Source organism: Sturnira hondurensis, unplaced genomic scaffold, assembly GCF_014824575.4.
Source record: "Sturnira hondurensis isolate 20B ecotype Veracruz unplaced genomic scaffold, ASM1482457v3 Scaffold0019216, whole genome shotgun sequence".
Taxonomy (NCBI): Eukaryota; Metazoa; Chordata; class Mammalia; order Chiroptera; family Phyllostomidae; genus Sturnira; species Sturnira hondurensis.
The window spans coordinates 2,460,240-3,003,135 of NW_028091847.1; the positions used below are offsets into that span (position 1 = coordinate 2,460,240).

Consider the following 542,896-nt stretch of genomic DNA (forward strand, 5'->3'; position numbering starts at 1 on the left):
GGTGATCTTAAGTTTTGATCTTTATGGTAAGAACAACAGGAAGTCATCAAATGTTTTAAGTAAGGACTGGATGTATTCAATTTCCCTTCAAAAAAAATCACTTATGCCCTGACTAATGCAGCGTTGGTTAGGCGTCCTCTCGCAAAGTAAGAGGTTGCTGTTGGCTTCCCCATCAGAGCATGAGCCTGGGTTGCAGGTTTGGTCCCTGTACAAGAAGCAACCAACCAATCGATATTTCTCTCTCACATCCATGTTTCTCTCCCTCTGCCCCTCTAAAAATAAATAAATAAAATTGTTTAAAAATATATCAGTTACCCTGGCAAATGGGTGAGAAATGATTGGAAGGGTGTGTGACCACCGAAGCAGCCAGACAGTTGGAAAGCAATTTAAGTTGTCCAAGTGAAAAATGAGGGTGGCTTACACTGGACACTGGAGATGGAGGGAAGTGGGTAGATTCAACAATAGGGGAGAAAATACAGAGAGACTTGGTAATGAACTGGGAGGGGACCAGAAGAGAAGGGAGAGGGAGGGAAAGAGGCTGGCTCCTGCTAAGTCAAATGGCACGTGAGAAAAAATCACCCTAACCATCCAGCTTGGCAAGTAGCTGGAGGTTGGGTCTCAGACCCCTCCTTGGCCAGACCTCCTCAGGCATCATTCACTAGCACAATAACTAGAAGTGGAGGATGGAGGGGGTGGGGTAGGGGTGAGAGAAGGGTGGGGAGCTGGGGGGAGGTAGGTGTTAAATGTACAATATTAATGAAAGGAAAAACAACTAGTATTAAAGTTAGTCAAGGAGGTTTCAGGAGTACTGACACTGACCAGGAGAAGAAGCCAGTAGTTTTTTGGGGGGGTGGGGGGAGCTCACGCTGGCAACTGCTGGCAAACAGCTTCTTGTACCAGAGAAACAAGGAAAGCCTAAGATGGGTGGTGAACCCAAAGCTTAGCACGAGTGGGAAGGGAAAGCCTACTTAGATGGAAAATCGTTGCTGAACTGGCCAGAGATTCCCAGACCCCAGGTATTCTGCCTTCCTCCCTGGGAAGACCAACCATCCTTGCTAAGATTAACAGGAGCTGGAGTCCTGGAGCCCTTAAGGTAATGAGGTTCCCCTACCAGGATACAGACACTAATTAGACTTGTGAAACAAGTACCTCACCTATTCACAGCCCCAAACTGTTAAAGTAGTTGGTGCCTAAGAATTACACTCAGGTAGTTAAAAATAAGTGATTGCCCCCAGCAAGATCCAAAACAAGAAACCAAACATTCAGTAAGCCTATTTGGATTTTGGTAAAACCATATTCCATTCTGGTAGATATTTTGGACCCCACCCGAACCCCAAATAAGCCATGTATTGTGCTTCTCCTCCTCCATGTGGGTTGTATAGTCATCATGGAATACAGACATTGGAAATGGAGAAGATGATGAAAGACATTTTCATTCAGGAGAAAAAAATGATATTTGCTCTGAAAGGAAACTTTCTGTGGCTGGAACTGGTTGATTTCTCTGTTTGTTCTATTGATGTAAGAACTGGCCAGGTAGCTTGGTTGGAGCATCATCTCCATATACCAGGGTTGCAGGTTCAATCCCGAGTCAGGGCACATACAAGAATCAACCAGTGAATATGTAAATGAATGGAACAACAAATTGATGTCTTTCTCTCTTTCACTCTCCCTTCCTCTCTCTCTCTTGCTCTCTCAAAAATCAATAATTTTTTTAAAAAATTAAAATTAAAAAAGAAATATCCAAATCTGTAGAGATTTTTTAAATTTATTTTTTTAGAAAGAGAGGAAGGGAGGAAGAAGAGAGGAAGAGAAATGGGGGGGGTTCTGCCTGCAAAGCCCCCCTGCCCCACCATCCACCATGGATGAGAATAAGTCCATCAAGACAAGATCTGTTTGGGGAGGAAAAGGTGATCAGGTGAACTCTCAAAGGAGAAGGGCCAGGAGCCTTTTATTGGGTCCAATTTGCACAGGAACACAGGTAAAGCTCATCAGTCATTGTCAGGCAGTAAGGATCAAACAATCGGTAACATTCAAAGAACTATGAGAGCTTATTCTGACCCAGGGTCAGTTAGCTAAAGGGCAGTAAAATTTTGGGAAACAAACTCATTTCTTGCTTGGATCCTTATCAGAAAATTGAGGACATTTTTAGCAAAGCAGGTTTCACAAGGTTTTATGCATTCTTTCTTAGGCCTGATCACCCCAGGGAACCTCCTGTTCCTGCCCAGGGCTGTACCACCCTCTGGTATTGCTTCAGGCTTAAGTCAGACAGGGGAAGCCAGGCAGCTAAGAGATTAGGAGACTTCTTGCAGACAGAATGAGGACTCAGGCTATGTCAAAGCCAAGGGATGAGGGTCCATCAACCCCCTTTTTCTATAGCCCTCAAGTCCTTCCCTGAGGGCTCCTTTGCAACCATGCCTGTCTTAGGTCATCCCTCCCTCGAGGGATCTTACCTATCATTGGCTAACCAGTCATCCACCCAGGGGCAAGCAGGGTGAAGTGAAAGGAGGCAGAGGTGGAGCCCCTGCCAGAAAGATAAGCTTTGTCTCCTTAGTGGCTTATGGTCCCAAGGTCTCTTCACTCAGCCTTAGCCATGGGGGATTACAGATTCTGAAAACAGGCAGGGCAGTTCCCAACAGAGAAACATCAAGGTGAGAGAGAAACATGGATCAGTTGCCTCTCAAACACCCCCAACTGGGGACCTGGCCCACAATCTGGGCGTGTGCCCCTACTGGGAATTGAACTGGCAACCCTTTGGTTGACAGGCTGGTGCTCAACCCACTGAGCCACACTAGCCAGGACTGTAGAGAATTTTTAACGAGCTTATTGGAGCCGAACTGATGATGAAAGCTGAGGAGCAAGATCTCAAATGCTCCACAGAATAAATGCCAGTTTTACAGTTTCTTCTATGCATTGAAATTAAAAAGGGGGTGTACAAAGGTGGAACAAAGCAAAGTGGGGTTTGGATTATAGGATAGTGAACAATGTTATGTGCTCTCCTGAAGGTTAATACCCACTTTGAGGGGTATTACTTCTGACATTTCAAAGGGATGTTAAATGTGCAATGGCTTAATACCTTTCTGTAAAGAAGTTATATGCTTGGGGCATGACTACCCACTATGACCTGCCCAGTTAGAAATTCATGATCAGATCACCCTGTGAAATTACTTTCCACAGAACCCCCCTTTTTTCCCTGCCACAGTTTCATATAAAAATGAAGCCTCAGGATGTGAAGAAATTGGACCTTTCGTGTATTGCTGAGGGTATAACCACTTCAGCAAACAGCTTAGCAGTTCCACAAAGTTACTATAACCGAATGCAGGTTTGGCTCCCTGCCAAAGGAAAGTGAAACTTGTAAGACAGGTGCCGGAGAGAAGGAAAGTGGTTTGTTCAGATGCCAGTAATCAGGGTAGATGGGGGGTCTTGTGGCAAAGCGCATCTTACCATCTCAGTGCAGGCAGAGATTTTTTTTTCTTTTCCTTTTTTTAAATTTAATTATATATAGAGAGAGATTTTTATAAGGAGGGAGAGGAAAAGCAGAATGAAGACTTCAAGGGGCGGGGGTTGGAAAGTTCTCTACATCCAGACTAGCACAGTCCATTTCGATAAGGACCTCAAAACTGGTCAAACAGTGGTCCGCTGCGCATCACCCTGGCTTTCATCATCCTGGTTTTATGTTTGGAGGTCAGCAAATGTAGAGCTGGAATGTCTGAAGGTTGGAGTTGGTGTCTTTTGAAGTTAGTTCCTAGAATTCTTATACAAAACATGCTGTTTATCTACAAGCTAAATATTAGTCAGAGTCAACACTTACAGAAACAATGTCAAAAGAATGGTGGGGCGAGATTACAATTCTCCACGGTTACAGTTTGTCACTGTCAGATTACCATGTGACCTGGCAGTTAAGTCCTAGGTGAATACCTGAAATGAAAGCATATGCCCCACAAATTTTTTTTTATTTTTTAAATATATTTTATTGATTATACCATTACAGTTGTTCTATTCCCCCCCTTCATTCCCCTCCACCCGCACACTCCCTCCCCCACCATTCTCCCCCCCTTAGTTTATAACCACGTGTCTCAGGTTCTTTAGATTCTATATTTCCCCCACTATTCTCACGCTCCCCCCTATCTATTTTCTACCTACCATCTATGCTATTTTCTATGCCTTCTCCCCCCTTCTCCTCCTCCCACCCCCCTGTTTCTAACTCTCCATGTGTTCTTCATTTCTATGGTTCCACTCCTGATCTAGCTGTCCTCTTGGTTTGCTTTTGTTTTAGGTGTGGTTGTTAATACCTGTGTGTTTGCTGTCCTTTCACTGTTAATATTATTCATCATCTTTTCCTTATATAAGTCCCTTTAGCATTTCATATAATAAGGGCTTGGTGATGATGAACTCCTTGAACTTGACCTTATCTGAGAAGCACTTTATCTGTCCTTCCATTCTAAATGAAAGTTTTGCTGGATAGAGCAATCTTGGCTGTAGGTCTTTGGATTTCATGACTTGGAATACTTCTTTCCAGCCCCTTCTTGCCTGTAAGGTCTCTTTTGAGAAATCCGCTGACAGTCTGATGGGTACTCCTTTGTAGGTGACTGTCCCCTTATCCCTTGCTGCTTCTAGGATTCTCTCCTTCATTTTAGTCTTGGCTAATGTAATTATGATGTGCCTTGGTGTGTTCCTTCTTGGGTCCAACTTCTTTGGCACTCTCTGAGCTTCCTGGATTTCCTGGAAGTCTATTTCCTTTGCCAGACTGGGGAAGTTCTCCTTTATTATTTGTTCAAATAAGTTTTCCACTCGTGGCTGTTTCTTTCCCCCTTCTGGTACCCCTATAATCCGGATGTTGGAACGTTTAAAGATGTCCTGGAGGTTCCTAAGCCTCTCCTCATTTTTTTGAATTCTCATTTCTTCATTCCTTTCTGGTGGGATGTTTTGTTCTTCCTTCTGGTCCATTCCATTGATTTGAGTCCCAGTTTCCTTTCCATCACTATTGGTTTCCTGGACATCTCCCTTCATTTCAATTAGTTTAGCCTTCATATGTTCCTCTAATTTGTGACTGTACTCTACCAATTCTGTGAGCATCCTGATAAATAGTGTCTTAAATTGGGCTTCTGAGAGGCTGGCAATTTCCCGGTCGCTTAGGGTTATTGGGTCTGGGACTTTGAGTTCCTCTTGCGCCATCTTTTGGGCTGTTCGTTCCTGTTAAGTAGCAGGATCGGAGCCCTAGGTTTTCACCAGAGCAGGGCAACAAAGTCGCTGGGTTGTGACGTTGTATGTGGGGGCGGGGTCAAAGAGGGACAATGGCTTCCCTCCGCTGCCTGCTGCCGCGACCCCCACCGGCACCGCAGCCACCACTGTCACCGGGCCCATGCGTTTCGTTCCACTGCACTCGAGTGTGCCACTGCTGTCAGCCCTCCACCACTGGGTTCGCCCCCTGGGGCCTGCGTGGTCCGTCTCACTGTGCGCGAATGTGCGACCTTGGTCAGTCTGCCCCGCACCCCGACTGGCTTTGGGCTGCCTGCGCGCCTAGCACCTAGGTCGGGGGATCTGTCCTGCCTGACGCAGCTCTGTTGCTGGTTCTGCCTCTCTTACCGTCCCCGTTGAACGGTTCATAGCTGTTGGACTTCCGTATAATTCCATGTTCTGGTCTTTGGGTGTGTTCTAGTTCTTCAAAACTTTTGTTGTAGTCAAACTTGGTTGTGGGAGAAGGCACAGTGCTTCCACCTATGCCTCCATCTTGGCGGAAGTCCTGCCCCACAAAATTTGTACAGGAATGTTCATAGCAAAAAGGTACATCAGAAAAGTTGTTTAAAAAAAGAGGCCTCTGACCCTGCCTGGTATGGCTCAGTGGATTGAGTCCTGGCTTGCAAACTAAAGGGTTGTAGGTTCAATTCCCAGTCAGGGCAAATGCTTGGGTTGGGGGTCAGGCTTCCAGTGGCAGATGCTCAAGAGGCATCCACACACTGATGTTTCTTTCTGTTTCTCTTTCCTTCCCTTCTAAAAATTAAGAAAAACATTTTAAAAGAGGCTCTGGGAATAGGCTAAAAATGTCTAAAAACGACTTGTAAAGTTAAGGTAAAATAAAAATAAGATTCCAGCTATAATTTGAGTTGTTTCTGGTAGAATGTAGACAATGTAAAAAGGAGAACATACAAAAATATTTCAATTAAACTTCTGGGTCAAATTTTTAAAAACTGAAGACTTTTTAAAAAATTTGGTTACATTTCCTTATATATGTAATCAGCTTTTAGGTATCCAGTTAGTACAATTTTGAGATATTTTCATTTGTTTTAAAATTGGACTCCCACAGTGCAGTTCTCTGTTTTAAAAGATAAATGACGTTAGTACTGAGCTTATTTATATTAGTTGACAGAATTTTTTATACCCTTCAATTTCTTTGATGGTGTTTACTTGTATTTTCCTCTGCTAGCTTCTATCATGATCTTTTCTTGGCTTCCTAGTTACTGGCCCATCTGTTCTAGAACTGGCCCCAAATGCCCTTAGTCAAGAGGTACAGTCCTGACTGTAAATAGCCTTCATTCCCAAATAAAGTAAAGAGACCTCTTGGGGCCTAAGCTGAGCCAAAATCAATAATGTTGCATGTATCTGGTTCCCCAAATCCATTATTGCCCCTGATGTTGGAAATGGTATTCCGCCTTTACAACTGGACACCCAATGGCAGACTGTGGGGTGTCGCCCCTGTAATCAGTTCTTTGCTTCCTCCAGTGGAAGTGTACGGGGAAGGGGGTTTATCTGGGATGGACAGTGTTCTGTAAATTGACCTTGAGAGTAAGACATAGCACCTGTGTAATAACTTTATCCTCCAAACATCTCCGAACTCATACTTTGTATGACCATGATGTTTCTCCTTCTATTCTCGCAGAATGCCTTATTCCCATGTTCAGAGTAAACCCATTCAGGTTTAGTGTTCCCCAGCTGAGCGGCAATAATGTCAGCACGGTCATAAATATGCCTGGAGAAGAATTGTTCACATCATAAAAGGAACAAAAGGAGGAAAACCTGTCAGGGAATTTTCCTTGCTGCTTTATTTTCTTTTAAGCTTAAAAAAATTGTTTTGAGCCCTGGCTGGTGTGGCTCAGTGGATTGAGTGCTGGCCTGCAAACTGAAAGGTCACCAGTTCAATACCCAGTCAGGGCACATGCATGGGTTGCAGGCCAGGTCCCCAGCTGGGGGTGTACGAGAGGCAACTGATTGATGTTTCTCTCCCTCTCTTCCTCCCTCCCTTCCCCTCTCTCTAAAAATAAGTAAATAAAAAATTTTTAAATATTGTTTTGAGAGAGATTTATCGTTCCACTTATTTATGTATTCCTTGGTCGCTTCTCATATGTGCCCTGACAGGAGATCAATTCCACAACCCAGGCAACTCAGTACCACACTCTAACCAACTGAGCTACCTGGCCAGAGCCCTGCTGCTTTATTTTCTATTCATTGTAGATAAGACCAAGTGAAGAATCTGAGTAGTCAGAGTTTCTGTGTGGAAGGAGTCTGGGTCTTCATGGCTCCAAATGCAGGCAGTCTGTTTTACAGTAAAAAACAGAGACAAATGATAACTCGGGGTATGAAAGCTGGAAAAGCTTTTTTTTTGACCCTTACTTGTATACTGCTTATACAATGTTGACATTTATATTTGTATAAAGGGTTTATTTATGCAAAACATAAGGATAGGAAGCTGTGTCTCTCTCCTCCTGCTTCCACCACTCCATCTCTCTTCCTCTTCTAACTCTCCTTTCAGATGTGGCACACACAGCAGCTTGGCAGACTTCACATCTATTCCCAGCTCTTCCTCCCCTACCTTCCTTTATAGAAGCTGGAAAATTAAACGCATAATTTCCTACCTTTCTTTTGCAGCCAGGAGTGACTTGCTCAGTTCTAGTCGGAAGATAAAACCACAAGATTGATTGTTACTGGAAAGAGGACCTGGCCCTGAGCGGAGCCACCCTGGGCCCTGCAGGGAGTGTGTGGGTTCTTGATTTCATGCAGGAAAGGTTTCACAATAGGAGTTCAGGTGATTTGAGAGTATGTCCCCTAAAGCTGGGGACAGTAAAACCAGGAAGGGCCTAGAATAGAAGAAGCAACGGGAGAGAGACTCAGCAGGGCTGCTTTGGCTCTCTAGAAATGTTACAGGGAAGGAGTGAGCCAACGCAGGGCTGNTTTCTTTTGCAGCCAGGAGTGACTTGCTCAGTTCTAGTCGGAAGATAAAACCACAAGATTGATTGTTACTGGAAAGAGGACCTGGCCCTGAGCGGAGCCACCCTGGGCCCTGCAGGGAGTGTGTGGGTTCTTGATTTCGTGCAGGAAAGGTTTCACAATAGGAGTTCAGGTGATTTGAGAGTATGTCCCCTAAAGCTGGGGACAGTAAAACCAGGAAGGGCCTAGAATAGAAGAAGCAATGGGAGAGAGACTCAGCAGGGCTGCTTTGGCTCTCTAGAAATGTTACAGGGAAGGAGTGAGCCAACGCAGGGCTGCTGCCAGCCCACTGGAAAGCAAGAGAAAAGGGGACCTTGGAGACGGATTCAAGGGGTTAGTCTGGGATGAGCTGCTGCTGCCCAGCACTCAGCTGGCTGAAGTCTCCCGGGGATTCTTAGAGTTTAGGAGATACACGCCTGCTGGGGAAGCCGAGGGGAAGGGAAAGGTGTGGGCATGCTCCTTGGTGGGAGAGCTCTTGCAGGTTCCTTGGTTTTGAGGGGTTTTAAAGGCCTGGAGTTTAGGGGAGGTTTTAGGGGAGATCTCAGTAGAGTATTCATTGGTTTTATCAGGTGTGCGCTCTCAAGGTCATGGCCTCTACTGATTGGTCAGTGCCAGGGCAGGAGGTCATTAGTCATTGCAGCTTGTCCTAGGGTCCCCTCCTTGGTTTTCTGGGCCTGGAGCTGAAATACAACTGAGGCCTAGGTGTTATCTCCAGGGGATTAAAAGGTCAGGGGGAGTCTACCTGTTTTCAGTTTTGCAATACCACTTGCCAAGGAATTTTCCTAGCTTCTTTCTATCCTGCCACACAACGAATAAAAAGACAGACTCTCAAACAAACTGGAGGGTTGTAGCCAGGACTACCTTTGCCCCTCTGTTCTCTTCTTCCCACCTTGAATTTGGATGTGATGCCTGAAGACACAGCCGCCTTCCTTCAACCATGAGAATACCAGCCGACACGGTGAAAACAGTGGGGCAGAAAGAAAGCAGGAGCCTGGCTCTGTAATGACAGCCTTGCACTTTTGCATCAGGCCTGGACTGCCAACTCTCTATGTAAGAAAAATATCCTGCCCGTTTATTGTTTAAACAATTTGTGTTCAGGCTTTCTGTTATTTGCAGATAACAAAGAGGGTCTACATAATAATATCCATAGGGAAACAGACCTATGGATGATCGTAGTAGTCTGTATGAAGATCTGTGGTAGGGAGACTGGGTATAGTAGGGCAAGCAGATTTGAAGGGAAATGGCCTTAGGTTTGAATACCAGCTCTGTCACTACTGGCCTCTACTTGCTCTTTTATAAATTGTAGACACTAATGCTGATCCATGGGACTGTTAAAGGAATTAAAGAAAATACTGTCATCAAAGCATCTATCACAGGGTGTAGCACAAGGCCCTGCACAGTGGTGCTTCTCACACTTCAATGTGTGAGAGAAACATTGACTGGTTGTTTTTTGCACGCTCCCAACTGGGGACCTGGCTCACAACCCAGGCATGTGCCCTGACCAGGAATTGAACCAGTGACCTTTCAATTGTTGGGCCAATGCTCAATCCACTGTGCAGCACCAGCTAGGGCAGGATGAGTTTCTTGAAGAAAATGTTTACACAAAGTTTTAAAGATATCAGCTTTGTTGAGATATAATTTATTTATCATCTAAATAATCCACTTATATACATTCTGATAAGAATGGATCACTGCCAGATGTGAGGATAAGGGTACGGGTAGGGGCTAGGGAAAACAGTAGCACAGTAAGGCAGGAATAAAAGATTGGGTTGCCATTCACTAGGACTTCTATTTAGCATAACAAGAGAGGCAATAGCTGTGAACCAAACCAGGGATCACTAAAGGACTTTGGAGGCTTCATGACTTCCCTGTTCCTTCTCCCCACCCCCCAAATACCCTTCTGGTTCCCATAGTGATTATCAGTCAAATAAATATTCATTACCTACTCTGTGCCAGGCATTTTGCCAGGTCTTAGGGATAGAGTTAGGACCAAAAGACTTGGTCCTTGCCTTCAACGAGTGAAAAATACATCCACTTGGGGAATCAAGAAAGGCTTCACAGAGAAGGTAACATTGGCGCTCTGGACTCGCAGGGAAGGATTGCACCTGAACCTAAATTTAGACAGAAACCCAAAACCTGATAATGAGGCCAAGGAAAGTCACTATCTCTTATGCAAGATGTCAGGAAATCATTAAAAATATGATTTCACAAATATTGATGAGACTTTTCAGTTCTAGGCAAATTCAGAAATAGGCCATTTATCATTGGCGCTCTCCCTTCTTGCCATTTTGTTTCTTTTCTTTTTCTAGTGAACTCAAGCTTTCCAAAAGTATCCACTAGGCACCTTACCCCAGCTGATCTTTTCCTTTGAACTGGATTCTGGGCTGCAGACTCTTGGACCTGACTTTGGAGAGGACAATAATCTGGGGGAGAGAGGTAGAGTCAAGCAAACGGAACAGTGTGCTGACTGAGCTACATAACGTGGGTAATGGAAGCACACAAGAGCTCATCTCCTTCAGACTGGGGTGGACAGAGGGTGCTCACAAAAGCTGCCCTGAGGAAATAAATCCTAGCTCTCTCAGAGAATGTGGGCAGTAGCTAGAGGTCAGGCATTCCAGCAGAAGAAAGCCACAGAGACAACCATGAAGCATTCCTCCTCCTCCCCTTCCCCACCCGAGACTTGGGGAATTCCATGTTGTATTTATTTTGTCAAGAAAAAAAGTTACCCTGGCTGGTGTAGCTTAGTGGATTGAGTGCGGGCCTGCGAACCAGATGATCGCGGTTCGATTCCCAGTCAGGGCACATACCTGGGTTGCAGGCTGGTTCCTTGCAGGCCAACTCCCAGCAGGGGACACACGAAAGGCAACCATACATTGATGTTTCTCTCCCTCTCTCCTTCCCCTCTAAAGATAAATAAATAAATAATATCTTTAAAAAAAAGAAAAAAAGCTTTCCTCTCCCTAAAAAATTCACCTCACCTCTTTCTCCCTGGCCCTTGGCAGCCAGCCAGATATATAAACTATAGAGTCAACCAAATGATCGTTTCCTCCAGGGATTCTCTGATCGGGGAGTAAGAAAGGTAAAGCTAAACTCACTAGCAGTTACGGTGGATGGGCACAGATGTGCTATCAAGATGTTATTTGCTTAAAGACCATTGTTGTGCATATTAAGTATGTTGACTTGTGCATATCAAGTATGTTGACTGATTTATTTAGGAGTCATCAAATACAGTCATAACTGGAGCCATGGAAGTGGATCAAGTTACGCAGGATAATTATCTGCAGGGAAAGAAGAAAGCCTGATGACTGAGGATTTAGGAATGAGGAAGGCCCCATAAAAGAGAAGTAAAAGAAAAGTGTAACTATTGCCAAGATATAAAAAATGTAATCAAGACCACCAAATTTGCAGAGAGTTTATAAGGTAATTTTTTTTGCTTTTTATTCATTGATTTTGGAGAGAGCGCGAGAGAAACATTGATTTCTTGTTCTACTTGTTTATGCATTCATTGGTTGATTTTTATATGTGCCCTGACTAGGGATCCAACCCACGACCTTCATGTATTGGAACATTGCTCTAACCAAATGAGCTAACTGGCCAGGGCTAAATAAGGTAACAATTTTGAATTTAGCAACAGAGATGTAATTAGTGCTCTTGACACGGGTGATTTCTGTAGCAATATGAGTATGTGAGCCAGAGTGCAGTATGTTAAGGAGAGAGGCAGAGGGGAGACTTTTAAAGAGAGGGTGGAGTTAGAAGGGAACCTAGGGCTGCAGAAAGTATTTTTAAGGTGGGTGAGACTATGGGAAAACATTCATAAAGGGGTTGAGAATCCAGAGAGGGAGATAGAGGGGAAGTCCGTAAGATCCCAGATAAGGGAGATGCAGAGTTTAGATGGAGAAGGAACACCTAAATCATGGAGAGAGGTTAGGAAGTAAGCATGGGGGCGGGCAAGATGTTGAGAGAGACATTCTACCTTATATCCTTTAAGTCTTTGAAGGAGAAGACAGGACTACTGGTAACTGCGGAGAACAAAAGAGAAGGCTGTGGGCTACTCCAGGGGGTGGTGAGTACTCCTCTCTCTCTCTTTTTTTTTTTGGAATTCTTTTTTCTTCTTGCTGTTCTGATTGTTTTTCTTCCTTGTGTTCCAAATTGTTGTCTTGATTCTTGGCTTCATTCACTCCACTGTTGGTTCCCTGTAGATTTTTCTTTATTTCACTTAATGTAACCTGCATTTCTGCCTGGGTTTTTTATGTTGTTGAATTACTGAATGAGTTCCTTGAGCATTCTGATAACCAGTGTTTTGAACTCTGCATCTGATAGGTTGCTTATCTCCATTTTGTTTGTTCTTTTTCTGGAGTTTTGATCTGTTCTTTCATTTGGGCCATATTTCTTTGTCTCCTCAATTTGGCAGCCTCTCTGTGTTTGTTTCTGTGTATTAGGTAAAGCTGCTTTGACTCCCTGTCTTAAGAGCGTGTACCATTATAGAAAAGTACACCTGTAAGTTGTATGGGGTGGAGCCTTAGGTAATTGCCAGGGCAGGGCAACCTCCTATAATCGCCAGGAGCCTCTAAAGAATCCTGCACTTTTTTCCGCCACCCCAAACCCCAGTGATTCTTACAACCAGAAGCTATAGGGACTTACCGTCCTGGCAATGGAACCCTGGGCTGGGTGGTCTGGTCTGGGGCTGGGATCCCTCACTCCTGAGGTGTCCCTCCCAGCTTTTATCCCCCTCATGTGGATGTGGGACCACCTGTTCTGCATCACTGTGCTGCTCTGCGCCTCCTACCCATCTGGATGGATGTGGCTTCTCTCAGTCCTAGGTTGTTGGACTTCATACAGCTTGATTACCTGGCAACTCTCTGACACTTGTTTTGTGGTTTAGTTGTAGTTGTTCGAGGAGGTGAGGTGCCTTCATCTTGACCAGCATTCATGGTGTGTATTAATCAATTGACATGAAGAAGTCAGTGCCATTGAGACAAGTCTGTTACAGACCTTCTAGAAACAAGCGGCACAACACACAGGGCAAGAACCAGTTAGTCGGGAGCCAGAAGGGAATGAAGGGAAAGCACAGGCCAGAGGCTTCTATTGGGGTTTCCATGGGACAGTCAAGGCAGGGCTGGGTAAACAGCTCAGTATTGACTAACTCGAACAATTTTGGTGGGTGTCGGGACACTGAGGCTGTTCTTAGTTGTCTGGTAGCAGGCCCAGGATGACTCAGGGCAGGGGAGTGTGGCTTGGTGTGGGAGTTAAAGGAGGTGGTTGGGAGGTATGGACAAGGGACTGGTTGGTTTATGTGTGAAAGGTGGGCTCACTGACAAGTTATTTACTGTCTCTAGAAATTACGGTAACTAGTCTTTTTTTTTTTTTAAAGATTTTATTTATTTATTTATTTATAGAGGGGAAGGAGAGAGGGAGAGAAACATCAATGTATGGTTGCCTTTTTGTGCATCCCCTGCTGGTAGTTAGCCTGCAAGGATCCGGTTTGCAACCCAGGCATGTGCCCTGACTGGGAATCGAACCGCGATCGTCTGGTTCGCAGGCCTGCGCTTAATCCACTGAGCTACGCCAGCCATGGCTGGTAACTAGTCTTGAGAGGGGCAATTTCTCTCCAGCCACCATGGTCCCCTAAAGGTATCAAACATTATAAATAAAAAGACCTCAACAAAATTAGGAGGAAACCAACCTTTTGATGATCTCTGTTAAGTTAAAAAACAGAAGAGAAGCAGAAGGCAAGTATAGCCCATTTCCTCATTCATATAAAAGGTTAATTTTAAAAGTATAGGTGACTTTTTTAAAGACAAAATCTAAAGTATAAGAGGCTTCTATTCTTTACCCACTATTCATGGTTTTCCAACATAAGCTATCCTTCTAGTTACTTTATGAACATACCAGTAAATATAAACATATATTATTTTTAAAAGAATTTACTGGTAGAGAGGGGGAGGGAGAAAGGGAGAGAAAGAAACATCAGTGTGTGAGAGAAACATCGGTTGCCTCTTGCCCACCCCCAACTGGGGCCCAGACTACAACCCAGGCCTTGCCAGACCAGAAACCGAACCAGCCAACTTCCGGTCCTCAGGCCGGTACCCAGTCCGATGAGCCACGCCAGCTGGGCTCACACTTTTCAATATGTATTTTCTCCCACTCTGTTTCCTCACAACCACTTGGATGTATTTAAAATAAAACAGAACAACAAACTTTTGGTAAACAAAATTTAATATAACCATAAATCAAGAAATAATGGTTAAAAGACATATTATTAGATACAACTTTAAAAAATGCTATGCACAAAGTATATTTAAACAAAACATGTAGGTATTAATGTGCTACAACTGAATTGAGAACAAAAAATACAAAGCCTTTTCCCCCCTTCCCACTGTGGAGACTCTAGACGCTCTAACTGAAGGCAAATGACATTTGGCTACCACGGGTCTATGTTAAGCTCTAAACTTTATGATATGCTTTAGAGTCTAAAGCATATTATACTTCAACTGTGTAGCTGTGTTGTCTCAGCTCCAGAAACTTCCAACAAAAATTTAAATAAAGAAACCACGGAAGCAGTGATGGGAAAAGGAAGAGTAGGAACTTTTCCAAGAAAGTTAATTGAAAAACTCTACAGAGAAAAAATAGTACATAATGGAACAAAAATAGATTTACTTTTTTGACATTAAATGTAGATAATGCAAGTGATGTTTACCTTATTAATCAATGTAAGATGGATGTTTTTCTGAATATCTTAAAAAGCACCAACCCTCCCTCAAAACACCCCAACAAAAAATCTAATAATAAAACTCCAAAGCCCAACAACCTTTCTTAACATTCTCATTCGGCCAAGCAACCACCCAGTTGATGCTAATTTAAAAATTTAAGGACTGAAATGAAAAAAAGAGTTAAGATGTTTATTTACTCAAAAGGAAACAAATTATGAAACTTTCCTAAGGTAAGCTTTATTTAGATTGAAAAAAGTTGAAATAGCACTAGAGAATGTAAGGCACAAATTCAGATGCCGTTCTTTTTAAAACAATTAAAATTCTTTTCTTTGGGACAATATATAAAATAAGTTATGACTACTGCTATTTTAAAAAAAATTATGATGATCTTTAGCACTTAAGTAAATTTAATAGTCAATCACACAAATGTAAAACATTTAAATGTTTGAAGTATGTTAAAAACGTCTCTGGAATTATCAATTCACACTTCTGACTCAAGTGGTGTCTGGTGTCTAGCATTAGGTATGACGATACGTGTAGCTAGCTAGTCAAACCTATGCCTTAAAGGTCAACCAAATTTCTTCATTCTGGTTACATGTTATAGTGAATATATTTAACTAAAAAGAATAATGGAGTGAGGTGATGTAAACCTGCCTTTCAATATAACACACAACAGGTTCTAATAAGGCCAACATTATGTTGAGGTTAACTGGTGTCTTGAGTTTACTAAAATAAAGGCAGTCCATAGGAAGCCCTTATTAGACGTTGTCTTAACACTTGGCACCACATAAATAGCAATCTTTCCTCTTTGAAAATACAGTCTGGAGCAGATGTCCTTTCCACATTTAAATCTCAAGATGCAACAGGCACACACAAACAATTCACCCCCTCCTTTCTCATGTATGGGTTCTCACAGCAATTAAAAAAAATCTATTGCCATATCCAGACAACAGGAAGAAAACAAAACACACCTGGTTTGCGCATTGACAAAAGTAGTATAATTGAACCTTTGTCTTTCCTGAGTTTCAGAAAGGGTATTTGACAGTAGAGATACATAAACAATTCATATTCACTAAGAGAAAATGTATCAGTCCACAAAACATTTTCATCTTCCTAAATATAAAAGAATGAATGTTCAACCACTGCCATGTGTGAAGTCTCTTTACCAACTGAATTTACTCTGAAATCATGAGCTGAAGGTTGCTAAGTTATGACACTTTAAACTCCCCCCCAAGTAAGCAAAATGATAACTTAATACCCTCCCTGAGTATTTACATCATTTTTCTTAACGCCTGCTTTAAATGGAGTAAATACCTACATTTCAGTCACCCGGGGAAAAAGGTTACTCCCAACCCACTGGGCTGCCATTTCAGACCCCCGCAGTGAAGTCAGGGTAGGACCAGAGCAGAAGAGGGAGGTCCTTGGTGGCGAAGGTTAGGCCACTCAATAGTTCACTCACATACCAGAACACGTGAAAAAGGACGACGTTCATGAAAGAAGAAACTACTTTTCTGTTGATCCACAAAACACACCCTTTTAGTCCCTTTCCCCACTGAGTAGTTTTAACAAATCATCACCGCCAATCTGTTTTCTGACCTCGTTGTAAAACCATATGTATGATACAGATTCTGACTGCATACAAGTCATCATACTAATACTCATCATGCACTTTCAAATGTGAAAAAGTATTCTAGAAATGCCCAAATAAAAAAATCTTCTGAAATTGAACTTAATAAGGTGAATTAATTTTTAACTCATGTGCTTTTTTTCTGATCATTACAAATGGATACAATTCTTGGTGTCTGTATATAGGTGTGTACATGAGCATACTACCTATGTACATATATACACAGGTACCTACATACACACTAACCCAAAGGCTTCTGTGAGCATGCCTTATCAAAAGAAAAATCTGTCAACTGTGATGACAGTATGAATATAATCTGACACCAAGTTGGCTGATGTAACCCTTTTGATACTAATTGTATACTAAAATTCATTTTATTTTATCAATGACAATATCATTATTTACCAAAAATGAATAAAGATAAATAATGAAAGGAAATTAAAATATCATTTGTGTAACTTTAAAAATAGTTCTTTAATTTCCTAATATTGAAGCTAAGTTCTTGGTGGCTAACTTAGTTTTTAAATTATGTAGAGGAAAAAATGGAACAATATTGGTATGAGGTCTATGTTTAAACAAATTCGGTTCTACTGAATTTCATTTCAAATTACTACAGTGAACACATGGATATTAAAAATAAATGAATAACAAAATACAACGGTTAATATACTTTTACAATAGACAAAACTACTAGAATACAAGCTACCTTGAGAAAATATTTTTTATGTGAAATGTATTTATGAACGGGCACGATCTTACAAATAAACATAAAGTAACAAACATCATTTGTATAACCCTCAGCATTCACACTTTTCTCATACATTGTCTCATTTACTGAAAAGAACTTCTAAACTAAACAGGTCCTACGCAAAAGGAATAATGCAAAAGTAGATGTTTTCTCAAAAATTAATACAAGCATCCTAGTTATACATCTAATGGTCTTTCAACTAAAGCAACAGAAAACTGTTTTCAGAATTGCTCTGTTACTATAAAAAGGTATATATCATTAAAAATTATGATTTGAAAAGTAAAAATTTCCTAAAAATTTGTAAATTTTTTTAGTTTTCCTCAGAATTCAGATTCCAATGAAGTATTCCAGCTAAGGATTCAAGCTGATGCCGTACAGTTTATTTGAAATCTTTTATCATTCTAGGATTAAAAAGGTCATCCATGTTAAGTTTCTGATTACTACCTTGATTTCAACGGATCTGTCATGACACTATAATCACATATTTGCATCACCTCTCCTATGACAAGGAGTATATTAATTATAATGTGAGATGTCAATAGTGCCTAGGAAGTTGAAATACATGGCAGGCTACCCAGAACAGCCCTAAACTGTTGTAAATTGTATCAGTCCACCCAGATATAACAGTCACTTACGCTGCAGGTCCTGCTACTGCATTTGCTGGAAGAAAAAAAAAACCTTTAAATTCATGTCTGAGAACTAGTAAGCTCTATAAACTGGAGTTGAAAAATCTAGACAAAGGCAATTTGTTGTACAGAAGCTTGAGAATGTTGATCCATGGTACTAAATGGGAGATTTCTCTTACAAGATGGAAACTACTGCTGTTAGTTTATTCAGACAGTTACTTTTAAAAGAAAAATGGACCCAGTGAGCTAGTTGGTCCCTGGTTCATCCTTCAAAGGACTCCCAGGATTTTTAGCTGTTCACAAAAAACCAGGACAACCAGGGAAGAGGTCCTCACCCAAAGCACCATATGAATGAGGTCACACCCTCCTGGGCTAGGGAGAAAATCTGTCCCTGTTTTTTCACAAGATAATATTGCAAAATGGATTTCAACCCCTTTGCCCAGGTTCATGAAAAGGAACTTCCTTAGAGGATTCAGAGATGATATGCAGATACTTCGAGAGCCACAGTGAGTCATTTTCCCTGCAACGGATCTTAAATAATTTTTTCCTTAGGAATTAACCTGTTATTTTATCGGCATCTGCTTTTCTACCTCCTTGCCAACCTCTTTTCAAAAATGTTTAATGTAATGCAGCAATTGTAAGAGTGAAGTAATAATTCAGTATTTACTCAAATTGATGTCATCACATTTTTATCAATTACAGAAAAAAAACCCTTTCAATAAAGTTAACCAGTTTGGATATATTTTTAGTGACAAAGATTTTTAAAACTGATTTTTCCTTCTTAGAACACATTCTAAATACTATGTGATTCAACATAAATGAAGCCTTAAGTCGTGAACTTTTCTATAGGAACATATGACAAGATAAGGAATATACAGTCTTGCAGATAAACACACACAAATGAAGAGACCATTCACAAAGGTATACAGACAGACATTCTTTCCTATTCCATGTAGGTTTCTCATAAATATTTACAAAAGTACATTACATTTAAAGCCCAAGCAATACCACTATTACCCTCGATAACAACCAAAACCTTTTTTGTTTTCCAATAACAGGAAAGGATGGATTACAGTTTGAAAGGTTGATATTTGGGGGAGAAAGGCACCACAAGTATATTTTTACTTTTTGTGCATATGACACAAAGGAGACATGCCAAGTTCCTACTCTGGAGCTTTTAAATCATCTCATCTTGGACTGGTGTGGCTTTTTGGGTGACGTATCCCGGCTTCAGAGCTTAAAGCCTTTCTCATTGTATCTGTGGATAGTCACGCAGCCGTGATAGGACACTGGCCTGGGCATCGCGGCCACCCCTGTGATGATGCTCGTCGCAGGATCATAGCAGAGAATGGTGTCTGTGGCTTCTCCATTTTCCCGTCTTCCACCCAGGATATATATTTTACCATTGCACACAGACATACCACAGTTTTCCTGTTTTACCAAAAACACACAAAAAATTAACTGTTGAAGGTAAGAGATTTGGTAGCAAGCTGAAAAGTAAATAAGATGTGCTTTAACACAGTCAATAAAAGGAGACATGAAATAAGCTCCCTTTTGCCTGACTCCTGCTCAGGTGTGAGTGATGACTTTGCATGGGCGAAGTGAGTGCTAAGATAGAATATACATGAGTCACTGGGGCCAAGTTGTGTGGGAGTGAAGGGGGGGTGGCATACTGAAAGGGTTTTAACTTAATGATAACAGAGAAAAACATCTTTGAAAAGCTTGGCTTTCTTCTCCAAATACAGGAAGGTCCTTTATTAGAAAGTGGCTGTAATATGACCAAGGATTTGGAACATTATTCATTATGTGGAATTACCCACAAGTTAAATGAATGAAAGAAAGAATTATAATTAAACTAAGAAAGCACTGTTATTAGAGGACTTGGCTGGGGCATAGAAATTCCCCAAATAACATTTTATAGTTAACTTTCCACATAATGAGATTCTTAGCTAAATTGTACTCTTCTCTGTCAGTAATATAATTATTATGTAAAACAAACATTCTTGCAAGGATGAGAGTGATTCTTTCAAGAAAGACATCACAGTAAAATCATCCCACTATTGCACGGAGCTGGCTATGCTCCAGGCCGAGCAGTCTTCCATTTACGTTTTGCTTTAGATAGTTGTCTGAGGTAGTTGTCACATATTAGTGTCCTGTGTCCACGTAACCAATCGTGAGACAGATTCTACCAAGGAGAGCAATAGTCACTTTTTACTTGACCAGACCTGTTGTGAATACGTAAATTTCACTCTTGCAGAAAAATATGAAATCTTGGTGGGCTTACATAACAGAGGATAGTATCTTCAGGTCTAAAGGAATTAGTGTGTACTTAAAAATGCCCAGATTATAGTTCATGTATACCCAGAATGACCTGGCTGATTATCATTAGTGAATGATGCATTTTTATCCAGAATACTTAACCCATGAATTGTACTAATATATGCCAAACTATAACTTTAAAGATGCTTTTTTATCTAAATTACAAATGAGGTCTTTCTACAAAGTCTAAAAATTCTCAGTGCAATAAAAAACAACATCCCTAGTTTTCAAGTACAAACTACCCCACACTATTAAACAGTCACTTTGATGATTTTACACTGTACACTTATAGGATCTTATTATTAGCATCATTTCAGATAATAATGCTTAGAATTAAATGAAGCAAGCAACCTTGAAAACAGTTATTCTTTCACATAAAAATTACTTATACCAGCTCTGGCTGGTGTAGCTCAGTGGATTGAGCACGGGCCTGCGAACCACATGATCGAGGTTCAATTCCCAGTCAGGGCACATGCCTGGGTTGTGAGCTAGTTCCCAGGAGAGGATGCATGAGAGGCAACCATGCATTGGTGTTTCTCTCCCTCTCTCCTTCCCTTCCCCTCTAAAGATAGATAAATAAGTAAAATCTTTTAAAAATTTACTTATACCAGATACAGAGTTTATTTTACTCTGTAAGAATTACACAAGTAATTGCATCTAGTATGGAAAAGAACTTATCAATACATGTAGTTTTAAGACTAAAATGAAACACAATCCTAATATTGTTGGAAAAAAATCACAACCCTCTCCTTAATTATTACTTTTATATGCTTAAACTTAAATGCAAACAATAAAAAAAAGTCAGATTTCTTTTCATTTATTATTCTAAACTTTAACACTTTAAATACCTGGTCTACCAAAGAAAGATACTCAAAAAAGTCATCACTGACTTGGTGAGAGACAGAGAAAAAGGCTTCGCCCATTCAGGCTGCCAAAAAACAAAAAGCTCATTTTTTCAGCTCTTCTGTTATTCAGGACTTTAAGCATTTAAGAAAATGTAGCCTTGGGCTCAAATAACTGTAATAAATTAGCTGATCTATCCTTTTCCACTGATGAGCATTAAAGGGTAGGCAAACACTGAGAAGGGTCCAAATCTGCCTATTAATAATGGATACAGAGGTGCACTTAGAAATGCCAGCAGTAAGAATGGACCAGGGAGAAAAGATAATCCCAGAAACCTCAGTACTGTTTGTTTCAACAGACTTGATATAGAATACTAGACTTGAACTCAAATGATTTATCTTTGTTATAATAGAGTTAATGTATTTCTGATCTGTTTTCCCCCTGAAATTATGGAAGTCAATGTTATTCATTGTTTAATTAGGAGAAAATGTGTCACGTGTATCCTGTTGTTATTTTTCCTCAGTCATTTAGTTAAGAGCATAATCACTGTGTGCTCTGCATTGTGCTAGATGCTGGCAGTTATCTTCCTAAGGTCTGTTATTGTTTCAGGCAGTAGGGCCAAGTCCTAAAGGCACAGTAATTCTTAGTGAAGATGTTCTATATTTTAATTGTTTCACTGTAGCCCTGGCTGGTGTGGCTCAGGGGATTAGGCACCGGCCTGTGAACTGAAAGGTCGCTGGTTTGCGGGCTAGGTTCTCAGCTCAGGGTGTGCCAGAGGCAGCCAATCCATGTTTCTCTCATACACTGATGTCTCTCTCTCTCTTTCTCCCTTCCTTCCCCCTCTCTAAAAAAGAAATAAAATCTCTTAAAAATTAAAATATTCACAATAAGGCAATAAAAATAGCTCTGATTAAATTTAGAAACAAGTGTAAACACTTGTTACATGGGTGAATTATGTAACCATAATTCAAGTTCTTATGTTGTGGAACATAACTTTACCTCTATGGGGTTGGACTGTCCTTTCCAAGAGAAGCCACTGAACTACAGAAATGTGATTTTACTTAAATGTGATATAAAGGGGGGCAGAAGATTATATTCTCTCTGTACCATGAAGCTGAAGATCTTATTATGTCTCTTCACCAGTTGTTCTGAATACGTTACTGATTGGAGACTATACATCAAGGTCAACGACTTCAGAAAAACTGTGTTATACTCGAACCCTACTGATTGTCCTTACAGTCTACAGCTCTCACGTATCTCGCAGTAAGACTGTCTTACAATTAGATTTCTTTGGTGCTTCAGTCTCTCATTTGTTTACTTATTCAATAAATATTTACCAAGCACCAATGAATGCCATATACATAAGAGATGAGTTAGAAAAACAATATTCTTAAAAAGACTAATTTCAGTATAAAAATAAACATTTATACCTGCAAGGGAATTATGACTACCATATGAGAGACGTAAATGCAATGAAAAAAAGAGAGAGAGAGAGAGAGGAATAAAAAAAAGAGATCAATTCTGAATAAAATAACCTCACTTTGCTTTATCTATGTAGTGGTCCAAAAGATAAAGGAGAGTTACAAGCAGAGAAGGCAGAAAAGGCATAAGGGGCAAGGGGACAGGGTCTGAACCACGGCAGGAACACAGAAGGCCTCCAGAGTGAATGTAGGTAGCAGGTACTAATGTAACCAACCGGGGCAGAGCTGAGAGTGGGGCTGGAAAGACAAGTAGAGGCCGGCCATCAGAAGGCCTAGAACTGGCAGAATTTTGAATTTTATTCAGGTTTCTGATCAGAGGAGAGATAATTACATTTGTCAGAAAATAACTGGTGGCAAAATGGGTTAGAGAGGCAAGACATTAGAGAAAGGAATGCTGGATTACTTTTGTTTTAGTTTAGGTAAGAACTGTTAAGAATTTGAACAAAAGCAACAACAGGAATGGAAAGGAAAAGGAGAAACTCTGAGAACATATAACTGATGGTCCAGATTGATTCATCATAAAAGTGAGGAAAATCTAAGAAATTAAGTTTCTAACTGTGAAATGATAGGAACTATGTAATTGTCTCTGCCCCCAGTTTCAGACCCAGAGCTTAACTCCTTGGAATTTCCTGGGTGATAGTAGAGTCTTTTGTTCTAATGAGGTGACTCTTGGTGGGCTCCTAGATGGGGGCTGGCCACCAGAAAGACAAAGTCATGATTAGTATCTTGGAATTTTCAGCCTCACCAGCTTTGAGTTAATAACTGATTGTGTCAATGTGGTCCTCAATGAATGGGATTTGCAGAGCTTTTGGGCTGTTGAACACATCTGTGTGCTGGGAGCAGGGTGCACCTCAACGGAATAAGGACAGAAATTCCTGCACCCTTACTCCATATACCTCTCCATCTAGCTGTCCATCTCTGTCCTTTACAGTTTATAATATCCCTTATACATAATGAACCAGGGAACATAAGTGTTGCCCCAGTTCTCTGAGCTGTTCAAGCAAATTATCAAACCCAGAGAGGGAGTTTGGGGAAACTTAATTTATAGCTGGTAGGTCAGAAATACCCAGGACAACCTAGAACTTGTGATTGGCATGGACCGGTCTCTAGTGGTACTGAGACCCTTCACTTGTGGAATCTAACACCAACTCCAGGTAAATAGGATTGGGTTGAAAAAGTAAGAAAATATGAATGAGACTGGGAGGTTATTAGAAATGACTTCTGGGGTTACGAGATCTCTGGAATGGTATAGGGAGAGTCATATTTCCAGCATCAGAACCATCACACATTTTGGTGGGAGAAGAAAGAAGAGCAGAGCCATGACTCAAAGGCATTTTTCAGAAGGCCATTTTTTAGAAGAAGGGGGTGGAGAGGGAGCAGGAAGATACAGGCTAGAGCGTGTGGATGAAGACCTGAGCATAGCCCAGCCGTTTTCTTGTATAACAAATAAACAACAAACTAGCCTCTACCTACAGAAAGAAAAAACCCATTTGGGAGCATTTCATATCTTTTGAAATATGCAAGAGAGAGAGTTAGGACTAGAGCAGGATTCTGAGAAAGGTCAAGGAGAAAAAAAATCAATAGCTCAAGTGCCATAGTCACTTCATCAAGGGCTGATAAAAAGTTTTTTCAATAGAACAATTCCTTGGAAGGAATTTGAAACATGTATATAATGTGATTTATGTGGAGTTTTAAAAAAGATATGAAATAGTTTAAGCATACTTGAAGTATTTTAGTAGTGGATTACAGTGCATTCATAATGGTCATGTCCTTGGTCCCTCCTAGATACATTTTTTTTTGATTGGTTTATGCTATTACCTGCCGGCTGAATGTATTCTGTACATGCATCCAGTAATCTTCAACTGGATCATAACAGTATATTGCCTTGGTCAGTCCACCAGCAACATATATCAGGTTGTTTAAGGATACAGCTGTTATACACCTCTTAGCAATTGGAATGGCCGCACGAAGTAGCCAAGAGTTGGTTTCTGGATCGTAAGATTGAACCTAATAACATATATAGAAATATTTAATAAAAATTTCTAAACAAAAATGTAAATTTGCTTAATAAAAAGCCTACCAATATATAGAAACATGATTAAAAGTCAAATCCCATTAATTGACAGAATTAAAGGAGGTTAGTTTAATAATGAATTGTCTGAATTTTGAAATCCTCAAAGAAAGGCAAATTTATTATTATCAAGCAGAATAAAGTAACGAACACAAACTGCTTCCAGGAAAAATGGCTACCAAGTTTGCTTTACTTATTTCCATTAAAATTAACAGTCTTTGCAGGGGTGTCCAACCTTTTGGCATCTCTGGGACACACTGGAAGGAGTTGTCCTGGGCTACATATTAAATACATTGTGACACATAATCACAAAAAAAACCCTCATAATGTTTTAAGTAAATGTATGATTTTGTGTTGTGTTGTATTCACAGCCATCCTGGGCTGCATGTGGCACCCCCCATTGGCCGCAGGTTGGACACCCCTGGTTTAGAGTTTTAAAAAATTGTGTTACATAGCATAACTATGCTTTAATCTGAATATGACTTCTTTACACTTTTAGAGTCATTTCTTCAAAAGAACACAAGTAAACCTTAGTATACTTTGAATCACCACAAATTCTGAATTAATAAACTTTCAATATGTAAGTTTTAACCACACTGTGTGAAGTTAATTTAGAAAAAAAATAATTAATCGACAAAATTCAGTTACCTAATGCTAAACCAAGCGGACATTAGATACTTGTTTCCAGAGTAAACACGGTATTTCCGAGACGTTGGGGTGGCCTAAGCGCTCTTGTCTAGGAGTTCCTGGAATGCGGCGGCTCTGAGCCACTCCCTGTCCACCTTACAGAAGTTCCTTTCCTTGTGTTTGTTCTAAAAAAATACTTTAGAGTATGTAGAAAATGACCTAGTTGGAAGTGGTGTAATTAGTTACTGTGTCTTATACCCTTTGCTAATTCACTTCCTACTGTGTTTTGTGTGAATAACTTTTCAATTCTGTTGACTACAGCAGTAAAAGGTTTGAAACAGTTTATTTAGTACAAGATATCAGGGGAGGGCAGTAACGGGGCGGGGGGGGGGTGTTCAGGGAGGAGAAGGGGAAGGGTCGTCAAGGAACCTGAGTTCACAGGGACAAAGCCCAAGGGGGTAGCACTGAGGGTGGGAGGCTGGGGTGGGTCAGGTGGGGGAGTGGTGGCAAGAAAATGGAGACAACTGTACTTGAACAATAAAAAAAAAAGGCAACGAGCCTGCGAACCACACGATCGCGGTTCGATTCCCAGTTAGGGCACCTGCCTGGGTTGCAGGCCAGTTCCCGGCAGGGGACTCACAAGAGGCAACCATACATTGATACTTCTCTCCTTCCCTTCTCCTCTAAAGATTAATAAATAAACTCTTTAAAAAAAAGGCAATGAAAAAGCAAACAAATAAAGAAATGTTATTATGTCAAAAAGAAAAGAGAACTCAACACTGAGATGAGTTTCATTTAAAAAACATAGGATCGTGCTTTTTAGGGCAAATTGTTAGATGCATATCCTCGGGTTAAAAGGAAGTATGAAGTACCAATTTTAAAAGGCCCCTCACACTAAGGGACCTCGCACCTCATTGATAAGCCTTCTGTATTTCTCTTCTTGTCTATGTCATTGGCAACTTCTTACCTTATCAGAACAGGTATTATCATCAGGTCCTCCACCAATCACAAACAATTTGCCCACACAGCTAGTCACAGCGGGGGAACTCACTGCTTCTTTAAGGGGAGCAACTTCAGTCCATCGATTGGAAAAGGAATCGTAACATTCGACGCTGCTAAGTCTGTTCTGTCCATCATAGCCTCCAACAACATACACCTACATATAAAATATGCAGAAAACAATCTTAATCATCAGAAGCCTAAATTTTGACTAGTTGGCTAAAGAATTAAGTGATCTCTCCCCTTAAAAAGCTCTTGATAACTGTAACTGCAATATATTTAGCTCAGCTCCTGAAACTTATAAAAGATTACCACCCTCTTACCACCACCAAAAGGAGTATTTGTAGACTTTTTTTTCATAATAGCCCCCCCTTATGACATTTTAATACCACAGATACTTGTATATTTGTTTATGTACTGTACTGTATACCTGTGCTTCATATATGAAACTATGTATCTTTTTACTCCCTCAAGACAAATCTTCACTCCTTAGGGATGATACTGCTTGAGCTGATAATTACATAATTTAGCTTGAATGCTCACGTTCACGAATGAGGAAAATATTACAATAAATAAAGCTATAAAACTTAAATATTAGATATGGATTACTAGACTGAGATCTTTGGAGGTAATGCCTATCTTATTCTTCATTTTAGTCTCCACAAGTGCCTAGAGAAGTACCTGGCACATAATGAACTCCATACTATATATTTCTTTTTTTCATACTATATATTTCAAAGGGCTTTTACATACATTTTCTTTTCACAAATATGAGGAAAGTAGGGCAAACTAATATCTTTATAAGATAAATGATCTAGTCAACAAGCCATTTATCAAATGATTTATATGCAGAATAGTCCATTAAATGTCACAAAACATACAAGACCCTTAATTAAAGGAGCTGTCCAGTGTAACGATCATAGTTCTCATCTTTATTTAAAAAAATAACTCTTTAATCATGTGCACAGAAGGGGAGTGAGGGCAGCACTAGGCTGAGAGGGGAAGGGAGCCATGTGTTCTCTGTCCCAAGGTTGGCTCGGCCAGTTCTGAGATCACGCACACAAATGGGTTGGGCTGGGAAGTGCAATATGGGAAAGGGTGGAGACCCACAGCTCTTCCAAGGGGTCATCACTGACCCTTCCCTTCACATCTAACTAACTATTACGGCCTACTAAGTCTTCTTGCACAGTATTGCTGCCATCTGTCCCTTCCTTCTGTTTCCCATTGCCACTATCCTCTGTCAGGGTCCATGTCATTTCTTCTCTTGCAATTAATCTCCTGGTCTCCAAACCACAGATTAATTTTACTAAAACCCCTCATCAACTCCTTTTAATACATCAACAATAAATGCCTAAGAATAAAGGCCAAATGTTATTTTTCAAAGTCTGTCCATAATTTATCTTTTAATTTTCTTCCAAATTTCCACAGCAGCCAATGCCATTTCTATCTTGCTTTTCTCATATTATGTTAAAATGATCTGTTGGTGGGTTTGTTTTCCTAACACCATGCAGCTCAGAGAGGTTAAGTGATTTAGTCCAGGTTGTGCAGTTAGAAGGGATTTGGAAGCTGTAGTACAATGGAGCAATCAGGACATAGACTTTGAAGTACCATAGGACAACAGCGATGTAAATACCTTGGGCAATTATCTATCCTATGTGAGACTAAGTCTTAATTTCTCCTACATGCATTAATTAAAAATATATGGCCCTGGCTTGTGTGGCTCAGTGGACTGAGTGCTGGGCCTGCAAAGGGTTACTGGTTCGATTCCCAGTCAGGGCACATGCCTGGGTTGCAGGCCAGGTCCCCAGTAGAGGGTGCACAAGAGGCAACCACACACTGATGTTTCTCTCCCTCTTTCTTCCTCCCTTCCTCTGTCTAAAAATAAATAAAATAAAATCTTTTTAAAAAGTGCAGTAAGTGTCAAGATAAAAGGCCTCTATCTTAATAAAATATGAGGTTTTGCCCCTGCTTTATCACTTCCTGTATAACCTTGGGCAGTGACCTGATCTCTCTGGATTCAGTTTCATTATGAATTGAAAAAGTTACAGTAAGTATTCTCTAAGGTTCCTTTCTACGCTTAGATTCTATATTCCAAACCATCCTAGGGTTCTTTTACAGACAGCATTTTTATAAGTTTAAATAATTTTATAGGTTGAATTCAGCCTATATTGTAATTTTTAGGATAATGGTTTCCATGGATCGAGTACTTGCTATGTAAGGTAGGAAAGACTCCTTTTATGTCTTGCCTCAGTGATTCCAAGTTTTGGGTACCTTCCAGTCAGGTACACTAGTATTTGTCAAATAAATCTGTGCTCACCAATCCATATATAGTACTTGAGACATAATAATTTTCATTATCTTTGTATGTCCAGATTAAATAATTAAAATATTTTTAGTCAGACCTCATTTCTTTCTAATTCCTTTAGTCATCCCTTTTTAATAATATTTTGTCATTCTTGAGGCATAGCTCCCAAAACTATACATAATACAGTGGGTACTGCCAAATCAGTGGTTCTAGAAAGTGTTCTATTAATATTTTATTTCCATTATATCTATCTCAGGGTCCTCGTTATTTCACTGACCTTGTTGACGGCAGCAGCGCACTAGATCAACGTCCTGAGGAATTAAAAAAATCCTTAGAAGTTAACAGTAGCTTCCAGCTGCTCTTTGAGAAGCTCTAGTATTCTGCAGCGGGGACATGTCAGGAGGCCTGTGTGGGGGTGGGAGAGGGGAGGATGCCGGGAGGCAAGTGGGAAGGGTTGCAGCACCACGACCTCTCAGACTGGGGCAGCTCTGCTTTCTCCCTGGCAGCTCTAAAGCATCTACACAGGAGGAATGAAGAGGCAGCAATCTTCCTAGAAAGGGGCGCTCCGGGACAAGCCAAAATGTGTGTGCAAGCAAGTATGCTGCTTCTACGGGGGCTGCTCATTAACCTGAGGCGGCTTTCGGGGAGCCCACGGAGATGGACGCAGGGGAAAGCTAAGAGCCCAAGTTGGCTCTTGCTATAATAACTGCTGTTTTTTTGATGTGTTTTATGGAATGGATTTTTATATTAAATTTAACTTTAAAAAAAGAAAGGTGTAGTCACTTCTCAAAAGTTTGGAAACCACTAGTCCACAGTGATTCTCAAGTTCCTAGAACAGCAAATGGTTTAGAACCAAGTTACATATTTTTTATAATATTTATTAGCTGCAGTCAATAGCAAGTTTTCTTTAAAATATATTGGTGAGTTTATCTTAATACTTATTTTAAATTTGTTTTGTCCCTACTCATAGGAATAAAAAAACATAAAATAACATCGCTCTAGATAAATATATCTCTGCCTGACTGCCAAAGTCAGTAAAAGGAAAAAGTCTGCTTGGATTAGACATTGGCCTGTTTTTGTACTTGATGTAACGCCTTTATTTTCCAATGCTTCTTGGGCAGTTAGACTCCAATGGTGCATGAAGAGAGAAATGTGCTGTACTGCCACAAATTCCAAATCGGGAGAACAAAATAGCCATTCAAAAGTACAGTGTCAAATTGTTTATCTCTTCCGTTTATCTACTGAGGTTAGAAATGGAAGGAAGTACAATTTGAATCCAAAATACCCAGAGGGTGAGTGAAATGAAGGACTCAGCTGTGGTATTTATTTTGGAAATATACCAGCAATAGTAACAAAAAGTGGTTTCTCTTACTTTACCAAGGAGCACAGCCATTTTGTGACGCCATCTGCCTTTATTGAGAGAAGCAACTCTGATCCAAATATTTAACTGTGAATTATAAATCCAGACATCGCGGCCATTGATTCTTCCACCTTTAAATGCAGAACAACGCACATACCATAATATATGCAAATATCACCGAGGGAGCTATACCAATGCATAGATAATCAAAACATGGGATTATTTACCCAGTCCAAAAATTTGAGAATTCAGCATGATAAAATGAAACAAAGATCCTCTTAAAGCTTAAGGGAAAGAGTTCTACAGAACACATTTAAACTTTGCCAATTGTTTTCTTGAGAAATAATGATTACAGGCCTCAAAAAGTAAAATGCAGACTATGAATTTTACAAATGTATATAGATTGTTAATTTAGGAGTCAGTCACCAGGAGCACCTAAACAACAGAATTATTTTGAAAATATTTTTTTATTCACCCATTTTTTAAAAAGCATACCATTGTACAAAATAAAGTATGTGTTGTTATATTATTCAATGTGTAGTAATAAAGTAATCTGCAAAGCTGGTACGGTTACTTAACCAATTAAGAGACTTTAGATCATAGATACTGAAGTTATAGCAAAAAGTCATTCTTGGTTTTATTTGTTGTATAAACTGATTTCCCTAAAGTGGGCACATCCAATTTTACTCTTTTCTTTTGAGACGCTGTTATCATTTAAAATGGACAAGCTATGTTCAAGTTAAAAGCAGCTACTACAATAATTCTTTATTTACCTGAAACAAGAATGTCATTCCTTAGAGCGCAGACCGCATACTCCGATTTGGTAAATTCTGGAAGCTTAGCCAAAGACTTCCATTCTCCTGTCACAGGGTCATAGCACTCGGTGTACGGGAGATTAAACCCTCCAACCCGCTCACAGCCTCCAACAACCACTATCACCTCTGAAAAGCCAGTTGACCTAAAACAATTATTATAAGAATGAATAAATAATAAATTAAGATATTCAAGATTGTGTAAGACCCTAAAAACAATACTGTTATCATAAAGAAAGTGGGGCAGTATTATAAACCATTTATTCTCTAATGCATGTGTCAAGTGATACAGTCTACCAATTACTACTTTGAGAACACTTACAAGGGATTTAGTGCTATCATTTTTTTCCGCAGTAAATTCCTGAGTATTTTATACCTTTGAGTTTTGCTTTAAAAATCGTTAAGCAGTCCAGAGATCCTACCTAACCCAAATGGAACTCTGGTAGTAATTTTTTGTAAATTAAAAAAAAATTTACTTTAGAGAGAGAGGAATGGAGGGAAGGGAGAGGGAGAGGAAGAGAAAGAAAAAGGTTTTGCTGTCAAACAGTGTACACACCAGCAGCAGTGTCATACAGTTTGTCTATTTGTGTCCCTTGACTGCAGCGTTTTCTTTCTTTTTTAAAAAAATATTTTATTTATTTATCTTTAGAGGGGAAGGGAAGGAGAGAAGGAGAGAAGTATCAATGTATGGTTGCTTCTTGTGAGTCCCCTGCTGGGAACTGGCCTGCAACCCAGGCATGTGCCCTGACTGGGAATTGAACTGTGATCGTGTGGTTTGCAGGCCCACGCTCAACCCACTGAGCTACACCAGCCAGGTGCAGTGTTTTCTCTAGGGTTTGGTTTCATCTCATACTGTTTCATACAGTGACGGGCTGCAGAGGCTTACCACCTGGGAGCAATGGGCTATGCCAGACAGCCTAGGTGCGCAGTGGGCTATGCCCCCTAGGTTTGAGCAGATGTCTGCACAACTATGCAATCAGAAGCTAAAGAAGCATTTCTCAGAATATATCCTCTCAGAATAATACAGTTAAGCAATGCATAACTGTATATGTATAGAAATTATTTTTTAAATAAAATTTTAAAGTCAAGTAAATTCAGGTAATCCAACTCAAAATGTTGGGTAGTCACTAAAAATGTTAACAAAGTTTATAACAAAGAATGTTAAAAATAAAGCAAGACAGAGTCTCACAAAGAACAATGCTAACTTAAGTGTGGAGGGGAAAACACCATGTCAGAACACTGGTATGAAGTTTTAGTCAGCGTGAGTCTCACAAGCGCACTAGGAAAAACCAAACTCAGCAATATTGGCACGTCCCTTTAATAGAGCTGTTAACGTTCTACCCAACTAACTAAATCATTCACTTATTCCATGCCAAGCATACTTTTTTAATTATAATACCAGAAATATAATATTGTAGAAAAGAATTTTCTTCACAGATACAATAAAAATTACTTTCAGGAACCCAGCAAGTTATATAACTCTAACCTAATATATAGTAAAACATTATTAGAAGGCCTCAAATATCAATAATATCTACTATTTTCCAAATAATTCCAAATGAAAAAGAAGATAGTGCCACTTAGTAGTGTACTACTGACTCATCCTTCTTTTCCTAAAAGTATCATTTCCTACAATCATACTTAAAATATCTCTAAGAAAAATCCCTGTGATATTCCCTAAAGTCTTATTTATTGACTGAGCAAAACAAAATTGATAAATACTGTCACTGGGGTTCAATCACTTCTAATTGTTTTAATGAAAAATCAATGTAATTATGATACATCATAGAATTTTTGTTTTATACTTATAACAGTTTACTTGTTTTACTACTTTCCTTTTGCTTGAATTTGCTTGTCTTTTTCAAGACTTCCTAGTCCAATAAACATATATTGTTTATTGTACCTTGAAATGAGAAAACACCACAAAAAGCTAATGGCTAAAACATCTAGTGCTACTAAACATGGAATTGTTTCAGTGTCTACTGGAATTTGTATTTACCTGAAAAGATCAGCAAACTGGTAGTAGTTTTACCTGTACTGAAGGTCCTACTCACAGCCCAGAGGCTTCTAACTTAATTGGAGACGAGTCTGGTCTTCTCATTAGAGACTGTTAACCCAATCAAAGTTATGTTTATTCCTGGATCTTGGAAAAATACTTAGGCTGCACTGACTGCCATAAAGAAAATAAGTTACTCCAGCTAATAATGGTGACTAGAGCAAAAAGACAGTCAAAATGCTAGCAGAGGATTAATAAAATTCTGGATATTCATAAATCTCTATTTAGCATGAATGTTACTTTATTTTACTGATCCTTTCAAGTGAAATTGATTTTCTGCTGTGACAAAATAACAAATATTTGTTGCTTTAATGCTAATTCTCACTCTTTATTCTTAGGAAAGTATGAAAACCAAACTATCCTTTTCTTATAATGGTAAATATTTTTAAAAAATCATCATCTTTCCCTACAAATTTAAAAAGGTCAAATTAAAAGTTCACATTCTTTGATTTATGTAAAAAGTAAAATAATTATAAATCTACAGGATGTTCTAAAACAAAACAACAAAATTTGTTTTTGAACCTGTATCCAGGTTCAGTTAGGAATCTCAAAAGGTGAAATAAAGGACTTACTGGCCAAAATAACAAACCCACATATAATTAATGCCAAACACACCAGAAACAGGTGAATTGCCAAACTAACTTTCGTCAACAAAAAGTGGTCAGAAGGTGATCCTGGCTAATGGGAAGAGTAACTGAATACATTAAAAAAACACAATAGGAAAGGTAGTCTGTTTCCATATAGTGGGAAGTTGGAAGGGTAAAGGGAGAGATGTTAGTGATATAGTCTATCAAACATTCCAAGACTCAAAAATACCTGAAAACTAAGCCATCAAAACAAAAATAATGGACTAAAATAGAGATGAGAGACTTTAAGCCCTAAAGAGACTGAAGGGCTCTTAAATCTGTAGGACATGACAGCTACTAAATACAATGTATTAATTTATACTTCCCCTCTTTATATCAAAAGAGGGGATTGGTCAGCCCTAGAAGTAATAAGTAAGGTAAATGAATGAATGAAAGTAAGAATCAGAGGCAAACATTTCCTGTGCCCACTCAACTTAACTGTCCAAGGCAGCAATTTCCAACCTTCTTCATCTCATGGCACATATTAATTACTAAAATTCTGCAGCAAACCAAAAATTTATTTTTTCCTGTCTGACCAAAAAAAGGTGTAATTTTGATTCATTCACATAGGATAGCTATTGTTGTGTTGGCTGCTGTCATTTTCTGACAATCTAAGGGAGAAGACATCAGCACCCCTGACTAAATGGGTATTGCGTGTTTCAAAGATTCTTACGGCACACTGCTTGAAAATTGCTGGCCTAAGGAAGAGGATCTTAATCTTAGCTAAATCGAACATTATTGGTTCTTTGGTAAGACTATTTTCATGGTGGATGAGACTTCCTCCAGCTATCCTAGGCCCCGATCTAACTCCCTTTGTATTCCGTGCTTGCCAAACAGCCTTGGTAAACCTTGGCTTCCCATGTGGTGACTTGCCTATAGTGAGAGAATATGCTGAACAGGTTGATTTAACATATCTAGTCTGTTTGACAGTTCCATTTTTTATTGCAAATAAATACAGGGTGGGTAAAAAGTAGATTTACAGTTGTTCACATGGAAAATAATACAATAATTAATAAATAATAATACAAGAATAAACTCTTTTGCATACTCACAACTGTAAACCTACTTTTGTCCCACCCAGTATATAGGCTAGAAGATAAATGACTTGTATCTCGAAGTAAATTTTAAATATGTCCTTAGTAGTCTGGTCTATTCTTAATGTATTAATGTATCAAAAAAATGTTTGGGCCTAGAGGAATCACTACATCATGGTCAATTCATCAATATAAATGACTCCTTACAGGTTATGCTGGCCATAAACCGTAGGGCTTTCTAACCTTGGTGAGGACACATGCCTTCCATGTGAAATTAGAAAAGAAATGGCTGTACTGATCAAAAGAATCAAAATGTTTACTTTTAAAAATCAGCATTTATCTAAGTAAGAACTTACTAGGAACTAATCGCAGATGGGCTTAAATAGTCACAAAAATGTTCATCTCGCTTAATGGTAAAAAAATCAGGAAGAGCTCCAATGTGGGGGAATGGTTATGGTATGTTGTAGATTTCATGTTACAGAAATATGTTGACCACATACTGAATACTAAAAGCAGACTATGAAATGGATTATAACTCTGTAAAATAATAGTAGTAATAAGAAATTCAGAGAGAATAAAGGGAAGAACACAGCCAAATGTTGCAGTGTTACCTTTTGGAAATAGGAACATCGGTGATGTTTTTTGCTTATCTCATTTTCTAAAGTTGTTCCAATTAAATTACTCTCCTCCTCTTTTCCCCAAGTTAAGAAACAACAAAGGAAAAAAAATCACACTTCACTATTAATAGCCACTAGGTCTTCCACTCAACCTAATATGTGAGTAGACTTTCAGTCATCACATTTTTGCTACCTGATCCTGCTTCCATGGCAAAGGCTACCTGTCCAGAGAATGTTGTCTGGCTTAAACAGAGATTCTTTCTCCACAAGAGAGGGAGAGATTGTCTCTCTGAGTGACTGTACTTGTATATAGAAACCTAAAACCTGTGAGTGGCCACGTTCAGTCAGAGTAATGTGGACACAGCAAGAGGACAGAAAGGTCACAGATTGGCTTCTGATGGTTTTTCAGTAGCCTGTTCCAGGCTTCTCTGAGGCCCTGTTGAGTTTTGCCCTTAGGTTCTACAAGACAATGTGCCAGGCCAATGTGTAACCTTTTATGCTTCAACTGGTAAACTAGATCAAATTCCTCCTAATCAGAAATTTGATACATCAGACTCAATGGATTGTGGAACAGATGCTCAATCATCGACAGTTAATGCAAATTAAAATTATGAGAGACGGCTTTCACTTTCCAGAGTAATAAAGATTTACAAAAACCAATAATATAGTATGTTGGCAAAGGAATGGAGAAATAAGACCCTTCCACATTTTTGGTTAAAGTATAGCTTGGAAGACAATTTTATACAGTATCCACAAAAATTAGGAATGCACATATTCTGCCCTGGCTGGTATAGCTCAGTGGATTGAGCACAGGCCTGTGAAGCAAAGGGTCGCTGGTTCGATTCCCAGTCAGGGCACATGCCTGGGTGGCAGGCCAGGTCCCCAGTAGGGGACACATGAGAGGCAACCACATATTGATGTTTCTCTCCCATTCTTTCTCCTTCTCTTCCCCTCTTTAAAAATAAATAAATAAAATATTTTAAAAAATGCACCTATTCTATGACTAAGCAATTCCACTTTTAGTAATTCAAGTTAAAAATTACCAGTGTATACAAACAAATGCACAAGAATATTTACTGAACATTCTTTTCAATGGCAAAAATCTAGAAACAAACCTAAATGTCCATCATTAAGAGATGAATCAAATAAATTATGACATTCATAAATGAGGTAGTATGAAGTTTTAAAAAATGAATTTGAAAATATCCGTAACAAAAAAGTAAAAGTAAAATAGTCTTTTATGTAGTGATGTAGAACAATCTCCAACATACTTTCAAGTGATAAAAACAAGGTGCGAAACTGTGGCGCACTGCCCACATAAACAGAAGTGGGGAGGTATGTGCTCACATGCACAAACACACACACGCCATTTCTATGTGCAACATACATATTTTAAAATCCTCACCTGAGGATTTTTCTATTGATTTTTTGGGGGGGGGAGGAGAGAGAAACATCCATCTGTTGCCTCCCATATCCAGGGATTCATTCTGCAAACTTTTTCTGTACCAGATGACGCTCCAACCAACTGAGCCACTCAGCAAGGGCTATATGCAAAGAATATTTCTGAAAAGAGTTCAATACCTGGTAACAGGTATTGTTTGGGGAAAACTAATATACCTAAGGTCTGGCAAAGGGAGAATTACAATATATACTTTTATGTAAAAATATTTGAATTCAAAATAACAATGAATTAACATGTATAAAAATATGAAACCATGAATCCCATAATATAGTAGGGACTAGAACAAAAAATTTTATCCTTGGCTTTGCCACTAAGTAACTTTGTGACAAGAGCAAGTTGGTTCACTTAATTTTGCCTCAGTTTTATTACCTATCAAATAAGGAATGAAAGTATTTATTAATCCTAAAACATTCTTTTTTAGTATTTAATATTATTTTGTATTAATATCAGGTGTACAACATAGTGGTTAGATAACCATATACTTTACAAAATGTTTCCCCCTAGTATTTCCTAGTACCCATCTGGCACCATGCAGTTATTATAATATTATTTACTGTATTACCTATGCTGTACTTTACATCCCCGTGGCTATTTTATAACTGCCAATCTGTACTTAATCCCTTTACCTTTTTTACCCAGTCCCCCAGCTTCCTCCCTTCTGGCAACCATGAGTTTGTTCTCTGTATCTATGTCTGTTTCAATTAAAACACTACTTCTTAAAAAAAAAACACCAAAAAACCACAACCCCAAAATCTTTACCCTAGTTTTCTCAACTGGTTTCTAATAGGAACTTGAACCTTGTTCTCACTAGGACAGTCATACTCCTACACTCATTATATGGTAACTGACTATTACGCAAGAGGTAGTAGTAGCTTATTAAATCTTAGCTATCTATTTCTCAATGGAATATGACAAAGAGCACTGATTTTTTTCTTTACAGAATGAACAATTTATGCTTATAATTTTTTGCAATAATTTTTATTATGCATTTTTGTGTTAAATGCTAGGTTATGTATTCTTTCGTAAACTGTCTCCAATCCTCACAACAACCTTACGGGGGTAGGTAGCAGTATGCTCATTTTACGGATGAGAAGACTGATGGATACACAGTGCAGTTCAAGTGCCTCGCCCAGAGTCATGGGGCTGACAGCTGTGTAGACAGTCAGACTCTAATCCAGGCCTGTCAGTTTCTGAAGCCAGTACTCTGAACACATCGTGATGCTTACACTTGGTGTTTATTCAAAATAATATTACGTGTTGGTGCAGAGATTTAAAGTTGCATAATATATATTAATAAATACAACCAATTGCTCCTAAGCTTTGTTCCTTCTGTGATTGGTCTCTGCTGTTTTCTCTCCATGCAGTGCAACTGGCAGTGCAGATCATCAAAACTTTCATGCTCTTGGGTGCACTTTTGGGCTTTCTATCATTTAGGAGACACATGGGTATATGAGGAGGGACCCCCCCAAACTCCTGTAATTTATTTCTAAAATATTGTGCATTTTTTCTTACAGGTTTATAAACTTTAGTCACCTTCAAAGTACTCTCCATTGAGTGCAATATACCTATTGAGATATTTTTTCCCCACTGTTCAAAACAGTTTTTGAACCCTTTGATTTTGATGCCTTTTAGTGCTTTTTCCATTTTTTTTTTGTTTGTTTGTTTGACCTCTCCCACACTTGCAAAAGGTTTCCCCTTGATGTCTTTTTCCGTCCAGAGAAAAACTGGTGAACATTCAGTGTGGCACGGGCAGGTGTGCTTGTAAATAACCCATCACAAAATGGGCAAACACTGAAAATCTTAAAAAAACTTTCACTAAAGCCAAACACAGCCTCTCACAACACCAGCTGGTGCACAGATACAGATGGGCTCCTAGAACATTCACCCAGCAGGGGAAGCCAGTATTACAAGGGGCCCGCCCTCTAGAAGAGAATTCCTATTTGGGGGCTGCTGGCCTTGGGTACAGGCAGACTAGCCAGCATGGGCTGAGCTCTAGAGGACACCTGATACGAGATAAATACAAAGAACTACTGGCTGACGTGGAGTGTCATCTAACTGTGTGTGCAGTGGCGTAAACTGTTATCACCCTAATCTGGAGGTAATTGCATGGAGAAAGGTAAGACAATCACATATCTTGTATCTTCTAATATGATACATTACCTAATGGTGAACTCCGGTCAAAAATATTTAACTGGCTTCCATTAAGCTGAAGCTTGTAGAGCCAACTTCTAGTTTCCAGAAATAAACTGTATTTTGCCATGTATAACATGCACTTTTTTGTCAATTTTTTGAGGGAAAAATAGGATGTGCATTATATATGGGTAGTAATAATTCTGTATTTAGTGTTTTAAATTCTTTATGCTTATGCGTTAAAAGCATAACTGTAGAAAGCAATAATGATAGCCATATGCAAAATAATACCCTATAATACAATAGTCGGTTTTGTTTCTAAATGTAAATAAATAAAAAATTGAATTAAAAAATTGAAATGAAAGATGTTTTCCTGAAAGTTTGGGCCAAAAATGTGGGTGTGCATTATAAATGGTAAAATATGGTAACTAAATAGAGCAGCAACACCACAAGGAAGCAATGAAACTAATATGAAGGTGGAATGTTATTCTAGACGACTTGCCTGTCACAAGATAGAATCACCAAAAAGAAATTGTTCTGAAATGAAAGTGACTTCATGGCAATAACCAGATGCAACAGTGGTCCTAGACTGGATCCAGGTTCATGAGAGAACAGTTGCGGGAAGTATTAATATGAATTGGGTATTAGATAATATTAAAGAATTACTAACTTCAAGTATGATGTTATTTTGCTTATGTTATTTTTAACAATGCATCAAGTAAAAAATACAAATATATAATTTTTTTAAAAAAGAAACACTGTCTACATGAATGGATGATTGAACAAAGAAAAAGTCTGGGCTAGAGAGAAGAGGTTTGATAGTCAATAGCATGCACGGTAGCGTAAGAACAGATGAGATCGCCTGTGTAAAGTGAGACAGAGAGACATGGACCAGAGGGACCAGCACCATTTCCAAGACTAGATATAGAACCATCAAACTGAAAAAGAGCGGTTAGAGAAGTAAGATGACCACGAGGAAAATGGTATCCACAGGATAGGAGGAGTTCCAAGAGGGATGAAAGCAATCAATAATGTCAAATCCTGCAGAGAGATCAAGCTGGATGAAGACTGCAAAGAAGTGTCTAACAATGAGACAAGCAGTGACGGCCTGACTGAGAGGAGTTTCTGTAGGGTGACGGGAGCAGAAGTCAGAGGAGTGAACTGCAGTTGAAGAAGCGGAGACACCACTCCCTTTCCGGAGTTTCTTAGAAAGATGAGAACCTGTACAAATAATACACATCGTTCAGATAATGAAATTCCTAGTGATTGGTACTAACACACAGTAACAAAAAAGTGGAAGACAGAATTATAATAATAATAATTAGGGGAGAGAAGTTGATTGCAGAGTTATAAAATAATATACTCCTCTTACATTCCTCACATAATGCCTACATAAAATAAATATCTGATATTACATTTATAATTATCTGTAAATTAAATATAACTATAATTTCATTTTTTCCTATATGGCGCCTAAAGAAAGGTGATATGGCAATCTTATGTATAGATGTGTCACCGTATAAAATGGATAAGTTCCCTTAAAAATTGGAAGTAAACTTTTATAAATTGAATAATCAAGTGAATCAAAAGTATTTATTATCTAACCTAATTAACCCTTAGGCTGCAATTTGATTTCATTCAGGTCACATTTTTATAAGTGACCTGATAAAAATGACATTTAAATAATATTAATAATAAATGACAGTATTTTGATTTTGCAACACATATTCCTTGGTCCCTATTCTAATCCAATGAGATATGCAGGACAGGTATTATTAGCCCTATTTGGCCCCCAAACTTTCTTCTGCTACAAAAGGACTCTGTTCGGAAAAATGTGTGATTTTCCTTGGAGGGATACTGTGCATCCAGAGAAGTTGTGGAACAGCCCCAAAGCTGTTCAGCTTTCTTAATATGTTTAAGAACCTTGGTCCATCCACATGCTTAAGCTCAGCCTGTTTCTTAACAGCCCTTTAAAAAGAACAGTACCTTTTAAAAAATCGTACATTTATAGAATAAAATTGTTTTTTGTCCTTTGTTAAGTGACTAAGTAAAATATTTACATTTTCCATAAAATAACTTTTTAAAACTATAGTCAGTTTTTTCCAGTTTTATTGAGATACAATTGATGTAAGTCAGCTGACTTTAAAGAAAAAGATTTACTCTAACCATAATATAAGAAATATTACATTAATTTTTTGGTAATAATAGTTACCCTATATTGTATCTAATTTATAAAAAGTTCAGACTGTCAAGTACTGGGAGTTTTTTAAAAATGGGTCAGACCTATACTATACTACATAAATAATAGCTAATGGTTTTTAAGTACTTTCTATGCTGAAGACCTTAAAAATTACTACATTTAACAGTTTTAATGACAAAATCTGTAAAGCAAGTATCATTTATCACCATTTTCATTTTACATACAAGGGAACAGATTAAATTTTGCTATATCCAGACATGTAGTCACAGATTTTAGACATGCTATCTTACAATACGCTGAATTTTAATCACATTCCAAAACAATAATAACAATCAAAATCAAAGTTAAAAATATGGTTTGACAAACAAAATTCAAACAGACTCATAGCTGCCAGAGGGGAGGGGAACTGGAGGACTGAATGGAAGAGGTGAAGGGATTAAGAACTACAGAATAGTCACGAGACACAAAGTACAGCACAGGGAATATAGTCAGTAATACTGTAATAACTGTGTGGCGTCAGGTGGGCACTGGAAACATGGGGGTGGGAAGAACATTTTGTAAAGTATATAATTATCCAACTACTATGCTGTATACCTGAAAAGTACAAAATAATACTGAATGTAAACTGTAATTTAAAAGTAAAATAAAAATAAATAAATAAAATATCAGAACAAAAAATGTTTGAGAGCTACACTATGGTAAATTCATAGGAAAGGTGGAGATGGTATAAGAAAATAAAAATAAATACTAGTTTCACGACAATGTGAACATACATATGTATTTCCTTTTTTAAGTCTTCACCTGAGGATATGTTTCTTGCTTTTAGAGAGAAAGGAAGGAGGGGAGGTAGGGGGAGGTGGAGGGAGGGAGGAAGGGAGGTGGGGAGGGGGGAAGGGAGGTGGGGAGGGAGGAGAGAGGGAGAGAAGGGGAGAGAGAGATCAATCTGTTGCCTCCCATATGCACCTGCTCCCCTGCCCCCGCCCCCAGTCAGGGATCAAAACTGCAACCTTTTGGTGTACTGGATGATGCTCCAAGCAGCTGAGCTACCTGGCCAGGGCACAATGTAAATGTATTTAACAATAATTGAATTGTACACTTAAATATGAAGGTGAATTTTATGTGTTTTATTACCATAATTAAAAAACCCAACCTTAGCTTTGTTAGAAAAGTTATTTTAAAGTCTTTACCGTTGAATTTCTCACAATAGCCATTCCTTGCTTATTCACAGTAAAGTACATGTGGGAGCAGTTCCAGGACCCCCATGGATAGCAAAATCCATGGACACTAAAGTCCCTTATATAAAATGTTGTATTTGCATATAATCTACATTTGCATACAGTCCACAACAGTGTATACCTACACATCACTTCATTCTTGTGGATTTGCTATAGTGCTCGGAATGTGGCAAATTTAAGTTTTGCTCTTTGGAGCTTTCTGGAATTTTCTCACCCCCAAATATTTTCAATCTCAGGTTGAGTTTCTTACCCATGGATACGGAGGGCTGACTGTATAATATTATTCCTTCTATTATTAAGGCCTGGAGATTATTTTTTTATAGTTTATGAGTTAAAAATCTATAGGTGTTTTACAGAAATAACCAACTATAAGAAGCCACAAAATAATAGTACATACTTTAATTGTATTCCTACCCGTAACATAAAATTTCCAAATTCTATATGATACAACTTTATAATCTGAAAAAAATTTTTAAATTGAGACTGACATTAAATATAGTAACTGTGGAATGAGAAAAGATCTGAAGCTTGGGTTTCACATCTGATGTACATTACTTCACACCTCTTTATTTCATGCTGCCTGTTAGAGTCTACTAAAGTTTTTTAGCTCCTTCATATCCAAAGACTCTCTGAAAAGAAAAGTGGAATGTTTCGGGACCCTATGGAGGTTATGGGAAATTAGTAAAAATATGTTGAGACGTGCACAGTTGCAAATACCTTTTGCAACAACCTCTGATAGCTCAGAACAATAAAAAGGATACTATTGTTGAATCTAGTCTTTACTGGGAGAGACATTCTAATGACTTGCATAATCTAAAATAAATCTTAAATTATATAAATCATCGTGTAGACAATACATATAAATGACTACACTGAAATTACCTTCAGGTGTTTAAAAATACTTAAAAAACAAAAACTTTTGTTAATTATATTGTAGGTAATTTTTAAAGTCTTCTCACCTTCGGGGTCTAGTCCTTGGGGACATCATTTCATTCCCAAGTATGTGGTACCGTCTTGCTTCATGCAACAACTGATAACACTCCGGAGAATTCTGGATCAATTGGTCCACCTCAACTGTTTGAACAAAGTAGTTGGGATGCAACAGAGGGAGTCTCACATGTGTCAGGAGCTCAGGTAATAGTGGTCTCCTCAGATCAACTGCATGGTAGACCCAACGCATGACGGCTTCAAAAACCATCTCCTCTTTACTAATAACAAGTTCGTCACTACAAATATAGTCAATAAGTTCATCTTTGTCAAGCTCAAGAAATTCTTCATGTTGGGACACATCCTCAAAAGTTTGCAATGCAAAATTCTTGCATTTTGTGAAAAGTGTTTTGAGTGAATGGGTATCAGCAAAGCGCTGGATTCCTAAGCAATTACAAGGATCAAGTTGCTCCTCCAAGAACTTGGCACATGCATCACGGAGAACACTGATCTGAAAGAGGCTTGATGTTTCAAAGAGATATTGCACATTTTCTGTAGTGATCTTCACCTTCCCAGTATAAACATACTGCAAAAAACACTCCATAGCTTCAGCTAAAATACCATTGATTTCAACCAGCATTTCTCGGCTTTCCCTGTGGTCGTTACAAAACATAGCTCTGAAGTAGCTACTACAGGCTGAGAGAACAGCTCTATGGCAAGGAAATTCTTTTCCTTCCACACAAATGATAACATCTGTGAATAAGCGGCTGTCTCGGAATTCATTAAATATTTGGAGTATATTTTCAGCATGGGATGATCCTGAAGAGAAGTCAAAAAACTCATGGCCTGTCAGAGATTTTGGGTCCATTTCAAAAACTTTACGCTTCGTTGCTGGGGAATCACGCACCCCGAGATCCTCTCTGTTTAGTCTTCGCCCCAATATTAGGACCATTGTTACATCAGTTGACTATACAATTGCTGAGAAATGACTGTTAGGGATCTTACTGATGTGGCTAAAAGTAAAAAAAAAAAGGGAAAACATTGAGATGAGTAAAAAATTTAGAATTCAAATGACATATTTGATTTTGATATTAACACTACAATAAAACTGCATAATACATTTCAAGTAGGGTAGAGAGCAACATTTCATTTTAATAAAATTGATAAATAAAAATTACTTTTGCACAGTCAAAACCTTGTAACTAATTTGCAATAGTACTCTGTAAGCGCCCCTGCTGAAAGGATACCACATGCTCTGTGAATTACTAATAACCTTCTGTCTCCCCTTTCACACAGCTGTGTTCTGTTCCGAAGGTAGAGATAAGTCAGAACACTGTAAGACAGAGGATCTGACTGCATTCAGAACACTAATATAAGTGTATATTATCTTAATATAGTGATGCTAGAGAGGAATTCAGTTACCGTTTATCTATCAATGGGCTTTAAAAATATGTATATTGTTTGACCAGCAAGTCCCTCTCTAGAAATTCCAGGGAAATAATCAGGATATGTAGAAAGATTTATCTATAGAGATGTTCAATGCTGTTTTAACAAAAAAGACTTAAAACCACCTAAATGCCTTATAAGGGGGAATTAAACAAAAGTACATCGTAAGGACAGAACAAGGTCTATGCAGCCATTAAAAATTATTTACAGTATTCAACGACATAGGGAAGTATTAAGCAGATAGTAAGTGATGAGCAGGTCATAAAATGTACGCTAAGGAAATAGAAAATTTATGTGTCAGTGCATCTAGGGATAGGAAAAAGGAGGCACATATGCCAAAATATTAAGGTCTTTGTTTATTTTGTTTTTCTCTATTTTCTCCTAAATTTTCACTCTGATTAGGTAGTAATTTGTTTTTAAGTCTCCTTCCTAAGTGACTATGAATAGGTAACTGATGAATTGAGGCACTGAGCTATAGCTGTCAACTCTCTTCAATTTTGATTTTTGAGAGGTTCTTCTACTCACTTTCCCACAGCTCCCTAAGTTGATATGTGATCCAAAATGTGTTTCTAATCGCTTGAGAGCACTCACAGTCACTCTCACCTATTCCCGTGCCCTCAGACTCCCATCACAATCATTTCTAGAGGACCCAGCCTCTTCCCGAAATATTTCAGCAGTCAGAGACCCAGGCCTAACTATGGTGGCACGAAGAAGGCCTAACACGGAAAACAGTATGGTAGCTCCTCAAAACATTTAAAATAGAACTATTACATGACAGGCAATTCCACTTTGGGGTATTTATCTGAAGAAATACAAAAGACTAATTTGAAAAGATGTGTGCAACCCTATGTTCACTGCACATTACTTATAATAGTACCTCCCTTTTGGATAAAAGGGACAAGTTTACTTACATCCATGAAAAGATACTCTGTTCTGTATTCAGTCATCTTACTGCATCTGGTATTTGTCACCTGGTGTCCTAACTGTACCTCATAGAACTGGGGGTAGCATATTGAGTGAGTTAAGTATTAATGTGTGAGGCTGATTAAAACTTGAGTTCTCGAGGACTTCCGGCCAAGATGGAGGCTTAGGTAGACACACTGTACCTCCTCGCACAACCAAAATTAAGGACAACAAAAAATTTAGAAACATAAAAACAACTAGAACTGACAGAGAAATGAACTGTATGGACGTTTGACAACCATTCATCCAGACCTGTAAGAGGGGCGGAGTTGGCAGCCAGCGGAGAAGGGTCTCGACAGGAAACAGTGGTGACTGCTGGACCCAGGGTGAGGGGTGGCAATGGGCGGACCCAGTGAGGTGTGCAAGGTGGCTTGCTGACCGCAGTCCCACATTTGCAGGCAGATAAACCAGGCGAAACTGGGGAGCAAGACAGACTGCACAACCCAGGGCCCCAGCGATGGGAAATAAAGCTTAAAAACACCAATTGAAAACACTTGTGGGGGTTGAGGTGCTGGGAGAGACTCCCGGCCTCACAGGAGAGTTCATTGGAGAGACCCACAGGTTCCTAGAAAGCACACAAGCCCACCCGGGAACCAGCACCAGAAGGGCCGAATTTGCTTGGGGGAAGCGGCAGAAGGGACTGAAATCTGAGAGAGCAGAGCAAGCACCACTGTTCCCTCTCTGACCCCACCCCCACATACCTCGTCACAACCCAGCAACTGGGTAGCACTGCCCTGGTGAACACCTAAGGCTCCACCCCTCACTATATAACAGGCACAACAAGACAAACAAACAACAAAAAAAGAGGCTCAAACAGAACAGATCAAAGCCCCAGAGCCAATACATCTAAGTGACCAAGAGGTAGCCAACCTATCAGATGCACAGTTCAAAACACTGGTAATCAGGATGCTCACAGAATTGGTTGATTTTGGTCGCAAATTAGATGAAAAAATAAAGGCTACACTAAGTGCAATGAAGGAAAATGCACAGGGAACCAATAGTGATGGGAAGAAAACTGGGACTCAAATCAATGGAGTGGACCAGAAGGAAGAAAAAAAGACCAAACAGAAAAGAATGAAGAAACAAGAATTCAAAAAAAATGAGGAGAGGCTTATGAACCTTCAGGATATTTCTAAATGTTCCAACATCCAAATTATAGAAATACCAGAAGGGGAAGAGGAACAGCAACAAGTGGAAAAGTTATTTGAACAAATAATAAAGGAGAACTTCCGCAATCTGGCAAAGAAAATAGACTTCCAGGAAATCCAGGGAGCTCAGAGAGTGCCAAAGAAGTTGGACTCAAGGAGGAACACACCAAGGCACATCATAATTACATTACTCAAGATTAAAATGAAGGAGAGAATTCTGGAAGCAGCAAGAGATAAGGGGATAGGAACCTACAAAGGAGTTCCCATCAGACTGTCAGCTGATTTCTCAAGAAACCTTATAGGCAAGAAGGGGCTGGAAAGAAGTATTCCAAGTCATGAAATCCAAAGACCTACATCCAAGACTGCTCTATCCAGCAAAGCTTTCATTTAGAACAGAAGGGCAGATAAGTGCTTCTCAGATAAGGTCAAGTTCAAGGAGTTCATCATCACCAAGTCTTTATTATATGAAATGGTAAAGGGACTTATCTAAGAAAAAGAAGATAAAAAATAAGAACAGTGAAAGGACAGCAAACTCTCAGTTATTAACAACCACACCTAAAACAAAAACAAAAGCAAACAACTAGAACAGGAACAGAACCACAGAAATGAAGATTAGCAACAGGGGAGTGGGAGGAGGAGAGAGGGGAAAAGGTACAGAAAATAAGGAGCATAGACGGGAGGTAGAAAATAGACAGGGGGACAGTAAGAATAGTATAGGAAATATAGAAGCCAAAGAACTTACAACACATGGACATGAACTAAAGGGGGGGAATGTGGGTGGGAGGGGGTGTGCAGGGTGGAGGTGAATGAAAGGGGGGAAAATGGGACAAATGTAATAGCATACTCAATAAAATATATTAAAAAACAAAAAACACTTGAGTTCTCTTTCTCAGGGGGAACATGTCCATGCCTTTCCTTTCCCTGACAGGTGTACATCTCCTAGGCTCTAGGGGACTCCACTGAGACTTGTAATCAGGGGAGCAATGGGCAGCAGCAGCAGCTCGTCCCAGGCCAAACCTCTGAACCTGTTCCTAAGGTTCCCTTCCCTCTGACTCTCCAGTGAGCTGACAGCAGTCTGCCTTGGCTCATTTCTTTCCTATAACATTTTTAGAATGCCAAGGCAGCCCCACCTAGGCTCTCTCTTGTTGCTTTTTCTGTCCTGAGCTCTGTCTTGTTTCACTGTCCCCAGCTTTAATAAATGTACTCTTTGAAGAAAAAAAAAAAGCAGGAGAAAAAAAAAAAGAAAAACCCCTTATTTTCATAGCTGGTTCCTTAATTATTGACCGACAAGAGGTCTTCCACTTCTTTCACCCAATGTAAAACTGAGAATCCTGGATTAGAACAATTATAAAATCACCTGCTATTATAAAGTATTCAACAGCAACAGGATACTTGTTTACTGCTTTATTTGTAAGACAGACTATCTCTGGGATCTGGGCTGTTTCCTTCCAAGCAGCTTTGGCTTGGCTTTTAGGACATCCTCACTTTGTCTGGACTGTCTGAGAACTCTCCCATTAACCAGTCTCCACAAAGTATGAAATATTTAATATTGGGTTGGCCAAAAATTCATTTGTTTTTTCTCATAAGATGGCTCTAGTAGCACTTATTTGTCTTTAACTTCATTCAAAACAATTCTGTTAAGATTGTACTGTGACAGCTGTCATATCAGTGTGCATTAAAAAATTAAAACTGGTGAATTTTCATGTAGCCATTTTAATATTGAAGATGGAAAAAAATAAGCAACATTTTCAGCACATTTATGCTTTATTATTTCAAGAAAGAAAAAATGAACTGGAATGCAAAGAAAGACCTGTGCAGTATATGGAGAAGGTGCTGTGACTGATCAAACATGGCAAAAGTGGTTTGTGAAGATTCCTGCTGGGTGATGCTCCACAGTCGGGTAGACAAGTGATCAAATTGAGACATTAACTGAGAACAATCAATGCTGCACCACACGGGAGAGAGCCAACATATGCAAAAAACTCCAATCAATAAAGTTATTGGTGCAAATGAAAAATGTGACTTTTATTTCACAAAAAGAACTATACAAACTTCTGGCCACCCCTATATAAACTCTACCTATTGATGACAGAGTAGGTAAATGATTTGCACAGGAGGGTCTTAAAATTATGAGATACATTTTAAAGTTTATTTTTTGGGCCTCCCGATGTAATCGATTCACCTTTGTTTTCCCATTTTCTAAAATCAAGTATTTTAATTACTAATGGAAAAAGTAAACAACTAAGTAGGCATCTCTGGACAAAACAAGAGGAAAATGTTTCTTCCAAGGAAATATAATCACTGAAAATTTGCTCTAGATAAGTTAGTGGATGCAAGGGTGATCAGACTGTCATGTCAATGACTGACTGCCAAAGCCACAAGATTTGTCTCGAAAAGCTAGTGACTCTCTTTTCCTTCCTCTCTTCTTCAGGAGCTTTATTCCTAGAGCTACACTATCATTTGAAAGAACTTTTCTTAACAGAATTCGTAAGTGTTGTAGACCTAGTTTCTGATTGTTAGGTGGATTTAAAGTTACATGTTTTTGGTTTATGGCCCAGAAAAATGAATGGAGACAATTTATTTTAGTGTCTCGCAGACTGGAGAAAAATGTTGAAGGGGAACTGAGACTCCCAGGAAGGAGTAGAAAGGAGTGGGTAAGTACTTTATTCAGTAATGGAAATGATGATGACACTGCCTTCCATTATGATCTTGAGGGCAGAATTGTTCCCAATGACTCTGACTGACCCACAGGACCCCTGGTTAGAGACAGTAAAATGGTTTAAATTCTCAAATAATAATGTTTAGATAGTTCATAAATATAAATATACCTTTTTTGCATTTGCTTGATCAAAGCCTCAGTCAAAATATTTGTGTTGTTTTAGTTTCCACACCTACAATAAATGAAGAACAGCAACATATAAATCAGAATCAATTTACTTCACGCATAGTTGGCATTATTTACTGTACTAATATGTTGAAATATGTTTTTAGTAGATTTCAGTTTCTACCTGGAAGTTTACTTTTGCATAGAAAAGCATTACTGAATAACAATTCTTAGAGCAAATAATTTTATGATATTTTTACATACAAATTAGCTTCACTATTTATCAACTTCATTTGACAATTATATCCTGCAGTAAGGTTTCTTGAGTGAAGCATGAGTAAATGTATCAACAGCATGCTAAATGGTAGCATTAAGATGAGAAAAACATATATACCCTGTGCTAATTCTGTACTGGATATTTGAAGAATGTCTGTAATTGATATAATATCTGAGTTTAAAGCCATTATATAATTCTGAGTTGGTCTACCAATATTACCAAAAGCAAACAGTTTAGTCATTATGTATCATACAACCATGGAATCAACTTAAAAAAATCTCAAATATTCTGGGTAATTCAGGAAAAAATTTTCATTTTTAATCCATAATTATCTAGATTATCCACATAGAACCTCCACGCTTATCAAATAATTCTTTTTAATCTTTTAATATGCAAATGCATTTTCTGCTTTGTTGAAACTTATAAAGATGTAATACCTACAGAAACCAACTAATTCAGCATAACTGGTTTTTTTTTTGATAGGAGGGGAGGAGAGGAAAGCTTAAGAGAAAAGTCTAGCACCTTAAACTGTGCACAGAATAGCAATAGTACTTAAACACAAATGGTTCTCATTTCTGGCCCACACATCTATAAATAAAACTCATAAATTCTGAAGTCCAAATTATGGACTACTAATTTTTTTCTACAGATATTTACAAACACACATCTCTAAATGCTGATTACATGATCATTGTGAGGTGAATATTATCTTGCATGTTTCTTTACTTGTAGAGAGAGCTCAGTCTACCTTTTGTGTTCCTTCAACATTTCAACTTGGTCAAACTAGGGGACTGTTAATGCTAGCTTAGTGCCTCTTCCCAATGGACAATAAGTTTCTGAGCCAACACAGGAATTCAGGTCAATTCAAGAAATATTTACAGAGAGTCTACTTTCTGCCACTGGGGTCACAAATACTGGATTCAGATCCAACTTTAGCCTGTGGGATTGGCTAAAGTAAGAACCAAACATGAACTCTAAGACTGATATGAAAACTGACTCAAATGCTCAGTATTTTTCTAGCAGAAAACACAATCTGTGCAAATTGGAACAGATTCTCTCACAACTGACCTGGTCTAGAATTATATTTAAGGCAGTGATTTTCAAGTGGTGTGCCACAAGATTTTTTAAAATATGCAGTACCCAACTATCTAGTCAGGGGCACTGACCTCTTTCCCATTAGGCTGTCAAATTTAAAACATGACAACAGCCAACACAACAATAGCCATCTGATGTGAACAAATCAACATACTTTTTTGGGTCAGATAAGCAAAATATATTTTTTTTGGTGTGCTACAAAATTTTAGTAATTAGTTTATGTGTGCCTTAAGGAGTAGAAGGGCAAGGCAAATCACCTGGGCATTTTCTGCGGGGTTTTAGCTAATACTTACCAACCTTACAGGTAGTAAGGGAAGAGTTAGAGGAGGCCTGCAAAGTCCAAAGACTTTGGTCCAAAGTCCACTATCAGAATTAATCTAGAGTGTAGCTGTACTGCAACCAAGCTTCTTTTTCCTTTAGAGTGCAGAAATCTGTACAAAGAAAGAAGTTACAATAAGCTTTGAAGATAGTACAGATTAATGAAGGGGCTTATAAAGACTATTAAATACCATGAAGCAAGGGAAACCAACAACATTTTGACTGATGTGGTCTCTACAACATGCAGAAGTGAACTGCCACATGCGACGCTCTACACAACTTCATTTTCTCAAATTTAACTTTGAGTAACAACAGCAGAAACAACAAACCTGTTTTTATCATTAAAGATACACAGTAACTCAAAAGAAGGGAAAAAAACCCAACTGCAACATAATATGAAATCCGTATTTTAAAATAACTATAAAATTATATTTAATATGGTACTATGTAAAATCAGCAATTTTTATAAATTTCAGATATTTTATTCTATTTTCTCGAAGGTAATTTATTTATTCCATTATATTTAATGATTGCTTTTTAAAAATTATAAATTTATACTTCTCAATGTAAACCTTCACTCTTGGAGCAGTGATTCCTAAACCAAGTTTTACAAATGTAATATTTTTTTTAAGATTTTATTTATTTATCTTAGAGGGAAAGGGAAGGAGAGAGAGAGAGAGAGAAATATCAATGTATGGTTGCCTCTCGTGCATCCCCTGCCAGGAACCAGGAACTGGCCTGCAACCCAGGCATGTGCCCTGACTGGGAATCGAACCCCAATCGTGTGGTTCGCAGGCCCGCACTCAATCCACTGAGCTACACCAGCCAGGGCTACAAATGTAATATTTAAATTCCAATCTGCAAGCTGCTATTTTCAACATTTCTAACTTCTTTCATTATTTTTATTGTTTTGTCTTTATTTAACTTTTTAAAATTGTTGTTCAAGTACAGTTTTCTGCCTTTCCCCCTCACCCTCTAATTTAACAGAACCGCCACCAACATACTTACCCAATTAAGATACCACAAACCAACTAAAACCTGAAATTCTTTGTGTAGAACTGTAGCAACTAGTGAATACCCTTTGTTTACTAGAAACTCAAATGGTCAATACATTATGACTTTGATTAATGAGAGGAAGAGAAATAAGAGGTATCTGATGATGAAAAATCTAAGAGTGCTTCAACAATGTCAGACTGAACCACATAGTCTATAAGTAAAAAAAAAAAACTATCTTTTCCCAAATCACAGAACCAAAAACACTGAATTTCTCCACTCATTGTGTCTCTCCCTGGCCTTAAAACTTTTGACTACTAATGTTATCTAATGGAAGAAAAATAAATCATTAATCACCAGACATTATACCTGGTATTAAGTTGTCCTATTGAGCCTATGCATGCTTCTCACTAGACTTGACATGTAAACTTGACCTCATTGGTTTTACCCCACTAACATGCTTCTTTTAGGTATTTAATGCATTTTCAAAATTTCAAATCAAAAGACCTATAGATAAATATTAGTTACGCTTTCTGTTGGCAAAATTGTTTTTGGTTCTCTTACCAGAATTAGTTAAATTTGCAAGGATACAATGGGTGCTCTGCCACCTGAACAAGTTCGAGATCCAGTATTTTAGATGACTTCTCTATGTGTAAATGTGTAAGTCAAATGGTTTTTATTTACCCTAGTGGTGGCACAAATATGGACACAAATACATTTTACAAACCTCTGAATAAAGCCTAGTTTAAACACCAATTTAGTAGACTTTTAAGATGTGCCAAAATCTGAAACACTATATAGCCCTTATGTGAATTTAGGCAGAGTGACAAACTCTTCAACTAAAAAAAGTTAGTTTAGCTGTTGTTTTTAATAGAATAAGTCTTTAAAAGTATATAAAATAACTGCAGTTGTTTATTTAATAAATGGTATTTATTTTTCAAAGGGCTGACCTTTTGATTTTAACGAAAGGTCAGAAAACAAGGAAGTTAAAACAAAGTTTTTTGAAAAAGCATCAAGGTTCTAGCAACTTGGACAACATCCAAGCAAGTTTAAATTAAAGCTGACAGTCCTTTTTAATTTTTATCCTCACCTGAGGACATGCTTATTGAATTTAGACAGAGGGAAAGGGAGAAAAAGAGAGGGAGAGAAACACCAACGTGAGAGAGCAAGGCTGACAGGTTGCCTCTCTCTTCCTCTCACACCCGCCCCTATCTCGGACCAACCAGAACCACAACCCAGACACGTGCCCAGTAAGTCCTCCAAGCCGCAACCTTGCAGTTTGCCAGACGGGATGCCCAACCAACTGAGCCACACCAGCCAGGGCTCTAACTCATTTTTTAAATTTCTATTTATTTATATTAAATTTATCGGGGTGACACTGGTTAACAGGTTTCCAGTGTGTAATTCTATGATACATGATCTGCACGTTGCATCGTGTGCCCACTGCCCAAAGGCAAATCACCTTCGGACACCATATACATGGCCCCCTTTACCCTTCATCCCCCTCCACTCTGCTTCCCTCTGGTAACCACCATAATGTGTCTATCAGTTTCAGTTTTATACCCCATATGAGTAAATCATACAGTTCTTGAACTAACTCAGAACGCTATTTCTTCTTCCTGTATAGAGACTAAGTCACAGGCTTTGTCTGGACAAGCTGCCTTTCAATGGTTTTATTTAAGGGTTTGCATTTTGTACATATTTAGATAGGTTAAAACCCCCGAATCACATGTGAGGAGGAAGCTTGGGATCACAGAACCTGCTCTTTCCGGGGTAGCCACCTCCACTTCAATTTTAAAAGCCCATTAAAATGCGTAACTATTGAAAACTGTTTATATTCAGTCCCTGCTTGAACCAGGCCGCCCAGTCGCTAAGTCAACCTCCTACATAGATGCACTGTTTTCGGTCAATTCTTACAGATTTACAGGAAAAGAAAACCTGATAATACCGAAGCACTCTATTTCCACGATCTCCTCAGGAGGTCAGGAAAACCGCATCTTCAACACACTAAGCAATGACTGCTTTCGTATATTTTATTATAGTCACATTAACTTACAATTTTAAAAATAAGACATTTGCAATTCGCTATCATAGGGATTAGCACATACAAGAGTGAGCTATAATCCTCCAAAGAAAACAATTCATCCTAACCGAGGAACTGAAGAATCTTTTAACTTTTAGGAGTATATCCTTAAAGAATATTTGATTTTTTCCTACACCTTGGTCGACAGCAGGCAGATTTTAAATCTATTTCCCGTACCTAATAAAAATCAACCTCAGCTATCTGTAGCTGCAAACACTTCAGACGTGAATTTTAAAATGCTGCTCAAGGGTTCAAAAGATTAATCATTAAAACCCACTAAACTAGCTATGCACAGACACCGCTTGACTGATGCGCCCGCCCTACAACGTGGCGTTGTGGTCCTTCTTTAGCTATTTAAACCTTGTTTATAGAACCGTCAAGAACCAATTCGCAAGAGGACTTTCTTCCCACCATTCTGGCAGGCAAGGAGACGCCACTCAAACGGGGTTCATTTTGCGGTCCTCGAGGGAGCGCCGCGGCTGCAGTTGCCTGCGGGCACAGAACTGGCCCAAACTGCTGGCAGAAGCCGCCAGGTTCACTCTGGGGGCGACGGGGGCGCGCGCCGCGGCCGCGGGCTCCTCTCCGGCCGTAGCTGCAGGAGAGTCCCGGGCGCGCGCCCTCGCGCGTCCTCCAGATCACCTTCAAGGGGGCGGGGAAGAACTGCCTGGACGGACCACAGAGCGACCAGACGGCAGCCAATAAACACGCGGAACTCGCCCCGCGGTTCCCGCCCCGCGAACTACCCCAGGCGCCCAATCCCGATCGCGATAACAGTCTGCGCACCGAGTGTGCAAGTCTTGTGGGCGGGGGAATGAGGAACTAAATTAAGAAAACGAGTCCTGGAGTGGTAGGAAGATGGGGAGGGTAGGCGGAGACTCCGCCGGAGGAACGCCCGCCACCCCGCCCGCCACGATTCCCCCGGGACGGTCCTCCAGGGCCGGGTTCTCCGCGCGAGCCCCGCCGCGATCCGTGGTAAACAAAGGCTCGCGGGGAGTGGGGGCGGCGGGTAACGGTCAGGTGACAGTGCCGAGCACATTTCGCAACTGCTTTAATTGGGCTTCTCCCGCCCGTAGCCTGGGGACCCACCGGGACCCCGTCAGCCGCCCCCGACAGACAGCGGTCGCCCCACCAAACGAGAAGGCTTGATCTGAGGCCTTCACATTCTCAGTGTTTTTTCCGGTTAAAAAAGAGCAGCGTCCCGTTCGGAGCCCATCGGCAACACGCGGGACTGGTCTCCCCGGCCCCGTCCGCCAGGTGCTCCCGCCCACCGGGCACCGGGGTGACCCGCACCTGCTACCCCCAGCCTTGGCGGCCTTGCCCCTCCCAAACCGCCCCCCGCGGGGCGCGTCACCAGCGCCGCGGTTCCCGGGCGGCAGTGCCAGGAGGCAGGGGTGCCCTCTCTTCAGGACTGTCGTTAATGAGCTGAAGACCCCTAAGAAAGCCCCGTAGATCCCTCGCCCCCGACAGGGACCCTGCAGCCCCAACCACAGTCTCTCCTCAGAACGCCCAGGTCTGGCTCCGCGAGGCCGGCCGCCGCTGGCTTCCCTCTTGCAGACAGACAACCCCGTGGTTGTGACCTCGGTCGCCCCTCCGCCCCTGTTCTGGCCGGTGCCTCGCCTTTCGGCCGGTCCCGGAGCTGTCATTCCCGGGTACCTCTCGGCGAAGGCTGGAAGTGGCCAGCAGCGGCTGTCCCGCGGTCCGTTAGCGGCCGGCGGCGCAGGTCTCCTTTCAGCCCGGAGACACCTCGAGCCACCAGTCTCTGCCGCAGCTCACAACAAAGGAAACATGTGACCGTCGGGGCCAAAACACGGAGCGTCACCGACCCTTGGCCAATCTGAGTGGACTCCCCGCTCTCGGGGCACCCTGGGAGATGTAGTTTTTACCCTGGGGGGGGGATACCGCGGAGGCCACTAGGGTTTTCTGCTGTAGAGCGAGGTGCAAGAGGGGCAAGACCCAGTCCGGGGACTGCTGATTCAGAAATACTTTGTTTTAGTTAGAGACAGATTAAGGAGTTGCATCCGTTTTAGGAGCCTAGTGGGAAACCCGAGTGATTTGTTTATTGGCACGTCCAAGGCAAAAAGCACATTTCCATGAAGTCACAGAACCTTGGAGTTTGGGATGAGGTTTAGAGATCTTTTAAATTTGACTCCTCAGTTCCCAATTGTGAAATCTGAGGGCCTGAGAGGTGAAAGGAACTAAAACCTCCATTGCTAGATAGCTCAGGGAAACTGTCTTTCTATGTAAATATGTTAAATTCTGGATTACCTTCTTATTATAGACGCACATGCCAAGTCAAAATTGTCGCAAATCCCTACTTTCCAAATCAGATAGATTCACCAAAGAACATTCTTTTGTCTTTTTGTTTCCGCAGATTTTTTTCAAGGATTAGTATACCTCCTGACTTTCTTTTTCTTTAAAAAAATTGTATTTATTTATTTTTAGAGACAGGGGATGGGAAGGAGAAAGAATGGGAGAGAAACATCAATGTGTGGTTGCCTCTCATGTGTCCCCTACTGAGGACCTGGCCTGCAACCCAGGCGTGTGCCCTGACTGGGAGTCAAACCGGCAATCCTATGCTTCAGGGGCCGGCGCTCAATCCACTGAGCTACACCAGCCATGGCTACCTCTTGACTTTCAAACACTTAACTAGTTTTTGGTTTCTAATATCACATTTCTAACGTCTCTCTTCTATTCTTGATGAATGCATGCCTTTAGTAAATAAGATTGCATTGCAATGACCAGAGATGTTCATAACATAGAAGGCCAGTATCCAGTCCTTACATGCTCTTAGGCTTCTTTTCCATTTCTTATTAAAAACAAAAATTTCTGCCATTTATTGAGTTCCCACTAAGCTCCAGACTCAGTGCTAGGCACTTTGTATATATCCTTTAACTCTCATAGTAATTCAGCAAAGTAGGTGGTATTATCCCATTTTACAGGCGAAGAAACAGGGAGGATAGACAGCCCCAGGTCACTCCGTTATTAAACGGTGAAGCTGAAGTTCACACAAACATTAAAAAATTACATTTACATTAAATGTAGGCACACAATTATCTTTCTAAATAGTTTATTTATGAAGTTAAATATTACAGGGTCTGTAGTGCAAGGGCAGTGCCGTCTTCCACCCTTCCTCTTCCTGGTTCTCAGAAAGCAACCACTTTCTGTTATGTTAACTATTGTACTTAGTGTCTATTTCCATATAGCAAATGGCTATTTTCTTTTCTTTTATAAATTTATTTATTTTCTGTGAGAGAGAGAGAGAAAAACATCATCAATGTTCGATCAGTTGCCTCTTGCCTTTCCCCAACTGGGGACCTGGCCAGCAACCTAGGCATGTGCCCTGGCTGGTAATCAAACCAGCAACCTCTTGGTTTGAAGGCTGGTGCTCAATCCATTGAACCAAACCAGCCAGGGCATGGCTATTTTCTATTATGGTAGTTGTCATCCCTGCTGCCCCCATCTTTCCAATATTATAATTTCTGTTAAATAATTATTTAATGTTTATGTTATTAAGACTATTATTCACCTGACATAAAATTACATTACAAGGCCATGGTAATCAAAACAGCCTGGTACTGGCATAAGAACAGACACATAGATCAGTGGAACAGAATAGAGAGCCCAGAAATAAACTGAAGTCTCTTGTCAATCAATATTTGACAAAGGGGGAAGAAGCATAAAATTGAGTAAAAATAGACTCTTCAACAAATGGTATTGGGACATCTGAACAGCTACATGCAAAAAAAAAAAAAGGAAACTGGACCACCAACTTACACCATAAATAAAAATAAATTCAAGATGGATAAAAGACTTAAATATAAGTCATGATACCATAAAAGTCTTAGAGAAGAACATAGGCAGGAAATCTCAGATATTCCATGCAGCAGTATTTTTATCGATATGTCCCATATAGCAAGGGACATAATGGAAAGAATAAACAAATGGGGCTTCATCAAAATAAAAAGCTTCTGCACAGCTAAAGAAAACATTAGTAAAATGAAAAGGGAACCAATTGTATGGAAAAATATATTTGCCAATGATATCTCAGACAAGGGTTTGATATCCAAAATATATAAAGAACTCACATGACTCCACATCAGGAAGACAAACAATTCAATTTAAAAAATGGGCAAAGGACCTGAACAGACACTTTTCCAAGGAGGGCCCAGAGACATATGAAAGGATGCTCAGCATCACTAGCCATCAGAAAGATGCAAATTAAAACCACAATGAGATACCACCTCACACCAGTGAGAAAGACCATCATAAACAAATCAACAAGTGCTGGTAAGGTTGTGGAGTAAAGGGAACCCTAGTGCACTGTTGGTGGGGATGCAGACTGGTGCAGCCATATGGAAAACAGCATGGAATTTCCTCAAAAAAACCAAAGATGGAATTGTCTTTTGATCCAGTAATTCCATGTCTGGGATTATACCATAAGAATTCCAAAAACACTAATTAAAAAGAACCTATGCATCCCAATGTTCATAGCAGCACAATTTACAATAGTCAAGTGCTGGAAGCAACCTAAGTGCCCTTCAGTATATGAGTGGATCAAAAAACTATGGTACATTTACACAATGAAATAATACACAGCAGAAAGAAAGAAGGAACTCCTACTCTACAGGACAGCATGGATGGAGCTGGAGAGCATTATGCTAAGTGAAATAAGCCAGGAGGTGAAAGAGAAATATCATATGATCTCACCTATAGTGGGACCTGATCAACAAAACAAACAAGCAAGCAAAATATAACCAAAGATATTGAAATAAAGAACAAACTGACAGTAACCAGAGGGAAGGGGAGGGAAATAATGGGGGAAAGAAGGGAAAGGGTCATCAATGAGTTTGTAAAGGACCTATGGACAAAGCTAAAGTGGGGAAGGATTGAGGGTGGGAGGTGGGGGTGGGTGGGGTGGGGGAAATTGGTGGTGGGGGAATGGAGACAACTGTATTCAAACATTACTAAAACACACACACACACACACACACACACACACACACACACACACACAGTAAATCCCCCCAAAAGACTTTATAATTCAATGCTTTCTTGTATGGACTTTTTTTTCCAGGAATAGGCAGGCAACTATGCACTGGTGGATCCTCACTGCTTTAATAAATCTCAACTGCCTGGCAGTGCATACAGTTCTTTCCTGATGCACTTTAGGGTCTATGTCTGCAGCCTAAACACCATTGTCAATAAACCAGCCACAGCTGCCCAAAGGACTCTCTCCAGGCCATTCCCATTCATATCCATTTCCCCATGCCTCCTATGCCCCCTCCTTCCCTTCACCCCATTCACTAGACTAGCTCCTGTTCTTTCTTCCAGGAGTCAGCTTGTGGGTCCTCTCTCTGGGGAGACCCTCTTTTCCTCCCCATTTTCCTCTGGGCTAGGTATCTCCCCTCCATCTTCCAGCAAATTGTCCTCACGTCCTTCCCAGTAGTCATCACACTACTTGTGCCTGTTTGTTTACGTACTTTTCCCAACTGAGTACCCTCTGAGATCCCTGAGGTCAGGGATCATGTCTTATGCATTTTGTTTGTATTGACTGATTTTTTCCGAGAGAGAGGAGGGGAAAGAGAGAGAGAGACACGCTGATACGTTGTTCACCTATTTATGCATTCACTGGCTGATTCTTGAATGTACCCCGACTGGGGATATCAAATCCAAAATCTTGGTGCCTCAGGGCAACGCTCCAATCAACTGAACTGCCCAGCTGGTGCCTTCATTTTGTATCAATAGTGTACCTAGTAGATATTCAGTGAGTATCGTTTAACTCATGGGATGGTCTCCACTTCTTTATGTTAGGGGGACCTGAGAGGAAAACAAAATGGTGCCACCAGATCCCCTGGGATTCACTGGACTTGGCTGTATGACGATGTCCTCAGACTCTCTTAGAAAAGATGGGTACAGGGTCATCAATCATAGCTGAGAGAGGAAGGAAGGGAGAAGACCACCAGACCGGCAGCCCTGGAGGCCGGCAGAGGGCTGCTGGTGGATGTGAGAGCTCCTAGGGCAGCCAGGGTCTGAGCGGTTTCAGCGTTGGTGAAGGACCCTGGAAGTTATGCGTGCCCTATGAGTCAGTGAGCGTGGCCGGGTAGCAGCAGTCTTTTCCGCAGCTGGGGCTAGAATATAAGCAGACCTCTTGAGTCCAGGGGGAGTCTTCTGAAACCGAGTGAGATTGAAGCTGTAGTGGGATTTGTTTTACGCAGTGTTTACGATCCAGGTTGGCCTGGTCATGTGAAGGAGGCAGATACTGGGAGGAGGAGGCCGGGCCTCCCCTTTCAGGGATATGGTATTATACTGTTCCGTGTTCTGTCTTCTTGCAGTAGCACATGGCCGTCCTCCGTTTGCTGTTCAGAGCACCCATGACTCTCTAAGGTTTAAGGTTGCCAAATATCCCTTGTTCCTCCAGCCTTTCTTGTTATGTTCTCTCCAGGCTGCTCTTCTTCCCCGTGCAGACAATCATCACTTTGTGAACATACCAAACGTTTTGACACCTCCCTGCCCCTGCTCTTGGCCTCTTGCACTTGAAGTTGTTTCCCATTCCCAATTGTAGTAGAAATGTTGGTCTTCTTTTAAGGCTTATCTGTGGTGCCACTTCTTCTGCGGGGCCTTCTCTGATTTCTCTACTCTCTTCCCCACCTACCATGAGCACACCACCCGAGTTTGTTAGAATGCGACTCTCGGGATCGGGTTTATATGCAGCCCCTCAGTGCAGCTGAGTCCTTTGACCAGCTGTGGGCTCCACACTTGGGAGCTTCTCCCCTGCAACACATCCCAGTTGCAAAGCACTGATGAATGGAGATTTTACTGAAGGTTTTACAAAGGACTACATGGCATCTCACACCACAAAACTGTAGCAACTCCGTTTAAGCATTTGTTCCCTTACCTCCACTACTTCCTCAGCTACTCCTCTTTTCTCTTTAGACTCCTCTCTCCGGGCCTCTCTCAAGCCACAAGCTTGGGTTTCCTCCCCTCCTATGATCTCTGCCATCTTTGTCCCAGACAACACCCCCCCCCCCCCCGACCCCCCCCCGCAACCTATCTCTTTTTCAGTAATTGGCATTTTTACACTCACCACCTTTCAAACAAGAAAATTCCAGTCTTCAGAAAATAGAGAATATTATAAATAGCAAATTATCTACCACCCCAGAGCCCCTATTCCTCCACAGACATATTTAACATCTCAGCAAGTCTGTTACACAATACCTCTCAGAGTGTTGAGTGAAGGGGAAAGTAAACACATTATTTGCTCATGGCACCCGAGTCTCTCCAGTCGTGAGGCCCACCCCTTCCCTCCCTTCTTCTCTGAGGTAAGAGTTACTCAGCTCTGAAGCCCTTTTGGATGCAGAGGTCTGACTCTCTCTGGCTTTGTAGTTAACAGGAAAGGTTTGAGTTGCCCCTCTGGGGTGCCTTTCCCACCCCACACAGACAGCCGTGGGCTCCACTAGGCCCGTTAAAACGTGGGGTCAAACACAGTAGCATTGCCTGATGTGGCTCAGCTGGTTGGGCGTTGTCTTGCAAAGCGAAAGGTCACCTGTTTGATTCCTGGTCTGGGCACATGCCTGGGTTGTGGGTTCAAAGAGGCAACCAATTGATGTTTCTCTCTTGCATCAGTATTTCTCTTCCTCTATTTCTCCATCCCATCCCCTCTCTCTAAAGATAAATAAATAAATAAGTAAATAAAATCTTTAAAAAACATAGTAGCATTAGGCTTCCCCAAGGAAGGCTATAGCTAGAAAATGTTTCATTTTGAGATCTTGGAAAAGAGGTACGCCTTCTGCCACCTGGAGGGTGAGCCCCCCCAACTCTTCCTGAGCTTTTCCCTCAAGTGTGCAGTCTGCCACAAGGTGTTTTCCTCACAACTGAAACAAAAGTGAGCTTTCTGTCTGGGGTGGGGTGTGGCAGCAGCCCTTGCTTTGTTGTTGAAACTGTCCTTCAGAGACTGAAGCCAGTGAGAGGGCAGGAGTTGGCCCCTTAGTGGCCTCCCGATCCTGGTCCTATTTGTCCCACTAGATGCAGATAAGGGTGACTGGTCATCACTGTGAATGCTGGGCTCTGATGTCAGGGAGCTGAGGCACACTTGCGTTCTCCCTGTACTGTGATGTCAATCCCTGCCCTTCTCTTTATTCTCCTGCCACAAGGATGCCTGATTTTACCTTCCTTTCTACTTACTACTTCCCCAGCAGTGCGAATTCAAGTGGCCCCTCTTGTCTCCAAAGAAACCTGATATTTTATCATAAATGACTCCTGCCCTGACTGCTCTGGGTCAGCTTGATTCTCCAAGGCACACCACATATCACCTGTTCGCATGACTTGTTGCAAAACCCTCTCAGTATGAACACATACCTTCTCCTACTCATGGCATCTGGTCACAAGCTTAGGCCAGTTTTCAAAATGACCATATTCCTACCCTTAGCGCTGCTCAAGCATCCTTGATGTCATCCTTGAGTCTGCCCCATGGATGGCGTGAGTCCATATAAAACTCCTGTTTCTGGTCCTAGCAGACTTTAACTTCATCTCCAGTTTCTTGCTGCCCTGTGACATTTAAGAGGCATGTAATAATTCCAACCTGATATTATGCTTTACCTGGAACTACTTTCTTTCCAAATGCTGGCAGTTTCTGAGAATGTGTCTTTTCCATCCATGGTTCCCTTTTGCTTGATGGGCAGGCCTCCCAGGAATCCTTCAGCAGGTATGAAAGGGCTGGACCAGTCCAAGAATATTCGCTGCAGACCTCTCCTGTTCCTGGTCATTTGGTTTCTCAAGAAATTGTGTCTGTAGAGGCTGACACACCAATCCCCAGACCAAGAATTCTCACTTCATAAGTTCACGTGATGCCGTTGTTACTGGTCCAAAGTCCACCTGCCTGATGCTTCAGAGGGCCAAAACTCAAAGCAGCAGAGTTTGGAGTAAGGAAAGGTTTATTGATTGAGAAGCTGCCAACCAAGAAAATGAGAGACCTAGTAGTGCTTCAAATCCATGTTAAGAAAGTACAGAGTTCAGGCTTCTTTTATGTCAAGGGAAGGGGGAAGTGGAAGGGGCAGGAGATGATGGATGACTGTAGGTATCTGGGCACCAGAGGGGTGTGAGGAAGATCGTTCTTAGTCTGTTGACCCTAGTTGTCGTGAGTCTGGCCATAATGTTCCCGCAAATCTTTGATAAACAATACGTACTTCCCTTATCTTCTCGAGATACTTTCTGGTAAGGGGTTGTTTTTGTAAAACTCAAGCCATAGGCAGAATTTCTCTAATGATTAGGATGTTTATATGCAAGAAGCTATTTACCTGAAGGCCATGAGAGCAAAGCAGGCTTGAGCAAGATCGAGTCAGAGAAGCTGAGCATTTTAGTCTGTCACACTGTGCTCATCAGGTGCTCTGTATATGAAGCACCCATTCTGAACAGTGCAACTTTCCAAAAGTTCTAGTGCAGATTTCAGAGCAGTTCTCACACACTGATAGTCCGGGGACACCCTAATTGTGCAGTGTCATTTCTCAGTCCCTTACATCAGCTCAGCACTCTGATTGTCATGTCCTTGGATTCCCTATAAAGACTTTAAATCTAAATGTTTCCCCTGAGGCTTTGGAGATGAAGACTCTAGGTTCAAAATTTAGCTTTTTTTTTGAAGCTATATATCCTTGTGTAAATTACTTAATATTTCTCAATTTTCTCATCTGATAAAAACAACTACCTCATAAAATTATGAAAATGAAATAAGAAAGCATATATATATATATATATATCATGTCAGAGATATAGTAAGTGCTTAATACAAACCAAAATTATTACTATTTTATTGTTCCCTCCCCCACCAATTCTGGCTATGTTCTCTATGATTTAAGAATGAGAGGGATATAGCTTGTTTCCTCCCTGGCTACTTGAAGATCAGCCACCATCATACATGACTATCTAGACCAGAAAGTTCATGGTCAACAGACTACTTGAGTGAAAACAAATGATCATTGAAGTCCTTCATCTTGAGTTGGCAATAATACCTAACACAGAAGTTCGGGAAAAACTAGCCAAAATACATTAGACTACATCATATGTCTTCTCTGAATTTGGGATTCAGAACCCATTTTGTGGTGTCAAAGCAACTGGCTTTGGCATGATTTATGATTCCTTAGATTATGCAAAGAAAAATGAACTTAAACATACACTTGTAATACACGGACTGTATGAGAAGAAGACCTTGAGAAAACAGAGAAATGAATGCATGAACAGAATGAAAAGAGTCCAGGAAACTCCAGAGGCCAATGTTGGTGCTGGCAAAAAGTGAGCTGGAGATTGGACACAGAGGGACTACAAATTCTTCAGTGACCTTCTGTGGTGATTGAGCAGATTTTTCATGAGAGGATTAATAAACTAAGAACTTTAAAAAATAAATAAGACAAGTGAGGGAGAAAAGAAGAGTAAAAAAAAAGCATATAACCTCTATTATCTAGATTTGAAAAACAAGCCTGAAGGAATAAGTGATTTAGAAACCTAGAAAACAAAGCTTGCCTTTCCTGAACACTCACCAGGGTGCTGACCTCTGACTTTTGTCTTTCCCAGTGGGCATCTATAAGATAAAAAAGAGCCAGAGCTAGAATGAGAATGAAATAAGGTACCACAACAATGGCCACATAACTGACCTTAAACCATGGTTCCCTGACCAAGATGTTATTGGGGAAATTAAGCTCTTCAATGAGACTGTGAAGAAAGCAGTCCAAAGAACCATTCGTAAAAGACTGTGATGTGGCAAGTTTTATTTTGGTAGAAATCTGCCCCTGGGTTTTCAATTTCCCCATCTACCTCTATCCTGCTATGGAAAAAGTCCAACTGTGTCTTCAGTAAGGCCAAGACAAAGGCCAGTGCCCAGAGTTTCTGTTTCATATTAAACCTTAGTCCTTTCAGAACCCATGCAGTCTGCTGTGGGCCCATGTGGCTGCTAGACCCGCAGGGCCGCACGCTCTTACTAAGAGAACATGCGAACAAATGGAGCACCTGTGGGAGAGAGACAAACTTCTTTCTTCCCCTGGGGTTATAACCAGGAACTTCTTCAAAATAACCAATTAACTGCCCAAGCTTGTGTAGGCTTTTGATAGGTCTGCCCCCTAGTTAGACTAACAGGCCTCTATAGTCAAGCACCTCCCCCTGTGTCTCCCAGGAGGGCAGACAGTACTCCTGGGGAGATTTCCTGTGCTCCTAGGATTAAGTCACCTCTGTGGCAGTCCCCTGGAATGTGTGGATTAATCTGCAAATGCTATAGCTTACTGGCTGAGCAAGAGGATTTATGCTCCCTGTGTATTAAACTCAATGCCTAATTACCTTTGCTCAGGGTAAAAGAAGCAACAGAAGACTAAACTGGGCTGCTTTGGCTTTCTAGAAATGCTGTGGGAAAAAAGTGAGTCATTGCAGGGTTGCTGTCAGCTCTCTGGAAAGTCAGAGAAAAGAGGGCCTTGGAAACAGGTTAGGGGGTTAGCCCCGGAAGAGCTGCTGCTGCCCAGCGCTCTCCTGGTTGCAAGTGTTTTGGGAGCCCTTAGAGTTTGGGAGATGTGGATCACCTGTTGAGGAAGATGAGAAGGAAGGCAAAGGCACAGGCATTCTTTGGGGACGGAGAGTGCATGCTGGCTGAGTCCTTTGTTTTCAGGGGTTTAAAGGCTGGGAATTTAGGGGCAGTCTTAGGGGCAGGTCTCAGTAGGATATTTATCACCTTTCCAGGTGTGCCCTTTCAGGGTTGTGGTCTCTACTGACTGGCCAGCACCAGGCCAAGAGGTCATTAGTCATTATAGCTCATCCTGGTGTCTGCTGTAATGCAGACCAGAGACCTGCCTGTTTTTGCTGCTTTTCTGGTCCTGGAGCTGAAATGTAACTGAAGTCTAGATGTTATCTCTAGGGAGAAAAGGTCAGGGGTCTACTCTGTGTGACCAGCAATATGTCAGGGGAGGAAAGGCCACCCTGAGGGCAAGACCTGGCATCAGTGTTGCCCTTTGTTAGGCACCCAGGCTTTCTGCCCTGCTGACCTTCTGTATCTGGCTATAAATTGCTCATCCAGTTTGTTCAGCTGTCTTAGTTTCCCTATTTCACTTGACAAGGAATTTTCCTAGATTCTTACTATCCTGCCTCAGACCTATGCTTTTTTTCGCCAGTAAGCTTTTGACATTAAAAAAATCTGTACAACTATACATTTTTAAATTTTAAAAAAGTGTGTGCCTTTAAAAAAATCCTTGCCTAACTAATGTGATTTTAAAAAGTACCCATGCTCACTATTATGCAATCTCCTTTGCTCCTAGCCCCAGATTTCTCTGTGACTGGCCTATAAATCAGCAAGGCCCCAGGTCACCAGCACACAGGGTCAGATACTCTCGACCCTGCTTGTGACAGTATTGCAAACACATGCCTAACATATTTTGGAAAGCCTGCTTGGTTCTATTACTGGTACATGAAAGTTTTGCTCCGGCAGCAAATATCTAAATTTAGATGCTTTTCAGGATGAACTCTGAATGATCTTTGTCCCAAAGACTAGTAGGAAATTGGAGGGCACCTTTCCTTTTATATATTAATTCAAATGCCAGAGTTGATATTTTGTAATGCACAACTTTTAAAGTTTGCCATATTAATAGAAAATAGAACAGACAAACATAGGGAGTACCTAAGACTTCTCCTTTCCAGCTCTTATAAAAATTTCAGTGTGCGTACTTCTGTTTTTCACTTGAGAGAGAAAAGCATTACCATATTATAATAATACATCATAGTAATATGTTGCACACCCAGATTAAATAAAAACAAATCCAGGGTAAAACTTCTTATCCTGGTAACTCCATGGAGTGTTTAGAATTAATACAATTTAGGAACTTAGTTCTTATATCATGTCATAATGCTTAAATGTTGTTATTTTAATTGAAGAAAGGACAACTTTTCTAATGAGAAAAATTTAAGGAATGCTGAATTTAATTTAATGAAGGAGCAGCTCCACCAATGGTATCTTTTTTTTGTACATTCTAGGTACTTTTTTTAATAGTAGAAAACCAAAGTTTTTAACACATGAGCATGGGGAATTCACATAAGCATGAAGACGGTGTGACAACAGTGGCTATATAAGACATTTTTGGACAAAGGGGAAAGAGAGGGCAGCATATTAGATTTTAGAAGTGAGAATGGGAGGTTTACATGTAGTTGAGGAAGAGGGGAACATACATGGCTGGGCAAATTCTTGATAGGCGGCTCAGAAACAATGGGACACAGCAGGTATTTAGGTGAGCAGGTGCCTGCCGGAAGCCCTCTGGTTTACCATACTTAACTCAAATTAGACTAAGGTGAACCTCCTAAGATCTCCTTCCTGAAGCAGGTTTCTCTGATTCTCTTGGGGCAGGAAATGGAAATGAGAAAGGGTCAAAGCATCCCTCTGAGTTCTGTTTGTTTGTTTATTATTTATTTTTAGAGGGAGGGAAAAGGAAGGAGAAAGAGAGGGAGAGAAAAATGAGAGAGAAACAATGATTGGTTGCCTCTCATTTGTGCCCCAACTGGGCACTGAATACTGCAACCCACACATGTGCCCTGGCTAGGTAGCGAACTGGTGACCTTTATATAGCTTTGTGGGATGACACCCAACCAACCGAACCATACCAGTCAGGGCTGAGTCCTGTTTCTTAACAAACATCTTAAAATCAATATCCCAAAAGAGACAGCTTCAGAGCGGCAACCTTTTTTTCCTTTAGTCCCTCTTTTAAACTCTAATTAATAAATTTCACATTCTAGAAGCTAAGTTGGTAGATTGTTCCTTATTTCTTTGACCCAAACATTTAGTCCTGAGAATAAGTCGGGTTACTTAAATTGTTGAGCCTTATTTCAGGAGACAATGAAACAGATGGGCTGCCCAAGTGAGGCCTATATTGTGTAAGCAAGTAATCAGACATTTAATAAGAGGTCTGTCTATAAAAACAAAAAGAAAAGTTAATGACCAGAGCAAATTATACAGTTGCTGAGTCTGTAAGGCTGTAAGGCTGTACTTTAGATTAAGTACTAAAGCTGCTTTTGTTGGAAGGCTGGCAGAACCCACTGTCTGATAGGTTCTTCTGGCCTGCTATCATCGGGGTTCAGGTAAATCCTATGTGGCTTACATAGCATCAGTCGCTGAGACTGTGTTACTGTTGTGGCAATTTCTCAAGTTTGCATCATGCCCTTTACTTGCAGCTTGAAAATGCAAGGCTTAGGAAAGAAAACAGTTTTGCTTTCAATAACTTCAAGGCAAAAGAATGGGGGAAAAAGGAAACATTCGTTTATAAAACTGTAAAGACAGTTAACAACTAGATCTAACATCCACAACCACGTGTTATAGTTCTTTCTGAAACACATCTTTTTTCCTCTATGAATCACCTTCATTTTCATCAAAGATAGCCAAACTAAGACTGATTCATTTAATTCATAAGTCTAGTTTCAATGGATTTAGCCTGATTATTTGCATAAACACAATGAGAATATCACTTGATTGTATATAGGCTCTCTTAAGTCTGCTTTGCTAAAATTTCATAAGGAATCTCCAGGTTGAATTTTAACTAGCCTCTCAAGGCTAAGAAGTCAAGCCGCATAGTTGCCATCAGCCTTTGCCTGCAATATCTATAGATATGAGTGAATTTCTCAGGTTTAAGGTCTCCCAAATGTCTTGAGGTTCTTTCTTTGCCACCTCCCAGGAAAGCAACCTCTGTTCCTTACCAGGAAAGATTGCTGTGAACCTGATGCAATGTACCAGGCTGCTTTTCGAAGGGACTTTTATTGGCTTTCAAAGTCAATCTTAACTCCTTAATGCTTTCTGGTAACATCCAGATCTATATACGTGTCTTTCAAACATGATATTCCAGTCAAAGCAATCAAGGTTTTTTAAATTGACTTTAAAAATTTTACTGGGGTATATTGCATGTTTACAGTGTACAATTTTATGGTATGCATATGAAGGGGGACCTAAAAATAAACAGAATTATCTTCTGGAGGGCAGGCCCCTTGTAATACAGGCTTCTCTCTCCAGGTGAGTGTTCTAAGAACCCATCTGTATCAATGTACCAGCTGGTGTTATTGTGAGAGGCTGTGTTCTTGGTTTCAGTGAATTTTTTGGAAGACTCAACACATTTGCCCATTTCATGATGGGCAATTTACTAGTGCACCTGCCCACACTGTGCTGAGTGTTCAGCACTTTTTGATCAAAAAAACCTCGGCATGACCCTTATGCATCACACTCCTTACTCATCTGATCTCACCCTGAGTAACTTTTTTTGTTCGTTTGTTTCCCCAAGTGAAAAAAGTCATCACAGTGAAAAGTTTGCTTATGGGAAAGAGGTAAAACAAACAAACAAACAAAAAACAGCACAAAGACTGAAAGGCATCAAAATTGACAAGTTTAAACACTGTGCTGAGCAGTGGGAAAAAATGTCTTGATAGGTATATTGCATCAAATGGAGAATACGTTGAAGGGGAAGTTTAAACATGTAAGAATAAATACAGAATTTTAAATAAATTCTTCTTTTGGGGGATACCTCCTCATATATATTGTGAAGTGATTACCACAATCAAGGTAATTAGTATAGCTATCACCTCAGTTACTGTTTTCTTCTTTTCTTTTTTATGTGGTGAAAACACTTAAGCTCTACCTTCTTAGTAGATCTCAAGTATTCAATAAGGTATTGCTAAGTATAGTTACACTGTTGTACATAAGTTTTCCAGAACTTATTCACATTGTGAAACTAGGTACACCTCAACCAACATCTCATTTCCCCCACCACACGGGCAACAGTCATTCTGTTATCTATTTACTTCTATAGTTTCAACTTTTTTGAGATTCCCCTTACAAGTGAGATCATGCAGTATTTGTCTTTCTATGTTTGGTTTATTTCACTTAGCATAACGTCCACTAGATTCATTCATGTTGTTGCAAATAGCAGGACTTCCTTCTTTTTAAGGCTGAGTAATATTCCATTGTATACATCCATCCATCAGCATACCTTCATGGAGAGCTGATAAAATATATTTGGATTCAGATGAACTGGTTCAGATCCTGGCTCTGCTACCACTAACAGGATGATGGTGGATAATTTATTTAACTGCTTTGATGGTTGTTTTTTACTTTGATGATACAGTCTCATAATACTTAATTTTTAAAAATTTATTTACTTTTAGAGAGAGGAGAAGGGAGGGAGGAAACAAGAAACATCAGTATGTGAGAGATACATCAGTTGGTTACCTCTCTCATGCGCCCAACTGGGGATCTGGCCCGAAACCCAAGCATGTGCCCTGCTTGGGAATCAAACTGGCAACCTTTCGCTTTGAAGGCTGGTGCTCAGTCCACTGAGCCACACTATCCAGGGCTAAAGATTTTTATTTATTTATTTCTAGAGAGGATGGGTCGGAGAAAGAGAGGGAGAGAAACATCAATGCATGGTTGCCTGTTGTGTGCTCCCCACTAGAGACCCGGCCTGCATCCAGGCATGTGCCCTAGACAGGGAATCCAACAGGTGACTCTGGTTCATGGGCTGGCCCTCAATCTACTGAGCCACACTAGCCAGGGCTAATAATGCCTTATTGTTATGAAAATTAAATGATGGCTTATAGACCTCAATAAATGGTAAGTATTATTTAGTCAACTTATAATGGTAAGTATTATTCTGTCAAGATATAATAAGTACTATTGCGATAGGACCTAACCTTGAGTTGATATGTTCTAGCAAAAGACTATTCTTCCTGTTTAACAAGGAGCAACATGGGGTAATGGAAAAAACACAGGGAAGAGAGAGGGATCCTGGGGAGCCCTGCCATAGTTACTCAATCACCCTGGACAAATCACTTAATTCCTTGGGTCCCAGTTTCCTCATCTCTCAAAGGAGCACCGTGCCTTATGCTGCACACACGAGGGAGCTGGCTAAACTATTTCTAAAGGGCTTTCTAGTTTTGAAAGTACAAAAAGTCAGCATATTTTTTGATTGAAAGGACTTCGGTGGGAAAGTTCTTTTAGTACAAGAAGCACCCAAATCAGGACTTACCTGGGGGCACATATCATTCTTTAGGAAGAAATTTGGTGAAGACACTACAGATGACCAGGAATCAGATTCTAGCTTTGGGAGCGAAGGCCTGCTTGACAAGCTGAGGAGATTTGGGAGGACCCAGCTGCTTACTTTGGGATCAGACTGAACTCCGTTCTTCCCCCGACCCTTTCGCACAGCTCTCGCACTACCGGAGCAACACCCTCCACAAAGTCTTCGCCCTGCTCATGGCCCTTCTGGTGGGACCCCCCAAATTCAGCTCCAGCGCTCACTATTTTTAGCTCCCCACTCAGGAACTTTTTGGAGTAAACAATCACATGCCCTGGGGAGTTTATGACATGCCTAGTTTGCACTCCCCTCCTACCTTCTTATTCACAACCCCTTGCTTTAAAAGGAAGAAGCAAACCGTTTTTAAAGTTTGCTTATCCCAAATTTAAAAATGTTACACATCGATTGTAGAAATGTTTAGAAAGGATAAGAATATTGGATATTATTTATCACCTCCCAACTCAAAGACAGCTACTGTTAGCATCGTATTTCCGATCTTATTTCTTATATCTATATATATATTATATCTGTAGCTGTTTATATATATTTTGTATATTTGAGTTAATAGTATACATACAAAATAAGCTCTTGATACATCAACATTTACTACATGGGTTTCTATTTCCTTTTCTGTGATGTCTGACCATCCACTTCTTGGCCCTTCCAATGGTACTGACCTGCAGCTTGGAATTGGCTTCCCTCATCATGCAATTGCTAAATGTTGGGATGAGTTAGGGTTTTATATGCTAAAAAAGACGTTTTGCTCCAAACGGAAGGTGATTTAGGCTCATCAACTCTGAAGACATAAATCCCAGGGCAAATTTATTTCTGATATTTTTCAAATTTCTTAGCGTACAATTACTTCTAAAGTTCCCTTACATTTTTGTTTTAAATTCCTTCCTTTCATTTTTTATTGAAGATAAATTAGCAATAAGATTAAAATAAGTAACTCATTAAAATGTTATTCATATAGATCCATTAGCTATCAATATGATATTTAAATATTTCATATATATGGTACTTTCTCCTTATCTGTGGTTTCAGTTACCCATATTCAATTATGGCCTAAAATATTAAATGGAAAAATCTGGAAAAAAACAGTTCGATAAACATTTCATGAGTTTCAAATTGCGCCCTGTTCTGAGCAGTGTGACAAAAATCTCTCACTGTCTTGCTCCATCTGCCTGGAGTGTGAATCATCGCTTGGTCCAGTATCCATGCTGGCACACTCCCCGCCCATTAGTCACTTAACTGTCTGAGTGCCACAGTGCTTGCGTTCAAGTGGCCACTATTTTATTTAATCTTGGCCCCAAAGCACAAGAGTGGTGACACTGGAGGTTCAGACACTCCAAAGAGACGCCCAGAAGTACTGCCTTTAAGTGAAAAGGTGAAAGTTCTAGATTTAATAAGGCATTTTATCATCTTACATCATCATGAGAATTTGGGAGAGTATAATACAATAAGCCCATGAGAGAGAACATTGATGTAATTTTTCATACTGTATATGTTATAATTATTCTGTTTTATTTCTAGCTATTATTATTAATATTTACTATGCCTAATTTATAGATCAAGCTTTATCATAGGTTATGCATTATTGGACAAACATGGTATATACAGGGTTTGGTACTCTCTGTGGTTCAGGCGTCCACTGGGGGTTCTTGGAACGTGTCCCCTGAAGATAAGGGGAGGGATTACTACTGCCCAGGCAGGGGATCAAGGCTGTCTGATGTTTCAGGTCAGGGGCTTCATTACAAGCCACTCCCATTTCATTAGCAGGTTCAGGGGTAGAATTGGTCCCAAGACTAGGGTACAGAGGCCTGAATTATTGGTCCAGGTGCCTCAGTTGCCCAGGAATGAAATTTTCCCTGGAGTGTAAGGTTAAGTTGAATCTGCAATCCGGAGAAGACAAGTTTAAAGAACTTCAGGGCGGAGGGCTGTACAGTGCTGCTGGAGACACTTCCCTCTGTCTCATAAGCACCCCAGCTTTACTGAAGAACCACTGGGGAGCTGAAGCCCCTCAGGTCCAGTTGACAGGTCTGACTCTGCTCAGAATCCGAGATTATAAAGATCGGACTGGATAGCCCGGTTGGTTAGAGCGTCCTCCTCATGTGCCAGGGTTGTGGGTTCAGTCCCTAGGCAGGGCACATGCAAGAATCAACCAATGCATTCATAAATAGGTGGAACAACAAATTGGTGTTTCTCTCTCTCCCTTCCTTTCTTTCTCTGAAATCAATAAATAAAAATTTAAAAAGAGTCTATAAAAAAGAATCAGAGTATCTGAGTCAAAATGTAAAGGTAACTGCAAAGCTAGGTTGGTGGGTGGGTGGGGGGGCGGGGAAGAAACAGTGACCAGTGCAGACAAAGAGATAGAAAGAGCAAAGATAGAGAGCACTCGAATGGTCTGATCTTGTCTGAGCCTGTTTCCGTGCTGTTAAATGTACCCAGGAGCCACTTGAACGCCTGCTGATATCACCACCAGAAATAAAACCTGACTCCTCCTCTGGACTGCTACCTTCACTACCAAACTGTTGATGCTCTGTGTGTGCTAAAGACAGGACTGAGGGCTATTGCAAGGGTGCTGGCTGAGTGGGTGGCCAGCAAGGGCAGGGAGGGGTGAGTCAGGGACATGGAGGAAGCTACAGGCTGGTCACCAAGGGGCTCAGACAGAACCCCGTGAGCTGTGGGCATAAAGAGGTAGCAGACCAGTGAATGATCAGAGGGAAGCCGGGTTCTCTGGTTTGCAAAGATCGGAACCACGGGTGTGAATAAGGCAGAATGGAAGCTGAGGGCTGAGAAAGCATCAGGAAATTTCCAAATTTCCCTGTCAGGTCACAGCTCGGAGGTTTTGGATCAGGTTTTTATAATGATATTACATTAATTTTAATGCATCAGGAATGGCTGAGGTTTTAAAAATTTATCTTAAGTTAGATTAAATTTTGTAGACAGCTGCACCCAGAGGATGGCCTCTCTAGGCCTTCAAGGAACTAGACATCTAAGGGAAGCACTGTGTGCACCTGCACCCTCACGTCCCCAGAGGCCCAGGACAGATGGCAGTTGTCTTTGTGCAGATGGGATTTATTTGAGCCTCAGGGCTTGCTTTTGGAATTTTCCTTCAGGATCCTGCCTCCCACGTCTTGGGATAGGAACAGGGGTGGAATTATAGAAAATATTTTTAATAAAACAGTGTAGAGAAGTGGAGTCAACCATCACAATTCCATTCTCCAGAGGCAATCATTCTGCATCTTCATCTGTGGACTAGTCCTGCTTATAGGATTGGGGTATTAGGTAGGGGAGAAGCTATTTTTAACATTTTGGTATATTCTCTTCTAGTCTTCTTATTTAAGCATTTTAAACATGATTGGAATCACATGATATGTATAATTTTTATCCCACCTTTTTTCCTTAGTAATATATCATGACTGTTTTTATGGTTACCAAATGGTGTGTGTATGTACGTGCTCCTTTAAACTTTGCCTGAAAAGCAGACGGTGGGCTGGATTTGGTCTGGGAGCTGGCAGCTGGCTGACCCCAGATGCAGAACAGAGGGTAGCCGCTGATAACAATGAGAACAATGGTGCTCTCCTCCTTAGGGATTCAGAAGTGAATGGGTCACATCTGTACCTACGGGAAACTCACTATCTACGCTGTTCACGGTGCTGGATGATAAGTAGTCGGGGGTGAGATTTAAATAAAATTTCTTTCTATTTAATTCTGCTTAAACCCCGTTTAATCTGTGGTTTCCTGGATCTATATTTAACCCCTAACCCAGCAGGTTACATTCCCTAAGAGAGGAAAGCTAGAACTTTAACTCATAACAGATTTTCTGGGAAGCTCAGTGGAGACGGCCCATTTTTGTTCTCGGTGGCCCTGCCTCCAGCATCGCTTTGGGAAGACATTTAGTCCAGGTTCTGCCTCTGGAGGCCGTTGGGTGCAGGCAGGAGCCGAGGTCTTGACAAAAATGTTTTTTAAAATTTCACTTTGGGTGATTGCTGTATCTTTTATCATACGATTGACCATAATTTATTTATTGTTTTTCAAAATATTTAATATTTAAGTTGCTTCTACAGGTTTGCTGTTAAAACACAATAAAAAACACCTTGCTACACAAATCTTTCTCTTAAATTTAGCTATTTCATGAGGATTAGTTGGGGGAGAGACTATCTCATCATTTTGGTATAATCCCTTCTAGTCTTTTAATTAAGCATTTTAAACATGATTGGAATCATACTACATACATAGTGGTTTTTTTTTTTTGAAAAATTGAACAAACATTTTCTACCTTGGAACTGGAACTGGAACGGTTCCAAGGCAGAAAAAGTGGAGCAGGCAGGGCCTTGTGCCCCTCCCCACCCCTGATGGGGGCAGTGGTGCATGGCACATATACAATCACAGTAAACTGGCAGAAGAAACACACAGCAGATTTCTGGCTGGAGGCGGAGAGGCAAGGCCAAGTGCACAGGGGAGCTGGGAGGGACTCGGGCCCCTCTACTCCTCCCACCAGGGTTTCCCCTGTGGTCCAGACGAAGACTTAGCTCTTCCAGAGGCACAGCTGGGAGTGTCACGTGTTCCTGCTCCCTGGCATCTGTGTTCTCTGCTCTGGGGCAAAGGAGGGGAGAAGGGAGGTGAGTCAATTCTGCACCAGTCTTGCTCCAGGCCACCAAGGAAATAGATGAATAGATTATTCCATTTTCTTTAACTTCTTTTTCCTTGGTACCATTGCTTTGTGAAGATAAGGCAGTATGAGTAGTAGGTTCAGGAAGAAGACATAGCCAAGAAATTAGACAAATTTACACACCTCATTTGTCCCATGTGAAGAGGCAGAAGGCAATCACCCATGAAGAGCCACAGGATGGTCTGTTGCACCAAAGAGTAGGAGGTTGCAGGGTGATAACGGGAGCCGGGTTGCTCAGCGTGGGGCTGTCTCGAATTAGGCTGGCAGCCTGTCTTTCCATGATTGCAATGAGGAAATCCATCTGGAAGCAGACCAGGTATCCAGAGTGTAGGCCATGCTGGAGGGCCAAGAATAGCAATGAGAGACCCCGAGATAGTTCTTTATTGCCAGGGAACTTGTCATTTGAAGAAGTAACCGGCCACCCAGGCATTGGTGTTGATGTTGAAAGAGGCAATGGTGCCGGTGAAGCGTGGGTTGTTTCAAAGAGCCACGCCTTCATGTTAGTAAAGGCATCCACTTTGCTTTTCCATTTCATCAAGGTGGTTGAAGCCCAGCCCCAGCAAGATGCGAACTCTTTCTGTGACCAGCCAATAGGTGACATATTTGTACAGCACAAACTTGCTTCAGATCAGCATGTACATGCAGGGGAACCAGGAAAGGTGGTTTTCATAGTCTTCCCGTGGAGACAGTTTTCTGTGATGTCGGGGCTGAGCAGACATATCCTACCAGGTAGACAAGGCCCAGACTGAGGTGCCTGAGAGCAGGTATGGTGCTGTTTGGTATCTCCCTGGTGCGTCAGTCAGCTGTCTCTGCACCGGCTGTAACTTGTGGTTCATTGAGAACTGGGGACCTACCAAGAAGGCCCCATACAAGTAGGAGAAACCAGTAACCTCCAGCAGGGAAGGGAAATCCCATATGGCATATTCCTGATACTCAGAAGACAAGGAATTCTGATTTTCCCTTCAAAATCTACCGCCAAACCAATCTGTTTCAAGGTCAGCACACAAGGAGGCATTGTGCACTTGATATCCTTGTTGCTGGGGGCTGGGTGATAATATCTGGCAAGAAGGTAGGCCTCTGGGAAACAAAAAGGAGGGGGCACGGCAGTGACTGTGTGGCCCATCAGGCGCAGGATGAGAAACTGAAGGATGATACAGAGCAGGGAGTGGTAGTGCTGGTTTCCAAAGTTAAGATAAGCAATTGCAAGGTCCCTAAAGGTGTAGACCAGACGGGTGAAGTATCTGTCCCTGTAGAGAAGGTAATGCCGATAAAACAAAGCTCGGGAGACGGAGACGATGAGCCAGGGCACCTGTTCTGACGTGCCCAGGGACGTGGCCAACTTGTTAAGAGATCTGTGAAACCCCGCGGCAGCATCCTTGCCCGCTCTGCGGGTTTTCACGTCCCCTTCGGCAGCGGATGCCATCTCAGCTCCAGTTTCCCCCCAGGGACCCCGCCTTAGTTCCGTGACCCCCGACTGTGGGCACGAGGCTGTACTTCACCCCAATTCTATCCGGAGCCTGCCGACAGCTACATGCATAACTTAAAAAAAAAGAATTTATTTATTTATTTATTTTTAGAAAGAGGGGAAAGGAAGGGAAGGAGAGAGTTAGAGAAACATCAGTGTGTGTTTGTTTGCCTGTCATGCGGGCCCCACTGGGGACTCAGCCTGCAACATAGGCATGTGCCCTGGCTGGGAATCGAACCAGCAACCCTTAGGTTCCCAGCTTGCACTCAATCCACTCAGCTACATCAGCCAGGGCTACATACATAACTTTTATCCCACCTTTTTTCTTAACAATATATTGTGATTAGTCTCATGATTACATTTTGTTTATGGGAGTGGATTAATATCTAAAAGCGCAAGGCTCTTATTACATATCAATCTAATTGTTTTCCAGATAATTAAATATTTCTGATAAGGCTCCAGTGTGGAATATAGACTTTGATTAGACTTTAGCAAGGTTTTTTCTAACTGAGAAACCCCGGGCTTGTGTTCCTCACCCCCACTTCTGTCCTGAATGGAAGAGCTTGCTCACCTTGTTATTGCCTGTTGGTCATCCCTTTATGGAGCAGAGTCTGAGAGGAGGGAATATGCGGAGAAACTGGGATTTACTTTCTCCAACCTATCCTGCCCGTCCAAGAGTCCAGCCCTTGTTCTGATCTTCTCTCAATATCTTAATCTTGAAATATTTTTTCCTGGAAGCAGTGGACTGGTGTAGAAAATCTTTGGGTTTTGAACTTTGGGAGAACTGGGTTCAAATTCTAGTTTTGTTGCTTACCAGCTGAGTGAGGTTGGTCACCTTTCAACCTCATGTTTCATACCTGTGCAGTGGGCATGATAATAGGGATGTAGTGAAAATTAGATAAAAGAAACTATGTGATGCATAGAGCTTAGTGTGTACTATACTGCATAGTCATTCTCTACTCTATTTTTCTGATGTGCCGGGACTGACCCAGGAGTGGCGTTGCCATCTCAGAGGAGCACTGAAATCATCACTCTCGTAATTGATGAGTGTGACTTTGGGGTGAAGGAAGCCACATTCTTTCCAGCTCTTTGTACATCTTACTCCTCATTCCAGAGCAGTGGTTCCCAAGCTTTACCATGCATTAGAATCACCCAGAGGATTGTTAAAACAAATATTGCTGGGTCCCACATCTAGAATTTCTGATTCTGTAGGTATGAGGATGGAGCCGTGAACTTGAATTTCTAACAAGTTCTCAGTTGATGCTGATGCTGCTCGTCTGGAAACACATTTTGAAAACTGTTGTCCAAGAACATTGTTGTCCAAGAACTGCTCTTCTTGTCCGTCTGTCTAATTCCTACTCACCCTTCAAATCTTAGCTTTGATTTTATTATCTCTAGAAAGTCTGTCTTAAACCTGAAATCCAAATTAGGCATCCATCATCTGTGATTTCAAAGCCCCTTGGACTTTTTGATCAAGGACTTATCACGGTGTTCCTCGATTGTCCTACTACTTGTCTGTATCCCCCAGTAGGCTGTAATTACTTTGGAAAAGGGACTATGTCTGTACTGTGTATGGCTGTATCTCCAGCACTAAGCTCAGTGCCTCAGATATAGTAGCTGCTCAATAAATGCCTGTTGAATTAATGAGTGAGCCAGACCTTGGGTAGCTGGAGCCAGAGCCTAGGGACTCATGAGTGTGGGGCAGGTGAAGGGAGTAGATTCTTATGACCAGTGGCCAGGCAAAGTCCAGGAATTCAGGGTCAGGGACATAACAGAATATTACAGAAGCTATAGGTATAGGAGCTTGGTCCATCCTCTGGGTTAGAGGAGGGCAGAACCCAGTTTTCATAGAAACTAAGCAGGGACTTAAGACTCGATTTCTGGTTAGAATGCTTGATCAGGATTAAAAACAGAATTCAAAACAATAATGGTCCCATTCTTGTTTGATGGTCCAACTATATGGTCTATCTTGGTGACTATTTCATGTACACTTGAAAAGGAGGTAGCTTCTGTTATTCAGTGGTGTGGTGTGCTCTAAAATACCAACTAGGCTAAGTTGATCAGTAGTGTTGTTCAAATCTTTGAAAATGAGAGGAAAAAAATACCACGTATTTACCATTTTTGACACTCTTCATTCTTTACGTCAACCTAAGTTTCCATCTAGTATAATTTTCCTTTTGCCTAGAGAGCTTTTTAAAGGCATGTGTTATATGGCAGGTACACCAGTGGAAATCTCTCTCTGCTTTTTCCAGGGTCGAAAAAGTCTTATTTAACTTCATTTTTGAAGGATATTTTTATTGGATACAGAATTCCAGGTGGTCTCTCTCTTTCTCCTCCTCTTCCTCATTCTTCTTTTCTTCTTCTCCTTAACTTTCAGTGTGTTCTAGACGGCTTACCTGGTTTCTGATGAGAAGTGAGTGGTTACTCTATCTTTTCCTCTGGATAAAATGTGTGTTTTCGTTGCCTGCTTTTTGACATTTTCTTCTTGTCATTACCCCATCACCTGCCCAGCAATTTGATTATAATATGCAGTGTGTGTGTGTGTATGTGTGTGTGTGTGTATCCTACATGGGGGTTTGTTAGGATTCTTGGATATATGTGTTTAGAGTTTTCATTAAATTTGGAAAATTTCAACAATTTTTTATTTAGTATTTTTACTGTCCCCTCACTTGTACCTCTTATATTCTTTTAAAATATATTGTATTCATTATGCTATTATAGTTGTCCTATTTCCCCCCTGTAATCCCCTCTGCCCTGCACAAGCCCTCCCACCTGCATTCCCCCACCCCTCAGTTCATGTCCATGGGTCGTGCATATAAATTTTTTGGCTTCTCCATTTCCCATGCTATTCTTAACCCCCCTCTCTATTTTGAAAAGATTTTATTTATTTATCTTTAGAGGGGAAGGGAAGGAGAGAGGGAGAGAAATATCAACGTACGGTTGCCTCTCTTGCGTCCCCTGTTGGGAACTGGCCTGCAACCCAGGCATGTGCCCTGACTGGGAATCAAACCATGATCCTTTGGTTCACAGGCCCATGCTCAATTCACTGAGCTATGCCAGCCAGGGCCCCCAGTCTATTTTGTACCTACCACTTATGCTTCTTATTCCCTGTACCTTTCCCCCCATTCTCCCCTCTCCCCTTCCCTGTGGTTAACCCTCCATGTGCTCTCCATTTCTGTGATTCTGTTCCTGATCTTAGTTGTCTGTCTAGTTTGTTTTTGTTTTAGGTTCACTTATTGATAGTTGTGAGTTAATATTTTTGATCATCTTCTTTTACTTCGATAAGTCTCTTTAACATTTCATATAATAAGGGCTTGGTGATGATGAACTCCTTAACTTTACTTTGTCTCAGAAGCACTTTATCTGCCCTTCCATTCTGAATGATAACTTTGCTGGATAGACTAATCTTGGATGCAAGTCCTTGCCTTTCATAACTTAAATTGCTTTCCAGTCCCTTCTTGCCTGTAAGGTTTCTTTTGAGAAACCAGCTGATAGCCTTATGAGAACTTCTTTATAGGTAACTCTCTCCTTTTTCTTGCTGCTTTTGAGATTCTCTCCTTATCTTTAATCTTGTGTAACTTAATTATAATGTGCCTTGGTGTGCTCCTCCTTGGGTCCAATTTCTTTGGGACCCTCTGTCTTCCTGGACTTCCTGGAAGTTTATTTCCTTTGCCAGATTGGGGAAGTTTTTCTTGAGTATTTGTTCAAATAAGTTTTTGATTTCTTGCTCTTCTTCTCCTCTGGCACCCCTATGATTCAGATTTTGGAATGTTTGAAGTTGTACCAGAAGTTCCTAAGCCTCTCCTAATTTTTTTGCATTCTTGTTTCTTCATTCTGTTCCAGGTGGATGCTTATCTTTTTCTTTTGTTCCAAATCATTGATTTGAGTCCTGGTTTCCTTCCCTTCACTGTTGGTTCCCTGTATATTTTGCTTTATTTCACTTTGTGTAGCCTTCATTTCATCCTTCATTTTGCAACTGAGCTCAGTCAATTCTGTGAGCATTTTGATTACCAGTGCTTTGAACTGTGCATCTGATAGGTTGTCTATCCCCTCGTCACTTCGTTCTTTTTCTGGAGTTTTGATCTGTTTTTTCATTTGGCCCATGTTTTTTGGTCTCAGCACACCTGTTACCTGTAAGGGTTGGAGCCTTAGAATAGGGTCAAACAAAGAATAGACCCTGGAACTCAGCAAGCATAGATTGTGGAAATTTAGGATAGTTCTTTAGCCAGTTGTTGTGCCTACTGTAATAGTCCCTAAGGGCCTCATTGTCATTTTGGAGAAGATTTAATTCAAAGTTTCAGAAACTCATTTAAACTTGGATAAGCTAAAAAAAGACACAAGACTACAAGGGTGTCTTGCAGAACCAAAGATCTAGAGAGAGTTTCATGAGGCACAGGTTGGGTGCTGGAAAGCTACTGGAAACTGAGTTGTCTACCCCCCTTACTTATCTTTGTGAGGCTCCATGGCCTTTCATTTCTGTTCTAAGGTATGTTTCATTTCCTTCTCTCCTTTGCTTTTATGTCTGCTCACCCTCCCATCCGTCCTCCTAAGTACCCATAAAGCCTGACTAGAATGGCTAATTCAATGCCAAATTTCCGTGAGAAACAATCTGATCTACCCAACTTGGCCGGTTGTTTATCTTTGGACCAATCAAATGTGACCAAGAGAGTAAAATCAACAAGACCATGTTTATGGAAATTACCTCCTCAGGAAAGGGCACTTCGCAGAGGAGAAGCCCCAAAAGAACCTCCAACAACCATGTATTGTGGATGCTCATTGCAAGGACTCGTCATCAACAGAAAGATCATCACACAATTAATCAATCAATTAATTAGTAACAGCCTTATTCTAAAAGAGGATATGAAGAAACTAAATCTGAAAGTATCCACAGGTACAGACTTTAACAAAATAAGCCCGGAAAACAGATCAATTTAGTGTTAAAATGCTTTACTCTAAAATCAGTAAAAATTTCAAGTGTGACTTAGTTTAAATTATTGTTCTAAGTGGAAAATCTCATTCCTAGTAATTTTGGTAACTGTGGAGATTTTAAAAAGTGAGTATTTGGCTGGTTTGTTTCTCTTTACTTAGACGCAATCTGTATTTTAGCCAAAATTAAATTAGTAAGAAAATGTGGTTAGTTATTCAATTTGAATTTAGTCAACAGAGGGAGCTTGTTTTAGATATTTGCAACATTTTAGTCAATTGTAATATTTTGGTTAACGAATTGTTGAAATTTCATAAGGAAATGAAACCCAGTTGTCTGGCTTTTACCAGGTGTTTCTATATGACTATAGACAACTGTGTCTCACAGCATGGGTGTTAAACAGTTTAGGGGACATATTTTACTGCTAAACGAACAGGGGAAGTGAAATGCAGAACAAATCATTTCTCTGGACAGGAAGCAATAGAAAGGCAAATCAACACTGTTCTTGACTTGGTCCTTTGCACTGTTTTTATATTTTTACTGGAAATGCTTTACAGAACTGACCTGTTGGATCCCCAGTTAGTCACTCAGTTAGATACCTTGTCTGGTACAGCTCCAACTCCAGCTGGGACTGAATGTTTCCTTCCCTGGTGAAAGATCCTGTAGCCTGTTAATTTGCATATGACTTTAGATGTCTTAGGAAAGTGAGAGAGCTCCTGACTGGGGGACCAGGCATTCCACCTTGGAGGAGAGGAGCTGCATACTCTGACAGGCATGGGTGCATGTCCTTTCATGTCCTTTTGTGTGAATGTAATTGGAAAGTAGAATGTTAAGGGAGGAAGGTTTTAACTGTCAACAAACTTCGTGAAATTAAGTCCCCTGAAGCCTTAAGTGAAATAAGGCACATTCAGCTTGAAGGATAAGCCAATAACTGCAAGCTAGTCTCTTGGATAGCCTGTGTTTCTTTGTGAGGGGATGTAAACACTTGTAAGGTTGGGGTCTCCTTGGAAGAAGCTTGAAAGAATAAAAAGCTGGGCTTCTGTCAGACTGTTTTGAGCAGACCTTGTCCTAGAGAGATTAGTCCTGCAGGGACCAGTCATTGCTTGTTCTCCAGACAAAGAAAGGGCTCAGAGAGGGCTGGAGGGGTTCTGCAGACAGACAAGTACAGAGGGGTGTGTGAGCAATTGTGGTCAGACAGTGCAGCCATGATGTGAGAACTGGTGGCCCTTCCTTGTGAGGGCATCAGCAAGAACACTTGGGGACACTCCAGGAGTGGCCGGGGACTTTACATGGGGTGGCAAGAAGATGATGGAACCTGCAGCTCTGCCCTCTCCCCTTTCTACAGCATCATTCCATCTACTTAAAATATAAACTGGCTACAGTGTCTCCCATCTTTAAAGAAGCCTTCACTAGATTCTTCAACTCCCCTCAGCTGCCAGATCACTTCTCTGCCTCTCTTCCCAGATAAACATTCCAAAAGTGTTTCCTGTATTCTCCCTCCAATTCTGCACCTCCCTTAAGCCTACTTTTTATCTTTATATGCTTTTGGCATTAAGTAACAGAAAACTGGGAACCAACTGTGTAAAATAAAATGGGGATTTGTGAGGTTAATTAACAAGTACCCCACAGGGAGAGAGGACTCCAGGCTCTGCTTTGGGGCATTTCTCTTGGCTCTGCCCTCCTCTTTGGTATTGGCTTTATCTTCAGGCTGGTACCCAGATGGTTCCCCCAGAACTAGGTGTCACACACACAAATGACAATCGCCAATGGAAGAAAAAGAGCTGTCTCCTTTTTGTGTCTCTTTTTAAAAAAAAGACTTCTGGCCCTGGCTGGTGTAGCTCAGTGGATTGAGCGTGGGCCTGCGAACCAGAGGATCGAGGTTTGATTCCCAGTCAGGGCACATGCCTGAGTTGTAGTCCAGTTCCCTGCAGGCCAACTCCCAGCAGGGGACGCACAAAAGGCAACCATACATTGATGTTTCTCTCCCTCTCTCCTTCCCCTCTAAAGATAAATAAATAAATAAAATCTTTAAAAAAAAAGACTTCTGTAGAAATCTTCCAACAGACTTCCCTCACATCTTGTTGTCCAGAGTTGTATCACGTGGCCATTTCTAAATGGATCACTGCCAGAGGAAAGTAGATTATAGGGGTTGGCTTGGACCAATCAAGATTTACTCTGGAACTGGCCATAGGGGTTCTGCTTGCAAGAAAGAAGAGAACAGACTCTCGGCAAGTATCTAGTATGTCAATTTAACTTTTGTCCACAACTCTACACGAAATAAAACTGCACAAGGCACGAGGTCCAGTGAGGATTTCTTTGTCTTCGTCTTGTCCCACCTTTTAGCAACACTCGAGTGCCGTTTAGCTTCTGCTACATCACATTCTCCCAGTTTTACTTTCCCCTCTGGTTGCTCTTTCTTGGTTTTCTGGGTACACAGGATTGTATGACAGGACTCAGCCTATTTTGTCTTCAGCTTTGTTTCTCCAAAACAATCAGAGCGAATATTTCCCACATGTCAAAGTGAGGAATGAGCGGAGTAGCCAGGACTTGCAAAGGCTAACAGTTAAGAAAGGGTTTTGTGTCCCTTAGTTGATGAAACACATCCAGCTTATAACAAAGGTTGAAGAGCCCAAGGTACGTAGGAAATTGGAGAGAAACTGCCTAAGAGAATCTGCAATCAGTGGAGACCAGAGTAGGGAAGCAGTGAGGGTGCTTGCTCTGCCCTGCCGGTTTTGCGGAAGGACTTCACTGGTGCGCACCCTGCAGAGCTGGGCATGAAGGGCTGGAGTGTGACTGTGGCTGGCCAGCTCCTCGGACGGCAGCATAAAGGGACAATGCTATGTCGAGATGGCTGCTTGAATACTTATGGACCTGAAATAGAGCAGGACTGAGATTTTCTTAGATCCTACCCAAGGAGGCTGCTTGGAAACAAATGAACAAAAACCACAAACAAACTCTGGAAACATACCGTTAGATTCTGAGGTGATGAGGGAAGAATGTTAAGTGACCAGCCCTAGGAGATGCATTTACTTACAGCAAGGGAATGGCCATTGCAAGATTTCCTGAGATGATGGAGTCTCTGAAAAAAAAAAGCATGAGATAGTTCCATGAGGGACTCCAGCTCTAAATACCAGCCAAGCCCAGGTAGCTTTCTTTAGCTCATACCTAGACTAGTCAAATAAGATCTTTCCTATCCCTTACTCTTCCTCCCTCCTGACCCTGCATCAGGCCTAGAGGGACTAGAAGCAGCCTGCTGAGAGCAAAGGGGACTGCTTGTTTCAGGAAAGACAAAGAAAGGGCCGTCTACACCCTAGAGGCAGCCAGGTTGGAGCATGCCCAAGGTGAGGGAGTGAGAAGCTTCAGTTCTTCCTAAGTTTGGAAGTTTTTGTTAGCACGCTGGGCTATTTACAAATGAGACTCTGTGTGTATGTGTGTCTGATCAAAGATGACTAAATGGCTTCTTATTACTTAATATCGAGAAAATTCACACAATTACCTTCATTTTCTTCAAGGAGTAAGGAACAAGCAGTTGCACCGAGGTGATGGTTTGAACAGGTAGCGAAGAAGAGGAATATGGTTTCCTGATTATGTCAAGTGCATCCTTCTTGCTCAGTGCATCTTGAAGACTGGATGTTTCCTCTTCTATCCAACATCCAAATGAGGTTGTACCCCAAGACCTGTCCTGGATCTTCTCCTTTTCTTTGCCTACATTTTCTTCATATGTTATCCCTTTTCATTTTATGGCTTTGACCCACCCTATGCTGGTGACTTTCAAATGTGCATCTTTAGCCCTAATATTTCCTAATACGAGCCCGGAATTACAAATCTAATTAGTACAGGAAACTTTACTTGTTGAGTCTAATAGGTACTGTAACATGCCCCCAGTATTCCTATTCCATCTTTACCATCCTTCCGCCCCCAATTCTTTCCTATAATAATAAAGAGCATCACCTTGCAACCAAGTGCTTAAACTCACAATCTAAGAGTCATTTTGGATTTTTCCCTTATCATCATCTCCTACTTCTGGTTCATAATCAAGTCTTGTCAATTCTACCTGAAGGGTACATTTCCGACCCACATATTTCTCTCCATCTCTACTGTCCCCCCTTATTCCAAGGCATCATCACCTTTTCCTGGATTACTATCAAGCCCTCCTATCTGGTCTCCCTCCTTCCACCTTTTCCCTGGTTAGTTTGTTTTCTGTGTCACCAGAGTAAATTTTAAATGTTTAAATCTAATCATGTCACTGCTCTTCAAAATCCTCTATTATTTTCTTTTTTCCTATAAAATAAACTGTAAACTCCCAATAATGGCCTACAAAAGCTTTCATGAGTTCGGTGGGACTTGGAGGTTATCAGGAAGTAGCCGGGTTATGAGGCGACAGGCTGAAACAGGACGTAAGGGGTTAGGTGTAGGAGCATTTGAATTCTTGCTTCTGGCTTCTTGGCAATGTCATCAGTTTGGCTTAATAAATTCATAAAAATTATTATTTTTTAAAGAAGAGGTTAAGTCTAAATAAGAGAATAGCAATCTAGGCCAGTTCAACTTCTCAGTAGACAAAAAGAAAACTATAAGGTCATGAGACGATGTTAATGACCTCTTCACATCATATGGTTTCCTCAAAGCTGCTGTCTTCTAGGACATTTTACATATCAGCAACATTTTACACATCCCGTCAAGCGCTGGGTGACTGTTTGCCAGGAGAGACAAACCATGTTTTCTGTCACAGGATAAGGAAGCTAAAAGAGCCAGTTCTGAGAAAAATAATAAATCAGATGTTAAGAGAAGAAAGTGTCTTCTAATTCAGTTCCTGGTCGTGGGTTCAAAGTGGTCTTCCCATATCTGCAACAATATCTATTTTTCATGTTTGCATCAATATGAGTTGGGTTTTGTTAGTCATAACAGCGAGCCCAATATTTTTCCCCTTAAAAAACGCTGTTGTATTTGTCCCAAGCAGGCACCACTTTTATAAACATTGTTATTAAAAGTGCTTATAAACACTTCTCTAAATGTATTACAGAATAGCTCTCACATCCATGCCCCAGATAACACTTCTCAAAGTAGCTTGCGCAGAACATGCAAGAGTCCTATCTACCACAGTGTAGGAGCCAATACTTGGTACAAAGCAGCAACTCTCTAGCATATGATCGCTTATTATTAATGGTTATTATAACTCTTGCCATTGATACCAGTCCAGGAATAGCATGCTCCTAGCCTCATTGGGACATTCCTGAAACTCAACTGTCTATGATCCCCAGAGATAGTTTGGGGAAGGTAATAGATGCTGGCTTTAATCCTTGCTATCTGTGTAATACACCTGTTCCCACTTCTCTATGCAATATATCTGTTTCTACCTCTCTCTCTCATTCATTCATTCGTTCATCATTCATTATTCATTCATTATTTCATCTGTTTATCCACTTATCCATTCAATATGCCACAAAGTAGGAAAAAGAGTTTTCTATTAGTTAAATCATCTGGTAACAAGAAACAGGGACCCTCAGTCTCTGTGGAGGAGCCCCAGTGACACCCACCTGTTAGTGACAAAATGGATCTGGTGGTGCGGTTCTATGAAGAAAGACTTGTTAGACCTCCACAGTGAGTGCCTCGTCCCCTTTGGACAGCGCTTAGACGTGCCATCCCTTGTCTACTGGCAGCAAACGGGTATTTACTGGCCTGAGCTGGTCCATCTCCGGCTCAGGCAAATTTTGATATTTGCCCGACCCTGTCTGACCTCACATCAGCCTCCTGGCCCACTCTGCATCTCGCCTGACATTCATCACCCTGTAACAGCTGCAACTTCCTTCCCTGGTGCTACTCCAGACTGGGCCTCCTCCCCCACCCCCTTCCCCTGGCTGCAGGAGAGCAGGCATCCCAGGGGCTGGAAGAAACTTTCTGCTTGTCTTTGTAGAGGGGTATTTTCCTGATAGCATGACCCATTTAAGTTGCAGAGTCTCTTCTCTCTAATCCTTGCCATGAGTGGTGGCCCTTTCTGCTATTTGAGCTCACCAGAGCCAGAGATGGCTGGAGCAGCAGTACTTAGCACATGAGGAATGTGTCCTTGGAGGTGGATCACTTTCATCAGGCAGGGAACCAAGACACCACTCATTCTGCCTCTGTCGAGAGTCACAGCTGTGAAAGCACAAACTTCATAGAGAAGCTAAGCAGCGATAATATGCCTGAAAATGCCCCAGGAAAGGCATCAGGGCAGGGCGCCACCACTCAGTGCTTGGCCTGCAGGCTGGAGGCTCTGTCTCAGGGTTCTGCCAACAGCTGTGGGGGTGTGGTGTTGCTGGGAGTTTTTACGGGGACAGGACAAGGGAACTAGGGAGGGACAAGTGCTCCTGGGCCTAGGACAGTGGATTCTTGGTGGCCTGGTGCCATTCTCAGGACTGGAGATAGTTGTACTTACAGGATTGGGACCAAGACACAAGGGTCACGGGCAGGTCAGATGGGGGAGAGCTGTTTGCTTGGAGCAGCCTGAGCCCATGTGGACAGGGTGGAGAATCAAAACCATCCCCCAAACCAGCAGCATAATCAGAATGGAATAAAGTGTGAGGAACAGGTCCAGGAGCCTGGGAGCAGCAAGTTGTGAGGGAGCCTCCCTTCCCTGTGGGGCTTACGTGATTCTGGGGGTGATGTGAGGGCTCACACTAGCTGCACAGGGTGCACAAGATGGAAGGCTGAGCCTGGAACCTGGCAGAAGGCAAATCCCGCAGGTTGCTAGGGCTGTAGAAGTGTGAGATTGATTGGATTCCTGATATAGTTGGCTGCCCTGACCATAAAACTTTATCTTATGTGGATCTGTGGAATTTGTTTTGCTTCCTTTTTTCTGTGGTGATGGAATGCGGATTGCTCTCACATGAAAGGTGCCTGTGAAATTCGCAAGCCGGTAAAGAGCCCTCCCTCTTCTTTGGTGCTCTTTCTCAGGTGCTGGACGGGGGCTCTGGTGTCTCCCCAGTGCTGAGTTCTAATTTGCTGCAAGACCCAAAGCAATGCCTGTTCCTTCTATCAACATCAGTGTGGCTTTTGCAACCTGCTGATCTGCGAATTAGATATGACCATTTGGTTAAATGTCTTCCATCTTTTCTCTACAGCTGCTCCACTCAAGATATCTGTCTTGAGTGCTCTTTGTCATGTCGTCTAATCATCTTGTCATCTACCAGCAGGAAAGGAAACCTCTGAAAGTCTTAAATGTGTTTTAAATTGTATATATATATATAATTTTTTTTAAAACAGAGGCATGTCATAGTGCACTGTGGTAAACTTGAGAAAAACTATATTACATACATTTTGAGAAGTACCTCAATGCTGGCTAAATCTGAGAATAATAATGTAATGGAAATAAAGGGTTTACTAGTAAAGAGGCTGGGGACCCAGTCCCATCTGAGTCTCCGGTCCACAGCACGACCTCTGCAGTCACTTAGTTCCCTGGGGCCTCGTGGATTGAATGAGAGCCGCCAGAGCAGTGCTTCTCCCACTGTTTATGCACACAGGGGCCCTGGGATCATGCTGCAGTGCAGATGTGGATTCTGTGGGTCTCAGGTGTGGCCTGAGAGTCTGCATCCCAGGCACTGCCGCTCTGCTGTTTAGACTTGAATGGCTGGGCCTTAGAAGACCTCTCAATCCTGGCTTTACACCAGAATCTCCCTCGGGGTTTAAAAAGAAAGAGTAGAAAGTACAGGTGCCCCAAGCCCTACCTCTAAAGAGATGATACAATCTGTTTGGGATGGGCCAAGGCCTACGTCTTTTTTAAAAAGTGCTTCACGCAGTCCTAGTATACTGGCAGGGTTGAGTGTTAGCATGGTGAGCACCGGGAGTCTAAGGACAAGTGTACTCGTCGTATACACACACACACACACACACACACACACATGTGCACACAATACTTACATGTGCATGCATGTATTTTTTATTTTCAGAAAATGAAGGAAACTAGAATTTTCTCCTTTTCTGCTTGCGATGTGTGAGTGGGGATGGCGGAGAATGATCAGAGAAAACAGCAGGTTGACTGGCAGCCAAAAAAGCCAGGAGAGTAAGCAAGGCCTGCCCCTCGCCTTTAACCCGCTGAGCGTGCAGACAGGCAGCGCTCCTGAGATAGGCTCCTTAATACAGGACTTGTCCACCGGAGCAGACTTTCGGATCCGGGGCTGTGGCCTGACGGAGACTTTACACAAAAACTCTTTCTGTCTTTAAACCTAAATAGCTCTACAAACAAGTAGGGGCTAAACCACCTGCCAGTTCATAATTTGAGAAACTTATTCTAAGCTTGGAAAACTTGAACGCACTTACCATAAACCAGACACCTGCAATAAAAAGGCGGGGGGAAGGTTTCCACTGTTTATTTAGGCTGAAGGAGGAGGTTCAAGTGCCTGGTTTCTATTGCGCCACTCTTCAGAAAAGCAAAAACAAGGGAAAATGGCTCTTTGAAACCACAGCTGACTTCAAGGATGGTGAATGCTGCTTTTTAAAAAAACAACAACTACAAAGGCGAGGCCTCTGCTGAAAGAGTAAACAGCCCCTTTGTTCAGCTGAGGCCCTTGAAGGGTTTGCTTCGAGTGGTATCTGGGGGGACTTGGGAAGAAGGGACTGAATGGCTCATCCCAAACTGTGAGAATTTGGACCCAGGGTGGTGGTGACTGGAGAGAGGGGTGAGGAGAAGGAGGGAGGAGCATGAGCAAGGCCAGGATGACCCCCGCTAGGTGGGGGTAGTGGGGTAAGCCCAGTGTTCTTGTCTGAAGGGCCCTTTGAGGACAGGTTGTCTGCATTAGTGTCAGCTGCTGCAGGGCAGCCCCAGAACGGCTCCCCTCTCTCCACGGCAGGCTGGCTTTCATGCTTGCTTCACAGGGTCACAAGTGAAAGGGCTGGTCCCGTGGGAATCACACCATAGCCAGAACAGAGGAACACCCCAGGGGGGCAGAGTGGAGAGCCCGGATTCCTGGGAGGCTGGGAACCAGAACTGAAGGAGCTAAGAGCACAATCGGTACTGCCCCATTTGCTGACAGGATTTGAACCTGTTTTATCTAGATCTGAAAGGGGCGGGGCTACCCCTGCTGCCATTAGGGCTGCAATTCAAGTCAGGTGTATTGAATGGCATGATGAAAGAAGTGATTACGATTATGCATTGTCCTCAGGCCTGTGCTTTGAACTATTACCAGTTTTAGGCATTTGGAAGTAGTTGAACCCAAAGGGTACAGAAAGTGGCCTATTGCAGTATAACTAGTGGCTAGGATGAGGAGATTTGTTGACTTGCTACTTGAGAAAAATGACTTATTGGGAAGATAAGCTCTAAGGGACTCAAAGGCTGCTAGACTGCACTTTCTTAGTGATATGACTTTGAAAACCTGTGGAAACATGACCTTGATATTTGTCCAGGGTGGTGCATACAGCTGAAGACTGTGCTCATTTTCCATTTCTGCATTGCTCAGAGCTCAGTGAAGTCACAGGTTTTTGCAGAATTATTTGGCAGATAAATTGCAATCTTGGAAACCAAGATTAATGAGCTTGAGTCATGCTTAAAGTCTCTGTGGCTGCTGCAGGGATTTTAGGAAAGGATTTCCATATAGTTCAGTAATTTCCCAGAAAAACTGGTTCCTCCCCGGCTGGTGTGGCTCAGTTGGCTGGGCGTCATCCCATAACTGAAGGTTTGTGGGTTCAATTCCTGGTCAGGGCACATAGCTAGGTTGTTGGTTTGGTCCCTAGTCGGGGCACATACAGGAGGCAACCAGTTGATGGTTCTCTCTTGCATAGATATTTCTCCTCCCTTCCTCTCCCTCTCTGTTTCTTAAAAAAAAATGAAAAAATGTGTCCTCGGGTGAGGATAAAAAGAAAAACTGGTTTTCTTAGTTATGAATGCTACCTGTTAACTTCAAATATAAGTACTGAAAATGTACTGATGCATTTTGTACCCAATGCACGGCCCAGGGAGGCGGCACCTGGACTGCAGCACGGTGTTCTACTGAGCGGTCTGCTGGGATCCAAACGCTCACCTTTAATAAGCTCTGCTCACCCAGAAGCTCACCCCTGAGAGGAGCTGCATTTGCTGGGGAGGAAGGGGTGTCTTTTAAAAATTCGCTGCCCAGAGGGGGTTGCCTTTCCCTAATTCGTGCAATGGTGGCTTGTAAGCAGGCCATTGGAAGGCCTTAGCAAATGCTACCACATGAAGGTGGGCATCATTGCCTCCCTTTGACTATGCCGAAATGGAACGGGGGGCGGGGATGCCCCTGTGCCGGCACCACGTTGAGGGAGGCCAAGGAAACCTAGATGTGCTTCCGGACAGATCCCTTTGGGCTGATCAGTTCTCAGCTGCCTCAAGGAAATTAAAATACTTTAGCAGACTTGTTCTTTTAACTTTGGTTGGCAAACCTCCAGATTCCTGGATTAGCACAGTCTTTCCTTATTATTGGGGAGTTAGATTTTTTAAGAGCTTAAAGATAAAAATGTATCTTGCCCACATGACAGCCTCAGGGTCTTTGGGGCTTGAAGGTGAGCAGGTGCCAGTGGACACCAGACTGTAAGCTCTGTGGGCCTGGTCCTGTCATGTTCAGTGCTGCGTATCTTTCTTTAGTGCACTGTTGGCCATGGGGTATGCACTCCATGCATGTATTTGAGTGGAAGGATGTACAAATGGTGCCCCATGGGGGTCGGCCAGAGCAGAGGAGAAAAGGCAAATTTTACACGGTAGCTGACCAAAGAGAAAACCATATTTGGGAGCACATCTAAAACAATTCCTTCTCTAAAAGGACTTTTCATGGACTGGGCTTTATGCTAGTAGTAGAGTTAAGAGTGAGTAAAATTGTATAAAATTACATGTTGTTATGTATTTAAGCATCAAACTATATTTATTCATGATAGAGTTGCCTGAGAAACATGTGTCTAGGACATTCACTATTTTATTATTCATTAGATTTTATTGAGTATCTATTATGCTTGACACCAGGGAGATGCAAAGGTCCAAGACACAGTTCCTGCTCTCGTGTTGCCCACTGGTGCAGTGGGGGAACAGGCACTGGAACAGATGTTTCCAACAAGGGGTATAAAGTGCCGTGGCAGAGATGCTCAGGGTTCTACTTGAGCAAATGGGAGGTGCAGCTAACTTGGCCTGAATGGGATGAGAGAAGGCTTCCTGGAGGAAGTGGCCTTTTTGAAGAATCCCTCTCAATATAGTATATGGTTCCCTTGGATTCAATGGCTTGCAGCTTTCCTACTTTAAGTCTTCAAAGGTGTGAGTCCCACTGGAGGTTCTGTCCTGAATTTGGTCACCACTCCTTCCAGTGGAAAGCAGCTCCCATCTGGGAGAAGCTTACACCTGAAAAAGCTTCTCTACTTCCTCCCCTGCAGCTGCTATGTGAGCCATTGTGGAAGAGACCAGAATCACAATTAAATACCTTTTTCCTACCACAGGCTAAAATTTGCTGAAAAGAGCCATGTGTGTAGGGGTTTCTGAATTAAAAATAACCATTTATTTAAATGTTTTAGCTAGAATGTTTTTTGACTCTAAACAAGCCACACTGTCAGATTAAGAAATCTGATTTGATGTTTCGAAGCTTAGAATTTTCCTTTCAAGGAAAAGAAATAACTTGTGTTCCATTCCTTAGTGTTTAATTTTGTGAAGAATAATAAGACAGGAAGACACAAAAAGTGGGACTCTCTGTCCTGGTGGTAGCAACCTAAAGAGTTAAAAATTGATTTGGGGTTAGAAAGTACCGATCAATTGAATAATAACAGTCTTGTTTAAAATTGAATTCATAGTACATATATAATTACCTGTTGGGTGTACTCATATCCTGTTCTTGCTTAGGATGAACTTTTGAGAGGTGCATGTTTAAATTTATCAGTTATTAAAACGAGAGGCTAATAATACTCTGGAGAGCAGGTGGTACTCAGGGCTCTCATTGGTCGGTTCATAGAGAGCTTAGCTGCTTGGGTAGGTAGGACTGTGCTCACTGGTTGTGGTGGGGAAGTAAGACGTGATGGTTGGCAGAGAATCCAGTTACCTACAGATCATCTCCCTCTGGATGACTTTGTATACTTCAAAATCAGCCCTAAACCTAAACCTAAACATAAACCCATCATCTCCTATCTTTAACCTGCTCTGCCCCCTGTTCCCTTATACTAGTAAAGCATATCACCATCTATCTGATTGCCCAAAGTAGAAACTTGGGCATATTCCTTCTTTATTCCTCTCGTTTTTTCTTCCTCTTGCTCCTTACTCCTTACTTCTAATCATTGACCAAATCCTGTTGGCTCTACTTTTTAAATATTACATAAATCCGTTCACTTTTCTCCATTCCAGTGACTACTTCCTTCTCTCAGACTTTCACCTTCGCTCACCTGGCTTGTTGGCAGGTTGCAACTTTCTGGTTTCTTCATCTCCCTTCTTCCCTCACTCCAAGCCATCCTCTATGCAGCATCCAGAGCTGACCCTAAAGTGCACACCTAATCGTCCCAGCTTGTTCACAACCCCTCAGTGGTCCTACACTCCTGCCAGTTAAGGTCCAGGGGCCTATGGCTCAAATGCCCTTCCGGTTCAGGCTTTGCAGAGGAGTCTCTCCTACTTTGTATGTTGCCCACCCCAAACTCCATACCATAGTCAGCTTCCTTCAGTTCTTCGATACTCTTGGCTCCCTTTTGTTTCTAGACTTTTCTTCCTGTTCTTTCCTGTTTGAAATGCTTACCAATCTCCTCCTTGTCCTTCAGATTTCAACTTAAATGTGACTTCCTCCACAAAAGCGTTCTCTGACTTTCTCCAGTCTACATCATGTTTCCCTGCTACAGGCTGCCGTACTGGATGTCTTCCATCCTGGCCTTTATTCTGAGTTGTCATTGCTCATCTGTGTCCTCCAGGAGGTGATGAGACACTTGAAGGTGGGGTTCTCATTGTCTCAGGAATTACCATGCAGCTGATGGTACATTTGTGTGTAGTTCCCAGGGAGTCCTAAAGAGATGATTTCCCTCAGAAAGATTTGATAGCAAATGCATTATGATAAAAAAATGTAAAGGAATTTTGTCTCCAGCCCCATCTCCATTCTTTGCAGTTCTAGCCTCCATATATACTGCAGTTTTGACAACAATTGTGTGTAATGGGAGAGCCTGCTGTGGTAGAAAAAGCTCCAGACTTGGTTAACATTTGTTGAGCTCTTATGCCAGGCTATGTCCTCAGCACGTATGTTAACTCATTTAATCCTTGTAACATCTCTATTGGCTGGGCACTTTTATATTCATTTGGCATATTAGGAAACTGAGGCTCAGAGAGTCAGACCTCAGTCTGAATCCATGGTGTCACATGTTAGTCCTGTGACCTTGAGCAAACAATCTCTCTTTCTGAACTTTCATTTCCTGGAGACAACACTTGATGACAACTTGACTTCCAAATTTTTAGTTTTCTTGTGCACTACGCATCCTACACATCGGCCTTTCATAGTTTTGAAGGCCACTGATACACTGCTGTGTGTCCGTGGACAAATGCACGTGACCTGCAAAATGGTGAGGTTCCCGCCCACGAGCCGTCAGTACAGCTTTAGTAGTGTAGCCAGCATGTATGTTTAATTAAATATTTTATTGCAGCTTTCCCTTGTTATTTATAAAACTGTGTGGCAAGTGAAGACAAAAGTTCTGATACTGGTGATTCATAAGAATAACTAACAGTTATTCAGAACTTGGCCAGTTATTCCACTATTCTCCCTCGGCTTCAAACCCACTTACATATTCTGCTTTGTGATACAGGGGCTGGGACACTACAAACCACATTTCTCCTTTGCCAGCTGCTTCCTTTCAGTCTCTGTCAACAGGGGCCATGGGAGGGCGGTCTCAGGGCCAGATGGGGAAGAAGGGACTGGCTTCTCCTCTTTGCTTCTGGGTTACTCCTGGTTGGCTTCCTACCCCTGTCATCAGCATCCCACAGTGCTGCTTCTTCACTCCAGCAGAGCCAGCTCATTCCAGAAGGAGCTGGTTATGAGTTAAATTGTGTCCCTCTAATAGTCACTTACTGTAGTCCTAACCCCTAGTACCTGAAAATGTGACCTTATTTGGAAATGGGGTCTTTACAGAGGTCATCGGTGAATGCGAGGTCATTAGGGTGGGCCCTAATCCAATCTGACTGATGTCCATGTGAGAAAAGGAAATCTGGACACCAAGATATGAATAGAGGGAAGACAAGGTGAACAGTGGTGGGGAGAAGACAACTAACTACAAGCCAAGGCCAGAGTCCCAGAACAGATCCTTCAGAAGGAACCAGTTCTGCTGACACTTTGATTACGGACTTCTAGCCTCCAGAACTTCGAGACAATAAATTTCTGTTGTTTAAGTCACCCAGTCTGTGGGACTTTGTTATGGCAGCCCTAGTAAATAATATACAGTTCAGTCCAGTTTGAGGTTGTACCAACTTGCAAAGCCACCTTCACTGTGTCCCTGAGACACACCAACACAGCGTGTGGGGGTTTTAACCCACTGGGACTGTCCTCAAGCTTCTCAAAGTTAATAATTCTAACCTCTCCCCTTTGTTCCCCCAGCGTTGTGACCTGCTTCCTGCTGTTGCTATCGCTGGTGCATTTTCAGTTACTTAGTTAACAATTTTTAAATTACCCAGTTAAATATTCTGTATATTCAATTTCCTGTGCTAAAATAACTGGAGCTGTGGGGGCAGATTTGCTGCTCACAGAGCTTTGGGGCCGACCTCGGCCTGGCAGAGCTGTGTAACGAGACAGCTGCCCCAGTGAGTCTGGAATTATTCTCCAAGGATAATTCCAAAAAGACTTTTAAAAGAATCATTCAGAAAGAATTATGCTTGAGGCTTAAGATCTAAAGAAATTTATCTTGCTAGGTTTTGGACTTGCTTGGGACCTATCACCCATTCCTCCTTTCCTATCTTCTCTTCATGAAATGGGGATTTCTCTCTGATGCCTGTCCTACCTTGTATTTTGGAAACATATCACTGGTCTGGTTTCACAGTTCACACCTGGAGAGGAATCTTGTCTCAGGATGAATCTCACCTTGTGTCTCACATATCTGATTTAGATATTTAGATGGCAGTATGAACTTCGGACTTTAGAGTAGATGCTGGAATGAGTTAAGACTTTGGGGCTGTTGGGAAGAAATGAATGTATTTTTTTTAAGTCAGTATATTTTCTTTTCTAACTTTTATTTAAAGTTAAAAAAATGTAATCCTCACCCAAGAATATGTTCATTGATTTTAGAGAGAGAGAAGAGGGAGGAACAGAAAGAAACATCCATGTGAGAGAAACGTTGATTAGTTTCCTTCCTTATGTGCCCTGACCAGGGATTAAACCCACAACCTTTTGGTGTATGGGACAATGCTCCAACCAGCTGAGCCACCAGGCCAGGGAAAAATGTATGTATTTTATATGTAATAAGGACATGAATTTTAGGGGGACAGGGGCAGAATACTATAGACTGAATTGTGTCTCCACAAAATCCATATGTTGAAGGCCTTAACCCCCAACACGGCAGAGATGTCCTTTCCGACATAGCGTTGTCCGGATTGTATTAGACACCTTTCCTCTGATGGACAAGAACCACAAAACCCCCAAGTTTAGCACAATTGAGACAAAGATGGCAACTTTTAAGCAAACTGAAGTGGTGGCTGTTGTTTTCTTACTTGAATGTACTTTGGACTTACACCCATTTGCTGAGTTTTCAATTGTGAAGGGAAAAAAACTAAACTGAAGAACAGAATACGGTGTTGAAAAAATGTGAAGATTGGGTCTAAAAGGCTTCATATAATTTAGGGCATCTTATTTTCGCATAGTAGCCTGCATGCTCCACATTCTGTTCCCGTGTTGGCCAGTTTTTCTGTTCACACGTTGGCCTCATTAGGTGGGGAGCCCCTTGCGGGCAGGGCTGGGGGGTGCTTAGTCCCCTGGTGTCCAGAGCTGTGCCTGGCCCATGTTTGGCATTTAGTAAGTACTGATTAAACTTAAACTTAAATTTTGGTAAAGGGCTGTTTCATTCAGCTCCCCATTGGCAGTGTCGGTTAGACCCGTCAATGGCCCAGGACAGGCCTGTGGAGAAAGGGGCAACCTGGTAAAAGGGGTTCAATTTAGACAAAGAAATATGGTAACTTTCCATTGAGGTGGGTTATTTTGGGAGGGTTAGACGTGATTTACATGTCAGTCAGTCAGTCAGTGGCCAAAATGGTTCTCATGTCTGGAGGGAATTAATGTCTATGCTCTTTTTTTTTTAACAATAGAGTTTGAAACTTTCGTTATTTAATAATAGTTTCTATTTTTTTTAGCACTGCCATATGTCAGATGTGGTGCTAAGGACTTTACATAATGATCTCTCATTTAATAACCACAGCAACACCATGAGATGGATAATCCGTCTTATAGATGAAGAAGCCGAAGATTGGTGGAGTTAAGCAAATTGCCCAGCACTGTGGGAAGTGCAATAACTGGGATTAAATTTCGTCTCTGACTCTAGAGTGGGGCCCTTTCCAATGGCCGTCTGCTTTCCTGCTCAAGCAGAGCCCCTAGGTCCCGAGAATAGGGTGATGGATCTCCCGACTCCCTCCCCGAGCTCAGATCCTTTGTCTAGGTTAATACTCCACATCTCAGCCAACCCTGTGACAGAGGGATGGCTAAGTTGTTCAGCCCCCAGTTTGAAATGGTTAGTACACCTTCAGCTTCTCACACGCCACGTGGAAGGAGGCAAATTTGCAAAGTGGCAATTTAATTCAGAAGTAAGCAGGGAGTTTTATTTTTAAGTGCTGCCACCCTCAACATCTCTAGTCGCGTTTGGCCCTGGAAGGGTTAATATGATGACTAACTGTGTTACAGATGGACCGTTGATTCCATAGGGTACCAGTTAACACTGTTTTCTCGTCTCATCTATGTACACCCGCAGTGCTGAGCAGCAGCACTGTCAACCCAAATTGGTCATTGTCTGAAAGTCCTTCCTAAATGGCTTTGAAAAATGCTGAAATGTTTCTACGTATTGTTAAAGAATCATAAAAGATCAGAGCTATTGGGTTATATTTATTGTATCAGGTTTCTGGTATGTTAAGTCTAACTTAGGTTAATTTAGGGATCTCTGGATAATCTGCATGATAATCTCATGGATACCATCCCCTTGGTCCTCTTTTGAAATGGCAGCATAGAAAAAGTAGATTTTTTAACCTCTCCTCCGCCCCCCCCCCCCATTTCTCATTTAAAGGTGTTTTAAAATTCTATAGCTTGAAATTTCAGACAGACGTGATCACATTTCTTTACCCTGGATGAAGTGTCTCAGGGTTTGACGGCCACCTGGCTGTTTCAGAATGAGATGGATTGGAAGTCCCCGTTGCCCACCTCCCCTACCCCATGCTCAGCCTTGGTCTGATCCTCAGCTGATCATTTCACAGTTCAATTCTAATGACTCACCTAGAGCCAACCACCTCTGTTGGACTTATTTACTCCAATAACCTCCTCCTGGATGGAGGCTGTGGTGAGACTGAAAGTTCCTTGATGGTAGGAACTGTGTCATTTTTGCTCTCCATCATATCCTGAGTACTTAGAAATACTCATTAAACACTTGGTGAATGAGTGAATGTCTTTCTTTCTGGTCTTTTATATGCACTCACATTTGCAAAAATGGGAGCATTCTATACCTACCATTTTATAACCTTTTTCCTCGCTTTGCCATAAGTGAACATTTGGGGACTATTCTCACTAACAAAGCCCACTCTCTGGAATTCTTGCTGTTTGCAGTTTGCCTTTTGACTCTTCATTTGGAAAGTTCATTTTAGAATTGGACATGGATAACGGACCTGAATTAGGGTTGTCTGCAGCTGCGGTGCCCAATCCTTTCTCAGGACCCATCTCTGCACCTGGCAACACCCCTGGTCTGTGAAGGGTGGGTAGTACAGTGGTTAGTATGTAGGGGTGAGACAAATGAGCTTTACGATGCTACTCTGCTTCTGTTCCAGTGAGGACCATTTAGATCTAAGAAACAAAGTCTTAATCAAGCTACTTAAAGGAAAGTGAGATCTAGGCAGTAATCTCTCTGAAATCCAAGAGCAAAGCCCTAACTAGAGCTAGAGAGTGGGTCCGGATTCAGAGTGGCCTCGTCACTTCAGCAATAGCAGCCCATGGTTCTCTTTCCAGTCTCAGGGTGAACTGTCTAAAAGTTTGCTCAGTCTCCTTTTCACCTTCCAGGTCCCTCTATTACTTACAATTTTTGTTTTTCAGAAGTTTGGCTGGCAAATGGCTTAGCTTTTGGTTCTGACTCTATTTCATGGCTTTTCTTGATGCATCCTTGCTTCCTATTTCTGCTCTTAAAGGGTGAACTTTGTGTTTCTTATTTAAAATAAGAAAGAGAGAGAAAGAGATTCTATTTGTTCCATGTTTTCTTCTTGAGCCAGCTGTATGTGTCCTTGAACTAATCTTTCTGTGTATTCTTGGCTGTCTTTGGATGGGAGCGTTCCCTCTAGTCTAGTTAACAAAGGGGAGTGGCAGAGTCATGTGGTACCAAAAATGGCTTCCTGGGGGCAGGGGTGTGTCTGGGAACGTTCCATTAGAACAGGGCATGGGCAATTCAGATACTATAACTGACATACCCAATACAGCCTGTGTGACCTGGGACAAAGCACCCTTGAGTTTTGAGACTTGGTTTCCTCAATTCTGAAAAGAGGAAAGTAATCCATTTTGGCAAGTTACCAGGATGAAAGAAATTAGGATGAGATAAAGCACACAGAACACTTAATGATGCATTTTATAGTTATTATATATCTATAATATATTAATATGTTTTTCAAATTGCCTCTGTAATCTGGGTTACTTTTGAGAAGAATTTTCCAGATGGAGAAATCCTTCTGTGAACTGTTGCGACTCTTGGTACAATATTATTTCTGATGGGCAGGTTGGAGTGATAGGAAAGTTCATTTCTCTGGGGAGATGGTGGTCTATGGGCCCTGATACACTAACTATATTGAAATGATTCGAGATAATGTGAGACAATAGACAACCTGTAGATACTAGCAAGGCCATTATACTGAAGGAGTTTTGAGTCTGAAGCCAGAAGCCAGATTTAGACAGAAATACACATGCTTTCTTTTTTCTACAACAAGGTTTGAATAATAATAGCTAATGCTTACATAGGGCTTAATATATGCCAACCATTGTCCTAAAAGGTTCACATATATTCACTCATTTCCCTGTCTTCACAAGAGTTGAGGTGGATGCTATTACTACATTCTAATTTAAAAATAAGAAAACTGAGGCATTGACCTGTTTGTAAAATGCTTTCAATAAACCATAGTCAAGTGCCCTTGCTTTAACCTTATGTCCATCTCTGGTTCTTGGTCCTCTGGGGAGCATGGCTGGTGTTGCTGCTCCTCCAGGTGTGGAGTTTTGCCGTGTATCTCCAACTGCTTCCCAGATTAACGTTCCTCTATGAACTCCAAACCTGAGGGCTGCCACCAGAGCCCTTAAAACCTTTTCTTTCCGTGGTCTGGAGGGATTCCGTTTATTTGATTTCCACCTATTACACCATGAATTCACAGGCAATGGGTTCCAGCAGCTCAGGTTCCTTTCCATTGGTTCTCGTATAATGAGCTTCCCTGAGTGGAGCAGGCTGGCCCTTCAGTTGAACCCAAGTACCTTTCTCTTTGGCTTCCTTCTTTTTTCTGACCATTTTCCTTCACAGGTTTCCAGAAGCTATTTGATTCTCAGGATGCTTAATGTGTTCAAAACATACATTAACTCTCTTGGCAATAATCTTGACCTTAACTTGCCTGTTTACAATAATGCTCACCACATGCTGGGTGACACCGTAGACTTCCCCAGTTTAGCCAAGGGACATCTGTGGGGCATTCCTTTGGGAACAGCGTCCATTCCCTTGACAGCTGCAATATGACCTTTCCTGTAAGATTCACACGAATGTGGCTAGAAGAACAACTCTGTTTTCTAAAAGGCCTAGAGAATGTCTAGTAGCTACCTTTCCTCTTTCTCTTTGTGTTGGTCATTTTGGTGAATTTCTGGAAGTTGGCCAGTTCTGGCCAAAACTGGGACACGAAGGCATAATGAGAAAATGACTGAGAAGCTACGTGGGTATAAATGGTTCAAAAATTAGCTTCTATTGGGAAATTCCCTGTAGGATAAAACTGCATCTGCCCTGGGGGCAGGTGCAGAAGCTCCAAGGTGGGTGTCAGGTGGGCTGCAGTTGTGGCTTTTACAGTGAGTGTCCTGACACTGATCTTCTCTGTTCCAGTGAAGGCTATTTGGGTGCAAGGAACAGCTCAATCAAACCACCTTGAGAAAAGGGGGATTTAGGTAGCGTTTCTCTGAAATCCAAAGGTATAGCCTTAACTAGAGCTGGAAGGTGGTCCAGATTCATGGTGGCATCAGGGCCTGAGTAGTCTAAAGGAGAATGTGGCATATCTGTTGTATATGGCAGTCATTTCCACCCCACCCCCCAAACCATACCCCAATTTGTAGCATTTACCAGTTTCTATGATGTAAATATGTCTATCACGGGCAATTTCAATCATGATGATATCACCAAACTTGAAGCTGGGGAGAGATGTGTGCAACTGAATCTCTAGTGTCATTATGAGTCTATTCCAGCTCACCAAATGTTAGCTTTGATTCTTTTCTGAATTTTCTAAGTTTTCAACAGTGATTTATTATCATTTGTAATCAGAGAAACATAACATAAGTCATTTTTAAAAAGAAATGTAAAACAAACAAACAAACAAACAAACAAATAAATGATGTGGTGTGATATATTAAGGATGAGCTTCCCAGATTTCACCATTTGTGGAGGGTCAGGCTTAGCTTTTGCCATCTGTTGCCTCCACTGGCCCCTGGGACCCCCTAAGGGCTTGCATCAGGTGTTACTGGGCTCGCAGCTGCCTTCAAGAAGGTGCTTCCAAATTTGGCTCCCTGTCTCATGGACATTGTTTCACAGAGAGATTGCTCAGAACCACCTGGTGGGGGTCTAGGGGGTGCCTGGCTTTCCTTAAATTCAGATCCGTAGACAGCATTCTATGGGGATGCTCAGGGACCAGGCTAGGTGGCCCTGAGTAGAAAGTTTTCAGAAACTATAACCCAAATATGACAAGCCTTTCATTATGTTGAGCTAAAAATAAAAAGTTATACCATGGAAAGTGTGTGTTGTATGCGGAATTTGTTAGAGAAAACAAAGCTTTGACTCAGATTTTAAAAAAAATAATCCCCTCCACTGTAAATTGTGAAACAGGTGGCCCTGATCTGGCCTGGCACTCAGAGTGTGGTTTCCGGTCTCCTCACTTAGATCAGCCCGTGCTCCTTTTCATGCAACTTTCCAACTTCCTGTTTCTGATTCAGGCTGGTCCCTAGCTCATTGTTCTTTATGAATATATTTGTCTTTTGTTATTATTTATGCTGGGATGTGGTTGGTAAGAGAAGTTAGCCTGGGGAGCCCAGGGTTGGGCATTTGATGGGCAAGAGCTTAGGAGCCCTAGGCAGCTTTGAATTAGACAGGAGAGACCTGTTCAGCAGTGTCTGCGGATGGGAGTAGGAGAGGCTGGGGTGCTCGACCCATGTGCTGGAGATGCCCAGGTGAACCTGGACCTGAGACAGATGGTCTCTCTCCTCTGGGCCCTCAGGTATTAACTAAAACACAAAGGTGGGCACAGGACAGAAGGCAAAGCTACTCTTGTTTGAGGTAGGGTGGGTATTCCAGTTACCTCCCACTCAACAGTAAGGTGCTTATAAGTCCTGCTCATACTTCAGCCTGGGCGATGGATGAAGTGCTGGCTCTGGAACTGCAAGTCCTGAGCTGTGGTCCCATTTCAGCTAGTAACTAGGTGTGTGGCTTTGGGCAAGCCACTTAATTATCTGGATCTGTTTCATGATCTTTCGATTGAGGTATGTATAGGCCGGCCTGGGATGGCTTTAATGATTTGAGAATACCTCGTTCTGGTCTGCAAGTGCCTTGTCTGTAACTCCTCCCTGCTGGCTCTTTTGATTCACTGGAGACATCTTCTAGCTCCTTCCACCTGATGGCCTTTCAAATCCCATAGTAGAGTCCTTGGTTTTTTTTTTTTATCAAACATATGCTGAGTTTGTGAGAGATTTGCGTATAATGGTGAGTGTCAAAGAATGTCCCAGGAGCCCGCAGCATCCGCATCACCTGGGAACTTGGTAGAAATGCACATTCTCAGACCCCACCCCAGAACCACCAAATCAAAACCTGGGGCCCAGGTAACGCTGACGCCTGCTCTAGGTTCAGCATCAGCGCCATAGAGAGTGGGTCCACATATCCTTATTGGCCTGGGCCCTTACTATCGTACCCCCTTTCCCGGGCCCTCCCCACTTGTGCCCTTGAGTCTAGTTGCACCTAATGGTGTGCCATCCTTCAAATATTACTTGTTCTTTACACCTCACCCTCGAGAAAGCCTCCATCCTCTTCCCAAGATAAGCCTTCATCCTTTTCTCTCCTTATAAATTCTTCTTGTCCTCCCAAGTCAGCTCACACATTCTCTCAGCAGACAAGAATTCTTTATAAGAGAGTCACAGGCCATGGAGGCACCGCTCTTCCTCCCTCTGCCGACACAGGTCTCCCCACCTTCTCACAGCTTTGGATTGTTCTTTCATCCAACCGTGAAATCCATCTACCCATCTCATACTTCTTGACTGAATCATATGTAATTGACCTTGTGCCAGGTTCTAGGATATAAGATGTTATTTGGGAAACACAACCCCTGCCTTGGGTGAGCTCACAGCTTACTGGGGGAGATGGACAAGGAGCCAGCTAGTGATAAGACAGTGCTTTAGTGCATCCACAGAAGCGTGAGCAGTGTAGCGTGCACACATTGGGGCTGCAATACAGGTGTGTTTGGGAAGCTTGGTGGAGGCAGGAGGGCCATTTTATCCTGAAGGATGAATAGGCATTTGTAGGCGGAGAGGAAAGTACGGAGCCCAGGTCCCTCCCTGGTGGGGTTCAGACCCTGAAGCAAATCTTACTTTGTTCACTCTGCCAGTTCCACCTTCCCACACCTGTTGCCTCTTAGCCTGGAGAAATCAGGTTAAATTAAACCACATGTTTAATGTATATATAAGATTATATATATATGTAAAATTTTTTTCTGACAAGAAACATGAGTTTTCTGAATCAGAGAAAAGACCACTTATCACACACAGACCACTTCATACAAGTTCCCTGCATCCCAAGCCCTATGGGCAATGTGGTAAGAGCCTGCAAGTAGAATGGGGGTTCCCCTGAGAGTGCAAGGGGGGTTGCAGCACAGGGGAGCAACCCTCAAATTATGAGACTCAGAGTTTACAGAGGGCTAGTCGCTCATTGGCCCATTCTCTCCTCCAAAGACAGAAAGAGACAAAAGGGGAAGGTGAGAGAGGCCTTTATTCTGGAGTGTAAACAGACCCTCTCTGGGGAGAGGAGTGGACAATCTCTGTCTCTAATTTTCCTTTACTTCCATGTAATGTAAGCAAATAGCTTCAGGGAAAATAAGTTCCTAAATGCCACTGAACAACACACTGTCTCTAACGTGTGAGGCACACTTTTTATTTAATCTACCTTTTGCCAAGTGTGCCAGTTTGCTCAGAAAGCCCATGACATGCAGAACCATGAAAACGTTCATGGGTAATTATCTGCCAACACCATGGAGCTGAAACCAAATGTCAACATGTGACCTGTTCGGAGGTTCCAGTATAAAAGAGTCTAGCTCAGGGGATGCTGGGTAAATGTTCAAGAAAGGGAAATGTAGGTGTGAGAAGATGGGTTGGGAAGGAGATGAGGGGAAGGCAGGACCATTTTCATTTCTACAAAAGGACAACGCTACTAATTTTCCTTTTCCAACATGAATTGGGCACGTGTTATGTAATACTTGGGATAAGCAGGGTGTTTGGCACCCAGCGGGACATAGAAATGGGGTGGCTAAGGTGCTGGAGTCCCAGTCTCCATCCAGACATTGTCAAAGCACAGATATAGAAGATGATGAACGAAAATGTAAAGCTTAGTAAATTATTATAAGGAACACACCCTTGTAAACACCTATGACTTTACACTCATGCATGTGTGCTATACTTTTATTTTAAATAGCATATTTTGTGGAAGAATGGTGATAGGTTTAGGATGGAGAAAGAGTGCATCGCAGTAGAGTTTTTATTCATTTGGTATATTCAAGTTTTATTTTAAATCTCTTAGTAAAATTTGTTAGTTTTATCTTACATTTGTTGTTAAGGGGATATGGGCACAACACCAATATTTTGTGCATTTGTTGGTAAGGTTATTCCTGGGCATTTAGGAAACTGCTTTACTACCCCTGTGAATAGCATTATTTTTCCATTATAGTTTTTACCTGGTTATTGTTGGTATATTGGGAAGTATTTTTAATATATTTCTCCTGTATCCACCCACTTTCCTGAATCATTTTATAAGTCCTGCAGAAGCAACATCTCACTGCCCCCTCCTCTCTAGACTGTGAGTCAAGGAGGCGAGCCTTCTGTGTAGGGGAGCAGAGGACTCATCTGGCTTGTGTAGGGCAATCGATGGCTCCTCTTTAAACGGGGGAGTAGTTCCACACAGGGTGCTAATCCCATATGTAGTGGTAACCCCAATATGGGGCATGGGAGAGGAGAAACTCAAAAATTTTGAGAAGTAGAAGATAAAGATGTCAAGGTGACATTAGAAAAGGACAAGGGAGGGTCTTCCACTTCTCTAGGAGAGAGCAGAGGGCTGTTGGTTTAGGGCACTGTGGGTGGCAAATGTGTCAGGCAGAGGCCCAGAGACACTGCGGGGGTAGCTTCTGATGCTTCTGATGCTATTGCAGTTGTGACTGTGCCCTACAAAGGCAGGCAATCGTCTTGGCTTTGTGAAGTCCTTAATGTTAGTGACGAGTTAGGCCCTTCAGTATCAAGATGTGCCGCAAAGAGCAGGAGCCAGAGCTGAATGAACGTTGCCTAGGTTGGTGGAAAGAGGTAGAATCCTCTGACTATGAAGGATCAAAGTTGCTCACAGTTGCTTTGGAGTGTTTCTGGGGAAGGCTCTCCTTGGGCCTGGGTTTCTGTTGGGGGTCACAGGATAACAGTGGAAAGTGAAAAGCATGGATTTTGGAATTAGCCAGACCTGAATTCAAATCTTGATTCTGCCACTCAGTAGTTTTTTTAAATACTCACCCGAGTATGTCTTTTTTTAAATACTCACCTGAGTATGTCTTTTTTAAAATACTCACCCAAGGATATGTCTATTGATTTTAGAGAGGAGGGGAGAAGAGAGAGAGAGAGAGAGAGAGAGAGAGAAACATTGATGTGAGAGAGCAACACTGATGGATTGCCTCCCATATGCACCGTGACCAGGGATCAAACCTGCAACCTTTGGGTCTGCACAATGACACTCCAACCAGTTGAACCACCTGGCCAGGGTGGCTTTGTGTCTTGATTTGCATTCGCTGCCCGGCCCCCATGCAGACCTTAAGACAAAGATGGGGTGCAAGTAGCTTATTTGGAAAGCACAGGGATGGAGTGGGGAAGTGAGATGGGAAGGGTGGGAAGCCCTCAGAGGATGAGGGCCACACTACTGTGGGCGGCTGGAACCCAGCACCCTGGGAATCCTCTGACAGTCTGGAATACACTTCACTGACCCACCAAGAGACATGGAAGTGAGCCTATTTGTCTGCTAACTCCTGGCCCTCAGTTGGAAGTCACTGTTTTGGCACTTGCTCTCCAGCACGTCTTGTGAGCTAACGTTCTCTTGTAGCCAGGGAACGCTCTCCAGACAGATCGATGCCTTTGGAATGTGTGGGAACTATTGGTGGGTGAACTCCAGGGTGGGCTAAGGGGATATGGGTGTGACACAGATATTTTGTGCTACAATTATATGACCCGATCTGCTTTTATATCTCCGAAATGCAGATCATTGTACTTAACTGCACTAGGTTATTAGGAAGATTAAGTGCATTAGAGTCCATAAAGTTCTTCTCATAGTTCCTGAAATGTAGCTGATGCTCAATAAATGATCATTTTGGCCTGACTGATGTTGCTCAGTTGGTTGAGTGCCATCCTGCAAAGTGAAAGGTTGCCGGTTCTATTCCCAGTCAGGGCACATGTTGGATTGTGGCTGTTCCCTGGTTGGGGTGTGTGTGAGAGGCAACCAATCCATGTTTCTCTCACATGTCAATGTTTCTTTATGTTCTGATTGCCTTACTGAAAACGTGGGTTAGCTCTGGCTGGTGTGGCTCAGTGGGTTGAGTGCTGGCCTGTGAACCAAAAGGTCCCTGGTGTAATTCTCAGTCAGGGCACATGCCTGGGTTGGGGGCCAGGTCCCCAGTGTGGGGCGTGTGAGAGGCAACCAATTGATGTACCTCTCACATGTTGATGCTTCTCTCCCTCTTTCTCTCTCCCTTTCTCCCTCCCTTTCCCTCTCTCTAAAAAATAAATAAATAAAGTGTTTTAAAAATAATAAGTTATCATTTTGTAGCAACAAGTTAACTTGAGGGAATAGTGGCTCTTCCTCAGTGGCTGACTTAAGACTTGCTTCTATCATGATAATTTGTTGAGAAGAGAGGAGAAGAGAAGAGAAGACAGTTGACTGGAGTCAGAAGGGCAATCTGTGGCCTTAGGAATCGAGATTTTCCTGGAGCGAAGCTACCCAATTATATGGGGACAGAATCTCTTCCTCACAAGCATCACGAAACCAACTAGCTCAGTAAGACATAATTAAATTGTTTGCTCAGCCATAAAGCTTTTGCCAACGGCTTGTGTATTTGGTTGTCTGGTAGGGAAAATAAAAGTTTTGCAGAACAGTTATTCTGCCTGTAGCTATAAAGAATATTTATGAGTTCATGCTGAATTTTAGAGCATATCCGGGTTGAAACACACACCCAAACAATTGTGTTTTTCACCTTTGCACTACAATAGAATTGTAGATATTACCATCCCATAGGTGTGTGCTCGTTTACTAGGAAATAGAAGGTTGTGGGGAAGGAAACAGCTATCTGCCGACATTAGGGGATGGGATGAGTGGGCTAGGAAGGTATATGGAAAATAATAAGGGAAATTGGTGAACAGGATTCATCATGAGTTAAAGAATTGAGTTTCATTTTTAATTTTGTTTTCCTTTTTTTTAAAGATTTTATTTATTTATCTTTAGAGGGGAAGGGAAGGAGAGAAGGACAGAAATATCAATGTATGGTTGCCTCTCATGAGTTCCCTGCTCGGAACTGGCCTGCAACCCAGGCATGTGCCCTGACTGGGAATGGAACCGCGATCGTGTGGTTTGCAGGCCCGTGCTCAATCCACTGAGCTACACCAGCCAGGGCTTTAATTTTGTTTTCTTTAGGGTGATTGGGGTGGAGTCAAATATAGTCAGTGTTGTTTACAATCTGAGGTTCTCCCGGCCAAGACCTGCAGGGAGAGCTAGGGTTGTGCGTGTCCCTGAGCGGGGGCAGGAGTTTACTGCACACCAGCCTTCCACCCTCTCCTGGGCTAGCAGGCCCTGAGTTTGTCCAGCTATTTGATTTTAGAGAAGGTGGACTAGTCTCTGTGGGTGAATCAAATTTGGTTTAAGCCAATCATGGCATTTATATTGCCTGGTGTTTTGTGTGAGGTGGCCAAATGGCCTAGAAGTCTGATGGGGATTTTAGGAAATATTTTGTCTCTGGTAAAAAGAGAGGGATGGAGGGGAAGAGGCCTGCTATGGTAATTCTTGATATTGGATTGTGATTGTATGAAGACTTGGTTTTTCGTACTGTGGCGGCTATTATGTGACCATAAGGGGACATTTCCATCATCCTGAGGGTGACAGAATGGAAAGAGGAAAAAATCTCATGTCTTCAATGCATCACAGAGCTTCTGGATCAACCTGGGACTCCATACCTCTGACTTGTTATGATGTGAGACCCACTTTGTTGGGATACTCTGAACCCAAAGCACCTCGATTGGCTCCAGAAAAAGAACAAGTGTGGGGCAATATCAAATACCCCGATTTTAAGAGTAAGTATCTATGGGAGAGAGGAAGAGCTGAGGCAGAATCAGGACTCCTGGAGTGGGCTCAATCACTGCTGACCAGGGCAGCCAGAGGATCGGCACTCCTGCTAATCAGGACGCCTGGAAGCGCTCCCCACTTCCAGAGGGTGAGTGAGGGCAGGAGTGAGACAGCAGAGGCCACTCTGGCAAGGCGCCAGTGTGGTGCAGGCAGGCCTTGCGGTTCCTTCTGTGGGAGACTCAGGAGTCAGGCTGACATGCTGTTACAGCTCTGAGGGCCCCACGGTGGTGGAGGAAAGAGTGGCTTTGGAGCCAAAGGGAACTGGGTCCTGCCACTCCCTTGATCAGAGCTTCAGTTTCCTTAAGCTGCAAAATGAGGGAAGTCCTATTGACCCCCAGTGGGTTGTTACAAAGATGAAAACACATTAACTTCGAAAATTGTCCTAGGATCTAGGGGAAATTTAATAATAAAAGATAGTTATTGCTATTTAACAGAGGCCTGCAGAGGTAATGGGAATGCTTCATGACCCACCACTAACATGTGACCGATAGATGCTGGGTGAGGTCAGGCCATTTGAGATCTGCTAGGGCGACCTAAAGACTGACCCTGATGGGCCCTGTAAAGGAGAAGACCCCGGGAATAGTTTCTGGAGACCATTTCTTCTCTGCCTCCAGAGGCATATCTGAAACAATAGACATTTTGGAAAAGGGGGTGGGGAACATTAATATTTGCCATGCCATTGTTTTTCCCTGAGCAGGGAGGAGGACAAAGACAGAAAGTGTGAAGTGCTGATGGAACCGAGAATGCTGGGATAAGTGTGTTCCAAGGTTCCCCAGGGACTCTGCGGGGGCTCAGACTCTGGGAGGAGGCAGGGGGATTGTACAATAGAACCCCCCTGCCCGTTCCATCATTGACAATAGAAGCACCAGGAGTACAAATGTAATGACCAGAACTGGAGGCTTCCTGCTCACGGATGTGAGGGGGGAAGTGGACCAAAATAACTGCCTAACACTAATAGAGACTCTGAGAAGCCTTTCCTCTCCTGGAGCCCCTTCCCACACACCCTTTCTAAGTAATTTCTACCCTTGTGAATATTTGCAGAAAGAAGAATAGAAGTTATTGGTGTTTGTAGTAACAGGATGAGAAAGTGCGAGACTTCCTGTTATGTGTGTGTGACAGCTGGTGATAAGTGGAGCGCCCTGCACAGGAAATCCGCTCTGCTTCTGCAATGTGACCTGCCTGAAACTTGGGCGCTCCTTCAGTCTGGATGTTAATGGCAGGACAAAGGGGTGCCTGGACCATGGGCGACGTGGTAGAGAAGAGTTTGGAAGAGCCTCTGGCACCTCCCACAGAGGAACCCTCCCAGAAAAGGGGAGACCTGGTAGAAATCTTAAATGGGGACAAGGTGAAATTTGACGACACGGGACTGTCCTTAATTCTGCAGAATGGCCTGGAGACTCTCCGTGTGGAAAACGCTCTGACAGATGTCATCTTGTGTGTGGACATTCAGGAATTCTCCTGCCACCGCGTGGTGCTTGCTGCGGCCAGCAACTATTTCAGGTCAGCACACCTAAGACCGGAGTCAAACTGGGTGCAAGTTGTCAGGAATCTCTGTATTGATGGGAGAGCCCAATCCACCAGTGGACTGTTGAATTTATGGTTTGTATCTTTATTCAAGATGCAAGAAAGGAAGTGATTCAACCTTAGATTTTAGGATTTAATCTATATCAAGAGAGATGGGTGTTATTTAAAAGCAATGTTTTTACATTATGATAAATCTTCTGTATGAAATGTCCTTGTTCCAAAGGATGGAAAATCTAAAGTCATGGGGATTTTTCCCCCTTTGGTCTGGCTAGTGTGTTGGAAACATGATGTTGTCTTTGTTCACCAATAGAGGTTGAGAAAAGGATGTGGCTCCTCTTTTGAAGTTATCAAATGACTTGCTGAAAATTGGGGGTTTCTGTTTGTGCTGAGGGGGTGGGAGAAATAGGAAAGCTGTTACAAATATGTTTGAGAAGCTAGAGGCTCCTAGTTACAACAGACTCAGAGGCCTGGGTTCCACCCCCCTCTGCCCATTCCTGACCACGGGGCTTCCTACACATCACTCCATGCTTTGAGTTTCTGTTTTGTCCATTGCGGGATGGGAATAATGATGACTACCTCTCAGGGTTGTTGTGATAATTAAGTGTGAGGGGTGAAAAAGGCCTTGCACACAGCCTAGCATATAGTAGATGCTCCTGTATCTCTGCTGAAATTTGTCCCCTCATTCTGCTTTGTGCAGCTGAGAACCGTATATTGAGTGTTAACCATGAGCCGTGCCTGGGGTAGGAATGTGGGGCAATCGAGAACCCAGTGAGTACAGCTGGCTCCAGAGCGCTCCAGACTGATGTAGACATGGTGGGAACCAGTCCCCAAGGGAAATGTGGATGAAGAAGGTTTGGGGGAAATTTGAAGAAGAAATACCTTTCTCCACTTTTATCAATGGGATTCTACTTAACTCTTGATTCTGGCCGGGGAAACTAAAGACTATTTTACTTTGTCAATATCATGGAAATTATCCTTTCTTTTTTCTTGTCTCGTTCTCTCTCTTTCTTTCTGTGCAGAGGGGAAATGTTTTATTTGGAATTCAAAGAGCAGGGCAGGAGGCATTGTGGAACCGGTAAGGTCCCACACGCAGGAAAGGCAAGGGGAGGTCCGGGTTTGCAGGAAGTGGTGCTTGCTAAGTGCCAGGCATCGTTAACTGGTTTTATTTTTGCAACAGCCCGACAAAGGTGGCTGATATTCCCATTTACGGGCGAGGAAATGGAAACCCAATATTACACGTGTAGTGGCGGCTGGAGCAGGGGCTGGGCACATTCCAGAAATGCTTGTTTTTATCGCAACACAAACTGCCACTACAGTTGGGGCTTCATTCCACAGGAAGTGTTAGATATAAAAGGGAAAGCACAGGCACAGCCATAGAGATGGGTTGATGTGATACACATGTTACTTACTCCACCAATATAGACCATGCGCTTTCACATTCGTCACAAGCCCATTCAGAATTGAATGGAAGTCAGCTGGGCTCAATGTCCTGAGTACCCACTTTTAGACTTATTCTTTCTGTTTTGAATCCCTGGAAAACTGCTACCATAAAATGTATGCCTGATAAGCAATGTCGTTAGTGGCTCCTACAGGCTGTGGAACAGGACTGCTGGCTGTGTGCTCTTGAGCACATCACTGGCTTCTCTGGTCCTCAAGTTTCTCGTCCCAAACAGACGGTGCGTGGGCTCCGTCCCTCCAGTCCTGCTGATGTAGAGTGCATAGGGAGGGGAAGTCTCTGCCAGTCCTCGAGGAGGCGGCTGCAGTGAAAAGCTGGGGGTGCCCGCATGGCGCATGTTTCTGCCTGTGGCTGAACAAGCTCTTCTGAAACTCCCTGGTCATGAAGGGAAATTCCTATTCTTTTGTCCAGTGACTTTTGATTCTTATCTTGGCATTTCCAAGACGCTCATCCTCCTCTCGGGAGCCCATTAATCCTGGAGACAGGATTCCTTTCTCCAGCAGTGCTGTTCATAGTAACCTCTCCTGTTGAGCACTCATTGTGGGCCAGGCCCTATGTCCTCAGTGTCACATACACTCTAGGAGGTAGGGAATTTTATCACTATTTACAGATGAGAAACCTAAGTCCAAGTGTGTCAGTTAACAAAGTGGCCAGGAGGGATTTGAGCCCTTGCTGAGTTGGTTGGGTCACTGACCCGATACACCAAGGCTGCAGATTCTACCCCTGGTCAGGGCATGTGCAAGAATCAACTAATGAGTGCATAAGAAGTAGGACAAGTCTATGTTTCTCTCTCTCTCTTTCTCCTCCTCCCTCCCTCTTCTAGCTCTCTACAAATCAATTTAAAAAATTTTAAAAGAAACATTTGAATCTAGGATTGACAATAACTCTGAGATTGCCTCACCCACCGCCTGTTTTGCTTTGTTTCTAAGATTTTGAAAGGGGCGGAGAGCCAAGTTCCCTTTGCGCTCAGACTGCGGCAGGGTAGGGAGTCCGCTCTGTCTGAGAGGCTTCCACACAGAAGCTCTGAGTTTTGGAGGGCCTGGAGGCTGCCGGTGGAATTATGTAGGTTTCTTTTCAATCTTTGTTCATTGAGAACATACATATTTTCCACTAAGTGATTGAACCATACTTTATTTAACCAATTGCCTATTGACAGACATTTGGATTCTTTTTAATCCTTTGCTTTTACAAAGTGTTGTAATGAATAACCTTATACACATGTCATTTCCTAGGCATGCCAGAGTGCCTGGTGTGCGTTTCTAGAACAGGGTTTGCTGAGTCAAAGAGAAATGCCCCACAGTTTTAACAGATATTGCTTGATTCTCCTTGATAGGAGTTCGATCACTTTGTCCTTCCCACAGCCTTGCCAGAAGAGGATGGCCTCAGACTTGGATTTTTCCCAATTTGATCCATGAGAAGGAGTATCTCAAATTAGTTTTAATTTGCATTTCTCTTATTTTAAATATGGTTTTCAGTTGTTTTCCTATGAGCTACCTGTTCATGGTCTTTCAAATTTTCATGTGTATTTTTACAAATCAAAATGTATTTTTATCAAAGTAATACATGAGAATAGTATCAGAGTCAAATATATTTAAAGGCTTATGATGAAAAACAAAAATCGATCTTTACCTCCTGTACTCTTTAGCCTTGCTCACCAGAGTCTACCGTTTTCAACATTTATCTGTTTCTTCTGTTATATTTGTATTTCCACAAAATCTGCTTATATTTCTCTTTCTTGATTTCTCAATGTTAGACATATGAATTTCTAGTGTGTGTGATAAGGACTTAGCATTTCTATATAACTTTCTTACCATATACTTTCCTTCTCTATAACTTCTTAATATGATGTTATTATATTTTTGATTAATTTATATTAAGAGTTTACATTATATCTATGAAAACATTATTTCCTGTTGAGCCCAATTATGTGATATGATTATATTTCCTTTCTTGTAAACCCTTTGCCTTTCCTGAAATTATAATTCACTTTTTCCACTTGATTTGGGAACATCTTTTACTCACAGACTCTCCATAGTAGTTTTCCACATGGTCCAATGCATCAGAAAATCCACCAGTTCCATTTCCCCCCCGAATCTTCCTCACTTTTATCATCCTACACATGTTCTCTGGACTTGCTGCCCAGCTCTTGTCCAGCTACATGTGAAAGCAGGGTGGCTGTAAACAGGGGCTATATTTGTAACTCAGACACTGCAGTTCCCTTTGAGGGACTATTTAAACATTTTAAGTGGAATGAGGAAGTTGGGAAAATATGAAGATTTGAGACTGAGAAAAGGGTAAGGGTGAATAAAGCTTCGAAAGTAGCTCATAACATACATTTAAATGTTAAACCAGGTAATGTCAGAGTCCAAATATTTTCATGGCATTGAGGAAAGCATAGATTTAACAATCATATTAATGGTTTTAAAATATTTATAAGACTACTAGTGTCTTTTATAAGACTACTAATAAAGCTTGTGCTATGCCTTTGGACAGGTCCCCATATCGAAGTCATGGGAAGGGTTTATTCACCCTGCATACTGAGCCCACCTCCCAAAGGACCTCCACTTAAACCAGTGGTTCTCTCCATTTGATGGGGAGCAACTCACTGAAGAACCTGGCACACTCCATACAGGATGTTGACCTGTGAGAGCAACGGTGTGATTCCCAGGATTGGAGTTGATAGAGGGAGGGCTCATCAGGCTTCTCTCAATCTTACTGATGACTGGCCCCTTCTACATGCGTGTTAGCTTCTCAGCTCCCAGGCTGAGTCAGAGTCAACAGCAAACTCCTTTGTAGTTGTTGGTGCTGAAATCCCTGTCTGGGCATGGCTGCTGCCTTGTACCTCAGCACCTCAGTCTCTGGGTCTGGTTCCCTGAGGCTGTAATGAGAGGACTTTGACTACTTGCTACAGAAATCAAACATAAGACTAAGAATGGAAACGGCAGTGTGGGCACAACCTATTAATCATTATTATATATGATGGCAGGAATTACATCCAATTATTGTATGGCAGGAATGTGGGAGAGAGGCTACTCTTAAGCTGTGTTTAGATGTTGTACTCCTTTTCTTTTTTTCCATGATGTATAAGTTATCTAAAAAGGAGCCAGCAAGCATAGGTGATAGAATGGATGCAAAGGAGAACAAGAGTGAATTAAAGGCCATCTGGTCTGGATTAAAACCGAGATAATGGCGTAACTGTTGAGGATTTCTACTGCTACAGTTGGTAACTCTAGTGAACTATTAATTGTACTTCTAGCATTGGGCCCTGTATTTTGCACTTTTAATATTTTCCTACTGGCTGAGCCAATATGATGGTTAGTACTTAAGTACTATTGATCTATAATCCCTTATCTGCCTTCCAATCCTAAAAAAGTTCTTCTCGATGGGGGTTGCTGCCCCAGGGTAGAAGTGCAGTCAGATCCTTTGAATTTTCAATAAAACGTCATCTCTGTCATCTCCATTCCTGATGTCTAGGGCATGTGAATCTTCTTTCAGTTAAGACCAGAAAATCTATTCTCCTGTTTTGAATATCATTCCATGCAGGTCTCAACTAAAACACAACAGGGAACGACTTTCTTCGTTAACTTATCAAGTTCTGAGCATTATCCCTGCATGAAAGTGCATGGATATGTAACTGTTCCTGCATGAAAATGCCTTTACAGAACTAGATTCTCATGTGGAAAACATCAAACACTCCATGGGAAGAGGTGGCTCTATGCAGAACATCTGTGCTTTTGGTAAAACAGCCTTGGACCTCACCATCCATCATATTGCTCAATGTTCTGTATTAGTCAGCATTCTTTTGTTGTAAGGGATAGGAACTCAGGTCAAATCAGCCCAGGCAAAAGAGGAAGGTATTTGGCCACATGACCGAATCATAGGAAGGGCCAGGATGCAGCAAAGCCCAGAGAGAAGAGGAACCAGTGCCTTGAATGCAGTCAGGGGGCTTTCTTACCACCTTCACTCAGCTTCTCTGCCAGGTGGGACTTGGAGCTGCCACATATTTGGGAGTTTGCCTGTTGGCAGCTCTGAGACTTTGGTTCCAGAGAGAGACTGAAGGGCTAGCTTCAGTTTGAAAGGCCCAGGAAAAGCTCTGATTGGCCCAGCTCCATTCAATGATCCAATCTCAGACAATCACTGTGTCAGGGAGGAGGAGCACAATAATCAGCCAGGCTGAGTTTAGGAGTCCACCTTTGGCCAAAGATGTGAGAGTGTGTATGTGTACACCACTTGAACCAGAGCATTTCTCAGAAGGGGAAGGCACTAGACAAAAGGAAAAATTTGTGTTCATTAAAGAGGAATAGCAATTCATGGTTTATTTTCTTTTATTAGCCAATTTATTGTACTTCTGTTTTTGCTGGTAGGAAACTCATTGCATTGGCTTTTCTCAGCCTAGGTTTCAATGTTATATTCTCCTCCTACTTTAATTACATATTTCTTATCTTCTTATTTTTGTTGTTGTTTTGTAATTTATCACACCTCTGCTACTTTAGCATAAGCCATCTTAAGTTCTTTTGGAGAGGCTATTTCTCTATACAGATAAGTCTCCCTTGCTATGAAAGAATATTGTTTAGGCAACCTATGTGTTCTATGCCAGCTAAGGTTAGGCATTGTTTTATTGCATTAATTTTTGTGGAAGCCTAAAGCCTTAAAAGGCCACAATAATTATGTGAGTATTGATACTGCTATGATTTTAAAACACAATGCAACCAAAAGTTGCATCATAACTCATTCTGATGAGCTATAAAAATTAACCACTAGCAGGTTTACATATAATGATTCAGGTTGAGGGATGAGTAAGAGCTTACTGGCATTCAAGAGATCATGATATGTTATTGTAGAGTTAGCTCAGGCTTACAAGGGACCTGATGTCAAGGACATTTTGATGTTGAGGGATTAGGGAGAGGCAGATGTTCAATGAATAATTCTTGGGAGTGGAGTTAATGGATATAACACACATGCATACACAAACAGGACTAAAAAGAATGGAGATTAGGAAATTTAGCAAAGCTCTAGGTGACTGGCAGTATGATTTTTTAAACTGAATTTGTTGGGGTGACATTAGTTCACAAAACCAGACAGGTTTCGACTTCCGGCCAAGATGGAGGTGTAGGTAGACAAACTGTGCCTCCTCGCACAACCAAAATAAGGACAACAATTTAGAAACAAAACAGCAACTGGAACTGACAGAAAATTGAACTGTATGGAAGTCGGACAACCAAGGAGTTGAAAGATACACACATTCATCCAGACCAGTAGGTGGGGCGGAGTCAGGTGGCCAAGTGGAGAGGGATTGAGACCCAAAAAGTGGTGTTACTGGGCATGCAAGTTTCNGGAGTGGAGTTAATGGATATAACACACATGCATACACAAACAGGACTAAAAAGAATGGAGATTAGGAAATTTAGCAAAGCTCTAGGTGACTGGCAGTATGATTTTTTAAACTGAATTTGTTGGGGTGACATTAGTTCACAAAACCAGACAGGTTTCGACTTCCGGCCAAGATGGAGGTGTAGGTAGACAAACTGTGCCTCCTCGCACAACCAAAATAAGGACAACAATTTAGAAACAAAACAACAACTGGAACTGACAGAAAATTGAACTGTATGGAAGTCAGACAACCAAGGAGTTGAAAGATACACACATTCATCCAGACCAGTAGGCGGGGCGGAGTCAGGTGGCCAAGTGGAGAGGGATTGAGACCCAAAAAGTGGTGTTACTGGGCATGCAAGTTTCCCCGGGTGCACAAGATGGTGGTGGGCAGACCCTAGGTGCGCAGAGGGCGGCTGGAAGACCCTGGGTGTGGGTTGGCAACAGGGAGATCCAGTGAGTTGGTGATTATGAAGCGAGAACTGTGCACAAGGCAGCTGGTTGACCAGGCAGTCCCACATTCAAGTGCAGATAAACCATGGAAAACTGAGACAGACCACATAACCCAGGGCCTCAGCGCCAGGAAATAGAGCCTCAAAACACCGATTGAGAACACCTGTGGGGGTTGAGGTGCTGGGAGAGACTCCCAGCCTCACAGGAGAGTTTGTTGGAGAGACCCACAGGACCCTAGAATGTACACAAGCCCACTCACCCAGGAACCAGCACCAGAAGGGCCCGGTTTGCTTGGGGGAAGTGGCAGAGGAGACTGAGATCCCATGGACAGTGAAGCAAGTGCCATTGTTCCCTCTCGGACACCACCCCCACATACAGGACTATGTGGTGTCACAACCTAGTGACTGGGCTGCCCCACCCTGGTGAACACCTAAGGCTCCACTCCCATATGTAACAGACAGGACAAGACAAAAAAAAATGGCTCCAACAGTAGAATAGATCAAAGCTCCACAGCAAATACAATCAAGCAACCAAGAGATAGCCAACCTATCAGATGCACAGTTCAAAGCACTGGTGATCAGATGCTTACAGAATTGGTTGCATTTGGTTGCAAACTAGATGAAAAAATTTAAAGCTATGCTAAATGAAATGAAGCAAAATGCACAGGGAATCAATAGTGATGGGGAGACAAGGGACTCAAATCAATGGAGTGGACCAGAAGGAAGAAAGAAACAACCAAACAGAAAAGAAGGAAGAAACAAGAATTCAAAAAAAAAAAATGAGGAGAGGTTTAGGAACCTCCAGGACATTTTTAAACATCTGAATTATAGGGGTACCAGAAGGGGAAGAGGAAGAGCAACAAGTGGAAAACTTATTTGAACAAATAATAAAGGAGAACTTCCCCAGTCTGGCAAAGGAAATAGATTTCCAGGAAATCCAAGAAGCTCAGAGTCCCAAAGAAAGTGGACCCAAGGAGGAACACAGCAAGGCACATCATAGTTACATTACCCAAAATTAAAATGAATGAGAGAATTCTAGAAGCAGCAAGAGATAAGGGGACAGTCACCTACAAAGGAGTGCTCATCAGACTGTCAGCTGATTTCTCAAAAGAGACCTTGCAGGCAAGAAGGGTCTGGAAAGAAGTATTTCAAGTCATGAAAGGCAAGGACCTACATCCAAGATTGCTCTGTCCACCAAAGCTTTCATTTAGAATGTAAGGACAGATAAAGTGCTTCTCAGATAAGGTCAATTTCAATGAGTTCACCATCACCAAGCCCTTATTGTATGAAATGTTAAATGGACTTATCTAAGAAAAAGGAGATCAAAAACATGTATAGTAAAATGACAGCAAACTCACAATTATTGACAACCACACCTAAAACAAAAATAAAAACAAACTAAGCAAACAACTAGAATAGGAACAGAACCATAGAAATGGAGATCACATGGAGGGTTAGCAACAGGGGAGTGGGAGGAGGAGAGAGGGAAAAAGGTACAGAGAATAAGTAGCATAGATGGTAGGTAGAAAATAGGGGGAGGGCAAGAATAATATGGGAAATGTAGAAGCTAAAGAACTTGTGACACACGGACATGAACTAAAGGGGGAATGTGAGTGGGAGAGGGTGTGCAGGGTGGAGGGAAATGAAGGGAGGGATGGGATGACTGTAACAGCATAATCAATAAAATATATTAAAAGAAAACCACACGGGTTTCCAGTGCACAACTCAATAAAACATCATCTATACAGTGCATTGTGTGCCCATCACCCCAGGCAAAATCTCTTTCCCTGCTGTTCTGCCCACTTAGCCCACCTCTACCTTCCTCTCTCCAACACCTTGCCCTCTGGCCGTCACAACACTGTTGTCTGCATCTATGTATTTTAATATATATATATATATATATGTATGTATGTATGTATGTATATATATGTTTTTGTATACATATGGATATTGTATATATATGAATTTTTAAAATCCTTCTTTCATCCATCCCTCTACCCCACTTGCTCTGATCACTGTCAGCCCGTTCCATGTATCCATGCCTTTTTCTATTTTGTTCATCACTTTATTTTGTTCTTTAGATTCCACATATAAGTGACATCATATGGTATTTGTCTTTCTATATCTGGCTTATTTCACTTACATTATAATCTCCAGGTCCACCTATTACTGTTGTCAAAGATAAGATTTCATTTTTTATGGCTGAATAGTATTCCACTGTATAAATGTACCACAGTTTTTTTTATCCACTCATCCACTGATGGACACATGGGCTGTTTCCAGATCTTGGCTATTCTAAACAGTGCTGCAATGAACATTGTGGTGAATAAGTTCTTTTGAATTGGTGTTTGGGATCTTAGGATATATTCCCAGAATTTGGATATCTGGGTCCAAAGGCAGATTCATTTTTAATTTTTTGAGGAAACTCCATACACTTTTCCACAGAGGCTGCACCAGTCTGCATTCCTACCAACAGCACACTGAAGTTCTCTTTTCTCCACATCCTCGTCACCACTTGTTTGTTGATTTGTTGATGATGGTCATTCTGACAGGCATGAGGTGATATCTTATTGCGGTTTTAATTTCCATATCTCTGATGATTATCGACATTGAACAGTTTTTCATGTCTGTTGACCATCTGTATGTCCTCTTTGGAGAAGTGTTTATTCAGGAACTTTGCCTATTTTGGTGGGGGCAGGGGCGGTGTTTGTCTTCTTGGTATTGAGTTGTGTAAATCCTTTATCTATTTTGGAAGTTCATCTCTTATCAGATGTATCATTGGCAAATATGTTTCCCATTCAGTGGATTCCATTTTCATTTTGTTGATGGTTTCTTTTACTGTCCGAAAGCTTTTAGTTCCATGTAGTACCATTTGTTTATTATTTTCCTTTGTTTCATTTGCCAGAGGAGATATATAGGCAAAAATATTGCTATGAGGAATGTCTGAAATTTTACTACCTATGTTTTCTTCTAGGACTTTAGTGATTTTGCAACTTACATTTACATTTTTAATTGATTGTGAGCTTATTCCTGTGTATGGTGTAAATTGGTGGTTTAGTTTCATTTTTTTGCATGTAACAGTCCAGTTTTCCTAACACTATTTATTGCAAAGGTTGCCTTTACTCCATTTTATGCTCTGGCCTTCTTTGTCAAATATCATTTACCATAAAACTGCGGGTTTATTTCTGGGCTATTATGTCCTATTGATCTATATGCCTGTTTTTGTGCCAATACCATGCTGTTTTGATTACTATAGCCTTGTAGTGTAGTTTGATATCAGGTATTGTGACACCTTCAACTTTGTTCTTCTTTCTCAAGATTTTTGAGACTATTTGGGGTCTTGTGTGGTTTCATATAAATTTTTGGAATATTTGTTCTAGACCTGTGAGATATGAGATTGGTAGCTTGATAGGAATTGGTTGAATCAGTAGATTTCTTTGAGTAGTATGGATATTTCAATGATGTGAATTCTTCCTATCCACGAGCAGTGTATATGCTTCCATTTATTTGTAACTTCCTCATTTTCTTTCTTCAGTATCTTATCATTTTTTGAGTAGATATCTTTGACCTTCTTAGTTAAAATTATTCCTAGGTACCTTATTATTTTTTTGTTGCAATAGTAAATGGCATTGTTTTCTTAATTTCTTTTTCTAATAGTTCATTGATGTATAAAAATGATAGTTATTGGTGTATAAAAATGTTACTGATTTCTGAATATTAATTTTGTATCCTGCTACTTTGCTGAATTCACTCGTTAGATCTAGTGGGGTTTTTTGGTGGTCTTTAGGGTTTTCTATATACAATATCATATCATTTGCAAATAATGACAGTTTTACTTCCTCCTTTCCAATTTGGATGCCTTTTATTTCTTCTTGCCTGATTGCTGTGGCTAGTACTTTCAGTACCGTGTTGATAAGAGTGGTGAAAGTGGACATCCATATCTTGTTCCTGAACTTAAGTGACGCACTTTTAGTTTTTACCCACTGGGTATGATGTTTGCAGTGGGTTTGTCATATATAGCATTTATTATGTTGAAGTGTGATCCTTTTATTCTCATTTGGCTGAGAGTTTTTATCATAGGTGCTGGATTTTATCAAATGATTTTTCTGCATCTATTGATATAATTATGCGATTTTCATGCATCATTATTTATGTGATATATCCCATTTATTGATTTGCAAATATTGTACCAACTTTGCATACCTGAAATAAAACCCACTTGGTCATGTTTTGGGAATTTACCCATTTTGCCCAGGTTGTCCAATCTGTTGCCATGGTACAGCTGTTCATAGTATTTTCTTACAATCCTTTATATTTCTGTAATGTTAGTTGTTATTTCTCTTTCATTTCTGATTTTATTTATGTAGTTCTTCTCTCTTTTTTTCTTAATGGTCTGGTTAAAGGTTTGTCAATCTTGTTTATCTTTCCAAAGAACCAACCCTTAGTTTCATTGATCTTTTATATTGTGCATTTAGTCTCTATGTTATTTATTTCTGCTCTAATATTTATTATTTCCTTCCTTCATGCAGGGCTTTGTTTGTTGTTCTTTTTCTGGTTTTCTTAGCTGGAGGCTTAGATTGTTTATTTGATATTTTTCTTGCTTCTTGAGATAGGCCTGGAATGCTGCGAACTTTCTTCTTGGGACTACTTTCTCATGTCCCATAAATTTTGGATTGTTGTGTGTTTATTTTCATGTTTCTAGGTAACTTTGATTCCTTCTTTAATCTCATCATTAACCTATTTATTGTTTAATAACATGTGTTTGAATGTTTTTTAGTTTCTTAAATTGTAACCGATTTCTAATTTCATACCATTTTGGTCCGAGAAGATTCTTGATAAGATTTTAATCTCTGTAAGACTTATTTTGTGTCCTAACCTTGGTCTATCTTTGAGATGTTCTGTGTGGATTGAGAATAATGTATATGCTGTTGCTTTGAGATGAAATGTTCTCATCTCAATTGATCATCTCAATTTAATGATCAATTAAATTCATCTTAAATGATCCAGTGTGTTATTTAAGGTCATCGTTGTCTTGTTGATTTTTTGTTTAGGATATCTACCCATTGATGTCAGGGGGTTTTAAAATCCCCTACTATGATTGTATTGTTGTTGATCTCTCCCTTAATGTCCACCAAAATTTTCTTTATATACTTAGGTGCTCCAATGTTTGGTCCATATATGTTTACAAGGGTTATACTCTTTTGTGGGACCAATCTCTTTAGTATTATGAGATGACCATCTTTATTTCTTGTTATGGCCCTTGTTTTAAAGTCTATTTTGTCAGATATAAGTATCGCTACCCTACCGTCTTTTTTTTCATTTCCATTTGCATGGAATATTCTTAAAATATCTTTTACATTTGTCCCAATTTTCCCTCTTTGCACTCCTCCACCTAGTGTCCCCATTCACTCCAGCAATCCTACATCCTTAGCTCATATCTATGGGTCATATATACAAATTCTTTCACTACTCCATTTCTTATACTATTCTTAACTTACCCTTCTCTATTTTGCACTTACCATTTTCTATTTCTTAACCCCTACAACTTTTCACTCCCTTCCCCATCCCAACTGGTAACCCTTCAACTGATCTCCATACCTGTGATTCTGCCTCTGTTCTGCTTGTTTGATTAGTCTGTTTTTTTAGAGTCAGTTATTGCTAGTTGTGAATTTATTGCCATTTGAATGTTCATAGTTTTGATCTTCTTTTTCTTAAATAATTCCCTTTAACATTTCATATGATAATGCCTCAGGGATGAGGAACTCCTCTGGTTTTACCTTGTGTGGGAAGAACTTTATCTGCGCTTCCATTCTAAAAGTTAGCTTTGCTGGATAGAGTAATCTAGCTTGTAGGTCCTTGCTTTTCACAACTTGGAATACTTCTCGGCAGTACCTTCTAGCCTGAAAAGTTTCGTTTGAGAAATCATCTGATAATCTTATGAGAACTCCTTTGTAGGTAACTCTGTTTTTGTCTTGTTGCTTTAAGATTCTCTCTTTATGTTTAATCTTTGATGTTTCAATTATGATGTGTCTTGGTGTGGTCCTCTTTGGGTCCATCCTGTTTGGGATTCTCTGTGCTTCCTGGACTTGTACGTCTATTTCCTTCACCAAATTAGGGAAGTTTTATTTCATTATTTTTTCAAATAAGTTTTTAATGCTTTTTCTCTTCTCCTTCTGGCATGACTATGATTCAGATGTTGGTACATTTGAAGATGTCCTAGAAGTTCCTGGGCTTCTCTTAATTTTTGTGAATTCTTTTTCCTTCCTGCTGTTCTGATTGAGTGCTTTTTCCTTCCTTGTGTTCCAAATCATTGATTTGATTCTTGGCTACATTCCCTCCATTGTTGGTTCCCTGTAGATTTTTCTTTATTTCACTTAATGTAAACCTCATTTCTGCCTGGTTCTTTTTTATGCTGTTGCTGTACCCAGTGAGTTCCTTGAGCATCCTGATAACCAGTGTTTTGAACTATATATCTGATAGGTTGCTTATCTTCATTTCATTTCATTCTTTTTCTGGAATTTTGTTCTGTTTTTTCATTTGGACCATATTTCATTGTCTCCTCATTTTGACAGCCTCCTTGTGTTTGTTTTTGTGTAGTAGATAGAGCTGCTTTGACTCCCTGTCTTAGTAGCACAGCCTGTTGTAGGAAAGAGCACCTGTAAGTTGTATGGGGTCTTAGGTAATCACTGTGTCACTGCTCCAAGGCCCTGTGTGTGGAAGGCCTCAGAAAGGGGACACGCTGCTGGGTGGCCTCTGGATTTCTACCCAGGAGGAAGCCACCTCCTAGTACTCATCCTGATGCCAGCCACCTTAGTCTCTTCTTGTATGCCACTAGTGCCCTTCCAGCTGTTGCTCTGGTGCTGAATCCTATAGGAAGTGTGCCTACATAAGTCTCAAATCTCTTGTGGGCCCTTTAAGAGGAGTATCCCAAGAATTGTGTAGTTTCTTCCACTGCCCCAATCTGCTCTGGTTTTTATAGCCAGAAATTATGGGGACTTATCTTCCTGGCTCTGGAACCCTGGGCTGGGTGGCCTGGTCTGGGGCTGGGACCTCTTACTCCTGAAGTATACCTCCTGAATTTTATCCACCATGATTTTTATCCATCACACATGGATGTGGGACTGCCCATTCCATGTCTCTGTGGCTCTCCATGCCCCTCTGTGTGTCTCTGCATCTCTACCCCTCCTACCCATCTGAATGAATGTGGCTTCTGTAAATCCTTGGTTGTCAGACTTATATACAGCTTAATTTGGACATTTCTGGGTGATATTTGTTTTGTAGTCTAGTTGTAATTTTTACCCTAGTTGTGCAAGAAGGTAAGGCATGTTTACCTATACCTCCATCTTCACTAAAATGTTTCTGGAATATTTTTCTATTCCTTCACTTTCATTCTGTGTGTATCTTTTGTTCTGAGGTGGGTCCCTTGTAGACAGCATATATATATATATATACATGAGTCATGTTCTCTTATACATTCAGCTACTCTATGTCTTTTGATTATAGCATTAAATCCATTTACATGTAAGGTTATTATTGATAGGTGCTTATTTATTGCCATTTTGTTCTTTATGCCTATGGTCTTCTCTCTTTCTATTTCTTTTGTTTTCTTTTTCTTTTTTAAAATATTTTATTTATTTATCTTTAGAGGGGAAAGGAAGGGGAGGAGGAGAGAAGTATCAGTGTATGGTTGCCTCTCGTGAGTTCCCTGCTGGGAACTGGCCTGCAACCCAGACATGTGCCCTGACTGGGAATCGAACCACGATTGTGTGGTTCGCAGGCCCGCGCTCAATCCACTGAGCTACACCAGCCAGGGCTCTTTTGTTTTCTATGTTCTTCTCATCTTCTCCTTATTTTTCTTTTTCAAGCAGACCCTTTAACATTTTTTTGCAATATTGGTTTGGTGGTAATAAACTTCTTTAGCTTTTTTATTTTTTTTCCATCTGGGAATGTTTTTATTTTACCTTCAATTTTAAATGATGACTCTGCCAGACAGAGTAGTTTTGGTTGTAGGTCATTGCTTTTCATCACTTTGAATATTTCATGCCAGTCCTTTCTGGCCTGAAGTGTTTTTGTTGAGAAATCAGCTGACAGCCTTATGGGAGCTCCCTTGTGGGTAACAAATTATCTTTCTCTTGCTGCCTTTAAGATTCTCCTTCTGTCTTTAACTCTTGCCATTTTAATCATGATATGTGTTGGTGTGGTTCTCCTTGGGTTCATCTTGATTGGTACTTTCTGTGCTTCCTGAACACATGACTTTCCTTCACTAGGTTAAGAAAATTCTCAGCCATTATTTCTTCAAATAGGTTCTTTATCCCTTACTTGGTCTTTTTTTTCTTCTGGTATCCCTATAATATGAATGTTGTTATGCTTGATGTTGTTCCAGAGGTCCTTAGACTTTTCTCACTTTTTAGTATTTTCTTTTCTGTTTGACCCTCTTCTTGAGTGCTTACTATTATCTTGTCTTCCAATTGCTGATTCAGTTCTCTGTTTCACCTAACCTGCTATTGATTTCTTTTAATGTAATCTTCACTGCAGGTATTGTATTCTTCATTCCTGACTTTTTAAAATAGTTTCTATTCCTTTTTAAATGATTACCATCTCTTTGTTTAAGTTTTCACTTATATCATCAATACTTTCCTTATGGTCTTTGAGCATCCTTATAACAATTGTTTTAAACTCTGCATCTGGTGTCTTGGTTGCTTCCATTTCATTTAATTCTTTTTTTCTGGGGATTTCTCTTGTTCTTTCATTTGAGGCATATTTCTTTGTGTCCTCATTTTGCCTTTGTGTGTTTGGTAGGTTTGTTATGACTTCCAAACATGTCATGATGGCTTTATAATGTACGTGTCTTGTTAGGTTCAGTGGCATAATCTTCCAGACCACCTGAGCTTAGTTTAGTGCTCTAGGAATGTTTCTTGTGGGTTATGTGTACTCTCCTGTTGTAGCTGAGTCTTGAATGTTGTTGGCCATTTTGTTGGTGAAGTTAATCCTTATTTCTGGCTCTCCTTAGTCACCAGGTCTGAGTCACTGTGCAGGGGTTGCCCACAAAGGCAGAGTTGTTCCCAAAAGAGTCTAGTGCCTTCCAGAATCCCCCTGTGAGTGTGTCACTTGTGTAGCTAGTTGCATCAAACTCTGGTGATCAAGCTCTGGTGTGGCCTGAAGCCCACCACAGGTTTTGTTGGTTCCGAGTTTACTTGAGTGGGGTTCAGGTACAAGCTGGTATCAGACATTAGATGTAACTGGCCTTGGGCTACCTGTCTGGAGCTACCATATTGTTTACTATTTGTGGCTGTGTCTACTTGGCCTGGATGTGCATGGGAGGGGCCAATCTGTGTATAAGGGTTGGTTTCCTCCAGCTTAAAGCTGGGGGCAGATCTATAAAAGGACCAAGACTCTCTGAGGTCCGTCTCTACCTGTCAGCTACTCCACCTCCCTCTGAGGTTGTCTGGTATTCTTCCAAAGCCTTCTAAAGAAAGACTGTTGAGTGTGCCCAGGCTGGGAAAGACTACAGACTCTTCCACAGGTCACAAGCACAGTAGGGCAGGGTGACCAGGGTCAGGAAGATGAGGTTAAAGGGTCCCCTCTTGGGGGTCACCCAGACAGTCACTCAAATGAGGGGAAAGTGGATCCTACTTCAGAGTCAAACCACTCAGTCTCTTCCAGAGTCTCCAACTTTAGCTCCCCCAGGAGGAGTATGCTACAGGTTCCGGTTGAGTACAGCCAGCAGTCCTTTCTATAAGAACAATCTCAGCAGGACAGAGCCACAAGGCTCAGGAGGACAGAACAAAAGAATCTCCCATTGGGGGTGGTGCCAGCTGAGCCCACAGAAGGGAGCTGAGAACTTCATCCTGTCCCAGACAATAGCCCCCGAAGGACATGCACTCCTGATATTTCAGCTCTGAGCAGCTTTCCCTTCACCCTGCAGAACTGAGCCCAGCAGGGTGGGATATTCGGGATTTGGAAGGCAGATACAAACAATCTCTTGTTGTGGGTTGTATCAGCAAGCTTGTAGGAGGAGAAGGTCACCTCTTTCCCCTGCTGAGATAGCATTGGCTGAGCTCACAGGGGAGACAGAGGTGCCACCCCCACCCCATGATGTAGCCACAGAACCTAGGACCTGCATATCTGATTCCTGGACAAAAGCCTCCCTGGGAGACACACTCTGAAAGTCCCAGCTCTGTGCACCATACTGATGCCTTTTCATGACTAAACTCAGCAGGGTGGGCTGGCCAAGTGATTCAACAGGTTTTGCACTGTAGATGAGGCAGATTGCTTCCCTCTCCAAAGCTACACAGTTCAATCACTGGCTGAGTCTCCACCAAGAGCTTCTCCAGGAAGAAAGCACTCCAAAGGTCACTTCTTGGCACAGAGAGCAAGCCCCTCTGTAGGACCCAAGCATGGCAGACTGGTGTTGCCAATAGTTGGGGGGCTGGGCAGTGCAGTCCCAAGGTTGATACTGTAACAATAAGAGTGCTTGTCCCTGGGAAGGTAGCATCTGGGAATCTGGCAGATTCCCTCCTCTCCCAAGTGGACTGAATCCCCACTGATTTTCACCACCAAATGCTATGCAAGCTTCTCTTCACTTCTCTGTTGCTCTGGGTTGGGGATCTCCATATGGGATTTAGACCCCATGTTCCTGCAGGGAGGGAGTTTTCAGTTGAGATATCCCTCTGCTTTCTCAGCCTCTACATGTGGGTGTGGGGACCAACCCCCCTCTGTGTCTCTGCTTTTCTTATCAGTCTCCACATGACTTCTGTAAATCCTTGGTTATAATGTTTTGGCTCAGCTAGCATTTAGTTGGTTATTCAGGTTGATTGCTCTGTAGTTTAGTTGTACATTTAGTTTGGCACAGGGAGCAGGTGAGTGTAGCTTCCACCTCCTCTTCAGTCATCTTGGAATTCTCCACTGGCAGTATCCTTAAAGCTCAGGAGAGTAGCTGGGTTGGCAGGAGATGTCTTTCTCATTTGCAAATGAAATGGAGATGGAGGGGGAGAGAATTCTTGGTAATTGCTATGAAAACTTACACTCCTCCCACACTTTTTCAGTGTGCCACCAGGGATTTGTAGGCCTTTAATTAAGAACATTGAATCATATAACTTCTCTTAAGGTGTAAATATCTGGATGGGGTGAACAATTAAAAATATTAAGCTTGCAGTACTGTAGTGTCAAGTGAGTATAGTGGAATTCCATGTATCTATCCACGTAGATACATGGATGCAGTCATTCTATGCATGACTACATCTATGCATGTAGTCATTCAATTTACATGAATTTATTATTAAGTGCCTACTCTGCGCCAGGTACTAGGTCTACAAAGAAGAATGAGTTGTGGTTTCTACTTGTCCTTGAAATCACAGTCACTTAGTGGAGAGGGACAGGTAAATCAATGTTTCAGTACAAGTTGGTAAATGCAGTGATGGAGATCTGCTTATTAAATCAGACTGAAAAGAAAGCAATCAGATAAGACTTCCTGAATAAGGTAATAGCTGGGGGGAATATTAAAAGATGAGTAGGCATTGGCCAGAAGAAACTAAAAGAGGGGGAGAAGGCAGGCAGTATTCTAGGCAAAAGGAAACACATCTGGGAAGGTATCATGCAATGTAACAATGGGAACCATAGGTAGAAGAATAGGGTTGGAGTAAAGGGTATGTCCACACATATCCTTAAAGCTGAGAGATGGGCAGGGTAAGATCAGGAAAGAAGTTTTGGGGCCAATATAAAGAGTTTGAATTTATCTTATAGGCAGTGGGAAGACATGAAAGAGTTTTTAAGCAGGAAGGTGAGCCGAGATCTCTGTTAAACTGTTAAAAGTTCTATCTGGGAAGACCAATTAGAAATAGAGTCCCCTTTCTCTGGGGACTGCATGGTCCACATTATGGTGCAAAGCATGGAGAGTGTAGCAGGGTCTGAATTTCAGCTTCAACTCTGGCCCTGGCCTGGGCAGCCCTGAGTGTAGGCCAATCTGTGATGGTTGCTGTTTCACCTCTGGCTTTAAAACTCTTTTCCATTCCTGGCTGGAGGATCTCCTGTCTTCTTCCCCTTTCTCTCTGGGTGAAGAAATAGTCCTGGCAGTCCAGATTCCCCTGTGGCAGCTGGCAGAGGGATACGTCTGGAACACATGTCTCACGATAGGAATAACTTTTATGACTGGGAAGCCTCAACATTTGAACACTTGACGGTGAAGATTGGGGTCAGTGCTACTTCACATGTTTCTAAGTAGTCAGGACCAGAGAATGCTCATAAAAATCTCTAAGCACAGGCTGATCCTTGACTTCTGGATAATGACATGGAGGTCATAAGAAAGCCAGCATGGGATCCTGGAAGACTGGGGTGAAAATGATTGGACAAATTCGGTAATAAGGAGCTTCCAAGGCAACAGGCTGACCACGATGTGGCAATAGACAGTAAGCACAATGCTGACCTTGCTCCCTGTCCAGTGGGAAGTGAGAATCAGACCAGACATCACTGAATAGGGTTGTAAGGGAAGTAGTGTTTTGTGAGGGGAAGTCCGGTTTCACCTCTGGCAAGAAGGTGGATGATGCGCAAAAGCAAATTAAGGTAAAAAACAGCTCCATGTTTCATAGTGTAAAATCTCAGGCCCAAGGGCTTAGAACAAACATTCTGGGCCTCGGGTTCCATTTCTGAGAATCATTAGGTCGTATAGTTCTCCACATATACATTTCACTCCAGGTTACTCAGTCTTGGAGCTTGGTATTATTTATTCTCATGGTAATTAGAGGAGAAAATGTATGATTGGAGAGGATGGAGTAAAATAAGCAAATCCACTTGACCTACTTGAAGCACAGGACTCCATTGCATGTATTGTTTCCTATCCATCCCATTCTATCCATCCATCCATCCATCCATCCATTCATCCATCCAATAAACATTAAGTGTCTACTGTGGGCCAGTAAATCAGAATTAAGAGAAAAAATAAAATACAACTCTTGTCCTTCAGATGCTTAATACCCTAATAGAGAATATGCACTAAAATAGGCCCAAGAGAGTGTATATAGAAAGACCTATTTAGAGCTGAAAGGTGTTGATGTAAACAGAGGCACACATTGGAAACTGCTGGTTGTTGGGTGTAGCTACTCATGGAAAGGGAAAGGGACACACCAGACAGCGAAGGGCTTTGTATGCCGATGTTGAGAGTATTTTAACATTTGTTTTCCTGGCATTTTTTAGATCATCTTCTCTGGCAGTTGGGCCTATCTGTTATTCAGGGTTTCTCTTGTCAGGTGTGTCAGGCAGGTATCTGCATTGCAAATGGCAGATACTCAGATCAGACTTGTTCAAGCATAGAAAAATTATTTGCTCACATAATTTAAAAGTCCAGGAGTATTGATTCAGGCCTAATTGGATCTTTCTGCTCCAATAATGTCATCAGGACTCAGTTTGTCTCTCCATCTCTTGGCTCTACTTTACTCTGTATTGATTTGTCTCCCAGGGAGGGTCCTTACTCATGGGGGCAGGAAGATCTCTAGCACCTTCAAACTTTTTTCTCCCAGCTTAGCAATCCCAGTGGGAAGAGAGCTTCTCTTTCCCCCCAATTCCAGAGAAAGTTCTAAATTTGGTTTTGTTTGGACCACCTTGTTCCTGTGCCCATTCATGAACCAATCACTTTGGCTTGGTGGGCATTGTATGTGACTTGGACTGCACTCATCCATGGTCTAAGAAGTGGGGCTGGCTCCATCCAAATTTCCAGACTGATATTGGAGAAGGAATAGCTCCCAAAGGAAAGTCTGAGTCCTCCTACTAGAACAATGGGAAAGATGTTGAGCAGGCAAAACAAGAAGTGCTCATTGTATCTTCATGGCTGAATCATTACTGAATCCTGGCCATAAGCTTTGCTGTGGTTGATGTTCTATCCTGACTGATCTTGCAGGATAGAACAAGCCCTTCTTTATCTCATAAACTTGGATGGATTGAGTTGCATGGCATGCTGAGGCTTCAGCCATGGGCCAGTGGGGCTGGCGGGGCGGGTGGGGGGGTGACTCTGGCTCTATAGGAACATGGCTGGAGTTCTGGTCCCCAAAGAATGCATGTGCGGTGTCCTTGAGGAATGGTGAAGTTGGGCAAGGAGTTTGGCAGAAGGCAGTTCTTTTGAGGTCTAATGATGTTTAGAGTGGGGTGGGGGCAGCTCTGGAGTTCCCAGCTCCTCTCTCAATTTGGAGCAAAGACTCAGCCACCAGCTGAAGATTCGGGGAGCTCTGGAGAGAAATGGCAGAGTGCAAGCTGGTCATGTCTCTGGAGTGGAAAGAGAGATGGCCATGAACCCCCAAATCCTTCCCTGAAGGCACCCTACAGGTGTGTAAGATACACACGGGCATAGCAGGTGAGAAAAGAGAACTGTATACTGTCACTAATAAGGCTTGGCACGACATCCTGTTCAGGACTCCTGGCAATAACTAACTACATTACTTGAATACATGCTGTAGGGTTTCCTGTCTATGCAGCTAAGTTAGAGAAAGACTTAAGAGGCCAGGACAAGATCTTCCTCCTTTTGAGCCCCTACACACGCCACCCCCCAGTTTGGGAGGCAGCTATAGGCCTTGTGAAATTCTAGGAGGAGTGAATCTTGAGGTAAAAGGGACAACTCACAAGGAGGTGAGGCTTTCAAGGGCATGTCTGTTCACAGTCTGTTGTTTCCCGGACCCGGACCTTTGTCTAATGTCCTCATTCTCAGGGTGAGCCAAGTGGCCCTTGTGTTGGTGAGTGGGGTGACCTCTGCCTAGAACAACTGTTCTGAAACTTTGATTTGTGAACAAATTATAAGTCAGGGCTCAGGGAGCTTAATAAAATTCATGGTTCTAGCTTTAGCGTAGAGGGGCTGGGGACAATAGTGATGTCATTCCACACTAGGTCACCCCTGTATCTGCTGACTCCTTCCTTTCTTTGCACTGAAAACCCCTTTGGTTGACCACATTAGGTTCATAGTCAATAATCCTTTCTCAACAATAGTGTTCATTGAGCAGCACATTATTGTATTTTTTGGACCATAAGATGCACGTAGGATTTAGAGGAGGAAAATAGAAAAAATTTTTTGAAGCAAAAAAATGTAGTAAAATATTTAATAATGTAAATAACATAATATTTCACCAATGTAAATATAAACAGAACTCAACAGCAACATTAACAACTATTATTCCTCCCAAATTGGGAGGGTGCGTCTTACAGTCTGAAAAAGACTAATTAATTAAATTTTTAAAAAACCAGTTGTATGCATAAGGATACATATTCTTAAGAAGAACTTAACTCAGTTTGCAACCAATGTTACAGCCATTCCAACCCAGAATATCTCACTGATGCCCAGGAAATAGTTCCTCTGCGATGGTGAAGGGCTTGGGGGAAGAAGCAGAGCTGGTAGAGCCAGTCTAGGAAGGAGATAATGGGAGTGGTGGAGGTGGGTATTGGTTTTTAGGGCTGTGGTAGGGTTAGGGGTACAAGAGGCAGGGAGTTCAGAAGAAGGTGTGGAGGTCTGGGGAGGGGCGAGCCACAGGACATTGGGGCTGGATGAAAAATTCTGAACTGGTGACATTTAGGAATAGCAGGAGCATGTAGAACTCATCCAAGTTGTAAGTGGAATGTTCCAGTGTGGGTGTGTTTTCTTTAAGGTCCAGGCCTTGGACCTGAGGCTGTAATGTGAGTTCTCTGTGCAGGTGCAGGGCCCTCAAGGTAGGCTTTCTCAGTCTCATCCTTCGGAGGGTGAGACTAATTTTTGCAAATGCAGATTCCTATCAAAAATAAGGTTAGAAAGACAGGGTCATTGTCCTTTCATTTGTTCATTCATTCATATTCACTTATTCAATCCCCCTGTAGTAGGGATTCAATTCCTACTAGGTTACAGGCACTGTTCTAATGCCAGGTATGCACTGGTGAGCACAGCACCCATGTCCTCACTCAGCTCACATTCTAGTGGGGAGGTGATTGTTGAACTGGTTAACAAACAGATGTGTAATATAATTTCAAGGTCTGACAGGGTTATGAAAAAAATAAAGGAGATAAAGATGTTAAGGAGTGACTATTTGGATTGGAGGCAGCATCAGTGAGAGCCATTCTGAGGAGGTGACATCTGAGCAGAGACCTGAATGGGATGAGGGGTGAGGCCTGCAGAGCTCAGAGGGGAGTGTAGCCCAGGCAATGTGGCCCTTGGATGTGTTCATGGCTGTTGTGGGAGATAAGCTCAAGTCTGGGGTCCAAGCTGACTCACTGCTGAAATATTGGGCAGCTGGCTCCCTGCTGTGAGACCGTTTCTACTGTAAAATGAGGATTTTAGTAGCTATCTCTGTTTTACAAGAGTCTCATGACAATTGGTCAGTGTCTGGCTAGAAACTGTTTTTTACTGCACAAAATTTTTAAATTTATTTCACGTATAAGCTAAGGAACAAATGGTTAGCAACTAACCCAGCTGTATTCTCAAAGAGTAAAGTTTGATCTGGTTCTCTCAGTGCTAACATTTGGTTGCCCCCCTAAACGTGGCCTTGAGGTCCTGCTGATTTTCTGGTTTCATGCCCAGTTGAGCTCCAGACTAAGAGCCCAAAGTCCTAGGTTTGGTTCCCATTTTATTGCTGACAGCCTGTATGGTTTTGGGCAATTCACTTAACTTCTACATCAGTCTATCACCAGTAAAAAGGGTGTAATATTCAAAGAATATAATGTTTTTTGCCTTACAAAGAGCTATAATCATAAAGATTATTGTTATTAAAGTGAAACCCAGGGGTGGCCCACCTTGCCCAGGTTGTGTGCATTCCATGGGGTCCCAACTTCGCCACCATGTTTCCATGGGTCTCCTTGGGAGAGCAGCAGAGGCGTCAGACTTTGATCTATGAGAAACATATAGATTTCTCCCTAGTTTGACATTTTCTATGTTCGGCATGGTGGTTATGGCCCAGGAGAATGTCTCTAAGTGGCAAAACGTCAGAGAAAAAGTCTCAGAGGAGAGTGGAGAATGCTCCTTGGAAGCCAAAGCAGGCCAAAGAGCTCCAGAGAAGGACTATGTTTAGGGCGCTGGATCCCACTCTGTCCCGGGAACATGCATTGACTCCTATGTGCCTAGCGCTATGCTAATGTCTCCAGACCAGTTTGTGTGCAGCCTTAACCTAACCTACTCTGGATGGGTGGTGGATAGCAGTGCAGTGACTGACATCCACTTCCTGGTCTGGACTTAGGGTTCAAGGCTTGCACCTAGAATGTGATTGGCCCGCCCACCCCAAGAATGTCCCACCAGCCAGCCAAGGATCCTCTCATCTGGCCCGAAATGCCTTTCCTTAGTGAGTGTTGGGTACTTTGTCTACAATGATTCTTTGGGGTGAGGACTATTATTAAACCATGTCACGGAGGAGGAAACTGAAGTTTGCTCACTTGTACAAAGTCTCATAGTGAGTTAGCATCAGAGTCTAGACCAGACCACAGCTCCCTCTCCACCTGCTAAAAGCCAGTGCTGCAGTCGTCTCTCCACCCTCCCTGAGGCTCCCAGAGCCCCTTTACCTGGGCACATGCACGCTCACACACTGAAACCCGGGAGTGCTGAGAATTTACCTCCTCCTGGGGTGGCCCACAGCTAAGACTGTCAGCAGGTGCTGGAATATCACAGCCCAGCTTTTTTGCCTCTTGTTGGAACAACTTTGGAGAGTTTTCTCCAGCAGTTCCCAGCAGAATTAGACTAAAATGACTTTATATACAACTTTTGTCTTGCTTGGTATCCTCCCCTCCCCCATCCATCTTCCTCCACACCCCTAAAACATCACTAGCTCACAAAGGTGGGCTTCTGGGGGATGCAGACACCCAGACAGGTATGGGCTGAGCTTTGGGCAGGACGTTATTCAGTGACTGATTCTAAGAGAGAACTCAGAAGCTTTGTCTGAGTGAAAGCCTGATCGAGAGCCCAGGTAACCCCAGTAACTGTGCCGCATGGGAAACACACAGTCATTCGGCGCCCTTCAAAATACAAGGTGCTGAATTAGACAGTTTGCATACTCATCTCATTTAATTTTAAATGCCTTTCCAGTAGACTTTCCCAGTTTTCATTGGAATATTTGAGATTATACAGATTCAACAAAATTCGCCTTTCACTAATCTTAAAGTCTCACGGTAGGGGAAGTAGCATTTTTCAAGTTCACCTTGGTAGGGCTCTGGTGATATGCTGCCTCAGTTATCACAAGCTTCATTTGACCTCATTAGCACTGCCCACCCTTTCCTAATAAATGTCCTCTTTCTTATATATTCACATACATGGCATTGATGTGGGTGGCATTCATTTTACTCCCTGAAATGACTGCAGATCTGGGCGACCCAACTCGGGAGTTCAGGACATGTGCTCTGGAGCTCCGCTGTTGAGTACAGTGACAATGAGGTGGCCACTAAGCATCCATATTTTGGCTGGTCTGAATTGAGATGTGTTTGAAGTATAAAATATTCATGAAGGATTTTGAAGACTTAGCATGAAAAAAAGAATGTAAATGATCTCATTAATACTTTAAAAATATTTATTGCATGTTGAAGTGGCACTATTTGAGATATATCGGTTGAAATAGAAGATGTTAACATTAATTTTATCTTTTTCTACTGGTTAAAAAATAAAATCTCTAGAAAATTTGCAAGGACACATGTGGCTCTCATTATGTTTCTGTTGAGCAACGCTGCTCTAGAAACTCAGACAAAGGAGGCTCAGGGAGTGAGCTCGTCCAACTCCTCCCAGGAGGCAGGCTGAGCCAGGAAGGAATTGTGTGGTTGCTTTGATGGCAGAGTTCTTTACGGAGTCAGGAGGCAGCAAGGCGAGGCCTATGTGACATCACTTTAAAGGTGTATAGTTCTGCAGACAGCTCTGTGCCCCTGTGGCCGAGAGATTTATGGCTGAAGCAAGTGGCTCGTAAGTCGGTCGTATGCCCAAATGACATCACTGTTCTTCTGGTTCCAGGCTGGGAACATAGTTAATTTTGCAGAATTCACATTTGCTTTTTTCCATACTGTCATATTCTGTAAGGAGAAAGAGGGAAGGGAAGAGAGAAGAGGAGGGAGAGAAGGGTAGGCTTATTTTTGATAAAGACAGAGGAAAAGGACAGAAGGAACCCGAGGGAGAAGATCTTGTTGGCTAAAAGGTTCAAAAGTCAGCTAGCTGAGTGACTGGAAACTGATGAGTGATTTCCAGAGACAAATAGCAGGTGTGGGAAAGGGAGGAGGAGTAGGATTTAGGGGTATAGTCCCTTGTTGTAGAAATGGAAGTCCCAGTTTTGGGAAGTACATTCTGTCATCAGGGCTCTACTCTGGGACCGTCCCATTTCAGTGACAGGGCTGGAAGATAATGGCACCTGTTCTCACAATTTTAGAGGTGAGAAGTCCAAGATCATGGTGCCAGCATGGTCAGTTTCTTTGAGAACTCTCTTCCTGGCTTGTAGATGGCCACTGTGTGCTTACATGCCAGAGAGAGAGTTTCGGTTTCCCTTCCTTTTCTGATAATGACACCAATCCTGTTAGACTTTAGGTTAGAAATCTAAATCTAAACTGGCTTTATGAGGTTATAAGGGCCCCATCCTTATGACCTCTGAAGGGGGTTTTAAAATCCTGGGCTCACATTCTCATGTCTCTCTTCCAGGGCCATGTTCTGCAATGATTTAAAGGAAAAGTATGAGAAGAGGATCGTTATCAAAGGGGTGGATGCTGAGACCATGCACACTCTTCTGGACTACACCTACACCAGCAAGGCGCTGATCACCAAGCAGAATGTCCAGCGGGTCCTGGAAGCTGCTAACCTCTTCCAGGTATGTTAACAAACAGGCTCAGCACGGTCCTCTGTAGCAGGGGAGAGCATGTTCCCCAGAGGCCTGCCTGGACTGGCTGTCGGGACTGTATCTGGGAGACAGACACACAATTAGCTGGGCCTGTGCTTACTTGAAAGTCAGAAGATGCCTCTTTGGAAATTTTCTGAGAGGTGATGAGGTGAGGCAGTGACTCCTTAATGGGGTGAAACCAGCAGAGCCTGGTGCCTAGTACCTGCACTTGGTTCCTGACTCCAGGATTAGTGACTATAATTCACAGAAGCTTCGTTGGATCCAGGTGCTGAAGACACCAGTTCACGTATCTAACTTCTAATCCTTGGCACAACCCAGGGAGATTCTTACTCTCCCCCATTTTATGGGTGGGGAAAATAAGGCATGTAGAGGATACACGACAAAGCTATGACTTGCGCCCTGGACCTTCTGAGTTCAGAGGCCGCATGCTTGCCCCCACACCACGCAGTCTCTTGAGGAGGAGTGTCTAGATTCTGGGGAAAGTGGAGCCTTGGCTGGTCAGCACTTTATGGTGGGTGTGAGAGAAGAGCATCTTGCATGAGGGGTAGTATGGAAGACAAGCTAGAGAACCTTCAAAATGAAGTTTAATGGTTGGCACTTGATTATGTTTGTTCAATCCAATTATAATTATATTTAATTCACGGAATAATCAGACCTATAGATTGTATCAATTGTATCCACAATTATCATATGGGTCCTCTCAAGTTACCAACTTTGCCTAGGTCTAATATTACCTTTGAACTTGGTTCCATTGGCTTGAACCAGAGATGATCTCACTGAAGATGATGGTATTTATGGTAAGTCAAGGGCCAGGCCAGGCCAGAGCTTGTCCATGGTTTGGGACTTCAGCTGGTGCCATCCTCTTGGAACATCACTAGGTCAGCAATTGAGGGAAACAGAAAACAAAGTCTGGGAAGGTATGGAATGAGGGGGCCAGGGTCAAGACCAGAGGCAATGGGGTGATCTTTGTTGAGGCTGGCAACTGTGTGGGACCTATGAAGTCTAACGCGGGAGAAAGAGTGGAACGAGGGAGCAAAATCGACCAGGAGGCCCCACGGATGCACTCCAAACAATGGGATGCTTCAGTGTTGCCAGTTTTATTGTCTCCATTACCTCAGGGAGCTTGAAACATACAAAGCAAATTCCTTCCATTAGGGCTGGTCACACCTTACCTGGTGGTGTCTTCCAGTCAGTTACCACCCACACACCCCACCCTTGCCCTCTCTCTGTCCTTACCTGCTTACACACTCACGCTTACTGGTTGGTAGGGAAACAGCCCTTGCTCTGTGGAGGGATTGGCTCAGGAACTTCATGCTCAGCACCCTCCTCTTGTCTTATTGCCTCCACTCACTACCCCAACAGTCTAACTTCAGGGAAATTCATCTCATGTCATGAAGAGGCCTTTATCTAGTGCAGCTTTTTCTGAGCCTTCTCTTAAAAGGCAGCATCCCCCCTCTTCACGGCCTCTCCTAAATTGGCCAATAACCTTGAGAAGATCCACCCTATTCATCATTATTCCGTCTGGCCTCAGCTGCCATTGTCATCTTCATTGCTAATCTCCTTTCCTGGGGCCCAGAGAGGGTTGCTGACGTATAAAGATGGACAGGTAAAACTAACTATAATAATAGTAATAGCATTTATTGCTTCAGGTACAGTGTCTGATATCAAAGTAGATGCTCGATGAATATACATTTTATTGAGCACTTACTATGTGCCTTGAGCGACAAAGCTGGGGCTAGCAACCAGGTCTGTTTTTTCCCACTGGTTGAAAGGAGATTCTGTATGAGAGGCTACGGAGATAGTTTGTTTTTTCAAATGCAGTTTTTACTAATTTTAAATTGCAATAACAATTCAAAATTATCATAAAAAATTAGAAACCCATGCTAACAAAAAGGATGGAAAGTTACCTACAGTTCCCTCTATTCAGAGACAATATGGCAACTCCCTTGGTGTCTAGACGTTCAGGTCATTTTCTGCATGTGACGTGCGCCTCTGTAGAGTTGTACAGAGAGGCAGGGAGCTGGGTGGTTAAAGCACAGCTTGGAGCCAGACTGCTGAGTTAAAATCCCAGCCCCACCATCTACCCGCGGGGTGACTGTGGGTGAGATTCATTAACTGCGTTGTATTCCAGTTTCCTCTTCAGTAAAACAGGGGTGGTGACATGTGTAAAGTGTTTGGGACAGTGCCTGGTAAATGCTATATGGGTGTTTGTAATGATGCAGGTTTTAGAAGAATGGGCTCCTATTGGAATAGTGTTTTAGTCTGTGTATCGTATTGTAATCATCTTTTTATGTCAAAGATGCATTTTGGTAATAACACTTATAACAGCCAAATGGAATTCAGTGCTATAATAGTTTGGTGAATCAATCCCTATAGCTGAAAATTTAGGTTGTTTTTGTGTATTTGACTGTTCAAAACAATGCTGTCATAAATACCCTTTTATTTTTATTTCATATGGATGAAATGAATGTCCTAATAGAAAGGAAGTGAAAGGACATGAACAGGTAATTTACAATCATTTGGAAGACCAAATGATCACCAAATATATGGGGTCTGGCACAAATAACACTCCTTTTTTATCACAAAATCTTTTGTTACAAAATCATAAGCGTGGAATTCTGTAACATAACAATATGACACTCAAGCACAACATATGACATTTTAGGTGACATGTTCAAATTAAAACTGTAAAGTATTACACCCATATTATTACCCTACTAACCAAAGTCAAGCAGATGTTACTTCTTTTTTTTATTTTTATTTTTTTATTTTTAAATATATTTTATTGATTATACCATTACAGTTGTTCTATTCCCCCCTTCAATCCCTTCCACCCGCACCCTCCCTCCCCCACCATTCTGCCCCCCTTAGTTTATAACCACGTGTCTCAAGTTCTTTGGATTCTATATTTCCCCCACTATTCTCGCCCTCCCCCCTATCTATTTTCTACCTACCATCTATGCTATTTTCTGTGCCTTCTCCCCCCTTCTCCCCCTCCCACCCCCCTGTTTCTAACCCTCCATGTGTTCTTCATTTCTATGGTTCCACTCCTGATCTAGCTGTCCTCTTGGTTTGCTTTTGTTTTAGGTGTGGTTGTTAATAGCTGTGTGTTTGCTGTCCTTTCACTGTTCATATTTTTCATCTTCTTTTTCTTAGATAAGTCCCTTTAGCATTTCATATAATAAGGGCTTGGTAATGATGAACTCCTTGAACTTGACCTTATCTGAGAAGCACTTTATCTGTCCTTCCATTCTAAATGAAAGCTTTGCTGGATAAAGCAATCTTGGCTGTAGGTCTTTGGATTTCATGACTTGGAATACTTCTTTCCAGCCCCTTCTTGCCTGTAAGGTCTCTTTTGAGAAATCCGCTGACAGTCTGATGGGTACTCCTTTGTAGGTGACTGTCCCCTTATCCCTTGATGCTTCTAGGATTCTCTCCTTCATTTTGGTCTTGGCTAATGTAATTATGATGTGCCTTGGTGTGTTCCTTCTTGGGTCCAACTTCTTTGGCACTCTCTGAGCTTCCTGGATTTCCTGGAAGTCTATTTCCTTTGCCAGACTGGGGAAGTTCTCCTTTATTATTTGTTCAAATATGTTTTCCACTCGTGGCTGTTTCTTTCCCCCTTCTGGTACCCCTATAATTCGGATGTTGGAACGTTTAAAGATGTCCTGGAGGTTCCTAAGCCTCTCCTCATTTTTTTGAATTCTCATTTCTTCATTCCTTTCTGGTGGGATGTTTTGTTCTTCCTTCTGGTCCATTCCATTGATTTGAGTCCCCGTTTCCTTTCCATCACTATTGGTTTCCTGTGCATCTCCCTTCATTTCAATTAGTTTAGCCTTCATATATTCCTCTAATTTGTGACTTTGTTCCTCTAATTTGTGACTATAATCTACCAGTTCTGTGAGCATCCTGATAAATAGTGTCCTGAATTGTGCTTCTGAGAGGCTGGCAATTTCTCGGTCGCTGAGAGTTATTGGCTCTTGGACTTTGAGTTCTTCTTGTGCCATCTTTCGGGTTGTTCGTGCCTGTTCCATAGCAGGATCAGAGCCCTAAAATGTTCACTAGAACAGGGCAACTAAGTCGCTGGGTTGTGACGTTGTATGTGGGGCCGGGGTCAAAGAGCGACAATGGCTCTCACCGGTATTGCAGGGCAACTAAGTCGCTGGGTTGTGACGCTGTTTGTGGGGGTGGGGTCAAAGAGGGACTATGGCGTCCTGTCCGCCGCCTGCCGCCACGGCCCTCACGGGTGCCGCAGTTGCTGCCGTCACCTGGCCCATGCGTTTCGTCCCACTGCACTCGAGTGTGCCACCGCCGTCAGCCTTCGCCCCCTGGGGCCTTTGTGGTCTGTCTCACTGTGTGCGAATATGCGCCCGAGGTCTGCCCCGCACACCAACTGGTTCTCGTCTGCCTGCGCGCCTGGGTCGGGGGCCCTGTCCTGCCCGACCCTGCTTGCTGCTGGCTCCGCCCCTCTTACCGTTCCCGTTGAACGGTTAGATGTAGTCGGACTTCCGTATAATTCAATTTTCTGTCCTTTGGTTGTGTCTTTGTTTCTCCAAACCTTTGTTTTATTCAAACTTGGTTGTGGAAGAAGGCACAGTGTTTCCACCTATGCCTCCATCTTGGCGGAAGTCCAAGCAGATGTTACTTCTGATGGACCCTGTATATCTAAATGTCAAACCTCATTAGAAATCCAAAGGCAAATTAAGTTTTGTCTATCACTTTGGCCAAACAATATTCAGTGTTTACAAAAGTGAGGAAAAATAAGCACTGTCATCCATTGCTGGGGGGAAATGGAAATGGAAACCTCTTTGGAAGTCACTTTGGAAATACACGTTAAAATTTTGTTCAGTATGCATACTAAAGAAATAACTAAATACGTTCAACATGTTTCATATAGCTTTGTAGTGGGTTGACTTGTGTCCCCCCTCAAAAATATGTCCAAGGCTTAACCCCATGACCTTATAAGGAAATACTGTCTTTGCTGATATAATGAAGTTAAAGGTCTCAAGATGAGATCATACTGGATTTAGGGTTCTCCCTAAACCCAGAGGCTGCTGTCCTTACAGGAAAAAGGACAGGGAGACTTGGCATAGAGGCACAGAGCGAAGGCCACATGAGAGGCATGCAGACTAGATACCTCAGCATTTCTGGATGGAACCACCACTGTCCACACCTGGGTTTCAGACCTCCGACCTTCAGAACTGTGAGAATTCTGGTTGGCAAGTGGCCAAGTTTGTGGTCATTTTTTCAGTAGCCCCAGGAAATAAATACGAGCTTAAAAGTCAATGATAGATCAGTCTTACTGTGGAAAGCAGCAATCTCCTGCTCTTATTCTCTTCTTCAGCCCACTCTTCTGGAGATTGTTTTCAAATGTTTTAAAATTTCATTCATTTGTAAGTGTTTCTTTTATTTACTTCCCTATGTCTGCATTACTTGTGTATGTACATTGCTCTCTCTTGATTGTTATTTTGGAAAATTCCTTTTGTGTCCTCCCGCGCTAACCCTGACAGTTGCTGTCTGGTCCCGCCGCACAGCTGCTGGCCTGGCCTGGCCATTGCGGTTACCCTGGGAGGTCCTTCTACCTCTTCTCTCCATTGAACTTTCTCTCCCTGGATCCCATGCCAGAAAAGGTTTTTCTTGTATACTCCTACATTTTGACAGATCATAACCTTTAATAGTTTATGATAAAAGAGTATACAGTAGATAAATTTTTGAAGACTTAAATGTATAAAAATATTTTTGTTTTACTTCATAGTTGATTAATATTATAGCTGGGTATAAAATTTAAGACTGAGAACAATTTTCTTCTAACATTGTTAAGGCATTGCTCTATTTTATTTACCATTACTTATTCTATAAGAATTGGCTCCCTATTGGACACATGTGCTTTTTTGGTGTTTACTTTCCTTATGTTGTATTAGAATCATTTTTATGTCCATTAGATTCATTTTTGCAACAGCAGTTAAAATAGCTTTTATTCATTGTGTTAATTTTTTTCAATTTGGAGACTCATGTATTTCAATTCTTGGAAATTTTCTTGTATTTTCTCTTTGATACTTTCCAGCTCTTTTATCTGTTCACCCTCCTGGAGTTAGGTGTTGGACCTCTTGGGTTTACCCATATTTTGCCATGTATGATGTGTTCCTGTGCATAAGGCATGCCCATGTGTTTGGCCCAAATTATTTTTTAAAAAAAAATCATTCATTTAAAATTTTAAAGTCAATTTTTAATTTATTCATATTTAGAAACAAAACTGATTATTATATTTCAGGGTATTATTTTGAATACTGATACCATTATTGCTTTCTAGGGTTACACTTCTAATGCAAAAGCATAAATAAAAGAATTTAAAACATTTATATAGCTGCAGAATTAGTACTGTCCATGTATAATGCACATCCTCATTTTTTCCTTGAAAATTTGGGCAAAAAAGTGAGCACTATACATGGCAAAATATGGTTAATTTTATTTTTTTTACCTTTTCTATTCTATTGACCATTGCCATCACTTTTTAAAAAAGATTTCTTCAACTTTATCTTTTAACTCTTCAGTTAATTTTTAACTTCTGCCAACATAGCCTGAGTTTGCAAGAGTTCTTGCTATTTATTTTAATAGATTTTTACTTTTATTTTTTGAGGCTATTATATATTTGAAGTTTTCTTCTACTCTCTCTCTTTTGAGATTCTTTACTCTGTTTGCTTCGGTTTCCAACTTTCATCTTAGAAGGTGTATCAATTTTCTGTTATGCTGCTCCCATAACAAATTACCACAAACTGGTGCCTTAAAACAATAGAAATTTATTCTCTCACAGTTCTGGAGGCCAGAAGTTCAAAATCAAGGTGTTGGCAGGGCTGTGCTCCTTTTGGAGACTCTGGGAGAGAATCTGCTCTTTGCCTCTTCCGGTATCTGGCAGCTGCTGGCATCCTTTCCCCAGGGGCCATGCCACTCTGATCTCCGCTTTCATGGTCCCACTGACTCCTCCTTTTCTGTGTCTTCCCCTCTGTGTGTCTGTATTTTATAGAGATACCTGCAACTGCATTTAGGAGCCACCCACATAAGCTCCTCCTAAGTTCCCCAACTTATTCACACTCTTTTGCCATGTAAGGTAACATTCACAGGTTTGGGGGATTACAACACGGAATATCTTTTGGGGAGCACTGCTCAACCACTAGAGAGGGTTTCCTCAAATACTTTTTTTATGATTTGGTCCTTGGCTGTTCAGTCATTTTTAGGATTGAAGCCTTAATAGGCTTGTTTGAAGCTCAGTGCCCATGGGACAGAATGAGAGGCTGGTAGATCAGAGAGTTTTACCAGGGTTTATCAGGTGACCTGCCAGGTTTTAAATTGGGTCCCCAAAGGTCAGTATCTGTCAGATTGTTTCTAGGATTGTTCAGTTTCTCCAGATAATGATCTTCAGTCTCTTGCCTAGGGGTTGTAAGACAGCTGCATGTGTTCGAGTCTGGGTGTGTCAGTGTGTGTGTGTGTGCACGTCTTTGCTTAACCTCCTATTTTAAGCAAGATGTTCTCATGTGTTGTCTTTAGTTTCTGGTGTTTCTGAGTCTAGAACGTCTCTGATGTTATTTCTCCGAGGATAAGTCTTCCTATTCAGGGGGAGTGAGAGAGAGAGTCGTTAGATTGCCCGAAGTGAAGAAGAGTCGTAACTTCTTAAACAGACACCCTGTTATCAGCCCTCACCTACCTGGGCCTTCCTCATTAGTTGGGACTTTAATATTGCTGGTTTTGGGGGGTTCTGAGGGACAAACTTCTGTAGGCAGTTGCTGTGACCTTTCTCCTTTCAGCAAAGTCACTCACCAGTCTTTGTATTCTGTGGTTTGGGGTTGGTGGTGTCTTTTAGTTTCATTGAGGATGGAGTTCATACTTCTGTTTCTTGTTCTTGTTTCAATTTTGAGTGATTTTTCAAGAGTCTATAAGAATTCTTTAGATAGTAACACTGTAACCTTTCGTAATAATGTTGCAAGCATTTTCCACTGGTCATTTAACTCATAATTTCAGTTACAGCTTTTTTATGTAGAAAAGTTTAAAGTTTAGTCAAAACTATTGATCATTCCCTTGATGATTTATGCCTTTGATGTGCATTGTTGAAAAGATCTTTCCCGTTGCTTGATTATATACTTAATCACTTATAATTTCATTTACTTTTGTTACATCCACATATTTTTAACACGAAAATTATTTTGTTATAAGGTTGTTTTTTCTTCTTTATCTTTTTCCTTTTCTTCTTTTCATCTTCTCCCAAGCGGTGAGCTTCAGAGCGGAGTTCAGATTTAATGAGCTAGGTGGCAGGAGGGACAGAGACAGATTGAAGATACAGCAAGCTCTGTTTGTTGTTGATTGCCCCTTTCTGGTAATCTCTCACCTTACATTTTTCCAACTCTTGTCCACTTTCTAGACGAAAAATGGTAAGTTTCACTCTGTGGCTATTTCATTCACTTTTCTACATGTTAATTTTAATGAACATAAGAGAAGAGTGCTGTGCGTACTGGATGTGTATTTAACCTGCCTTCTGATTTCTCTTGCTTCCAGACTAATTGCATTGGAGTTTCAGACATAGGGTATGGGGAATATTTTCATACTTGGAGGTAACATAAGGAACAAAAATTCATAGGTGGTTGAAGTGACTTTGTGGTTTTAAAAAATTATTCATGTGTTTTTGGATGGATAAAACATACTCCTGTTTCAAAAATCCAAAACACAAGAGGGGAGACAGTAACACATTCCTTCACTTTGGCAGAGTCTTCCTGTCCTTCATATTCTACACACTTGCCAGTACATATGGGGATGTATCACTCCCTCTCATTGCCTCCATTTTTGAAACATGAATGTTGGCACAATTGACACTAAATTTTGCAAGTTGCCTTTATTTATTTATTTATTGGCTTCACAGTATATTTTGGAGACTATTACAAGTTAGTATGTGTAGAGCTGCCTTGTTCTTTCAATGGCTGTATGATGTTGTTGGGGTATTTTTAGATAAGAAATATGCCCTGTTATCTGGAATGATCTCCTGTAAGGCAGAGTGTCAGAGTGGAAAGAACATGGGCTTTACATCCCGACTCAGTCACTTATTTGGTTGGGCAGCGGGGAACAAGTTACTTACCTTTTTTGAGCCTCTTTTTCATATCTGTAAAATTAGGATAATAATACCTACCTTTTCAGGGAGAGTTATTACAAGGGTTAAATGAGGTGATATTTATAAAATACTTAGTATGTAACAGATGTTACATAAAAGTTTCTTCCCATCATTTGTGAATTAATCATACTCTACTTTGGACAGTTTTCCCCTGTGATAAACTGAGCTGACACTGAACCGCAGGGGCATTTCCCTAAGCCATCCCTAGATCTTTGCTTTTTCCTCGATTAAGATGATAAGAAGTTGTGATTTAAAGTTTAGTTTTATCACGTTCATATGGCACATACATAGTAAAATAAACTGGACTGTGCTGTAGTTTAATTAATTTGGAATCATAGGTGGAGAAAAGTGTGTTAGAGCTGATATTTCATCTTGTCACTTTAGGATATCCACANACTTTGGACAGTTTTCCCCTGTGATAAACTGAGCTGACACTGAACCGCAGGGGCATTTCCCTAAGCCATCCCTAGATCTTTGCTTTTTCCTCGATTAAGATGATAAGAAGTTGTGATTTAAAGTTTAGTTTTATCACGTTCATATGGCACATGCATAGTAAAATAAACTGGACTGTGCTGTAGTTTAATTAATTTGGAATCATAGGTGGAGAAAAGTGTGTTAGAGCTGACATTTCATCTTGCCATTTTAGGATATCCACAGAAACCAGCACCAGCTTTGGGGACTGAAATCAACGGGGATCAGATTATCTTGGTGTTCTCCACCCATCCAGTAGGGAAGGTTTCTTAATTTTCACATCTTTGATGCCACTCAGCTCTCCTTCATTTTCTGTTTCTCTTTTCAGGCCTCCTTGTAGTCTCTTTCTGTTATGCATTGACTGCTTCTCTCGCAGTCCAGAAAGAGAAGCCCACTGACCCAGCCAAACACCACTATTGCTGTTTGAAAAGAGCTTTTCAGGTGAAGCAACTTCACGAGTTGCTAGCTTGTTAAGACTCATGGTCCTTGGGTCAAGGGTTCATTGGCCCAATCAGCTATTGCAGGGGTGGGACAGTTTCTTTCTTTTAGGAGGAATCTTCGAGTGTGCCAGGTACTGAGAGATCGGCCCACTAGAGGAATTTTTCAGTAACCTGTCCATAATTTATGGGCCAACTCTAAGGAGAAATATATTTTAAGTGGCTTTGGAAAGACAAAAGCAAGAGAAGCACTGAAGGGGGAAGGGCAGAGTGACCAGCTCATATATGAGCAGGGGTTTTGAGATAAATGTCACCCAACAGAGACACCAGAGAAGCAAAGGGCTTCATTGCCTTAACTGGACCTCCAGGCTTCTGAGTCCTAAGTAAGCAAGGTAGTCAGAAACTATAGATCTGGGACAATAACCATAAGAATTTGGTAAGAGATTTCAACCTTGGGGAACTTGGCCATGTTTGTTTGGGGAACTTTGTCATATTTGTCACTTTCATTTTTACAGTAGCTCATAAAAGAGTAAGAGCTTTTGAACTTATCTGCAGGGTGGTAAGAAGATGTGAGGTCAGGGAGACCACACTGAACCTACATTTCGTCTTGGGGCACAAGGATCCCTAAGATACAGAGCAGCTGGTTAGAAGGAGCTTAGAAGCAAAAACGGAGATCAGGCTGAGTCCCGAGAGCCAACATAAGAAGACCAAGAGTGATGCAGGCAGGGGGCCTGGGCTTCTGGCCTGGGCTGGAGAGGGCCCATGTGGTGCCTCTACAATGCCCTCTGAAGTGGGGACATCACTTTCCTTGTGGTGGCAGTTTGTGGAGACTTAGGTGAAGGTCCTGGCTTTGCTTTGTTTTCATATTTCTTTTGCTAATGACAGGATGAATGATGGTGAGACCTTTATGGATGAGGTAGCCATGTGGCTGGGGCCAATTTGATGGCGTATGTTGCTTCTTGGCTTCCTCAGTACCTGGAATACAGCACATAAATATTTGTTGAATCAGTGGACACATGTGTTGCTTTTATTCATTACTAGCTGAAAATTAAGACTACCTCAGAAACTAATCGAGACCCCAACAAAGATTGCCTAACCTCGTTTCAGAGAACACTAAGAAGCCCTATCCTGGCTCTTGGAAATGTAATGGGCTAGTAAAGGAGGAAGTAGTCGATAGGCTAATACTAATAATTGCTTCATTTTTAAGTATCTACTAAATGTCAGGCACCCAGCAAAAAGTAGGTCCCATTACTGTAAGGGACACGTGAACTTCTGTTGTCATTGACAGGGACCCATAGATTACATTTACTCAACATTGGACTAGCCAGTTAATTTAGGCAACAAAACCAGCCCAGCTATTTCTTAGCCATCATCAAGACAGAATTCGCCTGTTGCCTGTCTGATGCACCCTCTCCTGCACACACTCTTTGTCAACCAGTGTCGTGGCTATGTGACAACTCTTATGCCTGTGCTATTTAATGTAACATGAGGAAGGTATTTTTACCCCCAAGTTATAGGTGAGGGAAATAAGATTCAGCAATATTAAGTAAATGCTCCAGGTTTCATGGCTAGTGAGGCAAGAGCCTGAATAGGCTCCTGTCTGCTTCAGCCTGTGTGTTCTCCACTGCACAAACCATCCTTCAGGGTGAAGTCTGCAACAAGCCATGGTCCAGATGGCCCTGGGCCTTCAGCTGATGCAGAGAAGCTGGCTGAGGGAAGGTTTTGGGAACTACTGAGGCTCCGTGGGAGTGAGTGTGTCGGGAGGCAAGACTGGCGCAGATGCTACCGCTCCTGCCCAGTTCCCTCTGGGGAGCCTTGGACACTTGGGCACACAAGGCCACTGCTACCCACATTTCTGTGTTTGATCTCAATGTTTGCTCCTTTTTATTTTTAGGAATATCTTACATTAAATAAAATGCAGACATCTTAAGTATACAGTCTGATGATTTTTTACATGCGTAGGCAACTGTGTAACCATCACTCAATCTGGAACATCCTGGCATCCCAGCTCGCTCTCTTGTGCCCGCCGCCCCCCAAGCACACCGCCTCAAGGGAACCTCCGCTCTAGCAACTGTCACCGCAGACTAGTTTAGCCTGTGGGTTATTTGGAATTCTCTTTGTCTTTTTGCAAGGTTTCTTCAGGTCTTCCTATCCTCTCAGCTACTTCTGAGCCCCTCTCAGGGACACACGTGACACTTCCATTTACTCTCCTTTCATTTAATCCGGACCTTTGGGGAACTCGGAATGACTACCATAGGCCCCCTTTGTCTAGCAACAGCACACTCAGTTTCCGTTCTGCTGCTGCTGTACTGGACTGCTGCAATCCCACCTTCATCTCAGCAGTGAAGATACATATTCTTCTGTCCTGGGATCCACAGCCTTTAAGGGGCTTTCAGCATTCCCCTAATTCTGGAGTTTTGGCCTGCGTTAGGAGGCAGGACATCATGTCAGGGCCCCACACCTACTTCTCACTCTATTACTAGACTTTTTCACTTCTCCCTTCCAGGTCTGCGAATTGTATCACCTCCCAGGTGGGAAAAGCTGACTCTTACGTTGTCATCCATTCTCCTACTGCTATTCTTTTGGCATAAACTTGATGTCTAGACTCTTTAGGATTTGCTTTTTGAAGCTCAAAGGGCCCAGTTATTACCACTAATTGGTGTTTTAAAACTGTTTTTAAAGCATAAGTTCTGAACATGTATTTAGAAAGTCAGTGTTGAAGTTGTCTTCTGTTGTCTGCTCCACCATCCTTCCCTGGAAAGTAAGCCTGGGATGCCCCCGTTGCTGCCCACAGGTTGTGGCATACAGGAAGTGGGAGGGGGGGTGGTTTAGTTGCAATGAAGATGCATGTTGCTATCAGATTATGACCCTTACTGCTACCCAACTACCACAAATTACTAAGTGTCCTCTATGTGCTAAGTGCTTTGTGAAAAGATATCTGGGGGGAAGGTAAAAAATTATAAATATAGATTATATTTTTGTAGCAATTTATTGTATTTTTTTCCCTATGTGATCCCATCTGAAGTTGACAATACTTCTATGAGTGAGAAGGCCAGTGATACCGTCACAATGAGCTTGCAAGTTGGGTTTATCATTGTCAAGACTTCCCAGATGAGGAAATGGTGACTCAGGGAGTGTTCAGCTATCAAGTGATCGATCTATGATCTGAGGCCTAAACCCAAAACTTCTTGCTCCATATACTTACCTCCATCCACTACCCCTGAAGACTCAAAAACAAGGATTTCCGATGAGTTCCTAACCCAAAGGGCAACCACACCCCAGGACAGAATGTAGCAGTTGAGGAAAGTTCTGGCTCTAAAGGAGTTGACATTGAATTTGACTTCACAGAACAGGGAGGATTTCAATAAGTGGCAGTTGGGCTGGGGGAAAAGTACTCTAGGCAGAGAGAAATTATAAGCAAAGACAAAGGTTCCTTCTTTCTCTACCTGCTACCCTGCCTGTTCCAGCTGCCTGCATTCATGGACCTGCTTCTCAGGACCTGGTTTCTGTTTAGATACCTGCTTCTATTCCCTATGCACACATGCACATACCACACACCACGCACACCACACACACCACACACACCACATACACCACAGACGCACTTTACATCCTGAGCGTCAACCATGTCCCAGATACAATCATTCCATTTAATCTGCACAGTGGTGCCCCTCCCTGGCCTTCACACTCCCCCTGGGCTGAGTCACTTAGCCTCAGCTGCGCCCCTTGCTCCTTGAATCCTAACGTGGCCCACATGATTCCTTGAGTGTGCTCTGCTGGACTGTTGAGCCCTCCACTATGTTCTCTGGAATCTCAGGGGCTGTCTTTTCTGTTGCCTGAATCACAACCAAACTTGCCACAACCTTGGGTACTGCCCATTTCCCCCCCTTCTGATTCTACTTCTGGGTCCATTTACCTCTGTGGTTGGCTCAGTTCCCCAGCACCTGCTCCACCTTAGTGAGTGGACCATTTTCAGGTCTTCGTTTCTGCCCTTCTTGCCTACCCCTCATAGCTTCCAGGAGCCAGCAGATCTCTCAGCCAAGTCTAGGCGAAGGACTGAAGGTCCTGAGGGAGCAGAGGACATCCTGGGTGTGCAGGAGCACATTCTGACAGAGTCTGAGGTGGGTGTACCTCCTGGGAGAGAGGGTGAGGCAAGAATGGAAGTTTAAGACAGGTGGTAATTTATGGTTTTCAAGTATGAAGACCCCTTTCAACACCAACACAGAACTGACAGGAGAACAGCATTACTTTCAGTATCTATTATCTGAGAAGAAAAATGGTGACAAAAATGATAATAAATTCAAATATACTTTCAAATAAGTTTGAATTTTATTTAAATTCAGCTCACAAACTCTTCACATACATTGGTCTGTTGGAATTTAAGGGTAAGAATATCAGTGTCTTGCCCTGGCTGGGTCACTTGGTCGGAGTGTCGTCCTGTGCACCAAAGAGTTGTGGGTTTGATTCCTGGTTGAGCACACACCTAGGACGCAGGTTTGATTCCCAGTCAGGTATGTATGGGAGGCAACCTATTGATGTTTTTCACATAGATGTTTTTCTCTTTCTCTATAAAATCAATAAACATATCTTCAGGTGAAGATTTAAAAAAAGAATATCTGTTTTTATAGACCCTTTGGACCAAAACAGGACTTTGGTTATTCTAGAGTGGATTCGAAGGAACCTCTAGGGAGATGTGGAATTCCACAGACGAAACCTGAGGGCCCGGTTCTGGAGAGCATGAAGAGAGCAGAGGAAGGATAGAGGGGGTGGGGGCAAGGGTGCATTCTCTTCAACACAGACGCTTCTCATGGGAACTGCAGCCAGGTCTCAAGTGGTTTTCTTTGCTTGTATTTTTAGTCTCCCTGTTCAAGAGTCAGGTGCCTGGCTGTAACAGTTTGCTCACATGTTCCCCAAACAGGAAGTTGGTTGTCTGTTGCCATTAGCTGTCATTGCTCCGCTTTAATAAACAAGTTCATGTGCCAGTGGGACAGGCTGAGACAAAAATTTACTCTAAAGTCTTAAATAAACTTGATTATGAAGAAGCACAAAAAATACTTAAAACAAACTGGCTTCTTGTCCCCTGGACTGCCCTACTCCTCAGCAGTTTCCAGCCATTGGTTGGGATCACATGATTCTACTTTACAACCCTCACATTCAAAAATGTTTATGGAGGCATATTTTGGGGTGGAGGGAACATATGTAGGCAACGTGGAGATCTCCACCCTCCCTTGTCCTCATAAAACCTCTCAGGCTCTCCTGGAACTGTGTGAGCACAACAGTGCAACAGCTACAGACAAAGGCAGGGTATGCCCGTGGGAAGAGTCAGCTAGCTGTGAGCTCAGCATGATCTCAACACCTACTAGCCATGTGACCTTGGTCAACACACTCGACTCTTCAAATTCTCTATTTCCATCTCTGTACAAATAGCAACACTAATATCTATCTCATTATTACGTGTTAAAATATATTCACTAAAAAGTAAATGTATTCATTAAATAAATAATGGATGGAAAAGTCTCTAGCACAGATTTTCATACATACTAGGTATCTAAAAAATATCTTCTTCCTCTCTCCTTCTTTTGCCAGAATTTGTGCTATGTGCTTCTAAAAGTAAAAGCACAAATATGGCCTAGAACTTTCCCTTGACCATAGTACAGGTAGGAATGTAATTGGTGCTCCACAGCAGGGTGAGCTGCCCAGTGGAACACACAAGAGGGAGGAATTCACTCCATGTTGGACCATTGGAGAAATGATGAAGGAAGAGTGTTTTTTGAGAAGAAACTTCAGGAATAGGGGGGATTTCTCTATTTCTTTCCTTTCTCTTTCCTTCCATTCTCTTTCTTTCTTCTTGAACAAGTATCGACCCAGAATTAAAATTTCCAGAGTCAGGGAAGGCTTAAAGCCTAGTCTGTTTAAGACTCTGGTCCTCTCTCACCCTGACTTTGTCCTCTAGTGGATGGATACTAGAAAATAAATCAGTGTCTCCAGCAAACTCAGTTCCCAGAAAATGGCACATGGGCACACAAATGTTTGCATACCAGATAGGGGTTCACAGACTCTCTGGAGCACATCCATTGGTCCTCAATTCAACACTCTGAGTGAAGAAAACAGCCCTGTATAGATCAGGTGGTGGTCATGGTACTCGTTTTTTCCTCCTTCTTGAGGGAAACTTAAAAGCACTCTTCTTTTCAGGGGGGAGCTATCCTGAGTCCCCCCTTTTTTGTGGGGCTCTGGAATAAAACTTGCTGGTTGAGGAGAATAGGACTTTGGCATCTAGTCATGAGGGAGAAGCTGGTCCAGGCCGAGGGAGTGGCATAAGCATAGAAAGCCACTAGGACAGGCAGGGATGTGCGGAGAGCTGAGTAGACAGGTCTGAGTGCTAACAGGTTCCAGCAGGGAGAGTCCTGGTGACAGCTTAGACCCAGGCTGTGCATGGCTGGAGGGGTAGGAGAAGCACCGTCTTCAGTTTCAAGCAATGGAATCACTGAACAGCGTTACTGGGCATTTATCGCAATTGTAATTTTACACTTGCATGCTTATTTGATTACTGCCTCCCCCGCCAGTTGTCAGCTCCAGTGAGCATGGGCACTGTGTCTCTTTCTGCTCACTCTCTGCACGCCCAGCACTAGTGGAGAGCCTAGCACATCACACAAGCTCAGCACACGTTTGGGAAATGAACAAGTGGATGAATGATGAATGCATGGCTCCGAGTGGGGAGAGACATGTTGGAATCGATATTTTGAACAAATGGGAGCTTTGGTACTTGATCTGATTGTCTTTCATGGTGTCTTCTTTGTTCATCTACAGTCATCAAGCAGGGGCAGGAACTGGCACCTTGTTGGCCAGGCCTCCCCACATCTAGGCAAGTCAGATCCACTGAGCTCTCCAGAGAAGTGTGCAAAGAAATCATGTCTGGCATCTGGAAAGCCACTGTCCTGCACATACACTAGTTTACTGGAGGCAGCTTGAAATAATGTAAAAACATGCATTTCCAAAATCAAATAAGACTGTTCCAAATTTCAGAGCTACGTATTATTTATACATCTCTTAGGAAATGAATTTACTTCTCTGAATCTGTTTTTCTCATTATAAAACAGGAATGGTAATACATATTTACTTTATAGTGCTGTTGTGAGGATTGAGTTAGTTAATGTAAAGGGGCTGGAGCATTTTAGCTTCTCTTTATGATATTTTTTGACATTTTATTTTCTCATTGCGTACTTGAAATTGTAAGACAGTATTTATTTCATTTTTCTGATTTTAAAAGCAACTTCATGCTTAGTGTAGAAAGCTTGGTTTATACAGAAAAGTCCAAAAAACTCCCAAATTAATAACCTCATAAAATGGCCTATGAGATAAGTATTGCTAACATTTTGATGTGTTTCCTTCTAGTGTCTCCTCTATTTGTGAGAAACTCACTGTGTTTTAAATAGATAATTCCTCATGACATACAATTCAAGGGGATACAAAAAGGTAAATAGTAAAAAGTAATTCTTCCTCCTCACCCTAAACCCAGCCACCAGGCCCCCCCCGCCGCCCCACGCAGAGGCAGTCACTGTCACCAGGTTCTTAGGTGGCCTCCCAGAGAGTGTCTACATATTTAGAAGTTGGATTTGATTTTCATATCATCTTCTCACGCAAACGCTGGTGTGGTCTACCTGCAGTTTTGCTCTGAAGGTTACCACGTAAGTGAGTTCCTTCTCAGCCCTCAGAGATGTCTCTGTGGGCAGGGCCACAAAGGGCTCTGGTCACAGGTTCTGAGGGCTCAGCAGGGCTTGGTCTCGGTTGTGTACTTTTACTCTTTGAACTGAAAATCTGCGAACAACTGAACAGGTGTCAGAATTCTCAGTCTCAACGGTTTCCACAGTTGCTCATGCGAGGAGCAGACCTGCAGGTGGTTGGGGCCAGCAGACAGGGTGGTCTGAGGCAGAATTCAGGCTTTCTCCAAAAGTGCATCGACTCTCGGTCAATGTTTTCAAAAGTGACAATCGTAAAGTGTGGTGTGATATGGAGAGGTAATATTTTGCAATTGAAAATGACTAAAAAAGTCAGGGATGTGTGCCCCTATTGCTCCGGAGTGAAGGGAAAAGCTTAAGTCAGTATGGTCCATGCTACGACCAGTCCTGTGCCCACCCCCACGCTTCAGTCCCCACAACCCTGACACCCCTGGTCCTGTGGGTAGAGCTGTCTTCTTGGCAGGCCTGCCCGTGAATGCTCTGAGCAGGCCCTGTCTTCAGAACAGCCCTCCCTGCCATGCTCCCTTTTTCCAATCTTCTAATTGATCAACTCAAGAATATTGAGAACTTGATCCTGTAAGGAGTCCAGTGGACAGGAGGGGAGATGGGAGATTGGAGTTGTTCAAACTAAGCTCCAGAGAGCAATGGATATGAATGAACTGATGCATTTGATTTTTAATTATTTTAAAGTCCATATACAAGGATATTTTTTCATTGTTTTTAGAGAGACAGGAAGGGTGGGGAGAGAGAGAGAGAGAGAGAGAGAGATCAATGTGAAAGAGAAACATCAGTTAACTGCCTTCTCATGGTTGCCCCAACCAGAGATCAGACCTGTAACCTGGGTAGGTGCCTTGACCAGGAATCGAACCTGTGAACTTTCAGTTTATGGGATGACATTCCAACCCACTGACCCACACTGACCAGGGCTGAACTGATGCATCTGAGACACCTCATCTGTAAAATGAATATTAAATAACATAATGATATGACTATGTTCTGTAAGCTGTGGAAGGATATATATGCATAATAAACTCATATTATAAGGGTGATGATGATTGAAAAATAAGACATGAAAGCCAATCAGTTTTACAACTTCATTTTCACTGCAATAGATTTGAGGGTTGTCAATGCAGCATAATTAGTTCTACAGTGTCTGTACCCAGAGAGGTCGACAATGGTCCATATTATCCTTCAGTCTTTTTTCTAGGCCTGTATTCTGCATAAAAATAGGATCATAATGCACGAGTGACTTTGTGATGTGCTTTTTCATTTCATCTGTAAATATTTCAGAACATATCTCTAAAAGGTAAGATTCTCCTTTAAACACAGCCATACCATCATCACACTTAAAATTAGCGTGATTGCTTCATATCACCAAATATTAGTCTTTGAGCAAATTTCTGACCTTTAAAATTAGTTTGTTTAAATCAGGGATCCAAATAGTTTCCTGTTTTGCAAAAGCTATTGATGTGTCTCTTAAGCCTCTTTCCACCCTTAGGCCCCCTCCCCCACCGTCCCCACCCCTGTGATGTGTTTCAGGAAGAAACTATACTGGTTGCTCTGCGTAGTTTCCCACAGTCTGGATTTTGCTGATCTTCCCATGGTGTCATTTGACATGTTCCTCTTCCCCTGCATGTAGTTACACATGGAGTTCCATCTCCGCTGGAGGTCAGCAGCCCAACCCCCCTGTTGTTCAAGGGTCAACTGTACTTCCTGTAGCTGCTGATCAAATCTAGAGGCCTGATCAGATTCCATGAACAGACTTTGGAACTTAAAGCATTGTAAAAATTTTCTATACCATTTAATGTTCTTTTACAACATGTTTTCTTAATGGCTACAGAGCTGTCAATAATATGAATGCATGGTCATGTATTTAGCTAGTCCCTTATTGTTGGTCAATGGGATTGTTTCTAATTTTTTGCTACCACACACAATTCACTGAAAAAGGTCCTTGTGGACTCATCATTTTGTGGTCTTATTTGCTGCCTTCCTATTCTCTTAGTTCCTGCGGATGGTGGATGCCTGCGCCAGCTTCCTCACGGAAGCCTTGAATCCAGAAAACTGTGTTGGAATATTGAGGCTGGCAGACACCCATTCCTTGGACAGTCTAAAGAAGCAGGTTCAAAGTTACATCATCCAAAACTTTGTGCAGATTCTGAACGCTGAGGAGTTCCTTGAACTTCCCGTGGACACTCTGTACCACATCTTGAAGAGTGATGACCTTTATGTGACAGAGGAGGCTCAGGTGTTTGAGACCGTGATGAGCTGGGTGCGGCACAAACAGTCGGAACGCCTCTGCTTGCTCCCCTACATCCTGGAGAACGTGCGCTTGCCGCTTCTGGACCCCTGGTACTTTGTGGAGACGGTGGAAGCAGATCCTCTCATCAGGCAGTGCCCGGAGGTCTTCCCGCTGCTCCAGGAAGCCAGGATGTACCACCTTTCTGGCAATGAGGTGAGATGAGAGGTGCCACCGATAAATAGCAAACTAAAAGGAGCTACTGAGCCTCATAGAGGTATAGGTGAGTCTGGCTGGCAAATCCTTAAGGCATCAAAAAGGAGATACGACACAGTTTATAGTGTGAGTCAGGCAGTTCCAGGAGCCCTGGATTTCTGGTTCGTAAAATGCGGATGATATTGCATCGTGGACAGCTATTGAGAAGGTGAGATACAGAGGTCTCCCAGCATCGTGCCTGCCGCATCCCTCCTCCTCTCAGCTGTGTAAGGGCGGGAGGTTGGTGTGGGTGATGCACACATGGATGAAATGTGCCCTGTCCAGTCGCCTTCCACACGGTGCTGCTTAGCTCTTGCCCATTCTGGGGAACCTGACGGTCCCCTCGTTCAGAATCTCATTATTTCCTTCCTGAACTTCCGAAAATTCCCCCAAACTCACCTTCCTGTCCCCAGGCTATCCTTTCTCCAGTCGATTCACCAGCTGGACAATCTCAAACTCAAGCCTAATCATTTCTCTCTCCACTGGCTCCCCACCACTTTTGGAATAGAGCCCATACCTCCTGCCCTAGCTCCCAGAGCTGGCCCTGCTACTTCGCCTCCTGCCCACTTCTCTACGTGCCACCACCAACCCCTTTCCTCTGCTACAGCCCAAACACACTGCTTGGAATTCCTCAAAGTGGACCTGCTTTTTCAGCCTCCAGGCCAATGTGGGCACTATTCAAATGCCTCTTTTCTCTCTTCATGCAGTTAACTTCTGCTCCTGCTTCCAAACTCAGTTCAAGCACCATTTTCTCCAGAGTCCCCTCTCGTTCTCATAGCAGCTGGTGCATTGATGTGTTATAACACCAACTGCTGCATGTTCACCGTTGGGTTCCTCATCCGTAAACATTACTAGGCTGGGAGCTTGTTATGGCAGAAAGCATATTGTACTGGAATTTTCATCTCCAGACCTTGGGAGGTTCCCTGGCATTTCATAGGTGATTGATAAATGTTTGTGGGGAAATAAATGGGGGCCAAGATGGTGACTGTACATATCATTTGAATCTACCTGGGTCTCTTTAACAACTGAAGAAGTATTTTATTCATTATTGTATAAGGACAAAACTAGGCTTAGTGAAGAGGAATAAAACAATCAGGAAGTAATGATATACAGACAGTTAAGTTTATATACAGGAACCACACATATATATCACTTATAATAGTTCTAGGACTGGCTACAAAGCCTTCTTAATTAGGCCATTGGTAGATATCTTAGCCAAAAACGGCTTAGGAATTATCTGTCTGAAGCCCCTTGGGAGTCTCTTCCTTTCCCTGTGTGACTTTTCTGGTTCTGTGTTGTCTCCAGATTCACTGTCACTCATTTACTCTGCAAACATATTCTTAAACGTTTGGTAGAGCTAACCAGTGATGCTATTAGAACCAGGAGTGTGTGTGTGTGTGTGTGTGTGTGTGAGAGAGAGAGAGAGAGAGAGAGGTTTTTGACTTTAAATTATATTTTTTTTATGGAGATAGGGCTATTCAGGTCATCCATTTCTTCTAGAATGAGCTTTAGTAGTTTGTATGTCTCAAATAATTTTTCCATGTTATAGAAGTTACTGAATCTATTGGTTCAATGTTGTTCACGGTATTCCCTTACTATCCTCTAGATGCCTGTGGCCTCTGCAGTGATGGCACTCACATCTCTCACTGCAGATATTGGTAATTTGTGTTTCCTCTCTTTCCTCTGATCAGTCTTTTTTCCCCCGGTCAGAGGTTTATCAATTTTACTGATTTTTCTCAAAAAACAACCTTTTGTTTTAATTTGATTTTCTCTATTGGTTTTGTTTTTTATTTCACTTATTTCTACTCTGATCTTGATTATTTCGTTTCTTCTGTTTTTTGGGGTTTAATTTTTCTTCTTTTTGTTAGTCTCTTAAAGTAGAAGTGGAGGTCATTGATTTGATACTTTCCCCCTAATATTGTCATTAGTGCTATAAATTCCCCCTAAGTACTACTTTAGCAGCATCTCATATATTTTAACATGCTATACTTTCATTTTTTACAAATAAACCCTGACCTATAACTATATGCCAGATATGCACCAGGCACCACACAACAGTCTCTGCCTTGCTAAACACAGACAGGAGACTGAGCAAGTGAAGGGTGTTGGGTAGAGTGATGGACGGAGTCCAGGCAAATCCAGGTCATATCTCATGTTAGGTATGTGGGTGGCTGGCAGGTAGCCCAACACTGGAAATCAAAACCCTCAGACACTTGAAGACAGCTGTCAATTTCTGCAGCTGTTTTCAGTTGAACATTTAAAGTTCAGAGTGTTGATCAACTGTAGTTACAACATTCTGGCTCTTGTTTGTTTCTGCTGCCCATTTCTTAAGTCTCTGAAGTGCAGGTGATGAAGCCATTCCTCTGATATGCAATATCTCTATTATATCTTCTGCAAAATTGCTGCTATAAGATATCTGCACTGCCTTTCATATCTGCAATGGGGTAGGGGGTGAGGAGTGGGATTATAAGCTTTAATTTAGGAGGAAAGAGAATTCTGATACTCTGGTACTTAAAAAGTCCTCAGGGGCAGGAATTTGGGCGTGAAGTCAGGAGGGTCTTGGCTTTAATCTTGATGGCGCAATTTTCTTACAGTAAATTGAACTCTTAGCTGCTCCAAAGGTCAGTCCTGACCTGCAGCACGAAGATAATGATACCTACCAATTGCTATAACTGCTTTGAGAATTAAAGAAGATAATGAACGAGATGTGCTTAGCGCAGGGTCTGGCACATGGTAAATGCCCCACAAATGAAGTCGATTCTCATGCTCACTCAGTTCCTTTGTGGTGCTCTGTCTCCCCCAATCAAGCATTTTCTTTGTGTCCGGCTAAAATCTCTCTTTCGCTGTGTCCTAGGTTTTGGTTGTCCTATTGCCCCCAATCCAGTTCAAGGCACGTTCTCATTCCCATTTTGCAGTCTGGGCAACTGAACCAACCAACCACCATGATCCCCGGCTTGAGGTCTCACTGCTAGTTGATCCTATAAAACTTCCTGTCTGCTCACTAATTGAATGATCTTGGGTTCATTCCTGACGACAGTGGTGTACGCAAGGAGGCTACTCATGGAACTCATTAACCTTTCTTTTTTAAACTTTAACCCTTTCTGTCCTATCACTATGTCTCCCTCCTAACCTTGTCCCTCCTCTCAGTGAATGAAGGTGATGACAGTGGGACATTTTAGAACCCTAAAAGCAAATGTCAGTCTACATTTAACTTAGGAGTGGTAGCTGGTACCTTCATTGGGAGAGGTCTTTTGGGGTAGAGAAAGTTGCTCCTTTGTTTCATTTTCTCCCAAATTCCCATGGACCACCTTGATCTAGACCAAGACTTGATGGCCTAGAAATGATTGCAGGTGTTTACAGAGGTGTGTTGCTTCTCCACGAGGCCATAGGTGGTGGAACCAGGGCAAAACCATGGTGTATTTGATTCCATACCTCTGCTCTTTCAGCTGGGTTCAAATATCTGTGGTGTGTATTTCTTTGCTTGTTCAAGGCTCTAAAGTCTCATACTTGATGCTGAGACCCAGTTCCCCAACCTATTGGGCCATACGCTGCTCCCTTTTGTTTTTTTACTCCTAAGTCACTAGATGCTTCATTGTGCCCATTGTCAGGACTCTCTTCCAGAAGAAGTCTGGTAGTGAGCGAAGTCTGGGATGTCATTAGGACATTGAAGTGAGGTGGGGAGTGGAAAGCGGCCAAAAGTGAGATTCCAGGCTTCAAGGCGTCATCCAGGCAGGAAGGGAGAAGCAGGAAGTACATTCGATGGTAAACAAGCCTGGACTTCTTCAAATGGCAGCAAAGCAACAACAAATAACCTTTATCAAGTATCGATTATGTACCAGGCTCTGGGCCAAACACACTAAGTGTATGATCTCATTTAATCCTCACAACAAACCTGTGAGGTAGTTACCACTAAAATCTTGAACCTGCAGATGATGAAATGGAGGCTCAAGGAGGTGGGCACCTGGCCGTCCAATGGCAGAGTTGGGAATTGGGCCTTGCTCTGCTGACTGCATAGCCTGAGCTTCGAACCACTGTGTCACCCTGCTTTTCTGCACTCCCATTGGTTTCCCAGATCATTTCCGAGCGCACCAAGCCCAGGATGCATGAGTTCCAGTCGGAGGTGTTCATGATCATCGGCGGCTGCACAAAAGATGAGCGGTTTGTGGCAGAGGTAACCTGCCTGGACCCCCTGAGGCGCAGCCGCCTGGAGGTGGCCAAGCTCCCCATGACGGAGCAAGAGCTGGAGAGTGAGAATAAGAAGTGGGTGGAGTTTGCATGCGTGACATTAAAAAATGAGGTCTACATCTCAGGTAAGCAGGAGCCGTGCAATGCCAAAGCAAGCTGCCAGTGGCACTACGTATTCTCCTGAGCGAGTGCAGGCAGCCATCCTAGAAGAATTACTAGAAATGTCAACGATATAGCTCTGACTGGGTCAGGCTATGAAAAGGGGGAGCTCAGGTGGTCTTACTTCGGAAAGCACATTTTCACTAACCTGTGAGCAGTATCGTACTAGGATCTGGGGCAGTAGTAGGCAAGACGCCCACTCCTTCATGGAAGAGGAATGAGGGAAGTGATACCAGAATTCACTTGGTGTCTGTTGTAGGCATAATACACCATACTCAGCACTGGAAATACAATAATGAATAAAAATGTCTGCTGCTCTTCTCCCAGACATGACCTCTGAAGTTTATTGGGTCATACATTTAGATTCTTCAGTACCACCCAGTACCTTTTCATTTCTTACTTTGAAGCAGTTCAATTAAATATTTGCAATCACTTCATGCCTGCCGACCGTTAGTCCTTAAATTCTATGACAGTCAACACTATTCCCAGCACCTGGCCCTGTGTCTGGCCGCCACAGTAAGTGCTCAATAAATATTTATTAAATGACATATATTTTTACCATCTCTACAGCATAGTAGATGAATTTACAATTTGGTAGCATTTAATCATTTGTCTCTCACATCAACTCTATAAGGTAGGTGACTTAAATCTCCAGGTTACAAATAGAGAAAGCTAAGGCCCAGAAAGCTCACGAAATGTACCTCAGGCCACACACAGGTGAACATCAGGCAGGATCCCAGCTTCTCTGAGTTCCACGCTCTCCCATGACGTCAAAAGCCACCCGGCTCTTCTTGGGGCCCCAAGGGAGGAGACGAGCATCTCCCCCCTTCCCTAGAAGGTGTTCTGTAATCTGCACTTATTTTTGGAAAAGCTGCTTCCCAGAACTGGCTTCCTCCAAAATCAAGAGCAGGTCAGTTCTTCTTTGGATATATTAATATCGTAGATTAAGTCATAACTTTCTTTTACTTTGTAGAAGTGTATTTTAATTGTTGGAGAAGATTCCAGTAATAGAGAGTATAAAGTAAAATATGGCAGTTTCCCTGTGTCATTACAATCCTATATTTTTAATTAAAAATGATTTTATATTGTCTTAGAGTAAGTAATGGCAGCTTCTGTAGCAAACCCTACATCTGAGAAAATTGCCATAACAGTATGCAGGGTTCGTTCCACGCATTCAGGAACCTGGCCAAGCTCCTTCCATCTTGTGATGCTGCTGTTTTCTACATATGGTCTTCAATTTCAAGAAGAGAGAGAAAATGTATGACTTGAGAGGGCACGGTTGCTCGTAATGGCCTTAGCCTGGATGTGAGGCGTCAGTTCTACTCACAGCCTATTGGCAAGAATGAGCCATATGCCTTCCCTGCACCCTCACCCTCTGCAGGTGGACTGGGAAATGTAGTCTAACCTGTGCCCAGGAGGAAAAGACAGGGGTTGGTAATCACAGTCAGTCTTTGCCACATTCACTGCATGCTATTCTACAACTTGCCCTTCCCCTCTCTTAAATGTGTTGTTGTCTTTTTAAAAAAATGATACAAACAATACATGACAGCATGCTTGTTGTACACAATTAAATCAACAGAAACTTGTACTTCAAGTCACAATGCATTTTCCACTTCACTGCATGTTGGTATAATGGATCTATCATGTGCGTTAAGTGATGTCATACATGTGAGGCACAGCACAGTCACAAGCACATGGGGAGACCCTAATGGTGTTAGCCATCTTTAGTGTCATTGTCATTACTGTTGTTCTTTTTACCAGCTACAGGACAGTCTACTGAATAAATGAATCATAATATTTTTTTAGCTTTTGTTTTCCTACTAAAATAATACTGTAACAGGCATTCTTATGCATCTATGTTTATGAACTTTTGCTGCTATTTGGAGAGATTCCTGGAAATGGTCATAAGATGTGTGAATTTGGAATTCTTTTTTTTTTAATTTTTATTTTTATTNTAGTGTCATTGTCATTACTGTTGTTCTTTTTACCAGCTACAGGACAGTCTACTGAATAAATGAATCATAATATTTTTTAGCTTTTGTTTTCCTACTAAAATAATACTGTAACAGGCATTCTTATGCATCTATGTTTATGAACTTTTGCTGCTATTTGGAGAGATTCCTGGAAATGGTCATAAGATGTGTGAATTTGGAATTCTTTTATTTTTATTTTTATTTTTATTTACTTCTTGTTCAAGTACAGTTTTCTGTCTTATATTCCCAGCCCTGCCCCCCACCCCAGTGCTCCCTACCTCCCTCTCATTTCCGCCCCCCACCTTAGTTATTGTCCATGTGTCCTTTATACTTGTTCATGTGAGTCCATCCACTTTTCCCCTATGCTCTCCTGTCTCCTGGAATTCTTATAGATATGGCTAAATTGTCTTCCAGTAAGTTTGTACCAATTTATAGTTCAACCAATGATGAATACCAGTGGCCATTTTCTACATCATAGCTAACATTTTTGTTATTTTTCTATTATCAGTTAATTACATTTTTAATAATCTAGAATGCTTAAATTTACACTTTGGATCATGAATAAGGTCAAGCATATTTTCATATATTTATTAGCTAACTGTATTTATTTTAAAATTTGTTCACACCTTTTGTTTTTCTATTGGCTGTTTGTCTTCTTATTACTCAGTTTCTGGAGCTCTTATCATATACCTTTTGCTACTTATATTGCAAATACTTTCTCCCAGGCTGTGCTTGTCTTTCAATTTATATTTTATATAATAACTTTCTTATATGACTCTGGGACTCAAACCTTGCTCAGAAAGTCCCTTCCCACCCCAAGATCATGAATATCTTTTCCTGTATACATTCAGTTACTTTCATAGCATTTGCATTTGAGGTTTATTTTAAGGGTAATTCGAAGTAGAGAGCTATTTAATTTTTTCCTAAATGAACAGCCCAATGCTCTAACACCACTTATTTAATTATCTCTATGTCTTTCAGCATGTTCCGAACTCCTGTTTTCATGCATCTGTTTCAGGGGGTCTCATACAGCGCCACACTGTTTTCATTACAACTTTATGGTTCGTTTTGAGATTTGCTAGGGGAAGTCCCCTTCTTCATTCTTCTTTTTCAAAAGTTCCTTAGAAATTTTTCCAAATTTACCCTTTCAGATGAAGTTTAGAATAATCTTTTCAAGTTCCCTAAGAAGTCCTGAAGGCACCAAGTTAATGAGTTTATCTGGGGAAGGTTGGCATCTTTGCAGTAACAGGTCTTCTTACCCACGCACATGGTATCTTCCCACCAAGCTAATCAGGTCGTCTTTTATGTCCTGAAGCAAAATTCACAGGTTTTTTTTCCTTTTGAATATAATTTGCATACATTTCTTTGGAACCTTATAGTTATGTAATCTTGTTTGACACTACCTAAATGGGACCAATGTCACTGTGTTTTGCATTAATAGAGATCCCTACGAGGCACACAACCCAAAGGAAAATGACTAAACTAAATGAACAGAAAATTCACAGAAGATGAAAAGGCTTAGCCTCCCTAATAACCAGGGAAAACCAAACTGTGACATTATTTTTCACCGTTAAGCTATAAAGCAACAACAACAACCCCCCAGAGAATCCAAGAGCCTTCCTCACACCCACTGTGGGTGGGGTCTGGGGAAGGGTTGACCAGGACAGCTCAAGAGGGCTCTTTGGCGGCACTTAGGAAAATTCAAGGTATGTACGCCCTTGACCTAGGAAACCGACTTCTGGGCTCCATCCTAAAGGAGCACCTGCCCACGACGGCCTACAACTTCCCTGAACTCTCACGACACAGAGGTGACACATGACACAGTAGGGAGAACTATTCCCCCCAGGCTTACACTGTTGCTCCCTGTTCCCCTGTGTTGGCTCTGTCTCCCAGAGAGACCGCATAGCCCTTCAGGGTTTCTTTTTTCTTAGGGAAACTGGCCCGGGGATTTAGCATTTATTTATTTATTTTTAAAAATATTTTCTTGTTTATACTATTATACTTGTCCCAATTTTCCCCCTTTGCTTCCCTCTGCCCAGCCTGCCCCCCACTTCTGTAGTCAGTCCCCACACCATTGAACAGCTGGGTACTATGGAAACAGAGAAACAGAGACAGTCTCTAACTTACAACCAGGCTAGATTCCAATTGTTTACAAGTCAGTGGCTTAGAAAATAAAATGTAGTCCCCGCCCCCACCAAAAGAAGCAACACTCTGTGTCACGATTGGCCCTGTAGGCTATTCATTCCCCTGTGGCAACAGAGTATAGTATTATTCCTGTTCTGTTTTTTATAAATTAAAAAAATATTTATTATTGATTATGTTATTATAGTTGTCCCATTATTTTTTCTCCCCTTTATTCCCCTCTTCCCTGCACTCCCTCTCCCTCCAGCATTCCCCACCTTAGTTCATGTCCATGGTCATACATATAAATTTTTTGTCTTCTCCACTTCCTATACTATTCTTAACCTCCCCCTATCTATTTTGTGCTTACCATTTATGCTTCTTATTCCCTGTACCTTTTCCCCCATTCTCCTCATCTCCCTCTCCCCCTTGATAACCCTCCATGTGGTTTCCATTTCTGTGATTCTGTTCCTGTTTTTTGCTTAGTTTTCATTTATTTTTAATTTTTTTGGGTCAGTTGGTGATAGTTGTGAGTTTGTTGGCATTGTAGAATGACAGTGTCTCTTATTTCATATAATAAGGGCTTGGTGATGATGAACTCCTTTACCTTGACCTTATCTGGAAAGTGCTTTATCTGCCCTTTCATTCTAAATGATAGCTTTACTGGATAAAGTGATCTTGGATGGAGGTCCTTGCCTTTCATGTCTTGGCATACTTCTTTCCAGCCCCTTCTTGTCTGCAAGGTTTCTTTTGAGAAATTGGCTGATAGCCTTATGGAAACTCCTTTGCAGGTAACTCTCTCCTTTTCTCTTGCTGCTTTTAAGATTCTCTCCTTATCTTTAATCTTGGCTAATGTAATTATGATGTGCCTTGGTGTATGCTTCCTTAGGTCCAACTTCGGAGCTTTCTTGGGACCCTCTGAGCTTCCTGGACTTCATGGAAGTCTATTTCCTTTGTCAGATTGAGAAGTTATCCTTCATTATTTTTTCAAATAAGTTTTCAATTTCTTGCTCTTCCTTTCTCCCTCTGGCACCCCTATGATTCAGATGTTGGGACATTTAAAGTTGTCCCAGAGGTTCCTAAGCCTGTCCTCGTTTTTTAAAATTCTTGCTTCTTCATTCTGTTTTGGTTGAATATTTATTTCTTTCTTCTGCTCCAAGATTTGAGTCCGGGTTTCCTTCCCTTTACTGTTAGTTCCCTGTATATTTTTCTTTATTTCACTTTGCATAGCCTTCACTTCTTCCTCTATTTGTGACCATACTCAACCAATTCTGTGAGCATCCTGATTACCAGTGCTTCAAACTCTGCATTTGATAAGTTGACTATCTCTTCATCAATTAGTTCTATCTTTGATAGGATCTTTGATCTGTTCTTTCATTTGGGCCATATTTTTTTTTTTGTCTTGGTGCATGTGTTATAAGGGGCAGAGCCTTAAGTATTCACCAGGGTGGGGAAACCCATGTTGCTGTGTTGCAGTGCTGTCTGTGGGGGAGGGATCTGAGAGGGAACAATGCTGCTTGCTCAGCTGTTGGCCAGCTTTCAGTCACTTCCCCTACTACACACAAGCAAGTTGGGTCCTTCTGTTGCTAATTCCTGGGTGGGTGTGTTTTTGTGCATTCTAGGACCCCATTGGTCCAATGAAGTCTCCTGAGAGGCTAGGAGTTTTTCCCACCACTGCAATACCCACAGGTTTTTATAGCCAGCAGTTTGGGGGCTTTATTTTCCTGTGCTTGGTCCCTGGGTTATGTGGTTTGTCTCACTCCCCATTGGTTTTTCCAGTTTCTCCACATGCAAATGTGAGACCACTTGGTTGGTCAGCCACTGTCTTGCTGAGCCTCTTTTTTCTTCTGGCTGCTGGTCTCCATCCCTCCTACCAGTCTGAATGAATGTTTCTTCTTTAACTCCTTGGTTGTTGGATTTCCACACAATTCGGTTTTATGGCACTTCTGGTTATTTTTTGTTTTTAAATTTGTTGTTGTCCTTCTTTTGGTTGTGTGAGGAGGTAAAGTATATCTACCTATGCCTCCATCTTGGCTGGAAGTCAGATTTAGCATTTATGGACCTGTGGGAAATTATAGGAGAAGCTGTATTTCTGACACATCTGGCGGTTTCTTAAATGGTCCGTATCTCTTCCAGGTGGCAAAGAAACACAGCATGATGTTTGGAAATATAATTCTTCGATCAACAAATGGATTCAAATTGAGTATTTGAACATAGGCCGCTGGAGGCATAAGATGGTGGTGTTGGGTGGCAAGGTCTATGTGATCGGGGGTTTCGATGGCTTGCAGAGGATCAACAACGTGGAGACCTATGACCCCTTCCACAACTGCTGGTCAGAGGTATAGGAGATTACTTCTATGGGTAACTCTGTTTGTATTATTACTTCAAAGCTTAAAGAAAGGGTACATGTCAATGTAGGTGTGTGGCTTTCTGATCACTTGGCTCCTGGTGAGGACATTTTTGGTGGCTCTGAGCTTCCCTCATCATGGGAGCCATTGCTGATCAGGTCACAGAAATGACACCCTTCTGGCTTCTGGCCAGAACCCCAGATGTGGGAGGTGTGGTCCTAACCTGGGTGCACGTCTTGGCCCATAGTTTCTGTGTCCTCAGATGCCACCTACCCTTGTCTTCTCCACAAGGGACTCAAAAGGATCCCTTTAAAGGGACTTGCCTTTGGCAAGTCCTGTTACTTTGCGCTTATGTGTTGCTCCACGGCCCAAGAGGGTTATGTCAATGGCCAGAAGCTCTTGGAGGTCTCCTTTAGTGCCCTGGGGTTCACGGGGTGTAAGCACAAGTCTGGCTTCATCCCAAAATCTGCATGTTGCCCCAGAATGGGACAATCTGTTTACCTGTGACTACCTGAAACCCTTCTACTAGTTTTCCTTCCTGGATATTATAAACACCAAGAATAATGTCTGGCACACAATACATAATTTTTGAGTGAATAAACACATGGGTGAATATGATCATGCACATTGGAGAGGGCATTTTTCTCCACCCCTGGCTGGTTTCATCTGTATAAACACTTGCCAATTCCCCTTCTCACCTGATAACTGAACTCTGGGAGAAACAGGCTAGAAATATCCAATGCCTGCTTGCAGTCTGGAGGGAGGGCGGGAGACGTGTGCTTTGATCCTCTCTGTGTCTAAAGGGGAGTCAAGGCTACGGGCCTCGTGACATCAGGCAAAGGATGTCCAGGCTTGTGTCCCCTGGCTCCCTGCCTGTGTCCTGTGAGCCACGGCAGCAAATCTGGGCAATGTGACTGACAGCTTCTCCTGGGGCCCCGTGTCTCTGCAGGCTGCACCCCTCCTGGTTCATGTCAGTTCCTTCGCAGCAACCAGCCATAAGAAAAAGCTCTATGTGATTGGGGGAGGGCCCAATGGGAAACTGGCCACGGACAAGACTCAGTGTTATGACCCTTCAACCAATAAATGGAGTTTAAAGGCGTCCATGCCAGTGGAGGCTAAATGCATCAATGCAGTGAGTTTCCGGGACCGCATCTATGTCGTTGGTAAGTGAGCAAATGGCTTCTTATTTATCCGAGGTCTCCCACACATGCAGCTCTGCAGGTACATCACACAAAGCCCCCCTGAGGACTCACAAGTTCCTGGTTGACAAGGAAGCAAAGGTGGGACGGGTCCAGGCTTTGGTGGGATTTCCCTTGAGTCCGGGAGGCAGAAGACCGCCCCCATTTGGGGGACATACAGAGCAGATCATCTCCGGGGCCCAGAGGAGGCGCTGGACGTTGCTGCAGGAACATGTGCAGACACTGAAATGTGGCCAGTGTGACGAGCGCCCCCCAAATGGTAGCTACCATGATTTCTTCTTTTGTGTTCATGGGAATTGTACTCTCCCTGCTCGCTTTGGGGGCTCAGAAAAGTTGTAGACTGCCAGAGGGAAGCCTGGCCAGCCAGAGCATAGCTGGCACGGGATTGTTAGGGGTGACGGATCGCAATCCTGACGACTCATTAGAATCATCTTGGTAGCTTATTACAAAAGTGTGGGTGGCCGGGCCTCACTCCAGGCCGGTGAAATTAGGACAGGAAAGGGGATGCTGGCCAACAGTGCGAGTGTTTTTAACGTGACTTTGATGTGCAGCAAGGATTGGGAACTACCGACAAAGGAGATGCCAAAAGTAAGTAACTTCAGCAAATATGAGCTAAGGAGAAAAATAAAATAGGAGAACAGAGTAAGAGAAAAACCCTCTCTCCTTTACTTCAGGTTTCCTCTGTGTTTATGGGCAGGCTCATGACTCTGCTTGAAGGTCTAATCTCCAGACAAGTAATTTGGGCTGGTGTCCCAGGTCATGCTCGGTTCAAAGAGGGGCCACTGCCTCTGGTTACTGTCACGTATTGGTGGCTTCTATGTTCCAGGCTTTCTGCCAGTTACTCCATGCTTATGGTCCCTCTGACGTTTATAATCATGTGCTCATACTTACATATCAAAAAGTGGCAGAGCTGGAGTTATGAGTGGAGTCTGGACCAGGTGGTGTTTCCTCCAGGGAGCCGTCTTGGGGTGCATTTGGCAGCCAGGTGAAGCCAGGTGTCCCCTGGAGCCTGATTAGCACCTGGCTGCAGAATTTAAAGTGTCCCTAGCACTTGCTGCCCCTAGTAATCGACTCAGGGTTTTTTGAAAGCTACAAATCTACTTCCTCTTGGCAAGGTGGTAGATTTGACTGAATTGGAAGCAGTGGTTTAGTGGTTAAAGGGGAAGAACTCCAGAAAAATAGCAAGGTTCCCATCGTTTTCCCCTTCATCTTCAGGTGGGGCCATGAGAGCACTGTACGCCTACAGCCCCCTGGAGGACAGCTGGTGCCTGGTGACCCAGCTCAGCCACGAGAGGGCCAGCTGCGGCATTGCGCCCTGCAATAACCGGCTCTACATCACCGGGGGGAGGGATGAGAAGAACGAGGTTATCGCCACGGTGCTGTGCTGGGACCCGGAGGCCCAGAAACTGACGGAGGAGTGCGTCCTGCCCCGGGGAGTGTCACACCACGGCAGCGTCACCATCAGGAAATCTTACACCCACATCCGGAGGATCGTGCCGGGAGCAGTGTCGGTGTGACTGCGGGAGCCGGGCAGTGCGGCCGGGGACCCTCTGCACCCCTCAACCATGTCCTGCCCACTGCAGACAGCAGGAGGGGCTTGGGCTTTAGGCCAAACAGCAGAGAATCCCTTTGGCTCCTCATAGGGGGCCCCTCGGAAGTCGCGGCTTCAGGACACTTGAGAGCAGCCAGGAATGTTTGCGTGATCTACCTCAGGAGAGTAGTAACATTTGAGACACACCTGCCCCATGCCGGGTTCTGTGCTGGGCATTTCTGTGCGTCTATTCACTTAACCATCATAATGACCAGCGGCTGGACGTTATCACTCCTGTCTCACAAGTGAGGAAACCAAGTTTCAGAAAGGCTAAGTGATTTGTCCCAGGTCACTCAGATTACAAGTAGCAGAGCCAGGAGTCTAAACCCAGGTATTTCAACTTCTAAGCCAGTGCCCTTTTTGACAAACTCTCTCAGAGCACAAAACAAGAAACCAAAGCACCCCCCCAAAACTGGCTCTTTGTTTTGTGTTTTGTTTCCACACTTTGGCTAAGGGATTCACTAAACAAGGCAGGGAAATAAAAGTGTTTCTCTCTCTCTCTTCTCCCTCCCCCCTTATATTTAAACCATCTGGAATCCTTGGTGTGAGAGTCTTGGGTTCCTTGTCAAGAGTGTCTCATAGGTTGTTTCATCTGACAGGTCAGGGAAGGCCCATTTGCTTTGAAAGAAATTTAAAAAAAAACAACCCTAAAAACAAAGAACGAAAAAACCTGTGTTCAGTTCTCTCCATCAAAAGCCTCTAGTTTTTGGTGATCACAGGAGGCCCATCTGGAACTGGGACTGGGACTGTCATTACCAGGCAGATGCGCCTTCTGCGCAGTCTAGTGTCCTGGCCTCTTTATGTCTAACTGTTGTGTTGCTGGGGAGAAAAGGGCTCCCAGAGGCTCGGGCACTGTCTTCAGAAGATGTAAACACCCCCGCGGGCTGCGGGCCACTGCAGGACTGACCAGCTCTTCCCGATGGCACACATCCCACTTCTTAGGCAGTGATTTGGGTCCATGTCCCTGAGACCCCACCTTCCCGGAACCTTAGTTGTCAGGGTCATTTTAAGCCTTTTTATTTGGATCTTGGATCAGCTTCCCACGATTCTGCCTCAAACAACAGAGTCTACCCTTCAGTCTGAGCACTAGGGCTTTCAAATGAGCTCATTGGAAATTCATTCTAATCCCCAGGTTGGGGGACAGATTAAGAGATCCTGTTTCACATGCTGTATTTAACAGCAACAACGATGGCAACAACATAGTAACTGTATTACCCAATGTGCTTTATTTTCATCATATGACTTAAAATCTCTTTATAGAGTTTCATTTTGTGTCAGATGTGGCGTATTGTGCCTGTGCGTCTCGGCAGTTTGGAAATTGATAGGGGACTTAATTTTCATAGAAAAGTCATGGTTAGAAGAAGCTACAATTCAAAGCAGATAAAAAAGACTTGGAAAATTACAAATCTTGGAGATTTATTTGTGTCCAGGTTGAGGACAAATGTAAGTGCATGTTGGTGTGTGAAAAGTTCCGCACACACACTCGTGTGTGCCAGCGCAGCTCCCCACCATGGAAGTGAGACGGGGAAATGCGAACACACCTGAGGAAGTTTAGAACACCCGTATCACTTGCTCATGAGTGCTAATAACAAAGCTCTCAATTTAATTTAGTTTAATTGAACAAACATTCAAATTGTTCTTTCTGTTTGTCACACCTTGGGGACACCAATGAATGAGACAAATCTGCACCACAGAGACCCTCAATAAACAGGTAAATAGGCCACATGTCAATATTATAATTTTACTTTTCATCAAGTCAGCAAAAACTTAGATGTATGAGGCTGTGTCCAAGTCCTTATCGTCCTTCCAATTGGTCTCTCTGGAGAGCTGTGCGCTTGGCTTAATGATGTGGCCACTGCTTACATGTCTGTCTTTCTCTGAGATCACCTTCCGAGACTATCTGTGAGCTACAGGGGAAATCAGTCATATTCCAAAAATGGTTTCAGGGAAGAACTTCCAAAGTGGATATCCAATGACACCATCACAGGCACACACAAAGAGCCCCCCCTCCCCGCCTCTCCGAAGGAGAACACTCGTTGTCTCGTTGAACACCCTTCAGTAAGAGAAGGCAGCAGGTGTGGAGAGTCAGCGGGCCAGCCCGATGGTAGGAAAGTGAAGGTTTAGAGTCTCTGTGTTATGAACCTGGTTCTAAATGCGGGCCCTGAGTTTCGGGACAAGTTCAGAACACCTAAACAAAGATAATGAATTCTATATAATGTTTATATCATCAGACATGCAGGTGACTTTGGGTAAAAATCTCACGTCCCTCGCTCTCAAGAGATAGAGATTCTCGGTAATGGCATGGGTTAGCGGGCAGGCACACCTAGAGTAGGATGATTCAGAGTTCTGTGCTTGAAGCTGCCAGTCTGTAGCTTTTAGGGTGGAAAAGTTCAAATCATTCTGGGGACACTTGATAGGTATAGACTTGTAGGCACTAGACAGGGGTACAAGCACATCTGGTATGTACCAAGTTAACTTTCATAACTCACCAGCAGGGGCACGAGGCCGATTGGTTCTGGGCGAGCCAGAAGCGAAGGGCCCTGGGACTGGAGCCAGGCATTTGGGACATCCTGGCACAGCAGACTGGATCTTGAGGCAGGTCCTGTGTGGGGACAGACCACCCTGTCACAGGAGGAAGAGGATGAGGTAGAAGGAGGAGGAGGTCATGTCTAAGAAAATTGACACATCTAGAAAATGATATCAGGATCCCTGGAGTCTGTGAGCACAATTCCTCATGCTCAGTAAGTATAAGGGGCAAATAAGGAAAAGGGGTTCCATCCAAGGGGGTTCCAGGAAGGAGCCCGCTTCTTAGAAACAAGGCACAAGTTAGAGCAGCACTAGCAGTCACACCCATGCACTCTAGGGCCTCTGAGCTGCTCCGCTGGGTCCCCACCTTAACTGGATCTAGGGAGAAGGGGGCCAGAGGTGTGGGGTGCAACCTGTAGTGAAGGTTAAGGGACCACAGTTGACAAGGCCAGTCTACCTGGGCGTGGAGTTAAGCTCACCCGAACATCAACAGATAAATGTTCTCATCACATTCTGATGTCAATGATTTCATCTCTCTCTCTCACTCACACACAAACGTGCACACACATGCACACACATTGCCCTTGAACCCAAAGCAAACTATGCTCTCAGGGAAATGCAAATAACCTTTGCTTATAGCTGTGAATAGTATAGCTTTGCTATTTATAAAAGTCTTTGAGGTACTGTTGTTATTTACTTGTCCTACTTGATTTTGAAAAATAAAAAGTACTCAATAAAATTTTCAAAGTGGGTAAACACCCCAGGAATTTCTTGTATAAAGTTCTAACTTAGGTGGCAAAATACTTTTGTCTCTGAATAACTGATCTAGATGTCGTAGTAGATCCCATAATATGAAAAGTCAACCTTTGTGGAAATCTACAAATATTTCAGATATCTCTAACTGCAAAACCAGTTTTGACAGATTGGATTTTCATATTTTTAGGTAAAAATAGTCAACACAGTTAACTGAATCCTTTAAGTATTTTGGTTACATGAGTTTGTATTTTTTAAATGGTCAAACTAAGGATATTGTTTTTGCTAAATATGCAAATAAAGTTTTTATTTATTCAATAAAATGCATGTGCAATGCATAAGAATATATTGTATACAGTTATTAGATGAAGTTTTTCATGTCTTGGTTGCTATGAGTACATGGCATCTGAATAGAAATAATTTAAGGTGTACAAATTTAAAACATTTTAGTGGGTTCAAGAGGGTATAAATAAATTCATAGGATAAGACTACTCAGATTTGGGTTTGTAGATTGACAAAAAGTACATAGCTTCTCTCCCCCTGGCCTGTCATCACCTCTTGGCAGGCTTTTACCAACACATTTGCAAACTGTGTGACTCTCATTCTGCCTGGTCTTACCTCTGGTTACCAGGGGCTCCCTTCCAGCTTTCTGATTTCTGGTCTGACATCTACGCTCTGCTTTAACCAATCAATGTCACTATGCTGACCTGAAGCCTTATTCAATCTGTGCTACTCAGATCAGAGCACATGGAACTGGGCATAGGGGACAGGGAGCTGTGGTTCTCAGCCACTGAAAAACTTGTCACTGACTTAGTTTATTTTTGAAAAGTAAGGAAAAGGTAGTAAGCAGTAAGGAAAATGTCCTATGCGACCGAAAAGGAAAACCTGAGTCTTTAAGAAAATGTAGGGTCACCTGAATAGCTTTAGACCATTCCACCTGGGCCTCCTTAGAAATAGAGGTTTTTGTTCCTCTCTAGGCTTTCTGGGTGGGAAACCTTGGGAAGCAGCAGCATCTCATGGGTGGGAAGTGCGCTGGAGTTCGCTGGGAAGACTGCGGGCCACCCATCACAGCCAGTGAACCAGTGAGTCAAAGTGTGGTTTTGACCCAGTCTCACTGCCCAGCCCTCCAGCTTTCCCGCTGGATCTAAAGGGCAATCTGATGCCCTGGCAGTGGGGCTGGGGCCTGGTGTCTGCTTAACTTAGTATTTTTGTTTGTTTGTTTGTTTGGCTCCTCTCTTGTTTCTGGTACTCTCTGTGTGTGGCATCCCTGAGACCAGCCTAGTTTCTAGAGATGCGATTTTTTTAATAGGATCTCTGTTGTCTCTTACCTTCTGTGGGCCGCCCATGCCTCATTTTCTGTTTTTTTTTTTGTTTTTTTCTTTTATGCCACCGTGATTACAGACCCTTAATATTGGAGACTAATTCAAGTCAGGCTCACCCACCCCCAGCTGCCCAGTATCAGCCTGCCTGCTTACCAGTCCTTCCAGTTTGTTTCTAGTAACTAGTGATTTTCCTTTTCCTCTGGCGTGCTCAGATGTCTCCGTGTTCCTGAGTCCCGTGGGCCTGGCTGCCTTCACACCCATGCCCGCTCCACCTCTGACCATCTGCCTGCTCCCCTGACCTGCTGCCTCCCTGGGGTCTCCAAACACAGAAACCTCATTACCCTCCTTGTCTTCACCTCTAGCTATGTCAGCACCATAGCGTCTTGAGAGGTCCTCCTCATTTATGAGATTTGGAGAAAAGAGCATAAAAGGATATAAGCCTTCCTGGCTACAGATTCTTTAGGAAGGTTTGTGTATTAGGAAAATTGCCTGCTCCCTCAGCCAAACTAACCCAGTTGCTCCCAGTCTGGCAGAAGAGGAAGAAACTCCCAGTGGCGGCAGATTTGGGAGCTGAGTCCCAACTCTTGCCCCTATAAGGAAAGAGTCCTGTACACGACTCTTTGCTAAGTTTCCCAGAGGAGATTCTCTGTCCCTGAGAAGTGGTGCTTGTCCTTAGAGGACTGAGTGTGCGCGTGCGCTCATGTTGTCAGAGAGAAGTGAAGCTGGGTGTTAAAGTGGTGAGACTAGATTTGACTCAGTGACCACTGACAGCAGGGGGAAGCCGGGCCCCATTCTGGGTTGTGCAGAGCTGACGGGGTTCTTAAAGGGAGAATGAAGGAGGAGGGAGGGGAGTGAGCAAGAACAAAAGTCAGGAAAGTGAAATAGATGATGAAGGTGGGTCAGCAAATGGGATTAGGCCAGCTGTGTTTGCCAGCTGTCAGTCATGAAGGTAGGATTCTGTCCTCTCACGGAGATTGGGTGACAGAGGCCCTGTCCTTCCTGATGATTATATTTCAAAGGAATGACTTTCAAGTCCTTGGGTAAGACTCTCCTGGGCTGCAGGAGAGTCATATGAGGTCTGTCCTGAAAAAGTCCAGCCATTGTTAATATTACGAGAATGGTTTGTGCAACATTGATGTACCTGGCAGCCAAGGAGAGTGGACTGGAATGCACATGTGTGAACAATGACAACTTCACTGTACTAGTCAGTGAGGGTGGTAGACACCACTGAGTGAGCATGTGGACTGTGTGGCCATCACATTCAAAATGACTGAGAGAGCAGAGCAATGGATCTGCATCAAGTTTTGCATTAAGCTTGAACGTTCCTCTGCATAAACTATCCAGATGGTTCAGGAGGCTTTTGGGGACAATGCGCTGAGTGCAGCACAAATAAAATTGTGGCACAAAGGCTTCAAAGATGATCAAGAATCTGTTGAAAGGGACCCATGTTCTGGAAGGCCCGCAACAAGCAGAGCACCTGAGAATGTTGAGCTCAGCTCCCTTACAGCCCAGAGTTGGCACCCTGCAACTTCTGACTCTTCCCCAAATTAAAATCACCTTTCAAAGGGAAGAGATTTCAGACTGCCAATGAGGTTCAGGAAAATATGGTGGAGCAGCTGATGGCAATTGTAACAATGGGTTTTGCAGAGTGTTCTGAACAGTAGAAGAGACACTGGGTGAGGTCCCCAAGGTGCCTAGTTTGAAGGGGACTGAGGCATCATTGTCCTATGTACAATGTTTCTTGTATCTGCTTCAACGAATGTCTTTATTTGTCATAGTATGTGTTTGTATACTTCCTGGACAGACCTTGTACACACTTGGCTCAAACAGAAACAGGTAGGTTTTATAATTCTAAGACCTGCTTAGTAAATGCTCTAAGAGAGGGAGTCAGGGGCCTATCATCAGGTCATGGCCAGAACAAACGGTGAATTCTTTCGACAGCCTTGAGCTTTTTCAGACAAAAACTCAAGGCAGGGTGGGGGCGGCTGGGTGTTCCTAGGGATGTGGTCTTAGGCTGCCACGCTAGGGTTGGTCAAGTGCCTTAGTGCAGAGGTTTGGATGGATGTTCTGCAGTTCTCAGTGCCCCGTGGGACAGATGCCGTTGAAGAAACAGGTGTGCCCACTCTTGCTGGGCATATTTTAAGAGACTGACAGTTCTACAACCCAACAGAAGCACACTGTGAGATGAGGAGTGCTAACAACCCCCTCACCCCATTCTAGAGTATTCTGATGATAAGTAAAGAGAAAAATAATACTAAAACCTTTTTCAAATTATATAGGCCAGCACGGTGCTCTCAAACATTTCAAACTATGTTCCACTGTTTCAAAATAAAGCCGTCATCAATATTTTCTCTTTTATTGTATCTTTTTCTTAAAATGATGTCCATAACCCCCTATACTGATTTCATCACCCACCAGCGGGTCACAAGTCATGGCCCACATCTGAAGAACACGTTTGGAGGCCACAGACCTGGGCAGAGACAGGGCAGGGGCGAGGGGGAGAGGAGACTGGTAAACCCCTGGTCCAACACTTACAGCAGAAACCCAAGGGTGAAATCTGATGGCACTAAGGAATCTATGAGTCTGACCTTAGACAGACTGAGTTTTTGTGAGTAGAATTCTATTCTTTCACAATAAAAATACAATAATAGGAGCAGATGATCCTACTGAGTAATTTCCCAGAAATGTGGGCCAGAGCCAGAAATAGAGCCTGGGACAGCGATGAAAATAGTCTAGGTAGAAATGTTGAGGTTTCTAATTATCGAAGTGCTTCCTGGTAGAATGCCGCTTTCCCAGAAATGGTCACTGGAGAAGCCCTGAGGAAGAGACGATATACCTGATTTTGTTCCAGCTGAGACATAAGTAGACATTAATGAAGAAAGTAACAGTGAGTTTATGAAACAATGCGATGAATACTTATTGAGCACCTACTGTGTGCTAGGCATCATTGTAGGCATCAGGACTTCACAGCCACCACCAAAACAAAGTCCCTGCTCTCAAGAGCTAGCATTCCAGTGGAGAGAGACGGGAACAATCAGACAAGTGCATTAGATAACGTCAGTAGTGATCAGTGCTAGAAAAGCAGTAAGCGAGGTAGAGGGTAGGCATGCTACTTTAAACAGGGAGCGAAGAGAGGCCCTTTTTGATGAGACAGCTAATCCGAAATTGGAGAGAAGAGGAGGTGTGAGGCTTGTGCACTGCCAATGCCAAGGTGTTGAGGCGGCGGCTTGACATATTCAAGGAACAGTAAAGAGGTCTTGGCGGCTGGAGTGAATTCGAGGTGCGATAGGAGTCTCAAGGCCCCTGTAAGCACTTTGAGTGCAACCAGAGGAAGGTGAGAGAGCATAAGACAAGTTCAAAAACGCTAAAGATTCATAAGTGTTACACGCCCAGGTGTGGCTTACAAAGGCAAGCCTGCTCCAATGACTAACCAGACCGGCAGAACCCAAGGTTTTTGTGAGGCCAACAGACATTGAGCTCTGTCTCCAAGTCCTTGGTCTTTCTGATCCTGCCCTGTGTTCTCACATCACGGTGGGCCAGGCTGGCTCGCCCAGCTGCCTAGTCCCAGGAGTCTATCAGACTTTGGGGAAAGCCTCTTATGTGAATATCTAGTGATTATTCCCTGTGTAAGTAGAGCTGGCAGCATTCAGATACAAGGGCATTCTGGTGATAACGGGATCATCGGCCTGACACTGGTGGGCTGGCGGGAGGAGGACAAAAGCCAGGACTTTTAACATCAGTGACCTCCAGGAAGCCTGATGATTTCTGAAAAAAAATGTGAACTGAGATTCAGTACCTTAAAAAACAAACTAATAAAAATCCTTAGTGGACCCTGGCTGCTGTGACTCAGTGGATTGAGCATGGGCCTGTGAACAAAAGAGTTGCTGGTTCGATTCCCAGTCAGGGCATATGCCTGGGTTGCGGGCCAGTTCCCAGTAGGGGGTGTGTGAAAGGCAACGGATTGATGTTTCCCTCCCACTTTCTCCCTCCCTTCCCCTCTGTCTAAAAATATATAACTAAAATCTTTTTAAAAATTAAAAAAAATTCTTAGTGATTAAGTACAAACCAACAAACCATTTAAAAATTTATGCATGTGGCATATAAAATATGTGCCAATTGAGATGCAAAATAGAAATTAGATGCTAAAAGTGTTATTTCCAGATGATTTTAGAGAAGATACTTTCCTGGCAGGAGGGTTAGAACCCGCAGTCGGAACCAAGGCTGGAGAGGCGGTGGGTCGATCGGCTGCAGCATCCTCACTCCACCTTCCTGACTCCGGAGGAGGAGGATCCCAGAGCGGTGGTGAGGGCGAGATGAGATCGCACGTGTGAAACGCCCAGCTCCCTGGCTGGCAGGCTGTAGAAGCGGCATGCAGCCGACTGCTGGAAGTGTCCTTATCAGACCACAGCCCATGGGGTCAGGGGCTATTTTCCGGCTGGTCTTCATGCCTACAGCACCTGTTCCTAAGAGCTGGGCACACAGTGAACAAGAAGGCTGCTACTGTCACCGCCTGCCAAGAATAACGTGCGGGGGGGGGGGGCCTGGAGAGGCTACCACCCCAGAAATGACCTCCACCGTTATCAGTCATTTCTTGGACACTTCACACACAGCAGAGGTTGAACAAGGAAAACCGTAGATACCTTCTGTTTAGACCGTACAACGCTTTAAAAAATTGGCTATACTAGGGCCATGTTTCTGATGCAAAGTGAGAAATGTTCTCGTCAGAAAGGGACTGTCCTGTGCAGTTTGCCGGACTTGCTCGCCCACGGAGGCCTTGGAGCCTGCAGCCTCAGACACACATGATGCTGCTTAATGCTTGCACCGCCTCCGAGAGTTACAGTGATGCCCAACAGGTGGAGAACGGGGGGGCAGAGATGCCCAGGAGCTTCTCAGTGTCAGGACAGCACCCAGGTCTGCAGGTCCCCAAACTGATGACTTTTCTGCCGTGCCCACTGCTGCTTGCAAGGAAGGGGCTATACTGAATGCAGTGATGACATGGGACCCACTTAACTCTGTGATTCTATGATTTAAGGGGTTTAGATCATTCAAGTCACAATTCCAGAGTCACCCTGAAAATTCTAGAAATAAGCATTACTATGAGGTTTGTGCAAGGACAGAGACCTTTGCCAAAACAACAACAAGAGTCTGGAGGTGACCTCTAAGTTGACTTCCAGCCCTAACAAGCTCTCATTTGGGGTAGGGCTGTACTTTTAACAGTGTCCATGTGAGGGCAAAAGATGACAAGTTTCTCACGTCCTGGTGATGGGGCCGAGCCACGGACTCCCAGAGGGTTTATTTTCCTAAAAAGACAGGTCCAGCCCCGTGGCTCCGTTCTGCCCTCCCCGACCCCTGCTAGGCCTCCTCCCCAGAGTGAACTCTTAGAGCAACCACGGCCTGCTCCGCAGGACCCCATTGAACCCGAGACACTACTGACTGCAAGACGCATCTTCCTCGTAGGTGACTCTGACAAAGGAGAGGTGGTGCGAGGCCCCTGCACGAACGGGTCACAGCAGCTTTTCTTTGCTTTAAAATTTCTTTTCTCTATCTTCAGAGATTCTGCCACTCACCCTGCTCACCCCTTAGGTTCTTGGAAATAATATAGGCAACACTTTATCAAGCACATCTTCTCGGTAAGGAAGCAGAGCACAGCATCATTTACTTAAGGGTCCTACAGAACTCGTCTGTTGCTTTCTGAGTAAATATGGGGTTGTGGCTATTCCCCCCGTCATGAATATTTGCTTCACGGATATAACATGTATGTCCCAATGTGCTAGTGCCTTGCTTTTCTGCACATAACTTTTTGTTTCGATGCCAAATCATAACATTATTATCATTTCTTAGGGCAGCCCCACTGAGGTATAAGGGGCATATAATAAACGACACGTATTTAAAGTGAACTACTTGATGTTTTGACATACGCATGTATCTGTGAAACCACCATCACAGACGAGGTAATAAAACCACTCATCTCCAAACTTCTCCTGCCCCTCGGGAATCCCTCCCTCCCACCCATCGCCACCCTCCCATCACCCCTGTCCAGGCAACCAATTATCTGCTTTCTGTCAATATAGAGCAGTTTGCATTTTCTAGCACTTTCTATAAATGGGATCATATATACTCTCTTTCCTCTACTTTTTTTCACTCAGAAATTATCTTGAGATTTATTACTCTTGTTGTATGTGTTTATACATTCATTTCTTTTTTTAAAAAAAACAGCTTGATTGAGCCCTGGCTGGTGTAGCTCAGTGGATTGAGCGCAGGCCTGCGAACCACACAATCGAGGTTCGATTCCCAGTCAGGGTACATGCCTGGGTTGCAGGCCAGTTCCCGGTTTCCAGCAGGGGACACACGAGAGGCAACCATACATTGATATTTCTCTCTCTCTCTCTCTCCTTCCCTTCCCCTCTAAGATAAATAAATAAAATCTTTAAAAAAAACAGCTTGACTGAGTTACTATTTGTATGACACAAAGTTCCCCTGACTTATATGCATAATTTGATGGTTTTCAGTTACAGAGCTGTGCAAACATCTCCGAAATCTAATTGCAGAAACATACAATTAGAAGGGAAAAAATACCCCCAAATCCTGGTGCCGAAGCAATTTCTTTGAAGTCCACTCCAGCTACGGCTGTTGGTGCCCTTTGCATTGTGTGTATGTCAGTGGAATGCTGGGGTTCATGATTCTGTTCATGTGAATTCATATATATGTATAATAAAAATATCTAATTGTCAAACATTTTTATCATCCCCCCAAAAGAAACTTCGTGCTCCTTTGCAGTCACTCCCACCTACACCCCCAGCCCCAGGGGACGCTGTTTCTCTGCCACTATAGGTTTTCCTGTCCTTGACGTACCCTGTAAATGGAGTCATGCAATAAGTGGTCTTCTGACTGGTGTTTCCAACTTAGCATGTTTTCAATCTGATGTGTGCTGTGACATGTAGCAGCATTCCATCCCTGTTTATGGCCAAATAATATTCCATTTCTTGGATGTATCACATTTATCGACTTTCCTTTGCTAGAAATAACACTTGGATTGTTTCCATCTTTAGGCTGTTACAAACAAAGCTGTTATAAATAGCTGTATAATGGTTCTGTATGGACATACATTTCATTTCTCTTGGGTATACCCTAAGTAGTAAAATTGCTGGGTTACTCGGTAACTCGATGTTTAACATTCTGAGAAACTGCCAAACTATTTTCCAAAATGACTGTACCATTTTACTTTCTTTATCACAAAGTGCAAGGGTTTTAATTATCCACATCCTTGACAACACTTGCTATTGTCTGTCTTTTTTTTATTATATCCATCCTAGTGAGTGTAAAGTGGTATCTCATTGTGGTTTTGATTTGCATCTTCTTAATTACTGGTGATGGGCATATTTTTTTTAATTTAAGATTTTTAAAAATTTATTTATCTTTAGAGGGGAAGGGAAGGAGAAAAGGAGAGAAATATCAACGTATGGTTGCCTCTCCTGCATCCCCTGCTGGGACCTGGCCTGCAACCCAGGCATGTGCCTGACTGGGAATCGAACCATGATCCTTTGATTCACAGGCCTGTGCTCAATCCACTGAGCTACACCAGCCAGGGCAATGATGAGCATATTTTTATATGCTTACTGGCCATTCATATATCTGCTTTGAGGAAATGTCCCTTTAAATCTTTTGCCTATTTTTACATCGAGCAATTTGTTTTTCTGATTGAGTTCAGCATTTTCTATATATTCTGGGTATGAGTTCTTTATCAGATATATGATTAGCAAAGGCACTTGTCTTTGCTCTCATGTTTAGGTCTAGGATCCATTTTGAGTTATTTTTGTGTACAGTGTGAGAGGCAAGTCTAAATTCATCCTTTTTTTTCTTTGCGTGTAGATCTCTCAGCACCATTTGTTAGGAAAACTAACCTTCCCCCACTGAACCGTCTCAGCCAGGAAGGAAGAAAGAAAGGCATTGTGATTAGGAAGGAAGAATTGAAATAATTTTTATTTGCAGATGACATGATTATTTATGTAGATAATGGTATGGAATCTATCAAAAATAGAAAAGAAAAACAACAAATTTTCAGAATCTGGAAGAGAATTTAGCAAGGTTGTAGGACACATCAGTATAGAAAAAGATGGGCTGTTTCTCTAAACTAACAATGAATAATCAGAAATCAATATAAAAAACTATAGCACCAATCACTCTTCTCCTGGATCCGATTCCAAATCCTAGATTGTGAGCTGCGGTGGTTCTAAAACACGTCCACAAATTCTTCAGTGGCCTTCCCTTTAAAACACAGAGGCCAATTCCCCTCTCTTTAGGCAGGGCTAGGCTCAGTGACCCATGTATAACAAGCAGAGTGTGACAGAAATGAGAGCCGGTCGTAAAAAGTGCTGCGCCCTCCTCCTTTCTCCTGGATCACCAGCTCGGAGTGTTACCGANAGAGGTTAGCTACAAAACTGTTGCTATGCAAAACAGCTCTCAATGGCCCTGCTCCATTCATCCCTTCCCCCAACTGACACCTTGGGGGGGGGGGGCGGTGAGGATATCTTAATATTTCCTCCAATATTTCTGTACACTTTGAGTTCTGGACACTATTCCAAATCTTTTCTGGGCCCCCCCCCCTTGGCTGCACCCTGTATCAGGAGGAACGCTGACTGCAGTGTTGCGAGGACAGGCAAGCATCGCCATGGAAAGCCCACCCAACGAAGGGCTGAGGCTTCCTGCCAGCGCCACGCCGGACTGAGAGCCTCCAGAGTGCAAGCCTTCAGATGGCCTTAGCCCCAGCCATCAGCTTTCCTGGACCACCTAGCTGAGCTGCCCCTCAGAGACCGTGAGATAATGAGTGTTTGTTGTCTTAAGCTATTAAGTTTGGGGAATTTGTTACACAGCGAGAGAGTGCTAATACATAGGGGATGGGTGAGGGGTGGAGAGGTGCAGCAGAAACTGGCTCGGGGAGGTGCCCCCACTGGCCTCCTCCAGATATGACATGGGGGGTATCTGCAGTGACCCCCAGAAATACCTTTTTAGGGCAAACATACAACCCCTGGCCCCTATGCCAGGAGTGGACAGTGAGGATGAGGAATGGTGGTCCTGCAGAGAAGCTGTCGGGGCCTTGATCCCTGTGGCTGGGTGGTTGGGTGTCGTCCTGCAAAGTGAAAGGTTGTCTTTTGATTACAAGTCAGGGCACCCGCCTGGGTTACGAGTTTGGTCCCCAGTAGGGGCGCAAGCAAGAGGCAACCAATCAATATTTCTCTCCCTCTCTTTCTCCCACCCTTTCCCTCTCTCTAAAATAAATAAATAAACAAATAAAATCTCCTATCCACAAAAGGATAGGAGCAGCCATGCCCTTGACCATGCTTTCCCTGTGTGAACACAAGGGCTGGATCCGAAGCCTCAGTGCCCCAGACAATACTGCTGCCAGGGGCCCCGGAGCCAGCTGCTGGGAGGCTGGGGGTGGGCCCAGCTCTGGCCCCTGTCAGCCAAGAACAGCCTCAGCCTTGGGTGGGCAGGGCTGGAGGCAACTCAGGAATGAAGGACCGACAAGGTCTAGCTGTTCTCCAGGGTAAGTGGCACCTGGGGTCAAATGGCATCCCAGAGGCTGCTTCCTTCTCTCCCTGCCGGCCTTGCGTGGGTGGGGGGAGAAGGGGTGCAGCCTGGTACAGGGCGGGCACAGAAGGACTCGCCCTTTGTGGGCTGACTGCATTATGTCAGGGTCCTTGGGGGCATTCGCTGCCTCCAGGAAGGATCCTCCCAGCACTGCCAAGACTCAGATGCCACCTTCCTGCTGGGGACTGCCACCTCACAAGGCTTCCTTGGCTCATGGTGCCACAGGTTAGGGTAGGGGACAAGTCAGGCCACACAGCACCCTCAGGTAAGTCTATACCAGTTTTCTATACTGCTCAGAGTGCAACCAAAAGGAGATGCAAATTTTACCTCTCAACACAGAATACACACATAAACACATTTATAAAATTAAAACACAAGTTTATGAACCAATAATACACTTACAGTGTGTGGTCTATTCTGTTCTGTTCTATTCTATTCCATTCCATTCCATTCCATTCCATCACGATTCTGTTGTGTTGTGTTGTGTTCTGTCCCATCCTGCTCTGGGAGATAGAGGAGGAAAGGGGCTGTGGGGAGGGGGTGGGGGAGGCACCCACAGTCACCCCACAAGACCCTTCTGGAGGGAGAGTTTCTTCTTAAACAAACTGCTGCTGCTCCTGGCGTGCCCTGGGGCGGCGGGGGGGGGGGCGGGGCGGGGGGTGTCTCCCCGGGAGCCCTGGGCTCTTGGCAGCAGAGACAATGCCCTANGGAAAGGGGCTGTGGGGCGGGGGGGGGGGGGGGGGGGGGGGGGGGGGGGGGGTGTCTCCCCGGGAGCCCTGGGCTCTTGGCAGCAGAGACAATGCCCTACTCACCGGGTATCTCCCTCCCCCACCCACCCGCACCCCGGCTCCTGTTCTGAGAACCAGCAACTTTGGAGAAAGTCCCTCAGTCAAAGCCCCCGTTTCACAGGAGATGAATGTGCAGCTCGAGGGCTGCCTTTGTGTGTCCCTGTGTCACATCCCCCTTCAGTCCCCTCCTCCTGGATTCACTGGCCCTGGACTCTGTGGTGCTGAGAATCTGAGGTAGTAAGTCTTCGGTCCTATGGACGGNGTTCTGAGAACCAGCAACTTTGGAGAAAGTCCCTCAGTCAAAGCCCCCGTTTCACAGGAGATGAATGTGCAGCTCGAGGGCTGCCTTTGTGTGTCCCTGTGTCACATCCCCCTTCAGTCCCCTCCTCCGGGATTCACTGGCCCTGGGCTCTGTGGTGCTGAGAATCTGAGGTAGTAAGTCTTCGGTCCTATGGACGGTGCCCCGAATCTCAGGTGCAGGTTCTGGCAGGTCACAGGCACGCAGGTGAACGGACGAGAAACCCATTGCAGGGGCTTTGCAGTCGGTCAGACCTGCGTGCAGCCCTGACCGTGCGGAAGATTCACTGGCTGTGCAGTGCCGGGTAAGGTCCTTCGCTTCCCTGAGCCTCCGTTTCCTCCAAACTCGGAGCTTCCTCGGAGTCTCTAAACCGGGGGTAATCATTTCTATTTTGTAGGGTTGGTGTGAGGAGTAGCAAAAATGTGTATAATGTAGAGTGACTGGAAACTCAAAATTAGCAATTCTGTGATTATGGTAATTATAACAACATTAAAGGGTCTCAGAACAACAGTGGCTGCTTCAGGAGATTGGGCTGCTATTGTTTTTAATCTAGACAGGAAAGGAAATCTTCATAAACATCGAGAGGAGGAAGCAGGTCATGTTTGTCAGGGGCAGACTGAGTAATAAAAGGAGAGGAAAACACACACTCACCGCCCTCCCCCCAGACCCCCCAACCCCGCAACACCGAGCTAAACCAAGGATGCAGGCCCTTGGGAAGTATTCAGGCCAGGCCACAGAGGATAGCTTCATTCTTGGAAAATGAACGGAATGACCCTGGGCCCAGACAGTGTTCAGCAGACTGAAGACAGGGCCCTGCTCCGTGGGTCATTCCTTGTTCGAGTGCCAGAATAAACACAGGGTGTGTTGGCAGAAAAGGACCAGAGGAGTGGGGATGGCTGGTGAGGGAAGTTCATGTTCATGAGACCTGGGAGCATTCTCCCTGCCCTCAGCCGACCTTCTTTGTCACTCCATGGGTTAGGAGACTTAGTTTTGTGGCTTAGAATTTAAATGCTAGTATTGTCTTTTTGTTTTAGCTAACAGGATAAAATCTTTTAACTAGTGAATGGGGAGTTTAAATTTAAATTATCCTTTTTTTAAAAATATAGTTTATTGATCATACCATTACAGTTGTTCTATTCCCCCCTTCATTCCCCTCCACCCGCACACTCCCTCCCCCACCCTTCTCCCCCCTTAGTTTATAACCACGTGTCTCAAGTTCTTTGGATTCTATATTTCCCCCACTATTCTCGCCCTCCCCCTATCTATTTTCTACCTACCATCTATGCTATTTTCTGTGCCTTCTCCCCCCTTCTCCTCCTCCCACTCCCCTGTTGCTAACCCTCCATGTGTTCTTCATTTCTATGGTTCCACTCCTGATCTAGCTGTCCTCTTGGTTTGTTTTTGTTTTTAGGTGTGGTTGTTGATAACTGTGTGTTTGCTGTCCTTTCACTGTTGATATTTTTCATCATCTCTTTCTTATATAAGTCCCTTTAGCATTTCATATAATAAGGGCTTGTTGATGATGAACTCCTTGAACTTGACCTTGTCTGAGAAGCACTTTATCTGTCCTTCCATTCTAAATGGAAGTTTTGCTGGGTAAAGCAATCTTGGCTGTAGGTCTTTGGATTTCATGACTTGGAATACTTCTTTCCAGCCCCTTCTTGCCTGTAAGGTCTCTTTTGAGAAATCCGCTGACAGTCTGATGGGTACTCCTTTGTAGGTGACTGTCCCCTTATCCCTTGCTGCTTCTAGGATTCTCTCCTTCATTTTAGTCTTGGCTAATGTAATTATGATGTGCCTTGGTGTGTTCCTTCTTGGGTCCAACTTCTTTGGCACTCTCTGAGCTTCCTGGATTTCCTGGAAGTCTATTTCCTTTGCCAGACTGGGGAAGTTCTCCTTTATTATTTGTTCAAATACGTTTTCCACTCGTGGCTGTTTCTTTCCCCCTTCTGGTACCCCTATAATCCGGATGTTGGAACGTTTAAAGATGTCCTGGAGGTTCCTAAGCCTCTCCTCATTTTTTTGAATTCTTGTTTCTTTACTATTTTCTGGTTGGATGTTTCGTTCTTCCTTCTGGTCCACTCCCTTGATTTGAGTCCCATTTTCCTTTCCATCGCTATTGGTTTCCTGGACATCTCCCTTCATTTCAATTAGTTTAGCCTTCATATGTTCCTCTAATTTGTGACTAAGTTCCTCTAATTTGTGACTGTACTCTACCAATTCTGTGAGCATCCTGATAAATAGTGTTTTAAATTGGGCTTCTGAGAGGCTGGCAATCTGTTGGTCGCTTAGAATTATTGGCTCTGGGACTTTGAGTTCTTGCACCATCTTTTGGGCTGTTCGTGCCTGTTAAGTAGCAGGAACGGAGCCCTAGGTTTTCACCAGAGCAGGGCAACTCAGTCGCTGGGTTGTGACGTTGTATGTGGGGGCGGGGTCAAAGAGGGACAATGGCTGCCCTCCGGCGCACGCCGCTGCCGTGACCCCCACCAGCACCGCAGCCACCACCATCACCAGGGCCACTCGCCCAGCTCCACTGCACGCGAGTGTGCCACTGCGGAAAGCCCTCCACCACTGGGTTCGCCCCCTCGGGCCTGCGTGGTCTGTCTCACTGTGCGCGAATGTGCGACCTTGGTCAGTCTGCCCGGCACCCCCGACTAGGTCCGGGCTGCCTGCGCTCCTAGGTCTGTCCTTCCCGACCCTGCTCCGCTGCTGGCTCTGCCTCTCTTACCGTCCCTGTTGAACGGTTCGTAGCTATCAGACTTCCGTATAATTCGGTTTTCTGGTCTCTGGGCGTGTCTTAGTTCTCCAAAACTTTTGTTGTACCCAAACTTGGTTGTGGGAGAAGGCACAGTGTTTCCACCTATGCCTCCATCTTGGCGGAAGTCCAAATTTAAATTATCCTGATTAAAAAATACATTGTCCACAAATTATAGACTTTGAAACAAAATCATAGCAATCACTTCTTTGGCTCTAAATTTGGCTTTTTTCTTTCTTTCCACTAGATGGCGCAATGGGAGCACTCTAGATCCCATTAGTTATGGCAACTCCTCCCACACAGATTTAAAGTGAAGAAATTATTTTTGTTTCGGTTCCGTGTAATTTTTTGTTCAGAAAAGGTAAACAACTTCTGCATAACTTTTTTAAGGACCCCCTCTGGTACATTTCCTTGTCTGTACGTAGGAACCCCAGGTGTTTTCCTCCTATCTTTGAGGAACAGCTGATGGTACCAGTAAGTAATGAGTGGAAGGTTACCCTGAGCCAGGTGCCTACACATTCTGGACAGGGAGACTGTATGTCATTGTTTCCATCTTATTAATTAACAAAGCCAAAAGAAAATATCATGTGGCTCCATGAGCATTTTGTAGGTTAGAGCTCTGATACGAGAATTGTAAACGCGACTCCATGAGCCAAAGGAAGAACCTGGCTGAGAGAGGGAATCTGGGGAAGCTGGCCTCCAGAGAGAGAACTCTTTCGGGGGCCCAGGTTTCCACTCCTGGTAGTGATAGCCACTGGGACAGAGCTATATGCCTCTCTCACGAAGAAGCAGGAAACATCTGGAAAAATGACTCAGCACACAGCCTGGCCCAGAAATGAAAGGCAGAAGCTGTGGGACACAGGAGCCCTGGGTGATTACAATCGCCAGAAGCAAAGGTCTTCCTTCCTTCCACCCTGATGGAGCTCCCAAGGCCAGAACTAGGGCTCTGTATTCAGCACCTACCAGCTGCCAGGCGAGGTGCTAAGAGTCTTCATCAGGATTACTTAATTAGTCCTCAATTACAGAGGTGTTGTGAGGGTGGGAAGACACCACAGGGTAATTCCATTGAGTCATTAAGATTATTTACATTAAGAACACATACTCATCATCACTCCCATTCCTCCCATTCCTCCCAAGAGGACGAAGAGGACTCAGTGCTGTGACGGAGCCCATGGGACCATCTCAGGAGAGCCAATGGCTCGTATTTCCTGCCAGCTCCACTTTCATTAAGTGTCTTCACCTCCTCAGCTTGAAAGTGGCCACTGTGGGAGTATTTACACCCAAGAGGTTGGCAAATGCTCTAAGTCAGCACCCCTTTCCCTCCATCCCGTGAGAGCTAATGTTTTTAAACATTTGCCAGCATACCACTGAAATTAGGATTCAGACTTACTCAATTAATGACTAGACTGAGGTTAAATTGCTGGCTAAGAGGTCAAGTCCAGGCTCTTGGCTCTAAGACTAGAGACCATTAGGGAAACTGATGAGTCAACAGTGAAATGGGAGCCAATTTCTGACTCTGCTGCATAGCTCTGTGAGTGACTGGGCCCGCATGGCAAGGACACAGGTGAGCAGGTCAGAGACAGGAGGCTTTCCCAAGCCCTCATCTGCCTTATGCATGGGATTGAAGGAACCTGGCTCGGGTCTCAAAGCCACAATGTGGAGCACACTGGTAACCCAAACACAGCAAGACACTGAGTGAGAGGTTTCTGATTCGCCATGGATATTGCTGGACACTGGAGATGGGAAGTACTTAAAAAAAACAACAACAACACCATTTTTGCCTCAACTGGAGGGAAAGAATTGTGCAAGCTGAATTCCAGCAGGCATACCCAAGTAACTAAATAATTTGCAATACAAAACCCTTCTGAAATGGCCAATGTGCTTTTACCTGGATTACATAAAAATTCAGCAGATGTAGTGCGAAAAATTTCAAGGGTTAAAACATTAGTATTAATATTCCAAATTAATATTTTTAGCTCTTCTAAAAAATGTTTAGAAGAGCCCACTGCCTTCTGCAGGCCCGTTTTCATGTCATCAGCCCAGCAGATATTCTGTTATTCCACTAATCTCTCCACTCCCAAGAGAAATGTGTCCAATCAGACACGCATGCACCTCTGTGGAATACGGTCTGCTGCCCCTAGCATTTTTCCTTCTGTAGATTGATCGGCAGGGTCACTACAGAAATATCACTGTGCTTTAGAACATTTGGCCACCCAGGGTTGTTGTTTTTGAATTATTTATTTTAAAATATACTTTATTGATTATGCTATTGCAGTTGTCCCATTTGCCCCTGTTTATTCCCTGCAGCCCTGCACCCCCTCCCACCTGCATCCCCCGCTCCCTTACTTCATGTCCATGGGCCGCGCATATAAATTCTTTGGCTTCTCCACTTCCCATACTATTCTTAACTGGCCCCTGTCTATTTTGTACCTATGATTTACGTTTCTTATTCCCTGCACTTCCCCCCCATTCTCCCCCTCCCCCCTGTAACCCTCCATATGATCTCCATTTCTGTGATTCTGTTCCTGTTCTAGTTGTTTGCTTAGGTTTTTGTGGGTTTTTTTTAGGTTCTGTTGTTGATACTTGTGAGTTTGTTGCCATTTTACTATTCATACTTTTGATTTTCTTCTTTGTATTAGATAAGTCCCTTTACCATTTCATATAATAAGGACTTGGTGATGATGAGCTCCCCTGCATGTATGAAGGGCTTTAGTTACTGACTTTTAAGAAGTTTTAGTATAAGAAAATTCTTAATGTGGAAAAATATTTCTAGTAACCAACGGTCCACTTATTTAAAAGAAGTCACTATAAATTCAAGAGACTTATAACTGCCTTTGGGAATAGGTTTGACTAGGATTGGAGCCCCATGAGCTCCATGAAGCGGGCAATGAGAGCTTAGCAATTGTTAAACAACTTAGTAATTGCTAACTATAAATTTAGTGATGGTTAACTTAGCAATTGTTAAGCTGAACACCTAAAGTGGGCAGTGGGGACTTAGCAATTACTAACTGTTAAGAAATGTAAATAGAGAATGTATTCTAGTCTAGTTGTCCTTAAAGTACCAGCACAACCAAACTTACAGGCAAAGTCCCTCACACCAGGGGCGGCATCGGCCCTGCGCCCCCGCATCACAGTCGACAACTATTTCCTGCACATCTGCTGTGACTTTCCTGTGCTCTCCGGGCCTCTCCATCGCAGGACCCAAATCGTNTGAACCACATAAAGTGGGCAGTGGGGACTTAGCAATTACTAACTGTTAAGAAATGTAAATAGAGAATGTATTCTAGTCTAGTTGTCCTTAAAGTACCAGCACAACCAAACTTACAGGCAAAGTCCCTCACACCAGGGGCGGCATCGGCCCTGCGCCTCCGCATCACAGTCGACAACTATTTCCTGCGCATCTGCTGTGACTTTCCTGTGCTCTCCGGGCCTCTCCATCGCAGGACCCAAATCGTTTGACTCCGTTTGGATCCGACGGCATTGAAGTTTGACCCCACACAAATGTCACTGGTTCCCTCATTTGCATATGCCCTCCTGAGTGGAAGAGGAGAGGATCCAGGCCGAGGCAGCCCCCAGGGTCTTGCACAGAACCCTGCGTGGCCCTGGGAGTAAAGTGTGTGTCTCATCTGCGGGGAGGGGGGTGGGGAAGAAACGCTGAGAGACCCCGCTGTGGGGGCGGGACCAGGCCATGGTCACTGGGGCCCTGGGAGCACCTGCGGTGTGGGGACGCCTGTGTCAGCCTCACCCCCATCCCTGTCCTCTCCCCACCCCTCCCCCGAGCGAGGCCCACCCTATCCCCAGCACAGCTCTGCTGGACCAAGGAGGGTCCCAGAGACCAGGGGCTGCCTGTCTGAGGCTGTTCCTGTGGGTCCCTTCTGAGGGTTGGAGGGGCACATAGGGCGGCCCTGGAGAGTGGATGCGGGAGGTGATCAGCGCGGGAGGCCCCTCCCCCATGCAGAGGGGGCAAGGAAAGAAGGAGGGCTTCGGGAATGGCCTGTGCTCAGGGCCTCTGTGTCCTGGGCTCCCTCGGCTCCCAGTGCCAGGAGTACCCAGTCCGGCTTCATCCACCCTCCGAGTCCTGGAAGGGCGGGAGGACGCGAAGGTGCCAAACCACAGGAGCAGAAGCTGGAGCAGAGGGAGGGGCGCAGGCCTCCCGTGTCAGCTCTGGGGCCTGTGGCGTCAGGGAGAAGCACAGTGGGGCCCTTGTACTGTGGGCGAGGCTCCTCAGAAGGAAAGTTTGAACGTCCCACGAATGTGGGAAGCGTTCAGCAAGCCTCCAGTTCAACCAGCAGTTAGTATGTCTGTATCCACTCCGCAGAGCTGGTGCGAATTCTCCAGGGACCTGGAGACAAGAAAGGACGTGGGTGCCCCCCTCAACAGGTCTGCGAGTGTCAGAACGGGGAGCACAGATCCACAGACACAATGCCAACCGTGAGTGGCATGCCACGCCCTGGGTGCGTCACTGGTGAGAAGAAGAGGATTCTGGCCCCGGAGACATTCAAGTTCCACTCAGTCACCGTTTCACAAACACGTGTTCGATATTCCATCTTAGACACCTTAAGCACAAGAGTTATGCGACACATCTAAGTGAAGACATTCACGCGTGCAGCCCAGAGTCTACAGGAATCTAAGTCCGGGATAAAGGCGATGGAGGAGATCGCCAAGGAGCAAGTGGAGGGAGGAAAGAGCACCCAGGAGGGTGTGCGGGTGGGAGTGGCTGGCGCAGCAAAGGAGGGGAGGCAGCCAAGGACGGGTTGCCCTGTTTTCACCGGCGACGCCGCGTTAACAGAAGTGTACTTCCAGGGACGTGGGTCACAGCGGGCCCTTCTGTGTGACGATGGGATGCGCATGGAGACCGCGGCTGCCAGCTCCTCAGTGAGAAGCGCTTTCTGCAGCGCGAGGGGCCCGTGAGGACCATGGCCGTCCACCAGCCCTCGAGGATCGCCAGGCCCAACACTGCGCCCTCGTTATTGTTACTGCATTCAGTCCCCACCGCACCCTTCCAGGCAGGAATGACCGTGGGGTGTATGTAGAGAAGTTGGGTCACCTGCCCAGACCCAGTGGCCAGCAGGAGGCTAGGTCAGGTTCCGACGGTCTCTGGTGGCCTAGGCCTTGCAGGAACAGGCACCAGATTTAGAACCCACAGCCTGTGGTCTGTCTGAATTCGTAGGACAGGGCCTGTCCAGGGTCTTCGAGGAGTTACCCACCTAACAGAAGTCGGACAGAGCAAGTTAACTGGACCAGTCAAGCCTAGCCCTGTGTCGATGAGCTTCAGCTGTGTTAGGTAATAGCCGTCTGTTATCACACCAGGTTCTGTGTTTACTCCGGTGTTCTCTTGGTTTCAGGGTTTGGTTATCTCTTTTCACGGTTAATAAAACTCACCCATTTACTGAATTTTCTGTGTAAGTTTGCTTCTTCCCATCCTTTCTCTGCCGTCGCTGTCCCTCCGCATCCTGACGTGGACATCACAACTCCCCCCGTTTTCAGGCCCATCACCTCGATGCTGTGCTATTCTCTCCCTAATCGTTTCTGTGGCTCCCTTCTGTTCCTCACGTCAAGTCCTTGCCTTCCTTTCTCTAGAGCAGCCACTGTCTTGTCTGCTGTCTTCGTTTTAGTCATCACTGTTCCCTGTTTATTTCCAAACTGTTTCAAAATCTTTGTGCACTTTCTCCCAATGTAAGTGACAGTACTTTGTTCTGAGCCATGATGCCTTCTGCTCTTTCATCCTCTTTCAGGGTCTTCCTGGGAAAACAGCCCATGTCGGGGATGCTGCCAGGTGAGCACAGGAGCCCGAGGCTGCCCCTCCCCGTGCGGGGTGTGCATGTGGGCGCCCCTGGGGTCGCTCTGTTTGTCCTCATCTCTCATCCACACTGTCCTCCTCCTTCCAACAAAAGCCACACATCTGGTCACCAACCTCCGGACTCATTCTGAGAATGTTTATCTGTATGAGGTTTTTATCTCTCTATAAGACTGTGTGAAGTTTTTATTTTGTTTATGTGTGCGTCACACTATAGTTTTGGGGGTAGGAGTATAGCTTGTTGTGTTTTTTGGAGTGCAAGTCTGACATGGGGGCCTGGAAGGAGTATAAACTTGTGCGAACATTTGCACGTACACGTGGTATCTGACAGGATGACTGCTCAGGACTTACAATTGGAGTGGGTAGAGCGAAGGATGTATTTGTTCTCCACTAACAATGAATCAGCTTATTTATGGTCTAATGCTGATGTTTTTTTCTTAACAAATTACCAAGTATAAATTATTACTCTCTGAGGCAAAAAACAAAAAAAAACCCAAAACCCCACTGTATATTTTGTACTGAGGCCAAATAATATGAGTAGTAGGCCCAGGACCTACAGAAAGAATGGAAGGATTGAAATACATGATGAAACTGAAAAAAAAAAGAAAAAGCAATCACATATTTAAAAACAGTTTATGTTTTGCTTTCTAATAACTGAAGGAGTGCGTTTCCAGAAATTGGGGGTAGTAGGGAGTGGGGAGAGATCACCACGTAAGTTTATCTAGATAAATTTCCCTTTAAGATGTATTCACTGATCGCTGTGGTTTATCCTTTCCTCTCCTCTCCTCTCCCCATTCCCTCTCTCTCCGCTCTCTTCTCTCACTCTCTCTCTCTTTCTCCTCCCCCTAATCTCTGTTTCTCCCTCTCTCTCTTTCCACCAAAGCAGCACTTGCCACTTCCGACCCCTCCCCAGGTGTGCCGGTTCTCCTTCCGGGGAAGTCCTGTGCGCACACAAGAGAGGACGCCTTTGCCCCTTAACCTGGTGAAGCAGTGCTACTTAGAAAAGTGCAGATGGAGGGCTGGGAAAGGGTATGTCACAAGGAAAATGAGAACAAGCTCTGACAATACATGCAGGTAGCAGGTAGCAAAACACAAGTGACTCCAAACTTCAGACAGTGAGGGAATTCTTTGCCTTCCTGGGCTGCCTCTTTTGGCCCTGCCCCACCTGCTCCCTGCCCTCTCACCCTGGTGGGAGCTCCAAGGGGCAGCTGGGCCAGTGCTGGGAAGGAGGGGCAGGCAAGGAGCTTGGGGACAGGTCCTGGACCAATGCTGGAGCTTATGGGGCTGCCAGGGTGTCTGAATTTATGGAGGTTACATGGTGAACCCAAGGCCTCTGTACCTCAGTTTCTTCTGCAAACAGGCTGATCGCTTCTCCCTCAGAGGTTGCTGTGAGACACATAGAGTGGTGACTACATATGTAAAGCCAGTGCTGTGCAGTGAACACTCCCGTGTCAGTGACTTGCTGGAGCAGGTGAAAGAAGTTTGCTTCTTAAAGTAGGCAAGAAAAAAATGCCACAAATTGTATTTTTAAAAAAGATTTTTTTGGTGTATTTTCAGAGAGAGGGAAAGGGAGGGAGAAAGAGAAGGAAACATCAATGTGTGGTTGTCTCTCGAGTGCCCCCTACTGGGCACCTGGCCTGGAACCCAGGCATGTGGCCTGCCTGGGAATTGAACTGGCAACCCTTTGGTTCACAGGCCGGCACTTAATCCACTGAGCAACACCAGCCAGGGCAAAAATTGTATCTAAAAGGGCAAGCAGCCCTGTCAACCCAAATGGCTGTGCTTAGAATAGATTCAGAGGGTCAAGCTTAGAAAAGCAAATGTCTGACCTTTACGAGGCCTGCTTTGTATTTCTGCTTTTCTGCTTGTTTCAAATTCTATATATTGAACATTGTTACTGGAAATTTTTAATGATTTTTAGCGTAATGTGTTTAAACTACATGAGTACTCCATCATCCTGATGCTACAAGTTAGTTTCCTTAGTGAAGACACAGGGCTGGTCTTGCATGTTTGTCCACTTGGCTTTTCTGCCTTTGTTTTCCATCCAGTGAACGGATGCCTGCCCGCATGTGTAACTTGGGAAGAGAGGTAAACCCTTAGTTCAAGTCGCAGGTGGGGGTCTCGTCACTGAACTCGCATCGCCGGTCTCAAGTGGCCAACAGTGAGTAACAGTAATGCAACCCAAGTTTGCCCTCTGCCCACATTTCTGCTGAGTTGGAATTTAAAGCCTTTGGACCAACACTGAATCAAGAACTAAGTCTTTCCTGGTGGGCGTAGCTCAATGGATTGAGGGCGGGCCTGTGAACCAAAGGATCGCAGTTCGATTCCCAGTCAGGGCACATGCCTGGGTTGCAGGCCAGTTCCCAGCATGGAACGCATGAGAGGCAACCATACATTGATATTTCTCTCACTCTCTCCTTCCCTTCCCCTCTAAAGATAAAAAAAAAAGAACTAAGTCTTTGTGGAGAGAGAGCTCCACATTTTCCCTAACCATGGCATAAGCTAGAATTTCGTAGCTGACGTCATAGCCACAAAACACCCAAGGACAGTTATTGAGTAGAATTTGTATTTTCTAGGTGAGTCATACTAATTGACTCTAATCCTCAAATTTGAATGAATAAGTGATGTAACAACTAAGAAAATACTTAATTTTCCACACACACAAAAAGAATTATAAATGTAACTCAGGTTATTCCTTTCTTACTGAGGCAGATAGGGTAAGCAATTACTGCAAAGCGGTAACCACTTATGCTTCTCAGCATCGGTTGGTAGAACAGATTTACTAAAAAAATCTACCAGTTTGAAACTACATACTTTCCAGTAAACTCTGAATGACTTGTGGCTTTTTTAAAAATATGCCTGTTTGGCTCCTGGACTGGTTTTAGCAGGGGCCCTTTTGTTTAATGGGGAATAGATCCCCAGAGCAACTTAGGCAAAAACAATTCTTAGAATGTGGAAATTGATGTAGCTAGCATGAAGAATTTACAGGTAATTTTCTGTCTGTCCTTTGTCATCCCTGGACAAGAGCTGAGGATTATCCTACCATGGGACTTGAAAGATTAAAAGAAAAAGTACAAAGTAGTAAAACTGATTTTTACTGTAGCTAAAATTCCCGGAAAATCCTCATCAGTTTATGCTCATAGCTTTTAAACCTGCCACTTTCATCTTTACTACATGTTTCATGGAGTACTTTGAATACTAGATTTGTATGAAGAGAACACAATTCCTATGAAACTGCTCAGACTAGAATAAGGGAACAAAATTTGAGTGTATTCCCATGGAGGAGATACAGGGAGATTCAGAAGGCAGTGTATGCATTACGATACTTTATTTCCCCATCAGGGAGAGACCTGGAGTCAGAATGGAGTGATGAAATGACTTTGTTTCTTCCCTGATGGTCCTAGTTCTAGTCCTCTAGTCTTCCCTTGGGGTTCTATCATCTCCTCATATGAACCCTGGGGCTTGTTTTTGTCTCGACAGTGCTCAGAAGGGGAACTGGCCCCTTCCCGGTGGGGAGCTGTCAGGAACCTTCTACTGATGGTTTCTTCAAGAAGCAGGTCAGCATTCCATGGTTCATAGAGTCCACTGGTTGCCACCAGAGTTTTTTTAAGTGAAAATATATATTGGATGCAGTAAGTGTAAGGGTTTTTGGTGAAACATTGTTTCCACGATGCACAGATGAATGCACGATCACTGGCCGGCCTGACACGTTCGGCACTAGCAGGCTGCAGTCAGCACAGGGCTAGGCTGCGGGGAGTGAGGCAGGGCTGAGGAAACCAATGCAGGGTTGCATCCTGTCTCTAGTTAAGTTCTGATATTTTGTTCAGTGTGGATTTTGCATTAAAATTTATTTTTGAAAACAGCTTTGCATTGAAATATGACTGATTTTGATTAGCATGCTTTTTGTGTCCCCTTAGATGCTGTGCCCCAAATGAGCGCCTCACTTGCCTTGCCGCAGTCCCGGCCCTGACCTGCGGTGTGCCTTAGAGAGGGGACAGGGTCCACGAGTCTGGGAAGTTCGTGACACACGTGGGGATGAGAAGCTGACAGTGTGTGAGGTCCTCTCCTTTCTCTATGAGGCAGGAGGTAAACGCATCAGCTAAGAGTGAGGAGGACAGGCTTTAGGGGAGGGGGAAGCCCTGGCATGGCCGGTGAAGAGACTGGGAGAGGAAGAGGGTCCAAGACAAGTGAAGGACAGTCACACAGCAGGTGCTCTGCCTGCAGCTAGAGATTTCCATTTGCAGTGAGGCTGCCTGCCTGGTGGGTCCCACACTTCTCCAGCAGCTTGGCAGGTGTGGTAGGAGCAGAGAAGATGGGAGTGACCCACAGGGCAGAGTGTTCTGAATGAATATACAGAGGATGTGGTTGGAGAGTGAGTGTGCTGGAGAGTGAGTGTGCTGGAGAGTGTGTATGCAATGGAGAGTGAGTGTGCTGGAGAGTGTGTGTGCTGGAGAGTGAGTGTGCTGGAGAGTGTGTGTGCAATGGAGAGTGAGTGTGCTGGAGAGTGTGTGTGCTGGAGAGTGAGTGTGCAATGGAGAGTGAGTGTGCTGGAGAGTGTGTGTGCAATGGAGAGTGTGTGTGCAATGGAGAGTGAGTGTGCAATGGAGAGTGAGTGTAATGGAGAGTGAGTGTGCTGAAATTCAGAGGGAATGAAGTTCCAAGTGAAGCCACACAAAGGACTTTCTTGCTGATAAGCTGTCTTGTGTGTAGTGGAAGGAAATGTGAGTGATACAGGGTGCAGCCAAAGGGGGGGGGGGTGGGCAGGAAAGATTTGGAATGGTGTCCAGAACTCAAAGTGTATAGGAATATTGGAGAGACGTATAAGATGTCCTCACCCCTTCCCCCCCACAGGTGTGAGTTGGGGGAAGGGACACATAGACCAGGAACATGCAGGGCTGTTTTGTACAGCCACNTGTTGGAAGATAAAGCATTTAGACTAACATTGAATCAAGAACTAACTCTTAAAATGTGTTCTTTGTGGAGGGATGACAACCCCAAATGACTTCTAATTTTTGCCCATGGCTTAAGCAAAAATTCCACAGCTAGTCACAGCACAACACACCTAACGTTAGTTGTTGAGTAGGATTGTTCCCTCTTTACGTGCCTCATATTGAAAACACTCAGTTTGATTAAATAACAAATTTCCCTGACTCATGTAGCTTAGTTGGTTGGGTGTTGTCCCCCAAAGTGAAAGGTCACTGGTCCAATTCCTGTTCAGGGCACATGTCTGGGTTGCAGGTTTGGTTCCCCATTGGGGTGTGTACAAGAGGCAGCCGAAAAATGTTTTTCTATCACATTGATGTTTCTCTCCCTGTCTTTCTCCCTCCCTTCCCCTCTTTCTAAAAATAAAATAAATAAAATCTTTAAAAAAGAATACAAGAAACTTGAGAGAATTTGTGAGCTGTGAATTCAAATTTCAGGTTGCTTCCTTCCTCCTTGAGCAAATAAAACAGGCCAATAGTACTAAAGAGAAACGAGTTGTGTTTCTCTGCACCAATCACCACAACTCATTTACTAAGAAAAATCTATGAAAATTAAATTGTAGCCTTTTCAGTAAATTTAGGGCTTTGTATTCCTGATTCCTTTTAACACAGCAGTTTGATTCCTGAGGATGGGCCCTAGCTGTGTTTAACAGGGAGTAGAAGATCAGACCAGCCAGGTAAAAATTCTTGGAATGTAGAGCAAAATGTAAGATAAAGCTGGGACGGAAATGTTATGCCCAGACACAACACAAAAATTGTGTTTCACCTAGGACTTTGTCATAAAAGTTCAAATGTAACAGGTATAAAGTACCAACTCTGTTTTTCAGTTGTGGCTTAGAGCATCATTAGTTTGTGATCATACTTTTATCACTTTTCAGTGCTGTGCCCCAAATGAGCGCCTCACTTGCCTTGCCGCAGTCCCGGCCCTGACCTGCGGTGTGCCTTAGAGAGGGGACAGGGTCGGCGAGCCTGGGAAGTTCGTGACACACGTGGGGATGAGAAGCTGACAGTGTGTGAGGTCCTCTCCTTTCTCTATGAGGCAGGAGGTAAACGCATCAGCTAAGAGTGAGGAGGACAGGCTTTAGGGGAGGGGGAAGCCCTGGCATGGCCGGTGAAGAGACTGGGAGAGGAAGAGGGTCCAAGACAAGTGAAGGACAGTCACACAGCAGGTGCTCTGCCTGCAGCTAGAGATTTCCATTTGCAGTGAGGCTGCCTGCCTGGTGGGTCCCACACTTCTCCAGCAGCCAGGTGTGGTAGGAGCACAGATGTCAGGAGTGATCTGGGTTTATTGGATGGAAGGACAGGAACCAAGGAGAGGATGGCAAAGGTGTCAGGTAATCCTCATCTGAGACAGGGAGGTGGGTAAGAAGAAAGGTCAGGAACTTGCAGGGTGGGGTGAGGGGGTTATGGGGCAGGCAGGGGTGGGCAGAGTGTTCTAAATGAATATACAGAGGATGTGGTTGGAGAGTGAGTGTGCTGGAGGGTGTGTGTGCTGGAGGGTGTGTGTGCTGGAGAGTGAGTGTGCTGGAGAGTGAGTGTGCTGGAATTCAGAGGGAATGAAGTTCCGAGTGAAGCCACACAAAGGACTTTCTTGCTGATAAGCTGTCTTGTGTGTAGTGGAAGGAAATGTGAGCACAGTGGTACACATATCATGAAATAGGTTCCTTAAACTCTGAGCGTCTTTATGCTCAGAGCGCCATGTCATCTGCAGTCCCATCTGCCTCCATCTCATCACCTGCTGGACTTCCCTACCCAGCACCTCACACTCAGCCCAGTCGGAAACCAAGCCCGTTCCCCTGACACTTCACCTCAGGAAACCAGTGTTTCCTCCTCTGCCAGCAGAGCTTCAAAGTCGACCCCTCTCCTCCTCCTTAAGCCCCACCCCAGATCGCTCATCACGTCCTGCTGGGTTTCTGTTTTTCTTCAGAGGGTTTTCTTCACTCCTTCCCTCCCTCCCCACTCCCACTGCCCAGACTGGGTCCCCCTCACCTCATTTGCATCAACGCAAGGCCCTGATAGAACTGGAGTCCTGATCCCCAGCCATCTGCATCCATCCTGCCTGCGATCCCTTTTAAATAACGCTTAATTCACAATGACAAGGAAGTTATCAGTAAAAACAAAAACGCAGGCTCCTGTGACTTCCTGCAGCCCTTGGCACACACTGGCTCCTCCGCCTTATGGACAAGGTGCCCACGAGCCGCCTCCCTGCTCTCAGACACATGCCTGGTCCTCAGATGCCTCCCCCACTGCCACTCTTTCCCTTCTGGCCTCCGCCAGACTGCCTCTCTTCCCACAGCCACCCGAATCCCACCAGTCCTCAGGCCCTCCTGCTCCAAGGGTCTCTGCTCTCTGCTCCCAGGGACGCTCTTACCGCGCCTGGAGCTGGTACTGCCCAAATCAGCGCTGACACCCTCTGTCCCTGCTGTGTCATCGGTGGAAACAGTGTCTGCTTGTTGGCACCATGAGTCTCCTCCCAAGTGGACTGTAGATTCCCGCCCACTGGAGACTGTCAGACACGACTTCATGACTCCCACCGTGCCCAGGGCAGCCGGTTCCATGGCCCATGTCAGATACTTGCAGGATTCATGGAAACATTGGGCACTGAGGTTGTTTAACTTGAACTTACAGTGCAGACCTCACCATCTTGACTAAAACTTCAACATTTGTAGCAGCTTTGCCTGCTATTTTAGGATTGCATATGTGGACTCAACAAAGAAAAGAGTCCATAGCACGGGTGGAGTGCAAAAAGAAGAGTCGGGGGTCACCTAGGGAAACCTGTGGCCTCTGTGAGCACTAACTCGTTTTTCCAGAAAAGCTGGAAGTGCCCCCTTGGGAAGAAGCATCGTTGAGTGACTCAGGGCACTCGGCTCCCGTCTTTTCTCACTTTCCTGCTTCTGCTCTTTCCTCTTCTGAGCTAAGGATTCCTTCTCAGTCCCCATAGAGCAAGCCCAAGTCATATTCCAAATATTTGCTTATTTTTCTTTAAGCAGTTCTCTGTGCTGTTCCCTCCCCCAGACTTTCCTGTTTCCTATCTTCAGCAGACTCTGAGTCCTCTGTAATTTCTATGTCCCCTCATTAAGGGAATGAATGAATTGAAAGACATTGAAATTCACTCCGATTTGCAGATGAAGTCACCAAATCAGAGCACAGTGAGGGGTGCCCGAGGTTACACAATAAATCTGTCCCCCAGTGGGGTAGCCCTGGGGTGTCCAGCCTGTTGACTGGTCACTGATCAGAGCTGCAGGCTCACAAAGGAAGCTGCACCCACAGCATTCTGCTGTGGACATGATGAGCTTTGCAAGCATCGTTGGGATGGCTTTGTTTTCTGCGAGGCCCAGCATTTTCTTTCTCCAGGTTGGGCAGGTCTGCGGGCTTCTGCCCAGTCCCCTCCCCAACAGTTGGAATACAGAAGCCAGAAGATGTGCTTTTGAGAAGCTGTAAGACTGTGTGCAAATCAGAAAAGTGGGCGTCAGTGGCCTGTGTGTGGTCTCCATTGGCAAAGCTGGAGTTGGGGGCAACGTTGTTTACTTTTAATTAATGAATTTAGATCATGGGGAAAGGCCACCTAGGACTATGTTCCACTTGGAGGAGTCCAGGTGTTCTTTTGTTGTAAAGGAGAAGGTGGGGACTATAAAAGGGTAGTTTACCTTCCCCAAATCTTCATTCATCTGCTCAGTACCACCCCTGCAGTTTAGTTCTGACTGATGTAAATGGTGGTTAAATGGTTCTAGCTGGTCTGGATGGAAGGTTTTTGTTTTCAAACTTCCTAACTACACTAAACTGGGGAGGGTGACCCTCTGCAACCACACCTGAGATGCCCTTTGGTTCCCCATCTAAGGGGAACCAACCTTACTGGAGAGTTAGAGCCTTCAGCCCCACCCTTCACCTCCAGGGATGGGTGGGATGGGAGAGGGGCTGAGGGTGGAATTTACATCCATGACCAATGGTGTAATCAATCATGCCTCCACAAAGAAGCCTCCATGAAAACTCAAAAGTGCAGGGTTTGAAGAGTTCTGGTTTGGTGAGTTTGTGGATGTGCTGGGTGAGTAGTGCAACCAAGGGGCATGGAGGCTCCACGTGCCTTACCCATCCCCCCCGCCCCTGCCATGCATTGCCCTAGCCTGCTCTTCCATTGGAGATTCTTGAGCTCTCTCTCTGTATACGAGACTGCTTCTCTGGTAAGTAAAATGTTTTCCTGAGTTCCGTGAGCCACCCTAGAAAATCAATAGAACCCGGGAAGGTGGTATGGGACTCCCTAGCACACAGCCAGTCAGAAGCGTAAGTAACAACGTGGAGTTGCATTTGGCACCTTCAGCGTGTGAGAAAGGGGCAGGCGTTCGGGGCTGACGCCTCAACCCGGGGGGTCTGACGCCGTCTCCAGGCTCGTGCCAGAACCAAGTGAAGCTGTGGGACACCCAGCTGGTGTGACAGAGTCGCTTCATGTGGGGGAACCCCCAGCGTTTAATGACCAGAAGTGCCAGGAGGGAAGCAGTCTGAGCAGAATTCTGTGCGTAGAGGAGAAAAACAGAGTTTCCCTTACAAGAGCCTAGAAACAGGTAAGTACAGTCAGCTGTATTTATCTGCTCTTAGACAACACAGCAAAGACAACACAACGAAGGAAAGATAGTCTTTTCAACACACGGTGCTGCAACAATTGGACATCCACACGCAAAAAAAATAATAATGAATCTCAATCACCTTGGGTTTAGTGATGACTTTTTAGCTGTGACACCGAAGGTGGGGAATCTGAGGCTGAAAGGAAAGCCCCTGATTAACTTATATTTTTATGAGACCACCCTGTGATCTGAGTGGTAAATGGATTGCATGAAGCAAAACCGGGGGCTGGGAAGCAGTTTGGAGGCCATTGCCCAAGTCTAGATAGGAAAGGGAGGTTCATGGTAATGAGATGAACACCGCTGGGGCAAGACGGTAACATATCGACTGAAGTGCCAATGATTATTAGAGCCACCAGGGGGTTGCTGGTCTGATGCTTTGGGGAGCACCCAGGGGCCTGAGGGTGGAGAGGACAGCAGAAGGCCACACACAGAGGAGGGAAGTGGGGGTGGGGCCTGGGAGGGAACTGTGGAGGGGGAGGCAGTGCCTAATGCTGCCGAGTGTAAGGGTCCTAGGTGCTCTTGGACAGAGATAATGGGCAGCCTTGACCCTAAATATTACAAAATCTGCATCATTAAACAGGGCGGGGAAGGCCTCCTAGCAGATTCTGTTACCTTTTCCTAACACAACACAAAAGATGCTTGTTCGTTGTTGTCTCATCTTTACGCAGTTCTCTCCACCGCCTCCAGTCTTTGCTGGGAATGGGCATCGGGGTAGGTGCCATCCTGTGTTTCATTCTTGAAGATCTCCTTTGGCACACTTACTTACTGGAGATGGGGATGACTTTCAATTGATCGGATACTTCCAAGGATTCCAGCATTTGTTCTATTTGGCACAGTAGCAGTTTTACGGGGAAGAGAGTGGTGAGCATCGGTACTCAGACTCGAGAGATAAAGGGGGGTGCTCACACCTAGAAATTCATTACCATAATTTTTTCTAGGTGATATGAATCGAAACAACTAGTGAAACATTTACTGCCTGTCAGTGATTCTGACAAATAAGCTGTGGTCAAGACAAAGGTTGCTAAATAGGCGATTTGTGAGCAGGAAAAAACAAGGATTATACTCCATGTCAATTCTTCCATAATAAGCCTATTACAGCAACTCCATGTTATTATTATGGAAACATAGTTTTGCTGATTAGTTTATTAACAGACAACTCGGCCCTGGCTGGTGTGGCTCAGTGGATTGAGCACTCGACTGTGAAGCAAAGGGTCGCTGGTTCCATTCCGAGTCAGGGCACATGCCTGGGTCACGGCCAGGTCCCCAGTAGGGGGACATGAAAAAGGTAACCACACATTGATGTTTCCCTCCCTCTCTTTCTCCTTCCCTTCCCCTCTCTCTAAAAATAAACAAATAAATAAGTAAATCTTTTAAGAAAACCCAGACGACTCGGATGTTAAGTAGCTGCTTTGCACACACCAGGAGTGCCTGCCACTCCAGGGGAGGCAGAGGTTTGCCTTCTAGCGCTTCCTCCTCCTCGGAGCAGACAGCGCGTGCAGCAGACAGCACGGCTGCCGCACGCCTGCCGCTGGGCGGTCTCTGCTGCTGGCGCACAGTGGCCAGCTTGGGACTATGAAACCTTTTCATGAAAAGCCACACTTGTATTCTTTGTGTGTAATTTTATAACTACAATAAAATATTTACTATAGAGTGCTGTTTTATCTTCTTCCTTTGAAAATATGCAGTTATGGCAAAAAGCACAAATGGTAAGGAATAGGGACCAAACAACTTTAAAGGAAAATATATTTTATTGTAATTTACTGAACATTCAATATATACTGGTAATATGGAAGTTTTTCTGTATTTAAGACTAGGATATAATCATTGGTGCTTAGCCAAAGGCTCCACTGCATGCTTACCACTAACAGAATGCTTTACTGAATAAAAACACAGTACCAAACAAAATGAATTCAAGTATTTTCTTTACAAATTCATTTAAAGTTTGTTCTGTCCAGTCTGATGACCAACACAAGAAAGGTAGAGATACTCGTTGAATGTAATTAGCTGCTTTTATGTAGCACATATCTTTCAGTCCACAAGTACATTATTAACTGATAGAAACCACTCAATATAACCATTTTGTAGAACTAGAGATAAATTTCTAGGAAAGACTTTACAACCTCATCTTTCACACACAACCCGACAGTGTAAGTTGAAAGAGGACAGACCCAATGACTTTCCTCACAGAGCTCACGATTAAAGTCGTCTTCTATCAAAACCCGTATTTCTGATCCGTTATCAACATTGAGGCAAGGCGCAAATATTCCCAAAGAAAGAAATATGATGTACGTGTGACGGCCTGTTCGGCAACAGCGAGCACTGCATTAGAAACGGCCTCACCCCAGGAATCCCAGGGTGGATCGGCCGCCTTCACTGAGACTCCCTTCCCTGCAGCGTGGCGGGAAGTCTCAGTGTCGAGAGGAATCCCCTTGAGTTCTTCGACGCTGGCGGCCACAGCTTTCCTCCCAAATGTTCCTCCTGCAGCCAGTTCTGAACAGAAGGAAAATCAGTCATCAGAATATTACTTGCCAAATACCACACCAACTATAACAATATGAGCTACCTGTCAACCTGTCAACCATCAGTGGCTGTTTACTTGCTAAGATTATACATAGCGGACGTGGAACTGGAGCACTGGATGCTAATCACAATGTCTACAAGAAAATACTTCTTTTGTCATCAGTGCAAAGGAATTCATCCGGCTGTAAGGCGGGTTCTATCAGGCATCTTGAGCGATGAGATGAAATCCCATGCCAAAGCGGGCCAAGCACAGCTGGCAGCCTGGGATGGACGTAAGCACCGGGGACGAAACCAAAAGGACAGTTGCGTGGTCTATTTTCATGCACACGTGGAATTACAAACTGCAAGTGGACACTCTGGAAAGTTAACTGTTACTTAGACTGCGCTGTCCACAACAACAGTCACTAGTCACAAGTGGCTATTCAAGTTTAAGTTAAAATTAAATGAAATAGAAAATTCAGGCCTCAGTCACCCTAATCACATCCCAGCAGCCACATGCGGCCTGTCGCCGCGGTGCCAGGCAGCACGACAGAGAGTGTCTCCGTCACTGCAGGGCGTTCTATTGCACAGACTTGACCCTGGACTCACGTCTTTTCCAGTATAAGGGGGCCGGGACCTCCTTTCTCTGTGGTAACCCATATGTATCACTGTTTTCTGATCACCTCACAGACTATAACACAAATGACTGAAATATGTTTATCCCCAACACATATAATCCAACAAATCAAAGATGTCTTGGCTGGAGCAACTTAAAATATCAAAGAACCAGGACAAGAGGAAATCAAATACAGAAACACCGACTCTGTATCCAAACTTCACGCTGTCTCCCCTGTGAGTCTAGGTCCTCAGTCAGGCCAGTGCCATTTCTGGGCACCTCCTTGTCTCCTATTCTTTCCAGCTATTATATTTTTTAAACAAAATCATTTTTACATTGGTAGCAAGACATCATTCAATTTACTTAATGATAAAGCCACTCTGTCTGCACCACAGTCAATAAAAACCGCTGCCAGAAAACGTTGAGAAAACCCCAGTTACGGAGGAATCACCAAGAAAGCACGAGATTTGGGCAACATGACCGAAAAAAAAAGACTCATTCAAGTTAAGACAACCAGAACTAACAGCAATATTGATTTTTCCTTTAAAGAGCAACTGTATAAAGTCCATAATCTCGACTTTTCATTTCACATTTACTTTCACGCTGTGTTCTGACCAACCATAAATCTTCCCAAGTACACTTTAAATACGTCTCATCATATTACTAGGTTATAAGATTATTTTTCTGATTCATTTACCTGATTTTCATGGTTGTCTAGCTGACAAAAACACACCTGAAAAGCAATACATGACTTTAATTCACAGGAATAAAAGCAAGTAATTCAATGAAGATGATAAATACTCAACTATGAATATAGTTTTCACAAGTAGTGGGCAGATCACAGTTTATAACCACAGACACTGGTTATACACGAAAGCCATGAGCCTGAGATACAATAGCATATACTCACATCCTGATTCAAAATCAACTGCTGCACACTCTTCTGGGCCACAAAATGGTAATGAACTTCATAGACAGCACATGGCTCACTGTGGAGTGTGGTCTTTATCCTCCTCCCCCATTGCTTGAGCTGACAAAGGCGACTTAAAAATCTTCTCAAAATCAGCTTTTGGAAGATAAATATTATAATTAAATAAGGAGCTGAACTTCCGATCAATCACAATAATGAAAATATGGTTTGTCCCTTATTTGAATTCCCTCTTAATAATGTCTCTGTCTGTCAGCATCTGCAAAATATCTCAGTAGTAACAGACATAGTGCTCGAGTCACTGGCCAACTTGGTGTTTAAACTGGTAACTGTGTATGAGACCCTGCATCCCTGCCGGCTATAGCACCACGGCCGGCAGGGCCAGAAAGGACACAGTTCTGTTTTGAGCACGGGCAAAAACAACGCAGCACCTCACAGCTGCATTGTAACTAGACCCTGCTTTAGTGTATTAAGGAAATAATGACATAGTAACAATGTCTTAATTACTGGGGAAAAGCCACTCTTATCACATTAGAAATTGAAATTCTTGTCACGTATTTTTCCCAGAAGCCAATCTAGCTTTTTGCCTTGTGTTCCAAAAAAGATCAGCCTATGCACGTGCTGATCTCTCATACATCACAAGGAACATGCAATCTCCTTCCCTACAGTATTTCAGAGAGGAAAATGTTAATACACATCAGAGTTGCAGTTAACAGTCATTTGATTTCTAACTTTCATCTTTACCACTGGAAGAGACCAGTTAGAAATTCATTCTATTAGTTCTGCCCAAGGGCAGCTATTTTATTGTATTAAATCTTAGAATAAAGTACCCTGGACTAAAAAAGAGGTTCATCTTATTTTTTTCTACTACCTGGAGTAGTTTTCTTCTCGTGTTTGCTCTGTTAGCTATCACAAATACTTAGACATACTAGGTTCTGCTATTTTGACACAGAGCTTAAAAAAGGAGGTTAAAAATAAAATCCTGGCTATAATTTTAGGTATATCAAATAGAAAAACATTACCCTCTTTCAAGGGCCTATTCTTCCTTCTTCACCAGAGTTTGAAAGGGATCTCATGAATGGACGACCAGCAGCAGCTCGACCGGAATCAGGCAGAAAGCAATACAACCTGGAAAAGAGACAGTGACTATGTTGATACATCAATCAAGCAGATACCGCAGTTTTCATGATGATACTTGAAGAAATAATGTCTGAGACCAAGCGTCCCTGTCTTGCTACGGGAGTGAGCCAGACAGAGATTGCAGGAGACACTTGCTCTGGGCAGGGGAAAGGACAATGTAGCACTGCACAGCCACATCGTGACAGTTAGCCCGACCTGCCGGCAATGGGAAAATCATGTTGCTCATGAATACTTGCATTAATTTCTGGTATATCTTGTGGACTTGAGCCTTAATTCCTTTGCTCCACATATTTATTTGCTTCATCCAAAACAAGCACCTTGATCCACTTTGGAAAAAAATTTTTTAAAAAGTCTTACTTAAGTGTGGGTTGTACGTAGAGACTTCTTCCCAAAGACTGTGGTGTGGAACTGGAGGGAGAAGGGGAACTTCACACTGGAGACACCTCTTAACTACTACTTCAGTCAGGTGGTCAAGGTCAATGTCAACAGTCCAAACCTTGATATAATGAGCAAGTGGCACTTTACCCCTGTGGTCCTCCTCCCCAAAAAGGCCTAACACCAGTCTAACCTTCAAAAAAACCTCAGACAAATGTCGATACTGAGGCTTTCCGCAAAAAACAGGACCAATGCTCCTCAAAACTGCCATGGTCATCGTGAACAAAGAAAATCTGACCAAGTGCCACAGCCAAGGGGAGACCTGACAATTAAATGTGGTGTGGTAACCTGGGTGGGCTCCTGCAACAGAAGAAGACATTAGGTGAAAACTAAGGAAATCTGAATAAACTTGGAACTTCAGTTCATAATAATGTATTGATATTGGTCCATTCATTTTAATAATGTACCATACTAATATTAGATGTTACTAATATGCAAAACCAGGTGCAAGACATATGGGAACTCTCTGTACCATCTTCTCAATTTGTCTGTAAACCTAAAATCACTCTAAAAACAAAGTCTATTAAAGAGAAATCTTTGTATTACCTCTAGATATTGATGCATGGCAACTGGCTTAAGCAATTATGCTAATTATTCTTTTCCTATAACCCACAAATCACTGGTTAAGAAATGCTTTAGGAAAAACATGGTAATACTTACAAAGATATCTTTTACTGAACACCTCTTGTTCTTCCTGGAGTGCCGACAACCAGTACGTGCTGCAACAGTCTGCATTTTTTTGCATTTCACTTTGGACACTGATTCCACAAAGCCCGCACGGCAAGTCGCTTCCAGATAGTATTCAAGTGCCAGAATCACCTTTTGAATCTAAAAGTCAAAAGCTTTAGATTATTATGTGGTAGAAATAAAGGCTCTATCAAATGACTTCTGAAGCACAAGGTCAAATGCTGAACTGTTCATATTTAGTTTACAATTCTGGTCTGCAAACAGCTTTTACCCAGCACAACATAGAATCACTACTAAGTTTATAATTAATCAAGCTGCTTCATCGTAAAATCCTTTTAAGTGTCTCATTTTTAAAAAACTCCTCACTTGAGAATATGCTTATTGATTGTAGAGAGCCAGGAAGGGAGAGGGAGAGGGAGAGGGAGAGGGAGAGGGAGAGAGAGAGAGAGAGAGAGAGAGAGAGGAACACTGATTGGTAGCCTCTCAGTGTGTGCAGGCTGGGGACCACACCCACAACGTGGCATGTGCCCGGACCTGAGATCGAACCTGCAACCTTTTGCTGTACAGAAGGACACTCCAACCAGTTGAGCCACCAGCCAGGCCTAAGTGTCTCATTTTTAATTAGATTTTTGTGCCTTTGCAGACCTGGGATCCTCAGTTTCTTAGCGACACTAGTTAGATAATTAAAGAGCCAAAACAAACATATCCTTTATTCTTCTTCTGTGTGTAAGACATGTAAGTAGTAAAACAAGCTCTGTTTTTACAGCTCAAGGTAAATTGTTCTGACATGTATTTGCTGATTATGATTTACTTTAAAAATAAGTACCTTTTCAACAGGAAAATGTGACTTATACAGCCTTGATCATAATAAAGCCTACAGTTAAGAAAAGTTTGATTAAAAGAAAAGACAGCCCTGGCTACTGTAGCTCAGTGGATTGAGCGCGGGCCTGCGAACCAGAGGATCTCGGTTTGATTCCCAGTCAGGGCACATGCCTGGGTTGCAGGCTGGTTCCCTGCTGGCGGGCCTCCAGCAGGGGACGCATGAAAGGCAACCATACATTGATGTTTCTCTCCCTCTCTCCTTACCCTCTAAGATAAATAAATAAATAAAATCTTAAAAAAAAAGAAAATACAGCAGTGAACTTTGATAACAGTGTTGGGGCCCACAGCAGGCCACCCCAAACTATCCCACAGTGGCATATTGATTACTTTGAATTAAAGTTACTTGACAAGCGGCTGGTGAAAGAAGGACCCACTGATCCTCGCCTGTGGCCTTGAAAGCAGGAGATAAATCTCTGCAGCTAAAGGCACCCCCCTTGCTGCAGAGCAGCTAAAAAGGTCACCCTCACCACCTGAGTGAGGAATCCAGGGCCGAACAGCTTCCATAAACCAATCCTGTTACTTCTTTACTAATTTACTGTACAAGCCCAAACTTTGTTTAGATTCCTCTAAAAATAAATAAAAAAAATATTTTTAAAAAAAGAATAAAACATACTGTCTCCCTCACTAGAAACAGCCACTGACTGTAAACCCATTTTCTGACTTTAACCATACCCTGTAGTCATTTTTGATGCTGGCCATATTTCTTCCTGTTTATATATAACATAATAAAAATGAAAAGACATAAAATTATACATGTACAGCAATGAATAGTACAGATATGCAAATATTTTATTATATTAGCCCAGCTGATAGATATTTGATTTGGTAAAATCATTATGCTTTAATTATTATCGAACAGTATGTTTCTTTTTACTGAAATTCAAGATATCCATAACATTCTTAATTGCTTGGCTTTTTCCAACTTAAAATTTAAAAACTTAGTAATTATTTAATGATTTATGCCTAAGAATCACACTTATTAAAAGTCAAATTATAATGGCTAATAACAGCTAAAACTAATTAGGTACTTTCAATGTCCCCAGACACTTGATGAGGATTGAATACAACAATCCCATGAAGTGGACAATTATCATCATCCACACTTTAAAGAACAGGTAACTGAGGCCCAGAGAGATTATGTAACTTGCCCGCTGCCATTCAAGGGATGGAGCTGAGCTATGAATCCAGGTGTATCTCACTCCAGAATGTGAGCTCTTACACTACACACTATACTGCTTTAATCCTACCTTTACAGCGATGTATGGATCTCCTGCAATGCATGTGAATAAAACCTGCAATTGCATCAAAACCAAATGACATGGCATTGTGATATAATATATAAAATAAACTTCCAACATCATAGAGTAAATAAATATTCTTCGACCCTTTGATGCGGTTATTTCTTTCCCAATATATAATATAAATGCCACAGTGGGGAACTTGAACATAAAGCAACTGTCCAGCCCTTCTGAAAGATAAATCTGCTTCTGTTAACTAGATTCGCTCCCACAAGAAGAAAGAATTCCCCAGGAGTCTTTGAACTGCACACCTGGTGAAGAACAGCAGAACTGAAACGCTTTTAAGGCGTCCTGGGCCCATTACTCACCAGTTCTGTACGGAAGGGCAAGTAAGTGCCTTTCGTTAAAATCATAACATCGATTAGCACCAGTCCGCACACAGGGAGCGCCCTGCAAACGCACACTGTAAATGGTTAGGAGGCGTATGCGTGTTATTGCTGACTGGGGCTGCCAGACAAAAGACAGTTAAATTTCAGACAAATAACAAATAATGTCAGATATTTTATATCATTATGTTTTACATTTTAATTTTATCTTATGTTGGGGACATAGTTCTATTAAAAGATTATTTGTCGTTTATCTGAAATTTACATTAACTAGCATCTTGTATTTTCATCGCCAAGTCTAGCAACCTTATTTTCGCTCACGCGGCGAGGGGCGCAGAAAGGCTGGAAAGGCTGGCAGGCCCAGCGCCGTTCCCCCACCTCGTGAAGGGAGAAACTGAGGCAAACGGCAAGGGAAGAAGGGGGAGGGTGGTTGTAGGAGGACTCCCTCCCGGAGGCGGAATGAAAGCAGAATTTCCTGACGCGTAGCTTCTTCCCTCTCCACCACCGTCCCGCAGACCCTCCAGTAGCAGCTCTCACCGTCCCGGGGGGCCGAACGCACCGCCCCGCCCCTCGCCCCGCCTTTACCTCGGCGGCCGCAGCAGGCTCCGGACTCGCTGCCGCCGGTTCTTCTCCGCCGCCACCAGCAGCAGGACATCACACAAGCCTCCGTCATTTCCCTGAAGCCTGGCCCCTTGCAGATGTGTGGCTCAGAAGCCTCCCCAAACCGTCTCTCCATCCCAGACAGAAATCTCTTGTCCTCCTCTGGCCACCGTCTAGTCCGAACCAAGAAATAGCCCAATCCGAGAGGGGCATTCGGGAGGGCGCGTCACTGCGCAAACCAATCAGAGAACAGAGCAGGGTTTTGCGGCGATCGGCCAATCGGACTGCGTGCTTCCCCCGCCCCTTGGGCTGGGCTCTTACTGGAGGGGTTTGCTTTGTCCTCAGCCTCAGTGGGAAAGCGGGAGCGAGGTCCGTCTGTCCTCCTGTGGTCGGATGGTTCCTTTTCTCTCTTGCGCTCCAGGGCTAGGAACCCTCATGACCTTTAATCTTTAGAGCATTCTAAGGACAGAGGGTAGCTGTAGGCAGATTTAAACAAGTGTGGGATAAGGAAAATGCAAACATTTGTTTTCTAGAATGTGAAAACACTAAAAAAAATTCTCTCCTTAATCATCTTGAAATCAAAATTACGGAATTTTAGGACTTATTTTTTTCTATAATGCTTTTTAAAAAATTAAGATGTAATTGACAAGTGTTTATATGTTAAAATTGGTATATAACATTGTGTAAGTTTAAGACGTGTCTATACAATGGGTTGATTTGATACATTTATGTATTGCATTAGATTATCATCATAGCCATAGCTAACACCTCTATTGCATCACATTATTATTTTTTGTGGTAATGATATTTAAGATCTAGCCTGTTAGCAATCTTGAATTATATAACGTAGTATTGTTGGCTATAACCATTGTGCAGTGCATTAGATCTCCAGAACTTATTCAACTTTGGGTTGCAAGTTGGTGGACTTTATTTTTTATAGCAGTTTTAGGTTCACAGCAAAATTGAGCAGAAGATACAGAGATTTTCCATGCACTGCTTGCCACCACATATGCACAGCCTCCCCCATCATGCACGTCCCCCACCAGAGTGGTGCATTTGTTATAGTGAATGAGCCTTCATAGACAGACCACCTGTTCCTTCCTCCCTACTTGTAACTCCTGGCAACCAGCAATCTTTTTACTGTGTCCATAGTTTTACCATTTCCAAATGTCACATAGTAGGAAACAGCTATTTCAGATTGTCTTCTTTCACTTAATATTTATGCATTTAAGCTTCTTCCCTGTTTTTTCATGACTTGATAGCTTATTTCTAATGCTGAATACTACTCCACTGTCTGGATGTACCACAGTTTATCTACTCATTCACTTACTGAAAGACATCTTGGTTGTTTCCAAGTTTTGGCACTTATGAATAAAACTCCTACAAATACCAATGCGCAGGTTTTTGTGTGGACATAATATCAAGGAGCACAATTTTTTAATCACATGGTAAGAGTGTGTTTACTTTTGTGAAAAATTGTCCAAATTCTCTTCCAAAGTGTCTGTATCATTTTGCATTCCCACCAGCAATGAGTGAGAATTCCTGTTGTTCCACATCCTTACCAGCATTTGGTGTTATCAGTGTTTAGGATTTTGGCTATTCTAGAGCAAGTGTGCAGTGTTTGTCAGTATTTTAGTTCACAAGTTCCCTGATGATGTGTGATATGGAACATCTTCTCATGTGTTCAGTTGCCATCTTCTTTGCTGATGTGTAAGGTAAGGTCTTTGGGTCATTTTTATAATCAGCTTGTTTGTTCTTTTACTGTTGAGGTTTTTTAAAAAAATTTATCCACTGATTTTTAGAGAGAGAGGAAGAGAGGGAAACATTGATTTGTTTTTCCATGTTTTTATGCATTCACAGGTTGATGCCTGTGTGTTCTCTGCCTGGGGATGGGATCTGAAACCCTGGCACATCAGGATAGCACTATAACCAAGTGAGCTATGGGGCCAGGGCCCTTCGGTTGAGTTTTATGAGTTCTTTTTATATTTTAGATAACAGTCCTTTAGCAGATATATCTGTTGTAAATAATTTCTCCCAGTCTGAAGCTTCTCTTTTTATTCTCTTGGTAGTGTCCACACAGAGCAGAAAACCTTTCTTTTAATGAAATCCAACTCACCAATTCTGTCTTTCATGGGCCATGCCTTTGGTGCAGTATCTAGACAGACTTCATCAAACCCTAGGTAATCTAGATTTTCTCTTATTTTGTCTTTTTTTTAAGTTATATTTTATTGATTATGCTATTACAGTTATCCTGATTTCCCCCTCTTTGTTCCCCTCCACCCAGCACCCACACTCCATCAGGCAATCTCCCCACTGTTGTTCATGTCCGTGGGTCATGAGTATAAGTTCTTTGGCTACTCCATTTCCTATACTGTACTTTACATCTCCGTGGCCATTCTGTCACTACCTATTTGTACTTCTTAATCACCTCAGCTCTTCATCAATTCCCCCACACCCCCTCCCATCTGGCAACCATCAAAATGCTCTCTGTATCCACGATTCCGTCTCTGTTCTTCTTGTTGGCTTAGTTTGTTTTTTAGATTCAGTTGTTGATAGATTTGTATTTATTGTCATTTTATTATTCATAGTTTCGATCTTCCTTCTTTTCTTAAATATGTCCCTTAACATTTCATATAATAATGATTTGGTGATGATGAACTGCTTCAGTTTTTTCTTCTTTGGGAAACTCTTTATCTGCCCTTCAACAGTAGGACAGTAGCCTCTGTCCCAGAGGCTATTTATTCTATCCCCATGTTTTTGGATTAGTTTTTCTTCTTGTTCTGATTTGTTGTTTTTTGCTTCCTTGCATTAGACATCATGGATTTGATTCTCAGCTTCATCCACTCTACTGTTGTTTCTTTGCAAATTGTTCTTTACTTTAATCAGTGTATTGTTCATTTCTGGTTGGATTTTTTTTATGCTGCTGAGGTCCTCACTAAATTCCTTGAGCATACTTATAGTGTTTTGAACTCTGCATCTGATAGATCAATTATCTCCATTTCATTTAGCTCTTTTCTGGAGTTTTGATCTGTACTTTCATTTGGGCCCTGTTTCTTTCTCCTCATTTTAGCAGCCTCCTTGTGTTTATTTCTGTGTATTAGGTAGAGCTACTTTGACTCTGTGCCTTGGTAGCGTGGCCTAATGTAGTAGGTGTCTTGTAGGGTCCAGTGGCACACCCTACCCAACCACTTAAGCTAGGTATTTAAGGTGCACACTTTGCGTCGGTTGAGTACACCCTCCTTTAGTTGAGCCTTGGTTGCTGTTGGCAGATCAATGGGAGGAATTTACCCAGGTCAATCAGTTTCAAGGACTGGGTGTGACCAATTACACACCAACCTCCACCCTGCATGGAGGATCACCCTCCACCCTGCGGGGGCAGCCTTGTGGTGCTCCCATGTAGTCTATAGCTGCCCACTGGGTGTGCTGGCCCTGGGGTTTCCTGGGTGGTGCAGGCCAAGGTCAGCCTCCACCTGTGTTTTGCTTGGGGCTGCCCTGCCTGAGCTATAAAGCAATCTGAGATGGCTTGGAGATTCCCAGGTGAACCCAAGCTGTGAATCAAAGCTAGCTGCTGCTAGTGCGGTGCCTGAGGCTCACTGAGACCAGCTTTTGCTTGTTTGAGAAGATTTAGGAAGTTGTGATGCATGAGCCAAGATTAACTATTCATATGGAAAAGCAGCTTGGGTGGGCCCATTAGTTGGGTCTGCAGAGTCTGGGGATTTCCAAGGTGGGTTAAACAGTGTTATCCAGGTTGATGGAGTCTCAGGTACGGCACTTGCGTGACAGCTCTGTAGGTGGGATTTTAGAGCAGGGGACAATGGCCTCTGCTCACCTCGTGCCAGATATTTTAGTATCTCCATATATACCACTGGTGCCTTTCAAGCTGCTATCCTGGTGCTGGAGCTCAGAGGAAGTGAGTTTAGTGGGTGAGTCCATGTGTGGGTTCTTTAAGAGGAACTGCTTGGGTCTCCAGAAGTTTATTCCACTGACTCAATCCCTGTCGGTTTTTGCAGCCAGAAGTTATGGGAACTTATCTTCCTGGACTGGAACCTTGACATGGGGGCCCGATATGGGGCTGGATTCCTCATTCCTGAAATACCCTTCTGGAATTTTTATACACCAATTATGAGTGAGAGACTTACCCATTTTGCATCTCCTTTCCTCTTACCAGTCTCAATGGATGTGGTTTAATTTCATAGTTGTCATACTTCCATCCAACTCAATTTCTGATGCTTCTGAGTAATGGTTGTTCTATATTTTAGTTGTAATTTTGATGTGGTTGTGCAAAGTGGTGAGCATGTCTGCTTATGTTGCCATCTTGGCTGGAAGTGTCTCTTATGTTTTCTTATAATTTTGTATTTTACATTTAGGCATGTGGTCCATTTTGAGTTAATTTTTGTAAAGAGTGTAAGGTCTGTGTCTAGATTCTTTTTTCTTTTTTTCACTTGTGGGTGTCCAGTTGTTCCAGCATCATTTGTTGAAAAAACAATCTTTGCTCCATTGTATTGCTTTTGCTCCTTTGTCAATGATCTGTTGGCAAAGTGATCTATATTTATGTGAGTCTATCTATGGGATATCTATGCTTTTCAGCTGATCTATCTATCTACTCAGTTGTCAATACCACAGTCTTGATTACTGTGACTTTACAGTATATCTTTTTTAAAAGAAAAGTTTTTATTTATTTATTTTTAGAGAGAGAGGGAGGGAGAAAGAGAGGGAGAAAAACATCAATGTGAGAGAGGACCATCAATCAGTTGCTTCTCATATGCACCCCTACTGGGGACTGAACCTGCAACCCAGGCAGGTGCCCTGACTGGGGTTCCAGCAAGAAACCTTTTGCTTTGTGGGATGAGGCCCAACCAACTGAGCCACACTGGTCAGGGCTATAGTAAATCTTGAAGCTGGGTAGTATTGGTCGACAAACTTTGTTCTTTTTCAATTTATTGTGTGTTGGCTGTTCTTGGTATTTTGTCTCTCCATATAAACTTGAGAATCAGTTTTTTTTAAATATTCACAAAACAATTTGTTAGGATTTTGATTGAACTTGCATTAGAACTGGTCTTCACTATGAGGACCTGGTAGAGCTTGTGGAGGTAAAATTCATAAGTGGCCCCCCTCCCTATGACTGAGTCCCCTTGCAGCTTTTCTTTGATTTTTCCACACTGAGCTTCCATTAAGCCATCAATTACAGTTCTGGTTTCCCTACCCTAGCACTGGTTCCTGCAGAGAGCGCTGCATGTGGGCTTTCGTAATTGTGATTCTCTGTATTTGCCTGTTATCCTCTCTAACTTGGGGGCAGTGGTTTGCGCTGTGACCTAATGTCTCTTATGAAGCTAAGAAGAGTTATTGATTCTTCAATTTTCAGCTTTTTTCTTGTTAGAATGGAGTGGCGACTTCCAAGCTTTTAATTTAATTTTATTATTTTTTTTTGCTCAACTGGAAACAGGAGGTCCCAGAATACATATTTTAAAAATAAAAATAGGTAAAGCATGCATCTTAGTCTCTGTGGGATACTCAAAATCAGTGCTGAAAAGAAAATGCAAAGCAAATTAAATATCCACCCAATTAGAAACCTCTAATTTCTAAGTAAGAAAGCAATTAACAAAGTCATCCTACAGAAAGCAAAAGAAAGGAATTAGGATAAAAGAAGAAGTCAATCAATTGAAAAATAGATACGAATACTAATAAATATAAGATTTAAAAGAAAAAGTAATAGGATAGTTGTCCAACCTTTAAGAAAGACAGGAAGCACAATCAAAATATACAATGATAAAGGGAAATAACAACAGACATTGAAATAATTAATAGAATTGCAGGGAATTACTTTACTCAACTCCATAAAATCACTTTGAAAACCTGGATGAAATTACAAGAAAATATAAATTATCAAAATATCCCCCCCAAAGGTAGAAATTCTAAGAAGACCAGTCAGTTATCATAGAAGATCCAGATGGCGATAGAGAACCGCCTTTTCCCATGCCTCCACGCATAAAGGTGCCAAGCCTGTGTTATTTCACAGAACAATTCTACCGAGCAACTTTAAAGAGCACATGAGTCTATTGCTATTGGTCTGTCCTGAGCATAGAAAAAGAAGGAAACCTTCCAAATTCTGTTTATGAAGTGAGTATAACACTGATAAAATCTAATAAAACATACAAGTATCCCACACATACCCCCTGGCCATAGAAATTCTTAAACAGTAATCAAAGCAGCATGAGATTGGTGAAAGAATAGACACAAAAGATCAAGTGAACAAAATAAAGTGCCCAGATATAGACCTACACAAATACAATCAACTGATCTTTGACAACAGGCAATTCAGGCTAGTTCAGGAGACAGAAGATGACAGTGGAATGACTGTCAGAATGGTGTGAGCTCAGGTGACTTCAGTTCTTGGGTTCACCTATCCAGTCGTTTGTGCAGGAGGGGCCAGTGGTGTGACCCTCTTAGTCAAAGATCACGGTCTGGTCTGCATATTAAAACAAATGAGCTCACAACTCAGAGAGGCTTATCCTACCAGATGGCAATGGAGGAAGAAGTACCCTCATAATGTTGAGGGAGGCCCAAGCCTCCATAAACAAGAAGTTTTCACTGAGGGACATTCTCTCATTCTGGGCTTCATCTGGGAGCTGTGTGGTTCGCAGACGAATAGGTATTTATAGAGGTGAACAAGGTACAATATGTATGGTAGCCCAAGGTCAATGGGGAAGATGCAGCGGAGCAGAGCGAGGTATGGAGAAAGAGGCCCTTCAGAGGGTTTTATCTCGAGGGATTTTCGGTGAGCCCTGCCACGTGCTGCCACGCCCCTCTACCCACTTGATCCTCTATTTCCTGACACCTTCTCCGTCACCTCTCTGTCTCCCCACCAGTTCAGTAGGTCCAAACAACCATTCTAAAAAACGTTTTAAAGTGTGAAAAATGTTAAACATGCACAAAAGTAGAATAGTAAAATAACCCCTATACCACCACGATTTAACAATTATTAATGTTTTAAGTATTTACCTCATTTATTCTCATTGGCGGTTGAAAGTACGGACAGTAACATCTCATCCCTCGAGACTCCAGTAGACTCGCGCGCTTCCAGGGGAATGAGGGTGTTTTCTTACATAACTATGACACCTCACTTTCCAAGTGCAAGTCAATTTGGACCATTGTTTTGAAAAAATGAAATAGAATAGAAAGTATTTTAGGGCTTCACATGTAGTAAGGCAAAAAATTATTCCATACAATTTTTCAATTATGTGTCTGTATGTCTACCTGTATGTCTACTGTATGATGTAAAACTTATATTACATTGTGGTTTCCAGTTTAATAAGTTTGTGGTGCCCAAAGTGTGGCATCAGTATTCCTGGGACTTGTGAGAAATGCACATTCTCAGGTCCCTTCCCACACTACCAGATCAAAATCTCTGGAGGTGGAACCTGGAATCTGTTTTTTAAAAACCACCTGGCAAATGATTCGCTAGTTTGAGAACCACTGATCTGGACTGAACTAGGTGGCCCCAGTGGTGCCCCAGGCATCCCTCACCCTCATCTGAGGCACACAAGGTGGGTCCTTTGTCTTTCTCTTTATTGTCAGAGCCAGTGCTGATAGTCCACCAACAGGGAGATGGAATCCACCTTGGCAGGGTTTGGAGGAGGTTCCTCTTTGCCAGCCCAGGCAAATCCTTACCTGAAAGAAGAAAACGGTCTAGCCTCGTAAGATTAGTAATATGCAGTTTGGTCCTTGTACCAGCAGCATCTGTGAAATTAGACTAAACCCCTTACAGGGTTATTGCGAGGCTTAAATGATGTTTGTGAAATACCATTATACCGGGCATAGAGCAGCCACTTACTGTATGGTGATGGTAGTTGCTGTACTTGACACTGTCTACCACAACTCTGGCCATCTATAATCAATAGATGTGACTTTTAATTAATTAATTGGAGAGGGAGGCAGGCTATTCTGTCTGGCTTGTTCCTTAATTTTGCCATATTTTAGAGCAAGGAAACAGATCATAATTAGGAAGGAGAAAAGGACGCACCGAGGGCATTAGAATGGGGAAGGAGAGAAGATCAGAAGCACGCCCACATTTGTAAGAGCAATGGAGAGAATGACTTGGAGGAACGAGTCGCGGACTATTGAAAACTATGTGCTCATTTCTTTTTACACTTATCGGATCTCAGAACTGGAAATGGAACTGGGAGATCGGAAATGACCCCTTCCCCCGTGACCAAGGCGAAGCAGTCCAGGCCCTGGGAGAGCATGTGTCAGTGATGCAGGGACAGAATTGATTTCTGCAGACAGCCACTGCCTGCTACATCTTGCTGTAAATGCAGCCAATTCGTCTCCATGGAAACCTATGAAGACTGTGAAGGTACAGATGTGGGAAAGAACAGCAGCACTCTGAGTGTGATTTATTTCCTTTCGATCTCTTTTTTCTTTCATTCCTATTCATAAGCTTCTCCCACTTCCTCTTACTCTCTTCATTTCCCCACTCCCTTCTTTTCGTGATTCTCACCCTTAAGGGCATGGCTTAATCCAGGAAGCTGAGGATCTGCAAAGTCCAGAATGTTCCATATCATCTCTTTAACAATGTGCTGGTTCCTAGTGACCCAAACTTACAATGGGCTCTGACTGGGCACCTGGGTTCTGACTGCTACTAATAGGAAACATCTCCCTTGTTTCCTCAAAAATACTCGTGGCCCTTGAATAGGGTCAGAAACCATCATGGAAACACAATCCAGAGCTGTTTACTCCTTTGGGTCTTTAACCCCTTTCTGAATAATTTGCAGGAGGATGCTATTAAAAACAAACAAAAAGGTCGTTCCACTTGTGCAGGCAGAGTGAAAGGTGTCTAAACCTCCTTTCTCCTAGAAGGAAGAAACCTCAGCACACACCTCATGGTGCAGGTGGACTAACATCATCTCTTACCTGGAACAGGTAGAATAAAATGTTCCCCCAAATTACTCCATCAGGTCAAGCCCTCTAGAACTAAGGCAGTTATCAATAAGTTATTATAAAGCAATGGTCTGAGAACTACCCTCTTATTTTAAATTTGTTTTTTGGATCTAAAGCCAAGCCACAGATTACCTGGTTGGGAAAGTTCCTTTGTGCATCCCATAATAAGTGCTTCTCTGAATCCCAGAATGCTTTGCTTCACTAAGTATACCTGGACAGCAGAGTTCTATATCCGGATAGCTGTGTTCCAGAAAAGGAGAAGCCTCCTAACCTACTTCCTAACTGGTTAACCCCAGCAACTTCTGTGTTCCCGAAGGAAAAGTAAGCCCCACCTTCGGTGGACAGGACCTGAGGTCCCTCTCGGTGTTCTTGCCCTCTGCAGAGCCCCAATAAATCCGCCTTTGCTTTTATCAGTGTCCCTGGTCTAAAATCTTTTATATCAGGAGATAAGAACCCAAACTTGTTGATAACATTAACCACAGCCCACAGTTGTAACAGAAAGAATTTTAAAATGTCCCCCAAACCCGGAGATGAGTGGCGAGTGCCTACTGTTAGAAATTGGACCCAGAGTATTTGGGGTTTGGTTCTTTTTTTTTTTTTTAACACGTGTGAAGAGGAAACTTGAGTTTCCCGGCATTAGTTCAGAACATGTGCATGTGGATGGTCCCAGTACTCTGGCGATTGGATATTCAGGGTTCCCTGTTGTCCAGTATTGAGGGACCACCTGCCCGAATNCCGGAGATGAGTGGCGAGTGCCTACTGTTAGAAATTGGACCCAGAGTATTTGGGGTTTGGTTCTTTTTTTTTTTTTTAACACGTGTGAAGAGGAAACTTGAGTTTCCCGGCATTAGTTCAGAACATGTGCATGTGGATGGTCCCAGTACTCTGGTGATTGAATATTCAGGGTTCCCTGTTGTCCAGTATTGAGGGACCACCTGCCCGAATTTGCGTTTGCTTAGGCTTTCCCCTGCAGAGCCCTGCTGAACAGGGTTAGTCTTTCTCTTCCTTTCCTACTGTCAGGTAGTATCTGGAACCATCTAAGAAAGCCGCGGGAGAGCGTCTCCCACCCACTAGATGCTCGGAAAAGACGCTCCTGGAACTGATGAGAAGAGGAGGGACGGCAAAGGTGCTGTGCCAGGACCTTTCCAGGGTGGAGGGCCATGCGCCTGGCAGCTGGCGTTCGGAGCAGTGGCGCAAGCGGTAGCTGCAGAAAGGGAAGGGCCCACACGGTGGAGACGTGTGTGCGCACATGCGTGCCCAGCCCTGTCTGGGCCTCAAGTGCGGGTGTGTCCAGTGGACTCTGATAACTGCGTAGAACAACTCCTAAAGAAGGAGGCGGGGACTCCAACCGCCCCCACCCCTCCGCAACCGCCTCTCAGCCTCGAGTCAGGAGAAGGGAACCACCAGCAGGCCGTCACCCAGCCCTCCTTCCCGAATCCTGGCGGGATGGCTCCCCCTCTGCCAGTTAGCCCCCTTCTCACCTCCGCTTCTCCGCAGATCCCCGGGGAGAAAGGAGGAGGGGCGAGGTGAGAAGGCGCACAGTCGGCGTTCAGAACCCCGGTACTGGCCAACTCCCTCCACTCCGAGTCTCCCGGGAGCGGGAGCGTGGGCTGCCCGCTAGGAAGGGGTCGCAGCTACCTCACACGTAAACAGACGGTGCTGAGGCGTGTGTGCACCTCCCCCACAGCCCCCAGCATCGCCCAGGGGCGGGGATAGGTGGGCACGAAGGCGGGAAGCGTGGAGAGCCCTGCTGGGCGGGGAGTGGGCGGTTCAGAGCAGCGGGTCCTTCTGCCGCCTCTTCTCCTCCACTCTCCGCACTCGCAGGTTCTGCGCTTCCCCTGCCGGCAAACCAAGAACCATCCTCCATCCCAACCCTCCTGCGAGGCCGCGCCGGAGACCCTACGACCCAGGACCTCCGATCCAGAAACCCCGGTGCTCCCTCGGCCAGGAAAGCCCTGATGCGCAGTTACGGTGAGACTGGAGCGACTTGATTTTCTCACCCACAGAGCTGCCATTGACCAGGCTCTCAAAACCAGACGTCACGTTGGAAAAGCTGCTGGACTTAATCTTTAAAATAATCCCCCGGACGGGGTGGCTGGTATCGTCTGGCCCCGTGGCCCGGGAGAGTTGGCCTTGGCTGACAGTGACCCGTTTCGTCTCAGAAGAGAGAGAGGGACTGCAGAGCTCGGAGCATCCTACGGAGGAGATGCCCTTTGAAAACCATCCAGAGCAGCGGTAGAAACAGTTTTGTGTTGCTTTGTTTTGTTTATGTATTGATTTTTGGTGTGTGAAATGCCATTTTGGTTAAAAGAAGAAATGGCCCCTCAAGAGCTCACCCGACGACTGACCACAGTGACCACTCATATCGGTAAATGAAACCTTTTTTTTCCTTTCTCGAGTTTGTTAATGAAGGGTGCGGGTGAAGTCTGGGGCGGCTTTCCCCCTGTTCTCATCCGCGGCCTGGGGGCAGTGGCTTCCTCGGGAAGGCCGTGGGGCGCTGCCCTGCATCTCCGCCTGGATGCTGCTCGGAGCTGTAGGTAACAGGCATCCCCAGGGCGCGGCGCGCGCGACCCTGCGGTCCCCATGTCTGGTAGGTCCCAGGCAGGCCGTGGGGCACGCTGCCAAGGCAGTTTTACCAGGCAGTTGCCAACTCTGCTGGGCCCTAGACCGAGGTCTAGTGGGCTGTTAAGGATCCATTACCCGCTTCTGACCCAGGGCGAGGGTGGGAGCTGTGTCGTAATTTACCAGGTAATGGGGAAAGACAGGGAACAGGAGGGACGAATGCCCCTGTTTCCAGCAGCAACCTCTGCCAAACCATTGGAGGCTAGTTCACCAGAGAACGTAGTGAAATGCAGGTTCTTCCCCCACCCCTTCTCCGGACACACTCAGGTGGAGAGGCTTTGGAAGCGTTTGACTAGAATTTCGGGGTCATTTTCTCTATTGCTCACTTCACTTTGAAACCCTTCCATGAGTGCAAATCAGTTTTCACTGCTAAAGTCTGGACGTTTGTACCTCAGTGTCATGCCCATTGGTTAAAGCTGCCTTCTTGGTATTTATATGTTAAGTCTTGATGCTATTAGTGAGTAATCACTGCTCTTTGAGTTCCCTGGTCCAGTGTGTTCAGTACAGTAATGATATCTGGGGTGAGTGATACACCTGCGGGGGTATACTTTCTGAAGATGGCCAATATGGCAAGGCCCAGTTTTGATGATTCTCTTTTCAAAAATGTTTCTGGGGCCAAATGTGGCAGCCAAACTGGTTTTTTAAAACTGGTTTGACCTAAGAGGAAAGGTCAGCAGAATCCTAACAGGGAAGGCTGTGAAATAGCCTTCCCTGTTAATGTGAAATAGTGCTGAAGACAGGGTGAAATAAGAAGAAAAATAATAAAAGAGCATTTAGAATTCGAATGTGTTGAATGCTGAGATGACTGTGCCCAATATCAGCTTGTGCGTGAAATTGTGGTATAGGGAGAGAGAGTAGTGGACTAGGGGTATGACCTGTTGGATTCATGTCCTTCCCTGGATAAGCCACTGAACCTCAGGCTGAAACAGGAATTTTAAGAATTTTTTCCTATTCAGCTCCAAGGATACTTGTAAGATAAGGTGGGTAAAAACACTGTTTATACTGTGATGCATTGTTGATCATCTGTCTGGGCCCTGTCCCACTGAAGGTCTTGGGCAGGTCACTGGGCTGGGAGGTAGACCTGGGCGAGTAGTAAGGTCCTATTTTTCTGGATGTAGATCTTCCTGAAGGTCTGATGGGCAATACTCCTCAGCTAACACTAGGCTGCCTGAGGGGGTCAGGCTGTGGAGTTTTTTGCCCATCTTGCTCCCTCCCTCCTTTCATAGTCAGCTCCATGTAGGATACAAACATGCCTTAGTGTAGTTTCTGCCTCCGAAGAACTACCGCTGACCCAGGGCATCTGTGCTCTTTGCAGAATTCTGTCTCCTGTGTGACCTCACAAGCCTATGGAATAGGTGGGGTATATACCCCATAGGTGGCGTATACATTATTATATCCCGCCTATGGTTTCAGGGGTAACAAGGGGTAGGCTTGGGACCAGAAGGCAGCTCTTCAGATGCTCTGTTTGGGGATCTCATTGAGGGGGCCTCTAATGCTGCCTCTTGAATAGGGTCAGAAAGCCCCTATTCAAGCCCCACCAGCCCCTGCCTTCACGGGGAGTTGCAGTGAGTGGCCAGTAGAACTTCTGCTGGGGTGTATTAGCTCTGCATTTGACTGTTCTTTTCAGGAGTTTCCTTGGGGAGCAGCTTTTGAGGTGTGTGGTCATGAGTTGGGAAAGGGTTGAAAAGTGCTTGGAGTCACTCACCAGGGTAACAATATGGAAGCACCATATAGCTGTGGAGTTCTGCCGTGTCTGGGTCATCTTCCTCTCTGTCTACCACAGCACAAAGGGCAAGGTCATGGCAGCTGTTGAGATCTCTATGTTGGCTTCACGTACCGGACTATTCCATTTTTACTCCAAAGTACTACATTATTCTGGTGAGACCCAATAATAACTTTCCAAAAGGTTTAAGGAATAAAATAGGTCCCAGGAGAAACAGGCAATCAAGTTTTATCTTGTAAATCTTATCACATTTTTAGACTTTTGAAAAATATACTACTCGGATGTTATATCTCAGTTATATATTTTTAAAAAATGTACTTCCATATTCACTGGCCACCCCTGTTCCTCAGCCAGCCTCTCCTCCAGCTGGGGTTTCTGCTCTTTCCACCATCCCAGAGATGTGCTGATTCAAATCTGCGTCCTCTTCATTCAGCTTAGGAAATATCTCATGGGTCTCTTTCCTCACGCCCATTCCCACTGCTACCTGCATCTGAGCTGATCAGGACTTCATTCTTCCTGACTAACCATTGTGCAAGCCCCCTGCCTCTCCTGTATTTGCTTCTAACCTATACCAGGAATAAAAACAAAACAAAACAACAACAGTGAAAACTCACAGCAACACAGTACTTGTGTATTACAGAAACTTACGTAGTCATTTTCTGTAGTTTGGAGTACAAGCCCCTCACTATTTGGCACCCTTTAGACTTTCCAGCACTTGGTATCTCTATACCTATGGCTGTTCAACTTGGACTATTGAGTCCTTCAGCTTTGTTCCCCTATAATTTCCACTCTATCTGTTCTCACCTCTAAACATATTCTTCTGCTTTCCCTCCACCTAGAATGACCCTTTAATATATTTCTTCCCACACCTTACAAGCCCAATCCAATGCTTCCTTTTTCAGGGACTTTCTTTCATCCTGCCAGAGGGATATAATGAGCCCCACTTCTGACTTCCCAAGTAGGTTTTGTTCTATTCATATGGCACCTCTCACACTCTTCCTTGAATTGTGGCTAGCTGATTATTTGTGTGCTTATCTCTGCTCCCAGACCCCTCATCACTTATCCATGTGGCCCAGTTACCTAAAACAGGGTCTCCCTCTATGGGAATGCAGAATAAATGTTTACCGAATATATGAATGTTTTTTTGTGCCTTGTACTGGCCCTTGAGTATTCAGCAATACCAAGCAATTTTTATACTTTTAAGGACAGCTCTGAAGTATCTGTGGATAACTCTTGCCTCCTAAGCCCCATTGTTCAAGTACACATTAAGACCTTCGATTTCTTTATGTGATGTGATTCACTCATTTTTGGATTTGTTAGTTTGTCAGTGACCTTCATAAAATATGTAGCTCAGATGTAAACAGATGTGTTTTTACCCATGCAGGATACAAGTAGGACTATCCTCTCCCCTTTATTCTGGTCTACAAAGTCACATTGGTTCAATTACAGAATTTCAGAATCAGAGTTGTTTGATTTTCTCCACCTTATTCTTTTCGTTCTTGAACCTTCTCTGCTGCTTTTGCTGTACTGTTATTCATGTGCAGAGGTGCTCTGAGCACACATAGACTTCCTGCTGATACACCTCAGGTGGCTCTGGGATTCTGATAGACAGGGCACATGTGGCTTGCATGGGGCTGCGTCAGTGGAAAACCTTAGTCACCCAGCTGGTGTCAGTAATCCCCCGTGCAGGTTTCACATTTCCAGTCCAGTTCACACTCTCACCTTGTCATCTCATATGAGAAGTCATGATTTTGATCTTATACCATTGTTGTTCTAAACTAGGTTCATATGTTTGGCCATACCCAGTGAAAATGTGAGTCTGAAGAGAATATCCTTTGAGACATTCTTTATATAATTGGAAATTGGATTGGTGGCTGTTTTGGTGACAAAAGCTGTAGGATTTTGACTTGTAACCCAGGTCACTACTTTCAGGATGATACTGGCATGGGTAACATGCAACCAGAAGAAAACCAAACTGAGACATTAAGGCCAAGACTCATTATTCTACATTGGAGAGTCCTGGCTAAAGTGGCTAGGATCCTCAGCTATTGGTGCTGTAGGAAGGATCTAATTAGGGTATTTGTTGCTTAGAGGGAATGAGCCCAGTGGGAACAACTAGACGTGCTGGAGTAGACTTCATCCACTCCAAAAGGGAATTAACTGCATCTGAGTGATTTTTTTATATTGGGCTCTCTGGACACTGTGCCTAGGCTTATGGATTCTTCAGGGTCTATTAAAATTTTTTGAATGCTAAGATTTATGAACAAATAAATTGCAAAGTACAAAATAAAATGTAAGAAATGCTTAAGTATCTAGAAAAGCTCTTTTACCCATAATAAAATAATATTTCATTGCATTAATAAACAGTGAATAGTTGGAGCTCTACTATAGATGCTCCTTGACTTATGATCGGGTTATATCCCAATAAGCCTATTGTAAGTTAAAAATATCATAAGTTGAAAATGTATTTGATACACCTAACCTATTGAACATCATAGCTTAGCTTAGCCTACCTTAAATGCTCACATAGCATTTACACAGAGGAAAGTTCATCACCAGATGGCTTCATTGATGAATTCTACCAAACATTTAAAGAAGAATTAATACCAACTTGTCACAAACTTTTCCAAAAAATAGAAGAGGAGGGACTATTCCTGAGCTCATTTTATAAGGCCAGTATTACCCTAATACCAAAACCAGACAAAACCAAGACATCATAAGAAAACTACAGGCTAATATCTCTTATGCATCTGGACACAAAGAGCCTCAACAAAATGCTATCACCAAGTACTGGACAGTTGGGTCAGTTGGATGGAGCATCATCCCCTACACCAAAAGGCTGTGAGCTGATTCCTGGTCAGGGCACATATGTAGGTTGCAGGTTTGATCTCCAGTTGGGGTGCATATGGAAGGCAACTGACTGATTGATGTGTCTCCCTCACATCGATGTTTCTCTCATCCTCTCTCTCTCTCTAAAAATCAATAAATACATACCCTTGGGTGAGGATTAAAAAATACTAGCACCAAATCCAGCAACATATAAAAAGGATTATACATCCTGTTCAAATGGGATTTTTCCCAGGAAGGCAAGATTGGTTTAACATCTGGGAATCAATTGATGCAATACACCATAACAATAGAATAAAGGACAAACACCACATAATCATATCAGTAGAAGCAGAAAAAGCATTTGACAAAATTTCATACCTATTTGTGATAAAAAAAATTACTCAACAAACTAGGAATAGAAGGGAGTTTCCTCGGTTTGATAAAGGGTATTCTTAAAAATCCCACGTCTAACATCATAGTTAATACTGAATGACTGGAAGCTTTCCCATTAAGATCAGGAAAGAGATGAGGATGTTTATCCTCACTACTTTTATTCAACATTATACTACAGATTCTAGCAAATGCAATTAGGCAAGAAAATGAAATAAAAGGCCTCCATATTGGAAAGAAAAAAGTAAAACTATCTGTATTTACAGATGACATTTTATGTATAGAAAATCCTAAGTAATGCACTAAAAAACCTATTGGAATTAATATATGAGTTCAAGGTTCCATGATACAAGGTCAGTATTCAAAAACAAACTATTTGTAAATACTAACCATGAACAATCTGAAAATGAAGTTCAGAAACAATTCAATTTACAATACCATCAAAAAGAACTAAATACTCAGGAATAATTTTGATACAACAGTTGTAACACATGTACTTTAGCAACCATAAATCATTCTTGAAAGAAATTGGAGAAACCCCAAATAAATAGAAAAGCATCCCATCTTCACAGATCAGAAGACTTAATTTGTTAAGATGGCAGTATTCCCTAAATGGTTCAACAAAGACTATGGAGTAAAAATTATATGCTGATTTCTGAAATGAAAACTGCTTTTCCATAGCAAGGCTAATTTAAACTGGACTTAATCCTTTAAGAATAAGGGCTTGTGGCCCTCACCTCCATCCTCAAAGGCAGCAACATCTGTCTGGTCTTTGTCGTGTTGCCATCTCTACGGCTTTCTCTTTTGTTTTCCTTTTCCACTTTTAAGGACCATTGTGATAACATTCGGTCCTCTTTATTTTAAGGTCAGCTGATTAGCAGCCTTAATTCCTATCTGCAACCTTAATGCAACCTTGCCATGTAAGCTGGCCGACACAGTTTCTGGGTATCAGGACACAGATATCTTGGGGGTGGGGTTGATGGAAGGCATTTTCCTGCCCACCGTGGTTGCCTTGGAGACTGGCTGCCTCCTTTCTCCTTTGAGTATTGGTGATGTAGACTGTGACTTCTGCCTTTGAATTGTTCGTATTTGGATGGTGAAGACAGAGAAAATTTTGGTTTATTGGTAACCTGAGTCAGGTGTTGGATTTACTCAAATATAATGTGGTGCTCTGGAGACTGAATGTGTGTGACTGTATTTGTGAAGTGAAATGCCAGCTTTTGGTGAAGGGTAATAAGCAAATATTAAGCCAGATGTTGCCATGTTAATGAGTACCCATGTTATAGAGAATGGTCATTTATTAAATCAGGATTCCTTAAAATCAGTGTAAATAATATGGATTCTAAAGGTGAATCAGTATTTTCTCTACTGTGGAGAATATCACTGAAAGCTGACACTGAGTCTTGGTTCCTCTTGTATGTAAAGTGAGGATAATAATACTCATTCCATGGGACAGATGGAAGGTGAATTTCCCTATAGTGCTTTGTGAGCACTTAGTCCCTGTTGGAGGGAGAAACACAGCATGATCAGAAGTGCCAAAGTCCCCTTCGGGTGAGGCCAGTCTGATTCCCCAGAGTGAGAATTTGTGCCATGACCTGAGCCTGAGAGTCAGTGGGTGGGTGACTGTCTCTGGAGCTGGAATGGGACAGTGGCTGAGGGCGGCAACCTGGCATCCTAACCCACTGATGAACGAGCAGAGAGCTGGTCTGCAGAGTCGAGCAGATAAATGTATAAACATCAGTGGTGAGCTCTGAAACTGGCTTGGTTTTGGAGTGGGAGGAAGTTTTCAAAGAAGAGGGCTTTAGGCTGTTCAGTCGCCTCAAAACCAGTGTAGTGACATGACAAATGCTGATCTGATGCTTTTGACCTTTAGAATCATGTACTGTATGAAATACTTAGGCAGTTTTAGAGGCTGACTCTGGACAAAATAAAAATTTTGGCCTGTGTTTCATGTGCTTCTGTAATCAGAAAAGTCAGTGTTCATGCTTTCTGTCACTACCAGAGCCAGTAAGTACAGACAAGGTTTGAATCTTTATGGATGCTTTGTTCAGATGGCTGGAGATCTGAGAAGATCGTGAGTCATGTACCCTAAAGACCATCTTACATCCCATCTCCAATCTTTTCATAAGAAGAAGAGGGTAGGTAAGGGGTTTGGAATTCAGGGAAAAGGTTAATCAGATAAAAGCTGCAGTGTGATTTTCCTGGCATCCTTTCATCTGCTGGCCGGTGATTCTGTATCTGTGTCCTGGGTGGCAGTCATCTCTCCCTGGAGCACAATGGCTCAGATACCATCTGGTGCACAAAGGTAGAATTGCTTGTGGCTGTCCTGGAGTCAGGGTGGATCCAGTCATAAATTCCATTTCCTGGAACAACCATTTTCTACGTGCATTAATTACTCAGCCTATTGACCATAACTTAAAGTTAAAAAAATGTTCAACTCTTGAGTTCCCCCATCACATCTTTGTTTCTTTTAAAGTATGAGGTGTACTGCCCTCGTGTGACCACCTAGGTGCTTAGGTACCACAGCTACATCATAAAACAGATTTTTAGAGTGCCCACCATGAGCCAGGTCTACAGCCCACTAGCTGTCGTGCAAGGGCCTTAGGCAGATGGGGAGCCTGAGGCCCTGAGCTCTGACATCAGCTGAGTAACCCACTCATTCCTCCTGCAACAGTTCACCAAGGATCTGAAGGGCTTGAGGAAGGGACCTGTGAGCCACTGGACTGAAGGAGAGTCTGAGGCCCAGCTGACATTTATATCAGGTGACAGGGCAGAAAGGTTACAAGTTGGACTGATTGGTTGCCAACCCAGACAGTGCTATAAACATTTGGAGGATGAAGTGGTTGTGAGCTTCAGTGGTTCAAGAAAGCTTCATACTAGCTGTGTGACCTGAGTGGGATCTTGAAGGAAAGAGAGGGTTTAGGTAGGTGGCGAGGGGAAAGCTTTCTCATTGGGGAAAGCTTTCTCATTGGGATGGGATAAGGGGAATGGCCACTTTTAGTAACTATGTTGGTCTTCTGTGCTGATTGTCCCATTTATTCCATTCTTTGCTCAGACTTCCGTGGTCAGTGAACCTCCCCTGGACAACTGAGAAGTTTTGGACTTTGTACTGGAGGGAGGAATGACCTCAGGCTGGAAGGCAGATCTATGGGGTCTCACTTCTTTTCCTTGTTCATATAGGTTCTTTTCTGGGGGAAAGGGTTAGAGAGGCTATAGGACACGAAAATAATATTTAAAATGATGTCATTTTATAACTACCATTTATTTCCTGTCTGTTTAGTGTCCCATATTGTGCTTTACAGATAATGCGATTTAACTAAATTTAATCAGAAGTACAGTTCATGTTTGTGGCTGAACCAGGTCAGGAAGTTTGCCCAGTATCATGCCAAGTGAAGGGTCGGAGTTAAAAATTAGGCATGGCTAGCCTCAGGGCCTGTAGCTAGTCACACGTGGTTTAATTTCCCATTACAGAATGGCGATGATTATGTCATCCATCAAACCAGTGAATGATAGATGCTTTATTAGTGAGTTTTAAAAATCTTTTGAAAAACCTAATGGAAGCTAAAAGCATTAGTCCCCTGAGTATGAGTATTTTCCAAGTCACTTGAAATGTTTATTAATATTCACTTTCTTCTAAAGAAAAACTGTCATGTAAAACTTGAGAATTTACTTTATAGTTTTTAAACATGCAAAGATAATACATGTGCAACACTTAGTCAGGAATATGTCTTGTTAAGGAAGACATTCTTAGGAGTCCTGCCTGTTGCACTTCCTTAGGGAAACAAGTCTGGTGAGGTTGTGATGCCCAGTTGCAATGGCCAGGTGGCAGCAGCACCAGGCACTCTTATTTGCTATAGAAGGGCACCTGCACGTAGAGGACTTGACTCTGAGGGAGACGAGGGAGATTCAGGAACAACACACCCACGTTTAGTGACGTCGGTCTTGTCGGTCTTGTCCAGCTTAGGAGAGTTACGTCTGGGTTTCTTTGTCCAGTTGTCTCATCCCAGATCTTGTCCAGCCCAGGTTTTGGTTTGTGTGTCTGGGGTTTTTTGTTTGTTTGTTTTTACCCATTTTCTGATAAGTTTAAATTCACTTTTATTCCTTTCTCTTTCTGTACCCCAGGAAGCTATAATTAATTCAATCACTGAAGGGAAAGAGGTCCTTCTGCCTGTTTCTCCTAATTTACACTACCAATTTAAGACTAACCACATTTACTGAGGGCCTCCAGGTCTTGACATGACCAGGTATCCAGGTCTTGGCCAGGGGACAGGGTGCAAAGGAGCAGCCATGACCCCTGCCGTGGCCATAGGCCTGTGAGGGCCAGACCCCGGCCTCTTCCTCCACTGCTGCAGCCCCAGCACCCAGCCAGCATATGCTGGGGCTGAGAGGAATGAATGAATGTCCTCCCAGAGCTGACAGTCTAGTGGGGAAGGTTGATGTTGACCAAACATAGGAAAATTTTAGGCAGAGTCAGCCATCAGTTCCCAGTTTCTCCCTCATTTCACTGGGCCTCTGCTTTTCCATGTACTGCCTTGCTTTTGCATTGTGAAATTCAACCCTCTTCCCCAGTATCTCAAAACTCATGTATACAGAAGATTGGGGAATGGGGAACAGGGGAATTTTCTGAAGATGGGAGAGGAGATGTTTATGATCTAGCAACACAGACACTTCAAAGTGGAGCAGAGGCATCATTATTTTTTAAGTGTCCTCTGGCCACCCTAGCTTCTGGGACTTCTTCACAGGCCTGTTTCTTCACCATTTCACTGGCTCCTTCCTTCCCCAGTGGCTCCCTTCTCTTTCCTCTTGTGTTCTCCCCTCCTGGTGAGGAAGATCCTGTACAGGACCCAGACTAGAAAGATGGGCTTTTTGAACTCCCCCGTGGCATCCTTCTACTTTTCCTCCCATTTTGTCCCCATTGCAGTATTTATCCCTGCAGCAACCAAAAGAAGCTTTGCTGACAAAGGAGGAAAAATCTCTCAGGCTGTGAAATGGGATTTAAAACCTTGACATATGGCGTAGAGATAAGGAAAATTTCACTACTCAAGTCTGGTTTGCCCTTCAGGTGTGCTGTGAGCATTTTCTCCCCAAGTCCCTTGGGAAAACTAACCCAGATTTTAAAGGGAAAGATCGTGTGTGTAATTTTCAATGGCTTTATGGTATAATAAAAAAAAGCTGAAGAAATAAGAGCAGAATGAGCATTATGTGGTATTTCATAAGGGCTTTAACAACTCTCCTTATAAAAATAATATGTGGTCTGTATTTGAGGTTTGGAAGAATCAACAATAAGATGTCAGTTCTCCCTAAGAAATAACCAAAAGGTACTATAATAGGTAAAAAAGAATTATCAGCTAATTTTCTTTAAAAAAGGAACAAAGTTGAAGGACTCATGTTACCTATTTTCAAGAGTTACTATAAAGCGCAATAGTCAAGACTGTGTGGAACCGAGGAAGGGACAGACACATGGGTCAGTGGGACAGAATAGAGAACCCAGAAATGGTCCCGCACAAATATGGTTCATTGGTTTTTGACAATATTGTGAAGGCAGTTCAATGGAAAAAAGTGTAAATGTAATTTCAACAAAAAGTGCTTGAAAAATTAGACATTTGTATACAAAAAGAATGCACCTTGACCTATGCCATACCCAATATATGAAAATTAACTCGAGATGGATCATGGACCTAAATGTAAAACTGAATTAGAAATCTTTTAGAAAACATGGAAGAAAATTCTTTGTGACCTTGGTTGGACAAAAGGTTCTTACATAAACACCAAAAGAGTGGTTCATAAGAGAAAAACTTGTTAATTAGACCTTAGCAAAATTTTTGCTCCACAGAAGACAATGATAAAAGAATAAAATGATAACCCACCTACTGAGAAAAAAACTTGGAATCATCTGTGAGGAAGGACCCAAACCCCACCCCCCAGAATTTACTTATAAAAAATGTGTTTTTATTCTTATGTTTTTAGACTTCAGTTACCTTCAAAGTACCTCCTTTGGATGCAATACACCTATCTAGACTCTTTTCTGCTGCTCATAACAGTTTTTGAACTTGTTGATTTTGATGCCTTTTAGTGCTTCTGCCATTTTTTTGTTTCAGCTCTTCCACATCAGCAAAACGTTTTCCTTTGAGGACTTTTGTCATCTGGGGAAACAAAAAAAAGTTGTCTGGGGAGAGATGGGCAAATAGGAAGGGTGGGGCATGAGGGCCATGCTGTTTTTGGTCAAAAACTGCTGAGCACTCAGCGCTGGTGTGGGCAGGTGCGCTCCTAAATACACCCATCATGAAGTGGGCAAACCTAACTGAAAGAGTCTTCAAAAAAAATTCACTGCAGCCAAATGCAGTCTCTCACAATGCCAGTTGGTGCACCAGTAGAGATGGGCTCCCAGAACACTGCCCCCCTCCAGTGGAAGAAGCCTGTACTACAAGGGGCCTGCCCTCCAGAAGATAATTCCAGTTTCTGGGGGGGTTCCCCCAGTATGTGACAAAAAACTTGTATTCAGAATATATAAAGAACTCTGAACAATAAATAAAAATGAACAACTTACAATGGGCCTAATTTTTAAAAGAGATTTATTTATTTTTAGAGAGAGGGGAAGGGAGGGAAAGAGAGGGAGAGAAACGTGTTTTGAAGTAAGGCATGTTAATGCATGGCACTAAGTCCATATTTGCCCTGTTTGGTGATATTATTTGAATTTTTGCTGGTTTGATAAGTAAGCATGATATAGTATTCATTTTTAACTGAATTTAAAAAATTACTAGTGACTAAAATAAATTTTTTGTATATTTTATTGATTATGCTATTAGAATTATCCCATTTTTTCTCTTCTTTATCTCCCTCCATCTGGTTTCCTCATTCCCTCCAGCATTCCCAACAGCACCCCCCCCCCCCCACCTTAGTTCATGTTCATGGGTCATTCGTATAAGTTCTTCAGCTTCTATATTTCCTATACTATTCTTAACCTCCTCCTGTCTACTTTGTACCTACCCATTATGCTTCTTATTTCCTGTACTTTTCCTCCATTCTCCACCCCTACCCCCACCCCACTCCCTACTGATAACCTCCATTTCTGTGATTCTATTTCTGTTTTGGTTGTTTGCTTAGTTTTCTTTTGTTTGTGTTTTTATTTTTTAGATTCAGTTGTTGATGGTTGAGAGTTGTTGCCATTTTACTGTTCATAATTTTGATCTTCTTTTTCTTAGATAAGTCCCTTTAACATTTCATATAATAAGGGCTTGGTGATGATGAACTCCTTTGCCTTGACCTTATCGGGAAGCACTTTATCTGCCCTTCCATTCTAAATGAAAGGTTTGCTGGGTAGAGGAATCTTGGATGTAGATCCTTGCCTTTCATGACTGAATGCTTCTTTCCAGACCCTTCTTGCCTGCAGGCTTTCCTTTGAGATATCATCTGATAGCCTTATGGAAACTCCTTTGTAGGTAACTGTCTCCTTTTCTTTGGCTGCTTTTAAGATTCTCTCTTTATCTTTAATCTTCGGTAATATAATTATGATGTGCTTTGGTGTGCTCCTCCTTGTGTCCAACTTCTTTGGGACTCTCTGAGCTTCCTGGATTTGTATGACTATTTCCTTTGCCAGGCTCTGGAAGTTTTCTTTCATTATTTTTTCAAGGAAGTTTTCAATTTCCTGCTGTTCCTCTTTACCTTCTGGCACCCCTATGATTTGGATGTTGGAATGTTTAAAGTGGTCCCAGAGGTTCCTAAGCCTCTCCTTGTTTTTTTTTTTTAAATTCTTGTTTCTTTATTTTTTCTGAAATAATTAGTTCTTTTGTTCTAATACCTATAACCCAGTTATTTCAGAATTCATTGTTAACCATAAAGAAAATACAGTCCTTTATTGGATATTTGATCTTGGTCAAATATCAAGTCAGTGCATGGACCATAGGATTTACAAGAGCTGTACAGTTTGTTCATGTAATAGAGATAATCCAGCATAATACAGTTTCCAAGGTTTTATAGTCTGCTTCTCCCCAGAGCGCTGTGAGATACAAAAAGATGAAATTATGGTCATCTCTGGGCATATACAGCTGTTTGCACACTGCCATTGTGGGCTCACGTGGTCAGCAAAATTAGTGCTTATGTTCAGAGGTACTGTGATGCCATCCAAGCATTCGTGGTTATTCACATCTGAAAGGAAGGGTAACAAAGTTAATGTGTAGTAAGAACCAGGCACTTCCTATATTGCTGGTGGGAATGAAAACTGGTGCAACCATTTTGGAGGAAAATTTGGCAATACCTAACACACCGTTGTTTGAAAACTGCCGTATTTGCTGCCCCTGTGTTAGAAGACCTGCAGACTTTGCACTTAGTCAGTATATTCACACTATCTAGTGGTAGGGGGAAAAAAGAGCTTTCCTAAGTTTTAGAGTCTCATACTATATTTCCTCATCTGAAGTGTTTTCTTAAGGTACTTTACATGAAGTTAACACAAAGAACTGACTCTGAGGATTAAGCAGAGAACCCTGTAACCTTAAAAGGTCTTCTGGTGTAGCCAACTTGGAAAAAGGTTTCGCGGTTTGTCAAATGTACACCTCTCCTCGACTTAGCAATACCTCTCCTAGGTGTTTCTCCGAGAGGAATGCAAGCGTATGTCCACACAAAGACCTTTACTTGAGTGTTCACAGTCGAGTTTTTCATAACAGCCCCAATTGTCTATAAGCAGGAGGATGGACAAACTGTACCATCCCTGTGATGGGCTCCAACTCAGCGATAAACATGAAGGAACTACTGATACTGCGTGGATGAATCTGCACAGCGTTAGCCCGAGAGGAAGAAGCTAGACACACAATAGTACCTATTGCAAGATTACATTCTATGAACTTTTTGAACAGATAAAACTATTCTCTATTGAAAAGAAAATTCAATAGTGGTTAGTCACTTGGGGGTTAGGAGCAAGGGCTGAAGGAAAGGAATGTGTGAAGGTACTTTCTTTTCTATAGATGGAAATGCCTTATATCCTGAAGGGAGTATGAGGTAGGCTTAGGGTTGGGTTTGACGTATGTTCATTTGTCAAAATTCATTAAATTCAATTTCAGTTCAGATTTCAGTATTTCAACATATGTAAATTTTACCCTCTTTCTAAATTTTTCTTTCTTTTTTTTTTTTAATAAAAAAGATCTTCCAGTTTCTTCTTGGCCAGCTGAAAGCCTTACTCTGAAATTTTAGCTTGACTCATACAAATAAGAATTAGAAGCTTGTATACAAATTTATTTATTACTTCTTAGATATTTCATCTTGTACTCTTTCTTTAAATATAGAGCACAACATTAATAAGCAAAACCATTAAGCAGGAAGAACTGAAATAAAACACATTATGAAAAAGTGGACTCTCTCTGAGTGTACCACACTCTGCACAGCCCTGTTCTGAAAAGTGAGCTCACTTTTCCCTGAGTGATGGTAGGTGGGGTTGTGGTCAAATCAATCAAAGAACTTCCATCACTGCAGTCACGATCAGGCACTTGCACCTGCCCTCTAGCAGGAGTTCAGGAGGTACTCTGCACCCCACTCTAGGGTTTGTGCCTTTCCCACTGCCGTTCTAAACTGTGCTGCACACAGCAAGTGCGACCGGCTGGTGTTGCCTAGTGACTCCTGTTGGTCGCATTGTTAATTCTCTGCATCTGAATTGCATTCTTTGCAGCCTGGAGAGGTTAGAAGGGAAAGGGGAGAATTGTGGCCTCAAATAACTTTTCTTAAGAGCATTCTATAAGAGGTTTATCCCTGTTATTTTATTTTAAATATCCAGAAGCCTGATGTATGCCTCATGATATGATTCCTCTAAACAAGAAAATAATATTTTTTTGATTCTTATGGACTCTAGGATTTCCCTGTCTACCCAACATCCTCTTGCCCCAGTTTTCTCTTTATTTCCAAATGAGGAAATCTGGTAATCTGTTGGGCATGTAATTCTGTGAGTACTCACCAATCCAAAGGATCAGCTCTCAGCAATCAAGTGACCTTGGGTGAACTTCAGAGAGATTAGCCAGGAAAAAGGATTAAACACACTTAAGTGAGTGCAGAGCAGACAGAGAGAGGAACGATGGAGAGAGATGCTGGCAGCATCTCCTGGGGTCAGTCCAATGGCCAGCTGGTGTAAGAAGTGCGGGCAGCAGGACCCCAGATCTGCACCTTACAGCTCCGTGCGGATAACAGAAGCGGAGATGAGGGCTTACCACCATTTCCTGGAAAGCTGCAGGAGGCTGGAATGTCTGGCGAAGAAAGGTACTATGAGAGCAGTGATGCTTTTCTTTTATGTGCACTTTGTCATTCAGCCTCATTTCAGTGGAGTAATGGTTTCACTAACAAATTTTACATAGAAAATTTTTACTTTGCAGTGCTGCCTTCAGTTTTCTAAGGAGTCTAAAAAGGACTTTAAAAAAGCATTGTTTTTTTTAAAAGATTTTATTTATTTATTTATCTTTAGAGGGGAAGGAGAGGGAGAGAAACATCAATGTACCGCTGCCTTTCGTGCGTCCCCTGCTGGGAGTTGGCCTGCAGGGAACCAGCCTGCAACCCAGGCATGTGCCCTGACTGGGAATCGAACCGAGATCCTCTGATTCACAGGCCCATGCTCAATCCACTGAGCTACACCAGCCAGGGCTAAAAAGCATTATTTTTTAAAAAGAGATTATTAACAACATTGTAGAGATTCATTTATTGAGAAATGTATAATAAAAAGAGATATCCAGATATTCTGAAAAAATCAGGTTGTAAAATGGAATGTATAAATCTGAACTGATTTTAAAAGTGTATATGTCTATATATACACAAATATACATCTATTACATGTCAATGACAGAACTGTTATTTCTCCCATATTTACAACATTAAAACATTTTTATTCATTTATTTTTAGAGATAGGGAAAGAGAGGGAGAAAGCGAGGGAGAGAATCATCAATGTGAGAGAGAAACATCATTTGGTTGCCTCTTGCACATGTCCTGCCTGGGTACCAAACCCTCAACCTAGGCATGTGCTCTGACAGGGAATCGAACTGTTGACCTTTGCTCTGCAGGATGGTGCCCAACCAACTGAGTCACTCCGGTCAGGGCAGAGTCTGAGTATCTTAGTGCAAGTTTTCTGAGTGTATAAATGGCCTTTCTGACATTGCTGCAGTCTTATATTTATGGGGTGCTGTTTGTTGACGTCTTGACGTAACACTGATTTCTTGGGATTAAGAGGAACAACACTCAGATGACACTCTGATTGAGATGTGCGTTGATCAGGACCCATATTTTATTTAATTGTTAGGAGTCAGGGTGAGCCAGCAGCTGGAGGTCTGTTTTTCCACTGACTATCCCCCTTTTTATGTTTTTAAAAGAGGAATAAAATGTATATAAAATATTGTTACAAAAAGAATGCGTGCCTGTAAGTTAGGGTAACACCAACTGCTGCAACAACCCTGAATTCCGGTGGATCCGTGTACTCTAACACACTCTCCTACGGTCAGAGGGCCGCTTCCCTCTGTTTCGGGGACCCTACCTGCTTCTGTTTTATGGGTCTGCCATCCCCTAGCCTCAGAATTTTCACCTCGCAGCTTGCAGGAGAGAAAAGAGACAGTGCTGAAGACACACCAGTCTTGTAAATACCCCAGCACAAAAGTAACACATCATTTTTATCCGCATAAGTGGAGATAGGAGGCATGTGTGTATGTGAGTGGAGACTGAATCCATACCAGGCTGAGTCCCCTTCCAGTGATAATTCCATTGCATAGAAGAGGAACTGAAAGTTTTGGGTGGGCAGGTAGGCATCTCTGCCTGAATTGCTCATTGCAAAAATTCAAATGAGTTCCTGTAAATGTACATACTCCATGGTCTGTCCAGAAAGTATCCAGCTATGCAATATGAAAAATAGAGACATTTATTTAAAAACACACAAGATACAAGAAGCATTGTGCTTAGGACAATGACACCTCAGTCTCCTTCAAAGAAGGCTCCTTGGGACCTCACACAATTAATTCTCCCAGTGTTTCTTCTGCTCAAAACACTCTGCAAAATTCTTTGTTGGAATCAAGTTGTTAGCGACTACAGCACGATATTCCTTCTGCTCTGGTAGCAGAAGCTGTGGAGTAAATTTTGCCACCACACATTTCATGCCAAGATCCTGTGTCAAAACCTTGGACACAGTAGTTTTTGGAATCCCCAGATCACTTCTAGTTCTTGCACTGTTGTTCACCAGTCTTTGTTGATTGCAGTGTGTACACATTCAGTGTCCTTGGGTGTTCTGCTTGTTTCAGGCCTTCCAGAACATGGATTCCTTTCAACAGAATCTTGACCACCTTTGAAGCATTTGTGCCACACTTTTATCTGCATTTTACTCATTGCATTGTTCCCTAAAACGTTCTGAGTCATCTGAATAGCTTCCGCAGAGGAATGTTCAAGCTTAACACAAAATTTGATGTAGCTTTGTTGGTCTACTTGCTCAGTCATTTTGAATGCAATGACCACACAGTACATATGCTTACTCAACAGTGTCTACCACCCCCAATGACTAGTACAGTGAAGTTGTCATTGTTCATGCATGTGCATGTGCAAGAATGTCATGTCCAATGATCATTAGTCATGTTGTTATCACAGACAAATAGACAGACATGAGCAGGGTAGGAATGATAGGCCAGGTACAGAAGGTCACCAGGGTGCAAAGCCCTGGGTACTCAGCAATGGGCTAAACTGGAAAAAAAAAAGCAAGTATTATAGGGTGGGCCCTGACCCCCAGGATGACATTTCCACTTAGTGAATAAGTAGTCCTGTGGTTTAGACCCCTTAAAAGAGGAACAGGGGGCTGGAGAATAGCCTCATCTGACTCCCACATGAGCCCTTACACAACCACTCCCTTAACCATTAAGCCCTCCGGACAATGAGGTGCTGACCCACATCCAGTCATCTTTGGAACAAAGCCTCTGGTGTGCTGACCACAGAGTCAGAGTGTTGGTCAAACTAGAGATGACTCTAAGCCTTAGTTGTTTTAGTTCCAGGCCCAGAAAGGCAGTAAAACTGGATGAGGTGACACCATGGCTGATATCTCGACCACCTGCAAAGACTAAGGACTCCTGACTCTAGTGCTAACCAATCAGTAGTGACCATGACCCTGAAAAGACACACCTGGAAAGCTGATGAAAATTCTGCTGACATTCTCCTCTGAGACCTCCCCTAAAACACTTGCTTTTAAAAGACCCTTAAGACAAAGGACCCAGCTTTCTTTCTCTCATGCCTTTCTTTTCCCTTTCTTCCTGCATGGTGTGTACCTTTGCTCTCTTTCTCCTAAGCTCCAAGGGCTCTACTTTTGCCTCTATAACTTATTTCCTGAGTCCACACAGCCCAGAGGGCTCACTTCTACTTCTGTTACTTTCTAAATAAACTTTTGCTTGTATTTGAGTTCTTGCCTCTGAATTCTGTCTTAGCCAAACTCAAGGACTGTGGTCTAACCTCACCAGTAACATCTGGTGCTGTTTCCCTCTTAGCCATATCAAGTCTTCTCACCTCCTCATGTTATACTGTATTATATCATCTTGCCCAAGACACTGTTTCCAATTGATAGACTTGATTGAACACAGAGCTGGGAGTGAGTTAAGCATGAGAGAGTATGAGCATTAAAGGGCCCAGACTGAGGTAGGATTTGAGATGTGCTGGAAGGAGAGGTAAGCAGGTGCTCAAATCAGGGTTGGCCTGTTTCCCAGGGAGCAGACTCCCAAAACAGCACAGAAGAAGATGTTAGGCCAAAAGTTATGCCATCTAAGCCTCAGTGTCAAGAAAACTTTGGATACATACAGATGATTATTTTTATTGAATTGATGATTGAATAGTCAAAGGCCCTGGACCCAACGTGCGCTCACTCTCTGTTGCCTCAGCAGCACCAGGAGAGCTGGTTAGAAACGCCTTCCCCTCCCCCCCACAAGCCTACTGAATCAGAGTCTGCATTTTAAACCCAGATGTTGTGACTGTGCCTTATGGTTCGAGGAGCACCGGTTTGGGAGAGTATTGACAAAAATGCTAGTGGGGCACCAGGAAATTTGGTGCCAAAATATGAGGGCTTGGTATTTTGTGAAAATTCAGTATTTTCACAAAAATTTTACATCTCTCTCAGGGCGTTTGCTTTTTATTCAGAATACCCCAGGCAGCAGAACTTGTTTTACCTATCCTGTAGTTCTGAAGGGCTGCAGGAGAAGGTCGGCCTGGCTTTTGTTGCTGAGCAAACTGCATAGAAACTTCCACCTCAGCAGTGCTTGTCTCATTTGAAGGTACAATGTTAAATGCCAACAGAAATTAAGAAGCTTTAAAAAATGTATCAACTTTATAATGGAAAAAAAGGAGAAGAACAGCGACTTGGATAAGTATGCAAAAACAGAACTGCTTATGCCTAGTAATATTATATTAGTTCTCAAAGCAGTTTTGAACAGGCATTTGCAGAGCCCGGGGCAAGAGCACAAATGGAGTCCCACATGCCACAGTTCAGTAAAATATATTCTGTCTTCCTACCATGACAAACATACCCTTGGAAGGACTAAATTATAATATGTATAAAGCCGTGGTTTATATATGACTAAAAATCAGAAAATAACAAAGATGCCTAAATTGAATTGCTGCCTGTATGTGAATATTGTGTTGATTAGCTAGAGAAATTTGGATGAGCAATAAAGAGATTCATAATCCACAAGTCATTAATTGATCTATAAAATATTTTTGCCTTCATCTCAGCAAAAGCACTATATTGTTATAATTAATATTTTCACATAATTTGAGCTTTGTTGAGAAGTAAGTGTGATTTAAGTAAAATGTAATTGTGTTTGAGTTCAAAATTGAAATGTTTGCCTAATGAATTGAAAGGAGAAAGGAGCAATGAGGCTTGGTAGTACTGGACAAGACCTTTCATTATATGAGAATCTACATCACTCGTGCCACATGCAGGGAAGGATTTGACAAATTAATTGATTTGTCTTTTCTTTACCTAAGCACTTCCGCTGCTCAGACCCTCCCAGCTCTCAGAAGCAGTGCCTGCCCCTGACATCTGCAGCGGCACAGCTTGCAAACCGTCACAGCCTTTGGACACACTCGCCCTTTCTTTTGAGGATATAAATGAAGACCCCTGAAGAGTTGTTCCCCTGGGGCCCCAGTGATGTTAGGAGAGTAGACGTTTAGAGCCTCGGTGTGCCTGCCAGCGCTAAGGTCTGGGTCACGAGTGACAGAGGCACCCCTGTGGTCCGTAACTCACACAGTTATGGGACATGTGGCGCTCTCTGAAGCGTGGGGCCTGGGGCAGGGTCACAGGAAGCTTTCCTGGTGATGGAAACATTCCATGTTTTGATGTTTGATGGTTAGATCAGGGTATGCATTTGAATATTCACCAAACCGTACACCTTGTGTGCATTGTACAGCATGGAAATTATACTTCAATAAAGTCCTGTCAACATAAAAAAATAAAGGCTATGGGAGCATGCTTTTTCTCTGTGTGAACTAAAGGGGGTAACCACAGTATGATTCCATCGCTCTAACACAACTATTTTATGTATTCTTTTTCATATGCCTGCAAACATACACACAAACATTCCATATGTTTTCTTCTTTTTTAAAAAAAAACATTTTATTTATTTACTTTTAGACAGAGAGGAAGGGAGGGAGAAAAAGAGAGAGGGAAACATCCATGTGCCAGAGAAACATCATTAGGTTGCCCCTTGCACGGCCCCAACTGGAGACCTGGCCCACAACCCAGACATGTGCCCTGACTGGGAATCAAACCAGCAACCTTTCAGTTTGCGGGATGATGCTCAACCCACTGAGCCACACCAGTCAGGGCTCTTTTTTTTTTAACCTGGCTGCAATCCCGCCACACATATGGTTTTTATGTCCTTGATATTATATCTTAAATCTTTATATGTAGACAAAGTCTTAGTAATTGTATAGTTGGTCCTTGACTAATGAGGGTTTGACCTAACATTTTTTGACTTTAAGATAGTCATTTTATGAAGACAGCATTATCCTGATACTAAAACCAGATAAAGACAATACCATAAAAAAAAATTCCAGGCCAATATCCTTGATGAACATAGATGCAAACATTTTCAGCAAAATATTAGCAAGCTGGATTCAACAATACATTAAAAAGATTATAGACCGTAAAGAAGTATGATTCATCCCAAGAATGCAAGATGGCTCAACATTCATAGATCAATTAATGCAATACATCACATTAACAAAATAAAGGATAAAAATCGTATGATCACCTCAATAGATGCAGAAAAACATTTGACAAAATTCAATATCTTGTGATCAAAACTCTCAACAAAGTGGGTATAGAAGGAACATACCTCAACATAATAAAGGCCATATGTGATGAACCCTCAGCTGATATCAGACTCAGTGATGAAAAGCTGAAAGCCTTTCTCAAAATCAAGAGCAAAATAAAGATGCCAGCTAGCACGACTTCTATTCAATAGAACATTGGAAGTCCTAGCCACAGCTATCAAGCACAACAAAGAAATAGAAGACACCCAAACTGGAAAGGGAAAAGTAAAACTCTCATTATTTGCAGATGACATGATACCAATTATAGAAAACCCTAAAGATGCCACCAAAAAAACTGCTAGAACTGATGAATGAATTCAGTAAAGTTACAGGATATATAATCAGTATACAGAAGTTCGTTATGTTTTATACACCAATAACAAATGATCAGAAGGAGAAATCAAGAAGACAACTCCATTTACAACTGTTTCAAAAAGTATACAATACCTAGGAATAAATTTAACCAAACATGCAAAAGACCTGTACTTTGAAAACGGAAGACACTGAAGAAAGTCACTGAAGAAAGAAATTGAACAAGATACAAATAAACAGAAAGATTTACCTTGCTCATGGACTGAAAGGATTAATGTTGTTAAAATGTCCTTTAAATACATAAAATGTCCTTTATGCATTTATTGTTAAAATGCATAAAGTAATATGCAGATTCACTGCAATCCCTGTTAGAATACCAGTGGCATTTCCCCAGAACAACTCAATCCTAAAATATGGAGCCACAGAAGACCCTGAGTAGCCAAAGAAATCTTGAGAAAAAAACAAAGTGGGAGATATCATGTTCCCAGATTTCAAACTGCACTAGAAGCTACAATAATCAAAATAATATGGTACTGGCATAAAAACAGATATATAGATGAAAAATGGAATAGAATTAAGAGCCCAGAAATAAACTCCCACATATATGGTCAGGTAATACATGACAAAGAAAGCAAGGGTATACAATGAGGTCTCTTCAATACATCAGTCTCTTCAATAAGCAGTGTTGGCAAAACCGGATAGATACATGCAAATAATTGAAATTGGTCCATTTTCTTACATATACAAACATAAATTGAAAAGATTGAAGACTTAAATGTTAGACCTAAAGCCGTAAAACTCCTAGAAGAAAACATAGACAGCAAACTTTTTGACATTGATCTTAGCAATATCTTTTTTGATATATCTCCTCAAGTAAAGGGAACAAAAGAAAAAATAGACAAATGGGATTATATCAAAGTAAAATGTTTTTGCACAGCAAAGGAAAATATCAACAAAATGAATAGACAACCTACTGAGTTGGAGAAGATACTTGTGAATGATACATCCAAAAAGGGGTTAGTTAGTATCCAAGTACATAAAACACTCATATAACTTTATACTAAAAAAAACCCTATCAATCCAATAAAATATGGGCAGAGGACCTGAACAGACATTTCTATAGAGAGGACATGCAGATGGCCAATGGATAAAGAACTGTTGTATATATACAATGGAGTATTATTCAGCAATAAAAAAGAATCAAACCTTGTCCTTTGCGACAACGTGGATGGACCTAGAGAGTATTACGCAAGGTGAAGTAAGCCAGACAGAAAAAAACAAAGAGGTATGAATGCACCTCAGTGTGGAATCTAAAAAATACCCCAAATAAATGAATAAACCAAGTCAAACAGAAACAGAATCCTAGATACAGAGAACAAGATGACAGTTGCCAAAGGGGAGGGGACAAAATGAGATGGGCATGCACAGCATAGGGGTGTAGTCAATAATTTTGCAATGAGCCTGACAGATGGTTACTAGGCTTAGCATGGTGATCATTTTGTTAGGTATATTAATGTTGAATAACTATCTTGTATACAGTAGAAACTATACAGTAGAAATTATTTAGTATAATATTGTATATTAACTGTATTTTAATACAAATACAAATAAATAAGAAATGAGATGAGGCAAAGTATGGTTGACTTACTTAGTTCTGTTTTCTGTTTCACATCTTACCTCTTTAAAATGCTTAATTTAAAGCACACTTCAAATATTGAGGTTAATAATGAATTGTACCTGTGATCTTGGTTTTTCTCTGGGGTCACTGTCTTTTTTTTTTTTTTAAGATTTTATTTGTTTATTCTTGGGAGAGGGGAAGGGGGAAGAAAAAGAGGAAGAGAAGCATTGATGTGTTAGGGGAACATCAATCAGTAGCCTCGACTGGGTCCAGATCTGCAATCCAGGAATGTGCCCCAACCAGGAATCGAACCGGCAGCGCTTTGCTTTGTGAGATGATGCCCAATCAACTGAGCTACACTGGTTGGGGCAGGTTCATTGTTTCTTAAATATGTTCCATCATGTATGAAAAAATAGTAATCCAGCTCTATTTTTGAGTATACCACTGGGAGATTGTTTTCTGAAAACCGCTTTAGCTATATATAACCCCTGCTTGTGCTTAAATTCTTTATGTTGTTGCAATACTTTAGTTGTATTTGGAACATGTGAAAGAATTGCGTAATAACCCCCATGGACCCATCCACCAGCTTCAACAATTATCCACACTTTGTCGGTCTGGGTTCCTCTCCCCTCCTCTCGGCGCATGTTTGGCAGAGAAGCGTGCTGGTGTATTTTTAAGCAGGTCTCAGACTTCATATACTTTTACTGTTAAATAATTAAGTTTGCGTGTCTAACAGAGAAGGCCCCATCTTTTTGTAAAATATAACAACAGTGCCATCATTGCACCCACAAAAGTAATAGTAATGCAGGAGCGCCTTGAATTTTTAGTGAATCCAGAAAGGAAAGAGTGTTGGGATGAAGGGGCGCTGGCCTGAGTGTAACCCCTTCCTCCAGAAATAAAAATGGGAATTTATTGAGGGAGTGTCTTGGGTTTTTAGCTGGCACTTTCCCCATCCCTTATATGACTTTCAAAAAGCAAATATGGGAAAGAACCGTCCAGAGCAATGGACATAGCCAGCAGCTACCTAGTACCTACTATGCACATCTCCATGTACCTCATCTCCTTTAACCTTCACACTGAAGCGGAGAAGTAGAAACCAAGGCTCTGGGAGGAGCTTCCCAAACATAGCCTGTGATTGGTCAACATTAGAATATGGTAACATCATCCTGGCTCCCTGCTGAATTAATAGGCCATTGCTGTTTAGTGTTAGGGAACAGGCTACTGGTTTGTGCCTTAATCTAACCAGATGTTTAACTGTAGGAGAAATAATAGCCAGTTCATTCTTTGAGATTCCCTGGGGGGTGGTTAAATGAGGATAGTAATATCTCAGGCAGAGAGAGGGTAAGAATGGCCTCCTCTTCCCAACCCTGGCTTGGGGACCACTTGGTTTTCTCCTCTCACTAATCCTCTTTCCCCAGATGGATCCAAAGCAAATCATAGGCCTAGAGGACATTTGTAGATCTGTGCTTGAAAGATCTGATTGCTTGACTTGGAAACCTGTAACCTGTTGTTCAGTAAGGAGCATCTTTCAATAGCAAAATGAAGTGCCTCCTTACACATGCTTGGCAGTGGGAAGAGGCCCCTTGAAGTGTTCCAGGAGGTGAAGAAGGAAGGAAGGCAGGGAGGGAGGGAGGGAGGGAGGGAGAAGGGAAGCAAAAATCAAGGAACCTTCATAAATCTAGATTGATTTTATGACCCAGCTTGAGATGAACTCTGGTAACTGAAGTTGTTTGTGTTTAAAATACCCTTCCTCAGACCCAAAGGAGTAAGCAGAGACCTAAGGATCTCCCTGGGTAATGAGACCATCCTAGCAGGTTTACCGTGAGGCTACTGAAGCTTCAGCTTCCAGGCCCAATGCTTGCACAGATCCCTCCCCAAACCTGGGAAGAAGCTCTAGAAATGTGTTCCTGTGCTCACGAGTATGGTCTTCAACCCACTCAACGCCCAGATCCATGTATGCATCTCAGGAATCGAGTTCTCAAGAGAAGTGTGCATAACCATATCTTGATAAGTCCCACATTTCCCTAGTGGTAGAGCTTCCCTCCCTTTTAATTTCCCTCTGTAATCTGCAAGGATTTAACGTCATTTGTGTTTCATTCATGCAGATGAAGTTATGCAGCAGGAGATCAGGCCCTTGTTGGCAGTGGATATAATTGAACCGCTTCACAGACAGTTTGCCATTCTTTCAGGTAAGGGGCTAGTTCATTTGTGTTTCTCGATTTTGTTGGGGGCTCTGCTCGGAGGGCCGGCCTCTTGAATCTTGGTGAACATTATACTCAAGTTTCAACATCTGTTAAGGCAGCGGTGCCCAACCTTTTTGGTACCAGGGACCGGTTTCATGGAAGACAATTTTTCCCCAGACTGTCCTGGTGGGTGGAGGGGGGACGGGATGCAGGCCTCAGGCGGGACGGGGAGGAGGGAGGTTGGGGACCTGTGCCTTAAGGCTCACCTGGCCTGGGATGCACTGAGGACCATGCTACTGAAGGAGGGTGGGATCTCAGAGATGTCATTCCATTTGCTGTTGGGAGCAATTTGATGTTTCTCATGGGAGTACATTTCTTTGAGTTTGTCGAAGAACAGGACTGAAGAGGTTTTGAGGAAGAAAAAGAAATAACTACTGACATCAGTTGATCTGTCATTTGGATACCCCTCCCATCCCAGAGTTGTGTCCTAGGTGGGGACGTCTTGTACTATCCAGGACACCTGGGGAATTCTCTGGTCTTTCCTCCACATTGGCCACTGATCATTTAAGTCACTGGGAGCGGCATAGGGTTCTCAGTTTTCTGATTCCTACCTGCATTGCCAGTGCTTAGAACAGAGACCGAAACATAATAGGTGCTCAGTTCAAAATTACCCAAGTCCTCATGGTCTGTCCCATGAGGCCAGTGGATTCCCTGTTCCTCCCGCTCCAGGTACCTGGCCTTGGCCCTGGAGGGAGCGCCCAACCGTCCTGCTGAAGGAGCAGTCTCGTGCCTTCCCACAGTGAGCCTAGGGTTGTGCAGAAGAAAGGCAGGATGGGAACTGTCTCTGGGTTTCTGGCAACTGCTGCGGTGGCCCCACCCTGCAGAAGGCCCCGTGGCCAAAGTGCTGCAGTGGGTGCCGGGCTGGGGCAGGGTGGATTCCTACAGCCTTACGCCAAACTCTAGTGCCTCAGTGTATGAGTGTATCATTAGGCAGTGAGCGTGTAGCTAGTATATAACTGCACGATGGCTCATCTGGGCAAGGAGTCCAGCAATGATTGGTTATACATTTAATGATAGAAAGTGATCTCTTTTGAGTATCATTGAGGTGTTTCTTCCTTTTCTTTTCTTTCTCTCTTTCTTTCTCTCTCTCTTTCTTTCTTTCTCTCCTCTCCCTCCCCCTCCCTCCCTCCCTCTTTCCTCCCTCCCTTCCTTCCTTTCTCCCTCCCCCCCTCCTCTCTCTCTTTCCACTTGAGATGATTTAATGAATTCCCCTCTGTGTGGCTTCAAGCTACCAGCACACAGGCCCCACCAACACACCTAATCTTCTTAGATCTTCTGCTGAAGAACGTGGCCTTCACGATGACAGGCTGCTTCGGGAGCGTTCCCTTCCCCAGGGCTTTGTGGTCGCCAGGCCCACAGTTTACCTAGGTCGGCAGTGGGGCAGAAGTGCTGGCTCTGCTTTAAGCAGTCATGCCCCAGGTGTGGGTGGTGTTGTCGAAGTCAATCCTGTGATGACGAAAGCCACCAGCACTACCTTGGCCTCCCAGGTGCGGCCCGTGCAGCCATGGCCAAGCTCACCTGGCCCCAAAGTTTCTGGGTCTTCCTCAGTCTGTATAGCATGTTGGTGGCCAAGATGCAGGAGAGAAGCCCCCTTTTCTTATTTCTTAGAGGCAGAGTAGAAGAAACATAACCTGATAACATAACAAGCCTTAACGAGGATTTAGCTTCTGGTTCACTGTGGGCAATTTACTTCTCTAAGCCTCTTCCCTCTTTGGAATAATCAATGGAGTCATTGAAATTCTGCAGATTAACTGACATAATGTAGGAAAAATGCTTAATATTGTAACTTCCAAATAAAGGTTGGATCTTTCTTCATGATGTATTTTAATCCCATAAAATGTTTCTTCTAGGGTTACATTAAGAAAATAATGTTCAGTGTGATTCAGTTTTTGTGATTAACCGAAGCCATGCTCACAGTGAGTGTGTACATGATGCCACAGTTAAGTTGGGAAAAGAGTTAATGGTCACTCTTTAATGCAGAACACAGAACTGTGAGAATGTGCACTGGACCCAGAGGACACCTCGGTTTTAGCAAAGGCTCTTTGACTGTGTCAACGACAGCCCTGCCATTTCTGAGCCTCTTTTGTCATCGGATCGCCCTTCTCATGAGAAGGAAGCACGGATGAGCGGTGGTGGCATTTGCGGCACGGCAAGCATGTGAGACCATCAGCAGCCGTGGGGTTCCGCGTCAACCCTTTTTTGGAATTAGGTCTGCTTTCGCCTTTAACCATCCATCTTTGTCTGGCAGAGGCAGCAGGTGTCAGCAACGAGGCCACTGTGGGTGCCTGTGTAATAGCGGGTGTGCAACAGAAATTTCTATGATTAGCTCTTTTCCCATCACCATGGCGGGCCTGCCTCTGTGCAGGGTCACAGCGGTTTGCCCTTTCCTGATTTTGGCAATGAGGATGAAGGTGTTCCAGCTGCAGGCTTTTCTACAGACTCCACTGAGCTCTGGAAAGAGCCAGGGGTCCCATCAGCCAGGAACACTGAGAGGACAGCAGGGAGCCTTTTTCTCACCGAGGCCTCAGTTGCTCCGCCTGCTGTGCTCTGTGAGTGCCTTCCTCTGGCTGGTGCGAGAGCAGGGCTCTCTGCATGATGCCTTCCCCAGATTTGTGGCCAGGTGGTTTGAAGCCTCTGGATGGTGAAGCCTCCAGCAGGAATTGGATAGTGACCAGGGCTGGGGCCTCTGGAGGCTCTGACCTTGGAAGACAACCTGATGATGTCTCAGCAACTATGAGATATTTCTAAGTTCAGGGTTTAGCTAGGAGACAGGAGAATATAAGCAGGTGAGTGTGGTGGAAACACTAGGCTTTGTATTCAGACACTCCTGGGTTCACACACTAACACATCTCTGAACCTCAGTGTCTCACCTGCAAAGTAGGTTGTTTTAAAGCAAGTGCCTAGAAGAGTATCTGGCTACAAGAGAACTTAGAATGTAAGACTTGTTGGTTTGTTCCTTAAACCATATAACAAGAGATCTGGAGAGAGAAAATCAGTATTGGATCAGTGGCTCAATAACATTAAGGCTGGCATCTTAGTGATTCTGTTGATGTTTCTTTTGTTTTCGAAGTCCTGATTCTAAAATGGCAGCTGCAGCTCCGGGCATCAAGTCTGTGTCCATAGCAGAAAGAAGGGAAAGGAGCAATGCTGGCTTCTGCTCCTTCTGACAGAAGAGCAAAAAGTTCCCAGAAGCTCCTGGCAGACTATCATGGGGCCATTCCTAGCAGAGAGGGAGTCCATGAAAGCAAACATCTAGTGTTTTAGCCACTGTGTAGATGGTGGTCAGGGAAGAAGAGGTAGGGAGTAAATTAGCCATTTATCAGTGTTTACTGTAATGAAGGATTTTTAATTATGAGGAATTGTCCTCTTTTTTAAAATCCTCACCCAAGGACACTTTTTATTGCTTTTAGAGGGAGAGAAGGAGAGAGAGAGAGTGAGAGAGAGAGTGAGAGAGAGAGGGAGAGAGACATCAATGTGAGAGAGAAACATTGATTAATCATCCTCCCACATGTGCCCCAAGTGGGGAATGAACCCACAACCCAGGCATGTGCCCTGACCAGGAATTGAACCCACAACCCTTTGGTCTATGGGACAATGTTCCAAGCAGCTAAACCACCCTGGCCAGGATCTTTATCTGTATTCGTCTTTTAGTGGTTATTCACCTGCTCCTGCCCCCAAATTATTGTCTGGATTTCCCGTCGCCCACCCTATACCACCTATAATCCTCTTAGAAATAATTAATAATGAAGGCATAGAAATACTCTCAGAGTTGTGAAGTGCCCAGCATTTCCCTCATTTGTGCACCAACGGAGCCCAGGGCTGGTAGAGGCAGAGTGTAGGATGAGTGGGAATTTCTCACCAAGGAAGTGAGCAGAGTCAAAACTCGTGTCCTAAATCCGAGACGGAGCTAGTAACTTGGCACCTGAGAAACAAGAACCAGCACCCAAAGGTCTAGAGCAGCGTTATTTCATAGAAATATAATGTGACCCCCATATGTACTTTTAGTTTTGTAGTAACCATATTAAAAACCAAAAAAAATTCCACGAAATTAACTTTAATAATACATTTTATTTTACCCAATATATGTAAAATATTATTCAACATGCCATTAATATTCAAAAGTATTAATGAGCTACCTAACATTTTTTGCACTAGGTTTTGGAAACCTGGTTTGCCTTTCCCACTTGCAGCACACCTCACTTTGGCCGCCTTTCGGGTGCCCCACAGCCACATGCGTCTCATGGCTGTTGCGTTGGGCAGTACAGGCCACAGAAATGGTTGTCAGCATGTTGGACCAAATGCGTGCTCTTTATACCAGATGATTTGTTTTGCCCCTCGCCATCCTTAAATTAAATTTATAGGTCCTTTAATCTGTAACAAATAGACTTCAGGTTGTATAGTGGCTCAAACAAACACAATAGAAATTTAGTTCGGACTCTTGGAACAGTCTACCGCGTATGTTTCTGGGCAATAGATGATTCTTCTTTGAGTAAAGGTTCACAGTGCAGGCTCCGTTTACTTCGTGGCCGTTATTACTCTTATCCATTTAATGACCTTTTTGATCATTAATGATCTCTTTTTATCTGCATCCAGAGAGCAGACAGGGTAAGTGAGCATCTCAAAGCCTCTGCTCAGCAGCAGCACACACCTTGCTCCACTGACTTGAACCTGGCTCAGGTGCATGGATGCATTCGCAGCAGGGGAAGCTGGGAAACGCAGTGAGCCACAGAGTGTGAACAGCCAGCCCCTTACTTACTCGTACACTTTAAATTTTTTTTAAAGAAATGTAAAGGAGAACTGCCATGTAAAGGAGAAATAAAAGGAAAGTAAGCATAATAAAATAGCACATACTTAAATACATATTTCTAGCTGTGCTAGTAAAAAATCATGTGATAGACAGCTGAGTGCCTGCCCCTGTGTGTGAGTAGCTGCGAGTGTGACGGGCAAATGCCGGGCGGGGCTGGTCTGGCAATCAGATGCCCTGCATGGCCTGACCACAGAGATTTTCCAGAATAGTAAACAATTGTTCAGTGAGTTCTGAACGAAATAGAGTATCATCTTCCCTTAGTCTATAGGGCAGTTGCATTCCTGGAAAATTAGCATATATTAAAACTGTTTAAGAATATTTTATGATCTGAGATAACATGGGTGGACCTTGGGAGCGTTATGTAAGTCAGGCAGAGAAAGACAAATGCCTTATGATCTCTCATATATATATATATATATATATATATATATATATATATATATGTGAAATCTAAAATTAAAAGAAAAGAACTCAGAGAAACGGAACAGATGGGAGGTTGCCAGAGGTGGGAGTGGGCGGTGAGGGAAATGGGTAGATTGTTAAAAGATACAAACTTCCTGTCATAAGTAACTTCTGAAGATGTGATGCACAAAATGGTGACTATAGTTAAACAATACTCTATTGAGTGTTCGAGTATTGCTAAAAAGGGAGACCTAAAAGTTCTCGCCACAAGAAAAAAAAGTTGTAACTATGTGAAATAATGGATGTTAACTAAACTTATTGTGGTGATCATTTTGTAATATACACACACATTAAATTGCAGTGTTGTAAGTCAATCATGTCTCCATAAAATTAGAAAAATACAAAAACCTTTGTGATTATATGTAAAGCAGGGTTAGAGTCTAGGATCAGATCACTGTAAGTGGATTTTTCACTGTATTGAGTTTCTAGTAAGACATTAAAAAAGGTTGTGGGACAACCTTCACATAGGTTGTGGGACAACTCTTTGTTATGTAGGGCAGATTATTTATCCTAGGCCCAGGGAGTGGGGCTGCTGGGGTTTTTTTTGCAGCTAGAATCAGCTCTTGGGGGAGGAGAGACGGGAAGTAGAACCTAGAAGGCAAACAGCAGCAACTGCTTTACTCTCTTCTGCTGTTGAGCTTCTCCGTCTTCCTATGCGATTTCCCAGCATTCCAAATTCTCCTCTGTGTGATGAAGTCTTCATGCCATTTAATGAACAGGTGAAAATTATACTAGAAGTGAAGTTTATTCTATTTAAGCAGTCATTTTACTCAGCTACCGGTCGTTTGGTTTTATCTTCCTGGAATGGGACTTCTTTGACGCTTTCTTCCCTTTGCACTTCCACATTTCCTCACAAGGTGGCACTGCAGCCTTGTTGTGGCTTGTCAACAGCTGCATGGAGGCTCAGCTGGGCTTCGTCAGTGCTTCTGCCTCCTAAGAATAATAACAGGAGGTATCCTCAGTTAACCTGGGGAGCAAGGGGGCAGGGGCTCTCTGCTCTCAGGTGCTCCGTGTTGGTGTTAACCAAATGCTAGAAAACTCCACCTACCTTTCTCCATTTAGGTGTGAAGAGCTTTAATTTATTAATGATAAAAGGTGAAATCATTAAATGGTGTAATCATATCTTAAGGAATATTTTAGGCCCCCTGAAATGTTTTAGCCATTGTCTTGGCAAATATTGGTTATACAATTAATACAGTGTTATCACACATCTAAATTTAGTCTTGCTAGAGATGCAAATTCTCTTAATGTAGGTATCTCTGAAACTTCTTACGGTTGTGAAACTGAAAAGAGGCAGGAGGTGAGGTGAAAGCTGCTAGTAGAATCCTGATCTAAATCGTTTTCAGTCACCGTACACAGGTACCTCCATCTCCTGTCAGAGCTTGGGATCCTTGTTTAAACTTTGAAATAAGCGCACAGGGTTAATGAAGAGGGACTTCCTGGAGAAGCAGGACTGGTCATCCAGAGAAACCCCGGAGGGTTTCAGGCCTGAGCGATTGGTCTCAGAGAGCCCAAGTCTCCCACTCACAACAGTCGGAAGAGACTTATGTAGAAAAACCGCAAGGCCGACTTTTTCTTTACGTGATGATACAAATAGTCATGTTTGTGCAAGAGCACCTTCTCTCCCTTGAAACAAAGTTACATGGAGAGTCAAGAGCGTCAGCAGAAGACATTGAGCAGGCGTGGACTCAGAGCAGCAGAATGTGTGGATGTAATGGTGGTGCCACCTCGGAGACTGCTCCCCTTTGCCCCTCTGAGCCTCTCTGGTTCTGGAATCCCATCCTAGATTCCCGTGCCCACATGACTCACACAACACTCACCGACCACACCCTGCACTGATGACTCTTCTGCTGGTTACGTGAAATGCCTGTCATCATTTGTACCCCTTGGCTTCACTGGGGAGCTGAGGCTCCTCCTCACGCAGTGCCCTCCCCGCAGGCACCTGGGGGCGCCCACGGCGCTGCAGCCAGTCCCCTGTTGGCTGGGGCACAGGCCCGTGTAGATGTAGCCTCAGTTCGCCCATTCTCCGGGCCTTGGTGTCTCGGTAATTTTATTATATCCCTTCTTGGCCAAAAGCAAAACCAAACACGTAAAACAACTTAATAAGTCTACAAGTCCTAACGTCTTAGTAACTATTTGGAAAAATAAATACACGTAATGGGAAGAAAAAACAATTCTTAAAATTTCATGCTTAGATAACTATAGTTGTCGCAAACCTTGGAATCAGACTGATTTCAGAGCTAACTCTCTTCACCACCATTTTAGCTTTTTAATTTAGTGACTATAAAAATGAAGAGAAGTATTATGTATTTGTGTTGGCGTTCTTTACTATTCTAGCTATGCTAAAATAATTTTTAAAATATTACCTTTTATACAGTGACTATCTTCAAAGGATTCAAAAATCAAATTCTTACACCACCACTGAGCAAGCATGAAGGAGAAGAGGTTTGTTCAAAGCAGTTCAGTGTCCACCTTCCCACATTCTACTCGAAATGAAATAGCCAGAAAAGGGGAAGGCCAGTACACGTCTCCTGACTTGATACTAGTCTGAGGCCTTTACCTGCACGGGCGTGACATGAAAACAGTGCGCTAACATCCTGACCTCTCATCTCCGTTGCAGGAGGCCGAGGGAAAGACGGTGCCCCCATCATCACTTTTCCAGAGTTTGTGGGGTTCAGACACATCCCGGATGAGGACTTTCTGAATGTCGTGACCTACCTGACCAGCATCCCCAGGTGAGCTGAACACAGCATTCGACTGCCTTCTGAGTCCTTGGCTTTGCTCCACCTTTCCCACGTGGCAGGTCGGGGTTGAAATGGAATCTTCTATGAGCACAGCTCACACTGGCACTTTATGTCACTCGGCCAGTTTCATGCGTCAAAGACCAGGGATGTAGAATGAGACTAGGAAGCAATGATGAACGAGCATCAGTTCTGTTCACAGTGTGCACATAGGAGGTACTTACTACACATTGCTGAGTGAATGACATATTGATGGAACAGCTGAAGCTGCTTTGTTCTTCCAGGTTCATTGCTCCAGATTAAGTTGATTTGGGGTCCTGGGGCCCATTGCCAGGGACACATGGCCATTGCCCAAGGAACTCTAGTCATGTTAGGAGTTATCTCATTTATTTCCTTTAAGTAAGGAATTCAGGGGCAGACTTTCTCATTCTCTTTGTGAGATGGAGAAACTGAGGCACACAGCAAGGAAACTGAAAGGCCAGGAATAAAAACCATGTTAAAGTGGAGACCATGGCAGTGATGTCTTGGGGCTCCTTCCACCCTCTGTGGCCGTGTCTCACATCTTTACACCAGTGGGGTTGATACCCAGGTCTCCAAGGGATGGAGCGTGGGACAGAGTTCACGTTGGTTGCAAACACTTCCCAGGCAGAGACAGAGTTGGGAGGAGGGTCCAGACTCACTGCTTAGATGGTGCTGTGTCCCTCTCCAGCAGGGCAGACCGGCCCCACCCTCCATGGGTTCGTGCTGCTTATGATATCATCTCTTACTTAAGTGCTGTGTGGTTAGGAATTTGCACAACAGCTGTGTGTATGTGTGTGCTGTTGTTGTGCTTGCTTTTCATCTGCCACCTACGATGATTTGGAGGTAAACACCAACTTTGCTAGTGAAAGGCCACCTGGAGTCTGATCCCACCTGTGGAGATTAGGAAGTTGCTTAGTTTGCTTCAACCAAAGCCACTCCATGGAAATAAAACACAAACTGACAGTGACCAGAGGGGAGGGAGGAGAGGGACAATGGGGAGAAAAGGGGAAGGGCCAAGTCAAAGAGCGTGAATAGAGGATTCATCCTCACGGACAGTGGAGGGGGTTGACTATGGGAGTGGGGGGGGGGAACAGGGGGTGTGGGTGAGCACCAGGGAAAGAGGCAGGACAACTGCAACCGGACAACAGTAAAAGAAAACTTTCTGGTTTTGGTTTTTCACCCTTCTTACTTTCTGAGAGAAGGTCTCGGGTATATTTTTAGTGCACTTCTGCACGGTTCAGCACTTGATTTCTGCTTCACCACTTTCCTCCTGTTCCTCCTCCTGTTCCTCCTCCCGTCCCTGTGTGGGCTGTGTTGGTTTGGGGGAAGAGTACTGAGCCGGGTTCCTGCTGTTCTCTCTGCAAGAGCACCTTTCTGACCCTTCTCAGCCTGGCTCACTCCTACACATCCATGAGCCCTCAGCCCGGTGTCATTTCTCCCGGAAAACCTTCCCTGACCACAGTTCTGCTCTCCCGACCCCAACAGAACCCAAAGCTTTCCCCTTATACACACCATAGTAGACGGAAATGATTTCTGCCTGTTCTGCTGGACTAGGCTTCCTTTTTTCTTCTCTTTTTTTTCCTAAAATTGTAGCTCTAGCACAGTGCCCAACACATAGTAGGTTCTCAAGAAGTAATGTTGGTAGAATATCCAGTTCCAATACAATTCATTGTAATCTAGAGGTATTTTTATAGGGTGAGCAGGGGGACACTGACCGAGAGAGGAGACCCCATTTCTCCTGCGTTGGCCTCCCGGGTTATGGGGAGTTGAACTTGGTCTCCCTCTTTGGCTCAGTCGCATCCAAAACAATCACCCATCAGTTTCGCACCCTCTCCTTCTGTGGGAGCAGCAAGGAGGACAGTGAGCAGGGAGCTGGGCAACAGGTGGACGTGCCCCCGCCCCATTACACTCAGTTTGATCTCACTGTGTAATCTCACTGAATCCCTAATTGCAGTCGTGAGCAGTCAGTGAAACAGGCGACTTTCATCTCGTGCTCCCAAGAGTCGAGAGAGGCATGGAGGGGTAGAAACCCTCATCTCACAGATGTGGAAGGCAAATCAAGGGGCTACTGTTTGGGCCTGATTTCCTCGTTCTGCTCTGTGTTCCTTGCAGAATTGCTGGTAAACTGGGGAGTGTTTTCCTTTCCTTAAATGCTGTTTTTCCCTCTAGAAAGAGTGCCTGCTTGGCCAGTTATTCCCCCTTTTTCTTCTTTGCATTGGCTCATATTCTCTCACTGACCCGCCCTTTGGTTTTAGCATGAAAGGGGAATCTGACCTGATTGTCCAGTTTCTATTTCAGGTTCCTATTTATCAAAATTGGCATCTTCCTAAATGTTACAGTGGTTACCAGGCACCAGAGCCCTTCTCAGATTGCAAAATGTCTACGGGCAGTTAGCAGAGAGCTCGTGACACAGAACCAGGGAGAATTGACGCAGTGGACAAGGAGGGCGATGAGATACTCAGGACAGGGCACAATATTCACACATTACTCAGACCTGGCGCCTTCCTCTTCCCTGCCTTGTTCGATTCTGCCTTAATCTTTAATATCTTCTTTCTTGTGCTTTCAGTTTTCTTAATTTTTGCCATTTTTTGAGTTAAAAATTATATTTATTTTCATTTATTGATATAAATGTTTAAGGTCATGAATTTTCTCTGATCCCTGCTTTAAATGTGTTTTAGTAATTCTGATGTGTAGTATTTTTATTATCACGGTATTTTAGAAATTCTGTAATTTCATTTTATACTCCTTTTTACTGAAGAGTTGTTTAATAGAAAGTGTTTTTGATTTTCAGGTGTCTTCTTTGTGGCCTTGCAGCAGGATGCATTTTTGCGGGTGCTCCATGCGTGCTCAGGAGGGAGATGGACCCTCTGTTACAAGGATGTAGATTTCAACAAGCTTAGGGGTGTGTTGTCTGCCCTGCCCCATACTGAAGGAGGTGTGTTAAAACCTCCTGTGTAAAGCGTATTTCTGTCTCCTTTCGTTTCTGCCTTAAAAAGTTGGTTATTATGGTTACTTGGAGTAGAGATATTTAAAACTATTTTATCTCCATTGTGAATTGTGACTTTTAGCATTGAAAAGTGTTCCTTCTTATGTTTAATGCTTTATGACTTGAACTCTACTGTGTTGATATCGAGCCTGAACCCCTTAGTATTTTTTCCATTTGCTCAGTATACTTTTATAGTTTCTTTTAGTCTTTCTGAATCATCTTGTTCTAGATTTTTTCTCTTGTATACAGTATATGGTTGGTTGTTACTTTGTGAGTCAGATTTAAAATCTTTTTCTTATATTAGGTCAGTTAAGTCCCTTCATATTTATTGGTATGATTGATCTATTTGGTCACAATTTTGTCATTTTTTTTGTCGTAACAGTTAGATGTATTATATTCACTATATTTCTCTACGTGATAGGTAGGTTTTCTTTTCTTTTTTATTATTGACTTCTTTTGGTTTTTAGAAAGATTTGTGATTTTGTCCTGTATTTGTACCTTTTTTAATGTCATCAGTCCCTGTATTTAAATACAATCTTTTACTCTCTGGTTTGTCAGTTTTCAACACTGTCTTTTGATTCCCACATACTGTCTCTACAATAGTCAATGACTTTATTATTTTCTCTTCTTCTTCCATTCTTTAACTTGCATTATTTCAATATGTTATTCTTCCATCATATTTAGTATCAGACCTACCATTAAATACATTAAATTAATCTCCTTGCTGAGTTTCTCTAGTTTATTTTTTGATTGGATCTTTGCTAAATTATTCAAAAAGGAATCACAGGTACAGAACTTGCTGAATTTTTCCACAGTCACAACCATTTTTATGTTGTCTTAATACCTGAAAGCCCACTTGTCAGGGTGTAAAATTCTGGGTTCACACTTCTTGGTCATGAATTATTATAGAATGCTGTTTAGTTCTTGCCAGGATTTTTACGTTGCTTTTGAGAAATCTGATGTCAATCTGTTTCTTTTGTCCTAGTAAGTTATTTTATCGTTTTGCTTGAAGGTGCATAGAATTTTTACCTTATTCTTAAAACCTAACAGTCTTACTAAATATGTGTTAAGAGTTGATTTTTCAGATCAACTTCCCAACGTGACTGCTAGGCCTCTTCAGCTGTCTGTAGTTTCAGGTCTTTTCCATGTGTGTTTGGAAACTTTCTTGGATTATACTTGTACATGTTATTTTTGTGCCTTTGTTTTGGTTTTAGTCATTAGGGACTTCAGATATAAGTATGCTGGTTCTTTTTTTGTCTGGCTACAATTTCAACCACTTTCTTCCTGAACATTTTTGACTGTTTTCTTCCCCCCATTTTAATTTACTTATTTGTTTTATGTTATTCATTGTCCCTTATTAAATTTTTGTTCAAATATGTTCTCCCTGTGTATCTTTCATTTAGACTTCATTTCTCATAATTATTTTTCCAACTTTAATAAACTCATTTTATTTCCTCTTTTCTTTACATATTAAAAAGTCCATTTCTGTTCTTGGTCTTTGAGTTTCTTACTTAAAGTCTTCTCCCATATCCCCAAATGCTTGTTTTTAATTGTTTGAAGAGCTGTGTTATAGCAGGGTTTTTTCCCTTAATGACTAATTTTTGGAGGAATTTACATTATTTAAAATATTAGAGTTTTTAATAATAGTTTTAAGTTCACAGCAACATTGAGTGGAAAGTTCAGAAATTTCCCATCTACTCCCTGTCCCGCCCCAAGACAAATCTGCATCCTGTACCCAAGTGGTACTTTTGTTACCATTGACAAACCCACTTTGACACACAACTGTCACCCAAAGTCCATAGTTTATATTAGGCTTCGCTCTTGGTGTTGTACATACTGTGGGTTCAGTTTAGACAAGTGTATGATGACGTGCACTCACCATGATAGTATTGTACAGACTAGTTTCACTGCCCTAAACATTCTCTGTGATCTGCCTGCTCATCCCCCCCATGCCCGACACTTGGCAACCACTAACCCTTTACTGTCTTCACAGTTTTGCTGTTTGCGGGATGTCATATAGTTGGAATCATAGAGTATGTAGCCTTTTGAGATTGACTTCTCGTTTATACACACAGACCCAGAAAAGTCCTGAGACTGAAAACTCTACTCCACAAGTGGAGGGCAGGGAAAGACTGAAGAAAAAGACAGGCCACTTCAGTCTGGGAATAAACAGGGTTTATTAAAGGAAACTTATATATAAGGTGCATCTCGAATACTGACCAGACAAAATGGTTGTCCTCCTGCTCTTGGGCAGGTGCTAAGGCGTGTTACAGAGCAAGGCAGGGTGGACGGGGTGCTGGCACGTGCCCCACCCTGGGTGAGGGGAAGTGCCTTACGCGCTTGTCTGTGGCAGGTTACAGCCTGTCTGGGGGCCAGCACGCCGTGGGCACATGGAGGAGGTCGGTCAGGGAGTCTCCTTGGTGAAGTGCGGGACGTGATCTCTGTTCCGGATTTACAGGAAGCAGCCTCTCGTCTGGCCCAGGTCTGGCACGTCATGAAACAGTCTCTCTTCCTCACTTCTTACTTTTAGTAATACGCATTTCAGTTTCTTCCGTGTCTTTTCATGGCTTGATAGGTCATTTCATTTTAGTGCTGAGTAATATTCCATTGTCTGGATGTACCAAAGTGTAAATACATTCACCTATTGAAGGACATTTCGCTTGCTTTTCAGTTTTGGTAGTTAGGAATAAAGCTGCTATAAACATCTATGTGTGGGTTTCTGGGTGGACATAAATTTTCAGTTATTTCAGTAAATACCAAGGCACACATGCCCTGGATCACAGGGGATGAGTATGTTTAGTTCTGTAACGAACCATGCAGCCGTCTTCCGAGGTGGCTGTCCCAGTCCGCACTCCTGCCAGCGGCGAACGGCAGCTCCCATTGCTCCGTGTCCTTGTCAGTGTTTGGTGTTGACAGTGTTTTGAATTTTGGCCATTTTAATGGGTATGTTGTGGTGTCTCATTATTTTAATCTGCAATTCCTTAATTATGTGTCGTTAAACACCTTTTGATATGCTTATTTGTCATCTGTATATCTTCTTTGGTGAGGTGTTTGTTTTGGTTTTCTGCCTCTTTTTAAATTGGGTTATTTGTTGTTTTCTTAGTGTTGAGTTTTAAGGGTTCTCTGTATATTTTGATTAATAGTTTTTGTAAAAATCAGATATTTTTACAAAAGTTTTTTCTACTTTATGGCTCATGTTCTCATTCTCTGACTAAAAGTTTTATTTTTATTTTATTTTTTGCCCTCTTTATAGTAACGCCCTACAGATTAACACTGTTCACATTTCTGCAGTTAGTGGACAGGCCTGGTGATTGGAGGCGGTTTCCAAGATCCTTAGTTCAGTAATTCCATCTTCTGTTAGTGCAGCTGAATACAGTTTCTTTTATTAATAGTCTAAAAGGTTTTTTGTGGGGTTTTTTTTGGAATTTAAGGAAAGGAGTTTTTGTCCTTTATTTTTTTAGTTTTGTTTTGCAGAACTTACCTCTTTCATCTTTTTGCCTTTATCATATGGTCACTACTTCTCCTCTCCTTTTCTCTTCCAGAAACTTTTCCTTCTCAAGACTGACTCTTTGAGTCCTTTTCTTGTTAGTGCCCTGACTGGTACCAGGGCTATTTTTTAGTGTCTTTGCACTTAGCGTGGACTTTTTTTTTTTTGCAGTNTTTTATTTTATTTTTTGCCCTCTTTATAGTAACGCCCTACAGATTAACACTGTTCACATTTCTGCAGTTAGTGGACAGGCCTGGTGATTGGAGGCGGTTTCCAAGATCCTTAGTTCAGTAATTCCATCTTCTGTTAGTGCAGCTGAATACAGTTTCTTTTATTAATAGTCTAAAGGTTTTTTGTGGGGTTTTTTTTTGGAATTTAAGGAAAGGAGTTTTTGTCCTTGATTTTTTTAGTTTTGTTTTGCAGAACTTACCTCTTTCATCTTTTTGCCTTTATCATATGGTCACTACTTCTCCTCTTCTTTTCTCTTCCAGAAACTTTTCCTTCTCAAGACTGACTCTTTGAGTCCTTTTCTTGTTAGTGCCCTGACTGGTACCAGGACTATTTTTTAGTGTCTTTGCACTTAGCGTGGACTTTTTTTTTTTTTGCAGTGGCTTTATCTTAATCCCCTCTTCTCTTGACACTTCCAATGTATTAGTCAAATTTCTTGAGATGTATGAAGTTTTTTTGATGATAATTTTATCATCAGTTTATCTTGACTGAGCTAAGAGAGGCCTGGATAACTGGTGAAATGTTATTTTTGGGTGTGTCTGTGAGGGTGTTTCTGGAAGAGATTAACATTTAAACAGATGAGCTGAGTAAAGCAGATTGCTTTCCCCAATGTGGGTGGGTATCACCCAGTCTCTCAAGTGCCAGAACAGACCAAAAAAGTATGAAGAATGAAATTCTTTCTTTGCTTGAGCTGAGACATCTTCTGCACTGTTTCCGCATGTGCTTGATTCAACCTCAAGTCTTGTTCATGAAGGCCCCTAAGTGTACAAAATCTCCTGCTAATGTCTGTAAGAGGCCACGTCGATTGACTGACATGGAAACAAAATGATTGAGAAAAACAAAAGTGGAAAATCAGTGGTGGTTGCTGCTGGTCAGTCAAGTGCGTCCTATCCCACCTTAGCTACTATGATCTTGAGGAACAAGAGCGAAGTGATGGAAGCTCTTACAGGATCTGCTTCCTTGAAGGTAACGAGACTAACATAAATTAGAAAAGTGACAACATCAAACACGGAGAAGCTCCTAATGACCAGACAGCGTCCCTCCCAGCGCCATGGCGATCGAAGCCAAAGTGGAAAGTTTCTTTGTGATGTTGAAACAAAAAGCTAAACCTGACTACAGTGTTGAGTTTACTGCCAATGCTGGATGGTTTAAATGATTCAAAAATTGTTATTCATTACATAATGTGGAAGTGAGTGGTGAGTCTGTGAGTGCTGATGTGAAGGCAGCTGAAGCATTTTTGGAAACGCTAAATAAACTGATTGTAGAGGATAATTACTTGCCAGAGCAAATTTTCATTATGCACAAAAACTTTCAGTTGTGGAAATGGATGTCTAAAAGGACTTTCATCCATCAGGAGGCCAAAGTCAATGCCAGGCTTTTTAAGGACAGGATAATAGTCTTGCTTGGGGGCAGTGTTGAAGGCTACAAAGTGAAACTGTCTGTAACCTGGCACAGTGAGAACCCGGGGCCTTCAACTGTATCATAAGTACACACTGCCAGTGTACTACAAGAGCAACAAGAAGTCACCGATAACGCCCCATTGATATCAAGGGGTAAATCACCCAGATAGAAAATCAATAAGGAAACAGTGTCCTTAAATGACACATTAGACCAGATGGACTTAAGTCGTATTTTTAGGACAAATCACCTAAAAGCATCAGAATACAAATTTTTCTTAAGTGCACCAGACTAGATCACATATTAGGCCACAAAACAAGTCTCAGTAAATTTCAGGAGACTGAAAGCATATCAAGCATCTTCTCCAATGATAATGGTATAAAACTAAAAATCAGTTACAAGAAGAAAACTGGAAAACACGCAAACATATGGAGGCAAAATTACATCTTACTGCACAATGCATGGATCAACAATGAGATCACAGAAAGAAGCAAAAGATACCTTGAGACAGATGAAAATGAAAACACAACAACCCCAAATCTATGGGACACAGCTAAAGCAATTCTAAGAGGGAAATTTATAGCAATACAGGCCTACCTCCAGAAATAAGAAACATCTCAAATAAACAATCTTAACTGTACATCTAAAGGAACCAGAAAAAGAAGATAAAGCCCAAAGTTAGTAAAGGGAAGGAACTAATGGAGGTGAACAGAAATAAATGAAATAGAATAAAAAAAACAATAGAAAAGATCAAAGAAACCAAAATCTGATTCTTTGAAAAGATAAACAAAATTGATAAACCTTTAGCTAGACACATCAAGACCAAAGAGAAAGACAAAAGTCAGAGATAGCATAACTATATGCTTTCAAAAACCACATGATTTCACTGACATGTAGAATCTAAAAACAAACAAACAAACAAACAAACAAAGCAGAAAGAGACTCATAGATACAGAGAACAAGTTGATGGTTGCCAGATGGGAGGGATATTGGGGGAAAGGATTAAAAACGGGAAGAGTTAAGATGCACAAATTGACAGTTATAAAAAAAGTCATGGGGATGTAGATTATAGCATAGGGAATAAAGTCACTAATATTGTAATAACTATGTATGGTGACAAATGGGCACTGGACTTATCAGGGTGGTCACTTCATAAGTTATGTAAATGGCTAATTGCTCAGTATGTTGTACATCCAAAACTAATATAATATTGTGTTGTAGGCCAACCCTACCTGAAAAGCAAAATGAGAAGTCATGAGGGGCCCAGCTCCTCTTCCAAGATGCTCTCCCGAATTGCTATATTAGCAAAATAGGTAAAGAATAACATACCTTTTAAGATTTTACTTATTGTAAAATGCTCCCGGATATATTTGTTTTATTGGTGATCTTCATCACCGCATGAAAGTGGTGTTTCTCTCTCAAAACACCGTGTTTTTAATCCAACCAAGGAGTTGGATCAAAGGAGAGATGGCAGCTTTTAAGGCCACCTGCCTGAGGGAGACCTTTGCTCAGGCTGCTGCTGCAACGGAGGAAGACACGGATCTAACTCTGGAAGATTACAACATCCATGACTGTGTCCGGGACCTTGCTTAGGTTTGGGGTGATGTCACCAAGGAGTGTGTGAACAGCAAGTGGACCCTCAGGAGATTGTCCGTGACTGCAAAAGGTTTGCCAAGAATGAGAAGGTCGCAAAGACCAACAAGACTGTGGTTGAGATGGCAACCAGCAACTTTAAGCTGAATGTGGATGAGGATGACTTGAGGAGCCCCTAACCATGGTTCCTGAGGAATTGACTAATAATGAGTGGTCGGGACTGGAATAGGCACACACAGGTGAAGAGTAGGCCTGAGGAAAGGACACCACTGCAGGAGCAAAAAGAACCCCTAGAAAATTCACACTGAAGGGCTCAGCAGAAGCTTTTGCAGACTTCGACAAGCTCTTTAAAAAGTTTGAAAACACGGATCCCAACACCACAAGGTTTTCATTAATAGAATGTTCGTGGTGCATTATTTGCTTAAGAGCATATCTGTGATGATAAAAAGAAGCAAATCAAGCAAACCACCATGCACATATTTATGTAAAAAGTGACATCTCTTCGAGAAGAGCCTCGGCAGGGCCTTCAGCAGATGCTCCCAAAGAAGGCATTGCTACCCTAGCAGAGGACCCATCTGTGTGTGGTGTTGCCCTGGAGGCCTTCCAGTGGGACAAGATGTGACACGGAAGATAGTGATTGGTCTAGGCCTCACCCTTTGTGGTTTTAGACTCCCATGTGTGCTTGTGTCTTAAATTTTAACAAAAAAGAGTAAGCAGTAAAAAAATTAATAAATAGGAAAAAGCTTAAATAATAAAGATATAAAGAAAATATTTTGTATAGCTGTACAATGTATTTGTGTTTTAAGTATTCTTACAAAAGAGTCAAAAAGATAAAATTTGAAAGTTCGTTAAGTAAAAAAGTTATGGCAAGCTAGGGCTCATTTACTACTGAAGAAAGAAAAATAACTGTCTCTAAGTGAAGTGCGGCCTGAGTGTGCAGTGTTTATAGAGCCTACAGTGATGTCCGAGTTCCACGCTCACTCACCACGCACTCACTGACTCACTCAACAACTCTGTCCTGCAGGCTCCACTCATGGTTAGTCCCCTACACAGTTGTACTTCTTCTCTTTTACACCACATTCTACTGTACTTGTTCAATGTTCAGATACATAAATACTTACATTGTGTTACAGTTGCCTGTGGTACTCAACACAGTACCATGTCATATGGGTTTGTATCCTAAGAGCAATAGGTTGGCCACCTTGTCGCCAAGGTGTGTGGTAGGCTATCCCCCCTAGGTTTGTGTAAGTGCACTTTAAGATGTTTGCACCACAATGAAGTCACCTAAGGGCAGGTTCCTCAGAATGTGTCCCTGCTGTCAAGGGGTGCAGGACTGTAGAGCAAAAGATAAGGTCGAGTGAAGTGCCAGGTTTGGAGAGCAAGGGAAGATACAGTGAAGGTTCTGAGATATTCAAGAGATTAAACTAATTGTCCCCTGTGTGTCTGCTCTTAATTTGAGATTATCTCGTCACCTCTTCCATACACTATGAGGACTACCAACTGGATTCGCAGGAGCACATCAGTCGTCCCTGGGGACTTGACGCTGCTGTACAGAATTAGCGAGTCTGAGAAGGACACAGTTGGAAGGAGTGTTTGAGACAAGCTTCTGCCAGCCAACTATTGTGCAAATGAAGATGCCAGAAACACCTTAAAAATGGAAAGCATTATGAATTCGTTACTTCTGAAGTTAGAATGACAGTGAAAAAGGAGAAACAAGGAACCATAGGTCAACCATTTTAACTCCTAGACCAGGAGCAACCCTGAGCACTGCTCTTCAAGAGGGAATTTCTATGACTGGTGAAGGTCACAGTGATGGTCAAGAAACATAAGTGAGCTTAGAGAGTAGTTTGATCTCCTTCAGTAAGAAGCCCACACACATGGCGTGCCAGTGACCTTCATATCGGTGTTTGGAATTAGATGTTCGAGTTACGATGACCAGTGGTGTTGGTTTTCCTGGGACTGCCCCATGTTCAGCAGAAAGTTCCCCAGGGGACGCCTCATCCTGGACAAACCAACCGGGGTGGTTGGTCACCCTGCATTTGACTCAGTTCTTATAGCAAGTTCTTTTTTTCACAACTTGGATCTATTTGATTCAAGACAGATTCGTTTTTTAAACTGAGTTACAATTTACATATAGTATACAGGTCTCAACTCTATAATTCAATGGATGTTTATCTGTTTATATAACATCTAATTTTAGAAAATACCATATCACCACAGAAGTTTTCTGGTATTTTGGTTCGGAACACATTTACTTCTTTCCTCTTGTGTTCAGTCTGCTCTTAAACAAATCTGAGCTCTTAATTTCAGATATTGATGTCTTGTAATTACAAAAGGTCCATTTGATTCTTTATTATAGATTTTAATCATACTCTCTTGAAATAATGCATCTTTTAATCTATTTTATTTACTTTCCCACTTTAGCACATTGATCATAGTTATTTTTAAGTTTTTTTCCTGCCATCTACAAGGACATCTTTGAGACTGCATCTGTTGGCTATTTCATCTCTTGATTATCGGTTACTTTTTCCTGTTTCTCTGTAATTCTATTAATTTTTTACTTGACGCCAGATTTAGAGGGTGCTGTGTCTTGGAGGCTTATCTGCTCACAAATAATATTGAATTTTGGTTTGATGGGCAGTTAAATTACTGGTGGGTCACCCTGATCTTTCCAAGGCCTGGTTTTAGGTCTTCTTAGGTGACTTCAGTTCTCACTGCGTTGCATTTACCCTAGAGTGTGGCCTCTGTGGAGTTCCACCTGCGTGCCTGGGCATTCATCCAGGTCCGTCTCTTCTGGCAGGGCCTGCACACCAGTTGTCTCTCCCCACAGTGATGCAAGTTTTGTCATCATCTCTCATCAGTTCTCGCCTGTGCTGTTGCTGTTCTCTGCCAGTCTGCTGGGCTCTTACCTGAACGTGGGGGCCCAGAAATCGCCCAAGCGTTAGAGTGGAATGAACATGAAGACTAGCGGTGTTCCCCTGTGAGGCTTTCCTTCTTGACAGCCATCGAGCTCAACACCTGGCCACTTTCCCGTTTATAATCTCCAGTCCCTGCCTCTTCCACCCAGTGAGACGGCTGCTGCTGGCACCATTTCCCGGAAAGTGTTCCCAGGGAGAGACCCTGGGTCGGTGTGGGCCTGTGAGGACGGCTGGCTTGGTGCTGCTCACTTCAGACCAACCGCTCGTGTTTTCATGCAGATTCTGCTTAGACCTTCTGCCTTAGTCACATATAGGTGCTTTTTTAAGTAAACCTCACCTTTCACTGATGTTAGGGAGTTACTCAAGGTTTATTATAGGCCAGATACTTTTCATATATTTTGTGTTTTATAGTCTCTGTAACAAGCACATAAGAAATACCCCTGGATGGTGTGGCTCAGTGGACTGAACACCAGACTTGGAACCAAAGGGTTGCTGATTCGACTCCCAGTCAGGGCACATGCCTGGGTTGTAGGCCAGGTCTCCAGTAGGGGTCACATGAGAGGCAACCACACATTGATGTTTCTCTCCCTCTATCCTTCCCTTCCCTTCTCTCTAAAAATAAATAAAATATTTTTAAAAAGAAATAATAATAATAGTAGTACTTATATAGCATTACCAAGTGCCAGGCATTGTCCTGGACATTTTATATATCTCATTCGATATTTTATGTATTCATTTAACCCTCACATAAACCCTATAGACAGGTACTATTATTGTTCCTACTTTATAAATGAAGAGTCTGAGAAGCTAAAGACTAAGTAATGTCTCCTCCAAAATGCACAGTCTGTGAGGGGGAGTAGCCACGGTTTCAAACCTTGGTGCTCTGGCTTCAAAAAATGTGTTTTTAACCACTTCACGGCTGGTGGCACCATTCTCATTTTACAGCCACGGAAACTGGCTTCAGAGAGGCCAGGCCATCTCCCCAGCATCTGTCTCAGTGCAGTGAGTGGAAGCACTAGGATTTGCAGGCCCCAGGGCCCTTGTGCTTTCCTCTGTACTTCCTCCCAAAGAGAGAGGGAGAGAAAAGTTTATGCTTTTAGGACTTCAGTTTAATGGGATTTGGGGAGAATACTGTGGGGATTTGAGAGGAGACCAGACAGCTTCCTTTTGGTCTTCATGAGGCTATCTTCTCATGCATATGGTTTGCTGGCCGATTCTGGCCGTGCATGGGGAGGGAACGGTTTCCCCCATAGACATGTGTTCATTCTGAGCACCTCTCAGAATGGCTCCTAGGAAAGGGTCTCAGTGGCTCCAGGAATGCCGGTTTGGGGTGTGGAAAGATGGCAGAGCTCAGCCTCGAGGTCCTCTGCCAACACTAGGACATGTGGTACTCGCCCGGCATGTGCTCCTTCAGGCAGGAGCACGTGTGCTCTGAGGTGTGTCATACATGTGCCAGCTGGAAACAGAAGCCTTGAGAGGGTCTAGAACACCAGCTGTCTCTGAAATGTGGGGAGGAGGCTGGTTCCACTGGAAGGGAGGTCACACCTGGTGTCCCCCACCCCTGAGCTGTGCAGGGTTCTCCCACCCGATCCCGCAGCGCCTTCTCTGAGGGAGCCGCCCAGAACCCATGTGTCTCTCCTGGTCTCTGATACCATCTTCCCTTTTTTTGCAGTGTGGAGGCTGCCGGCATCGGATTTGTCATCATTATCGACAGACGAAGGGACAAGTGGAGCTCCATAAAAGCGTCCTTGACTCGAATAGCTGTAAATATTTATTTTTGTGCTTTTTCTAATAAAAGTAATTTAAATGGTCTATTCAATTATTTCATGTCAGAGTCACTGGGAAAGGTGATTATTTTGTGCCAAATTTTGGGGAAGGTCTTTGTTGTGTCCACCCGTATCCCCTCTCGCACCTTACGGTCACTGCAGAGAATTCCTGAGCATGTCACGGGCTTCCCGAGTCTCTGTCCTTTATTCATTTCTGTGGTCGCTGAGGAGGGGTAGGTAGGGAATGAATGCTGGGAAGTTAATACCCCAGGAGTGACCTGCACCTGTGGAGTCATGGAATTCGGTGAGTAAGTGCCCCAGGTTCTGTGGATGATTCTGAGGTACTGTCCATACCGTGTCTTGGAGGGGCCCAGCCTCCCTGCCCACAGCAGTGCCCCTCACTGGTACATTGGCTTTCTAGCCACCAGAGTCTCACCCCCCACCACGTCCTCACTGCGAGTCCTGGGATCACCACCTCAATAAACTCTTTATACCTGAATCCTTGCCTTAGGGTTTGCTTTGGGGGTCACCCACTTTAAGACAGTCTTCATTTCAGTATTCATATATATATTTTTTTATATTTTAGAAAGACACTGGCTAAACCAGACAAAATTATATTTAAGTAGCTCAGTTGAAGGTGTGCTTACTTTTAGGATTAAATTGTACAACCTAGGATGGGTTTCTTTTTTATCTTATTAGCCTGATTTTGACCCCTGTTTGTAGCTTTTTAGCAAGTAGATGTGTCCTTTCTCTGTAGGGACCTCAGACCAGAAAGCTCAGTCACATGGGCAGGCAGGGGCACCTCAGGGCAAAGCACACCAGCATTTCCGCTGATGCATAGACTCTCAGGGACAGTTGGGACTGGCTGAAGAGGACGGAATGTGGTAGGGAGGCAGTGCGTGTGTAGAGATGGGGACGGGAGAGGGACGTTGGAAACCTCTCTGATGCCCACTTGCAGACGCAGTCCCACATGCAGATGTGCGCATGCGCAGAGTCTCTCTCAGATCGCTTCAGAGCCGTGGCCGGGCTCACAGAGAGATTCCCAGCTCCTCCGTCCTGCTGTGCAAACGTCTTCTCTTTAGGGCCTTGCATGTCTAAGATGGCAGGAGGGAAGTCTCCCTTCCTTTATGCCTGGATTGTCTTGTCCCTTTGGTTTAGTTTTGGTTACTAAAACCAAATTTAGAATGTAGTTTAGGATTTTGAGGGTTAACTGCAAAGTCGGTTGCTGCCCTAAGGACTCGGACACTGGGCAGTGCCTGTGACTATCCCGGGGTCTGATCTCTAGAGATTCCTGATTTCCCTGGGGCCACAGGGAACACCTGAATCATCGAATACTCAAGCCGAACATGTCCAAAAATCACACTGACCACTGTGCATAAAACATACTGTAGTGTTGGGTCCCTGGATACCAGTCACAATCTCCTTACATACTTATTAAAAATACAGATACCTGGACTTCATCAAAGTCCTGATGAATCAGAACATTCCAAGTCAAAGAGCGGATTTTTTTCCTAACAAACATCTCAGGAGGTTGCTTTGGGAACCATTGGAAGAATATAAAACCGTGAATGAAGGGAGACTTGGACGCCCAACTTTGCCACTATGTTGTTAGGTGAATTTGCATGATCTCATTTCTCAGGACCTCACCTCAAGATGAACAATGTTTCCTGAAAGCAACTTAGCAATATATGCATCAGGAACCCTAAAATACCAGGTCTTTGACTCAGTAATTCTTTCAGGAAGTTATCCTAAGAAACTGTTTCAAAAAGTGAATAAAGATGTTCATTTCACTTTTATTTATAATAGCAAAAGTTATTTATTGTTATCACTGTTATTTAGAAAATGCCTAAATCACCAGCAATAACAGATAGTTAAATAAATTGTGCACCCATAAAACATAATATTTCCAAAGAATTTTTAATAAATAACAAGAATAAAAGCTCATGGTATTAATATTAAATGAAAAGGTGGGTCAGAAAATATTTCTGCAATATAAATTTAATCATGTTAAGCAGAGAAACTAGCCTATAAGTAATTACATTAAAATACTAAAAATAGCATTGAGATCATAATCGGTTTTCTTTTTCTACTGTATAATTTTATTTCCTAATTTTTCTATGAAGAATATGAATTGTGTTTATAATCAGGAACACTTTTGTGTGTTTATTTGGTTTAGTTCGTTTTTAAGGAGAGGTTGGGACGAGCCAATCTCTAAGGTCTCTTTCAGCTCTGAAGTCCTGTGAAATACATTCTGATTCTTCGGCATCCATGGTGTCCACTTTGACTTTGTTGTTTGTGAGGCAAGAGGAGACTAATGGATGTGACACTCGTCCTGATGCTGTTTGTGATTCTTCCAGGTAGCATTTCCAGGAAACTTGCAGCTCATATTCATCCTCCGTCCCTCTCGCTTCATCCAGAGGACACTCACTGACATTGGCATTAAATACTATCGAGATGAGTTTAAAATGAAAGTACCAGTAAGTATGACTTATCTTGTCTTCATTTGGTTAGGGCACGTGGGCTCGATGGCGTTGGAGCTGGGTCGCTAGGAAGGCAGGACTCCACGGGGAGAGGGGGGAGAAGGATGTCTGGGCAGAGGGAACGGCAGGTGCGAGGACATGGAGGCAGGAAGTAGACACTTCATGTGAGGCTGGTTCATGGGAAGCCCCTTGTTGGAATACATATAAGACAAGCTTTTGGAAGGAGAGGTGAAATACATGGAATCAGTCTTACATATAAGGATGAAGGGTGTGGGTTTTACACAGTAGGAAATGGGGAGCCAGTGAAGATGTGTGAGTGGGGGAGTGACTTGGGGAGGTGGTACTGGAGTCATATAAATCTGAAGTGGTATTCCAGACTGTAGAAAGAGATCGAAGGACGGAGAGAAACTGCAGTGGCATGGGGTGAGAGAAAAAGATCTAAAAGATGTAAGTACAGGCAATTGTAGAAAAAAACCTCAACATTGTGATACTCATAAAAAGAAATCAAATTAAAAAGACAAAATTAAGCCCTGGCTGGTGTAGCTCAGTGGATTGAGCGTGGGCCTGTGAACCAGACAATCACGGTTCGATTCCCAGTCAGGGCACATGCCTGGGTTGCAGGCCAGTTCCCGGCAGGGGCCAGTTCCCAGCAGGGGGTGCACAAGAAGCAACCATACATTGATGTTTCTCTTCCTCTCTCCTTCCCTTCCCCTCTAAAGATAAATGAATAAAATATTTTAAAAAAAAGACAAAATTAAAATATTTACCTATAACTTAGGCAAAGATGTGAAGGAAACTGTACTTTCATACTTTGCTGAATGCAGGAGTGCATTCGGTAATGAACAATATGAAGGATTAATTGGTAGTATTTATCACAAATTAAAATGTACACCTTCTTTGACCTACCTATAGGAGTTATTCTACAGATACTCCCATACATGTGCAGAAAGCCATACACACAGTGGTATTTATTACCGAATTCTTTGTAATAGTAAAGGATTGGAAATAACCTAGTGCTCAACAAGTGGGGCTGGTTAAATAAACTGTGGCACACCCACCCGTTTTAAATACTTTGCAGCTACTGAAAGAGGTAAGGTGTGGTGAAACCGCAGTGGAAACGGTTGGCCAGTTCCTTACAAAGTTAAACATGAACCTGACCTCTGACCCCCCCCAAGAGAAATTAAAACACATGCCAACAAAAAAGCATGCCCAAGAATGTCCCTCAGCCAGTGAATGGATAAAGAAATTGTGACATAGAAAGATAAATACTGTGAGATTTCACTTACATGTTAAATCTGAAAACAAACAAATGAATAAATTAAACAAAACAGAAACAGGCTCGTAGATACAGAAAATAAACTGATGGTTGTCACAGGGGTGAGGGTGGAGCTATGGGTGGTAAAGGAAGGGGAGTAAGAGGTGGAAACTTTCAGTTACTAAATAAAGAAGTCACCAGGTTGTAATGTATAGTGCAAGGAAAATAGTCAGTAACATCATAATAGCTTTGTACAATAACAGATGGTTACTGGACTTGTTGGGACACATTGTAAGGTGTATTAATGTCTAATCACTACATTGTACATCTGAAACCAATACATGGTGTGTCAACTATACTTTCACAAAAAATAAATTTAAAGAAGAAATTGTGGCATATTCATATAATGGAATAACACGAAGCAATACAAAGGGTTGAAGCAATGATACATACAACAGCAATGGATGTATCTCAGAAATGTGCTCTGGAGAGAAGGAAGTTAGACATTAACAAGCACACGCTCTGTGAGTCTTTTAGCGCAAAGTTGAAGGAGAGGCAAACCAACCTATGGAGTAGAAAACCAAACAGGCTGCTGCCAGGGGTGAGGAGTAGCGCAGGTCTATTGGAAGGAGGCGCAAAGAGACTTCCTGGGACAATGCGCTGTATCCTAATTGGGCGGTGTGTGTACATGTATCAAAACTCATTTAACTCTATTGTTAGAATCTGTGTGTTTTTAAAATGCAAGTGATATCTCCATTAAAAATGAAAAAAAAGAACATATATAAGATAAATCTGTGGTGTTATAAAAAAGTTTCTAATATATATTTTGGGGTTAGTTGGAGATCATTTCAAACTCATAAAAAACCCTCAAAAATAAGAATAGAACAAAGAATAGTTTATGCTCTTTACCCAGATTCACTTACTTATTGTTAATACTTTATCCCCATTTGCTTTATTATTATTTGCTTCTCTATATACATTACTATATATATGTACACATCTATATATTACATATTACACTATGTGCATACATATATAGATGTGTATGTCTATATACTACATATTATGTTAATATAATCAATACCTATACTTTTACATTAATATATTATACATACACACTACACATATAAATGCTTACATTTATCTTTACATAGTATGAATAATGCATTACACATGTTACACAACACAGAGGTAAATGTACATGTAAAGTATACACATATACACATGTATACATAGTAAATGATTGGAAACAACTTCACACTCAACTACAGGGGATGGGTTAAATAAATTATGATCTGCCCAGACAATGAAATACTTTGATAATACTTTCCTGGATATGTAAATACTTTAATACGTATGTACACATATAGAAATGTGCACGCCCTGTAGAAGCCCTCACAGCTATAAGGACACTCATCCCAGGGCTGTGGGTGCATGTGCACACGTAAAGGGTGAGTGTGCGTGTGTGTACAACAGGGTCCAGTCTGGGACCAGGCAGTGCGTTTAGTGTTCATGTCTCCTTAGTCTCCTCTAATTGGAACCGTTTCCCCCCCCTTTCTTTATCGTTGATGATGTCAGCATTTTGTGAGAGGCGGAAACTTTAAACAGAATATAACACACCTCATCTGGGCTGTGTAATGGTTTCTCAGGAGTCACCTGGGTCTGTGCCTTCCCCATTGGAATACTTCTTCATCGGCGTCCTGTCCTCTTCGGGGTGTTGCCTGTGCGGGCCCACGGTGTTTGTCCACTCACGGTGTTTCTCCTCGCTGGTGGTGCTGGTTTTGACCCCTAGTCGAGGTGGAGTCCAAATGCGCAAACGTATGATGATGTTTTTCCTTGCAGGGAGGAAGTAATCTTTGGAGAGACACTTTTAAGACCATACAAATATCCTACTCCTCAAAAAAATTCCTCTCTGTATTTAATAACCATTGATGATTTTTGCCTGAAATGATGACTATTATTGGTTGCAAAATAGTGGTTTTTCAGTTCTAACAATCTCTTGACATTTATTGATCAGAATTTGGCTTTCTGGCTGACCCAGCTCCGCTGCTGGCTCCACCTCTTACCGTCCTCATTGTACGGTTCGTAGCTGTCGGACTTCCGTATAATTCGGTTTTCTGGCCTCTGGGTGTGTGGTAGTTCACCAAAACTTTTGTTGTATCCAACTTGGTTGTGGGAGAAGGCACAGTGTTTCCACCTATGCCTCCATCTTGGCGGAAGTCCCAGAATTTGGCTTTCTACTGTAAGGTACAACTTTCCCTTCTCCCCAGTCATTTATTTGTCTATCACTATGGATTCTTACTTTTCAATGGTTTATTATTCATCACTATTCTTAATTGTTTTGGCTCTCAAATTGTCCCAGATTTGGCCGGTAGGAACCACTTTATGCTGTCTCCTATGTTCTTGTGATGTGCCCTTGTCATTTTTTTAGTATTTTCTTACTTTCTGTCCTAACATGATGTTCTAGCCCCGCCCCATATGTAATGCAAAAGCCCTAACCCAGCCCTGTAGTTAGCCCTGTCTTGGAGGAGCTCTGGGTTTTTGTGGTGGTGAATTAGACCAAGGTCTGGATGCTGGGTGTCCTATTGCTACTCAGGTCTCTTTACTTCTAGGCCCTTTCAGTGGAGCATATACATATGTGCATGTATATACACATAAGCACACACATGTGTAAGCACACATATATAATATGAATACATGAATCACAGAGTTCACACTGATACCTTAAATTGTAGTCCACCTGAGATATATTTTTAAGTGGAGATTAAAAGCTAAGGGAGATTGGCATGTAAAGTGTGTTTCCATTTGAATAAGCAGGAGGGACATGTATGGGATGGCATACCCACACATCACATGAGGAAGGACATGTGAGATGTACAAGAAACTGGTGGAAATAGTTACCTCCTAGATGTAGCAGCAGAGACCAAGGGTAGGGTGAGAGGAAGGCTGTTTTTCTACTTAGATAGACTCTTTCTCTGTTTGCATTTATTACCACCTACACATATGATTTGTTCAAAAGAGCAAAAATCCCCACTTTACTTGAAATTGCTCTGAGAAAGTATTTAGCCCATCTCAGTGATAACTGACCATCTATTCAAAGAACGTTTCTCATTTTTTCCTCTTTGCTTTTCACTCTTATTTTTTCCTCTTTTGGGTTCCATTTTATATTAATAATCAAGTTTATTAAAATACTTTCTTCTTATACTTTGGTCTCAAAATGAATTTCTGATTCTATTTTAAATACTTATTTTAAAATACCTGAGTGTTCAAGGGAAATGTGAGCCACAAGTTTCTTTTTCTATGTTTCTAAATTGAGTAACATTTAAGATTGGGGAAGAAATTACGACTTACAAGAGGTTAATGAATTTGTCATAATACACATAGGCTTTCTTTTCCCCTTTGGAGATGAAGAGTGGTCAGTTGCTTCTGGCCACTGAAAATGGTCTGGGGTTTGAACGGAGCATTTGCCCAAATGCCAGGTGTGTTTGATTCCCTGGTTGTGTATAAAATGCGCCTCTCCAGGTGTCAACACGTAGACAGAAATGTACGTGATCCGTGTCCCACTTTTCACGTGGTGTATCTGCACTGAAGACAGAGTGAACACTGCTTTGTCTTGACACTGTGTCTTTAACCACTTCTGTATGTGGTGATGTGTCGATTCCCTACCCATCATACTTTTAATTTTAAACTAAAATCAGCTTTTTAGAAAACTCCCAATCACCCAAACTATTGGCGCATTTAGCAGGGTACCTGCTAATGGAAAAGTTTATCCTGTGGGCTACTGTCTCACCTTACGGAGAAGATTGTCTTCCCCTCGTAGCTCAGATGTGCTGCAGAACTCAGAGTCCTAGGTTACCAGGCTTGGTGTAATCAAACGTCAAAATATATTTGGTTTTTGAAGTGTTCAAGCTGTTGGTTGTCTTCTTCACTTTGTTTTGAAACCATGGATATGATATTAACACTTTACTTTGTAGCTCCCTGCCCTCTCTTATTATAACATCTGCGTGCTCATTTCTAGTTATATTTTCACAGGTTGAGTGAGGAGAAAGGAGTTTATTTTGCATGACTATTATGGGATTCAGGTGGACCAGGAGGTAACTGTGGTTAAGTCACTTAGCCTTGCTGTACCTTTACAGCAAAGATTGGGTGCTTTGAAATAGCGAGGGGTTTCTGAGCGCCATGCCAATTGCTGGCACGTATCTATTCTAGAACAGCGGTGCCTGTAGCAGCCTCATAAAATTGTTATGCGAAGTGGCTAAGGAGGTCTTGAAAAAATCCCTAAAGAGGCTATGGATGTGCAAATTGGTTTCTTAAAATGGAGTGTGTGGCAGAATATAGGAAATGCTTCTTTCGTAATTAAAAGGTCACCTATCTTCTCAAAAGAACAGCTTCAAGCACATAAAGATAAGAACACACGTGTATACTGAAAAGAAAAAAAACACATTATTCATCTATAACAGCTGTTCTGAGAATGTACATGTTAAATGCTGTGCAAACTGGTGCTGCCCGGGAGGAAATGAGAATGAGCTTGAGGATGGAGTTCATTGTACTCAGAGGTCCCGGGGGTCACACAGGCCCATGGGTGGACTCCGGGTTTGGCCCGAAGGCTGCAGCAGGATGAAGAGAAAAGCCTCGCTGAGTCCTTTCTGGGGTTTCCATGGGAAAGGTGAGAAAGCAGAGTCCTGGCAAGTGTGGGATGCACACCGGCCTCTCCTGTGCAGAAAGGGGAGCAGAAGATGTGCCCCCTGGCAAGACAGGTTTCCGAAACTGCAGGCTGTGGGGCCAGCTGACTTCTGCCCAATACCATGTTGCATAATGGTATTTTTTTAACTCCAAGTGTTACCATACTGTTCTGAGAAGAAAAGTCATTTTTCACTTGATAATTTCTTGTTATGTGTCCTGTAATTTCTAACTGTAGAAAGAGTAAAAATATTTTGACACTCCCAAAATAACTTAAAGTTTTTTGTAGAGAAAGGTACAGACAGATTTAGGTTGTTTTTTTCTTTTTCTATATCATAAAAACAATTTTTAAAATTCCCAAGCTCCTTCAGAAACGAAGGAGGAGGTCCTGGGCCCTGGTGTGGTCGCAGAGTGGTCTGCAGCAGTCACGTCCCACGGACCTAACGTCCTGGAAGGCAGGGCCTGTCAGGTTTACTGTTTCATCCCTTGGCATCTGACATGTATTAGGTGTTCAACACGTATTTATTGGATGAATGAGTCTGTTTATTTTTAACTTACAGACTTTGGACCCTAACCTATCTTGTTTTCATTCCGAAGTGGACATATCCCTGGATTAACATACATGTTAATAGAAAACAGCCTATATTCTCACGTTCTCTGAACAAAAATCAATTTTAAAAATAGTCAACAAGAAGGGAAGAAATATAAGTTCCTTAGATAAAGGCTTTCAGGGATGCATCTCCGAGGTAGGAAGGAACAGGGGTGTGCTATAGTGAGGGACAGAGAGCCAGAACCCTGCGTGGGGGCGCTCTGGAGTGTGCCATCTTGCTGCAGATGTGCGGGCGTTCACTCATCAGCATGGGTGTGTTCAGCAGCAGGCGCATTAATTTATGAAAACCCACTCTCTGTTACCTTCCCGTCTCCTCCATGAAGATCAGATGGCGGCATATCGACATTCCTCATGGGAGTGCATCAACACAGTGAATCTTTATTAAAACTTTTTAAAATTTAGGGATTTTGGTGGGGAGAGAAGGAAAGAGAGAAAAAATTGATTTGTTGTTTCACTTATGCATTCATTCATTCATTCTTGTATGTACCTGACTGGGGATTGAACCTGCAACCTGGGCGTATTGGGAAGATGCTCTAACCAACTGAGCTACCCATCCAGGGCATAACTTTTTCCAATACTTACTCCTCAGTAGGTCCTTATATTCTAATGTTATTCACCAGCCCATTCTTTATCAGGGTTTTCATCACAGATTTTTAGGTGTCAGTAGAACACTTGATTTTGGTGGTTGAAGAATATGCCTTAAGCTGGGAATTTTTGACAAAAAAAATCACTTCAAGCAAGACCTGACTTCTAGGCAGCTTAGAGTTGAGCTCCCTGATCCAAGTTGTTGTTTTATTACAGACCATTCAACATATTGGCATTCTTCTCTCCAAGGGGAAACATGGAAGGGGACTTTCTCTGTTGGATATAGTAACTGTTTTGGATACATGTCCAAGAAGGCAAAGTTGCACTATTTACATGACCATAGAATCTAGATGAGCTACTCTTTAATTATCTGTGAGGAAGGTATTATTTTTCTCCTTCTCTAGATTGTCCTGTTAAGTTCCATCTCTGACCTTCAAGGCTACATTGACAAAAGCCAACTGACAGAGGACTTAGGGGGGACTTTGGAATATCGCCACAGTCAATGGATAAACCATCGAACTGTGAGTACCGGCTTGTGTGTCCTTTTCAGTGTCTCCCCTTGTTTTCCAGGGGACAGGGGAGTTTGGGATCAACCGCTGGGAGGTCATCGCCTATGACTACCTAACCCTGGGAAGGTTGGGTTTTCCAAGCCACGAGGGGGGCAGGAAACTAGGGTGAAGGCTTTGAGAAGGCTGGGGTTTCTCCTGCCGACTACCTTCAGCTCGCTCCTTTTGTGACCTGGGAGTTTCGGGGGCTTGACTTAGAACGCACCTGGGGAATTTTCAAAACACCGATACCCGCTCGACCCCAGATAAACTGATTTACATGAGTTGGGATTGGTCTCGGGCATGAGTGTTTCACAAAATGCCCCAGATGGTTCTAATGTACAGACAGATTGAAAGCTGTGAAAGCACCTGACGTGCGCGCACACACACACACACACACACACACACACACACGTATATAGTGTTTCACTTTCCCCACATAGTCAGATTGGTGGTTATTCTGCTAAACTAGAAGGGTCAGTAATACTGAGGAAAAAGTGAAGCTGAAACTCACCAAATAATGTTTTTCTGTATAAAGTTGTCATTCCCCTTTCCCTGCTCTTTTAGCCCCCAGAGCCCTGAAAAAATTAGGTTTCCTAAGCAAAATGAAAAGCTTCGTTCACCACTCTTATGACAGCGTGTGGTATCAGCACAGGTCTCTGTATCTGGTCACTTTGGACACACGTTGCCCAACACCCGAATGGCATTTAATTAGGTATGAGAATTCGCCGTGCTGTAGAGTGTAATGTTTTGTGATTTTTTTTAAAAAGGAAGTTTAAGAATTGAAACAAATTTCTCACAATTTCAAAGTGACAGATTTTAATCCCTCCCTCACTTCTTCTTATGCCATTTATTTTTTGTATGACTTTGGGAAAATTACTTAACCCCCATACGCTTCAGTTTCCTCATTTATGGAGCAGGGCAGTGATAACAATAATACCAAATTTGAGATGTATTATAAAAGGTAGGGCATATAAAACAAAATACTGAATAATCTCATATTTTCTTATAATTCCCTGATAAGTTGAAATTTTTACTATCATCATAAGCTATTAGTGAGTGCAGTTTAAAGAATATCTTTTATGGATATTAGATTATGTGAAAGTAACAACACTTTGATGTACTGAGAAGACTTTTATAGAAGTTAGTGCTTGTCTGATTTTTCAGGCCTATAGTACAGTGAGGTTCAAGATCGTTGCTGATTCAAAACAAACTCGTAGATACAAGAACAAATTGTGGGTTGCCAGGTTGGGGGTGGGTGGTAGAAAAGGTGAAAGGGATTTAGAAGTACAAATTGGCAGTTACAAAAATAGCCACCGGGAAGTAAAGTACAGCATAAGAAATATAATCAACAATGTTGAAATAGCTATGTTCCAGGTAGGTGCCAGCTGGGTAGTGGACTTATTGAGGGGATCACTTCGTAAATTATATAAATGTTTAATCACTGAACTGTATACCTGAAACTAATGTAATATCGTGTCAACTGTAATTGAAAATAAAAAAAACATGTTAAAGATTGTTGCTTCATCAGTGCTTGTGCCAGTGGGGGAGCTTCCACCCACAGCAGTGCTCAAAAATGAAAGCGCTTTCAAAAATGAAAGACTCGGGTTCTGACGGTGGGGGCGGTGGGTGCTGGGCTCCGGAAGCCTGATCAGGTCGGCCCCGGCCCTGGCCTCTGGTGTAACGAAGGGACGCCTCAGATCTGGCACATTCTTTATGATGTGTGTTTGGGCTTTCAGAAATGATAATATTTCTCTGATAATGTAGAAACAGAAATGACTTTTTCCCAAATGAAAATCAGGGTGGCCTCTTTGCTCCTACCATTCACCCATTCGGTAGCTGGGTAGGCCACCAGTGAGACAGGCACAGTGCCACGCCCTGGGGGGAGAGATGAACAAGACATTGTGCTGCCCTTCAGGGGCAAAATTTTCTCAGGAGCAGAGGGAAATGGCGAGGCAGTGCCGGTCTGGCTGTTACGATGATTTGTAGGACTTTGAAAAGCCACTCACATTCCACTAACTCTTCTGATGATCAGAGCGACTTTTTCTAGGTTAGGCTACATGTTTCCTAAAGCACCCTGCCAGAGAGCTGATATCCCACCGTGGATGTTAGCTGTGAAGTTACTAACTCATTAGCTGGTATTCATTTAATGGCAGAGTAGGGTCTGTCCATAAGTGGAAGGGACACAGAACAAGGTAAATTTTTGTAGAGGAGAAGAGAGAGGAAGAGGCTCCCAAGTCTCTTCCCACATGTGCCAGAAATGACTCTGTTAAATGTCACTAGTGACCTAATCACTGCATTCATCTTTTCCCTCAAGGTCATATCCTCTCAGCAGCATTTGACAGGTTCCTCAGCGGCAGCCTGGCTGTGTGGGTGCAGGTGTTGGGAAGGTGGAGGGCAGGTCGGGGCTGGAAGAGAAGGAAAGTTTTAGTGGAGGGGATGGCGAGTGGTTCTGCACTCTCAGCATTTGATCTGGTGTAAATCCTGAGTCGGATTTAGTGTTACATGTTCTTAAGGTAACCAACAGCCTTCTGAAATGGAAAGAGCTGACCTTGTTTGAATCCCACGTGGCTTCTTTTCTTATTGCCCAAGTAATAGGGTCTTGGGCAATTCGCTTGACCTGTTGAAGCTCCCTTTTCTATAACATGGAGATAAAATATCCCCCACTCTGGATCATTGAGATGACAGATAAACATGCAGGAGTTATCAATGGGCCAAGTGGAATACATGGCCCATCACAGGTACTCGGGAAATGGTAGCAGATTCTACTGTCCTTCCATTGATAACAGATATTGGAGAATGTTAATCCCTCCACATCGTTATGGTTTTCTGACTTTCCAGGCCATAGAAAACTTTGCCTTGGCATTGAAAACCACTGCGCAGATGCTTCAGACATTTGGGGCCCACCTGGCCACAACAGAGCTTCCTAGAGATGTGCCCTCCACTGAGGAGCTTCTTCAGTCCCACACAAGGCAGCATGACAGGCTGCAGGTGAGTGGTTGGTGGCCTCTCACAGCCCAGCCTCTGTGTCAGCAGAGGGCCAGCCTCTTCGAGAAAGCTGGGAGCAGAATTAAGATCTCTTCTTCCTTTTTCTCCAGTGACTTGGAGGGTGATGAAATTGTTTTGGAAAAAAACATAAAATTATACACTTTAAAGGGTGGGTTTTGAGGTATATGAATCATATCTCAATTTTAAAAAAGAGAAGAACGTTGGACCCATAGGCAGTAGTGAGATAACTACACACCCAAAGAAGATATGAACTTTTCTTAACCTGTTTGTAACCCTGCAGACTTTCTCTCTTTGCAGAATATCTCTTCCTATTGTCTTATTCCAAGCTGGGTTTTTGAAGCATTGCACAGAGACAGGCAGTCTCCCCCCTGAGCCCCAAAGGTGGCTGTCACCTCTTTGCTTGCTGGCTCACTTAGGCCAGAAACACAGGGCGCTGGGCTTACACTCTTAGATGCTTTATTCAACTAAGACACTGTACTGTGGGTTCATTTAAAGAGGGTAAGACTCTCATTTGTGTTGCTGTTGTTGAAATACAAAGTTGAACAGAGCCGTAGGCCTAATCTTATCACGCATGGGGAGAGAGTGGTCCTGAATTCAGTCATGTGATAGAGCAATGTTTACAAATATGAATATTGCTTAGTATTCAGTGTTTGTTCCATTCAGTATTCATTCAATTCTGTATTCAGCGATAACAGTTACATTCATGTTACCAAGGTAACAAATAATCAAGAAGATAATCAAATGACATAGGCCCTAGCAATAGCTATGTAGTCTTAAAAGTTGGTAAGACCCCTCCATTCAGGCACCCTGGCAAACATGGCGCTCCGGGAGTGGCGGAGCCTCTGGCCAAGCCTGCACCCAGGGCACCGCCCAGCCACCCACATGCCCTGCCTGCCACAACCCTGGGGCCCGCGCACTGGCCCCAATCTGCTCTCAGTGCATAAATTCACAGACAAACGTGAGTGGATAACAACAGAAAATGGCATTGGAGTAGTGGGGATCAGCAATTTTGCACAGGGAGATTTGGGAGATGTTTACTACAGTCTGCCTGAAATTGGGACAAAATTGTACAAACAAGGTGAGTTCGGTGCTTAGAAAGTGGGAAAGCTACTAGTGAACTCTGTTCTCCTCTACCAGGAGAAGGAACAGGCATTAATACTCTCGCAGAAAATCCAGGCCTTGTCCACCAATCTTTGTATGAGGATGGCTGGCTGATCAAGGTAACAATAAGTAGCCCTTGAGGGGAAAAGCACATGAGAAATAACATTAAATCTATTGAGGAGTAAAAATGGAAACTTCTACATAAATTAGAATGAAACAACTTCAAAAAAAAAAAGACTCCTGTGTTCAAACTCTACTTACAGAGAACCTAAGTTAGAAATAAACAGCCACAAAGGTCTCCGTGTTGCACAGGAAATTGGTATTCTTATGAATATTTTCAGTGTTGATACCTTTATAATGAATGTTTTGGACTAGTTCATTGCCACAGGAAGATGTCTCCTGGTAGCTACTGAAGACATCTCATGTCTTCCAAGGGCTTTGTTTTCTGTAAATTATAAAGAACTGTGTTTTAAAGGCCAGTCCTGAAATTCATTAGGTGACAGTACAAACAAAACGTAAAAGTAGAGCTAACAGTGGCAGAATTGGGGTAAGTAATAAAAATGAAACAAGGATTGTAACGCACTGATCACCCATATGTTCTCTAGGCTCTGATTCATCCCTTTACTTCCCTTCCCACCTCTGCTCCCAGACCCTGGCACCGCTGAGCACAGGGCCTGGCAGGCAGTAATAGATTTTATAAATATATTTAAAATGAGTGCCACAATTCATGCTCACCCTTGCCATAGGAAAGAATTCCCCCAGGAAACTCACATTCTTTTGAGCCCCGAGAAGTCCCCCTTACTCTGTGAAGTGGGTCTGCTTCTGGACCTAGTGCTTGTTCCTAGCGATGGAATCATACTGATGAGTACACGCTAGGTCAGCCGTATCCATTATTGAAAGAGTGAAATGCTTATATCCCTTGAGGGCCCCACTCCACCTCCCTGACCCATTTCCTAGGACCCGCAAGACCTTCTCATGATTCTGGCCACTGAAGGGTTGACCCCTGGACTGCAATTGGTTTCAGGACCGTTTCAGCATTGTATCTGTGCTGATGGGTCAGTGCCTGCTCTATGCAGGTATTAAATATTTTGAATTGTCACTACTGTGGAAAAGGGTACATTCCATTTTGGGCCTGAGCAACTGGGCTTTATGCTTTTCAAGTACCACAGTTCCTCAAAGCTGCCCTCTGTTGATGGCAGACTTTGACAGCCCTACTGAAGCTGGGGCCTATTCCCAAAGCTGTAAGTGGGTCATGAGTTTACCTTGTTTTTTACCCATGTGAAGGGAATTCGTAGCATCTGACATCACTTACTATGATTCCCACCTCTCTCTCTGTCGCACGCTGCCTCACACTCTGCAGTCCTTTGGGTGTATCTCTCCTCCAAGCTTCCCTAGCGATGTGCCTCTTCTTCTCTGTATCATGCACACACACATTACATAGGTATTTTTTTCTAATAATAGCCAATGTCAGAATACTGCTGACATTCTGGAACCTCACAGGCAATTAAGAAACTGAGTGAGGAAAGCCAGGACCCTTTGTAGTAGGTAAGCAGAGGAGGAAAAGCTGAGTATTTACTGATGTGTCCGCCCCTCCCTAGGCATATCTTATTTGTTAATCCACCTACAACCTGGTTTCTTTTAGACTATTATTAATTCATCTGACCTACAAATATTTAATGAACATTGATAAGAAGAAATGAGGGCCCATGCCTAGAGTGGAAAAGAAGGGATATGTCCAGTTCTCGGGCTGGAATGCCAGCCAAGTGGCCCACTTGGGGTGTTACTTGAAGTGGACAGAGCCCAAGGGGGTATCCAAAAATCTTGAGGGGCTAGATTAGTGAAGTCAAATCAGTCATGAGGCTGAGTATGGACAATGGAAGTCTTCAAGTGGGTGGACACTGGAGGGGGGTGGGAGGCAGGAGCAAAGCCTGAGGCTGAGAGTGCTGGACTTCTTTGTGACCAGAGTGGAGGGCGTAAGACTCCTCTCACAGGGAATGAGCTGGACGCTGTGTGAAGGCTGGAGGTGGCCGGGCCTGGAGGAAGAGCTTCAGCGTTCATGTGCCTATGTGTGATTGTTTTGTGACTTTGGGACTTTTCTCACTCTTGGGGCATAACCAGCATCCTCTCCTCTCAAACCAGCATCCTGTGTAACCCGACAACCAAACCCAGCACTCCCAGGAGCAAAATTCTAGCCCAGGCCTCGCCCCTTTTGCCTTGCTCTGGGCATTGAGAAACACCTGCACTGTGTGAGTGGAGGACAGAGCTGCTGGATTTGGAGGGAGGTCGCCTGAGGTCATTCCCACTTGCAAAGCCCTAAGTCTCGTGTAAAAATAGCAGAATAGAGTTGCCTTGGAAGTGTGACTCTTTCCCTGTCAAACTGAAATTGCTGCCCACCTCTGCCTAATGATGTGGAAGCAAGTGGGAGGAGACCGATGAGACCAGATAAAGTTTTATTTTTTCATGTCAACTAGCAGCTATTGCATTACTGTTGCATGGTAGTTCCCAGCATTGAACACTCACTATCTGTCATTTTCTTGTTTTACTCTCTTGGATGGATCAGAACCAGTTTTATTTTAATTTTAATTTTTATTTAATTCTTGTTCAAGTACAGTTTTCTGTCTTATATTCCCAGCCCTGCCCCCCTCCAGTGCTCCCCACCTCCCTTACATTTCCGCCCCCCACCCTTAGTTATTGTCCATATGTCCTTTATACTTGTTCATGTGACTCAATCCCCTTTTCCCCTATGATTCTCTCCCCTCTCCCCTCTGGACCCTGTCAGCCTGTTCTGTATTTGAGTGTCATTAGTCATATTTGCTTGCTTGTTTGTTTTGTTGTTTAGATTCCTGTTAACGGTGATATCATATGGTATTTGTCTTTCACCGCCTGGCTTATTTCGCTCAGTATAATGCTTTCCAGTTCCATCCATGATGTTGCAAAGGGTAGTAGTTCCTTCTTCCTTTCTGGGGCATAGAATTCCATTGTGTAAATGTACCATAATTTTTTGATCCAGTCATTGACCGATGGACATCTAGGTTGCTTCCAACTCTTGGCTATCGTGAATTGTGCTGCTATGAACATCGGGGAGCATAGGTTCTTTTGGATTGGTGTTTCAGGGTTCTTAGGATATACTCCTAATAGTGGAATTGCTGGGTCAAAAGGCACATTCATTTTTAGTTTTCTTAGAAAATTCCATACTGTTTTCCATAGTGGTTGTACCAGTCTGCAATCCCACCAACAGTGAATAGGATCCCCTTTTCCCCACAACCTCTCCAGCACTTGTTGTTTGTTTCTTTGTTTATGATAGCCATTCTGACTATCATAAACATTGTGATAGTTTCTCAATGTTTATGAGAAACATTCACATATCAACCACGTATCTCATTGTGGTTTTAATTTAACTAATTTTGCTTTTAATTTACAACAGCTTGAGATAATACACAAAATTCAACAGTTGCTTTTGGAGAAAGAAAGTGGATGGGCTGTGGACAAAAGACTTACTTTTTAAATATGTATTATTTTGTATATTTTAAATTTTGTAGCATGGGTAATAATAACCTCTTATTACCCATTAAGAATAAGTTAATTCATTTTATAAATCTGCAGCTTGAATTTTTTAGCATTTCATTTCCTAAGTGAAAAATATACTGATCTACCATTCTCCTTACCCCAAATCTACCAAGAATTTCTTCCATTAATTTCTCATAAACGAAACTGTATTTTTCTTTCTCTAGGATGAGCTGAAGTTACTTGGAGAGCAAGGGGCCACATTGCTGGCATGTATTCAAGAACCAGCAACCAAAAGTCCCAGCGGCAAACTCAATCCCAATGAACTTGAGAATGTAGCTACCATGGAAAGGTGAGTGAAGGTGGAAGATACTTTTTTAGGAGAGATTAGAACTAGGTGATCCGAAGCAACCAAGGACAGATCAGAACAGCTGCTCCTGCCCTTGGTTCTCTCCACTTATGAAAAGCTGTCATCCCAGGGATCTTGAGGGAGATGGTAGTATCAGTTAAGTTGTCTGGGTGCTGTGCTTTGTCAAAGAAAAGGCACAAAGGCAAGTTTACCAGGGGCGTGTTTTGAAGCACAGAGCCACAGCTGCAGTGACGTGTCTGCCTAGCACTGAAAGTGTCCCAATTGAGCCCTGACTGGTGTTGCTCAGTGTGGGCGGGGGTGGGGGGGGGTGTCATCCTGCAAAGCAAAAGGTTGCTGGTGGATTCTAGGTCAGGACACCTGCCTGAGTTGTGGGTTCTTCCATGGTACAGGCATGTACAACCTATATTCTCTCTCATATCATTGTTTCTCGCCCTCTCTTTCTCCCTCCCTTCTCCTCTCTAAAAATAAATAAGTCAAATCTTTTTAAGTGGTCTGATTGAGAAATGGAAAATATGGGAACCAGCATAACTATAAGAAAGTCATAAATGATAACAGACTTTCATAACAAGCACATCACTACAATGAAAACAGTGACTGACAACATGGGTGTTACCTACAGGAGCCTGTGCAGACTGCTGTGGAAATGAATGTTAACCACATGTTGCTGTCTCGTTCTTTCTCAACAGGTTACTAGTTCAATTGGATGAAACAGAAAAAGCCTTCACACAGTTTTGGTCTGAGCATCACCTGAAGCTTAATCAATGCCTACAGCTCCAGCACTTCGAGCACAGTTTTTGTGAGGTGCTATTTTCTCATTGAATAGTACTCCCTTTTATGGTTCAGTGACCTCTGGTTCTCTCTTCTGCCTTGAACTCTGAGTATTGGGGTTTCTCTTCTCCCTCTGGCCCAGCTCCCTCCTCAAATCTTTGCTCCCTCTCAGACAGCCTCTTCTCTCTTTTTCAATGGGCTAGTAATGTTCCATAGTCCAATTTTCCTGTTGGTGTACATGGTATTTATCTTCCTTTCTGACTGATAATCTTTTGACTGTAGCTTTAATATTTCATCTACTGGTATCTAAGCAACCCCACCAGCCCCACTTAATCTGCAAGTTCATGAGCTGCAATGCATATACACTATACACACTGGTCCTGAATCCTTTTTGGATTGTTGAGTTTTCTTAGAGAATAGCCAACCTCCACCCCCAGATGGGTGCTCGTGGGCTTATTTCTGGACTATTCTATGTGTCTTGTAGGTTAAGCTTGCCCTGGACAACTTACTGGCAGAGCAAGCAGAATTTACCGACATCGGAGACAGTGTGATGCGTGTGGAGCAACTTCTTAAGGAGCACAAAAAACTGAGAGAAAAAGGCCAGGTTTGTTTTTTGCCTTTTTTCGTGGACTTGGAAGGTAGTCCCTGTGGACAGTGGCAGATCATGCCCACAGGTTGTTGGGAGGCTGCTAAGGACACAGGAACCCTAGATCCTGCCCTATGAGTCACCTCCCCCTCACCCAGGTCCTGCAGGAGCTGTGCCCATGAGCAGCTACGGTAAGTGATGCTGCAGTGCAGGGTTCTGTTAAGGCTGCTGGAGCCTCCCAGGGAGGCTGCGTGGGGGTGGGTGAGGGCTCTGGGCTGCCCTGCCCCTTCTAGCGGAGGAGCAGCAGGAAGGCAGGTGACAATGAATGCCATTACCCACAGGGCCCCAGACGTGGAGGCATGGGCTGGGGTTTGGTGGTGAGGAGGGGAAACTTTAGAAGGGGGAACCAGAAAAAAAAAGAAACTAGTTTTATAACAAGCAAGACTGTGAAAAGGGGGAAATGGGCCCCCATTAGTCCCGTTCTTACCAGATTTGGCAACGCTTTCTCCTTTCTCATGCCCCGAGAGTTGTAAATATCAGACTTGTAAAGGAAGAGATATTTCACAATTCTCTTAACAAAATTAAACAGTTTTCCAGATCTGTACACAAGTCAGGTCTCGCTTAGGAGTGAGTCTGTTTTAAGTCCTCAGATTGGTCTTATTAGGCCTTAGGAAAGCCAGTCATCTCTTTCCAGAGCAGTTCCTTTCTGCTTTTCTTTAATTAGCTTCTCTCTGTTTTTGTCTGTTGGTGGGGACCATGTCTTACATGGTTAACACTTTCTGAGCTGATCCAGAGGCATGTTTCCCAGGCGGTAATTTTGAAGTACTAGGTATTTGCTTTTCGAAGTGTGATCCTCTGGCCAGCAGCACAGGGGTCACATGAGTGAGAACTTGTTATAATGAGGAATTTCTGCTCCCTCTCAGAATCAGAATCTACATTTTAATGACATCCCCAGGTGACTGACATGCGCATTATAGACACCTACTCCCCTAAAGAATAGTAGCAGATGTAAACCAAGGCCATGCCGGTTCTCAGAGCTCTCGGTTGTGGGTTCTGAGCAGCAGGTCTTCTGCACGTGTGTGACCACCTGTGGCCCACCGTTCACCCAGGAATCCCATCCTTCCCCAGTGAGCAGTCCTTCTGTTATCAGTGATTACCGACAGCGAAACACTTCAGTGTTGAAGGCATGAGATGTGAGATATACTTGCCAAACGTGAAAAAGTACAATTTCATGTATCATTCATGTCTTAGATCCTCCAAGATTGTCCCAATTTCATGTAATTTTAGTTTTTTTCAAAAGAACTCCCTACTAAATGTAGATACTATGTACTTTCACTTATATACATTTATATATTAGAAAAATGTCCCATCGAGCCCAGTGCTTCTACTTTTGGTTTAAGAAACATGGTCACAGCAACTCCCACGAGGGTAGCTGCTGGCCCACCAGGAAGGCATTCACGCATTACCAGGTCTTCGTTGCCTGTGGTTCTGTGATTATGACAGCCAGATAGACAGTCAAGACCCTGCTTTCATGGAGCTTGCATTCTACTGGACAGAGATAAAAACATAAAAAGTAACCAGACAAATAATAATATCAGATAATGACAAGTGGCATGAAGAAGATAATAGGATATAATAGAAAGTGACTGGGGCTGCTCCTTCAGCGAGGGTCGTCAGGAAAGAACTCCTGAGGAAGGTGACCTTTGACCTGAGGTCTGGATAGCTGTGCAGAGATGTGGGGAACAGCATTTAAGACGGAGGAGCATAAGTGCCAGGACTTGAGGTGGAAATGAGGTTAGTGGGTTCAAGGTGTGCGGCTGCGACATAGTGAGTTAGGGAGGAAGAAGTGGGAGCAATGGTGCGAGGCCTGGATTTACTCTCAGTGGAGCGGGAGTAAAATCCAGTTGGAGGTGCTCTGGATTGGGTTTTCAATAGCAGGGTTAGATCTGCGTGACTGCGTCCACATTCCCCCTTCTGCCCACCTCCTGTGGACTTACATACTTTGGACTTGGTACATACTTTAAAGATCGCTGACTGGAGCTGGGGGCACAGCCTGCAGTCATGGGACATAGGAGAACTCTGTGAACCCAATGATGAGGCCTTCGAGGATAAAGTTCCTGAAGCAGCTGGACTAACCCGCTGTAGATGAGTCCAGGGGGGTCGGTTTACCATCTTGTGCCTTGCTTACCTGTTTTTCACTTGTTTTCTGAAGGATGCAGCCGACCTATTCCTCTGCCTTTGGGTGAACTCAACAAAGATACCTCATCATAACCGGGACCCTTTGTAACATACCTTCACTCAGAGGCATTGTTTCTTCAGGTGATAAGGACTTGGCTAATCTTCCCATTTGTCTGTAAAGTGTTAAAGAAACAAGGTGATACCTGGCTAGAATCTGCCAAAACTTGCTTGGGTTTGTCCTTCATTCTGACTCCAAAAGGAGTCAGCTTCCCTTTTGGCATGACCACACACTCATTTCTGTTTTGTTGCCAAGGTTCTCTGTGCAGTGACATCATCGCCCGGGCAACCTCTGAGCCAACTCACTGCCGCATTCCTGGTGCGTGCTACTTAAGCCTGTTTTTTTTAAACCTTGCTTTAGTTTGAGGGTTTAGCAGTTCTTTGAGTGTTCATTTTTTTAATTTTGAGAAACAACAGTTTTGACCACTCTCTGACTTATAAAAGCAGAATTTACTATTTTTGGTCGGGAAGTATCCTGGGACCTTCAGTGATGAACGAGCAAGGCACAAACTGGCACAGGGTGGGGACAACCAGCCTGATTGCAGCCTTGGCCTCTCCCCAAAAAGGCCAGAGGCCAGCAGTTACATTACTGTGTCCAGGAAGACAGGGAACCCAGAGCATTACCCTCCTAGGGACATAGTCTGTCTAGAGGGAACATGACTTTTTTGGTGTGCGTATGTACATTTTCAAACACATACAAAAGTACATGGATGAAAACAATGAACTCCCGTGTATCTATTGCTCAGGTTCAATAGCCAATCCTTGCTGCCTTCCTTGTTTTACCTGGCCCAGTATACATTCCATCCTGCACCATCCTCTGTGGGTACATTCTGGGCTCCCCAATTCAGCAGCATCACTGTCTCTCATGATTTTCTTCCATGATAAATGCTCTCATCTTTCATCCACCATAGCAGTTGGTCTTTGGGAGAAAAATAGCTGTTATTATAATAAATATTGTTGAATTACACATTGCAATCTAACTATCCAGCCTTCTGGAATTTTCAACAGCTGAAAGGCTTGTGATCAGAGCAGCAGCTTTCAGCATTTCTTTCTCACTATTCCTTTTTTACTTAGGTTTTATTGCCTATTTATCATGAGCAGGAGCTATATAGACTTACAAATAAGCTGTGACATGGAGGTTTCACAGTGAAGTTCTTTGAAAGATTTGAGAGTTGTGGTTGTACCTCAATTATCACAGCCCGTGTAGGGGGCCAGGTGGGCTGGAAGGTGAGAACACAGACTTTGGAGTTTGATGGAACCAGGTTCGAACAACTCAGCTCTAACGACTACCACTGTGCGGCCCTAGGGCCTCGGTCAAGTTTCTTAGCCTTTCTGAACGTATTTCCTCAGCCGAACGGTAAATAATAATAATTCCTACCTCACAGAGTCCTTGTGAAGGCAAAACGAGTTGAGTACCCTGCCAGCCATCCGGTGAAGGCTCCTAATTTACATGCATGATCTTTCCCCAAGACCCATTTGGACCTGTTACTCCCATCTTTCCTCCAAAAATCTCAAATGTTTTCAGAACAGTTGTGAGGGGTGAGACGCCACATGCCAAGCGAATCGCAAGCCACAGCCACCACAGGGCTCTTGTGAAACAGCCTGTGGTGAAGTTCCCTATTCTCAGAAAACTGGTGCGCCGTTCTTAATGAATTAGACATCTGGACTTAATAAAAGACAGTCAATAGATGTATCCTGGCCACGTTTTTGCGCTCCTCCGTGACTAAAGTCAGACAGGTTTGCTCAACCTCAGTGGTCTTCCAGCTTAGGCAGGACAAGTGTGGCCCTTTTTCATTGTGTGGTGGCCAGAGCTAGGTGCGGAGCGAGGCTGCCTGTGTCTGAAGCCCAGCTCTCCTCTTCCCTACCAGGGCCACCTTGGGCTGTGTGCCCCCACTCCTACTCTGTAAAACAGCACCTAAAGGGCTTGCCGTGAAGAGCAGAAGAGACAATCGACATAAGCGTTCGGAACAGTGCCCAGCAGGCAGTAAGCTCTCACTGAATGTTAGCTGTCGTCGCTAACGTCACAGGGGTAGGGGGTCAGTTCTCTGTGCCACAACATGTCTTCTACCTAGGTCCAACATGTAGTGGCTGAGCAGTTCTAGTAGGAGTGTCTCATTCATTCTGCAAATATTTATTGATATCCTGCCATGCCAAGCACTGTTCTAAGTTCTGAGGACACGGCAGTGAGCAACACAATCCAGAATCATGGCCTGAGGAATTAACATTCTAACCTCTTTTCAGGAATGGTGAACAGTGCGTTGGGCCTTTGCTGTTCACCATAAGTGCACTGGGTATCTAGCTGATTTACTTTTGAGTAGCCACTGCTTGATTTGTAAATCATTTCTCCCCTTTGTTTTACACAACAGTCACTTGCTCTGAAGTACGTAATGTGTGCTATGTACTGTTTTAAGTTGAATCACAGCTGGGGTATGCCTGCAAGGGGCCGTGGCATAGTGGGAGCAACAGATAAGAGATCACAGCAGTGAAGTGTCTGCTCTCATCAAGAAAGGCGCAGAGTGTTATGGGAGCACAGGGGAGGGAGGGGTATTGGAATAAAATGGGAGCGTTGGAAAAAATTTTCCTGGAGAAGACAAACCCTGAAGAGTGATGTGGATTTAGCTGCAGGGCAGTGTGGGTACAGCGGGAGGTGGGAGGTGGAGTGGTCGGGAGTAGGGCTGATGAGGGAAAGACAGGGCTTTCTGGGCAGAGAGAGCAGGTAGAGAAGTCATGGACGTCTGAAGCTGCCGAAATAGCTGGGGAACTTCAAAAGGATCATTAGTCTGGTTACAGCAGAGTATGGGGGTGAGGGCATTGGAGGAAGAGGAGGCACAGGTGATGGTAAAAGGCTGTCTATGCATTGCTCAGGAGTGTGAACTTTCTCCAGAAGAGTATAGGGAGCAAGAGAATACTTGAAGTTGGGAGTGATGTAGACACGATAAACGTTGGATTGGAATGACTAGCAGTGTGGAACATGATTTGAAGGACAGCCTGAAGGAAAGCAAAAAGGCCAACCATCCCAGTCAGAAAGCAGGAAGGCCTGTGACAAGGAGGTGGGGTACAGTTGCTCAGAATTTAAAAGAGGTTAAGAAGGATGTGGGCTTTTGCTGGGCTTGGTGAGTGTTGGGTGGGGAGAGTGGTTTGGAGATTGTTGAAAGCACGAATGACTGTAAGTCAAGAGGGGGCTGGCCAGTTATCATCGCCTGGAGTCATCGCATGTTACTGTAAGCCTTGTGCTACTGTAACAAAACTACTGGGTTCCATTGCCCACCACCAAACAAGTGACTCCCAATGCCACAGTCTTGTGAAAAGGAAAGGAACTATTCAAAAGTTATACAGGTTCAGAATAATGGCGGAATTCTGTCCTTAAATCCCAAAGTCCCTTAAAACTAAACACCCATAAACACACACAGTCCTGCCTCCCCTTGCCAAACCAGGGCAGTCAGAAGTGCCATCTCTCAGGAAAAGATAGAAGTCTGTAGCTTAGCTAGGCAGATCCCCATTTTAACATCCAGCTTCTCCCAGTCATCTATGCTGAGCTAGGCTCCCGCTCTTCATTCCAAACTGCACAGCTGCTGCATCTTGCTTTTCTGCTCCTTTCTAAGCTGTGTGGCAGAGGGCCCCCCCCACCCCCCGCTGTACAGCTAAGAGAGCATGGTTGCCCTGTGCTTGAGTTTAAATACGCACTCTGCTGCTTCTCTGTAACCCCACTTCCTACTCCTTCCACAACTGACCACCTCTGGTAGCCCTCATGTATGTATCTTCTGCCTTTCTTGGCCGCCATTGTTAGTCTGGGCAGGTATGGCCCTGTGACTGGAGCGGACCATTGTGAAAACTCTAGCCTGGGACGATTCCGAGCTGCATCATGGGTTAGAGTCAGACCCATCTCCCTGGCTCTGAGTCAGCAGGCACAGCTATTTAGCATTATTAAAACACTGGCCAAACTCTTTAGATATGCAAAGTAACTCTCAATGAGCCTGCTCCGCTTCCCCTCCCCTGAACAGTGTTAGTAGGGGTTTGGGGTCCTCAATATAATCCCTGTTACCTCACTGTAAAAAGTTAAACTAGGACAGTGTGGTGTACTGGTTGCTCACTGTGGTCAGCAAGGAGGCCTAAGATCTCTGTGCTCCTGGAGACTGCGGCAGTCACCTGTGTTGACTCACAGGTCAATATTGTTTCACACCTGCAGCCAAGCAGGTGACTGCATCATCTAGAGCATTCATTCATTCACTAGGGTTCATTCCTTCCTTCATTCATTATATTGATCAAATATTTATGGGATGCCTACTAAGTGCTCCCATGGAGCTAACGTACAGGTGGAAGTGGGTAAAGGAAGGAGAAATGATACACTGAAGTAAACAAAGATATTTTCAGATAGAGGTAAGAATTAGAAAATGAAAACAAAGTGGGCAGGTTGTGGGGAGTAGAGAGAGCAGTCAGAGAAGGGCCTGCTAGGAGGTGAGCTGAGAGCTCAGGGCTGACTGACCTGGAAGAAGCATCCCGGGGAAGGCACTGGGGCAGGAGCTGGTTTGGTTGCCGGCCTTGTTTAAGCCACATCTTTTACCTGGACGGCTGCAGTAGCCCCCTAACGGACCTCCCAGCTTTGCCTCTTCTCTGTCATTCTCAACAGCACAGCTGCAGCAGTCCTTTCCTGAATGAGACCCTCTTCTTGAAACCTCTGGTGCTTCCTGCATCTCAATGAGTAAAAGCCGACGTGCTCCCACAGTGACAGCAGGGCTCTCGCCGGTCCCATCCCTCTCTCTCTCCTCTGATCCCGTCTCCTACTTTCCTGTTTCCTCCTCTGTCCCAGCCCCAGTGGCCTCCTCCCTTGACCTGAACCTTGAAGCCAAGTACTGACTGCCTGGCTTGTCCCTGACTTCAGGTCTATGCTCCCTGTCGGGTTTCCCAGGACCACACCTGGGTTTGAAGATCTGCTGGGAGGACTATGTTAAGAAACATATTTCCAAAGTCTCATGACCCCCCTATAGAGCTGTCCAAACCAGGTCTTGACCTTTTCCTAACTTCAGCTCATTCCTCACTTTCCTCAGGGCCACACAAATTTCCTTTTTGCTTTTCCATTTAGTTGACAGTGGAATTCAGAGTTTCCTGTTCTGTGTAGTATAACACTTCTATCCTAGAACTTATCACATTGTAATAATTTAATTAGCTGTATAATTTACTTAATATGTGAGTTCTCCATTAGGTTGAACATTTCTGGCTTGTTAACACTGTGTCCTCAGTGCCTCCCCCAGAACTCGACAAATCCTTGAATGAATGACTTGCTCTTCTGCAGGGAGATGACCCTGGACAAGGACAGACTCCTTGGGAAAGGAAGGGCTCGCCCAGGTTCTCCAGCCCCAGACTCTCAGCCTGAAACCTGCCTCAGCATCACTCTAGCCTCCCTCCAGGGTTGGAGCACACAGTGTCAGGCAAATAACAGCTTTGCCGAGACCTGGCTTGTGATGCTTGGCTGTGCGTGTTCACTTTGCAGGAACCCTTGGAAAAAGCCCAGCTGCTCGCCATCATTGGGGACCAGCACATCCAAAGCGGCCACTACGCAGCAGACTCCATCAGGCCCAAGTGTGTGGAGCTCAGGCACCTCTGTGCCGATTGCATCAATGAGAGCAAGAGAAAATACGACCTTTTAGGAAAGTCCTTGGAGTTACACAGACAGCTGGACAAGGTGAGCGAAACAAAGCTGAGACCGTGGTGCCAGCGACATTTTCTATAAAGTAGCCTTGATCACACTCGACCTCCCTACCCCGTGAGATTGCTGAGGTGGGTAAAGGACTTCACATGAAACAGTGCTCGAAAGGCATTAAAGGCTGCAGATTCCAGGTCATAGAAGTGCTGAGGGTCTAGAGAGCCTCCGCCACCCACCGTCCTATTCGAACGAATTAAGTCCATCTCCCTCTGTGTGGACCCATTCTCAGAGAGTGTGGTTTGGCCCGGCCCTGTGGGACATTTACTGATTCCCCTGCAGGCATATAGAGGCCAAGTACTGTATTTACAAAGTGCTCCTCCTCGTCTAAAGTCCTCAGAATATAGATTCTTTTGGAGAAGCTCAAGTTATAATGAGCATTATATACTCCTGCCATGTCTTGAGCACCGACTATGCCTACTGGGAATATAAATATGTCACCTATTTAATCCTCAAGACAAGTTATGAGGAAGGTATCAATGGCCTCATTTAAGAGGCATAATTTAAGAGACTGATATTCTACAGGGGTAAGTCACTGGATCATAGCATTTAGTGAATGAGGATCACCTGGGGAGCTTGCTGTGTTGCAGATCCCCTGGTGTACCACTCTGGAGACTGAGATTCAGTAAGTTTCGGAGGATACTGAGGAATCAGTGTTTTCAGCAAGCACTTGGGTGATTCTAGAGCAGGTAGTATAGGGATGCACTGAGAAACACTGGGATAAGTGATTGCCCAAGACAGCACATGGGGCGAGTAGGGGATTGCGGATTTGGAGTCGGGACTATAGTTCCTACTCCGTAGGCCAGATAGCAGTGGTGTGTGTGCCGAAGGCTCACAGGGAGGGAGTGCAGCTTCTGGTGCTTTTGGCAGTGATCTCTTGGACAAGTGCCCAGTCAGCAGGGGCGGTGACTTCTGTTGCCTTCCCTGTCAGCCGCTCCCAGGCAGCATGTGGCTCAGGGCCATGAGTCAACGTGGTCCATTCCCACATCTCTTTCTCTCTGATAGAAATGGGATGATGTACAGTCTGGGTGGGTGCCCAGACTGTACATCATCCCACTGCCAAAGGGATGTTAATGTCAATTAAATACAGCTGTTCCAGAAGCAAGTGGCTCAAAAGAACCTGGTGTGCAGTCTGCTCTGTGTGGTAAGCTCTAGGCAGGATCAGCTATTGGTGCCCTCACTCTGTGTCTGCTCCACAGATAAGAGCCTAATGCTGAGGGTCGTGAGGTGTGAGAGAGAGACTGTGTCTAGGAGAGCAAGTAGCCACTGTGACTCTGCCCAAGGCACCAGCGTAATGTTTTCTGCGGTTCTAGGCATGAGGTTTCAAGACAAAGTTTTCACGGTACATATTAAAGCATGATTTCATGTTATTTTGAAAATCCAAAAGTGTAGAAAAGAGGAGGAAGCTATACCTATACATCCCACTCCCTTCTCATCCCCATGGAGTGGTAATCATTAATTTTTGGATATTTTATTGTTTTTTTTTTTTGTTATTCTGAAAGTAGTACACCTTCAATGCAGATAATTTAGGGTAAAAATAAAAGATTTAAGTTGCCTGTGATTTCCCACTTAGCAATGACCGCTTTGCAGTGTTTTCCCCTGCACAGTTACTTTACACTCTTCGAGCCGCATGGAATGGAAATGCAGGTGCACTCGCTGTAGAAGCTGCTTTTCATATCAATATTCGGGTGTCAGAAGGGCCCTTGTCTTTCTGTTTTCATCTTTTAAACATTGAACTATGAGAATTCATCACCTATCTGATTTCATTCGCGCCTTCTGGGAAGTTTGAGTGTTGCTGTTCTGAGTTAGAGAAATTTTCACTCTCAGATGCTTCCCTGGGAAAGACAAATGACAATAAGAGCAAACACGGGCAGAGGAAAGTAGTATATTCGCTGAAAGGAGCGTCTCTCCCCGAGTAGAGCATGTAGGGGCCAGACCCACTGCCTCACTAGTCACCCCATGCTCTTGTAACCAATGAGGAAGCAAGACAAGGGGCCCAGACGGTCAACCGGAAAAGTCATTGATTGCATTTCTCTATAGTTAGACCAAGCTTAGAAATACTTAACTTCCTCCTCCTGGAGGAGTAGGGATTACCGACAGCAGAGAAAGAAAAGAATGTGTTTTTTTTTGTTGTTGTTGTTTTAAAAAAATATATTTTATTTATTTATCTTTAGAGGGGAAGGGAAGGAGAGAAGGAGAGAAATATCAATGTGTGGTTGCCTCTCGTGCATCCCCTGCTGGGAACTGGCCTGCAACCCAGGCATGTGCCCTGACTGGGAGTCGAACCACGATCCTTTGGTTCACAGGCCTACGCTCAATCCACTGAGCTACACCAGCCAGGGCAAGAAAAGAATGTTTATGCAATTATTTTACTGATTGAGTGACTTCCCTGAAAAGTGGACACATGTAAAATTGCTTTGGGTTTGTCCACCTCACAGCGGTCTTTACAGTGGCTGGACCTCTCCACTGGATGCTGGCCCATGGCAATTTCCCATTGTCCCAGAACCCTGGCAGACCCCAAAGGAGCTGGGCCTCCTGAGGGTTGTGCTGGCTGAGTTGTGGTCATGCTAACTGCACAGGACACTCTGTTTCTTTTCAAAAGGTCAGCCAGTGGTGTGAAGCGGGAATCTACCTCTTGGCTTCCCAAGCTGTAGACAAGTGCCAGTCGCGAGAAGGTGTTGACATTTCCTTGAATGACATTCAGGCATTCCTGGGCACGGCGAAGGAGTACCAGTTGCCCAGCTCCGAGGAGTTTTACCACCAGTTTGAGTTGATACTCACCCCTGACGTAGAGGTAATGTTGATGGGTTATTTTCATCCTGTGGTTGGGAAGGTGGCATTGGGGGCCTTTGCCTATTGTCTAAGAAAGTCCAGGTAGGACATAAGGAGCAAGTTAACCAGCTCTTGGGCCCTCAGGCAGCCTCTTAGACTCCTGGCAAAGTGCTTCCTGGCAAACCGACTCTTCACAGTCTGACTCAATATCACCTTCATTCATCCGGTTCTCTACAAATCCTTATGGGCATCTCTGACACATCATGTGCTGTGCTGAGGACTCAACGGTAAACAAATACACATGGGCGCATCCTTCATGGAAGTTACAGTTTAGAGGGAGAGGATGACATTAATAAATGTCAAACACAAATCGTTGAAAGTGTGTTCTGAGCAAAGGGCTTTGGGGTTGGGATTCAGGGTCCTACCAAGTATGGCTGAGGAACGTGACCTGGACTGGGGGTCATCTGAACCAAACCCTAGAGAATGAGTAGAGAAGATGGGGGTCCTTTCCAGTCAGAGGAACAGCATGTGCAGGGGCCACAGGGCTGGAGGGAGCCTGGCACAAGTGCAGAAGCCAAGGGCCAGGGTGCCTGGAGTGCAGAGAGCCAACCAGCACTGGAGAGGGACAGACGAGGAGGGGCTTGGTGGGCCACGTTAAGGAGTTTGGCCTCCATTCTAAGAGCAGTGGGAAGCCACTGCCGAATCCAAGCAGGGGAGCAACTTGGTCGGATTTGCACTGAGAGGAGCATTCTTCTGTGAGGCCAGTGGAGTCGTGGGTAGCACACCATCCTCTGATATCCGCACCCCTTTGTATGTGCCTCTGCTCCAATGCCTCTTCACCTCCTTTGAGTCAGGGGCCCTTTTGAGAACCTGATTCACCTACTTTTAGGGAGTTTGATGCAGGCACTTACAAAGACATGGGCAGGATTTAGGGAACCCAACAGGGATAGTGAAGCACCCTGGGGCTAGCAGGAAACAGGGAGCAGTTACCACCGCTAATTTTAAAGAATGACAGAGGGGGCTCAGGATGCGACACAGCCGTGACTGTAGAAGAGGCAGCTAGTGAAAGCTGTGACTGTGGGCAGAGGAATGAGCCAGCGGTGGAGAAACACATACCCGGACTTTTCTCTCTTCTCTCAGGTTTCCTGGTGGGGCTTCCCATTGGCCAAAGCCAACTAAAAACCCACAGGCGAATGAACCTGTCTGACAGACTCCGTACAGGTTTGCTTCCTGGGACGCAGAGCAGAGGAGAGAAAATGTAGTGGTGTTATAGACCGTTCTGCCTGGTTCTGGGAATTGTATCTTGACCCCTTGTGGCTAAGGGTGAGGGACGACCTTTGGAATGAGGTCCGCAGGAGACAAAGCTTGTCTCTGGTAGCAAACGCTGCCTCAGTTTCCTCTCCCTGCCCCCAAACTTGGTTTGAAGTCAATGACCGGTAAGACCCCTCACAGCGGAGGACAGCCTAAGCCAGACTCCATCACTTGGGAGGCCTTCATGGAAGGATTCAAGGGGCTGCAACAAAGAAGGAGCAATGGACTCTCGCCCCTGGCTTTGACATAGCCCGAGTCCCCATGTTCTCTGGAAGAAGTGCTTCCTGGCTCTAATCCCCTTAAGCCTGAATAACTGTTGGGGAGAGGTGCAGCTCCTTGCCTTGCTAGAGCGTGTCCTGGGGAAAAATCTGACATCACAAAGACTTCCTGATAAACCTATGAAATCTGCTCTGCTAAAAGTGCTTTCATTCATATGTTAAGGGTTTGAGCAGGAAACCCTAAAACTCTGTTCCTGACAGACTCTGACTCAAACTAAGCCCTCAGATATCTTTGAAATGTTATCTACTGTTTGATCCTTGCCACCCTGTATTTCTGTGTATTAGAACGCAATAAAAGGCCCTTGAGGTGGGAGCTCAAGGCCTTTTTCTCCTTGGAGAAACTGGACGCTGCTGGCCTTTTTCCCCTGAGAAACTGGCCACTGCTCACAGCCTTTTTTTCTCTGGGAAAATGGCCACTTCTCCTCCCTAAGCAGATCACATCATGTCTCAGCCATGATTACTCTCATCCATGGCACTCGGGGGACTTGCCAGGAAAGTCTCCCCCACATAGCGGGGCACAAACAGGAAGTATTCGGAGTGTAAGGCTTTCTATAATTAACTTAGGAGACCCTCTGAAGTCCATGCATGGATTCAGGCTAAAAGCCCCTTTTCTAACACAACACCATACTGTATTCCAATTATCTATTTTAATATCTATCTTGCTTTATTACACTGGAAGCTTCTGAAGGGCAGGAGCCTCATCCATCTCTGTGTCCCTGTGCCCAGCCTGTGCCTCGTATCCAATCCGCGTTTGCTGAACAAGCGGGCAGGCAGGAGTGAGCATGGACTGGGTGAAGTGTGGGCAGCTCGGTGTGGAGTTGCACCTTAGCGGTCTTTCCCTGACTCCTTCCAGTGAGTTTTGGTGAAAAGATGTGACCTTGAGGTGGGGTAGGGGTGGGGTGAGCAGACCACCTTCCCTCAACATAAGGTCCTTTCAACTTCCCTGCAGAAGGGACAAAGAGAAGGCCCATCTGGTGTAGGTGCTACATTGAACACCCAGCGTCAATAGACTTGGGTCAGACTCCTGAGCAGAACAGTCTCACCATGCTCCAACCCCATTAGCTGCTCCAAATACACGCGTCAGGTCAACCAGGGAGACCTGTGGCTGCAGCTACAGTGCCAGCCAAACTCAGCCAACGTCCTGACCGCCCACCAGGAAATGAATAAAGCTCCATTAGCCACTTCTGGGAAACAGGTAGGAACATGGAGGAAGGGGATATTTAGAGGAGAAAAAAGCTTTTTAAAAATCCTATGTATGAAACAGATCAAAATATCCTCAAAGCCCAACTATTCTTTTTTGGTTTGAAGTAAAATTCTAGATTATAAGATTAAATATCCTTATTGTGTCAGAGAAAGTTTTATCCACTGAGAGGTAATGACTTTGTTGTCAAAGCTGGTACTTTATACATATAGAATATTTCAAAATGTGTGCTTATACACAGTTAAGTATACACAAATGCACCTCCTTACTTGGACCTAGAAGCAATGACCCCCCCCAACAGCATCAGTGAGCACACCTAGTGCCTCAATCTTGATTTCCATAATACTACCATTCTTTAATAAGAGACCCAAGCTCCTGGGGAAAATGGCTGATTCTAGGATTGGGGGAAGAAATAGACAAGATGATTTTAGAGCATATTACAATGACAAAAAGTAAGGAACTGCTAAAACCAAAACAGACCCCAATGATGGGACATGGGAAGCACTTGAAAGAGTGCCCATGACCAATGTTGGAACAATTTGAGCAACAAATTTAATAGCATAGTATTGAATTAAAACCCAATGCATAAAATAGATCTCCACAAATCCATACTGAGATAAATAAATGAGGGAATAAATAAATCAACTGGGGAAAGAGACCTGGTCTTGCATGCAAAAGAATTCTGAATTATTTATGTAGATACTTAGCCTTCAAGGAGGTGGAAGAAAACTTCCCCATCCTTAAGTGTGCACTGCACATGGTGGCTTCCTTCCAAAGGGTACAGTGTGGGAAAGAAGAAGTGGAAGAGTGACTTTGCAGTGGAGAAAACTAACACATGCTCCTCAGCCAAGTGATCAAGGTCAACATCAACAGTATTAAGCCATGCAGATAGTATGTACCCTTGGCATGATGTGATGAAAATGGCACTTTTCTTCTGTGGTCTTCTCCCCACCTCCCCCCGCCAACAGACCCCAACACTTCAGTCTATTCATGAGAAGATTATCAGATAAATATTAGCTGAGGGACTTTCTGCAAAATACCTGACCAATAGACCTCAAAATAGTCAAGGTCATCAAAAACCAGGAAAGGCTGGGAAATGGTGACAGCCAAGAGGAGCCCAAGTCGCAATGACTAAATGTAACATAATGTTCCCACAGGACCCTGGGGGGAGGCACATTAGATAAAAACTAAGGAAACCTAGAAAAAGTATGCACTTTATTTAATAATCATAATTTTAATAATAATGTATCAATATTGATTCATTAATTGTAAGAAATGCACCATAGTAGTATAAACCTGTAAATAATAATGGAAAATGGGTGTGGAGAATATGGGAACGCTGCACTATTTTGCAATTTTCCTGTAAATCCAAAACTATTGGAAAAATAAAGTTTTTTTTCAAAACTGGTACTTAATGTCTAAAAGTTTGAGTCTGTTACATTTCAGACATAATGGTCATCAAAACGACATCAGGCCTTGGCTGGTGTAGCTCAGTGGACTGAGCGCGGGCCTGCGAACCAGAGGATTGCAGTTCAACTCCCAGTCAGGGCACATGCCTGCGTTGCAGGGCCAGGTCCCCAGTGGGTGGGGGAGGCACCCGCACATGAGGGGGTGTGTGAGAGGCAACCGCACGTTGATATTTTCCTCCCTCTCTCTTCCCTTCCCCTCTAAAGATANTTTCAGACATAATGGTCATCAAAACGACATCAGGCCTTGGCTGGTGTAGCTCAGTGGACTGAGCGCAGGCCTGCGAACCAGAGGATTGCAGTTCAACTCCCAGTCAGGGCACATGCCTGCGTTGCAGGGCCAGGTCCCCAGTGGGTGGGGGAGGCACCCGCACATGAGGAGATGTGTGAGAGGCAACCACACATTGATATTTTTCTCCCTCTCTCTTCCCTTCCCCTCTAAAGATAAATAAATAAGATCTTTAAAAAACCCAGCATCAGCCGTAAACTGTTGTTTCTATAGCAGCCACGCTCTCTCTGTCTGCAGCTCTTCAAGGCATTGCCCTTAGTGCTGCTCTTCTGGTTTTTCTCCCTCATTCATTTTCACCACCCAGTGTGGAGAATGAAACCATTTTAGTAGCAAATAGCAACATTCAACTGTGCAAATATTTATTGGGTACCCAGGTTGTGCTTTATCTGAGAATGCAATACAGTGCAGTCCCTGCAGCCAAGGTGCGGGCAGTGCAGTAGAAGACACACATTTTTCCAGCAAGCGTTCCTAGGTTCGAGAGTGTGTGGAATGGAGGGACAGTGGGGCACGCAGGGAGGCAGTGGTCAGGGTCAAGTGTGAAGAGCCTGCTACTTTCGGATGAGGAGTGAGATGCCACTGCAGGGCTTTTGAACAGGTGAATTACATGAGCACATTTACATTTGAGAAAGGTAATTCTGATTATGATATGGAACATGGAAAGGCAGTTGTTAATCTTACATTCACCTCCCCCTGGTCTGACTACAGGAAGCTAGGGTTTCTTCTGAATGCCCCAGTTTAACTCAGAGAGCCATTGGCAGGGCTCACCCTGGGATCTGGGGACAGACACAAAGGGGCAAAGATGACTTGAGTCCTGCCCAGTCCGAGAGGTGAGCCGCTGGGCTTTGCCTAGCAGGTGGCATTGACCTCATTCAGACGTTTTTTCTTTTTTTTTTTTACATTGAATTTGTTGGGGAGACATTGGTCAATAAAATTAGATAGGTTTCAGGGACGCAGTTGTGTAACGCATCGTCTGTATCGTGCCTTGTGTGTTCACCACCCAGATGCATGTCTCTTTCCATCGCCATTTTTGCCTCCCTTTACTTTCTCACAACTCCCTACCCCCATTTTCTTCTTGTAATTGCCATACTGTTGTCTGTCTGTGAGGTTTGTTTTTGTTTCTATTTTGCTTAATCCCTTCACCTTTTTCAATCAGCCTCCATGGTAGATTTCTTATTTTGTGAGCAGTTAACTCAGTTTCCTCAAAAGCATCACTGGGCCAGAAGGGCAGAATAGTCGTGGCCAGTCCCCAGTTCTGACCACCATTGAGCTCCCATGGCCGTCACCCTGTGGGAGGGAACCTGGTTTCTTTCGGGACTTGGACTCATAGCCGTGTTATCAGGACCTCAAGTGCACTGTGCTTCTGTGCTTCCTGAGGCCAGAGGCACATTCTCTGAAGAGACCATTTAAACAGACCCTGTGCTAAATTGAGACTAGGGGCCAGTGAAGTGTAGCCCATGGCCCAAGGCTGCTGGCCATCCATTTTGTGCTTAAAGTTTTATCAGAATACAGCCACGCTTCTTTATTCTGTATTATCTACTAGCCGGGCCTGCTGTGATGCGCAGTGGCAGAGTGTGGTAGTTATCACAGAGACCAGGTGGCTTGCAGAGCCCGAGAGCTGTACAGTTTGGACTTTTACAGAAGTTTGCCGACCCCTGGTCTAGGCCAGTGCTGTCCAATAGAAATACGGTGCAAGGCACACGTGTGAGCTGATAACATTTTCTAGTGGCCACATTTTAAAAAGTGAAAAGAAACAAGTGAAGTCAATTTTAATGTTTTATTTAACCTATGTCCAAAATGTCATTTCACCCTGCCATGGCTATCAAATACTACTGAGGTACTTCATGTTCTTGCCACATGCCGTCTTCAAAACCCAGTGTGTATCGATGCTGCCAGCACAGCTCACTTCAGACCAGCTGCATGTCAGGTGCTGGAGAGCCTCCCTCTGCACTTGGACCCCCGTAGGGTGAGACCAGGCCTCGGTGCAGAGGTCAGTCAGCCTTGACAGGGTGCTCAGGCTGGAGGGGAAGAGTTTTTCTCCAACTGATGCTCCAGTCCCCCCTCAGAGATATCGTCCCCTTCCCTCAGAAGGTGGCCCAGCATAAAAAGGACAAATTTACTTTTCTAGTTGCAAAATGTGGTCACCCCCCTGCTCCTGAGTGTGTGCTGACCTTGTACTTTCAGTATTAGGCATCCTCAAAGCGCCCTGCATGGCTCATGGTGGTTCGGCTCTTCTGATTCTGGGTCTTTTCCTTGGTGGTTAAAATCATCCGGTGTGGTTCGGCTGGTTGGAGTGTCATCCTGTAACCTAAAGGTTACAGGTCCAATTCCTGGTCAGGGCACAACCAGTCAATGCTTCTCTCTCTCATTGATGTTTCTTTTCTCCCTTCCTCTCTCTAAAAGCAATAAAAATGTCCTTGGGTGAGGATTTTATTAAAAAATCTGCAAGACAGATGTCAGTGTCAGCATGAGGAAGGCTCCTCACCTTCCTTGGCCCACCAGAGCTAGAGGGGCAGTACTGGAAGCGAGGCCTTGTTCCTCATTCTCCTGAACCTCCGCCTCAGAGCGTATAGTCAGTTATGGGACTGTCTATACGTTTGACTTCTCCTCTGGTATTTCTTCAGCTTACTTCCTACTTATACGCAGAGGGATCACCCTGAGTAGCATTTAAATAGCTATCTTTTTAGAATTACTGGTGCTTGTGGTTTCCTTGATTCTGTTTCAGAGTTTAGTCAACTCTGTCCCCCAGAACATTTAAACTCTTCTCCATCAGGGCCTGTATTCAGAGCACATTCCTTATTTTTAAAGGAATAGTTTAAAAATATCTGTCCTAGTTTGTAAGTTGGCCTAATGCCCTTTATCCATGGCCTATGGCGTCCTTTTCCACCATGAATGGACATGCCTTCGTGAACATTTATCCACTCGCCACATAGTCACCAAGCACTGCTCTGTGCTCGGCAGCTGCAGTTGTGGGAGGTGCAGCAGTGAGATGCAGTTGCAGTCAGTCAGGTGGGAGGTACAAGCTCCTGGAAGCACGATTCTGGTGCAAGGTGAGATGTGGGACAGCTGGCACATGGACACCCAGAGAAGAGCCAACTAGGGGAGGCTGGGGGTGGGGGGAGAGGGAAGACGCGAGAAAGGCAATGTGTCATGTCCTCAGGCTCCGTGCACAGCGACCTAATGACTTGCTTTTGTTCCTGCAGGCCAGAGCCCAGAGAGTCCTGCAGAAGCTGGGTGACGTACAAGAAATATTTCACAAGAGGCAAATGAGTCTGATGAAACTGGCAGCCAGACAGACTCGCCCTGTGCAACCTGTGGCCCCCCATCCTGAGTCCTCCCCCAAATGGGTGTCATCAAAAACCAGCCAGCCCTCCATCTTGGGTAGGTTATTTGGAGAAGAAAACTTTGTGGCTTTATGTTTTATCATTGCCCATGAGTGTTTAAGATGACTAATAGTTGTTGTTTTGACAGATATTATTTAAAACAAACTACAGATATAAAATAGTACAGGCATTGAGGACTTACAAAGTTTGATAAAATTTTGGATGCAAGGAGAAGCTCACAGTTTAATAGAATAATAAAATAATATTAGTATAAAAAGACAACCAACTGTATGGGAAAACATATTTGCCAATGATACCTCAGACAAAGGTTTAATCTCCAAAATATACAAAGAACTCACACGACTTCACTCTAAGAAGACAACTAACCCAATTAAAAAATGGGGAAAGGACTTGAACAGACACTTCTGCAAGGAGGACATACAGAGGATCCAGAGACACATGAAAAGATGCTCAATATCACTAGCTATCAGAGAGATGCAAATTAAAACTACAATGAGATACCACTTTACACCGGTGAGAATGGCTATCATAAACAAAGCAATAAACAACAAATGTTGGAGAGGGTGTGGGGAAAAGGGGACTCTGGTCCACTGTTGGTGGGATTGCAGACTGGTACAACCATTATGGAAAACAGTATGGAATTTTCTCAGAAAACTAAAATTGGACCTGCCTTTTGACCCAGCAATTCCACTGCTGGGATTGTATCCTAAGAACCCTAAAACACCAACCCCAAAGAACCTATGCACCCCAATGTTTATAGCAGCACAATTTACAATAGCCAAGAGTTGGAAGCAACCTAGGTGCCCATCAGTAAATGAATGGATCAAAAAACTATGGTACATTTACATAATGGAATTCTATGCAGCAGAAAGAAAGAAGGAGCTCCTACCTTTTGCAACAGCATGGATGGAACTGGAAAGCATTATGCTGAGTGAAATAAGCCAGGTGTTGAAGGACAAATACCATATGATCTCACCTTTAACAGGAAGCTAAACAACAAAACAAACAAGCAAGCAAAATATAACCAAAGACACTGAAATAGAGAACAGGGGGACAGCGACCAGAGGGGAAAGGGGAGGGAATTTCAGGGGAAATAGGGGAGGGATTTAGAGGAACAAATATGAAGGACACATGGACAACAACTAAGGGGGGTGGAAATGGGAGGGAGGGGGGAGCACCATGGGGGGGGGGTTGGGATGGGAGTAATAGACAGAAAACTGTACTTGAAAAATAATTAAATAAATTTTTTAAAAAAGAAATAAAAAGCACAAAAATGTAGTAGGTATAAAGAAAGACACAGACTAAAGAATATATATCACATTCATAATCAGTGAGTAGGAATTGCCTCTGGGAAGGGAAAGAAAAGATTGGAACTGGCATGGGAGGGGCTGGGGGAGATAAATACAATTTTAATATCATTTAAAAAAATAGGCTCCATTAAGGACCTTTAAAAGTTCTTTATACCAGTCCCACGTGGTCTTGATTACTATAGTTTATTACTAAGCCTTGAGATCAGTGTGAGTCTTCTAACTTCATTCTTTTTCCAGATTGTTTTGTCTATTTGGGGTCCTTTACATTTCATATAAATTTTAGAATCATCTTTCAATTTCTGCTGGGATTATGGCTCAGATTTCACTGACTATACAGATCACCTTGGGGAGAACTGTTACTGTGCCAATATTGAGCCTTCTGGTTCATAACTATTATAACTCTCCATTTATGTAGGTCTTCTTTAATTTCTCTTGGCACTATAGCAGTTTTTAGTGTGGAGTTCTTAGGCATTTCATGTTTTTTTTTTACCCCTATAGTAAATAGAATCACCATATATAACTATCATAGGAATATACTCCTAAATGGAAATACAGTATGTCATCTATGAACAGGGACAATTTTACTTCTTCTGTTTCAATCTCTAGGCCTTTTCTTTTCCTGCATCTTATTCTGTTGGCTGGGGGACCTCCAGTACGATGTTGAATAGAAGTGATAAGAGCAGGCATCCCTATCTTTTCCTCGTGTTAAGGGAAAGAGTTCATGTTTTACCTGGAGGTGTGACGTTAGTCACTGTTTTACAGATGTCTTTTACCAGCCTGAGGATGTCTTTAACAGACTAGGCCTGTCTGTGCCTAGTCTGATGAGAGGTTTCGTCATGACTGATTGGAATTTTTTGGATGCTTTTTGGTGCTTTGTATTGAGATGAACATACGGTTTCCTCCCTTTTTGTTAATATGGTGGATTCGAGTGATTTATTTTCAGATGTTAAAATAATCATTCACTCTTGGGAGAAACCACTCTTGGACATGATGCATCTGTTATTTCTTGCTTCATTTTGAAACTTTGTTATTAAGCGGATGCATATTCATATTTATATCTTCTAAATATACTGGCCCTTTTATAACTATAAAATGTCTCTCCTTCCCTCCTTACCTTCAGTAAAACTGTGTCTTAAAGTCTATTTTGTCTGTTATTTATACAGCCTTCCCAGGTTTCTTATGCTTAGTGTTTGCATGAGATACTTTTTCCATTCTTCTATTTCTCTTTTTCTTTTAAAAGTATATTTCTTATAGGTAGCATATAGTTGGGTCTTACCTTTTAAAAACATTCTGTTAACCTCTGCCTTCTAATTGGAGTGTTTAGTCCATTTATATACAATGTAATTAAGGACATAGCTGGATTTAGAGGTACTATTTTGTTACTTGTTGTCTACTTGTCTCATATGTTCTTAAAAAATTTCTCTGTTCTTCTTTTCCTGCCTTCTTTTGGGTTAGCAAATTTCTTCTTGTCTTCCTTTTTAATTCTTCTGTTGATTTTTTAGCATACATATGTTTTTGCATTGCTTTCCCCCAGATGTTTCTTTTAGGGAGTATTGCATGTATCCTTAATTTGCAAAAATCTACTTCGAGTTAATGTTGTACACTCTTTGAAAAATACAGGAAATTTGCAACAGCATATTTCCACACACCCCACCCGTCCTCTGTGCTATTCTTACCATGAACCTTGCATCTACACATGTTGAATCCCCCAATATTGTGATATAACTTTTGCTTTGAACAATCATAGGTGTTTTTTAAAAGTTAAGAAAAAGGAAGAAAAAAGAAAATGTATGCATTCTTTTGTATTTACCATCCTATTCACCATTTGCAGTCTTCTTTATTCCTGTATCTCAATTAGCATCTCATGCCATTTCACTTCAGGTGGAAAAACCTCCTTTAGCATTTTTTGCTGTGTGGTTCTGTTTGCAACAAATTCTTTCAGTTGTTATTTACCTGAAAATTATGGGGTCTTTTGATTAATTCTCTGTTTGGTACAACTTGCAGTCCTTTGTCTCTTATCATATATTCCAGTTTTTAGAAAACTTCATTAGAGTTTAGTGCATTTCTTCCTGAATTTTTCCATGTGCACCTGTGTGCATGCACCTGTACACACTCTCAGGCACACTTATGGGCACATACGGGAGATACATACAAACACTCACACACATGGAGACATCCTTCTTGGATGGCAGGCAACAGGACTTCTCCTGATCTCCCCTCTAGGGCTCTTTTCCCAAACTAAATTATGTTTACCTCCGTGACTTTGCTTCTCTCATTGTTTTAAGGGATACATGTTTGTTACAGGTAAATATAGCAGGAATGATGGATTGTTTCTCCGTTTTTCAAACCCACGATTTCATCATAGGTAATGAACCTCCTAAGGTAAACAGATCTTTGTCATGTCTGAACAGGTATTGTTGACCTTGGTCAAGCGACTTGTTCTTTTTGCAGAACAGTCCTATGCTTGTGTTTTGGAGCATAATGACAGAGTGTGGGCTCGGGCAGGTCACTAACAGGATTTTCAAACATGTTCATCTGATCCTTAGTAACCGAGTCTGTGCCAAGATAAACTATTCTGTTTCACAGTGTGAGGAACACGGGCAGAGCTTAGAGGTGGGAGCTGAAACGTTAGCTCCGACTCTTGTTAGCCAGGTTCTTGGGTAGAACATTTAACCTCCCTGAAGTTAAATAAGGAATGTGAACAAAATTCTTTTGAATGCCATGTGGCTATACTCATAGCTAAAATGTACTGAGTATTAATATGATCTAAACACTTCGTAGCTATTAACTCACTAAAGTCTCATAGCAACCCAGTCCTATTGGCTTTCTTGTCATCCCCACTTCCCAGGGGAAGAAGCTAAGGCACAGGGATTTCTCTGTGATGTGCATACATGAAAGATGTGCATACATGTGCATACATCTCATACATGAAAGAGCAAGACTTGAGTGAAGGCAGTTGGGCTCCCACATCTCTGCCTTTAGTTTTGTCATTGTACTTAATGGTGTTAAGGGCAGGTGCTTCTCAGTGCTGGGTATTGGCAATTACAGTGAATGCATGTTTAGTATCCAATTATCATACCTGGAATCACTCAGTTTACGGAGATCCTGCAGAAAGTGAGGAGCCCAGAGGATTGCCCATTGCCACAGAGCAGCTTCATGGAGGCAGCGAACATGCACTTCACCACGAATTTCAGCAGAGCCTCCATGAAAAACCCACAGAAAGTCCAAGCTGCTTCCAGTTGGCTCATAGAATCTGAGCATTGCCAGGGGCTCCTGGAAGTTAGATGTACGACCTCCACCAAGGCCACCACACATAAGAATCGGAGTGATATACTGGTGGCATTAGATGGATGGCATTTTGACCAGGGAACCCAGAAACTAAGTTCACCTACCACTTCAGCAATCACCATGGCAACTCAACTTAGGTTTGTTAATCAACTGCCTCAACACAGTCCGGCTACTTGTTCAAGTCAGACCGAGAGCTGAGTGATTTATAAGCCAAATCACCCAATTAATGGCAGGTTTCCTTTGTCTCTTTAGTTTCTCTTCAGAAAACATCTGAGAAACCCTACGTGGAGACAGATTGGAACTCCCTGGAAAAGGAAGCTGACAAGACTAAATTTGAAGGCAAGGTACGATCACCTTTCTTTTACTGGTACAGGTTTCTGACATGAGAGATGATCGCTGCTATAATTATCAATCAGTCAAGTCCCCCTGTTTCATAGCTACATCAGCTCCAGAAAATACACCCATAAAGCCATGTAGCATAGGCTAGTGCTCCCGAGAGCTGAGGTTTATAGGATTTCTTCCTTTTCTTTCTTCTTAACTGCAACTAGATATGAAAAACCACTTGGTAATATGTAATTGTTAGTTGATATTGTTTTATTGAGGGAAGTCATTTTATTCATCCCTGTGACCTGACTTCATATTTAAAATTGGTAGAATGGCATAGTCTCTGCATAAAAAGTACAGGAAAAATTGTGTAAGAGCTACACACACACAGAGCGCATGTGTAACTGGTGAGCTCTGAGTAAATCCTGTGGACTGCGCTGATGTCATTTTCCTGGTTTTAATGTTATACTCAATTCGTGTAAGATGTGAACACTGGAGGAGGCTGGGGCAAGGGTGCACAGAACTTCTCTGTATATTCCTTTGTAACCTCACGGGATTCTATAATTATTTCAAAATAAAAGTTAGAAAGAAAAAGAGCATAAGCTTTGGACTCAGGTAAACCTGAATTTCAGCAACATAATCTCTCTAAACCTCACCTGTAAAAACAGGATAATAACAGTTACCTCCTGAAACTGTTTAGAGCATCAAATGAAAATAAGAAAATTGCCAAGCACCGTATAGCTGTAAAGTAACATTATACTTAAAAAACTGGAACAGAATGAATTATAAGTATATGCTGTGGCATACCTACCCCAGAGGGGTCCCCTTTCCCCCTGCTTCATTGAAAATTAAATGTCTGGCTGGATGAATGTTTCCAAAACCAGAGGCCAGGAGCCCATGGGCTCAAATGCACTTCAGCAACAGTTTGCATCCATCATCAGTTCCTAATGTGTCTGAACGCAGGACTCCATGGGGACTCTGCTGACCATCAAGGAGTCAGGCCAAGAGCTAATCTTAGACTTTCCTTCCTGGAGGCAGAAACATGGTGAGAACTAGCTCCCACCAGACTTTTCTTAGAGAGAGAAAGCTGCATTCTTCTGTAATTTGTTTGGATATCGTGCTGTATTCTGGGCAGATTGGGACACACTGTCACTGCTATTCGAGAGTCTCTCACGGTTAGAGAATTGCACCACCGTGTCTTCCAGAGTTAGGAAACAGTCTGCAATTTTATAGGCCTTGATTAATCATTTTTAAAAAACAGCAACTTTTGGAAATGGGTAAATGAAATTAGCTTCACCAGACTTCATATCCATGAAGTCTGTGGAATCATTTAAGTGACATTAAAAAGAAAAGGGTTGCTTTTAAACTGAGCAGGCCAGAAAGGAATGGCATGAAATATTTAAAGTGATCAAAAGCAAGGACCTACAACCAAGACAGATTTACCCAGCAAAGATGTCATTTAATATTGAAGAAGAAATGTAGAGCTTCCCAGAAAAGGGAGGAAAAAAGCTAAAGGAGTTTGTGGAATTTAAAGAAGTCAGTGGAATTTATTCCTGGGTTGTAAGGTTGGTAAAATATTTTCCAATCAATAAATATGATAAACCACATAAAGAAATGAAGGAGAAAAATCATGAGATCATATCAGTAGATGCAGAAAAAGCATCTGACAAAATTCAACACCAAACACAAAGTTGGAGAAATAGTCTACCTGATATGAAACTATCAGATATGTTTTTTTTCATAGTAATGAAACAGCAAGGGACTTGCATAAAAACAGAAACACAGATCAATGCAACAGAATAGAGACCAGAAATAAACCCACTCCATTATAGTCAATTAATATTTAACAAAGGAAGCAAGAATGTACAATCAAGTAAAGATAATCAAGTCAACAAATCGTGTTGGGAAAATTGGACAGGTACATACAAAAAATGAAACTAGATGACCTTTTTACACTGTATAGAAGAATAAACTCAGAATGGATTAAAGACTTAAATGTTTAAACTTGAAATCATAAAAATCCTAGAAAGAAACATAAGCAGTAAAATATCAGACATTTTACATCGCCATGTTTTTTTTCTGATATATCTCCTTAGGCAAGGGAAACAAAAGAAAAAATAAATAAGTGGGACTACATCAAACTAAAAACTTTTGCACAGGAAAGAAAACAAAAAAAAAATCAAAAAAATGAAAAGAGAACCCACTGAATGGGAGAACATATTTGCCAGTGATACCTTTAATAAGGGGTTAATATCCAAAATTTATAAAGAACTTATAAATACAACACCCAAAAAACGAACAATCCAATTTAAAAAATGGGCAAAGTACCCAAATAGACACTTCTCCAAAGAGGACGTAGAGATGGCCAACAGACATCTCATCATCACTAATCATGAAGAGATGCACATTAAAACCACAATGAGCTCACCTCACACCTGTCAGAATGGCCATCATCAATAAATCACTAAACAACAAGTGTTGGCGAGGAAGTGGAGAAAAGGGAACCCTTGTGCACTTTTGGCGAGAATGCAGATTGGTATAGCCACTGTGGAAAGCAGTATGGAGCTACCTCAAAAAATTAAAAAAGAAACTGCCTTATGACCCAGCAATTTCACACTTCTGGGAATATCAAAAAACCCTGAAACCTAATTTGAAAAAATATATGCACCCTTGTTTGTTGCAGCATTATTTACATTAGCCAAAATTTGGAAGCAGCCCAAGTGCCTGTCAGTGGATGAGTAGATAAAAAAAACCTGTGGTCTTTACAAAATAGAATACTACTCAGTCGTAAAAAGAGGAGATTTTGCCCTTGCTGGTGTGGCCCACTTGGTTGGATCTTCGTCCTGGAGCCAAAAGATTGCGGGTTGTACTCCTGGTCAGAGCAGTTACCTAGGCTGCGCGTTTGATCCCTGGTCCGAGCGGGTGCGGGAGGCAACCGGTTAATATCTCTCTCTTACTTAGATGTTTCTCTCGCTTCCTCTCTCTCTAAAGCAAAGAAAAAGATGCCCTCAGGTGAAGATTTAAAAAAAGAAAAGGAAAAAAAGAAGGAAATCTTAACTTTTGCAATAGCATGGATGAACTTGAAGAGTTTAATGCTGAGTAAACTAAGCCAGTCAGAGAAAGACAATCACCATATGATTTCACTTATATGTGAAACCTAAAGAACAAAATAAACTAACTAAAAAAAAAGAGACAAAAACCAGACTCATAGATGTATAGAACAGATTGACAGCTGTCAGAACACAGGGGTTATGGGGACTGGGTGGCAAAGGTGAAGGAATTAAGCAAAATAAAAGTATTTTTATAAGCTATGTTGATTATTTACTTCTATCTTACATTGTCTGGTAAAAACAGACAATGTAGAAGCAAAGGCTTAAGTTAGAATCCAAGAAGCTCTGACAACCAGACTTTGGCTTCTTCCTTCTGCTGTTACTTAATTCAGACTCCAAACCCATCCTGCCAAGCTGCTAGGTTCCTCTGCGCTTAGGCAGATCCCCAGCAGAACAGGTAGTGTTAAGTAGACATAAGTCTGTATTACAGCCATCTTTCTGGGTTTCTGTTTTTTTCTTATTGTTACTTTGTGTATTTAATGAAGGGCTTCACACGTAATACATAACAGTCAAGGTGGGGGTGGAGCTGGGTGGGAACGGAGCTACCAAACTTCCTCAAACAGAAGCTGCAAACAGAAGCTGCTCTGACTTCTGCTTCTAAAACCCAGGGCTGTGAGAAGCAGTGGGAGCAGAAGAGAATCCACACAGTCATGAACAACACAAGTAGGAAGAGTGAGGATTTGTGCATTAAATTCCCAAATTCTAGATTAAAAAATCAATTTAGGGCCAAGAAATGCAAAAGTATTTCCCAAGGTGGGGAGTAAAACCAGGGAAATCATAACTCCAAAACATGTAAGAAAGCTAGTAAGGAAGGTTAGAAAGCTAGTAAGTAGGTTAGAAAAAAGGTTTAGATTCATGTTGTCATGGTCTACATACTACTGAACCCAAGAGGTTCGAAGCTTGGAGTGTTCCTGATCGTAGCAAAGTAGTTTTATTTACTTGCTGCAAGTAGAGGAGCCGGGATTCATATGCAAAGCTCTGTCTCCCCTGAAGGGTGGTTTAGCCATTGATACTCATATTTAGTCAATTACCTGTTGGTTTCTTCTTTGCAGTTGGCTGCACTTACCTGGTTGAGTTCTTGTCAGGCTCATCCTGTTTATAGCTGGTCTGCAAAATACTATGCTGCATTTTAACGTTTAGCAAGAATAGCACTTTGCAAGACTGGTCCAGACCTGGAGCCCCTCGTCCTGTCTAACAATCCCCACCATGAGATTATTTCACTCCTCCTCATTGAAGGAATGGGGATGAGGGTCATACTTCTGTGCCAGCTTCCTGGTGAACACGGACAGGGTACATCTTTGAGATCTAGCAGTGAAATTCTCTGGCTGCCCGACTTATGAACGGCCTGGGCTCCCCTAGGTTCTGGGATTCCCGAGGACAGGAGTGCCTAAAGACAGCATTCCTCTAACAGGAGACATGTGCTATAAGAGGGGAAGCAGAAGCTGGGGGAAAATCTAGGGGACCGAAAACCTACCCCTCATAAACTTCCACTCTGGTGGGGATCTAATGAGAAGATGGACCAGAGTGACAGCCTCCCTAAGGACAAAGAGCTCTAAGCCTCTCAGAATCGATGCCAGCCAGGGAGGGAGGGGGGCAGGTACTATGATATTTGAATCTTCCTCCACACGATCCAGGACACCGAGCCATGGTTTTTATTCTGGAATCCCTTACTGAGCTGCTCGGTCTGTCCAGGAATGTGAAGGACAAGTAGGATGGATCTGGGCAGGAAGTGACTACACAGAACGAACAAGCTCAGTGGACAAAGCACAGCAATCCCAGAGGGGGAAGGGATGCAAGATATGAGTTCTGCATGGTATCCAGTCGGTGTCCATGGCTTCTCAAACACACTGATGCCTGTCGTGTGGCCGAGTGATGGGCTGCTCCTCATAAGGCACCTTGGCTGGGGAAAGGAGGGAATCCTGACAAGGCCCTCTGCCTCTGCTCTTTTGGGACAGTGTACCCCAGAAAAGCCACTACCTGTGATGGCAGCAGGCACCCCCGGGGAACGTAAACTCCGCAGGTGTAAGTGTACACACGTACACACACAGGAGGAGGGAAAGGCCAAACACGTGAGGCCACAGTGTTCCGGCCCAGCCCAAGGCCCTCTGTGTTGAGACATCCTGTTAGACACCACCCACGGGTAAACCAGCTACACAGCTGCAGTTCGGAGACTAAAGCCCTTCTGAGCACACAGGAAGAAGCATCGCTTACTTGCAACCTCTTTATCCCCCAAACCCACTGCCCAGCAGGCACTGGGATTGGCCTTAAGATGAGCAGATCACCTGAGGTCTATGTAACCCACAGTTTTCATCTTTTACAGACTGTGGCTCCTCTATCCCTTGTCCCCATTTTGGAAACATTAGGAGTTCAAGACTGAAAATGAAACAGCGGCGGGCACGGGCTGTAATGAAACAGGAAGGAGAAGCAAGGAGAGTCAGTGATGCTGTGAGGGGCTCCTCCCCTCATCTCTCTGGCCAGAGACCCACTAGCAGTCACTGCCTGCTGCTGTCATAGGTCTCGGCTCCACCCTCTGGCTTCCAGACTCCTACAGGGGGTGGGCTGAGAAGGCTTCCCCAAGCCTTTCCCACCCTGTCCCAGGCAGGTGGAATTGTGGAAGGCAGAGTACAGGGCCAGGATGCCTGGTTTAACAGCTGGGCTCACCTGCCACAATTCAGACCCAGTCTGCAAAAAGGAAAGTTCTGGGTGGTACGGCCTCTCTGCACCTGTCTTCCTTCCAGCTCACACCTTAGCAGTGCAATGTTCTGTTCCTAAGCTTCTGTGGCTGCCTCTGGCTGCGACAAAACACTGGGCTGCTCCACCTTGCTGCATCTACAGCAGGGCAGATGCCCAGGTCAGCCCATCCCACTGCCAGTCAGCAAGCTCCCAAAGCCATAGGGGCCCATGGCCAGGCCAAGTGGGGGCCATGCCCTATAGAGGGAAACAGCTTAGAAGCACCCTGTCTTGCTTGTGGATATGGAGAGCAACCTCCTTCACCTCGACCTGCCCCCCCTCAACCAACACACAGCTCTGGAGGAGAGGGGGAGCTAATGGGGTGCTACTCAAAAAAGAGGCTGAGATCTGAGGCGTCTCGTGGACTTGACCGGGCTCTGGCGCAAGGGAGTGCATGGCTGTGCACATGCCCAGAGTCAGTGATCTCAAAACTGTCCTTGCAGGTGAGTGGATGGGGAACCAGTAAATTACTTAAGACCACTCTACTCAAAATGCACACATGTGGTTGATTCCACCTGTTTCACTTTGCAAGTCCAGTGAAGCTGACTCAAACTACATTTTTAAATTATAGCAGACTTTGCTGTGTTTTCTGGCACCAATACAATCAGATGATCTTAGATTTATTTAGTTGTCAATATTCCTAGGATATTTGGCCTCTGTTACCACACCTTTGGTAAAATTCCTGAAACCACACCTGCTAATAGAACATTTCTTTCTGCCAATGAGACCCTTTGAAGAGGTGTGGCAGGTAACTTTTTCCTTATCCTTCAGGGAGAGAAGCTGTGGGAGTCTTACTCAAACAGCTTATAGATGAAACCAGCAATTCTTCCCTTGTAACCCCAAGCACATATCTTTACACTGTTAGCCATAGGCTGGCCCCCAAGTCCCACAGTCAGAGCTTTGCCACTCAGTCTTGCTTGTCCCAGAGCACCTCCACTGGAGGCCACATGCTCCCTTGCTCGTCCCCCTTAGTGAAGATGGTGCGGCTGGTCTGATGGAAACCTTCTTGCTGCTGAGGGAGCTTCTGGGTGCCCTCCCAGTTTCCCATCACAGCTTCCATTCCGGCTGCGGATGCACAGAAAGTGCACCCTTTGGATGGATGCGGGGCGGGAATTGCAGGGGAGAAGCTTACATGGGGTCAGTAAGGGCTGAAACCCAAGGAAGTAAAGAAGCTGTACTTAGAAATCAGTGCCTCCCAAACCCACAATAGACTCCCAGCCTGGAGCAAGGCTGCCTTGGACAGGACAGGCAGTTTCCTACCATTGACACATTTGTTATATTTTCTAATTTCTACATGCATTTAATTTAAGTCAAATGAACAGAGTTCTTTTTATCCAGTTCTGAAGGATGCACCCCAAGGAGCTGCATTCAGGGGTGAATCTGAGTTTCACATGTACATGTAAGACAAGCAAGGCAAGTGCACAAAGAATACCAAAGTCAGACAACCAGACCAGGGACCACCAACAGAGCACGTCTGATTTTGTCCTGCAGGCATTCCTCAACTCTCCAGAGTAAGACCTAGGTTGGACCCTGAATCCAGCGTCCTGGAGACAGTTCCTGCCAGACCAACCAGAAACAAACCCACTTCAGAGCTGAAGCTGCCTTTCCAACAACCCCAGACCCAAGACGGGACTAGAAACACTAATTAAAGTGACCCCAGGGGCTGACCTGCTGACTCCCTCCCAAAGTGCTGAACAAAACAGGTTCAGGTGGCCACTCTGCTTTGCTGTTGAGGCAGGCCAGGTAGCCGTTCCAGTGGTCAGTACCAAACGTGAGTCTCCCATAAAATAAACTCTCCCTCCAGTGGAGACACGGTGAGTAAGCCCTTGGCGAGCTGCTGCCCCTGCTGACTGCTTCATCAAGCATCCCCACCAGGCGGGGAAGGAGTCACTTAGGAGGATTCCATCTGAGCTGCCAAATTTGTCAATGAACTCAAAAGGGACTCGCCAGTTGGGGCGTTCCATTCAAGAACAAAAAAGAAGTGGTTGTTGCCAGGTGGTGTCATGTACTCGCAGCAAGTAGATGGGGGATTCATCCGCAAAGCTCTGCCTCCCTGGAGGGTGGTGTAGCCATTGCTGATGCACACTATTCAGTCAACTACATGTTGATTTCATCTTTGCACTTGGCTACACTTCCTGGTTGAGTTCTTGTCAGGCTCATCCTGTTTACAGCTGGTCTGCAAAATACTATGTTGCATCTTAACATTTAGCAAGAATAGCAATTTGTGAGACTGGCCCAGACCTGGAGACCCTCGTCCTGTCTAACACATAGGTTATTAAGAGGGGGACAAGGAAGTTGACTGACGTGAAGAACCGTTGCTGCTGCTGTGTATTGTGGCCACTGCTAAAGACAGAGAGAACATGCATCAGACTCCAGGTGATACTTCTGACATCTTTTTGGCATTTGGCCTGGAACTCAACGATAAAATCAGTCCCTGAGAGCGAATCCTAACATTGTGATGAACGCCTCTCCGTGTCCTCCAGACTACATGCTCAGAGTAAAAAAAAAGAAAAGCTATGAAGGAAAACCACTTACTATCTGCAACAAAAATCAAGATATGTTTTTATCATTGTCAGAGAACTCATTTCCATAAAATGTGTTCCAAATCCCCACAGGGTGATCCTCGTTGTGTGGTTCGTAGGGACTTAGCAGACTAAACGTGACAATGTTGCCGAGACTCTGGGCCTGGGCCCGTGCCCGGGCTGACTGACAGGTCTGGGGAAGCCCAGCGGTGGAACGGGAGATCCGCTCTGGTGGCTGGCAGTGGTGCTGTGGTACTTCCCATCCTTCCGGGTGCCAGCTGGAAGCTGAGAGCATGGCTCACAGGGGCTGCTCGCATCACAGCCTCTGCGGAGCTAGAAAGGAGCCAGGGGCTGATGAGAATTCCTTTCTCCTGAATGAACCCTCGGGATGAAGGAAGACCTACTGGCTGCGAGCAAGCAGGCTCCTTCATAAATATGTACAAAAACAGAAAAAGCCAGGTTGGAAGGAAGCAGAGGGGTGAATGGCTGCCGTAGCACCGACTGAGGGCCAGGCAGCGTGCTTCGTGCTGTAGGGACCCGGTGTTACCTCAAGTCCTCAGCACCGGGTGAGGAAGATGATGAGTGTCCCTTGTTTTGTCCCTGACACTGTTGAGACTCTGAGAAGTTAAGTGAGTTTCCCCAAGGGCCGTACAACTAGTAAACGGTGACACTGGGATTCGAAAGTAGCCATTTACTTAACAGCAGTTTACTCATCTAACTTAACCCATCCACTTGATTATTTACTTCATCTACTTAACTACCTGTTTGCTTAATCCCTCGAATTCTAAATGTCCTCTTCTGCAAAATAGGATTTGGAAAAGTGAGCCCACAGGTGGTTTATTAAAGGAGAAGTATGTGGGAAGCACCGAGCGTGGCACCTGACCCTGAGCAGATTCTTAGTAATTTTCATCTCCCATTTAGACCAGTGGTTAGAGATAGAATTTCTGTGTAAAAGACAAAAAGGAGCTGAAGCAAGGTCAGATTCGGATCTTAAATTGAATAGCTTTTCCTAATCTCACCTGCGTACGTCTTGGCCAGACAACCACAGATTAGGGCCAGGTGCTGTTCCTTGCTTTCTGTTCCTCTGAATCCTGCAAGCTTTCATTTATCTTCCTAGTTCGCAAGAAGAGAACTAGGTGAACTCTGAGTACATTGCTGTGTTTGCCTTCTATGATGTTTGAGGTCTAGTCATTCTTAGAGCTAATAAGAGATTCAGAGACTCCACCAAATTCTTGAGGCAGCCCCTAACCAAGCTCTCTGAAGAATTTCTAGAATGAAGTTTTTCAAAGTCTCCTAGGTCCTGCAGCCCCGAGAAGCTTAGTGAGAAGGCAGACCCTCAGACCCCGTCATCAGAGATTCTGATTCGGAAGGTCTGGGGTAGGGTTCAGGAACCCGAACTTTTAACTTGCATGTTTGGTGGCAAGAATGCAGGTGGGACAAGGACTTCAGTTACATTGGCCTAGAAGCTATATTCATTGGCCATGAGGACTTGGGATAAAGGTGAACTCATTAAGGTAGATACGAATCTCTTAAGCTAAGAGAGAATCCAAAATTCAGAGGCACAAGGGTGTGATTATATTAATCTATGAGAGTGTGTTTTTTACTGTGGGAGCTAAGAAGAGAAAATAATAGTAAGACCACTATTGGCTTTGCTCTTTGACCAGTAAAAAGTTGATGTGACAGAAATGTTTCACAGGCCCATTTCGGGTAGCTTATTTGGCTCAATTTAATATATAACAGAGCAGGGCTCTGGGTCATATGGAAGTAATTCTAACATGGGGCCTAAACTCAGGAAACTTACATGTTTCATGGGGAAAACGACGTATTTCCAAAAGTTATATTATAAAGCACATGACATGCCTCCGGAGAAGGAATATAACATATTAAAGGGCAGTGCATAACTACTACACTTGTAATGTTTTCAGGAGGTGACATTTGAACTTAACTTGAAAGAATAAATACAACTGTGAGAAGTGGATAAGACAAAGAAGGACATTCCTTCCAGGAAGGGGAAGGGCGTAAAGTCTCAGATGCCTGAAGGAGCACAGGCTCTTCTGGGAGTGGTTTCCGAAAGCTAGGAAGACCGACCAGAGACAGGCTGCTGCCGAAGGCCTTGGCTGACGGTCATTGCCAGGGAGGGCGCCGGTGTATTAGAAAGATAGCTCGGGAAGGTCACGGAGAGCAGATCAGGTGAAGGTGGGCAGACTGACCAGCTGCCTACCATTGTCACAGTCTGGGTGAGTGTCAAGAGCCTACTAATGGCAGTGTCAAAAATGCAGATGGGCAGGGTTCATACCCATTCATTCAGATGTTCTCCCAGGCGCCTGGAATATAGTAGACCGCCAGAAAAGGTTGGATGAATGAAGTAGATCAAGGCAGAGGAGAAAAGGGGAGAGATTTAATAGGGAAGGAAAGGAAGATGTTGAAGATATCTTTGAGGTTTTCATCTTGTGCTCCTCATTGGGTGAATTTGTTGGCCAACACGGAGCACGCAGGAAGAACCGTAGAAAGTGAGGCCTTGTGAAGGCTGGGTCCAGTGTTTGTAGAGTTTTACAGATCTGTGACAGCAACCAGCAGCCTCTCTTTCTGTCAGCGGGGCTAACTCAGCCTCTGGACGGAGTTAGCCTAACTCCCCACAGCAGTGGGTGGCAGCCCATGGGCTTTGAGGTTATGTGGAAATTATTTGTGAATTATGTCAGGGACTGGAGATTAATCTGGTAAAGCACTTTTCAAATTTGTGATTTTGTTTAGGTGTTTACATTTACACACATGTAAAAACTGGGTTACACTGATATGCATTGAGCTTAAAATCACCTGAAATCAAACAGCCTGAGAAAATTCGCAATGTATGGGGAACTTCTTTTACTGTTCTAAGACAATTATTTCCTTCACATTTCTTGGTTTGGGAATGAGAGAAAGGTGTCTTGTGATGTGCTCCTCACTTTTGAGAACTTATTAAGAGCTACAGGCTTGCAAGTGTTTGTTCAAACAATGTTGCAATATTTGCAATTTTTTAAGAAGTTATTTCCCCCCAAACCAAAAATTATAGTGTTTAGAATATTCATCCAGCCTATAAAAGAACCATTTAGCTGGTAAAAACATTAAAGTAATTGTTAACAATGCTAGCTGGAAAACTTTAAATTATAGGTCAAAGAGACCCTGGGGAAATTTTGCAGCAGTAAGTTTGCATGTAGGATGCATCCCCCTATCTTTCTCTAATCACTTCCCATTTCCAGAAAGCCTCAGAACCACTCAGGCCTGTCTCCTTAAGGCCTGCACTTCTTCTCCCAAAGGCTTCTGTCAACAGAATGTTCTAAAACATCCCTCTCTTCTCCTTTCCTTTTCAAAATCCCCCACCAGTGCAGCTGGTCTGGATTGGAGACAGGAAACGTCTGAATGAGCTGGTTCACAGCAGTGCGTGGAGGATAAGTGACTGACAGCCCCTTTATCCTCCAAATGTGTGCCTGCCATTTTCTAAAGGGGCTGCCAATACATACATACATACATACGTGCATACATACATAAAAAGAGGCTGCCTTATTTTCCAAAGGAATCTAGGTGATGGCCTCTTCAGGTGCATCAGGGAAGAGCAGGAGAAGATGCGATGCGCTGGACAGGGCCAGTGAGTGAGACGGAGCAAAGGGCAGACCGGCCAGCATTCCACCCCGGAATCTGCTTCCAGGAGAGATTCTCGAAGTGGTTCTTGCTTTTCAAAGGTTCTTCTTATTCTTCACATCAGAACCCATGAAACCTCAAAAATAAAAAAATAAAAAAGGGAGGGTTTCCACCTTTGCCCCAGCAGTCTCAGCAGTGGAGAGGGGCAGGCAGACCAGCCTCCCCAGGCTGCTGGTTTGCACTCTGGACGGTGTCTCTAAGATGCACCCACCCCCCACCCTGGGTTGAGGCTGGAGGGGACTGCCCTAAGAAAGAAAGGTTGCCCCCCCTTTGTTTCCCACTATCCTTGCCTGCACCCCACCATTCTGTAACTTCTCAGTGATTCTTCCTTGTCATACTGCTTCATTTATTTTCTCAGGTTTTCATAATTTACAGTGCCAGAAAATGCTTAACCTTAAACCCTTAGAGTGAGTGCTCTTTCATACTCTAAAGGGTTCAACCCCTCATGTACCTTACCTGTTCTCGAAATGAAGTCCAATTGCTTTCCCTTTAAAGACGTGTCATAATATAATGAGTAATACTTTTATCTTTAATTATCAGATACCATCACTTTAAAAGAGCTGGAACTGAAATTGCTTTCTGAGTGTTGATGGTGAATCAGCAACTGGTGTTAGACCAGAGGAGTCAGACCTGAACTTGGTTTAGCAACCTCAGTTTTTTAAAAGATATATTTATTTATTTATTCATTTTCAGAGAGAGGAGGGGAGGGAGGTTACTTTCAAAGGGCCGAAAGCAATTTTAGGAGTGTATACTTGTAATTCCTCCTTAACTAGGGGCAAGGAGCTTCGGTGCTGTCGCCGGGTAGAAACAAGGTGGAGGGTCGGATTTGGCCATGGGCCTTGTGTTTGCTGCCTGTGACTTAGGAAATTTCAAGGGTTTTAGGAGCTCTGTGCCAGAAATGGGACAAAAGCAAAGTACAATATATATATTTTTATTATAAATCACTAAATGTGTGTGTGTGTTACAACGTAAATGTTTTTCCTGTGGGTATTTGAAAGCCACTGCACTAAAACACAACCAATCTAAGTAAACCTTAATGAAACCTCATATAGGCACACTTCCTTTCACTGTGCTTCACAGATGTTCTGTTTTTTAAAGAAATTTGAAGGCAAGACACTTCACCAGCAAAACGACTGTGACTTGCTTTATTTTGGTATTTGCTTTATTGCTGTGGTCTGGAACCACACCTGCAGTATCTCCGAGGTGTGCCTGTAGTTAACGACTTCACTGCAGGTTTTATTAACGCAGACCTCAGACCTGCCGTGGAACCTTCCGATCACGTCTTGGTCGCACTTGTGTTGCATTCTGTCCAATGGTTGGCAGAAGACGCTCCCTCTACCCTGACACCAACTGTCTGACGTGTGGCCACAGGAACATGGGTTGTTGCAACCAAGGCTGTGCCAGGCATTTCAGGAAGCCCGGAAGGGCATCCCACGCATGACAAAGTCTATGAGTTAGAGGAGTGTCATCATTCAGTGTAAAAGATGACAAAGTCCACACCTGCACCTCGAGCCATCATTATTTTTTCGTCACTAGGTTGTCATGAAATAAGAGCTTCTACACTGACAAGAGATCAATAGGGTTGGAAAGAGCACAACCCACTTTGTCAGCAGCAGCAAGTCCCACAGTGAGAGGGAGTCCAGTCAATAACAGTGGCTAATCTGTATAACCCTGTATTTGGAATCCAAAGATGGATAAGACTGGGGTTCAAAGTCCATGGGGATTTAGGGCACAATAATGTCACAGAGGAAGCACCGGAGAAGGATGCAATGTAACCTTAACTGCTACAGTAATGAGTTCCACATTATCTAGAAAATGTGAACAAAGAGCTATCTTTGTAGTGGGGTGAAAATAACTAGATTGGTTGAAACCCAGGGACTGGCATTTACTTCTGTATAGTAACTAAAATAAAAAAGATATTCTATCCCTGGCCGTGTGGCTCAGTTGGCTAGAACATCATTCCATGCACCAAAAGGTTGCTGGTTCAATTCCTGATCAGGGCACATGCCTAAGTTGAGGGTTTGATCTCTGGTTGGTGCATACAGGATGCACCAATGTTTCCCTCTCACATCAGTGTTTCTCTCTCTCCTCTCTCTATCTCTCAAAATCAATGGAAACATGTCCTCAAGTGAGAATGAAATTTTATATATACATATATATTTCATACACATATAACATATATGCATAATGTCTCTGCTCAAATATATGTAATAGAGGCAACTAAAAATTCAGATTCTGAAATTATATCCTATTTTAAAAGAAAAAATACATAAACTTGGAATGTTGGAATGTAAGATTCCCCTTGTATTTTAGAGCTGAATTGCAAAGCTAGTGTCCCAAATACTCCTTTATTTGTTAGCTTGCATTTGGATCTGATACCAGTTTCAGCAAGACATCTATGAAAAGGACAAAACGACCCATGATTCTCTTGTGGCCACTGAACATTCTTTAATTGCCATCCCTGTGGTTGGCATTAGGGATAACAAAGAAACTTTACCTTGACTGCTTTTGGGAGAGGACTCTCTTCTCACGCTGTCGATGGCCAAGAAGCGCCTCACTCTCATCTGCTTTGCAAGACTTTCCCATCAGTTCCTCCGTCTGGGGAAAGCTCATTCCTCAACTTCCAGCTTTAAGTTACAAGGAATCTTTATGTTTATTCATTCAATTTTCCTTAATAATAACTTTTGCAAGGGGGCCCTTTCTAAATCTAGCCTCCCTTTTGTGAGAATGTGAAATAACTCATTTAAACAGAACCCGGCAGGCTGGAAGAACTCAAATCCTGGCTAGTTAGCTACCTGTTCATTATTTTAATACTTTTATCATACTCTCTTTGCTATCAATGTTATACAAATTCACTTTCTTGTTAAAATGATATTTTCTTGAGAGCAAACTCCTAGGGAGTCTTGCCTCTTTTTGAGAATTAACTGCCTAGTATTGCTCTGGAAAAGAGCCACTGTAGTAGACAGTGGCAAAGGGTCCATGTTCACGGGGAGGAGATCAAGGCAGAGAGGGTCAGGGAGTGTGCCCAAGGTCTCGGAGCTGGCACATCCGGAGCAGGACCTCAGATCACCAGTGTGGGCTTTGAGCCTGAACTGGTGGCCACTTTGCACTTCCTAAGGAACCAGCTGCTCTAGGAGGTAGCGTGACACAACAGACAGATGATGACAAGCCTGTGAAAGCAGACACCAGACTTATGTCAGCTCCGCCTCTAGCCTTGGGCAGGATGCAACTTCTCCAGACCTTGATTTCTACCCAGAAGAGGGAAAAAAATATATTTTGTCAAATGATCTCTTTACCTTTTAGCTCACACTCTGAATCTCTCTTGTGAATCATCAGGAAAGAGGGAGGAGAACAATGTTAATAGCCCGTCATTAAGCAAAAAGAATGGTTTTTTTTGCTGTTCCTAAAGGAAGCAGGAAGGGCCAGCAGTAACAGATCCACAGAATGGTTGGGGGAAACGCAGGGAGGAAAAAAAATCGAGAAACTGGAGAATTAAAAACAAACAGACAGACAAACAAACAAAAACAAAGACATTGAGGGGACCGAAGATAGATTTAGTGCTCCCTCACAAATAAAATAGACTGGCTTACCAAAGTCTCTTTCACTTCAGAATGAAGAAACACTTGAAGGCAGCCACGGTGGGGAGAAGCCTGAGCTGGAGCAACCAGACAGCCCTGAAAACCTCTCCCCCAGCAGGTGAGGTCGCAGGTTCCTTTGCAGAAGTCATTTTAACTCCTTGCGGGGGGTGGGGGCAAAGGGTAGAGTATCCTCTGTTTTAAATTTCATCATCTGTCTTGCCCAGATAAAATCACGTATTTATTCTATATACTCAGTATTCAGTTCTACACCTGAGAACAAAACTCATGGATCTCATAAAAACAAGCAAGACCTGCAAATGACATCCTATCACCAAGTTCCCAAAGATACTCAGTGTTTGAAAGAACGAATTATCAAAAGAAGAAAATATAAACTATTGTTGATGTTAATTGAATTATTGCTTTAAAAGCATTTAAAGGCAATAGGTTCCCAGAAGACGCAGTTTATACAAATTTAATGCTATTTTTGGCCTGCAGGAAAGTGTTTACAATGCATGTGAATGCTCTGCAGTTCAGGGGTAAAGACCAAAAGCAGAAGAGAAAAACTCATTTCAAACAAAACTTCTCCATATTTAGAACCCCCATCACATCGTTCACAGGCTCCATTTGACTTCCTGACTTAGGGGTTTTAACCCCGGGGTCTATCATGCTCAGCTCTTAGCAGGCCTCTGAAAAAATGCCTGCTCCACCAGTGAATCAACACCTGCAGGAACTTGCTCCTTCATGAAAGCCAATGTTAGTTTAATGACACTACTTCATAGTCTTTCACTTTAAGGTGCCAAGAAGCATGGAGACTCCTACTGATTGCAATGTGTCTTCGAATTACTGTCAGTGGCCAAATGCAGCCTGTCTCAAAGTGTGTTTAGTTGGGTTGTCTCTGAAAAGCAAGGCTTGGCAAGGTGTTCTGTTGTTTTTTCAAGCGGTGGTATATCTTGTGGGACTTTTCTGGTACCGCACCCTACCTACCTACTTTTATCATTGTAATTTTACTTTTAGAATTACAGGTCTTTCATTAGTCTTACCATCATAAAAGTCTTAGTTAAATGGTCCTTTATGTTAGTTGGTGAATTACTGCATGAATTCACAGTAGATCATTAAATCATACTTCTAAGGAGAGTATAAAGGAAAAGTTACAGCTTTTAATGAAACAAAAATACCTTTATGATTCTTGCCAAAGAACGTTGAGAAAAGGCAAAAGTAGCTAAGTGGACTGAGCCAGAGATGGTGTTGCCGGTGGAAGTGAGGTTCTTGTGGTGTTGCCAGAAAAGCACTGTGTGCGACTCACAAGGGAAAATGAGGTCTGGTGGTTAAGATTTATTTAGGTGAAAACAGAAGTCTGCCTCCAGTCCCCAAATCTTATCTATGTCCGTCACGCTCCGAAAGAAGTCCAATCTTGCCTTCATCAGGCCCAGAAATGGGGCTGGTGTGCACACACTTTGTGCCAGGGATTCAGTCCATGTCATGTCTCTGTCCCAATGCAGCTAGTTTAGTCTGTTTCTGGCCTGAGACGCAGGACACAGGAACCAATGAATGGGAGGAACACATGTTATGGGGGGCGCGAGAGGGTGGGGGGAGGGGAGAGAGAGGAAGAGGGGTCTTTTGTCTTCATTATGCTCAGGCTATATCATCTTGGGCTTGGGAAGAGCCAGGCACTCCTTTAAACTAACCAATCAACTCCCCAAGTATTCATGTGCTCACTGTACTTACCCACTAACCAATCTATTTTCCCAGATCTTCAGGGTTCTGTTTCTTTTATCCAGTCCAATCCTAGTCTCAAGCGAGACAGGATGTCTCTATGATTGCCATTTTAGTCTCTGCTGTGTGAGCCTCTTAGAAGCGCCTCCCCACGGGCCACTGGGCCACTGACTAGCAGTGCACATGTGCTCAGGACCCCCTACTGCCAACAACCCGACAAAAGGACCACCTACCGCTGACAATCTGGCAGGCTTCTGCTTACAGAGGGAAACAGAAAGGTGTTCATCCCCTTGGCAGGCAATGCTGCTGTTCCCCGGTAGTGTGTGAAGCTGCAGCTTTCTGGTTAAGCAGGATATGCTCCTTAGTTGACTGTGCTTAGCATTGACTTCCTTTGCTTCCTTCCTTTTTTTCTTAATATTTAGCTACCTATGCTAATAATAGACTTTATAAGACTACTATTTTTGTTCTACCACCAGCTTTGAATACCTTAAAATCACTAATCTTTGCTGCAACAGTTTATATTTCCTTATTCACTTTTGATTTTAAATATTTGAGTTTTAATGCATAACACAAACAATTCAGGGTTAGAGTTGGTAAATACAATATGCTTGGCATATGGTAAGCATTCAGATTTTATCAGATAAATTATAAACTTTCAAGTAATATAGGTAAAATGTCATATCAGATGGTATCCATTAGGGTTCTTTCTTCCTTTTTATTGAATTTATTGGGGTGACCCTGGTTAAGAAAATTATACAGGTTTCAGATGCACAATTCTACAACACTTTATCTGTACACTGTGCTGTGTGTTCACCACCCCAAGTCAAGTCTCCAAAAATCAACATGGATCTACCATAGTCCCACCTCCACGACCACGACCCTCTCCCTCTGTCGATCACCATATCATTGTCCGTGACAAAAAGAGCTTGGAAGTCTTTTGTCCTCCTGAAACTTTTGGAATAGTTTGAGAAGGATAAGTGTTATTTCTTCTTTGAGTGTTTGGTAAAATTCACCTGTTAAGGCTACCTGCCCAGAACTTTTGTTTGTTGGGAGGTTTTTTTTTTTTAATTACTATTTCAATTTCACTAGCTGTGATCTGTCTATTCAGATTCTCTGATTCTTCCTGACTCAGTTTTGGAAGATTTTATGTTTCTAGGAATTTGTCCAATTCATCCAGATTGTCCAATTTTTTTGCATATTGTTGTATGTAATATTTTCTCCTTTTTTCCCCTCTGATTTTATTTATTTGGGTCATCTCTCTTTTTTTCTGGATGAGTCTAATTAAAGGTTTGTCAATCTGGTTTATCTTTTCACAGAATCAGCTCTTGGTTTCATTGATCTTTTATATGTTTTTTTAGATTCTGTTTCATTTATTTGTGTTCTAATCTTTATTATGTTCTTCCTTGTACTCACTCTGGGCTTTGTTCCTTGTTCAAGTTCCTTTATGTGTAAGTTTAGGTTGTTTATTTGATATTTTTCTTGTTTCTTGAGGTAGGTGAGTAATACTATGAATTTCTCCTAGGACTGCTTTCCCTGTGTCCCATAGATTTTGGGTTGTATTCTCATTTTCATTTGTTTCTACGTATCTTTCGATTTCTTCCTTGCTCTAGTTGTTAACCCATTCTTTCTTTGATGACGTATTATGTAGCCTCCATGTCTTTTGTGTTTTTCACTTTTTTTCTTGTGGTTGATTTTGAGTTTCATACTTTTATAGTTAGAGAAGATGCTTGATATGATATCACTTTTCTTAAATTTATTGAGACTTGTTTAGTATCCTAACATGTGGTCTGTCCTAGAAAATGTTCCATGTGCACTTGAAAAGACTGTATATTTTGCAGTTTGGAGTGAAATGCTCTGAAGATATCAATTAAATTCATCTAATCCAGTGTGTCATTTAAGGCCACCCTTTCCTTGTTGATTTTCCATCTGGAAGATCTACCCATTGATTTCAAAAAGGTGTTAAGGCCCTACTATGACTGTATTTCTGTCAGTCTCTTCATGTCCATCAAGATTTGCTTTACATATTTAGATGCTCCTACGTTAGATGCATAATGTTTACAAGGGTTATATCCTCTTACTGGATTGCTCCCTTTTTATTATGTAGTCTCCTTCTTTATCTCTTAATAGAACCTTTGCTTTAAAGTCTATTTTGTCAGATGTAAGTATTGCTACCCCAGCTTTTTCCTTTTTTCTAGTTATATGAAATATACTTTTTCATCCCTTTACTTTCAGTTTGTGTGTGTCTTTCATTCTGAGCTGAGTCTTTTGTAGACAGCACTTACATGGGTCTTATTTTCTTACCCATTCAACTACCATTTGGCTTTGCATTAGGGTATTTAAGCCATTTACATTTAAAATGGTTATTGATAGATATGTATTTTTTAAATTTCTTTTTTAAAAATATTTTTATTATGTTATTATAGTTGTCCCAGTTCCCCCCCCCTTGCCCTCTTCTGCCTGATAACACCCCTTCCTTCCAGCAATCCCCACCCCAAGTTTATGTCTGTGGGTTGTGCATATAAGTTCTTTGGCTTTTCCATTTCCTGTACTATTCTTAACATCCCCCTGTCCATTTTGTACCTACCAATTATACTTCTTAGTCCCTGCATCTTTTGCCCCATTCTCCACCCTCACTCTCCCAGCTGATAACCCTCTATGTGATATCCATTTCTGTGATTCTGTTCCTGTTCTGGTTGTTTGCTTAGTTTTTTTTAAATTCAGTGGTTGATAGTTGTGAATTTGTTGCCATTTTAATGTTCATAGTTGTTTTTTTTTAATTAAACATGTTTTTTTTAAAGATTTCATTTATTTATCTTTAGAGGGGAAGGGAAGGAGAAGGAGAGAAATATCAATGTATGGTTGCTTCTCGTGGGTCCCCTGCTGGGAACTGGCCTGCAACCTAGGCATGTGCCCTGACTGGGAATCGAACCATGATTGTGTGGTTTGCAGGTCCGCGCTCAATCCACTGAGCTACACCAGCCAGGGCTAACGTTCATAGTTTTGATCTTCTAAAATTTGGTGTATTTCTTTTATTTCCTTTATTTCTCTTTCCTCCTTTCACTGGCCTTTCTTTCCTTTTTGTCTCAAATGGAAGTTGCCTGGGATATTTTATTTTATATTTCATTTCCCCCCTACACGTACATCATGAATATTCCCACAAGCAATTACCCTTATTCCAAAATAGTATTTAAAATATTATACATCGACATTGTTTATTTCATTATCTCTTGTTGGACATTAAAGAATTTTTTTGCTCTTGAAAGACAATATTTAATTAGATATTATCATTTCCTGGGAACAATTCTTGTCATGAGGCATATTATTTTATGGAAAAAGATAGTTTGCTTGTTGCCCTCAATCCACAGCATATCTAGGTGTTACAGAGAAGGCAACATACTAAAGAACGCTCTTAGAAATTTAAGGAAAAGTGTAAATGATGTTTAATGCTAATTTAATAGCTCTACATATTACTAGGTATTGCTGTTGTTGTTGTTCTTTTGCCTTAATTGACCACAAGTCTGAAGTTGCCTCAGTTTACTACAGATTTCTGACCAAGGGGCTTATTTTCGTGAGTGAATTTATTTATTTTTTTTTAGTGTTCCTTTTTTCCCCAACATTTTAAAAATTTTATTTTAATTGTTGTTCAAGTACAGTTTTCTGTCTTTTACTCCCATCCCAGTCCACCCCACCCAGCCCTTCCCACCTCCCTCCCATTTCCACCCCCCTTAGGTGTTGTCCATGCGTCCTTTATACTTGTTCCTGTAAACCCTGCTCCTTTTCCTCTGAAATTCCCTCCCCTCTCCCCTCTGGACACTGCCAGCCTGTTCTCTATTTCAGTGTCTTTGGTTATATATTGCTTGTTTGTTTGTTTTGTTGTTTACGTTCCTGTTAAAGGTGAGATCATATGGTATTTGTCTTTCACGGCCTGCCTTATTTCACTCAGCATAATACTTTCCAGTTCCATCCATGCTGTCACAAAGGGTAGGAGCTCCTTCTTTCTTTCTGCTGCATAGAATTCCATTATGTAAACGTACCATAGTTTTTTGATTCATGCATTTACTGATGGGCACCTAGGTTGCTTCCAGCACTTGTCTGTTGTAAGTTGTGCTGCTATAAACATTGGGGTGCATAGGTTCTTTTGGATTGGTGCTTCAGGGTTCTTAGGATATAATCCTAGCAGTGGAATTGCCAGGTCAAAAGGCAGATCTATTTTTAGTTTTCTAAGAAAATTCCACATGGTTTTTCATAGAGGTTGTACCAGTCTGTCATCCTACCAACAGTGAACTAGGGTTCCCTTTTCTCCATAACCTTTCTACCACTTGTTGTTTGTTGCTTTGTTTATGATGGCCATTCTGACTGGTGTGAAGTGGTATCTCATTGTGGTTTTAATTTGCATCTCTGATGGCTAGCGATATTGAGCATCTTTTCATGTGTCTCTGGATCCTCTGTATGTCCTCCTTGGAGAAGGGTCTGTTCAAATCCTTTGCCCACTTTTTAATTGGATTGCTTGTCTTCTTAGAGTGGAGTCGTGTAAGTTCTTTGTTTATTTTGGAGATTAACCCCTTGCCTGAGGTATTATTGGCAAGTACGTTTTCCCGTACAGTTGGTTCTCTTTTTATTTTAATACTGTTTTCTTTAGCCATGCAGAAGCTTTTTATTTCGATGAGATCCCATTTGTTTATTCTTTCCTTTATCCCCCTTGCTCTAGGGGACATATCGGTAAAAATGTTGCTGGGTGAAATATCTGAGGTTTTCCTGCCTATGTTCTCCTTTGGGACTTTAATGGTGTCACGGCTTATATTTAGATTTTTTATCCACCTTATTTTTGTGTATAGTGTAAGTTGGTGCTCAAGTTTAATTTTTTTGCATGTGGCTGTCCAGTTTGCCCAACACCATTTGTTGAAGAGGCTATAAAAGCTGCCCCCTTTTTATGTTGCTGCCCCCTTTGTTGAATATTAATTGCCCGTAGAGACTTGGGTTTATTTCTGGGCTCTCTGTTCTGTTCCATTGATCCATGTGCCTGTTTTTATGCAAGTACCAGGCTGTTTTGATTACAGTGGCATTGTAATACAGTTTGGTATCAGGTATCATGATCCCTCCTATTTTACTCTTCTTTCTCAAAATCGCAACAGCTATTTGGGGTTGTTTATGGTTCCATATAAATTTGGAAGACCAGTGATAGGCCTGATAAATTTTGTAGACCAGTGATACTGGCCTGAAGTTTTCTTTCTTTGTCGTGTCTTTATCTGGTTTGGGGATTAGGATGATGCTGGCTTCATAAAGAGTTTGGGAGTCTTCCATCATTTTGAATTTTTTGGAATAGTCTGTGAAGGATAGGGGTTAGCTCTTCCTTAAATGCTTTGTAGAATTCTCCCATGAAATCACCTGGTCCAGGGCTTTTGTGTGTTGGGAGCTTTTTGATTACTTCTTCAATTTCATCTGCTATTATTGGTCTGTTCAGGCTTTCTGCTTCTTCATTCAGTTTTGGAAGATTATATTTTTCTAGAAATTTGTCCGTTTCACCTAGGTTTTTTAATTTCTTGGCATACAGTTCTTCATAGTACTTTTTTACAATCCTTTGTATTTCTGTGGTGTCAGTTGTAATCTCTTCTCTTTCATTTCTGATTATGTTTATTTGGGCCCTCTCTCTTTTCTTCATGATGAGCCTACTTAAAGGCTTGTCGATTTTGTTTATCTTTTCAAAGAACCAGCTCCTGGATTCATTGATCTTTAGAATTGTGCTTTTTGTCTCTATGCCATTTAATTCTGCTCTGATGTTGGTTATTTCCTTCCTTCTACTTGCTCTGGGCTGTCTTTGTTGTTGTTCCTGGAGTTCTTGTAGGTGTAGGGTTAGGTTGTTTGTTTGAAATGTTTCTATCTTTTTCAGGTAGGCCTGTACTTCCATGAACTTCCCTCTCAGGACTGCCTTCACTGTGGCCCATAAGTTTTGAGTTGTTGTGAGTTCATTTTCATTTGTTTCCAGAAACTTTTTAATTTTTTCCCTAATTTCATTCTTGACCCATTCATTGTCTAATAGCATGCTATTCAATCTCCATGATTTTGAGCATTTTGGGTTTTTTCCTTTGGGTTGGTTTCTAGTTTCAACCCCTTGTGGTCAGAGAAAATGCTGGTATAATTTCAGTTTTCTTGAATTTGTTGAGGTTTGTTTTGTGTCCTATCATGTGGTCTGTCTTTGAAAATGTTCCATGTACATTTGAGAAGAATGTGTATTTAGTTTCTTTGGGATGAAGAGCTCTATACGGATCAGTTAAGTCCATTTCATCTAGGGCATTGTTCAATGCCACGATATCTTTGTTGATATTTTGTTTGGAAGATCTGTCCATTTTTGACAGTGGGGTGTTAAAATTCCCTAGTATAATTGTGTTGCTGTCAATATCTTTCTTGAAGTCCTCTAAGATTTTCTTCATGTATTTGGGTGCTCCTATGTTGGGTGCATATATATTTACAATGTTTATGCCTTCTTGGTGGATTCTTCCTTTGAGTATTATGAAGTGACCTCGAAAAATATGGAACACTTCATGAATTTGCGTGTCATCCTTGTGCAGGGACCATGCTAATCTTCTCTGTATCGTTCCAATTTTAGTATATGTGCTGCCAAAGCAGGCACTGATAGTTATGCACTTAGTGCCGTTTTATTCATCTAACTATGTCCCTCTGTTTTTTTTTCTTCTCCTTCTTCTTGATCCTTTAACATTTCTTATAATACTTGTTTGTTGGTAAGAAACTACCTTTTTCTTATCTAGGAAGTTTTTTAGTTCTTCCATTTTAAATGATAGCCCTGCTGGGTAAAGGTTGTAGGTCCTCACTTTTCATCACTTTGAATACTTCATGCCAGTCCCTCTGGCCCAAACTGTTTTTTTTGAGAAATCAGCTGACAGTGTTATAAGACGTCCCATGTAGGACAGTGTCTTTCTCTTATGGTTTTTAAGATTCTCTCTTTGTCTTTAATCTTTGCTATTTTAATTATAATGTATCTAAGTATGGGTCTCTTTGGCTTCATCTTGTTTAGGATTTTCTGCACATCCTGGACTTGTGTGTCTTTTTCCTTTACCAGTATAGGGAAGTTTCAGTAATTATTCCTTCAAATAGGTCCTTGATCCTTGGTTCTCTCTTCTCTCCAGTACTCCTATGAGGCTGATATTGTTATGCTTCATGTTGTCCCAAAGTTCCCTTAAACTATTCTTACTTTTTTTAATCCATTTTTCTTTTTTGCTGCTTTTTTTTAAAGATTTTATTTATTTATTTATCTTTAGAGGGGAAGGAGAGAGGGAGAGAAACATCAATGTATGGTTGCCTTTTGTGCGTCCCCTGCTGGTAGTTAGCCTGCAAGGAACCGGCCTGCAACCCAGGCATGTGCCCTGACTGGGAATCGAACCTCGACCGTCTGGTTCGCAGGCCCGTGCTCAATCCACTGAGCTACGCCAGCCAGGGCCTGCTGCTTTTATTGGATGTTTTTTTACCTTGTCTCCCAAATCACTAATTTGATCCTCTGCTTAATCCAACCTACTGTTTATTCCTTCATGTATTCTTTTCAGATACTGTATTTTTCATTACGAACTACTCCTTTTTTATGGCTTCTATATCCCTTTTCATGTTGCTGAGCATCCTTATAATCATTGCTTTGAACTCTGATAAATAGCCTTCCTCTATATCATTTATCTCTTTTTCTGATGTGTTTTCCTCTTTTTTTTCCATTTGGTACCTCTTTCTATGCTTTCTATTTAGGCCACCTCTTTGTGTTTGTTGCTATGTAACAGGTAGATGTGCTATGACTTCCCATCTTGGTAGGGTGGCCTTATGCAGTAGGTGTCCTATGAGGTTCAGTGGGGCAGTCTCCCTCATCATCCCTGCTGGTGCTCTGGTAATGTCCCTTGTGTATGTTATGGGAGCCTTCCTGTTGTAATTGAGTCTTGATTGCTATTGGCCCATTTGTGTGTGGGATCAACCCTCAGGCTAGCTTACTTGAGGCTCAACCCTGACTGCAGTGTGCAAGTTGCTGTGCAGGTGCTGAGCACATGAATTGGAATTAGCCCCACCAGGGCTTGGTGCCTGCCAGGATCTTTCTGTGGACATGCCATTTTTGAAGCTTATTGGATCCTGCTCTGTCGTTGTCTGAAGCTAGCCGCTGGGTGTGCTTATTCTGGGGCCTCTTTGGAGGGACTCTGGTGGAGACCAATGTCAGACACTACCTGTGACTGACCCTGGGTAACCTGTTTGGAACTATCAGCAATCCAGTTTGAGGCTGCCACTGCTAGGCCTGGATGTGCACAGAAAGGACCAAGCTATACACCAAGGCCAGCTTTATTAGCAGAAGTCTGAGGGGTGGACAGCAAATGTCCCAGAGCACCCAGAGATTCACCTGCACCTGCCCTTTGCCTGCCAGCTGCCTGTTAGGCGCAGTCGCTGCAAGTGCTTCTAGCTGTACTCCTTAGCAGACATAAGCTGCACACAATGGGGTAAGAGGGAGTTCAGAGGGTGGGCTATTGCTTTCCCACAGGCTGATGCAGCACAAAGAGGAATGCTCCACCCAACAAAGATGGCATCTGTGACACAGGTACGCTGGCAGCTGACCCTTCAGCTCTCACTGCAGAGCACGAACCCGACTCCTCACACAATTCTAGTTTCCTGTGCCCTCGCTCCAGTGTAGCCGAGGGTGAGTGGCTGCAAACCATTAAGAGGATGCCTGTGTCTGTAGTAGACTCCTCTCTCTCCCTGGCAGACAGAAATGCCACTGCTTTCCACATCCAGATGTTATGTGGGCATCTCCCCCAGTTCTGGTGCTCTGGGCTGGGAGCCAGACTTTGGGTTTAGAGTCCACACTTCTCAGGGGGAACCCCCCACAGCTGTGATATCTCTCCGAAACCTCAGCTGCCACCCATGGGAGTGGGCCAGACTTTTTTGTGTCTCTGCCCTTCCTACGAATCTCGATGTGGCTTCTTATGTAAATCCTTGGTTATAAGGATTCTCTTCAGCTAATCTGCAGTTGGTTGTTTTGGATGATTGTTCTATAATTTAGCTGTAAGTCCAGTTTGGTCCTGGGAGGATGTGAATGTAGTTTCTGCATACTCTCAGGGTTCTGAATAATTTATCTTCATATTTGGATGGCTAGCCAGAATAATGTTACTTTATTATGTATGAAAAAATTTAACCACTGTGTGGTAGCACTGCACACAGTCCCTACCTTCAGGACTAGATTTTCGTTGGAAAACACACATGAAACAATTAGTAGGTAACAAACTAACATAAGTGAGAAGTGTATATAATAATGTCTATTTTGTGGAAAGGGCAGATGTTTAATAAAAGCTAGGACAGATAGAAGGGAAATGGTGTTCCCAGCAAGGGAAAGGAACTCACAGGTCCAGTCATGGCTGAGATTTGTAATGGATAATAGTGGCAATGGGAAAAATGAAGCTACAAGGAATGAAAAAGGAAAGGAAGATTATGTAAGACATTGAAAATGAGGCAGAAGAGATTAGATTTGATGCTGGAGGCAGTAAGGAGCCTGGAGTTCTGGAGCAAAGGATTATCATACAGAAATATGTACTGAGGCTTGTTTCACTGCACCATGCAGTGACTGCAGGAAAGCGTCAGGAAGGCACCTGACATCTCTCTCATTATTACGGCAGAATGACTAACCCTGCATATCAGGAGTTCTCTGGTCTCATTTTCCTTGTAGCTGCCATTCACCCGAACACCATATGGTGTTCACTTGCAGTCCAAAACAGCGGTCAAGTTAATTATCTGTCCAGGTGATCATCATTTAGTTCCAGCTACAAACACCCACCCATGCCTTGCAAGTAAAAAGTTCTACTATAACCAAATAATTCAGGTGCTTCCAAGTCTTAAAAAGATATACAGATTCAGTCACAGCATATACTATGCCAAGAAATGGGCATGAATCAGGTGAGAAGCGATGAGAAAACACTATGTACACATTTACTGAAGCACCAACCATCCAGCGCGAGGACCTGAGGACATTCCTGACATTGCGAGACTAGGGCTAAATTTGAATCTATTTTCAGACACTTCATGACATCCAATAGAAGGAAAGTATAACCTTTGCAAAGTGTCTTAAGGCACTATGGCTACAGGTTCCATTCTCTCCTAAATGGTCTATTAGGAGCACTCCCTCACTTAGGCACTCCGACATAAGTCATTTAACAAACAAAAGAGGCGTTTTAAGTGGCTCCATGAGGCAGAGGACACGCTTCTACCCAGGACACAGCAGCACGTCCGAACGCAGCAGGATTAAGACTGCGTACGAGAGGCCTCTCTGACCTTAAACAGAACAAGCTTGGTACATGAAGAAATGCTGTTCACACAGGAGTTTAAAAGCCCTTGGGAAAATACACATCTGCTGACAATTTTCAAGCTGTTTATTGTAAATCACAGATTTATTAAAAAAACACGAATTAAACACATAAGCAAAATTCAAATAATATAATTATTTCACATTTTGGTATAAAATTAATAATTCGAAAGACAAGATGCAAACCAACCAAGAGGTAAAATGTTTTTAACAATAACACTGCATACACCCATCTTTTCTGTTCGAGTAGACCATCCAGGCTGACAGTCTATATTCCCTTTGTGGTTTTTAAGACAGCCTTGCATTGGAGCACCAAAGTTTTATCTTCCTTTTTTAAAAGTTGGAAGCCTTTTACTGTATTTACAAATATTTTTCTCAGCACTTTAAGTCTGATGGAGGAAGCATCTAGCAATATCCTTCTTGTTACAAAAGGAAGTGCCTTCATATTTCCTTTAAGTTAAAAGCGTTCTATTCTAAGCAGAAATAAAAAGATGAACACATTTGAGGAGAGCTCTCTCATAAATAAATAATTTGTTCACCAAAGTATTGCTGTAAACAAGATCATTTCGATGGCCAGGGATACTGATGTTGTCATCCAATGAGAAATTTAAAGTTACAAGTACAGATACACAGCGTTTATGTGTATGGCCAAAAGGCAAATGGTTATGAAAGAATCAACAAATAAAAATTAATTATAAATCTGCTTTGTCAAAATGTGCTTTTATTCTCTGCAGTTTCTAAAGTTCATCAGAAAATTTAAACTTTAATGATCAAAAAACCCTGAACCTAAAGTAACTGCAGACTAGAATGGTTGACACTATAGTTTTGACATTAGTTAAAAATTCTGAATTATCTGAGCAATCAATACAAATGAGCATCAATTTTTGAAAGAAAAATTTAATTCCATAAACATTAAAGAGCTACCTGTAAAAAATTATATATGCCATCATCTAGTTGTGTTTACTGAGAATTCTTTTTTAATTGTTTTGTTTTCCATGTTTCAAACATTAATTATCTAATTAAATGAAACACCTTAGTTTTCCCTAACAGACACCTCTGCAGATGAATTTTCTATAATCAGTTCAACCGCTTTCGCTGAAGTTGTTATTTTGGCCTTCATACAATCCTCCTAGTAACATACATTACCTAATTCTTTCTGTAGTGAGAGAAAGTCATTTGCATCATGGTCACATCGCTACCCTGCCTTGTCAAACGGATGCCCTTTACTCTATCGGGTCTAGGCCACATCTCTGATTATACAGAGCACACAGCTTTACAAATGCTTTAAACCTCATTCTGGCCACTTTTCCACCTTTCATTCCAATTTCAAGTTTGAAATATTTAAAAGCTGAAAATACCTGATAGTTATTTTGACAAAAGAACAGATTTTTAAAAAGATACTATAGCTTTGATGTGATGTTTAATACCCTCAATTTTAAAATCTGAACTTCAAAAAGTACTGTGGTTTATAGACCTTGTTGGGGAGGGGTGGGCTAATTTTAGTAATCATTCTAAGAACTTAGACACTAAGAATTTTATTTTATAAATTATGGAGGAAAGAGGCTTAGAATGTTTTCTTTCCTTTTTGAAGTCTTACTATGCAAACTACATTCAAATAACTATCTTAAAAACAGACCTATATTGAATATTTAAAAACCAGTTGAAAAATTCATTGAATTAAAACCAGCTTATTTGAATTAGCAATGATTTCTCCCCACAGGACCTGATGGGTAACAAGTTGCCCCTGTTTTATGTCATTTTCTAATGACTTTAAAAAAAATCGTGAAGTACCAGTTAGGGCAGAGCTAATGACTTCTCTAATTTTACATTACACTTTGAAAAAAAAAAAGACATAAATATGTTTTAAATGGCTCCAGCACCATCTAGGTAAAATAGCTACAGGGATGTAACAATAGGTGATTTGGCTGTTGAGAAAGAAAATGTACAGTAAGTTCTCACTTAACACTGTCAATAAGTTGTTGGAACTGATGCAAAACAATGAATAAGGAAACAATTCTGCAGCAGGTTAACTGATATACACAAGAGTTAAGTTCCAACAGCATCTTACCAACATTACAAAATGAGGCCTAACAAAACCAGGTTACTCCAGGGCCTGCTGTGCATCTTCCTAAATCTCCTCTGAATACGACACTTCCTTTTACCAGATTCATGTACTTTCTCCTATGCCAATCCCCCCCGGCCCCCTCCGTTTCCATCAAGTGCTCTTCAATAAAAATTAACTTTTATACCTAGTTTAACAATATATTCCTTTCTTTGAAATGTTATCCTATACATTTAGTATTTTCCAAATGCAGCTATTCTAACAGCAAGATTCCTTAATAACTTCTCTACTTCACATATACATGTGGCATTGGGAACTTGAATTTCTTTTTAGTTTTGTTTTCATAAACCTTTCCTAAATATCAATTCCCTGAGGCCTGGCTGGGTGGCTCAGTTGGTTGGAGCATCAGCCTGTATACCAAAAAGACTGTGGGTTTGATTCCCAGTCAGAGCACATACCTAGGTTGCAGGTTTGATTCCCGGTCGGGGGGTGTGTACAGGAGGCAACCAATCAATGTTTCTCTCTCACAGTGATGTCGCTCTTTCTCCCCCACCTCTAAAAATCAATTTGCAGGGGAGGGGGGACATGTTCTCAAGTGAGGATTTAAAAAAATATTTTAAATATAAATTCCTTGAAATGAATTTAGGCAATGAAGTAGATTAAGTTATACTGAATAGCTTCTAGAATCAAAGAAATCTTGTGAGGTTTCAAATCTTCTGAGCTTTCAAAATATTTGTTTTTCTCCTATTCATACTTCACTCAGGGTAGAGATGAACATTTTAAGGTTTCGCATTCAGGTTTGGCTCAGTGACAGTGAGAATGTATAACATTCAAGTACTATTAGACAAAAGCAGCCCTGCAAGGGTATGTGTCCACATAGGTCAACCTGCAAAGGTAAACTATTTTAATTATCCTGCAGTATATCTGGCGAAGAAATCCTTCTGAAATTGTTTTTACTTTAGGGTCTGTGGCATCCTCCCAGAGGTCCTGAAGATCTTGTACATGTCCGTGAGATGTCATCATTTTATTGTAGATGCAGGGGTGATAAGGAGTCTTACCTTCCCCAGAGAAAAACACATGGTATTGTGGTACTATCCCCATTTTATTGGCACAGAGGCCCATGAACACGTCATCTATGTAAAGACTCGAGTTAAGTGTCTGTGAGGCCTCATAGACTTTGGCAGCGACATCATTAGAGATAACATAGGCAGCTCCAGCAGTATAGTCAGGGTAAGCCGGCCACTGGTACATCTCGTAGGAGACGTAGTATTTGCTGTGCTTGTCTCTAACGGGAGGCGCACCACGATGAACACGACCAATCCAAAAGTCTTGAACGCCAATTTGCTCTAAGCTCTGGAGGTATTCAATAAGATTTGGCATGTGAATAAATATGTCATCATCAGCAGTCATAAGGAATTTGGCATGGGAACAAAAGGTATTTGCCCAACTGAACTGCATAAGTAATTTAAGAGTAAGATTATAGAAGGAGTCGGCAAAGTCTTGCTGAATTATATCATTGTATACTCTGTCTTCCTGAAACAGCTTCCTTTGCAGTTCTTCTCTTGTCGGTGCATTAGAAGGTGCTCCTAAGGCAAACAGGGTTTTGATGTTGGCGTTAAGTTGAGACTGAACATACTTCTCATTGCCCCACGTTTTCCTGATTGCAGAGCGTCGAGCGTGGTTTTCGGGAGCAGTCTTCACAAACAGTAAAAGGAGGACGTCTTGGGCTTGACACTTCTCCTCATGGTTAATCAAGTACTGGTAGCGAGTAGCCCCATCCTCGCTGTGCTTAAGAGACAGGCTCTCGTTCACAAAGTTGTAGCTATTTATGAGGTATCGGTAAGAGTAGGACTTCATGTGGCTCACAATGTGATTGTCAAATGGTTCCCAAAACACCATGAGGCTCAGTAGAAAACAAGTGGCACATAACTGGAGAAAATGCCATTTTTTCACTCTTCTGCCACTAACAAACATTCTGACGTCCATGTTTATTTAGAGTCAGTGTTCAACAGGCACTTGCTTCTTCGAGACCACGGAACTTCACATTCTATGGAACAGATGTCCATCTTAAGATAGGCTGGTCATTAAAAATGTCAAACGGAAAAAAATGTCAAATGAGCTTCTTATTTCACAAAATATTTTCTTTTGATACCATTTTCGCTGAGATTGCACAAGAATTGAACACGCTGTAGAACGAGGACCCAGGCACATCCAAACGTCCCCACCCTGGCATGCTTCACGGAGCCGGGAGGGGGGTGCTGGCTCCACACAGGTGCTCTGTGGACTTCCTTTCGTGAAGGTTAAGTGTGACCTGTTGGAGTTAGGATTAGAAAAGGTGACACATGAATGGATTAATGGGTTACCAAAAAGAAATAAACTACTCTTAACGCCTTATAAACTAAATGTGACGGACGGTCCTGGACAAAAGGAGATGGGGAAGCTGGCACTTAGAGGGGTGCACGGCTGTCTGTATTTTAGGGGAGCAGAGGGGAAGGGGAAGGAGACCTCCCTACTGTTTTCCCATTCAGAATACAGAAATGTTTTCCCTTCTCGACCTTTAAAAAAAGCCCTCCAAATGGCTATCATCTTATACACGTAAAGTTCAAATCTTTCAGATGGGTATATCCATGACTATATTGATTTGAAATACAGTCAGGATGAGAACAGCTATACAGTTCAAGGCTAAGCAGATGAATAATGAAAAGTTCATGATAGTAAAGATCCAAAGCTTGCCCCAGGCATGGCAGGAATTAGGGTAAGGCTTTCATTTTAAAATCCAGGTTCAAAATCAAGGAGCAGAGATATGCTTCTCAAAGCACAGTCCAAACTCTCTCCAACCCAAATGACTGTGTGAGCTCCAAACCTATACAGTCATGTTCTTTCTTTACATCAATAGATACTTTGAATTTAACATATTCCAAACTAGGAAGCTGTAGAATTATTGCCAAAACCTGCTGTCCTTGCGGTCTGGAGACACGGACACCCGTGAATGCTCAGGCACCTGCTGTCTGTGGCTCTGCATCATGCATCTAACCCAGGAGCCTGAAACAGTGGGGTAATGCTGCTGAACTCAAAGTCGTTATGTACATTAAACAGGAATATACATAGATACACAGAGAGCGGCAGAGAGATCGTTGACCTGACACACAGGTGCGCCGCTGCCATCTCTAACCCATCCTACTGTCCTCCCCACTAAGGCCCGCCAAATCCATGTTCTCCTTATTTGTGTCTGCTCATACTTCATGCGTCTGTCAGAAATCTGAAAGTCTTCCTTTTCCTCCATTCCATACCCAGTTATTCAATCCTGTGAATTGCTTCTTCTAAACCTCTCTTCACCTCTCATGCCAGCATCACTTCTCACCCCTGAACTAGTCCTAATGACCCCTGGCCAAGCCGTCCTTGGCCCTCCAGTCACGGCGCCCTTTCTAAAACTCAGACCTAGCCATGAGACGAACTAAGCTCTTTACAGCCCCTCAGATGCTCTCCACAATACCAAATCACTGGCTGAGAGCTCAGCAACACTTGCCACTTCACACATGCCAGCCTTTCTACCAGCAGTCCTGTGGCCTCCTCCCCTTGCCAATAAGAAGTCTACTGATCCTGAATGAGTTCTATGTCTGTCTCTGGGGAGTCTGAATTGGGGCCATCCCTTGCCAAAGATGTTTCTTACCTGTGTTACCAGTACCTTCTCACACCTATCTTCCTGTACTGAGGCTGCTGCCCCCAGTTACACTGTAAACTCCTAGATGTAAGACATGGTGTTGTAGAGAGCCTACCCTCAGCACCCAAGTTAGTGCCTGGCACCTAGTAGGCGCTCTTTGGACCTTGGTACAAAAAACATGCTTGGGGGTGGAGCCACCTTTCAATCAGCAGCTAGTCACTTGGGAAGAACTAGGGGTTAGGACGCCTAGCCAGTCATATCCTCCTCCTTCTTCTGTAACTAGGAGATGGCACCTACCTCCCTAAAGGATTCTGTTTCCAGTGCTTACCACAACTAAGCCACATCCTTCAGCCTGAGGAAGTAGGCTCTCCTCTCAGGGCTGACACATCAGTCTCCTGGGCTATCAATAGATTGACATAGAAAGGACAATTCAAGCTCCACAAGATCAATGTTGGCTGAGTAGCTGAGCCCCCATCCCAAGGCTCAGGGCAGAGGCCCCATTTATGTGCCCAAAGACATCACCCTCAAGTCCCCTATCCTTTGCATCCAATAGGAAACCAAATGCACACACTCACTGAGTGCCCTACAGTGTCCTCCTAACCTTGACCATGGGGCTTCCTTCAGACTTCAAGCCTTTTGCCTCCAGCCACACTTCCCAGCCCCCAAGATTACCACATGTTTGAGTGACTACTACAAAGGCCTGGCATAAACAGAAGTTCAAGGAGAACCAGGGGTTCTCTTTGGCTCTCAGAGAGCCAAGCCCCACTGAGACTTCTTCCAGAGATAATCAGCACCAGACATCTTATCCCCTAAGGCACAGATTTTAACATGGCTGGTTCCAGGTAGGAAGTCACAACCGGCATTAAAAAAGGAAAGTGAAGAAGAGAATAGAGACTGGCGGAGCGTACTGAATGTAGTACCTTCACGGTTATAATGTCAAATGCATTGTCATTGTGCTTCACCATCAAAAAGGTGAGAAATACTACTGTAAGGGATAGATCTATTACCAGTCATTTCCCCTTTGGTTTGGTGGGTGACAGACGGAATGCTCTAGTATGACGAGAAAGATAGCAGGAAACATCAGTGTCTAGGCCTGGCATCTGCCTACACTTCGCAAACTCATTTTCATTGGTGGAGGTGTGGGGAGACTTCCTCTCAGTCTTCTCAGTGCTCACTTAAATAAGGGCCCACCTCTGATGGCAGAAACCCCCTCTGCCCCCTCCACCAGACGCATCAAAGGAACTAGACACTTAACACTAAGTAACAGAAAATTCTTAACGGCAGATTTTTAATATAGCATGTCTTTAAGAATTCTGAGAAAATTCTCAGTTGAAACTAACCTGCAGCTTCTATTCCAACAGACCCTGGAAAGGAAACAAAGGGGAGAGTAACCCTTGGAAACGTAGGCAAAACTAGCTCTCCATTTCTGAGTAGCTGTGCTTGGTACCCACTCACAGTTCTTTACAAGTCTGACCTCCTCAAGAGACAATCAGCCCACAAGCCCAACTCCTCGACCACCACACATACAGAGGCCCCAGTATCTCTCCAGGGAATGGAGTCGGGGTGTTGCGACCACTAACACTACTACAACCTAGCAGCCAGCCGTAACACGTATTTTACGCTCCCATCTCACCCCACCATATATCTACATATTTACATTATTTTCCTGTGTTTCTTTCAACTGTTCCCAATGGACCTCAAAGAGTCAGAACAGTCTTCTGAAAAATGACAAAGAACCTGACAAGAAGCCAACAACCCACATGCTACTTACTTCACTTTACAGCAGGTAAAGCTCTGAAACAAGGTTTCATCACCTGTGGTAGCTTGAATTGTACACCCACCATTTACATCAGTCAGAACTAAACTGCAGGGGTGGTACTGAGCAGATGAATGAAGATTTAGGGAAGGTAAACTACCCTTTTATAGTACCCACCTTCTCCTTTACAACAAAAGAACACCTGGACTCCTCCAAGTGGAACATAGTCCTAGGTGGCCTTTCCCCATGATCTAAATTCATTAATTAAAACTAAACAACGTTGCCCCCAACTCCAGCTTTGCCAATGGAGACCACACACAGGCCACTGACACCCACTTTTCTGATTCGCACACAGTCTTACAGCTTCTCAAAAGCACATCTTCTGGCTTCTGTATTCCAACTGTTGGGGAGGGGACTGGGCAGAAGCCCGCAGACCTGCCCGACCTGGAGAAAGAAAATGCTGGGCCTCGCAGAAAACAAAGCCATCCCAACGATGCTTGCAAAGCTCATCATGTCCACAGCAGAATGCTGTGGGTGCAGCTTCCTTTGTGAGCCTGCAGCTCTGATCAGTGACCAGTCAACAGGCTGGACACCCCAGGGCTACCCCACTGGGGGACAGATTTATTGTGTAACCTCGGGCACCCCTCACTGTGCTCTGATTTGGTGACTTCATCTGCAAATCGGAGTGAATTTCAATGTCTTTCAATTCATTCATTCCCTTAATGAGGGGACATAGAAATTACAGAGGACTCAGAGTCTGCTGAAGATAGGAAACAGGAAAGTCTGGGGGAGGGAACAGCACAGAGAACTGCTTAAAGAAAAATAAGCAAATATTTGGAATATGACTTGGGCTTGCTCTATGGGGACTGAGAAGGAATCCTTAGCTCAGAAGAGGAAAGAGCAGAAGCAGGAAAGTGAGAAAAGATGGGAGCCGAGTGCCCTGAGTCACTCAACGATGCTTCTTCCCAAGGGGGCACTTCCAGCTTTTCTGGAAAAACGAGTTAGTGCTCACAGAGGCCACAGGTTTCCCTAGGTGACCCCCGACTCTTCTTTTTGCACTCCACCCGTGCTGTGGACTCTTTTCTTTGTTGAGTCCACATATGCAATCCTAAAATAGCAGGCAAAGCTGCTACAAATGTTGAAGTTTTAGTCAAGATGGTGAGGTCTGCACTGTAAGTTCAAGTTAAACAACCTCAGTGCCCAATGTTTCCATGAATCCTGCAAGTATCTGACATGGGCCATGGAACCGGCTGCCCTGGGCACGGTGGGAGTCATGAAGTCGTGTCTGACAGTCTCCAGTGGGCGGGAATCTACAGTCCACTTGGGAGGAGACTCATGGTGCCAACAAGCAGACACTGTTTCCACCGATGACACAGCAGGGACAGAGGGTGTCAGCGCTGATTTGGGCAGTACCAGCTCCAGGCGCGGTAAGAGCGTCCCTGGGAGCAGAGAGCAGAGACCCTTGGAGCAGGAGGGCCTGAGGACTGGTGGGATTCGGGTGGCTGTGGGAAGAGAGGCAGTCTGGCGGAGGCCAGAAGGGAAAGAGTGGCAGTGGGGGAGGCATCTGAGGACCAGGCATGTGTCTGAGAGCAGGGAGGCGGCTCGTGGGCACCTTGTCCATAAGGCGGAGGAGCCAGTGTGTGCCAAGGGCTGCAGGAAGTCACAGGAGCCTACGTTTTTGTTTTTACTGATAACTTCCTTGTCATTGTGAATTAAGCGTTATTTAAAAGGGATCGCAGGCAGGATGGATGCAGATGGCTGGGGATCAGGACTCCAGTTCTATCAGGGCCTTGCGTTGATGCAAATGAGGTGAGGGGGACCCAGTCTGGGCAGTGGGAGTGGGGAGGGAGGGAAGGAGTGAAGAAAACCCTCTGAAGAAAAACAGAAACCCAGCAGGACGTGATGAGCGATCTGGGGTGGGGCTTAAGGAGGAGGAGAGGGGTCGACTTTGAAGCTCTGCTGGCAGAGGAGGAAACACTGGTTTCCTGAGGTGAAGTGTCAGGGGAACGGGCTTGGTTTCCGACTGGGCTGAGTGTGAGGTGCTGGGTAGGGAAGTCCAGCAGGTGATGAGATGGAGGCAGATGGGACTGCAGATGACATGGCGCTCTGAGCATAAAGACGCTCAGAGTTTAAGGAACCTATTTCATGATATGTGTACCACTGTGCTCACATTTCCTTCCACTACACACAAGACAGCTTATCAGCAAGAAAGTCCTTTGTGTGGCTTCACTCGGAACTTCATTCCCTCTGAATTCCAGCACACTCACTCTCCAGCACACACACCCTCCAGCACACACACCCTCCAGCACACACACCCTCCAGCACACTCACTCTCCAACCACATCCTCTGTATATTCATTTAGAACACTCTGCCCACCCCTGCCTGCCCCATAACCCCCTTACCCCACCCTGCAAGTTCCTGACCTTTCTTCTTACCCACCTCCCTGTCTCAGATGAGGATTACCTGACACCTTTGCCATCCTCTCCTTGGTTCCTGTCCTTCCATCCAATAAACCCAGATCACTCCTGACATCTGTGCTCCTACCACACCTGGCTGCTGGAGAAGTGTGGGACCCACCAGGCAGGCAGCCTCACTGCAAATGGAAATCTCTAGCTGCAGGCAGAGCACCTGCTGTGTGACTGTCCTTCACTTGTCTTGGACCCTCTTCCTCTCCCAGTCTCTTCACCGGCCATGCCAGGGCTTCCCCCTCCCCTAAAGCCTGTCCTCCTCACTCTTAGCTGATGCGTTTACCTCCTGCCTCATAGAGAAAGGAGAAGACCTCACACACTGTCAGCTTCTCATCCCCACGTGTGTCACGAACTTCCCAGGCTCGCCGACCCTGTCCCCTCTCTAAGGCACACCGCAGGTCAGGGCCGGGACTGCGGCAAGGCAAGTGAGGCGCTCATTTGGGGCACAGCACTGAAAAGTGATAAAAGTATGATCACAAACTAATGATGCTCTAAGCCACAACTGAAAAACAGAGTTGGTACTTTATACCTGTTACATTTGAACTTTTATGACAAAGTCCTAGGTGAAACACAATTTTTGTGTTGTGTCTGGGCATAACATTTCCGTCCCAGCTTTATCTTACATTTTGCTCTACATTCCAAGAATTTTTACCTGGCTGGTCTGATCTTCTACTCCCTGTTAAACACAGCTAGGGCCCATCCTCAGGAATCAAACTGCTGTGTTAAAAGGAATCAGGAATACAAAGCCCTAAATTTACTGAAAAGGCTACAATTTAATTTTCATAGATTTTTCTTAGTAAATGAGTTGTGGTGATTGGTGCAGAGAAACACAACTCGTTTCTCTTTAGTACTATTGGCCTGTTTTATTTGCTCAAGGAGGAAGGAAGCAACCTGAAATTTGAATTCACAGCTCACAAATTCTCTCAAGTTTCTTGTATTCTTTTTTAAAGATTTTATTTATTTTATTTTTAGAAAGAGGGGAAGGGAGGGAGAAAGACAGGGAGAGAAACATCAATGTGATAGAAAAACATTTTTCGGCTGCCTCTTGTACACACCCCAATGGGGAACCAAACCTGCAACCCAGACATGTGCCCTGAACAGGAATTGGACCAGTGACCTTTCACTTTGGGGGACAACACCCAACCAACTAAGCTACATGAGTCAGGGAAATTTGTTATTTAATCAAACTGAGTGTTTTCAATATGAGGCACGTAAAGAGGGAACAATCCTACTCAACAACTAACGTTAGGTGTGTTGTGCTGTGACTAGCTGTGGAATTTTTGCTTAAGCCATGGGCAAAAATTAGAAGTCATTTGGGGTTGTCATCCCTCCACAAAGAACACATTTTAAGAGTTAGTTCTTGATTCAATGTTAGTCTAAATGCTTTATCTTCCAACACAGCAGGCACAGATGGGGGACGAAATCAAAGCTGGGTTATGAAAGCCAACACTGTAAATCCTATAATAAGCACCTCACCCATATATTGAACAAATTAAGTTATGTTTCTTTATAAATTAAACAAAGGTGTCAGTTTTTGTTTGCTGGTTACGGGAAAAATAAAGACAGGGAAATACCAAGTGAACAAATAAAGCCAGACCCTGAGTAAAGACAGGTGCTAAGGAAATTGGTGACACAGGACCACAGAGTAGGGTCCTGTAAGAAGCGTCGTACAGTAATGCATACATTATTATGTTTCAGGAGCTACATTAAAAGTAATTAAAAATCTCCAGTAACAAGAATGAGGATACAGAATTTGAAACACACAGAAAAAGCAGAACTATAAAGCAGGCCCCATAAAGGTCAAACATTTGCTTTTCTAAGCTTGGCCCTCTGTATTCATTTTCGAGCACAGTTGTTTGGTGGAACCTGACCTAGCCCTCTTGGGTTGACAGGGCTGCTTGCCCTTTTAGATACAATTCTTGGCAGTTTTTTTCTTGCCTTCTTAAGAAGCAAACTTCTTTCACCTGCTCCAGCAAGTCACTGACACGGGCGTGTTCACTGCACAGCACCGGCTTTACATATGTAGTCACCACTCTGTGCGTCTCACAGCAACCTCTGAGGGAGAAGCGATCAGCCCATTTGCATAAGAAACTGAGGTACAGAGGCATGGGGTTCACCACGTAACCTCCAGAAATTCAGACACCCTGGCAGCCCCATCAACTCCAGCACTGCTCCAGGTCCTGAGCTCCTTGCCTGCCCCTCCTTCTCAGCACTGGCCCAGCTGCCTGTCCTGGAGCTCCGGTCAGAGTAAGAGGGCTGGGAGCAGGTAGGGCAGGGCCAAGAGAGGCGGCCCAGGAAGGCGAAGAATTCCCTCACTGTCTGAAGTTTGGAGTCACTTGTGTTTTGCTACCTGCTACCTGCATGTATTGTCAGAGCTTGTTCTCATTTTCTTTGTGACATACCCTTTCCTAATCCTCCATCTCCATTTTCCCTGCTTCCTTTTTTTGATCCCAGTAGCACTAGGCAATGGGCAAAGTGGCCTTGGGAGTCTGTGTCCTTTGGGAGCATAAAGTCCTTCCTCCACGAAGATGATTAGGAGATTTAAGGGGAAGAGCCAAAGTGGCAAAGGGGGTTAAAAACAAAGAGGTGAGAAGGAGGGAACGAGAGGAGAAAAAAAGCACAGGGCTCAGAGGACATGTTTTAAGCAAGTATTTGATGAATAAGTAACAGATGAAATGAAGGAAGAAGAGTCTTACAGAGCTGAGGTCAAATTATGATAGGAAAAATAGTGATTTAGAAATAAGTTGACAGTCTAACCCAGCATAAACCTGTTATATAAGCTATACATACAAGCCTGTCATCCAACGGCAGTTCATATGCCCTATTCTGAGCACTATATTTGGAAACAACATTTGATCGAGGGTTCACTCAGTAAATAATGGTGTAAAACATTAGGTACATATGATATAGTTCTGTCTCATTTAATCAATGTTTATTATAATAAGTTAACTGCCACTTATTAAACGCCTACCCTGCTCCAGGCATTATGCTGGGCAGCCCTAAAAATAAGTAATGCATACATTTAGTTAATTCAGCACATATTATTTTCTCACGTACTGTGTGATAGGCCACAGGTGGGATGCTGGGAAGGCCTCAGCGATGTTTCCAGGGTAGATCTTTTACCAGAGTAAATGACCGGTGCAGCCCAGAACCAACCTAAAGGAGGCAAGAGAGTAAATAACCAACAGGAGTTTTAGAAAATGAACAAAAGTAGATTTATGTTCTGGTACTTCCATTTACTGGTCTCCTGGGCTTGACTTGTCTCTAAACCACACACCACAGTGTTTTGTAAGTAAGGATCATTTGAGATAATCTATTGACAAAGTATGGTACAGATCAGGTGTTCAGTATACACTAACTTCCTTTCTCTAGAAATCATTCATGCATCTTTAACAAGACGGTTTGGACAGCATATGGTTCATAGTCTTCAAGGATTATTTTCCTTTCAAAATGATGAGCTATACTCTCAACAATCTTCTCAAAAATATTCATTAGATGTGAGTTTTTAAAAACACCAATCTGACTGCTAAGGGCCACTTCCCACTTTCCAAACACATATCACTACCAAGTGACGGAATATGGTCTCCCATTGTCCCTGACGGGGAATAAGTGTCATTCCCACAAGCACTTAAAAATACTTTTCAATAATGATGACAAGACCAAAGGTTACAAGATCCTGTGAATTATGGAGAAAACCTGAGTTCGGTCAACCTTTTAATTTACTTTGTCTAGAGAACTATCAGAAAGTTGTAGAAGGAACTGGAAGAAAGGAATAAAAGACAATCTATGAAATCTTAGGTGGATCTTAAGTTGTGTAATAGTCTTTTAACTTGGAAGCTTATTACCTGCAGACATGGTAGAACATTCCCTTTTGTAGAAAACTACAGATCAAAGCCAGCCTCTGAATTTTCAGCATTAAACTGTTAAAAAATCACTTGTGTTTATTCACAGTGTGATCTCACTAGATCAACAACCTTCTTGTCTTTAAACATAAAGATTCTTACACCTCCTACATAGATGCATACTGTGATGGTCTAGACTGACCCTGTTGTAGCTACATCTTTGCCAGCAGCCATTCCACGTCAAATGGCAGAGCTCTTGTGACAATGTGCTGTGCCTTGATTTCTGGAACATGGATGCAAGACATGCATCTGCTCACAAGAGGACTCATTCTAACAACAGAATAAAATAATGGCTATGGAAATATTACTGCCCCAAAGGGAATAATGTGACATCAAATGCGAAGCTTAGACCTATTGAACTGAGCATACACAAAATCCCAAAAAGGTAGGACACATTTTGTTCCTTTGAGAAGAGACAATTTCCTTCTGAATTTCTTCCAGTTTCTTTCTACCCCCACCACATCCTGTTTTGTTCTGTCTGCACAGTCCTATGCAGCTGATCCTCAGAGAGAACTCTTTCACAAAGTTGAAAGTCACCAAGTGCAATGATTCTAGCCAAAGTGACCCACTTTAAAAGATGACCCAATTCAAAACCCATGAGTTATGATCCAAGCTGTTCTATATTTGAGAATTAGAAAGTTATTTTCTTTTCCTACAATCACATCATCTGAATCAGTCTTTTATCAAAGGGAAATTTGATCTCCACTGTGGTGAAACATAAAGTGACATTTTTATTCGCTATAGCCTACACTTTATTTCGAAAACTCTTCACTTTTTGAGGGCTCAGAGGAGGGCAAAGTACTTAAGTGCAGTATCATTTTTGTTTCCCAATCATCCCTCATTTCTCATCCCCCCAGGAACAGTGCCTCTGAGCTTCAGCTTGAACTTGCCCTCTCATAACACTCATCCCCATATACAGGGGTGAGGTGTCCCGTAAGCCGCTGGAGGACTCAGGTGGGTTAGGCTGAGTCAGCCTCATCCTCAGAAGGTGCTTAATAAAAACTCATGGAGAGTGCCTCTGGGACAGGGGACACCGGACAGGAAAGGAGAGAGAAGGAGCAGGAGGGAGAGGGTCATTTTAAGTATATAAAGGAAATATTTCAGGTATAGACTGTATCTTGCTTTAAAATAAAAGAGTTGACCCCCCAAAAGAAACACTCCCTCCCCTGTAACAAGATGTAATATCTACCATAAGTTCCTTTTGAGAAAGTTGAACCCTTAGCTGCTAATCACCAGCCCCCCTTCCAGAAAGTTCAGGATGGGATCTTTTCAGCGCCACTACTTAATACAACTACCTTCAATCGTCGTCCCTTTCTGGGTCAGTTTCAGCTTCTCACGTCCCTCTCCTTCACCCATAGAGACCAGGCAAAGTTTCCCAAAATAAAAGCACAGAGGAACAAATCCAATTCCAGTGGCTGTACTTTCATCAGAGAATTACCCTAAATAGGAGCTACAAGCCACCACCCGCCACTGTCTTTTCAACATAGGTGTCCCTTCAACATGACCCACAACCCATGAAAACCAACCTTGGGAAAGAAAAAATAAAAGGTGTGTAGTCAGAGTCCGTGCCACTTTCAACCATATAGTATTTGAGTAAGTGCTTCGCTGTCACTTTGGGATGCAAAATAAGATTCGGCAGAGTCAAGAAAGAAAAAGAATGGCAGAGAACTTCCCGCTCCGACGAGGTCTCCTGTCCCAATTCCCCCTGCCTGCCCACTTCCTCGTCTCCATTCCGCACCCGGTAACTCGCCGACAGCTTTCTCAATTTGGCGGGTCCTAATGTTCCCCACGACGCAGACTTTCTACCCGGATCCACCATCCCTGCAGCCTCAAGGTAGCAGCGAGGCTGCGGGGAGCCCCGGCCGGAAACCGAGGCCTCGGATCTCCCGCGCTCGGGCGGGTCTCCGCATCGCGGCGCAGCGGCCGGCTCGCTGGAGCTCCCTCGGGAGGGAAACCCGCCAGACCCTGGGAAAAAGAGCCCCCAGTGGAGCCCCGAGCCCCCCCCCCCGCCCCAGCCTACCTGCTGCACCCGGGGGGGCGGCTCGGCCCGGGGGTCGCGGCCGTCGGCGCCCGCCCCCCAGCCAGCGCTAACAAAGGCGCTGCGGGAGAAAACGCGCCTCCTTCCCCGCCGCGCTCCGGGAGGCCCGCAGTGGGGCCCGGCGGTGGGTCCGGCTTCCCGGCGCGCGTTCCGACCTGCAGTCCCGGAGCCCCCCCTCGCGAACGAGCGTGACCTCACCTCCTCGCGACTCTCTCCCCCTCGCGGCCCTAAGAGACTTGGCCGGTGCACCGCGAGCAGAGGACCTGAGTCTCTTTCCCCAAGTCCTGAGCTACTCCGGCGCTGCGGGGCGGCCGGCCCGGCAGGGGAGGGGCGGGGCGGGGGCCGGGCGGCCTGGGACCTGAGCGCCGACCGGGCGCGGGCTGCGCGTCCCCGCACAAAGAACGACCCATCGGGAAAGTTGAGACTCAGCCGCGGAGGCGCGCTAGAGCGCCCCCCACGCGGCGATCCGGAAGAGAGGACTGCACTGCCACCCTGGGGGCCGGGACCCGTTTAGGATGCGGTCGGCTGCAGGGGAATTTTTAAAATCGTACTGTCGATCACTTATTAATTACATAAGAAACAAATGGTCTCGGTACACTTTTCATTAGGGGACAGAATAACCCACTCGTTCAGAACGAGCGAGAGCTCCTCATCTATGGGAGCTAAGTTTTGACTGAGTTGCAGTTCCCTCATCATTTTATTTTCCTCTTCAGAGTTAAGAGTTCTAAGAGCAGGCTAGTTTTGATTACCAACAGCTCTTGTCACAACACTTAATCAGTGAGCTTCTGGGCGCAGACATGACCAAGGACGGAAACTCCAATTTACAGTACACAAAACTTCACTGCGGCAGTTAGTTTCAAAATGCAACGAGGGAGAAGAACCACCCCGCCCCCCAACGATTTTACCTTCAAGCCCGGTTTAATTTCGAAGAGAGTTTACAGCAAAACTCACCAGTCCAAGTACAGCTCCTTAAACTCCTAAATCGGAGGTCTCAAGAACAACACGTACCCACTTCATCTCGGTCTTGGGCGAGGACTGGGCAGTCCGCGCTGGATGTCGCTCGCTTTCCCCGGAGGAGCGGGCTGAAGTGGGCAGATAAGGGCGGGCCCAATCAGGGGCTTGGGCGAGGGTGGGGGCGCGGCAACCAGGAGCCTCTCCCAGGGTGCTGCCAGCGCGAGTTTCCTGCACCTCTTGGCGTCCTCGCCAAAGCCCAGACTGGCCGGCCCCTTCGGCCACCAACCTGGCGTGTCGGTGAGGATGGGTCCTACCCGATGCAGTTCTTATTGGTGCATGGTAACTCCAGGAAGTGCTCCCACACGCCTCTTTAGTTAGTTGAGATCATATACTCAGATGATCAACGTGAGCTGGAATCCACAGGAATGTCTTCTTCGAGCTGTTTTCCCTGCCCAGTGCACTTAACGCACATCAATAGACAAAATCAAGAGAATGTAAATTTATTCTGACGGAAAGGGGAACGAAATCCTTTATGGGTTTGATTTTCTATTCCCCAAATGTTGTTTTGGCCTTCTTATAGAACAAACATTATCATTTAATACGGGTGATATTTTGAATGATTTTGTCATTGTACATATTTCAGGACATAACAGAAAACAAAAGTTTTGTGTTTCTTATTGTAAAAGGGATAAGGCAGGTAATATGTTAAAACTAGGTTACTGAATCAGAGTTTGAAATGATGATTACAATATTGTACTTGTCATTTCAAACTAGATTTTCAGGATGTTTGTAACTGCTTTCTTTAAGCCCTGACCCCACGGGAATGGAACCACACCTTTGGCGAATGGGGATGACATTCTAACCCACGAGTACCGGCCAGGGCTGAACCATACCATTCTTTTCAGACATTACCTGTAGAAAGGATGACTCAGTGAGGCTATTATTCACTCAGAGACTGTACTGTCATGTGCATGTCAGACCACAGACAGAAATACTTGTATGTGGGATTTGTAAGGGTGTCCCTGACGGTGACCCATAAATAAGCCAACTCACTGTTAGTGCAGCGCAAATCACCTCCCTTCTACCTTTGCAAAATAAAATCCTGGCAGTCATCACATGTGCATTCCCTCCAGCTATCATATCTGCATGCTGTATTTATGTGGAAAGGTTTCATTACCATGATATTCCTTTCAGGGCATTTGGAGCTAGGCCCACATAGGTCCATGTGTCAGTACAAGAGTATTCCACATGCACAAACATAGGGTTGTACCCACAAGACATACAGAGTGACCAGAACATTGACATACACGTGAAAATCACATACTCACATCACCCAACATGGAATACACTCCGGACAGATATAGATTATTTCAAATGTAAGTTAGGGGGTTGGTGACAGGATGTGTGGCTTCTGTTGGGAGGAGGAGGAACAGAGCAGCCCTGAACGCCTGCCCCAGGGGCGCCCACACACACACCCCACACGGGGAGGAGCAGAGGCCGGGCTCCTGTACTCACCAGGGAGCATTCCCAGCACTCAGTTTCTTTTATGGGCAGGAAGTGTGTGAAAAATGTGAAATTAACTGGAAATAAGATTAGGTGGTAGTGGCAATGCTGATTTGGCCATCTGAAAGAAGGAAGACAGTACCGCACTGCCCTCTTTGGCCACAGTAGCTGCTTGTAAACAAAACCCACTCTGATTACATTTATAAATGACTTTCAATCTCACCGTCAGGACTTGGCTTCACAGAGCACTAGAGAACTATAGAAAGTACTAGAAAACTGTTGACATCAGATGGTAAACTTAAAAAATGAGAGAAACTGTGATTTGCTTGACGGATTTAGAAAAGACTGGTCAGAGAAAGAGCAGGGGGAGAAGCAGATGTCGCAGACAGGGTGAGAGTGGGGCGGGGGGCACACGTCGCCAGTTGGGGGGAAAGAAGCCTTCAAACCTGAGTACAACAGAACCTAAAAGATGGTAGGGGGTGGGGAAAGAGATGCGAGAAAGAAAACAGTATTATTGAAATAATGAGAGGAGAACCAGGTTTGATAACAGACGGCTATTACCTAACACAGCTGAAGCTCATCGACACAGGGCTAGGCTTGACTGGTCCAGTTAACTTGCTCTGTCCGACTTCTGTTAGGTGGGTAACTCCTCGCAGACCCTGGACAGGCCCTGTCCTACAAATTCAGACAGACCACAGGCTGTGGGTTCTAAATCTGGTGCCTGTTCCTGCAAGGCCTAGGACACCAGAGACCGGCGGAACCTGACCTAGCCTCCTGCTGGCCACTGTGTCTGGGCAGGTGACCCAACTTCTCTACATACACCCCACGGTCATTCCTGCCTGGAAGGGTGCGGTGGGGACTGAATGCAGTAACAGTAACGAGTGCGCAGTGTTGGGCCTGGCGATCCTCGGGGGCTGGTGGACGGCCATGGTCCTCACGGCCTCCTCGAATGGCAGAAAGCGCTTCTCACTGAGGAGCTGGCAGCAGCGGTCTCCATGCGCATCCCATTGTCACACAGAAGGGCCCGCTGTGACCCACGTCCCTGGAAGTACACTTCTGTTAACGCGGCGTCGCCCGTGAAAACAGGGCAACCCGTCCTTGGCTGCCTCCCCTCCTTTGCTGCGCCAGCCACTCCCACCCGCACACCCTCCTGGGTGCTCTTTCCTCCCTCCACTTGCTCCTTGGCGATCTCCTCCATCGCCTTTATCCCGGACTTAGATTCCTGTAGACTCTGGGCTGCACGCGTGAACGCCTTCACCTAGATGTGTTGCATAACTCTTGTGCTTAAGGTGTCTAAGATGGAATATCGAACACGTGTTTGTGAAACGGTGACTGAGTGGAACTTGAATGTCTCCGGGGCCAGAATCCTCTTCTTCTCACCAGTGACACACCCAGGGCGTGGCATGCCACTCACGGTTGGCATTGTGTCTGTGGATCTGTGCTCCCCGTTCTGACACTCGCAGACCTGTTGAGGGGGGCACCCACGTCCTTTCTGGTCTCCAGGTCCCTGGAGAATTCGCACCAGCTCTGCGGAGTGGATACAGACATACTAACTGCTGGCTGAACTGGAGGCTTGCTGAACGCTTCCCACATTCGTGGGACGTTCAAACTTTCCTTCTGAGGAGCCTCGCCCACAGTACAAGGGCCCCACTGTGCTTCTCCCTGACGCCACAAGCCCCAGAGCTGACACCAGAGGCCTGCGCCCCTCCCTCTGCTCCAGCTTCTGCTCCTGTGGTTTGGCACCTTCGCGAACTCCCGCCCTTCCAGGACTCGGAGGGTGGATGAAGCCGGACTGGGTACTCCTGGCACTGGGAGCCGAGGGAGCCCAGGACACAGAGGCCCTGAGCACAGGCCATTCCCGAAGCCCTCCTTCTTTCCTTGCCCCCTCTGCACGGGGGAGGGGCCTCCCGCGCTGATCACCTCCCGCATCCACTCTCCAGGGCCGCCCTATGTGCCCCTCCAACCCTCAGAAGGGACCCACAGGAACAGCCTCGGACAGGCAGCCCCTGGTCTCTGGGACCCTCCTTGGTCCAGCAGAGCCGTGCTGGGGATAGGGTGGGCCTCGCTCGGGGGAGGGGTGGGGAGAGGACAGGGATGGGGTTGAGGCTGACACAGGCCTCCCCCACACCGCAGGTGCTCCCAGGGCCCCAGTGACCATGGCCTGGTCCCGCCCCCACAGCGGGTCTCTCAGCGTTTCTTCCCCACCCACTCCCCGCAGATGAGACACACACTTTACTCCCAGGGCCACGCAGGGTTCTGTGCAAGACCCTGGGGGCTGCCTCGGCCTGGATCCTCTCCTCTTCCACTCAGGAGGGCATATGCAAATGGGGGAACCAGTGACATTTGTGTGGGGTCAAACTTCAATGCCGTCGGATCCAAACGGAGTCAAACGATTTGGGTCCTGCGATGGACAGGCCCGGAGAGCATAGGAAAGTCACAGCAGATGCGCAGGAAATAGTTGTCGACTGTGATGCGGCGGCGCAGGGCCGATGCCGCCCCTGGTGTGAGGGACTTTGCCTGTAAGTTTGGTTGTGCTGGTACTTTAAGGACAACTAGACTAGAATACATTCTCTATTTACATTTCTTAACAGTTAGTAATTGCTAAGTCCCCACTGCCCACTTTATGTGGTTCAAATCCCACTCAAACCAATGATAAAAGTTATAAGCCTGCCTGCAGTTTCCATTGATTAAAATAAGTAGACCACTAGTTAAGAGTTAATCTATGGGCATAGTTTTGTTGTACTGAGGTATGTTTTTTCCTGAAACATCCCTTCTAAAAAGCCATTTCTAAAGTCCTTGGTAAATCATTTGATCTGAAATAATAGATATTTCATGAATCAGACTTGGTTGATCTGATGATCTAAGGTCATAAAACTAATATTAAACATATATTTGATCCTGCAGACACATGGTTAAGGAATCCTAGAAATAGGAAATAGGATTTCTGGGGGAGATGTTTGTATCATAATAAGCCAACAAACAGACCTCTTGGGAGAGGAGGAATTAAGAGAATAACACGATACCTGCAGGGGAGATAAAGATACGACCAGGTCTGCAAAGAAGGAACCTGGGGCAGAGAAACCAATGTGTCTCTTCTTAATGTTTTTGATCTTTGATTATTATATACTGGCTAAAAATCTTTGGGAATTTCCTCTTTGCAATAGACTTTTTTGTGTTTGCATGATGTGGAAGCTTACTAACTGTTTCAATCTCTTCTTTACTGAAGATTGTCATGTTATTTGGATACTCCTGATGGAGTTAGTACCAGCCCTGCCCTTTTCCATGAAGTGAGCTAATGATGGTTTTCCTATCAGCAGTGTTCCAGGAATTCCTTGGTGTACCAGAAGTCCCTCACACAGCGTCTTGTTATTTTTGGATTGAGGATGTGCATGTGCACCGTGGCTCTGAGATTCAAGCCCAGTTCCTTGAGTGCGAGGCATAAACATACATGGCCTGAGCCGGGTTCCTGACTTGTGTCCCTACTAGGCAGGCTTGTCTCTTATGGAGCTATGCTGCAGACTATTTCAGGGGACTGACGTTCACCCTTGGCACACCAGTTCCCTTGTCCCTGGTTTTAGAGTTAGATGGCCTGTACTTGAACTCTTGCTGGCAGTGGCTAGTCAGCAGTTTGACTTCAATCAAATCTCTTATTGCTGTGAATCTCAATTTCCTCTTTTGTGAAATGAGACTAGCAATACCTCTTGCTCACAGAATTGGTATTGGTCTGATCTTTAAATCTATCATTTATCTATTCCACAAACATTTATTGGAAATTTACCTACTTGGAAGACAGAGGACAAAGTTGAATAAGACAGGACATCTGCCCTGGAGAACCTCTTTGTCAGGTGTTGAGTAGATCAAGGAATACAATACACCCATTGAAAAACAACCTTACTTCACACCCACTAGGCTGGCTATTATTATTTGAAAAATGGAAAATTAATAAGTATTAAGGTGGATGTGGAGAAACTGGAACACAGGTGTATTGATGGCAGTAGTACAAAGAATACAGCTGCTCTGGGAAACAGTTTAGGAGTTCTCCAGAAGTTAAAAATAGAAATACCATGTGATCCAGCAAGACCATTTCTGGTTACATGAGGTCTGTCCGGAAAAGGGCCAGCCATTGTTAATATAATGGGAACGATTTGCATGACATCGATGTAGCCTGGCAGCCAAGGAGAGTGGACTGGAATGTGCATGCACGAACAGTGAATACTTCCCTGTACTGGTCAGGGGGCATGGTAGACACTGTGTACTATGTGGACATCACATTAAAAAATGACTGAGTGACTAGAGCAACGAATCTGCACCAAATTTTGCATTAAGCTCGAACATTCCTCAGTGGAAACTATTTGGATGATTCAGAAGGCCGCAGCTATGGGCAGCTGGTGACTGGCAGCTACATCATAACAATGTGCCCACTCATGCATCACATTTTGTGCAGTTTTTTGGTAAAACATCAAATCATCCAGGTGACTCAGCCCCTCTTCAACCCAGATTTGGTGCCCCGTGACTTCTGCCTTCTCCCAAAACTAAAATCACCTTTGAAAGGGAAGAGATTTCAGACTGTTGATGAGATTCAGGAAAATATGACAGGGCAGCTGCTGGCAAGTCCAACAAAAGATTTTGTAGGGTGTTTTGAACAGTAAGTGAAAGAGATGCTGGGAGAATTGTGTGAGGTCTCAAGGTCCCTACTTTGAAGGTGACTGAGGCATCATTGTCTTATGCACAATATTTCTTGTATCTTGTAACATCTTCAATAAATGTCTCTAGTTTTTGCAGAGTGTGGCTGGATACTTTCTGGACAGACCTCATATACCCCCCCCAAAACTGAAAGCAGAAACTGAAGCAGAAACTTGCACATCAGTAATTATAACAGTGTTGTTTGCAACAGCCAAAAGGTGGAAACAACCTAAGCGTCCATCACTAGGTGAATAGATAGAGAAAATGTGGTGGATAAAAACAATGAAAGATACTCCGCCTTGAACAGGAATGGAGTTCTGACACGTGCTACATGAGTGAACCTTGAACACATTATGCTAAGTCAAATACATCAGACACAAAGGAACAAATAATTTATGATTTGGAGTACCTGCAATGGGCAAACTCGGAGAGACAGAGAGTGGAGTAGAGGTTACCAGGGGCAAGGAGGAAGGGGGAGTTAGTGTTGAGCGAGAACAGAGTTTCCATTGGGGACAGTGGAAGTGTTCCGGTGACAGATACACAACATTTGAATGTACTTAATGCTGCAGAATTGGACACTTAAAATTGTTTAAATGGTTCAGTCTTATGCCATGTATTTTTTAAATCCTCACCCAAGGATATATTCATTGATTTTTTTATCCAAAGACATTTTTTCATCGCTTAATTTTTTTCATTGCATTGAGGGAAAGAGAGAGAGAGAGAGAGACATTGATGTGAGAGAGAAACATTGATGGCTGCCTTCTCTTATGCACCCCAACTGGGGATTAAACCCAAAACCTGGATGTGTTCCCTGACTGGGAATCGAACCCCTGACAGTTTGGCCCATGGGAAGGATGCTCCAACCAAGTGAGCCACACAGACCAGAGATCACCAAAATTTAAAAATAAAACAAAAACTTTAAAATGCCTAAAATGCTGCACAAATGGGGGACTGTTAACTTGAATTAGGATTAATAGGATTATGTCTATAATCAATCTCTCTTTTAAAAAATGAAGTATGCATGAAATTACCTTGTCATTTATTTATCAGTAATAAATGACAGTCAGTACTTTCATAGTAATGAAATTACTATGTATTTTATCACATTTATTACGTGATATTGAAGAGCAAGCATCTGTCAGATAAACTTTAATAATAATTAATTTATGCCCCATCCTCTTCCAAAAACAACTTGAGATAATTCACCCTAAACACATCAGAGTACTGAGATCAAACCCAATTAACATAAGATAAAATATAGAAATTGAGATAGAAAAGTGGAAAAGAGAGAATAGCAATTGAGCAAAACTGTCAGGCTTCCGGGAACCAGGAAACTGTTAATATTCATCAGACCTTTTATAAGTGCTTGAAATATCATCAGCCTCAGCATGATCATTGTATGGATCTATAGCAGTGATTTTCAACCTTTTCCATCTCATGGACACATAAACTAATTATTAAAATTCTGCGGCACACCGAAAAATGTTATATTTTTGCTAGTCTGACAAAAAATAGGTATAATTTTGATTGACTTACCAAAAAAGTAATAATAGTAATTACCTGCCCTCTTTGCTCAAAAGTGATTTGTTAAAAAAATCAGTGCTTATACTTGTACATAAGGATTTCTGCTACCAAGAATTAACCAATCAGACACAAACTTATTATGTGGCGTGACCAATAAGACGTAACTCCATTATATGATCTATATATTTATGGTTCAAGCCAGGGCATTCACACCAGATAGCTATTGTGTTTGCTATTGTCATTTTTTAATTGGACAGTCTAAGGGAAAAGGAAGTCAGTGCCCCTGACTAAATAGTCTGGTATTGTATGTCTTAAGAATTCTTATGGCACACTGGTTGAAAATTGCTGGTCTTCAGTGTTTTGTGTTGTTACCATGTACAGTTCTAGGAATTTATTAATGTAATTACAGAAACAGAACACCTAATTGAAATGGAAAAAGGGTGTAAAACAATGAACGTGTTATCCTGAGTTTGAACTCTCAGAACCTGTTTTGTGCTTAATGAAAGAGGCTCTTGGAGAGACATCTGTCCCGCTGGCCAAATCAATCTCTTACATCTTCTCCGGCTCCTGCGATGTCTGTGAGGTAGCCTGGCATGACAGCCATCGTCTCCATCTGGGTTCCCCCTGCCTCCCATGCTTCCCCTGCAGACCCCATCCCAGCAGCCTGGGTCCCACAAGGCCCGGTGTAGCTACGACTCTTACACCCTGTTCATGTGTCCTTCCCGGCACACCCTCCTGTCTTCCTGGCCAAGTCCTCACCTCTTTCAGAGGACAGTTCAGACTTCACCTAAGACTTCTCCAGCCACGTTGTACTTTTGCACATTGAAGTTACACATTAACTGTTTAGTTGGGGTTGTAAATGAATAGAAAATCTGATGACCTTTGCTTTGTTTCTCTTTTTAAAAATAATTTTATTTATTTTTTGAGAGAGGAGAAGGGAGGGAGAGAAAGAGGGAGAGAAACATCGAGGTGAGAGAAACATCCATGTGCAGTTGCCTCTGGCACTCACCCCATCTGGGGACCTGGCCCACACCTGAGGAATGTGCCCTGACCAGGAATAGAACCAGCGACATTTTGCTTTGTGGGTGATGCCCAACCAACTGAGCCATAATGGCCAGGGCTATTTTATTTCTTGTGGAAATGAAAAACAAGGTGTGATTCTACCAAAGACCATATAATATGTTTTATTAGAAATGATAACATATTTAAATAATGATCTATGAGAACCAGGAGGGATACTCAAGACTACATAATTCAACCTTTGTACATGAAAATAAGCAGAGATCCTGAGAAAGAAAGTAACTTGTTCAAGATTACCCTGTATATTCACAGTAGAAGTAGAGGCTTGGACACCTGTTTTCCTGAAGCCCTGTATTTCTCTAATGCCATGATAAGTTCATTTACATTGTGTTTTATTTAATAATTAGCAGACAAGAATTTAGATACACCCTACACATAGGTGAAGAGAGATAACATAATACAGTGGAAAGAACACTGGCTTAGCCAAAGCCATGGACCTTGGCCAAGTCGCTTCATGGTTCTGGTCCTCTGTTGTTTCTCCTGTAAAATAGGGACAAACTGGATGGATTTAAGGTTATATCTGCTTCTAGCATTTGGTGAACCTACTATATATATTATTGGCCCAGTTCCATTAAAGAATTTACAAGTGCCAGTGGAGCACACATCTCTGGCTTCTGCTCCCTCCTCCACACCGTTTTCCTTGGCATCAGCCTCAGACCACACCCCTCCCTCCTTTCACCTGTTTTCTTTCCTTTATTAAACTTGACTTAACCTTTACTTTATTCAACTCACAATTGGTAGGGTCCTCCACAATCATTGGCCTAATTATGGCCTCTGCTCTGCACCTGATCCCTCTTACTATCTGACACCTTATCACACTGCACCAGGGTCAATGATTTTCTTGTCTGGGTCATTAGACTATGAATTGACGAAGGCCCGAGGTCATGGTGCATTTTTCTAGCCCAAGCGCCTATTATGGTGCCTACTTCGTAGTCGAGAGCCAGTAAGTGTTTGGGTCTGATTACTTTTGCCTGGGAAGCAAAGATAACACTGTCGTTCTATATTCATCTGAAGCTGTTAGAGTTTTCATAAAAGGAGTATTGAAACTGAGTTTTCAAGAATGATTAGAATTTGGAAGGGAGTGTGAAACGATGATAACGCTGGAATAACTAAAGGGAGACAGGCAGCTAGAAGCAGGGACTCAGATCGGTATTACTTAGTTGGATAGCAGAACCTCTGTACCAGAATCATCTGGGTGCTCGTGTAAATTACAGATTTCACCTGTCACTCCTCATTTCACCCAGCACCCCCCAATCTGAATCTGGAGGTCTGGATTTACCTTTAGAACAAGGGTCCTATACACAAATGGAGTGTCTTGAAATTCTGGAGGGAATGTTGGCAGTTGTGGGCAATTGAAAGCTATTTTAAGCTTTTAAAGAGGAAGAATGATGGAAACGGAGCTTTAGGAAGGACAGAGACTGGTAGTTTGCAAAACAGATTGATGGGCATTGCGTCCTGAGTGGCAAGGATGCGATGCTAGGGGTGCACCAAAGTATTCCACCAAAGAGGAATGGTAAGTTTGTTCTCTATCAGCAGTACCAGGAATGGAGAACAAGCGGTAGCTCCAGGAGGTATTTTGAGAGATGAAATGACAAGGCCTTGTGAGAGACTGAACATAAGCCACAGTGTCAGGGAAGGAGCTTGAAATGACAACTGTGTTTTGGGCACCTCGGGAAAAGGGCAGATCTAATGCTGCACACGCTCTTTCCGTCTAATGAGTTCCAGTTCAACCTGAGGTGGCTGAGGTGCCTGGGAGGCATCCAGGTGAAGATGTGGATTGGCAGCATGGACTTGAGCTTGACCAAAGGTCTGAGAGGAAGACAAAGATGTGAGAAAGTCAACGGCATGATGGAAGAGGAAGGAAGGAAACCTGGACACCTGAGTTCAGACTTCCAGGGAGCAGCAACATTAGACAGGAGGAGGAAGATGAGGCAAGGAAGAAATAGAGAAGTAGGGAAATGAATAAAGATTGAATAATAATAATAAAGATGAATAAAGATTGGATAAAAATGAACCCAAAGGAAGAGAAAGGTTTAAGAAAGTGAGTAGCCATTATGTCAGAGGTGCTAGAATTTGAGAAGGATAAGAACAGACCTTTCAATTTGGCAAAGATGGTATTAGATGAAAACGAATTTTTAAAAAGTAAAAATCTGCAGTACTTTCTGGCGTGATCTATCATACCAAGAGTAAATGAAAACTCTTGATGACAAATTGTGTTGACAATTAATAAGCAAAAATATACTTCTAACAAACTGGTTCCCAGAAGGACACTCTTCTGTTGGAGAGCTGGGAAATTGAGGAGGGGAGATAAGGAGCTAAGTTTCAAAGGGAGAACAGATTAGGGTGCTTGGACAGAGAGAAACTTATCAGGAAATCCTAACACGTATGTACCTTAATGAACTTGCTTACTAAGTAAGATTGCGTTCATTATTTTAAAAGGTTCCATTCAGATGGTTACGGCATCATCTGAGACCAACAGGAGGTGTCATGTAGAATGGAGCCATGTATCCACTGCTCTGTTTTTATGCTTTTGGGCTGGCCAAAAAAGTCTGTGTGGTTTTTTCCATGAAATAAAAGATACATTTTTCATTTTCACCACTAACTTGATTGACTTGGATACATTGAGTCTGTCGGCTACTTCCTGTGTGGGATAACATCGATTGTTCTCAACATCTCCATTTGATCGCTATCAACTTCAACTGGGCTACCCGACCGTGGAGCATCGTCCAGTGAGAAGTCTCCAGCAACAAACTTCACAGACGACTTTCGACATATTCGATCAGTCACGGCACCTTCTCCATACACTGCACAAATCTTTTTTTTCATTTTTACCTTTCTTGAGATAATAAAGCATAATATGCTGAAAATGTTTCAATCCATCTTCAAATATGTCCTTCCATCTTCAATATTAAAATGGCTACATAAGAACTCACCAATTTTGATAAGTTCTTTTGAAACGGATGCTGATATAACACCTGTCACAATACAATCACACAAAATTGTTTCAGATTAAGTTGAAGACAACTAAGCATTACTAGAGCCACCTTAAGGAAAAAAATGAAATGAACTTTTTGCCCGATTCACTACCTTAAAATGCGGCTTCAGAGAAAGAAACAGTCCCTTATAACACATCATGCCTCCATTTCTTCCTTAATGATCTGGGGCGGCAAGTGGGAGGAGGTCCCCTTTTAAACATAAAAAGCAAAGCGCCAGAAGATGCACGCATGGACAGTGCCTTCGTGCAGGCTGCCCTGGCTCGTCAATTCCGTTTGGTATCCTCATCGCAGTGCTCCACCGCTGGGTGGATATCCATCAGGGCACAAACTGCTCCACTGTTTAAAGGTTTTAAATGACTTGAGAACACCAGTGTTTTCTGTTCTCCATCTACATTATGTATACTGGGTGAATTTAGGTGTTAAATCCTTGACCATCTTTTTCTATGAACAAAGATATGTGCTTTGGGGAATAAAGCAGACAATCCTCAGGAAGAATGATAAAATTTCTCCCATTTAGTAGTTATTTGAAAGGAAAGCAAAGAAAAAGAAAGGAAAAAGAATGGCTTAGTAATGACACGAGGATTTTTCTGTTTCCTGAACTGAAATGGAGGCGACCAATGCTCGGGAGACTTCCTGTTATTGAAATGTTATCCGTTGCACTCAAACAAGTAAAATGAAGCAGCTGGATGAGATCCATAGGCCATTTTCCAAACTATACATGGAGATATAACCTGACAGGGATTTTTTTTCCCTCCTGAGTTGTGAATATTTTCTTGTGTCAGATTCTTTAAAACTCCTAAGAGTCTCTAAGTTCTTATATAACTGTAGGGCAATAAAACAGATTTCTGCTTACCACCTAGTGATTTCTACCTGTGGACTTCATTTAATCATCAATTCATCCGTTAGCAGACTTGCCAAGTTGCCGAAGCCCAGTGCTGCAGGAGGGCCTGCGAGGCTGGCTGCACTCTGGTTTTCTGTGAATGTCCAACCCTTGCTGTGGTCCTGCCTGATGCCCAGACATAGATGGGTATCGAGGCCTCTGTTTCCTTCTGACCATCATTTCAGGGTGACTTATAAAAAGCAAAGAAACCTCTTCCTCAGTGACTCTGCTAAATATGATCTTCAGGTAACTTTTCTGTAGTCTTCATCCTTCTTGAAATTGTTTCCTCTGTCAGTGGCGAACCTTCATCAGTCTTGTCTTATAACAAGCTTGTATAAATAGATACAGAGATTATCATTTCCAAAAAGAGCTATAAAATATATAAAATGTAGGATTTATTTACATCTTTCAAATGGGGTTTACATACCATTAGCTCCAAAGCATTTGTTTTAAAGTGTCATGTAAGTCATTTCTTAAGTGATAAAAGTGGCAAATGTTTAAAGCGCTTTTAATCGTATGTTGAAAAAAGGTATGGAGTGGAATGTAGAAATTCTCCTCGCTGTTTTCTAGCTTGCAGTACCACTCTCTGAAAGCAGTCACTGTTAGCAATGTCTTAAGTTTCTTTGTAGGAATATTCTAAGCATGTAGTTTTACGTATGGGTATGTGTACACACTCATTTTTACACAAATGATCGTGCTACGCTCACTTTTCTGCATCTTGCTTTCTTTTAAGTCACTTAAAGTGACTATGTCATATCCACATGACTCGACAGCTTCATCCTTTTACAAGCTGCCTGGTGTTTCACCGTACGCATGCTCTGTAATTTACTGATGAGAATTTAAGTAATTTCCAGTTCACATCTCTCTGGGTGTTGTTGCAGTGCTATTGCTCTGATAGCAAACACTCTTAGAAGTGGAACGACTAAGTCAAGGAGCTTGCCTTTTAAATTTGGTGAGCTATTTTTAAGTTATCTTGCACAAATTTACACTTCTGCCAATATTGTCTGAGAGTGTTTCCACCTTCTCATCTGTAGGTCTCCCTTTGAGACCTGAAATTTCTACTATTTTATTGGTTGATAATTGTTACTTCTTTTTACTATGTCTTTGTTGGGTTAGTGTGTATTAAGCCTTTTTTATATGTAAGACTAATAGCTATTTGCATTTTGTATGAATTTTCTGTATTGTGTTCTTTGTCTCTTGCGGGGTTCATGTTATGAAAGGGAAAAACCATTCACTAGGATAGACTACCACTTAACAGAGAACAAAGCGATGGTTCACAGGAAGCTACGTGTATGTGTTCTACGCATGCACACTTGTACAAACTCTGACTCATTTGAAGACCTAAAAGAAAGCTTGAGAAAGAAAGTGTGGCCACACAGCCTGAGAAGAAAAAGAAAACAGTCTGTCTAGAGACAGATGTGGGAGTCTAGCCCCACTCTATTAGTTTTCTATTGCTGCATAACAAAGGATCGGGCCCTGGCTGGTGTGGCTCAGTGGATTGAGTGCAGGCCTGTGAACCAAAGGGTTTCCGGTTCAATTCCCAGTCAGGGCACATGCCTGAGTTGCGGACCAGGTCCCCAGGGGCACCAGGGGCACGCAAGAGGCAAGCAGACATTGATGTTTCTCTCCGTCTCTTTCTCCCTCCATTCCCCTCTGCTTAGAATTAAATAAATAAAATCTTTAAAAAATATTTTTAAAAATTAAAAACCAAAACTTAAAAAAGTGATCATATGCTTAGCAGCTCAGCTCAATTTCCCTGGAACAGGAGTCTGGAGATGGCATGACGGGCTTTTTGCTCAGGCCCTAGAGATTAAAGTTACAGTATTGGCTGGCTGCACTTGGTATCCTAAATCCACGCGGCTGTGGCAGAATTCTGTTCCTTGCAACCACAGGACTAATGTCGCTATTTCCTTACTGGCTGTCAATCAGCTGGAGGCCGTTCTCAGCTCCCAGAGGCTGCCTGTGCTCCTTCCACATGTCCCCCTCCAAAGCCAGCTTTGGAATCTCCCCTGTGTTAAACCCATTTCATGCTTCCAGTCTCTCTGACTTCTAGACCCAGATCTAAAGAGTTCATACGATTGGGTCAGGCCCAGCTGGGTAATCTACCTCTCTTAAGGTCAGGCGGTTTGGAACAAATCAGAGTGGCAAAACTTCCTTCACAGTAGCACCTAAATTAGTGTTTGACTGATTCACTGGGAGGAGGTAGGTGCACCACAGGGGCCAGCAGTATTACAGGCCCTCTTAGAATTGTGCCCACCTCGCTCCACACCTGCTTTCCTCCGGGGAAGTGGACAGAGCTCAAGTAATTTGGCCGAGGAACTCAACTGCACTGAAACATTAAATCCCAGAAGAAGGGGCCATGACTGGCATCCATCTAACTCTGTGTACAACAAAGGACATCCATGCGTGTGGGTCAAAGATCCATGTGGGCAACCAAACTGCAGAAAAAGCTAGAAGGAAGATCTAGGTAACCGCGCGCACAGTATAGGGGTCAGGCAGACCTTCCTGACCAAGGATCCGCACCAGGTATTTGCAGCTCCACCTGCTGCCCTCTCGATCCCCACATTGTGGCCCACCAGAGGACAGGTCATTCACTGGCTGCACATGAATTTTGAATCCTTGCCATTTTTTTTCTAACATCAGTGCGATCAGAGTGTGGTTTTGGGAGCCATGGGGTGTTGGTTTTGAGTGTTCAATGGAACAGAATGAATTGACCTAAGTAAGCCAGCCACTAAGAGGAATTGTTGGTGAGCATTATCCTAAAAGAATTCTAAAAACTTGCTCTGCCCTCCCTCTGTCTCTCTCCCTTGCATCTTCCTACCTGCCATTGCGATTTCAGGCACATTATACGTGACTTGCTTGAGACTGAAGAGGCTTATATAAAAGACATGAAGAGCATAATTGATGTAAGTAGATGGGGGGCAGTTAAGCATGTATTCAAACTGAAGAAAATTTTTTTTTTGCACAAACAGAATCAAAATAGCTACCATATGTCTCTAGATTCCCCGCCATCCCCAGGTTTCGGGTCTTCCAATGTTACAAGTGGCTTTCTAGGAGGAATAAGAACATTTTTATGACTGTTGATCCATGCAACTCAGTAGCTTCAAAGGGTTGCACCGGCTTGTACTGATTCCAGTAATGCTCACTAGGTACACCATATGCTTACTAGCAATGTATGTGATCGTTTAAATGTTTTTGATAATTTAATGAGGGAGAATTGTTTCTCATTGTTTTAAGTAACAGTTTTTGCTTAAGAGTGAAAATGTGTATTTTCCTAGGGGCATAATTTTGAGAAATAAATTATATGGACAAAATGATAATATAATTTTTTACCACAAAATATCAGAAAACTAAATATCCTATTCAAAAGAGAATGGTTAACAAAGTCTGATATACATGCTAAATGAAATATAATTCAAGTGTTACAAAGTAATTATTTTGAATACTTTGTAGATATATTGAAAAATGCTTATAAGATTAAATTAAAAACAATATATGTAAAAATTTATAAGCAGACTCTAAAATGTGTATGTCAAAACAGAATACAAATTATTTATGTGCTGTGATTATAACCATATAAAACAAGCTCTCTAAAAGTCATGAAGGAAATGTAACAGAACAATAGCAATTGCAATAGGTCAGGAATGATGGGCAAGTTTTTTCCTTTTACACTTGACTTGCACAACATAATCATTTAAAAAGTGTTTGTTCTTCCTATAAAATGCCATTTTATTATCATCACCAATAAATCCTCTTCTTCTGAAGATGGACAGATGAGGAAAATAATAGCAAAAGAACTGGATGAAATGGCTTTCAGGAAATAGGTGAACTATATTCTCTGATTATTTTATTAAAGTTTTATTCCCTGGAATGGCTAATTCATGTTCCCATCTGTAAAGCCTGTTTCTATCTCTACAGGGTTATATCACTCCGATGGACTTTATTTGGCTGAAGCATCTGATTCCAGACATTCTTCAGAATAATAAGGATTTTCTCTTTGGGAATATCAGAGAACTTTACGAATTTCACAACAGGTATATAATATTTCACATTATCAGGAAGAATGGAAAGTAAGAGAAGTTTGGAAATCTGACTGATGGAATTTGGAGATGAGAGTGCTTAGATATTTTTGGGCTTCACAACTAATCCAGAGTCAGTGGATGGGATGGGACACGAAGGACGGAGAAGTGCCCCGGTGCCTGGGGCGGGCGGGAAAGACACTCGTGGAACATGGGCAAGGGGTTGGGCACCCAACGCGGTATTCGCTTGTGTGTTCTTTTGCTTGTCCATCTATTTATGCATCCACCTTTACTGAGCACTTGTTCAGTGTCAGGCCCTGGGTTCAGCACAGGGGGTACAACGATGACCAAGACACTCCTTCACATACCTATTATCATAGGGTAGTGCTGGGAGCGAGGGCGTAAAAAATGCTAACTAGTCAAACGAGTTGTCCCTTTAGCCCAGGGCTTCTTGGATGTTGAGCTCTAAAGAAATGAGGGAGGAAGGGACTCTGGAAATCATCTCCCAACCCTCCCATTTCACAGATGAGGGAGCCTCAGCTTGTTCTATCACTTTACTCACTAGAATGACCCCCAAAGCACACATCTAATTTACAGAATGGAGAAGAACCTAGGCTGATTCCTATCCACACTTCATGTCTCTTGATCTGTTGTCAAAACTGAAATGGAAATCTTATTTCTGCAACTTTCCCTGGAGACATTTTGCAGCTGCTTTGAACTTCAGGTTCACGAAACCTTATCTTGTAAGGTCTGGTGGAGGACTAGCTGAGATATTGTTTGTGAATCACTTAGCTTATGCCTGGCTTATAGTAAGCTCTCAGGGGTAGTCATAGTAGTAGCAGCAGCAACAGCGGCTCTTATTAACATTATTATCAGGTAACAGGAAGCATCAGTGCCTCTGGCCTATCAAAGACTAGTGCCTAGAATTGTCAGAACAGCTATAGATGGTTTCTAGGAAGCCTAGTAATGTCTCAGAATACTTCTCTTCCAAATCAGTGTGTTGAAGATGAGTCAAGAGCAATAAAGCCTGAAAAACAACATTGTTCCAGGCACCTCTTAGAACCTTATTTGCTTTTACTTTATTTTTTAAGATTGCACTTATTTATTTTTAGAGAGAGAGGAAGGCAGAGAGAAAGAGGGAGAGAAACATCAACCAGTTGCCTCCTGTACATGCCCTGACCAGGGATCGAACCCACAACCCAGGCCTGTGCTCTCACCGGGAATCAAACCAGCAACCTTTCACTTTGCAGGATGACATCCAACCACCTGAGCCACACCAGTTAGGGCTGATTTTATTTTTTTAATATTTAACATATGTAAAAGTGATTAACAAGCATTATTATACCATTCTTTCCCTAGGACTTTTCTGAAAGAATTGGAAAAGTGCACTGAAAATCCTGACCTTCTAGCACCTTGCTTCCTCAAGAGAGTAAGTCTGTGTTCCCAATAGATGAAAATGACCATGTGATTCAGTCAGCCCTTAGTTTCCTGTGTAAGTGACAAGGGCTAATAGAAGTACCAATGGTCTGAAAAACATATCTGCCTTTTGAATGCAAAGCAGGAGTCCTTTGCGGTACCTCATGCAAAGCGTGAGATGCATCCAGTTTGAGCTCCCGCTGGTAGGTGGGAGCCACTTACAAGCTTGGCTTCCTGCAAAGCCCAGAGGAAAGAAAGACTGCCCTCCTCCCCACCCCTCACCCCCCTAGGCAACCCAAAGCAGGTGATCCTGAATGACTCTGAGTGACTAACCTAATTCTTTTAGAACCAGAGTCACACTTACATTCCTCACTCGTATTAATACTCTCAAGAGGAGAACTGATGTTAAACCAAAAATCCCTGACCATGTATTTACTTCCACGTTGTTTTGTACAGCACAGAGGGTCATTGGAACGTGTTAATTCTACAGCCTCTCTGACGCGTAGCACCCGATTTGTGAATTTCCTATCCCACCTCTGACTACCCCACATACCTCTGACTACCTTCCCTTCACCGCACAACTCTCTTCCCTCTCATGGCTTCTCCACCCCTGGCGTGGGCAACACAGGCTGTCTGGGCGGGTGGTGCTCTCGGGAGCTGGCACGGGGAGACGTTGTACCCGCTGATCCCATCAGGGCTCCCCTCCCTGTAGGGGGACTGCGCAGGTGGTCCTGGTTCCCTCTCCTCGACCAAACATTCCCATCTCTTCTCTTTCCCAGCTAGCCCTCCTTTTCATTCTCTTCCTTGTTTTACTTTTAAAAAACATTTTATTTTATTTTAATTGTTGTTCGAGTACAGTTTCTGTGTTTTACTCCCATTCCAGCCCACCCCCCAGCCCTCCCCACCTCCCTCCCATTTCCACCCCCTAGTTTTGTCCATGTGTCCTTTATACTTGTTCCTGCAAACCCTTCCCTTTTCCCCCTGAAATTCCCTCCCAGCTCCCCTCTGGTCACTGTCAAGACAGTGAAATAGAGAACAGGCTGGCAGTGACCTTGTTTAACTTTTTGTGAGCCTGAGACAACAGATAAAACAACTTCCAAATTTGGAAGCAAATTTTTAAGTTTATAAACCCAAATTATGGCAGCTAAGTTTAAGAGCAGTACCCCTGATAAACTGAAAGCAAGCAAATAAAAATCCCCAGGCTTCAAGGTATCTGACACAGTGGAAAATCAGAGCTTTCAACCTTCAAGAGCTTAGGAGGTCCCTTCTATGGTCTGTGTGTGGGCTTCCCACACACGGCCCCAGCATAGGGTTGTTTGTTTTTATCAGGTGCTAGAATTCAAGATAGTGCACTAATAATTAGTTTGTGTTCAATCTGATTAATGTCCTTATTGAATTATTTTTACAGTATTATTAATGTTTTACATTACTTTGAAATTTTACACTCAGCAAACTACCAAAGTGAAATCTAGCTTTAGAGTTTAGAAATATTTTGTAAATGCTTGTGTCATTATTGCAAAGACATTTAAATTTTTGAATAAGAAAAAGACCAAATTCTTGTGGGGAAACATAGATACAACAAATAAAAATTGTCCAAGTATGAGGAAGTGGTCAGGGGATTGCTAATGAAACATCTTCTCTTAGAAGAATTCCTCTCCTACAGTTATACAAAGCTTCTAATAGTTCCTCACCTTGGGAGACACCTTAGAAATCTTCGATCCAGACCACAGACTCTGCATATAATCCTATATGATTCATGATGTTGGGGAAAACATTCGGGTAATAAATTCTTAATACCACAGTTATCTAATCTTTGAGAATTTTTGAGGGAACTGGCTACTGCTGTGCAAAGACTTGTATTTGTTAGCCAATAAGGCTGGCCTATCATCTTTTATTTTCTATAGCAGTTTAGCTTTTCTCAATAGTATTTGCAGATTCATAGACGTGAATTTTGAAATACTGATCTGGCCAAATGTTTTCCTCGGGCTCTGTCACCCGGAGCCCCAGGGAGATTCTGCCACAGAGACCTAGCTCTACACAGAATCATATTTTGTCAGTGGTTCACTTTTGGTTTTATTTGCTCAATGAAAAGAGCGCTGGGCCGGGACTCAGGAAACAGAACTTATTCTATCAAGCTGCTATCTACGTGACCTCAAGAAAGTCCCTTAGCCCCTGGAGTCTCACTTTCCTGCCCCATACAACTGGCTTAACAGTACCAACAGGTAAAGTTGTTGTGGGAATCACATAAAACACTGCAGGCAGAAGGGTTCTACAAAGTAAAAAGTGCTGTGGCAAGAACCGCCACTTGTTGGGTACTCTGCCTGGATCAGGCATTTGTTGAGGGGTTTCTGTGCATCATCTCGTTTAATCTCACAACAACCACAGGAGATGGCTGCTGTTGTGAGCCCACTTAACAAACGAGAATACTGAGGTGTAGGAAGGTTAAATAACTGCCTCTGGCCATATAGTCTGTAATTGACAAAGCCAAGAACTGAACCTGGACCATCTACCACCAGAGCCCATAGTCTTAACTCATAAGAAATCATGTCTCTCTGTGGAAATGAGTTTTTGGTAGCAATTTTTTTAGCCTCCTGATTCTATAAGGAGGTGAGGGAAAATGGGCACTCTCATATGCTGCTGGTTAGTGCACATCCTTTCTCTAAGGAATTTTGGGCTGGAGAGCAAATGGAAATCAATGGCCGTGTTTCGGTACTTGAAGGCCTCTAACGTTCTGTGTTGCTCAAAGGGTGGACACGTAACCAAACAGTGAAGGTTCCAGGGATGCAGGTGCTGGCTCAGCATCTACCAAGAGAACCAGGTCCATCTCTGCTACTGGGAGAGTCTGGGAAAGGTGATGGCTGTTAAGGGTGTTTCGCTGGGTGGGAAGCTGGATCTCCAAAGTCTCCTTCAGCTACTGAGAATCTTCTGGTGGTGAATGCCAAAAGCATCAGAACCTTGAATTCTTTTAGGAGCAAAGGCCAATGTCTTTATGCTCTGACAGACTATTTACGGAAGAGGTGACTTAACCATGTGTAATGTTGTATAAGCCTGGCCTTTGGGGTGGCAGAAATGTTTCCCAAGTCTAGACTACTATTCTAAGGGAGCCACTGAGTTTAACAAACGTACTCAGAATAGTGCCAGTGTATCACAATTACTCAATAGAGAGTTTTTCAGTCAATGCATAGTGAATGTATTATTGTTAAGCTTTGAATTAGTTCCTTAACTAGTATGCATCCCATTTCTCAAGGGCCATCTCTCTTTCACAATGTGTGTGCGTGTGCGTGTGCACATTTTTTTCTGGAGATAGTAGCAAAAGACGGAGTCGCTAGAGCTCTTACAGTGACGTGGCCACTTACAATCCATCAGGATGGGGGGGGAGATACAGAAGTGGAGCTCATTCACTACAACAGTGTTTAGAAGTGGAATAGAGTTGAAGCTGTAAGGGGAAAATAACTCATGTCCACAAGAAGGACATCGAGAACTGGCTTTTAGTGGGAAGATAGGGGCACGGAAATCCGAAAGGACATGATACACGGGCTTCTCTGCCAGAGCAGCATGGGCTCTGTGGTAAGCATAGCACCGTGGACCAGGTTTTTCTGACGGAGCAGATGGAGCTACAGCTGACTTCATTGGCTCAGGGCAGGATGTGGGCAGGTGTGTATCCCTTTTCATGGTCTCAAGGTGGCACAAGCGCTTGGAATTGCTGTGGAGCTCTAGCTCTGAGATAGCCATGTTCCTTTTTCTTCTCGGAATCTTGTGCTGCAGACTGGAAATGATGTCTCACACAAAGTTTGCCACTTTGGGGCTTGCCCACTTGATTTATATCTGTGTGGTTTTGTTTAGACTGCCACATTCTCCTTCTGTGGTGTTTCTATCTGTTGTTTCTTAGGGTTTCCCCCCTAGAATTGGCGTAGATGACAGTAATAAAGGGAGGGTGTTAGTTTTATCACTCAGTAAACAAGTATTTGGGGAGAAAACAACTATTTCAAAGAAATGTTGGTATCCTGAATGAAGAACAGAGGAGGAACAATGCAGGTCAAAACCAACTCCTGTTCACCAGTTTACTTACTTATTTACCAGAGTATTGTAATTGCTCCCAAAGCACCTTATTCAGACCTGTGTTTAGTACTTATGGTTGTTTGTAGCCCCCTTTCTGCTGCCCCATACACGCTCACTCTGACATTAGGTCCTTGATTGTGCATCCCCAGTTTCATACCCATTGAAAAATTCAGGCTTGGGATCCAAGATAGCAGCAGATTAGGTGGAAGTTACACTAATCTCCTCCTAGGACCAAACTGGAATTACAACTCAATTATAGAAAACTAATCCTGAATAACCAACTGAAGATTAGCTGGAGAGAAGCATTATAAACAAGCACTTAACAGAAGAAGCCACTTCAAGACTGACAGAAAGTGAGGTGGTACGAGGAGACTGGTTGGGCTCCCATGGGCAGCAGCTGAAGTTCTGGAGGGATATCTCAGCCATGAGGGCTTCTCCATGAGAAGTGTGGGGTCTAGACCCCAAACTGGGCTCTCCAGCCTAGAGCATCAGAACCAGGAAAGGCAACCACGTAACACTGCCTGTGAAAAGCAGCGGGGTTTCTGTCCACCAGAAAGAGACAGCTAGAGACACAGCCACCCTCTTCAAGGGCCAACATACAAAATTTCATTTGTAGCCACTCACCCTGGGCTCTGGTGGAGAGAGTGCAGAGTAAACTAGAGGCCTATGAGGAGAGCTGAAGGGTCAGCTGCCAGGATCCCTGAGCTCAATCATTCCCCATACTGCAGAAGCCATTTTTCTCAGGCAGAGCACTGCCTTCCATGTGACATCAGCCTGGGGGAAGCAATAGTCCCACCCACCGGAGTTTCTTTTGCACCACCCTGTGCAGCTTATGCCATGCTAAAGAACACAGCTAGAGGCTCTTGCAATGCTAAGCCTAACAGGCAGCCTACAGATGGAGGTGGATCTCTGGCAGCTTAGAGGCTTCTGCTGACCTGCGTCCTGGCTCAGTGCTGGTAAAAGCAGGCCTTGGTGCATAGCTTGGTCCAACAGAGGGAGCACCCAGGCCCAAGAGAGGGAGCCACGAGCTGTGGATCTCTGATAGCTCAAAACAGGTTGCCCAGGACCAGTCACAGGCAGCCTCTGATGAAGGTCTGAACCAGAGTTCCTCCAAAGAGGTCCAGAACCAATGTATTCAGTGTACATCTTTACAAAACAACACAGAAGAATCCAGTAGGGTTCACAAGTAGCACATCCACAGGCAGATCTTGACAGGCACTAAACCCTGACAAGGTGAATAGCTCTTTGTGTGGTCAGCATCTGCATACTATGTTGGGGTTTAGCCTCATAGTCAGCCAGTCTGAGAGGTGATCTCATGAGTGAATGGGGCAATAGCAATCAAGACTCAGTTACAATAGGAGGGCTCACATAACCCACACAAGTGACATTCCTGGAGTCCCCAGCACAGGTGATCAGGGAGACTGTGCCACTGAATTTCATATGATATCTACTACCTAAGGCCATCCTACTAAGACTGGGAGTCATAGCAGATCTATCTAGTACATAGGCACAAACACAAAGATATAAGCAAAATAGGGAGCAAAGAAGCAAGCTCCAAGTGAAAGAACATTTTCCAAAAGAAGAGCTACATGAAATGGAGGCAAGCAATTTATCAGATAATAGAGTTCAAAGTAATGATTATAAAGAGACTCAACAGCATGAGAAAGGGCATAGAAACCATAAAAAAGACCCAGTCAGAAATGAAGAATAAAATATCTGAAGTAAAGAATACACTGAAAGGAGCAAACATTATGTTGAATGAAGCTGAGGATTGAATCAGTGATTTGGGAGACAAGGTAGGAAAAAACACCTAATCAGAGCAGCAAAAAGAAAAATGGATTTTAGAAAAAGCAAGAGTAGTGTAAGGCACCTTTGGGACAATGTGAAGCGTAATAACCCCTTGGCATCATAGGAGTACCAGAAAGAAAAGAGAAGGAGCAAGGGATTGAGAACATATTTGAAGAAATGATGACTGAAAATTCCCTAATGTGGTGAAGGAAAAAGACATGCATGTCTGGGAAGCACAGAGAATCCTGATCAAGATAGACCCAAGAGGCCTGTACAAGGACACATCATAATTAAAAATGGGAAAGATTAAAGACAAGAGAGAATTGTAAAAGCCACAAGAGAAAGGCAGTCAGTTACCTAAAAGGGAGGTCCCGTAAGACTGTCAGCTGATTTCTCAACAGAAACATTTTGGGCTGGAAGAGATTGGTATAAAATACTTAAAGTATGAAAAGAAAGGACATACCACCAAGGCTACTTTATCAAACAAGGTTAGCATTTAGAATTGAAAGAGAAGTAAAGAGCTTTTCAGACAAGAAAAAGCTAAAGGAGTTTGTCACCACCAAACCAGTATTACAAGAAATATTAAAGAGCTGGTCTGAAGAAGGAGGAGGATGAGGAGGACAAGGGAAAACAGAGGAACATAGTTAAAAAAATAAAATGGCAATAAATATGTACCTATCAATAATCACTTTAAGTGTAAATTGCTTAAATGTTTCAATCAAAAGACATAAGGTAGCAGAATGGGTAAGAAAACAAAACCCACATATATGCTGCCTCCAAGAGACCCACCTCAGAACAAAAGATACACACAGACTAAAAGTAAATAAATGGAAAACCACATTTCATGCAAATGTAAAGGAAGAAAAAGCTGGGTTATAATTGACAAAATAAACTTTAAAACCAAGGGAATAGTAAGAGGCAAAGAAAGACACTACATAATGATAAAGGGAGTAATTCAATAAGAGGATATAATCCTTGGAAACATTTATGCACCCAACATAGGAGCATCTAAATATGTGAAGGGAATCTGGATGGACATAAAGGAAAGATTTGACAGTAATAGAGTCCTAGTATTTTAACACCCCATTGACATCAATGGGTAGATCTTCCAGACAGAAAATCAACAAGGAGATGGCGGCTTAAAATGATACCCTAGAAGAAATGGATTTAATTGATATTTAGAGCATTTCATCTCAAAGCAGCACAATATACATTTTTTCAAGGGCACATGGAATGTTTTCTAGGATAGACCACATGTCAGGACACAAAACAAGTCTCAATAAATTTAAGATTGAAATCATATTAAGGACCTTCTTTGATCACAGTGCTATAAAACTAGAAGTCAATCAGAAGAAGATGACTGTAAAACACACAAAGACAGGGAGGCTAAATAACATGCTACTAAATAAAGACTGGGTTAACAATGAGATCAAGGAAGAAATTTAAAAATACATTAAACAAATGAAAGGGAGAACACAACAACTCCCCCCAAAAGCAAACAATCCAATTAAAACTGGGCAAAGGACTTGAATAGACACTTCTTCAAAGACAACGTACAGATGGCCAATAGACATGTGAAAAGATGCCCAGCATCACTAATCCTCAGAGAAATGCAAATTAAGACCATAATGAGATACCACCTCATACCTATCAGAGTGGCTATCATCAATAAACAGCAAGCAAGTGCTGGTGAGGATGTGGAGAAAGGAGAATCTTCATGTATTGTTGGTGGGAATGCAGATTAGTGCAGCTGCTGTGGAAAACAGTATGGAGTTACCTCAAAAAATTAAAAATGGAATTGCCTGATGGCCTAGTGATTCCACTTTGAAAAATTTATCTGAAGAACCCTGAAACACTAATTCAAAAGAATATAAGCACCCCTATGTTCATTGCAATGTTATCTATAATAGCCGAGATTTAGAAGCAGCCCAAGTGTCCATTAGTAGATGAGTGGATAAAAGAACTACAGGACATTTACACAGTGGAATACTACTTGGCTATAAAAAGGAAAATGTTACCCTTTGTGACAACATGGATGGACCTGGAGAACATTATGGTACATGAAATAAACCAGTCAGAGAAAGACAAGGACCATGTGATTTCTCTCATACATGGAATCTAATGAACAAACTAAACTAACAAGGAAAATAGAGACAGACCCATAGACAGAGAGCAGGGTGCTCCGGGAGGGTAGAGGGTAGAGGTGAGCACACAGTGAGAAAGAGGTCACGGACACGGGCAGCAGTGCGGTGACTGTGGCCGCGGGGCAGGGAGGACTGGTGGAGGTGGAAGAGGGTATAGGGGGATAAATGGTGGTGGAAAAGATAAAATAAAATTTAAAAAGACCTCAGTTGTGTTGCATGAATGAACAAACTACTGTTTTATCCACTTACTGAAAAATACTACCCGATTAATTTGTTCTAATTTTTTCCCATTCAGAAAGAAGATCTTCAGATCTATTTTAAATACCATAAGAATTTGCCCCGAGCTAGGGCAATCTGGCAAGAATGTCAAGACTGTGCCTACTTTGGGGTAACGTTGAGATTACATCTCCCACAAATTGTTTTCTCTGGATGATGTTTATGTGTGTCAAATTTTTAAAGATCTCAAGAGTGTGAGCTCAGCAGAGGAATTCACCATTGGGATTTACATTTATTAAAAGTCTCTCCTGTTTTGAAATTGCACATGGGAAGTTTCAGTGCCACCCTGGGTCTCTGTGGGACAGGCCTGTGAAGGACCGCGGTAGACTAGTGAGAAAACCGGAGTCCTCTTCTGAGATGGGTTTTAAAAATGGAATTCAGTCCAAATCACTAAGCCATTACGTGCCCTCCAGGCCCCACCAACTCAAACTCAAGCACTGGCTACCTCCTTTTCCGAAGCATCTGAAATGCTCCACTGTGTTCTAGTAGACTTACTTGCTAAAAGAAATAGGTGGCCCTGCTTCCCTAGTTGCCGGTGAGAATGCTAGCCAAGTTGTCCCCTTTCCCCTTGCTTTCGCTTCACGTGCAGTTCCCGAAGGACTGAACAGGTTGGCAGCAGTACAGACCAACCCACTCAACCCAGCTGCCCCTGTCGTCTGTGAACAGCCTGTTTCATTTCTTGTATTTAAATGCCACCACTTTTGTGTTTTCTCTGAGTTGTGTGCCTTGTTTTATGTTGTTTCTGCTTGTTTTTTAAAGGTCTGCCAGCGCCAATTGGATCACAATCTCCCTCTTTTTAAGTATCTTGGAGGACCCAGCCAGAGACTCATAAAATACCAGATGCTGTTGAAGGTAAAGTCAGTAAGACAGTGCTTTTCCGTGTTGGCAAACAGATGGATGCACTATGGTGCTCTTTCCCTTCGAGTTGTGACTGTCTTCCAAAGGTGAAGAAACCCGTCCTTTGAGCTTTTTCTGTCCTCCGAGTTTAAAGCAGCCCTCCTCACTGAGGCACAAGATGAAAGAATCATGGCGTTGAAAGGCACCTGGGAGCTTGGCTAGTCCGACAGGCAGCCAAGGCTTGAATCTCTTAGAAGCCTGGCTTAAGGGAGGAGAGGTGCTTGGGGAATGAGTGATGAGAAGGGCCGCAGCCACACTGCTGGCACCTGGGGGGATGGGGAGGCGGCCGGGCCTCTCTCTACTCTCTTGTAAGATATCTCCAGGTAAGACATCATCTGCTCCATTTTACAGATGAGGCCAGGAGCTCCAAGGAAGAGGTATGATTTTCCCCTAAGTCACTCTTTCACCTGCATTTAGACAATGGAAGGGAGAAGGCAAAACTGGAGTTTTCTCTCCTTTTGCAACATCTGCCTCCACCCTTAGATTTAGAATCTTTCTCAAGAGCATTATAACAGGATGCATTGCGTTCTGAAGAACTCCTAGACCACCTTTCTCTCTCTGACACCAGCACACCTGCAGGAGAGCACTCCCAGACACCCTGAATGGGGCGGGAGACACTGCCAGGGCTGCCTCCCCCTGGGCAGCCGAGGGGAAGGCTGGGGCCACTTCTCCAAGTTGTGTTACTATCTCAACAACAACAACAAAAAAGCCACTGCTGTTTACTGGATACCTTCCCAAGCGTATTTTTTACTTAATCCTCGCAATCAGATGTGTCAGAAAGGCTCTGGAGTATGAAGAAACTGAGGCTCATGGAGGTTAGGCTCATGGCCCAACCATCTGCCCTCAGAAAAATGTGCCCCTTTCAGCCTTGCGTCAGCAGACCCCACTGGGCTGGACCGACTCTGCGGCTACCAGCTGTGAGATTACTGGGCGTGCTAGGCCTAGGTTTTCTCAAGTGTAAAATGAAGATACCAGAACCTCCTGCTCGCTGGGGGAAGCAGTGAGTAAATGCATGGAGAGAGCTCTCTGGGCGCTGATGCGCAGGAAGCTCCTGGCCACGTGGCCGCTGTTTTATCCCTGCAGATGTCGCTCCAGTGTGGGACTAAAGAGGATGGCTCACTGCTTCCGCATGAGTGGCACCTGTGAGCATGTTTAGATACAGCATTCACCTAGGGCCTCCTATGCCTCCGACGGCCCCATTCTTACTGTTACGAAGTCCTGCCAGTGAGCAGGGAGCGGGACATGAGTGGGGGTCTTCACCCCCTTCGCCTGGCTGCATCGGGGACTGGAGGCTCTGGTTTTCCCTTTGGCGTGACGTTGACACGGTAGCTAAGTTCCCTTTGCAGAGGACTGTGGGGCGTGGTGTTTAGACACACCGAGGCAGGAATTAGACCCCGGGTTGTGGATCCGGGCTCTGACGGCTCCGTGCAGGAAGGCAGGTCAGTGACCACTCTCTGCCTCGGGCTCCTCAGCGGTAAAACGAAGAAGGTGAACAATACTTTTCTGGTATGCTCTTTCTGGAAATATCCATAAAAACTCTTAACATTAAATGAGGTAATACATGTTTGGATATTCTGTTCGTTTTATTGAAAAAACAAGAGGTAGAATGACTGTAAATACTCCGCGGAGGTCTTTGCAGAACCATGGGCGGCTACTCGGGGCCGACCAGGTTTTCCCACAGAGAAGCTTGCATTTCTCAGGGGCCCAGAAACGCGAGTTTAAACCACTGGCATGTGGTGAANAGGGAGCGGGACATGAGTGGGGGTCTTCACCCCCTTCGCCTGGCTGCATCGGGGACTGGAGGCTCTGGTTTTCCCTTTGGCGTGACGTTGACACGGTAGCTAAGTTCCCTTTGCAGAGGACTGTGGGGCGTGGTGTTTAGACACACCGAGGCAGGAATTAGACCCCGGGTTGCGGATCCGGGCTCTGAGGGCTCCGTGCAGGAAGGCAGCTCAGTGACCACTCTCTGCCTCGGGCTCCTCAGCGGTAAAACGAAGAAGGTGAACAATACTTTGCTGGTATGCTCTTTCTGGAAATATCCATAAAAACTCTTAACATTAAATGAGGTAATACATGTTTGGATATTCTGTTCGTTTTATTGAAAAAACAAGAGGCAGAATGACTGTAAATACTCCGCGGAGGTCTTTGCAGAACCATGGGCGGCTACTCGGGGCCGACCAGGTTTTCCCACAGAGAAGCTTGCGTTTCTCGGGGGCCCAGAAACGCGAGTTTAAACCACTGGCATGTGGTGAAGGGGGCAGTTTTGTGGAGGTCTCAGCCATGAGGAACGGACTTACCCTGCAGCTTCGCAGAGAGAGCTGAGTGTTGGACCATTGCCCCATGGCTGAGAAAGGATCCTGGAGTCTTGGCGTGGGAGAGCTTTGTGATGTATAAAAGAAAGGGGAAGGAGTGATGGATTGTACTAATAAAAACAGACACATGAAAAATGGGGAAAGACGTATTAGCATGTATGTGCCCAGTGGTCCCCATGCTTAGTAATGAGCTCGTAGAAATTAGTAATAAGAAAAAATCTATGAAATGCTTACTATCTTGTCCGAGATATTATAAAAATTAGTAGTCGTGACCAAGAGTTTTGTAAGTACACAATATCTAAAGAGTCAAGGCAAAGTAATTAAACAATATGAATATATTATTATCTGAATGCATTGGAAAGAATCCATGACAAATTGACATTTAGGAATAAGAGGAACTTGCGTTCACTGAGCTAATGACTTCTATCAAACAAGCTAAGTGATGGATGAAAACTCTCAAATTTACTGTAGAGAATTTTTCTTTTCTGGGTTTTGTTTAATAAGGTATGGTATATAAAAGGGTACATTATTTGTTTATTGTAAGTTTTGCTTATTACAAGGATGTTCTAGAAAAATGGTCATCCTGATTTCCTGTGATAGGATATGATGAGAAACCAACTCATGTCATAAGAGAAACATTCATTTTTCTTCTTTTAAAAAGATTAAATAGGCTCTACTTAAAGAAATAATCAATGGGGAAAGGTTGGTAAACATGACAAGCTTTCCACTGTAAAATGACAAAGGTCTGAGGATGTAACATAAAGCATGGTGGCCGCATCACATTATTGAAGCTGGTAACATTGTATTGTATAATAGAAGTTTGCTAAGAGAGTAGACTTAAACATCCTCACCAAAACAACAAAAAAAGAGAAATATGTGAGGTGATGGATGTGTTAATGAACTAGAGGAGGTGAACCCTTTCATAATGTATATGTGTATCAAATCGCTATGATGTATGGTTTAAATATCTAACAATTCTGTATGTCAGGCATATCTCAGTAAAGTTGATTTTTAAAAAAGAAATTAATAATGAAAAATTAACAAAGTACATAGGCAGTTTACAAAAGAATAAATGTCAGTAGTAAACATTCTTTGAAAGCTCTACCACACTAGTTATCTGAGAACTTCAAACTCAAATACAGAGCGGTAGGATTGCTCTGTTAATTCAATTGGCCAAACTGTTTGATTAAATGGCAGTTCTCATGTAGGCTAGGAGAGAGAGAAAGAGGGTTTCCCAAGTGGCTGGTGGGAACAGAGTCCTCCTCTAAAGAACTTGCGAATATGCATCAAAACTCTTAACACTGACAACTCCACTTATAGGAATTGATCTTAAGTAAAACTTATGAAACCTAAATATTTAACTATAGAGGAGATGAATTAATTATGATTCGTGTATAGGATGCAACACTGCCACAATCAAAACCATGTTTTTAAAAAATATAATGTCATGAGAAAATAAATATTCACGGTATGTAGCTGAGTGAGAAAGAGCAGGCTACAGTGAATGTATCCAGTAGTATTGCACCTGAGGGAAGAACACCGTGCCAAATACACCCTTCAATTCTCTCCCTCTCACTGTGGCAGGTGGACAAATCTGCATACACTCTGTTAGTTTAGCATTTGTCTCAAGATGGTTTACACAGTAGATTTAGTTGGCATTTTAACTTTCTGGCTTTCAATAAGGCTTTGGGTTACTGCAGGGTCTGCTGGATTTGGAGTCTGCTGAGGATTTGGAAGTAGACCCAGGTGACCTAGGAGGAGGTTCAAAAAAGGTACTGGATGTTAAATATTGTTTTATATAACTGTTAATGGCATTTGTCCATGGGTGGGAGAAATCATGGCAATTTTGTTTTCCGTGCTTAATGTCTCTATTGTCTACATGTTTTAAAATGGTACATATTTCATAATTCACAGTCAGAAAAAAAAATTAAAGGCAATTTCAAAGTGGGAATTTGTAGTAGGATAAGTAGTAATATATTTTCTTCCTTTCTCATAAAATGTTTTAACAAGAATACAAATAGGAATGTGTAAGTAAATATGATAAAATCTCTACTATGGTTTTTCTGCATGGCAGGATTATGAATGATTTATATTTATTCTTTGTTTATCTAATTTGTATATATTATGTCCTGTTTCCCTCCAAGAGTGTGTGCGAGTATGTGCGTGTGTGTGTGTATGTGAATTCTAAGGTTCTCTTAGAGGAAATGGTGGCCATCTAGGTAAGGAAGACATTTGTGGCTTTGCAGTGAGGTTTCTTTTAAATTTCCTATTAAATATTCTGGTTTTAACAAGAAAACCTAGGGCATGTGTCTCAAGCATAGCAGTCATGTGCAGGCCGTCTTTGCTCAGAATGCATGTTGGGGACCACCTTGAAATAAGAAACTCTAGGCATAGGCAATAACTTTATAATTTGAAGGAAGGGAAGCTAGCCTGAGTTAGAGGGGTTTAGTAATGTTGGTAAGGCTTTTCCTGAACCCTACATTACCAATGTACGTAAAAGTAGGAAGGAGAGAGAATGAGAGCAGTTGAATCTCCAAAGAGAAGCTGAGTTTATGTGTTGGGGTAAAGAGGAAGATGCCTAGTATAAGAACTTTTAATCCTTTAGTGATGGTATTACTGTGAAGTCAGGTGAGAGTCTGCTGACTTTCACCAGGACTAGAGCATATCTATTATGAGAGAGAAGACAAGGACCCATGCCAAACTGTTTGGTGGAGGCAGCGTGCTCAGCTCTATCCATCAGCCCCCGTCACTCATATTTCTGATCCAGGAATTTGAAGTACTTCTGTGGAGATGAAGGAAATACACAATCCTCCACTGACATCATGCAGTAGAGGACAAAAGAAAGAGGTCAAGTTAAAGGAGTTCATCATCACTAAACCCTTATTTTATGAAATGTTAAAGAGACTTATCTAAGAAAAAGAAGATAAAAAATATGAACAGTAAAAAGACAGAAAACTCACAGTTATTAACAACCACACCTAAATCAAAAGCAAACTAAGCAAACAACTAGAACAGGAACAGAACCACAGAAATGGAGATCACATGGAGGGTTAGCAACAGGGGAGTGGGAGGAGAAGTGGGGGAAAGGTACAGAGAACAAGTAGCATAGATGGTAGGTAGAAAATAGACAGGGGGAGGGCATGAATAGTATAGCAAGTGTGGAAGCTAAAGAACTTATGACACATGGACATGAACTAAAGGGGGGAAATGTGGGTGGGAGGGGGCGTGCAGGGTGGAGTGGAATGAAGGGGGAAAATGGGACAACTGTAATAGCATAGTCAATAAAATATATTAAAAAAGAATTCTTCTTTAGGCGGAATAAAAGCTAGCTTTGCAAAAAAAAAAAGAAGAAAGAAAGAGGTGAGGCCATATGGGGCAGCAAAGAGTTTTTGTTATAGAAATTGGTGTGTTTAAAAAGATGGAAAGGAATCAAACTTGTTTTGTTTGCATTTACTAGGTAATAAAAAATGCTATGTAAGTAGCAGGGGAATAAAATATTGAAAACCTAAGCAAAAGCCTTTTGAGCTGAAACAGTCATCCCTATTATGTCCAAAGTGTCCCAGTGGGGGAAAATACTGGTTTCTTCAGTTAGTAGTTCTTTGCACTTAACGCAGAGTCTTCATGTTTGGGAGGTGCAGACCTGGATGGCATCCTTAAAGGCGGTAGCATGACAGGGGGTGGGGAGGTTTTGGGGGAGGAGAGGAGGAGGAAGGGCAGCACTGTGGGGGATTCACTGTGGCAAATGCATCATTAGTCAACGTCCATGTGGCCACCCAGCTTTTGTGTCTATAGAAGTTTAAGAATACTCTCCTCTGGGATGGTTTTAAGAATAAGTGTACCCTTCTGCTCATCTAGGTTAACACCCCTTGGAAATAAACCACAACCACCACTCTTAAGAGAGCACATCATCTTGTTAACTCTCCTGTAATGCATCTAATCTCCATTTTGCTTTCTTCCACTTCCATGTAATCTTCCTCAACTTCCTCCCTAATCCCAAATGCATAAAAGAAGATGCAAAACTGTTATTCTCCATGGCATTTGAGATCTTGCTCCCAGACATATGTTCTTATTTTGGCTCAAATAAACTCTCATAGAAAAATTTTTTAAAAGGCCTTGCCAAGCCCTGACTGGTGTGGCTCAGTTGGCTGGGTGTCATCCTGCAAAGTGAGGGGCTGCCGGTTCAATTCCTGGTCAGGGCACATGCCTGGGTTGCTGGTTTGGTCCTAGGTCAGGGCACATTCGAAAGGCAGTGTTCTCTCACACATCATTTGTGTCCCTCTCTTTCTCCCTCCCTTCCTCTCTCTCTAAAAATAAATAAATAAAATCTTTTTTAAAAAGGAAAAAAGAAATGGCCTGCTCAACTAGCTCAATGAGAGTGTTCTCCCAATATACAAGCTTATGGGTTTGATCCCTGGTCAGGGCACGTACAAGAAGCAACCAATGAATAGGTGAATGACTGGAACGACAAACTGACATTTCTCTCTCTCTCCCTCTCTCTCTCTGTTTCTCTATTTCTCTCTCTCTCCAATAATAATAAAAAGGGGGGGAGGAGAAAGCTTTATTTCTTAAAAAAATGTAATTTTACCCATAGGATAAGACTGTCACATTAAGCACAGGAATATGAGACTCAGGTTGTACTTTTTCCATAGGCCCCCGGGGCAGGGGTATAAAGGAGAGAGCGGCCAATTTAAAGGGGGCTGGTTTTCTTTCATGCTTTAAAAAAGCTCAGTATGTTTCTTATAGAGCAGAAATACATACCACGACTTTGTGAACTCCATTCTTCGTTAGTCCAATCCACAGAAGTGTGGTTAATGGTAACCCAGCCACTAGCTTTAGCCACTGCTCTCTGGGGGCAGGGAACAGGTCGGTGTATCACCTTCCCAGATACTCGGCGCTGGCCGGGTCCGTGGCTCCTTATCTCTGTCCTGTTTTCCTTCTTTACTTAGTAGATGGTTTACCTTTTGGGTTCCAACAAGGCATTTGGTTTCCACAGAAGGGGCCAAAGAGGACCGAGGATTCTGCATCCTTAGCTGAACTACACCAGGCGTTGGCTGTGGTGGAGGATTTGATCAAGTCCTGTGAACTGGCCGTGGACCTGGCCGCAGTCACTGGATGCCCGGTACGTTATGCTCCATAACAATTGTTGGAAGGTGTCACAGGAGAGGCAGGAACAATATAACAAGGTGGGAGAGGCTGTGGCGAAGCTGGAGAAGTGATTTATGGTCATGGAATTGACTCTGGGCGGGGGAGAGTTATGGGGGGAAATGGGGACAACTGTAATTGAACAATAAATTTTTTTAACAAAGGGAGGAAACGCTATAGTTGACAGGCAGTGTGACCCTTCCAAAAAATAAACAAATAAAAAGAAACTTGACTCTGCAGAAAATCACCTACACCAGTCAGCAGACCAGTGCGGTGAGACCCCAACCAGCCCCTCAGGGTTTTGGGGAGTCTTGGGTTGTATTCTGCGTGGTCCAGAATGCTGAGACTGACCTGTGCTCTGGAAAAACCAGAAACTTGGGGGCCTGAATATATGTGGGCAGGGGAAGTTGCTGAAAGAGTCATTTATTTTGACTCCTGGCACTATTAAAATATTAAATGATTTCCCTTCTTTACTCAGATTTTCTCCATAAAGATTACTTTGAATATGGGTCCTAAGTGAGAGTCTCACCCCATTTTACATCACAGCTTCTGGAGGGGGCCCAACAAGCATGTAGTGTACATCCCTTCATCCAAACGGTTTGGGGAAAGTACCGGGAGAAAGGGTCCCAGGGATGCCGGGGAGCAGAGCCGTCTCACCTCCAGCATCAGTGTTAACCCTAAGCAGTCCAGTCCTGGGCATCCCGGCAAACAAACTGTCCTCTCTAACCATGTGTTTGCCTTGGGACTGGAGCATAAGTAATATTCAACTGGTGTTCACGGTAAAGTACTCTAGATTTTAACTCAGGTATATTAGTTTTCTATCATTGTCATAACACATTGCCCCAAGCTTGGTGGCCTAGAACACCACAAACTGATTATCTTACAGTTCATGGGGCAGAAGTAAAACACCATCTCACCAGGGGCTAAAATCAGGTGTCTGCCTTCCTTTTTGGAGGCTCCAGGAGAGGATCCATTCTTCATCTTTTCCATCTTAAAAACAACAAACAAAATGAACATCATTGCTTGGCTCATGGCCACTGCCTCCGCTTCTGAGCCAGCAGCAGCTCGTTCAGTTCTCACATCAATGATGTCGCCCTGACCTGTTCTTCTGCTTCTCTTCCACTTTTGAAGGACTCTTGTGCTGACTCTGGATCCACCCGGAGAGTCCATGATAATCTCGCCATCTCAAAGTGGGCTCATTCACAACTTCGATTCCATCTGCAACCATTCAGCATCTGACCGACATCCTCTCAGATTTTAGGGACCAGGGCCTGGACTTCTTTGGGAAGCTATTATTTTGCTTACCACATAGGGACCAAGCGTTCTCAGAATTACATTTCAGATACTTTCCTTCTCTTTGTTTTGCTTTTCATTTTTACCTGGTTTTAACATTCTCGCCATTGAAGTCTGGGAAGATGAAATGACCTTTCTTCTTTTTCATCATCATAAATCGAACCATGCAAATTAATTAGGGGCAAAAACTGTGATCTTTTTATTTCTCTCCCTCCTGGTAGTTCTCTGGCCAGCATCTTAGAAACAGCCCCACGGGGTGTGCGGCAGCCAGGCCAGTGCCGCTGGAGTCCAGAGCACGCTCTGTTTCCTGGTGATGCACGATTCAAGATGGTATTCATGAACCCATGAACCCATATTACCAAGGAGGCCACTTTCTTGGTAATAATTTCTTCTTCTTTGGCTAAGTATCAAGGAAGTATCAATTCAAAATTGTTGAATCATTTTAGGACATATTTCTGTTCTTTTCTTTTCATCTTTGAGTATATGGCAGCTGTCCTATCCATTTGCCTGAATCAAATGAATGCTACACAGGGCAGGAAACTCCCAGCTGTTATCCTGAGAGTAAGTAACACAGGAAGCGGAAGTTAGGAGAAAAGAAAGATTAAAACATGAGTAACTAGCAGTCTATGCTAATTTTATTCCAAACGGCTTGTGAGCAAATCAGATGAACCAATCTATAGATTTTAGAGATTTTACTCCAAGTACAAAAAAAAAATCTTTTTCCCCCATGTGTCCTCAGAATTGTACCTTTGACATACACTTTATGGTTTCTTTTTTGCTAAGATCAGCTTTCTTTACATCTCGTACATTAGCTCATTTATCTTGGCAGCGTCATATAATTCTGTTGCATTACAGAGGAGCAGGCATTGGAAACCTCAGCCTCCTGACTCAGCAGCAGGTCTAGGGAAAGGAGATTCACCTCGCCCGAGATCACGTGGTCCCCTTCTCACAGGGCTTCTGGGACCCCTTCCCTCCCTAGCCGAGGTGTCATCCTCTCAACACACTCTCATTGGATTCTGTTTAGAATTACTAACAATTCAACCACCACAAACTCATGTCTGATGATCCTGAGATCCTCTGCCTCAGCTTTGTGAAACTTTTCTCACAGGGTGTATACAATCCTATGCTGTATGTGTGGATAAATCCAGCTTAACCTCTTAGTTTCTCTACTTGGCATCCAGTATTAACCTGGTTTTGTAAAGGAAAGAAATTGAACCTGAGTGGGTGAATTCCTAACTTAAACTACTGGAAAAAAATTCCCTTCTGATATTTACATTTTCTCTTTGTGTATACTGAGGTCTTGGTTTACTTTATGCACAAACATATTTTAAAGATTATTTTTAAAAGCAAGGTTGTTTGGGGAGACACTGAGATTCAGTTTACTTCCTTCTATTTGCTAAAAAGAATTTTCCCCTTTCTTCAATCCCATGTATAAAATAAAGATACATTTAGAGTCCTTTGCAATCCTGACTTGGCCAGCAACAAGCTCCAAAGTTGAATAGTAACAGCTGGGTGAAACATTTTCGTATTCTGGAAAAATTTTATATAATTTATTAAAGTATTTTTATTGCAAGTATATTGTGGGCTAGGACCAAATATTTCATTTCTAGCTTACTTTCCAGTTCCCTTACCACCATAGTGTTGGCTGCAAAGATAAGGCTGAGTAAACAATCTTAATGACTCAGTGGAATTGCTTTGTGTGTCTTCCCACTCTCAGGACCCCTCTGTCTAAGTGGGGTAATTGAGGATTAAATTCTGTTGAAGGCATTCCACGCCTCGCCTGGAAGCTGGTAGGTGCTGAATACAGAGCCCTACTTCTGGCCTTGGGAGCTCCATCAGGGTGGAAGGAAGGAAGACCTTTGCTTCTGGCGATTGTAATCACCCAGGGCTCCTGTGTCCCACAGCTTCTGCCTTTCATTTCTGGGCCAGGCTGTGTGCTGAGTCATTTCTACAGATGTTTCCTGCTTCTTTGTAAAAGAAGCATATAGCTCTGTCCCAGTGGCTGTCACTACCAGGAGTGGAAACCTGGGCCCCCGAAAGAGTTCTCTCTCTGGAGGCCAGCTTCCCCCGATTCCCTCTCAGCCAGGTTCTTCCTTTGGCTCACGGAGTCACATTTACAATTCTTGTATGAAAGCTTTTACCTACAAAGAAAGCAGTAGCATTTATGAGTTTATTTCTGCCATCATTTCCCACATGGAGGAGGACTTTTCACTTGCTCATTTATTTGGGGTACCCCCTAGTCTATCTCTGAGCTCCCATCCATTAAATTTTTCAACACAACAAAGTGAGGGCCGTGCCATCACGTCACTGGTAGAGAAACTGGTTGGGAGTGTATTCATTTCCTGGAGCTGCCATAGCAGCGCACCACGGATCGGGTGGCTGAAAACCACAGAAATTTATTTTCTCACAGTTCTGGAATCTAGAAGTTCAAAATCAAGGTGTTGGCACAACCACACTTCCTCTGAAGGCCCTTCCTCCTTGCTCCTCTCCTGGCGTCTAACAGTGTCTGCCAATGGGTAGCATTCCTCAGCTTACAGCTGCATCACTCCAATTTCTGCTCCTGTCTTCACATAACTGTCTTCTATTCCCGTGTGTCTCCTTGTCTCCATTTCTTCTTCTCATAAGGACACCAGCCTTTAGGTTCAGGCCCACCCGAATCCAGTATGACCTCACTTCAACTAATTACGTCTGAAATCCTATTTCTAAAAAGCTCACATTCGGAGGTCCCAGGTGGACATGAGTTTTGAAGGAGATGCCTCTTCAGCCCATAGAGAGACGTCACTGAATTAACTCCCTCTTAGTGCTGAGCTCTTGATTTCACGTCCCTCCAGGCATCACTAAATGCCGATAAATGAATAGGTACTTTCTAAAGAGCAAATATCTGCAAGAGGTTGTGCACATGACCTCTGGCTTTGGGACCAACTACAGTCTGATTGGAAAGAAAGAACATAACGTGGTTGAAAAGATGGCCCTGGGTCGTCCTGGGTCCTGCTTCCCCTTGCAGTGGCTGACCTCGACACGTGCACACCCTGGCTGTTTAATCCTATCGGGAGCATGATTCCGGGAGTGTTTATGCAAGACGGCCTGGAGGATATACACCTCATCTGTTTCAGCTGGAATCAGACCCAGCGGTTGCCCCTCAGTGACCACCCCTGATGACGGACTTACTGGACAAGCCGACCACAGAACCTTGGGAAGAGTCAGAACAGTGGCAGGGCCCAGGTCAGAGAGGTGGGAGCTGGACAATTCCAGGATCCTCAGCCTTATCCCGGGAGGGAGTTGGGGCTCTCACCTGTGTACTCTGCCCGTATGTGCAAGGGTGACTACACACCCCCATCTCCTCCTCTCACCACCCACTGACCGGTTCTTTTCGAGTCTTTTCCTCTTCCTCATAGTTTCTGGTGAGTCATCTTCTTCACTGGTCTGCTTCTTTATCATTCATTTCACCATCCACCCTCTGCTAAAGCATCTTACAGCAACAACTTCAGCAACAACTTCTTTGGTCAGTTGCCTTCCAAAGTGTAAACAGCTGTGACTGCAGGCGATGTGAGGAGGAAAGTGCAGAGGTGACAAAGGACAAACACATCACTGTCCATGGTTGCCACTTCAAAGGGGCTGTTTCTTCTACGGCCATGGCTTTGGCAGCTATCTTAACTAACATCGCCCAGCCCTGTACAAGTCATGAGAGAGCGCACACCTACACTCGTTCTCCATGCCTGCATTGCTCTGGCCTCTTTTAGAATTGATTTTACAGCTGCAACTCTGAAGTAATGCTTCCACCATCCGTCAAATGCATTCTTAGAAACAGCTCTACCTAAAATCCATTCTATTCTATCTATTCTAGGATATGTTTGAGGGTGTGCTCAGTGTCTGACTAAGTGACCTTTGAAGAGGACCCATAGGAGAAATTTCTTTCCCATCTTTTAATGGCAACCTATGTTTTTCCTGAACAACAAACAGGTCAGGGAACGTCTTCAGACATAGTGACTCATAAACTCACTCTGTGCCCCTCTGTGCTGCCTGCCAAAACAATCTTAATGACTGGACTCTTTAAGAGTCCAGTCTGCAGCAAGTTTACATAGCTTTATTGTGTGGGTGTTATGAACAACCTCTCCATCTTTTAATCTTTTTCCCTTTACCCTAGTGTCCTCTGTTATTTTCTGTCTGCCCATAAGGTACGTATTTTATAAGCTGTATCAAATGTTTGAAATGGAGTATCAATGTTTTGCAATAGAAACTGTCAATTACAGTTGTTCATGTATCAAGCGTTAAGCACTTACTTTGGCTGGTTGTGTTAACTTAAGCATATTTCCTGTACTATGTATGTCTATAGAGTACAAACTGAATGGGTTTAAAGGAGAAAGCAGTCCCTGAGAGCTGGGGAGGTCACATTCGCATGGCTCCTTGAAGCATGTGGATTGGAGTGAAAACTTCTCAGAAGTCCTCACATACCCCTCTGCCCACCTGTCTGGGGGACTGTGCAGCTCAGAACAGGACCACCCACTTCTGAGAAAGAAGTCCTTGCAGCTGGGCTCTTTGTTCCTCCATGAGGTGTGAACACATGCAAATTTTACAAAGCAAAAAAAAAATTAGCATAGAAACTATGCAAGACATTATAGAAATGGCTCCAGTTTATTGCTTGTGAATTTTTATTTTAGAATTTCAGAAGTATATTTTTTAAAGAAGACATTACCAGTTTGTTCAATATAAACAATAAGTTTAAAAATGCTTATCCAGTTATACAAAACATACACATTTCTAGTACTAACAATCAGAAGTCGTAGGGGTTTATCTCAGCTAGATGTAACTCGGAAATTTCTCTGTCCTGGTCCTATTCAAATAGCTTTTCCTTTTGCTGTTTTGATTCAAGGAAGTAAATTCCTGATGATCTGCTCTAAGTGCTGTAAATGTTGACAAATACCACTTATCTGGCTCATGTCACGCTACTGCCCTGTAGGGAGAGCTCAGAGTAGGCAGGGACACCTCATGCGGACTTTGAACTGTCAGTGAGGAAGGCAGGCTTGCTGGCTGAGAGAGGCGTCACAGTGCGCGTCCTGGTGCTACTTAGATTCAAAAAAATTGTCATTTGAGACTCACTTTACACTGTCCGCTCACTCTGAAAAACACAGGGTCAGTGTAATTACCGTTTCCATTACAATGCTGTGAAGATGAGGTCATGTTAAGCTTTCTCCTTTCAGAACAGATCTCACGATCTCAGGTTCTCACACATGTGAAGTAGAGGTTTGTTAGGAGACAGATGGGACACAGGGGTTATCAAAGATCGAGACGCCCCGAAATTCTGCCCCTCCTGACCATCCTTCCAATGCTGATTTCTTGCCCTTTTCAAGTAGTGTCGTGTATCAGAAACAAACAAGAGGAGATGAAATTCTGCTAGCTGAAATCACTTACAAAACGAAAATATGAGAATACCTGTATTTTTCGTTCCAGTATCCCTACCATGCTGTATGCTTACTGCCTTGCACTGCCGAGCTGTTTCCTTCTACACCTGACTGGTACCAACATGCGCAGTGGAGCCTACAAGATTGCAGTTTTGATTTAGCGACAGATTAGCCTGAGTGGCACTTTTAAGATTGTAAACTTCAGATAAGCATGATTTGTAACTTGAAAATAAGAGTTCTTTCCCTGTGGAGTAATTCAACAGCTTCGTTTTGTGTGTCTGTAATTCTAAAAGGACGATCTCAGAAAACTGGGCAAGCTGTTGATGCACGGCTCCTTCAGTATCTGGACAGTGCACAAGGATGGCTATAAGATGAAGGATTTCATGCGATTTAAGCCCAGCCAGAGGCAAATCTACCTGTTTGAAAGGGGAATGGTGTTCTGTAAGATACGAATGGAGCCCAGTGACCAGGGCTGCTCTCCTCATTACAGCTTTAAGAAGTCTATGAAGGTAAAGGGGTCCTCTTGCCCCTGGGAGTCAGTCCACCCTACGGGACAGAAAAAGTTATCCTTATTCCATAGCTAGGAAACTGTAGCTTAGAGAGGTGAGGTTAACTTGGCAAATGCCACACAACAGAACCAGAGTCTACACCCAGCTCTGACTCCAGAGTCAGGCCTTGTGATCTGTCATCAGTCAGGACCAGGGTGGAACAGAGGTCATGTTGAAAAAAAGGGGCAGTAGAAAAAAGGGGCAGTATAGCAGCCTGTCTGGACAAAATTGGGAAGTGCCCTCTTTTCTCTAGGCAGAGGAGTGAGAGACTTGGTCACGGGGGCATGGGCTGGATTTCCTCTTCCATTTGCTCTTCAAAACACAGGTGTAGGCAGCGTCCTGCCCCTGGGGTCCAGGAACCCAAGTCCACATCAAGCATCGCCTGTACAAGGAAATGTTTCGTGAGACACACCCACTCCCATAACACACTTGTGTTCTTGTGATTAAAGTTGTTAATTTATTCTTAGTAGCTTTCGTGACTTATGTTTCTTAATGGATACTAATTCAGTTACTCTTAGGTAGAGATTTGTGAAATACTTAGGTATGACGAGAGAGATCATCTTTTTGCTCAAAGGTTGTGGGCTGCAGCTCTACATACAGAAGTGAATAGGCTGTGTTATCCTCTGAAACAGAGGAGACAGATGACACTCTACCAGACTGTTTTATGCTCCTTGGGGCCATTAAGAGAGGACAACAAAACACTCAGAAGAAAGATGGAAGAAGGGAGATATCAGGGTAGAAAGGATTAGGGTAGCTGATGTGGCCATTTGAAATCAGAAAATGATGGTATAGAAAATTTTCTTCTTTCTTTACAACAGTTGACGACACTGTCAATTCACCAACTTGAAAGGGGGAGCAACAGAAAGTTTGAAATTGCCAACCGAAATGGACTTGAGAAATACATCCTGCAGGTAAAGCTCATGTCTTCCCCATAGGTGTCCTCAGGACTTGACAAGGGTTTTCTATCTCATTATTCTAGAAGTCACCCAGAGGATAAAAAGCCCTGTGCAATCAATATTCCAGGTGATCTGATACTCACTGTACCTTCTTGTCTGTAATTGCAGGCAGCCTCAAAAGAAATCAGAGATTGTTGGTTTTCGGAAATAAGTAAATTATTGATGGAACAACAAAACAATAATAAAGGTAGGGTTACCCCTGCTGACTCTAGTCTGGAAAGTTACACTGTTTCCGGCATGTGGTGGATGTGCAGATCAGGGATATTGTTAAAGAAAGTGGTTTGCCAGGAAAATAACTGGCCACATTTTCATAGTACAGTACCCAGAACACCCGCACTTGCTTTAGATCATGTGGCGGTTTTGTGGTTGTGTGTGGGTGTGGCCCATTTAGTTGTGTTCCTCCCACCTACCTACTGGCCAAGATCAACTTTCTCAATCCAATATCCCAAAGCCATCCAAGAAAATGTTAATGGAAATTTAAATGGGCAATATTACTTTCAGAAGCTATACTACATTTTTTTAAGTTGAAATATATTTATATACCATAAAATCCTAAGAAAATTGTCTTAACTCATCCATTTGGGTCTTTGATTCATTTTGAGCTAATTTTTGTATATGGCGTGAATTAGGGGTCTAAGTTCACGCTTTTGCATATGGATATTTTATTGTCCCTTTCCTCCACCGAGTGGTCTTGGCACTTGTTACGGATTCAAGTGCCATTACATTATTTGTTTCCCTCCAAATGTATGTGTTGAAACTCTGCCCCCCAATGTCATGGTACTAGGAAATGAAAGCTTTTGTAGGTAATTAGAGTAGATGAGGTCATGAGGCTGGAGTGCCCACGAGTGGGATTAGTGCACTTACAAATGCGGTGGGAGGGCTTGCTTCCTCTGTCGGCCCTCTGCTGTGGGCCCACAATGAGAAGCCAAAAGTCTGCAGCACAGAAGAGCGTCTTCACCAGAACTCCACCCGACTGGCACCCAGACCTCAGACTTCCAGCTTCCAGGACTGTGAGACACAAATCTCTGTTGTTTATGAGCCACCTAATCTACAGTACTTTGTTACAGCAGCCCAAAAGGAGCGCCCTCATGAAAATCCACTGGATGGGTATATATGTATATATAGTATTTTTGGTGACAGTCTTTTCTTTAAGCACTTGGGATATGTCATCTCACTGTATGGTGGCCTCCATAGTTACTAATATGAAATCAACTATGAATCTTAGTCTTTCCACATGACGAATTGCTTTTCTCTTACTGCTTTCCAGATTCTTTCTTTGTCTTTGGCAGTTTGATTATGATATGTGTAGGTGTGGATCTCCCTGAGTTTATATTTCTTGGAGTTTGTATTAGATAGGTAGATTAGCACTGTTCATTAAATTTGGGGAGTCCTTTAGAGACGCCTTCTTTAAATATATTTTTAGCATCTTTATTTTTCTCTTATTCTTCTGAGACTCTCATTACATGTATTTGGTATGCTTGTTGGTGGCCTACAGGTCTTTCTTTAAGGCTCTATTTTCATTTTTTCATTCTTTGTTCCCCCCCTCAAATTGGGACATTCCAACTGACCTATGCCAAAGGTCTGATTCTTTCTTCTGACTACTCAAAGCTGCTATGGAGACACTCTAGTGAATTTTTCATTTCAATTGTTATGGTTTTTAATGTAAAATTTTTATTTGGCCCCTTTTAAATACAAATTTTTCTCTCTTATTTATATTCTCTATTTGATGAGCATTTTTCTTATATTCTCCTTTAGTTTTTCATACATGGTTTCCTTTAACTCTTTGAACATTTTTATAATAGTTGATTTAGGTTTTTGGTCTACAAAGTCCAATACCTTGGCTTCCTTGGGGACAGTTTCTATTGACTGCATTTTTTCTATGTGTGAGCCATACTTTCTCATTTCTTTGCATGTCTCAAAATTTTCAGTTGAAAATTGGACATTTAAGATAACATGATGTGGGAACTCTGGAAATCAGATTCTCCTCCAGCTCCATGTTTTTTTGTTACTGTTTGTCGTTTTTGTTGTTGATCATTTGTTTGTTTAGTGACTCTTTGGAACTAATTGTGTAAACTCTGTATCCATTGTCATTTGTAGCACTGAAGTCTCTTCTCAGTTAATGACTGGGGAGAGATTTTCTTTAACACCTGAAACCAATAAATATTCCTGTCTTTGCCAATGGACTCTATCTGTATATCGGGTCACACCTTCAATACTCAACTAGGCAGGTGACAATTTCACCTTAGCCTTCACTTCTGTTTGTGCAAAGCCTCTCAATCAGCCAGAGGTGAGAGCATAAATCTCAGATCTTTCCTGAGCATGCGCACAGCCCTGGGCGTGTGCACATGGCCTCCTAGACTCTCAGGAATATTTTAGAGCTTTTCAAAGACACTGTGGACATCTCATTACCAACTTTTCCTATTAAACTTTTTAAAATTGTTGTTCTAGGACAGTTGTCCCAATTTCCCCCTGTTGCTCTCCCTTGCCCCGCCCACCTCTGCTCCCACAGTCAACACCTACCCTGTTGGCCATGTCCATGGGTCATTATTACTTGATCTCTACTTAGACTCTTCCCCTTCTTTCCTCCCTTATCCCTCTCAGTCCATGGTCCCTGTCAGTCTATTCCTTGTTTCCATTCCTCTGGTTCTATTTTACTCATTTGTTTGTTTTGTTCATTAGGTTCCTCTTACAGGTGAGATCATATGGTATTAGTCTTTCACCACCTGGCTTATTTCACTCAGCATAATACTCTCAACTTCCATCCATGCTGTTGCAAACAGTAAGAGTTCTTCTTTCTGCTGTGTATTCCATTGGGCGAATGTACCATAGTATTTTTATCCACTCATTTACTGATGGGCACTTAGGCCATTTCCAGCACTTGGCTATTGTAACTAGCACTCTTAGGAACTTTTTGATTAGCCTGTTTTTCCCCTTAGCTGTTATCTAGTGGCTCAGGCAGCCAAGAAAATAAACAATTGCCTATACTCACTTTCTACAAATGCCCCTGGAGAAAAGGCAAGCTTTGAATCAGGCCTAATAAAGACAGCTTTGCAAGTAGGGTATGCCAAGGAATCCCAGACAAGTGAAATTATGATAATTCTCTGGGACTTTGCAGGAGCTTCGGTCCTGTTTTGCCCCCTCCTGTGGCCGCTAAATCGCTACTTTTCCCCATGACTGCAGGCCGTTGGTTTCTAACCCTATCACCAACAAGGAGGGGCAGGATGGGAACAGGGCAAATAAAACATCACAAAGCCCGCTGTTCATTCTGAGAATCAGCCGTTTCTCTTGAATAAATACTGTCATGAATGCTGTAAGTGTTGTTTAATTTCCAGTGTTCTGAAAATATTGTTTCTGGCTATTTTTGCCAGTTTTTTCATGCTTTCATGGAGAATTTCTGGAGGGATTCTTACTCCTGAACCATATTCACAAATTTCACTTACGGTACTCCTTTCAGTGACTAAAAATCATCATTGAGTAGGTTTCACCCTGTCACATTTTTTCAACTGCTCCTCTTATCAGCAGGAATGTTTTGTGAGAAAGTCCACCACCTTCATCAAATGAGTTCTAATATTTCCTTCAGGTAACATTGCTAGTGTTAAGAAATATTAGTCTCATGTGGAAAACCTATTTCCTATAATTTATACTGACCATGGCTTATGTGCTTGGTAAGGAAAACTATATAAATATGGAAAGGTAAGCTTTGACTTCCGAAACTCAGCAGAAATGCAACCGTGTTGTACTCTTTCTGTGTCTGCTTCGACCCTCAGGTGTCCAGGAGAATGTGAGGGTACCTGGGCATTGGGTGGAAAAAGGTAAACTGAGACACGTGATTGGGAAGCCACCGCCTTGGTTTTCAGTCAGGACGACAAGTAGCACAGTTCTTGATTTAAACTGTGGGCTTGCGCTGGGAAATAGTAAAAAGATTATAAACTGGAGTTAAATTTACATAAAGATAAGATGGGGGAAAAAACCATAACTTACATTTGCTTTTGAACTATTGATACTATACTAATGTATATTACAGTAACTGAGTATGAGTCCTGGAGGTATAAGACAGAAAGTTGTAACGCCCCTAAGTAGAAAAAGTTACTTGTTTTCCCCAGAAACAACATTCTTTCTAGTCACCAGATTGGTCTAGAAACCCTTCCTCCCTAGACCAGTGTTTCACAAAGGGCAGTTTAAGGGCAACCTGCATTAGAATTACTTGAAGGGGGAGCTTCTGGTCGAGATGGCGGCATAGGTAAACACAGCTTGCCTTTTCTCACAACCACATCAAAATAACAACTAAAGTATAGAACAACTATTACTCAGAACCATCAGAAATTGAGTTGAATGGAAGTCTGACAACTACAGAATTCAAGAAACCACACCCATCGAGACTGGTAGGAGGGGCCCAAATGAAAACGGGCTGGTCTCTCACCCTCCTGTGGTGGACAAATATTCAGGAGGAACATCTCAGGAGCAAGGAGTCCCAGCCCTACATCAGGCCCCCAGCCCAGGGTTCCAGTGCCAGGAGGATAAGTCCCCACAAATTATGGCTGCTGAGTCCACTCAGCAGTGATTGAGTTGATGGAAGAAACTTCTGGAGCCACAAGCAGCTCCTCTTAAAGAATCCACACACAGACTTACCTACTCACTCACTCCCTCTGAGCTCTAGCACCAGGGTGGCAGCTTGATGGGCACCAGTGGCATACTGGGAGAGGCTGAAGTGTCTGGCATCAGGGTGAGCAGAAGCCATTGTCCCTTTCATGAACCTTCCCTCTGCAGAGCCAGGGAGCCAGCAGGGTGGTGCCATATTTGAGACTCCATCAAGCTGGCTAACACGGTTTGACCTGCCTTGGAGATCCTCAGAGACTCCTGCTCACGCAACTTATGGATCCACCCAAGCTGCTTTTCTATATGAATGGCTGGTTTTAGATCATGCTTCACAATCTCCTGAATTCTGTCAAATAAAGGACAGCCGGCCTCAGTGAACTCCAGGCCAGGCACTAGCAGCAGCCACATTAGTTTCACAGCTTAGCTTTGCCTGGGAATCTTCAAGCCCAGCACAAGTAGCAGCCTTCTCAGATTGCTTTATAGCTCAGGCAGCGTGGTCCCGGGAAAATCACAAGTGGGGGCTGAAATTGGCCTGCACCATGCAGGAAACTTCAGGATCAGTGCACCCAGTGGAGAGCTACAAGCCACAATGGAGCATCGCCACCCTGCTCCTACACCATTGGAGGGTGGAGATTGATGGTAAGTGGTCACACTTGTGTGGGTAAATCTTTCCCATTGATCTGCCAACAGCAACCAAGGCTCAACTACAAGAGGATGGTGTACTCAGCTCACATGAAAGGTAAACCTTGAGTACCCATCTTGGGTGATAGGAGAGGCTGTGTCACTGGATGCTATAGGATACCTACTACTAGGCCACACTACCAAGACACAGAATCATAGCAGCTCTACCTAATACACAGGAACAAACACAGTTCCTGTGGCCTCTTAGGAACTGAGGCTAATCAAAAAGTTCCTAAGAGTGCTATTTACAATAGCCAAGTGCTGGAAATGGCCTAAGTGCCCATCAGTAAATGAGTGGATAAAAACACTATGGTACATTTACCCAATGGAATACATAGCAGAAAGAAGAACTCTTACTATTTGCAACAGCATGGATGGAAATTGAGAGTATTTTGCTAAGAGTATACTGAGAGTATAATTAGGTATGAGGCTGCCAAAATGAGGAGACAAAGAAACATGGCCCAAATGAAAGAAGAGCTCAAAACTCTGGAAAAAGAGCAAAATGAAATGGAGATAAGCAATCTGTCAGACGCAGAGTTCAAAACACTGGTTATAAGGATGCTCAAGGAACTTAGAGAAGATCTCAGCAGCATAAAAAAGATCCAGTCAGAAATAAAGGATTCACTAATTAAAATTTTTTTTAACTAAATTCTTTTTTTTAGGATTTTATTTATTTATCTTTAGAGGGGAAGGGAAGGAGAGAAGGAGAGAAATATCAATGTATGGTTGCCTCTCATGTGTCCCCTGCTGGGAACTGGCCTGCAACCCAGGTATGTGCCCTGACTGGGAATCGAACCACGATCATGTGGTTCACAGGCCTGCGCTCAATCCACTGAGCTACACCAGCCAGGCTCACTAATTGAAATTAAGAACTATGTACAGGAAAACAACAGTAGAGTGGATGAAGCCAAGACTCAAATAAATGGTTTGGGACATAAAAAAGAAAGAAACAACCAATCAGAACAACAAGATGAAAAAGAAATCCAAAAAAATGAGGGTAGTGAAAGCTGTCTCAGGGGAAACTTCAAGAAGACCAATATTTGCATCATAGGGATGCCAGAAGGAGATGAAAAAGAGCAAGAAATTGGAAATTTATTTGAAAAAATAATGAAAGAAAACTTACCTAATTTGGTAAAGGAAATAGACTTGCAAGTTCAGGAAGCACAGAGATTCCCAGTCAGGTTGGACCCAAAGAGGCCCACTCCAAGACACATCATAATTAAAATGCCAAGGGTTAAAGATAAACAGAGAATCTTACAAGTAGTAAGAGAAAAGCAGAGTGTTACCTACCAAGGAGTTCCCATAAGACTATCAGACAACTTCTCAAAAGAAACCTTAAAGGCTAGAAGGGACTGGCAAGAAGTATTCAAAGTGATGAAAAGCAAGGACCTCCATCCAAGATTACTCTATCCAGCAAAGCTCTCATCTAGAATGGAAGGACAGATAAAGTGCTTCCCAGATAAAGTAAAGCTAAAGGAATCAGCATCACTAAGTCCTTATTTTATAAAATGTTAAAGGGGCTTATTCAAGGAGAAGAAGATCAAAGCTATGAACATTAAAATGAAAACAAATTCACAACCATCAACAACTGAATCTAAAAAATAAAACAAAAACAAAAACAAATTAAGCAAACAACCAGGAAATAACAGAATCACAGGTATGGAGATCCTTTGGAGGGTTAGCAGTGGGGAGGGGGACAGAAAGGGGGAAAAGGTGAGGGATCAAGATGCATAATTAGTAGGAACAAAATAGACAAGGGGAGGTTAAGGATAGTAAACAAAAGGGAGAAGCCAAGGAACTTACACGCATGACCCATGGACATGAACTAAGAGGGGAGAATTTCTGGAGTGAAGGGGGATCCTGGGTGGAGGGGGGCAACAGGAAAAAATAGTGGGACAGCTATAATAGCATAATCAATAAAGTATACTTAAAATATTACTCGAAGGTAATATTTATCTGTTACAAATGCTGATTTCTGGGTCCTACCTTAGACCTGTGGAATTAGAATAGTGAGAGTTAGTGCCTAAGAATATGCGTTCAGCTTATTAAAGTTTCTGGATGGGGAGGCCTTCAACTACTGTTTTTAAAACAGCTTTATTTGGGTGTAACTGACATAATAAACTGCACACAATAAAGCACACAGTTAGATAAGTGTTGACATATGTGCAAACCGTTGGCGGCATCAACACAATTAAGATAATGAGCACCTCTATCACCCCCAAAGTTTCCTCATGCTCCTTCTTATTACCTTTCTCCTGCCCCTTCCTCACCCCCTACTGATTTTCAGGTGACCACTGATCCTTCTGTCACTGTAGATTAGTTGAATTTTCTAGAATTCCATAAAGAGAATCATAGAGCATGTACTTTTTGGGGCCCGGTCTCTCTCACTCAGCATACTTATTCTGAGATTCATTCACGCTGCTTAGTGTTAACAATAGTGCATCACTTTTCATTGCTGTTTTCCTTACATGCTTTCCTGGATATACCCCAATTGCTTTATCCATCTACCTGTAAATGAACATTTGGTTTGTTTCCACTTTGGGGGCCTATTTTGAATAACACTGCCATGAACATTCACTCAGATGCAAGTCTTCTTGTGAACATATGTTTTCATTTTTCTTGGGTCAATACTTAAAATGATAATGGCTAGGCCCTATGGCAGGTGCATGTTTAACTTTCTAAGAAATTGCTAAACTGCTTTCTGATATTGTCGCAGCAGTGTATGCGAGTTTCGTTTGTTCCGCATCCTCACCAACAGTTGGGACTGTCAGGCTTTTTAACTTAAGCTTTCTAGTAAGTGTGTTCTGGTTTGTCACTGAGTTTTTAAGTTGCTTTTCCCTAGTGACTAATGGTTGAACATCTTTTCATGTGCTTCTTCACCATCTATATATCTTCTTTGGTGAAGTATCCATTCACATCTTTTGCTTATTTCTTTTTATTATTGAATTTTGAGATTTTTTTGATATACCCTAGATGCAAGTCCTTTGCAAATATTTCCTTTCAGTCTGTGGCTTATCTCTTCATTCTCTTACTTAAGAGTACCTTTTGAAGAGCAGAAGATTTTAATTTTGATGAAACCCAGTTTTTAAAAACACATGGATGATACTTTTGATGTCATGCCTAATAAATCTTTGTCTAATAGTCACCAGTATTTTCTCCTGTGTTTTCTCCCAGAAGTTTTATGGTTTAGGATTTACACTTAAGCCTCTGACCCATTATGAGGTTTTGTTTCATTTCTGGTGCGCGGTGTGACACGTGAATCAAAGCTCAGTTTGCGCTTTTGACGCCCAGTTGTTCTGTTGCCATTTCTCCACTTGACTTTACGTGATAAGTGCACCTGTTTCCGGATGCCCGGTTTGGTCCCATGGGCCTGTTGGTTTCTGACACCAACACCTTAGCATCTTGGTTACTGTAGCCTTAAAGTAAGTCTTAAAATCAAATTATTTGAGTCTTCTTTCTTTATTTTCTCTTTTAAATGTTGTTTTGGCTATTCTACATCCCTTACAGTTCTGTCCATATTTTAGAATTAGCTCAGCAATTTCTACAAAAAAAAAGAGTTCTTGCTTAGATTTTTATTGGGATCGTGTAAAATCTGTAGACCAATTTGGTAAGAACTGACATCTTAACAATATTGAACTTAGTCTAGATTTTGACTGAACTGCCCTGCCCTGCCTGCAGAAAGGAAAAATAAACAAACAAAAAGCCACGTTTGTTATAAGGATGTGGCATTGATTCAGTTAACAATTCAGAAATACATTTCCGAAATCCCTCCCAAGTTCTAGTCTTGCGTTGACAGGATGTGAAATCTAGATAAGAAGCAGCACCTGAACCGAGCACATAGTTTAGCTTGAAAAAGTATAAAAACCTACCGAGCTGACAGACAGACTCAGAGGTGTGGTCCTACCCTCTTCTTTTTATAGAACTGCATTTCCTGTTCCCGTGCAAGGAACTCAGCGGGTATTTAATACGTGCTTGTTGCATGAACTCGTGGACTGTGATGCAGTTCAGTAAGTGAAAACTAAGCAGGGACCTGCTTAGTTCTTCTGGGCCCAGTTGGCCTGGTCTTTATGGAGGCAACCCTGACCTGAAGCAAAGAGATGCTAGAGGTGGGAAGGAGGGAGGACTCGGCAGTCGGCTGGGTCCCTCTCCCTCCCCACTGTACCCACACACTTATGAAGCGTTCTCGTCCAGCATTTAACAAGCTATACTGTAACCTTATGATGTGAATTTTGCCTCTCCACCAGACCACACATTCTTCTAGGGCATGGAAGTTGTCTGTCCTGTTAGTTTGAGCTTCCCTTGGGCCTCATTATACAAGGGCCTGAAACTTGTATAGGTTCTCAGTAAATGTTTAGCAAATAAACAAATAAAAGGGCTCATTAAATAATCACATCACACAAGCAAACTACTCTGATGGAGCTCAGCTGGAGACACCTTTTTTTCACCCCTGATCTCCAGTGCCCAGTAAGTGTTTGTTTGTTGAGCTAATCTAACCAAGAAAGGTCACTATGATAGCTGGCATTTCAGGACAGGGGAGAGCGAAGAAAGAACTATTGTGAGTCAATGAAACAGCTTTTCCGAGCATGATGAAAGGGGATTCCTCCCGCATACCTCTCCCACTTAAAGACTTGCAGCCAGTTAGATGCTAACTGTATAATCCAGCAAGTGGTGTCCCTTGACCATTGCCTTGTTGAAGATCAGGTACAGGGCCAGCGCAGATCTCAGACTTCAGTGAAGGAGGATGAAAGAGGCCCCTGAGACCAGGAGAACCTGGGGGGAGCCAGCACCCCTCCAACTAGTGGAGTGGGGAATGCAGATGCCATTCTTCCCAGTGATTCAATGTTTATGTACAGTTCTCTAAAGCAAGGCAAGAACATGGAATGTGCACCCTGAACTGAAATGGGGGAAGGGTCACTAGGAGTAAGGAAGACCCAGTCTTCAGCACACACGGGACTAAAGGTAGGATCCAATGGGAGGGTGGGGCATGGAGGCAAAGGGTAATCCCTTCAGCTCAGAAACCCAGGAAGGCCTTGCCTGAGTCTCAGCCCTTCCTTGAGTACCTGACTGAGAAGAAAGGTATGAAGTTGACTTACTGCTCTGCATTTGCATAAATCGAATTAGCCCAGAATTTAAATGAAGGGCAGATGGTTCACCATGAAAAGTGACTCCCTTTTCAGAAAAGCTGACCCCTTAAGAAAATGGGTAGGCACAAGAGGACCGCCAGAATGTCTGCTCAGGAATAATGACCCTGAACGGCGGCATTTCATTTCTTGCTCTACCCAGAGCTTATGGATTTCACCTCCTCCCACAGCTGTCCATAGAAAGGTTGGGAGCACTGCGTCCCGATGCTTCCCCACGGGACTCCACCTCTAACCTGAGTGCCAGCTTTCTGGTAGGCAGAAGTGGGTATGGGATCACAACGACAACCACGTGTGGAAGGATTTTTACGTTTTATACGTTTATGCATTTTGAATGTGTTGTTTTTGTTGTCCTCTTTTCTTTCCTTGCCTGTTTAAATGAAAGATAACCCTTTCCCACAGACTTCCCACTGTATGCTTTACCACTGCCCAAACCAAACTCTTGGGAACTTAGCATTCAAAATTTTGGTTATAGAATATTATGTGATTAAATTGGGGGGGCATGAAGTATGTATTCAGACATACAATTTAATTAGAAAAGGCCTCTGGAAGGAGTTTTAGTTCCAAATACGTTTATTGAGCACCTACAAAGTATAAAAACTCTTTGAAGAAGCCTACGCAGGCACTCTCTTACACATGCCCCAGGGCAAGGCTAACTAGTGTGTGTTTCTCCAAGGAGCCTGAAATGGCAAATTAACAGGATGTTTAGTCTCAGTCAACAAATACTAACAGCAATGCCATTTAATAAGCAGTGATTCTCAAGGTGTGGATGTGTGTTATACATTTTATATTTGGAAAATAAAAAATGACCTATTTTCTTCTTAGTACAGACCAGAAAAAGTGAGGCTTGAAAAAAATCTTGGCTGGTGAGAGCTCTAGAATATGGTCCCAACATTTCCTTGCATGATGAAGCCTGTCCTTCTGGGGATCCTAACAGAATCTCTGGGATAAGTTGCCACCCAAAAGGGTCCAGATCTGTAGCGGGCCTGCCGCAGCCAGCCTGCAGTGTGTGGGTTCTTGACGTCAGGCAGGAAAGATTTCACAACAGGAGTCCAGATGATTTTGAAAGTAAGTATATTAAAGCTGGGGACAGTGAAACAAGCAAGGGCTTAGGGTAGAAGAAGCAACAGGAGACTAGACTGGGCTGCTTTTAGCTCACTGGAGACTCAGAGAAAAGGGGGCCTTGGGGACAGGTTCAGGGGTCAGCCCAGGACAAGCTGCTGCTGCCTGCTGCTCCCCTGGTTGCAAGTCTCATGGGGTCTCTTATTGTTTAGAAGAAAGAGAGCAAAGTACGTGCCGGAGAAAAGGAGGGGCACAGTTGTGCTCCAATGAGAGCTCTCACTGGCTACCTTTATCTTGATGGTTTTTTATCTGTTTTCTAAAGGCAAGAATTTTAGGAAAGGATCTCAATAAAATATTCATCTGCTTTCCAGCTGTGTCCTTCAATAGGCTGATCCATCAAAGCGAGTACATAGAGGGGTCAGGGTCATTCTCTGGTCAGTTTCACCTTCAAAGAATATGGTCAAAGACAGACTGGGGCCAAGGCATGTCTGCCCCAGCACGGTCTGGAGCACGTAACCACATAAACCATTCACTCTGAAGTGTCCTTCGTTAGGGATGATAAGACTTTGAGATATTATCTGGCTGTAAATTTCTTGCCTAGTTTGTCCAGCAGTCTGTCTATTTTTTCATTCCATTTGCCAAGGAATTTTCCTGGCCTCAGTATGAAATTTTTAAGTTTTGTTTACCATGGAGGCTTTGTATTTGCTTATGAAATCCTTTTTTAAGAAAAGGTAAAATCATATTTTACATCTCCTAAAATTGCATTTTCCATCTCCTAAATAGTTGGCTTTAGCCCCAGTACTGTCTCTGATCAAGTCACAACCCAGCTTCTTTTTCTATTTTGAAAACCTCAGAATGAAGAAAGACCCCTGGTATTATACTTCTCTTTCAGGTGGGGCCCTAAGATGAATAACATGTGTGTTCAGAACCACATTCTCAACCTGGTAGGTTATTTTTTTTAACAGGAGACTCTTCAGATTGTCAAGGACTGGGAGAAAATTGAGCCTATCAGCCTTATCTAGTCATAAAGTATGTTCTTTTCTTGAGGCAGGTAACTCCTTTCTTCATGTGCGTAGAATTCCTTAAAGAGACTTTAAAAGACCTTTTGCTTGAGGACAGAGAGCCAACATTGGCACAGTCCACAAATTTACAGACATGAGCCCATGGATAGAGTTAAAACTCCTCCTTCACTCAAAACATGAAAATGTGGATTGTCCAGGTGCCTCTGTTTTTTCCTCTGTCTCTAGTCTGCTAAGTAAGGGAAGGTCTCCAGACCCAAAGGCGTGAGGTGGGCAGAAGACTGGATAACACTCAGTTGAGTGTGTCCTAGTCTATGCTTGTGTGCAGACCGAGTCCTTGTATGTCTGTTTGTATCTGTGTGTGCGCACATGCACAAACACGCCTTCAGTGCTAAGAAAGCCGGCTGGGTTCAGGAGACAGAAAAATAACAGGGGACTGACTGTTAAATCAAAGTGAGCTTTGGGGACTTTTTCACTTGTTAGGCTAACAAAAAAACCCATCAGCTCATCAGAAGATTAGCCAAATCTCCAACAATAACAACAACAAACATCTCAGTTATGTTTGTTGTGGAAAGTTGCGTGATACACTGAAAATACCAAATGCTGGCAAGGACCTGGAACGACAGGAACCCTTATTTATCCTAGTGGGAATGCAAAATGGTACAGACAGTTTGGCAGTTTCTCACAAAGCCAAAGGTAGTTTTTCCATATGGTCCAGCCATCAGACTCCTAGATGTTTCCCCAACTGAGTTGGAAACTGTGGGGTAGCCATAAAATTGGATATTATTCAGCAACAAAGAGAAATGAGCTATCAAGTCACAAAAAGACATGGAGGAAACTTAAATGTTTATTACTAAGAAAAGAAGTCAGTTTTAAATGATGATTTTGAGAGCAAGTTCATTAAAGCTGGGGACAGTGAAACAAGGAAGGGCTTAGGGTAGAAGAAGCAACAAGGACGAGGCTGGGCTGTGGTAGCTCACTGGAGACTCAGGAAAGGGAGCCTGGGGGACAGGCTCAGGAGGTTAGGCTGGGACAAGCTGCTGTTGTCCCCTGCTCCCCTGGTTGCAAGTCTCATGGGGTTTCTTGTTTAGGAGAAAGAGAGCAAAAGTACATGCCCAAGAAAAGGAGGGAAATTATATATATCTATATATACATATCTATATACATATACATATATATATATACACACACACATATACACACACCAGGTCTGTCTGAAAAAAGCCCAACTATTGTTAATATAACAAGAATGGTTTGCACAACATCGATGTAACCTGGCAGCCAAAGAGAGTGGATTGTAATGCCCATGTGTGAACAATGACAATTTCACTGTACTAGTCAGTGGGGGCAGTAGATGCTGTTGAGTGAGCATGTGGACTGTGTGGCTGTCACATTCAAAATGACTGAGTGAGTAGAGCAACGAATCTGCATCAGATTTTGCATTACGCTTAGGCAGTCCTCCATGGCGACTGTTTGGATGATTTAGAAGGCCGCAGCTGTGGGAAACTGGTGATTGGCATCTTCATTACGAAATGTCCCCACTCATGCATCATGTCTTATGCAGTTTTTTTGGCAAAAGATCAAATCACCCACCTGACTCAGCCCCTCTTCAGCCCAGCTTTGGTGCCCTGTGACTTCTGGCTTTTCCCAAAACTAAATCACCTTTGAAAGGGAAGAGATTTCAGACCACTGATGGGATTCAGGAAAATATGACGGGGCAGCTGGTCATTCCTGGTACAACTGTGTGAGGTCCCAAGGTGCCTACTTTGAAGGGGACCGAGACGTCATTGTCCTATGTACAATGTTTCTTGTATCTCCTTCAATAAATGTCTCTAGTTTTCATATTATAGGGCTAGATACTTTCTGGACAGGCCTCATGTACATGTATGTGTATATATATGTATATAGCCATATGTGTACATGTATATATGCTTGTGTATATATATGAATATAGAGACAGTGAAAAGGTCAAGTGTTCAGGGATAGGGAGGGCTGGATAGATAAATGGCACAGGATATTTTTAGGGTAACGAAACTATTTTGCAAGATATAATGGTGAACACATAACACTGTGCATTTATCATGACCCGTAACGCATACCTACAACACAAAGAGCAAGCCCTAATGTAAACTATGGACTGTAGTTAACAATGCATCGATCCTGGTTCACCAACTGTGACAAACAGATCCCACTAATACCAGATGTCACTATAGGAGAAACCTGAGTGGGAGAGAGTGGAGAAGGCTGTCATGGCAATTCTCTATACTTTCTGCTCAATTTTTTTCTATAAACCTAAAACTGCTCTAAAATTAAAACCTGTTAATTTTTTTTTAAAGAAGCCCACACGCAGTGGTATAGTAGAGGCTATGGACACCTAATCCAAATTCTTTTTACATGGCAGGTGTACCCCCCGTTCAGCTGGTATGAGATTCGCTGCTAACAGCTCACTGCTGTGTGGCATTCTGAGAATTGCCCCCAGCTGACCAGAACCATGTTGCCAGAAACTTCCTGAGGGGTCATAACCTCTCTTAACTGCAGGTTACAGCCAGCCAATGACTGACTGATTCAGGGTACAAAAGCCAGCCCTTCTGCCTCAAGATGGGACTCTTGCGGTACCAGCCACGCTCCAGAGTTTCCCACGGGGTCAGGCTGATGCTAGACCTCAGCTGAACCCACGCCAACAACTCTCTTGTTCCCTGCCCTGTCTTGTGCCCTCATTGCCTTACAGGTTTCATCTGAAAGCCCCTTCTGTATAACTTGCTCGAACAATCTGCTTCTGGGATACCTGACCTAAGATTGTTAGTGCCAGGAAAGGTCCTCAAAAGGATGGGATTCTGCTTTGGAGTTACTTGTTGGCCAAATGACAATGAGGACCCCATCACTGGTAGTAGGTGGTATCAACAGTCCTGGTCCCTGGCCTGCTGTAGCCATTCAATGGCCAAGACATTCACCTGTGGTGACCTGGGATCAGGTGTAGGTGGACAGGGATGCACCAGCAGTGTCTCTAGTGTCTGGGAGGTGTGGGGGGATGTCAACAGTCAGGACTGTGGAAGGGTGTTGCTAAGCACCATTGATGCACTGAAGAGAGTGACAGGCTTGGACTAATCCCCGACTGAAAGCACAGTGTGAGACTCAGAGGACCTCCCGGCCAGTGTTTAGTCCCTCACCTCCCACAGCAGAGGGCTGCACTTAAAAGAGGAATGAATTTGCAGTCAAGGCAAGTCTGCTGCCTGCTCTTAATGCCCATAGAAGAGCAGGCAATGCAGGCTTTGACAGGAAAGAAGTGGAGCCCTAAATCGTGGGATAAGAAGCCTGGGTTCATGGCCTTGCTCCCCTGGGCTGGCAGAAGTGACCTACCCCCCTTGTTGGAAGATAGACCCTTCTCCCCCTCCCCCCAAGATTATGCAGAGGCCTCAGATGAGACATACAAGATAAAACCCCTCTCAGGATGCATCCCCTCCTCCCTTCCGGAACAATAACTAGCATCAAATTATAACATGACCTGACTAGGGAAGAGGCACAGATATCTATGGACACAAGCGCAAAATATGAGGATCTTTGAATCATGCATTCATACCCACCAGGGACTGTCCATTGCAGAAAAGGCACCGAACACCAAGCTGACTGGATGACTCGGCCAGCAGGTGCCAGCCAGCTTCACTCTCGGCACCCCAGTGCCTGCACAGTGGGCTCTCTGTTATCAAGACAGATGGAGCTACTGCCATTGCTGATTGTCCCACCTGCCAGCACGAAGATCGATGCTGGGCCCCCATTGGATACCATTCCTTGTGGAGAACAGTTGACTTCATGAGAACCCCTCCAGGCTGGAAAGTACAGGGACTCATCAAAATCCGAGTGGCACTGATGCATGGGCTTTCCTGCCCACAGTGCCTCACTCAGCATCGCTGTCCTGTAGTGTCTGATCGACCATAGAACATTGCTTTGATTGAGAGACTCAGCCGTGGGCATATGATTGCAGAATCTACTCACCGATCCTACCACACATCTCCCCATTCAGAAGTGGCCGGCCTGATAGAGCTGTGGACTAGCGTTTTGTAAGTGAGGATGAGCGGCACTGTTGGACATGACACTGCAGCGTTGGGGTGCCAGCCGTCGGGATGCAGTGTAGACCTTAAACCCACGGTCATTTTTATGGTGCCATGCCCCCAGTAGGCAGAATAATGGAACCTGGGAGCCAAGAGGTCAAATGAGTTGTGACTTCATTCATTATAACACTCCTGTCAAATTTCCACATGGGAAGTTTGTCCTCTCCATCCTTGCAATTTTAGTCTCAGCAGACCTGAGGAAGGTGAGGGACTTGTGTTGGTTCCCAGGAAGGCTTTTTCCACCAGGGGGAACATTAAGAGTCCTACCTAAATTTATGTCTGCCGGCTGCTGCTGCTACAGTTGGTCCTTAGGTTCCACCTTTCTGTCGTCATCTCCCTCCCACTAACTCTATACCCCGCCGCCCCTTGTCAGGCAGTTCTGCTGGTGGCATGCATAGTGAGTGTTGTAGATGCTTCTCTAGTGGGAATGGGAGAACTGGGAAATGTCCCAGTGAATCACCAGCACGCCAGACACCTTCCTCTCTGATTCTATCGGATGAGAGCCCAACATCCTCATGGTAATCATTGCCAGTGACCTCCAGTGTGGCAATGCTGTCTTGCCTTCTGGTCTATGGGCATGAGGACAAAGTGATGGGATTCCTCATGCCACCGGCAATAAGGCCTTGGTGGGGGAAAGCTTCATGATGGACAGTCTCAGAACAGGTGAAAATGCTATTTCTGGTACTACTTGGATAACATAAAAGAGTTTAGCTAATAGTATTTTACTAGCTTGAATTGTGTTGAAATTTTGAATTCTGAATTCAGCTTTTGTCCCTAATTTGCAAAGCCTTGGCCATTGAAAGATACACAAAATTCCAATACCGTTCTGCCACAGAGGAATCAGAGGCAGGGCCTGTGTGCTGGCCCGGAGAGCCACAGGCCCCCGTGCAGGCCTGCCAGTCCCTCGTCTGGTGCCGCAGGGTCTCGGGGGTGAGGGGAGCTGCATTAGTACCTGTGAACCATCCAGTGTAGTACTTAAGGGGTGCTTGCTGATTTTTGTGGGGCTTCCTTTTAGGCCTAGATAATGTTGTTACTTTCATTATTTTTATTATTACCTTGTTGTTCTTAGAAATCATTTCATGCACTCTTATGATGAGGAAAATAAGTTTTAGCAAACAATCATTTCTGGTGAGATTGTGGGTTATTTTAGATATCTGGCTTTAACTACTTTAAGTTTCTACTTATAAAAAGAATATACATGTAAGTTATCAAAAACTTAGAATATACAGAGATAAAAATGAAAATCAGACAAAATCAAGAAAACCACTATAAATATTTTACCCCAGACCTTTTTTCTGTAGAAGTGAATATTTTTAAAAATTTGGAGCCATACAACATTTTGAGAGGGGTGCTTTGTGTGTTAGTCTTATTGAAAAATTCCCATTAAATATCTGAGGAATTGGGCAAGGCTTTGACTCAACCCAAATAGACGCATCACCTTGTCCTCCCCACGTACCACCCAACTGTGGGCTTGTTCCAACTCGGAACATTTGAGAGCATCTGGTTGTTGAGCTAGGAGGTGGTTTCCCAGTTGTGAAATTTCTTTGACCTCAGTTCCTAGCAGCTCTGAAAGTCTAAGACAGCCAGCCCAAACTTCCCTGGAAGCTGGCAAGGACTTGAACAACTGAAAATGCAGGGAGGGAGGGAGGGAGGGAGGGAAGAAAGGAAGGAAGGAAGGAAAGAAGGAAGGAAGGAAGGAAGGGAGGGAGAAAGACCATGAGAAAATGTGGAATCTGAGAACAATTAATTGAATGCTGAGAAGTAATTCCCTTCCTCTGGGCCAAAGAAAGGTTTGCAAAGGAAATAGACACTTCAGATGTAGACCAAGTTTACACTCTGAGACACCAAGCAAAAGATCCCTATTCATCCTAGTACCCATGAAAATGTCCTAGAGATGGCTCCTTTGTGAGCCCTGGAGAGCTACTGGGATGGATTGGGCAGAAAGCGACCCCTTGGGCTAGGTAACTCCTAGACGGCCAGAGAGGAGCTGGGTGAGCTAAGGGTTCAAGCACTGAAGTCATACACACTCCAGTTCAAACCCAGCTCCACCTCTTGGGATAAATTACTTAACCTCTTTGTGCTTAAGTTCTTTTCATCACTTATTCTACAAAAATGGTGGTGATACTGTGTAGTCTTCTTGCGAGAATTAAATGGGGTGATCTAGACATACGGTTAGCATGTGATCTGTAGCAACTGGGTCCCCACATTTGTTCCTCCTGGGGCATAGGCATGACTTTAAGGCAGCTCTCCACCCCTAGCCCCCAAGTGAATACGACGTACTTTAGTTCACATGACAGAGATGGTCCTTGAGAAGTTTTTGCATAATTGTAAGGAATAGAGAAAGATCTAGATTGAAAGAAAATAAAAACTTGGGGTTGGCCAAAAAGTTTGTGTTTTTTTTCCATACATGACTCTAGTAGCACTTAGTTGTCTTTAACTTCACTTGCAACAATTTTGTTAGATTGCATTGTGACAGCTGTCATATCAGTGTGTATTAAAAAAACTTAATCAAAATTAGTGAATTTTTGTGCAGCCACTTTAATATTGAGGATGGAAGAAAATGTGCAACATTTTCAGCGTATTATACTGTATTATTTCAGGAAAGGTGAAAACACAACTGAAATGCAAAAAAAGTTGTGCAGTTTACAGAGCAGGTGATGTGATTGATCAAATGTGTCAAAAGTTTCAATTGGAACATTTTGTGCTGGGGATTTCTCCCTGGACAACCCTCCACAGCTGGGCAGACCAGTTGAAGTTGGTAACGATAAATCAAAACATTAACTGAAATAATCAACATTATACCACGTGGGAGATAGCCGGCATACCCAAACAACAAAGTTGTTGGTGAAAACGAAAAATGTGTCTTTTATTCTACGGAAAAAAACATACAGACTTTTTGGCCAACCCAGCGGTTTGCCCATTTGAAATCCACGGGGAAGGAGTTACCAATGAACTAGCTCCATCTACAGCGGTCCCTTTGCGCCATCTAGTGCACAGCAAGGGAAAAGCCATATTTTTATCTTCACAGTCTATAAATTGCGGAAAACATGTATTCTGATGAGGATAACTTAAACTAATGACTATATTGTTTAATAAATCTCCTTCAATAGTTTAAACAAAGTAAATGATTATAATTTTAAATATTAAGTGCTAAAACTAAATTTCCCAAACTATTTAGAATGTAGGTGCTGCGCGCTACAAAGATGACCGCTGAGGGGAGAGCATCCACGCCGGTCTTACCAGCTCAAGTTTGCACGGCCGCCTTTCCCATTGTTCTGGTCCCTCCCCATCGATACTCTTTATGCTTATTCTGGGGCATGAACTGGGAGTTCCCCTGAGACGCAGGATGTGTCTTCCCAACGCACATCCGGACCTTGGTTTTTCTGCTCGTTTTTCTGCTCGTTTTTCTAAGAATGCAACCGTCAATTAAAACACTGCTGTCATCAAAGTGAATATTTGTCAGGGCCTATGTATTTGACTTGATTTTTCTGGGGTGTGTGTGTGTGTCCACTCTGTGTTTCCTTTTAATGCCTTAAATGAATGTTTATTCATGAATGTTTATTCATGACCTTTATAACTCGTTCTCTCCCACAGATATTTACCGGGATGAAGACAATGGCAGACAAACCTCTCCCAAAGGTGAGTAATAATAGCGCTCTTGGAGTGCCCGGAGCTATTCTGAGAATTTCTCTTTAATAGCATTGTAATCACTGTTAACAATAATCACAACAGTGTTATTTATTAAATTCCTGTTATGGATCGGACATTTATAAATATTTTTGCAAAATAGAAACGATTACCCCCTGTTTAGAGACAAGGAAACGGACGCTCAGGGAAGCAAAGGGCCTTGCCTGGTGCCGCACAGCCAGCGAATGTTCTGCACGGTCGGGGCTGCACGCAGGTCTGACCGACTGCAAAGCCCCTGCAATGGGTTTCTCGTCTGTTCACCTGCGTGCCTGTGACCTGCCAGAACCTGCACCCCAGATTCGGGGCCCCTCAGGGCTGCCACCCCCGTAGGACCGAAGACTTACTACCTCAGACTCTCAGCACCACAGAGCCCAGGGCCAGTGAATCCCGGAGGAGGGGACTGAAGGGGGATGTGACACAGGGACACACAAAGGCAGCCCTCGAGCTGCACATTCATCTCCTGTGAAACGGGGGCTTTGACTGAGGGACTTTCTCCAAAGTTGCTGGTTCTCAGAACAGGAGCCGGGGTGCGGGTGGGTGGGGGAGGGAGATACCCGGTGAGTAGGGCATTGTCTCTNGGGTTTTACACCCCCCCCCCCCCCCCCCCCCCCCCCCCCCCCCCCCCCCGCAGCCCCAGGGCCAGGAGCAGCAGCAGTTTGTTTAAGAAGAAACTCTCCCTCCAGAAGGGTCTTGTGAGGTGACTGTGGGTGCCCCCCCCCCCACAGCCCCTTTCCTCCTCTATCTCCCAGAGCAGGATGGGACAGAACACAACACAACACAACAGAATCATGATGGAATGGAATGGAATGGAATGGAATAGAATAGAAATCGCACACTGTGAGAGTACTTTTGGTTCCATAACCTTGTGTTTTAATTGTATAAATATACTTGTGTGTACATTGTGTTAGGATGTGAACTTAGCATCTCCCTTCAGGTGCACTGTGGAGCAGCTGGCACTTGTCAGGTCTTCCAGTTCCCAAGTTCCTTCCAGCCCTGCCCACCCTGGGCTGTGGCTGTGCTGTGGCTGATGGAAGCAGGAACCTCCACCCCATCCTCCTAGCAGGTGGCTCTCTGGTCTCTGGAACCCGCACTGTCTGAGGCACTGAAGCCACGGACCCTGGAGACCGAGTGAAGGGGGTAGTCAAAGGCCTGGCTGCTCCCATCCTCCCCTACAGCCTTTCTGCAGGACCACCATTCCTTGTCCTCACTGTCTGCTCCTGGCATAGGGGTCCTGGGATAGATGAGCACCCTAAAGACGCATCTCTAGGGGTCACAGCTGATGACCCTGAATCACGTTTGAAGAAGGGCAGTGGGAGGCACCTCCCTGAGCCAATTTCTCCTCTATCATCAAATACGTCCCCCCACCACGTTCTGGGACCAAAAATTAAACTAGGTTTCTGGAAGCCTATAGGAGGGGGCTGGCTGGCTGCTCCCACAGCACCCCTGAGCTGCTCTGGGGAGGGTCCTCTGGTTCCCAGCACACAGACTGGGGGCACTGTAGACAGCAGGTTGGGGAGCTCCCAGTGGATCCCTGGCTGCTAAGATAAATGAGCCATACCCCCAAATACAGGCTCCTTCTGCTACCCTCCAAGGCTATCGCTCTGCCCAGAATGCCCTCCCTCACCACACCTGGAGCCTTCCCCCTGAATTCTCACCAAACCGAAACTCCCCAGCCCTCAGATCCCCAAGGGATAGCTTCCTAGGCTCACGCTCCACTTCACTGGGGGCTGCCACATGGGACTGAAACCAGAAAAGTCAGCGTTCATGCTGCCTGTCACTACCAGAACGGATAAGTAGAGACAAGGATTGAATCTTTATGGGTGTTTTGTCCAGTTGGTGGGTCATGTGCCCTAACAGACTGTCTTACATCTCATCTCAAATCGCCCCTTTTATAAGGAGAAGAAAAGTGTAGGATAGGGGCTTGGAATTCAGGGAAAAGGCTAATCAGACAAAAGTGGCAGTCGGGCAGTTTTCCTGGAATCCTTTCTTCTGCTGACCAGTGCTTCTTTATCTGTGCCCTGGGTGGCTGGATATTCCCTCCTTGGAGCACAATGGCTCAGATACCATCTCCATCCCTTGCCTCCCTCCTGGGGCACAAAGGTGGAATTATGTGTGGGTCTCCTGGAGTCAGGATGGGTCCAGTCATAAGTTCCAGTTCCTGGAACCATAGCTTTCTACGTGCAATGATTGCTAAGCTTATTAACTGTAACTTCAATGTTAAAAGTTTTCAGCTTGAGTTCCCCACGGGGATATTTCTGCTGCCTTCCTAACCTGTGTTGTGAACAGTTGGGGGCAGAGGCCGAAGGCTAGAGTGTGGGGTAAAGAGCAGGAATGAGCCGCCTACTTACAGGCCAAGGAAATCTGGCCCAGGGATTATCCCTCTCTCATCTCAGTTTCCTCACCTGCAAAATGGGGCTAAGGCCCTTACACAGTTATGCCGGCACCCCCACCCCCTAGGCACAGTGCAGCCTCAGCATCTGTGGGTTGCTGCTCCCGGCTGTGTCTAACAGCCCCGAGCACTACCCTGTGCACTGTGGGGACTTCTTGGGTCATTAACCCATGCACTGGAGAGAGGCAGGGTGGACCAGTTCCTCTGATCCCTTGGTGAGTGCGGTGATGTTTGGCAGAGGCAACCAAGAAATCAGGGAGAGAAACAGNCCTCACCTGCAAAATGGGGCTAAGGCCCTTACACAGTTATGCCGGCACCCCCACCCCCTAGGCACAGTGCAGCCTCAGCATCTGTGGGTTGCTGCTCCCGGCTGTGTCTAACAGCCCCGAGCACTACCCTGTGCACTGTGGGGACTTCTTGGGTCATTAACCCATGCACTGGAGAGAGGCAGGGTGGACCAGTTCCTCTGATCTCTTTGTGAGTGCGGTGATGTTTGGCAGAGGCAACCAAGAAATCAGGGAGAGAAACAGGGGTGAGAAAGGAAGAGGGTAGGGAGCAGAAAAAAGAGAGTTTTTTTCTGGGAGGAGAGGAAGGAAGTAGGGCTACAAACAGTATGTGGCCACAACTTCTCAGTCACAGTTGTGGGATTTCAGAGCTGGAAAAAGGGAATCCAAAGATCACAGACCTGCCCTCTCACCCCTCGGGTGGAGCATTCGGGTCTGAGGAGAGCATTGTGGGAATTAGAGATGGAGAGAACAGCCCCTGGGGACAGGCCCTGGACAGGCTCTGCTGCTCGCTGGCAGCAGGGCCCTGTCCACCCCTCTCCTCAGCAGCCCACCCGGATTCTCCCCTCCTTTCCGCAAGGCTGCTCTGGCACTGCTTGTATTTCCATGGAGACGGACAGTTGTGAAGGGGCGGAGGATGTGCAGAAGGAGAGCCGAGCTCTGGGTGTGAGTTATTTCCTTTACCCCTTTCCCATTCCCCCTCTTTCCTGTTCTTCAGCTTCCTGGCCATCCCCCCAATAAGGGCCTGGCCCAATCCAGGGAGCGGAGGTCACTGCTCAGACCCTCCTGCCCAGCACGCCCCACGCCACCGGGTTCTGGGTTTGGGCAGTAGTGAAGGGACTGCTGCGGGGACCTCGAGTGGCCCTGAGGGAGAGTTGGGGTGGGCTCGGGCCGGGGCCTGCTCCTGTGCTGTTGGCCACCCCAGCAAAGTCTGAGGGTGCTGTGCGGCCCCCTCCCTTCCAGCTCCCGGGACTTTTCCAGTTGGACGACAGTTATGATGCCTGTCCCACCACATCTGTTCTGGATACGCGAGAAAGCATCCAGGGAGAAAAAGAAGGCGATGATGAGAAGGACACATGAGTGTGAACGAGGAAAGAAAAGTAAGCCAATCTGTTAGCCAATGCTTTTCTGACTTCTTGGAACTTCAGGGCAGTAGACAAACTGAGGAGAGCATTGCGGGGTCCACTGGCGTGCTCGCCCCTGCAGGGGAGATGACTCATGTCTGGGCAGAAGCAGCAGGTGGACGAGGGGAGGTTGCCCAAGGACTCCTCCAGGGAGAATTTACACCCCTTCCATCAGCCACACTCCCGGGGCTCAGCAGGAGATGGCCCCAGGCCTACGGAGAGGGGGCCCCTGGGTACAGAAGCCGTGCCCACCCCTGAGGGCAACCAGGGCAGCCCAGGGGCCTGGGAGCCTGCAGACCCACCTCCCCACGACGGCCTGCCCTCCTGCCCTGCGGGAGACCACTCTGACCTCCCACTCAGCCTCCTTGTCCAGGCCCCCATTGCTGCTCTGCTTGCAGCTGTCCTCTGGGAGAAGGGGGGCTTGTGCAGTCAGACTTGCAATGAGCTCTGGTGGACTGAGGGGTGGGGCAGGAACCACAGAGTAAGTCTCCTAAAGCCACGCCAGATCCACAGTAGGTGCCCCCAGACCCTGTGCCTGCTGCCCCAGGGCCTGGACACACTGCTCACCCAGGAAACAGTTGTGAATGTTTTAGACTTTTTAAAACAGGGGAGGGGGAGAGGCGCTCTTCCGGGAGTGAAGTCTGTGTAGTCTTTCCATTCGAGTAAACAGCAGCCAAAACCATCAGATCAAGCCCCCAGCCTTCTTTTGCAACTTGCTCCATCGCCCAGGGCTTCGTGATGTTGCCTGTTGCCCACTAGAGGGGCTCAGCCCAACAGGTGCTGAGCCGAGGGAAGGCGAACAAAAGTGTCCCGCTGGAGGGTTGCGCTTGGCCGCCCTGGATCGGTGACTCTGGCGGCAGTCTCAGTCCCGCGCAAACCCAGGCGTGCCTTCGGAACTTGGAAACGCGACAGATCCTCCAAATGGCCACTTCCCAGGGTGTGTTTTGCAGAGCAGGCAGAAGAGTATAAGAGTTCAATGAGTCAATTCCGCAAGGACGACAGAATTAGCTAGTAATAAATACATTTTACCAAAACCACATATCCTGTTCCTCTCCTGGTTGATTCCAGTTAGATTAAAGGACCTGGGGGCTCTTACAGAAAGGAAGTGTGAATACTTCTGTTAAACTCAGCATTTCCTAAACTCATTTGAACGCTTTTCTTTTGTATTGGTAGAGGGAAAGGTTAAGCTGTTCTAACAAAAAGATCCAATAATGTAGTGACTTAAAGAATATTTCTGTCTCGCAAGGCAGCCCTGGTTGGATATGCAGGCTGCTCGGCTCCACACTGTCATTTGGGGTCCCAGGTCCTTCTGGTTTTCCACTGTCCCAAGGACATTGTCCTTGTCTACAGTCAAAAGCAAGTTTGCGAGCTCGGATTTCCAGCTCACAGGAAGGGGAAGGAACTGGGCAGAATGCGCGTGCAGTGTTGGGAGGCCCACCTGCTAATGGCACACAACACCGTCTGTTCCTTTAGTGAAAGCTTTGTTGCGTGGCCACAACCAGCCACAAGAGGGGCTGAGAGCGTAGCTAGGAGCCCACTGTCCAACCACCACGGTGTTACTGAGTGTCCGTGTAGCCCAGCCAGCCTGTGGCAGCTCAGGGACTAGAATCCAGGCCCCCCAGCTCCTAGGCGGGGACTCTAATTACCATGCTAGCATTGCTTACTCCTTCAACATGTGCGGAGCGCCCCTTGAGATCCAAATTTATTGTCAGATGAGGATAGAGAACTTTGTAAAACATGTTTTCACTAATTCCCTATAAAATACCAATTTCATTGCTCTGGCCAGCGTGGCTCAGTTGGCTGGAGCATCGTCCCATAACTGAAAGGTTGTGGCTTTGATTCTCAGTCAGGACACGCACATAGGTTGCGGAGTTGATCCCCAGCCCCGGAACGTGCGACCCCTGGTCTGGGCATGTACCAGGGGAAACCAGTCCGTGCTAGTCTCTCTCATCGCTGTTTCTCTCTCCCACTTCTTCTCTTCCTTCCTCTCTCTCTAAAAGAAGCAATGAAAAAAATGCTCTCAGGTGAGGATAAATAAATATATCAATTGCATTTTTAATCTTCTAGCACTTATTTATGAATAAACTTTTGACCGTGGCTATTAAACTAGCAAAAACTATAGGTTTATATCATAATATTTTAATTTACCAGAAAACACATACAGCAAGACTTCAAATGTTGTTTCATTCAATGTTGTTTCGCTGATGTTAATGAAAATAAAACAAGTCGATTCCTGGCTGGGGACACTGTTTGTATGGAATTGGTATGTTCTCCCCATGTCTGTGCCTGGCTTCCTCCCACATCCCAAAGATATGCATGTGAGATGATGTGTCTGAATGGCCCCAGTTGGAGTGAGTGTGGCTGTGAGTGCGCCCTGCGGTGACGGAAGGGCATCCTGTCCAGGGCCGGTTGCTGCCTTGCGCCCTGAGCTGCCAGGATAGGCTCCAGCCGCCCCTCAGCCGCGAACCAAAAAAGGGGCTTGAAAAATAATAATCTTCCTGGTTTTTATTCATCTTTCTTAAGTAATGTATAGCTCACATTTACTTTAATGCTTAATATTAGAAGTGTTTGGGGTCTTTATTTAGAAGTTTGGTGGCATTTTTGTGACCAGAAATATGGTATAGGAACCTAACTCTCATCTCTATCAATCAGCTTAGGGGAAAATTGGTCTTGTCACATGTCGTTTCACTTAAGGTTGCAGTTTCCAAGAACCTATCTCTAACATTAAGTGGCACTTTATTGTACCACAAAAGTAAACAACCATAAGAGGAACAGAGTAAAAAATCTTGAAATGGACCCAAGCACATCTCAGAATTCACATTATGAAAAAAGGCATTTCAGATTAGTTCTGAACACCAGTGAAAAGATAAACTATGTATGAAAGTGGTGCTTGTATCTCTGAGTAACAATATGGAGATGTAATGTTGATCTCAGCCCTTTGAATAATTTATATTGTTTGAGACTTAAGGGAATCATGAAAGTCAAAACATTTAAAAGGTAATTTGGAACAGGGTAAAGTCTTTCCACACAAAAAATATAATGAGAAGCTCCAAAAGAAAATCTTGATTAATTAGGTAATGTAAAAGGCAAAAGCTTTTGTATAGGAAAAGCAAAACTCAAATCATAAATACATTTTCAAGATTTACGGGACAGCCCTGACTGGTGTGGCTTGGTGGGTTGGGCATCGTCCTGCAAACGGAAAGGTCACCAGTTCACTTCCCAGTCAGGGCACATGCCTGGGTTGAGGCCCAGGTCCCCAGTTGGGGACAGGACCTGTGAGAGGCAACCAACTGATGTTTCTCTTGCATGTCAATGCTTCTCTCCTTTTCTCTCTCCCTCCCTTCCCCTCTCTTGAAAACTAACTAAATAAAATCTTTTTAAAATTTTTAAAAAATGTATGGCACAGGGTATTTCCTTAGTTTTTAAAGAGCTTTTACAAATCAATTGCATAATAATAAAAAAGGAAATGGAAAAGGACATGAATATACACAGGAAGAGAAATTAAAAATCCAGTAAATACATTTAAAAAAGCAAAACAATGAGATCTCATTTTTCACTATCAGACAGTCCAACGTTTAAAACTTTGATGAAATCCAGTATAGGAGAGACTGTAGGAGGGCCAGCTTTTTTGAGAGTGTACACCTTTGGTGAGAGTGTAAGTAAGAACTAGAATTTTAGAAGACAATTTGCAATGGCTATCAGTTTTAAATGTGCGTATCATTTGATCCAGCAATTCCATGTCAAGGAATTTATTATAATGCCATACAAATGAACAAAGATATATAGACTATAGACATATACAGGTGTTCATTATAACATTACTTTTAACAGGAAAACCAGTAGTAGAAAACGGGAAACAACCCGAACATCTGTAGTAGCGGTGAAAGTTATCCCCAGATTGATCCCGCTCCCTTTGAGTGTGGGCTGTAGTGATGACGCTAAGAAACAATTTGGTGGAAGTGACGGTAATAGACTTTCAAGACTAGGTTATAAAAAGCATCTTGTCTTCTTCCTTGTTCTGTCTCTTGGATTACTCACCATGGGAAGCCAGCTACCATGTTGAGAAGACACCGAAGCAGCCCCGTGACGAGACCCACATGTGAGAACTGAAGCCTCTTGCCAACAGCTGTGTGAATGAGTCATATTGGAATAGATTCTCCAGCCCCAGCGAAGCCTTCAGGTGGCCTCCGCTCCAGCTGGTTTCTTGGTTGAAACCACATGAGAGACCCAGAGCCAGAAGAACCCAGCTAAGATGCTTATGAACTCATTACCAGAGGACCATAAGATAATAAACGTTTGTTGTTTTAAGCTGATGAGTTTTGGGGTCATTTGTTAAGCAACAATAGAGAACAAGTATATTAAATGATGAAAAGCTGGTTAATACAGTATTGTACTGGCATACAGTGAAACTCTATGCAGTTGTTAAAAATAACGTCTTCTGCTTGAGATGTAGAAAGCTAGAAAGAGTACTAACCCCACACTTGCAAAATTAAAAAAAATCTGGAAAATATGCAAATTCACAACTTTTTTTTGAACTCATGAGAGAGCTGAGTTCACAAGGTTACATCTCACCGGAAATCTAAGGAAAAACAAGCAGGCACTTACCAAGTGAGGAGAAACTCAAACACATGCCTACCCAGGGCAAGCACTGCTGTATGCTGTCAGGGAGAATTCAGCTAAAATTGTTCCTGGCCCAGTTTGGGTGGGTTCGCGAGAGAAAATAGAATCCCTGGGGACCATGGACATAGGGGCATTTGCATCCACATGTGCAGACTTCTTCAGGGATCTCTTTGGGCACTCGCAAAGATTAGCAAAGTCACGAGAAAGCATCTTCTCTAGCACAGAGCTGGAGGAGGGGAATATCGGTTGATACAGGAAAGGCCTGAAACAACTCAGACCCTGGCACCTCATCTCTCTGACAGAACAAAAGCAGAGCCAACTGTTGGAGGAAAGCAATAAGTACTTAAATCCCTAGGTGTCTAGTAAATCCAGCCCAGCTGGGGAAAGGAACAGAATTAAAAGCAAACCCCTGGTCCTGAGTGATGGGCAGGAATTTGAGCTGGGTCCAGAACTACTGCTGGGGGAGGAACAGAAACTGCAGGCGACACCCCGAAAGACCCAGGACACAGTACCTGCATAACTAAGACACACGCAGGCTAACTAGCAACTCTGACTAATGAGGAACCTTAGAGTATTGCTCCAATGTACGGAGAGGCTTTCCAACACGCAGGGAGACCCTCAACCTGAGGGGAGAGCAGAGACTGAAGAAACAGATTTGGATAAACAAGCCCACACCCCAAACTCAGGGAACATGTGAGGAATTTGAGTGTCTATTGTACTTCGGGTGATCACCACGACAAACCCACGGATCTACACACAGGAACAAAGGCTGCCAGAAATGGTCGTCATGTAGGTGTAAAAGTTGTTCCCCTGATTTACAACCCTTTAAAAGATAAATTAAAAGACAGTGTTCTTTGTCTAGCTCATCTGTCTTCCTGAGATCCAGAAAGCCCGTGGTTGTAATTAATAATAAGCACATTTCAGCAGGTCTGTTTGTTCCCTGTGGGTGCCTTTCAAATTGTAGGGAAAACAACTTGATGTGCTTCAGTTTTGTAAACACACGCGCACACACACACACACGCACACACATGCACCTATCTGTATTAGAGAAAAAATTGCTTTTATTTACTTTTTTATCACCAATTAAATAAATATTTCAGTGGAAGTTGAAATTTAGGGTTTATTTAATTTTTGAGCTTTAGAACATATGTTGTGGTTTTTTTTGTTTTTGTTTGTTCATTTTGGTCTCTCTGCAAAAGATATCAAAATTGTTTACAGAATCTCATATTTTATAGATGTTTGTTATTTCTTCAAAACAATCATGACAATTCTTCCAAATAACTGTTCAAAACAAATACAGATCTAACCTCCACATCAAGAGAAGAACTGACTTTTAAAAAATCTATATGTTGTGGAGATTATAACACATGTAGAATTAAAATGTGTGACAACAGTGGACCAGAGGCCAGGAGGGAAGAAATCGAAGTTTTCTTGCAGGTTTCTTGTAGGCGCTGCTGTAGGTTCTCATGTCATGTGTGAACTGGTATAGCACCACTAGAAAAGATACTGTGATCCCTTCAAGATATATACTATAAACCCCAAAGCAAATGTGAGAAGAACACAACAGGGTTATGAGTGATAAGCCAACAAATAAAATAGAGTTTAAAAAACTCAAGTAATCTAAGAGTTGGCCAAAAAAATAGAAAACAATCACCAAGATGGTAGATAGACACAAAATCATGTCGATAATTATATGGTCTAAACACTCCAGTGAAAAGGGAGTGATTGTTAAATTGGGCATGAAAAGAAAAGATTGCCCTGTGGCCTACAAGAAACCTGCTTTAAATATAAAGACAAATAGGTTAAAAGGATGAAAAAAGATATCCTATGCTAACACTCATCAAAAGAAAGCCAGAATGACGATGTTAATATAAAAGAAAGTGGGGCTCAGAACAAAGAACATGATAAAAAAGTAAAGATTTTAAAATGACGAAGTGGTTGACCCATCAAGAGGACATCCCAGCCCTAACTGTTCACACATCAGTAACAGGACCTCAGAATACACAAAGCAAACAGGGAACTGCAGAGAGAAATAGACTCATACGCCTGAGAGATAGACCACCATTGTTTTGTCTGATTAGTAGAGGAAGGATATAAGAAATGAAAAGGTTGCCTTTCAAAGATATTGAGCATTTTTTGCATTCTAGGAACTTTGAGTTGGTAAAACCACCTGGGAGTAGGCCTTATTTTCTGCATTAGACAGCAGAAGAAACTGAGGCGCAGAGAAGTTACCCAAGGTCACAGGGCTGGTGAGTTGGAAGGGTCAGATTCAAACCCAGATCTCCCTGACTCCAAGTTCATGCTCCTCCTCCTCACAAGGCAGGGGGGGGGGTGGCTCGCGGGGATGGGGGGGTCCTCAGGTGGCCACCAGGCTCCAGCAGGGCTGCCTCAGGCACTTTGAGAGTACACACAGAGACAGACAGTGCTCTAGCTGTTGTGTTTTAAGATTCCTGCCCACCTGCCCCAGCTAGTATGGCTCAGTGGATTGAGTGCTGGCCTGAGAACCAAAGGGTCGCCAGTTTGATTCCCAGTCAGGGCATATGCTTGCATTTTGGGCCAGGTCCCGCAGTGCAGGGTGCAAGGCAACCACACATCGATGTTTCTCTTCCACTCTTTCTCCCTCTCTTCCCCTCTGTCTAAAAATTTAAAAAAAAAAACTAAAAAAAAAAAAAAGATTTCTGCCCACCCTCATGACCAAGGGTTTATGACTGAGGGGCTGGTTGTCTCCAGGCTGAGAAGAGTCTCTGGGTTTACAGAAATGTACCCAAGATTTTAGGGGGAAATGGAGATCTAACTTATGAGAGATGGGGCTGGAGCTGCCACAGACCCACCACTTGTGGAGAAGTAATCTCAGATGTCCTCCACGCTGTGGAAGCGGAAGGGGCGGGTGGGGATCCCCTCACCTCCCATCCCCCCATCCCCCACCCTCACAAACAAGGAAGGCAAAGATGAAAGCGCCTGCTCTCTCCCAAGGGCCTCTTGTGGTTTCCCTCCCCAGGCAGCGCACCTCTTGGGGAGGGCCTTCCAGCCACTTCTCCTTATGTAAATGACTTCGAAGGAGAGACCTGCCCTGGAATTAGTCTCCAGCAGGTCAGAAAACCCAGCTGAGCTAAAGCGTGGCAGCGCAGAGCAGCAGCGCCTGCCCTTGGCGAGTCCATGGCTGCCCCCGGCTTCCCAGTTACGTCCTGGCAGCTCTCTCCAGTGATGATGCTCTTCGCGTCCCTGGCTGGTGAGTGACACATGTGACTTTGCACAGTGACCTGCCGTGTCTGGTTCTATTTAACCTAAAATGCATTTTGGTGCCACCGATGAAGGCGACACAGGACAGACAGGAGACGGCTGTTGTAGCTTCAGTTACCGTGGGTATTTGGCTGGGAGCCGGCTCCTCGCTGTCACCTCACACGTGGGGATGCGCTTCATTTATTTCAAGAGCTCTAGCAGTGTGCACTTGCCTTCTGTGAGTTAGGCAGAGTAGGTGTCAACCCCAGAAGACAGGGAAGCGACTCTGTCCCTGGTTCGCAAAAGGGATCTCGGCACCTTCTCAGGGAGAGTTTATAGAGGTCACTTACATTTAAGAGAAGGGAGAATGGAGCCTGGGCTTGGACTTGGGGCTCTTGCCACAGGGTCTGGGAAAAGCCCCTCATGTCTTGGTTTTCCTGTTTTCTCAAGTGGAAACTCTGTGTTTGTATCATGTACACGGGGGATTGTGAAGACGAGTAAAATGTGGTCTGAAAAATTGTGCCATTTCCAAAAGTCATCAGCCAGGAAGGACATCAGAGATTTAAAAATATTCCTGTTATATTTCAGATCAGAGAGGCTGTCAGAGAAACAGCTTTTCGTACCTACGTTACGTCCCCAACCCCTGCTTTCACCAAGAGCATTTTTTGTCTAAACCACTGAGTCGTCTCGTGTGCTGTCACCAGCTGTGCTGGTTAACTCACACTTCCTTCCAGAACCGCTGAACTGAGCATGTGAAGGGACTAGCTCTGTCCGCACAGCCCGGCCCACATGCTCAAGTGGGGACACGGAGGCACAGGGGTGCAACATGGATTGTGATGGAAGTCCGGTGAAGGGCCAGGCCAGCTGCTCTATTCCTGGCTGTTTATTCTTGTGCCACATGTTCAGGAGTAGAGTTTCACATTTTTTTTTTGGTGGCACAGGGGGAAGTCATCATTTCATTTAGGAAGGCAAGCTAATAAAGCAAAAGATCTCAGTCCAGCAGGAACCCTCCGTGACAATTCGACGGCAGACAGATGACTGACAGATTCAGAAAGGCAATGAGAGCTAAGTAAACACAAATGCAGTTTGAGAGGAAATGCTGCAAATTCTCAGAGGCGAACTCAGTGAATGAAGCGTGGGAAGGTGCCCCGTTTTCCACTCGAGGGGACTGAGGCTGCTCAGGGAACTGCTCACGGTAACTGAGCCATCAAGGGGCAGCCATGCGACATGCACCCCGAAAGTCAGGCTTCACGGTCCATGCTCCGCGCTGCTGCACCTGCACAGGTTCAAGAAGCACCTGTTGAGTTGGAGATGGGATGACTGTTAGACATTTTGTTAGGAGAGACATAGCTTCTAGGTAAACAAGATATGTAATTGTTATCCAGGCACTTTGCTTCCCTGGCCTCAAATTTCTTTCTGATAAAATGAGGAGATTTCAGTTTGTGTCAGTCAAAGTTTAGGCTCACCTGCACATGAGAGACAAGCTCCATATAATATTAAGTAAGCAAGACAAATGTTCCTTTCTCTCTCATGTGAAAACAAGTCCAGAGGGATTCAGACCCAGTCTGGTGTAGGGGCTCATTTTTGTGGACCCACCATCCTATGTGTGACTTCTGCGCCCAGGGGTCTCCTCCTGGTTCCTAAGGTCTGCTGGAGCTCCAGCCATCACACACGAGTTGCAAGCTGGTTCAAGGAGAAACACAGACTAGCCATAGAGAAGAAACACAGGTGATTGAGCTCCCTTCCAGCAGCCTTTCCAGAAGGCCCACATAACCCTACCCCTTCTACTGCCTTGGCTCCCATTCAGTCACCTGTTCCCACCCAGCTGGAAAGGGGACTTGAACTTAAGGTTCTTTATGCAAGGCAGGAGGTGCTCAGCTAAAACATAGTCCTATTACTAAGGGAACGGGGGAGACTGGGTTTCGGGGTAGTCATCCAGCAGTCTCCACCACTGGGCTAGAGCCCCTTCTGTCTGGGAGCTCTCTGTGAATCTCACATCCCCTCTGTTAAAACTAACAGAGATAAGATTTATACCTTTTTGCTAAAAAGTCGATGGTTAAACTGTGACATTGCGAGCATAACTGTGCTGAGGGCACACTCCTGCCCCTCACACATCCAGAAACCGGCTTCCTGCTGCGCCCAGCTGGGGCAGCTTCTGCTGCCTGGGGACATGGCAGAGAACGTGCTCTGGAGCTAACACAGTTCCCTGTCCCAGATGTGGCCGCAGTGCTCCTTGTACTCCCATCTGTGTGCCTTTGAGCTCTGCAGACACAGTGCAGCCTCCAAGACCTGCCAGGCCTGCTTCCTGCTCCCCTTCCCTCTCTCCTCCCTCCCCCACACCCTCCGCATGTTCCCATCATGCTGACCCCGCTGTTATTCTCCAAACACACCAGGCTCGAAGCCTCTGTGCCTTTGCATATCTGCCTCCTCCTACCCAGGACACCATTTACTTCCTTGCCTGTGGGAGGAATATCCCCTTGTGTAGGGTTCCTCACACCACGCCGCATCATACAAGGGCCTACGGCAGTGACAACGCTTGTCACCCTGAGGAGCGTGGTCCGTTTGTGTGTCCAACTCACATGGTTTCGGGCCCCTGAGAACAGAGACTTCCCCCCAGTGCCTGGCATAAAGCTGGATTCACAGGAGGCGTCTACCTTTCTGTGCCACACTGGGAGTGGCAGGGACACTGGACAAAGGCTATCGGGGAAGGACTGAGTGTCCGGGAAACACCTAGAGAAGACACCACGGTGCAGTCACTGGTTTGCCGGGGCTCGGCCGAGGAGTCATCGCTCAGCTGCTCCTGCAGGTTGCAGGGGAACCAAAACCTTCTTGTGTGCCTCTCCCTGTGGCTCATCCTCTAGAGGAGTACCAGCGATGGGCCAAGGCCGCGGGGCACCAGTTTGCTGAGTCTCCCGAATTCCGGAGAGGAGAAGCTGGGGCAGGGAGCCCAGCAAATCAGCGTGTGGACTCCTGGGCTATGTTTTTTGTTGTTGCTATGCCCTGCCCTGGCTTCTGTCCACTGCCTTCTTTGTGGGTCTCAGACCAGTGAACTTTGACCTCTGTGAGACCATAGGTCTCATTTAAAAACAATGACCCGATTTGACAAAGATTAGTCATATATGTGCGAATATATATACACATATATATTTTACATATATATGTGATTACGTATATGCATATAGTAAAACAGGGTATTTCTGAGAGTATCCTTTCCGTTGAGTACCTCAGAAATACATGCACTTTCTGGGCTGTGTTACAACAAAGTGCATACCTGCCTCTGTTGTGTTCCCGTCTAATCACCTGCCAACCTTTTACATCCCACTGTCCTCCAGAGAGATGGGACAGGAAGGGAGGGGCCGGAGAGGAGAAGAAGAGGAACATGAGGACAACATGTCCCATACTGGTTCAATCTGTAACACACTCAGACACTTTCAGTCACTTTTGGTTCGACCACCTGCCAGCCCAGCCTTCTGTCCACCACAAAGTCACACACTATACCAAGACTCCGTGGCCACCAACACCCCAGCCACCCCGCCATACTGTCTCCTCACCAAGCACACACTGTGATGTCTGCCACGGGTCTTCTTGTCCCGTTGGGGACTCTGTGCATCCGTGAATGACCCATGTGCTCCCCGCCTCATTTGCATTCTTTCATCGTTACTGAGAGAGGAGCTCTAATGGCATGTGAGGGGTCCCCTTCTGGAGAGCGGGCTCCTCAGTTGAGAAGATTTGCTTTAGCTCATAAGTACGAGCTGTACACAATGGGATTTTATCAAAAATCTAATGATCTCCCTAAGAGAACAAAAGACAGGTGGTTTTCAGCCTCCCAGAGTTCTCTGCACCTGTCTTTGCTTTTCACTACAAGATATTCCTGAAAACCACATTTGGGAGTAAATTCTCTTTTTTCATAGTAATAGTAGGAACTTAATAGGGTTCTTGTTGGGTTTTTGACTGAGGAAACAGCAACTCAGTTTTAGTCCAAATGAATTGTAAAAATACAACTTTAACCGTCAATCTTCATTACAATCTTAAAAGAAAAAATCTCGCTCCAAGCTCTGTGATGTGGGCATAAGATTTCCTCATACAGTGATCTGATGAAGGTTACAAAGTAAATCTACAGCCCATAGAACCCACAACTATTGAGTAGCATCCATTTCAGTTATTCAAATGAACATTTAGATACAAAAAAGATGCTTTAATAGTGGTCTCAAGTAATGTAATGTCACCACTAATTTCTTTTTGGCCCTGACTGGTGTGGCTCAGTGGGTTGGGCATCATCCTACAAACCCAAAGGTCACCAGTTCGACTCCTAGTCAGGGCACATGCCTGGGTTGAAGGCTGATTCCTGGTGAGGGGCATGTGAGAGGTAACCAATCAATGTTTCTCTCCCTCTCTCTCTCCCTCCCATTACCTCTCTCTAAAAATAAATAAAATCTTTTTTAATTAAAAATGTAATAATGTTATTGTTATTTCTGCAGCTATGCAGAAATCATTTTTTTTTAAAGATTTTATTTCTTTTTTAGAGAGAGGGGATGGGAGGGAGAAGGAGAGAGAGAGAAACATTGGTTGGTTGCCTCTCACATGCAACCAACCAACCAAGGACCTGGCCTGCAACCCAGCCACCTGCCTTGAGTGGGAATCAAACCAGTGACCTTTTGGTTTGTAGGGTGATGCCCAACCCACTAAGCCACACCAGCCAAGGCTGTGCCAGAAATTATTTATGTGTTACTACTGGGCTTAAAGTTAGAACTTTTCTGGAAAAAAATCACTATTTTAGCACATGAGCCTTTGAAAGTCTCACCAAGAACCACCAATATGAGAGCTCAGTGAATTGGGGTCCCTAGAGAGACACCCTACTATTCTGCTGTCCTCTGCTTTTGTGTCTTCTCTCACTACTCCTTGCAGTGACACACACCACCTCCACCATCCCCAAATCCAAGGGAAGGCTTTGGTTCAGACAGGGATTGAGTCTCAGTTCCAAAATTTAGTAGTCGTGTAATTACGATTAACCTGATAGAATTTTCTAAACCCGAGTTTCCTCAGCTGAAAATATCAGAAGCGAGATAGTACCAACCAGAGGGTTTTGAGAGGAATTGGTGAAAGTCGACCCTTGACCTATAGTAAGTGTACAGTATCTTGGAATGGGTTGTTGTTATTATTATTATTATTATGGGAAAAGAAAACACTTAAAATCATTGAATAAAAGAGGGAGATAGTAAAGGAGTGTAGGGATGATTTTTATTGATATGAACGTCAGAACTTTATAAACACCAACACAGAGGGACCCCCTTTGCCTTTTCCCAGTATTTTCCCGAATCGCCACCCAGCACCAGACAGCCACAGCTCCAGTGGGCGCCAATGCAAAGGGTCAATGCAGTGAAACCACAGCATTGCAGAGACGAAGCCACCGCTCTCTGTGCCGATCACAGCTTCCCAGGGAACATCGTCGGCACTTTGTCCACTTTTCTGGCGTGCTGCGTGCCTGGACGGAGACAAGGATAGAACTGTGGGTTGAAAAAAAGCCAGAGGCCTTCTGCCCTTAAGGGATGGCCCAAGAAAGAACCTGTGACAATAATACACATGGCTTAATGGTCCACGAAGGCTTTCACTTAAACCAACTCTTTTTGTTTCATTTTTTGTTTTGTTTGTTTTTTTGGCTTACCAACTCTTTTCAGCCTTACCGTAGTCCTAGAGATCTTCAACCCTATTACCCTCATGTACCCATTCGTTTATGTTTTCATCCAATCCACATCTGCTGAACACTTTCTATGCATGGGCACTGGTGGTGAAAAAAATACACACAGTTCCCACCTTGGATTGCTTTTAGTCTAGTGGGAGAGAGGTACAATCAGCAAATAAATCGATGAGTAAACACTTCCTCAGGGCCAGTACTCTGCTGGGACATGCTGCCTTGCCAGGCTTGTTGTTCAATATTTGTATCCTGCCCCGTAATACAATTACGAGTTGTGACTAGTGCGGTGAAGGCGACAAACAGGACACCGAGGTGGGGGCTCGTGGGGCGGAGAGCTGGTCTGCACCAGGAAGACAGGGAGCTCTCCACGGAGCTGACATGCGGAGTGGGCACAAGTAGGCTCACAGCTGTGAGCATGTGAAACACAGTTTGTTCTTGTATTATTATTTACTAATTATTATATTATTTCTCTGTATTCTTTTTCTTTTTCTTCTTCTTATTTCATATCCATACTAATCATTTATCTTTGGAGTAATGATGGCTGGTAATTTAACTTACTTTTGTCTACCCTTGTATAAGTCAAAACATGAAAGATAGCCCACTGGGTGTATCAGAGCAATTACCGCTTAATTTTATTCTTACTTGAGAAAGGCTGGGCCACTCAAGAGGTTAAGGAAGGAAATGACAGGAACTGGTCTATATTTAGAAAAACCGGTGGTAAACAAAAAACGAAACGTAGTGAATCTTCCCTCACTGGAGGTAATCAAGCACAGAAGAACAAATGGCAAATACTCATAGGCCTAATTCACAGATCAAATTAGGGTTTGGACTAGATGATCTTTAAGACCACTTTTGAATCTGGAACTCTATGATTTTGTGCGAAGAATACAACTGTCTCCCTCTCTCCCCGTCATCCACACTGTCCCAGCTCGCACAGGCCACCACAGCAGCGCTCTTCCCAGGAGCTCCCTCTCCCAGGGCCTGTCGGGATTCACACTGGAAGACGGGAATGAGGAGGCATTGACACTGATATCTTGTGGAGCAGGGTCACCTGGTGTGCCAGGGCTGCACCCCATCTAGACAAAGGGGACGGATGCAGTGTAATCACACCCCTGTGAAAAACAGGGCTACAGCCAAAACATGACTGTCGTGGCCTTGTCGTAGAGTCTTGGGTGATCTTGACTTAACTGTTATGTCCTCGTAAAGTTCCTCCCAATCTGAAAATACACATGTTAATTTTAAACGAAGAATGGGGAAGGGGCCTTGGGAGCCCTCCGTAGGCGTGCTAACATTGTTGTTCCTTAATTTGCAGTGATTTTGCAACACGGCAGTCAAGTAGGAGCAACAGGGTTTCCGGGGGTCACGGACTCTTCACAGCCCACGACAGCAGCAAACCTCCAGACCACAGCAAAACCTTCCTTTCTGCAAACGACTAACCAAGAGCCTCACAAAACGACAGCAGCAAGATCAACCAGTGGTCCCTTCACCTCTGAGACAGCTGTCCTGACCTCCAACTCTGAGACCTCAGCCACACACACAACAGCAGAACCTCCAATGACCACCTCCTTGGTAACTGCCAACAGCACCCTGGCCACCGGCCCAACAATCCACACCGTAATCACAACCCAGACCACACCCAGCAGCTCCTACACAGCTGCTCCAGTCACTGAGGCTACGATCGGCCCCAGTGCAGCTTCTGCTTCGGTGCCCCCCACCACCCCTCCCGCAGCCCATTGGACGGGCACCAGCCCATCGACTGTCAGCCACACAGCTGGGAAGACCATCCCACCCAGTACCCAGACCACCTTTCCAGCAACTTTGTCCACCTCGTCACACATCAGCACAACCAGTCAGAATCCCAGTCAGCCCACCCAGGCCTCAGAAACAACCACCGCTGCACACAATGCCACCCAAACCGCCTCACCCGCCACCATGGCTCCTGGACCCACCCTTGCACCTCAGCCATCATCAGCCAAGACTGGAATTTATCAGGTTCTAAATGGAAGCAGGCTCTGCATCAAAGCAGAGATGGGGATGGAGCTGACGGTTCAAGAAAGGGAGTCGGTAAGTTGGGGCCGTGGGCCTGTAACACTATCTTCAAAAAATTCGAGCGGAATGTGCCTCACCCAGAGTGGGCACTCCCTCACGTCCTGTGTCTCTTAATGCCACATGTGCCTGTGAGCACCTCTACTCCATGGTGCTCCATTAAAAGGGGAATCTGATTTAGAGTATGTATCAAAACAGAAGCCAACAGTGTCTGCTTGGAGAGAGGAAGGCACACACCAAAAATTTAAATATGCACACCCCTCACTTTTAGCCAACGTGGGCGGAGCACTGGGGTGGGTTCAGACTCGATGCCAGCCTGGCCCTACCCCACCCACTGTGAAATGAGAAATTTGGATTAGATGGTCTCCGCAGTTCCAGCCAGCTGGGATGCTAATGTGGAAAATCCAGGTTAACAAGAAGATTGGAGGGGCTGGGGGTGAGGCTGAGATTATTTGATTTACTCAAGGAATCGCCATAAAAATTGTGCTTTCTTTTTCTGAACAGTTTTTATGATTTCGAACAAAACTTTTGCCCCTGAAGCAGAAATGTATCACCTAGCAAACCTTGCTTATATGCCTTCCAGCATGTGCAACCTAACAAAAATTAAATCCCGCTCAGTTTGTCAGGAACACACTTGCCAAGAGTTATCTGCCAAGGAGCTCCTTGCTGTGGGAAAACTCCTTCAAAAAATCTTTTGAACCTGACGGTTTGGAAATGAGAGGCGTCAGTCAGTCAGGGATTTTGAAACTCTCGAGTGAACAACCACTGGCCTTGAGTTTCAGGCTCACTTACTAGTCTGTGTCTCGGCTTCTGGAGCTGGAACTTTCTCCTATATCTCAGGAAGCTGATCTATTTTATTTGGTTTAGGTTTTTTCACCTCAACGATACTTCAACATTGACCCCAATGCGACCCAAGCCTCTGGGAATTGTGGCTTCCGAAATTCCAACCTTCTCTTGAACTTCCAGGGCGGATTTGTGAATCTCACATTCACCAAGGTAAGCTCCTTCGCATCCCTGACCCTGCCCCTCACCTGGGGCCCGGTGGTGCAATCCCACACTCCACTTCAAGTTCTAGAGGAAATAGATCTCAGGTCCTTTTGAGATGCTCTCTGATAAGAATGAGGGGCATGGAGATGGAGAGGAGGAAAGTGTCGACATCTTGTGTTTGCCTTCTTTCCCCTTCAGCCTTCTCTGTGCAGCTCAGAAGGCCTTGGATGCCTCTTAGGGGAGACTTGGCCCCGAGGAATCTGGCCGCAGACGCCCTTTGCAAACCACCCAAAGGAGGAAGTTTAGCGGTGAACAGACCTAGAGGAATTCCCAGTGGACACCCAAGAAATGAGATTATTCTGAGAACAAAACCAAATGTCAGAATGGGTTTTTCCAAACACAGCAGGCAAAATCCAGGGACTAACCAGGCCCTGGGTTTTCCAGACGGTATCCTGGGAGGGTGTAAACAACAGACTAGAATAGAAAGAACAGGGACGTGAGGTCAGAGTCTCGGCTGCAAAGTTGATTCTGTCATTGGTTCTCTTTGTGACATCAGGCAGGCAATGTACACTGTCTGCACTTTATTCTACCACTTGAGAAATGGAGGGAGGGAATGAGAGACCTCCTCGGTGAACAGCACTGTCCAGCACAAGCAAAGGAGACGTTTGATGACCAGGAACTGAGTGATGGGAATGACTGAAGTGGGCAGACGTCCTGGGGAGACAATGTTGCCCCCACCGTGACCAGAAGAGCCTTTAAATACAAGTCAAGTAAGAGCTGAGGAGGGGGTGCCAAGAGGACCCTTGCAGCTGCAATTGTGTGATCCCTTCTTACCTGTCTAATGTGACCCCTGAAGTCGTAGGAGTCACAGTTAGCAGACCTTGGATACGTGTAGAATTCAGGTGAGACAAACCAAGATGGACTCTCAGCCATAGTACCTACCAGCTGCATGATCTGGACCTACGGAGGCCTGTTCCTGGGCTATAAAATGGAAGTAAGTCCACCCAGCTAATAGGACCTTTGGGAGGACAAAACATGGTATATGAACACCATCTAGCACAGTGTTTAATACAGGGGGTTGTTAGTGATGTCACTGCTATTAGCTTGGCCTTAAAGCCTTGCTCCCCAGTGTGCACTTCTCTCCCTGGGGCAGAGATGCAGCTGAGAAGCCAGCGGTTTCCTCCCAGCACCAAGTGGGAAAGATGTGACCCCTTCCACCCGAAGGACAGTCAGGGCCGAGAAAGTGCTCTGTCCCTGGACGACAGAGGTTGAACTACAGAGGTGTCGGGGATTTTAAAAGAGTCACTTCAGTAAAATGGCAGATGATACAGATATGAGCACTGCTGCCGTAGTTCGGGGCCGGATTGTACCCAGGCCTCTGCTCCTGGGTCTGACCGCTGCTCCTGGGGGTGACCACCTCTGGGAGGACGTGCCAATCGCCAGCGCCAACTGCGGCTCACCACCGCCACGGCTGCCCGGCCGTGGGCGGGGCCACCAGCAGGGGTTTCCTTGGTGCCCTCAACTTCTTTTCTTGCTACACTCCTGTCTCCTGATGCACCCTATCCCTGCCTTTCCGACACCTTCAGGCTGGTCTCTATATTTGATCAAACTCCACCCAAGGGCCGAATTCCTGTCTTTCTGGAAGTCCTCTGCGCCTCCAGAGGACTGAGCTGGACGGCCCAGCAGGGCCTCCCTCCCTCCACCCGCCTTCAGGAAGGAGCCAGGCGAGCCACTCCCAGTCCACAGCCCCTAGAGTCGCCGTGGCTGCTTCTAGTTTTACCCACCAAGTTCACCTTATTCCCCGGCACCAGTTCCCCAAGGAGGTGACTTCCCTTTGGGACAAGAGGAAAGCAAAGAGGCTTGTAGGAGATGAATGTTCCCAGCAGCCTTGGTCCTTCTGAGGAATTTCTGCCTTGAAAAAGAGAACTGGTTTAAACCTCCCCCCAACCACAAATTCAAAGATTACAGGGCGTTAAGCATAGAATTTAATGAATGAAGGCAGTAGGCTAGTAAATATTTCTTTTTTCCTTGAAACAGGTGGTGATTTTTTATTTTCTCACTTCTTTAATAACAATATATTTTTAGTTAATTCAATTAACAAAGATTTTAAAAATAGAGTAATGCCCAATGTGGGCAAGGAACTGAGTACGCTCAGCATTTCTGGAAGGAGTTTGCATTTGTACCCTATGACCCTAGGTCTTCTATCTCTTCTTCCTCATCTTGTGGTAAAAATATTTTCCCACTGTCGATGAAGACCAGTGCGAAGGAAGATTTTATTTTTCCATTAAATTTGCATGAGAAAACCATCAGAGTAAGCCTGAGAGGTCAGTGGCCACCAGTAAGGCCTCTGCAGTGAGGAGACAAAAGGCAGGGAGTTCGGGGAACTGCCCAGAGGGGCAGCCCCCCAAAGCGGTGGGTGGCACCTAGCCTGGCACTTGCCACAATCTTTTATGGCAGGCACTGCCCTCCTGTGCCGGTTGGTAAATATTCTACACATCACCTCTATCAGGTGATAATGAGAGACCAGCGTGGCTTAATCTGATTGTTTAAGAAAAGGCAAAAATTCAGATCTTCTTATACAAAATACATGATTTTTAAGTGTTGGCAGCACATTTTTAGAAAGTTTGAACATTCTCCTGGCCAAACAAAATACAGCTGTGGGCCACACTCCAGCTGTGGACCCAGCACCACACCTTCTGCCCTAACGGGCCAGCTGTGTGAAATGCAGGGGCAGGAAAGCTCCCTGGCTGCTTCCACAAGAGAAATGGGCCCAACCAGTCAGTCAGCCGCATTTCAAATAGTGCTACATTCTGCACCAGCCTGTCTCAACAGACGCAGAAGTAACGTTTGGGGTCAGATGAGTGCTTGGGGTCGGGGCTGTCCTGTGCCTTGTGGGATGTTGAGCAGCATCTCTGGCTTCCACCTGCCTGATGCCAGCCCTGGTGTGGCAACCCCAAATGTCTCCAGACATTGCCAATGCCCTCCCACAGGCAGAATCACCTGGTCGAGACCCAGTGCTCTAGAGAACAAGAGAGCCTTGGAAAACAGGAGTATATGTTGGTTATAAGGTAGTGAGACAAGTGAGCAGCCAGCTTGTGGAATGATACATGGGTGGTGATTAGCAAGCCTGATTCGTGGACCGATTTATCAGTGAGAATTCAGTGAGCACCAAGTTCATCCTCAGTCCTGAACTAGACACCATGGGGAGAATGAAAAAATATATAGGCTGTAGTTCCAAGTGTCAAGTCATGGACATCATTTGTAATGTTTTTCAGTTGAAACACAGTGACAGATATATAGAGGAAAATCCGCCTCCTAAACTGTCACTTGATGTTGTTCAGTGAAGACTTTCATTGTCCATGTCATCTCCATGTGACTGTGGACAAGTTGCTGGTTCTCTCTCCGAGTCTGTTCCCTCTCCCACACGATGGGACCAAGCAACACCTGTTTTGTCGGTGGCTGTGAGAGCAAACCAGACTAGCACGTGTGGAAGTACTAAGCATGGTTCCCGCCTGGCCCATGGTGGGGTTAGGACAGAGGGGTTAACTTTCTCATTTCTCTCAGTTTCATCTTTTTTTTTTTTAAGATTTTATTTATTTATCTTTAGAGGGGAAGGGAAGGGAAAGAGAGAAGGAGAGAAGTATCAATGTATGGTTGCCTCTTGTGAGTCCCCTGCTGGGAACTGGCCTGCAACCCAGGCATGTGCCCTGACTGGGAATCGAACCGCGATTGTGTGGTTCGCAGGCCCACGCTTCAGTTTCATCTTTTTAAGAGAATGAACACTTCTCTATGGCAGTGTCTCGTGTGATTAAAATGACATGCAGAAAGTTGTTCAGACCCTCCAGGTGCAAGATAAATGCACCTCCCTTCCCCTGCCAACTTCCTTCCTGCCCAGAGAGTTGGTTTTAAGAACACCTTTCAGAAACTTGGTGTGAAGTTCATTTTCCTGTGTTCAACACTATCCTTTTCTTATGCACCTGGCTGGCAGGGCAGCTCCAGGACACTGGAGAAATCAGTCACTAGTGGGGAGGGAGGTGTGCCGGGGCTACGCAATAAACTGGCCAGCTGAGTTCTGGCAATCTGCTGCTGCTGCTGACCCACCTCGTGTTTCCTTAGAACCTTCCAGGGGCCTGTGGAGTCCTCTCAGCTCAGAGACTCCTGAGAACTGTGACCAGTGTTTGATGCTAACACCACAGAGGCCACTATTCAGAAGTTCTCAAGAATACAGAAGCATTTTATGCTGTTTTCCCTCCAACTGGAAGGCCCCTCCCACCCATCAGCCCCCTTTCACCTTCAGCCTTTAAGTAGGATGAATTATCTTCAACCCATGAAGTCTTCCCCACCCCCACCTCCATCCCAGGGAAACCTGCTAGACTTCTTTCTCATAGTTTCCCCACCTCCGTTAGTGTCCTCATCAAACATTCTGCCATCTCTGACTTAGTCACATTCCTCTCTCTAGTGCCCAGCCCCACCTTGGTACACAGTACATAGCAAATATTTGATGAAGAAATAAATCAATATTTAGTGATCCTAAATTTTACAGAGAACTGGGCCACCAAAAAGGTGATCAGCAGCTCTAGAGAAACAGCCTCTTCAGCTTTCTTTGCTATATCCAGAGCAAAGGTGTCTTGATGTAGTCACAGCAATGCTGAGTGACAAAGACCTGATTGGTGTTAAAGGCAAAATCCATATCCTGAACATCTGTGACCATGAAACTCCTGCAATACGCTTTGCAGAAGTAAAGGAGAGGCCCCTGGGCCCACAGTCATCGGCCTGCTGCCTTCCTCAGCAGGCTCCATTGGCTGGCTGGCTGGCTTGGGGCCAGTCCTTTGCTAAGGAGGGTGTTTGGGTCCCTTGGGGAATTAGAATCTCTCCCAGGAGATGTTGCAGAGCTCTCTTTCCATACTGGCAGTGCAGGGCCACAGTGTCAGCAACCCACCTGTTGAATAGTGAGGTGAGACTTTTGCAAGTGGTCTGTTCAAATGCACATGGCTGTATGGAGTCCCTGGCACCCTTTTGTCAATGTTGATGGTACACAAAAGATCTTAAGTGTGCCTTCAAGACTATGCCATGGTAGATGTTTTTCATTCTCCAAACCAAACCCCAAATAAGAAAAACACCTGTCAGAGAAGAATGACCGTGTGGGTGTGGGCATCAAAGATAAAAAGACACCACAAATGGAATACTGTGTGGCATGTAATTTCCCTTGGGCTTTGGGTTAAGTCTAACACCTGCTTGAAGCTTCCCACCTCGCCCCGCCGCCCCTCTCCTCTGTAGCCACCAGCCTGCTCAGGGTTCAGCCTCTTTAATCACTAGAGCTATCTGGGCTGAGCTCACTCACTTGTTCTCTCTTTTTTATTCGTGGTAGATCTCAGCTCTAGGAAGTAGATTAAAAATATACCATGTAACCTCAAAGAGAGAAGCTTATTAGCAATGGGGGATCTGTGCGGTCAGGAGGGCCTGGGCTTGGTTTAATGCTCTGCTGTCGCCCCTTGAAATTCTTAAACGATTTTTGAACAAGAGATCTTACATCTTCCTCTCTACTAGACCCCACAAATCATGTGACCGGTCTTGCTTCTAATAGACGGGTATGTAAAGCAGCTGCATTTCAGCAAATATGAAAGGAAGTTCTTGCCTAATGAATTTTTGTCTATAACCACATTCTGATGGAGGAAAATGTAGGGTGGGATCCTGTAGACAAGATCTTGCTTTGTCTGACCTATAAACAATGGGAACCTTAACTTCACTGAGCCTCTTTGTTTTCAGCTGTACAATGGGCTAATAATCTCAGGGGTTGTTGCAAGGATCAAAGGACGCTATGTAGGTGAAAGCGTATGCTTCGTAAACTGTGAAACTTCCATGGAAATACGAAGCATCCCTTCTCTGTGTGAGGATAGATCAAGGAGGTGCCACAGGAAAGTGGAGGTTCCAGGCGGTCTCCCACGGGGCTCAGAGCGGGCCTCGCCACTCCCTGCTGCTCCTCAAATCAATCTCACACTACAGCCCAAGCAATTTCTGAAACCAAAGTTGTTCTCCTGTCACTGTCTTGCTTAAAACGTTTCAGTGGACCCTCTCTTCCCTCAGGATAAAGTAGGGTCTGGGCACTGAAGATGCCTGGGCACAGGTATCTCTTGTGCTAAAAGGAAACCCAAATAAAAATCTGAATGAACAGTATGTGAAAGCAATCCAAGAAGGAACTGGATCATAGATGTGTCTCTCTAAAACAAATGGATTATCTGCTCTGGCAGGGTGGCTCAGTTGGTTAGAGCATTGTGGGTTTGATTTCCAGTCGGCACATACCTAGGTTGCAGGTTCGATCCCCCGTTGGGGCAGGTATGGAAGGCCACCAGTCAATGTGCCTCTCTATCTCTCTCTCTCTTCCTCTCTCTCTAAAAATTAGTGAACATATATCCTCAGGTAAGGATTTAATAAATAAATAATAAAATAAAATAAAATAAAATGTATGCTCCAGGCACATTATCAGACTAATCTTTGAGACCTGAGACTGAGCACTTCAAAGGAAAGAACCAGGTCATACTCTTCTCCCTGGACTTAAGAGCAGTGCCTGGTCCAGAGTGAACGTAAGAGAGGTTAGAGGTTGTATTTGTAGATAGGCAGATGGGGTCATATCTTTCTGCCACCTATTACCGTCATGACCTTGGGCCAGTCATGGCGCCTACATTTCCTCTCATAGCGGCGAGGATTAAATAGGGCCCAGCATACTACGTATCTGCTACAGCCCCTGGCACAAGGTGAGAAGTCAGTGTGTAGTAGATGAATTCATTGAATTATCAGACCTAGAGTTCAGTGTATCAGTAGCAGTTACCTTCCTAAGACGATCTGTATTTCTGGAACCCTTATATTGTGTAAGGAATTATTTCATCCACAAATAATATACAAATCTGGTCAAGATTATTATTGTTCAATTTCTTTAATGCCCAGATTTGAAACCTTTAAAGGAACTTCAATTTGAAATTCTGGATAAAATGTGGAGACTCTTACATTTCTGAGCGCAACCACCTGGGTTCCTTTTCTGCAGACACCTAGTGACCTCAGGGGAAACTGTTTCTTTCCAGGATCACTCACTGTGCCCCCATGTAACCATTGTGGAAACATGGACCCATCTGTTTGAAGGACTTGGTGCTCTACGCAGGGAAATGCAGACAAAATTCTGCATGCACTGTTTTTCCCCAGAGGGTTTATACTTCCCCATAAAGTCCACCCATGGTAGCCTTAAGGAGGAGTGGCCTCGGTTTGCACCCCTACAGTAAGGTACTAATTACAAAAAGTTAATGTGTGGTCCTCCAACCCCTCCACCTGCCAGATGTGTTTACATTTTATTGGGGGGGAAACTTGGCCCAGTTGGAGGGACTCACATTGTACTGGTGGAATTTTAATTTTGGACTCTAGCAGCATCTATGCAGTAGAGAAATTTTGGGCCGGGGCAAGTCATTAGTTATTATTTATTTATCGTGTGGTCATTTACTTTTGTTTGAAAAATTTTAACATAATGATGGCTCCATACCAACACACCTCAAACCCCCATATCAAGGATTTAGTAGCTGGATTCTTGGCCCGAACAAAGCATATACACCAGAATCATGAACGTGAAAACAGAAACACCCAAAGGTTAACACGTTGGTGTTTTGTAGGATGAAAACTCCTACTACATCAGTGAAGTGGAAGCCTATTTGACGGTCTCGAACCCAGGTAAGAAGCCCGAGATGGCTGTTCTACCGGGAGTGACACTGCTTCTGGTTAGTTCATGTTTGATCCTGGGGAATTCTTGAATCTTCGATGCTGCTTTTGAGAAACAGACTGAGAGAGTAGCCCGTGGTATGTATAATTTGGAGGGAACTTACTACATCTTTGTGTACTTCAATCCATCCGTCTGCTCGTGAAGGAGGTTGGACAACGTTATGTCAGAAGTCATTATCAGCAACAGTAAAGAGTGTAGTGACTTTGGACAGATTTGTTGTTGAGGGTGCAGTTTCTTCTATAGTCTTAGAGTCATGCATTCGTTCCCCCCCAAAATGTAGTTTGTGCCTGCTAGGTACCAAGCCCTGAATAAATTGGGAATCCATTATTATCTAAACGGGTAGTCTCTGCTCTCAGGGAGCTTACATTCTAGAAGCAGGGAGAGGACCATAAACAGACATATTAAATGATGATCCACAGTTAAGTAGCAAAAAGTTCTATGAGCAAAATACAAGCAGGGAGGGGTGGAGAGGACTGGAAGTTTGTTTTAGGTAGGGCCTCCAGGAAACCCTCAGGGGAAGAAGGCCTCTCTGAATAGGTGGGGTTTGAACAGAGAGACATGGGGGCTTCTGGGCCCAGGGGCCTTTTTCTGAGTGGCAGGAACAACAGATGCACAGGCCCTAAGGCATGAACTTGCTGGTGTGCTCGGAGACCAGCGGGGGCCAGTGAGCAAAGCAGCAGGCGAGGTCTGAAGGGCAGCTAGGCCAGAGCGTGCAGAGCCTGCGGGCCAGACAAGGTGAGGACTTTGGAATTTATTCTAAAGTGTGAAAGGATGCTGTTGGAGCGGTTGGTGTAGAAAAATGATACATCAATTTTGTATTTCTAAAGCTTCGGTTTGGTTGCTATATGGAGAATTGCCCAGAGTGGAGCAAGTCGAGAGAACTTCTAACACATTCGCTTCTAGAAAAGTAATGCTCCCAGAGCAGAGTGGGAGTTTCCCAGAGGCCTCACGTGTTCTCTGGGAAGCCCAGATTTAGATAACAAATTGATAACCACTGCACTGAGTTTTCATTTCTGTCTTCTCCTCTTCACAATTCTCTCTTTTGACTGGCTTAAACTTATGGTCTTATTAAGGAACTTATACTAAAGACATGCACCAAGAAATGGAAATGTGGAGAAATGTCTATTTTAAATACCAGCTATGTTATAGTAATGTTATTCAAGAGGATGTGGTCAATGCTCATTGGTAAAATGTAAGTAGGATGTCATAGTCAATAGCTCACTTTCATGTACATTAACTCTCTTAGGCCAGTATACTCATACAGGCCAGGAATAGTAAATATTGGGAAAGCTAACGTGCATTAGCTAACGTTATCATTAGGCATGGACCAAATTTTAGCCAGGAATAGGGCAGTAATGTCTCAAGAGGCAGGGGAAGGGAAAGTAAGGCCAGAAACTAATTTAGAGGCTGAGGGAGGGGACAGAGCAACTCCAGGCCCCAGTAAGCAGGGCTCAGCAGTAGCAGCAGCACAGTGACAATTCTCATGTAGGTGATGAGGGTGGTATCAGTAAGAGTAACAAGTTGTAACTGCATGGTAGTGATCATCGCAGTGTTACTGGGGGTGGCAGTAGTAGACCACCCTGCGATGTAACACATGCTACAACAGTGTATGCAGACAATTCAGTTCATCGTGTAGGACATTGGCTCATGCAGATGCAAGAGTCTGTAGCAACTCCAAGCGGAGCACTGGGAAAAGTCCCCAAAGGGCAAGAGTGTGATTTTTTTACGAGGAGAAGGCAGAACTTCAGAAAGCCAAAGCTAAGGGAAGGCCATTTGACTGACACGGGCCACCCAGCGAAGCTGGGACTCAGTGGATACACGCCGAGATTCTCATCTGACTGTATTTCACCTTTGTGTTTTCAGAGAAAAGTTACCATGGCATGAAAAGTGATGCGATGGTGTTTGAGACCGTGATTGGGCATTCCTTCAAGTGCGTGAGTGAGCAGAGCATCCAGCTGTCAGCCTACCTGCAACTGAAAACAATGAACGTCCAACTTCAAGCCTTTGATTTTGAAGATGACCACTTTGGAAATGGTAAGTTAAGGTTTCATCATGTCACATAAACTTCAGAGACTCATGGGTAGTTTCACGTATGTGTGTGGCTTACTTTTTTTTTTCCTGAAGCTTTTTTCCTAAAGGACAAGAATCACATGAGCTTCTTAGAACAATGTGATTCTACAGAGCTCTTAGGTCAAGTTCCTCTGGCTGACCCTCCCTCCCACCATTTCTCTATGAGTCAACACCAATCTCAAAATCAGACGCCTTAGCCCACTCATGTGTACTGCTCTCCCACAGTGGAATACATTTTCCCTGCCTGACCAAAACACGTATTCAGAATCCTTTACACACACACACAAAATCAATCAGTGAGTGCCAGTAAAACTCAGCTGTATTTAGAGAACACTTTTAAGATCCCGAGTATTAGTGATGCCTAAAATTCAAGACTTCAGAATAGATTCTTTCCTACTTACAAAGGGAGAAGACAAAAATACCATAATTCAAGATAGAGATGCATTCTATTGGTCCTCCTCTTCCCAATTACAAACAGTTTCCTCATAGTTAGTTTTACTTTCCATGTAACTTCTGCTTTGGGTTTTAACCACTACAGAGGGAAGCAGGTCCTAGAAAGAAGGCTGGCGGGGAGGGGGGCGGGGACCAGGGTAACTTTTCCAAAAGTCCCCTTTTCTCTGCTGGGAAAACAGTATTACAAGGATTTCTACATACGTCCAGGAATTGAACTTCAGTGTCTAAACATCCCTCTCAGAATAACTCAAGTGTAAATATCAGCCTGTTCAAAGAGAATGATCACCCCAAGCAGTAGGCTCCTGACCCCCACATTCTCAACCCCTCCTCCCTAAAATCCTGGACCCAGCGAAAGGTTTCTGGGTGTCAGGAGCCCCAGGCTGTCCAGCAGCCCTTTTAAAAAGTGCAGAGTTTGAGTAGAAAACTTTGGCCATGTGCTCTGGTGGGGAACCATGGCTCCAGGGCTTACCCTACTTTGGGAGTCAAGATATAGTTCTGCTTCTGACCCTCTAGACCAAACCAATGTTTCTCAAAGTTGCACCTGCCTCCCAGCTGCATCAGAATGACTTGGCCCCCCTGCAAGCCACTGAATCATCATTTCTTGGGCGTGGGTCCTAGGTATCTACAAGTTCATATGCTCCTTAAGGGATCACAAGCACCACATGTTCCAGATCATTGTGCTGGCCCTTTCCTTCCTCATCTGCGCCCATCGGGATGTCTGAGGCAGCACGGGGAGGCCCAGCAGTTCCCTCACCCCCGTGGCTTCCTTCTCTGGGAAGCTGAGGCAGGCAGGGGCAGGATCCATTCCCATCACGTGGCCAGCCTGTAACATCTGTTACTCTGACTTCAATTACAGAAGATGAATGCTTCAGTGACAGAAACAGGAGAGAAATCCCTGTGGCCGTGGGTCTGAGTATCACAGGACTGCTTGTCATTTTGCTAACAGCATGCCTGGTGGCCAGAAAGAGGCCCAGTAGAGGATACGAACGCATGTAAAGCCCCAGCTTCTTCAGCATGTGCAAGGTTAACAACTTGGGGATTCTGGCTTCCTATTCAGCCTAAAGTGAAGGGGTCAAATTTTCTTGTTGCCTGTCCCACCCTCCCAGTCTGTTAGGAAACCCAGCTAATCCAAAGCAGTTCCTTCCACTTTCTTCTGTTAGTGTGGGGAGGCCCTGCCACACTAAGATGTGCAGGGTGGAGGGCTTGCATTCCACCCTGCACATCTGATAAGGGTGGGCTGGCTGTGAATCCGAGGAACAAGAGGCAGGGCCGTGAGTAGGGTGCTAGTGAGGACAAAGCAAACACCCAGAGGGAGAATTGTGGGGCAGACATTTTCAAGTTGCACTGATTTTTCTCACACCTTTTTCAGAGTCTCAATACCCAGTCTTAAAAAAAAATTCATTTCAAAATACATTGTAAAGTGATTTTAAACTCCTAGATTATGCCCAAGTTTTGATTGTCTTAAATTACAGATTGTCTTACTAGACTGTTATTTTTTAAAAAGACATATTTTACACTACTGTGATGTACTATTAGTTAAAAACTAGAAACTAGAAAGCTTTCCGACATTGCATTTTTGAAATGTAAAGCATGTACCCAAGATCTTGGCAAACAAAAGCAGCTCAATAAATGTTAGTTCTCTACTTCCTTCACCATTTGTTGGTTGCCTTCTTAGCACGTTCTTTTTCTACTTTGTCTCTATTTTTCTTTGATGCTAGTCTATTTTTGTAAATTTGTTAATTTGGGCCATTGTAGAAAGAGAGTAGGCAAAAAAAACGAACCATCAGAACTGCCCATCAGAAGAGGTAGATAGACCCAGTTTAGGGCCCACTTCCCCTTTTTAGGCAAACATTTACCAAAATAACTACGAACCAGGAAATTCCTGGTTGGGAGGGATGATTGAGATCTGGAGGAAAAGTTTTAGTAAAATAAGGCTCAGAATGTTATTGATGGCTTTTTATTACATTGACTGTTTAAATAGGAGAATTGGAATTTTTATTTCCGAGAAAGAGGACAGTCACAGACTTCTGGATGTTAACAGACTTCTGTTAACAATCACAGACTTCTGGATGCTTTTACTAACAGGAAGTTTCTTGTTTTTCTACATTAAAAGTAATCTTTTAACGACAAGTTTATAGAAGTTGGCAACAGTTCCATAGATACTGTTTATCAAGGACATGTACTGGCTTCCCCTTGAGGTATGTGAGTTCTCTCCACCTTCCAGAACTGAGGTGGTGGGGGCAGCATGCAGCAGCTTTAAGAAGGTTTGGAGAGCCCGGGACAACATCTAGAGTGCCAGGAAATTCCTCCTTCCTCTTTAGAACAGGAGCTGTTGATGAAAAATCTGGGATGTGAGGACCTGGTATTTCCCAAAGTGACGCAGGTTTCACAGAAAGGCCTTGACTTTGGAGAGATGCCATTGCTCTCCACGTCCGGTTCAATCCTCATTCACATGCCTGGGTTGCGGGTTGGTCCCCAGTCACGGTGCAACAAGAGGCAACCAGTCAGTGTTTCTCTTCCTCTCTTTCTCCCTTTCCCTCTCTCTAAAAATAAATAAATAAAATGACCCTGGAGTGTGAATGCTTTGGAAGAGAATGTAGACCAAAGGTTTATGATCAAAGTAAGTATTTACAAATGGTTATTTTCTAGAGAGGAGAAGAGACGGAGAATGAGGGGAGAAACATGGATCAGCTGCCTCTGACACGCCCCTAACAGAGGACATGGTCTGCACCCAGGCACGTGTCCCGACAGGGAAGCAAAGCAGAGACTTTTTGCTTTGTGGGATGGCACCCAACCCACTGACCCACACCGGTCAGGGCAATAAATAAAATCTTCAAAAAAAAGAGAGAGGAAACAAATAGGTAGCTCAGCAGAAAACATAAAGTGATCTCAAACACAGAAGAAAGTTCCTAATTTACTTTAATGATATCTTAGGAAATTCAATGTCCGGATGAGATGCTTAAGCATAAGCAAGATGAAAACAAATGATGTGACTACTATGCAAATTAACTGCAGCAAAGTAACAATAAGAATAACATAGTATTAAATTAAATTACGGATACCAAGTTTTAGTTTTACAATATGAAAAATGTCCTGGAGATGGATGATGGCGATGGTTACACAAGAATGAGAATTTCTTAATATCACTAAAGTATACACTTAAAACAGTTAAAATGGAAAATTTATATTATGTACATTTTATCATAATTTTTAAAAATTAAATCAAATTAAAGAAGGGAAGGGTTAGAAAGGAATGTATCTGATAAACTACAAAGAAAATATAACTCAAGCCCTGGCTGGTGTAGCTCAGTGGATTGAGTGTGGGCCTGCAAATCAGAGTATTGCAGTTCGATTCCCAGTCAGGGCACATGCCTGGGTTGCAGGCCAGTTCCCAGCAGGGGACACATGGGAGGCAACCATGCATTGATATTTCTCTCCCTCTCTCCTTCCCTTCCCCTCTAAAGATAAATAAATAAAATCTTTTTAAAAAAAGAAAAAATATAACTCAAGGAACAGGGAGAACCCCCTGACAATTACTTAACAAGAACATGAATTCCTTATCACTGGAGCTCACAGATGAGATATTATAATGGAAGAGCGAGATAAATAGGTGATTTTACTCCTTAGAAAACAAATTGAATATCAAAGCAACACACTTACATAACAAATACAAAGAGTAAGAGGTAGAATACATACATAGGGCTGAAAACGAAATTGTCTTCATAGAGAAAATGACTGACATAACCGGTTAATGCCGACGAAATTCACATTATAACATTCCAAAGAAGCTGTTAGGGGCGGCAGCTGTTCAGACTACCCTCCATTCAACGTAAGGACAACTGGTGCCCTTGAAGTGGAGGATTCAAAATCAGAATGAAGATGTATTTGACGGTTTCAGAACGTTTCCTTAAAATCAATCACTGAAGTTGTAGATTGAAAGAACATGGTGCATCCTCCAAAAAACATTGAGATCTGCCACATTTTTAAAAAATATCTATATTATATTCTATTGCATGATTGTACCATTTAAAATTTTTGATGAATATTTAATTTTTTCATTTTGCTCTCATAAAATGTAGATTATTGTAACATATCTTTATGTACTTATGTGAATATATTTTTTAGTATAAATTCCTAGTAGTGGGATTACTGGGTCAATAGTTATATGCTTTACCTTCTGTTCAAACTTTTCTGTATTTTTTCCAAATCATTTTAAGTTCTTAACTAGTCAGTATATATTTTTAAATCTAAGAAATATACATCTAATAAAAATATATATAAATAACAAAATAATCATATATTACAAAAGGGTTTATCAGGAAAAACAGCATTTTCCTGTCCTTCTTTTAAAAGATAAAGCACCTTTAACTAATTTTAACAATTTCTTATGATAACTATTTCATAATTCTTTTAAAAATATTTTAAAAGCTTCTTTTACAATTCCTTAATTTATCAGCTTTAAAATTCTTGCTAAGGCAGATACAAGATTTATTCCTTTTAGGCCCTGGCTGGGTTGCTCAGTTGATTAAAGCATCATTCTGAAACACTAAGGTTGCAGGTTCAAATCCTGGTCAGGCCACATATAGGAATCAACTAATGAATGCATAAATAAGTGGAACAAAAAGTCAGTGTTTCTCTCTCTCTCAAAATCAATTGATAAAATTTAAAGACTTTTTAAAAAAATATTTACTTTCTTTATAACACCTCTTTTATGGTTATATCTCCATTTATTATTAAATCAGTAAGAGATATAATTATAATTATGTAAATATTGTCCCCTACTAAATCAAATATTGTATAAAAAGCAACTTCTGTCTTGAACAGATTTGGATTTTTCTCTGGAGTCTTTAATTATCATTCCCTCTCTCCGGCCCCTCCTGATTTTTTTCTTGGACTTAAGGAGAGAATTGGGTAGTGACCCTTATTTCATTTCAGTATTGGTTCCTACAATGACCTCATGGACATATCCTCTCCTCTACCCTTGAATAAGACGTAGATATGGTTTTCCATGAACTCAGTCAAGCTCTGCTTTATCCCCGGACCCTCCATCTTTCTCCCTGAGAGACCAATTACATTTTAAATGAACTGAATAAGAACTCTCTAATGGAATTAAGAAAAAAGAGTTTTGACTAACTTACAAAATTTTGCTTTTAAGCTCTAATAAATAAATAAATAGGTCTATTTTCTAATTTTTTCAGCTCAGTAAAAGTAATAAAAAAACTTTGAGTGTGACAAGAAATGTTTTGTAAGGTGGATAAGCATTACATGTTTTCAAGAGATCATGTGTAGTCCCGTCTAGTGACATGGTCTCTTTTATGTAAACATATCACCATTTGCAGAGATCACGCCTGGAAGAAATTGGAGCTAATCTTATCAAATATCTATTTCTGAGAAGATAAGGTTATCTTACTTCATTTACCAACACTCTTACATTTTAGTTGCTTACTTTATAAAAAGAGGAAATTGCAAAGTTAAATAACCTACCCAAGTTCACACCGTTATTTAGGGGTGGAATTAAAAGTCAAGCCCAGGTCTGACCCCAAAGCTCATATTCTTCCTACTCTAGCCTGCCTTATGGTCTATTCTCATCAAACCTTACCCCCTATATTGTATTTGTTTTTTCTCTTAGTGGACGAGTGTTCGTCTGACTACACAATTGTGCTGCCCGTGATTGGGGCCATCGTGCTGGGCCTCTGCGTCGTGGGTTTGATTGTCTATGGAATCCGCCTCAGGCGTGAATCGTCTGGATACCAGAGAATCTAATTGGTGCCCCGGGGAAAAGAACACAATGGGGTGTAGAGAATTCTTTCATTGTTTCCAGGATACTGGGACTTCCCTTAGAGTGTGGGTCCTTCCAACAATGTAAACCGTCTTTCACAAAAAATCAAGTCATTTCTGATTTAAGTTCAGGCAGAACATCAATTTCTGAAATTTTTTTTTATTTTAGGAAAGATCTAGTGAGCTGTTTAAGAATATTTTCTAGTTTCCCCCCAAATATCTTAACCATTCAAAGTCAATATTTGAGATATATTAAATTAATATAACTTATGTAAAGTGGGAAACTCCTCCAATTTATAAACCAAAGCATCAAATGTCATTAACACCACCTGGTTTCACCTTAGGGACTTGATTTATCCTTGATCTTTTCCATTTTAAAAAGTGCCTGTGCTTTGTCTATAAAAATGGTATTACAATCCTTTAATATTTATGTCCTATATGACAAACATGCCTGGCTATCTACTAACTCCGTTCTACTTTAATTTTTTTTTAATTATAAAAAAAAATATTCCACAGGAAAAGCCTAGGTTTTTGGTCTGACAGCAACAAGAGGAACAACTCAGCTTTTATTTTTTATCTGATTATTCCTGCCCCAGAATTGCTGAAGACCAAGAATTAGGTGGCTATGGACAACAGAACTGAATGATAAGCCAGAGACAACAATGATGACCCTTGATTATTGAGCATATACGTACTAGACACTAGACAAAGCAGTTTACATAACTTGTGTAGCTATATCATTTCATTCTCATGACTCACAGAAGAGTAAACTCAGACTTAACTAAATGAATCACCTAAATGCCACCCAGCTAACAAGTGACAGAGCCAGAATCTGACTTCCCATTGGCCTGGCACCAAAGTCTCTGGTCTTTTCACTGCACCAAGTTGCCTACAAGCACAAGTGGTCCTAAGTGCTCCATTTCTGCATAGGAAGTAGATTTGTCCAGAATCGTGACAGATGAGGGAGACTGGAGGAGGACTTGACAGGCAATAAAGTAGCCTATCTGTAAGTCCTCTACTCTCCTAAAGGAGATGGAAGGGTTCTGGAAGACATTAGTCAGTTTTTCACCTCAATGGCATTGTTTTGCTGCGGCTCTGAAGATGAAGAAATGAAGTCAACTGAAGGTGTTTTATTTCTTTAAAAACAGTACTTTTCTGCTAACCAACTTTTCTTTCTTGAAGTAGGTCCCCCTCTAGTGGTAACTGGCATCTTCTGTGCTTTTATAGACACATTTTCTATTCATGTTCACTTTATTTCATACAGTAGCCTGCCAAAAATAATTTCCACGCTTGGTGTTACTGCTAAAGAAAGCAACTAAGTCAGGACATTAACAGAAAAGACCACATGTCTCTGGCGTTCTTTAGTAAAAGGATGATAATTCAAGCCACCCCAGTACAAACTGATTTTCCTGACTTGTTCTCTTATGAGTCAATAGGATTGGCAAGGCCCTGACTTTAGTCTTAGTAGGATATTGAATTGTATTAAAAGTTTTTGCAATAAAAACCTATTTTGGAGATTCATTTCTTTCTTATAATTCAGTTTTTGTTGCATAAAAATTTTTGTTTACAGTCTTAATGGTTGGCCTTTAGTACGGAGGTTGTCACTTGAATCAATGGGTTAAACCATCCTTCTATGAATAATTTATTTTGTTCTATTCTTTATTGCCACATTATCAATGAGTAGAAAGACCTATTTGAGAGAAACTTAATTTCTGATAAGATAAACCACATTAAAGCTACAAATTAAATCTTTCTCAAGTCAGTCTAGACTGACTTGAGCAATATTCTAATTTATTCATTCAAACAACATTAATTAAGGACTTATTAAATGCCAAACATTCTGGTAGGGGCTGAGATAAATAAGATTTCCCGTATTAGTTATCTGTAGCTGTGAAACAAATAACTCCAAAACTTAGCAGTTTAAAACAAAAAACACGTATTATCTCACAGAGTTTCTGTGGGTCGGAAATCTGGAAGCAGCTTAATTGGGTGGTTCTAGCTTAAGGCATCTCACTGCGAGGCAGCTGAACTGTTGGCCAGAGCTGCAGTCATCTGAAGGTTCGCCTGGGGCTAAAGGGCCCCACGCCCACAGCATGTGCCATACCCATAAGCAGGCTCACAACATGACTGCTGGCTTTTCCCAGAGCAAGCGACCCAAGAGAGAGACTGACCACCTAATCACGGGAGCAACATGCCATCGTTTCTGTCACATTCTTTTAGTTACACAGACCACCCCTGGTACAGAGTGGGAGGAGACTATGTGAGGGTGCGAATACCAGGAGGGGCGGAAATCAAAGGGAGCCATCTTGGATGCTGACTACCCTGGGTTCATTGCCAAGATACACACTGTGGAATTACTGACTTATATTTTGGGGAAACCCAGGTAAATAAATTCTCATATGCACACTAAGAACAATGATTTATAAGAATCTATACCAAGGGTAATAAGGGCCCTTTCTGGCCTGCTTCCAACTCTGCCCCATGTAGAGAGCCTCCCCGGGAGAGCAGCCCCTCAATCCCTGGTGCTGACAGTCCACTGGCCAGCCACTGTGCAGGCTGCCCTGACTGTCCACAAAGGCCAGCCCTTGTCCCACCGCTCCACAATGTTCACGTATAGCTTTACCTCAAGGATCTGTGAACTGTTCTGTCTTCTACCATAATGTAATCCAAAGAGACCTGGTCTACACAGACATCCATGGGGCATCACATAGCATCACTACGTGGACAAGAGAAGTACAAAGCGGTCAGTATGCTGGAGGTCGTGGTAAGACAGGTGTTCCAGGAGGTAGGAGACAAGCCCGGTGAAGATTCAGGGTTTGACGACTTCAGTGAAATTTTTAGTGACCAGGGGGTTCCAGGGCATGCCAGATACCCTCTTCAAAATAAAATACAGATGTTTTGCATCTTGCATCCTTTCCACAAAGAAGGCAGCACGGAGCCGGGTAGGCCTCTTAGGTTCTGGAGGCAACAGTCCACAGCTAGGAGAGTCCCTCTGGCCCATTGACCAGGTGACAGAGAAGTTTGAGTGGGGCCAGAGCAGGAAAGGGCAGGAAAGCAACTCCAGGCCTGTCACCAGGTATGCAATCAGCCCTGCTGCTTGAGTCACCAGTCAGGCAGACCTTATCGGGGTAGGGGTGTCAGTGGTGGGAAAAGGCACAGTTTGGAATAGGTGACAAACTCTAGTAGGAGAATCTTAACACAGACCCTGAGCATTCTGGAGCAAGACCAAGCCCACACCATTTGCAGTAGAGAAACAGCTGCTGGCATGACACTGGGTCCTGGAACACTTGACCTTGGGACAGTAAGTGACATGTATCCAGAATTGCCCATTTCCAGAATTGCCCATTTTCTGTCAAATCCACTCAGTGATAAAGTCGGATGGATCTAGCAGTGGTCATTTATAAGATGGGATGGTACATCCAGGATCTAGACCAAGCAGGTCTAGAGGGTATGGCCAGGCTTCAGGGCGGGTAGCCCAGACTTCCACGTCACCCACTAGAGTGGTACCAGTGCTCTTCCATGGGCGTGCACCTATGTTGGGGAGCATTTATGTCACCAATTGAAAAAGGAGGAAAGCCCACTTTGGTTTACAGATCAGTTGGCTTGGTACATGGGCGCAAACCAAAACTGGACAGCGGCTGCTTTATTGCCACATTCAGAAATAAACCTGAAAAGACAGCGGGGAAGGAAAATCTTCACAATGGGCACAGCAGCAAGCAGGTCGTGCAGTCTGCAGGGAAGGAGAGGTGGCCCAAAGTGAGAAAATACCTGCTTTCCTGGGCAGTGCTATGGTCTGGTCTTCTGGCTAGGGGCCTGGAAAGAAAAGGACTGGACCATGAGAGACAAGGAGCTCTGGGATAGAGGCATGTGGGCGGACATATTACAGTAGGCATAAAATGTGAAGATTTTTGCTTCACAAGTGAATATCTAGCAGAAAGCATCCACTGTGAAAGAGTCACTGAACAACCAAGTCGACAAGATGACTCAGCCGGTGAAGTTCGCCGGCTTAGATACAATTATATTTAGAAAAACTTTTTGGTAGTTTCGCGTAAACTTAAACATGTAACTCTCCGGGACATGGCAAACTTTTTCTGCAAAGAGCAAGATAGTAAATATTTTAGGTAAATATCCCGGAGCCGGGACAACTGGGGATTGGGGGACATCGGGTTGGGCGGGGCGGGGCGGGGCGGGGCGGCGGCGGCAGGGTGGGGACTGCAAAACTGGAGGCCGGCTGCAGCCTGCCTCACAGGAACGCCCTCGCCTCTTGTTTTTTTCTTTACATTTTTGGTCCCTCCCTGCAGCTTTATCGAGGTATAACCCTAACACTGTCTGTATTTAAAGTGTGCGACGTGACGATTTGGTGTATATACACGTGATGAAATGATGACCACCCCCAAGTGAACAGCATCCCCTCCCAGGGTTACCTTCTGGGGGCGTGGTGGGGACCCGCTCGCTCTGCCCTCCCAGCACGTTCGGAGCGCACAGCACAGCGCTATGAACTACGCCCCCATGTGGTACGTTAGAGCTTTCCATTGACGTTCGCACGTAAAGTTGGGCCACAGGCGTGCGTGCGCGCGCGTGCATGCACGCGCACCCGACCTTTGTTACATTTCGGAATTAATGTTGTTTACTTTGTAGAATGAATTAGACGACATTTCCCCTGCGCTCTGGGACAGAATAAGTAGCCCTGGAGTCAACTATTCTGTGCCGCGTGGTGGGATTTCCTTGCGGTTCGGGGCGGCCACCTGCTTCAGGAAAAATGGTTCTTTCAGAATAATGTGCTCTAGTTCTTCTGTGGTGATTGTTTGCTTAGCTTCTCTCTCCCAGGGTACGTTTTGGTAAATTGCATATTCTTGCACTAGCATCCGTTTCATTCAGGTTTTCAAGTCAGTTTGCTTAAAATTGAGCAAAGTGAGTCTCTTCTTACGAATATATAACTTTTCTAAACCTGACTTTTCCAACTTACGTTTAATTGTGGCAACTGTTCACCCACCTGCGGCCCGCCCCCCCACCCGCTTTCTTCTAATTAGATTAGTTCAGCATCTGTTGTATCAGTTTCCCCCAGATCCCTGGAATTATTACTCCTTTGATACTAGTTTCATTAATTCATTTATTCCTTTTATCTTTACTAATTTTTCTATTCTGCTTTCCTTGTTTATTTCTGTATTTTTCTAACTCTTGAATTGGATGTTCATTTATTTTCACTATGAATTCTGAGCCCTTCTTTAGCTAAATCAAACAAGCATCTACGTGTAGTGCTCTTAGTATCTTTACTTTCTAGATATTCTGCAATTTCGATTCTGACCTCCTGTTTCTCCCAATAGTCAATTAAAACACGTTTTCAAAAGCTCAAGTGGATTTCCGTATTTTAGTTTAGCTATTTATTTTATTTTAGCTTTTTCTTCATTTTTTGAGAACACGAGAGAATTTTGTATTCTGCTTTCCACCCCATTTGACTTTTACCGCGTGACTTCTTCGCTTCTTCCCTGCAGCTCTAATGATAACAATCACCTGGGAGGTTCTCCCACGTGAAGCCTAACCAGAGGGAAAGCAGGGGTGAGAAGAAAGGACGTTCGGAAACCCGGGGTCCCCAAAGAGGCGGAGGACCGGGCGACGCCTCCGGGAGTAGGCGCGGAACACCGGAGGCGGAGAACACAGGGACCGCACCTCCGCGGGCACGTGGCCGGATTGGCCAATCGCCGCACCAAAGTTCTGCTCTGTTTTTTGATTGGTTTGGGGGGAGACGCCCACCACACTGCGTTGTGCCCTTCGCGGGGGTGGTTTGACCCAGATGGTGGCCCGCGGAGGACTGGAGGCCTGCGGGGCGGATCCAAGGTTTTGCAGGGTGTGGGCTGCTGCTGGTGTGTGCAACGCAGCTGGAGTGCACCTAGGAGTCTGAGAGCCGTGGGGCTACAGGAGCATGGCGGCGACCTCCGCGGTGTCGGTGCTGCTGCTGGCGGTGGAGAGGAGCCAATGGCAGCGTTTCCCGAGCCTGCTGCCGCCGCCGAGGTAACTGCCTCTTTCGGAGATTTCTGCCTTCAGTCCGGGNCGAGTAGGCGCGGAACACCGGAGGCGGAGAACACAGGGACCGCACCTCCGCGGGCACGTGGCCGGATTGGCCAATCGCCGCACCAAAGTTCTGCTCTGTTTTTTGATTGGTTTGGGTGGAGACGCCCACCACACTGCGTTGTGCCCTTCGCGGGGGTGGTTTGACCCAGATGGTGGCCCGCGGAGGACTGGAGGCCCGCGGGGCGGATCCAAGGTTTTGCAGGGTGTGGGCTGCTGCTGGTGTGTGCAACGCAGCTGGAGTGCACCTAGGAGTCTGAGAGCCGTGGGGCTACAGGAGCATGGCGGCGACCTCCGCGGTGTCGGTGCTGCTGCTGGCGGTGGAGAGGAGCCAATGGCAGCGTTTCCCGAGCCTGCTGCCGCCGCCGAGGTAACTGCCTCTTTCGGAGATTTCTGCCTTCAGTCCGGGTATCGAAAGGGAGACATCCTCATGGGTATCTAGGAGGAAATCAAGTCCTTCCCTCTCCTCCCCCTTCCCCTCTTCCACCCTCGATCGCCCAGTTTGCCCCTATTTTTTCCTTTGGTGAGGAGTGGCGGAGGGGTGGATGCAGCTGGGCCTGCCATCGCCTACTCCCCTTGCTGGAAGGGCTGGAATAAAGCGTGTACAGCTCCAAACCGTTTACCTTATGCTTGCACTGCATTCCCTGTGTGTGTGTGCTGGGGACGGCTTTTTATAATCCAGGTTCTAGTGACCCCAGAGAAGTCAACGACTTGCCCAGTAACAGTAAGTGATGAAGCCAGGCTGTCCTCCAAGTCCCTTTTGGTTCAACTATTCCCCAGGGGGTGTCCAGTTCAGACAAAGACTGATGGAGTGCTTCTCACTTTTGGAATGAATCAAGTTAACAAAAGTCAGTTTACCTTCCAGAGGGCAGAGAAGTTGTTCTATAGCAAAAGCTCTGTATGCAAGTTTAAACAAAGCTATCAGGTGACTCACTCTAGCTAACCAGACTCCACATCTTTTTCAAATTTTGAGCTTACGCTCCCGTGACAGTAACTCATGCAGTGAAAAATACCCTCGTGCTTCCAGGTAGTAGACTTCTTCTTTTATTTATAATTCTTTTCTTTTTAATTTGTTGATTTTAGAGAAAGAGAGAAACATCAATTTGTTGTTCCACTTATTTATGCATTGATTTGTTGATTCTTGTATGTGCCCTGACCAAGGATGGAACCCACAACCTTGGCATATGGGGACAGTGCTTTAACCAACAGAGCTACCAGGTCAGGGCCAGGTAGTATGCTTCTTTATCCTCCTTTGCAGCAGCAGCAGCATCGTTGTCATCACCATCATCATTCTCCATTATTCTGGAAAGACAGTATGGGCACAGACTCAGAAGTCAGAGATTTCAGGTTTGCTACTCACTAGTTGTGAGAACAATCCTGGGCAAGTCACTTAGTATCTCTGTGCTTCAATTTTCTGACCTTGGAGGAGGCAGTAATACTAGTACCTATAGGAGATAATACTAGTACCTTGGATTGTACAAATGAAATGAATACATGGAAAGAGGCTTAAACAGAATCTGGTGCATATGAATCATCAGTAGATAGAGCCTTTGCAGACTCAGCCACTTTGATCAACTTTCTTGTTTGCTTTAGTTTTCCACAAGCTACTGTAGATGCCTTGGATTGTCAGTTATTTAATTGTAGGACTCACCCCAGAGCAAAGTAAGACAGTAAAAGCAGTATTAGTTTTCTCTTTCTCCTGAGTTGTATTTTCTTAAGCTTCCAGGGCTTTTCATGATACTATGCAGACATATTCTCTCTTCTCTTAAACCTTAAACCTTAGCTGTTTTATTTAGAATTGTCTCAAGTAGCTGTCACCTGGAAAGTAGTAGAATTATGATGGCATATAGAATTAAAGAGCTTATCAGTGTAGAGAGTATTTACATTTCTTTTATATCATGACTCTCTAGTAACTCTGAGAAAAGAAATCTAGTGGTAGGATTTTAGAAGTGAGAATAGAAGCTATCTTTTTAAATGTATTTATACAAATAGTCTTTTAAAAAAGATTGTATTTATTTATCTTTAGAGGGGAAGGGAGGAGAGAGGGAGAGAAATATCAATGTATGGCTGCCTCTCGTGTATCCCCTGCTGGGAACTGGCCTGCTGCAACCCAGGCATGTGCCCGGACTGGGAATTGAACCGTGATCCTTTGGTTCACAGGCTCGTGCTCAATGCACTGAGCTACGCCAGCCAGGGCTAGAATAGAAGTTATCTTGATAGGGTGGAATTATCTCATGGAAGTAACTTAATCTTGGTTTTTAAGTCATTCAGTTGTAGCTTAGGTAATGGTGAAAAATGGAATTGATCAGTCAAAACATTGTTGGGATAGAGGATTACAGTTAAGTGCTGTGTGTATTGAGTTGTTTGTCTGTGTTCACTAGGAAATGGCAGAACAAAACTTTAGGTCAGCAATGGCCTTGAAATTTAAGAATCTTAAGCTGGATTTAACAAAATGCAGCCATTTTATAGACATATCTACCCAGGATGGGTCTTGAATCTTATTAGAAATCTACCTGAAGAATGTGATGGGAAGATGCTATGAACTAGAAAATACCTTATAAAGATCGGAAAAGCTGATCCCCTTCCCTGAAGACCAAGAAAGTGAGGTCAGCTGAATTGGAAAGATCTGGGAAAGCAGTAGCTGCTGGGGGAGGTCGTCTTGCGGAAGTCTAGTGGTAAAGCTGTGGGCCTTCCCATCAGTCCTTCACAGGGCAACATGCGGATGAGGGTGCCCCGTGTGGCAGTAAGTGTATAGATTGCCCTGTCATGAGGAGGGAAAATTTCCCTCTACCCTGCAAGGTTCCTCTGGCTCAAGTAATAAATTGACAGGAGACCCATTAGCAGGAGAAAAACACATTTTAGTTTAATAAGATGTGTACCTCCTGTGTACAGTGGAGAGACCCAGGAAAACCAGGTAACTTACCAAACTGGGGAAGCCATCACTTTACCTCCCTCACTCAGAACTAAAGATTGTGGGGATGGGAGTCAGTTATGGGATTAAACACAGTAAACAGTGGTGAGATTGTTTTGCAGATGGCGTGCACACCTCCACCCACGATGGCTTGTGGAGATTTAGGTATCTTCTTCCTGATACAGTGAGAGAAGCAACCTTACAAGTGGAGAGTTCTCTTACCAATGTAAATGTCCTCTTATAAAGGGTAACCCCCACTAGGTTTCCAGAGCTTCTCCCTTGTCTGCTGTTTCTTAAAATCAGCCAGCCTAAAGTAATCAGTATCACCAAAGAGGTGTATTTTGGGGTGGCAGACCTCTGCTCTGGGTAGGGCACCCTATCATGAAGAGATTTATTTCCTGCATTTGAGAGACAGAAGAGAGTCATAGAGTTCCTCGGACTCCTGCTGCTTTTCAAGTTATTTTTAATTCAAAATAATATGCCATTGTATGATATCTTGAAGTTGCCTGCCCCAAACCCCAATAAGTTTTTTTTTTTAATTTGGTTCTTAAGAGAGTGAAAAAAAATCTTAGGTGTCTTAAAAAGCAAAATTCCATCTAGCAACTACAAGGGTGTTTCTAGGGGTTGTATAAAATAGAAGGTTTTTGTTTGTTTGTTTGTTTTAGTAGAAAGAAGGGTGAGGCAAGGGATGAAAAACAGGGATTGTTCTCAGACCAGGACATCTTATTTTGGGGGGAAGGAAACAGCAGGGGTTTATATTATGTAGATTGCCTCTTCTTTCTTTTGGAGGAGGGGACGGAACTGATGCTGACCAGAAAATTCCAGATTGATTAAGATTCTATTTCTGGGAGAAGTTGAAACAGCAGTTAGAGCAGGTATTACATCTATGTTTGGTATTATGGGCTTTAGCACAAGTGAAGCCATTTGGGGCCTGTGGGTTTTTTTTTTAATTGATATAATTTGTGGCCCTTCAAAGCTCAACCCCTCCTACTATAAAAACCTTATTCCTTAGTACTTAAATTTTCTAGGGGGTAATAATGAAAACAAAAGATGGTGAAATACTGATGTAAAGCGACGTGCCTGGGGTCACCAGCAGCTGGTCAGTGGGTGGGCCCTTCAGCAAGTCCCATAGCCAGCTTTCTTCCTGCTTCCCTTGTTCGCTCCTCTCTTTTACTTCTTCAGCCCTAAATACTCAAGCCTGTCTTATCAGAGGGTTGAGTTAGGTGGGTCTTCTTCAAACTGTAGTTTGACCAGTTTTTTTATTGAATAAAATAGAATAGAAACAAATAGAATAGAAACAAAATGCAGGGGAAGTCTCCTTTTATGAAACATCTGTTTTGTATGTGTGTGTACTTGGTTGTGAAGTCAAATACAGTTTTTACTTTGGATTCTAGCCAAAAAAAAAAAAAGTTTGAAAAAAGCTGCACTAGATGATCTTGAAGTGCCTTGGCTTTCCAGTCAGTCATCTTTGCCTCTGTGGTTGTATGCCAGTCTCAGGAGCAAGCAGGTTAAATGATCCATTCAAGGACACCCACTGCCGTGGAGGACAGCCACAACCGTAACTCCTGATTTGTAGATTAGTTTCCTTCCCACAAAGAATGTCTTAGTAAATCACTTTGTAGGCATACAGTTTAACTAAGGTCATATCTGGACTTGATTTCAAGTTTTTAAGTTTTCAGATTACTTTGAAAGAATATTGGCTGATCTGGCATATCCTGTTTAATTGTAACTCCATTTGGACTCATTTTGTAGGAGATGGGCTTGGAAGCAAAGAGCCTTGAAGTATGCAACAACTACAGGTATTAAAAGTTTTTATTGTATTACTTTGCTTTGCTTCAGATTGTGAACTAAGAAACAAATATTTAATCCCTTAATTTGCACATAATAGAAGTGGTTCTCAGATGCTTTTGAAATTTTGAATTTTTGTTGTAATTTTGTTAGTAAGTATTGAGTCGTGGTTTTTACCTCTTTTATGTCAACTATCTAGCTGTCGAGTCTAAAATATGTAGAGAAATATGGAGAACATTTTGTATTTATGTTATTTCTGTCTGACTTCCATAGTGTATTGAATGGGAAAAACATAACTGATGTTTTTATGGAAAAACATAACGATCTAAATCAATGCTTTATAATGTGCATTTTAAGTAGCAGGACCTTTTTCTTGAAATAAAACTTTACATAAAATTCCCAATTATAAAACATATTTAAATATAACTTGTGATTGATTGGTGAAACATCCTCCCCCACCCCACTGATTACACCTAATACTTCTCTTGGACTCTGTAGATCCTTGTTGAAAAACATTTTTTGAACTCTATAAAACCTCATTTTTTGAAAATCACTATCATGAGCTGTCAAAGTACATTTATGTGTAATGATGGAGTGAATTTCCTACACTAATAAAACGTCATACCATTACAGCACTTACGACAGCGCACTGGTGCAATATTCATTTGTACTGCAGGGGAACCACATACCCCTGTGCGCAGGGTGACAGAGGTAGTGGAGCATAGTGTCTGAAAGCTCAGATTCTGGAGTGGAGCTAATGTGGGTTCAAATCTTGGGTCCACCATTTCTTTAGTTATGTAATTTCAGGAAAGTGTTATCTCTTTCAATCTTAATGTCTTTACTTTAAAAATTAAGATTATAATAATAGTATCTTTTTCATATGATGATTGTGAGGATTTGAGGCCAGATAGAGCCTTTTTTAGCACAGGACCTAGAGCATAGAAAGTACTTATTTAAAGTTTAATTATTATTACAATAACAAAAATGAAGAACACACTGGAAGGAATCAATAGCAGATTAGATGAAGCAGAGAGTCCAGTCAGTGATTAAAAAGACAAGGTAGCAGAAAACACCCAATCAGAACAGCAGAAAGAAAAAAAAGTTAATGAAAATAGTTTAAGGAACCTCTGTTGTAATATCCAATGTAAGAACATCTGCATAATAGGGGTGCCAAAAGGAAAAGAGAGAGCAAGGGATTGAGAACCTATTTGAAGAAATAATGACTGAAGACCTCCCTAACCTGGTGAAAGAAGAACACACATAAGTCCAGGAAATACAGAGTCCTAAACCAGATGACTCCAAAGAGGCCCAAACCAAGACACCTTATAATAAAAATGGCAAAGGTTAGAGACAGAATCTTAAAAGCAGCAAGACAAAGACAGTTACCTGTCTATAAGACTGGAGTTTCTATAAGACTGTCAGCTGGCTTCTCAATAGAAATGTTTCAGGCCAGTAGGGATTGGTGTGAAATATTCAAAATGATGAAAGCAAGGGCCTACAATCAAGACTACTGTGCTATACAATGCTATCATTTAAAACTGCAGGGGAGATAAAAACTTCCCAGAAGAGAAAAAGTTAAAGGAGTTCATCACCAACAAACCAGTATTACAAGAAATGTTGAAGAGGCTTTTTTAAGAAGGGGAAAAAAGGAAGGAGGAACATAAGTGTGAATAATAAAATGCCAATAACTATGTACCTATAAATAATCACTTTAAATGTAAATGGATTAAGTACTCCAATCAAAAGACATAGGGTAGCTGAATGGATAAGAAAACAAGACCTGTGCATGTGCTGTCTAAAAGAGGTCCCTTTTGGACTGAAAATCACACACAAAGTAAAAGGTTAGAAAAAGATACTTCATGCAAATGGAAATGAAAAAAAAAAGCTGAGGTAGAAATACTTATATCAAACAAAATACAACCTTAAAACAAAGGCTGTAATAGGAGACAAGGACATTTCACAAAGACAGTGGCATTAATTCAACAAGAGGATATAACCCTTGTAAACATTTCTACACCCAGTATAGGAGCAAGCTAAATATATAAAGCAAATCTTTATGGACATAAAGGGAGAGATCAACAGTAAGACAGTTATAGTAGGAGACCTTAACATCCCATTGAAATCAGTAGATAGATCTTCCAGACAGAAGATCAACAAGGAAACCACAGCCTTAAATGACACAGACCTGATGGATTGAATTGATTTTTATTTTACTAAATTATTTTTTAATCCTCACCCAGGGACGTGTTTATTTTAATGAGAGCATAAGTGGGAGTGGGGGAGGGAGAGAGAGAGAGAGAGACATCAATGTAAAAGAAACAGTGGTTGCTTCCTGTATGTGCCCCAATTGGGGATCAAATCCACAAGCTAGGTATGTGTCCTGACCAGGAGTTGAACCTGCAGCATTTTGGTGCATAGGATGATGTTCCAACCAACTAAGCCACCCAGGCAGGGTAATTTTTTGAGCATTTCATCCCAAAATAGCAGAACACATTCTTTTCTAGTGGACTTGGAATATTTTGCAGGATAGGCCACATGTTAGGCCACAGAACAAGTGTCAATATATTTATGAAGATTAAGTCACACCATGCATCTTTTCTGACCATAGGTATGAAACTAAAAATCAATTACAAGAAAAAATACTGAAAAACACAAACACACGGAGGCTAAATAACATGTATTAAATAACAATGAATTAATGAAATGAAGGAAATCAAAATATAACTTGAAATAAATGAAAATAAAAACAAAACAACGGAAAACCCATGGGACACAGGGAAAGCAGTCCTAAGAGTAAATTCATAGCAATACTTGCCTATCCTAACAAACAAGAAAAATCTCACATAAACAAGCCAACCTTACACCTAAAGAAAACAGAAAAATAACAAAGTGAGTAGGAAGAAAATAATAAAGGTCAGAATGTAAGTAAACAAACTAGAGTAAAAAAATACAAAAGATTAATGAAACCAAGAGCTATCTCTCTGAGAAGAGAAACAAGATTGACAAACCTTTAACCAGACTCATCAAGAAAAAAAGAGAAAAGACCCAAATAAATGAAATTAGGGATGAAAGAAAAGAACTGACACACAGAAGTACAAGGGATTATAATAAGATACTGTGAATAATTATATGCCAACAAACTGGAAAATATGGAAGAAATTGATAAATTCCTAAAAACATACAATCTTCCAAGACTGAATCAAGAAGGAAATCTGAACAGGTGATTGCTACCAGTGAAATCAAATCGTTAAAAAAAGAAAGAAAAAGAAAACCCTCTCAACAAATAAAAGTACTGGACTAGGTGGTTTCACAGTTGAGTTCTACCAAACATTCAAAAAAGATTTAACACCTATTTTCAAATTAATCCAAAAAATTCAAAAGGAGGGAAAATTCCTAAGCTCATTTTATATGGCCAGCATTATCCTGATTCCAAAACAACACAAAGGCATTACAAAAAAGAAGACTATAGGCCAACATCTCTGATGAAGATAAATGCAAAAATCCTCAAAAAATATTAGCAAACCAAATTCAGTAATACATTTAAAAAAGATCATACACAATGATCAAGTGGGATTTATTCCTAAGATGCAAGGTTGGTTCAACTTCCACAAACAATTAATGTGATATGTCACATAAGCAAAATGAAGGATAAAAAATTATATGATCACCTCAACAGATGCAGAAAAATGTGATAAAATCCGGCACCCATTTATGATACCTTCAAAAGTGGGAATAGAGGGAACACACCTTAACATAAAGGCCACATATGACACACCAACAGCTAACATCATACATAATGGGGAAAAACAAGATCTGAAAGAAAATAGGGATGTTTGCTTTCACCACTCTTATTCAACATAGTACTGGAAGTCCTAGCCACAGCAATCAAACAAGAAGAAATAAATACATCCAAATTGGAAAGGAGGAAGTATACTGGCATTATTTGCAGATGACATGAGACTATATATAGAGAACCCTAAAGATTCCACCATATAAACTATTGGAACTGACTAATGAATTCAGTAAATTAGAAAGCTACAAAATAAATATTCAGAGATCAGTTGCGTTTTTATACACCAATAATGAACTATCAGAGGAAAACAGTCCCATTTACAGTTGCATTAAAAAAAATACCTAGAAATAAATTCAAGTAAAATGCTTTTACTCGGAAAATTATAAGAAATTGAAGAAGATAGAAATAAATGGAAGCATATGCCCTGCTCATGGATTGGAAGAATTAACATTGTTAAAATGTCCATACTTCCCAAAGCAGTCTATAGATTCAGTGCAATCTCTATCAAAATACCAATGGCATATTTCACAAACTAGAATAAATAATCCAAAAACTTATATGGAGCCCCAAAAGACCCCAATTAGCCACAGCAACCTTGAGAAAGAAGAGCAAAGTTGGAGGAATCATGCTTCCTGGTATCAAACTATATTGCAAGGCTATCGTAATCCAAACAGCATGGGACTAGCATAAAACAGACAGATAAATCAATGGAACAGATCAGAGAGCCCCAAAATAAACCCATGCCTATATGGTCAATTAATCTATGACAATGGAGTCAAGAGCATACAATGGGGTAAAGAGAGTCTATTCCATAAATAGTGTTGGGAAAATTGGACAGATACATGCAAAGTATTAAACTAGATCACCCCACCTCATATACAAGAGTAAATCTGAAATGGATCAACAATTAAATATAAGACCTGAAACCACAGAACTCCTAGAAGAAAACATAGGCAGTAAACTCTGACATTTCTCTTAGCAATATTCTTTCTGGTATATCTCCTTGGGCAAGGGAAACAAAAGAAAAAGTGAAAAAATGGACTATATCAAACTAAAAAGTTTTTGCACAACAAAGGAAACCATCAAGAAGGAAGAAGATATTCTACTGAATGGGAGAAGATGTTCACAAATAATATATTCAGTAAGTGGTTAATATCCAAAATTTTAAAAACCTCATACAACTCAACACCAGAAAAATAAACGATCCAACTAAAAATGGGTGGAGGACCTGAACAAACACTTCCCTAGAGAGGAGATACAGATGGCTATTAAACACGTGAAAAGATGCTCAATGTCATGAACCATGAGGTAAATGCAAATGAAAAACACAATGAGACATTACCTCATGCCTGTCAAAATGCCTATCATCAATAAATCCACAAACAACAAGTTTGGGTGAGGATGTAGAAAAATGGGAACCCCCTTGTGCATCATTGGTGGGAATGCAAATTGCTATGGCCACTATGGAAAATAGTGTGGAGGTTCCTCAAAAAATTAAAAGTAGAACTAAGTATGACATCAGTTCCACTTCTGGGTATGTATCTGAGGAAATACAAAATATTCAAAAAGATATATGCACCTTTATGTTCATTGCAGCTTTACTTACAGTCACCAAGATAAGGAAGCAACCCAGGAGTCCATCAGTAGATGAGTGGATAAAGAAGAAGTGGTACATTTATGCAGTGGAGTATTCCTCAGCCATAAAAAAGAATGGGAGTTGACCACTTGCAACAACGTGGATGGAGCATAGAAGTGAAATAAATAAGTCTGACAGAGAAAGACAAATTCACTTAAATGGAGAAACTTAAAGAACAAAATAAATAAATAAAACAGAAATAGACTCATAGGGGCAGAGAACAAATTTGTGGTTGCCTGATGGGATGGGGCTGGAGGGCTTAGTAAAAAAGGTGAAGGGATTGAGAGCTGCAGATGGGTAGTTACAAATAGTCACAGGGATGTACAGGGATGTAGTCAGTAGTACTGTGATAGCCAAGTATGGTGCCAGGTGGGGACTTGAATTATCAGTGGATTACTTTGTAAATTGTATAGTTACCTAACCACTATGCTGTACACCTGCAACTAAAACAATAGTTAATGTCAAGTCTAATTGAAAAATGAAATTTAAAAAAGATTACTATTAACTATGATGGGTTTTTTGTTTATTTTGGTCTTTGGTATAACAAAGCATCTGTTTATTTTAAGTTGAAAAATCTGAGTAATTTAAGAGTTTATATTAATAAAGATATCTTGAATTTCAGTGAAAAAATATACACTCCAGTATTAGTTAAAATAGTCATTTCAGGCTCTGTTATGCTGATTTTATGAACATAAATGCTTATCAGTTTGTTAATATCATAGAATATTTATTTTGCATTCTCATTCCTTGCTCCCCAGTAACATTCCTTCTGTGGTTTTGATGGTGTTTTAGGACGAAACATTACCAAGATCCTCATTGCCAATAGAGGAGAAATTGCCTGCAGGGTGATGCGAACTGCTAAAAGAATGAACGTGCAATCTGTGGCTGTTTATAGTGAGGCTGACAGGAATTCCATGCACGTAGACATGGTATGTTAACAACTAGAAGTCAGATTTTGTAAGTGATTGTATTTGTTTAGTGTGTCAGTATTTTGTTTATCTTGACAATTTATATTTGCTAGTGTTAACAGTGTTTTAGTAAGTTAAGTCCAACTGCTCAGTGTTTCTTCTTGGGAACATTTTCCCATTATGACACAAGTCGAACAGTGTACTTGGTGATACAGTTGATTTTCAAGTGAGGTCCTATCAATAAGGACTGGTTAAGGCGGTTCATAGAGTGTGGGCAGTGCACGGGCCACACTTGTGTGGCACATACCCATAGCCCTGGTGTACAGGGAGAAAGATCAAGTTTCTGGTCTTAGCAAATACTGATTACTAAGGCCCCAGGGGCCCTAGACAAGTCACCCAATATTTCAGAGACTTGGCTTAACTGGAAAATTATAACTAAAAGGACCCTACTCCCCTGAGATTTGTGTTATCAGTTATAACTAGCTATTATTCACCAGACAGAATTCAGACATGGGTGAATTCAGCTGTTGTCCTTCTGTGTGTCCGCAGTAAATCTCCAAGCACTGACGAACCCCCAGTGCTTAGCTTCACCTGAACTCTCAGCTTTGCACAGCAGGCCCATGCAGCCTTGTAGCCCCTTCTCTATTTCAAATCGTGACTAATGGTTGCTTTCTATCCTAACCCACTTTCATTTTACTCTGGTGTGTGACATATACATAAAAACCAAGTTTTGACATCCTCTTCATGCAAAAGATTTTGAAGTGGTTTACTTTTACAGCATAGATGTGAGCTGGTACTTTCCTATTATTTTGGGGAAGCCAACCCTTTCGTTTATAACAATATGTCCCTGAAGCAGTTCTGTGCAGGGTACCAGGTCTGTGGCGTTTTTTAAAACATGTGACGTTTCTTACCCAGGCAGATGAAGCATATTTCATCGGTCCTGCTCCCTCTCAGCAGAGCTACCTTTCTATGGAGAAAATCATTCAAGCGGCCAAGCTCTCTGCTGCACAGGTAAGAGTGATGAAGATATTTACAATGCTGAAGTATTAAGTGTTGCACAGTTTTCACAAAATTAATTATTTATAGACTTATTTTTATTTTTAGCCATTCCCAGCTTTCTGTCTTTCCTGTTAAAAGCATATTAGTATTATGGAATGAATAATCTAAATAGGCTTGCAGTTTTTCGACCCACCAGGGTGAATTGGCAGCCAAATATATGCCTGAAAGGTAGGGAAATTCCCCGTGGTGGTGGTAGCAGCATTGGTTTTTCCTTTTTAATCCATTAAAATGCTCAAGGACACTGTGGTTTGGATATATGAAATTATTCTTCTTAGGAGAAATTAAACTTCTTGAGGTCATCCCCAAAATGTGTCGTTGAGCTTTATATTGGCAAGTAGATAGCTGTGCTTTTCTTTTTAGTTTGAAGGAAGAGTATTTATCTAGTTGATCAAATTAAATATCTGTTCAAAAGAAGGAAAGCTGACAACACTGTTGAAAATAAAATTAAGGAAACAGTTACATTCATTATAGTGTCAACCAAAATCAAATATTTAGTAACAAAATTAGCAAAACCAGTTCAAGACCAATGTATTAAAAAGTAAAACATTGCTGAATTAAATTAAAGGAGTCCTAAATAAATGGACAGATCTATCATTGGAAGACCCAATGTTGTTACGATGGTAGTTCTGCCCAAATTGACTTACAGATTGAATTCAACTCTGTGTCAAAACCCCAACAGGCACCATAGCACTATGCACCCACCAGAACAGCTGAAATCAGAAAGACTGACGACACTACTGTTGGCAAGGCTGCAGAGAGGCTAGAAGTCATCGTGCACTGCTGGTAGAGGTGCAAAAGAGCACAATTACTTTAGAAACCTGTTTGGCTGGTTTTTAGAAAGTTAAACATGTACTTATTGTATTTCGACTCCTGAGCATTTCCCCAACAGAAATGAAAAATAGACTTGTACGAATGTTCATCATGGCTCTGAACTGGAAGAACCGCCAGATGAACGTGTAAACTGTAAGTGTGGAGTGTCCGTAGTGGGATCAGTGCTATAAAAAGGAACAGACTGCTGAAGCACGCAGCAACACGGATGAGCCTCAGAAAAGTACGCCGAGTTAAAGAAGTCAGACACATAAGACTGCATGTACTGTATGATACCATTTCTGTAACATTTCTAAAAAAGGCAAAACCGTAGAGCCAGGTCAGTAGTTGCTTGGTTCTGGAAGTTGCTTAGCACATAGGAACCTGGGAACTTTCTTGAGCAGTGAAAGTGTCCTGTTATAAAAATGGGTTGTGGTAATAGTTGCACAGGTATATAAATTTACTGAATCCATGACACCGTATATTGTAAATCATACCTCAAAATAAGCTGTTAAAAAAATCAGGGAGCACTGAGTGTAGACCTTTCCCACTGTGTCTGGCATAAATACCATTTGACCATTTCATAGAAAATGTCTAAAATTGAACTTTGATTTAAAAGAAACAAAATTTCAACTGCCATCAAAATATGATTTTCAGCATTTTAGTCAGTATTTAGAATTTTATTGTTTGCTCTCAGTAGAATGTGAGTTTTTCTATTCATATGAATTCCCCAGGCATCAGAAGCTTACCCCTTTAATTTTGAAATGTTCTTTGAATGTAACTATTTTGAAATAGGGTTGGCAGAGCTTTTTTCTTTACATTCACTCAGTTGTAATTATAATATGTAACATAATTACTAGTTTAGAAGAACAAAAATGCCATGAGGAGTATAGAAGTTAGTGAGAGAGTTGCTTCGTCCCTCACTAAATAAACTAACCTGCTGTTTGCTTTCCTGTTTCTTCCCTTTTCCTGGCAATATGTTTGCCCTGAGAAAACATTCTGTCCTTTGGCCACTGATTTTCCTCTTCTGTGAGCCAGAAAGCCAAATAATACATTTGTTAGAACTGAGTGACTTCCAAATAACTAGGCAAAAGTCTGAGGGGGCCCTCTTTCACTAAAGTATATGCAGACTTTAATGTATGACTTTTTGTTTGCTGCTTAGTTTCTTGTTTGTTTGTTTAGAAAGGTAACATGGACAAAGAGTGACGTGAAGAGAGATGAGGTATTACTGTGCTAGCTGTGTTCCTCTCGGCTTTTAAGTGCCATGGTCTCAGTTCTAGGCCAGCTTCATAGCTAGGCAGAGTTGGGAAATCCCTATTACCTTTACTCCTACTTACAAATATTCCTTCACATTCCACCCTGATAGCAGTATTATTTCAGATTAGAATACAGATTCTTCTGTGCTGCCTGACCCACCCATTCCACTTGTAGATTTATACTTAACAGGATTTAAAGCAGTGACTCAAAGAGATATGTGTACATCCATGTTCATAGCAGCATTATTCATAAGAACCAAAAGGTGGGGATAATCCACATCCATCAATAGGTGAGTGGTAAACAAAATGTGGAATACATACATACAGATGAATATTATTCAGTCTTAGAAAAGGAATGAAATTCTGGTACATGCTACTCCATGGATGAACCTTGAAAATATTATGCTAATAGTCTGTGCAGACACAAAAGAAAAGTATTGCCCAATTCCCCTTATATCAGGTTCCTAGAGTAAACAAATTTGTAGAGGCAGGAAGTAACATTTGTAAGACAGAAAGTTACCTGTCTTATCATGTTTAGTGGGCACAGAGTTTCTCGTCTGGGGTGATGAAAACATTCCGGAGACGGTTGGTGGTGATGGCTGCACAGCACTGTGCGTGCACTTTGCCACCGCGTTGTACTCTGAACAGTGGTTGAAATGGGCATTTAGATTATGTATATGTGACCACAATAAAAAGAAACACAGATTCTTCTGGTTCAGTAAGACTCCAGAACTGGAGTCCGCACACCCGTTTGGAAACAGATTTCGATCGAGACCGTAGTGTACTGATCACCAGCAGAGGGAGAAGCCTGCCCAGAGGAGCGTGACGGCCACCGCATCACAGTTTGCTGGGGGCGCACCAGTAAATTTGTCTTTTCATTCCTCACTTCTAGGCTATCCATCCAGGATATGGTTTTCTTTCAGAAAGCATGGAATTTGCCGAACTGTGTAAGCAAGAAGGAATTATTTTTATAGGTCCTCCTTCATCTGCAATTAGAGACATGGGTATTAAGAGGTATGAGTTTATGTCCTTTAAACAGCAAGGTCAATCAAAATTATTGGTTTTACCTATAATTGACATGTTAATCATATCCTTCTGTTATTGTAGGCATAAGTTGTCTATCTGCCACTCCAGTGAATTACAGAAAATATTCAACTAATTAGTAATTGTAATCAATATATGCTAATTCTTTGTGGGGGAATAAAAACTAGATTGAGGAAAATTAACAGATATTTTAATATTTATATTAATATTTATTGTCTCAGACTATAGTTCTTTATGGGATGCTTTCTTTTAAAAGCTCCATTCTGTTTTATAGATTGGGCTGTATTTCTTTCTCTTACATGAACTATTTAATAGAATTTGGGCATCTGGGGGCTTTTTGCCTTTTTTTTTTAATCCTGAAGTACATCCAAATCCATAATGTCTGCTGCTGGAGTACCCATTGTGGAAGGTTATCACGGCGAGGACCAAACAGACCAGTGCCTGAGAGAGCACGCCAGGAGAATCGGTTACCCCGTGATGATCAAAGCCGTCCGCGGTGGAGGGGGGAAAGTAAGGCTGCGCAAGCCAGCGTTTCCCATTTCGGGCCAGGCCTCTTTGTTTCAGTTGTGTTGTGATTGTAACTATCTTTGCATCGTAGGGAATGAGGATTGCTAGGTCTGAAAAAGAATTTCAAGAGCAGTTAGAATCAGCACGGAGGGAAGCTAAGAAGTCCTTCAACGATGATGCTATGCTGATTGAGAAGTTTGTGGACACGCCGAGGTGGGTTTAGCTTTTATTTCTGACTCACATTTTTTAAATTATGAAAGAAATGCATGCACATTATATAAAATATAGAGTTCTAATACAATGTAAATGCATTAGTTCCCTAATCCCACACCCTGATGTATCCACTGCCAAGGTATGGTATGCATACTTCCAGACACTTTCTATGTAAATAGAAACACTTACACATATATGAATGGAAGACAACGTGTACAGAAGAACAGTGACTAGACCCTTATATGATATTATATGCTAATATTGTGTCAGACATCTTTCCATGCCAGTAAATATAGATCTGCCTCATTCTTTTTATTGAGTTTAATGGTTCCATGATATTGATATGCCATTGATTCATTCAATTTATTAATGTTAAATGGAATGTAGGGTCTTTTTAAAATAAAAAAATTTGTAAGAAATTAACCTGTATTTTACAGAACTCCGTGAGCATCAGTTGAGATGCTCAGAAAATGGAAACAGTTACCAAAATTAAAGTGTAGTTGTGATATGTTAACAAATAATACTAACAACTCACACTTATATTGCACTTATTTAGCATGTGCCCATTTCTCTGTATTTTACGTATACTAACTAATCTTGCTGTCCTAATTCTAATCTAATTCTTGCAAGAACCCCTTAGATGGGTGCCATTCCCATTTTGCAGGTGAGGATACTGAACCACAGAGTAGTCACATAACTTGCTTGAGGTCTCCCAGCTAGGAAGTAGTGAAACTTGGATTTCAACTCAAAACCTTGGCAGTTTGACTCCAAAATTCACACTCTAAGCCACTGCACTATACTCCTTCTCCAGGTACCACAATAACAAAGGCCATGTAAATTTCTAATTTCTTTTATTTTCTGAAATTGTATTTTCAAGTCTATTGCTTAAAATAAGGTACTGATTACAAAACCTTCCTGTTTCATAGATGTTTGGTAACTTACGTAGTTATAGATGTGTAGGTGCAGATGTCCTGTGTGCCAAGTGACTTCATAAAGACCAGTTCATACAGGGGCCTTGCCAAAGAAGGATTTACCTTGAATGTAATGAACTAAAGTTTCAGGCCCTTCACTTGTGTGAATCTCTAACAAAGTCCTGTACCTAATTTTGTATTCTTTTTAAAGAGGGGCCCCAAATTGTTTTTGTTTTAGACTGCACAAAGCTTAGAACTGTGCCTGAGCATGGCGCAGTAAATGGAATTTGCTTAGAGTTGGTTTGTAAAAAAAAAAAAAAAAAAAGAGGCAGCCTCAAAATAGGCCAATTAATGAGGAGAGTACAACATATGCCACTTATTAGTGGGAAGTAGGGAAAAGACAGGAGATTCAAAGATAATTCAGGGCTCCCTTTCACAAGGTGTTTCAGAAAGAATTGGCTGACTATCCAAATTAGCATGCTCCAGCTAGAATTGTTGTGGAGACATCAGCCAGCTATTTTCATGACTGCAACTCTATGTTTGCAACACTTTTGAAGCTGTAAATTCTTTCCTCGTGAAATGTTAACTATATATTATCTCAGATTCTAATTCATTGCCCTAATAACTGGGAAGCTCCTGGGAATCAAGAATCTGCCAGTATATATTTTTAGTGTTCCCCTATGTGTTATTACCTGGCATAGTACTTTCTTCATGATAGGCATCAATAATATGTTTTGACCTGGCTGGTGTAGCTCAGTGGATTGAGCACGGGCCTGCGAACCAGAGGATCAAGGTTCGATTCCCAGTCAGGGCACATGCCTGGGTTGCAGGCTGGTTCCCTGCAGGCCAACTCCCAGCAGGGGACGCATGAAAGGCAACCATACATTGATGTTTCTCTCCCTCTCTCCTTCCCCTCTAAAGATAAATAAATAAATAAAATCTTTAAAAATAATAATAATAATATGTTTTGAAATATTGAAGTAATATGAATACATTATAAACTTTTGGAAAATACAGGAGTTGGAAAACAAAGTCACTTATAATCTCATTCTATAACTATTAGCATTTCTTTGTATTTCTGTGCCATATTTTCTAGTGATCATACTGTAATATCACAATAATCATTCTGTATATACTATGTTATATACTGCTAAATAGTTACCTGTTGAATTAAGGGAGTCCCAGAAAATTGTCAAGATGCTGACAACTGAGAGAAGTAGATACCAAGGTGTTTTACAGATCTGATCAGCTATTGCATTTATCTGAAAGGCTAGGGTTGAAAATAGCCTTCAAAGTATACTATTTGGAGGGTAGTAAAAGAAACCAGAGTCTGTCTCCACTCCATAGTCAATATATATTCTAGGTGAATTTAAAATGTAAATAGGAAAATAAAAACATTAGAACTTTTAGAAAACTTCAAGGCATTCCCAGTACAATCCCAGTTGTATCTACCGAACTAGCCAGACCCCAGCATGGCTCATTGGAGTGGCTAAAATTCTCTGCACCTCTTGGTTCACAGACACTGTGCTCCAGAAACTCTGAGTTAGTCAAGTAACAGAAAAGATCAGTCAGCAAAAGGAAAATAACACGAGTGGTTTGATAACTACAGAATCAAAACAGAAAACACAGATCCTCAGTGATCTTTCTTTGTAGGTAGCCAAAGGAAAAATGTTTCAGACTTTTGAGGTCTTGGAATATGAGCCATATTCTGCTCTCAGTGTGGCCCCTACATGTTCCTTCCAGAACCTGGAGTCTCTGCTGTAGTGTCTTCCCTGGAGCAGCTAAAAGATAAGAGGGAGTCAGTAGAAATGGTAGAATTTTATCATCGGAATTTGGAAAATAAACTGTTCAGCACCAGCATATAGAGCTTAGAAGATGTCACATCTGAAGAACAAATAAAAAGCTGAACAGAATGAAAGTCCATGACTTTTAGACACAAGAGAGAATTGAGGCCACAGGGCAAGCCACCACCCTGAAATCTGGGCAGGCATGTGCATGCAGACAGCCACCGCCAACATCAGTAACCAGGAGCAAAAGCTGTTGGGCTGGTAAATAGGTAGTAACACTTAAGTGGGAATTTGGACCAATTAGTGGAGGCTGCTTGTGGACTAGCTTGATAGTGAGAAACTCCTTGGACTCCAGTGTTGGGGGACTCCCCCAAATTTTAGTTAGTTTTATTGCCAGGGGCCCTACCAGATTTTCACAGTGAAAAAAATCTAAGCAAAATTTCCTAAAATTTTGGAGTAAGGGGAGTAACCTTTTGAAATAGGCCCAGAGCAGTTTATTCTCAATAACGAAGGCCAGCACTCCATGAGAAAGTTGGCCAGACCCTTTTCTGTCCGGGGAGAAGGGCAGTTAGCCAAGTCTAACCTCTAACCCACCTGATTTACCTGAGGGCGAAAATAAAGTTAAAGGCTTCGGAAGCAGAGTCAGAACCCACTAAACACTGAGGTTTAATCATAAGATTATAGAATGCTTTCCCTCCCCTTCACCTTACCAAGTCACCAGGGCTCCCATATAATAACAGAGGATTACATCTAAAAGAGCTGCCAGACACAGACTCTGTCAGGGAAGCGGTTCTTGGGGAAGCCCATAGACAACAGGAGAAAAAAATATAAAACAGGGACATCAGGGGAAAGTGCAGTCTCTGGCATCTACAGCTACTGCAAACGTTAAACACAACAGTATCTCCAAGCCAGATTCACACATTGTAAAGCATTGCCTAATCAGGAACTGAGTGGACCCAGAAAGGGTGGTCGTGATTCAGTCTTTCCTGAAAGTCAGCCCCGCAGTGTCCTGCTGGAGCCGTAGGGCACAGGTGAATGAGAACTGAAAGTGCTGGGTGGCCCAGAATGCCTGGCCTTCTCAGACCAGTGATCTAGCATCTTCCTTACCTGGCACCAAGAAATAACAGTGGGCCAACACAGGTGACTGTGATATCCTTTGTTTATTAATGCAGGTTTCACACACAAATCAATTCTAACTTAACATTAAATCTGTCCTAACTTAACATTACTAAACACAGCAAATCCACAGGGGGCAGAGCCTGTTAATGAACCTGACTCCAAGAGCCTTAGCTGCATCCGATCCGGGAGACAGATGCAAGTGTCAGCGTCTTCTAAGGCAGAGTCTGTGGTGACCTTGTCGAGTGTTTGTTAGGGCAGGGCCTCTGGCGGCAGATGCCTTCAGAGTAGCAGAGGGCAGCATTCTTGTGTAGGGAATCAGCTGTCTCAGTGGTACTCTGAAGTCCACCTCCATTATACCCCAAATTCTTGGCACCTGATTGAGCTGGTAAATTCCATGGCCCAGGGCCAAGAGGCCCCAGAGCTCTATCGGTAGGTTTGCTCTCTCTGCAGACACATCCGTGTGTTTCTGTGGCAGACATTTCACAGGGTGCCTGGTGTGGCTTAAGCAGTTTCCTTCTTGAACCAAAGTGTCATGGCTAACTGACAGCCATCTTGGTTGACATGAGTGACGCCATTTTGTTTTATATGCTTTATTCTGTCTTGACCAGACCGATGCTATTTTATTGATTCTGCTCTCCACACTGGTATGTGATAGGTCACATCTGGCTTTAAAAAAAATTACAAGTCATACTAAAAGGCAAGGAAAAGCACAGTTTGAAGTGACAAAGCAAGCACCAGAACTAGACTGAGATATGACACAAATTTGAGGATTATTTATGGAATTTAAAAGTAACTGGTTAAGCCCTGGCTGGTGTAGCTCAGTGGATTGAGCATGAGCCTGTGAAGCAAAGGGCCACCAGTTTGATTCCCAGTCAGGGCACATGCCTGGGTTGCGGGCCAGGTCCCCAGTAGGGGACACATGAGAGGCAACCATACATTGATGTTTCTCTCCCACTCTTTCCCTTTCCCTTCCCCTCTCTCTAAAAATAAATAAGTAAAATATTTAAGAAAATAAAGTAACTGGTTAATATATTAAGAGCTATAAAGGAGTAAGTCAAAAACATGCAAGAACAGATGGGTAACGTAAGCAGAGAACTGGAAATTTTAAGGAAAAAAAAGAAAATGCTAGAAATCAAAAACATTTTAACAGTAATGAAGAATGCATTAGCTCTGGCCTATATGGCTTGGTTGGCTGGAGCATCATTCCATAAACCAACAGGTCATCGGTTTGATTCCTGGTCAGGGCACATGCCTAGGTTGTGTGTTTGGTGCCCAGACGACAGGATGGGAATGAGAGCCAACTGATTGATGTTTCTCTCTCTCATCTGTTTCTCTATCCCTCCCTAAGCATGTCCTTGGGTGAGGATAAAAAAGTCTTTCTCACTTTCCTTAAAAAAAAAAAGAATGCATTTAATGGACTCACCAGTAAACTGGGCACAGCTGAAGAAAGAATCAGTAATTTTAACCATATGTCAATGGAAACTTCCCACACAAAACATGAAGAGCTATGAAAATGAAAGCAAATACACTGTAACTAACTAATCAAGAACTGTGGGACAAGATAAAAAGTTATAATATGTGGTTATTTGAATACAGGAAGAAAAAGAGAAGAGAGTGGGAAGATTGTTTCAAGTAATAATGGCCAAAATTTTCCCAAAATTAATGACAGACACTGAATTACAGAACCAGGACATCAATCAAATTTTAGAATTATATTCAAACTTAAGGAAAACTGAGACATGGAAAATCTTGGGCAAAGCCAGAGAGGGGGAAACACCTTCCTGTGTCAGACTACTCACAGAAACCATGCAAGCAAGAATCAAGAGGAGTGAATTATATGAAGTGTTGAAAGAAAAAGAATCAAACTATACAGACTTCCATATGCATTGAAATTACCCTTCAGACGTGAAGGAGAAATAAAGATATCCTCAGACAAACAAAAATTGAGGGAATTTGTCACCAGTAGACTTGCCCTGTAAGAAATGATAATGTAAGTTATTCAGAGACAAGGAAAATGATACAGGTTAGAAACTCAGATCTAATGAAGAAAAGAAGACCATTAGAGAAGGGCTAAATGAAACTAAAATAAAATCTGTTATTTGACATCATAGTTAACAGTTTGTTCGAAATAATAATAACAAGAATGTATTTGGTGACGATAACTAAAGGAGAAATAAAAAGAGGAGGAAAGGAAAGAAATAAAAAGAGGAAGCAAATCCAAAAGGGAGAAGTCAGCTCCCGTTGTGCTGGAAAGTTGGGCAATTTTTCAAATACAGTGTCCAGTAGAAATGGTATCTCAAAAAATAAATCCGACAGGTGTAACGAAGTGCTTCATGGGGTGAACAGAAAGGATCAGCTCTGGACCACCATACTGAAAAGTACATTTATAAGACTTCCTGGGCTTTGTAATTTTTTGTATGTATGACTATTTTCATTTAAAAAAATCGACAGGGAAAGCATTTGCTGATCACTCATTTCTATGTTAAGATGGTGAATGTGTGAGGTGCACTACAGTGTGGACATTCAAAATAGGTCTGCTGAGAACGCTTTTTGTGTTTACCAGGTGATCTGTTAGCCTTGTTTTCATAAGTGGTATGTGTATTTACTTCTTAACATGATTTCTCATAATTTTGCTATTTTATACTCAACATTAAAGTCCCTTTTTTTGTTTTTTTTTATGATTTAATGTGAGTATAGTCTTAAAAACTAATGAGCCATATCAATTTATTTCTTAACATTTTATGGATGAGCCATTTTAATTTTTAATTTGTCACAGTTTATAAAATCTGACTGTTAGAGTTGATTTTTTAAAATCTGATTACAAGAAGGTTTTCATTGGCTTTTTGAGGATATATAAAATAAGACTATAATTATAATTTTTAAATAGACTTATGAGTATTTCCCTTAACAGTTTGTATTTGTACCTTGCCCCTACTCTGAGGTCATAAATATATAGTCTCCTATGTTTTCTGTCTTTTCTTATTTGCCAGTTATTTCACATTTTTCTTTAATGTTTATCTAATAAATGGAAAGTTTTTCATTTAATATTAATAAGATTGACTGTAGTTCTGTTTCTATATCCATATCCTTTGAGGTCAAAATGTCCCATGTCATTTACAAAATAAAAATAGAAGAATCCTAGTCACCTTGGCCAATAGTCTGGCTTATTGAATGTGGTATTTGTCATCCTTAACTAAGTATATTAACATGTGTTTGCTTTTAAACAGGCATGTGGAAGTCCAGGTGTTTGCTGATCACCACGGCAATGCTGTGTACTTGTTTGAAAGAGACTGTAGTGTACAGAGGAGGCATCAGAAGATCATTGAGGAAGCCCCAGGGGTAAAGACATTGTAAAGAAGTTTGTAAGCTTCCCAGAGTCCTATTGGACAACCACTTCCCAGTTGTATCAGGATAAGGTCCCAGCAGGGCTATGTTCCATCTCGGGAGTTTCTAGGAAACTCTTCTTGACCCAAGGATCTGACCCAAAGTGAGCAGCTGTATAGTGTTCATCCAGGTTTTACATTGTTTAAGAATAATGTTTAAGGAATGGTATGGTCTCATTAATTAAATGTATTTTCTATGAAGAAGACTTGTTTTAACTGCTGTTTAACATGTTGCTAAAACATATTGGTCATCTTCCAGTCGTATTGTGGAGGAGAGAGATTTGCTCTTATTTGACAAAGTTGGCCCCCTCAGAATTGTTTCCGTCTCTTCCAGCCTACCTCTTGACTGGTTGTCTACATCAAGGCCTACTCCTAGGATTACTTATTTTTGGATTTACATTTCTTTGGAACCTGCTACTGCCATAGGATTCTTTTCTTATTCAAAGTTATATACAATAGTAACCCCCCACCTTGGTCAATTGTGGTTCAAAATTATTAAATCAAATATTCCAAAAATAAAATAAAATTTCAGAAGATCTGTAAGTTTTAAGTTATACACTGTTTTGAGTAGTGTGATGAAATCTTACACCATCCTACCTGGGATTCGAATCTTCCCTTTGTCCAGCGTATCCGTTAGGCTGCGTATTAGTCGCTCAGTAGTTGTCTTAGTTACCAGATCAACTGTCACATTAGATGTGTTCAAGTAACCCTGGCTTAATGATAACTCCAAAGTGCAAGAATAGTGATGTTAGGAATTTGAATATGCCAAAGAGAAGCTGTAAATGCTTCCTTTAAGTGAAAGGGCGTGCATGTATTGGAAAAAACCACAGATCAGCTACAGTACTATCTCCAGTTTTAGGCATCCACTGGAGATCTTGAAACTTATCCCCCATGGATAAGGGGGGACTACCACACATGGTTGTGTTTTTTTTAAGATTTTATTTATTTGTGTTTAAAGAGAGAGGAAGAGAGAGAAACAGAGAGGGAAAGAAACATCAATGTGAAAGAGAAACATCAATTGGTTGCCCCTCACATGTGCCCTTACCAGGGACCAAGTCTGCAACCCAGGCATGTGCCCTGACCAGGAATTGAACCACTGACCTTTAGCTTTATAGGACAATGCCCAACTAACTGAGCCACACTGGTCAGGGATATCATACATGCTTTTATCAGCATGTAGTTCTATCAGGTCAGGAATCTGCAGTTTCTGGTTCATCAGCTTGTTACTCTCATATTAAAATGTTCATTTCTGTTGCAGAGTCTATCATACCATTCGAAGTAAATGTCAACAATAATTTCAGTAAAGCCTTATTTTCAAATAATGAAACAAGATACTACTTAAGTATATATATGCAGAGCACAGTTTTCAAAATTTTAAAAGCTTTGCCTATTTATTGACATAGATTCCTTTTTTTGAACCTTTCTTATTAACTTGGAATCTCAAGGTTTACCATATTCCAAGATAATTATAGGGCACATGAACCAGATTGCTTTATCATCTTAAAATTGGGATGGTTCAAAGTTTTCATATTTTATGTAGACATATAGTTATAAAAGTTGTTATGCAGGTACAAGGGACAAAGATATGTCAGTTTGCTGCAGAATATCTGCAAGTCATAGGAATTACTAGCAAAACCATTAAACTTTGGCAATGTGACAGTTAAACTGTCACACGAGAAGTTTGCTTTTTATCTTTATTAATATCTCTTTAATGCAATATTTGATACACATTACATCTATTACATAGTGTTACTATACATAGTACACCTATGTATACCTATTACTATACTATGTAATAGATGTAATATTGGATATTAATGGAAATTTCTAGTAGAGCAAGGTACTGATGGAAATTTATTTAAACATTTTTCCATAGCCTGGTATTAAACCTGAAGCAAGAAAAAAGCTTGGAGAAGCTGCAGTCAGAGCTGCTAAGGCTGTAAATTATGTTGGAGCAGGTATGTTAAAATTTCTTGGTAAAAGAGGAGAAGTAATTATTTATTTATGATTCAGTTTAAACCTTTTTGACAAGGTCCACAGAAAAAATATATTTATGTTGAGTTGCTGTATATATACACACTTGTATTTGCATTCGTATATGTTTGAAAAAAAGCTTTTACTAAATAACATGTAAAATGCTGTTCAATATTTTCTATCCTATTTTAAAGTAAAATTACTACATTGGTTTTTTAAATTAATAAACTGCTTTTCTTTTAAAATTTATTGATTTTTAAAAACATACATTTTATTGATTATGCTATTACAGTTGTCCCATTTTTTGCTCCCTTTTATTCCTCTCCTCCCTGCATTCCTCCTCCCACCAGCATTCCTCCCAACCTTAGTTCATGTCCGTGGGTCATACACATAAGTTCTTTGGCTCCTCCATTTCCTATACTATTCTTAACCACCCCTTGTCTATTTTGTACCTACCTATTATGCTTCTTATTCCCGGTACCTTTTCCCCCATTCTCCCCCACTCCCCACTGATAACCCTTCATGTGATCTCCATTTCTAGGCTTCTATTCCTGTTCTAGTTGTTTGCTTAGGGTTTTTTTGGCGGGGGGTGGGGGGTCAGTTGTTGATAGTTGTGAGTTTGTTGTCATTTTACTGTTCATAGTTTTGATCTTCTTTTCTTAGATAAGTCTCCTATTTCATACAATAACGGTTTGGTGGTGATGAACTCCTTTATCTTGACCTTGTCTGAGAAGCACTTTATCCGCCCTTCCATTCTAAATGATAGCTTTGCTGGATAAAGGAATCTTGGATATAGATCCTTGTCTTTCATGACTTTGAATACTTCTTTCCAGCCCCTTCTTGCCTGTAAAATTTCTTTTGAGAAATCAGCTGAGAGTCTTATGGGAACTCCTTTGTAAGTAACTGTCTCCTTTTTCTCTTGCTGCTTTTAAGATTCTCTCCTTATCTTTCATCTTGGGTAATGTAATTATGATGTGCCTTGCTGTGTTCCTCCTTGGGTCCAACTTCTTTAGGACTCTTTGAGCTTTCTGGACGTCCTGGAAGTCGGTTTCCTTTGCCAAATTAGGGACATTCTCCTCCATTATTTTTTCGAATAAGTTTTCCATTTCTTGCTCTTCTTCTTCTCCTTCTGGCACCCCTCTAGCACCCCTATAATTCAGAAGTTGGAATATTTAGAGTTGTCCTGGGGTTTGCTAAGCCTCTCCTCATTTTCCTGAATTCTTGTTTCTTCATTCTGTTCCAGTTGAATGTTTATTTCTTCCTTCTGGTCCAAATTGTTGATTTGAGTCCAGGTTTCCTTCCTTTCACTGTTGGTTCCCTGTATACTTTTCTTTATGTCACTTTGCATAACCTTCACTTTTTCCTCTATCCAAAAAGATCAGTGGATGTCAGGCATTGGAGGCAGGGAAGGATGGAGAGCAGAACACAGAAGATATTTAGGGAAGTAAAACTATCCTTTCTTCATGACACTACAATAGTAGATACGTGTCATTATATATTTGTCCAAATTCAATATATATAACATCAAGAATGAACCCTTATGTTCTCTAAGTAATAATGATGTATCACTATATATTTCCTGACAATGACAAATGCACCACTCTGATATGGAATGTTCATAATGGGGGAGGCTATGCATGTGTAGGCACAGGAGGTATATGGAAAAGTTTCTATATTTTCTGCTCAATTTTGCTGTGAACCTAAAACCACTATAAAAAAATAAAGTTTATTAATTAGAGATTTTCTGCCAAGATAGAGGCATAGGTAGATATACTTTGTCCCCTCACACAATCAAAAGATGGACAACAACAAATTTAAAAACAAAAAATAACTAGAACTGCCAGAAAATCAGACTGTATGGAAGTCTGACAACCATGGAGTTAAAGAAGAAACATTTATTCAGACTGGTAGGAGGGGCAGAGATGGGCAGCTGGGTGGAGAGAATACACTGCAAGGCCTGGCTGGAGGACCAGGTGGGCAAGGTGGAGGTTGGTGGACTGGGTGGTCCCACATTTGCATGCTGATAAACCAGGAGGAACAACTGGGGAGTGAGACAGAGCATGCAACCCAGGGTTCCAGGATAGGGAATGAAAACCTCAAAAATCTCTGACTGTAAAAACCTATGGGGGTTGCAGCAGTGGGAGAAACTCCAAGTCTCACAGGAGAGTTTATTGGAGACACCCATGGAGTCCTAGAACATACACAAACCCACCCACTCAGGAATCAGCACCAAAAAAGCCCAATTTGCTTGTAGGGAGGGAAGTGACTGAAAGCCAGCCAAGAGCCAAGCAAGAGGCATCATTCCCTCTCAGACAGAACCCCCACATAAAGTGTCATAAGGCAGCAACACAGGTTGCCCCACCCTGGTGAATACCTAAGGCTTCACCCCTTACAATGTAAGAGTCATGCCAAAACAAACAAAAAATATGACCCAAATCAAAGAACAGATCAAAGCTACAAAAACAAAACTAAGCTGAAGAGATAGCCAACCTACCAGATATAGAATTCAAAACACTAGTAATCAGCACGCTCGCAGAAATGGCTGAGTATGGTCACAAAATAGAGGCAATAAAAAAGACAGTGGTCTTTTCCAGAATGTTATGTATTTGGAATCATACAATATGTAGACTTTTAAGATTGGCTCCTTTTACTTACTAATATGAATTTAAGTTTTTTCCATGTCTCTTCATGACTTGTTAGCTCTTTTCCTTTCAGCGCTAAATAACAGTCCAGTCTGGATGCACCATAGTTTATTTAAAGCTTCACCTACTGAAGGATATCTTGGTTCCTTCCAAATTTTGGCAATTATAAATAAAGCTGCTATAAATATCTGTGTGCAGGTTTTTGCATTGACCTAAGTTTCCATTTATTTAGGTAAATACCAAAAGACATGATTGCTAGAACATATGGTGAGATTATGTTTAGTTATGTAAGAAACTGCCAAACTGTCTTCCAGAGTGGCTGTGCCATTTTGCGTTCTCAGCAGCAGTGTATTACTGTTCCTGTTGCTTGATGTCCTCACCATGATTTGGTATTCAGTGTTCCAGATTTTGGCCATTATCATAGGCATGTAGTGGTATCTATTGTTGTTTTATTTGCATGTCCCTGCTGACGTATGATATGGATCATCTTCTCACATGCTTACTTGCCACCTGTTTATCAATTATTTCTTCCATAGGTTGTGCCTTTTTTGTTGTGTCCAAAAAAGCATCACCATAGCCAAGATCACCTAGATTTTCTCCTGTGCTATCTAGGTTTATGATTCATTTTGAGTTAATTTTTGTGAAGGGTTTAAGGCATGTGTTTGGATTCATTTTTTTTTTTGCTTGTGGATGTTCAGTTGTTCCTACACCATTTGTTGAAAAGACTCTTTTCAACATCGACTCTTTGCTCCATTGTATTACCTTTCCTCCTTTGTCAAAGATCAGTTGACTGCATTTACCTGGGTCTATTTCTGGGCCCTCTATCTTATTTCATTGATCTATTTGTCTGTTCTTTCACCATTACTTCAATGTTTTCATTACTGTAGCTGTATAGTAAGTCTGGAAATCAGGTAGTTTTAGTCCTCCAACTTTGTTCTTCCTCAATATTGAGTTGGCTATTTTGGGTTTTCTGCCTCTCTATATAAACGTTAGAATTAGTTTCATGATACCCACAAAATAACTGGCTAGAATTTTGATTGGGATTGTGTTGAATCTATAGATTAAGTTTAGAAGAACTGACATCCTCACAATATTGAATCTTCCTACTCATGAACATGGAATATCTTTCAATTTATTTAGTTCTTCTTTGAGTTCTTTCATCAAAGTTTTGTAATTTTTTCATATAGATCTTGTACATAATTTGTTAAATGTATACCTATTTTATTCTTGGTACTACTGTAAATGATATTGCATGGTTAGTTTCACTTATTCACCATTAATGTATAGGAAAATGATTGGCTTTTGTACATTAATCTTGCATCCTAGAACTTTGCCATATCATGTTAGTTCTAGGAGTTTTCTTTTTGTCAATTATTTCAGATTTTCTACATAGGTGATTGAGTCATCTGTGCACAAAGACAGTTTTATTTCTTCCTTCCTAATTTGTATACCTTTTTAATTTGCTTTTCTTGCCTTATTGCATTAGCTATGACTTCTGTGCTATATTGAAAAGGAGTGGTAAGAATAGGTATCCTTGCCTTCCTTGTTTCTGGTCTTGGTAGGAAAGCTTCTAGTTTTGTTATCATTAAGTATGATGTACATCATAAGTTGGAAGTTTTTTTGTAAATCTTCTTTACTGAAGAAATTTCCCTCTGTTCTACTTTGTGAGTTTTTATTATAATTGGATATTGGGTTTTATTAAAGGCTTCTTCTGCATTTGTTGATATTATCATGTGATTCTTTAGCCTTTTGATGTGATGGATTACATTTATTGATTTTCAAATGTTGAACCAGCCTTGCATACTGGGATAAATCCTACTTGATTGTGGTATATAATCCTTTTTATAGATTTTGGATTTGATTTGCTAATATTTTGTTGAGAGTTTTGCATCCTTGTTCATAAAAGATATTGGGCTGTAGATTTCTTCTTTCCTTGTAATGTGTTTGTCTGGTTTGAGAATTGATATAATTTCTTCCTTAAATATTTGGTAGAATTTACCAGTGAATCCATCTGAGCCTGTTACTTTCTGTTTTAGAAGGTTATTAATGATTGATTCAACTTCCTTAATGACATAGGATTGTCTGTTTCTTCTTGTGTGAGCTTTGGCACAGTGTGTCTTTCAGGAAGGCACAATGTGCCAAATAACTGGGAAGTTTAGTCCATTTCATCTAGGTTGTCAAATCTGTATGTAGAATTATACATAATATTCCTTTATTATCCCTTTAATGTCCATGGGAATAGTAGTGAGTGTCCCTTCTTCCATTTCTAATATTAGTAATTTTTTCTTCTCTTTGTTTTTGTAACATAGCCTGGCTAGAGGCTTATCAAGTTTATTGATTTTTTTTCAAAGCTCTAACTTTTGGTTTTGTTGCTTTTCTCTTCTCTTTGTTTTTCTTAGATAGCTTGGCTAGAAGCTTATCAATTTTATTGGTTTTTTTTTCAAAAAAACAACTTTTGGTTCTGTTGATTCTTCTCTATTTCCTGTTTTTTAATGTCATGGATTTCTACTCAAATTTTTTTGTATTTTATTTTTTTCTGCTTACTTTGGAATTAATTTGCTCTATTTTTCCTAGTTTCCTCAAATGAAGGCTTAGATTATTAATAGATGTTTTCCTCAAATGTATGGGTCCAATGCTATAAAATTCTACGCACTGCTTTTGGTGCATCCCCAAAGTTTTGGTAAGTTGTAATTCCATTGTCATTTAATTTCTCTTGTGAGTTCTTAGACCCATGTGTTAAATGTTACATTGTTTTCTCTACAAATATTTGGGGATTTTTCAGCTATCTTTCTGTTAATGATTTTTAGTTTAGTTTATTGATATTTAGTTTAATTGTGGTCTAAGAGCAGACATTGTATGATATTTTAAATTTGTAAAAGTATTTTTTATGGCCCTGAATGTTGTCTCTCTTGTGTAAGCTAGAGAATATGTAATATGCTGATGTTGGGTGAAGCAGTCTGTAGACGTCAGTTATATCCAGTTTATCAGTGGTGCTGTGGAGTTCAGCTCAGTCCTTACTGATTTTCTGCCTGTTGGATTTGCCCGTTTCTGGAGGAGACTGTTCAATCTCCAGTTGTGTTAGTGGGTTCATCTACTTCTCTCTGCAGTTCTCAGTATGTATTTCCACACACTGTTGTTCATGCACACGCATGAGGGATTGTTGTTTCTCCTTGGAATATTGGCTCTATCATCTTTTTTTTACTCTATATCATTTTACTTCTCTCTGAAGAACTTTTTGTTGATCTGAGACAGTCTATTTCTGTTTTCACTTTTGAAGGATAATTTTACAGGGTCCAGAATTATCCTGGTCTGATAATTCCAATCTCTCTGCCATATCTGAGTCTGGTTTTGATGTTTGTTTGGTCTCTTCATATTGTATTTTTTGCCTGTTAGTGTGCCTGGTAACTTTTTTGTTGACAGCCAGACATGTGCACTAGCTAAAAGGAAGGATGATAAATAGACCTTGAGTGACATAGTCATAAGGTATGGGGAAGGGAGAGGTTCTGTAGTCCTATGATTAGGTCTCAGTGTTTGGTGAGCTTGAGCCTAAACTATGAACTCTCACAGTGCTTCTCAGTTTGTGTTTGTTTTTGATTTACTCAGGTGGGATGGGATGTCTGGAGGGGGCTGGAGTTGTGTAATTGCCTTCCCCCATTTATGTTATTTAGGTTCTGATAAAACCCCAATAGTTTAGGTTCTGGTAAAATGGTTTTTCTTAAAGGCAGATCTTACTAAGAAGAACAGAATTCTGGCATACTTCACAGAGTTTCTTTTCCCCTCCTATTGCTGGATACTCAAGGGGATTTTTCTCCAGTATTTACTATGAGGACCTGATAGCGCTCCTAGCTATAAAAATCACAAAGTTTGAGGTCCCTCTATAACTAGATTCCCCCGAGAGATTTAAGTCTCAGACCTGTCCATACTGAGTCTCCAGCAATTCATCAGTTATCCAGTTTTTCCTACTCAGGTTCTTGTTTCTGCAGAGGTTCTTTGCTTGTAGGTTTCCACTCTGGTAGGTTGTGAATCTCTGTATTTGACTGTCTGTATCTCCAATTCTGGGCACGCTGGTTTGCCCCATGACTTCATGCCTCTCATGGGCCTAAGAAGAGATGTTGATTCTTCAGCTTGTTAGGCCTTTTACTTGTTGTCAGGATGGAACGGTGGCTTAAGTTCCTTATATTTTGGAACAGACACTTGGAAACCTTCAACCTTAATTTTGACAATCCACCAATGAACTGTGACCCACAGTTTGAAAAACCATTTTAAATTATTGTTGACCCTTGAACAGCATGGGGATTTAGGAGCACTGACCCCACATGCAGAGGAAAAATCCATGTATAACTCTGATTCCCCTAAAACTTAACTAATAGCCTACTGTGTGGACTAGGAGCCTTACTGATAACATAACAGTCAGTTAACATATATTTGTACATTATGTGCATCATATATTGTATTCTTACAATAAACCCAGCTATAGAAAAGAAAAAATTAAGTAAATCCTAAGGAGGAGAAAATATGTTTACAGTACCGAACTGCATTTGTCAGTACTGTAAGTTCACATTGACTGCTTACAAGATGAACCATCAGTGCCGACATCAGTAGTGTCTTACGTGATACAAAATACTGCAGATGTTATACATATTACTGACCCTAGACATTGAAAATGAAAAGGTAATTTGAAAAAGATTCACATTTATTTACAGGTATAATAGTTATGTCATGGATAACAAAGAAGCAGCAATATGATAGCTTATGCTAGCTTTGTGTTATCGATATGATTGCTTTATAGAAGCCTAGCCTATAATGAATCATAATATTTTTAGGGCATACAGTATTATAGTCATATTTATAATACAGTACTGGAAATACTGTTACATTTTTTTAAAAGTATTTACCTGTGATAATAGGCTGATACACATTTTCTCCAATCAAGAGAGAGAGACTTACTGTATAGTCATATAATTTTTTTAAAGCAAAGTTATAAATTATGTTAAATCTCACTCATGCCTATGTCAGTATAAGCCATCCACTTCAGTACAAGTCTTCCACATGATGTTTGCATGTTGAATACTTAGGCAATAATAATGATGACAAAAATATCATATAGTTTTTGCTGTACACTTGCTAGATTTTCGAAGGAAGACATATGCACAGAAAAGTTTATTAACTATATAGCACAGTTATTTACTATTCATGAAGTCAAAGTGGATCATCATAAAGGCCTTCGTTCTTGTCATCTTCACGTTGAATAAGCTGAGGAGGAAGAGGGAGGGTTGGTCTTGCTGTCTCAGGAATGGAGGAGGTGGAGAGAAGTACAAGGGCAAGCAGGAGAAGCAAGCACACTTAGCCCAACTTGATGGAAATACATTGTAATTTCTACCTAACTTTTCAGCTTTTTCATTTCTTTAAAAATGGTTCCATATGGTGCCAATTCATCTTCATTGTTCGCTGTAGTTTCAGTACCTGTATCGTAGGATCCCTGTTGTAAAAAAGTCAAAAGCCGTCTCGAATAATCAGAGCCCTTCTGCCCTGTTGTCTGATGTCAGCTTGTTTTCTGGCTCTGTCTCCTCCACACCCTCCTCACAGTTGGGCACTGGTTCAGAAGTGCTCATCTCCATCAGGTCATTGTCTGTGAATTCCTCTGGTCTGGTATCTGTTAGCTCCAGAATTCCCCCAAGATCAATATCTTGGAACCCTTTACCCCCCACATTTTTTCTTTGTTGCCATCTCCACAACCTCATGACTTTCTTGATTGGCTCTGCTGTAAATCTTTTTTTTTTTAAATAAAGATTTTTATTTATCTTTAGAGGGGAAGGAGAGGGAGAGAAACATCAATGTATGGTTGCCTTTCGTGCATCCCCTGCTGGGAGTTGGCCTGCAGGGAACCAGCCTGCAACCCAGGCATGTATCCTGACTGGGAATCGAACCGCGATCCTGTGGTTCGCAGGCCCGTGCTCAATCCACTGAGCTACACCAGCCAGGGCTTCTGCTGTAAATCTTGTGCAGTCACGCACAACATCTGGACACGGTTTTGTCCAGCAGGAACTTATTTTCAGGCTTGATGGTCTCATGGCTTTTTCTGTGACATCAATGGCACTTTCAATAGTGTAATCCTTCCAGATTTTCATGATGTTCTCTTTGTCAGTATTCTCTTCCACAGCATTGACAAACCTATGCATGGAATGCTATGTATAATGAGCCTTCAAGGTCCTTGTCACCCCTTGCTCAAGAGGCTGAATTAGAGACATTGTGTAGAGGGGAAAGTAGACCACTCTGATGCCTTCAGTGTTGACTCATGAAGTCCTGGGTGGCCAGAGTTAGTGTCCAGTATCAGAAGAACTTTGAAAAGCAGTTCCTTACTGATGAGGTATTTCCTGACTTTAGGGACAAAGCATCAATGGAACCAGTCCAGAAAAGGGGTTCTTGTCCAGGCCTTTTATACCAAAAGACAGGCAGCTAGTGTTTATGGATTCCCTCCAAGGCTGAGGATTAGCAGCTTTATAGGCCACAGCATTTCATCATGAACCAGATTGCATTTGCACAAACAATAGTTAACCTCTCCCTTCCTGCCTTAAATCCTAGTACTCGCTTCTCTTCCTTATTGATAAATGCCCTTTGCGACTTTTTTCCCTCCAGAATAGGGCACTTTCATCTGCATTAAAAACATGTTCAGGCAGATATCCTTTCTCCTCAGTGAGTTTCTTAATGCCATCTGGGAGCTTGTCTGCTGCCTCTGGTTCAGCAGAAGTTACTTTGCCTGTTATCCTGACAATTTTTAAGCCAAACCTCTTCCTAAAATTATCAAGCCATCCTTTGCTGGCATTAAATTCTCCAGCTTTAGAGCCTTTGCTGTCTTTTTGCTTTTAAGTTGTCATATAATGACTTCTCTGTTTCTCAAACCATATTAGAGTCCATAGGTATGCCTTTCTTATAGCAATGTTGTACCCACAAAAGTTGCATTTTCAGTATAAAATGAAAAATGCTGGCTGGCATAGCTATAGTGACAGCTTCACAAGTCTTCTTATTTTACAGCTATCCTTACATTGGATCCATTTATCTTTAATTTTTTTATTTATTGATATTAGAGAGAGAGAGAGAAAATTTTTGTCATTCCACTTATTTATGCATTCATTGGTTGCTCACTGGGGATCGAACCTATAACCTTGGTATATCTGGACAATGCTATAACCAACTGAGTTATCTGACCAGGGCTGGATTCATTTACAGTGTCTTCTTTAAAATAAATAAATTTTTTTATTTCTATTTCTTTTTATTTAAGAGAAAGGTATAGGGAGGGAGGACAGGGAGAGAAACACCAACCAGTTGCCTCTCGTACATACCCCGACCGGGGACCTGGCCTGCAACCCAGGCGTGTGCCCTGACCGGGAATCAAACCAGCAGCTTTTCACGATGACTGGTGAACACACCAGTCAGGGCCATTTACCTTTATCTTGAAATGGTGGGCCACCATAGCTTTAGACCTCACTCTACAGAACACATCAGGCAATTCAACTTTTTCTCATAATGTCACAACTCTTCTCTGCTTCCTGGGATCACTTCCAGCATCACTAGTGGCACTTTGTATGGGTCCCATGGGGGTTATTCAAGGTTCATGGTACTGCACAAAACATGATGGGAAATATGTGAGAACCATGAGAGATCACTTTATACAGTGATGTGCAATTTACTGGGGGGACGCCTGCCTGCCCACGGGAGACGATTAGCCTCATCTGGTGTTTTAAATGGGTACTTGCAACACTTGCGCTCACCGCAGTAGCAGCAGGGTGCCTGGGAAGTTACTGCAGTAGTGCAGCGGGCACTACATAATTCTATGCAGTTATGAGTTAGTAGTGGATCTTTTGGTTTGTTCCCATTTCTTGACTGTGAATGGTGTTGTTGTGTATGGTCAATAAGTATGTATAAGTTTGATAAATTGTGATGTTTTTATAATAGATTTGTGTATATTTTATGGTAATAAATGATAAAACAGACTAGTATCTCTCTATATATTTTATGCACTCATGACATACCTAACTTTTTCTCAATTTTCTTTTTTGATATTTCTAAACTATGGCATTCATCAACAATTTTTTTAAAAATCATCTCAAGTCTTCAAAAATGTTTCCAGTCTAGTAACTGGAAGCAATGCTTGCCTAAGCAGACCCACGCCGCGCAAACCACGCTGTCCCAGGGGCAGCTGTGTGTGGAACTAACTTTAGGCCAAGTGAAAAAACTCTAACAAACACAAAGTACTATGCTCCACATTATTTTATTTCTATGACATTGGAGGAAAAAAACTATAATGACAGAGAGCAGCCTAGTAATCGCCTGGGGCCTGGGGAAGGGACCGACTACACAGGGCACAGGGGAGCTTTTTGGATGATGGAAATGTTCTGTGTTGTCATTGCAGTGGGGGCCACATGACTGTATTCAAATGTGAAACTCAATACACTTATCTTAAAATGGATCATTTTATACCTTAATAAAGCTGGAGGAAGTTTTGTAGTGTTTAATAAAATGCCAATAGATAAGACATTGTTAACACAAGGTTTAGTTGCTAAGCAATATTTCCATGGGTTACCAGCAAAAGGACTCTTAAGGGAAATTTCCAAAAGCCCATAATCAGGGAAGAAAAGACTGTATTTTTCTCCACCGGGCTGGAGTGAGACGGGCTGCCGCGGGGGTGGCGGCCCGGGATCTGGGTGCACGGACGCAGCAACCCCTGCCCCGGCGGCCAGGGCCTCGCTGCTGTGGCAGCTCGGACTGGTTCATGTCTGGAGCTTACCCTTTGCCCAAATCCCCAAATGTATGTTTTGTAGCTCCCTGTTTTTGACTGAGAATCATTTGCTGCTACATGTGGGATGTTTTATTCATGCAATACATAGTACCATTGAGTAAAGGAAGTGGTAAAACTGTGATACATCATGGAACATTTTAATTTGGTACTGATTATATACTTCAGAAGTGTAACCATTGTGTTTTATCTTTTAGGAACTGTGGAGTTTATTATGGACTCACAACACAATTTCTACTTCATGGAGATGAATACAAGGCTGCAAGTGGAACACCCTGTGACTGAGATGATCACAGGAACGGACTTGGTGGAGTGGCAGCTGAAGGTGCGACGGTTTTTTCTATTCAGTATCAGTCTTGAAACTACATTACCTTCTGGCCTCCTAAAAAAAGGTGTCATTTTGAATAAGGGTTCAATTCTTGGTGGTTATGATGAGGACAGGAAAATGGGAGGTTAAATAAAAGTGACACTCCATTTGATGCTATGACATTATTGCCACTTCGTGGACACAGATTCCTAATCTATTAATTACCCCTACTCCCCACTAGGCATGGGGAGAAAAAAAAATAAACACAACATACACAACAACCATACACAACAACACAACAACACCATTCACAGTCAAGAAATGGGAACAAACCAAAAGATCCACTACTAACTCATAACTGCATAGAATTATGTAGTGCCCGCTGCACTCCAGCAGGTGAGCTGCCGCCACTGAGGGTGGCTTGTGACCACGTAGTATCAGGACCGAAGCCTTGTGCTATACCCTAGGCCACATCTCTCTGAGCCAGGCCGTCATTGGATTGTGGAGGCAGGACAGATGGGAGATCAGCTGAGACAGAGGAAACCAGAGGAGATCAGCTGAGACAGAGTTGGGAAGGAAGAGCCAAGAGAATGGTCTCGACCAATAGAGTGGCCTGCGAGCAGGTGCTGACTCACAGACTGTCGCTGCCTGTGGGGTGTGAGCATGGGCACTCACAGTGCCTGGGTAGGGGGCTTCGAAGCTGTTTGGCCTTGCTAGGACTTGCCCACTGGTTTTACAGAGGTTTAAGGCCACCACTGTTCCTGTATTAAGGTAGTGTGAGAAGCACTCACACTAGACCAGAGTTCCACAAAGCATATGATTTCCAATATTATTAATAATAGCTTAGTGTGTTTTTCCCTTTATTGAAAACAATGGATCGTGTCTTAGCCTTCTTTTTTTAAATATAAACAAAGTGTTTTAAGCCATATGAACAATCTTTTTTTTTAAGATTTTGTTTATTTATTTTAAAGAGAGGGGAAGGGAGGGAGTCAAAGAATGAGAGAAGCTTCGATGTGAAAGAAACATCAATCACTTGCCTCTCGTACATGCCCTGGTGGAGAACCAAGCCTGCAACCCAGAATTAGTGACCTTCCACTTTGTGGGGCAGCACCCCACCAACTGAGCCACACCGGTCAGGGCAAACAGTCTTATCTCTGGGAGATTCTTGGTTTTTTATATATTCTGAATCTAAATTGCTTTCTTCATGCTGTGATGCTGAAGTCTTGATTGTTTTGATCATTTTTGTCTTTTCAGAACTCCTGTGGACAGTAATACAATGTTTCTTTTGCTATTTCCATAGGGATGATTGGTGGTTTTAATTGAGCCAAAAGATTCCTCTGGGCCTCTATAGCCTTGGGGGCTAATGAAAACCAGGCACATCAGGCTAGTAAGTGTTAGTGGATGTCAGGAAAACTGTAGTGTATTTAGAAACTTCTGGAAAGAGTGCTCATGTTTCCAGAATGTAAGCAAAAGGAAGATTTTTTTTTTCCTGAAGCAGTAACCCAACAGAGTCCTGAATCTGGAAATCATGGAGGATAAAAGGGTTCTAAGTTACATGATGCAGAGTTTATGGTTTGAAACAACATGCTAGAACGTCATCAGTTCAGTCCATTTTCCTTTTATTCCTTAACATCTATGGTTCCTGATTTTTCTTCTTTACATATTTAAAGTGATGAAGCCTTTGCTTTTGTTGTATGCTTACCTGTGCAGCTCAGTGTTATGCTAGGTTATTTAGAGTGTCTTTCCCTGTATCTTTTGGCATCTCAGGTTGTTATTTTCTCATCTTGGAGGAAAAGTATAACAGCAAGTCCTCCAATAGCCTTCACCAAATTATACTAGTTAGAGATTTGTTGTATTCACATAATGGCTAAGATCATCTTCATTATAGCAGTGATAAACAACAGTGGTCATCTGTTTGTAATGTGGTGCCATACAATATATACATATAAACACAATATAACTGAAAAACTATTATGTTCCCCTTTCTGAGAAACATAGTTTTGCTTTACAGCTCACTTGCTGATTAAAATTACAAATATGTCTAACGTCACACTTTACCCATAGCTTTCAATATAGCCCTGAATACCAACTAATATTTACTATTAAGAAAAAAAAGACTGATTTGTAACTGAGGGATAATGGTTCACATGAAAACTGAGACTACAATGCCAGGAAGAAATCTTCGTTTCAATTATATTGGGAAAAACACTGATTTTTGCATTTATAATTGTCAGCAGTTTTCCTGTATTCTCTATTTTAAAATTCTAGAACCCCATTGTAATTCATACTTTATTTTCAAGCTGCATCTGTTTTTAAATGTCTTTTAGCTTTTGCCCAATACTCAAGGGAGTGGATAAAGTGATCATGTTTATTTGGCTTCATTGTAAAGTCCAAATGTACCTTTTACATAGAAAAGGGAAGACCACCAACTTACCAGTCTCGTAGGTGCTTTAAGGTGGATTTTTGTTAACAAGTACATACTCTTCTACTGGTAGATTGCAGCAGGAGAGAAGATTCCTTTGAGCCAGGAGGAAATAACTTTGCACGGCCATGCGTTTGAAGCTCGGATATATGCAGAAGATCCTCACAATGACTTCATGCCGGGGGCCGGGCCCCTCGTGCACCTCTCCACGCCTCCAGCAGACGCGGCCACTAGGATTGACACTGGAGTCCGGCAAGGTAAACTGAAGTAAAGCAGAAGGTCTTTTTGTGCATTATTAGTGCAGGAACTTTTAGTGCATTACTATTTTCAGGCAGAGTCATTTCCCTGTGTCGTATGGAAATGTCTCCTGTGTTTTAAAATAAGGTATTTCATTCATTTCCTAGTAATCTTTATTTTTTCTTTCTGGAATAGTTTCCTTTTAAAGCATGACTAGTAATTTTAATCAATTACTTGGTCAGACCTAAGCAACAGATATTTTGTGTGTATTGTTTTATATTTTTACTTTGCCCGATTCCAGAAATGATTTAAGGTGACCAACGTTCGCTGTGCCTAAGGTACTGTACCTTCAAGTTAAGCTGGAGAATTAATATATAAACAACATAAGCTAAACAATAGTAAAAGAAATTTAAAAGTTGAAAAGTAGCAGTACCAGAGTTGTCACAGCTCAGCATGTGATTAATAACAATGGTCATAGCTAACAGTTATTTAGCACTTATGTACAGGTGCTGTTCTAGGTGATTTTTCTTTCTAAAAGGCTCCTTAAACCAGGAGAACTACCCTGTGAAGTAGGCATTTCTATCACCCCCATTTTCTAGATGAGGGAACCAGGACACAGAGAAGGTTAGTGACTTGCCCAAGATCACCCTTGCAGCTGAGACCCAGCCCCTGACAGTCTGGCTCCAGAGCCCAGGCCCTGGGCCTCCACTGCCTGTTGCCACCTTGACTTTGGCTATAGAGAAGTTATGCCAGTTCTCAGGTCTGGGAAATAATGTTAGGCACTGTTTTAAAGAGGATGTCTAGAGTGGAATGGAGCAGGCAGATTTAACAGCATAAAGAAAAGCAAAGAGAAGAGAACCGAACTAAGGTATGTTTGAAGAACTGTAACCAAACGCTTGTCTGGGAAAATGGCTCTGGGCGGTAGGTCATTGGAGGTGTGGCTGGAGGCGGGCTCGGGCTAAGAGCAAATCGTATAGGGTCTCAAAAGCCACAGTGAGTAATTCAGGCTTCTTGATGAAAAATTTGCCACATGATGGCCCTGGCTGGTGTAGCTCAGTGGATTGAGCACGGGCCTGCAAACCACACGATCGCGGTTCGAGTCCCAGTCAGGGCACATGCCTGGGTTGCAGGCCAGTTCCCAGCAGGGGACTCAGGAGAGGCAACCATACATTGATATTTCTCTCCTTTTCTCCTTCCCTTCCCCTCTAAAGATAAATAAATAAAATTTTTAAAAAAATTTGCCACATGCTGGTGGCTCTTGGCTAAACCACAACAAGATCTGGTGGTAAATTTTTACCTTAACAGCAGAACATCTTGGAAGGAAAAGAGGACCCTTGCAACAGAACAGAAAACCCTGTGTGGCAAGCAGAGCTTGCTGCGTGAATTTAATAAAGGTGCTTACAGGATAACAGGTGTAACTCTGAGAAGGACTCCCAGGTTCACATCTTTGAAGATTTGTATTTATTTTATTTTTAGAGAGCAGAGAAGGGAGGAGAAATAGAGGGAGAGAAACATCGATGTGTGACAGAAACAGTCAATCAGTTGCCTCTTGTCACACGCTCTAACTGGGGACCAGCCCACAACCTAATCATGTGCCCTGAACCAGCAACCTTTCGCTTTGTGGGACAATGCTCAGCCAACTGAGCCACACTGGTCAGGGCCAGGTTCTCATCTTGACACTGGGAGTCAAGTTCAAGTCAGTCCAGTCCAAGAAACGTCTCCCAACACTCCTGTGTTCCCTGAGCGCTTGTGCATTCCTCTGACATCGCCCTCACGATACTATCTGACGGCACTCTGTTCCTCATCTAGTTTTCCATCAGATTGTAAGATTCTTAAGGGAGGGACCGTCTTCCATGTTATATTTGTAGCGCTTTGCTCAAGCCTAGGCCTAGAAACTATGCAGTATGTGCTAGTGGGTGGGCAGATGGGTGAATTTATAAGGGAGTGTAATCCAGCCCCTTGATTTTGTATATGAAGGCCCTGGGCTTCAGAGGGCTCAGGTGACCTGCCAGAATCACAGCACGGCTCTAGAACAGGAGGCTTTATAATATACCACATCCTTTTGCCCTGAACTATTTTCTAACCAGCAATTCAGATTCTTGTTCTCTAACTGTAATAACAACGATAGCTGCTATTTGTTTATCAGCTCGGCACTTGGCACTTTATTGTCAATCCTCCCAACAACTAAAGGACAGAGGAATCATTGTCTTTATTTATCTGATGAAGACAGTCAGGGGGAGGGAAGGGCCTGCCAAGGGCAGAGTGATTGTGATAGGAGAGTTAGAGGGGCTCTGACCTGACTTGCAAGGAGAAGGGAGCTGGGGAAACTAGCCTGGGGGTCACTGAATCACTGTTGTGGGGTCCGCTGCTCTCAGGTGGCCACACCGCCTTAGACATTTGCTAAGTTTTTAAATCCCTGTGAGCTTCAGTTCCTCATGACTGAAATGGTCACAATACCCATCCTGCAGTGGTTTGTGAGAGTTAGGGTGAAATGTACATAAAGCCCCAGCAGAATGGCTTGCTTGTCGTGCTCTGTCCCTTTGGTTTTGACTTGGAGTGGTTTTTGTGGTTTTTCAATTCCAGGAGATGAAGTGTCAGTGCACTATGACCCCATGATTGCGAAGCTGGTCGTGTGGGCTGCAGACCGCCAGGCGGCCCTGGCAAAACTGAGATACAGCCTTCGTCAGTACCATGTGAGTGACCTGGGGCCACGTTGGTGGCCCCGATGCTCTCTGTCTCTGTAGCCAAGTGTGTCTGTCACAACTGGTCAACCCTTATCTTTGTCAACTTACTTCCACCAAGTACCCATAATCACTAACAAAATAATTTTTTTTGAATTTTATTTTTCTTAAAAGATTTTTAATTTATTTACCTTTAGAGGGGAAAGGAAGGAGAGAAACATCAATGTGTGGTTGCCTCTCGTGAGTCTCCTGCTAGGAACTGGCCTGCAACCCAGGCATGTGCCCTGACTGGGAATAAAACCACAATCGTGTGGTTCACAGGCCCGCGCTCAATCCACTGAGCTCCGCCAGCCAGGGCACAAAATAATTTTACTTGGGAGAATGTCTCAGGGGTTTGAGGAGTTCGCAGTTTCAGCCAGAAAAGAAAGACTGCAGGGCTGAACCTGTTAGTGTCAGTGTTGTACGTCAGTGAAATCGGCAGGAAGCTCCTCTGCATCCGGTAAATAAGGCGAGCTACACAAGTGTGGCCTACTGTCTGGTGTTACTGTGTTTTGCTGTGTGTAATGTGCACTTTTTTGCCCATTTTTTTTGAGGGAAAAAGGGTATGCATTATACTTGGGTATAATGATTACATACCATGGGTATAATAACCCCATGTATGATACACACAAAATGTGGATGCACATTATACATGGCAAAATATGGTATTTCCTGCAAAAGAAAATAATTTTGTTTAGTACCATTGGTTCCATAGTTTGGCACCTTTCCGCAGCACATTAATTTTCTTGGTGCAGAAAGACCCATACCGGTTGGTTTAGCTTCATGGAAGGATTTCCTGTTAACCCAGGATATTCTGATTGTTCTACGTCATTGCTTTGATCAAACCTCTGATCTCTGTGGTCCCACCCACACTGGCCTCCTTGCCATTCCGTAGACGCACAGCATGGAGCCCTGGGCCCCTGTCTTCTCCTCCAGGACGTTCTTCCCCAGGTGATCACAGGACTCTCGTCCACCATCCCCAGCCACTGCTCCTCTCCTCAGAGCCCTTTTAAGGCTGCCCCGTTTACAAGCGGGCCCTTTGCTGTTCTCGGTGCCCTGAGCCAGGCTGATTTTTCTTCACACCACCTGACATTGTATTAGAATTTTGTTTATAGACATTGTTTATTTTCTTTCTCTACAATGTAGCTCTGTGAGAGTAAGGACTTTGTGTGTTTTGTTCTTCACTGTGTCCCCCAGTATGTTGATCAGGGTCTGGCACCTGAAAGGTGCTCAGTATATGGCAAAGGAATGAGTGGGTGAATAAATGAGTGTTTGAGCCCTGGCTGGTGTAGCTCAGTGGATTGAGTGCTGGCCTGTGAACCAGAGAGTCGCTGGTTCAATTACCAGTTAGGGCACATGCCTGGGTTGCAGGCCAGGGCCCCAGTTAGGGGCATATGAGAGGCAACCACACATTGGTGTTTCTCTCCTTCTCTTTCTCCCTCCCTTCCTCTCTCTCTCTAAAAATAAATAAAATCTTTTTTAAAAATTTAAATGAGTGAATTAATGAACAAATGAATGAATAAACTTGAGGCTGAGATAGCTTGTTTTACCCTTGATTTCACTTATTGGGTTAAGTTTTATACCTTTTTAATTTTTATATCAGTGTGTAAAATTCGGATTTTAATGTTGAAGGGAAGTTCTTTCAAGGTCATTTAATCCTATCGCCTCCCCCAGTGTAGTAATCCTGACCTCTGTTTTGGGAGTGTTCTGAGTGGCAGGTCTTCAAAATCTTGCATGTAAGTCTCATTTAAGTTTCTTAGCATTTATCACTTTCCTAACCTGAGTCAATTAAGTGTCATCTCCATACCACCTACACTAATAGTGTTTCCTGCGGCCTCTTTATCACAGCAAAATGTAGTTTTCGGTGTTAAGTCTAGGTATATAGTAATGGTGAACTGGTTTGTTTTTTAAATTTGTTTTGTTTTCCTGAGAGTTGTCCATAGTAGAAAATACTTTGTAGAAGGGATAGAAGCCATACAGATGTTTTTCTGAATGTGTTGTTTCCCCGCTCACTGGGGACACGCCTTTGTTCTCTTTCTAGATTGTTGGGCTGCACACCAACATCGACTTCCTCCTCAGCCTGTCTGGCCACCCGGAGTTCGAGGCCGGGAACGTGCACACCGACTTCATCCCTCAGCACCGAGACCAGCTGCTGCCCAGGCAGAAGGCCACAGCCAGAGGGTTTTTGTGCCAGGCAGCTCTGGGTCTCATCCTCAAGGAGAAAGCCCTGTCTGATGCTTTCAAAATTCAGTCACAAGGTACAGAATGCATCCTGTCTGTTTCCTCTGCTCGTTGAGATTTTGTGGATCATTATTGAACATGCTTTTCCTTCCTTATGCTGCACTTGCCTCCCTTTCCTTCTGTCAGTGTGTGACACCATCCTCTGCTGATGTGGTTTTTCAGACAAAATAGAGCTCTGCGTATGTACTGGATGCCCCCCGAAAATGCTTTGGAACCCTTTAAATATAACTTAGCTAAGCACCAACAGTGCAGAGATGCATCTCTTTTCAACCAAACGCTAGTTCTTGCCGCAGCCCATGCGGATCCCCGCCAGCCTCGTCTCCTCACCACTCCTTGTGGCCGACTCGCAGCCTGTGTGCCTACAGCAGCCTCTGGGTCCTGGAGGCCAGGGACAGAGCACTGGAGACTCTCAGATTCCCTTAGGTTACCTGTGATTTATTGTTCCGTTATTTCCGTTTCTCTTTTTTCATTCTGCGATCAAATTTCTTACAACTAAAGACCTAGGTACTTCATGGTGTCACAGAACCTGAACACGGGAAAGACTATGACCGAGTCACCCTGACTGCCACGTGGCGGATCTCTGCATCCCCATCCCCACTAAGTTGTCGCCCAGCTCCCTAATGCCTCTTGAAGCTGGAATTCATGACGAGAATTCATTAGCTTACTACATTTTCTGTCAGTTCTCCTTTAAAAAGTTCTTCCCTCTGAGCTGAGCAAAATCTGAGCTCTCCCAAACTTGCTCCATAATGTTTGCTTAAGGTAACTCTTGACTTTTGGAGCAAATAGGGGGAAAAATGAGTCTATTTATCTCTTCAATACTGTTAGGATTAATATATGATTATAAGATTCTGTATTAGGATCATTAATTTCTAGATTCATTCAAGAAAGTTACATTGAAAGCTTAAAATACATCTTTAGGAGATATGTGTCCTATCCTCATTTTGTCCTGTTACATTAAGTAAAATGCATCTAAATGTGCCCCTGATGTTGATCATAAGCCTGTGGCATTTTTAAACTGGAGCATCCTCTTATTTTCACCTCTTTAAAAAAATACAGCCCTGGCTGTTATAGCTCAGTGGATTGAGCGCAGGCCTGCAAACCAGATGATCACGGTTCGATTCCCAGTCAGGGCACATGCCTGGGATGGGGGCCAATTCCTAGCAGGGGACACACGAGAGGCAACCACACATTGATATTTCTCTCCCTCTTTCCTTCCCTTCCCCTCTAAAGATAAATAAATAAGATATTTTAAAAAATACAAAGCCAGTGCAGATAGGGACTTTAGAATAAATCACTTCGATTTAGCTGTGTTGTAGCTTCTGGGTCTCGTCCGATGGAGGGCGCAGGCTGGGTGGGAGGACACTAGTGAGTCGCGGGGATCTGGGCGACCTGGACGCCGCAGCCCATCAAAAGGGCTGTCCACTGCGCAGCTTATGCCCCCAGAGGGTGATAGTTTAGGCTGCAAAGATTCTCATTTTTTAAGAGAAGTTGGGATTTTTCATATGAAATCTCCTGAGATGTAAATCAAAATATCTCACTTAAATATAAAGCGATGAGAGGAGCAGAGGAAACATATTTCAGCTGTCAGCATAGGAGCTGTGTTTCTGTTTTCTTTTGCAAGGCATAAATTTAATAGGCTTGATGTTCATAAATTCATTGTTGAATTTTCTTCTAGATCAATATTCTCCTTTTGCATCCAGCAGTGGAAGAAGACTGAATATCTCTTACACCAGAAACATGACTCTTAAGGATGGTGAAAACAGTGAGTAATGTTCTATTAGAAGAGAAATGTGCGGTATAGAAGTGTATCACAAATACCCGGATACCATGGAGTCAGCCGGCCACATTCAGTCACTTGCGTATTTTTTTAGGACCTCTGACCTAAACATTGGAAGGAAGTATTCCTGAATGAGAGACTTGATTGGCTTTGGGTGGCAGAGTTAATCATTTTTATTTTTCTTCATTCTGCCTTTTCTGTATTTTGTAAATATTCTAAAAATAGGTTGTAAAACTTACATAACAAAATGACTGAAATGAAATTTTCTAATTTTAGTAAGGACACCATTGGGTGGTGAGATTTTTTTTTTTTAGGAGAGAGAAGAAGTCAGGGAGGGAGAGACAGACAGACAGACATCAATGTGAGAGAGACACGTAGATTGGTTGCCTCCTGTACACACCCCAACCAAGGATTGAACTCTCAACCTAAGCATGTGCCCTGGCCTAGAATTAAACCGACAACCTTTGGTGCTAAGAACGATGCTCCAACCAAATGAGCCCCTTGGCCAGGGCTAGTGGTGGGATTTGAGGCCATCTTTTTTCCCTTACTTCTTTGTACTTTCTGTACTTTTTTTGCTTTGCCATTTTTCTTCAGTAAGAATATATAATATTACTTTTATTTTTTAATTTCTTTTTACCCTTCCTTCCCCTCCTGGGTTTTTTTATTGATTTTAAGAGAAACACAGAGAGAGAAACATTGATTTGTTGTTCCACTCATATATGTATTCTTGGTTGATTCTTATATGAGCCCTGACCAGGGATCAAACCCGCATATATCCTTGGCGTATAGGGACAACGCTCTAAGTGTGCTGCCTGGCCAAACTGTATTACTTTTAAATAAGGAAAAACAATATCTAAAGCTACTCCAAGGAGGGAAGATTACCCACTACTCAGGCAGTGTTTCAGGTGGAAGTGGGTTACTAAAGAGCTGTAATTTATTAAGTGCCTTGTCACATGTAAGTTTTATCTTGACGACTTGGTGAGAGGGAGTCGCTGTCACACCCATGTGTGAGTGGTGAAACAGAGGCACAGCAGGTACAGTAACTTACTCAAGACTAGGAAGTGGCAGAGCCGTGATTGACACCTCATCTTTCTGACCCTGATTCCTGTGTTATTCCCACCTCTTTCCCAGTGGCAAATTGACTTTTGATTGCAGACTAATTTCAGTAGGCTTAGGGTGGGGGCTGATTTTTTATAAGTGGAGAGGCTGATACGTAAGGAATAGGAGTTTACAAACTTTCAGCTGGACCAGTGTACCACCAGGGGGACCAGAATCATGTGAGCACTGGGGCTGTCTCTCTCTGCCACAGTACAGTTTGTGTGGGAAGCCAGGGGGGTGCAGAGTCCGGGCTGGGAGGCCTGGGTAACCTTGAAGGTGAGGTATCAGTGAACTGTGACAGCTCCATTAGAAAAACATGCCTACCACATAGAACAGCGTCTTCCTGCCAGCTCATCACAGGACCTTCCTCTTTACTTCAATTCTGTGTCGGTGTCCACTCACTTCTCAACAGATTCTTTGTTCACACAGTGAGTCAGTTGGGTTGCAGCTCTTTAGAGACCTTGTCCTCCTGAGCCTAGATGGTCATTCCCTTAAGTGCACTAAGTACTTGGAAAGAGAGTTTGCAAGCATCTCTTGTAGCAGTAGCATTCTGCAAACAGTTGAGCTATCCATTTTATGTTGGTGTATTTATTCATTTTATCCTTAAAAAAAACCAACCTCCAAAATACAGAAGTATCTTGTTGTAGACTAAATATGCTGAATAAACTATCAGCAGAAATAAAATTTTAGTGGCCTCTTCAACCTAAATTAAATGGAAAAATAGCCTGTGTGACTAATTCAGATGAGCCAACTGTGTCATCTGGGATGAATCTTCACTAAGGCGCCAAGCAGTGTTTTGAATTATGTTGCATTTCTTGGGATTTTTTTTTAATTTAAAAAATAAATACACAATTGAAAAGTCAACATGATTGCTGTTTACTACTTCCTCTTGGCAGTATTTTTTAACAATAATCCAGGTTGGAATGTAGCAGCTTTCAGAAATGTGCTAACCAGCAGTGCTGCGGTTAAACAAGAGAGTGCACCAAATGCGGATTCTCAGGGCCCAGAAGCATTTATGAATCTCACATCAAACCGGCTCTTAATGATCTCAGGGAGAATGACCAAGTACTTTAAAAAATCAAGACTTGAAAGATACTCCCTTTGTTACTAGTGGCCATGTCTTGCAGAACCCTGCCATGCCCTCAGTAATAAGATAGTAGCTAAGATTTATTGTTTGGTATATGTTAGATATTGTGGTAAGTGCTTTCCATGAATTATTTCCTTTGCATTTTCAGAACAGGCCAATGAGATTGGTATTGTTTTTAGTGTCAAATTTATAAAACCTTTATATAAGGTTTAGCAAGAATTATAATTTCCTTAAAATCACACAAAAAGTAATGGGTAGAGCCAGAATTTGAAGTCACACTTTAGGGTTCATGTGCTTACCTAACACTGCATCATGCTAAACTTTCAAACCTTGTCAAATATATAAGAGAATGTTTGAGGTTCTCTTGTGGGGGTCAAGAGCTATCTAGGGGAAGGAGAAACAAGTTGGGTTACCCTATAATATATAAAAGAATTTAGACTTTTTCTGGTGGTGTCTTTACTATGATTCTATTGGCATTTATGTCACTTAAATTCTTTTCATATTTTATAAATTGAAAGAAAACTGATCTGGGGTAACTGGATGTATTTTCTCTTAAAAGTGGTTAAACATATTGACAAGACAATTGTGGAGAAGTTTCATTTGTTTATATGTTCAATACAGTGTCCTTGAAGAAATAGATATTCTGAATAATGTGAAGAAGAGAATAAAGATGTCTTTGTCCCTATATTTTACTCTTAAGGAGTTTACCACTTGGCAAAGGAGGAGTATGTTTGTTGGGAAGATGGAAGGCGTAGTGGTTAATAAGGCAGGCTCTGGGCTCAGCCAGTACGGGTCTGAATTCTGGCCCCCAGGTGTTCTGTGGCTCTTGGGTGAGTCATGGATTCTGTGTAAGCATCCAGTGTCCTCAGCCACACACGGGCATGGTTGTGGCCGTTGCTTCCTTGTGTTATTGCAGAAATTAAATGAAACACACATGCAGAGCACTTAGCTCACTGAATGGCATGTAGCAAGCAGTCAACAGACACTAGCTGTCATCATCATCATTATTATTAAGCTATGCCCTCGCTACTATTAAAAGAACAAGTAGATATGTATGTCACATGTTAACTGCAGTAAAGTTGGTTGCAGAACAATATGTATAACAATGTCCTATGTTTATAAAAGGAAAACACAAACTTGAATATGTATTTTGAAAGGTCTGAAAGGATTCACATGTTCAAGTGTTGAACAATACTTACATCTGGGCAACAGAGAGGACGTTCAGGCCTTTTAAACATCTTTCGGAATCTTTTAAAAACAACTGATAAGGAGAAGAAACACTCTGTAATGCACTGGATGAGGGGAGAATCCTAATGGCGTTTAAATGCAGAAGTTGAAATGTGCAGAGGAGAGAGGATTCATTCCACCCAGACAGGCTCTTACCAAGTGAGCATGATGCGAACCAGGGGTGTGGTTTCAGTAGGAGGGGCATGAGCGAAGAGGCACAGTGAGGGGAAGGGCGGAGAGACAGATGGAGAATATTAATTGGCCTGTTTTCCTATTCGTATCCCTGGTTGGACACAGGGGATATGTAATAAGAATGGTGGGAAATAAGTCGGAGCTTGGAACTCTCAATACGAAACCAAGTACCGGTACTTTGAATGTGATAGGAAGGTTCTAGGAAGAGTCATCTGGAAGGGTTGAGACTGGCAGCAGGAAGCCCTGGAAGTTACCTCCTCAGAGCTGGCCAGGCCTGAGGCCATCTGTCTGAGTCAGGGTAGAGCAGTGGAAAGGAAGAGATGAGCAGGACAGGTGTTCAAAGGGAAGAATTTGGTGGCTGTATGGTGGCTCTTGGAGGTGGAAATCAAAGGAGAAGGCAAGAATGACAGGTTTTAGACCTGGATGACAAGGCAAATAACATGGCCAGGCATGGAGCTTACAGGTTGGGAGGGAAAGCAGGTGGAGGCGGGAGATGATTTGTTGGGCCCACTGTATGGATGGAACATCTAGCTGAGAATCAGAGTCCTGGAGAAGGAAGGTCAGGGCTGGGAACAGATTTGAGCTGGCAGCATCAGAGTGATGGGTGAAGTGTCAGGACGAGATGAAACAACTTTGGTCTGTATTCTCTCCCCCGCCAAAATTTTTATTTCCATCTCCCAGGATCATCTTCAGCCAATTCTATAGTCGCATGATGATATGAATATGTTGAATGTGATACTTGTATAAATCTGTTGCAGTTTATAAAGTACTTTCGCATTGATGTAATATTGCTACCTCTCGTACCCATTTAATGGGTTGGATGGATGAGAAAATCAAGAGTCAGAGGTTTTAAATGAGCTAGTCAGGATCACAGAGGCGATCATGCCATACAGGTGGCTGATTTGGGTCTCAAACCAGAGCTTCTTTTCCCCAACTAATTGCATTTTCTATATAGCACCACAGCCTTTCTTACAGAAGGAAAAATATCTAAAGTAGCCTACAACCTTAAAAGCTAAAACTCCATTTCTGAAAAAGAAAAGTTTGAAATTCACTTTTATTGAAACCTGCCTAATAGGGTTGTTATTGTTGTTGTTGTTGTTGTTGTTGTTTTTAATCTTTATTGCCAGGGAGTTAAGAGATGTTGGTATTCCTGATAGTTTCCTTTAGGTTGAAAGTCAGATTTTTGAAATTTCAGTTACTGAATAAATAAATGAAGGTCTTCTAATTTTGTGTAATTATTTTTCCCTTGAAGATGTAGCCATAGCTGTAACATATAACCGGGATGGGTCGTACAGCATGCAGGTAAGCTGTGCTGGTTTTTGTCTGCTGTTCGCAGCTGAATCTGATCTCTCTCAGGCTGCGTGCTTTTACATTCCCAGTTTCTCTGAAGCCATTGAATGTTACATCTGTGGTTAGGAGAATGTCATGTGCTTTTATTTCAGACCAATTTGGGGAAATGGCCGCCTATACAATTCCTGATTGTTTACTCAGTTTGGATGTGGTTTCAATCTTGGCAAAAAATAATAGCTTCGAATCAGACACCCGTCAAGCCCCTACAGTGTGTGCATATATTCGTATCTAAAGCAGCAGTTCTCAAACTTTTTAGGCTCAGGAGCCCCATACATTCATTTTTTAAAATATTTTTTTAATTTAATTATTGTTNGTTAGGAGAATGTCATGTGCTTTTATTTCAGACCAATTTGGGGAAATGGCCGCCTATACAATTCCTGATTGTTTACTCAGTTTGGATGTGGTTTCAATCTTGGCAAAAAATAATAGCTTCGAATCAGACACCCGTCAAGCCCCTACAGTGTGTGCATATATTCGTATCTAAAGCAGCAGTTCTCAAACTTTTTAGGCTCAGGAGCACCATACATTCATTTTTTAAAATATTTTTTAAATTTAATTATTGTTCAAGTACAGTTTTCTGTCATTTACTCCCATCCCAGCCCACCCACCAAGCCCTCCCCAGTCCCTCCCATTTCCACCCCCCTTAGTTTTTGTCCATGTGTCCTTTATACTTGTTCCTGTAAACCGTTCACCCTTTTCTCCTGAAATTCCCTCCCGTCTCCCCTCTGGTCCCTGTCTGCCTGATCTGTATTTCATTGTCTTTGGTCATATTTTGCTTGCTTGCCCATACATTCTTAAACATCATTAACACTCCCTAGAGAGCTTTTGCTTGTATTTGTTACATCTATTATTTTACATCTATTATTATTTTTTTTTGCTTTTTTTAAAAAAATATTTTATTTATTTATCTTTAGAGGGGAAGGGAAGGAGAGAGGGAGAGAAATATCAATGTATGGTTGCCTCTGGTGTGTCCCCTGCCGGGAACTAGCCTGCAACCCAGGCATGTGCCCTGACTGGGAATCGGACCGCGATATATTTTAGTGTATTTTTAAATATAAATTTAAAAATTTACATTTAAAATTTACCACTTTAACCATTTTTAAGTGTACAGTTTGGTGGCATTACATTCACATTGTTGTGCTCCCGTCGCCACCATCCACCCACAGCACTTTACTCCTCTCGTGAAACCGAAATGTGATGCCCGTCAGAGGAGAGCACCACACTCCTCCCTCCCCCCAGCCGCTGGCAGCCAGCACCCTACTTTGTGTCTCTATGAATTTGACTGCTAGGAACCTCATAGAAGTGAAATCATTCAGCATTTGTCCTTTCTTGACTGGCTTATTTCACTTAGCATGATGTCTTTAAGGTTCCTCCATGTTACGTATCATGTGTCCAAATTTCCTTCCTTTTTAAGGCTGAATAATTTTATTGAATGTACGTACCACACTTTGTCTATTCATTTATCTGTTGATGGAAACTTGGGTTGCATCCACCTTTTGGCTGTTGCAAATAATGCAATGAACACAGGTGAACAGGTATCTTTTTAAGAGCCTGTTTTCAATTCTTTCCGGTGTATATCCAAAAGCAGAATTGCTGGATCGTAAATATGGTAGTTCTGTTTTTAATTTTTTTTACTCTTTATCTAGGGATATGTTTATTGATTTGAGAGAAAGAGAAAGGGGATGGGGAAGAGAGAGAGAGAAACATCAATATGAGAGAGAAACATCAATCGGCTACCTCCCATACACCCCCAAAACAGGGATCAAACCCACAGCTTAGGTATGTGCCCTGTCCAGGACCGAACCTGCAACCTTTTGGCACATGCTCCAAGCAAGGGAGCCATCTGGCCAAGGCCCTTTTTAATTTTTTGAGGAATTACCATACTGTTTTCTATAGTGGCTGCATGATTTAACATTCCCAACAACAGTGCACAAAGGTTCCATTTTCTCCACATCCTTGCCAACATTTATGTCGGTTTTTTTCTTCTTTGTTATAAAAGCCATCCTAATGGCTGTGAAGTAGTATTTCATTATGGTTTTGATTTGTATTTTCCTGATGATTATGATGTTGAGCTAATTGGCTACTTGTATATCTTCTTTGGAGAAATGTCTATTCAAGTCCTTTGTCCATTTTTTAAAAAATCGGATTGGTTTTTTGTTGTTGGGTTATAGGATAAATTGAGACAAGTTTAATTTAAACCTGAGAATACACATGCACACATTTCATTGCTGCCAGAAAGTGATAACATTATCACGTGTACTGTGGTCTCTAGGAAACTCTACTGTGTACTTGTGAGAAAATGTGGGTTAAAAAGAACATATAACATTAGTATTATTATAAAATAGTTTGATTTTGTGGACTCCCTGAAAGGAGCTCAACGGATCCACAGGTCATCCTTGGAGAACCTTCAGTCAAAAATGTTATGCTAGCCCCCAATTAAAAGAAGTTTGTTATACTGGCAAAATGAACTGTTGAAAGGGTTAAAAAAACAATGTGTGAACTCAATCAGATTCCTATAGTAAGGTACAAATTCAGAGAATAGAATAAATCCTTTTTAATAAGAGCTAAGAGACTTCAAATCTGCAAAAATGGATTTATCAACGATTCGCTTCAGATTGCCCAACACTCTGAGACACATTGGTTTTCTTTCTCTGAGATTCAGAAAAATTATGAGAAGTCCCTCCATTTTAGTATATGAGAGTTATAATTCATATTGGTACCTCTGGTTGGTTTGTTTTTCCTTTTTTCTCTTTTTAATTTTTCAGTTACTGTTGACATACAATATTATGAGTTTTAGGTGTACAACATAGTGATTAGACATCTAGGTAACTTACAAAGGCGTCTCCTCAGTGGGTCTGGTGCCCACCTGGCACCATACTCGGCTATTACCGTGTTGTTGACTGTATTTCCTGAGCTGTATTCACGTCCCCGTAACTCTCCATTCCCTTTCTAAAATGACTTCGGTGCCCTGAAACTATCTGGGGAGCCTTTGTGGCGCTCATTGTGCCAAAATTGAGTATTTTATAAGTATTTAAAATGTTAAATAATAAATTTACATAATATTGGTTTGGGGACCCTTTTGGTCCCTTGACAAATGATAAATTGGCAGATTTGTTGTAATCTTCTCATGGTACTACACTCAGAAATTTAGGACATGCCATTGTGAATTTTTTAACAAAACTGTTCCCAATCTAAACTTTATATCCTGAGAATTTTTACAGACTTTCAAAGGGCTGTTTGAATAGGTTACAAAATTGCATAAAATGTCACATTTAATTTAGGATAGATGAAAGCAATGTATAAAAACCTGCAGTGTGATCTATTTTATCTTAGCCTATGTAACATATTCGAGAATAGCCACACTAACAGTATGGAAATTGAGATGAAAAATAGAGAGAGAAGATTTAAATCAGTTTTCTGTGGGTAAAGGAAATTTTGTTTGACTATATACATAAGAAAACATTCTTTAAAACAGAAAGGTTTCACATCCTTTTGCTAGCTGTCTTGGAGATTAAGTGTGAAGTCTGTTCTTTGGCACTCTCTCTCAGAGTGAAGACATTGTGGTCAATCTCTAGCTAATGTGTCTTCTTAAATCATAACTGAAACCATAAATTGGACCTACCTGCTGGTGAGATAAAAGAAATACCATCCAATTATGTGGTTCTGGCTCTTTTTATTACTGACTTTGGCGCAGTAAAACTAAGCTTGACTTTGGGTACTCAGAAATGAATACAAACATGTAATATATACTCGACTAAATTTTAATAATTTTGCTTAATTTGATTTGTCTATTTTATATTTATCACTATTCACACATGAACCTTTATAGCATTATGAGTGCTATGAATATGTTATATAACTGTTTTTCTTTGAATCATGGTACTGCTGTTTCTATCTAGAATATTTTGTTTATGAATCTTAGGGGGAAAGTTTCTATATGACTTTTTTAAAAAACATTTTACCTGTTAACTTTTGAAACTATTAGTAATAAAGAATTAATTCCGATTTTATTAATTATCTAAGGTTATTCATTTATTTTAAGGATCTTTTCTGTTTTTTCTTTTTTGAGATTGAAGATAAAACTTTCCAAGTCCTCGGTGACCTTCTTAGTGAGGGAGACTGCACTTACCTGAGATGTTCTGTTGATGGAGTTACTAGTAAAACTAAGCTAATTTTCCTGGAAAACACAATTTACCTATTTTCTGTGGTAAGCTCTCCTCTTGTAATAACACTGTTGGGGTGTGGGAGAAAATTGCTTGACCAGAGGCAAATAGACCAGAAATATCTGTTACCTTCAGTCGCTGCTGTGACTTTTCTCTGTTTCCCTCTCTGTGTCTTTGCCTCATTCCTGCCTTCTTCTGTTCTTTTGTCCAAATGGATTCTCATGGATAGATACTTACCTATTTTCCTCCCTTAATTCCGAAATGTGTCCTGACACTCTTCTCATCAGAGATTATCTGATCCCTGCTCAGTGGGGCTGTTCTCTCGGGGATTTGCTGCCTTCACACTGGCCACAACCACCATCCCCCTGGTACTGGAATCGGGATTTGGGAGAAGGTAACCACTGGGAGAGGAGGCTAGACCTGGTGTCCCTTCTGGGCAAAGTGTGAGGGGAGAAGAGGGGTGCGTTAGTGGTGTTCTCCTGGCAGATGGTAGAGACAGGCTTTGCATGGAATGCTTAGGAGCTTGTCAAAGACCTTAGTGTTCTACATGAGCAGAAGAGAGAGAGTGGATTATCAAATATACTGGAGTCTTTTCAGAATCTTGTCACATTTGAGAACCATCTTACAGATCCCAGTCCTTAGGAATGAGGCCCATAGTATTCAGGTAATTAAACTACCGTGTGTCGAGTCCGGGATGATCTCGCTTTACCAGGCATTCCTTTCCGTGGTCAGTGTGCTGTAACCATGTGCTGGTCAAGCCCGTGTGGTGAGTGGTGAACAGCATAAGTTCTGGAATATGAAGCTGCTTCAATTCAAATTCTAGTCTTACCCCTGAGCAGCTGTGTGACCTTGGGCAAGTTAAGCTCTCTGGGCCTCAGTTCCCCCATCTATAAACAGGAATGATAGTAACACCTGCCTCGTGAGGTTATTGTGGTACTTAATGACTCGCTATATAATATGTATTTATAAACTGTATAGTGTATAAATATGTATTTACACTTGTGTTGTCAGTTCCTGACTTAGATTAAGCCCTTGGCAGTGGGGGTGCTACTAAAGTGGCTTCCGGGCAGTGGTTCTCTCTTACCGACTGTTACATAATTTCTTTAATTTCCTCGGAGGCACGTCTGCCATTCCTCCTGTGTAACAGGAAACCAAGGTGAGAGGGGTTTAGTAATTTGCTCCAGGTCACAGAGCTAGATCAGAACCCTGCTATTAAAGATGACTAACCTGTGACAGCGTGGAAACAGTCATTACCTCAATATGTTCGTGAAGTTACAAGAACGAGATCTTGATTCCATCTCTGGTGTGCTTCTGATGTGTAGGAAGGAACAGTTCAGCTCGGCATCCCAGTCCCCGCATACTTGTCTTCAGTGAGCTGGCAAGGAACTCAGGGGGGCCCCCTAGCTCCCATGACTGGGACCATCGAGAAGGTAACTGAGTGGTGTATGTGGAATGATGTCCAATAAGGCCCGATAAATGTCTTTGTTGAACTTTGCCATGTATATTCTTTCTCTCTCTCTCTAAATCTTGTTCATTGGAAAGCATTCATTTCAAGAAACCAAGAGACTCTATGATAGATTCAAGGTCTATATTACAGTCTTCAGTGAAAATATCCATCTACCTAATTTATGATAAACACTGTTGTTTATGAAAGTGGGATTTCCATAAAAGTACATATAATTTAAATTGTCTTTTTAGGATTAAAATAGAGTGTTCACTAAGCATTATTCAAAAGGGCTGTTTTTTAATGTTATGTTTAACAGCAAACAATTTATCATGAAATAATGACATTTCCTCTGATGCGTGTAATTCCATCAGTGTTAGACTCTGAAAGGCTGGTGTTGGTGAAGGACAGCACAGCTCGATGCTGAGTGCGGTCTGTATTCAGAGTTGAGATCCCTACTGACATACCCTCCAGGGGTCATAAGTCAGCCTCCTTTATAAACTTGCATACAGTAGAGTCCCCTCAAATGCATTTAAGTCATAAAAATTTAACTGTATATTCTTGGGACACCCCCTTCAAAAAAAAAGAAGAAAACCATTTAAATAGTTTGAGTGACTGCACCAACCACTCCCCCAGAAATGTCTGCCTCGGAGGCAGTACGAGCATGGAGACTTCGCTCTGCCTCTAACTCACTCGCTCTCAGTTCCCACAGGCCTCTCGTGATGTGGGCATTTCTGTGTAGCGTGTGCAGCAGGGGCTTGTGTTTAATTAAAGACTCATGTTTTCCCCACAACTGGCCCTGAACCCAGACCACTAATTTCATCTGACACAAAAGTGTCACCCACCATTGAGTCATTTGGGGGACTTTCAAGGCTGTTTCTCATTTTTCACAATTTTGGTTCTACACATTGACTTTAGAGCCTAACTCTACTGTGTGATGTTTCCAGACACTCCTCGATAAATAACCACATTAACCAAAGCAACAAACAAGCAAACAAAAAAGCAGTGGGACCACATGGAATATATGGGTTCATTTGTACATGTAAAAAGGGAAATAGAGCTATTTTCTGGGGTTGCCAATAAGTATAACTTTTTCACATGAAGATTGTTTACAGATTGTTTCACATGAAGATTGTAATATATTTATTACACTGGGCCATGAGGACTTGACACCCTGTCCTGGACAACCTGAAAACTATAGAGAAGCAGGCCAGGCCCTCTGCTCTGACTGTGGTGAAGACATTTAAGTGTAGTTCTTCCTTGGTGGTGCTATGTCTTGTCTGTACGTTCATGAAAAAAAAAAGGGGGTCTCAAGACATATAAGACCTAGTAATCTGATTCCAGGAAAACTAGCTGGCTTGGGAGGAGGGGATGGGGAACCAAGTGGTGCCTCCCGCTGACTACGGGGCCAGCAATGCCAGGATGACCGGAAGGTCTCTGATTTATGCAATTGTGCCTTTGGCAGACAGGTCAACCACAGACTCATACTTCTGATGTGTACATTTATGTATCAGCTCTGTGGACCACGAATGTTTTCAAGTATTAACCTATCACTCTGAATCTCTAGGTGTTTGTCAAAGCTGGAGACAAAGTAAAAGCTGGAGATTCTCTAATGGTTATGATCGCCATGAAAATGGAGGTAAGTGCAGCATGAGTTCAGTTGCCACGTTAGCTTTGGGGGATATCAGACCTACTTGTTCTTTTCCCTTATGCAGTACGTTAGCACCATTTTAAGTATTGAGAGCCATGGATTGATGAAGCGTTAATTGCAGAAAAAGAAACAAACCATTCTTCCCACTCTTTAACTTTGTCTTTTATCACTTGTCGTTTGATCCTGAACTTATTAGTAGCTTACATTCAGGCAGTAGCCCAACTGAATATTAGCTATGGGTCTTTTCCAAGGCCAACCCTAGGGTACCAACTGTCGGTATCAAAGTCAAAGCTTCAGTCCCACTAAATTAGCTGTTTAGGTTTTCAGGTGGCTGGAAATTGTAGGCCAGTAGTTCTCAGACCTGGCCACACATTACAGTCTCCTGGGAGCTTTTTAAAAACTACTTCCCCACACCAGTTGAACCAGGACCCCAGAGTAGGGCCCAAAGATCAGTTGTTTTTCAAAACTTCCCAGGTAAGAGTCTGCTGTGAAGTTTGGGAACTTCACCCTTAAATGGCTTACAGGTATGTCAGCCCCCAAGCACACCATGAAAATGTTATTTTCTCTGTGTACTGTGATATGAAAAACATCGAAACAATTCACTTCACGTTTCACTTCTGTCTGACGTTCTTGACTTGCTGTGTGCTTGGTCCTCACTGTGTCACAACCACTGTGTGCTTCGACTTGTGTCTCTGCAGCACACCATACGGGCTCCAAAGGATGGCACGATCAAGAAAGTGTTCTACAAAGAAGGGTCTCAGGTGAACAGACACACTCCTGTAGTCGAGTTTGAACAAGAGAAATCTGACAAAGAGGAAGTTGAATAATCTCCCATCAAAGAAATGGCCAATGAAAAGTATCTTAAGTATAGTATCTACAGCAAAAAGAGAAAGTACCTTCCTGCTTTTCCTGGGATCTCATGAACTGCAGTTTTACTGAATGATTGTGTGATTATGTTAAGCCCTTTCACATTTGAGAATCAAGCACTTGGGTCACAAATAATAAATTATCTTTTAATATTTTATACAAATAAAATTGAGCTATACTTTTTATTGGAAGCTAATATGGCTGGTTTGTGCCTCAGTCTTTATACAGTGAATCTGGGCAGCAACTTTATCAGAAAAGAATGGAAGAGGAAAGGCCATTTAACTAAATGAATTATTTTCCAGTTACAATCATGGTAAAGATGGCAGTCAAGTATTTCAGAGACAAATGACGTAGGGCTAAACTCAACCAAAGTTTTGTTTTTACCAGCTTATTAGGGAGTTTACAGGCATGGGTGTTATTCTTGTCTTTGTGATCGGAAAGTTTCGGTCTAGCCTGCCTCTGCCTTTATTGCACTTTCTAAAGTTGTACGAATATATATATAGTCTTACACCATTGAATAATACATACTCCACTGAATACTGTAGACAGCTGTAAACAGCTGTAACACAGCGGTAAATATTTGTGTGTCTAACCATAGCTAAACACAGAAAAGGTACAGTGAAAATATGGTATAAAAGATTTTTGAAATATATACCCATATAGGGCACTTCCTAGGACTGGAAGTCGTTCTGGGTGAGTTGGTGAGTGGTGAGTGGGTGTTAGGGCCTGGGACACTACCATGTATGGCCGTGGGCTCTGCAAACACTGTGCACTTAGGCTGCACTGAATGCATTTTTTTCAATAATAAATGAACCTTAGCTTACCATAACATTTTTATTTTATAAACTCTAATTTAAATTTTTTTACTCTTTTGTAATAACACTAAGCTTAAAACACAAGCATATTTTACAGCTATACAAAAATGTTATTTCTGTATATCCTTATTCTATAAGCTTTTTTATACTTAAGCTTTTATTTTTTTAATTTTTAAATATATTTTTGATAAAAATTAAGACAAAAGCACCTATTAACCTAGGTCTACACAGGGTCGGGGTCATCAGTATCAGTCTTCCACGCCCACACCTTGTCCCACCAGAAGGTCTCCAGGGAAGTAACATGCATGGAGTGGTCCTATCCTAGGATAGCAATGCCTTCTTTGGGAGCACCTGAAGGAGCTGCTGAGGCTCTTGTTGGAGAGGTGTCACTTTTGTGCATGGTGGTTTGCTTGGTTGGTCCTTTTGATCATCACAGGTATGCTTGTAAACAGATAATGCACCACAAATATTCTATTAATGAAAAGCTTATGGTGTTGGGGTCCGTGTTTTCAAGCTTTTTGAAGAACTTGTAGAGGTCTGCAAAAACCACTAAACCTCTCACTAAGGATGTCCTTGGGGGTGGCCCTGGCCATGTAGTTCAATTGGTTAGAGCATTGTGCCCTTAGGGTTGTGGGTTTGATCCTCCCCCGCTCTGGGCACATACTAAAAAGAATCAACCAATGAATGCATAAATAAGTGGAAAAAATTAATGTCTGTCTGTCTCTCCCCACCCCGTTCCTCTCTCTCTAACATCAATTTTTTTATCGCTTCTCGGCCTTTTGGCTAGGGTCAAATTTTTTAAGGAAAAACTTCTTGCCCTGGATAGTATGGGTCAGTGGATTGAGTGCAGGCCTGCAAGGCAAAGGGTTGCCAGTTCAATTCCCAGTCAGGGCACATACCTGGGTTGCAGCAGGCCAGGTCCCCAGGAAGAGGCATGTAAGAAGCAACCACACATTAATGTTTCTCTCTCTCTCCCTCCCTTCCCCTTTCTCTAAAAATAAACAAATAAAATGTTTTTTTAAAGAAGAACTTCCTGGTTCTTCTGCAGTTTCTTTTTCTCTTGCCTCTTCTTCAGCTATGCATTCCTAGTTAATTCCTCAGGAACCACTTTTGGAAGCTCCTCAGTGTAACCCTCATCCACACCCAGCTTAGAGTTGTTTGTCATTGCAACCACATCCTTGTTGATTTTTGCAGCCTTTGCACCATGACACTATGATGGCTGTGTCACCAGGCAGTAGGAAGTTTTCAGCTCCATTATCATCTTGCGGGACCACTGTCGCAGACGTATTCCTTCCTTGATCAAAACATCATTATGCAGCACTTGACTACTTTTTAAGAGTATAGTTTACTATATATTTAAAAAGTAAAATAAATAAGTCAAAGTTTAAGACACATATGTAACACTACATGGCTAATTTGGGAAGTCTGTAAAGGCAGTACCATACTGTGTCTCCTGGAATGTGTTATTTCACTCTTTATTGTGATTCCAAGACTCATCATGTTGATGCTCTTAGCCTGATTATTTTGTTATTACCCCTTCTGGTAAACAAGTCAGTGTCCAGTGCTTCGCTATTGTGGGTGGTGTGGCTGTGAACATTCTTAGTGCACACGTGGGTTTGAGCATTTCTAAAAGTGGGATGTTAGGCCACAGGGTACGCAAATGCTCCACCTTGTGAAATGATGTCAGAGTTTCTTAAAGGGGCCTGAGTAGCCAGATAAACGTTTGCTGCTGAAAAAAAAAATGCAGTGTAACCACTGTTTGCAAAATAAAACCAAAACTGTCATTCCATGCCAGTTTCAGTCTTGAGATTGAAGAGCCCGCCCAAAGCACGTCCCACTCCCACAGTGGAGGGCTGTGTATCTATTAGTACATTAATGGCAACAAACAGAATCTAGACAAAAATGAAGAAATAATATCAAAATAATTGTTTCCTAACAAAAGCATGAAAAAAGTATTCAGCAGAGTGAGAGGCTTTCTACTCTTATCCACACTTTGTGTAAAATTACCTTTTTTCAAATTTATCCTAGTAAATAATAATATATTCTAGCATATAGTGTGTCATACACATAAGTGTATGTGTACACTTATGCATGTAGAGTCATGTGCTGCAGAATGATATTTCCGTCAACAGGCCATATATACACAATTGTGGTCCCATAAGATTATATCAGAGCTGAAGAGTCCCGACCACATAGCTGTCATGGTGTCAATGGGTTGCTCACATGTTTGTGGAGATGCCGGGGTAAACCAGCCTGTGCTGCCAGCCACGTGATAGTATAGTGCATGTAAGTATGGACAGTGCAGAATACCATGCTTGGTAATACATGACTGTATTACTGGTTTATGTATTTCTATACTGTGCTTTTATTGTTATTTTGGTGTACTCTTTCCACTTGTAAAAAAGTTGCTGTGAAACAGTCTGCCATGTCACACCAGCAGCAGTGTCGTACATCTTGTGTTCGCTGATTCTTTCGATGAATCATTTTTTCTTGTGTTTGAGTTGGTCTCAAGTTGTTTCATACAGTAATAGGCTGTATGGGTCTGTATACCATCTAGGGTGTTGTAAGTGCATTCTATGATGTTCACGCCAGGACAACAATCACCTGATGACACATTTCTCAAAATGGACCATTGTTAAACATGACTATAGAATAAAAATTCAAAGTTAAAGACAGTGATTAGCCCCAGGTATTAGGCACCTGGTTGACACAGGCGAGATCAGGCCAAGGTAAGCTACTGTTTCATGTTTCAGTTGTAGGACTGGATTGCTGCTTTGTTATATTTATCAAACAATTATGTTTTGTAACTGACATGTTACCTTTAAACTTTTATCATTCAGATATGCGATATGCGAGTTGCATGGAGGAGGGGAAGGCTCGCGTTCTCAGGTATTTAGACATGAGGTAATACAGGACTGGGCTCGTCAAAACGGTGTGTTTTACACTATGTTTTCAGCAATGGGGTCATCTCCACATCCAAACAAAACTCTACAACAGGGAAAAGCAAAAGTGCTGATAGAAACCTGGGGTGCCTTTTGCCCTCTTTCAGATCCTTCGGTGGAATGAGGCCGAGTTCTTCTCCGCTTGGTTAGGTGACTGTTGAGCACAGGTGCTGATGTGCAGAGGGGCGCTGGGAGCCCGCCAGCCGGTCACCCACCCACTGGCTGGTTTCTTCCGAGACCATCGCCATTTGCGGTGCTGTGTGAGCTGTTCCTTTGTGCGCTGCTTCCTCCTTTTCTTCTAAAGACAGGGCCTTTGCTGTATACCATGGCCTCTGGAAACAAGGAGCATAAGAAACAGTTTTTTCCCTACCCTCATTAATGGGAAACAGGATCTAGCTGTACAGAAAACGGTAGGTCATTGATTGACAATAATATAATATACCTGCGCACAAGGTGCCGTGGGGAACGAGGTGACTGGAGTAACAAATTCTACCTCGGGTCAGGAAGCTGATGGAGCAGCAGTGACATTGGAACCGGGCTTAGTGGGACAGCCATCGCCAGCTAGAGAAAGGACGTAGGATAAGGGCACGACAGGGAGAGGGACTGGCAAGGGTGAATGACTAAGGCCTTCACGCTGTGTGCACTCTGTGTCCAGGCACAGAGAGCGCCAGCGCGGGCTGGCCCAAGGTGGGAGTGGCAGAGGGGGTCTGGGAAGTGGCTGCCCAGCAGGGAAGCAATTTTATTCTGGAGGCCATTGGGAGCCCTGGCAATTCTCAAACAGACACGTTCTCCAGAGTTATTTCAGTCTGAAGTACAGATTGGAAAGTAGAGGCTAAAGACAATAAATCCCAAAGCGGTGCCAAATGTTGAAACTTGGGCTGGATGGGTCTGGTAGGGAAAACAAATCCCAGTACACATTTTATTGACTTAACAATAGCTCTTTTGGATAAGGTCCATTCGTAGGCATGGATCAAAGCCAGAGTTGCACAGTTGGAAGAAAGCAGTTTGCTACCTTACTTTCGACAACAGCATTCTGGATGAGGTGTGTTCAGGTCTGTAATAACCAAGAAAATGACACAATTTAAAAGCCCTAATGGTTGCTTTTAAAGCATTGGGGAGGCCGTAGAGCATTGTAATCAAACAGCTTTGACATTAAGTTTTTTGCATTTACAGCAGTATCTGCTACTTACAGTAGTATCTTACACAACTCATTTAACTTCTCTGAGCTTTATCTGTAAAATGGGCTGGCAGCACTGCCTTATTGGATTGTTTGGGGGGATTAATAAGAAATTGTAGAAGTTTCCTTTAGCACTGTGTCTGGAACATCATTTATATTCAGCTGGTAGTTATTATTCATTTCTAACTGCAGTTATTGCTCGAGAGCAATTAAGAAACTGCTCTAAATTCAGCACAGCTGGTTTCTCTTGCCAGCAAAATTCCCAGGTCTTCCAGGGGTCAAGAATCCTGTCTGAACATGCACCACCCTGCCCCCTCTCTTCACCCCCTCCCCCAGCTCTAGCCTGCTCCCGTGTCATGCAGGCACCTGGGTGGTATTGTCAGGGGAAGCCTCCATCATCCCCTCACTCTGGGACACTGGGCCTCCGGGCTGGCAGGTGCTAGAGCCCGTGGACTAAAGGGACGGCAGCATGCCCAGGAGCAGCTCACCTCTTGCTTGAGGGCTGGGCCTGGATTCGCTCCATCTGCCACATCAGCTGTCACATATATGCGTGTGCGTAGGAGGGAGAACCTTGGTGTCTGCCTTCGGCCTCAGTGTGGGTAGGCATCACCGCTTCTGTTTGGCCCAGAGTAGGGGGGTTTCATACTTAGTTGAACTGACTGTTTTTCCCTCCACAATTGGCTTCACTTCTCAATCTTCACTCTGGCTGTTCTCAATCCTTAAATTTTTCTCTTAGGAATATTAGAAGTTGAACTGTGCATCTATGTTCTGCCTACCCATGGTACTTCTGCTCTTGTAATTAAGATATTTACAGTGTGTGCCCTGGCTGGTGTAGCTCAGTGGATTGAGCGCGGGCCTGTGAACCACACGATCTCAGTTCTGTTCCTAGTCAGGGCACATGCCTGGGTTGCAGGTCAGTTCCCAGTGGGGGACACATGAGAGGCAACCCTACATTGATGTTTCTCTCCCTCTCTCCTTCCCTTCCCCTCGAAAGATAAATAAATAAAATATTTTTAAAAAGATATTTACAGTGTGAATAGTAATACTTTGCACTCCTGCTGCGCCTGTCATCAGAGGATCTCAAAACGCACTTCTAGGTGTTTGCACCAAACTTCAGGACACCCAGAAAGAGGAAAATGTGATTTAACCTGTGTGGTGAGAGAGGAGGAGATGGATGTGCCTAAAGCTTTGCTCCACGCCCAGGGCAGGGAGCCTCGGGTCATTAGTTTCTTCCTACTGATGACTCTGCTCCCTGAGGGCTAGCCCCCGGGGAGTCACAGCCTCGGGGTGGTAGTTCTTCCCTACTAGACTTTAGGGCACTGCAAGAGGCCCTGCCCACAGCTATAAAAGTCACAGGCTGGGTGGGGGCAGTCTTGCCTATCTGCCCCCACCCCCTGTGAATAACCCTGGGGACATCATTCCTTCTGGACCAAGGGGTGCCTGAGCTATTAGTGGGTCACAGCCCTGATACCAGTGATTACCCTGTCACCCTGACAAATGCCTGGGAATCAGAATGCCTTGGTGCCTCTAATTGGCTCAGTCTCCTGCAGTGAGTTGCAAGTACAGTGAACACCCTCCACTGAGACCTCCAAGCCACAGCCTTGATGTACCTCCCTCCCTCCTAGGGTGGCTAATGATATTCTTCATACGTTAGCCCTTCTGACTAAATTAGAAATATTTTAAAAATTAAAAATTAAAAAAATAATTCTCATTCCAAATCCGCCTCCCCACACACACAAAAAAAAAACCCACTAAGGACAACAAGAAGATGACTTGGGACTTCTCTCAATTTTCCTTAGTCCTTTATGATTACAACCTATATTGTAAGAGCATGGTGCTTTCTTCCACTACCGAAAGCAGGCTTCATGCCCGCTGTGATTCAGACTGGCGTGATGCCTACGTTTGTTCCCCTAGGGCCCATGTGGCCCCACTTGGAGCTTCCATTTTGAAGGTGGCAGTCTAAGCAGGCTGCCTCCTCTGTGACGGACAGCAATGGCCCTCAACCCTCCCTACTTCTCTCATAGGCCTGGCCCATCACATACCTTAAGTCTGGAGTCATTTCTCATTAATACAAGGCATCAAATAATGATTGATTGAAGATCTATTATATGCAAGATAAGCCATAGGTCTTTAGTTCCTTAGCCATGTAAATATTGTTAGTCTCTTCTCAAAGAAGTAGTAATTTAGTTTTTGAATAGGTAATACATTCCCAAGGTTCAAAATCTAAAAATACATATTAAAAGTTAGGTTACACTCACCGCCTCCCAGGACCAAACTGGAAGTACAACCAAAACATAGGACAATCAACCTGAATAACCAAGTGAACACTAATTGAATAGAAGTCATCGCCAAGGATTTACAGAGGCCATACCAAGACTTGTAGAAAGGGTGGGGATGTGAAAAGGGCTGGCCTCGCTCCCAGAGGTGGCAGCTAAGATTCCAGAAGGATATCTCAGCTGCAAAAGTTTCCCCTGAGAAATGTGATCTCAACCCTACACTGGGCTTTCTGGCCCAGAGCACCAGACCCAGGAAGAAGCGCTCACATAACATCTGGGTGTGGAAATAAAAGGCTATCTCTAGCTGACTTCTGTCTCTCCTTGGAAGACAGAAGTCAGCTAGAGATACAGGCGCTTTCCTGAAGAGCCAGCGCACAATATCTCATTCATAGGCACTCGGCCTAGGCTCTGGCGGAGGGACGATGGAACAGACAAGTTGTATGAGGAGAGACTGAGGTTTGTGGTTCTGGGAAGAGAACCGAAGGGACAACTGCCTGGACTCCTGTGCTGAGTCACTCTCCCACACTGCAGATGCCATCTTTCGTGGATGGAGCACTCCTCTTTTTATGGCTTTAGTCTGAGGGAAAGCAATAGCTCCATACTCTGGACTTCCTGTTGCCCAACCCTGCAGAGCTCACTCCCTAGTGAGGAGTCAGCTGCCTGGGCCAGGATGCAGAGGTCTGGGCACACTCAGTGGGTGTCAGTGACTGAGTGGTGTGGCTTTGGGGTGGGGGCCATCCCCTCGGATTTTCTGAGAATCTGACTGGCACCAACCCCTCACAGGAGTTCCTCAAGCCCCAACCACTGGGCTCCAGGTGGCCTTACCCTCTCAGGTTTTGGTGGCCCCACCCATCCTGCTGAGTCCAGGGGAAAATCCAGGAGAGTCTGAGTTGTGTGGCCCTGCGGGGGCCACTACTCCCACCTCCCCCCAAGCCTGACTGGCACCTCCCTGTCATGGAAGATCCACTAGCCCCACCTGCCCAACTCCCCACAGCTTCACATTGTTGAGCTCAGGCTCTGGGCAGAATCTCAGACAACCTGAATTGTGTGGCTCTAGGACAGAGACATTTTCCCCTTGTTTGTCCAACCTGTACAGAGGTTGGACCAAATCACGATCTGTTTGGGCCTGATAAACTCTGCTGGCCTCACCCCAATGACTTCCTGAGACCCTGCCCCACCGCAAAGGTCTGTGGGCACCTGGCAGGTGGTGGCTAGACTTGGTGTACCTCAGACCAGCACTGGCATTGTGTTTAAACCTGTATCAGTCTGATGGTCATCACTCACCCCTACCTGGTGACTCACTGAGAACTCCCTCATGTAACTCAGGCATTGCCATGGCTCTTTCAGTGACTGAGCCTATCAGGCAGCCAGCTGGTGGAATCAGGCAGGGTCAAACCTCAGAGTTCCTTGGGATTTCTACTGACCTCTCTCTGGGCCTGTTGATAGTAAAAGTCAGCCTTGGTGTGCAGCCTGGTTCTTCCCATGCACAAACTGGATCACTGATAGGTCCAAACAGGTTGCCCAGGGCCAGTCATAGCAGTGTCTAATATTCCCCTGCACCAGAACCCCTCCCAAGAGGCATCAGAACCAACACACCCAGTGACCAACTTCAGAAAACATCAGAGCAGTATCCAAAGCTTCTCAAGGCATCTCCAAATGGAGATCTTGGCAGGCACCAGATCCTGCTGAATTATACTTTGTGTGGTCAGCATCTGCACAGCAGCTGGTACACTGTGGTAAGGGACTGATCCTCATAGTTAACCTGAGGGTCTACCACGCACATTAACGGGCTAATAGCAATCAGGACTCAGTTGCAACAGGAGGGCCCACACAAGGGACATTCCTGGCATACTCAGCTCAGGTAATCAAGGAGACTGCACCATTGGGTCCCATAGGAGGCCACTGTACCAAGACTGGGAGCCATAGAAGATCTACCTAATACACAAAAACAAACACAAAGAGGCAGCCAAAATTGGGAGATAAAGAAACATGCCCCCAAATAAAACCACAGGAGAAATCTGCAGAAATATTCTTAAATAAAATGGAGGTAATTAATTTACCAGAGATAGAGTTCAAAAAAATGATTATAAGGATGCTCAAGAAACTTAGTGAGAACTTCAACAGAGATAGTGTGCATAAAAAAAGGACATAGAAACCACAAAAAAGAACCAGACAGAAAAAAAGAATATGAGGTCTGTCCAGAAAGTATTCAGCCATGTAATATTAAAAAATAGAGACATTTATTGAAGATACAAGATATAAGAAACACGAACAAAGGACAATGATGCCTCACTCCCCTTCAAAGAAAGGACCTCACACGATTCTCTCAGCATTTCTTCCACTGTTTAAAACACTCTGCAAAATCCTTTGTTGGAATTGCTATCGGCTATCCTGTCGTGTTTTCCAGAATCTCATCAACAGTCTGAAATCTCTTCCCTTTCAAATGTGGTTTTTGTTTTGGGAAAAGCCAGAAGTCACAGATCAACAAATCTGGGCTGTTGGGGGGCTGAGTCACCTGGGTGATTTGACGTTTCACCAAAAATCTCTTCATGAAATGTGATGCATGAGCAGGCATGTTGCGATGAAGCTGCCAATCATCAGATGCCCATAGCTGCCGACTTCTGAATCATCTGAATAGTTTTCTTTTTTTTTAAGATTTTATTTATTTATCTTTAGAGGGGAAGAGAAGGAGAGAAGGAGAGAAATATCAGTGTATGGTTGCCTCTTGTGAGTCCCTTGCTGGCAACTGGTCTACAACCCAGGCATGTGCCCTGACTGGGAATCGAACTGCGATCACGTAGTTCGCAGGCCCGCGCTCAATCCACTGAGCTACATCAGCCAGGGCCTGAACAGTTTTCATGGAGGGATATTCAGGCTTAATGCAAAATTGAATGCAGATTCGTTGCTTTACCTGCTCAGTCATTTTCAATGCAGCAGCCACATAGGACACACTGTCACTCACAACATCTTCCACTCCCACCGAGTAGTACAGTGAAGTTATCATTGTTCACACATGTGCATTCCAATCCACTCTCCTTGGTTGGCTGCCGGGTGATATTGGTGTTGGACAAACCATTCTCGTTATATTAACAATGGCTGAACTTTTTTTGGACAGACCTCATATATCCTAGATTACTATACACTTATGGAAAAGAATGAGTTAACAAATGAAAGTTAATAGGACAGAAGAGTATACATAATGTGATCTCAGAGGTATAAGAAAAAGAATGATAAACCTAAGAGACTGGCAATAGTGATTTTGTGGCAATACTTATCTGTGACAAAACAGACTTTAAAACAAAGACTATATTATGAGATAAAGAAAAATACTACATAATGATAAAGATAGCAAACCAACAAAAAGATATAACCCTTTAAACATTTATGCACCCAACATAGGAACACTTAAATACACAGAGCAGATGTTGATGAACATAAAAGAAGAGATCAACAGTAACACAGTCATGGTGGGGAATTTTAACACCACATTGACATCAATGAACAGGTATTTCAAAAAGAAAATCAACAAAGAAGTAGCAGCCTTAAATGACACACTAGATCAGATGGACTTAATTGATATTTTCAGAGCATTTTACCCCAAAGCAGCAGAATATACATTTTTTATCCTCATATTAGGACACAAAACAAGTCTTAATAAATTCAAGAAGATAGAAATCATGTTAAGCATCTTCTCTGACCATAATGGTGTGAAACTAGAAGTTAATCACAAGAAAAAAAAACCCCTGAAAAACACAAAGAGACATGGGAGCTAAATAGCATGTTAATAAACAATGAATAGGTCAACAATGAGATCAAGGGAAAAAGTCAGATACCTTGAAATAAATGAAAATAAGAATATAGTAACCCTGAATCTTTTGGAAACAGCAAAAGCAGCCCTAAGCAGGGAATTCATAGCATTACAGGCCTACCTCAAGAAACAGACAAAAATCTCAAACAACCTAACACTATCCTTAATAGAACTAGGAAAGGAACAACAAACAAAGTCCAAAGTGAATAGAAGAAAGGAAATAATAAAGATCAGAGCAGAAATTAAAATAGAATCTAAAACACAATACAGACAATCAATAAAACTAAGAGCTTGTTCTTTGAAAAGATAAACAAGATTGACAACCTTTGACCAGATTTGTCAAGAAAAAAAGAGAAAGGACCCAAATAAATAAAGTTAGAAATGAAAGGGAGAAGTGACAATTTACCCCATGGAAATGCAAAAGCTTGTAAGGAAATATTATGAACAACCCTATGCCAACAAATTGGACAATCTGGACAAAACAAACAAAATAAACAAATAGAAACAGGCTCATTGATACAGGAAACAAATTGACAGCTATTTAGAGGGGAGGGAGGTTTGGGGACTAGGGAAAAAGGTGAAGGGATTAAGGAGGAAAAACAGCTCACAGACCCAGACAACAGTATGATGATTATCAGAGGGAAAGGGTGGGTGAGAGGAGTTAGAAATGAGAAAAAGGGAGATAAATGGTGACAGAAGGAGACTTGACTCTGGATGGTGAACATACAATACAGTGTACTACAATACAGATGATGTATTATAGAAGTGTACACTTGAAACCTACACAAGTTGTATACTTTTAGTATACAGTAAAAGTCTCCCTCCTACCCACCAGTTCCCCCTCTGACATCCTTCCCCACAGACAGTGACACAACACAGTGGAGTGGGTTGCCCCACCCTGGAGAATATCCAAGGCTCTGCCCTTTACAACATAACAGGTGTGCCAGGACAAAAATATGGTCCAAATGAAAGAACAAATCAAAACTCCAGAAAAAGAACTAAGTGACAAGGGGATAGCTAACCTATCAGATGCAGAGTTCAAAGCACTGGTAATTAGGATACTCAGAGAATTGATTATGGATACAAAATAAGGGAAGAAGTGAAGCCTATACAAGGTGAAATAAAGAAAAATATACAGTGAACCAACAGTGAAGGGAAGGAAACCAGGACTCAAATCAATGATTTGGAATAAAAGGAAGAAATAAACATTCAACTGGGACAGAATGAAAAAGAAGAATTTTAAAAAAGCGAGGAGAGGCTTAGAAACCTCTGGGACAACTTTAAATGTTCCAACATCCAAATCGTAGGGATGCCAGAAGGAGAAGAGGAAGAACAAGAAATTGAAAATTTATTTGAAAAAAACAGTGAAGGAAACTTCCCTGATCTGGAGAAGGAAATAGACATATAAGTCCAGGGAGTACAGAGAGTCCCAAACAAGTTGGACACAGAAAGGACCACACCAAGACACATCATAATTAAAATGCCAAAGGTTAAAGATAAGGAGAGAGTCTTAAAAACAGCAAGAGAAAAAGGAGACAGTTACCTACAAAGGAGTTCCCATAAGACCATCAGCTTATGAAATCAGCTGATTTCTCAAAAGAAACCTTGTAGGTAAGAAGGGACTGGAAAGAAGTATTCAGAGTCATGAAAAGCAAGGACTTACATCCAAGAATACTCTATCCACCAAAGCTATCATTTAAAATGGAAGGGCAGATAAAGTACTTCCCAGACAAGGTAAAGCTAAAGGAGTTCATCATCACCAAGCCCTTATAATATGAAATGTTGAAGGGACTTATGTAAGAAAAAGAAGATCAAAACTATGAGCAGTAAAATGACAGTGAACTCACAACCATCAACTGAATCTTAAAAAAAGAACAAAAACAAAAATAAGCTAAGCAAACAACTAGAACAGAAACAGAATCACAGAAATGGAGATCACATGGAGGGTTATCAGTGAGGAGAAGGGAGTGGGGTGAATGCGGAGGAAAGTACAGGGATAAAGAAGCATAATTGGTAGGTACAAAACAGACAGGGGGAGATTAAGAATAGTATAGAAAGCCCTGGCTGGTGTAGCTCAGTGGATTGAGCGCGGGCCTGTGAACCAGACAATCACTGTTCGATTCCCAGTCAGCGCACATGCCTGGCTTGCAGGGCAGTTCTCAGCAGGGGATGCACAAGAAGCAACCATACATTGATGTTTCTCCTCCTCTCTCCTTCCCTTCCCCTCTAAAGATAAATGAATAAAAAGAATAGTATAGAAAATGGAGGAGCCAAAGAACTTATATATACAACCCATGGACATGAACTAAGGGTGGGAGGAATGCTGGAGGGAATGGGAATACCAGGAAGAGGGGAATAAAGGGGAGAATAAAACTGGACAAATGCAGTAGCATAATCAATAAAATATACTTTAAAAAGGATAAAAAAGAAAGAAAAAGAAAAATGTCTCCAGAGTAGTCATTGACTATCACTGTAAATTCTTATCATGGCCCCTGAGATTTGGGGAAGAAATGTGCTAATGTGTGTGTGTGTGTGTGTGTGTAGATAATCAGGCTGGCTCCACTGGTCAAAGTGTTTCCAGATGTCAGAGCCACATCAAGTGTTGGAAGACTCTGTGTGTTGGCTTGGTGTTTGGAGGGCTGATTATTTAGCCTCTATTTTTCCTCATCATGCAACCCTAATACTTATGATCATGGCTGATTTGGGTGGCTTATTTGGGTTCTTTTATTTCATTTTATTTAGCGAGAGGGGAAGGAAGGGAGAACGAGAGGGAGAGAAATATTGATTCGTTGCCTCTAGTGTGCATCCCAACTGGGGCCCAAACCTACAACCCAGCTATGCATCCGAACTGGGAATCAAACCGGCAATCTTTTTGCTTTGCAGACAACACCCAACCAACTGAGCCATCAGTCAGAGCTATTTGGGTTATTGTAGAGTCCACAAAATGTAAAGAACAATTACAATCCTATACCTGAGGGTGCTTTTAGACTAAAGAGACATATCTAAATGTAATAGGAAAGAACTACTCATCTCTAAACCTCACTTTAAATGACCGACTTGTTCTGAAAAGCAAGTCAGTTCAGTTTGAGACTCTCCACTTGTTCATTCTTTAAAAGTGCATTCCTATGTCACCTCTTGTAGAATGAGCAACTACAACTTGTCAAGTGCCTAAGACTGGCATTACATCTCCTGTCTCATTACATCTCCTGACATATCCTGTCACCAAATACAGATGAGGAACTGGGGCTCAGATTTAAAAGTATACCAAAATCACTTTCATAATATATGGTAGAGCCTGGTTCAAGCACAGGTTCAGGTTATTGGAAACCCATGCTCTTCTGCGACCCACAGCCTCCCCTCTACCCATAGTCCCACTGGGCTTCCCAGATGCAGCCCTTGTACAAACTTCTCAAAGACCCTTTACCCACCTCTCATAGTTTCCACATTGCCTGACCATGAGTTTCTACAGTGGGCGGGTTGGGGTCTTGGGACTATTTGGCTCTTTTTCATTGTATTCCTAGTACTTCATACTGTTGCTGACATGTATTCATTGACAGGAAAGCTTACATTTGTAGTTTGAAGCAAATCCAAAATGTATATAATTCAAAATTGCCAGTCAGAGGAGATGAGGCTCAAAGAAAACAATGTATACGTAAAAAGAAAATAACAAGGGATCTGAACTTCAAATAATGTGAAGATAATGTCACATGAAAAAAAATTCAACTGTAGGGACTTCATAATCAACTTAATACTATTCATTATTGCTTTTGAGAAATCACCCATCTGAAGGACTAGAATAAAATCTCAGACTCTTCTCAAAATCAACCAGACAAAACAAAACACCTGACTCAGGGGTGGTGGACTGAGAACCTGGGCTCTGAGTGTACATACATTAAACCAATCTGAGAGGCCCCATCACACGTGCCCAGCCTGGGCACGGTGCCCTCTTACACATTTCACAGCTATGTTGTTACTCTGCAGGCTGTATGCCATCCATCAGGAATGGAAATAATCCCTTGCTCTCGGCTGACCTCTCTCGCCAGCTGTTCTTTCCAGCCAGACCTGATCTGCCAATTGCGCTGTCATCCACGCCTCCCCAGGGCTCACCTGTCCGGCCTGACCATGGACTTTCCAGCTTCCTCTCATTCAGCCCCCACCCAACACCCTCTTCTTCCAGGTCAGGTTGTCAACAAAACCAAGAGACCTCTTCAAATTCTCCAAAATGTAACATTATTTCATTTTGAAGTTGTGATCTATAGCCACAGCATTTTCCTTTCCGTCACGTTTGGTTAGTTAAGAGTCCCATTTTATCTCTAAAGAACTTTGTCCAATCATCTCCTTTCCCAAATGCCCTGAGGGGAGCTCCCCGATCTCCAACAACAAATTAACCCATTTGGGCTTCACAATCACATTCTTTCATTGGTTTCTTCTTTCT

General features: G+C 42.9%; 6 protein-coding genes, 2 long non-coding RNA genes, 3 other non-coding genes and 2 pseudogenes across 32 annotated transcripts; 5 read left to right on the plus strand and 8 right to left on the minus strand.

Moving 5' to 3' along the window:
• Positions 1-14,397: 14,397 nt before the first annotated feature.
• KLHL24 (kelch like family member 24) lies at positions 14,398-55,950 on the minus strand. 4 transcript variants are annotated; one of them, XM_037027637.1, is made up of 9 exons: positions 55,815-55,949; positions 51,065-51,198; positions 49,400-49,462; positions 43,047-44,027; positions 30,689-30,873; positions 29,928-30,046; positions 26,219-26,407; positions 24,372-24,560; positions 14,398-19,341 (listed from the first exon to the last, which is right to left on the minus strand). In XM_037027637.1, exons 4-9 carry the CDS (start codon positions 43,964-43,966, stop codon positions 19,141-19,143), a joined length of 1,803 nt encoding a protein of 600 aa, XP_036883532.1. In that variant the 5' UTR covers positions 43,967-44,027; positions 49,400-49,462; positions 51,065-51,198; positions 55,815-55,949; the 3' UTR covers positions 14,398-19,140. The 4 variants fall into 4 exon arrangements, with proteins under 4 accessions (XP_036883532.1, XP_036883534.1, XP_036883535.1 ...); XM_037027639.1 differs by having other exon boundaries at positions 43,047-44,029; positions 49,401-49,462; positions 51,061-51,198; XM_037027640.1 differs by lacking the exon at positions 24,372-24,560 and having other exon boundaries at positions 51,061-51,198; positions 55,815-55,950.
• An 8,118-nt stretch (positions 55,951-64,068) lies between these two features.
• Positions 64,069-64,452, plus strand: LOC118974239 (40S ribosomal protein S24-like; annotated as a pseudogene).
• An 11,343-nt stretch (positions 64,453-75,795) lies between these two features.
• On the minus strand, positions 75,796-77,322 carry LOC118974210 (lysophospholipid acyltransferase 5-like; annotated as a pseudogene).
• A 34,030-nt stretch (positions 77,323-111,352) lies between these two features.
• KLHL6 (kelch like family member 6) lies at positions 111,353-174,117 on the plus strand. The gene is made up of 7 exons (XM_037027595.1): positions 111,353-111,769; positions 138,666-138,831; positions 158,659-159,108; positions 163,220-163,457; positions 169,722-169,924; positions 170,883-171,096; positions 172,348-174,117. Exons 1-7 carry the CDS (start codon positions 111,477-111,479, stop codon positions 172,647-172,649), a joined length of 1,866 nt encoding a protein of 621 aa, XP_036883490.1. The 5' UTR covers positions 111,353-111,476; the 3' UTR covers positions 172,650-174,117.
• A 33,803-nt stretch (positions 174,118-207,920) lies between these two features.
• On the minus strand, positions 207,921-228,289 carry LOC118974195 (uncharacterized). 3 transcript variants are annotated; one of them, XR_005063800.1, is made up of 6 exons: positions 215,545-215,724; positions 212,427-212,594; positions 211,900-212,066; positions 211,214-211,319; positions 210,174-210,329; positions 207,921-208,638 (listed from the first exon to the last, which is right to left on the minus strand). It is a non-coding gene; the product is annotated as an uncharacterized LOC118974195 (long non-coding RNA). The 3 variants fall into 3 exon arrangements; XR_005063798.1 differs by lacking the exons at positions 207,921-208,638; positions 215,545-215,724 and adding exons at positions 215,519-215,528; positions 228,279-228,289 and having other exon boundaries at positions 209,830-210,329; XR_005063799.1 differs by lacking the exons at positions 207,921-208,638; positions 215,545-215,724 and adding an exon at positions 214,942-215,454 and having other exon boundaries at positions 209,830-210,329.
• Positions 210,523-210,653, minus strand: LOC118974295 (small nucleolar RNA SNORA63). The gene has a single exon (XR_005063860.1). It is a non-coding gene; the product is annotated as a small nucleolar RNA SNORA63 (small nucleolar RNA).
• LOC118974302 (small nucleolar RNA SNORA81) lies at positions 210,991-211,160 on the minus strand. The gene has a single exon (XR_005063865.1). It is a non-coding gene; the product is annotated as a small nucleolar RNA SNORA81 (small nucleolar RNA).
• On the plus strand, positions 225,872-433,746 carry MCF2L2 (MCF.2 cell line derived transforming sequence-like 2). 5 transcript variants are annotated; one of them, XM_037027562.1, is made up of 29 exons: positions 225,872-226,864; positions 252,387-252,470; positions 260,414-260,528; positions 274,838-274,928; positions 277,289-277,408; positions 284,946-285,062; positions 287,928-288,077; positions 292,928-293,052; positions 293,757-293,871; positions 294,323-294,442; positions 302,148-302,339; positions 304,960-305,151; positions 312,875-313,052; positions 317,866-317,957; positions 333,585-333,670; positions 377,943-378,009; positions 379,022-379,137; positions 380,482-380,551; positions 388,825-388,917; positions 389,565-389,657; positions 393,715-393,786; positions 397,008-397,133; positions 404,142-404,357; positions 405,215-405,307; positions 405,461-405,539; positions 425,549-425,593; positions 428,895-428,980; positions 429,278-429,414; positions 433,490-433,746. In XM_037027562.1, exons 1-28 carry the CDS (start codon positions 226,789-226,791, stop codon positions 429,392-429,394), a joined length of 3,126 nt encoding a protein of 1,041 aa, XP_036883457.1. In that variant the 5' UTR covers positions 225,872-226,788; the 3' UTR covers positions 429,395-429,414; positions 433,490-433,746. The 5 variants fall into 5 exon arrangements, with proteins under 5 accessions (XP_036883457.1, XP_036883456.1, XP_036883455.1 ...); XM_037027561.1 differs by lacking the exon at positions 225,872-226,864 and adding an exon at positions 242,097-242,296 and having other exon boundaries at positions 433,468-433,746; XM_037027560.1 differs by lacking the exon at positions 225,872-226,864 and adding an exon at positions 242,097-242,296 and having other exon boundaries at positions 433,486-433,746.
• On the minus strand, positions 312,519-321,109 carry LOC118974196 (uncharacterized). 2 transcript variants are annotated; one of them, XR_005063802.1, is made up of 4 exons: positions 320,764-321,109; positions 318,749-318,965; positions 316,136-316,278; positions 312,519-312,777 (listed from the first exon to the last, which is right to left on the minus strand). It is a non-coding gene; the product is annotated as an uncharacterized LOC118974196 (long non-coding RNA). The 2 variants fall into 2 exon arrangements; XR_005063801.1 differs by lacking the exon at positions 320,764-321,109 and having other exon boundaries at positions 318,749-319,571.
• On the minus strand, positions 341,787-341,893 carry LOC118974290 (U6 spliceosomal RNA). The gene has a single exon (XR_005063855.1). It is a non-coding gene; the product is annotated as a U6 spliceosomal RNA (small nuclear RNA).
• On the minus strand, positions 348,219-362,746 carry B3GNT5 (UDP-GlcNAc:betaGal beta-1,3-N-acetylglucosaminyltransferase 5). 9 transcript variants are annotated; one of them, XM_037027565.1, is made up of 5 exons: positions 362,435-362,746; positions 358,515-358,699; positions 356,196-356,260; positions 352,659-352,682; positions 348,219-349,968 (listed from the first exon to the last, which is right to left on the minus strand). In XM_037027565.1, the coding sequence occupies exon 5, from the start codon at positions 349,641-349,643 to the stop codon at positions 348,498-348,500; it is 1,146 nt and encodes a 381-aa protein (XP_036883460.1). In that variant the 5' UTR covers positions 349,644-349,968; positions 352,659-352,682; positions 356,196-356,260; positions 358,515-358,699; positions 362,435-362,746; the 3' UTR covers positions 348,219-348,497. The 9 variants fall into 9 exon arrangements, with proteins under 9 accessions (XP_036883460.1, XP_036883459.1, XP_036883463.1 ...); XM_037027564.1 differs by lacking the exon at positions 352,659-352,682; XM_037027568.1 differs by lacking the exons at positions 352,659-352,682; positions 358,515-358,699.
• A 3,453-nt stretch (positions 433,747-437,199) lies between the features above and the next one.
• LAMP3 (lysosome associated membrane protein 3) lies at positions 437,200-462,239 on the plus strand. 2 transcript variants are annotated; one of them, XM_037027610.1, is made up of 6 exons: positions 437,200-437,287; positions 444,282-445,033; positions 445,883-446,011; positions 453,655-453,712; positions 455,625-455,795; positions 461,914-462,239. In XM_037027610.1, exons 1-6 carry the CDS (start codon positions 437,215-437,217, stop codon positions 462,045-462,047), a joined length of 1,317 nt encoding a protein of 438 aa, XP_036883505.1. In that variant the 5' UTR covers positions 437,200-437,214; the 3' UTR covers positions 462,048-462,239. The 2 variants fall into 2 exon arrangements, with proteins under 2 accessions (XP_036883505.1, XP_036883504.1); XM_037027609.1 differs by lacking the exon at positions 461,914-462,239 and adding an exon at positions 457,141-457,927.
• Positions 462,240-467,829: 5,590 nt separating this feature from the next.
• Positions 467,830-527,611, plus strand: MCCC1 (methylcrotonyl-CoA carboxylase subunit 1). 3 transcript variants are annotated; one of them, XM_037071018.1, is made up of 20 exons: positions 467,847-467,943; positions 468,353-468,498; positions 472,792-472,838; positions 479,049-479,185; positions 480,080-480,175; positions 483,179-483,300; positions 483,693-483,840; positions 483,929-484,050; positions 491,095-491,206; positions 493,127-493,208; positions 504,858-504,985; positions 507,463-507,646; positions 510,210-510,319; positions 512,388-512,604; positions 514,263-514,349; positions 519,221-519,270; positions 523,388-523,525; positions 524,804-524,911; positions 526,493-526,564; positions 527,275-527,611. In XM_037071018.1, exons 2-20 carry the CDS (start codon positions 468,410-468,412, stop codon positions 527,401-527,403), a joined length of 2,178 nt encoding a protein of 725 aa, XP_036926913.1. In that variant the 5' UTR covers positions 467,847-467,943; positions 468,353-468,409; the 3' UTR covers positions 527,404-527,611. The 3 variants fall into 3 exon arrangements, with proteins under 3 accessions (XP_036926914.1, XP_036926913.1, XP_036926912.1); XM_037071019.1 differs by lacking the exon at positions 468,353-468,498 and having other exon boundaries at positions 467,830-468,071; XM_037071017.1 differs by lacking the exon at positions 467,847-467,943 and having other exon boundaries at positions 468,320-468,498.
• The last annotated feature ends 15,285 nt before the right edge of the window (positions 527,612-542,896 follow it).

What these genes read in the sequence shown, in the direction of transcription:
- LAMP3 (XM_037027609.1), top strand. Translation starts at nt 437,215, where the DNA reads ATGGCTGCCCCCGGCTTCCCAGTTACGTCCTGGCAGCTCTCTCCAGTG. An exon ending in TGAATCTCACATTCACCAAG is followed by an intron (nt 446,012 to 453,654) that starts GTAAGCTCCTTC and finishes GGTGTTTTGTAG; the next exon opens with GATGAAAACTCCTACTACAT. An exon ending in TTTGACGGTCTCGAACCCAG is followed by an intron (nt 453,713 to 455,624) that starts GTAAGAAGCCCG and finishes TTGTGTTTTCAG; the next exon opens with AGAAAAGTTACCATGGCATG.
- MCCC1 (XM_037071019.1), top strand. Translation starts at nt 467,983, where the DNA reads ATGGCGGCGACCTCCGCGGTGTCGGTGCTGCTGCTGGCGGTGGAGAGG. An exon ending in TGACACTGGAGTCCGGCAAG is followed by an intron (nt 507,647 to 510,209) that starts GTAAACTGAAGT and finishes TTTCAATTCCAG; the next exon opens with GAGATGAAGTGTCAGTGCAC. An exon ending in ACAGCCTTCGTCAGTACCAT is followed by an intron (nt 510,320 to 512,387) that starts GTGAGTGACCTG and finishes TTCTCTTTCTAG; the next exon opens with ATTGTTGGGCTGCACACCAA.
- MCF2L2 (XM_037027561.1), top strand. Translation starts at nt 242,125, where the DNA reads ATGCTGGCAGCATCTCCTGGGGTCAGTCCAATGGCCAGCTGGTGTAAG. An exon ending in CAGCCAGCCCTCCATCTTGG is followed by an intron (nt 313,053 to 317,865) that starts GTAGGTTATTTG and finishes TTGTCTCTTTAG; the next exon opens with TTTCTCTTCAGAAAACATCT. An exon ending in TTGAGAAATACATCCTGCAG is followed by an intron (nt 405,308 to 405,460) that starts GTAAAGCTCATG and finishes CTGTAATTGCAG; the next exon opens with GCAGCCTCAAAAGAAATCAG.
- KLHL24 (XM_037027638.1), bottom strand. Translation starts at nt 43,966, where the DNA reads ATGGTCCTAATATTGGGGCGAAGACTAAACAGAGAGGATCTCGGGGTG. An exon ending in CCAAGGACTAGACCCCGAAG is followed by an intron (nt 30,874 to 43,046) that starts GTGAGAAGACTT and finishes TAATTGTTTTAG; the next exon opens with GTCAACTGGCTTTTCAGAGG. An exon ending in GAATGACATTCTTGTTTCAG is followed by an intron (nt 30,047 to 30,688) that starts GTAAATAAAGAA and finishes CTGCATTTAAAG; the next exon opens with GTGGAAGAATCAATGGCCGC.
- KLHL6 (XM_037027595.1), top strand. Translation starts at nt 111,477, where the DNA reads ATGTTAATGGCAGGACAAAGGGGTGCCTGGACCATGGGCGACGTGGTA. An exon ending in TCCACAACTGCTGGTCAGAG is followed by an intron (nt 169,925 to 170,882) that starts GTATAGGAGATT and finishes GTGTCTCTGCAG; the next exon opens with GCTGCACCCCTCCTGGTTCA. An exon ending in GGACCGCATCTATGTCGTTG is followed by an intron (nt 171,097 to 172,347) that starts GTAAGTGAGCAA and finishes CTTCATCTTCAG; the next exon opens with GTGGGGCCATGAGAGCACTG.
- B3GNT5 (XM_037027566.1), bottom strand. Translation starts at nt 349,643, where the DNA reads ATGGACGTCAGAATGTTTGTTAGTGGCAGAAGAGTGAAAAAATGGCAT.